The sequence below is a fragment of the Brassica napus genome, chromosome A6, assembly GCF_020379485.1.
Source record: "Brassica napus cultivar Da-Ae chromosome A6, Da-Ae, whole genome shotgun sequence".
Lineage (NCBI taxonomy): Eukaryota > Viridiplantae > Streptophyta > Magnoliopsida > Brassicales > Brassicaceae > Brassica > Brassica napus.
The window spans coordinates 11,214,487-11,782,371 of record NC_063439.1 but is presented as its reverse complement, the minus strand read 5'-3'; the positions used below and the strand labels follow the sequence as shown (position 1 = coordinate 11,782,371).

Genomic DNA, 567,885 nt, shown 5'->3' with positions numbered 1-567,885 from the left:
AATATTCATAAAACAAATGCATCATAATACAATTCACAAGATAAAACAAGAGTTACAAGAGATCAGTTGCTACAAAAACAAATTAACCAAAGCTCAAAAAAAGTAGGAAACTTTGATAAGATTGAAGCCTAAATAATTCACAGAAAAAAAAATCGAAACTTATGACAGTCAAAATCGATCTTAAAAAAGCTCAAGTAAAAGATACAAAGATATGCAAAAATTTCATAAACAAACCTGAGGAGAATCGATTGGTTTGCTTGAAACTATGGCTGAGAGAGTGAGAGCGGAGCGGTGAGGCACGAGTTCAGTTATCGGCGAGGTACAAACTTCAGTGGTCTTCGGCGACTTACTTGAGAACGAGTCGCGAAGTGAGACGAGGTCTCTGAGACTTCGATTAAGAGGAAGAAGAACACCGGCAGAGTATTACCGGCCAGAAGGACACCGGCGACGGCGAGATCCCCTTTTGGAGCACTTCAAATCGTCTTTTTTTTCTCTATCGCCAAATGAGGAGGCAACAATTAGGGTTCGTCGGGCTTTGTCAATTTTTCCCTTTTGTATTTTTTTTTAATAATTAAATTAACAAAAAACTTTTTCTTTTAAATTTCTTTTTCTTTTTTTTACGTAATTAAATTAACAAAAACGTTTAAAATATTAGATTATGGGTTTAATTGGGTTTACAGAAAAAAATATGGTAATGGGACAACTTATAATTCATATTATGGCAAAGGGACAATCTACTTATCTTTTTGTTCCATATTTCCAATTTTCCCATATTATTTTAGCAGACAGGAAATATTGTTAGATATGTCATATGTGCAACGATCAACATGACAACACGGATGAATGTTCGCTTTGATTGGGGAATGGGGACTAAAAGTCAAAGACACACAAATGTCAAGATTCAGTTTCAGCAGCCCTCAAGTCCCTAAGAACATCTCAAAAAACCCTCTTATTTTAAGGTTTTGCAAAACTTCAAATATAAGATTTGACGGTATTTCTCTTCAAAAGCAAAACCTTATATTAAATCTTAAAACTTTTATATTTTACATAACAATCCTTATGTTTAACAAAATTTAACTAAGAGCTTAAATCTTTTATAATAACTATAAAGTATTATAAACAAAACTATAAATATTATATTAAAATATTTCATGTAAAAACATACAAACTAATTCATTCAATTTAAATAACTTACATAATTATTCAGTATAATTCCATTATGATCACATATATGATCAATTAAAGCATTTTGAAATGATAAATGAATTTTTTTATTTTGTATCTTGTATTCGATTTTTTATTCTGTATTTGTTTGATATAATACTATTTTATATAATATTTTTCGTATTGTTAATAAAATATTTTGTATTAAAAATGACTAAAATGATTAAACAAGAAAGTTAATAACATTATTTGAAAGTTACAAAAACAAAAGGACTAAAAGTAAGGAACCTTAAATATAAGGTTTTGTATAGTGAAACCTTATATTTGAGGTTTCACTGTATAAAACCTTAAAATTTAAGGTTTTACAAATAGTCCCTTCTTTTCTCTTGTTACACCAGGTGAATTTCGGACTCTGATAACCCATATCCACTAGACTACAGTACTGAATGACATTCTCGAAATCTCTCATTCCTGAAGTTATTAAGCCTGAATCTTGATAATTTGAGTGTTCATTTCCATCCAGAACCTCATTAAAATCTCTCATAATCACCCACTCCTTGTTTCTGAACATTCCAGAATCCTGATGAGTCTTGATATCCCACCATACTCTTTTCTTTTTTTCTGCTATATTCACTGCATAAACAAAAGAACATAAGAACTTCTCTTCTTCTCCTTCCAACAGAAGCGAAACTGTTATAATTTGATCAGACTTAAACACCGGAGTTACCCTGACTTGAGAACTCCAAAGCACCCAAATTCTACCCTTTCTATTGAACTCATAGTTATTTATAAACGACCATCCCTGAAATACTGAGGAGACAATTTGAGCTGACTTGCTCTCCTTGACCCTTGTTTCCAACAAACCTCCAAACTGCAAACCTTTATTCCGAATCCATTGACTGACTACTTTGTGTTTTAAGCTTTTATTAAATCCTCTCACATTCCAGAAGAACCCTGTCATTGAGAAGAGTTTTTATTGCTTTTTTTCTCCAAATTCCCGGGAATATCTGGAAAAACTCTATGCATTGCTTTTGACCTTCTTGGTAGAGATGGTCTAATTCTGGTTGCACTTGCTAAGTCAGGCCAGTGCTCTTGAGTATTTTGTATACCCGCAATGTTCTGATTCTGACTATCTTCCGTATCCTTTTCCTCGCCCTTTTTCTTTTTATCTTTTTTTTTTTTGAAAGAATTTTAAATTTATTCAAAAAAAACCTTGGTACAGAGTTTCACTGCTACTTTCTTTACAAACTCATCACATAACTCAAACTACAAAATTTTCAACTAAAGACAAGCTGCCTCATTTAAATCCTTGCAAACCATAGCTCCATGGTCTTCTCATGCTTCCCACATACAGTCTTTCGAAGTGAAGTAACTCTATTTCTCACAATTTTGTCCAATCGGTTAATCAGACATGCTGCTGGTTCAGGACGCTGTCCTACTCTCCTGATATTCCTCTCATGCTAGATAGCATAAATCACCACTTGAAAGCAGTATCTCATCAAAAAATTAATGCTTCTCCCTTGATTCCCATTTGAAATAAACCGGATTACACTGCCCCCATTGATGGATCCTTCCCATGCCTGCCAGACTCCTCACCGTACCATTCCAAACTTCTTTAGAATAGGGACATTCAAAAAAGAGATGATCCCTTGTTTCAATATCCGTATTACACAGCCAACAGGTGGAGATAGCTTGCGGGTTCCAACGACCTTTTCCTTTTTATCACTTTTCTCATCCATGTTTCCTTCAACTTCTTCTCCCTCCTTAGTATCTTCTTTCTCATCTTCAATAATCTCTTCTTCTATGCTTAGTATTTCTTCAATCTCTATTGGGTTTATCGTATCACCTTTCTCATCTACTTCAAGAAGAGTTGAGAATCTGGATGGAGTTAAGATTCCCACCTTTCCATATTTCAATGTATTTGAGCTTCTACTAGCTTTCCCTGGCGTCACATCTAACCAGTCTTTAACTATTTCACCCTCTTCAATATCCTCTGTAGATTTTATGCTCTGCTGCCCTACTTTCTCGTTGTTTACTACATCATCTCCTTCCTTATTCCTTTCATTCCCTTTTCCAATTACAACGCTTCCTCCTGTTTCAGCTTCTTTCTCTGTGATTCCTTCCTTTATTATCTGCTGAACTGATTTCTCCGAACCATCGTTCTTGTTCATGACACACACTTTCACAATATGTCCCCATTTCCCACATGTGTGACATCTAATAGGAAACCATGGATATATAAACTCTACCAAAGATGATTTCCCATTCTTCGTGAAGTTTATCTTATTTGGTAGTTCTTTGGATAGGTCCACATTAAGAAAAACCTTTGCTAGCTTGAAATTCGAGCTAGAAGCTGTCTCTGGATGCAAACTAACTGGAAACCCTGCTGCACTTGTCATGAAGCTCAATCCTTCCCAAGAAAGAATATTCATTGGCACATTTTTGAGATGAACCCACATCGGTATTGACTTTATTTCAGGCTTATCCTTTAACTCATCTAGTGTCCATTTAGTTACAACTAAAGGTATGTTTCCTATGTTCCACATGCCTCTTCTCAAGATTCTGGCTCGCTTTGCTGGATTTGAAACTTTGAACTTCATTATTGTGTCATCCACTACATGTACATCGATTTGCTTTGCCTCTCCTTGAGTTCAAATTTTGTTCACAATAGCATGAACTCTAGCAATGTGTGGGCTGTATCCAGGAATTTACCAATCAGGTAGTCTTCCCATAGAAGATTCACATTATCATAACTGCCTTTTCACCCTCCTTTTCTGTGATCCTCAAATCATACTTCTTCAACACCTTCTTCTCTTGCGCTACCTCGATCCATGATGATCCTCCTTTTTCAGATCCACTCGAAAGGTTTTCCAATCCTTGTTTACCCGTTTGATTCTCCCTTCTCTCCTGATTTTCTGATCCCTTCCCTTCCACATGATTGTTTCCTTCTGTAACTGCCATCTCTCTCTTTTCCGATTCCAAACTTTTCTCGTGCGTTTTCGAAACATCCGATTCATCCAATAGGTTTCCAAAACCAACAATCTCACTTCGCATCACCTGATTGACCCTAGTTCCCGTCGGAGATCTAGGTAATCCCGGCGGCACCGTCGAATCCATTACCCGAAACTTCGATCGCCAATCGCCTTATTTTTCGCCTTTCCTCAAAAGTGAAAAATTAAATTTATTTTAAACCTTTTCCCTTATTTGCTTTTTTGCTTAGATTTTTTTTTTCCTTTCTAGTACTATCTAATAGGTGCGTCCGAAAATAAATGATAAGTTTATAAATATTTAAATAAAGATGCTCTATTACTTGAAAAAAAGGAAGACTCCAATATGAGCTTTAATCTATTACTTGGACGGAATTCAAAGCCATGAGTTTTTATATATACTTACTGAAAGGCCTAAAACATAAAATCCCAAAGAGGGTCATGCTTTCAGCCGGTAACCCCCTATTTTCCGGTAAATAACAACCGCAACTTTCTATCAGACCAGTGGTTCTCTGAATTCTGGAACCAAAAATAGATGGACACGTGTTGTTACAGGCTGGGATATTGGAGTAAGGAAGAAAACTAACGGTTTAGAACCAAAAATAGTAGAAAACTAAAGATATTAAGGGACAAATGCGGGTGTTTCAAGCAATCTTCTCTTCTTCTTCAGCTGCATAAATTTCATCAGGTAGATGTTATTTCATTTCTTTATTGGTTTTCACAATTTTCTTTAATTGTTTCGAATTGTGTTGTGTATTTTAGACTAATCTTGTAAGGTAGCATTTTTCCAGGTATATCGATATTAGTGGGTTAAATGAAAGATCATCTAGAAAGGGAACAGAAATTCAAGGATCGAATGTCCATAAACATTAAATATATTTTGATTTGGTATAAACTAATGAAGTTGATTTCAGAAATGCGAGATTTCTCAATTTTAGCAATGTACTGGTTACATTTTTATTTTATTTTTAATTTATATATTCAGTTGACTTGTTACCGATGGTATTTCTATCTTTGATTCATTTTCTGCTTTTTAATCGTTTTATTTTTATTTGTGTCATTGCTATGTTCTTCTGTTGATGTAGATTTGAAAAATGGCGGACGGTGAAGATATTCAGCCACTTGTTTGTGATAACGGGACTGGAATGGTCAAGGTAAGCAAAAGAAAGCTTCTCTAGATGATTAAAAACTATATATATATTCAACTCTCTTGCTCCTAGGCTGGTTTTGCAGGTGATGATGCTCCAAGAGCTGTGTTCCCGAGCATCGTTGGTCGTCCGCGTCACACAGGAGTGATGGTTGGAATGGGACAAAAGGACGCTTACGTTGGAGACGAGGCACAATCCAAACGTGGTATCTTGACTCTCAAATACCCGATCGAGCATGGAATAGTAAACAATTGGGATGACATGGAGAAGATTTGGCATCACACTTTCTACAACGAGCTGCGTGTTGCCCCTGAAGAACACCCGGTTCTGCTAACCGAAGCGCCTCTCAATCCAAAGGCTAATCGTGAGAAGATGACACAGATCATGTTTGAAACATTCAACACCCCTGCTATGTATGTCGCTATTCAAGCTGTTCTCTCCCTATATGCCAGTGGCCGTACTACTGGTTAGTACACTTATAACCATGTTTCTTTAGTCTATTCAGTTTATTAAGTAATTAAAGATTGATATGGCTTGAATTTGAATAACATGTGGTTCGGTTTTATTTCTGTTGCATATTCTTTTGGTTAGGTATTGTGTTGGACTCTGGAGATGGTGTGAGCCACACGGTTCCAATTTACGAGGGTTATGCTCTTCCACATGCAATCTTGCGTCTCGACCTTGCAGGTCGTGATCTAACGGACTACCTCATGAAAATTCTGACAGAGCGTGGTTACTCCTTCACCACAACTGCTGAGCGTGAAATTGTTAGAGACATGAAGGAGAAGCTCTCTTACATTGCCTTGGACTATGAGCAAGAGCTCGAGACTTCCAACACCAGCTCATCTGTCGAAAAGAGCTTCGAGCTGCCAGATGGACAGGTGATTACCATCGGGGCAGAGCGTTTCCGATGTCCTGAAGTCCTGTTCCAACCATCGATGATCGGAATGGAAAATCCAGGAATCCATGAAACTACTTACAATTCAATCATGAAATGTGATGTGGACATCAGGAAGGATCTTTATGGGAACATTGTGCTCAGTGGTGGAACCACAATGTTTGGTGGGATTGGTGATAGGATGAGTAAAGAGATCACTGCGTTGGCTCCAAGCAGTATGAAGATCAAAGTGGTGGCTCCACCGGAAAGGAAGTACAGTGTCTGGATCGGTGGCTCTATCTTGGCTTCCCTCAGTACTTTCCAGCAGGTAAACAAACTCCATACAAATCTTCTATCATAGTCAAATGTTACTATTTTGGTTATAATGTGTGATACCACCAAAATGTGTCTCAAATTGTGCAGATGTGGATTGCAAAGGCTGAGTATGACGAATCTGGACCGTCGATTGTTCACAGAAAGTGCTTCTGATCAAATTCACCAAAGTGATTATCATTTTTTTACCCTAAAGCCAGTTTCCATCATTGCTTACTGGCCTTCTCTGTGTTTTCGGTTATTTTTCTTCCTCATTGTTTACTATTATTATATAATCTTGCCTCTGAAGTAAATCAAGTTTAAGAAAAAAATACATATCAGTAACTAACATAGTGTTATTGTTATATTCGTATACATTTTGGTATGCAAACATCACATACATGCCGAGATTTATTTATAACATATTCAGCTTGTGTTCTAATCAAGCAATAAGACGATATGCTTATTTTCATCATCCGTAAATGGATGGTTCTCTTCTTCTTCTACTAGATCTTGACCCTCCTTTTTATCACAACCCAAAAGTGGGTTTATCTCTGTGTTCTCCTCATCTTCAGGATCCATATTTTCTTTCATACTCCTCCCCGATTCCTCGTTCGGGTCAATCACTAACGGCTGAGGGAAGTGGCCGGTGACATTAGGAGAAACCATTGTGTTGATCTCTTGGTCATCTTCAATGTACTTGGTGAAGTTGTAATTGCTTTTCCTACAGGAGGAAGATTCTTGTAGGACTTCATTCTTTGAAGGCTTGCGATTGAAGCTACCAAAACCTTGAATCCCTCGAGACAGCTCGCGAGCTCGCTTCCTCTCTTCCTTGAGCAAATCTCCTTTCTCAAGTAGCCTCAAGACCTTCTCTGATTTCCTCCTAACAGATAATCCCCAATTAAACCTGCCAATAGACAAAAACTTATAGCAGTTAGATTATTTTTCAGACATTAAAACATGTTCCACCGTAAACCCTAAAACGAGTACCCTTTCTCGTCGATCTGTTGGAAAGATTGCATTTGCGAGATAACATCTGTATCGCCTTGAAACTCATCTGAGACGCTCTCTGGTCCATGAGTGAGCAAATGTTCAACGACTATGAGCGAGTTATAAGCCATTCTCCAGTTTCTTTGATCAAACTTTGCCAATCTATTAACACCAAACAACAACAAAGCTCCATAAATCAGTAACATAAATACATGTCTTATTTCAGTACAAAATTATTTGGTTAACCTCTCTTCCAGAAGTTATTAAATAAAATAAAAACTGGATAAGTGATATTGGGACCTTTTGTGCAAGACATTGACAATCTGCAAGTAATCTTCAAACTCAAAAGCTGCCTTTGAAATGGATCCTAAGGTTTGTGTGTTTGGACCACATGACTCTCCATCTGTAGCTTCCTCAGTCATTCTTCAATGAAATTATTCACATGATAATCACATACACATAGATTAGATATCAATAAATCCATCGATCTCATGAGTCAAAGAAGTAAAACCTATTACAAGAGAAGCAAAAGAAAGAAAGAAAACTAACAGTTGAAGAGGAGTAACGTCGGTGAGAGCTAAACGCGCAGTTTTGAGCTTTTCTTTGAAGAAAAAAGAAGCTTGCTTCTTCAAGTCAATGAATGAAGGTGTTCCCATGCCGATGCTGCTTCGATTTCTGCTCATCATCGACATCTCTCTTCAAATTATTATCAGTTTGCATATGAGGCTGAGAGAGAGAGGGGGTTTAAACTAAATGTCTATATTTTCTAGATTGGTCATTGAATAAAGAGACAAATAAAATTAAATAAATCAAGAAAAGTCCAGATCTGTGATTCAAAAAGGTCATGAGTTTGAAAATTTGAAAGATCGTTTACTTATTATGGCTACATGGGAAAAGTCAGCATTATAGTACCAAATGCAATTACTTCCACATTTATTTCCTAACCGATCTGATGTGATTCATTCTATAAATCACAACTTCGTAACTACGCACAAGTATTTTTAACGAATAATTCAGTTTAAAAATGAATTATGTAGTTTAAAAACGAAATTATTTATTTATTGCATATGCAGAATTTGCATTGAGAAATTGGTTTCAGACTCAAGCGTATTAACAACTTTTGAAGGAATTAATACAGTTAAAAAACAAGGAGTTAATAAAAAGAAGATATATGGGTTTGGGTAAAGCTTTCATGTTTTCAATATAATTCAGTAGATGATAAAAAAATGTTAAAAAATGTTTTTTTTTTAATACTTCTATAGTGGAAAATATAAAGTGGTTACTATGGTAGCAGTGAGTAAGCGACCACAGAGTATAAGCTTCCTTCTCTACACGGAGTGATTGAATCTGGAAGCAGTAGAACTGGCCGTACACTTTGAAAACTGAATCTCACGAGACACGATTGGGCGGTTCTTGACACCCCGAAAATCTAGCAAGAAATTGACCAGAGATATACAGTAGATCTGGACCATCGGTCACAAGTTAGTGGAACCCACAGCTGCCCCTATCAAACACGATATTCTTCAGATGAGTTTACTATTTAACTGATTGGATTCCATTCTTATTTCTTTCTGGGAAAATTCACCATTTCACAGAAATCTATTGTGTCTAGTTATTGTTTTTTGTCAACTCCGATTTTTACTAGAGCTTAACAGATGGCAGAAATACAATAACCAAAACACGTGTATATAAATAATTCATTATAAGCTACATGTTTCTCAAAAAAACATGCAGATTGGGAACGCTTTTTTTTTATTGGGAACGCTTTTGCTTCGCAGCCGATCAAGTTTTCAGACTTTAATCCACTTTGATTTGTACTCCTACATGAAGCCTCTTTCGGCTTTTGCTGACGCTAATGATTAGAAAGCTTACATCTTCGGAAAATAAGTAATTACTCAATCAATTCAAAAGTAAATCATTTGTTGGACCGCTCTAACTGAACGCCAAACTCTACTAAACCCCTTCTGAAGCAACTTCATTTAATCCACCATCACCTTCATCTTTTACAACAGGAAAACGTGACTTACCGGCAAGACAAAGATCGGGTGAAGACTGATTGAAAAAAAAGAGAGAAAGGAATCTGAGTACATATCCTTAGAAGAAGATAAGCAAACACAGCAAATCAAGATTTCATTTAAGCTCGAAAAAGAGAAAACACCAGACAAACTAAATCCAGTTTAGCCGGAATCAAAATCACCCCTCAAAAAGTGGAATTATTATGAAAAAAGACGTTGATAAGTAAATAAATTGAAATAAAGGATAGTTCGTCCTAGCTGGTTTCTCTCTCGGGCACGGAGTCCAAGACAGCCGCACAGCAAATTTCATCCACCAGAATGAAGGTCTCTCTCCGGTGCAGCTCCTCCTTGTCCTAACCGCAAGCCTCTCTGCCGTTCCGACGATGTCTCACTCACCATCCCGAAGCTTTCTCTCTTCTCAAAGAATGGAGTCATCTGCAGCTGCTTCATCTGAGTCTCTCCTACAGCCTGAACCACCAGATCCAGACCTTGACATGGTGTTTCCAATGGATTCTCCAGTCCTTGTCCCCTCTGACCCTCCTCCGGTTCTCCGCCTCAAACTCACGGCACCCTATCATCGGTGGGGCCCGTCGCTTATGGATCTGAACCCTCGACCTCCGCCTGAACCTCCAGACCCACCGGATCGAGCCACCCTTTCACACTCCAAAACCTTCACCATCATCACCATTGAACAGTTATTCCCTCATCTCGAGCTCGCTTTGGTAGATCCAAAGAACCTTCTGGTTATTTTGGTGTCTCACTCTTGGTGGGCTCTTTCGTGTGACGTTGTCAACCTCTTCGTTTCAACTATAATCAAACCGAGGACTCTTGATGTTTTTGTTCTCGTCTGATGGTTTGAGGCTCACCAGAGCCGGGTCTAGCGTCATCTCTCTTCCCTGTTCCATCCTTTCCATCATCCATGTCTCGCCTTCTCCACCCTCCAGAGCGTTTAAGCTCGGCTTAAAACGATATCCTGAAAATCCATGCCATCAACCACCGCAAACATACTTTCCTTCACAAAAAGTTGTAGATTTGGTGTCCGATGTAGGTGGGAATCCACTCCGGCATCCATCTTTGAACCATGGGTTTATGAATCTGGCGTCCGATGTAGGTGGGAATCCACTCCGGCGTTCAGCTTTGAGCCATTTGTTTGTGAATCTGGTGTCCGATGTAGGTGGGAATCCACTCCGACGTCCAGCTATGAGCCATCAAAAGCTAGTAAGGTCATGTTGTCGGCGCACAACTTTCACTTCCTCATCTATTGTGGAGAGTACTTCAATACCATGTCTCCTTTCTATGAATGGAGAAAATTTCTCGGATTCTTTTTCGAGTTTTAGTTTCAGTTTACTCACCGGTTTGTTACCTTGTGGAGCGGTCTGTACGGGGCCTGAAGGTGCAATCGAGATTACTTCGGGTTTTCTCGTTGGTGAAGACTGTCTCTCAACATCACTTGTGAATATCTCTCAGCTGTCCGACTTTGTCGTGGAAGCTTTATCGACGCATTCAAACCTGGTGTTAAATCTGCTGTCAACTTCATATGAAGATTTATCATGCTTGTTTCTTTTGGCTATTGTAGTTTATAAATTGTTTTCAAGAGGATGTTTAATTCCCTCATGGCTATGTAGTCCTTGAATTTGAAGTTAATGGAAGTTTGTGTTTCAAAAAAAAAAAGTAAATAAATTAATAAACATCGTGATCTGGTTACATTAAGAAAGAAAATGCACCCAAACCCTAAGATTGTTAATTACTTATTTTCTTAACTATAGATTTGACGCCATTAAAAAGAAGTAGAAATTTTCTTAACTATAGATTTTACCTGTTCAAATTTATTTTTGGTTACATTTACCAAAAACGACCGGTGACTAAGGGAATGAGGAGGAACACTATGTTTCTTAATATTCTTTAAAAATTTTACCATTCGTGAGGAATATATTTTCCTTTCCATTCCTCTTCATTTCTTTGTTTGTAGAGAATTATAGAACAAATTAATTTCTCATTAATTTTGATAAGGAACCATCATTCCTCATCATTCCTAAAATTTTATTTTTACTCATTCCTTTCCTATCCATTCATGTTGTTCATACTATGGTTATTAATCACACCTCCAATATACAAAAGTCTTGAAACATAACTTTTTTTTAATAAATTTAAATTACCTCCCTAAAATGGGCATCATTACAACAAGTTCATACAAGGATTTAAGCAAAATCGGTACAACCACAAGACTTGATAAATTAGACACATCAGACACACAACCAAGTTGTTGGGCGCAACCCCAGATCCTTCCATCATCACCATCTCATCCGGGTTACTCCGAGGGGAGTTTGCGCTCCCACTCTCCTCCTTGCACAAGTTGTTGTAGTCTCTTAAGCGCGATTGAGGATAGAGGGTATAGAAACCATACATAGTATTTATAGACCAGACGCAAATGCGCAACCTCCGTAAGAGAAACGATGGGCAGAATTGGTAGCATCCAAAGCACAGAGATAAGGGTACCTGCAATCAAAATGAGGGAATAAAACCTGCCAAACAAGTCAGGAAGACCATTATTCGGCACTAGGATGGTCAAATTCCACGCGTACTGCCACTGAGACCGAATTGTTACAAAACTACTTCACCTTGAAAACGCATAAGTGAACAAAATGTTTGACGAGTTATGTAGTTGAAAACGAATTATGTAAGTTACACTTGGTTACAAAGTGTTAAAATATATCAATACTATTAAAAGGAAAGGAGTTTTAAAAAATCTACCTATCAAAATTGTTTGGACTCTTTTATTTAACTCATTATTTTTTGGTCTTACCTTAAACTTAGACTAATAATATGTTACCATATATTTCTCTAACAATAATTTATTCAATTCCATTATTTATTCAAATACCACTCCTAAATCTTAATCATTACTATTACTATATTTACCATTTTGACTTTTAATTGTAAAAGCATTGAAACTAATGTTTTACTAGATGATAACCCGCGCTCTGCGCGGAATGATTTTTTTAAAATATATTGTATTTAAATATTATAAATAGTATACTTTGCTATGAATAACTTTTTTGTACATTTGAATCTTAGGAGTGGACATTCGGGTACAATTTGGTTTGGTTCGATTTGGTTCGGTTCGGTTTGTTTTGATCTTTGCAAGTTTGATTTAATTCGAATCTTTGCGGGTTTGGTTTGAGTTTGGATTCGGATAACTACTTTAACTTTAAAAACAAAATAAAATTCATATTTACTTTAAATATCTCAAAATCTAAAAATAAAAATAATATATAACATATAAATTAGAATAATGTATGCCAAAATACTTAAACTTAAAATAAAATTTGGTTTATCTTAAATATTTGGATATGAAATAAATAGATATTTTAAGTAATTTTGGTATTTTGAGTATCCTTTAACTATTTTAAACATGTACTTTTAACTATTTATATATATTTTTAAGTACTTTGGACAACTTAAAAACATCTTATATATTTTGTATATTTTTTAAATATTAAATTTAAAAATAATTAATATATTTAAGTATATATATATGGTTCGAATATATTCGGACACCCGAAATATTTTGTTTCGGATCCGGTTCCATTTTGGTTCTCTAGATACCAAAATTTTGAACCCGTTCGGATATCTAACCAATTTTTATTAAAGTTCATTACTACCTTTGGTACGATTTTTTGGATTCAGATTTTTTGCCCAAACCTATATTTTTTATTGTAGCAAAATTTTAAACAAAATTGATGATGATTCGTATTGATTTTGGGTATGCAATCATTTTTAGGCCAAAATACATTCTTCTATGTACGTGGCACATCTAGTTAAGGAAAACAATGGACTGAACTAAAGAAAACATTACCATTTCAGATTTTTAATCGACACTTTCAAATTATTCATTTTCGGTATTGTGACGAAGAGAAAGGGGGTAAAGGTTACGAAAGCAAATTTGTTGTGCAATCCATATTCTCGCTAGATGATTTCAATAGCTTCTAAATAAATCTTTGGTGTATCGACCGAGATTTAGTAATTTATAGACGTTTAAAAAAATTAAAATATAACATATAAGAAAAAAATCTAATTTTTTTATTATATGGTTAATGTGATTGTTTAGTTTATTTTAAAAAATATAAACTTTCAAATATGAGAAAATATCGTGATAAATAAATTGTATTATGTTGTTATCGATTATTTGGTGTGCAAGTCAAGTTAGTATGAATAATATCTTGTTAAGAATCTTGTAGATAAGGATTATATTTTTGAAATATTTGCTGAATAATATCTTTGTAATTTTCTTGTAGATAAGGATTATATTTTCGAAATTAGTAGTTACAAATATTTTTTAAATAAATAATACATGTAATTCCTAACTTATACTCTATTTTTTTTTAAATAGATTTTTATAAATAGATATCATATTTTGACACTTTTGAAATTATATTATTGACTTTTATATAATGACATGTATCTCTAAATCATGTGTTCATAATGGCATGTAAGTTAAAGAGGAACCAAACATATACATGTTCGGTATAGAGAAAATTATATGATGTTGATAAGAGAAAATTATAAATCAACTTAAAGCAAAGTTTAATCTATAGGAGAGTTATTGAATTGCTAATATAATTGTAAATATACAATCGGTATAGTTTAATAGAGTAGATAGAACATAATTCAATAGAACATAATTCGTTTGGTTGTTATAATATAATAGATTGTTGGTTTAATTTAAGTTATCTAGTTTTAATTTTATTGTATAATTAATTGTAACTAATAGGATATGGTCCATAAATTATGTAACACACTAACAAACTTGAAACAGTCCAAAACTTAAATGACAACTTCAATAGTAGATAAATTTAGGACTCTATTTTAATAGAGTAGATATTATCACTTTTATTATATAATATATAATTTAAAGCAAAAGAAGTTACACAACATATATGTGTACATTTTAACTTCCTCTTTCTTTTATAATAACGTAATCATATCATATATAAATTTTCCCACTAAAATCTCATATTATATACTAAACTTTCAATCGTCTATATTCTGATAGATATTTTTATATTTAAAAATGTGTTTTCTAAAAATATTTCATCAACCATGTTTTTGTACAATAACGTTAAAAATCTATATCAAAAGGGTGTTGGACCCGATATGGATGTAATGGGTCCACATCTGTTCGGGTATTTAGGATCCTAAATAGATTCAAAAAATCTGAAAAATATCTGAAACACGAAAATTACTTGAAACTCCAAACAAATACCCAAAAAATTCAAATACCTAAAAATTCAAAATCTTATTCAAAATCTGACACTGAACTGAAAATACACAAAATTTTATCCAAATACACAAAAAAAAATTTAATTTGAAAATTTACCTGAAATCAAAAACTATAATCGTAAACCAAAAATCTAAAAAAAATATCCATAATGCCGGAAATATATTCGAAATATCCAAATATACCTAATAAACACAACATATTTATGATCAGGTCTAGGGTAGGACCGGACTCAAACAAAGACATGTGGGTCCAAAAAAAACCTCACTAGATTATCTTCTCTCGATCTAAACTAAACCTATATTTCCGGGTCGGTTAGGTTTGTTTTTTTATCCGGATATAATTCTTATGCCTAAAAAAACTTACGTAAAAATGTACATATAAAATATCAAATAAACTAATTCATAGATTATATAACTGTTAAAAAATATATTTTTTGATATAATAAGATTTTGTATTATAATATAATTCAAAAATACGTTTTTTAAGCGCGGGTCAAAATCTAGTTTTGTGGTTATAGGAATAGAAATAAAAACGTAAGTTAGGATATTTTTGGTTTAAAAATTCGATTTAGAGTCATTAACAGCTTAAAGGAATTAATAAAGAAAATAAATAAATTATTTTTTTTAGAAACTATAAAGCGGTTAGTACGGTACTAGTGTGTACGCGACCACAGAATATGACATCTTCTCTTTGGCGAGTGAATACGGAAGCAGTAGTTCTGACCGTACATCCGCCCCTGCGCAGTCGGTAATTAGATCTGAAGATCCGACGGCTCTAGACGCCATGAAAATCTAGCGTGAAATTTGATCTGGGAGATAGTAGATCTGGACAGCGTCGGTGCACAAGTTAGTAGGACCTACACAACTGTCAAGCACTGACTATATTCTGCTGAGTTTATTATTATTTTTTTGGTCGAAACTGAGTTAATTATTTAACTGATTACTTTCTAGTGAAACTCACCACTTCCCAAATATCTATTGTGTTTTGTATAAATCCACGTATTCACACCTCACAGAAATGGAATTATTATCATGGTCGCAATAGTTTTGGCGAAATTCATCACTCCCCAAATATCTATTGTGTTTTGTTATAAATCCACGTATTCACACCTCACAGAAAAGGAATTATTATCATGATCGCAATTGTTTTGGCAAACAGTAAACAAAGAAAATAATTTTTTTTTTTCAAACAAAGAAAATAAATAACAGATAAAGTAATAGGATACGTCATGACTTGGTTACACTTGCATGTTGAAGTAAAAACGCACAACAGTCGTAAGTTTTTTCTTTTTTTTTTTAAACTACAGATTTAGATGTCATTAAAAGAAGTAAGGACTACAAATTTTGTTTTAACTATTTAATAACATTTGCTTACAATCTACCAGATCGATTGGATTAATTACAGGTAAAAAGACGACACTAGTATCAAACTGAAAATGACCCATTTTATATATCAGCGAGTTGCTTTTTTTTTTTTCTCAAGAGTTACTAAAATAACATTATGACCGTAAATAAATGAAAAACTTTAATATATGGCAAAACATAATGGAATAAATACGAAAAATCATACCAGGAAAGCACACCAAAATGCTATACACCAACACAAGTAGAAGAAAACCCGAGTCCTTTTTACCGTGCTAGAGGAAACTACCTCACCCGGAGGCGCTACTAATCGGGACGGCTGATCATCGGAACCCTCTGGGGACAACGAAACTTCACGTGGAGGAGTTGTTGTGGCAGGAGTACTCACGGGTTGGCCCGATTTTGGAAACAGCTCCTTAGGCAAAAGCACTTTGGATACTCCAAAAACAGAAACAGGGTTCTGATCAAAAGCCGTTTGAGTCACAAGAGCTAAAACCAAACCCGAATTGATAGTAACGATGGATCCATTAACCCGGGAAATGTTGAGAGTGTAGGAACCGGCTCCCATAAGCTCAGTAGCTAATGTCGGGTTAACCGGATTGGTTATAGATTCGAGCGAACCGAGTGTGTAATAGGAATTGAGGACATGGAATTTGAGGACGATGGCTTTTTTATCCGCCGGCAAGGACTGGAGGTTCTGGTTTTCAGGGAGATCGGAGAAAGCGGAATCCGTGGGGACAAAGACGGTGATTCCGGCGCCATGATCGTCGTTTTCTAATTCAGTTATGACCCCGGAAGCGACGAGGAGGGAGAGAGCAACGTTGAAGTTGTGACCGTTGATTAGAATCTGAGTCAAATTGATTCCCGCCGGAGGAGGAGACATTCCCGAAGTCGGCGGAATGAGAGTCTCGGAGGCGGTGAGATCGATTCCGGCGGGGACGAGGAAGGAGTCGACGGAGAGAACAGTTATGTTGGGAGGTTTGGTTTCGAGGAGCTTTAAAACGGTGACTGACTTTGATGAGCTAGGGGATCCGATAGTGACGGAGCCAGAAGCCGGGTCACGTGTGACATTAACGGATCCAGATCCGGCGAAGACATGGCCGGAAGCTTCGTAAAGGGTAGTAACTGCAGATCCAGAGGGTGAGATACGACGGAGATCAGAATCGGAGAGGAACTGGAGCAAGACATTGAAACGAAGGAGATCTGCGAGTTTAGGAGGAGATAGGCGGCGCGTGAAGTCGACGGAGGCGGAGGAGAAGTGAGAATTTGGCACGGCGAGGAGAGTGAGTGAGTTTCTGCCGGAGAGTTCGGAGGCGATGCCGGAGGAGACAAGGAGGTTGGAGAAGGAAGATAGATTGGGGAAAGAGGATAGGACGGTGGTGACGTTGATGGCGGCGGCGGTGGTGGAGAGTAGGAATAGTAAATAGACGGATGCAGGAGATGCGAGATGGGAAATGAAATTCACGGTCGCCATTATTTGTTGAGATAGGTAATGTGAGTGGTAAAGAGGAGGAAGTGGATGGAGAGAGAGTGTCAAGTGTTGATGTGGTCACAAGATCTGGTTCACTGCCTATAGCCGGTAAGAACCGGTCGGCCCGGTATTCTATGAGCTTAATGGAAGCAACAAAAACAAGTCGTGGTGGCTCTTCCTATATTTGTGATCAGTGGCGAAGCCACGCCTAAGTAAGGAACCATGGTTCCCAAAGGAGAAAACAGGCGAATTGAACAGAACAAGAATGGATCAAGTGGATCTAGCGGTTCTAGTGCTGATCAAACGTATCTAACGTTTCAAATATTGTACATGTTTAAAATAACTTTGATCAAAATTATATTATCATTTATATTTCATAAGTAAAAGTAGTTATTTTTGAGCTTTAAGATTATATATATGTATATATATATATTCTTATGATATGAAATAATTATAATTTTGGTGAAATAACATTAAAAATAAGCTATAATACTAAATTCAACTATATATATACATGATAAATATGCTGTAAATACAAAACTAAATGGTGTTTTAAAGCAAATAAGATTTACAAGATGAAGAATTATAGTATTATGTATATATGTTACAAAACTTTATATCATAAAAATATGAAAATAAATAAATTACTTCCAAACTAAAAAGTTTTTTACAAACAAAATTTAAAATTTTCAAAAGTAAAATTATTTTATAAAAACAATTAGTTAATATATACAGTTTTACTTTTTTCCACTGTTTCATTATTTAAATACATTTATATAACTAGTCAAAAATACAGTTATAGTCAATACTTATTTTCTAATAAATGTCTGCACTGTTTATAAAAAACAGATAGTAGTAACATTATGAATTTTTTGTGTCATAACAATATGAAGTAAAGTTGTTCATGTTAGATAAAGATGTTACAATAATTAACTACCAATAATCAATAAACATATATAAATAAAATAAAAAAATTATTGTGAAAAGTGGAACAAGAAGAAACAGTTCTTTTTTTTTGCAACGTTATTTCATTTTAAATTTAATAATTTATTAAACAAATTTTTACAAGTTATTTTTATACAGTTATTGTTTTCTATTAATATTTAAACAATTTTATAAAGTATTATACTTTCTTAATATTATAAAATTTCATAGACGATAGACTAAAAATAAAAAATAGGTCAATAATTAATTCAAAAACAGTCATCAAAGTGTATTATACTTTATTAACATTATAAAATCGAAGTGTTCATCCCTACAAATTAAGTATATGCTTAATTTAAAATTCAAAAGATTATATATATATATATATATATATATATATATTAATTTATTTTATTATATTTTAAATAAAATACATATTTACTGTATTTAAAAATTATTTAAATAACTATTTTCATTTATGAAAATCAATAGTAATATAAAATTTTTTATAAATTATTTTAAATTTGTACAGTACTTTGAACCATCTTTTATCCACTTTCACCATTCAACCCATATGTTTGGACCGCTAAATCCGCTTGATCCACTTTTGAACCGCTAGATCCACTAGAACCACTCTTGTTCCGCTCAATCTACTTGTTCCGTTAGATCCGCAACGCTTGATCCGCTTTTCCCATTCGAAGCCACTAGTGTTTCAAATATCTATTAGTGGCTCATAAATTTGTTCTTGCATTGAACCAGAAGCAGTTCAAAACTATATTTTTAATATATTTAATGTAGAAACACAGTTATAGTTGAAACATGTTGAATGGGAATTTTCAAGCGGTCCTCCCACTACGTGCATCGTCCGTTGTTTTATCCACCTTCCATTCCAAGCCGTTGAATGGGAATTTTCGAGCGGTCCTCCCACTACGTGTATCGTCTGTTGATTTATCCATCTTCCATTCCAAGCCAGTTTCAGTGTAAACTATTAAAGATTTTAATGGAGGTCCTGTAAATATATTAAATAATTTGTTAATAGCTTTTACTTTCCCACTGTTAATAATATTTTGTTAATAGTATTAAGTGCTGTTCATTTATCTATCTGTCATTTTCATCGAAATGATCCATTTGGATGATTTATCGAAATGATCTATTTGGATGTTATTCGTGTAAGCTCTAGAAAAAGAGCTTGGCTGTTCTTAAAACAGAGGAGGTGTTACACATGTTGATCGATGTGTAACACAAAGCGGCAAATTAGTTATGGAACGATGGCGTGTCAAATAACATTGAGTCCAAGATATTGCTTTGGTGTAAAACAAAGAAGATTTGGATTTATCACTATATTAAGAAACAAAATATTGTGTGGGGCGTATGTAACTGAATTACCTTGGGTAGATTTAGGTTAGACGTTCTATTGGAGAAAAGCTTGAACAAGTGTTTGTTCTTGTGATATATGGTGTTTTAAACATCATAGTATATGTGTTTCTTGAGGTATTCCAGTCTTCTATCGAACTTATCTAGTCCTTTGTGATTATTTTAGGTACGGAGTAGGCAGAAAAATGGAAGAGAGGATGCATGAAGAAAGATGCCATTTTGGAACGTTTCTCGTGGAACAGCCAGGCGGAGCAGCCCGAAGATTGTTCCCACAACGGAACAGCCTAGCGACTGCTCTCGACAGATAAGGAAACCTCCAAAGTTATTTCAGGAGTTTGCCCTAGCTACCCTATTCCTCCTTCTAGCCTATCGACGCCTCCATATAAAACACTACCCTATCTATTTTACATTACTACGCTAGTTTTGCAAGAGACAGAGACTTGTATTTTGGCGATTGCAACTTGTAAGGGAGAAGACTTCATCTCTCGCCTAGAGAAGACTATCCTGAACCCTTGGTTCTTATTTTATCATATGCAGCATTATTAAGAAATGTTGTCTTTGAAATCTTGCATTATGATCGAGTAGTCGGCTAGCTCGCCTATATAATCAGGAAAATGTGGCAATCCCTGGATGTAACGCCTCAATTGCAACCTCAGCCTTCAAGAGAGGCCTGCTACCAGAAAGGGACCTTTACAAAGAGCTAACCAAGTATCAATGCAAGACTATGAAGGACGTATTATCCCAAGCATGGGCAGTGGTCAAATGGGAAGAGGACATCGCCAAACGAGCCAAAGAGCAGCAGAAACTTGATCAAAAGGCTGCTACGCAGGCGAAAAGCAATCGAGACGAAGGATCCTATCAGAGGAAAGAGACAAAAAGTAAGAACCCAGACAGGTATCACAACCAGACCCTGGAAAGATCCAAGGGGATGATGGTGTCCACGTGGCCCGACGTCTCCTGATCAACGTGCTGAGGCAGATGGGCCCGCAGGTCAAGTGGCCTCAGAAGATGAGATCACCCGATTCCTTCTGAAATCCAAACTGGGGGTGTAACTTCCAAAATGACCACGATCACAAGACGGAAGACTGTGTCGCACTAAGGATCGAGGTTAACGAGCTACTGAAGAAAGGACACCTCCAGGAGTTCCTTTCCGATAAGGCCAAGGGACTCCTCAATAAGGACTGGCAACCAGCCTACTGAGGCTGCCTCTGCCTCACCTCCTAGACAAGATAGAGTGATCCACGTCATCTCAGGCAGATCAGAATTAAGCGGCATAACCCACACAGCTGCAAAAAAGAGCATGCAGAATACCAAGAACGGTCACGAGACCGGGAAAACAAAGAGCTTGCTTCCGGGTCATGAGAAAATCAGTTTCACCGCCAAGGAGCAGGAGAATGTCCTAGCTCCCCGCCACAACGCCTTAGTCATATCGCTCAGTGTAGCGAATTGCTTTGTAAAGCGAATACTGGTGGATAACGGGAGTTCGAGCAACACCATCTTCCAAGCCGCCTACCGTGACCTAGGGCTGGAAGAGAATGCACTAACGCGAAACATCACCCCACTCATAGTATTCAGCGGAGAAGTCCAGCAGACCGCCGAAAAAGTCATTCTCCTGGTATACGCCGAAGGGATCAACATGTCCACAAGTTCTTTGTCGTCGAATGTAAGTCATCATACAATATGATACTCGGACGACCATGGATCCACAACATGAGAGCCGTTCCCTCCATGCTCCATCAGATGATCAAGTTCTCCACTCCGTGGGACATACTTTTTGTGCTTTGTTCCTTTCTATGCATGTCATAAGTGGTCTGGAGAACCTCCATTTGTAGATTTCTCCGTCTACTAGGACGTATCGTTCGGCCTGGGCCTTGAATTTTCGGGCTGTTCATTTTTCTGAAGGGAGCATTCCGCCAGCAATGTATGCTCGAATTGTTTCCACCATAGTTTATTGCAGCCATATTCGGATTGTTCCATGTTTTTGATATACCATTGATTATATCTATTTTTAGCCATGGTATATGAGTGTTTTAGAGTATATTATATGGGTTGAGTATGTTTTAGACTGTTTTCAGGATCAGGTACGTTTTGGAGAACTTTGGTGATTTTGAAACCTTTTGAGGTGGAAAACTGCATAGATGCGTCAGCTGTTTAGATATAGATGGAGACCTTCCCATTGTTACATTAATCTGATATTTAGACACATGATAGAGCTTTGAGTTAGAATTTCAATGACACTGGTTTGAGGTAAATCCAACGGTTAGATCAGAAGTTATGTTTGTTTTACTGAAGAGGGGTACGTTTGCCTCACGAGAGAAAGCTGTCAAGGAGATGAAGGAATGTCGATCGACGACACAGCCTTGGTGTCGATCGAAGGTGATACCAGAAGATGGGCCTAGCCTATTTCATGACCCACTTAACGCAGAAGTCAGCAATTATTATCAGAATATCCATGGACGACCTAAAACCTTATTTATGTATTTTCTAAGCCATTGTTGATGGAAACGCTTTCTTTACATCTTTTGTTCTTAGTTTATGTTAGGAGAGAAGAGTGGAGCTATTTCAGAGTCCTCTTGGAACTCCACTGATTTTATTATTCATTATATTTCATCTATGGTTTTCTGTGACAACTATCATGCTTGAATAGATCCACTTGCTAGGTTTAGGTTTAATTAGGGTTCTTGATGGATTAGCCAAAACTATAGAATTGCTTGGGTGATAATTAGATATCGTTCAATAGATTTGTTCTTATTGCTTGTGTTCTAGAGTCTCGAACTAGAACCTTGAACTTAGGATAATTAGGCGCACGCGACATTATGGTCTATTACCTGAATTAATTCCCTTATGCTAGGATTGTTAGAAACAAGATACAGCTGATTTAGCAAGCCTAGTGAACGATTCGATCAGATTGATAACACTTTCCTAAGGAAGCATTGATCGACGCTAACTCAATTGCATCGAACGACGCTGGATCCGTATCAACAAGCGTTAGCTGAGATACTTGATTTAGTCACAATAAAACTCGCATGCAAAATCTGGACAACGTTGCATCAAAATTCGAGTTCTAGGATTTTAACCTTAGCATCTATATCACTATAATCATGATTACCTGAAACCCTAAGTCTAGCAACCTTCCTTCCATCAAGCAACTCATCAATCCTACTGAACAACTGCTTTGTTAACCTGCTTTATTATATTTACTGCATTATACAATTACTAGCCTAGCTTAATCGCGACTGTATTGAGTTTATTGTGCGCCCACGCTCCCTGTGGATTGATAGACCATGGATTTGACCCATTTTCATTCATAGTTTATAGGTGTTTTTTCTAATAATTATTATATTATAGAGTTTATTTATTATATTTATAAGATCATGAGTGATTTGGAGATAAGTGATGATTTTGGAGCATTTTGGAGATATTTGGAGCAATCACCCGAGATGACCATCGAGCTCGACCATCGGTCGATATTGGAGAGGAATAATCGACCGATGTTCATATCATGACATCGATTGACAGCGAAGTGCGCAGAAATCTCGTTTAGTCACAGCCGATTTGAAGCCCAATTTTTCACCAATTTACAATATTGCCCCTGACGAGTTTTAACCTAATTATATAAGCTTTGCCACCATGTTAGAGGCAAAGTGTGATTTTCTAGTTTTATTATTTTCACAGCAAGGTTTTCTAGGATTTTGATAGATTGGAGAGAAGATCCAAAGTTATAATTTGTGATTGGAACTCCATTAATATCTATTTTTGTGAAGATTAATATTTGATTTTAATAATAGGTGTTCGAAAAGTAAAGAAGAATGTACGCTATGTTTAAGAAATCGCTAGGGGATAACTAAGCGCTTTGTAGAGAACTAGCAACTAGGTATATTATTCAGGACCTGGGAGAGACTTAGTCGTTAACGAATTATTTATAGATTTTACATATATTTTATATTTATATAATATATTTTAGTTTTTGGCTTTAATTGTAATCATTTTGATGTATAACCAAAATTAGATCTACAAAACAAAAGAAATTAGATAAACTTACTGATTTATATTAGAACTAGCGACTTACCATATTAAGACTAATTTAGATAGATTTAAACTGATTTAGAATGATGTATACCGATTTAGAATTGTTAAACCGTTTTGGATTGTATAAATCAAATTTTATAAATATTGTCTAGGTTAGGACCGATTTTCCGCACAGGCGGCAGCCTAAGCACCGCCTACCGATTTTAGAACCATGGTCAAGCCATTATACGTTATCCGATCCATTAAGAAACCTGAAATGTATCATTTCTTATTTAAAAATAAATCTTTACATGTTTTTTTTTCATTTTACAAAATTAATGTTGTTGCAAGTGGAAAGACATCTCTCCAATTTCTTTTGAAGAACCTGCGCTAGACATGGCTAATTTTAGAACTTGGACATTCTCCAGTTTTGGAAGGATAATACTCATAGGTATGGTGATTTATCAGCAATGGCTTGTGATTTGCTTAGTATTCCTATCACAACAGTAGCTTCGTATTCCTCCTTTAGCGTTGGATCGCAAGTGCTTAACAAATATATGAGCCATCTACTTCAAAAGAATGTGCAAGCTTTGATATATAGTAGGAATTTAGTGTACAAATATCGACCTTCCATTGTATGAAGCTGGTTGCATTTAAATAAAAACTCAGGAAAGCCTTTGCATTCAAGTGAGTACTCTATCATTGCACAAACATCGCTTTGCATCACATTGCATTCCATTGTATCAAGTTTCATTCAAACATCTCTCTGCATCACATTCTTATGCAATACATGTACCGAAGTTAACAACAACTTTGATCCATCATGTTTTGGTATATCCTGCAGGCCGATCCACTTACCGCATATATAGAGGTGGGACGGGATTGGTCATCATCTATGGGGACCTTGTCCGGCGGCAGTCCAGCCCGCTACCACCCAAATGAAAACTAGACAACAGCGGAACGAGACAGATGGTTGCAGGTTGGCCTAATTGCCACCTCTAATCATAACTATATGAAATACACATTTTGCTGAAAAGGAGATTTGTGAAATCAGTAATATTTTATTATAAATTTTAATAAATTTTTTTATTTCTCCAATATGATTAACACATAATAGTTTGACTGTTTCTAAAAATAATTAAAAAAAAAACAACGTTAAACACCAATATAATTACCACACAATATTTAGAAAAAAAATAAGTCAAACAAAAAAAACAAATTTTCTGGATCGCCATGCAAGACATGCATCGTTAGTTTACATACTCCTATCTATAAATTAATCACCACTTCAAATAAAAATTTCAACCATCAAACCAGAAAATGTAAAATTCAAAAAAATAAATAAAAATAATAAACGTGTTTGCAACATAAAAATATTGTAAAGAACAATATGTTGTCATCACAGTTCGCTATCTTTTGCATAATATTGATTGTGTTTCTTCCTCTTCATGAATGTATGCATTTATACTAGTTTTCCTTTTTTTATTACTTACCGTTTTTCACCATTGCAATCACATCATAATATCATTGATAATTTTTTTTCCTTTGATTGATATTGTTGTCACTTTTTGTGTATATAGTTGTCGACGGCCAAGTTCTTGGTGTGGGTAAAGAAAGTTGTAAGCAAATGAAATGCGGCGAAGGAAATAAACTTACTTGTCCTTGTTGTGTCTCCAATGATGGGCTTCAGTACAGGTGTTACGAGAAAATGGAATATTGTAAGGGGAGGTGCGGGAGAATTTTATAAGCTATCTCGAGAACCTATATCAGAGATTATAAATACCTGAATAAATAATTTAGTTAATAGCTTATATCTATTTTGTTTTCCATTATATAAATAACACGTGCTCATTTGTAGTCCAACAAATACAGTTTATGCCTATTATATTTTTTTTACTAAAAAAAGGGTTAAACTCGTGTCTATTAAAGACACATACCTAACCCTACAGGTGGAGGTACAGTCCACGGATAAATTCTCTCATGGACATTCAAATGAGCCGAAAGTAATAGTCCATATCCGTGTGGCCAGCGGGATTCTAACCAAGGTTCGTCGTATTGAGTTTATTCCCTTGAGCGCCACTGGATTACCACCACTGGTTAAAATATATGAACTTCAAGTTTTTTATGAGAAATAATATTTTCTGTTTTTTTTTACACTGGATCACTGTCACGTATGAGTAAGGAAAAAACTTGTTCGAAAAGTAAATTTTGAGCTTTTTGAGACTTGCATAGTGTCTACGTGTTTTTACAAACATGAAAGTCCAAACATGTAGATTAGTTTTTTGTCTGCTTAGATTAGTACAAAGTCTATGTTTTTATACCAAACTTTACATGTGCATCTGGTAGACTTGCGTAGTGGCTGTATAGTGTCTACATGATTTTACAGAAATGATATCTGAACTTAAACCTGTAGAGTAGTTTGTTGTCTGCTTATAATCGGTGGATAAGCATAAGATCTACACGTGTATAGCAGACTTCACGTGTGAATTTGGTAAACTTATATAATGGCTACATGTTTCAACAGAATTTAACATCATAAGCATTAGATTAGTTTGTTTTATGCTGATTATCGACATGCTAGAGTATTGTCTGCTTTATTGGTATTTTGTCGGCTGATCATCGGTTGATTAACATTAAGTCCACTCGTGTATAACAGACTGTACATGTTAATTTTGTAGACTTCTTTTAAATCAATAAAATATTTGTACACTAGCATAAAGTCTGCATTAACAAAATATCCAACCTTAACTAAAGACTCTCGCAAGTTAATAGAACAACACTAACAAAATAAAAAAAAGTTAAAGAAAATAGACACGTTTTTGTAAAGGAATGAAAATAGGGAAATTGCACCCTATAACCACAAAAAAAAACACAAACCCACTATCTAACCAAAAACACTTTCTCTCTCCTTATTTCTCTTTCTATCTCTCTCTAACCTCTCACTAAAAATCTAATTACTCTTTTTTTTTTGGTTATTTGGCAAATAAGCCCATGAAAATAACATGAGTTCATGAAAAGCAAAGATATAATGGATTAGAATTAGAAGAGTCAAGTTCAAAAACTTAATTCACTGTGGTAGTTTGAAGATGGATGTACATCGAAGCCCTAGTTTAATTGGTCTCGATCTAAAACTCAGTTTTGGCTGCAAACTGATGTTTCTATATCGACAAGGAAAAAAAACTGAAGTGGAGTTGATATTTCAAATTTATTTATTTTAGTAAAATCACTAATAAAATTTTTAATTTTTATAAAGTAAATTGGGAAAATAAATTATTGCTCAAAGTTTAATTTGAAAGATTTAATTTAGTTTACTAATTTAAAAATTTGAAGGATTTAATTTCAAGTAAATTAGGAAAGTAAAACTGTATTTAAATCAAGTTCTAAAATGGTAGTTTTGGGAATATTAAATTATTTAATTGATTAACAGGTTATGTGAGTAATAAAAAATTTAATGGGTTACTCTAGTTATTTCTTATAAATCATAGGTTCGTCTAGGTAATTTTCTCTTTTTATTATCATCCTAATAACAACAATAAAGATCTTACATCAGACTCGTTTATGTACTTCTATTTTCTACCCAATCACGTCGAAAATCATGGTCTAGTCAGAATGAAAATGTCAAAAAAGTAAAAACATAGATAAAAAATGGTAAATCTTATACTCTCTCTCTTTTTCTTAATCACTTTGATCTAAACTTTATGAAAATTTAGGAAAAAATTTTAATGACACATTTTACTCTCCAACATTTTGATGGAAACTTTAGCCTCAAAGCATGGCATTTTTGAAATTTTTTTCACCAATATAGAACACTAATATAATTATTCTTATGTGAATACTATGATTATTTCTGCCTGATAGAATGTAATTATAAAATTTTCAAAAATAATGTTAATATAAAATAACTAGGTTCTTAATTTCCATGTAGAATATTATTTTAATAAAATTATATATTTTATGCAGATTAATATTAGATTTAATTTTAGGTGTTACAAAGCGAAGAAGAATGTACGCTTAGGTGCATCAAGCCACTATAAGTTATCTCATCTGTTCTTAAACTTGAACTGAATCATTTCTTATCTCTTAAAAAAAAATTTACAGACCATCTCGAGAGGTTCGAAGATCTGATATCTGCTATTAAAGTCAAAGGAGTCCCTGAGGATTATCTCCTATGCAATCTCTTCAAGTTCTCTCTTGCTGGAGAAGCTTCGCATTTACTTAAGCAGCTACCATCAGGATCTCTCACATCCTGGAGGGACATCAAGAATGCATTCTTATGCAATATCTTTGATGAAACACACGTTGAAAACTTGAGGAGCAAGATCGCTACCTTCTCTCAGGGGCCTGCAGAATCATTCAGAGGCTTTTGGATCAGATTCAAGTCTTATCAGAGAGACTGTTCACACCATGGATTCAATGAAGTACAACTGCTTAGTACTTTCTACAGAGGCATCGCGGTGCAGTACCAGATGGCTCTTGATGCTTCCAGCAATGGGAATTTCAACACCAGGAATCCACAAGAGGCAGTAAAGGTGATTGAAAACCTAGCATCTAGCAACAACACCAAGAACACTGATTTTGAGAGGAAGAAGTCTGCCACCATCCTTGGGAACGATCAGATGGATGAGGTGAAGGCAAAGCTGGACAGTGTTCACAAGCTTCTCAGGAAGTAGGTCTGCTTGGTTGAAGATGCGGAAGCTGTAGACACAGAGGGTAGAGCAGATGAAGAAGAAGAGGTGAACTATATTGGTGGAACTGGATTCCAAGGTTCTGGGAACCATGGTGGAAACAGAAATTCCTATGGAAATAGGGATAATTTCAACCAGATTTCGTAGTATCAGAAACCCTACAACAACAGCTACATCAACAACATGAACTATGGAAATTCCTACTACCAGAAGCCACTGTCGCCTACTCAAGAGAGCAAGATTAAAGAGATGCTTGATAGGGTTCTTAAGACACAACAGTGAATGACAGTGGACTTCAATGGGAAGATTGATTTTGTCTACACCAACCTGAACACAAAGTTTGAGTCTTTGAGCACTCATGTGAAGAAGCTGGAGATGCAAGTTGTGCAGACATGAGATGTTGTCAAGAGGCAGGAAGCCCTGACAAGAATGGTAGGGGACGATGTGATGAAACACCACGTGAATGCTATCATTAGGGATGATTTTTGGCAAGTGGTGAATGAAGAAAAGCTGCAGAAAGGAGATTTCGAAGTGGAAAGTCTGATGAGTTTTGGCGGATCGTATTGGTGTCGATCGACGCCAGACTTCGAACATCGATCGACGCCAGACTTCGAACATCGATCGACGTCATCCATTCCGAATCGATCGACAGAATCTCCAGAGCATCGGCCGACGGGGCTTGCTTGGCTTCGTCGATTGTTGAGTAGCTCTGATTAATACTGTTTTTGTCTGTTATAAATTGGGCTACTTTATGCCATTCGTCATAGATTCCTTTCATTGGTCCGTTGAAGATGACATAGAATTTGTGGGCTTTTTTAGTGACTGGACTTTTAGGTGAACTTTCTGGTAGGATTATAGTTTCAGTGTTTTGGGTTTGGTTTTTTGGTTTTAAGTTTTGGATGACTGATTCGAGTGAATTTACTTCGTCTTAGAGCTTCTTTAGGTTTTCCTTCTTATTCTCCAAAGTTTTTATTGCTGCCTCCATGGTTTCTTGAAATTGGAATGATTTGTGCGTCTTATGGCTGATTATTTTATATGATATAATCTCTATATCGAGAGTATTTATCAAATAGTAATTGATAAATTTATCATTGATAGATAACTATTAATGATAGTTTATCAATTCTCCTATTGATAAATATAATTGTTTATTTTGGGTCTTCATCTCTAAATTCCCTTGTTAGTGAATCATCAATCTTATATATTAAAACATAAATCACAACATTCATTCATGTGTGATTTTTGAAAAAATGAATCCTCACTAGAAATCAGTTATCATTCATTTATTAATAATAATATAGATTAATAATATATCATTCCTAATATAACATTTACTCCTAAAAACTCGGATTGATTAACAAACTCACCTTGATTCATGTGTGATATTTTTATTTGGATCATTATTTAAATTTTTTATTAAATATATTTCCTTAATGCTAATATATAATCTTTTAACTACTTAAATCATAATATAATTTGATATCTTTTAATTTTAAAAATATATATATATATATATATATTTAATTTTTTTAACAAATAATGTGTTGAAAAACATTATAACAATATCTTAATTATCAAAAATTGTATATAAATATTTCCACTAATTTTGTAATTAGTAATGAAATAAATGTTATTATACATTAATATATATACTCAGTTATATTTTATAAAATGAAAAAAATTATATCAAATTTTACTATTTTATAGTTATATCTATTATTTTAAAACAAAACATTGTATTTAACTAAACATGATAAAATTATCTTAAACTGATAAATTAATATATTTTATTTTCACAAACACTAAAAATTTATGCTAGAAATATAATATGTTGGTAGAACAGGTTAACATTAGTAAATTAGATTATTTATGTATAAAATTAACTTATCTTAAACTTTATATATAGTTATTATCTTAAATGAATAAACATAAAAAATATTGATAAAGGAAATCTAACGCTTTGAATTACGGATCAAGATCATAATAATTGAATAAAAACTAATTTTAAAATATATATCATAAAAAATACCAAATATATGTGATGATTTGAAATAATCAATTAACTTATAGCATGAAAACTATCAAAAAATAATTATATATAAACATTTAAATATATAAGTAACTTTAAAAATATATTCTAATTATGTAAAATAGATGTGTAATAAATTACCTGAATTATATAATCCAAGTGATGATGATATACTCATCATTGAAGTATAAAAGTTGAAGTACACATTAAGATTGTTTGGCAATATGGATAGTAGTTAAAAAAATAGTATTGTTTGGAAACATAGATAGCAGTAAATTAGGAAAAAAAAATAATGGGCTTATGCTACTAAAAAATTGAAAGTCCATTACATTATATTAAAAAGTAATGGGTCTATGTTACTTGATATATATATTCAAATCAAAATAATAATTTAAAATTGATTTATATCAAAAATTCATTCAAAAATATACATATATTCAAAATTTGATTTTTACTAACATATTTTCCAATAACTATTATAAAAATATTTTCAATATATATAAGAAAAATACAATACAAAGCCCAATTTCAAACACCAACTTAAATTATAGTTTTTATATTTCACATTAATTTTTAAAATATAATATATGAGATTATTTATATGATTGTACGTATAAAATATTATTAATTATAAGAAAACTTATTTGATGGTACGCATAAAATACGATTAATTATACGATAACACATATTTTGTAACCTATGATGACACATATAGGATATATATAATAGTGATTAAGGGTGGGTGTTCGGGTTAGTTTTCGGGTTTTTTTGGGATTTCGTGTTCAGTTTAAATCTTTGAGGATTTGGTTCGGATTTGGATAATCAATTTAAGTAGGTTTGGTTTAAATATTTGGATAGAGGATAAATAATTATTTAAGTATTTTTGGAGTTTTGAGTATATTTTAACTATTTAAGATATTTACGTTTGATTATTTGTATATATTTTCAAGCATTTAAGCAAACTTAAAAGTATCATATATATTCTGGATGTTTTTATATATATTAAATCTAAAAATAATTAATATATATAAGTATATAAATCTATTTTGGATACCCAAAATACTTCGGTTCGGATTAGATTTTAGTTCTTTAAATACCAAAATTTGAATAATTCAGATATTTAATTAATTCCGATTCGGATTTAGTACTACTTATTCGGATTGAGATCGGTTCAATTCTTCGAATTCGAGTTTTTTGTCTAACCCTAAATAGTGACATAAAAATCAAATAACATCTATTTTTTAAAAGAATGCCCATGCGGGTCAAAATCTAGTTTCCTTTAGTTTTACAACAACCTCGCTATCTTCTTCTGTCCATTTGCAAGGAATTTTTTCAGATATTTTTTGTTGTAAAGATTTCTTTGTTTCGCAAGATTTTTAAAAAATCCTTGATCAGCTAAATAGTTTAGATTCCCAAGAAAGCGTTGTATTTGCTTTCTATTCTGTAGATGGTTAGTAAATCAAGTATGTGTTGTTGTGCGACAATTGTTTCGTTGCTATTTATTTCCAACCCTAAGAATTCAATTTTTGTTTAAGTATTTGAGATTTCTTTTGGCTTAATACTAAACCTTAAATTTTCTTTACATCTTTCTAGTATTTTATATACTTTTTCAAGATGGTCGCTTTCATTATATTTTGTAAATATTATTATATCATATATATATGTTGAGCTGAATTCTTCGTATCCGGTTAAATTGTTATCCATAAATTGTTTAAATATTCATGGGGTTTGTTTTTTTTTTTTTTTTTTTTATATATATTTATTTATATCAACCCGAAAATGGGAATTTTAGATCCGGTTACAAGCCCAAATCAAACAAAAGCTTCTAAGTCAATGTATTACAAAGCTACCTTCATGGGGTTTGTTTTAACCCAAATGGTAATACATTCCACTCAAAGTGTTTTTGAGGTGGGCATGTAAAACCCGCTAATGGTTTAGTATTCTCATGGAACCGGATTTGCCAATATCCGGACTTTGCATCAAGTGCTGAGAAATACTTAGCTCACCTTAATTTTTAATTAAGTATTCTTTTCTAGGTAGGTTTTGTGCATTACCTATTGTTGCTTAATTTATTTTCGGTAGTCGATTGATATCACTCAAATTACCTTAAGGAGTAATTTATACTTTTTTAAATAAGAGGTCGAGTTATAATACTTAGGGACCGAATTCACAGGGAGTTAGGGCACCCAAAAGATATAATAGTTATACGATTAAGATATGCTAATAGTTTATTAATGCAGTAAATTTCAGGGGCGAACAAGGTAGTTGTTCTTATGGAACCGAGAGTTGTTTGGTGAAAGGATGGTGTGCTAGACTTAGGGTTTCAATTCAGGCAATCAGAATTATAATCCTAGAGATGCCTAGCAAGTTGTATGCATGATATTATAGAGCTCACCACTTATAAACAAACCATTAGGCTCTCGTTTTCTAGGTTTATCTATTGACCAGTGTTGATCGATGATTATATAGGAATATCGATCGATACACTTGTTGAAACGTCGACCGATTATTCGATTGGAATATCGATCGATGAGTTTGGTCAAGCTTTAACATGCGGGTTGAATATGCTCACTAAGTTTCCTAGACCAGCTCTCGCCTTACTCTAGATATCTTAGCTCAATTAGGATGGATTCAGAGTGAGATGCAAACTATTTTTTATGTCTACAACTCCTAGGAAAATTTCTAGGTAGAAAATCTAGAGACAGACATTAATGACAATCGTAGTGATGAATATCACAATTTAGCAATCTATAGTTGGGACTATTCTCTCATAACCTATTTGAACCATAAACCTAACATGTGGATATATTCAAGCATGAAATTTGTCACATAAATCATAGATGAATAGATATAAAATTGCATTAGATATAAAAAAACAAAACCAATGGAGTTTCAGGACGACTCTGGAAGATTTCCTCCCTTCTCTCCTAACTAAGAGAAAACTATGAATAGAAAACTTGTTGCCGTCAACAGTGGCTTAGAAATGCATAAATAGGGTTTCTGGTCGTCCATGAATATTATGGTAACTTTTGTGGCTTATGGGCTTCAGTCGATCTTGAAATATGCTTGGCACACGTTCTGGCATCACCGTCGATCGATGGAAAGGGTGCACCGTCGATCGACAGTCCTTCATTTCCTCGACAGCTTCCACTCGTGAAGCATACTACCACTATTCAGTAAAAAAGGCATTACTTCTGCTATAGGATGCTGATTGACCTCCAACCGGTGGCATTGGAAATCTAACTCAAATCTATATCTTGTGTCAAAATATAGGCTTAATCTAACGGTATGAAGGTCTCCATCAATAGCTAAACATCTGACACATATGTTCAGCTTAGCACTCAAAAAGGTTCCAAAAGACACCAAAATCACCACTTTCCTCCAAATCGTCCATGAACCTGTAAACACTCTAAATAGACTCTATATAATTGTAAATATACATTAAAAAACTTATAAACTATGGCTTAAAATGGGTAAAATCCATGGCCAAACTTATCTTTTTGCTTGTTCTCAAGCAAAACATACATGCAGTCTCTCTGAAAGAGATTTGAAAATAGCAGGGACTCAAAGATTTTAAAACTCAGAATCATCACCTTAAGAAATCCTAATCTCATAAACATGTTATACCATATCCTAGTCTAGCAACCAAATTCACCAAGTCAACAACTTAGCAAATCATGTCTAACAATCCCTTCTACCAACCTCAATTCTTGCATAAATAAAAGTGTAGGCTTTACCTTGGAAGTATCGATCACATGATGCAAGGATTCTCAAACAAGTATCTGGACCTGCAGTTAAATAAGAGTTTTTTTCCTCTCTCTCTACTAATTTCTCTCTTAGTCAAAGTCTGTTTATATTGCAAGATCATTAACCAAGATTGGACAGGCTTCCATGAATCAAGCCATAATGGCTTTGGCCACCAAATCATGTTCACTTTTTTTTGACCTATATCCTAGGATTAGTTGGAATTAAGCCTTAATGATTGTATCCACCAAGTCATGTTCTAATCCGTTACCTATAGAATTCTTATTAATCAAGTCTTAATGGTTGTAGTCACCAAGTTATTATTATTATTATTATTATTATTATTATTATTTTTTTTTTTTATTATTATTTTTATTATTATTTTTTTTCTTTCTTTTTTTTAATCTAAATTTCGAAATAGGGAAAGAGATGGTGATAAATCTACACAAGGCTTTACCTTCCAGACTTGTTTGAAGAATTTGATCCCATGTATACCTAGTCCCAAGATAAGCAGAATTGAGCTCAATTAGGTTGGAGGTCAGCTTTGGTTCCTTCAAACATTCTCAGCAAATGTAACATAGTCGACAGGTTGATCCACTTTGGTATCTTTAGTGTTATTTGCAACTAGTAAATCTAGAATGGTGTGGTAAGATAATGCAAAATCAATAAGTTCATTATCCCTTTCTTGGCTTAATAAAAACTTTTTTTTTTTGAATTTTTTTTAATAAGACTTATGAAATAAACTAATATCGGTAAACTTCCCTCCAGACTTAAACTACACAGTCACCAGAATAAATTCAGTCAGAGTTATAGTGATAACATAAACATAAGTACACAATTTAACAAGTAAGAACGATAACCTGCTCGATGATGTCAATGTCGATCGACACAATGATTTGACAATCGATCGTTGTTGATGAAGTGTTGTCGATTCATGTCAACATGGTCTCATCGGTCGATGGCTAGAGAAATCAATAGACACAATGAACGGACAATCGATCGTTGGATCTGAAGTGCCGTCGATCGATATCTAGCTGGTCTCATCGGTCGATGTGCTGAGGAATCGTCTACTCGGATCTCTTTCCTTTTTTTTTCTTTTTTTTTTATAAATAGCTAACTAAAACACAATATTAGTAGAATCTCCCCAGACTTAAACAACACTATCTCCAGTATCATACAATCTAAGATCGGTATGGAAAAACGGTATACCTGACTTTGATGGGAGTGTCGACCAACACAATTAAATGGCGATCAATACTCTTGAAGCTCTGTTGATCAACAAAGTTAAGTGGCGATCGATCGATGCTAGTGATGCTCTGTCAATCGATGTTGCGCAACCATCGTCGATCATCGTGCAAACTCATCTTTCTCATATCTATTTCCTTTTACCTAATATAAATAAAACACTAAAACTCAGTAATACATAAATAATAAAACAATTTATCTAAATTTTGTTTTCGATGAACATTGAGTGCTACAGTAACCCTGCAACAGTATCGCAGCTACACTGACTCTCGATTTTCTGTTACAGTATCGCTCGATGTTCTTGCTACAGTGTCGCTCGATTTTCTTGTTGCAGTGTCGCTCGATGTTGCTACAGTACTGTCGTTACTGTTCACCTTTAGTTTTTTTTTTACCTGCATAAAAAAATAAAAACAAAAATCAGTAACAATCTAACATAAACCGGATAAAATTACCTAATAGTGGGTTGCCTCCTACTCAGCGCTTTGTTATAGTCATTTAACTTGACTTTGGAGATCTGATTTAGTCCGGATGAAAATGAGAACATGTTCCAAAACAAGTTTCAATGTCTGCTCTTTGAAGCTTTGTCATTCTTGTGTGAAAGCCTCCTCCATAGATTTTTTTCCTTTGTCTATCATCTCTGCAATAAGGAGTGCTCGAAGCTTTGCAAATGGCTATGAGAAGCATCTGCTGCGCATTCTGGATTTCCTGACACCATCTGGAAAGCGAAGAATCAATGATAACTGAGAACCTCTCTTGATCTTTTTCCTCTTCTTCCAATTTCTCCTCTTCTTTCCCTCAGACTTATCAGATCACATGGTGGTTTCTCCATCAAAAAGATTTCCACACACATCAAACTCCTTATGCCCTGATATGCGTCCATTCTCGATCGATGGAGAAGTGGTAGCATCGATCGATGGAGAAGTGGTAGCGTCGATCGATGGAGAAGTGGTAGCGTCGATCGATGCCGGATTGTTGATGTCGTTTGATATTGCATCTGTGGGGCATGTATCGATTTCATTTCTAAATATCAACCCTCTCTGAGAAGCTTCTGCATGTATATGATCATCAAGCTTTAACATGCGGGTTGAATATGCTCACTAAGCTTCCTAGATCAGCTCTCGCCTTACTCTAGCAATCTTAGCTCAATTAGGATGAATTAAGGGTGAGATGCAAGCTATCGCTTATGTCTACAACTCCTAGGGCAAGTTCTAGGTAGCTAATCTAGAGACAGGTATTAATGACAATCCTAATGATGAATATCACAACTTAGCAATCTATAGTTGGGGCTAATCCGTCATAACCTATTTGAATCCTAAACTTAACAGGTGGATCTATTCAAACATGAAGTTTGTCACAAAAATCATATATGAATAGATATAAAAACCAAAACCAATGGAGTTCTAGGAAGACTCTGAAGGATTTCCTCCCTTCTCTCCTAGCTAAGAGAAAATAATGAGTAGAAAACTTGTAGCCATCAACAATGACTTAGAAATACATAAGTAGGCTTTCTGGTTGTCCATGGGTATTTTGGTTACTTTGTGCCGCTTCTGGGCTTCAGTCAATCGATGGCAAGGATGCACCATCGATCGACAGTCCTTAATCTCCTCGACAGCTTCTTCTTGCGAGGCAGACTGATCACTATTTAGTAAAACGGACATAACTTTTGCTATAGGATACTAATTTACCTCAAACCGGTGGAATTGGAAAGCTAACTCAAATATCTATCATGTGCCAAAATATGGGCTCAATATAACAGAGGGAAGGTCTCCAACCATAGCTAAACATCTGACGCTTTTATGCAGTTCTGCATTCAAAAATACTCCAAAAGACACCAAAATCACTATATTCCTCCAAATCATCTATAAACTTGTAAATACTCTCAATAAACTCTATATAATAGTAAATATATATATATATTAAAATACTTATAAGTCATGGCTAAAAATGAATAAAATCTATGGCCTATCATCTACCACCATTCTTCTTTTACTTCTTTTCTGTTCGTTATGATTATTAACTTAGAAAGCAGTGAAGAGTGTTGACTAAAAATTTCTCTAATTAATCCTTTTTAACAATATTTTGGTTTCTTCTTAAAATTCTTTTACATCTTTTTCGGTATAAGTCATTTTATAATTGACTCTTATTCTTTGTTAGGGTCTTTTAATTTAATTTCTATTAGCAATTGATAGTGTTTTTAATATCCAATGGATCTTCACTACATACTTCTTCTAGTTTTTTCATAACCTTTTCATAGTTCATCATTGATTCTATTTTATTTACTAATTGAATTTTTAATTTTTTCTCTTTTAGTGTTATATATGTATATATTTACTACTTCTTTCTTTTGTTTTCCTATTTTTGGGCATGTTAACGATATGTATTTTAGATACTGTCGGAAAGGTCTATATAATTTTTTTTTTTTTGACATCGAAATAAAAATCGGAAAGGTCTATATAATTATAAGAATTTATTTACCATTATAAAAGGTACTCATGCATCGTGTTTATAAACACTTGGTATTATAAACGTTTTTTGTACAATTTTTATCTGAATTATAAAGGCTCCATAACTAATTTTATGTTCGCTTTTATCTGCCACTCTTATAGTTAATGGTTTTTTTAAAAAAATTTCCACAATGCTTTATCTATAGTATTTTCTTGTGCAATACATAATGTAGCACCAGTATCAATATATTCTAAAGTTTTGGTATTTTTATCATCCATCATTTGTATCTGAATGAATGTGCTATTCGGATTCATTTGAACTACTATATTCACTTTCAGATTCTGAGGAAGATAATATTTCATAACAATATGATGATTCATTGTCTGATGAGTTTAATGATTCTATTGATATGATACTAGTCCAATTGAATTGATTGGATTAAGATATTTTACTTCCTTTTTATAATATTTTTTATTTGGACATTCATTCGCATAGTATTTCATGACATGACCAACATTTACAATTTTTCTTGCCTTGTGGGCAATATTTTTCGTTATCCATTGCTTTCTTTTCTTTTTCTTTATAATAATTCTTTCCTTTTTCTCTTTTATACCATTTTCTCCTTCTTGGTCTAAAGTATTTATTCTTGAATCTAAACTTTTTATTTTCGTGTTTATAATATTTCTTATATTTACGTTGTTTATGTTTTCTTTGCTATTCACAACCAAATTTATGAGGTATATATCTTCATAGTTTTCGCAGTTGTATTCAAATGTTTTCTTTACTCTTTTGATATCTTGGCTTTGAATACATAGGGTTCATATGTATTCTCTTAGTGTTCGTATCATTCTTCCAAAAGAATCAGATACTAGTTTTTCTATATATATTCTCTTTAAATAATTTAGGTAATGTTATGTTAAAAGGGGATGGTAGTTTTTGTATAAATACTTCCATGTATTTAACATAACCATCGTGTGGTAATTCATAATAATTCTTTTCGTCGTATAAATTTGTCAAGGTATCTTGCATATTTCTATATGATTTAGTATATGTCTTACTTTTGGTATTTGTTCTTCGTCTTCATTAGTTTGTTCTTTCCCTAATAGGTTTATTCCGCCTAAGAACTGTGTATTTAATTGTTCAACCACAGTGACAAGAGTTTATTGATGGTCTCTAAAATTTTGTAGTTGAATTTTATTAGCATCTTTCATCCCGGCAAGGTGATAGAGTGCGGAAGCTAGGTTTTGAGAGATCAAAGGTTTGATCTTCAAACAGGTAACGTGTTCTCGAAGCAAATTCGAAAACAAGTAGATAAGGGCGCGAATACTCTTCGCAGTGCTCGAAAGCTCTTTTAAAACCAAAACTCAATAGTTCTTATTAATCAAAGCGTATCTGTTTTACAAAGACTAGAGCCTCTATTTATAAGGCTCGACATAGTTAAAACCCTAAACTATAAAGGAAACTTAACACTTATCCTAGTTCTAATAATAAAAGGAAAACTTAGAACACAAGTAAAGCCTGAAACGAGAAAAGCCCAAAGCAAAGGCGGTAAAGGAGATGATGCGCTGCATCAGGTTCCCCCGGGGTGAGAAGGATTCGCCCTCGAATCCGGCTGGCTCTCCTCGCTGTGGTAACGAGATAAATGCTTAACGTTAAAAACGTCCGCCGTGTGCAAATGAGAAGGGAGACGAACCCGATAAGCGTTCGGATTGATGCACTCCACCACTTCAATGGGTCCAATCTTCTTGGATTTAAGTTTATTGTAGTCGCGTAAAGGAAGCCTTTCCTTTGTAAGATAAACCCAAACTAGATCCCCTGGTGAAAAATGCACGTCACGCCGTTTACGGTCAGCTGTTTCCTTGTACTTCGATGCCGAGATCTCCAAGTTAGACTGAGCTTGCTTGTGTATGGTTTGTAAATCAGTGACGAAGTCTATAGCTTCTCCGTGATGGCGAGTCTTGTCAGGCGTAGTCGTCAGGTCCAAAGGGCAACGAGGCACAATGCCATAAACGACATGAAAAGGCGAGAAGCCCAAGCTACGGTTAAGAGCATGATTGTGTGCAAACTCAGCATGGCCGAGTTTCGTATCCCATGACTTAATATTATCACCAACTAAACAACGAAGGAGATTACCCAGCGAACGATTTGTCACCTCCGTTTGTCCGTCTGATTGTGGATGATAAGCGGTGCTCATATCCAAGGATGTGCCCAACAACTTCCAAACAGATCGCCAAAAGTGGCTTAGAAAACGCGTATCACGATCTGAAACGATCGAAGTTGGAAGACCATGCAGCCGATAAACTTCGCGAAAGAATAAAACAACAACGTTGACTGCATCCGTTGTCTTCTTGCAAGCTATGAAGTGTACCATTTTTGAAAATCTGTCGACGACAACAAAGATCGAATCATGTCCTCTCTGCGTGCGCGGAAGACCAAGGACAAAATCCATACTGACGTCCGTCCAAGGTTGTGTGGGAATAGGGAGAGGCATTTAGAGACCCGCGTTGGTTGCTTTGCCTTTGGACTGTTGGCAAATCTGACAACGTTCAACAAATCTTTCGACATCACGTCGAAGAGTAGGCCAAAAATATGAAGTCATCACCAATTAAAGTGTTCTATCCCTGCCCACGTGACCTTCGTTATGGAGTTCTCGTATGATCTGCAAGCGCCAACTACACTCCGGAATACACAAACGTAGTCCTTTAAATAAGAACCCCTCCTGTATTGTATAATCATCATAGACGCCTTGCGTAGTATCTGAGAATATGCGTCCGAAGAATGGGTCTGATGGATAGAGATCGGCAAAAGAGGTGAATCCTGTAACTGATGTGTGTAACGTGGAGAGCAAGCTATGTCGTCGGCTGAGTGCATCAGCGACTCTGTTCGTCTTTCCTGACTGATGTCGAATAGAAAACGTGAACTGCTGCAAATAAGATATCCAACCCGCATGGCGAGCAGAGACCTTAGCTTGACTATCCAAGTGGCGTAATGCATCGTGATCAGTAAACAACACAAATTCGCGATGCACCAAGTAATGACGCCAGTGTTTGATGGCCTGAACAATGGCATAGAATTCAACATCATAGGTGCTATATCGACCTCTGGCGCCTGCTAATTTTTCGCTGTAGTAAGCGACCGGTCGTCCAAGCTGACTTAGGACCGCACTAATACCTAACTTCGAAGCGTCACAATGTAACTCAAATGGGACAGAGAAATTGGGCAGGACGAATATCAGAGCTGTCGATAGTTTTTCTTTGATCACCTCAAAGGCATTTGCTGTGTCTGGTGTCCATTCGAACTTACCATCGCGCATACAACCTGTAATTGGAGCCATGATCGAACTAAAATGGTTGACAAATCTTCTGTAGAAGGATGCGAGGCCATGAAAACTCCGTACATCGGATACTGTTTTTGGAGTCGGCCAAGAGCGTATAGCTTCAACCTTGGAGGTATCAACGGCCAAGCCTTTGTCAGACACAACATAACCGAGAAAAAGAACCTCTGTAACGCCAAATTCACACTTCTGTCTTGCTCCATAGAGTTTCTGCGATCGGAGGACAGAGAGTACTTGACGAATATGATTTTCGTGCTCCGTAAGAGATGAACTAAACACCAATATATCATCAAAGTATACTACCACGAATCGTCCAATGAAGGGTCGTAATGCCTGATTCATAATACGCATGAAAGTACTGGGGGCGTTAGATAATCCAAAGGGCATCACAAGCCATTCGAACAAGCCTTCTCTCGTCTTGAAAGCTGTTTTCCATTCATCCCCTGGGCGAATTCGTATCTGGTGATAGCCACTTTTAAGATCAATTTTCGAGAAGATTTTCGCCGAACCAATCTGGTCTAGTAGGTCATCTAGACGTGGAATAGGAAATCTATAGCGAACTGTAATTTTGTTGATAGCTCGACTGTCTACACACATGCGCCAGGACCCATCCTTCTTTGGAATTAAGAGAGCAGGAACCGCACATGGGCTTAGGCTTTCTTTAATGTGTCCTTTGCTTAAAAGATCCTCCACTTGACGTCTTAGTTCTTCATGTTCTGTCGGACTCATACGGTAATGGGGGCGATTTGGTAATGTTGCACCTGGTAGAAGGTCTATTTGATGTTGTATATCTCTGAGTGGTGGCAGTCCTTCGGGTAATTCGGAAGGGAAGACGTCAGCGAATTCTTGTAGCACTGCATCGAGAGAGGAAGGCGGTGATGTTGTAAGAAGTCGCGGTGATGAGGTAGGAACGAGAGCGATGGCCATTCCTTCCGTGCGCAACTCGGACATGAACGACGAATAAGAACATAAAAGTGTTGCAGGCTGCGACTTTGTTGCAGGTGGAGCTCGGTCCAGTTGAGGTGTCGGGGAAGAAGACTGTGGTGGCGTCTCTGGCGAAGGGACCAGCACAATCTGATGAGTGTTCCAAAGAAAACTGTAAGTGTTCTTGGCGCCATCATGAATAATCTTTCGATCATATTCCCACGGACGGCCCAAAAGTAGGTGGCAATAGTCGACCGGGGCAATGTCGCAGTAGATTCGATCTCGGTAAAGAGTCCCTACTGAAAACGAGACAATGGCACGCTGTGTTACACGCATTTTTGCTGTACTGTTAAGCCATCCCAGATTATATGGGGCCGGGTGTTTTTCGCCGATAATGCCCAGTTTTTCGACTGCTTCTTCAGAGATCACGTTGCGGCTGCTGCCCGAGTCAATAACAAAACTGCAGATGCGATCTTTAATGGTGCAAGTGGAACGAAAAATATTAGTTCGTAGCCACTTGTCATCTGGTTGTGGCGGTGAGAGACAAGAACGATGGAGTATTAATGCTCGTCCCGTATCACCTGTGGTGTGGTGACTTGTATCCTCGTTGGTATTATCATCTTCCTCTTGTGAATCATAGACCTCTTGTTCTTCAATTGTCTCATCGATCACCAAGCCTCGACGTGTTGCATGAGGACAAGCTGTCTGTCGATGTCCCTGTTCACCGCAGGCATAACAACGAAGGGCATTAGGCCGTGTGGATCGTCGTAGTTGCTGCTCGTCCGGAGTTGCAGTTTTGGCAGCCGAGTCCGTCGTCTCTTCTGTATTTTTATTAGATGTAGACGGATTATTGCTGCTGGTCTGTTCGTTGTGGCGAGAACGTGTGGAGGAAGAGTTCCAATTAGACGATTTAGATTGCTGTTCGAATGACGCAGCGCGACGGTGAGCCTCTCCAACTGTAGATGGATCAAACTGAGCCATGGCGGTTTGCAGTTGCTGTCGTAGGCCCCCAATGAAACGTGAAACGAGTTGAATTTGGCTATCATTGATCTCATTACGAGTTAGTAATATGGCGAACTCCTCTGCATACTCATCGACAGTGCGATTCCCTTGGCGAAGATTTTGCAGTTTTGTGTACATCGTGCGTTCGTAATTATGTGGAAGGAAGGTTTGGCGCAGATGTTTAGTCAATTTGTCCCATGACTGGATTGGAGTCTTTCCGGTGCGGGAACGAGTAGTTTTCAGTTGTTTCCACCATGTAGCTGCATGGCCGCGAAAACGCATCGCCACGAGTGGAACTCGGCGGGCAGCGGGGACTTGTTTAAATTCAAGGATTTCCTCGACGGAGACTAACCAGTCGACGAGATCATCACCCTTCAGGCCTCCATGAAACTCTGGAATGTCAACCTTAAAGCTATTTTCCCAACGAGTATCCATAAAATCTCTTTGTCGAAAATCATTGCGATACACTCGTCTATGTTCTTCGTCTTCTTCTTCCTGTAAGTCATGAGCCCGAACGTCGCCGAACTGTTGTTGGTGTTGCAATCGTGGTTGATGTTGCCGGGGATGGTGATGGATAGGTGGAAATTGTTGTTGTTGTTGTAGCGGAAGATGTTGTCGTGCTTGTGGAAGTGGAGCAGGATCAACGGGTGGAGCTTGAAAGCGCGCCGTTAATGCTGTTGTCAAAGCGTCGAGGCGGGCTGCTAAGGTTCCCACCGTGTCGCCAAGTTGCTGGAGGGATGTTTGTGTCATTTGTGTTGACACTTGCGTTGCAGTCTGCATCTCGACAAGTAGGGCTCGAAGCTCAGTGAATTCTGTTGTGGTTACCTCCGGGTGTTGGTCCCGATTGTCACCACCCGAACCTCCTGTTTTCTTTGTCATTGAAAACGAGAGATTCCTTCCCAAAACGTACTGATTCTGATACCAACTGATAGAGTGCGGAAGCTAGGTTTTGAGAGATCAAGGGTTTGATCTTCAAACAGGTAACGTGTTCTCGAAGCAAATTCGAAAACAAGTAGATAAGGGCGCGAATACTCTTCGCAGTGCTCGAAAGCTCTTTTAAAACCAAAACTCAATAGTTCTTATTAATCAAAGCGTATCTGTTTTACAAAGACTAGAGCCTCTATTTATAAGGCTCGACATAGTTAAAACCCTAAACTATAAAGGAAACTTAACACTTATCCTAGTTCTAATAATAAAAGGAAAACTTAGAACACAAGTAAAGCCTGAAACGAGAAAAGCCCAAAGCAAAGGCGGTAAAGGAGATGATGCGCTGCATCACAAGGTATGTGGATACAATTTCAGTTGTGATATATATTAAGAGATTTAAATAATTTCCGGCGTTGATTTTTTGAATTGTTTCGTCTAACTGTAGCTGCATTTCTTGTTCAGAGACCCAAGTGTGTAATCTGATTTTCCCTTCTTGTTGATTAACGCAATAGAGATCCAAGAAGTAGTTATATTTTACTAGTTTTGGTTTAAATTGTTGATATTTTTCGAGCTTTCCTGTTTCGGATCTAAAATATCCTCGTTTATTTTTGTAACTGTCGTTAATTTTTATGGTTGGTTTTTGATCAATAAGTTCTTTTTGTTTACTTTTTCCTTCTCCTTCTACAGGGTTTACGAAAGGAACAGATTGTTCCTCTTCCGATGAAGAAGAGTGATCAATTATTATTTCATTTTGTTCTAGTTGTTGGGCCTAATGGAGAGGGAGTTAATCATAAGGGATGCCATGAGTGTTATCGCCTGTGAAGGGCCTGAGCGGTTTGCGAGGCCTGAGACCTATAAACAATGGCAGGTTAGGATATTAAGAACCGGGTTTAGGCCAGCGAAACTGAACAAACAGATTGTGAAGGAAAGAAAGGGGTTAATCAGAGAACGTTACCACAAAGATTTTTTGATCGACAATGACAACCACTGGATGTTTCAGGGCTGGAAAGGAAGAGTCCTCTATGCTCTGCCCTGCTGGAAACCTGCTAAGAAGCAATAAACTATTCTGTAATCATTCCATGATTTTTTCAGCTCTTCATATATGTGTTCTTTTTGCTTCACATTGTTTCTTTGTAGAGACTGTTGGATTTTGCTATCATATATCTATGGAATGCGTTTCTCTGGTCTTGCAAGTATATATGCAAACCAAGAATCCAAAACTAAGCTTACAAGAAATCCATAATTTATCTAACAAATAGCAAATCAGCGTGTTTAATGATAATCCGGACACTGAGAAGTTGATATACTAGCAGTCTAGCACATAAGAGCTCAATCGGGGAGTTGGACATTAAGGTCACTGAAGTAGTCCCGCCAGTTTATTTACATTCTGTTATGTTTTTACATTTCCGTTCCGGAGAATGTAAGAAGTTGATATACTAGAAAATAGGCTATATTTTCCGGGGCATTCGATTCTCTTCGGTTCTTTCGGTTTTGTTCTTCAGTTCTAAACGTTTAGGATTCATTCAGGTGTTTCGAAAGCTCGGTTCGATTTTGGTTTGGTTATTTTGATTCTCGGTTTGTTTTTGGTAACAAAGTTGGAAACAAGCTTATATCCGGGGTAATTTCATATCTCATTCGATTTCGGCTTTTCGGTTAATTCGGGTTAAAAATTAAAAACCAATTGGGTTATTTTTGGGGATTTCAGATAGAAATTCGGTATAATTCAGAAATAATTTTAAATTTTGGATAAAAAGTATTCTAGTAATTTGATTTTTTGGATATTTCGACATATAAATAATATTTTTAAAATTATTTAATTATTTTAAAGGGAAATCTCTAAAAAAACATTTTTAAGTTTTTGTCATAAAAAATAGATATCAAGTATGAAAATGACCAAAATAGGTTTTACTAAAGAGGCAAAAGACGTTTCTACTCATTGCTTTATATATATATATATATAACATTTAAAATTAAAAAAATTAAGAATAGAAAAAATATAATTTTGGATTATATGCTTTCAAATTTAGACTTTTATAAAAAAAAAATCAATTTTTATTTTTCCAAATTTTTCAATTTTTTAAAAAATTTGAAAATTCTTTTTTGAAACTATTTATTAAAAAAATCAAAATTAATTTCTATTTTTGTTTAATTTTAAACTCCACCTAAAAATCTCACCCCTTAACTCTAAATCCAAAGTCTATGGTTAGTTAATCCAAGTCTAGGGATAGTTAACCCTAGGGGGGTATAAAAGTATATATTTACCCTTCAATAAAACTTCTTTGAGTTATTTCTTCCTTTGGGGGTAGATTGGAAAGAAACACTTGGATTAGGATCATTTGTGGCCATTTATCTTAATATTTATAAATATATAAACCATATTATAGAAATTTGACTATCCATTCAGTTCTCAGTTCTCAGTTCGGTTCTGATTTTTTCTTCTAGAGATATATGATTCACTCGTATAATTGACAAGACCCAAACCCCTAACTAACCTCATTTTGCGGTTCGTTTCGGTTCTTCGGTTTCAAATAAATATGCCTAGACCAATTTGGGATTTTAAACGCGGCTGCACATTCCTTATCTATTTTTAGTATTTTTTTCAACACTAGGTACATCATCATATAATCTCTAATTCTATTACAAATGATGATAAACTACCTGCAACATATAAGATATTGTTGAACGACTTTACAGAAAATTTCATGAGGAATCTCTCCTCATAACACTTGAATCAACGGATCGTTCCGCACATATGACATCCTCTATGAACATGCTCTATCGGCAGTACACTTCACAACGAACGACTCTGTCTACAACACTTTGAAACCTTCGATAAACTTGCATCCTAGAATCTGCAAGAAATTGCATCTTCTAGAAATTGAACCCTATACATTGGTGTAGAAGCCTCAAAACCTTGACCATTAGGTCATGATGTTTCCATATTTATTTTTTCGTATTTAGAAGTGTGTTCATATACAAAACAATGTTTAATGCTATAATTTTGTTAGATAACCAATAATGGTTTTAATATTATATTTGCAAGTTATATTAGAAAATTAAATTTATCAAGAAGAAAATTATTGGTTTAACGCGTAAAATTTGATTGTAACCTAAATATTTTTGGTATATAATGGTGTATATGAAAAAGTTTAAAAGAAATGATTTGATTTTTATGTCATTAAAATGTATTTATCTTTTTGATCACATCTATAATGAATTCCAAAGTAAAATGTGCGTGAAGTTGAATAGTGCAATGATGTGTGATCTATTAGAAATTAATTCGTGATATCGTACAAATGATACCAAAATATGGAGAAATGTCACGTGGTGATTGCATGTAAAAAAGCTTTTCAATTCTCTTAAAGTTAACGCTCCTGACCATTGGATAGGATGGGTCCACATACCTAGAGATACCATGTTGTGGGCACACAAGAAGGGGGCCATGTGTGTTATAAAATGGTATCAAAACTGCTTAGTCGTTTTTGTTCTGACCCGAAAAGGGATTATTAACATGTGTGGGTGTGAAACAAAACCGTCGTAATCTAAGAATGGAGGTGAATTGTATCTATAATATGTTAATTAAGGGTTGAGTATTTTGGAATCTGTTAAGTAAATAGAATTGCTTCAGTAATATGGAATCGGTCAAGTAATGAAATGGTTACCAAAAACATATAAAGGAATGCAACCTATGTACACCAATTTTTTTATATGCTGGATTTTCGCCAAAACATTTACTAGATTGTTACTAAGATAAGATGACTGTTATGATCAAAAGATAGAGATTGACTTTTTTTTTTGGTAATTGGTGAAATATAGACCTTATTTTATGCCAATTGTAGTTTGCTATTGTTGTGAACCTCTGACACAAGGTGTGATACCCCCGATCGTAGATGACCGGAAATGACACGGTCGATGTTCCTCGATGGTCGATCCGAGGTTCTCAGAATACTTCCGATCGCCTTAGACTAACAACCAAAGAACACCAACGCTCCTATCAGATATCACTCTAGGCTTTTCAACCCGAAAAAGCAATACCCGATAGTTAGTTTGTCAAGACAAGGACTAATATCATATGGAACCCGTACTTTAAAAACATTCTTTATATATCATTTAAAAGCATCTTTCAAAATTTGTTATAAATTAGCCTCGAGGTTTTCGGTCTACAAATCTTATACATAAGATATATCAAAATGACTTTGCAAGGATAATAAAACTACCGCTGGCTAATGACGTTCCTTCCCGTCCTAGAGTAAGGTCTCTCGTCTACTGGTTACTTGCATCACAAATGAGTCATGAGTAACTAATTTACTCAGTGAGCCAGTCCCTCACTCCAACATATATTAATAATATTATCAAGCAATCAACTTCATTTGTATGCAGTGGAAATATATTCCATATCTGGATATTTATATATAAGGACTATCCTTCCATCATTGTGAATCTAATCATATACCTCACTTCCTATTCCCGTCTCTCATATCATTCATATAATAATATATATATATATACCAGACCCGAGAAACCACAAAGGCTAAACGAGTCTAGCGAGTTAGCATCACCATCATCGCCATCAGATATTCAAAAATTGAACATCTAACGCTGCATGCAGTTACACGGCCTCCAGGGTGCGACCCCATCATCGTGTCTTCGTGACCTTGTTCCATATCGCAGGACCAATTCACTGTAATCATCATTCATACGGAAATATTTTGGAAGACATGTTTGTAATAAAACTTCACATGATTAATACTTCCATACTTAATTATATTTAATATTATACATATGTATTAGTACTTGTGAAAGTTTGGAATAAACCTCTATGATCATTCATAAATATTTAATAAGTGTTTACACTAAGTAAACACCTTACCAATTCAATATTGATCAAGAGACAAAGCCTATCAATCATCTACAATCAGTACGTTCAATCAAGAAATATTCATTCACTACTCATCAATCATCTATCTAGACTCACCTTTGATTCCATGAGATTGGCTAGAAAAGACTAGACTCGAGCTCAACTAATAACACTCCATTTCACTCCTGATTCAGAATATGTGGATACAAGATAAGTAGTCAGGTTGATTCCAACAGAAACTCTACTCAGCTTAGTTCAAAGCAGTTCAGTTCGGTTGAAGGATAATTCAGTTCAGCTAAGCCTTTAAAAAAATGTCTAAGAGACATAACTGAACCAAGATCAATCCACATTCAAGTTTAAAAACTAATCAGGACAGGAAGCTTAACAAATCAGTCCACTTGTTCCAAACAAAACTTCTCTGAACTAGTAGCTATGGCTTACCGATTTCCTCAAGCTTTAAGATGAACTTGGTTGATATAAACTTCAAGCTGAACACACGTCTAACCTGATCAGGACAAGGTACCCATGATAGGTTCAAGATCAGAAACAGACCAAATCGTTTTGGTTACCTAACAAGAACTGAAGCTCAAGCAAAACTGATATCATCAAACCCATATGTTCTTACCGATAAAATCCAAGGCTAAAGAACTTGAGTGATTCTAAACTCTTGGACACCAAACCTTCAACTCTTAACCACACCAGAACACACTGATTAAAGTCACAAGATGGTGAGAAAGGATCGTCCAAGGTCACTTCTCTTCTCTGATTTTTTTTCTGAATTTTCAACCAATTTTTCTAACAGATTTTTCTCTCTTCTTTCTCTCTTTTTCTATGAACTTTTCTCTGGTTTTCTATCTGTTTCAGGACGTCCAGAGGAGAGAAGAGGGTATTTTATATCATAAGGAGTTACTTCAGATGAAGGTTTTCTCCCACAAAAGACAAAGCTGAGGTTAGACAGCTGGTGACATGCTTCAGCACACCAAGCAGCACAAGCAGCTGAACATTTCCCTTCCATGAAGAAAGATACAAGCAGCTGAAGCAAACAACTTGTGACCAGCATGTGACTTCTAATGAGCAAGCAGGTAAGCAAGTAGGTGTATGTCATGTGATCTAATTACTGAGGAAGCAAGTAGGCTAGAAGGTGCAAGACATGTGACTGTTCAGAAATAATTTTAAAAGTTTTGTCGATATTTTTCGGACTGTTTCGACTAAATATTTTTCATCATTCGAATCTCGTCCTGCTCTGAATAAACTTGTCCATCATGAATAAAAATTGACAATAATAATTAACACTCGACCATAACCATCAAGAAATGGTTTTTCGACCAAAAGACAGCCCCGTCGAGAGATTAATTCACTGTGTCGATTTTTATTTAAATTCTGATCGATCAATCTTCAAACTAATCTTAAAGAATTTTCTCGAAAAAAATTCTATTTTCTCGTGAGGGTTATTACACAAGGTATATCTAAATGAAAATGAAATCATTCCCATGGCCGTGACCAGAGCCGGTCCTATAAAGTTGAAGGCTACAAGCCAAAACAGAAAATGTGGCCGGTTTGAGGAAAAGGTGATTCGAACCCACGCTAGAAGTGTGAGACAGCAGCAATGTAAACCACTAGGACAACATAGATTTTTGTGAAAAATGTGGCCGATATTTTACTTATTCAGAGTCGGCCGGAAGCCCATGCTTCCTTTGCTTTGGGCCAGGGCCGCCTCTGGCCGTGACGAAAAGAAAAATAGTTGGAAGCAACTAGCAAGTCTGAAGTGACTCACCTAACACACAACAACACATGTAACTATATAAAAATTCTTTACTGAACAAAAATTGTTCGTAACTGATCTGAATTTGTATGTACCGATCTATTTTTGTAACAAAATCTATACAAATTGATTTATGTTGTCACTTAAAATGCTACATTATCCGTTTGAAAAGAACCACCACATATAATTATTTGTTTACATCATAGAAACAGTGATATACATACACAAAGCTGTGACATCGAGTCTCAATTACATTACACATTTACGATGGCTGTTCAAAAAGATCTGAAGTAAACGTCATTACTTTTATTAGGTTCCGACAATTATCTTGTTTTTTGGGACCACACATAGAGGGTAGCTTTCGCCAGAAAAAAAAAGTTGTTTTGACAGTGTGTAGTCTATCCTTTAGATTTTTTTTTTTTATTGTGATATTTGTAAGAGAATAATTCAGATGATCAGCTAGCTGGTGATGATGGATGTATCATGTAGTGACGAATGTGAGAATAATGCCAACTATATATCGGTTGAACTTTAATGAACCTGTTGTAAACGTGAAGAACACAATGTCAAAATAATACGCACCAAAACTTGACATTTTTGCATTGTTATTTACTATGTGGAGCCCACAGTCACTATGCACATACAGTTACTTTCTCTTTTTCACTTCTATATAAATGATCGTTTCGATCAATTGTAATACACCATCTCTTCTTCCTCTTATAACATATTCTCTCTCGTTATTATCTTATATCAGTAGTATCTCCTTTCTGCGGGTATAAAATTTCGCTCTTAATTAAATTTCTCTATACTATAAAATTATAAGTTATTTTATAACACGTTATCAGCACGATCACTCTGCGATTCGGTAAAACTTATATGTATCATATTTACTCTGCTATAATGGCCGGCATACCGCCTATATTATTATCTATAATTTTATAGTGGTAGTTTTAATTATTATTATTTATCTATATTAATGCGGGCGGTATGTCACCTCGTTAATAAACCTTGATTGCTAATTACACTATAATTATTGGCTTGGCTGTGCCGCCGCCTAATTTATTTAATCTTATAATTTTTCTATCACCATAATATGATTGATATTTATTTGTTTATTATATTATTGTTATTATATAAATGTTTGGTCACCTATATAAAATATTATGAAATTTGCGGAATTCGGTTGACTAATTGTTACAATATTTTCGGATTGATTTTCGGTTCATACGATTTAATCCCAACGGTCACAAAGAAAAAAAATTTCAAAATTTTTACCCTTTTCAAACGGCTATGAACAGTATTTTCATCTATATATATGCTCATTCTTCACTCTTTTACTTCATCCAAAATATTTCATCTTCTCTCAAATATTTCCAAATCGCCACACTCCGATTTTTCATTACAAGAAAGATGATTCGTATATTTTTGGTTTTATGTGCAATTCTAATTTTTGCTTCAATGTTCGGTATTTTTATTGGAGAATTTGCTCCTGAAGAATTTACGCTTAATGTCGGTTTACTTTTCTATGCGTTGTTTCTTCTTGTAATTGCGTGTATTATTAATATAAATGGTTCGTTTTAAAATTACGAAATTCTAATAAAATATATTATTTTGTGTTTTACAAATACAAATGGCAAACATCGAGAAACTTCAGTTCCCGGCTCTCAAAATAACTGGCGAAAACTACGTCGGATGGGTCACGAACGTGAAACCATATCTGGTGATGAAAAAGATAACCGAAACGATTGTAATCGGTAACAAATCGCCACCCGAGCATATAGCCGAGGCGATAATCTTCCTGAAGAAGCATTTAGATGAGAATCTAACGCACGACTATGCAAGCGTCGAAGACCCAGCTGAACTGTGGCAAGCTTTAAAAGAAAGGTTTGATAACCAGAGACAAGTCAACCTCCCTCACGCTCTAGAAGAGTGGAAAAACCTGAGGTTCCAAGATTTTCAAAAGGTTGAGGATTACAATTCCGCTGTCCTGAGGATAGTTTCACTCCTGAAATATTGCGGTAACCCTGTCTCTGAGGAAGAAATGATGAATAAAACATACAACACTTTCCACAAACAGCTTCACTTCCTGCCCGAAATATACAGAAAATGTGGGTACACAAGATTTTCTGAATTGATGGTTGCGCTCATGTTGGCTGAAAAGAACAATGAGCTCCTGATCAAAAACCACAATTTCCGACCTACGGGAGCCAAGGCATTTCCTGAAGTGAATGCTACGGCGATAGAAAATTCGGAAAGGAGGAACCAGACCAACCGAGGTCATGGTCGTCGTTTCAACAACAAACGTGGAAAAACTTACAATCCCAAATGGAAGGGATCTAACAAGTGGGTTAGATCCGAACAAGTTTCTAAGGGTAAAGAAACTCAAGGGGATACCACCCAGAAGCGTGAGACAGTGTGTTACAGATGTGGCTGTAAAGGACATTGGTCCCGTACATGTCGTACTCCTCCACATCTCTGTAAGTTATATCAAGAGTCCACGAAAGGCAAAGCTAAAGAAGTGAACCTCACTGAAAACTTTGAAGGGACATCGTACCTCGATGCCTCCGACTTCGCAAATGAGCTGGACTAGATTACTCCTGAAGAGAAAAGAGATGCTGATAATAAAACTATCGAATAGTTTTCAGTATTGTCATGTATAATTATTACATTTCCTGTTTTAAACAAATAATGATGTTTTAACGTCACCTTAATGTATAATTATTGTGTGTTTCCTTATATGATTATTATATGAATGAATTTTATGTTTTTCTTTTATTAATATTTATGACAATTTCAGAAATGGAACGAAATGCTAATGGAGCAAAATCCAAGAAACGGATTCAAGAAATATGTATACCAGATAGTAGAACAACGCACACTATTCTGAAACAAAAGAGATATTTCTCTAATATAAAACCGACAAGAATTATCGTCAATACAATATCAGGTCCTGCAGACGTGATTGAAGGAACTGGTAAAGCAAACTTTACGTTGCCGAATGGAACAAAATTTTCCATAAATAATGCTCTATATTCTCCGAGTTCTAAAAGAAATTTGTTGAGTTTTAAAGACATATATCTTTATGGATATGACACTCAGTCTGCAACTGAGGATGGAAAGAAATACATGTATGTAACTTCTGAACAATGTGGCAGAAAACACATATTGGAAAAGGTTCTGGTTCCTTCGGGACTACACCATACTTATATCGATGAGATCGAATCAAACCTTATAGTAAAACGGAACCCAGAAGAGTTCACATTATGGCATGATCGTCTCGGCCACCCAGGCACTACAATGATGCGTAAAATCATAGAAAGTTCGCATGGTCATTCACTGAAAATCCAGGAGATTTCTCAAGGGAATAAAATGACATGTGTTGCATGTTCTCTAGGAAAATTGATCGTAAGGCCATCGCCAACCAAAATCGATAAAGAATCACCAAAGTTCCTTGAAAGAATTCAAGGCGATATATGTGGACCTATACACCCACCTTGTGGACCATTCCACTATTTTATGGTATTAATTGACGCATCCAGTAGATGGTCACACGTTTGTCTATTATCTTCTCGAAATGTGGCATTTGCGAGATTTCTAACTCAGATAATCAAACTGCGAGCACAGTTTCCTGATTATACTATTAAAAGAGTTAGACTAGACAACGCTGGTGAATTCACATCCCAAGCATTCAATGACTATTGTATGGTAACGGGAATTGAAGTTGAACATTCGGTTGCTCATGTTCATACGCAAAATGGTTTGGCTGAATCTTTAATTAAACGTCTGCAATTGATTGCAAGACCATTGATCATGAGATCAAAACTTCCAACCTCTGTATGGGGACATGCTATTTTGCATGCTGAAGCACTTATTCGGATTAGACCGAGTGCATACCATAAGTATTCTCCACTACAGTTAGCGTTTGGTCGAGAACCAAACATTTCCCACTTTAGAATATTTGGTTGTGCAGTATATGTGCCTGTAGCACCACCACAACGTACAAAGATGGGACCACAAAGAAGATTGGAAATATATGTTGGTTGTGATTCCCCATCAATTATACGATATCTCGAACCACAAACTGGTGACGTCTTTACGGCACGTTTCGCCGATTGTCACTTTGATGAGAAAGTATTCTCAGTTCTAGGGGGAGAAAACAAAAATGTAGAAAATGATATCAAATGGAGTGTACCTTCGTTACTATATCTTGATCCTCCTACTAAAGAGTCTGAACTAGAAGTTCGACGAATCATGCATTTACAGAGTATAGCTAATCAGCTACCTGATGCATTTGCGGATACCAAAACGGTAACTAAATCTCATATACCAGCCGCGAATGCTCCTGCTTGTATCAAAATAACAAATGAGCAAGGAAAAGCAGACGATACACGAGAGTCTAAAACACGCTTGAAGCGTGGCAGACCTACTGGTTCTAAGAATAAAAATCCTAGAAAACAAAAAGAAGTCGAAATAAATGACATACCCAAAATAGCAGAAAATATTTTGGAAGAAACAAATAATGAGGATACTAACAAAGTAGAACATCATGAGTCAGAAAAGAATCATGAGATTTCTATCAACTACATCCATAATAAGAAGATATGGAATAGAAATGAACAGGATGATGTTGACGATGCTTTTCTCATATATTGTGTCAAAAGAGACATGATTGGAAACAATTGAAAGATGCAATACAAGCCGAACTTGATTCGCTTAATAAACGAGAAGTATTTGGATCTATTGTACTCACACCTGCAGATGTGAGACCAGTCGGGTACAAATGGGTTTTCGTTCGAAAACGAAATGAGAAAAATGAGGTTACGAGATACAAAGCTCGTCTTGTGGCTCAAGGTTTTTCTCAAAGACCTGGAATCGATTATGAAAAAACATATTCTCCAGTTATGGATGCAATCACGTTTAGATTTCTGATGAGTCTAGCCGCTGATAAAAATCTAGAGATACGTCTCATGGATGTTGTTACAGCTTATCTATATGGATTATTAGATACTGATATCTACATGAAGTTCCTGATAGTTTTAAAATGCCAGAAGCATTAAATTCCAAACCTAAAGAGTTATGTGCAATAAAATTGCAAAGATCATTATATGGGCTAAAACAATCTGGACGTATGTGGTATAATCGTCTCAGTGAGCATTTAACTAAAGAAGGATATGTGAATGATCCTATATGTCCATGTGTTTTCATCAAGAAAACAATGTCCGGATTTGTAATAATCGCGGTATATGTTGATGATCTTAACATTATTGGAACTCAGAAGGAAATACAAAAGGCATCAGACTATCTCAAAGGAGAATTTGAGATGAAAGATCTTGGACAAACACAATATTGTCTTGGCCTACAAATAGAGCATTCACAAAATGATATATTTGTGCATCAATCCACATACACTAAAAGAGTGTTGAAACGATTTAACATGGATAAATCAACTCCTCTTAGCACCCCGATGGTTGTTAGGTCACTTAATATTGAAAGTGATCCATTTCGACCACCTGAGGAGAAAGAAGAGATACTTGGTCCGGAAGTACTATATCTAAGTGCAATTGGAGCGCTGATGTACCTTGCAAATTGTACACGGCCTGATATATCATTTGCTGTAAATCTTTTGGCAAGATTCAGCTCATCTCCAACTCGGAGACATTGGAATGGGATTAAACATGTTTTTCGTTACCTCCAAGGGACCATTGATTTGGGTTTATTTTACCCTAAAGATTCAAAAGGTCAAATGATTGGTTTTGCAGATGCAGGATATCTTTCAGATCCACACAAAGCCCGATCGCAAACGGGATATGTTTTCACGATTGGAGGCACTGCTATATCTTGGCGTTCTCAGAAACAAACGCTCGTGGCTACTTCTTTAAATCATGCTGAAATCATCGCACTCCATGAAGCAAGTAGAGAATGTGTTTGGCTAAGATCAATAAGCCGACACATCTGTTCAAGCAGTGGGATTGACGGAAATACAGAGCCAACTATCCTACACGAAGATAATGCGGCATGTGTTGCTCAAACAAATGACGGATATATCAAAAGCGATAGAACGAAGCATATTCATCCGAAGTTCTTCTCATACACTCAAGAGCTCGTGAAAAAGAAAGAGATTGAAGTAAGATATGTCCGATCATGCGACAATGCAGCTGACCTTTTCACAAAATCACTTCCGACTTCGGTATTCAGAAAACATGTCCATAACATTGGAATGCGTCATCAGAAGGATCTATGACTGCTCATTCGAGGGGGAGCTTACGTAGTTGTACTCTTTTTACCTTACTATGGTTTTTCCCATTGGGTTTTCCTGGAAAGGTTTTTAACGAGGCAACAAAGACGTTAAGCAAGAAGCGATAGTGACACTGGTCTCCAAGGGGAAGTGTTGTAAACGTGAAGAACACAATGTCAAAATAATACGCACCAAAACTTGATATTTTTGCATTGTTATTTACTATGTGGAGCCCACCGTCACTATGCACGTACAGTTACTTTCTCTTTTTCACTTCTATATAAACGATCGTTTCGATCAATTGTAATACACCATCTCTTCTTCCTCTTATAACATATTCTCTCTCGTTATTATCTTATATCAGTAGTATCTCTTTTCTGCGGGTATAAAATTTCGCTCTTAATTAAATTTCTCTATACTATAAAATTATAAGTTATTTTATAACAGAACCTATAAATAATGTGTAAACTAAATAATCAACTGTAGGGTTTAGGGACCTATGATGAAATTGAGAGCTCAGTTTCGTTTCCTGAATAAATGAAACTATTTCACTTTCTTCGAATAAGAAAAACAAGTTGATTGATCCTAAATAAGCCAACGAAACACTGAAAAACTAAAGAAATAATTTTTAATAACAATAAAGAATTTGACATTATGTTACCATAAATTTTGACGAAACTGACTTAACGGTTAATCGAATTACAAAAGAGAAAAAAAGTACTATTTAGGTTCCAACTGGTCTAAAAAAAAAAAAGGTTCCAACTGGTCTTCTATTGTTGAATCAAAACGAGAACAAAAATTTGAACAATTTTCACCTAACCATCAACTCAGAAAAATCTTCTGATCAACGACGTCGATCGATTCATAACTCTAGATTCACCGTTTGTATCCAAATCAATAACATTAGAAGAAGAAGAAGAGGCACGAAGATTTGGTCTCATCCTCCTCATAAACGAAATCATTCCCCGAGCTGCTCTCCTCAATCGACCAGCGCGAGCAGCATTTCTGCTAATCTCCGGTGTGCCATGATCCCTAACCCAAGAGATTCGTCTCGGACCCTCATTACTCCCCAGCCCACCACCGTCCACTTCCGTCAACACCACCGGCAAAATCCTCTCCCCTTCTCTCATCGCCGCGTTAAACCTTCCAACAGCGAATCCACCTCCGGGAAGTCTCCAGATCGTCATACCAACAGCGTGTTCTTCCTCCTCGTTACTCCGTCGAACCGGATCCGAAGGCAATTCAAATCGACAAACAGGGCACGAGTTCCGTATCGAAAGCCAAGGGACGATGCAATCGCCGTGAAAAATGTGTTTACACGGCATCTCACGCCCTTCCGCTCCTGCCTCGAAAACCTCCGTGCACACGGCGCAATTCGCCTCCGCTTTGATGTGCAACTCTCCCACCTCGACTCGGGGTAAAGATTCAATCGCTGATTTCGACGCCGGAGGGTTCCCAGATCTCCCGATTCCGTTGCCCGACCCTTCGATCTGGCTCAATTGCTCTAGCAACCGCTCGAATCCAGATCCCATCAAGATCTCCGATACAGATTCCGGGAGCGCCCTAAGACCCGACCCGGATCCATCGTCGTAATAGAATTCATAAGGGCGTCGATCTCCTTCTTCGTTCTCAACTCTCTCACCTCCGGCTCCGGCTCCTCCGTGTAAGACGATTACCGGATTAAACGAAGTGCGCCGATTGGATCTCCGCCGTCTAATTACAGATCTATGACTATCCTCGACTTCAGACACCGGAGTCGTCGTCGTGGCGGAAGAATCTTCAACCTCTTCGATGAAACCGCCGTTGCAATAAGGACACAAGACGTATCCTCCGCCGTTTGAAACGCTGACGAAACGCGTGCAACTGTAGCACCAATACGACGTTGTTGTTTCGGTCGTCGTCGGAGCTGTTGTTGTTGTCGCCGACCTAGAAGGCATCATAGCTTTAAATTTGGGTTGCTGGTGAAAGGATCTGATAATGATGAGTGAAGGGAGAAGAAAAAAATGTTTGCTTATATAAACGCAGTTTTTTTTTTTTTTTTGTAGGTGAGTGTTAACGGCGTTAGATTGGACCGTTGTAACTTGTAAGACCATCTCCAATGTATTTTGCTATTTTCACCTCTAAAATAGGGGAACTCTATAATAGAGATGAAATATGCTCCAATGTATTCCCCTAAAATAGCAATCTCTAAAATATAGAGTAAAAAATAGAGGAATGCTATTTCTTCCTCTATAAATAAAGGAAAAAATAGAGATCTCTATTATAGAGGAAGAAATAGAGGTGGGTTGGAGCAATTTCACCTCTAAATGCTATTATAGAGATGAAAATAGCAATGGGTTGGAGATGCTCTAACACGTTAAAATGTTGGTTGACTTGGACTGATGATTACGGAGTTATTAACGGTGGTTCTGGAGTGAAAGAGCGTCATTGACGTGTGCGAGATGACGCCAATTGTGGAAACTGTAAGAAAACGCTGAGAGCTTTCGGAGAAGTTAACGTGGGACCCACCAAGGTCTCTCTTTTTTTAATTTTCTTGGGTAAGTAACACAAAACGATGTTTTGAAAAAAAATAACACCAAACGTTATCGTTTCGGGTGCGTATGCTTAATTTAAAAAGAAAAAAAATAAAGTACGTTATGGGTATTCAAAGGTGTTAATCTTGGTGTGAAATGAATAAGAAATCTTTGAATTTTGAAAATGATATAAATATGTCCTATGTTTTAATAACGATCAACAACATATGTTGACATTTTGTTAATGTGCTTTCCGATTTATTTTTCTTCGGTCAGCTAAATGCTTTTCTGGTTAACCGAAACATGACTTTATGAAATTATGAGTTTATATACGTATATACTTTTTTTTTTCTTTGATCAACATATCCGCATATACTGTAGTCACTTTATGGTGGACCCAGGTTTGCTAAGGTATATTCGTTCTTTCCTCGCTCATCATCTTTTGACTCTTTTGGACACACAAAAGTTTGTTTGTTCTTCTTTTTTATTATACATTTTGGGTTTGATTGGGCTTTCTAAAGCTTTCAATGATTTTTTCTTGTCAAAGTTAAAAAGATGTTTTGTGATTTATTAATTTTATTATTAGAATAGAATTTGATATGCGATTGTTAAATACGACATTATTTGTTGGTTTATAAATTATATTAATTAATAATTATTATATTTTTATAATATTATTGAGTAGTCATTTTTCTATACGTCGTTCTAACGTTAATTTTAAAATTATCAATTACAATAATATTGTTAATAAATAAAATATTTACTAATTGCCATTATTACTATTTTCTATTTTTATTTCTTTTTCGTAATAACATGTTATAAATTATACTAAAATCAAAAAGGAATCTGGTATCAAAAGGTAATATATTTTAAATATATAGCAATTTTTTATATTTAAAATATGTGATTTGTTAGGGTAAACTAATGCATTTTCTTAGGCTTTGAATGGTGACCAAGGAATAAAAGAGAACACTGAATTTTATATCATTCTCAAAAAAAAATCACCATCCATAAAGAATAGTTTTTCCTTTTTGTTCCTCCTCATTCCTTTTTTTGTAGAGAAATATAGAACAAAAACATTCTTTGTTAAATTTGATAAAAAAACAAGCATTCCTTTTCATTCCTCCAATTTTATTCATATACGTTCATTTCCTATTTGTTCCTCGTGTTCTCGTAAAGGTCACCAGTCAGAGCCTTAGTGATATATAGAATCATGAGTTAAAACAACCAGAGAGATCAAACGTAGTGGGAGTAATTGGCTGGAGTCAAAAATTTACCGTATAATTTGTGTTTTGATTGTATTGAATGTACCTGTACATGTAGGGTATGACTGGTTTCTCCCTTACCACCCGCAAATACAGTTTTTGCGGTTGGTTGCATTTTACAATAATCACTCAAACCGCTTTAAACCGTTTCAAACCGCTTTGAATTTCATAAATTCAAAAGTTGGTTCCAACTAGCGTTTGCGGTTGCGGGATTTTGCGGAAGGATAAAAAAAATTTCTTTTTTATTAAACAATATAAGTAAAAAAAATTAAAATATTCAATAAAAATTTAAATTGGAATTATAAAAATACTAAAATATATCTATTATATTTTAATTAATATTATAAAATTTTAAAATAAAAAAAAATCTATAATTTTGAAAAATTTAAAATTATAACTTTCTAAGTATAATTTTTATATTTATTATAATATTATAATTTTGATATTTTTATAATTATATAATTATATAAAATGTAAATATTGTTAATTTATTATTTTACCGCTGCAGCATTTGGTAGTTAACCAGTCATAAGTATCCCGCAAACGCACTAATTTCTAACCATAGAACCAGTCGTATAATTCTCTTAAAACTGCTAGAAACCGCAACCACCCGCATCCGAAAACTCCCACAACCGCTGCGTTTGAACCAGTCAGACCCTTATTAAAGTGTCTTTTTCTGTTTTCTTGTAATTATGATAAATGTAGCTGTAAATTATTGGATGTACTTTTGTAAAATAAAACATGATTGGATAAAATATGATTAGCTGTAAAAAAAAACTTTCATATTATGATTTAAAATAAAAAATTATCAAATTTATCCAAAATAAAAGAAAAACCACCTAAAATTAAAAATTCAAAGGAAAACCACCATCTAAATAATAATAATAATAATAAATTTTATCTACGAGAATTCCATAAATTCATTGCAATCTCATCTCGAATTAAAAAAAAACGTATTTGAAAATTTAGTTTTCGATGCTTAATGCTCTGAAGAAAATATAGTATTTATAAAACAAGTGTTGTGTTAGAGTTTTCCTTTCTTAAGTTATCTTTTGATTTTTCATTTTTGTTTTTAGTTGATAATTTACGTTCTTAAGTTTATCTACTTTTAAACTATTAGTTTATGATCAAGGATTATCATGATTTGAATATACTAAAGATCTGACTATGTATATGTACCTCATATGTTGATAAAAAAGAGAACGTGATTTCCTTTTTCAATTATGAGTTATGTTTTTTACAGTCCAAATTATAAGGATCTAGGATTTTTGTCTAAAACAAATAGAAAAGTTAAAGTTGTATCTTTTTTGTTGTATCTTGAAAAAATAAAACTACAACTTAATTGGTAAAATTTTACTGTAAATTTTAATTTAAAAATAAATCTAAAACATGATTGGTTAGAATTAGTGTTTTAGAAAAAATTAAAATTAAAGTACTAAGTTAAAGTCCAATCAATCATCACCGATGTTTTATTAAACTTAAACAAGAATAAACATACTGATTATAAACCCTAGTTATAGGTGGGATGTCTCTTAGTCAAAAGTGTTTCAAGTCAGCCTCATTCTTTTAAGGTTTTAGAGTCTCTTCTGAAGTTTTTTTTACCATAATTTTTTTTTTGATTCGAAGGAGGAACACGCAATCCAGAGACCAGAGGCAGGAAATGGGCGTCCTACTCTAGCTAGGAAGATTGACTACTAGATTAATTATCTCCAATGTTTATCCCTTTTGTTTTAATGTCTGAAGTCAAGAAATAACTTTTACTTATCTGAAACATGAATCATATCTTCATAACAAGTTTTTTTTTTATGTCTTAGGGAGTAGGACGTTGCCTCCAAATTTACCTAGGATGTTATGGCATATACCGTTTAGCCGAAGATGTTTTGTTGCAAAGACGTATATAGTCTCAGGAATGACTAGAATCTTTTTGCTCATTAGGCACGGGCCATAGAGATGTCAGATTTACTCATCCCGTCCCGTTTTGTACCGCGGCGGGTTTGTCATCAAGGAGGTTACAGCGGGCCTGTCCCGCGCAGGCTGCAGTTTTCAGAATGCAAGCCCAAACCCGTACCGCAGAACATATAGGCTTTCACGGGTCATCCTGCGGGATGTTTCCTTATCAAACCGTCTACTACAACTTCCTTCATGAATGTTCAAGTGGAAGAGTTGGTAAGAGAGTTGAAGAGAGCTCACTAAGCTACACTAAAGCTTTATCAAAATCAATGCCATAAAGCTATGTTTGTGCTTGCGTTCTTGAGTCAAAAGTTTTTTTTTTGTTATCAGCATAAGATTTTATTAAGTTTGAATCTGATTGAGCTCTTGTCTTTGTAATTCTTTGGATTTCAAAAAAAAAAAAATCTTGAATCACTCTGTCAAATTATACAAGTGACATGATATACAACTAACTTTTCTCTTAAACAACATCATTGTAACAAAATTTAATTCAAGTAAAACACTATTTCATAGTTCTGAAAACAAAACCAATCAACTTAAACAAGAAATCCCACATTGTAATAAAGCAATTCAAAGTTGTGTGTAATAAAAAGAGAAAACCAAATCAAAACACCACCAGAGCTCGAATCGTCATCGCTGGAGCAGGAGTCGTCATTGCTGGATCTCGAATCATCATCACCGGAGCTCAAATCATCATCCCCGGAACTCCTTATGTTTTATGGGGGGGGGGGGGGGGGGGGGGGGGGGGGGGAGAAGTCGCAAGAGTCGCTTTTTTCTCACTCTCACTCATTTTTTCAGGTAAAATAAGAAATGAAAAAAAATGTGGGTCCATGTAATCCCGCATGACCCGCTTCGACCCATCCCGCAAAAGACCCAGTCCCGCAAAGACCCGTCCTGCGAGGCCCGCAAATTTACGGGTCTAGAAAACCTCGTCCCAATTGTTGGACCCAATTTTGGTCATGTTGTAAATGGGCCGCAGAGAGTTGAAGCCCACAGCGAACACTCGACCTCCGAATGGAGACTTCGAAGATCCGGAGATCGCGAAACGACTGCTGAGATCGCGGAGCAGTTGCAAACATCACGAGAGGAGCATGCTATAAGAAGAAGTGGACGCATAAGGAAGAGACACATTGAAAACCCTAGAGAGAGTTACACCCACACTTCGACCTTGTTTTCATCCATCTTTAGATCTTTTCTCTTAAGCGATCTCGTTGTAACATTTGATCTTGTTTTACTCATTTTATCCAATCTTATTCATTAATAAAGTCTATTTTTGCCTACCAGAAACTGATTATATTGTTGTGTTCTAAAGATATCGTTGCCTACATCATTTATCTTCTCCTGATTAAACTCATGATCACTATCAAATTTTTAGTGTAGATTTTAGGAACTACACCAATACCATCCCACGATAATACTTTACGGGTCAGGTCTACGATCCAAATCCATAATTACCATCTCTAACGGGGCATATATGACCAAGAGGTCTAAAGGAACTCGTGGTTTGATGACGGCCTTATAACCATATATGCACATGGCTTTTGGGTATGTAGTCTCATGGGCACGTAGCTTGGCCTTGGTGGGTGTGTGACCTTGTGGGCACGTGACCCTATAGTTGACTAAGTCATCTGGTCTGAAGGACACATGTCTATATCAGATAATTGCCTTGTCGATATACTTGATGAGAAACTCACTTGGTGTGAAAGGCTACGAAGTGTGGCGGCTACTAGAAAAAAATGTTATATCACTAGAAATGTGATATTTCAAGAGAAACTAGTATATAGGTTCTGAATGGTAACAGTGGATTGAGCGGTGCAGGACAAGCGGTTTAACTGCGGTGCGGTTCTAACAGTTATAAAAACGTATAGATATATAATATATGTAGAGATTTTTGTTACTGTTAAGTGCGGTGCAGTGCGGAACGGATGTTACCATTCGGAGCCATAAATATATGATTCAGAAAGAGAACCAAAAGCAAGAAAATAAAAATGAGTTATTAGAGCTGCTATTCAATATTGAACTTGGAGAGACAAGTGATAACACTAGATAGAGATTTTCCAAATGAGTATGTCACCTCTTGGGATACGTAACTTGACACTGGAAGCCAAGAAGAAAGTGATCGAAATGCAAATGATGATCATGATTCAGATTTTAACCAGAACCTGGAAGGAGTTAAAAATGAATAACCTCAGTGTAACGCCCCGATCCGTCCACGGCTAATGGACCACCCACGCTCGCTTTTTCGGCATGTGGGCCTCATCCCGTCTGACGGTCGGTCCGTTAATTTTTCCAAAGGCTCGAAATCATTGTTGACTGACCCTGTAATCACCAACCGACCTTTCTCCGTGTTTTGGTCTCACTCGCACGCTATCGCGAATCACTTCCCGGTAGGTCACCCATCTTTCCACTACTCCAGCTCAAGCACACTTAACTCTGGAGTTCTTTTAGAATGTGTTCCGGAAAAGGTAAGTCAACTTTGGTGAAATAGGTAGCCAAATCAATTATCTTAAGCCTTTTCGTATATCACAACACGGGATGTTACAATTCACCCCCTCTCAAAGAACGCAACGTCCTCGTTGCGCTCCACGACAGGTCTCAAGACGCCTCTCAGGTCAGAAATGAGACGGCTAACCAGCTCTGATACCACTTGTAATGCCCCGACCCGCCCACGGCTAATGGGCCACCCACGGCTAATGGGCCACCCACGCCCGCTCTTTCGGCCCGTGGACCCCATCCCGTCTGACGGTCGGTCCGTTAATTTTTCTAAAAACTCGAATCATTGTTTACTAACCGTGCAATCACCACCCGACCTTTCCCCGTACTTTGGCCTCACTCGCACGCTATCGCGAATCACTTCCCGATAGGTCACCCATCCTTCCACTACTCGAGCTCAAGCATGCTTAACTCTGGAGTTCTTTCAGAATGTGCTCCAGGAAAAGTAAGTCAACTTTGGTGACATAGGTAGTCAAATCAATTATCTTAAGCCTTTCCGTATATTACAACTCGGGATGTTACACTCAGAGCTATCGTTTGACCAGAAACTAATGATGAATCACTTATCACCACTGTTGATGGTGACTCAAGAGAACATGCAAGTTATAGAAGCCAAAAACGATGAAGGTTGGGTTCTCGGGAAAGGAGGAATGAGTGATAAATGGATTCATTGCTGAGAAACTTCACATGGACAGTGGTTGATAAATCTAAGAGACACTGTGTGATAGAAGGCAAATGGATATACAAGCGAAAGGTTGGGGCTCCTAGAGTTGAGGAACCAAGATTTTTTCTTTTTTTTTTCAATTGAAAGGAACCAAGATTGAAGGTATGCCTTGTTATTAATGGCTATGCACAAAAGGAGGATGTAGAAACATAGATATATTCTCACTAGTGGTAAGACTGGAAGGGTGACTGGATCATGAAGGGGTATGAGCGTGGTAAACCCCCTGAGCTCACCAAGGACGTGTGGGATGGCCTCATCCATTATTGGCGGGATCTTGACTCCATTAGAGTCGCCGAATCTTGCTCTGCCTCCCGTCAGACGGTAGATGAGCACGGCCACAACCCTATGCTTCACTATACGGGTCAAAAACCCCACGCCGGTGTCAGTCTGGATATGGTAATTAAATATTTAATTTAATTAATTTATATATATATATATATATATATATATATATATTCTAACTTTCTTAAATAGTTTTTAGGCCAAAGGCATGGGAGAACTCCCATCTTTTTTACAACTTTACGAGATGACCCACAAGAACAAGGCGGGCCAATTTCTAGATGCTAGGTCCAAGCAAATCTTCAACGACTTGGTTGGTCGGGTTGAAGACCACCAGACCCAGCTGATCCAAGAGTCAACCGACGGATTACCCGTCACCTTATCCACACTTGAAGTGGATATGATTTACGAGGAGGTAAATTTTTTAAAACTATAAATTTTTTTATTATTCATTTAATTTAACTTTAACTTTTTACTAACAATATTTATTTTTTGTTTTTAAAGTTGTCCCTAAGATAAAGGGACGTACGTTGGGGATTGGTTCCGTCAACGATGTTCCGAGAGCGACATCGTCTTATGGTCAGAGACGGGATGATGAAGTCACTCAGCTGTGTAACGAGTTGGACTCTACGTGATCTTCATTCACAGCTCGTATGGGTGGAGTCGAGGGCTTCTTGGACGTTGTAGCAGCCACAAATCCGGAATGGGAGTCCTTGTTGAGGAACATGCGACGACAACATCCCAGTCCATGCGAGTCATCCAGCACACATGACGAGGCGGATGTAGAGAGGAGGAGTGAGGAATTCTACCGGGCGATGAACGATCCTTAGTTCTTTTTTTCTTTTCGTTGGTTGTATTATAAATTCAAAACTTATTTATGTATAAAATATTTTAGTATTTACATTTATTTTTAAATTATATTTTTATTAATAAATTAAATAATTTTTATTATATTTTTTAATTCTGGAAAATAAAAAAGCGAAGTAAATTCGTAGCTAAATTACGACTACATTACGTGGAAAGTTTACGAGGAAGTTACGAGGAAAACTTTTACGTCAACACAACGAGAAAAGCTTAACGAGTATTTTACGTGGAAGGGTTTATGTGTAATTTACGAGGAATTATATTCGAGGTATTTACAGGGAAATGTAGCGTCCTCCTTACGTGGAAAGGTTATGTGGTTTTTACGACAAATACTTTTCTTCGTCTTTACGACGAAATGTGTTTCTCGTTAGTTTATGACGAATTGGCGAGGAAATATATGTTACGACGAACGAATAACGACGAAATTTATTTCTTCGCTAATTCCTTGTAAAGCCTATTTTACGACGAACTTACTACGAATTTCGCCGTCGTTAATGTTGTGTTTTCCTGTAGTGCAATGTATTGAGAGCCATTCCAAATTTTATGCAACAAAGCCTTACACCTGATTTCGTGCTGTGTGCTGAGTGGGGGAATCAGCAAAATTTATATTAGAATTGCTTGCTATTGATGCTGAGTGGGACGGTATTACAGAGTAACCAGTTATGACTTATCTACTAGCACGCTTAAAATGTTCACGAATAAATCTCTCGGCATGAGACGGGTACCTATCACGAACATAGTCTCGAAGACACTTCTGGTATGAGAAAACTATCCATCCACCATCTGTTCTCACAAGAAAGAGACACCTCGAGTGTCTGAACCAGTGCCAGTTCGGACTCGTGTGGCGCCTAAAACGGATAAAAAAATACTGCCCCTTTTTTAAACATTCTATATTGTTATTACTATTATCAACAAAATACATATATAATTAAGAAAAAGTAACCAAATAGTTTAAAATATTATTTAAAAGATCATTTGGAACTCACCTTTTTTCTTTTTATATTTTTAGCTTCACTTGAAAATTTTGGTTATACTTCTTGATAGCTTTTCTACAAATTAAAAAATATATAATTATAAAATAAACCAAAATTTGTGATAAATAACCCTAATGCAATTTCAAATTGTAAAATTTATCAAGTTTTTATAGTCTCATAGAATATTAGAACCCTATAATAAATTTGATGCTTATTTGAAGTTCAAAAGTTTCTAAAATTTTTACAAGAACTTTAAAAAAAAAGAAGGAATAAAAAAATTAATAGGAGATGCAGCCTGTTCCTACTAAAGTCAATCACGATGAATAACGGAATGTGCACAATCGAGAATATCTTTGAGTCTTTGACTATCAGAAAAGGAAAAATGATATTATTATCAAAGGAAAAAAAGGAGGCAGGTTGTCGAACCCGGGTTGTAGGCCAAAGTATGTTCGCTGACCACTAGACTAAAGTGGAATTCTTAGAGTTTGATGCCCCTAAAAGCTTGATATTCTCTGGTGCCTAAAGCACATGCTTTATGGGCTTTACCCCAAGGCCGGCCCTGGCCTGAACTGAGGATGCCGATCAACCTGCCATTAACAAGTTAGACACTCATAAGCACATAAAAGAAAGAAGATCGCAAATTAACAAGTTCCACACTCCTAGCTTATGAAAACTCCCTATAGCCATAAGCATTCCAAATCACAACAAGCAGTTTAGAACATATAAAAGAAAATTGCAATGGTTATACATCAAAAAGATAGCTGAAAGACTCCTATGACTTGGTTTCATTAGCTAACTTTTAGGAAAACTCCATCTACTTAAAATTTTCGGATTCTATTTTTGTTTCAAATTTTTAGACACAGCATGCAAGTGAATTCCTAATGATGGAGGAACATGCAACAATACCTCCAGATGAGTTATTTTTAATATTAGTAGACATGAAAGAAAGATAGCATGCATCTCACGTACCATTATAAAATCATGACCGCAGCCAATTTTATCTTTGGAGTACTGGTGATAAGAATGTCTAAGCATTATCCATCCAAATACATGCTTATCAAGAATAAAAAGCAGATCATTAAGACTGCAAAAATATTTTTCACAAAAGGGCACATGCACTAAAGTTAGCTAGCTTCACGTTGCAATAGTTCACCACGAAAGAATCCAAGTTTGGCTATTTATCCAGTTCCAGAACACTGAACTTAAGATACAAGAGCATCTATCACATTACAGAGATAGGCTTATTCTGCAAACACCGCTATAATCCAATCAAAACTCATCCACCAACTACCAAGAATATGGCTTACTAGAAGAAGCTATGAGACTACAACCTGAGGATTAATCTACACATGGTGATGGTACATTTACTGTAGAGCATGAGAGATCCATTCAATGCACTTCAAGAAATTCTAAAATTTGATTGGAATTATAAGGGTTTTTAGTAATAAGATTTCTCGACTAAAGATGGATGTTAAAACAAACCCTCAATTAAAAAATTTGACAAAAGAAACACTCAACTTTATTTTCGTAAACATTTGTCACCATCCGTCACGGTATTTTAGACGGAAGGTGACAGACATTAACGGAATTAAAATTGGGGATTTCTTTCGTCGAATTTTTAGTTGAGGGGTTATTTTACTATCCATATTTAGTTGAGGGTATTATTACTAAATGTTTTAAAATACTTAAAATCGTATCTCTAATTTTATAAAATCATTGTTAAACTTTATTAACCATTTATAAAAGTATTAAAATATGTATAAAACTGTATAAATCGGTTATAAGATTGATAAAGTAATGTATAATGATTTATAAATTAGTTTTAAAGGCATATCAATGGATTATAAAAGTTTTAAATAATACATAATAATATTGAAGATTTTAAAACATTTAGTGAGATGTAGTAATAAAACCGCTCAACTAAAGATGAATCGTAAAATAATCCCTCAAGTAAATATTAGACGAAAGAAATTCTCAACTTTAATTCCGTTAACGTTTGTCACCTTTCATCTAAATTAGCAATTACCATGACAGAGGGTGGCAGATGTTAACGGAGTTAAAGTTGAAAGTTTATTTTAACAAATTTTTAGTTGAGAGTTTCTTTTGCGATCCATTTTTAGTTGAGGGGTTTTATTACTAAAACCTCTCCCCTAATTATAATTCAAACACTGGCACTGTATTTTTGGAGATTCAATCAGTTCTATCAAGTTTGTGGTAGAAAATGGTGCAGCTGATCTGACTTAACATTCTATTCATAACTACAGCTCCATTAAAAAATACTGCAAACAGAGGGCAAAATTCATTTATAATCGAGAAAATGAAGTCTACATTTCTGAATGAAGATCTTTGGCGAAAAGAGCTATAGGTTCAATATCTTGAAGTATGTCTCCAGTTTTTTTACTTCTATCATTAGAATCTTCGAAATGCTAGTTGTCACCAATAGACGGTGTCGAATTGATTGCCGCTGTGGCACAACTTTCCCCTGGAGAATTATCTTTGCGCAATTGTGGTTTTTCAGCACGATGACGGTGAGAAAGAAACCATACCGCTGCGATGTTTACTTGATGACACTGGGAGAGAAAACCGTTGCAGAGGAGCGGGAGTGTTCTAAGGAGGAGTTGCAAGGTCATTGACCTCGATCGGGGAGAAACTTTCCATGGAGAATTATCCTCGCGCAACTGTTGTTTTTCAGCACGATGACGGTGAGAAAGAAACCAGACTGCTGCGATGTTTATTTGATGACGGTGGGAGAGAAAACCGTTGTAGAGGAGCGGGAGTAGGGGCGGATGCACGTTTATAGGTACGGGGTCACGTGCCCCCGACTACTTTTATAAATATTTCGTTTCATGCTTTACTAATATGAGTTACGTAGCTTAGTGGCTTGAAGTTCCCCCATTAGATATTTGACCAAGGTTCAATTACTCATATGTGTTTACCCATTCTCTCTTATTTCCTCTTTTTACTTTTTACTTTTTACTTTTTACTTTTTACTCTCGTGTGAATCTCATTTGATACTATAACAAAATTTAAAAACAGCCTCTTTCTTACATTTAAAGGTAATTGTCAATAATAGTACCTTTTGAAGTTTATGTCTCAAAAATAGCACTAGAAAGAGAAAGTCACAAAAATAGGTTTCATTAAAGGGGTAATTTACCCTTATACCCTTTGTTATAAGAATAAAAAAAAAACATTTCATTTCCTTCGATCGCGAATCGTGTCGTCTCCTCTCGGGAATCTTCAAACCCTCACCGGCACTGTCGTCTCCGACTCGGGAATCGTCGTCTCCGGCTCGGGATTCTTCTCAGACTCGGGAATCATCGTCTCCGGCTCGGGAATCATCTTATTCGGCTCGCTAATCATCTTCTCCGGCTCGCTAATCATCTTCTCCGGCTCGCTAATCATCTTCTCCGGCTCGCTAATCATCTTCTCCGGCTATCTAATCATCAGCGTCACACTCTCTACTCTCAAAATCGGACACAAATCACTATGTAACTTTTTAAAATTAGGGTTTTTGAATTAAAATTTGGGAAGCTTGCGTTTTGATTTTGATTTGTTTGTTACTCTTTCTTATTAACCAGCGAAGCAAATGAAAGACTTTTGAATTGTGGGAACACAAAGTTGTTGGAGCGTAATTCATCTCTTTGAGGTATGTTGCAGATTCAACCTTATGTGTGTTTTCTTTCTGAGAGATTGGTCTCCTGGTTTTTGCTTGTGTATAGACTTTCTCGTTTTAACGTAATATGATTGGTAGAATTCTAGTTCATGTGAAAGCATGTGTATAGACTTCAGGAAGGATTTGTATTGTTTCAGGAAACCCTTCCTGAAAATTGGATTTTTTTTTCTTGTCTACGCAGGATAGAAACAAGATGGGAGATTCAGTACCTCTAAAACTAGCACTGCCAGAGCTGAAGTATCCTATTGGTTCACAGCCAAAGGAAAAGTCAGCAATCAACCAATATTCCGGCTCAGAGTATATCTCTATTGTCAAAAGCATCCTAAAACCAGATGAGATGATAAGAGTCCGAGGATCATTTCTGGGACCTATAATGAAGCTCAGTGAGAGAGGATTGAAGTTATCAGCAAAGATAGTCTACGCCATTCTCACTAGAAGCATCGTTTCTGTCAAGGAGAATGAAGCATGGTTCCATTTCGGTGCGCAGCCAATGAGGTTCTCTATAAGAGAATTTCATATGATGACAGGCTTAAAATGTAGTGGTGCATTAGAAGGACCACGAAGGGAAACCGAGAGATTTAATTGGGAATTGCTAAAGGGGCGTAGTCATAAGTTAAGTGACGTGGTGGACCAGCTCAGAAACACAAGAGAAGATGCTTCTGAGGAGAGAGTATGCCTCGCAATGCTCATCCTGGTAGAGAGCATATTATTGCGGAAGAGCAAAGGAGGGAGTTTTCCTTTGGAATATGCGAAAAATGCACAGGATATGACATATCCATGGGGAAAAGAGGCTTACATTGTGCTCCTGAAGTCAATTCAAAACGCTGTCGCGAATCATTTGGAGAATAAATCCAAATTTGAGTTGCAAGGTTATCCTCTAGTATTCCTTCTTTGGATACTAGAGTCGATTCCTTTGCTAAGGAATAAGTTCAGTAAGTGTGTACCAACAGTTGAGGTTCCTGGGCCGACTTACTTGTGTGAAAAATACACTGAGGTAGAGAATCCATCACTTGATAGGGTTTTACAGGTTGAAGCTGATACAAAGGTAAGCTTTTCCAAGTATATGTTTCTCAGTTTATTTGGCTTCTTCTTTTTAATATGTTTCTCATTGGTCTTTTTTTAAATACTCTCAGCTGAAGGTCCATTGCATACTACCTTCTATTCCTCATGATCCAGAAGATGATATCTCCATTGAAGACAAATATAGTGACGAGCTGGAAACAGTGAAAGATGTAACAAAGAAAGGGTACAAGATTACAGCCGATGACTGGGAAAATAGGTGTGTAGACACATTTGACACATTGGATGCTCTTATTCAAATGATGGCAAATAAGGAGACTGGCCAAGCTTCTACTCCGATTGATGAGGATTCAGTAAATGAAAAAGTGAACAGGATCATCACGGTAATGGAGGAGAATCTGAAGAGCATGAAGGATCGAATGTCATTACTGGAAGAAGAAAACATACATCTTAGAGCTCGTGTGTCAGAGTTGGAAGGAAACAACAATGTTTTTCCCACTAACGTGACACAAAAGGTAAATTCTCAAAACATCTTCTTTTACATTTGCATTTTCAAGTATTTTTTGGAAGATCTTGTACATATTCTTGAATGCCTTCCTAATATTTGACAAACAGCGATCCAGTGGGACACCTTTATCTCCAATGTCTCACACGCAACCATCGAGTGAGACACCTTTATCTCCAATGTCTCAACAGCCTAATTTGACACATGAGGTATGTAACCAATAAATATTGTTGAGTTTTGAAGTAATATTTGGAAGCTTTTGTACTTCTTGAATGCATTCCTGATTTTTGCAGGAGACAATGATTGAATCAGCTGCATCTCCAAAGTCTCAACAAAATGAGGTATATGCTCAAAAATTTTAAGAAAATATTTGGAAATTCTTGTACAAAATCCTGAATGCCTTCCTGATTTTTGCAGGATTACACGCAACCATCGAGTGAGACGCCTTTATCTCCAATGTCTCAACAGCCTAATTTGACACATGAGGTATGTAACCAATAAAATATTGTTGAGTTTTGAAGTAATATTTGGAAGCTTTTGTACATATTCTTGAATGCATTCTTGATTTTTGCAGGAGACAATGAATGAATCAGATGATGACACTTCTGCCCTTGATACTCAAGTATTCTCTCCTAATCTGACAAAAGAGGTATATGCTCAATGATATTGTTTTCACAGTTGGAGTTTACAAATTAGTTTTGGGTGATTTTTTTTTACATATAAAGGCTTTTCTGATTTTTAACAGAAAGAAACAGAAACGTCTACCGATGAGAGGCCATCCAATCCTAATCAAGATGGAAAACCAGATGATGAGGTAATATTTATTCTAGAAATTATAGTTGAATGTATTCATGATGGCCATTCCTGATATTTTTTTGCAGATTGTGAGAGAGAAATTAACAAGTGAGTCACCTGCTACTCAGAGTCAAGTTTTGCAGAAAGAAACAGTGGAAATGAATGAGACACCTTCTTCTCCAATAGCTCCAAAGAGTATTGAAACTCCCGTTTATACTCCAAGTCAGACTCAGCAGGTACATGGTCAAAAAAAAATCTTGGATTTTTAAGTTAATGTTTGGAAGCTTTAGAACGTACTCTGGATTGACTTCGTGATAATTTTTACAGATTGAGAGAGAGCCATCGGATGACACGCCTGCCCTTGATACTCAAGTTTTTACTCCTAATCTGACAAAAGAGGTATATGCTCAATGACAGTTGGAGTTTACAATTAGTTTTGGGTGATTTACATATATAGACCTTTCTAATTTTTGGCAGAGGGAAACACAAACCTCTACTGATGAAACGCCACCCAAAACTAATCAAGAAGAAGGAAAACCAGATGATGAGGTAATATTTACTCTAGAAATTATAATTGAATGTATTCATGATGGCCTTTCCTGATATTTTTTGCAGATTGTGATTGAGTCACCTGCTGCTCAGACTCAAGTTTTGCAAAAAGAAACACTGGAAATGAATGAGACACCTTCTTCTCCAATATCTCCAAAGAGTATTGAGGCTCAAGTTTTTACTCCAATTCAGAAACAGCAGGTAAATGTTCAAAAAATCTTGGAGATTTCAAGTAATGTTTGAAAGCTTTTGTACGTGTTTTTGATCCCCTACCTGACTTTTTTTTGTTTTTTTTTGCAGACGGTAACAGAGGAAACGTATGAGGCTACACAGCCATTGACTGAGATCATTTCAGCAAACAATAAAAAGGTAAGCATAGAAATGTCTTTCATAAGTACAACTTGAATTTTAAATTGTAGAAACTTCTTCATAACTACCTCTTTTATTTTACTGTTATTACAGGAGGATACACATGCTGTGCATCACACACCTTCCTCTCCATTGTCTTCACTAATTGCACTAGTTATTGAAGAAAATAAGAATGCTTTGGTAAGAAGAAATATTTAAAATGTTTATGTAATATTTTTCTATTCAACTAACTCTTACCATTTACTTTTGTCTTATAGAGTGAGACAGAAACTGCGACCCAATATTTTTCTACAAGTGAAGGAGAGCATACACAATCAAGCAGAAAGAATCAAGCAGAAGAATATCTCAAGGATACTACAGAACCTACTACTGAGCTAGTTTCCACAGATGTTTCGAAGACACAGCCTCTTACTCCGCAAACACAGCACCTTCAGACAAGTGAGGGAGATCAATCCGATGAGACACCATCAGAGCAGAATCAAGCAGAAGAAAATCTCAAGGATACTACAGAACCTACTACTGAGCTAGTTTCCACAGATGTTTCGAAGATGCCGCCTATTACTCAGCAAACAGAGCATCTTCAGACAAGTGCTATAGATTTTTCAGAAACAAACGAGGTATGCATCGAGTATATTTGATCTTTAATTATTATTCTAACAATTTAAAACCGCTGATGTTACTGAATCTTCATTTTTAATAGGTTGAAGTAAGCAGGCTTCTAGCTCACTTTCAAATAGGCGCAGAGGTTGAGATTTTGTCTACTGATGACGAAATATGGTATCCAGGAAAGGTTGTTGATCTTAAACTGTGTGAAGGACTAGAGGAGCTGACAGTTGAGTACACGACACTCTTCACAGACCAACATAGACTTCAGAAACTTCAGGATACTATCACGGCTGACAAAATACGTCCTGCAACACCAACTAGTGACCAAAAATCCTTTGAGATGATGGATAAGGTAGAAGCCTTTTACAACAATGGCTGGAGCAGCGGACAAATTAGCATGGTACTTGGTGATAACACATACTCGGTGTGTCTCTATACTTCTATGGAAACTATTCTATTCAAACATTCAGATTTGCGAATTCATAGAGAATGGAAAGATGGAGTCTGGAAGATGGCAGATAAGGTAAATCATAACTAGAATTATACTTCACGTGAATTGTTTGATATACATACATTTTAGTTTCAGGAATGGTTTCCAGAAATTCCGATTGCAACAAATTTGATAATATTTTGCTTGGTGTCTATTGTTTGATTAAAGGTGAAGCCTGATAAGAAAAGGAAAGCTGCTGCCTCATCACAAAATTCAGGAATGGATAATGTTTTCCTAAGAAGGAGCGAGAGGGTGCCTAAACGATCTAGAGACACAAAAACTCCATTCAAGTCTGACAGAAATCCGGCTTTAACTGTAATACCTGAGATTATACCTGCAGTTGATCCGTTTTCAACTCCTGCGGAACATAAGCTTTCAAGGCTTCAAAATTGGATGACATTAAAGCCCGGCATGCATGAAACGTAAGCATGTTTCTGTCCTTGTCTATATATTCTTATATTTATGTATAAGAGGTTTGGTAATTCCTTTGAATCTTTAATCGACTGCAGGTCCCTATCAATCAATGATAATAAGATAAGGAAATCTTTCTTTCAAAGCATGGAAAATGCAAAAAAGGACCTTAAGAAAGAGGTAATTTGTTTACATATGTTCTTGCCTTGAGCTTTTTTTTTAAAAAAAAATTCAGGAAGGATTTGTTTAGTTTCAGGAATTATATAGTAACAAATTAGATAATGTTTGCCTTTTTTTTTGCAGCACATTGATGGAGCCTTTGCAATGCTAAATTGCAGAAGAAATGAGAATGCTGCTTGGTTCCACAACTACAAGATTCCAAAGGCGTGCTTCCTACCTATGGAGTTCTTGCATTGCTTGCTCTCTGATGATTTGGCTTACAAGAAAGAAAAGGTCAAAGGTAAAAAGATTTTCAACGATTTATTTAAAGATACTGTGAGAGGGAAGGTATATCCAGAGAAGACATGGGGAGAAGATGTTGATGTTGTGTATGGGATTACTCTTGGAAAAAAAAGCAATGTCTGGATTGGGATGGAAATTCATTTGAAGAAGAAAAGAATCACAGTATATGATTGTTTTCAAAAGGAAAGCAACAGCATTGATATTCCTCAAGTGAAAAAGTTGGCAGGTATGTATAAACAATTTGTATTTGATGTATTCAACTGTTTCTTGGTTTGAAATATTCAACTGATTCTATCTTGATATTGATTTTTAAATATGACAGTGTTGATTTCTAATCTGCTGGTGGAATCTTCTGGTGATGAGGTAGATAAAGTGAAGATGATTCCATTTGAGATTGAGCAGGCACAAGGTTTACCCAAGACAAAACATCCTTTCAACTGTGGGATATTTCTTGTCAAGATTCTGGAGTGCCAGTCATTGAAGATAGGAGACATGACAAAGATTAATGATGACAATGCATTGGAGCTAAGGAGAACCTTGTCTTGTGAGATCTTCAACCAATTTGTGGATGAGAGCTTTGGGAAATGAGAATGATGCATGAAAACATTTTTTGTTTTAGTTAAGACTCGGTTTTAGTTATGACTGTTTATTTTGTTATGTTGTTGGCGTCTGGTTACATAAGAAAGATTGGAAGGATATCAAGTTTTTTTTTGGGTATCATATATCTTGGAAGGTTAAAATAATGTTTCTGGATGGGTTTCCAGAAAAAATAGTTAGAGTGTTTCAAATGTAAAAAAGAATGAAATGAGATTATATACTAAGGATTGGACATGTATATGGTAAGCTTAAAATTGTGATGTTTACAGACAACAAAAATTTAGAACCACAAAGGATCGAACCCAGAGGGAGAGAGTTTGCGTATTTGGATAGTGTGGGAGTTTAGCCACTAGGCCAAGAAGAATCATCTGTTAATGGATTACATTTAATTGTATTTAACTCCAAACTGTAACACAAAAAAAAATTAAAATTGATTTTGAATCCACCACATATCGAACCCGGGGATAGAGAGACTTTTGAGTTATGAAATGCCTTGGTTTAACCGCTGGTCTGAGGAGAATCATCTGTTAAAGAATATTACATAAGCATACTTAAACCAATTAATATAGGATAGGTTTCCAAAACAATACATTTCGATTGAAAAAAGACAAAACTCTTGCCGTCTCAACACTCTCGCCGTTTCAAACTTCTCGAATCTCACTCGTCTCCGCCTCTCGAATCTCTCTCTCATCTCCATATCTCTCGATCTCTAAACCCATCTCCAGAACTCTCTCTCTCTCGATCTTTTACGCGAGCTCTCTCTATTCTCCGAGAAAAACCATTTCTAGAGCTCTATCTCTTTAAGGTATGTTGCAGATTCAACCTTATGTGTGTTTTCTTTCTGAGAGATTGGTCTCCTGGTTTTTGCTTGTGTATAGACTTGCTCGTTTTAACCTAATATGATTGGTAGAATTCTAGTTCATGTGAAAGCATGTGTATAGACTTCAGGAAGGATTTGTATTGTTTCAAGGAACCCTTCCTGAAAATTGGATTTTAATTAATTTAGACAAATAAAAATTTTCTTGTTTACGCAGGATAGAAACAAGATGGGAGATCCATTACCATTAAGACTAGCACTGCCTGAGCTGAGGTATCCGATTGGATCAGAGCCAGAGAAGACGATATCGATAAACCAACACTCGATAGTTGCTTATATCAAAACTGTTAAGGAAATTCTAGGAAATGATGAGTTCAACAGAATAAGAGGGACGTTTTTGGGACCGGTGATCAAGCTTGGAGAGAGGTCTTTGAAATTATCAGCTAAGATAGTGCACGCAGTTCTCACCAAAAGCATCAAGACAGTGAAGAGACACGAAGCATGGTTCCATTTTGGTGCTCAGCCAATGAGGTTCTCTATAAGAGAATTCCACATGGTGACTGGTTTGAAATGTAGTGGTGAAGCAAGAGAACCACGAGAGGAAACCGAGAAATTTAAGTGGGACTTCCTAAAAGGGCGTACTCATACAGTAAAGGACGTGGAGAAGCAGCTCAGAAACACAAGAGAAGATGCTTCTGATGAGAGATTCTGCCTTGCAATGCTCCTCCTGATTGAGAGCATACTACTACAGAAGAGCCTTCTCGACGGTGGCACAACTTTTACTTTGGATTATGTGAAAATAGCGCAGGATATGGATGTCTTGATGACATACCCATGGGGGAGAACAGCTTATAATTTGCTGTTAAAATCACTTCAGAGAGCTGTCGACAAAAGCCTCGACAAAAACAATTATGATTTGCAAGGATTCCCTATGGCATTTCTTATATGGATACTTGAGTCAGTACCTTTGCTACAGTATGCATTCAGTCAAGTTGTTCCTATTCTGAGCGTTCAACCGTCTACCCCAATATTTTTGTGTGAGAAGTACCTTCAAATAGCTTCTCCACAGCTGATAGATGTTCTCCTAATTGAAATCAAAGATCATGTAAGTTTTTACATTATTTTTTTCTTGTTTCTGTTTTGCCTTATGATTCTCCATTTAAAAGCTAATTATTTTTGTGGTTTCAGCTTAAGGTCACATGCATCCTACCTCCTATTTCTAATGATCCAGAAGCTGATGTTTGCATGCAAGACGAAGCTAATAAAGATCTGGATGACATGGCCGATTTATCCAAGAGAGGTTATAAGTTTAAAATTAGAGATTAGCGAAACATGTCAGTAGACCTATACGGTGCTAATGAACAAATAAGAAGAGCATCTTTACTGTTTGGGAATGGAGGGATGAGTCAAGCTTCTTCGTATCAGGAGGAGTCTTTGGAATCAAAGATCAACAGAATCAGCGAGATGGTGAAAGATAATTTAAGGATCATGAACGATCGTTTGTGTTTGATTGAAAAAGACAGGAAACAGATTAAAGAACGTGTGACAAAACTAGAGTAACTACAAAGAGTTACTTCATATGAAACTCCAAACAATGAGGTAACTTTTTTTTTCGGAAATTAAAATTAATGTTTATCTAGTTTTTGATTCAGTTTTTTTTTTGAGTTGTCAAGTAATTTTGGAAGATGTTATACATATTTAGGATTGGCTTCCTAATTTTTGTTGTACTTGCACAGACTGACACAACTCCATTTCATGAGACGGCTTCCAGACAAGGTGAAGCCAATACAGATCAAGCAGATGAACAACTTAACAATGAGGCAAGTATAATTTTGAAAACTGTTGGTATTTATAAAATTATGAATTTGGTTGTACTTCAATTAATTTTTGGAAGTTCTTGTACGTGTTCATAATCCCATTCCTGACTTCAGGATACACGAGAGCCTATGAATGAGATCACGAAAGAGACACCTGGTTCTCCAATAGCTCAACAGAATATTGAGACTCCAGTCCTTACTCCAATTCAGACGCAGCAGGTACCTTCTTTAAAAAATTGGACTTTTCAAGTAATTTTTGGAAGCCCTTGTACGTGTTCATTCAACCATTCCTGAATTCAGGAGACTCACGAGCTTATGAATGAGATCATTTCACCAAACATTTCCGACACACAGCCAAATACCCGAGCTCGCAGAAATCTTTTAACAGAGCAAAATAAGGTATTACTTTTATTAAAACCTTTAATAAATATACAGCAACTATCAAAATGACTGGATATCCTTGAATCTAAACCATCACAGGATGTAGAAAGCAGAGTTCAAAATCCCTTTGAGATCGGAGCAAATGTGGAGATTTCATCACAAGATGACAATACTTGTCATAAATGGTATCCAGGAAATGTGTTGGCAACATATTTGGTTGATGGGGTTGAGATGGTGAAAGTTGAGTACTCCGCCCGTCTCTGGACGAAAAGAAGAGGAAAAGGAGTGTTGAGACACGTGTATCAATTGACAGAATACGTCCTCAACCACCACCTGAGAGATCTGGAGCGAAGAAAAGTTATGAGCTAATGCAGGACGTGGAGGCGTTCGACAATGGTGCCTGGTGCGCTGGAAAAGTTAAAGTCATTTTGTTTGATGGCTCGTGTTTTGTCTCTTTGAACAATTCTACTGAACAAATTTACTTCAACCATTCTGAGATGCGAAAACCAAGAAAATGGGTAGATGGTGTTTGGGAGATGACAAAAAAGGTAAAACAAATGCCTTGGATCACTTGAATTGAAAAATAATGTCATTTGTTTAATATCTCGGTATTGTTTTCAGATGGAAGAAGAGCAGACGCAGAGTGTGAATCCAAGTGAAGGAGATGGTGATAAAAAGGTATGAAATATTTATACATCATACTAGGAATTAAGATATAAATGTATCTGAATTTTTGTCATTCAAAAAGGGGAAGGCGAAGGCTGTCGCTTGTAAGAAAAATGAAGCAGCTGGTCCATCAGAAGATGTTGTTGGGAAAATGGAAAAAGAGGTAATACAAATGAATAAGATCCACTTGAATTGAAGTTCAGGTCAATAGTTTGATATATCGGTTTTGTTTCACAGATGGAAGTAAAGCAGGGTAAGAGTGTGAAACCAAGTCAAGACGATCATGCAAAAAAAGTATAAAAATATTTTTACTTCATATTAGGAAGGCATTCAAGTATAAAGATAAAAACGATCCTGAATTTTTGTCTTTATTTTTAATTAAATGGGAAGCCTGATGTTGGTAAGAAGAAGAAAGCAAATGCTCAGCCAGTAGATTTGCTTCCTTTTCTACAGCGAGAAGAGAAGAGGCCAATACGACCTAGAAACCCTCCTATACCTGTAACACCTGAGGTAATCCTTCCAATTGATCCATTTGTGACACCTGAATTTCCTCGGTTTTCAAGGCTTGCACACTGGATGGATCTACGGGGCATATATCGTGTGTAAGCAACTTTTTGTCCTCGCATAAATATTCCTAATTTATTTTGTAAAAGTTTCGATTGATACTAGTTAATTTTATCAACTACAGACCGTTTTATATCAATGGAAAAGAAATTGAAAAAGAGTTCTTTCAAAAAATGGACGATGCAGAAAACAATCTCAACAAAGAGGTAATCAACACTCTGTTCTGTCTTCTATTTGATTGTGTCATATGTTTAGGAAGAGGTTGAGTTGAGCTATGCTAGATGTCCATGTTATAGCAGTTCTATATGAAGTTTCTAACTATATTGTTACATTGGCAGCACATAAATGTTGCATTTGAAATGCTAAATTGTAAGAGGGTTGAGCAAGGTGCTTGGTTCCGCAACAACAATCTTCCAGCAGCATGCTTTGTACCAGTCAAATTCTTAGAAGTGGTTGGGTACGCTTATGAATCTGTCAGGAAGCCACATAAGAAAAAACAAACGTTATTGGAGGGCTGTGTAGGCGAACTTGTGAAAGGTTTAATACATCCAAAGAAGGTATGGCTGGAAGATGTTGATGTTATATATCGTGTCATTGAAGATAAGTTGAGCTATCACTATATTGGGGTGGAGATACAATTGATGGATAACACAATCACACTCTTCCATTGTGGTCTTCCAAAAGCAAATATCAAACGTGCTCTTAATCAAATCCAAGAACTGGCAGGTAAAAACTCTTTGTGATTTATTAATTTTATCATTCAGTGTAGAAAAATCAGTTTAATTTATATTGTTACATTGATAATGGATAGGATAGTGAAAGTATGCGTATCCTGAAAAAAGAATTTTAGCTAATTTAGAAAATAAAAGTTTGTCACTTGCTACTTGTGCTTGTGATGCATTTTTACATATTCATTTTGTTGTCTGTTGGTCAATGATTTATTGTATAATTTTGGGTATTTATGACAGTGTTGATTAGTGCCATAAAGATGGAACTTCTTGGTGAAGAGGTTAATTTCGAAGATATCAGTCCATTTGAAGTTAAATTTGCAGAAGCGCTTCCAAAGACAAAATTTCCATACAACTGTGGTATTTTTGTTGTGAAGATGCTGGAATGCAGGTCACTGGGATTGAAGAGCATGGCTAATATAAATGATGAAACTGCGATGGACTTACGAAGCAAGCTATGTTGTGAGATCTTCGACCAGTTTATGGATAAAGATTTCCAGGAAGGTCAAAGGAAGTGAAAATGTCATATTTGTTCTGTTTTCTACTCTGTTTTTCTACTTTGATATTAATTATCCCTAACGTTTAAGTTTAAGTTTGTAATGAATTATCCCTAACGTTTTTTTCATTTAGATTGTTATTGAAAATTTTTTAGGATGTATTGATGAATTGTCAAATGCTTATGGTACTTTTAGGATGGGTTTCCAGAAAAAGAGTGAGAAAGCAAAATGCACCAAAGCCTAGAAAATTCCTTTAAAGTTTACAAAACAAAATAAAAAAGAATGTGATCCGATGTTGATTGAACTCGTGAACTCTCGAAAGATGAATCAAAGTGTGCAGCCGTTGTGCCAAGGGTGTTATACTTGCCAAAAGCTATAATAAAACGAAAATAACTTTTGAATATTTAATTAAAAACAGAAAAAAGTGTGAGTATACACAACGGGGATCGAACACGGCTTATTGTGTGATAAGGGTACACTAAGAGTACAAGGGCTTGCCACTAGGCTATGGTGGATATTCGATAAAAGAGTAAATGTGAACTTATTTATTCACAGACGATAGATTTATATAATCTGGATATCATTTTAGGTATTCAGGATAGCTTTCCAAAAACAAATTCCTTTAAAGTTTACAAAAAAAATGAAAAAGAATGTGATCTGATGTTGATTGAACTCGTGAACTCTCGAAAGATGAATCAAAGTGTGCAGCTGTTGTGCCAAGGGTGTTATACTTGCCAAAAGCTATAATAAAACGAAAATAACTTTTGAATATTTAATTAAAAACAGAAAAAAATGTGAGTATACACAACGGGGATCGAACACGGCTTATTGTGTGATAAGGGTACACTAAGAGTAGAAGGGCTTGCCACTAGGCTACGGTGGATATTCGATAACAGAGTAAATGTGAACTTATTTATTCACAGACGATAGATTTATATAATCTGGATATCATTTTATGTATTCAGGATGGCTTTCCAAAAACAAATAAGCAAATCAGATAACCAAGTTACAAGAACACTAGGCCAAACCATTACAAAAGAGTGAAAAACATTGAACAAGTTTTTTATTTAGGTTGTTAATTGAAGAAACAACACAAGAGAAACAAAAGTACTTATTCATTTAAAATAAAAACTGAAAATCAAACATAATGTGGTCCTTAAAAACATAAAAAGAGAAGATGATAACATGAAATTACTCATGACACAGCCAACTTTCGCCAAGTTTATCCCAATCAGGGACTTTGAGCTTCACATCAGCAAGCATTCCTTCCGCTTCCGAGTGCTCTTCTTTGAGTTTCTCCAACTCAGCAGTTAAATCAAATTTTCCATCAGCTTTGATAATATCTTCAAGTGCAAGACTATAGTCCTCTTATATCCAGAATAAGGAATAGGATATCTACTTGGACAACACGACACCTTTCTTTTGCTGGGCGGCTTCAACTTATTGGATCTGTGCTGTATAGCATCATAAATTTCTGGATGTCTGCTTTCCGATTGCCTAGTAAATGTGTTCAAGAGATCAACAGCATATGTTCTGCTTTTCTCTGGTCAGGGCCGGTCTTGTCAACACAAAAAGCTAAGATAGCGTGGGTTGATGTGTGTAAACCAAAGGAGGAAGGAGGACTTGCTCTGAAGAATTTAAATGATGTCAACCGAGTATCTTGCTTGAAGCTTATCTGGAGAATTTTATCAAATAAATATTCTCTTTGGGTGAAATGGATTTGGAAATATCTTATCAGGAAAGGATCCTTTTGGAATGTCAAGGAGAAGAGTTCTTTGGGATCTTGGATGTGGAAGAAATTGTTGAAGTTAAAGCCTTTGGCAAGGCAACTTTCGAGAATGGAGGTTAATAGTGGCTCGAATGCATCTTTCTGGTTTGATAGATGGTCGTCTCTGGGGACATTAATAGAGTTAACTGGTGAGAGGGGGACTGCGGATCTTGGTATTCCTATTAATAGTACAGTGGAGAATGCAATACAGTTATACCGGTCAAAGAGACATCGAGTTACTACCCTGCAGCAGATAGATCAAGAAGTGCTGTCTCTAAGAAACAGGGGGCTAACAACGCAGGATGATGTGTGCCTTTGGAAGCGAGTAAATGGGGAGTTCAGGGAGGGTTTCTCCACGTCGCAAACTTGGGACATCATTAGAGAAAAGTCGCCGGAGGTAACCTGGTCTAAAGGAGTTTGGTTTAATGGGGCCACTCCAAAGTTCTCTTTTCTTATCTGGGTTGCTGTCCATAATAGACTAGCAACAGGGGATAGGATTTTGCGTTGGAATCCTCAGGCTATGACTACTTGCTGGTTCTGTAAAGCGGCTTTTGAAACAAGAGACCATTTGTTTTTTGAGTGTGATTACTCTAAAGAAGTATGGTTGGAGACTATAAAGAACTTAGCAGGTAGCAGGCGTATATATAAGTGGTTGGAGGTAGTACGGGCAGTGGTTAATGGGTTTCAAGGAAGGCTTGTAACTTTCCTGTTCCGTTATTGTTTCCAAGCAGTGGCGTATGCAGTATGGAATGAAAGAAACCTGAGAAGATTAGGTATTTCTTCTCTGCCTGCTTCTTGTCTAATAGCCAGATTAGATAAGTTGATCAGGAATAGGATTACTTCTTTGAGAAGAAGAAAGGGAGGGAAATTTGACAAAGCAATGGAGCTGTGGTTTGATAGGAGTTAAGGAGTCAATTCAGTTTTGTATAGAGTTTACAGATTTTTCTACTTTGTATAGAAAGGGGGCAGCTTCAATTCTGTAACAAGGTTTTTTTGATTGGAATGAAATTTAAAATTCTTTCAAAAAAAAAAAAAGATAATATCTTCAAGCAACTCGATTTGGACAGCAATTGAATTTGCTTTGCTGGATGCCAGATTCCAATCATTCTCAGATAGCATGTATTCGTTGGACAAACGAAGAAGAGCCCTGTAATGTACCACAGTTTCCTTCTTCCCCTTATTGAAACCTTCGGCGGCATCACATCCGTAAACCTCCTCTATGGGACGCTTCATCATCTTCTTTGAACTTCCTTCCATTGAAACTTTGTCCTGCAACAAAATCGAAACTAAGATGTTACGATAAAATAGAAATAGAAAAAAGTTCATGAATTGAATGGAAAATGAGAAAAATCGAAAACTAACTTATATTGCAAAAGGATAAATCAGACGAAATGAAGTGAGTGAATAAAAGGTCTGATATCGTCCCTTATATTTATAGAACTAAAAGGAACTCTTCGATTATTGAAGTCAGTTAAAATAAACTCTTCCGTTACTGAAATAACCAATCATATAACAGCCAATCTTGACGAAAAGAAAATCTTCGGTTACTGAGTTACATGATGTCGTTTGGAAGAGACTCTTCGATTCCTGAGATATATGTTTGAACAAAAAAAAATCAACCATTACTCGTAGGAGAGTCGAACCCGGGTCGAACAAATGTTTCGGTATCATAGGTTTCGTGGTTTAGCCGCTAGGCTGAGGAGAATCATCTGTTAGTTGCTTCCACATAATTGAATTTAGCCATACAATTTATAGTATAATACATTGGAAAGATCTTTGATAGTTCAGGATGGGCTTCCAGAGTATGCATGAATAATATACATGAATATTAGTGTGCTTCTTTCTTAAACTAGAAAAAAATGAAATGAGATCAAAACTAAGAATTAATATCTACACATTTGGAAAATTTGATAATGTGATTTGCAAATTTTGGAGGAAAAAAAAATATATACACATCTCATAGGATTCGAACCTGAAGATGACTAGGAGGAAAGAGGGAATTAAGGTGTAGTAGCCACTAGGCCAAGTTAATTTCAATCATTACATGTTGTAAGTAAAGTAATATATTTCTTTTATTTTTATTCAACTTAAATTTTTTTTAAAAACTCTGATTAGTAGCGGAATCGAACCCGGGTCGAGTCAAGCGTTACAATTTCGACAGATAGGTGTTTTAGCCGCTAGACCGAAGAGAATCATCTGTTACACTTTTCCACATAATTATTTTTAACAGAAAATGTTGTATTATAAACCTTGGAAAGAAACTCGGTATTTCTGGATGGGATTCCAGAATAGTTGAATATTACTGTGTTTTTTTCTAGCAAAGAAGTTTAAACTAAGAATTGAAATGAGATCAAAAGATAATGTTGTATATTACAAAAGTTGGAAGAAATCATACTTATTCAGGATAGGGTTCCAAAAGAAAAAATGTATATGGTCTTGTGCATATCATGTAACCATCAAATAGCCAACATCCAAATAATAATCGATAAAAATGTAAAAATGTAGAACTTCATCCTATAGGCCTCTGGCATGTGATCTTGTTGTGCCCTCCTGTGCCACATCTGCTGCACTTGTGGGACTGAGATTTAGATCCAGGAACCCCAAACTCGCCAACGGATCTCTTTCTCTTTGTAGGAGGGCGTCCACTTTTCTTTTTGGTAGCTGGAGGTGGGCAAGACAGTTCATCAATATTCTCTAGATAGGTGGACGTTGACAACTCTCCACCAGGATGTATGCTTTCAGCATAAGCTTTAGCCCACGTTTTTGTCAAGTGAGAAGCATCAACAAAACGGTTTTTATCTCTCTTGATATGCTTAGCAGCAGCGATGGCATGGATGCAGGGGATCTTGTCAATGTCGAAAATATTACATGTGCAATGCCGCTTCTCCAAGTCAACAACAAACTTCATTGTTTCATTCTTCACCTCAAACTCGCTTCGATCAACTTGATACACATTCAACAACATTGCGGCACCTAACCTAGATACCAATTTCTGCACAACTTTTGGAGTAACCAGGTGCTTATGTTTCGCAGCCGCTTCGCGTCGCTCAAAAAACCAAGTGGTCATCGTCAATCTGATAGTTTCAAGGAGAGAGATAATGGGCAACTCACGAGGCATCCTCAACATAGAATTGAGAGACTCTGCAATGTTGGTAGTCATGATATTATACCTGTTCGCAGGCGCATAGCTTCGTGCCCACTTCCTAAAATCAGACTCTTCCAGATACTTAGCCAATTCAGGACATTTATCCTTTATGTCCTTGAAGATTAACCAGAACTCGTGACACGTATAGGCATCAGCAGCGCTTTCCACCAGAGGTAGCAACCCAGTCTTCGCATATGTAGGAGTGATGTTGCGGAGCAGATGGATCCTGCAAATTCCATGGTGAGATAAGGGATATACATCCTCCAACGCTGAAGAAATGGAGTTAGCCCTGTCTGATACAAAAACAAGATCCGAAGCGTCCGGGATCTTCTGCCTCAAACTTCTAAAGAACCATTTCCAAGAGGCGCCGTTTTCTGCGTCAACCACTGCAAAGGCGAGAGGATATAGATGATAATTCCCATCTTGAGCACAAGCTGCCAATAAAGTCCCATTGAATTTTCCCTTCAGAAATGTACCATCTACTGCAATAACTCTCCTCATCAATGAGAATCCCCTTATCGATGGACCAAAAGCCACAAATGCATACTTGAACTTTCCTGCAGCATCAACATGTTGATAAGTCAAGGAACCAGGGTTTGTTTCTGTGATTTTATACAACCACCTAGACAAATTGTAATAGCTGTCTTCAGGAGTCCCTCTAACCAAAATCTGAGCTTCTTCTCTCACTCTCCAAGCTTGTTTGTAATTGATGTGAACACCATGCAGCATCCTGACCTGTTCAATGATCTGTTTCGGTTTGAGACCTTCCTTTTTTTCTCCATAATTGCTGGAAATCAAAGAACCCAACAACTTTGCAGATGCTTGTCTGTGATTGGCTTTCCTGTGTGTTGTATCGCATGTATGCTCATGAACATACTTTTTAACAACGAAAAAATCTGAAACAGGTAGCTTGATAGCACGCATCCTCCACGTGCAATTTTCATCAACACAACTCAAAAGCACTATTGACTTGTTAGAAGAGACAGTCTTGTACTCAAACTTCCACTCTAAAGCCCATTTCTTCATCCTCAACATCAACTCTCTCTTTGTCTTAAAATAGCTATTCACCTTAATATCGCCAGCTCCTCTCGTGGTTGGTGAAAGTCCAATATGGACAGGGCTAAAGTCCGGAAGAGCATTCAGAGGAACTGTAGAAACACCTTCATATAGAAGACTCTGCAAAAGTCAAGTAGTTCTGTAAGGCATAATACTTGATTATGAAGCATATCATGCAAACACAAACAGAAAAAGGGAATTAGGGACAATGTACGTGTTTTTCACTCTGCACAGTAGAAAGAATCACTGGATTGGCATTCAATGGAACAGTAGAAGCAAATGTATCAGAAGCTTGAGTGTTACAGCTAGCTGGATCAGTACTAAAATCCGGAAGAACATTCAGAGGAACTGTAGAAACACCTTCATATAGAAGACTCTGCAAAAGTCAAGTAGTTCTGTAAGGCATAATACTTGATTATGAAGCATATCATGCAAACACAAACAGAAAAAGGGAATTAAGGACAATGTACCTGTTTTTCTCTCTGCACAGTAGAAAGAATCACTGGATTGGCATTCAATGGAACAGTAGAAGCAAATGTATCAGAAGCTTGAGTGTTACAGCTAGCTGAATCAGTACTAAAATCCGAAAGAGCATTCAGAGGAACTGTAGAAACACCTTCATATAGAAGACTCTGCAAAAGTCAAGTAGTTTTGTAAGGCATAATACTTGATTATGAAGCATATCATGCAAACATAAACAGAAAAAAGGAATTAAGGACAATGTACCTGTTTTTCTCTCTGCACAATAGAAAGAATCACAGGATTGGCATTCAATGGAACAGTAGAAGCAAATGTATCAAAAGCTTGAGTGTTACAGCTAGCTGGATCAGTACTAACCTGCAAAAGTCAAGTAGTTCTGTAAGGCATAATACTTGGTTATGAAGCATATACTTGGTTAATCATACAAACCTTAACACACAAACGACAGGTTTCATCAAATGCTCTAGTCTTGGAAATGAAAGTTCTGAGCTGACGAGTATTACCTATCGAGAGTGGGGGGAAACTTTCAATAATACATTTCATATCCAATGAAAAACCATAATTCAAACTGATTTCTTCCTCTTTAACACTAAAATCTACAGAGACAATCTTCATCAAATCTTCATACAGTAGATCTTCTTCTATGGAAATGATTGATGCATTCCTCTTCAAATCAACAAGAAACTCCCACTTGGGAGATTCTTTTGAGATCCATTGTCCACAGATGCACAAAACTTCTATTGTTCTACAAAATCAACTTCAATTCATCAACAAATGAATAATATATAACAAAACCTAGATAATGTATAACAAAATGAAATGATTCAAACCTTAATCAAATCAGACACACGAGAGAGAGAATGAGATGAATAGACGTAGAAACGACAGATCAATTGAGAAACGACGACGACGACGATAAATAAACGGAGAGACGACGACGACGGATCAACGGAGAGGCGAAGACGACGACGGAGAGACGACGACGACAACGACGATGACGACGACGACGACGGAGAGACGACGACGATGACGACGACGACGAAAGACAGCGATGAGGAGAAGAAGAAGCGATGAAACGAGGACGGCGACAATTGATTTCAAATTTTTTTTTTAAATTACTTAAAGAAGAGGGCATAAGGGTAAATTACCCCTTTAATGAAACCTATTTTTGTGACTTCTGATCCTGAGTGCTAGTTTGGGGAGGAAAACTTTGTTTGGTATTATTTGTGTCATTTTCTCTACATTTAACTCTTACTCTTTAACTTATTACTACTTTCATTTCTATCACCTGTGACTTTTTTTTTTCCTTACATCATCTGTTTGTATTTCTAACTAATTATCTTTTTTTTTTGATAAACTAATTATCTTCCTTTACATTTCATTAAGCAATTTACCTAGCTCACATCTATATATATATAACATTTATTTTACATAATTAGTTAAAAACTCACTTTATACTTTTCGATAAACTATTTAGACAATAAGACACCTATATTATTTAAAAAAAAATTAAAATCAAAATTTTAAAATTCAAAATAGTTTAAGATTAGTTTTTTTATATAATATACTGGTACCAAATTTAAACTTAATTTTGTTAGTTATTTTTATTGTATATTATTATATTGATTAAAAATAATTAATTTATAAATATATAGTACCCCCGATTAAAAACATTTCTGGATCCGCCATTGAGCGGGAGTGTTCTAAGGAGGAGTAGCGAGGTCATTGACCTCGATTGGGGAGGAACTGAGAGATAACAAGATCACACTCGAAAATAATAATTAGAATCAAATAAACTCTAACTAGTATATAGTCACTCGAAGAAGATGAGCGGATAGTTTGCAGTTGCACAACGGTAAAAGACATAAAGAGAAAAGAGACCTTTTCTCAAATATTTTATGGACCGGGCCCACATGCCCATTTATTATTATATCAGTATTACGAAGATGGGCATCGAACCATGTGGAAGCCGACAGAGCGGTAGAGCCACACCTTGCGATATCTCATTTTGATTTAATTCGCGACTTCGTTGCCACTCTGTGCCGTTAGATTGATCCTTTGACGTTACTATAAATATCTAAAAACATGATCCAACGGCTCAGATATCGAATTGTGTGTCAACAATGTACATAACTCATCACCGAATCTCTATCCTCTTTTCTATCTCCAGCTGGCCGAACCCACCGGATGTGCCCGCTTTCTCTCTTGGGCTAGCACATGCAACTTGGTTGGACCTTCTTAATCCACATGATTCATCTTACGAGCCCAGTTTGGTAATTAGTATTTAATCGGCTACAACGCGCGTATCCTGCTCTTGTGACGTGTTATAAAGGCATTGGTTGTATCAAATATCTAAAGCGTTAGTCGGTCGGAGATATTAAGAAGATCAAAAATATCTAGCTAACTCGTCCACGTTGGCACTAACACAAAGCCATCTGGAATTGGACATTGCGCTTTTTCTCTTAATCTTTTTGCTTTGCTTTTCTTCTCTCTCTCTTTTGAAAATTGCTCATCTTCACAGACCAAACTTCTCCACGAATCTTTTTCTCCGATCTGAATGGGAGAGGAAGTGAGGATGAGCGATTACGATGTTTCCGGCGAGGGAGATAGGGTTCTTGAATGGGAGATGGGGCTACCTAGCGACGACGATTTGACATCTCTTTCTTACTCTCTGATACCTCCTAATCTCGCCATGGCTTTCAGCATAACTCCAGAGAAAAGCCGTACGATGGAAGATGTGAATCGCGCATCGGAGACGACGTTCTCGTCGCTGCGCAGCGGATCTTCAGGTCTCAACACCTCGTCCTCTAACAATAACAGCGTCGCGGCGGAGGAGGAAGATCGAGTCGGATCGAGCAGTCCCGGATCGGATTCGAAGAAACAAAAGACATCCGGCGATGGTGTGGCGGCGGCGGCGGAGGAAGGAGATTCGGGAACTGAAGATCCTACTGGGAAGACACTGAAACGACCGCGTTTAGTGTGGACGCCGCAGCTACACAAGAGATTCGTGGACGTTGTGGCTCACTTAGGGATTAAGAACGCAGTGCCGAAGACGATTATGCAGCTGATGAACGTCGAAGGATTGACTCGAGAGAACGTCGCGTCTCATCTCCAGAAGTACAGGCTCTACCTCAAACGGATGCAGGGGTTGACGACGGAAGGTCCGTCTTCTTCCGACAAGCTCTTCTCCTCGACCCCTGTGCCTCCACAGAGCTTCCAAGATATCGGAGGCGGTAACGGCCAAGGGAACGTATCCGCGGCTGTGCCCTACGGAGGGCAGCCGATGATGCAGATGCCTGTCTATGCCCATCATATGGGTATGCAAGGGTATCATGATCCTTATCATCAGAACCTTCAGCATCATCTTGGAGCTGGAGGGTTCGAAGCTAATCCATATATGATGCAGCAGAACAAGTTCGGGTCCATGGCGTCTTACCCTCCTGTTGGGGGTAGAAGTGCGCATGAGAATTAAAATGAATCGATTTGGTGAGCTTGTTTTTGCTCGTGGAACTCTCATAGTAATTAGTCAAAGTTTCTATCTTTTATTTAAGTACAGTTAATATATATCCTTACACGATTTGATTGAAATTTTATCAAGTTTCTTGTCTTTGCTATAAATGGTATACAATAAAGTCTTGGGCTTTTTAACTTGTTCTGGCGCATTTTCATTTTGACAAAGCTAACCATCAAGTAACAATGAATAGCAGATGTTTGCTGTAAACATAAGAGTGAGTGTTCATGTGCCATTTTGACTTGCTAGTGTTTTGTGTGCTTAATGTCATATGTAGTGCTGTACAAGTACACTACCCTTCTTGTTTGTAAATAGAAAGATAGTCACCACCACAGTAGTGATAGTTTCATGTTTCTCTGGTTTTGGTAAATACATATACATTTCTTGTCTCTATTTACCTAACCATATCTTGCTTGTAAATGTATTGTAATTTAATTGGAGAAGAGATGCTACTTGCTGTGAGTTTATACATCGCAGAAGCCTTTTTTTCTCCCCTACGTTTTGCTTTTCTCAGAATAATCCATTTCTTCAGGTTTAGTTATATCGTTCTTGAATCCTCTGTATCTTCCCAGGTCTTGATCGTACTTGGATTATTGTTACAGGTTCTTGACTTGTGTCCGCATCAATATGTCTTTTATCTTTTGCCGAGTTTTTTAACCAAGTCCGCATTGCATCTACATAGGAGAGATCATACAACATATCATTTCGAAGCTAGACCAATGAGCATTCTTGGAACACAATGCATACTTGGGGACTTCTGTCAGGTTTCGTGTACTCATTTTCTAGATTGTGAGGTAAGTCTCTCATGTCTCGTTTCTTTGCTTTGTTAAGGGTTTATTTCTTTAAGATGGCGTCAAACATAATCTTCATGTTTCTTTACTTTTCAATATACGAATCAGTTTATCTTTTAAAAGGAGAGCTCATTTTTGTCCAATCAAATTGCCTCACATATGACGACCTTTTATTTTCTGTAAAGTAATAACCTTTCATTGGACTGGAGAGCCACGTACCAATGAACTTCCGACACAAGGGAGAAAGTGACATTCCAACAAAAGCGAAAACTCTTTTTTTATTCTTTCTTGCTGACATGAGTTATTTGTTTCAGCTACGTATGGTTCTACTTTGAGATCTATATAATAATTTAAGACCTTTTCGTCTCCGGTATACGATCATACTCTATTAAAAAGAAAAAAAAATCATTTCCATTAATATACTATCCTCTGGACATCACACATTCAGTGACAACCTTATCCTCATTTCACTTGTGTCACCCGTTTGATTTTTTTCCTTGAAAAGTAAGATTCTCCTAGAATAGAAAATTACAAAGATTTCTTGATATCCACCCAAGCCATTCAGCCGCTGACCAACCTGCTTTAACCTTATGTTTTCACTGGCAAGTTATGGTGAATAATTTTCTTCACAGAGTCCTCAAGAAGTTGACAAACTCCTCTAGCGAGTTGTGTGAAGAACCTCCACTTCTAACGGAACGTCTTAGTTTCTCCTTCAAGGTGACGGCTCTCTTCCTCATTTCTTCTCCTTCTCCCCCCACCATTAACCTCCTCACAGCTCTCTCTACCGCTCCTCTGTCTAGATCACCTTCCACTTGCATCCCTATTTTCCAAACACACTCCAAGTACCTCGCGTTCACCTTTTGATCACCGGTAAACGGTTTGCTGATCATTGGAACTCCTTCCCCGAGGCTTTCTAGCGTCGAGTTCCATCCACAATGGCTCCAAAACCCTCCTACTGCAGGATGAGCAAGCACTTCTTTCTGTGGTGCCCATTTTACTATGTAACCTTTATCCAAAACAATATCACTGAACTCTTCAGGCAAGGACTCTAGCCACCCCGAACCGCGTATTGACCCTGGCCGGATCACCCATAAGAAGTTTTGGTTGCTAGCAGCCAATCCCGAAACCATTTCCATCACTTCATTGATTTCCATCAAAGCTAAGCTTCCCAAACCCACGAATATCACGCTATTTTGCTTTTGCTTGTTCAACCATTCGATACAGCTCGTGTCCTCTTCAAGCAGACTCGTGGGAGCTGAGGCCACCATATGAAGAGGGCCTATAGGATACACCGGAATTTCTAGTGATTCTTGCAGACAAAACAGAGAAGAGCTCTCTAGACAGCTCGACGTGTTGATTATCACAGAGGAAGCTGTCCGTTTGTCAACTGCGTTCCTATACAGCTCTGTTATGCTTTCTAATGGTGCCCGACGTGAATCCGGAAAGTCTCTGTACCTCAGGGGATGAAACTCCGGCACTAGCTCGTCTTGCTTTTCTTTAAACTCTGCGAAAAGATAAAAGAATCAGACTAGTTACAAGATCTTAGACACTAAATGGAAACAGAGAAGTTCTAGAGTACCATTCAAGAACTTGTCGAATACAGAGCGGCAAAGAAAAGCTGTGGCACTTGTTGTGCTGAAAATAACGGATGGGATGTTAAACTCTTTAGCTGCAGCTTCTGCAAAGTACAGGAACTCGTCGTAGATGACACATGAGATGTCGTTACCATGTTGCAGCAACAACTGACCCAGACATTCCTTGAAACCCACGTGACACTCTTTGTTGAGCTTAAGGGCCAACAGAATTTGCCCGAGATTCTCGAGATCAGACTCCGGTAAGCTTTCTGGAATGGTGATAAACTGAAAATCAGTGAAGTCATCTTGAGGGCTAAAGTAACTGAATTTGGTCTGAGCAACTGTGATTGAGAAACCCTTCAAGTGAAGAGCTTTCGCAAGTTGCATCATTGGAGATATATGTCCTTGTGCTGGAATTGGAACCAACACTAGCCTTTTCCTCGCCAGTTTTTCCTCCATTTTTCAAAACCTACAAAACAAACTAAAATGGTATTATTGAAAGAAGTATCTTTCTCATATAACAATCACCTTTTGAAACAGAGATATAGATGGATCAAAGCCTAGAAAGTGAAGGATCATTTCAAAAGTCTCAAGACCAGATCAATTGAGAGAGAGAGAGATTGAAGATGATGGAATTGGGCAAATCATGTGGGCATGCTCACGTTCCCCAAAAAGCCAATAATTGTGTTGTTTGGTTTGTTCTGGCACACATGTAGTTGGTGGATTTTTGCCAATATCCTAGTCATTCATAGATATATATATATATATATATATAGTTTTATAAAATAATGAGATAAAGTTTAAAATAATATTTACTTTACTTATATTGTTATTTTTTTTTAATTTTTTTTAACCGGAATACAGTATCGATTACAACTATCCGACAAAAAATCGCTTTAATCCATCTCCAACTAGATTTTCTTACACAAATCTAATATGGCGTAATTCATTAGTCGATTATATATCTCTACGAAATCGTTCACCATTCTCAACTGAAGTATCCAAATCTCGAGAAGGTGGAATTAATCCGGTTTTATCCAAGTTGCCGGTGTCTTCCTTAGACTAAGAAGTCACCACCGCCTTAGTTGTTTTAATACCGGAATAGCTGTGATGACTTCGTCATCGCCGTAATTAACTCGTTCAATGAAGAAAAATATCAACCAGACAAAAGGGAGAGGAGTTCATACCTCACAAAATAGAGAACTCGACAGCAAAAAAAAAAATCTCTTACGAACAAAACGGGCTGCGAAAGAGAAAAAATGTCTGAGCAAGAGCTTTGGACCTCCAAAAAAGAATAGGAATAATCTGCTCAAAAATCAAGGAGCCTTCTAACACTGGGGTAATCTACTTACTTATTGTTGTACCAATTAAGAACATGATTAGTGAGAAGTTTTCACATGAATTCTTAAAATATATTAACTAATACATGTTTGTAAAGTGGTTTTGGGATCTCAAAATCACGAGAACACTTTGTTAATTGATTTTGAGATTCTCTTTCGAGTATCCAATCCTGTTCGATTCAAGTTAATTCAGATTTTGGTGTTTCGAGTGTATGGAATTTGACCCCATTCAGATATCCTTAAAGTTCTGTTAGGATTCAGTTTGGGTTTCTTTGAATCTGGTTTGGGTATAGTAACACATCTAAACCCAATTCAACCGTTTTAACTTCGGGTTCGATTTTTCATCAGATTTTTGTTACCCAAATACTGGTTTGTGATTCAAAAGTACACACTTTAATTCATATAATTGACAAGTTTAAACAATTTTCACTAACAAAAGTTTGGTGGAATAATTTAGAAGTAGTCGTTACGAGGAGAAAAACTTAAACAAGTTAAATTTAGCAACTAACTAGTTTATAAAAATAAAAAACATTATTTAAACTTAAAAATAAATCAACATTGTTTAATCTTCAAAAGCAAAGCTATTCATAATTGAACTTTAAATTCAATTGTCAAACATAAAAGAACTCTAATCTTTAACCAAATACAAAATGTATTTGAGTTAATTACACTTGTAACTGATACTTACTTTAGGTACTAAATACTATTTAGAGTATTTTATATATTTATTCGGGATTGTGTTCAGATTTAGTATGAGTTTCTTTCGGGATTTTGAATTTTTCGGATATTCATTCGGGTTCGGTTTTTACAGAAATACCGTAGAATAAGATTCATTCGGTATGTCGGATTCAGTTTGGATTCTTTTTAAGCGGGCTACGCTTAATTCAGGTTTTCAGATTCGATTTACTTACCCACCCACCCCTAATACCCTTAATACAATAAAAATATTTATCAATACATATACTTTAGAAACTTTGTTTAAAAATCCCCAATTGGGATGCTCTAACAAACCAACCGATAAACCAATATAGTGGTTTACTAAAATTCAATAGAACCGAAATAGTAAATTTAAACTTACCAGTTGTGATAGCTTATTCTGATACTGATTTTTTCACATACTCAGATTGTTAGGCTTTAGAATTGGTGTTCCCAAATGTTCCAAAAAGCTTCCTCACCAGCTATGTCGCTGCATCCAGATCCTAGTATCCCTCTCAACATGACTATGTTCCTCACCCAGCTATTGGCCTTATCTTGGTCAATTTCTTATGAGTCTTTTTTTTTTGTTTTGAATACATGAGGTCTGGGGCCAAAGCCCTTAATTTTCTTAGACTCGAAACCACAACATATAGTATTAGTTTCATCTCATCGGTCACTCGACCTGAGAACTTCTGACACAATTACCAGAGTCTTTTTCATTTGAGTTAATGACCTATAGTCCCTCACCAGAATGTGTTGCTATCAACTGACTCGGCAAGCTCCTCTGCTTCGCCGGAACAGAGGAGTCAGTCTATCCCGGGCTCTGTTTCATCTCGTGGAGACCAGACTGACTCAGAAAGAATCTCAGGTATGTTAAATTCTAACTCGGTAACAGATACTCACCAACCCGAAACACTACAACCCACCGACTCCACACCATCTCCTAGCCTGAGTCCGTCACCATTACCATCTCCGTTATCACCACAACCTGAGCCACCCAACCCACAACCTGAACCACCTAACCCACAACCTGAGCCACCAAACCCAGAACCGCAAAACCTACCCGTCAATCACCACTCTATGCAGACCCGCTCCAAAAACAACATCCAGAAACCCAAAACAAAATATTCCTTAACCATACGAACCACCCCTACTATCCCTACCACACTGAACCAAGCTTTGCGAGATCCCCGGTGGCGTAACTCAATGTCAACTGAGTTCAATGCGGTTACTGCTAATCACACATATGATTTAGTTCCTCCAGCTCCTAATCAAAATGTGATTGACACCAAATGGATACATACTATTAAACATGATGGCAGGTTAAAGTCAAGGATCGTTGCTCGTGGCTACAATCAGCAATATGGTATCAACTACGCTGAGACCTTCAGCCCTGTAATCAAGTCAACCACGGTTCGCTTGGTGCTGGAACATGCTGTTCGCCACGACTGGACAATTCGGCAGCTGGACGTTAATAACGCGTTCCTTCAAGGAACCTTGCAAGATGAGGTGTATGTTTCTCAACCTCGCAGTTTCATTGATAAGGATCGGTCTACTCATGTGTGTCGTCTCAGAAAAGCTCTCTACGGCCTTAAACAGGCACCGCGAGCATGGTATGAGGAACTTAAACGGGCTTTGTGTTCCATGGGATTTCGAAATTCTCTAGCCGACACGTCCCTGTTCATCTATCGTCAAGGCCAGCAGGTTGTCTATATCTTGGTATATGTCGATGATATACTGGTTACGGGAAGCAATCTGCCTCTCGTCAACAAGTTTATTGCTACCTTGGCCTCTCGGTTCTCCATAGAAGATCTCGGTCACATCTCTTACTTCTTGGGTATAGAGGCCACGCGATCATCAGCTGGTCTCCATTTGATGCAGCATAAATATATTCTTGATCTTCTCGCGAAGACAAAGATGGAAGATGCGAAACCAGTCTCTACACCTATGGCCACACATCCTAAGCTCACTCTTTCCTCTGGTGCGCCTCTGCTGAATCCAACTGACTATCGACAGGTTGTTGGCAGCCTCCAATACCTATCGTTTACTCGGCCAGATATAGCATATGCAGTAAACAAACTCTCCCAGTTTATGCATAAGCCGACAGACGATCATTGGCATGCTGCGAAACGAGTTCTCCGCTATCTCGCTGGTAATTTGTATTTGGATACGGAAAGACTCTCCTTCTACTCTGCACGCTTACTCTGATGCTGACTGGGCCGGAGACCGTGATGACTATGTTTCCACCAACGCTTTCATCATTTACATTGGCACTACGCCAATATCATGGTCAGCGAAGAAGCAAACAAGTGTTGCTCGATCATCTACTGAGGCTGAGTATCGTGCCGTTGCCAACACAGCGTCTGAACTGCAATGGATATGCTCCCTCATGCACGAACTCACTATTGCCATTCCCGCAGCTCCGGTGATCTACTGCGACAATGTCAGGGTAACATACTTATGTGCGAATCCAGTGTTCCACACCTGAATGAAGCATGTGGCGTTGAACTATCACTTCATCCGCGATAATGTGCAATCCGGGGCTCTGCGTGTCGTTCATCCGCGATAATGTGCAATCCGGGGCTCTGCGTGTCGCTCATGTCTCTACCAAAGATCAACTCGCTGACGCATTGACGAAACCTCTCCCTCGTACACGATTCCAAGAACTGTTCTCCAAGATTGGAGTCCGTACACAGCCTCCATCTTGCGGGGGCGTGTAGATATAGAAAGTAGATTGTGTAGTTATTATACCTTGATACACAAGTTCTATTGTATTGTATAGATATCGTGTACTCATAATGGAATAAACTCATTCAGCCAATTACCTTAGACCTTTGTAGGAGGAACTGTGAATTGCTTAATCTTTAATTGAGTTTTTCTCGCCTGAGAAAACTATTTTGACTCGTATAGTCATATATGCTGTCATCTTTTAGGGCTTAGGTTATTATCTTATAGTTTTATTTTCTATTGAAACTGTATCTTAAGAAGGTTTTCAACCAAGAACTTGGAAGCTTGCGTTCGAGAGCTCAAGAGATTTAAATCGTTCTTCTTTTTTTTTCTTGGCCTAATGTAACTGATCTATAAGATTAATAGAAAGAAGCGTCTTTCTGGAATAAATATCAGATTCTCAGACTTGTGTATGTGATTCATCCATACTACGTTTTCTTGGCCTTATTTACTACATGTTGCACATGTGGTGGATGATGTATGTGAGTACCATGAGGCGGTTACAAAAGCGAAGATGCTTCTTACTTCTTGATCTTTCCTCTTGTCGTTTTTGGTTTCATGTAAGATTTTCCAAACAGAAAAATTGTTTATTATGCAACAATTCCATTTTAGACAAACTTCCAAAAGAGACTCTTATTTGATTTGAATTGCTTTTTTATTTAGATAAAGAAGAAAACCAAGTACTGTACTTCAGAAATTTTGTAAGCTTGTTCTAAACAAATTCAGTGATCTGTAATAATGAATAAAGTGCAGCTTCTCACTCTGTCTTTAAGTACTTGGCCAGCTCATCCAATGCTTTGTATGAGGAGCCTCCAATTCTTACAGAGGCTTTAAGCTTCTCTTTCAGAACAAGAGCTCTCTCCCTCATGCCTGCAACTTCTCCATCCACGATCAACCTCTTCACGGCTCTCTCCACCCCTGCTCTTTCTACTTCACCTTGAAGCTGAAATCCTATTCTCCAAACACTTTCTACATATATTGCGTTTAACTTTTGCTCCCCTTTGAAAGGCCTGCAAATCATTGGAACGCCTTCCACAATGCTCTCAAGGGTCGAGTTCCATCCGCAGTGGCTCCATAATCCTCCCACTGCTGGATGTCCAAGTACTTCTTTCTGCGGTGCCCATTTCACAATGTATCCCTTTTCTAGCACAATCTTACTAACTTCCTCTGGCAGTGACTCGGAGATGACCCATAAAAAAGGCTGGTTGCTATCACACAATCCCCAAGCCATCTCCATAACTTCCTTTGCTTCCATTTGAGCTTTGCTTCCAAAGCTTATGTATATGACTGACCTCGGTACCTGCTTGTTCAACCATTCGATGCAGCTTCTGTCCTCTTCCAGTAAACTAGAATTTGCTGAAGCTGTAATGTGAAGAGGGCCTAATGGAAAAACTGGAATATTGAGTTCTTGTTTCAGCCATGATAGAGACGAGCTCTCTAGACAGCTCGCCGTGTTGATGATTACAGCGGAAGCCGTTCTTTTGTTAAATACTTCCCTACATATCTCTAGAAAACGATCCAGTGGCCCCATTCCTGAAATTGGTAGGTTTTTGTATCTTAATGGATCTAAGTTTTCCACCACCTTGTCTTGAACTTCAGGATCTGAAAAAATATATATATATTTTTTTTACAAATATAAACCTCTGTTTAGTAAAAAGACGGGGTTGCAGAATGGTGAATAAGCTAGTACTGGATACCTTCAATGTCAATCAAGAACTTCTCGGCATTGAGTTTGCTTAAAACACAGCCACAAGCATGATTTGTAGCACTGGCAGTGCTTAATATGACACTTGGGATCTTAAACTCCTTAGCTGCAGCTTCAGAGAAGTACATGAGCTCGTCATAGATGATGCAGGCGATATCATTGCCATTTTGTAGCAACAACTCAGCTACACAGTCCTTGAATCTTGCCTCACTGTTTTTGTTGAGCTTCATCAGAAACTCGACTAGTCCGAGGCTCTCTTTTTGATACACCGGTACGCTTTCTGGTATGGTGACGAATTGAAAGGTAGGGAAGTGCTGAGAAGAGCTGACTTGATTGTATGCTCCTTGAGCAACTGTAATTGAGAAGCCCTTAAAGCTAAGGGCTTGTCCGAGTTGCATCATTGGAGTTATATGCCCTTGTGCTGGAAATGGAACCAACACTATCCTTCTCTTCTCTGCTATTTTTTCCATTGCTTTAACTTATTTTTTCTGCACCTCCTTCGTATCTCAAAGCAGACATCCCTTCATAAGTGATCGGATCCATATTATTATTAAAATCTCCTTAGCCAATAATTGTTTGGTTTGTTCTGGCCAACATGGAATTGGTGGATTTTTCCACATGATCGCATGTTCTCTTTTGACATTTAAATAAAAATAATATAACTTATAAAATGGCACAACTACAGTTACAGTTTGTAAAACGTAAATAATTCTCTGCACGGTGTTCTGGGATTTTGTTGTGCATTTATGAGAACAAATTGAAAATTATAAATTGAAAAAATGAGGTACAAAATCCATATATAGGGTAATTCTCTCGGATATCCTTTTTAAAATTTTTATCACTAAAATAGCTCTAAAAATGATCAAAACAGCTTTTTTTAATTTTTAAAATTAATATTTTATTTTTTAAAATTTGAAACTTCACCCTCAGAACCTTACCACTCAACTTTAAAACCTAATTATAGATTAGTTAACTTTAGGATATAATGTATATTTGCCGTTTAATAAAATTTATATTGGTCATTTTTATTCTTGAGTGCTATTTTTGTAAAAATAAACTAAAATGACTATCCTGAATAATTTTTCTTTTATATATGGATTCTTTTTAACATATAGATGATATTTGTACTTTTAGAGAAAATCTATATTATTAAAAATGAATTACTTTTAGTACTGTTTGAAAACATGGATAGCGGTATAAATGAAAATTGTTTGCAAAACATGGATAGCAGTATAAAAAAAATAATGTTTTTTTTTTGTAATAATTTCATGAACATAATTACATTAATTAACTTTCCATATTTCAGTCAGTTTAACAATTTCATTAATTATATTACTTTAATAATACATCACATCATTAATTATATTACCATAATAATAATAGTGCATGTTTTAATTTATTAATTAATCAACATTAACTATGTACCAATTATAAAATAAAAATGTAAAATAACTGGGTTTTACATATGGTTAAACGTTCGGTTTAGTTTGTTTTACTAATTTTTTATTATTTTAGTTTCAATCGGTGGAAAATTACGTAGCCAAAAACATAACTCAAAGACATATTTTTGCGAATAAAATAATAAATTAAATCAAAATAACAAAAATGTATTATATTTATTGTCACTTAATTTTCCACTCCATATAATTATTTTACTAAATAAAAAACTCTTTCTTTTTTACTTAATTTAGCCAAACACATAGAAATAGTCATTTTTATTAGTTTATAAAATCAGTTAAGCATGAAAATTGACTATTCACTTAGGTACGTGTTGTTCTTTTCAGGTATTTTTTTTTTTGAAATTAAGTTCCGCGAATATTATAAATTTATGTGTGGGTTTTGAGTTAGATCCTTCTAGGTCTGTATGAGTTCAGTCCTGATGTATAAGAACCTAAAAATATCTAAATAACAAATGTATCTGAAACAGATTCAGATATTTGCACCAAAAATAACCATATCACCCGACCCAGTCCAGGTCTTTTGAATACCATTAATTATATTACGACTCATCTAAAATATATAACACTAATTATGAAAATCAAATATCATTGTATAAGAATGTAAAAACCAATATCCGCAGGGGTGCACGGATCAATTCCTAGTTTGTTTTTATGCCCACAATTTAGATAATAATTAGCAAACTACACATGTAACCTCCCGGGTCCGGACCTAATAATAAAATCTTGTTACATTTTTTGACATTGATTAAGTATAATTTATTGTTTAGCTAGATTATAGGAAATATTTTTTAAATTAGTAAACATAATTTGTTATACTTTATTTTAGGAAAATGGATTAATTAAACTATAAAAGACAAGAATACTAAAATGTAAGTAAATTTATTACTTCAGTGACATATGAGTGTAAATAATTTGAAAAATTAAGGGTTAATTTATATTTGTACTTCTATTTTAATAATATAGACTAGATTCTGACCCGCTCTTGAAAGGGCGGATATATTTTTTGTTTATGTTTTTCTTTGTGAAATTTAATATTTATATTTATGTTATTTTTTGTAATCATATTTGTGTTTAATATTAATTTAATATCATTTTGGTAACTATATTAAATATGTCAAGTTGCATGACTATACACTTGTGTCATATGCATATCATAAATTATTTTCACTTTATCCTAAAGTTTGTAACATATTATATTTTCTTATTAGTTACCTAACATAACTAATCAAGAATATTTTGTATCCAAAAAACCCGACTCGGAATCGACTTGAAAATAAAAGTATCATACTCTATTAGACCTGGGGTATATATTCAAACAGTTCTTAAAGTATATATCCCAAAACCAATATCAAATCCAACCAGCACCGTAAACCGAAGAATTTTTTTGAAAAATATATATTTTTAATATATTATGTTATATATATACATATATATGGGTTAATATGTTCCTCACTGACTGTAAGTAAAATCACATTTACTAAATATTTTTTAATCGATTCACCTATTTTAAACTCGTTAAACTAAAATTGTCACCCTCACCGTCTAGAGTAACAAATGTTGGTGTCAGCTTGAAGATAGCTTGAAGAAGAAGCTATCCTAATCCCATCAAGATTTGAATATCTATTAGGATTAGGAAATATTGTTTTGTGTTTATCCTATTGAGATTAGGAACAATATAGTCATATATATACTGATGCATATTGAGATGCATATGTGTGACTTTTGATATTGTGATTTGTGAGTTGTGAGTTTGATTAATAAGAGACGGACTTCTTATTAAAGCTTTGATTGTGTGATTCTATATTTGGTATCAGAGCCTTATATAAAAACCATCTGATTGAATCATCTGACTGCATTACTAAGACAGCGACAACCATGGAAGACGTGAAGGACATACCCGGAGAGAACAACAAAGATACCGGCCCTGCCTCCATCAAATTCCCAATGCTAACCTCCTCTAACTACACAGTATGGGCCATGAGGATGAAGGTAGCTCTTAAAGTTAGTGAGGTCTGGGAAACAATAGACCCTGGAACTAAGGATGAAAAGAAAAATAATAAAGCAATCGCATACTTGTTCCAGTCTATACCGGAAGCTTTAATCTTGCAAGTTGGGGAGATTGATACAGCAAAAGAAGTATGGGATGCAATAAAATCAAGAAACGTTGGAGCTGAACGAGTAAGAGAGGCTAGACTACAAACTCTTATGGCTGAATTTGATAGATTGAAGATGAGAGATGAAGATACAATTGACATGTTTTCTGGAAAGTTATCTTAGATATCGTCGAAATCTGCATCATTGGGAGAGATACTAGAAGAGCCTAAGCTTGTGAAAAAATTCCTTAAAAGCTTGCCAAGAAATAAGTATATTCAAATTGTTGCTTCTCTCGAGCAAGTTCTTGACTTGAATACAACAAGTTTCGAAGACATAGTGGGCAGATTAAAGGCATACGAAGAAAGAGTGAGTGCAGAGGAAGAAGAAAAATCTGATGATCAAGAAAAGTTAATGTATGCTGCTAACTCGGGATCAAACCAAGAAGGTTACAGCAACAACTATGGTAATAATCGCGGTAGAGGACGTGGCGGAAGATCATCATGGAGAGGACGAGGTCGCGGCCGCTCCAGTAACTTTGAGCGCCAGAGAGAGGCGTATAGACAAGGACAGGGACAGAACAGAGATATCTCTCACATTACATGTTTTAAGTGCGATAAGCTTGGTCATTATGCATCTGATTGTCCGGAGAAGGAATTGAAACTCCAAGAAACCTGTGAGAAGAAGGAAGATGATACACATGAGGCTGATGAACTGATGATGAATGAAGTAGTATATCTAAATGAAAGGAAGGTAAATCCAAAGAATTTTGAGACTAACTTGGAGAATACATGGTATCTCGACAATGGCGCGAGCAATCACATGAGCGGGAACAGACTATTCTTCCAAGATCTTGATGAAAGCATTACTGGTCAAGTGAGATTTGGAGATGACTCGCGCATCGACATAGTAGGAAGAGGTTCCATACGTTTTACTTTCAAAGGAGGAGAGAAGAAAGTGCTTAACAACGTATATTACATACCGAACCTTAGGAGTAATATCGTGAGTTTGGGACAAGCGACTGAGGCTGGCTGTGAAGTTCGTATGCATGATAATACTCTTCTGTTGTTCGATCGATCAGGAGAACTAATGGTAAAAACCACTAGATCAAGCAACCGTCTCTATAAAGTAACCCTACAAGCTGATCAAATCCGTTGCCTGCAAGTAATGTCTAGTGACTCGTCTAAGTGGCACGCACGCCTTGGACACATCAACACAGAGTCGATGAAGCTAATGATCAACAAAGAACTGGTCTTAGGCATTCCCAAGCTTAACATTGACAAGGAGACATGTACGACATGTCTACGCGGGAAGCATGCTCGAGCATCTTTTCCACAATCAACGACATATTGAGCTTCAAAACCACTTGAACTCGTCCATGGTGACTTATGTGGACCTATCACACCGTCTACTCCGGCTAAGAAACGTTATGTGTTTGTCCTTATCGATGATTACTCTCGCTATATGTGGACAGTGTTACTAAAGGAGAAAAGTGAATCGTTTGAAAAATTTAAAAGTTTCAGGATGATTGCTACACAAGAAACTCAGACAGAGATCAAAACTTTCAGAACGGATAGAGGTGGAGAGTTCACATGAGTTTCAAACTTACTGCGATAAACACGGCATCAACAGACACTTAACAGCACCCTACTCACCTCAACAGAATGGAGTGGTTGAAAGGCGAAACCGAACTCTTTTGGAGATGACGAGAAGTATCTTGAAACACATGAATCTACCAAACTATCTATGGGGAGAAGCTGTAAGACATGCCACCTACTTAATTAACTGAGTAGCAACGAGATCTTTGGACGGAAAAACACCATACAAAGTTCTAAGAATGCGAAAGCCTTCAGCCATCTCAGAGTGTTCGGATGCGTGTGCTACACGAAAACTGATTCTGCAGGGAGGAAGAAGCTTGATGATAGGTCAAGAGCGCTAGTACACCTCGGAACCGAGCCTGGAACAAAGGCTTATCGCCTCCTTGATACCACAAGCAAACGTATAGTAGTGAGTCGGGACGTATGTTTCTTGGAAGAGAAAGAATGGAGCTGGGATAAGAAAGAAAACGACGAGACAGAAGGGTTCTCTGTGATGATAAAGGAATCGAATGATGACCCGATCGCAGCTAGTGAAACTACGAATGAGACCTCGACTGCTAGTGATGAAGCTCGTGCTGATATAAGTGATGAAGAAAACGATGATGGAGATGTACAACCACAGTTGCGAAGATCAACACGAGAAACTTCAAAACCAACATATCTTGATGATTATATACTACTTGCTGAAGCAGAGTGTGAGCAACTGCTAATGGTAATCAATGAGGAGCCTTGGGATTTTACAGAAGCTAAGGAACTAGATGTCTGGATCAATGCTTGTAAGGAAGAAATAGTTTCTATCGAGAAGAACCATACATGGGACCTGGTTGAATTGCCTACTGGTGTAAAACCTATAGGTCTTAAGTGGGTTTTTAAGATAAAACGTAATGCTGATGGGAGTGTTATCAAATACAAAGCACGATTGGTCGCTAAAGGGTATGTTCAGAGGCATGGCATAGACTATGATGAAGTGTTCGCACCAGTAGCACGAATTGAGACTATACGATTAGTCATTGCACTTGCGGCTTCAAAGAATTGGGAAGTTCATCACCTTGATGTAAAAACGGCCTTCCTTCATGGAGAGTTAAAAGAAGAAGTATTTGTCACACAACCCGAAGGATTTATTGTCGCAGGGAAAGAGAAGATGGTGTATAAGTTAAAGAAAGCACTTTATGGTCTAAAGCAAGCACCAAGAGCTTGGAATGCTAAACTAAATCAGATTCTCTGTGGTTTGAGCTTCCTTAAGTGCTCAAAGGAGTCTTCTCTGTACAGGAAAGAAGCAAAGCGAGGTTTGTTGATAGTTGTGGTGTATGTTGACGATTTGTTGGTCACTGGATCATCACTTGCTATGATATTAGAGTTTAAGAAAGAGATGTCAAAGAACTTTGAGATGAGTGACCTTGGAATATTGACATACTACTTGGGAATAGAAGTACAGCAACATGAAGGATACATTGTGTTGAGTCAAGAGAAGTATGCGATGAAAATTCTTGAGGAAACAAACATGAGTTCATGTAATATGACTCACATACCGATGGATATAAATGTGAACTTGTCCAAGTCATCTAAGGAGAAGACTGTCGATGAGAAGAGTTATAGAAGGAACATTGGATGCTTACGATATCTGCTTCATACGCGTCCTGACCTGTCTTATTCAGTAGGAGTTCTCAGCAGGTACATGGCGGAACCCAAGGAGTCTCATGCCGCGGCTCTGAAACAGGTTTTAAGGTACTTACGTGGAACCTGCTCCCTAGGACTCCGGTTTAAACGAAGCACGGACTTGAATGTGATAGGCTATAGTGATGCCTCACACAACGTCGATGCCGATGATGGGAAGAGCACCACTGGTCATGTGTTCTATCTTGGTGAAAGCCCTATAACCTGGTGCTCGCAGAAACAAGAAATTGTTGCATTATCTTCATGTGAAGCTGAGTTTATGGCTGCTACGGAAGCTGCGAAGCAAGCAATTTGGCTTCAAGAGTTGTTTAGTGAAGTTGTCGGCGAAGACTGCAAACGGGTGACAATAAGGGTTGATAATAAATCTGCAATTGCCTTGACAAGAAACCCGGTGTTTCATGGGCGAAGCAAACATATACACAGAAGATTCCACTTCATAAGAGAATGCGTTGAGAATGATCAAGTAGAAGTCGAACATGTTCCAGGAACTGAGCAACGAGCTGATATACTTACCAAGTCTCTTGGTAGAACTAAGTTTGTCGAAATGAGGATCCTTGTTGGTGTTCATGACGTGTGCAAGAGTGAGTTCAAGCTTAGGAGGGAGAATGTTGGTGTCAGCTTGAAGATAGCTTGAAGAAGAAGCTATCCTAATCCCATCAAGATTTGAATATCTATTAGGATTAGGAAATATTGTTTTGTGTTTATCCTATTGAGATTAGGAACAATATAGTCATATATATACTGATGCATATTGAGATGCATATGTGTGACTTTTGATATTGTGATTTGTGAGTTGTGAGTTTGATTAATAAGAGAATGACTTCTTATTAAAGCTTTGATTGTGTGATTCTATAACAATTACGTAAAGAATACCATCTATGAATGGATGACGAGATTCCATATTGACTATCTTAAGATTTTTTCCTATAATTGGTCTCTTCATAAGTATAATTTTATAAATAATACTTCCATAATAATATCATCTTAAATAGTGATCTTAAATGGGCATTGAAAAGCATGCTTCAACATTCAAACTGCCAACACTTTGGTACAGATTGCAAGGACCTGATAGCTATGATAAAGGAACCCCAAGCCTGGCCAAAGTTTTCAACGGAGCTGGAAGCCATTCAAATCATCCTCATGTGTTATTCGGACTTCAAGATCACCTACATGCCAAGAACACAGAATGAAATTGCTGATTCTTTAGCTAGGAATGCTCGATCTTTTCATAGATCTCTTTGTTTTATTGGTTGTTCTATTCCGGTCTGGCTACCCAGACCACCTCATGTTTGAGTAATAGAATAGCCGTTTGTTGACAAAAAAAAAAAAATAACAACTAAACACGAATGGTTGTGACTTGTGGGCTTGTTCTGGGGTAATGATATATGTCTTTCATAAAGCATGATAAATATTACATTTCTGTTTATTATCGCTTTTGTTGAAACTGAATTTTTGTGTATATCTAGCTCAAAATAGACGTTTTAGTGATCTCTAATTATACATGAGGTTTTGATCATCTCTTTTAAATCAAGGGCTCTTCTCCTCATGTTTGCACCTTCTTTATCCACAATCAACCTCTTCACAGCTCTCTCAACCTTTCCTCTTTCCACTTCTCCTCCTAGCTGAATCCCTATCCTCCAAACGCTTTCTAAATACATTGCGTTTAACTTCTGTTCGCCTTGAAAAGGCCTGCAAATAAATGGAACTCCTTCCTCAATGCTCTCAAGTATTGAGTTCCATCCACAGTGGCTCCAGAAACCTCCTACTGCAGGATGACCAAGTACTTCATTCTGTGGTGCCCATTCCACAATGTATCCTCTCTCTGAGACTTTTTTATTGACTTCCTCTGGCAATGACTCTATCTCGGAGCCTACGATAGAGCCCGGCCGGATGACCCATAAGAAAGGTTGGTTGCTATTATACAATCCTGAAGCCATCTCCAAAACATCCTTAATTTCCATGCTACCCAAGCTTCCCAGGCTTATGTATATCACCGACCTCGGCTTCTGCTTGTTCAGCCATTCAAGGCAGCCCCTGTCCTCTTCCAGTAAACTAGATTTCACTGCTTTAGCTAAAGCATGAAGAGGGCCTAGTGCGTACATTGGAATTCCAAGTTCTCTTTGCATCCATGACAGAGAAGAGCTTTCTAGACAGCTTGCCGTGTTGAGGATAATGCCAGAACCTGTTCTTTTGTTGACTACCCTACAGCTCTCCAAAAATGATTCTAGAGGCCCAAATCCTGATGTCGGAAGGTCTTTGTATCTTATAGGATGCAATGCCTCCACCACTGTGTCTTGCACTCCAGGATCTACATGGTAAAAAAAAAAAAATGTAAAAAAGCTTTTTTTGATAAATACAAATTTAACATTCATTCAAAAAAAAAGCACATGTGTTGAGTAATAATGCAAACTAGAGATTAATCTGCGCACTTCTTACATTTTTATTATTTGATATTTTTTTCATAATTAGTGTTATATATTTTAGATGGATCGTAATATAACTAATTGTATTCAAAACACCTGGACTGAATCGGATAATATGGTTATTTTTGGTACAAATATCTGAACACGTTTCAGATACATTTGTTTATTTAGATATTTTTAGGTTCTTATATATCAGAACCGAACTCATTCAAACCCAGAAGGACCCAATTTAAACTCACACATAAATTTATAATATTCAAATGGTGCGTAATTTCAAAAAAAAAAAATGATACACGAAAAGAATAACTCGTACCTAAATGGATAGTCAATGTTCATGACTAACTGATTTTGTAAACTAATAAACATTACCATTTATGTGATTGGCTAAATTAAGTGAATTAGAAATAAATTTTTATTTAATAAAATAATTCTATAGAGTGAAAAATTAAGTGGCAATAAACATTATATATTTTTATTATTTTAATTTATGTTATTATTTTAATCACAAAAATATGTCTTTGAATTATGTTTTTGGCTACGTAATTTTCACCGATTGAAACTAAAAAACCGTCTTAGTAGAACAAACTAAACCGAATGTTTAACCATATGCAAACCCAGTTATTTTACGTTTTTGATTTTAATAATAAATAAAAATCAACACTGTTATTATTATGGTAATATACTTAATGATGTGATGTATTGTTTAGGTGATATAATTAATGAAATTGTTAAACTCGGTGAAATATAGAAAGATGATTAATATAATTATATTGATAAAATTACTAAAAAGATAATATATTTTTATATTGTTATCCATGTTTCCAAATAGTTATAATTTATACTCCTATCTTTGTTTCCAAACAATAACAAAATGTACTTCTGTTTTAATAGTATTGATAGACTAGATCTTGACCCGCACGACCGCACGCGTTTTCTTTAATATAAAAATATTTTAGATTATGCAATAAAATATATCAATAAATTAATATAATTTGTTGCTATATATTATCTAATTTTAGAATAATATTTGTGTGGCGTATAAAATTTTTACTATAAATTTTGTATTTTTGTAACAAAATGTAATTTGAAAACATTATTATGTAAAAATATTAATTTTCATAATTTTCTTTTATTTCTAAATTTAGAATATATGTGAAAATTAAATTAAGTTGAACCTACATAATAGAGAACTTGATATATAGTGATTAATTAAACCAATTTAGTATACTTGTTTAAATAATAAACCAAATTGGTTTTTAATTCAGAGGAATATACAGATGTTATAAATCGTAGATTAAAGTCTTACTAGATTTTGACCCGCGCTTAGAAAGCGCGGGTTTATTTTTTGAATTTAATAATTTTTAATATAAATTTGTATATAAGATAGTTTATAAGTTTGGCCATATTATTCGGAACCGAATAATCAACCCGTACTATATTGAAAAAACGAAACCAAACTTGAACCAAAATTTATAAATAACCGAACATATCATATATATCTAGAACCAAGATAAATAGATACCTGAATTTTTAAAATATAAATTATATACCTACAAATATTAATTATATGTAATTTCTAAATAACCAAATATCTTAAATATACTATTTATAAGCTGAATTATCCAATAAAAACAAATTACTCAAACATGTTTTTCAAATATTAAAAAAAATATCTTAATAAGTCATCAACATTCAGTCTAATTTTCCACTAAAAGGAACCAAAACACCAATAAGTGGTATCCACAGTCAAACCAGTAAACGTAGTCACCATATATAATCTAGTTTAAATTTAATAAAAATTCATTAGTTAAAATCTTTTAAAATCTAAAATCCATATTAACTCGTGAATCTATACCAGATGACATGGTAAAAATCTAAAATAACATGATAATATTTTTCAAAATTTGATTAAATTTCTCATATAAATTTTACTAAGATATAAAATTGAATAAACTACATTTTTTATGTTATACATTCTAGTTTATAGGTTTTATAATGACTATATTAAGATTAATTTTTTGAGTTTTAGAAATAAAATTATTATTAAGTTGAGTATAGTTGAGTTACCTATAAATGTTAAAAATAAATAATATATTTTATTTAAACATAAAAAACATTCTAAAAATGCTATAATTTCCTGAGAAAATATTTATACAAAACCCTTTCTCCTAATAAACCCAGTTGTAAAAGATTTTCATCACAAAAATAACCTAGGAAGGTTTTTCAAAGAAAAAGCTATAATTTTGAAATATAATTAAGCTTGTTGTTGTACTGTAAAGTATTTCTCTAATCGTAATTGGAAGTTAATATGTTTTGACCGTCGAATGGTATCATGTTTTTAACTTTCTGTTAACCTTACTTGCATCATGTTTTTATGTTAGTTTGGGTCATAAAACATTTAATATGAATTAAAAGTATGGTATTGTTCAGACTTTAATTACCAATAAATCCAAATGTTTTTATAGTAACTGCTTTTGTTAAAGAAAAATGATCATGGGTTGTATGATTATTAAATCAATTATAAAATAATCTGTTTTTCTTAATAGGTTTAGTGGCACAAAAGTAATATTCCAAGGAAAAATAGGAGTGAAATATATCAATGATTCTGAATTAATAATATTGATGTATAAATCTTTGGTGTATTATAGTAAGTTGAGTATTAAATAAGAGCATTGGTTATTTTATAGTTAGAGAAATATAAGATAATTGATTAGTGTATAGTTAGAGAAATATAAGGTGAGGCCAAAAAAATAGCTAAGTTTAATGAATAGGTCCAACAATCTTTCATAAGTAGATTTTTTAGGACTCCTTCCCTTTTAATAGTATAGATATATACAATATGAATAAAGATCAGATGTTTCATCTATGAACGGAGGTGTAAACTAATTGTATTACATGGTAAACACATTTAAAGGTATGAATTTCAGGTGATCTAGATTAAAAAAACAATCACATATGAAATTATTTATAATTTATGTGCTTAATAGATAAGATATTTTTATTTTTAAATTAGAAATAGAAATGAATATTTATTTTTAAAAACATCTTTTAAATATTTCTTAAATTTAATTTTGAAAAATAAATCAATTTAAAATTGTTTTATCATTAAAATATTATTAAAAGTATTTTATATAATTAATAATATTTGTTTACGTACAATCAAAACTAAACTAAAATTTAGTTTCCAATTATACTTTGTAATAATTATATTTTTAATTAACTAATTTTGAAAATATATTCTTTAAAGATTCTAAAAGATATTTTAAAGATTTTGTGAGAAATTTTTTAAGATATTTATTAGTATTTCAAATAAAAATAAAGATATTAAAGATATTATAATAAAGTTACGTAAAATTTAATAAATTTTCTAATGATGGTCCAAATAAAAAAATCACACATGAAAGAAGTCGTGACTTCTATTTTAATAGTATATATTTATAAATAAATAAATAGCACGGATTGTATATTAGTAGGGGTTATTGGTTCTATGATTTTAATGGATTTAAAAATACAAACTAAATCTAGTGTTATTGGTTCTGTGATTTTAAAATTAGTATTAAAATCATGTGTTATTGGTTTAATAATTTATAAATTCTAATTCAAATCAAGTGTTATTCAATCATACGGATTTACTAATAGATTTGATTTTATAATTGATCTAGATGGATTTGTATGGATTTTTTAGTTAAAAATATAAAGACTCAAATCCGAGGGAAAACCTCCGGATTTGTAAATACTAATCCAAGAAAATTTCAAAATATGTAAAATTTACTTAGATTTGTAAATACTGCATAGATTTATAAATCAATCAAAATATATAAACCAATAACACCTAGGGTACCTTCCATCTCCATCAAGAACTTCTTGGCATTGAGTTTGCTTAAAAAAACTTGGCAAGCTTTATGTGTAGCACTTGCAGCGGTGAAGATGAAACTAGGAAGCTTGTATTCCTCAGCTGTAGCTCCACAGAATGACATGAACTCGTCGTAGATGATACAAGCAATATCATTTCCCTGTTGCACCAGCAACTGACCTATACAGGTTTTGAAGTTTGCCTCGCTCATTTTGTTTTGCTTCATCAGAAATTCGACTGGCGAGAGTCTCATAAGTTCAGACTCAGGTAAGCTTCCTGTTACGTCGAGGAACTGAAAACCAGAATAGTGTGGCGAAGAAGTGTTTACACGATTGAACTGACCCTGAAAAACTGTTATTGAGAAGCCTTTCAAGCTAAGGGCTTTGCCTAGTTGCAGAATCGGAGTAATATGTCCATGAAGTGTTAGCGGAACCAACACTATCCTTCTCTTCTCTCTTTTTTTCCCCATAGCTTCACCTTTCTCCATCTCTCATTTCTTTTTTGAATCCTATCATTTCTTGATGCAATAATAGAAATATAAATAAGGGAGTTGTATAATAAAGTTCACAAATCCATTTCTTAATGCAATAATACAAATATAAATAATACCATTTTTATACAGTTCACGTGTTTCTCATGCCGCAGCTACTTCTTTGTCTTTAATGCAATAAGTCAATAACCATTTCGCACGAAGACGTTTAACATTCATCAACGGAAGGAAGAAAGTGACACTAATTCCAATAAAACCCATCTGTTTTTTTTTTGAAACATAAAACCCATCTGTTCTGTTTAGAGAATTACATAACAATTAATGTCAAGAGCTTTTAGTCTCGAATTAAACGATAATATATTCTCAAGAAATCAATAGTAGTTAGCAACACATGATTTCCAGTCTTATTTCAATTATTGAATCAAGGTATGCAATTATGAAGAAGTTGGTACATGATTTACGTATTATTATCATTTTTATTGGAGAGAGACCAACTAATGGACTTTCAAATGAAGTAAGAAACTGACATTCCAACCGAAGGAAAATAATTACACCATTTTGGTTCGTGGTATATGAAAAAATTTAATAGAATAAATTTGGCTATGTTACTTAAGTAAGCTTATCTTTTCGGTCACATATCAAATTAGAATTCTAAAGTTAAACATATTTAGGTTGGAGTAATGTAAAAATAGATGAACTATAGAAAAGTGATTCGAGATACCGTGCGAGTGAGGCTAAAACACGGAGTAAGATCGAGCAACGATTGAAGGGATAGTAAACAATACTTTCCCGACTCAAAAGTTTCATTGCACCACTCGTCGTACGGAACAAGGACACGGGCCGAGTGACTGGGCGTTACAAATTGTATCAGAGTCAAATCCAAACGAGTGTAGAGTCAAGTGAGGGCTAACACTAATGGGAAAATGATTCGCTATACCGTGCAAGTAAAGCCAAAACACGGAGAAAGGTTGGGTAGTGATTGAAGGGTTAGTAAATAAGACTTTCCAACCTCCAAAAAATTACTACACCGCTCGTCGCACAAAATGGAGTCCACAGACCGAGTGAGCTGACGTGGAAGGCCCATTAGCTGTAGACGATCGAAACGTTATAATAATGTTATATTTGTTTGATGTGTCTCGAAGCTTGTTTACAAAAATTCGCACCTTGATTTTTGATTATTCATATCTCTGCTCCCAATCGCCCTGGCTAGCAACACATATGGTTTTTCACTCTTGTTGCAATTATTGAATCAAGGTATACAATTATGTAAAAGTTGGTACATGATTAGGTATTATCCTTTTTTTTTATTGGAGACAGATCAGCTAATGGACTTTCAAATGACAAAAGAAACTGACATTCCAACAAAAGGAAAATAATGTTATGTTTGTTTGATGTGTTTGGAAGCCTGGTTACAGAGATTCTCACCTTGACTGATTATTCATATTTGTGTTCCCAGACTCTCACTCGCCCTGGTTAGAGATTATTTATCTAAATATGAAGTCATTTCCTCTGTAATAGCTATAGAAACTTCAGTTGACCCATATTTGTTTAGGTGTTGATTTGTCTTGATGCAGAGTTTTACTGTGATTCTTGGAGTTTTTGGAGCCAGTTCCATGATTGGAAGAACTTGTCAAAAAAGCCTAGCTTAGTGTAAAAGGTTTTTTTTATTCAGTTCACGTCAAGAGCTGACGTGGAAGGCCCATTAGCTGTAGACGATCGAAACGTTATAATAATGTTATATTTGTTTGATGTGTCTCGAAGCTTGTTTACAAAAATTCGCACCTTGATTTTTGATTATTCATATCTCTGCTCCCAATCGCCCTGGCTAGCAACACATATGGTTTTTCACTCTTGTTGCAATTATTGAATCAAGGTATACAATTATGTAAACTTTGGTACATGATTAGGTATTATCCTTTTTTTTATTGGAGACAGATCAGCTAATGGACTTTCAAATGACAAAAGAAACTGACATTCCAACAAAAGGAAAATAATGTTATGTTTGTTTGATGTGTTTGGAAGCCTGGTTACAGAGATTCTCACCTTGACTGATTATTCATATTTGTGTTCCCAGACTCTCACTCGCCCTGGTTAGAGATTATTTATCTAAATATGAAGTCATTTCCTCTGTAATAGCTATAGAAACTTCAGTTGACCCATATTTGTTTAGGTGTTGATTTGTCTTGATGCAGAGTTTTACTGTGATTCTTGGAGTTTTTGGAGCCAGTTCCATGATTGGAAGAACTTGTCAAAAAAGCCTAGCTTAGTGTAAAAGGTTTTTTTTATTCAGTTCACGTCAAGAGGCGAGTCCTATATATTAAAGACTAAGTCTCCTATATCGATAGTTGGTAGGGATCGTAAGCAATATATAAAATAGAAGGAACACTCAACTTATCACCAATTGGTTTTAAGTTGGAAGCTCATCAAATTTAACATGGTATCAGTCTATCAGAGTCCGATTCAAACAATCCAACCCGATTCATTATCGATCCAGCCTAAAGTCGGCCCATCAGTCCTTTCCCAAACATTCCAAGATTACGCTCAAAGAGCCATAATCTCGATGGGAGGGGGGGGGGGGGGGGGGGGGGGGGGGGGGGGGGGAGGGCGGCGTAGAGGTTGGAGATCCTTAGTAATATATAAGATAGATGGGCCAATCCACTTATCACCAATTGGTTTTAGGTTGGAAGTCCTTCTAACTTAACATGGTATCAGAGCCCGATCTATAAAGTCCAACCAGATCCACATCAATCTGGTCCTAAAGTTGACATTGATTTTGACGTTCAATAGCCATCATCTCGAAGGGGCGTATTAGAGACTACGTCTCCCATATCGATAGTTGGAAGGGATCTTAAACGACATATAAAATAGATGGACCACTCCACTTATCACCAATTGGTAGCTATGACTCCATGGACGATCTCATCTCGTATAAATAACAATCATAACCGACATGTTTTCTTTACCATGGAAACTGAGTTTCAACTTAAGATAAATAGCCTTTGACCAAAAATAGCCAGGCCCTATTTGTTTTTGTATTTGATGTAGCATATGAATGCAATATCTAGATATTTCATCCAAATGTTGTCCATTTTTGTAGTTTAGTATTTGCATCTAGATACAACATTTAGATGTTAAGTTATTTGTTCCTTTTTCATAACAGCATTTGAATACTACTAGTTAAAATGACTAAAAAGCATGATTTTTATTCTTAATAATTAACTGGTTATAATATTCAAACTAGATTTGATCCACACTTTCAAAGGGCGGATTTGATTTTTGGGAAAAATGTTAGTTGGTATTAAGCACTATTTTTTTTGAATTTTGATCTACACATTTATGTTAAGAAATATATATTCAGTGTTTTCATATTCAACCCGGATCCGCGGTTGAACCGGTAAACCCAGTGTTCCGTATATAATCTAGTTCAAATTTAATGAAAATGTTGTTATGATAAAACCCAGTAAAAATCTTTTAAAAATATCATTAATCTCTGACCTAACCTTGGTTGACCCATAAAAAACCCCACAGAAACTGGTAATATTTCTAAAATTAAATTTCATATACTTTTAAATTGAACATAAAATTGAAAAAAAAAATTAAGGTTTGTAATTTTTTTTACTTTGATGACTTTTTTTACTATTCAAAAAATGATGTTAGAGAAAACCAAAATTTATATATATGACAATATTAGTTCATTTTTGTTATTTATATTGTTTGAGGAATAAATTTAAATATATAAGAAATATTTCAAAATATTTATTCGTTATTATTGTGAATATATAAATTTAAATCGTTGGAGGGAAATTAAGATAATTTAACAACCTAGTTAAAAAAATATTTTTGGTTAAATAAGTTAAGATCTGGAGACATTAATGTTTGTTCATATAAATAATAGAGTAGTTGCACTCCATAGCACAAAAAATATCATAATTAAGTATACTAGAGATTTTTTCCGCGCTTTGCGCGGATTGTGTATTTTAAATATTTCCCATTTTTACGTATATATGAATTGTTGCATTTATATTATATTTAATTTTAAATTTAGTATAAGAGCTATTGTTTTATTTGTATATATGGCTTGAATCATCTAATTTTTTTTTCAATACACAATAAATGCAGTAAAATACACAATAGTTAAAAACAAAGTGAAATTCGTCAACTTAAAGAATTACAACAAAAAAATCTTTAAATATTCTTTGTTGTCTTACACATTTTATAATTTTTTGGTGCAAAATAATCTAAGAAATTTTTAAATATAAAAATAATAAGACATAATCCGCATTAGGCATGGATGTTTAGATACCCATTTGGGTTTGACGCGGATATTTCAGATTTTGGGGGTATTTCGGTAATGGGGTCTAGAACCCGTTTGAGTATTTTTACATATCGGGTCAGGTTATGATATTTTTTAGTTCGGTTTTGTTATTTCGGGCCGGGTTCAGATATTTAGATTTAGACAAAAAATAAATTCTTCATTGTTCAAGTTTTTGTACTAATTTTTTTTACCATTAACTTAACTTATTTTCTGTTTTTTATTGGTTGGACGATTAACATTTTTAGAGATAAAAATATTAAAATCGAAAAATTAATCTGGTTGTTATTTTGAGATTTTGAGTTCAATTTTTATTAATGTATGAAAAAAGCATTTTAAGTGAGAAGTAAATCACTTTGTCCATAATTATATACATATTATCTAATCTCTGAACCATATGCAACATCAATATAAATATTTTGAATAAAATGAAAGAACTAGAGTAGAAACATAGGGTTAAGTATACATATGTTATGTTATCTTCGGATATCCATTCGGGTTCAAATATTATCTATTCGGGTTCGGATATCCAGTATCTTCTAACTTAATATCCGTTCGGGTATTTTTGCCACTTCGGTCGGATATCGGTTTGGGTATTATCTATTCGGGTTCGGATATCCATTCGGGTTAAATTAACTTTTATTGATCTGTGGCCACGGATCTAGTATTGCATAAAGGTACGGGAATATAGCCTATTTGATCACGTCACTGTTATTGTTAGACTAAATTTAAATTTCAAAAATCTGGTTTAGTTGTGCTATTCTAAAAAAAATGTTGGAATATTCTAATATGTCACGTGTAGTTTTTATTGTGAATGCTATTTCGTAAGCAAATTTTATTAATGTAAGAGAGTTGTATATCTAATCATATCTATTAATAATAAAAAATGATAGGTCCAAAACTTAAATGACAATCTCTTAGTAGTAGATAAAAAATAGTACTTTAAATTAATAGATTAGATTATTAACATATATATAGTATATATTTTATATGACTATCTATTAAATGAAGCTTTCTACTTATATGATTTTATGACCAGTTGTATTTTTTTAACAAAATTTGTATCTCCTGTACAAGCCACTGATATCTCAAAGGTATGTTTTATGTAATTGTTTAGAAATTTTGCACACTTGTTTGCATGTTTCCAGAACAATTTGATTCACATTTTTGTCAGATAGGGGTTCCTTCAAATCCAAAAGGAGCTGAGAGATTACCACCCGGTATTATTGCATCCGAGTCAGACTTGTATTTGCGCAGGTTTTGGGTGAACCCTGAAGAGGTTTTATTCTCAAACACACAATCTCATTCTTTGATTTTACAGTTTATTTTCTTCTCTCTGTTTCCTCAGAATTTGAAAAAGAAACCGAGATGTCTAGTAACATTTACAGTGGGTTACAAACAGGGGCGGACGTAGGTGAAGACGTACGGGGTCACATGCCCCCGTCTCTTTTTTTATTTTCCTTTCATAAGCTATACAATTATGCAATGCTCTTCTAAACCTACAACTAAATATGATGAAATAAAATTATGTGCCCCCGTCTAAATGGACTCTTGCGTCCGCCACTGGTTACAAACAGAAACAAGATGCATGTGTTAAGAAGGTTGCTTCCTGTCCTTTTTATTTTTTTTTCTAAATTTTTATTTTTATTTTTATTTTAATGGTAGTCTCATTTATGTGTTGTCTTCCTTTTTTTTAACACCATGTTTTGTCTTCCTAAAAACAGTTTTCAGACAACTTTACCATTGTTCTGTTTCATTACGATGGAAGAACATAAGTGTTAAGAAGCAGACAAAATGGTAGCTTTGCTTATACCTCTCTATCTTTTGTCCCTAGATTTCACAGGCACTATTTCAACTTAATCATATTCTGAAAGTTAGAGCTGGGAGATTACATATAGCATTTAACAATTCTTAATTCCAAAAAAAAAAGGATTGTTTGTGAGATGTTATGACTCTAAATTTATGTTTGGTTTCTAAGGAAATTGGTACATAAACACTACCTTGGAGATAGATTTAAAAGAGAGTGAATTGGTGAGCTGATGTGATTGATACGATAACATGACCTGAGTGGATAGTGTCAAAAGAGGCATGACGTTGGGACTATCAAGAAAGTGATGAACCTGAGAGATGGAAGGATGGAGGAGTTGAAGTGAACGCATGAGTTAAAAGGTATGACTTTTCGATAGTGAGGATAGGGAAGAGGAAGAGGGATTGTTAGATCGGGTGCCGTCGAAGAGAAATCTATTGAATGATTCAGAGTGGTCGTAATAACGGTGAATTGCAGAGAATTTGAAAGGATGACGACGAATTAGAAGGGTCGGAGACGAACTGGAAAATTATGGTAGGCGAGATAGGCATGATATGGGCTATTGCGGACTTTTAGAAGCCCATATGGATGGTCCGGATCTAAGTTGACTGAAGCAGTGCTGACGTGTCCGATTAAATGCTCCTCATTGGCTAATTTTTTTTGAGGACGTGGACAGCCTCCCTACTCCTCATATATCCGTTTTAGTATTGTATTGATATGGAAAAGTGATTCATATACACTGTCCACACATACAGTAAAAACTCTATAAATTTATAATGTTGGAATTGATAATTTATTAATTTATAGAGTTATTAATTTAAAGAAGCTTTCTTTTAGATCTATCATTTTGAAAGATTTTTTATTAAAAAAACAAATTGCATTTTATTTCATGATATTGTATATATTATTTAAACCTTATAGATTTTAATTTCTTTTATTTTACTTAGATTATTTGATATATTTTATACATACCCTCAAAGGTCACTCTACTTCTATACCCACAATATATGAAAGTGCCAAGATCCTTTATGTGGAAATAGGAGCTCAAATACTGTTTTAATAGTTGAATAATCTTCTGATAACTGTCTGAGATAATAAGGTCGTAAACAAGTACATCAACTGGAACCTCACCGTCCACAAAACTTAAGAGAGAATAGTCGAAATCATCCTGCTGAAATTCGTACTCTCGTAGAGACTTAATTAGTTTTGCTAACCAACATTGAGGTGTATGTTTCAAAATCTAGAGAGACTTATTCAACTATCCCCTGTTCGAAAACCAGGTGGAAAAAGAATAAAAAAAACTCTTCTTCACTCTTGAGAGTACAAGTGTGTATTGTCTCTTGATCGAGTCTCATTGTAATCTTGGAGCGATTAGTTAATCTCTTGCTTGTCCCGTCAAGCCCCAGATGTAAAGGATCCTCATCGGATCCCGAACTGGGTAATTAACCAAATCTCTCGTGTCATTTTCTTTACAGTTTCTTAGTTCTTCATCAAACGAGTGCGTGAGTGATTGTGAGTTAGAGAGTGAGCGATTGAGAGATTAGAAGTGTGAGGTATCAAAGATCATCGAGTGAGTTGATTCGTAACACGTGGTATCAGCGCACGGTTGAGTGCGATCAGTGATGAAGGAACCGATGCCGAAGATCAAAATTTCGTGTTTCGACGGCAAGGAGATTTCTCGATATGGAAGAAGCGTATGCTGGCTCATCTGTCGATCCTTGGGGTAGAAGGATGCTCTAACCGATCCATCGTTGGCCTCTGGATCTGAGATCACGATAAAGAAAGGTGAGGAGGAGGAGGACTTCAAGGAACGGATAAAGCTGCTTGAAGTCGAGAAGACAGAGAAGGCCAAGAAAGCGACGAACATGATCATCCTGAATCTTGGCGATCATGTGCTGCGGAAACTAGAGGATTGTACAACATCAGCTTTGATATGGACTGCACTCGAAAGGTTGTATAATTCTAAAACTCTTCCAAATAGAATTCATCTTCAGCATAAGTTCTATACATTTAAGATGATAGAGTCTAAATCTATAGATGAGAATATTGATGATTTCTTGAAGTTAGTTTCCGGGTTAAGCAGTGTAAATGTTTCTGTTTTAGAAGAGGTTCAAGCAATCTTGCTGCTGAGCTCGTTGCCATCGCAGTACAATCAGCTGAAGGAGACGCTGAAGTATGGCAGAGATACCTTAACCATCGAGGATGTTACAAACGCGGCGAAGTCTAAGGAGATAGAGCTGAAGGAGGTGAAAGACTATAATCTTTCACAGAAGTCCGGTGAAGCGTATGTAACTCGAGGGCGGCAAGAGAAGAGAGAAACCTACAGAGGGAGAAACTCAAACGGCAAGTCTAGATCGAGGTCAAGATCGAAGGTGACTTGTTGGTATTGCAAGAAGGAAGGGCATGTCAAGAAGGATTGTTTTGCTAGAAAGAGAAAGATGGAAAGTGAAGACGATGGAGAAGTGGCCGTGATGGTTGACAAGTTACTTGAAGTGGATTCTCTTTCTATCACTGATCAAGATCCAAGGGATAAATGGGTCATTGATTCTGGGTGCTCATATCACATGACATCCACGAGAGAATGGTTCGTTGAGTTCTCCGAAGTAACGGGTGGTCAGGTTCTTCTCGCAGATGACAGGGAGTCTCAGTGCAAGGGATTGGTTCATTTAGGATCAATGCAAAAGGAGGCACTGTCAAGAGTCTTACAAACGTCAGGTATGTTCCTAATCTTAAAAGGAACTTGATCTCTGTCAGCTCACTTGATATGCAGGGTTTTAGACAAGAAGGTGGAGACGAGAAAACAAGTTTCTACAAAAATGAGAAGCTTGCTCTACAGGGAACGTTGTGTGGAAGTTTCTATCTCTTAGACGGAGACAAAATGGTGCCTACTGCATACTCTGCAGTATCAAAGGACGACACGACGTTGTGGCACAGCAGGCTTGCACACACGAGCATCAAGAATCTAAAGGTGCTAGCTGAGTTTTGCGAGAGCTGCATTATGGGTAAGAACAAGAGGTTAAGTTTCAACGTGGGTAAGCATCACTCTAAAGAGGTTTTAAGGTATATTCGTTCTGATCTCTGGGGCTCTCCCAATGTTCACTTGTCTCTATCTAGAAAGCAGTATTTTCTTTCTATTATAGATGACTATACTAGGAAAGTCTGGTTTTACTTCTTAGCTACTAAGGATTAGGCTTTTAGTAGGTTTTGTTAATGGAAAGGGTTAGTTGAGAATCAGGTGAATAAGAAAGTGAAATGCCTTAGGACTGATAATGGCTTAGAATTTTGCAATATTGCGTTTGATAACTTTTGTAAGCAGCATGACATTGAGAGGCATAGGACCTGCACATACACTCCACAGAAAAGTGGAGTTGCAGAGCGCATGAACCGAACAATCATGGAGAAGGTGAGGTGCTTGCTCAACGAGTCAGGCCTGGAAGAAAAATTCTGGGCAGAGGCTGTCGCGACTGCAGTATACATTATCAACCGTACTCCCTCAGCAGCAAACGACTGCAACATTCCAGAGGAATTATGGCTTGGAAAGACACCTGGTTACGGTCACTTGAGGAGATTCGGCTCAGTTGTGTACGTTCATATCGATCAAGGGAAGCTCAAGCCAAGAGCTTTAAGAGGCGTGTTCATCGGTTATCCCAGTGGGGTAAAAGGGTACAAGGTCTGGATTCCGGAAGACAAGAATTTCATTACTAGCGGCAATGCAGTGTTCAGGGAAGATAAGCTGTATCGGGATATTGTCAAGGATCAGAGGTCAGAGCCGACGCAGTTGAAATCAGGGAGTCAAGAGAGTGTTAAGATCTCGGTTGAAGTTGGAGAGACATCAGGAACGGCTTCAGAGAGTCAGTCTGAAGGTGGAGCTGCTGAGTCAGAAGTTGAAGTCGTTGAAGCTACAGAAGAAGCATAAGATCTTAGCAACTATCAACTTGCTAGGGATCGGATTCGCAGAGAAATTGTTAAACCTGCGAGATTCACAGAGGACTCAAAAGTTGTGTTTGCTTTATCAGTTGCTGAGATCGCTGAAGCAACGGAGCCTTCTAGTTTTGAAGAAGCGATGAGGAGCAGAGATTGGAAGAAATGGAATGCAGGAATGGATGAAGAGATGGAATCACTCAAGAAAAATATAACGTGGTATCTCAGTGATTTATACCAGAGGGCAAGAAAGCTATTGGTTGTAGATGGCTGTATAAACTAAAGCCAGGCATTCCAGGGGTTGAAGAACCAAGACATAAGTCAAGATTAGTTGCAAAAGGGTACTCGCAGCGTGAGGGCATAGATTATCATGAGATTTTCTTTCCAGTGGTCAAACATGTTTCGATAAGGCTAATGTTATCAATGGTGGTTGACAAGGACATTGAACTAGAGCAGCTAGACGTCAAGACGGCGTTTCTTCATGGTACAATAGATGAGGACATCTATATGGAGAAGCCAGAAGGTTACGTGGTGGAAGGTCAGGAGAATAAAGTGTGCAAGCTGGTAAAGTCGCTTTACGGGTTAAAGTAGGCTCCGCGTCAGTGGAACAAATATTTTGATCAAGTTATGATCAAAAACGGGTTTGTGAAGAGCGAGTATGATCTGTGTGTTTATCTGAAGAAGCTTGGGAAGAGTGATTATATCTATCTACTATTATACGTAGATTACATGTTGCTGATAGCAAAGAACATGTCTGATATGAGTAAAGTCGAGAAGATGCTTAGTCAAGAATTTAATATGAAAGATTTTGATCCTGCGAGAAGGATTGTTGGAATGGATATCGAAAGGAACAGAGCAGGTGGGTCTTGAAGCTATATCAGTCAAGATATATTAAGAAGATTCTAGAAGTGTTATGAATGGGTGAGGCCAAATCTGTGTCTACACCTATAGGTGCTCAGTTTAAGCTAGTGTCACTAGAAGAAGGAGAACAAGGTTCTGGAGGATCTGATGATGAGTTTCCGTATGCAAATGCAGTTGGTAGTATCATGTATGTGATGATAAGTACAAGGCCTGATCTTGTTTTTGGTGTAGGTCTTGTAAGTCGTTTTATGAGTAATCCAAGCAGAGAACATTGGAAAGCAGTGCAGTGGGTCTTGAGGTATTTGGTGGGGACACAAGATGTTGGCTTAGTGTTCAAGAAGAGTACAGAGAAGTTCAGTGTGAAGGGTTACTCAGACTCATATTTTGGAGGTGACATGGATCGAAGAAGATCGATGACTGGTTACGTGTTCACGATAGGAGGAAATATTGTGAGCTGGAAATCAGGTCTGCAGCAAGTTGTAGCATTGTCCACGACGGAAGCAGAATACATCTCTCTTGTAGAAGCTATCAAGGAAGGTTTGTGGCTGAGGGGTTTAACAGAGGAGCTGGGAAATGATCAGTCAGAGGTTTGCATCGGCTGTGATTCACAGAGTGACATATGCTTGGCAAAGAACAATGTATTTCATGACAGGACGAAGCATGTTTCTGTGTCTAAGCATGTGGCATTGAAGATGAGTTTTGTGCGTGATATGATTGAAGCCGGTGAGGTGGAGGTTCAGAAAGTGCACACGTCTGAGAACCTGGCTGATATGTTAACGAAGGTGATACCTAGTATCAAGTTCGACCAAGCATTGGCGAAGCTCGGATTAGCCAGATGCTAGTAGCATGGCTATGCTTGGCGGCATAAGGGATCGACTTGTATTGTTGATGTCAAGGTGGAGATTGTTAGGCTTGGTGACATTCAACAATATTAATAAGAGGAAGCTAATCGGAGCTGGTTTAGTTTAAGTATCTTGGTACAAGAATTAGAAGAAAGTGATAATCGGGTGGTTATTGGAGTCGGCTTCAGTTCAGTGTACCGGTCTCCTTTATATATCAAAGGGGAAAAGGAGAGTCGATTATTAGAGTCATCATCAGCTACGATTGAGCTGAGTAGATTAGGGAATCACTTTATCAGAGAGGAAGAGATCGAGTCTTGAGAGTACGGGTGTGTATTGTCTCTTGAGTCTCATTGTAATCTTGGAGTGATTAGTGAATTTCTTGCTTGTGCCGTCAAGCCCCAGATGTAAAGGATCCTCATCGGATCCCGAACTGGGTAACCAAATATCTCATGTCATTTTCTTTACAGTTTCTTAGTTCTTGATCAAACGAGTGCGTGAGTGATGTGAGTTAGAGAGTGAGCGATTGAGATATTAGAAGTGTGAGGTATCGAAGATCATCGAGTGAGTTGATTCGTAACATTCACTATCACCAATTTCACCATTTTCTCAAATATATTTGCATGACAAACCAATTCCTTTGTAAGTTGTACAATATCAGGGATGATATATCAAATAACTCTTGATCGTTTACTTTATCTGAAGTTTACTAGCTTAACACTTTCTTTAGGAATTTCTATGTGGAGTCCAACTTCCTCATGATGTCTCCAAGAACTTGACAAGCTCATCTAATGCGTTGTATGAGGAACCTTCAACTCTCATAGAGGCTTTAAGCTTCTCTCTGAAACCAATCGATCTGTCCCTCATGTCTGCACCTTCATCATCCATGATCAACCTCTTCACCATTCTCTTTACCTATCCTCTTTCCACTTCACCTTCCAGCCGAATCCCAATTCTCCACACACTCTCTATATACTTTGCGTTTAACTTTTGTTCGTCACCAAAAGGCCTGCAAATCATTGGGACTCCTTCCACAATGCTTTCAAGCGTTGAGTTCCATCCGCAGTGGCTCCAGAAGCCTCCCACCGCAGGATGTCCAAGTACTTGGTCCTGCGGTGCCCATTTCACAATGTATCCCTTTTTCTGAGACAATCTTACTAACTTCCTCTGGCAATGACTCGGAGATGACCCATAAAAAAGGATGGTTGCTATCACACAACCCCCAAGCCATCTCCATAACTTCCTTTGCTTCCATATGAGCTTTGCTTCCCAAGCTTATGTATATGACTGACCCTGATTTCTTCTTGTTCAGCCATTCAATGCAGCTCATGTCCTCTTCTAGTAAACTAGAATTTGTTGAAGCTGAAATGTGAAGAGGACCCAATGGATACACTGGAATTCCAAGTTCTTGTTGAAGCCATGATAGAGACGAGCTCTCTAGACATCTCGCTGTGTTGAGGATGATGCCAGAAGCTGTTCCTCTGTTAAATATTTCCTTACATAACTCCAAATATCGATCCAGTGGCCCCATACCTGAAGTCGGTAGGTCTTTGTATGTTAATGGATGTAAATCATCGACCACCTTGTCTTGAACTTCAGGATCTACAAGGTAAGAAAATAATGCTCTGTTGAGTAAAAGGGCATGGTGCATAACGTGTAATAAGCTAGTTTTGCTTACCTTCCATGTCAATCTCAGCATTGAGATTGCTTAAAAGGCAGCCACAAACTCGACTTGTAGCACTAACAGTGCTGAATATTACACTAGGGAGCTTGAACTCCTTAGCTGTAGCTTCAGAGACGTACATGAGCTCGTCGTAGATGATACATGGGATATCATTGTCATGTTGTAGCAACAACTGAGATATACAGTCCTTGAAGCTTGCCTCGATTGTTTTGTTGAGCTTTGTAAGGAATTCAACTGGTCCAAGTGTCTTGAGTTGAGACACGGGTAAGCTTTCTGGGATGGTGACAAATTGAAAGCCAGGGATGTGGCTTACTTGATTGGATCCTCCTTGAACAACTGTAATTGAGAAGTCCTTTAAGCTAAGGGCATGCCCGAGTTGTATAAAGGGAGTAACATGTCCCTGTGCTGGAAATGGAACTAAGATTATCCTTCTCTTCTCCATTGCTTAGCCCCTTTCTCTCCCTACTTAATTTCGTTTCTCAATGCAAAACATTTATCTAAATCAGTGATCCATATCATTATTAGTAGTTAGCTTTGGATTTGATTATCTTATATTATTAAGGGAAGGTTTCTCAATAGTCATGCCATCGCTACTGATGTCACACAAAAAGTCAATAGGTTTTTTTTTTTCTTTGTTTATTCTTGTGCAAGTAATAATAATTTTTAATAGGTCTTTGAAAAGAGCCTAATTTTATTTGTCATAATATCTTCTACATATGTGACTTACATATACCAACCTTATCTTTGAATTTATTTTTGATGTGAATGTGACCTTTGGATATTTCTTCAAGAGTATCAACAATTCCTGTTGAGTTTTGGACAAAATCAGTAATTCTAAAATCATCGTGTGTGATTATTGGAATAGAAGAAATAGTCTGTGCTTCAGATCAGATGATCCAGCATGGTCACAGGCTGTGCAAATACCATTAAGTATTTTGGCTGGCTGTTGGAAAAAAAAAAGCAAAGAACAAGGCAAAAACCCTACCTTATGATCTAAACCGGCTAATTCGGTTTGGAAAATATCTTATTTTCTGTTTTTGTCGTCTTCATCCATTATTCCCAAAGTCAAGATAAAAGGCGTAGACTTTGGGCCTCTTTCAACTCCTCAAAAGTTGTTCTTTCCCTTCTAAACAGAATCAAACTTAATCATCCTTTGCTTAATGTGCAGTGGATCGTAGAAGACTGTAAACCGGACTGACCTAAACGATATAGCAAAAGCGATGTTAAGAAAATAGACGAATGTAAAAACGAATATAAAAACGATAAGAAATTGTATTCGCAAACATACATAGAATCGAAATATGATCTCTTTCCTTAACTCAAAATATTTGCTCCGTTAGTGAGATGAGACTATACGAATATAGAGTCCCATGATACAACCATGGCTGACGAATCACGCTTCACTCGTGATCGCCCTATCGCACTATAAACTCTACGAAACACTCTCGAACTTACGTTTGGAGATTTGATGGTTTTGTCTGTGAAAAAACTATCGAAATGAGAAGAGAGACGACTCGTATTTAAAGAGGTAGACGAGGAGCAACTTCCTGTAACTGTTGCACAACGTGCGCTTGTTAGTGGAGATTTAGCAAAGATCTCGGAAAATTTAAGTTACGAACTTGTTCCCTAAGACTCGCTCACTATATCTTATCGTCTTATCTTTTGATGAGAGGATAACATGCGTGACGTTTTTAAATTTGGTAAAAAAAACTACCCAAGCCCAAACCCAAGCTCAAGCCCACGCCCACCCCCACCCCCACGCTGAGCCGGCCGGGCGGCGGCGGCGGCGCGCGCGTGGGGAGTCTTCTCCTCTCTGAAGCTGTTTAACCCATGATAGCATGAATGCCTATATATATCACTCAGCATTCTTGTTTCTCCCCGATGTGAGACTTTTCTTCCATTTCTCCTTCATTTAAGCCAATTAGGCTTTTATTATTATGACCCAAAGGCCCATTTCTTTTCGCAGATTTTTAATTATTCTTTATAAGCCATGGGCTTAGAATAACTGATCCAACAATCCCTCACATGAATAGAAATGACTCTTCTAAACATATGTAGACTAAATGCAGACTCGACAGACTCTAAAAACTATACTTATTCTAATCCTGAGTAGACTAGATAGAATTATCGAGAGTGTTTGCGAAAAATTCACTGTGTTTGAGTTGGTGGCATTTTTAAGCCTTGAACCACTCATAGTTAATATCTTTCGGGTTTACTTTACCAGAAGGTGAACATGATGTCTTGAACCAACCGGTGTTTTATGTAAACCGAGACAACATGCATAACACAGCTTTATTTTCTCGTAGAACTTAGTTCTCGATTGTGTTCATTGTGCCCCTGAACTATTCCTGGTTTTCATGAGTGAACTTAGAGAATATAGCCTTACATTCATTCTCCTAGAAATGGCCCCATTTCACACTCATTAGGTGATTGACCATGAAAAGTATTGAGTAATACTCCGCTTTAGAAGCTATATAATCATTAAAAGCTTATGCGTATATCCTTCTCACATTTGTTAGCATTTTTTATCATCTTTGGAGTTGGGAAGAGACTACTTTGTCTCAAGTGCTTTGGTTAGATTTTGTTTGATTTTTTTTCCCTTTGAAACTACGTCTTGGGATCTCCAGTCATGATAGGTTGGGTTACAATCAAGCATTCTTATTCGTTATAGGCTTTAAACCCATTCTTTTTGATGATTTAGCAACAACATCTCATGTTAAACCTTTAGTAAATGGATCCGCTAGTTTGTCAGCCGATTTGATGTAGTCTATTGTAATTACACCAGTTGAGATAAGTTGTCTAGTGGTTTTATGTCGTCTTCTGTGACGAGATTTACCATTGTAGAGATTACTCTGAGCCCGAGCTATAGCTGATTGACTATCACAATGTATGGGTATAGCTGGCACTGGTTTTTCCCACATAAGAATATCTTCCAAAAAATTTCTAAGTCATTCAGCTTATTCTGCTGCTTTGTCTAAGGCTATGAACTCAGATTCTATGGTGGATCTGGCTAACATTGTATTTTTGGTAGATTTCAAAGATATTGCTGCTCCTCCTAGTGTAAATACATATCCACTTGTGGATTTTGAGTTTTTAGAATATGATATCCAGTTAGCATCACTGTATCCTTCTAACGCTGTTGGTTCTTTACCATAGTGAAGCCCAAAATCATTGGTGTAGCGTAAGTAATTAAGTACTCTCGTTATAGCTTTCCAGTGTGTATGACCTGGATTACTTGTATATCGACTAAGTACGTTTACTGCATACGCTAGATCTGGTTTCGTACAATTAGGCAAGTACATGAGACTTCCGATCACACGTGCATACTCGTTTTGTGAAACTGCTTCACCTTAATTCTTCGTCAAGTGCATTTGGGGATCTAACGGAGTTTTTGCCGTACTTTTAGAGTAATTTTTAAATCTCTCTAAAATTGTTTGAGCATAATGAGATTGGGTTAAGCCGTTTGAATTTCTTGTGACTTTAACCCCGAGAATTACATATGCTAATCCCAAGTCTTTCATCTCAAATGTCCCTTTGAGCATGTTCTTTTTTTGATTTATAATGTCTTTATTGCTTCCAATAATGAGCATATCATCTACATATAAACATAGCAAAACATACGCATTTTTGGTAGTTTTGTAGTATATACATTTATCACATTCATTAATTTTGAAACTATTTGACATCATTATATTGTCAAATTTTTCGTGCCATTGTTTAGGAGCTTGTTTGAGCCCATAAAGTGACTTCCCAAGTCGGCTTACTTTGTCTTCCTGTCTAAAAATGACAAAACCTTCAGGTTGTTTCATGTAAATTTTATCTTCTAAATCACCATTTAGAAAAGCGGTTTTTACATCCATTTGTTGGATTTCTAGGTCTCTTAAGGCTGCGATTGTTATCATTAGTCTTATTGATGTTATTCTCGCTACTGGAGAATATGTATCAAAATAGTCAAAGCCTTCTGTTGGAACCAAATTTTGGTCAATATCGAAATGGGCCACGATCAAAGGCATGGGCCGAGATAGGCCGAGGCCCACAACTAGGATTCGTGCTCGAGAAGGAGTCGCGAAGGTCACAGAGATCACGTAACAAGAAGCTGAGATCGCGGAGCTACCACGGGGATCTCAGAATCGACTTACTATAAAGGAAGGAGAAGAAACACGGAAGAGGACATGTTGAGAAACCCTAGAGAGAGCTATACATTCACATCGATATCTTGTTGTCTTCCCACTTTTGAGATTCTTCTTTTATCGACCTCGTTTGTATCACTCGATCTAGTTCAATTCATTGTATTCGATCCCAGTTATCAATAAAGTCTATTTTTGCCTACCGGAAACTATTTAACATCGTTGTGTTCTAAAGATATTGTTGCCTACATCATTTGTCTTTCCTAGATCAAACCCCGATCACTATCAAATACTTTGTGTAGATTTTAGGTTCTACACCTTCCTTTTGTCGGAATCCTTGAACTACAAGCCTAGATTTGTATTTTCCACCAGGTTTCCGTGTCATTATCCATTTATTTCCTAATGCTTTGCAGCCAGGTGGTAAATCTGTTATGTACCATGTATAATTTTGCATGATAGAATCAAATTCACTCCTAACAGCTTTGTTCCAAAATGGAGCTTCTGGTGAAGTCATGGCTTCTGCCATAGTTTTTGGAATATTTTCTACTAGAAATGCCATTAGGAAAACGAATACAGAAACGATTAGAAATCGTATTCGCAAACAGACATGGAGTCGAGATATGATCTATTTCCTTAACTCAAAATATTCGTTCCGTTAGTGAGACGGGACTATATGAATATATAGTCCCAGGAAACAACCATGGCAGACAAATCACGCTTCACTCGTGATCGCCCAATCGAACTATAAACTCTACGAAACACCCTCGAACTTACGTTTGGATATCTGATGGTTTGTCTGTGAAAAAACTTATTGAAATGATAAGAGAGACGACTCGTATTTAAAGAGGTAGAGGAGGAGAAACTTCCCGTAACTGTTGCACAACGGGCGCTTGTTAGTGGGGATTTGGCAAAGATCTCGGAAAATTTAAGTTGCGAACTTGTTCCCCAAGACTCGCTCACTCTCTCTTATCGTCTTATCTTTTGACGAGAGGATAACATGCGTGACGTTTTTTAATTTATTAAACAAACTACTTGTCGTTTTAAAACAAAATGCATATTGGTTTTTGGAAATTAAATTGCAATGCGTTGAGCTTAACTTTATCCAAAAAGAATCTTATTGACCCAGGCCCACGCCGAGCCGTCCAATTGGCAGCGCGTGCGTGGGGAGCCTTCTCCTCTCTGAAGCTGTTTAAACCATGATAGCATGAATGCCTATGTATAACACTCAGCATTCTTGTTGCTCCCCGATGTGGGACTTTGCTTCCCTTTCTCCTTCATTTAAGCCACTTAGGCTTTTATTATTATGACCCAAAAGCCCATTTAATTTCTTTTCACATATTTTTAATTATTCTTTATAAGCAGTGGGCTTAGAATAATTGATCTAACATGTACAACCACAACTTAATAAAAATACAATACAAAAACAAACAATTATTGTTGCAAACCAAACAGTCCAACTAGTTTCAGACTTCCTTGCATGATCCAATTCTGTTGCTGGTAACAATGATCAGTAGGTACTTTGAACAAACGCTTGTAATCTACCTTGAATCATCAGCTTCGTTGCTCCTCGTTCTATCTCCAAATTTAGTTTCAACAAACTGGGCATGGATTTTTCTTCAATATCCAACTCATCCAATCTTACTGTAATCAATTAAAGCTTCCTCAGCCGACGAAAACCTTGTTCGCTGATACTCATCTGCGCTCCCGACCCTTCGCATTCTTTCAGAACCAGATCTTCCAGTCTCGGCAATTTCTGCAAAGTAGGCATTGGGTCAAAAGATCACATCTTCTTCGGATTCCAGAGATATCTTGACGGCCTTGACCTCTAGTTTCAGGACAAGAAGATTTTTCAGTTTAGAAAAGGAAGCCAAGCTCAAAGGAACATATATATTTCTCTCTCCAACCCGTCTTGGGCGGTCGTAGATCTCCACGTCCCTAAGATTTATAAGCAATTCATGGTTTAGTTTGGTCCAGCTGTAGGAGGAGATAGATCTCAAGGTCTGAAGGTTAACTACGTCGCCTATTAGCAATTATCCGAAGAATTTTCAAATGACATGCCTCAGTGATGTGAGCTTACTTAGATCAGTCGTTCCCTTGAAATAATTGAATCCTGATGCATCTAGTGTCTGTAGAAACTGTAAGTTTGAGATGAAAGTTGGGATGTTCCTCCTACCAGCGTCAGCGACCCCCAAGTACCTTAAGTGGATTAAATCTCCAATCGCATCTGGTAAACTCAAGGGGACATATCCTTTACAAAGAAACAGAAGCCCTCCTAGGTTAAGCACTCGAAGTAACTTGAGGTTCAAGGTAATGGTTTGAACAAAAACCCCTAGCATCCCCTTCTTCTCTCCAAAGAACAAGAAGGATCGCATTCGTTTGTTCACATGTCTGTCACACAGGTCGTTGTTGTTGATAAGGTAGTGAACCACTTCCCTTCTGCACGTCGTAGAAGAATGTTGCCCATTGTAAACGTGTACAAAGTTGATCTCTTTGGATTTCTTGATGGCCACGTCTCTCAGAAGATCATGGATTCTACAAGACATCACTTTTCCTCTTTCCCTTCTCACTGCTTCCACCCAAGCTTTTGTCTATCAGCTCTTCGACAAAGTACCGAGCCACATCTTCCATCATCATATTTTCATCCTCTTGTATAAATCCTTCTTCTACAAATAAGTGTATCAACTGTTCTACCTCGATCGCATAGTCCTCTGGGAAGACGCTAAGGTAAAGAAAGCAGAGTTTTAGCTCCTTGTAGCTCAGATCAAATACAGTGGAGATGTGAATAGAGTTATCCTTTAAACTGGCACACACATCATTCCACTCGTTTGCCCTCTTCCTCGACATAAGGCCAGCACAAGAACTACTATAGCAAGCGGCAATCCACCGCATTTTTGAACAATTTCCTTTCCAATTCTCTGCAGATCTTCATCAACCCATTCCATATTCTTGTATGCTTTATGTTCAAATAGTTTCCAACTTTCTTCAAAAGTCAAGAACCTTAATAGTCAAGAACCTTAATTTATGGGCATATACTTTCTCCTCCACGCTTTCAGCCACTGATACGCGTAGTCGCGTAGTAATAAGGATGACTCTACTTCCTCCATGATTGTTGCATGGTAACGCTCTCTTTAAGCTCTCCCACGCATCTCCCATGTATCATCGACCACTACAAAATATATTTGTCCGTCTAGGATATCATTAAGGTAATCTTCTAACTCCTCCTCTAAAAACATCTTGAGCTCTATCTCAATAGCTATTCCCAAAGATCTTATGATTCTGACAAGCATATCTCTTGTTTTATACTCTTGTGAAACATAAGTCCATGTGCGGTACTCGAATCTTCTCTTCACATCACCCGAGTTGTAGAGCTTCCTAGCAATTGCGGTCTTTCCGAGACCTCTCATGCCTAATATCGAGAATATATACCTCTTTTCAACCACATCATCATCATCATCAAGAAGCTTTGCCAAAAGAATCTTAGCATCATCATCCAAACCAACAATAAGCTCTTCCTGATCAAGGGGTCGAGCAGTCTAAGCTCACTCATCTTTAAACTTGAAATATTCCCTCCTCCTTGAGGCGGCTCATTGAAGTTTCCTATCCCATAAGTCTCCCGCTTGCGAGTCAAATCCGAGATTCTTCTCTTCAGGCTTCCCATATCATCAGTTATTCTGTATGAATCCATGGTCTCGCCGAATATTTTGATTAATCTCATCAAGCCTCGTCTTTGTGATCTTTGGACAACTTTCAGGTTGTAGCAGTCCAAAACGTCTTCAACATCGTATGCTATGTCTAGAACCAGTTTTGTCCACTCTTTTGAGACCTCGTCTTCTTTTTCACGGGCTTCAACATCCTTGAGGTAACCCAAATCTCAGAGGAAACATTTTCATGAATGGTCGTAAATAAGCGCAACGCAGTCTTTCACTTGAACTTATAAATTTTAAACAATGTAAGTTTAAGGAACAGAAAGTCTATCCCGATTATCCGCATAACTCAACAACGCAAACAAAACACTAACATCAACCAATTATTTGAAAGGAAACAAAAAGAGAGAGAGAACAATTGCAGAGGGGCTTGAACAAATAGGGAAAAGGCAAGCCTGGAGTGGGTTAAACGAACTTAATATCTCTCTCCAAATCGGAAAAACAGAGCACCAGTTCCATTGTTGTGATCTACAGCATACTCAGCTCGTACCAAACCCAGCTTCACTCCTACACCGTATGATGAACCTTGTCCCGTCCTCCTGTAGACTGCCGTTGGGTTGCCCTTCACGTCCTTGGAGCTTCCCAAATCATTCCCATGCTCAGCAAATGCATAGACATGCGTGTTCTTCACAGGTACTCTAATCTCAGCACCAAGCTGCAATCCATTAAACAAAAAAATCAGACACATTTTTCCTCAAGAGTTTAGGGTAAGATAATGTTGTTGTTTCGTGTGTTTGATGTTTTACCTCAAGGATGTTTCTCGCAGCACCGAGCTCACCCATGTTGTAGCCACGGACAGAATATGGACCCCCAAGAACAAAGGCGTCGTAGCTCGGAAGGTCACCAACACAGCCACCGTAATGTCCATGAAGGACTAGAACCGGTGGCGGTGGCTTCCCAGCGCCTTCTTCTACTTGCTGCAGCTGAATGAATCTTGTCAAGGTCAATTGGTGGCGGTTGAAGAAAGGGAATTTGCTTCCAATTCCCAAGCCTTGATCCACCTGCGATTAGCAAACAACAGAGTTTAAAGCTTACATAGTATACACATGACTTAGATTCTTTGAGTAAACAAACCTGAAACACGTTCCTCTCTCCAACAACAGCCCCGTTGACAAACTTGGTATTGTCACGGGTGATGTTGGCTTGTAGAAAGGCCATCCGATCAATACCGGTACCACTGAGCGTTGTAGGAGGTCCATCAGCACTGATTCCTCCACTAGGTAGTAGTCTCTGACCATTTGCAGCGATGTGACTGCTTTCATCTCGAGTTGTTATCTCCTCCATCACAAGTCCATATGTAAACTTACTCTGACGGGTGAAGTTCTGCATGAAAACATATGTTTGATTTTTTTTAGTGTTGTAGGATAGAACAAGCTGAATATGGCACTGAGTATTGGAAAGCTTACCTCAGTTATGTTAGCTTTCACACCAGCTCGATCGACCCAAATTGGTGGCACTTCCTCAACACCTGGTCCTCCAGTGAACACGGGGCTAAGTTTGCGGCTGTTGAAGCAGCTTGTTTTGAATGTACGGTTACGAGGATTGTAAACACCGTCCAGATATGGGTGTACATACTCCATCTTAAACGAAAGATCATCCTGCACACACACAACGAACCAGTGATAGATGGATGGTGGGTCAAGAAAACAGATTGAGCTAGAGTTTATCAATTATCTGAGCTGACTACACTTACCTGAGGATTCAGGAAGTTGCTAGTGGTGACTGAACCCATAAGAGACCTGTTAAGACCCTGGATGTTCCTATGTTCGAACGTAACAGACCCACCTGGTTGGAATGAAGCCTGATGCATATACACAATAACGGAGCAAAATCAATCTGATTTTCAAAAGCAAATTAAAATATGTACTTAATTCCAATAAGGAAGAACTTCATACCAACGTGGGAGCTCCTCCACGGCCAGGAACTATACTCCACTCGGTACTAACTTCAGCTGACTTCTGTTCGAGCTCTTTCAGTTTGATCTCAACGATAATGCCCCCTTCGTTTTTCTCATCTGGGCGTGGATTCACTTCAATGTTGGAGAAGAGCCCTAGTGAGTTGATGTTCCTCAGAGCTTGCTTCCCCGCTTCAATGTTAAAAACATAGCCTTGGCGAAGCTGTCAACAATTATAGATAACTATCACCAAAACTAACTTAGCAAATGATACACAGGAGATTTGTACAAGCAAAAAAAAAAACAAATTAAACTACTTATGGCCTCAACAAACCAATGCATCAATCATGATAAAGTGATTTCATTTAAGCTATCAAAACCTTTCACATTCATTAGAACTAATAGGCAGCAAGTTGGAGTCAAACTCCATCAATTTTTAGCGATCTACCTATGGGGCCATCAAAGATACTGTCACAATCAATTGCCCACATCAAACAAGGAACTAAAAATCAACAAAAGAAACATACCTGCTTGGGCAACTCCCTGCGCACAACAGGAACTTGAGTGTTACCTTCAACCACATTACCAAGCTTATCTTGATACTGAATAACAAGCTGAGTGATGTCTCCTTCCACAACTTCACAAACAACCTCCTTAGTATTCAAATTCCCAAAATTCACAACCTGAGCACAAGCATACCCTTCATCATGGTACCATTTCTGAACACGGTCCCTAATCTTCTGCAACAGCCTGGCACTGACTTTCCCTTGATCCCTGAGCATCTGCATCACCTCTCCGTAGACAGGCGCAGGCAACAAACAGGGCCTAGCTCTATCAATTCTCCTCTTGTAATCCTTCTCAAGGCTCCGGTAGTACTCAAGCTTCTCTTTATCAGTCATGTCTGTATCCATCTCAATGGGCTTTGACTGCACCATCAGGCCCACGTTGATACACCTGAACCTATCAGCGGATTGCCACGTGCTCTCGGCGAAGGAGATGGTGACTCCTAGGGTTCCGTCGGGTTTAGTTTTCCCTTCTAAATCGACTTTCTCGAACATCCCGCAGGTAGCTAGGGTTTCGAGCTCCTTCTGGAGCTGAGCTTTGGTGTAGACTCCGCCTGGACGGATCGATACCATCTCGAAGAAGGAGTCCTCAGTGCCGATCGAGGTTTGTCTCCTCCGGTCAAAGAACACAATGTCGGAGACTTTGTACTTCTTGAAACCACTCAGCTTGTTCAATTGCACCACGATGTTCCCCGGCAAGCCGTGCGAATCCCAATCCGGTGACTGTTCCTCATCAGCGACTGCAGGCGCCGGAGAAAACAGTTTCCCCCAAAATCCACCGTCGTTTCCATCTCCCCCTCCGCCTCCACCACCGAATCCCCCGAAGTTTCCATCGCCTCCTCCTCCTCCTCCACCGCCGCTGCTTAGGATCGACGGGAGATTCGAGATTCGGAATAGAAAGAAGGAAGCGGCGGAGGAGACAGAGGCTACGGCGAGAGGTTTGGCTAGGGATTTAAGGAGAGAGTCCTTTGGGGAGGGAGAGGGTTCTGTATCGCGGCTGCTGCATTTTATGGATGGAACGCGAGGAGATGGTGAGGAGATCCGGGGAAGGCGAGAAGAGGAAGGAGCTAGAAATTTCCTACGGGGATAGATAGAATTAGGGGTCGTGGAGCTTGTTGCCGCTGCTGGGATGAGCTGCCCGTTGACGGAGAAGGCGGCCATGGCGGACAAGAGTGAGCAAAGATAAGGTTTTAGTTTTAGAGAGAAGTCTGCTGAAGCTGAGGCCTCGGCAAAGGTACCTACTTTCGGGTTTTATGCAGATTTTTTAGACTTCGTTTCGCTTTTTGTATTCACAAACAAACAGCGTGATGTTTTAGTTATTAAAACCAGCACGCACTTTTAACTCAAAAGGATGCGAAACTGCGATGGATTGATGACAAGTTCCCGCACGTGTCACCCAATTTTACTCGTGTGATTAGGTAGGTGAGCTGCATTTGGTTCGGTTTTGAAGTTTTTGAATTTTAGAAAATCGACTCTAACTGGGACCGAGATATATTTTGGTATGGATTCGGTTCAACTTATTTGGAAAAAAAAATATCTCTGTCAGATGTAGTCGGTTTTCAGGTCCGGGTTCACACAATTTAGTTTGATTGTTTGTAGTTTTTGGATTAGTTTTTGGTTTTTGTTTTTCCAAAATCCAATTTTTATCCAATTAAGATTTTCAAAGAATGGATTCCCTAAAATGTAGGGAAACTAATTTTTTCAAATAACTGTTTTCTTAACATAAAAACCAAAAACATGTTTTCATCAGTTTTTACTATTCATTTTCGTTGGTTTTTCAATTTTCTTCCTTTTTTCTATATTTATCCATTAATATAGGGAAAATAAAGAAAAGTACTAATTATTGTAAAAATAAGGATTGGTAATCTTTGTGTTTATTATGAGACAGTGCGTCTACTATTATATTCGTAGGCTGTCAAGATAAAGCAAATTTTAAATTTGATTATTTGAAATAAATAGGAGATACGTTTTTGGTCAACAGAGTATATACATAAGCATCAATTTTATATCTATGCTAATTAAAATGTATAGAATTGTTACAGTGTGTGAATGATATTTTATCTAATAGTACATCATTTTTTTTACAATCTTGATAGCTAACTCATACAATTGTAAACTTATGAATAAATAAATTTAATGTCTATAAACTATAAGACTTTATTATTTAGGAAAATTAGCTTTCACCATTTTACTATTTCATGTCTATAAACTATAAGACTTTATTACCAATATAATACTTTTATATAAGAACATTTAAAAAAAACTTGTCAATAAATAAAATTAATTATTTAAAAATTATTTTTGTAAAATTAAGTCAAGTTCTTAAAAATAATAGAAACATTTTAAAATTAAATAAATTACTAATCAAAAATTTACAGAAAACAAAAAAAATACAGAAAATTGTTTAAAAAGAAAATCAAAAATCAAAAACCAAAAACCAGAATCTAAACTCACCATTCAAGTTTTTTAAAAAACTAAAAGCTACTGCAAAATCAAAAACCAAAAACTAAAAACTAAAATCCAAAAACTAGAAACTAAAAGCTAGAAACCAAAAACCAAAATCTAAAATCTAAGTAAACAATCATCACCTTAGTCTTTTTTTATCAAATTTAATTTAATAGAGGCAGATATGTTTTTTATCAATTTAATTTAATTTGGTTTACATTTCATTTTATACTCAAACGCTTCGATTTTTTGTTTATAATAAAATCACTATATTTTGTTAAATTTGATATATTTTAATTATTTTAGAATTTTGTTCTTTGGTTATTTTGGTTCATACCAATAAAAACAATAAATACTAAAACTCAGTAAAGAATCAATACTATTAAAAGGGAAGGAGTCTAAAAAAATCTACCTATAAAAGTTGTTTGGACCCTTTCATTTAACTTATTATTTTTTGGTCTTACCTTAAATTTATACTAACAATATGTTACCATATATTTCTCTAACAATAATTTAGTCAATTCTTTTATTTATTTAAATCTCACTCCTAAATCCTAATCATTACTATTACTATATTTATCATTTTGATTTTTAATCGTAAAAGCATTGAAACTAATGTTTTATATTATCACTTTTATCATATAATATATGATTTAAAGCAAGATAAATTACAAGACATATATGTGTACATTCTAACTTCCTCTTTCGTTTATAATAAAGTAATCATATCATATATATAAGCTTTTCCACTAAAATCTCATATCATATACTAAACTTTCAACCGTCTATAGTTTGATAATATTTTCATATTTAAAAATAATTTTTCTGAATATTCATGTTACCTTCACAAAAAAGAAGAAATTCATTGGTTCTATTAAAGCTAACTTCACTTCACGATATCAGTATTGATTATTCAAGATTTTAAAAATGATTTGTTTAGATATTATACTTTTATATACTTTTCACTTAAAACGAATCAATACTATTAAAAAGAAAAGAGTTTTAAAAAATCTAATATAAAAAAGTTGTTGGAGTTATGTATAACTATTTATTATTTTTCTGATAAAACATTAATAATTCTAAACATACAATATTTTTAATATTTTTAACAGATCTTAATATTATTTCTTATGATACCTCTACTCAGAAAAATATTTCATCAACCATGTTTTTGTACAATAAAGTTAAAAATCTATATCAAAAGGTTGTTGGACCTGATATGGACGTAATGGGTCAACATCTGTTCGGGTATTTAAGATCCTAAAAGAATTTGAAATATATGAAAAATCTGAAAAATATCCGAAACACGAAAAATATTTGAAACTCCAAACAAATACCAAAAAAATTCAAATGCCTAAAAATTTAAAATCTTATTCAAAACGATGAACTGAAAAATACCCAAAATTTTATCCAAATACCCAATTTTTTTTTAATTTGAAAAATTTACCTGAAATCAAAACTCTAATCGTAAACCAAAAACTCTAATCGTAAACCAAAAACTTAAAAACAATATCCATAATACCGGAAACATATTCGAAATATCTAAATATACCTAATAAATACATATTTATGATCGGGTCAAGGGTAGGATCCGGACTCAAACAAAGACCTGCAGGTCAAAAAAAACCCAATAGTTTATCTTCTCTGGACCTAAAATAAACCTATAATTTTGGGTCGGTTCGGTTTGTTTTTTTGATCCGGATATAATTCTCATGTCGAAAAGAACTTACGTAAAAGTGTACATATAAAATCTCAAATAAACTAATTTGTAAATTATATAGCTGTTAAAAATTATGTTTTTTGATATAATAAAACTTTATATTATAATATAATCCAACAATCCCGCGCTTGGAAGCGCAGGTAAAAATCTAGTTAAAAAGTTATAAATGGAAGATTATGAACCAAGCCAAGAATCGAGGAAATTTGAAAAGCTATGAAAATGTTTCTTTCTCGCATAGAGGCAGATATGTTTTTTGGTCATAAGAAAGTCCAAAGACTTGCTTGAGTTCTTAGAAGAATGGCTTTGTAATGTCAGCTTCCACTATTTTTTTATAGCAAACTCTACAACGCGGGTGGTCTAGAGTTGGAGCGTGGGTGGTCTCTCCGCGGAGCGGTGGTGAGGCGTGTCTAGAGTTGGAGCGTGGGTGGTCTCTCCGCGGTTGTTCTCTGAGATCTCGTTCAGATCTGGCCAGATCTGCCTTGTTGGTGGTCCGTCGGGCTCAGTGGTGGTGCTCTGGTCTCGTTTGGTTCTTCCAGCGGTGGCTTGCGCTGTTGATGAAGTGAACCTGCGTTCTCGGTAGGGAGGTTAATGATTCTCGGATCTCTTTGCAGACCCTTCTTCTTCTCTCATCACCAGTGAGAGACTGTTGTGGTAGGCTGAGATTTTGGGTCCTGGTCGTATGCCTCGGTGGTGGTGGTGAGCTACTGCCGGCGGATTCTCTTTGTAGGTGGTTGCGGTTGGTTCTTGTGGCTAGAAGGCTTGACCGTCAAACCTATGTCGAGGTCTGAGCTCTCCCTGCGTGTCTGAGTTGGATGTGGCGGTTCTAACGAAGCGAGTAGGTTGGAGCTTTCTTGTATGGTGATTTGCAGTCTTCGGTTCTCGAAGGTTGTCCCTTGTGCGAGTGTGCTGGTCCATGGTGTTGTCGACCTGGTCTACTCTCTCGGTGGCGGCTTGGGTTGCTTCACTAACAGTTATAGGGCGAGATTCTTCGGATTCAAACTCTTGTGGTGTTAGCTTCTATCATTGTGCAGGTCCCGGTGGTTGTGGCGAGCTTATCATCCACTTGCCTCTCCGAATAAGAGCGGCTTTCTAGCTTGTTGCTATGGTGTTTGTGGTTTGGTGGGTCTCTTGAGCTCAATAGGAGTTTGGGTGCTTGTGAGGTTGGATAAGGAGTAGTAGAGGAGGCAGGTCTGGTGGATGAGGTCAACGACAGCCGATGCTTCGACAAGTGTTTGGTTGGTCGGCCGGAGCAACCTCTATTGTCGTCTGCTGCAACTTTTTGCCTCATGATGCGTCGGTGCTTGATGCCCATCGTCGGACTTCCGTGGTAGGTGAATTTTTTGGAGGCGAGCTTGGGGAGGCCAATATTTACCGGCTCGTGACTCATGGTGTTCAATATCGCCTCAACACTGTCTTCCGCAACACGTGTCGCACACTCCAAGTAGCTTTGTTGAGTCCTTCCACCTTTCGCGCTGGCTCTTGGTTTTGGGTATAGTAGTCGTGTTTTACACTCTGTTCTTCGTTGTTGTGTTGTAGGTTGTTGTTTTCCGCTACTTGTAACTCTTTGTAATTTCTGTAAAAAACTCGAAAATGGTAATACAATCTTAACATGTTTACCAAAAAAAAAAAAAAAAAAAAAACTCTACAACGCGACTCCTATGATTCAGCTCAAAACGTCAAATATTTAGGGCAAATACTTTGTCTTCTTTTAAAAATGCTTCTTCAATTAGAGGCCATGGCTACGTTTAAGCAACTTTTAATGGTCTTTCCAAGAACCTCGGAGACGCAAGATTCGTGGACATGCACACCTTTCCTTCTCCTATATGTATCTTATGCTATTGTCTGAGACTCAAAGTTCCAAACAGAAAATTTTACAAGACTTTTTGTTTTTTTTTTCTTCAGATGTCGCCTCAACTTGATCCGGTAGCTGAGCTTGAAACCTTAAAAACACAAGTTGATCATTCAGGAAGTACTAGCTTCTCGAGACTTATCAAAAATGATCCAGTTTCACAATATCTATATATTTTGTTTGTTTCTCAGTGATTTGATTTGATCTTCTTCCTTCAGCTGGTGAAGCTGGCTCACCGAGAAAGGAAAATGAGCATCATGGAGAACATTCCCACCATAAGAAATCTTTGTTCTCCAAAATGAAGGATAAGGCTAAGAAACTTCAGCATAGTCTCAGCGGCAAGAGGAGACATGATGAAGAAGGTGGTGATGCAACCATGTCGCCGCCATTTGGCAAATTAGAAGACCACCAAGTTAGAGAAGCAGGAGGTTATGCGACACTTTCACCACGTGACAAGTCCAAAGATCATAAAGAAAGAGAAGTAGAAGAAGAAGAAGAAGATCCTGAATATCTTGGAGCCCCAAGTAAATCAAATTAAGCAAAGCTCCATAAAAATTAAATAACCAATTTGTTTTGCTTCTTCAAGTTGCTTAAGACTGATCGATCGTCTTGTGTGATGATATTTTTGTAGTGTATGAATCAAAGAAGGCACCTGAAGAGTTGAAGGAGACTGCGAGGCAGCATCCCAGGGAAACTCCTGTGATCACTGAGACGAACGTTTTGTCTGTTCTCCCATCCAAACACAACGCTGAACAGTACACCAACCAAGAAGTTATTAGTCCAAGCAAGACCGTGACAGAAACAGTAACAGAGACGCTAGCACCTGCTTATGCTAAAGTCTCTGAGGCTACTCACGCTATAACTAAGAAGATCCAAGACATGGCTTTTCCGGAGTCAACAGAGGCAGAACCAAAGACAAATGATGTTTCAGAAATCAACACTGCAGGAACTAACCAGCCCGCTGGCTTCAACACTAAGGTACTATAGAAGAACTTGTTTATGTATGTTGCATCTCCATACGTGTCTGCGCTTTGGATTCGGTCAATCATTGTATGTATGTTGCATCTCCATATGTAATGTGCTAACCAGGTATGGGACAAAGGCGTATCAGTGAAGGAATACATAAGCGAAAAGTTTGAGCCTGGGGAAGATGACAAAGCACTTTCTAGAGTGATAACTAAAGCTATCAGTCCTCGCAGAGCTTCCTCTGAGGCTGCTTCATTTGGTGGAGCCACAAACATGGTAGCTGCTTCAAATTCAGCAGACAACAAAGCTCCCCTTTTAACCAACACGAATGAAAGTGAGTTGCTCTTCTAGTATTCAAACTAAGACAATTTGATTTAACCATTTGACAAACCTTCATTTGATGAGTTTGTTGAACTGCAGTTGTTGAGGAAGAGAATCATGGGAAGATGCTTCAACCTAACTGAAGAACAAAGAAGGTTTCTTCAGTTTGTGCTATCATCTACGAAGTCTCTATGTAAAAAAAAAAAAACTTTCTACTTCAGTCATCTCTTTTCTCTATTAGTTATTGTACCAAAACTCGGATTTCTGGTCTAAAGTATGTTGTAACTTGTATACATATGTTTTTTTTTTGTTTTTTCATTCATTTAAATTTTTAATGTTGAATTCAGCTAGGTGATCCAACAGATGAACCTAGGATGGCATTAGCTCATTAAAATCAATGTCCATTTGGAAGCCATAGAAACAAGATTTGCTCTGAAATTTATTAATCTCATGAAATGTAGATTCATTGTACATACGTCATAAGTCTTCTATCGAAGGTCTGCTGTGATAGACAGTCTTATAATATTGATAACAAAGGAACAAACGAAGAATGAATTAGAGGCAGCAAAATGTGGTTTACACTCTCACACATCAGATGCTGATGGTCTTTTCCTTTTTAGATTAACAATCTAAAAGCATCTAACTGATTATTAAATTTTTTTTTTCTGGAAGGTGTCTTGCCATTTTGGTTTGGCACTAGATTGTGAATATTTGGAGTAGTTTTTTTCTTTGGGGCACAATATAGTGAAAGAAGAGAAGAAGATAGCTTAAGAGTTGCATACATACATTGTAAAAAAGTTTTTTTGAGGAATAAAATTTAACATTCTTTCAAAAAAAAAAAAAATTTGTCATCAACTGATTATAATAATGTTATATGATTTTAGTTTCAAATTGTTTTGGCATTTTGAGAAAATGTCCAAGTTTTGAAAAAGCGACTAAGCATCATGATTTTGCAACAGTAAGGTAATTTACCTCAAAAAAATATAAAATATATGTGGTTCGAGAACAGTATGCAAATTATGTCTGGTCTTTACATAATTCTAATCTTCTATATATTAATTGAGAATCATTTAAGAAATTGTAACTTTAAGTTTGTAATAATTAAAAAAAACTTTGCTTAAGTGTCATTTAATTAGGCTATCAACTTAGCTTATTTGGCATCATTAGAATCAATTGAATAATTAGTAAGTCCAAAATCCAATTGCTAGAAAAACTTATATTAACCCAAACATAAATGTATATAATAAATTTAATATTTTTTCATTAACTTCAATACATATAAAATTGCTTGCGACATATAATTATGGTCGCCCAAGAAACATACGGTTTGCCCCAAAAGTATGCTTGTATAATATTATCTTTTATGATTCACAGCAACTTTTTTCATTTTCGATTTAATACAGTGCAAACAATTTTATTGTAATAATTTGTTGTGGTTTTCATAACGAACGCATTCCGACATATGATTCTTTCCTCTGATTTTTTTATAATGAGTTATTTTTACAATGAGTAAGGTTCTTCAATAAAAGTTTTTCAGCATTATGTATACCAATTTGTCTCAAATAATTTCAGAGTAATGTTTTGTTCAAAACTCAACACATACCAACGGATGTTATAGGTTCTTTAACGGTCAAACTTATTTTCACTATATCAGAGACGATATGATGTGTTATAGGTTTTAGATTTCAGAGACAATGTGGTATAAGTTCTTTAGAGGTTAATTTTTTCTTTAAGCAAATCATAGAACGACTTAGAAGTGAGTGTGTTTTATTCAATAGTAACTTTTCTAATTTCTTTAATAAACCAAGTAGTAAACAATGAAAATTATATAATATGGAAGGAGTGGATCATTGATTGTTATATATCCGAGTATAGAACAATGAAATATATTTCAAAACAATATCAGTGGGCTCTATAATTAATATATGGTTTATACACTGTTGATTTTGGTTATGTGGTATTGAAATTTCAATTTAACCGAACCATAAATCAATCAAATAATTTCAAAATATTAATTTTATAACGAAAAAAATCTTCATTAACCGTGTTATGTACTTTTAAAATTAGTGTGATTTAGGTAGGTATATATATTATATATATTATGTTTTTATCTATTAAAGAAAAAATAAATATATAAAGCTTAATCAAATAAATATTATATACATCGAATATATTTGCTTGACACACAATTCTATATGACCTATATATGGGAATTTATATTGAATACTAAACAAACTTTGGCTCCAAGTTATTGCCCAAAAAATCACCGTAACTAAGGAAAGAAATAATTATTAGGTTGCGCGACAGTTAAAGCTATTATACCTTCACCTTAACCTAACTAATAATCTTATATAAATTATTGGTTGTACTCCAACGATATCATCATCATACGACGTAATCATATGTCTATCGGCGACAACATTTTGATGTATAATAATTTACATAAAACTAGACTACTATAGTTTGATTTGGTAACACTGTATAAACCAAATAGATGTTATTTCTAGAAACCGTGGTTTATAGATATGGTTTCAGTATATAAATCGATCAAACCATATATATCGAATAAATTGATTAATTAAAATATAGTAGTATAGTTTTATGTAAATTACATAATATAATTATATACATGTAGTTTATTTTATTTATATGATCTTGATATTTAAGACGTTAATTTGAATAATTACATTTTTCTTAAATTTAGTATATTACTAATTATTTTTCTTTTCTTCTTATGAATCTAAAATAACTATAAATTATTTAACAATTATTTTTAATAGCTAAATATAATAGAAAAAAATCTATTTAAAATTATAGTAGTATTTAATAAAATTGATTTTTAATCATACAAAATTAAATTGACAAAATGTAATAAAAGATAAATATAGTTTAAGTTTTTTTGGTATTAACCGAAAACCAACATTATATAAACCAAACCAAACCAAAATAAAAATATGGTATCTAATTTTTATAAACTAATATATCGAAAAACCAAACATGCCAGACTAAAATTGAATAAACCAAAAATCGACAATATATAAATTGAAGCAAACCAAAACAGATATGATTTTAATATGGTATCTAATTTTTATAGACCAAAATATCAAAAAACTGAGCCGAGACCAAACCAAAATCTGGATTGAACAACTGTACTTTAAATATATGATTTTATGCATGTTCAACCCACGCAAAGCGTAGATCTTATCCTAGTATATATATTATTATGACTTATTCGGGTTCACCAACCAATAAGATTGTGTTATTTCATATTCGATATCTTTTATAAAAGGAAACGGAATATTGTCAAGTTATATTATGTTTTTAAAATGAAAAGGTAAAAAAAATAAAAAATAGTAGTACTTACAAAAAATATATATTTTTCTTACCAGAAAAACACTAAACCCTAAATCCTAATCCTTAAACCCTAAACCCTTTGGGTAAACTCTAAATCCTTGGATAAATCTTAAACTCTAAATCAAAAACACTAAACACTCAAGGATTTAGGGTTTTAGTGTTTAATGTTTTTGATTTAGAGTTTATGATTTATCCAAGGATTTAGGGTTTAGGAATTAGGGTTTAGGATTTAGTGTTTTGCTCACTACGTTAAAAATATTTATTTTTAAATTCTTCTTTCTGTAACTACTATTTTTTTTTTACCTTTTTATTTTAAAAACATAATATAACTTGACAATATTTTATTTCATTTTCTAAAAGATATTAAATTTGAAATAATGAAATTATATTTGTTGGTGAATTAGGTTCATCTTAGGGGGTGAATCCAATAATAACTCTATTATTATAATTGAAGTATATCTGAGAATTGTTTGCAAACATGAACACTATAATAAATGAGAATTATTTGGAAATATAGATAGCAGTATAAATGAGAATTGTTTGAAAACATGAATTAGCGTATAAAAATAAGTATAGTGTCCTTTAAATAATTTCATTAATTATTACCTTAACAATACATCACATCATTAATTATCTTTAACAATACATCAAATCATTGATTATATTACCATAAAAGTAGTAGTGCATATTTTATTTATTAGTTTATCAACATTAACTCTGTGCAAACTATAAAAATCAAAAATGTAGTTTATTGTTAATAGTTCGGTTTAATCTGTTTTACTAAAACTTTTTTTTATCTTAGTTCCAAGTGAAAAATTACGTATTCAAACACATAATTCAAAGGCATAGTTTATGTGGACAAAATAATAACTTAAATGAAAATAATTAAAAAGTATTACTTTTATTGTTAATTAATGTTTCACTCCATATAACTATTTTACTAAATAAAAAATTCTTTATAATTCCCTTATTTTACCCAAACATATATAAAAAAGCTTTTTTTATTTATTTAGGGAATCAATTAGGTATTGACATTCGGGTACATATTCATGTTCAAGTTGCTTTTTTCGGGATCGATTTTTTGAGTTTTGAAATTAGGTCATACTTGGATATTATACATTTATGTGTGGGGTTCGAGCTGGATTCTTTTGGGTCTGAATGATTTTGATTATGATGTATAGGAACATAAAAATATCCAAATAACCAATATATCTAAAATAGGTTCAGATATTTGTACCAAAAATAATATTATTACCTGATTCAGTCTGGATTTGTTAAATACAATAAGTTATATGGTGACACATCAATATATATTACTAATCATGAAAAATGTATATTAATGTATAAAAACGTAAAAATCAAGTATCCGATCAAGCTCTAGTCTAGTAATTATGTCTCAAGTCTTTTAGTATAAAATCCTCTATATATTAATTGAGGAACATTTTAAAAGATGTAATAATTAAAAAAGACTCATTGCTTATATATCAATCAATTAGGTAGTTAATTAGTCGTACGTGTCAGTCTCACATTAAAATTAAAAAACATATTGGTCCAATTCGATTTTTATATCTCACTGGAAATATTTAATACCAACTATATGATATTAACTAAAGAATTGTGGATATTTATTATATATTATTTTTTTAAATAAAACCTATGGAATTACCTAATGTGATTAGGGAAATTGACACAAATACCACATTCATAGTACCACTTTTCATATTTACACTATCCATTTTTACCATCACTTTTAATGAAGGGTAAAATACAATTATACCCTTAGGGTTAATTAATATAGACTTAGGGTTTAGAGTTGAGGGATGGGGTAAAGTTTTTGGAATGTGAAATTTATGATTCTAATAAATATATAAATACTTAAAAAATAGTTTCAAACATACTTTTCGTTTTTCAAAAAGAATTTTTTTTTAAAAAAAAAGAAAATTCGAAAAAAAATTCAAATATAAAATTTTTTAAAAAAGTTCGAATTTTGAAAAAGTATAATTCGAAAACATAAGAAAATTTTTTCTTATTTTTTTTATTTTTTTTATTTTCTTATTTTCTATTTTTTATTTTTATATTTTATATTTTATATTTTATTTTTTATTTTTTAACTTTTAGATTTTTATTTTTTATTTTTTTTTATTTTTTTTTATCTTTTTATTTTTTTATTTTTTTTTTATTTTTTTTATTTTTATTTAAATAATAATTTATTATATATAACAAGGTCATAAGAGTCTTTTGCCACTTAATGAAGAAGATATTTTTGAAAAGTCTCATTAGTGGTAAACATGTAATTTCCCCCTGTGATTATGATATATAGAGTAATTAATGATTTTAAATAATGAAGTTTTGCTAATAATATGTATGTTTTCTATCATTTTTGTTTAATTATTTACTATTAAAATAAATTACACAATTACATTAATCATATTTTAAGAATTTAGATTTTTTGTATATGTTGTATTTGAATTTTTCAAAACGAGTATAAATTACTAAAACTGTTAAAAATCTCACATAAACTTTTGTGATCAATGTTTAAATTATTTTCTATAATAAGATAAAATGATAATAAAATCATATAAATAAATAATTTTATTTTAATAGGTGTTTATGTTAATATATATATACTTCATATCGTTTAAATTTAATTATATATCATATACGATAGATAAGATTGATTGTTTTGATTTATTTATTCTAAAATGATTACAAATAAACAAGAGCGGTCATTTGATTTATATGTGCAAGCCAATTTATTACATAATAGTAACTGATTTTTTATTTATTTAATATATAATTATTATTTCATAATATGCAGAAAAATATAAAAGGCGCAGATCTTAACCTAAGTATGTATCTCTTTAATAATTTTGAATCGTAAATATTTTCTAAATCTCACGACAAAATAAAAGAAAGAAATGAGAATAAACTCAAAAATTAATATTTATATCGAGCAATAACCAAAATGACACAAAAAGGAAAAAATTATCGAAGATAAATAGGATTGACACGTAAACGTAAATTTCTCATAACCATAATTAACTTTTAAATTTCAAAATCATGATATAAAACCGAGCTAAGAGCATCTCCAAAAAGGAACTCTATTTTGAAGTTTCCAAAACTCTATATTTGAAGTTTCAATGTGTTCTTCTCCAAAAGTAAAACTTCAAACCTAACTTCAAAATTATTTATATTTTACACTATGGTCCTTATATTTGTCATAGTTGATGTAAATTCATAAAACTTCTATAGATAACTTGTACATATATACAAATATTAATTAAAAATCTTACACTAAAATATAAAATTATAAATAAAAGTACATAATTAAATATTAAACTGCAAGCAAATATTACATTATTCCATAAAATTATTTCAATCATCTTCGGTTACACAAAATTTGTTTGGACAATATTTTGGAGATTTTGGAGGTTCCGGAGCAAATTTACCAGACTATTAGTGTTGTTATAATATTTAAATTTGAGTAATAATTATGTCTTCATGTGTCTTTTTAATAAGTTTTTATCATGGTTTTTTGTAATATTCTTGTTGTTTAATTCTAGTTTTAAAATATTATAAATATTGTTTTAAATTTTATTTTATTTAATTTCATGTGTAAAACTTAAATTTATAAAACAAATTTGAAATATTTATGAGATATAAAAGTTTTAAGGATTAAAACAATAAACAAAAAAATATTTAAGAATTATAAATATGATGTATAATTATAAGGACCAAAATGCAAATAAAAAGATGAAACTTCAAATTTGAAGTTTTGAAGTTCCTTCTTGGAGAGCAAAAAATTATATATTTGGAGTTATAGAGTTTCTTTTGGAGATGCTCTAACATAGTTTCATTGTAACCAAATAGTAGGCATGAGATTCTTCAGCCTAAACGTTAGATTTTTATGCGATAAATAATTTTTTGACCTAAAATATTTTTAAAAATGGGATCAGTTCATTAGTAAACAAATTATGTAATTAACAAAAAAAGTTTCAAAAAATTGTTTAAGAGCTAAATTTATTAATTCGATCAATAATATAATTTTTTTTCCATACGATATTTCTTAAATAATTTTCATATAAATTTACCCTGCGCAAGGTGCAGATCTTGTCCTAGTTCATCTTTACTTCACAAACTTATCCGAAGAGCCGTGCTTCTTACTAACCAAGTCACATAGTCTTCTCGGTTTTTTCTTCCTTCACAACACAAGTCTTTATATTCGACGAATCCTATAGTTTAACTTGTAGAGTTTACTCAACAAGTAGGATGAGACTAGAGTTGTGTACCACTACCGAATTATAACTCTTTTTCTCTACCGATTATATGGCTTTCATGATGCTTCACATAACTTTAATAAATCTACAACGATCATGAGATAAAAAGTTGGGTAAATTTAAGGTCGCATCTATACTATTAAAGCAGAATTTATCATTGGATTATATCCTTAGAGTTATTTATATTTTCATGCAACTGCTTTTCTTGATTTTCTTTTAAAATATTTTCACAAACTATATATTCGGCCAATCAGAAACAACAAGACGTTTTAAAACAAGAAATGTCGAGCATATAATAAATGCACGTAAGGAAAATATCTTTAAATATAAAACTTTTAAACTCTAGAGGTGATGAGACTGAAATATCTTAAAATATAAATGCACGCAAGAAAAAAATCTTAAAATATCTTAAAGTAGGTATTTCGGTACCTTAATGCAGTTAATTACCCCCTCCGTTTTTTAATATAATTTGTTTTAGAAATTGTGCACATAGATTAAAAAATCATTAGTTTTTTTATATTTTCTAAACAAAAACATCATTAATTATTTATCTAACTACAAATCAACCAATAGTAAATAGAAGATATATTATCATTGGTCATATAACATTAACTGTTAATAAATTTTACATAGAAACTGAAAACGTCATATAATTAGGAACATAAAAATTCCTCTAAAACGACTTATATAAAAAATGGTGGGAGTATGTAAAAAGATTTCATTCTACGACTATCTTGCATCGAAATCAAATATACCTTAAATGCTCAAAATCCAAAAATTAAATAATATTCCATCTGTTTCATAAAGAATATCACTTTGACATTTTCACACAGATTAAGAAAATGATCGAAATGCATTAAAGTTCTTATTAATTACACATATTCATCCAATAATATTTGAGATAAAATGAAATTATTTATAAAATCAATGTATTTGTAATTAATTTTAAGCTGAAAGTTTCATTGAAATTCCAAAATGAAATTCTTTTTATAACAAGAAAAAAAAGCTAAAGTGACACTTAATATGAAACATAGGGCGTATAACCCATATAACTTTAAATAATGTAAAAGTGAATATCTGAAATTAAAATAAAAATTGGATTTATTTGGAAATTTTAATGGAGAACGATTTTTTTAGATATTTCTTGTGTTTTGAGCATTTTAATGTATACTAAATATTTGCTCCGAGTTGGATTTGAATCTGGTTCTTCCTATTTTTGTGATCAGGTTCGATTCATTTTTTGGATCCGAGTATTTTGCCCAACTCTATCATTTATCATAATTTTTTTTATAAAAACAAAATTTGATCAATGCAAGACATGTTAGACGATGTATTACTCCGTTACAGTTTTTAATCTTTAAAAATAAAATAAAACAAATGCGAGACATGCCAATGCTTATTTAAATAAAATTATACAAAACTTAAAATATATACTTATATATAGAAATTATAGTTTATAATGAAATTTCTCTTAAAATTTTCACTGCATGCAATAAAATGTGGTCCTGTTTTGTAACTATGTACCGGGGGAAGGTCTACTTAGGGTTGGACATTTTATCCGTTAAATTTGATTCGATTTGTTATTATTTTCAATTCGATCCAAGAATTCCGGATATCCGTAAACTTTCGAAGAAAAGTAAATACTAAAATTTAATATATGTTGAAATCGAAGCAAAAATCACAAATATTAAAATTTTGGAAAGCAAATATCTGCTTCGATCTGGCAATATATAAATACATGTATATATGTTGATAATATTTAAAGTTTTAAATGTATAAAATTATATAATTATTATTCTAACATATGATTTGACAAATTCTATTCACATTATTACCTATATAAATGTATTCCATAGACGACAAAAAAAAAATGTATTCCATAAAAAGAAGAGAAATTTTTTTATGACAATTATAAAACATTTCTTAAGTTTTGTGTTACTATAATTGTTAACTAAATTTAAAAAAATTAAAATCAGAAATCTTATTTTGTTAAAACCGTTCTCTCTCAAGCGACCCTTTGGGCGAATCTCAAATCCACAGTTAAACACCTCTTTTTCACCGAGGTTTCCGTGTCCGGCGGCTTCAGCCGTCGGTTTCTCTTGTTTATTTTCTTTAGTTAGTATTAGTTTAGTAATCAAACCAATTCATGTTGAATTGGACATCAAGTTTCGTGTTTTGTTGCTGTCTCACCATTTGCGGTCATCCTGGCTTCTTCACTGGCGTTTATCAACTAGGATTATGGTCATGGATATATCAGTTATCATCTGGACAATCCTGAGTATTTGCACGAGAAGATCAATGGGTTTGTGGCGAATGATGGACATGCGTCTCTTCTCCCAAGTGGAGTGTTATTCTCCGGTGTTGGAATCCCTTGTCAGGCATTACAGTATCGATGGCTTTCTTTTGCACATGATGCATGTTTGTATATTCTCTCGATGATCTCGATTTGAGCACACACAGTTTCTACATCAAAAGGCGCCATGGCCAGGAGATATTAAGGGATTGATGCACTCGCCATTCTCGGTTTTGAAGGTACCGCATGTATTTATTGGATTATATTGGAGGTTTATATCCGGGAAAGCAAGAAGTCAAACACTATTCCATTTATTTACTCAACCTGCACTTTTTCAAACCATTTTGAGTTTGATTGGTATGGTGAAAGAGAAGTATGGATTGTGGACAAGAAGGGTAAATCCGCAGATGTTTCTACAACAAAACAATTGGAAAATATGGTTTTATTGGTTTCAAAGCAAAATAATTTTAATGCCATGGATGGATCGCGATGTAACAGATGGATCGCATCCAATGATCTTCTTAAAGAAAAACGGCGTTTGCTCACAAGAACTAAGAGCTACAAGAAAGATCTTACAAGACCAAGAACGAAGTGGAGAAAAGCTAGCGAATCAGTCTATCCTACGAATGTGTTTGGAAGCATCGTGTCACTGTTGTATCTATTAAATGTTCATTTTAGCAACATGTTTATTGAAATTTATGTTTCATGTAATTTGTTACATTGATTTGATATCAATAAAGTTAGATGGTATAAAAAAATTTTTTAAAAAAATTATAACATATGTAGATTCACTACTTATTTTTATTTTTATTTTATATATGATGCAACAAAATATTTTATTTTATCGAATTTTTAATATTATTTGTATTAATCAAAACGAATGAGATATGCGTAAGTATCCGTAAATATTCGCAAATATCTATTTATTTTCTGGATATCTATTTTTCCGGATATCCGTATTTTTCTGAAGCAAAACAAATAAAAAAAATTAGATATCCGTAACACATGAAGCAAATGACAAATATCTTTAAAAACCCGGATATCCGATCCGCGCCCAGCCTTAGGTCCTACTATTTTGCACTGACTTTGATTAAACCTTCTCTTTCGGTTGGTGTCTTTGTTTGCGTAATCGGACGCCTTGAATCTTCATATCGGAGACGATAACAATGGCGTCGCTTCTTACGACGGGGCTCATACAATCTCATCATCTCTCTTGGAGAATCCATCGAGTCAAGCTCTTATCTTGCTCCACAGATTTGCCCACTCGGAAGGTACCTGCAGTTTGTACCAGAGTGAGTGACCTTATTGTTTATTGCGATTCCTCTTGATTCTATCTTTGTGCAGGTTGTCAAGGAATCAAAGCTTTCTAGAGATTCCAGTCGAAAGATCAAAGTCGTAGACTATGCTCCACTCATCGAAAGCTTAAACCGAAGAAGATTGCCTGATGAAGCTCATGAGATTTTCATCCAAATGAAATCAGACAACTTGCTGCCTAACTACAGAACGCTTTCCGCTCTTATGCTCTGCTTTGCTCAAAACGGTTCTGTCCTTCGATCGCGTGCCATCTGGGAGGAGATTCTAAACAGCTCTTTCGTCCCTGATCTCCTTGTCATCTCAAAGCTCATGTCTGCTTACGAGCAGATTGGTTGTTTTAGTGAAGTTTCCAAAATCACCAGGGACATAAGTGCAAGACATCCTAAGCTGCTTCCCGTCGTATCCTCACTTGCTATTTGCTGTTTTGGAAAGAAGGGTCAGTTGGAATTGATGGAGGATGCTATAGATGAATTGGATTTAAATGAGATCTCCTTAGACTCGGCCACTGCTAACGCAGTTGTCAGATACTATAGCGTTTTTGGTACTCTAGAGAAGATGGAGCAGGCTTATAGCCGGCTTAAGAAGTCTGGTGTTGTGATAGAGGAAGGAGAGATAAGAGCTGTGTTGTTAGCATACTTAAAACAAAGGAAGTTTTATCGGCTTCGTGAGTTTTGTTCAGACCTTGGTCTTGGTAGGAGAGACCTGGGGAATATGTTATGGAACTCTGTGTTACTGTCGTATGCAGCTGACTTTAAGATGAAAAGCTTGCAGAGAGAGTTCATTGAAATGCGTGGCGCTGGTGTCTCTCCTGACCTTACCACATTTAACATACGTGCTCTTGCGTTTTCTAGGTTGGCTCTTTTCTGGGATCTGCATCTTACGCTTGAACATATGAGAGTTTTTGACATTGTTCCGGATCTCGTGACTTTTGGATGTGTGGTCGATGCGTACATGGATAAGAGGCTAGCGAGGAATTTGGAATTTGTATACAACCGAATGAACCTGGACGACTCTCCTGTTGTTTTAACTGATCCACTCGTCTTTGAAGTACTGGGGAAAGGAGATTTCCATCTTAGCTCAGAAGCTGTTTTGGAGTTTGGTCAACGGAGAAACTGGACGTATAGAAAGCTAATTGGAGTTTATCTCAAAAAGAAGTTGCGAAGAGACCAGATTTTCTGGAATTACTAACCACCTCTTTGCCGCAGCGCAGCGTGATAAACTTATCAGATGCTTAAAACACTGAGGTTAGAGAGTGATTGTGCAACTAGATTTTGTTAAATGGTGTTGTATATGCAGTGTTTTTTATTTATATTTTTTTTGGTGTGGACAGTTAGTTTAGCATGTCTGTGAAGCCATACTTATTGGTTACAAACCTATCCTTGTTGCAATATATTTTTGTGTTTCCGACACCCTGATAGGTAATTCGAAGAGGCCAAATGAACTGCTGACATGGACAAGATATAAAGAGATAGACTCTGGTGGACTTGGAAGGTTTTCGGTTGAAGAAGACTCACGACGAAGGCCTAGATATAAATAGAGTTCTTCTTCATTTGTTGTTCATGCTTTGAATGTTGTTGTAGAAAGACCCTATGAGTCTTCTCTCTCAGTCGCCAAGAAAATGATGATTCATGTTATGTTGTTATGTTCGCCATGAGAGTGTAGCTTCGAAGCTGTATCGTTTTCTTATTGAATTGCTAGTTCCGTGAGTTAGAGATATCCAAACTCTATCACACTGATAAGCTATTGAGAGCTTATGTGAAACAGAGGATGAAGAGAGCTGACGTGGAAGGGACATCTAAAGATCTCAACAAACAATGTTGACGTGGCGAGGAGGGAGGAAGAAGTTTGTTACGATCAGTTTTACATAAATATTTACTTGTTTGTTGCTTTGATTTTTTATCGAGTAATTGTACTTTGATCATTGGGCTTGTAGAGAGATTTTCTCTATGAGAAGGCAGTAATTCGAGAGAGTGTTCTCGTTTTGCTGAGGATCAGATACTTTGAGGAGAGATTCTTATTGTATTTGATATTGACACTCTTGTTAATCGAATACAACTCATTATTTGCTTAACAAATTGGTTAGACGATCTGGGTGGACTGTGCGACGGTGACGATGGCGGGTTTAGAAGCGGAGGTGGAGACGATCAATGGTTCGTTAGGGGAATTGAAGAAACAAGTCAATGTGATTCATGGTGGTTGGGCGCTATTGGCGAAATTGAATGCCGATATAACACATACGCTGCATTTGATGGCAAACTCATTTGCGAAGCTCAAAAACCTAATTTGCGCGGAGAAGGCGAACGGAAAGACGATTGCGAATTCATCTAATCCAGTTGATCAGGTACGCCTCATCTAGGTTATCAGAGAATCTCAGATTCGTTAGAAACTCGATCTGATTGGTTGCGCAAAGTTGAATTACCTCGATTCAATGACGTTTATCAAAATATTTGGATCAATCGAGTAGAAAAAAAAATTTTGATTGGAAAAATACAATGATCAAGATAAGTTTGATCTACTGGCAGCGGCGTTCGAAGGTGCAGTGTTAAACTGGTTTATGATTGTGCTGGATACAAATCATTTTCCAAATTGAGACAGTTCAAACCGAGATTAGTCATGCAGTTTGCAAGCAGAATGGAAGACGATCCAGCTAAGAGATTATTTTCAATTCAACAGAAGGAATCTATTGTTGCATACATCAATGAGTTTGAAGAGTTGAGAGCTTTGGTCAAAGGGATTGATGAAGCGAATTTGACTCATGTATTCTTCAATGGTTTGAAGCCTGAGATGAAAGAAGTTTTCAAAATGAAAGAGCCTCAAGGATTACGAGATCATATTGCAGCCGTCATTAAGATGGAAGATAGTGCTTTCTGTCGTTCTGTAGCGGCAGTCTCTCATCAGCCGTATACAGGCCGGTCAATTCAGTCGGGTGTTTCACATTCCCAAGCTCCTGTAGGAGAGGGTATTATTAAGAATCAACAAGGAGAGAAGCAGGGGGCTAGACAAACACGAACATGAATTATTACAGGCCAAAGACGGTTAACACCAGTAAAGATAGCGGAAAGGAAACGGTTGGGATTATGCTATAAATGTGATGTTCGTTGGTCCAAAACACATGAATGCAGTCAGATGGAGCTTCAAGTGATAACAGTGATTGATGGAGTGGAAGTTGAGATGAATAATGAGGATTGGATTGACACTTTTGAAGATGAAAACGGAGTAGTTACAGAGCTAATTGAACTGTCTTTTTCACACTTCTTGGATCCTTCTGTTGCCACCAAGCTTAATCTAGCACCACAACAAGGCGCTAATCTGAACATTATTTTGGGAACAGGGATTGCAGTTTGTAGTGCAGGAGTTTGTCACCAAGTTCCTTTTACACTTCAACAAGTTAATGATGTCGCTGACTTTATTCTGTTAGAACTGGGAAAGTTGATATGGTTTTGGGCATACAATGGCTTCGTACTCTTGGCAAGTGTGTAATGGACTGGGAGACTCATGAAATGTCTTTCACATTTAAAGGCCAGCGAGTGACACTAACTAGTGATGCCTCATTAATTCAGGGTGGTGTACACGCTCAGATGACGGAGTATGTGGAACCTTTTGAGACCTTCTACAGGGAGGTAGAGCTCATTACAGTCAATACTATCGAACTACAGTCTGAGATTCCGATTCCGGTAGAACACTTATTGGAGAGGTTCAGGAGATTCTTTGAAGAACCAAGCCAGATACCGACTTTGCGTGACAGAGAGCATGCTATAAACTTAATAGCAGGAGCTGGACCCATTAGTGTTCGTCCTTACCGCTATCCTCATGCGTATAAGGAAGAAATGGAAAAGATGGTCACTCAGATGTTGAGTTCGGGCATTATACGTCCAAGCCACAGTCCTTACTCTAAGCCCGGTGTTGTTGGTTAAGAAGAAGAACGGGTCTTGGCGTTTTTGCATTGACTACAGAGCCCTCAATAAGGTTACTATTGCGGATGAGTTCCCGATTCCGATGATAGATCAGTTGCTCGATGAGTTGTGTGGCGCCAAACACTTCTCTAAACTTGATTTACGATCGGATTATCATCAGATAAGAATGAAGGAAGAAGACATTCATAAGACAGCGTTTCGTACAGCCGATGGTCATTATGAGTTTGTGGTTATGCCATTTGGTTTAACTAATGCACCGGCAACGTTTCAAGCAGTTATGAACGAGACTTTCAGGCCTTTCCTTCGCAAATTCATCTTGGTCTTCTTTGATGATATTCTTATCTACAGCCGCAGTTTGGAGGAGCATGTACAACATTTACAAGTGGTGTTGGAGATCCTGGACAAACACAAATTGTTTGCAAACATGAAGAAGTGTACATCTGCTCAGCCTCAGATTGATTATTTGGGTCACTTGATTACAGTTGAAGGCGTGGAAACTGATCCAGAGAAAACGAAAGCTATGTCATCTTGGCCAGTTCCTAAAAACGTTAAGGAGCACATGGGATTTTTGAGATTGACTGGCTACTATAGAAGATTTGTAAAAGGATATGAAGTTATCGCGAGACCATTGACCCTGTTACTGAAGAAAAATGCGTTTGATTGGTCTGATCCGAAACAAATTGCTTTTAAAAACCTCAAGCAGGCTATGTGTTTTGCTCCAGTGTTGGCTTTACCGGACTTCAATGAGGCGTTTGTAGTAGAAGCTGATGCTTCCGGTATGGAGTTGGAGCGGTATTAATGCAAAATTCTCGTCCTATTGCTTATTTCAGTTCAGGACTCTCGGATAAACAGAAAATCAAGCCAGTCTATGAGAGAGAACTAATGGCTTTTGTTCCAGCTATTCAGAAGTGGCGTCACTACCTTTTGGCCATGAGATTTCGAGTTCATATGAACCAAAAGAGCTTGAAATTTTTGTTGGAACAAAGAGAGGTGTCCCTAGACTATCAAAGATGGTTAACTAAGCTTCTTGGGTATGATTTTGATATCATCTACAAACCTGGAGTCGATAATAAAGCTGCGGATGGTCTTTCTCGGATTGATCATTTCGTTTCTAGTGAGACTTCTTTGGCTACGTTCACGACGACAAATAATATTCAGTTACAGGATATTCTTGCTGAAGACGACAATGCGTATGTGGTCGTAGTAGTCGGCTCGTCGCTACTTTTATCCATATAATAAGGCATATCCTTGAATTGATCGGTTTCTGGCTTAGCTCTATTCCTATGCATTGTCACCATCGGTTCCCGTAACCAAGCCTTCGGCCCTGCTTTAGCTGCACTTGGTGCGTAATTCAGCCATCCAAGCTCCGAAGAATACTGTCAACAAAGGAAAGCACTTGAATAACCGTTACACGGTGGTTGATGGAAAGTTGTTGTATAAAGGAAGGTTGGTTATTCCTCGCAGTTCGAAACACATTTCGGTGATACTTACTGAAAATCATGATTCTTTGGCTGGGAGACATTCTGATGTATTTAAAACTCTCAAGCGGATTCAAGAAGGGTTTCATTGGACTCAGATGGTTAAAGATATTCAGGATTATGTTTCAGCTTGTGATGTTTGCCAGCGCCCAAAATATTCTACTCTTTCACATGCAGGATTATTGCAGCCTCTACCTATTCCAGAGCAAGTTTGGGAGGCTTTATCAATGGATTTTATAGAGGGCCTTCCTCTATCAGAAGGGGTGAACGTTATATTTGTAGTAGTCGACAGGTTGAGTAAGTTTTCTCACTTTCTGAAGTTGAAGCACCCTTTCACCGCAGTGGACGTGGTTGAGCAGTTTGCTAAGGAGGTTATTCGACTTCACGCCTAAGTCGATTGTTTCGGTTCGAGAATGGATTTTCTTGAGTTCATTTTGGAAAAACTTTTTTCGACTGAGTGGAACACAACTGAAGTATAGCACATATTTTCACCCCCAAACAGATGGTCAAACCAAAGTACTTAATAGGTGTTTGGAGACTTACTTGAGATGCTTTGCGTCTGCACATCCTAAGTCATGGGCGAAGTACTTACCTTGGGCTGAACTCTAGTACAACACCAATTTTCGCACTTTCTTGGGGATTACTCCATTTCGGGTGTTGTATGGCAGGAACCCTTCTCATCTCTTACGTTATGAATCGGGATCTACTTTTAATTTTGAGCTGGAATCGATGCTTCGGAAAAGAGATGAGATGCTCGTTCAAATCAAGCATCATCTATCACTGGCCCAGGATCGCATGAAAATGAATGCATACAAACATAGGAGGGAGCTCAGTTTTAACAAGGGCGACATGGTCTTTCTCAAGCTGCGACAATACATGCAGCAATATGTTGCTAAAAGGTTGTATCAGAAGTTAGCAGTCAGATTTTATGGTCCCTTTGAAGTCTTGGAGAAGGTGAGAGATGTAGCATATCGTGTGTTGTTACAAGTGGATTCGAAGATTCATAATATGTTCCATGTGTCTCAGTTGAAACCAGTCATTGGATCACATCATTCAGTGTCACCTTTACCTACATCATTCTCACTTGGAGATGAAGTGGTTATTGAACCAGAATCAATTGTGGATACACGGTATGATGTGCAAGGGCATTTGGAAGCATTGGTTTCTTGGAGCGGTATTCCATATCATGAAAACTCTTGGGAGCGAGTGTCTGAGTTGCTGCAGCAATTTCCTCGTATGAAGCTTGAGGACAAGCTTCAGACGAGGATAAGCCATTGAGAGCTTATGTGAGACAGAGGATAATGAGAGCTGACGTGGAAGGGGCATCTAAAGATCTCAACAAACAAGGCTGACGTGGCGAGGAAGGAGGAAAAAGTTTGTTATGATCAGTTTTACATAAATATCTACTTGTTTGTTGCTTTGATTCTTTATCGAGTAATTGTACTTTGATCATTGGGGTTGTAGAGAGATTTTCTTTACGAGAAGGCAGTAATTAGAAAGGCAGTAATTCGAGAGAGTGTTCTCGTTTTGCTGAGGATCAGATACTTTGAGGAGAGATTATTACTGTAGTTCATATTGATACTCTTGTTAATCGAATACAACTCAGTATTTGCTTAACACACAGCCTTTCAATGGTTAACTAGTCATTCGCTGGTTATTCTTGTCTCTTCAGGTTTTAGCAGTTTAGACTTGTCAAACGAAACCTCTAATCTTTGATGATTAGATATTTTGGTACGATCATTAAATCAGGCAGGCTATAGAAGATGAGCTCATAAAACAGACAGTTATGTGTTGCAAAATTCTTGTTTATAATCTTGTGGTCAGTTTTTGTTTGATTGAAGCAACAGATTACCTAAAGATCACTTGGCTGATATCTGCTAAGGTATGAGCTAGGAAGGCAGCCAGCTAACACCAAGAAGTAGAGGTGCTACAACCGAGAAAAGTAACTAGAGCAACCATGTTCAACCACGACTAGAGAAACGTCTTCAAGGTTCAGCACTAGACTCACACCTCGAAGAGCAATTTGGAAGTTGGTGATTATTGACATACATCTCATCAAGAACTGGTCAATGGTGGATGTTCCGATTGGGTGAAAACCAGTCTCGTCTGCATCAGAATTAACAGATATTCTTACATGGAACTGTTACATGTTAAAAAGGAAAGAAGTCGATAATAGCATGTGCATTCACATACTTTACAACCAATATACATATAAAGATGTGTTTGAACAATATTAACTGAGATATAGCCTCAAAGCTTCTCCTTTAGAACCCTTTACGAAGATAGCCAAAGGATTAAAGGAGAATTGTGTACTTCGAGCTGGAGGTTTCAGAAAGGTTTACAGAGTAGATCTTCTTGATGGTTCTGAAATCGCAATTAAGAGAGTACATCTCATGGTTCAAAACAACGAATGCAAGAGTAGGTTTCAGAAATTTGCTACTGTAGGAAGACTAGGAAACATGAAATTGGTTCAACTTTGTGGTTACTGCAAAGTAAAAGTGAATTGCTTGCTGCACGAACCATAGCTTATTTGCTTTTTAAGTAGACTGGTTTTTATACTGCCATTTTTGTCAAAGTAATTCATAGTTTTATTAGATAAAATCAGTTCAGAAACGTAAACTATAAATGATAGGATTTCGATAGATAGAAAACCAAAGCATTTAAGTACTGGTTGTCCAAGCCGTAGAAAACGTAATCATGATATCGTTTTAGAAAGGTTTTGAAATGCAAGATATTCCTACTATTGGTTGAGTCTTGTCATACGTAACTTACCGTTTGTAGGCTCTTGCTCTGTACATTTCGATCATCTTGTATGGTCTTTTCCATCTAGGAGCCAATTTTCCTGCTGACTTGTTTTTAGTGTTGTTGAATACTCGTTCAAAAATCTAAGAGCAATTCTTTCAAATAGCTATTTTTATTTTTTTTTCACAAAAATAGTCATAAAAATGACCAAAATAGCATTTTTTATTTTGAAATTTTTTATTTTTATTTTTTATTTTTTAAAATTTGAAATCCTATCCCCAAAACCCTGAGTCGAGATTAGTTAACCCTAGGATAAAAATACATTTTATCTTTTAATAAAACTTATTTTGATCATTTTTTTCATTAATGGTTATTTTTGTGACAAAAACTTAAAAATAGCTATCATAAGGTATTTCTCAAACTTTTCTAATCCAAACCTTTTGTTGAAAGGTTCTGGTTATCTCTTTTTGTGTTGTAGCTCCTGATTATTTTTTGCTCGTAACACTTGTTTTTTATTCTGGTCACCTTTATATTAGTTTTTTTAGTAACTAATATATTGTTTGTTGATTTATGGTTTGTTCCAGGGGCGAAGCCAGGAAATTTTTATAATGGGTGCACAACATTAAAGCCAGAAAATTTCATTCGACTTCGTAGAGTTGTCTTCAGTATTTTCATTGTCGAGAAATATCTTTTAATATTTGCAACTGATAAAGTTAAAATCAACTTCAAAAACCTATAAACCAAAATTAAAGATTATTAAGTAATAAACTATTTTTTCATCGTCGAGATAAATTTAATTAAAACTGAAAACGTAACATAATTCAAACGTGCAATCTACCAAAAACATGATTAATGAAACATATATAAATTACAAACATGTAAAACCTGCAAACCATCAAGAGTAAAAGAGTAAAGCCACTTCTATGAATTTTGGATTTTTACTGAATCAAAAACTTAGATGCTATTTAAATAATTACTAATCGTAAACATTGTTTAGAACGACTCAAAGCATTAACATATAAATTATTAAATTAGTTACCAGTTTTGTATGATAGACAAGCGAATAAAACTTTGTCAATTTGATTTGATGGTTTACACTTGCATGTTTAACAAGAAAAGCTTAAGCGATTAATTTTTTTGAGCGAATTGTTTGGATTTTAACAAAGAAAAGAGAGAATACAATTGGGCTTTAAAGCTAATTTTAATTTTTGATGAGGTAAATTATTTTTAATTTTCTTTTCATTTGGGCTTAATGTAAATTTTAGTGGGTGCACTACCATGAATTATAGTGGGTGCACATTTAAAATTCCTTAACAATTACATTAATCTTTTTAAAAAATTATGGGTGCATGTGCACCCCTTCCCTACTGAGTGGCTTCGCCCCTGGTTTGTTCATATATTTCCTATATGACGTATTATCTAAAGTTTGTATATTCAATCATAAGTGAATGCAAAAAAAAAGTATTACTTTCTCTTTATTAGGGGCCCCTTTATTTATTAGAATAGTAAAAATGTATATTTGAGGTGTTTCCAAATTTTAGTTGGTGATATAAATATTTTTTCAATTCAAAACTTTTTTACAAATTATTATTGTTCAAACATTAGTATAGAACTATAGATATGTGAAGTATAAAAATAAGAAAAAATAATAATTAATGTAATTGAAGAACTAAGAGTATTAAAGGATGCACACTATTCAAATTAACTGAGATTAATTTTAATTGTATATTTTTAGAAATAAATTACATACACTATTCAAATGTATTTGTATGTATAATAACAAATTAAATATTTTATGATAAAAAATAATATTAAAGGTAAGAAAAAAATTTCCTAGTCAACTTTTTTTTGCTAGATCTTGGTCAAACGAAACAGCATTGCACAACAATATAAAATCTTGTAACGATAGATTCAACCAAGTAATAATCACATAACCTGAGTACCCACACTTCATTTTATAAATGTATAACTTTGATATCATTATAAACGTTTAAATATATGATTTACATTTAGCGTTATATATTGTATAGTTCTATAATCTTATTGTTTAGGCTTAATATTCGTCATGATTAATATACAACGATTTTTTTTATACATTTTATTTTCTTATTAATTTTTATTACTTATTAATATATTTTTGAGTTCAGCAAATACATAGTCTCCTTCAATATAGCTTTGTAATTTATATATTTTTTATACAATACATTTTAAAATTATTTAGTTAACTATAGATGGATATTTTTATGATAATTTATATTATATGTTTTTTTAAAGAAAATTTAGTTGAACATCAATCATTTTTGTATTTTGCAAAGTTTTATAAATAAATACATTGTTATCCTTAAATCCAGAGCCGGCTCTTGGGCCAAGTGGATGAAGCCCATGCTTCCGGCCGCATTTAAATAACTACAATATCGGCCTCAAATTCCATAAAAGTATCAGTAGCCTAGTTTAGTTACATGTTATAATTTTAATTTTTTTTTCTTTAACAATAAAGTGGCCAGTTTTCTTCATTGTGCTTCTAGCCTGTATAATGTCAGGACCGGCTCATGTAGTTAGCATGAAATTAGCGACGAGGATGAGAGAGCAGTGTATGGAGGAAACTGGTACCGAGATGTCTACAAAGAGACGTGTCTGTTTCTGAAACATGTGGTTGGTACATTTTTCATGAAGAGTTTGACGATGGGATGTTCTTTAGCATTGTCCTTGGTGGGGGCTGTGGCACATGAGTTCATGGTATTGCATCTTTCCCTGAAGTTTGAATTACTACACCTACTGGCTGCAATATTCTGTTCTGAATGTGCTTTACTTCTTCATGGATCCTTCCTGTACAAGCCAGACAACAAGACAGACTACACACACACAGCTGCTGAGCCCAGTCTGCAGAACCGAGTAGCATCCTCGGCGAGCTTTCGATCAGTGAAAATGCCTGCCATTTTCAGTAATGGTGATCTGGTAGTGGATCATGTAAACATGATTCTTTATGAGCTCTTCCATTCGCTGAGACCTCCTGAGGAAGATCGGATTGAACTTGAAGTCAAGTCATAAGGCTGAAATCAATCTTCAACCTTGAGGACAAGGTTGTTTTGGGGGGAGTATTGATAAGACTGCATATTGGGTCAAGGAGTGGGCTTCTCATTATTGGGCATCGGAAAAATAAGACAAGTGCCCAAGACATAGCTCTTCTTTTATCTTTTTAAGTCGAGTTATTTCCTTGTAAACGTTTCACCGAATCACGATCACAAACAATATCGGGTTAATCCCTAATTTCTTTCTTTCTCTTTTCTCTTCTCATCTCATACTCCTCGTCAATTCTCCCTCCCTTTCTTGTTACACATATTCGATCCTCCTTTGATCTTATCACAATTTGAGCAAAGAAAGATCACTCATGTTTTCTAGCGACACGGAATCCTGAGGGTGATAATAACTCGGAAGAAATATTGCTCAACTTTGAAGCATTGAATTCATAAAAGGATGGCAAAAGCAACATGCATGATTCAAGCTCTGAATCTGAATCAGAAAGTGAAGATGATGATGAAGTTGGAGATTTGAATAGATTGCTAGGGTTTGAGGAAAGGCGAAGGCGAGAAACTTGCTACCCAAGAAAGCAACACTAAACCCTGCAGATGAGTCTGCTTTAAAAAAAGGAAGAGCATCTGAAGCAGCCATAGAAAGAAGTGTTCGTAACTCTGTTCTTTTAACCATAAACGATAACGTTTTTAATTTAGTTCAGTACGGTTCGTAATTCTCTCTCCTCTGTTTCAAATTAATTTTCAGTAGTCAATATGAATATTATATAAATCAATTGTTCTTCTTTTTTAAGCTGTTCCAATTCGTATCATGATTACAAAAATTCAATAGAAAAACTGAAGCCCTAACAAATCTATACCTACAAAAGGAGCAACGCTTTAATTCTGAGACAAAGCATGACGAGACATACAATAAAAGATTACTAAAATCCAAAACCAATCAGCTTCTTCACCGAGATATTGCAGAAGTCGTTGACTGTTGTTGAGTAAGAGGATATACCACAGTCGCAAAGACTAAGATGACGCAAATCAATCCAGTTCCTAAACCGTTCGTCGTTAAAGCAGCCGTCTTTGAAACAATATTCCAGCCGCTAAAGTTGCCTTTGAGATAAAGCGTGATGAAGATTAGGGCGATCGATAAGATCACAAACCCATGTTGACGTAGAAATTGCCTAATTCGATCACTGTTTTCGTTGAAGACGATCGCAGCGACGATGACTAACGAGATGACGCAAATCCATCCAGTTCCTAAACCGCTCGGTTTAAAATCTGCCGTCTTTGAAACGTTATTCCAGCCGCTAAAATATCTTATCAAACCGCAGATAAACGAAACTGGGAAGAAACAGATCTCAGCTAATGTCATCTTTGATCTCTCTTCAACTTTTGTGCTTATGTGTGTTTAGACAAAACTTGAATATTCGTCTTGGCTTGCTCTATTTTTATAGTGCATGTTTCATATGGCGTTTTCCTTTTTTGGTATTTTGGTTTTCTCTATTTTTATTTTTTTCCTTTATTCCTATATTTTGTTATTTCCTTTTTCCTGTTTTTCTTTCTTTACGACATTTCCTTTTTTTGTTGGATAGAAAAACAAACAAAAATAGATATACGGAGTGCGAAGTGAAAAACACATATTTATTGAGAAAACAGTATGATATAACAATTGTGGATGGCATATATATTACATGAAATTTATAAAAGCCTTACCTGCTTGTTATCCCTTGCATTATTCACATCACAAGCAAACGTATTGAGTCCCCCCATTCTTGAACCGATGAAACCGGTTCACATGTCTAACCAAATCTCCCTTTCCACAAACTTCGAGATGAACTTTGTAAAAACAAGTGACAGTCCCCACACTAACGCAACGCAAGTTCTTGGTGTGGTTCTCCTTTCGCTGTATTTATCAGCCCAAACGCCAGCCACCAGTTTCTCACTGCGCCCCAACACTATCCACTCTTTCTCTTCCGTTGCGCGATCTTACAAAACGCCTCTCGTTTGTGGTATAGTAAAACCTCTATAAATTAATAATGTTAAGATTTTGAAATTTTATTAATTTACAAAAATTTCTTTATTTAGATTTTTTTATTTTAAGATATTTTTATTATAAGATAAAAAATATATTTGATTTTAGTGTATATAAATTAATTGTTATTTTTTAAATTTGACATTTATATTACATTTATTATATTATTTGGTGTAATAATATATATTACATAGAACTTAAATGTAGTTTTAGATATAATATTACTAAATCTCATCAAAATATATTAAGTGTTAAAAAATATAAAGATAATTCTATTGTGAATATATAAAACAAATAATATAATAATAGGTTCTTACTTATATAAAACTAGGTGATTTTCCCGTGCACATGCACGGATATAAATATTTATAAAATAAATATATTGTAATAATTTATTGTTATTTATTTTTAATTTAAATTAATTTATAATTTGTATACATAATTTATATTAATAATATTTTATTACTTTAATTAGACATATAATTTTAGATATGTTATATCTAGTTGTTTTTTATCGTCGATTTAATTATCATTTGGGTATATTAGATTCCATCTATTTCTCTGAATTCAACTATAATATTTGTTTATTTTAAATATATAAAAATTATGATTAATTTTCTTATTTGCATTTACGATGGTTGTTGTCTTAGATATGTAAATATATTTGAGGAAGTTTATGTGTAACTTAAGATATATTGTGCTTAGAATGGAATATCAAAAAAAATTAAAGTGTATGATTCCAAATTATGTAAATTAATATAACGATAATATTCTAAAATCTCATGCATATATATTAATTTTACAAAAGAACTAAATTATAACAGTTGGTTGATATTTTATTTTCATTTGTTAATATGTTTTGAGTCATCCTATAATTTACATTTATAAAATAAATTATTATTATAAATTATATATTTTTGTTGTAGTTAAATCTATGATTTTAGATATAAGTTGGATTAAGTCGAGTCACTCATGTTGTGAGTATATTAAGTTACATATATTATTTCAAATTCAAACTGAAGTATAATTATTTTTATTATAATTAATAAAAATAAAGTTATTTTATTTATCGTTTGAATATGCATGTAGTTTCATAATATTTATCAAAGTATATGTTAATTTTTTTAAAACAAAAAATAAAGCGATAATCAATATGAAGTTACATACATAATTAACTGATATATTTTTGGAAGCTCATGAACACATATCAATATTTACAATAATTAAAATATTTCATAAATTCTAAATAATTTTATGCCTTAGATTTATTAAATGGTAAACTGAAATTTATTTTGAATAATCTTAAAACTGAGAATTCAGATTTGCTTTGGTATTTTAATTATAGTCATATTAAGTTCCACAAACATAAAAACATAAAATTTAAAAGCAAATTTAATATATGAAAACACATAAGTTTAATAATGATTAAATCTATATATCTACCTTGTTAGAGTATATAGTGTTATGTTATTTTAAAATATTTTGTAATTATTTGATCAAAAGCTATTTGTTGTTAATTTTTTAATTTTTTTTAATATCTCTTAAAAACAAGCACTTTGAACATATATATTTTTGAATTGTTTAAAATTTTGTTTTAGAAGAAATAATATTTTTTTCTAATATTAAGAGTATGTGTGTGAATGTTGTTTTATGAAATCAGATTATAAGAAAATATATATATAAAGAAGTATTTTATTACTGCAAAAGTATATTCTATGTTATTTAAAAATATTTTTTAAATGAAATATTTCTATTTTGTGAACTTTCTTCTTTAATGAAATCATATTATATACATATATTTCCGTTTTAATTTTTTTTGAAACTTTATAATTGTTTCTTTTTTATTATATATGTTACTTGGAAAATCTTATATAGGAAACTAAATAAAAATTCAATAATAGTATTTAAATATAATATCTTTAATTCATTAAGGGTATCAGTGTAATCAACCATCGTGAGAGTTAACGTGAGCGCGATACATAAGAAACTGACTTCTCAAATAATATTATAGAGATATGTATACATATAAATTATTAGTTTAGAATTATAATGGGACCATATATTTACATAGAATTTTCTAAAAAAATATTATCTTACTATTTTATCGATTTATGTCAAATTTTAAACCGACACAAGTTGGGACCAGCGAAATTTATTAATTTATAGAGATTATTAATTTATCGAGTATTAATTTATAGAGATTCTACTGTATAGATATATGTACCCTCAGCTAACTTTAATTAAGAGAGCATGAATCTGTTCCATAATAGGGTTAAACTCATTCACGGAAACAAACAAGTAAATTTTCTAAAATGTTTTCAGCATATACTCATATTGCGAGGGATTTTAAACCAAATTCTCATCTAGTGGTGTCAGTGGTGAGAGTTGGAATATAGGAGAAGAAAACTACTATCTTGCTTAACAGGCAAGCCGAATACCAAAAGAACTCCATTTAATTTTCGGAGGAACTTTCATATGGCTGGAAACTTGAATCTTGGAAGAACACTTGAGTCAGAAAAGACTGAGAAGTCCATCCATTTTCAAAATTGTGAAAGGTTTTAAGGAACACTTGAGCTGATAACCACTTTCAACGACAGAAAAGTCATTATGATGAATGAAACATGAAAAATTGTTACAAACTCTTAAAAAAAGCTCTCTGTACATCAAATGAGTCGCTATTGTAATCCAACAGATGCGATCAAAGCTTAGTCATAGATGAGAGAACTTTTTAACTACAGTATTTCCAGATGAAACCAATGTAGCAAGTGGAGATTCTGAAACCATGAGGAAGTTTCAATATGTGTAAGTAATACCTCAGAAGAACCTTGGCTTTCGATCCGCAGGCTTAAGAATTTGGAAGGAGCACATCAAACTTTCATCGACGCTCATCATTGCACCCGCATTGTCGAACTCACCACAGTAGTTTGGAGCAGAAAATATAGTCACAAGCTGTCTATCGGCAAAGAACTCATACCCATCCTCTACAACCTGTAGGAACATTATAGCTTCTTTCATGAGCAAAAGAATGGATTTCGCAGCTAGAAGAAAACATGATATACAAACCTGGTGGGCACGACAGACTAAATCCATATCGTTTTTGATTAGAAACTCGGCGACTTTGTCAGCACCAAAAGTGTAGGAGACTCCACGGTCATTCATCCCCCAGCCCTTGACGCCTTTACTAGGATCAGACCAAAGAAGGTCACAGAGCAAACCAGAGTCTGGAATATCAGTTGGACGCTCTATGTTCTTAATCTGTTCCACACTTGTCAAATCAGGAGAAAGTCCACCGTGCATACAAAGTATCTTCTCGTCTATGACTGCAGCCAGAGGGAGGCAGTTAAAACAGTCTGTAAACACTTTCCAGAGTTTCACGCTGAATCTCCGTTTACACTCGTCGTAGAATCCATAGATTCTGTTGATAGATGCGCACTCATGGTTGCCTCTTAAGAGAAAGAAGTTCTCGGGGTATTTGATCTTGTAGGCAAGGAGAAGACAGATAGACTCCAAACTCTGCTTCCCACGGTCGACGTAATCTCCCAAGAACAAGTAGTTTGCTGCAGGAGGGAAACCTCCGTACTCGAAAAGGCGCAGCAAATCTGAGTATTGACCGTGAATATCACCTGAAACAAACAAACACAGATGTCAAAGACAAATGTTACACATAAGCTTAGGAATCCAGAGGAAGTTTAAAGGAAACCAAAGAAAGCAGTCAAAGGAGTTACTAAGGCTTTGAATGGTGAGTTGGTGACACCGCACCGCAATTAATAGTAACAAAATCTTTATATATATATTTTTGTTACTATTATAACGCACCACGGTTGTTCTGATTATTATTATCATTCGGACTCTAAGTATATCAAACAAATGCATTTTCATCGACAAAGATAAGTAAGAAGTTGTTTTCCTCTGTTCAAGCTCTATTTAGCATTAAGATCCTTAGGAATAACCAAACAAACACATCCATCATTAGGTGACATTAGTTGGTAAGAGAGAGTTTATTCCATCACCCAGATAGTATTATCTAAACTCAAGAGGTCGAAAAAGCAATGTAATGATCTTTTTATCTCCTTTGATTATCATTCTTCCAAGATTAAGAGAGAGATGCTAAAAATATATCTCTTATCCACTATACATTCCCACAAAAGTTCAATTTTATTCGTTTATAGCCATAACATCTTTCTTCAAAACTAAACACATCCAAGAGTATTGGTTGCTGAAAAACGCAAACTTAAACCAAGTTATAAAAAAAAAGAAGGCAATCGATCAAGAAATTCAGATCTCAAGGCAAACGAACAAATCAGGAAGGTGGAACTAGGAAAGAGATTTTAGATAAAAATACCGCAGATCTTGACGGGGGCATCGAGCTCAAGGAGACTGGGCTGCTGAAGGAATATCTGTTTGGAGACAACGCAAAGCTGTCGGATCTCAGAGTCGTTGAGCATCATAGCCTGCTTCGTCCCTGGCTTAGTGTTTCTGTAATCAAGCAAACGCCGAATGATGTCGTCGAGAGCTTCAGGGTCCATGCTTCCTTGCGCCATCCCACTAACCTCACGAATTTAGAATTTAGAATTTAGATAGATCTTCTGTAAGTTTCAATCTTTTTTAGGACAAGATTCGATCGCCGAGTAAGTTATTCTTATGTGTCTCTTTGCAGTTTTGTGAATTTTGTTTTTCTGTGTGATTGATGTCTGCGTTTACCGAATATGATTTGGCTATCTCTCCTTGGGCTAACTTTTTGCTTCTTTTTTTGTTTTGTCCCTATTATTTATTTCTCATATTAAAAAAATATAAGTTTTCAGTTTTGATTGATTTTGAATCGGAGTAAGAATTTCTATATATTAAAAGAGAAGTCACTTTAGTGATTTCTACTGACATAACATTAATATAAACTTTCTCAGAAAAATTGTTATAATTATATTGGTCGATTTTTTTGAATTTTATTTTTCATTTATTTTAATCAATCGCTTATGTAGATAACTCCAAAACTATTGTCGATTTCGTTAAGCCCATATATAGCTAGGAGATAATAATTATCGATTTAGTTTAGTCTTGGGCAAGATTTAGAACTAAGACAAATATTAAAAACTTTCCTTATTATTCAAACAGTAAACTTGTGCATGTTAATATCATATTAATTAAATTTGCTTAGAAAATATTTTAATGTTTCTAATTAGTAGGGGGCGTTCGGGTTCGGGTCGGGTATTTCGGATTTTCGGGTATTTCGGTATAGAGGTGTAGAACCCGTTCGGGTATTTCTGTACTTCGGGTCGGGTTCGGGTATTTATAGTTCGGATTCGGTTATTTTGGATCGGGTTCGGATATTTAGATTTTGAAAAAAAAATAATTTTTTTTATTTCTCAAGTTTCTTATATTTAAAAATATAACTTTCAGTTAATTATTTTTTTATTTTTAATAGATTGAATGGTTAATAGATTTGGACATAACATTTTAAAACTAAAAATGCATTAATTTAGTTATTTTTTAAAAATTTTGGATGTAACTTTTTGTTAATTTTTGAAATAAAAAACTTGACATGCATTTTAAGTGAGTAGCAAATCAGTTTTTTCCGTAATTGTATGTATATCATATAAACTTAAAGTATGTGTAGTATCAATATAAATATTTTATATAAAATAAGAGATGTAAACTAGAAATATAAGGTTAATTATACATATGTTCGGTTATCTTCGGATATCAATTCGGGTTCGGGTATTATCCGTTCGGGTTCGGGTATCCAATCTCTCTTTATTCAATACTTGTTCGGGTATTTTGCTACTTCAGTTCAGATTTCAGTTCGAGTTTTTCGGATCGGGTTCGGGTGCCACTTCGGATATCGGGTAAAGTGACCACCCCTACTAATTAGGTTGTTTGTTTTTAATAACTTACCTTTCTAATATGGATTACTTGCGCAAGTTAAAATCATTAAATATGCAAATAACTTATTGACAAAATTTGTTTTTAATAGCTTACCTTTCTAATATGGATTACTTGCACAAGTTGAAATCATTAAATATGCAAATCACATATTCACAATATGGATTACTTGCGCAAGTTGAAATCATTAAATATTATCGATTTAGTTTATCATTGGGCAAGATTTAGAATTAAGACAAATAATTAAAAACTTTCCTTATTATTCAAACGGTAAACTTGCGCATGTTGATATCATATTTATTACATTGCTTACAAAATATTTTAATGTTTCTAATTAGGTTGTTTGTTTTTAATAACCTACCTTTCTAATATGGATTAAAATCATATCATATGCAAATCATTTTTTGACAATACATATTTAATATCTTTCTTTAAACGATTTCATTATTTATTGTGCAAAATATTGTGCATCATTAATATGAGAAATAAATCGACTGTATATATATATAGGAGACACCCAAGGTCTTAAAATACAAACATTCTTTTTTCATTCTTTAAAGTATTATTCACAAATCTCTCTTCTCATACTATTAAGGTATTACGACGATGCTGCTTGTGTGCTAAGAAAAATGTGTTTAGACGCAAAGGCTTCTCATCTTTCATCGACTCTGCCACCCACTTTGCCTTGGAAGTTCAATAAACCTGTACAGCCTAATAAAGGACTAACCCGCCAAGGCAATGGGCACTCAGAAGAGCTACGTTGTGTCATTGCTGTTATTCGACAGTATGTTTTCTTAGCATATAAATCACCTTTATCTCTTCTATACTTCTATCTGTTAAAATTTTGTTATTACATGACAATGGCGATCGAACTCCAAAACATAAGGTGAAACTAAATGTTACAGAGGAGAAACTGTTAAACCTGATGCTGAAGTACAATGGTGGAAAGCCAAGAGCTGAGGTGCGAGAGGCTCCAACTTTTCTGTCATCCATCTTTTATCAGAGCCTTGATTCATTTTATATATTTTTCTTCTTTTTGTAGACAAAACTAAAAAGTGCATTCCAGTTGCAAGACCTATTAGATGCAACAAGAATGTTAGTTCCCCGTACAAGGTAGAACCCTGAACTCAACTCTTTGTGTCTTGTCTCCAAAAAGCATGTCTGGTCTATCTTTTCTATGTGTTGAATACTTGTAACGACAATATGGTCTTCCTTTTTTTATATGTAGACCAGGTCGTGAGAGTGATAGTGATCCAGAAGACCTTGAACATGCTGAGAAGCTTCGTCAAGTTAAAGCAGTTCTTGAAGAGGTTCTTTAGTACTTTCTCTTTTTTTTTTTTTGAATATAGTCCGGGAAAAATATTACATAGTATCATTTTTTTTGTTGAATATATTATCTTATAAGTAAGCTCGCATTATGCATTTTTTATTTAATTCATGAGGTTATTTTCTCAGAGCAGAGAATCTTTTGGAATGGCGCAGGGAGGAAATTTCTCAGGGATATACATGAAGGTTCAACTGAAGCCGCTGAAGTGGGATGGTGAAGGCGAAGAAGAAAAACCCGTAGAGGCCCTTATGATTCTTAAATACGGCAGTGTTCTAACTCACGCTGGTAGAAAACAGGTGTTTACATACTCTACCATTTAATTTGTCATTGTTATATATATATATATACATATATATATATATATACATATATGTTTTCCAAATATGGAAGAATTGTTTAACATATATGTTTGCTTTATATATATATACATATATGTTTTCCAATACTCATCATGTGTTTACTAATAATGTTTTTTTATCTTTCTTGCTTCTCAAGGTTTCTTTGGTCGCAAGGACTCTTCCATGTTGGATGGTCTTGATACTGCCAGCATTGAAATGGAAGCTGCCATGGTTTGTCCCATGATTTGAGTCATTTTTTAAAGTGTGTGTATCAGTCAATCAACAAGATTGATTTCATTATAATTGAACTATATATGCAGGCTAGATTGAATAAGATTGCAACGTCTGGCAAAAAAATGATCAATGAATTACTACTATTTATTATTATCAAATCATAGTAGTAATTATCAAATTAAATATGCAAAAGGCAAAATAAAAAGAGAGAGGCATAACATAAAATAAGTTAGCATATTAAATTACAAATAAGCCAAAATATTTCAAAGAAGTCAAACAACCTAGAAAATTAAAAATCGAACCAGCTACCTTTTTTTATTAGACCGGATATTAGTTCCACCAATAATAGTGGTCAACTTACCCACATGGTGCATATATGTCAAATGGACAAATCTACGTTTAAGTAACCCAACCTGTAAGGGATTTTGATTTTTTTGGTGAATCTCGTGGACTGATCTATCGCAGATTGGGGTTCATAGGTGAAGTTTCAAAAAATCATTATAATTTGATTGGTCAATTGTTTTTAATTTTTATTTATTTAATTTAGATCTAAAAATTTAAGATAAGTCTAAAATCATTTAACATCACTTGCCATATAATCATACGAATATTACAAATAACAATTTATGGAAACTATTCTCGAAATTATAGAAAGATTAATAATGTTTTATTTATTACTTTTAATATTTATAACATATAAAATATAATGAACGAAATTTTATATAAGATAATTATAATAGTTTTATACTCTACTTGATGAATTGTGTTCGAATATAATTATATAATAACTATTTCAAATATTACAAAATCCAAAAATGTTTATTAATATTATTTTTAAATTATTTATCGTTGTTTAAAGAATAAATTTATCATAATTTTAAAATAATTTATAAAATGCTTACAAAATGCAAGGCAAAGTTGCACTTTCAAGAGTTAAGTCGAGATCTGAATTAAAAATCCTAATAACTGGTAAAGAAGGGAAGCCGCAGACAAAAACATTGAATGTTGTCTACAAACAAGTTTTTCAAAATATCTCGTAGTCACGGTACGTAATTTTAATCTACTTTTTTTCAAATACAAATTTTAAAATATATAAACTGTTACAATTATTTATTTTTTGTATTTGCCAGATGGGTTGTGATGAGTTAGGAGACCGATGACGGTATGTCAATTTAATATTATTTCATGTTCAATAATATTTAGAAATTTATAAATGTATCAAATAATGTTAACCCGTCAAATTGCTTACAAAATTTATTTAATTTTTTGCAGGTTTCTAATTGAATTTGCTTTCTTTATCGAGAAATGTACTTCATAATTTATATTATTTATGGATAATATTTTGATTTTTTTTATATTTTCTTTTAATATGTCTACATAAATGTTTGTTTATTATTTATGAAAAAATAATATTATTCATCTAAAATAAGGAATTACGACACATATACAATACAATTCTAATTAATGATAATATAAAATATGTTACTTCTAAAACTATACACTATTATTCTATTTTTTGAATGAAAGTATCTTCTTAAACACACAAAATATTTTGTGACGCTGCAATTATACATACACACAATATCTGTCTCTTCATACTGACGTTACTGTGTTCCCTCTCGTCCAACTTAAATATTGACTACCAGCTTTTTTCCATGACTGATGAATTCCCCCAAAGACGGTGGTATTATGTTGTAAAATATGTTACTTCTAAAAACTATATAATATTTATTCTATATTTTAATTTTTCTTATGCCCGCACAGAGTGCGGACCAGTCACCTAGTATTAATTAAGTTAACGACTCAATATATTTTTTTAAAAGCTAAACTCTTTTTATAATTATTAATTTTTTCCATCTGATAATATTCATTCAACGGTGAAATACAATGTTTAGTACACAAACTGGCGGATCATATGAATTCCTCAGAAACAAAAGCTCAAAGAAAGGCAACTAAAACTCACAACGGGGCAACTTACGAACACAATAAAGATAAAACAAAGAACCTATAAGCGAAAGACAAATGGTCTGACTGGTGACCATTCGGGAAACAAGAGGAACAAACATAAAAGGAATATACGGAAAAAAAATAGCATGAATGAAAAAAAATGGTTGTTTCTTCTCAAGTTTAACAAGGAATAATTTTGTACTTTAATTCTCTATAAAAAAAGGAACGAAAGGGAATGAGAGGGAATTATTATTTCTTGTGAATGATGATTTTTTAATAGGAACGTTAGAAAATGCATTATTCCTCATCATTCCCCGGTCACCATTCATACCCAAACTATTGCAACACACCTCCTAAATAGCAAATAGCAATGATCTGGATAAATCGCTCTGTCTTCAGACAACCACCCGATTTCATCCACTTGTAAAACCCAAGACACAAAATCTTCTCAATCCAGACATATCGCTGCCGCCTATAACCTGCCGAACGATACCATCCCAACTCACAACCAAAACCCAAGCTTCACAATCTGACAAGAAGGATCGCTTCACAATCTGACAAGAAGGATCGCTTCACGATCCACACAACTTTCAGATACGGTTTGAACACACTCTTTGACGTCCACTTAACACCTAGATAGAAGCCACCATAAACCTTCACACAATCAAAACTCGACGATCAAAACCCATAATAGATACCATCATTAACAATCACTACAATCACCACTATAGGAAGAGAATCACAACAGAGACGCCACCGAACTGACTCGGGTCCACCAAGAACATACGAGAGGTGGAAGCAGAGAGACCGACTGTTGCCGGTGCTTGGAAGATTTGTTTCAACTAGCACACCAGATCCTTCGATCCTTGTAAACTCGCCAAAGCTCTTCACCTCTGAAACTTGTTCTTTCTTCACAAGACCAAAGTTCAAAACTTTTTAAAGCATTGGTTGAAGATTAAGGAAAAAAACCAAGAGAGACTTCCGTTCAGACCAACCACGAGAACAATCACCACTTAACCCACCACAGTCGACGACGAGACCCCTAAAAAGAGAGCAGCCCGAGACGACATATTTCGCAAACCCAGATCTACAACCTACACAAAAACTAAACACCAGATCCACACTAAATTAAGAAAATGAAACTAACTGGACCGGCGGTTTATCGGAGCCACCATGAGCCGGTCAACGGTGGTTCGAGCTTCTTCTTCTTATCTGTTGCGCTTCTCTTCTCGTCCAAATGTTTTCTTTTACATTTGAATAATTTATATCATAATTATTAATTTATTAGTTATGAACTCTCTTTTTTTTTGGTAACACATTTTCGTAATTATTAATTTATTAGTTATGAACACATATTCGTGCATGAAATTGGGTATATTGTGCAAGTCGGCTGATCTGACGTTTCTCTTACTTTCTCGACCACTACTTTTTAATATCCCTTGTCCATGTTTTGTCATTGTCTGTATTCATTTGGTCGGTTCTCCAAATAAGCCTCCTCCCCTTATTTTCATTTTCTTTATTTCTATTTAATAATTGAAAGAGAGAGCGTATTTGATTCATATAAATAAAGCATACTTGATTCATAATCTTTTACTTTTAAAACCAAAAGATTCGTAATATTGACTTCAAATGTAAAAAGACTGTTTTGTATCCAGTTTTTTTCATAAATCAGTAGCATTAGTAAGAACACTTGTTTTTCAAATAAAATCTTTATTAGTAGAACTCGCCATCACTGTGAAACATAAAGAACGGATTTAGAACATGTTTAATGGGGGTTTTAAAGTGGGGGTTTTTAACAGAATATAAAAATTCCACTTTAAGAACCTTCATTAGACATACTCTTAGGAAGGGGATACTTTGATAAGAAATGAACCAATGATTCGGAAAAACCAAGCCAAAGACAAACCGTTCTCATACCGGAGATGAAATGTTGATAACACAGCAACGCAAGATACTAACAAAGCTTCGCTGACTAAAGAATCTCACAAGCTTTAAACGAACACAACCGAAGGGCATAAAAAACAGAGTAACAAGTATTCTACAATGGTCTTGCATGAGCCAAAACTTGAAATGAAAGAGGAGGCAATGAAAAGAAAAGTCTGAATCTTGGGATGGGGAATAAACCAGAAAACATATTACCTTTGGTTTTAGGTAGAGCAGCAGCCTCGTTTGACGCCTCCAGATGTGTCATCGACGTTAATCGTAGTTCCCTGACCTGGAATGGCGGAGTTAGCAGCAGCCGCTTCTTGTGCAGCCAGTGCCTTTTTGCTTATGATATGGTAGATCTCTCCTAAGATGGTCTGAAACGCTTTCTCGACGTTGGTTGCTTCGAGAGCAGAAGTCTCAAGGAAAGAGAGACCTTCCTTCTCGGCTAGATTGTGACCGTCTTCCTCAGCAACGGATCTCAAGTGGTTAAGATCGGATTTGTTGCCAGCCATCATGATGACGATGTTGGAATCAGCATGGTCTCTGAGTTCGCGGAGCCACCTCAAGGCATTGTCAAAGGTCTGCCTCTTGGTGATGTCGTAGACAAGGAGGGCACCCACTGCGCCTCGGTAGTAAGCGCTAGTGATGGCTCTGTACCTCTCCTGACCTGCAGTGTCCCAGATCTGAGCTTTGATCGTCTTTCCTTCCACCTGTGAATCCATTCGGGTAACAAACAGTTAAGACCTAAAGACTATGAACAAGATTGCTAAAGCTTCAATAATCTACGCATTGACAAAACAGCATATCCCATTGTTAACAACTACTACATAGGTGTATAATGTATAACAAAATTATCTTTTTTTGTAAGTTTATTGGTTGACTTAGAGACAGGTGGACAAAGTCATGCATCCATCACCTATGACAATAATAATCAGGAGATGCAACAGACTATTGAGGAGGACGAATCTTATTTTGAAAATCAAAATTGGGTCTCACGACCATCCAATAATAGTGTCTTAAATTGATCAAAAAGCATTGGTCAAGACTTAATAATGTCCAGCTCTCATCTAAGAATCTCTCTTGAACAAAAAAAGAAGAAAGAGCACAATCAACTTGATCCAAAGAAACCAAGAAAACGAGAGAGGATGCAAGTGGGTGGGTACAAGCAGAGAAAACAAAAATCAAGTGAAAACTGTCCTCTGATTGGGAAGAGAGAATAACCTGAGTAGTCCTGGTGGCGAATTCGACACCGATGGTGGATTTGGATTCCAAGCAAAACTCGTTCCTCGTGAATCTGGACAATATGTTGGATTTCCCAACACCCGAGTCTCCGATCAACACGATCTTAAACAAATAATCGTATTCCTGATCCACTCTATTCGCCATTTCTTTCCCCGATTTAGCAATCAACCCTGCTACACAAATCAAAGACTCTCCGAATCAGAACCCATATATATATCTCTGTTTGAAATTAAGACGAGATCCAATCCAAGTTAACAATCACAAGAATGGCGAGAAAACCATTACCCTTTCGAACGAAGAATGGCGGAGGAATCAGATCTGACAAGTACGAAGAGGAGGAATTTCGTTTCCTTTTTTACCAATCTACCAATTTTGTTCTGTGTGTAAAACGGCAAGTTTTGACCCAACTGTTTGATTTGTTTGCCTTTCTGTGAGAAAGGAAGGAAGCAATAAAGTTTATATACGAGCGTATATACGCGTATAATACGTATCTCTATCCAGGCATTTTACGTCACGGTTAAGAAACGACGTCGCCTTCTAGAAAAGGACAAAGGCTCTAATTACTATGCTGATGTGCCTTTCAATGATTCGTAAGCCGGCTGCAAAAAAAGTAAGAGCATCTTCCAAGCGTTTTATTCCAACTTTCAACACAATTTCTGCTTCTTTTTTTTTTTTTTTAAAGAAAAATTGCACAAGGTCATGATTGGTCTTCTGTGGTGTTGGCAAATAGTAATGGACACTCTTTTTATTTTTGCTATCAATCTCCATTAGTGGCTCTGAGCATCTTTAAAAGAAACTCTATAACTTCAAATATAGAATTTTGATGAAGTTTCACTACTCAAAACTCTAAATTTGAAGTTTCATCTTTTTTTATTTTCATTTTAGTCATTATAATTAATTACACATCATATTTATGACTCTTAAGTATTTTTCATTTACCGTTTTAATTATTAAAACTTTTTTATATCATAAATATTTCATATTTATTTTTATAAATTCAAATTTTACACCTAAAATTAAAAAAAAAATTAAAATAAGATTTATTATATTTTAAAACTAGAATTAGACAACAAGAATATTACAAAAAACTTTAATTCATTTTTAGAAAAAAAATATATATGAAGACATAATTATTACACAAATTTAATTATTATAACAACACTAATAGCTTAGTAAATTTACTCTGGAACCTCTAAAATATTGTCAAATGTTTTTTGTGTAACCGAAGATGGATCATTACATAAATAATTTTATAAAATAATGTGATATTTTGCTTGAATTTTAATATGTAATTAAGTTTTTTTATTTATAATTTTATATGTTAGTGTAAGATTTTCTTAATTAATATTACTGTAATATTTTTATATATGCTAGTGATTTATAAAATTTTAATGGATTTATATTAATTATGACAAATATAAAGACACTAGTGTAAATTATAAATAATTTTGAAGTTAAATTTGATGTTTTCTTATAGAGAAGAACACCTTGAAACTTCAAATATAAAGTTTCGCAAACTCTAAAATAGAGTCTTTTGGATATGTTCTTATAACTTGAACAGTTGCACAAGAAAAATAAAATTAAAAATTTAAGATTGCAATTGGATAAAATATGTGTGTGTAACCAAAAAAGCGTATGTGTAAATCAATAAATTATGTATTAAAGATTTGCTAATATGGATTATCTATTATGAAATCATTATTTCGGATATTTTACGTGGATAATGTGGTTTATTTAAAAGAATAAAATGATAAATGTTTCAAAAACAAAGTGAAAACTTACAAGATAATTTGCATGTATAAAAAAATAAGGATAATTTGTAGGTTGAGGTTCAACTTAGCAATTTACACTTTTCAGAATGTGAGTATGTTGATAGAACTGTATTATATAAACTACGGAGAACTGAATATTGTAAAGAATAAATTTGATAAGATTATACCAAAGATAAAGAAAATGATGATACAACTGCAGAGGCGAGATATTATCTTTTTCTTTAACTCAAAATACGTCATGTAGTGCGACAGCCCGATAACGTAACGAGTCACAGGATACAACTACAAAAAATCTTCTGATTTGCGTCACTCTATCAGAAGCCTGGTGAAACTAGTTTTGTGTATACTCTGAGACTCAAAAAAAAATTAAAGAGAAAGATAAAAGAAATATGGAGGATTGTATGTTTTTTTATCTGTTCTTTGCTACACAAGTGCTCCTATTTAAATGGAGAAAGTGTAACACCTTGTGAAATCATGGAGACCACTAACGTACCAATGCTTTCAATTGTAGTAAAGGAATTTAATTCCCATGACTCATTGTACGTTAGATATAAAGTCATAATGCATATTTGACCAAATCAAATACACCAATATACTTTTCTAGGTTTATATTTTTATATTTAAGAAACATAAAAATATTTTATGAATAAGATTTAAAACAGGTTAATTGATATAATATCTAATTAACATATTAAATCTAAATTCAATTACAAATATCCAAAGTGACTCATTTGCTAAAATTCTATATTAGTCAAACTAAAAGCTTTGCAAGCTTTGTATGACATTCATTTTGGACCTCCATTTCTCATTCAACATAACTCCGATTTTGACAAACAAATACACTAACTCATAATGTTCACGGTGAAGATTATATCGTGCCCAAATTCTGTCCTTCCGACAGACGTCTCCTTCTACACGACTTTGTCAAAAACGAGTTTCATCAATCCCCTACATGAATAGAAATGACTCTATACACATGACTCAAGCAAAAAAAAACTTTTGAGAGTATGAGCGAAAAATCCACTGCATGATGAGTTGGTAGTAATTTTTCAGCCTTGAACCAGTCATTGTTAATAGCTATCGGATTTACTCAAACAGGAGGTGGCCATGATGTCTTAAACCCCTCGGACTTTGGTGTAAACCAAGACAATAGCTATAACACAGCTTCATTCTCTCACAAAACTAATTTTTCTATTGTGTTCATTTTGGTCGTGAACGTTTCTGATAATCATGAGTGAAGTTGAAGAATATAGCATTTCCTTCATTCTCCTAGAAACGGTCTCATTTCACACTCACAAGGTAATTTGTCATTAGCTTTGTTTAGAGGAGTATCATGTACTACTCCATTCATATGTCAAAGCTATGGACACAAATCATTAAAAGCAAATGCTTATCCTATATTTCTTACATGTAGCACTGTTTAATCATCCTAGGAACTATGTATAGACCGAAGTCTGACAGTGCTTTGGGCAGATTTAGTTTGACTTAGTTGTCTCTTTGAACCTATTTTTTGGGATCTCCAGTCAGTTAGGTAGAGTTACCGCCAAACCTCATCTTAATTCACAGGCTAACCCATTCCTCTTGATGATATACAATATGATCTCATGACACACCTTTAATATAAGGATCCTAGGTTTTCATCATAATGAACATAATCTCTTCAGATTAGTCGAGATCAATTGTTTAATGATTTTTGTCATCTTTATTTAAGATACAATTAATCATTATACACAAAAATCAGTGTATGACACTAGTTTTTTTTTCTTTAGTAAAAAAAAATCACATTGTGGTAACTATCACTAAATTCATTTGGCCGCTTGCCAACAATTTTATATGGTAGGCAAAGATTCCTCCATATTTCTTAAGATAGCTCAAAAACATACATATTTACATTTACCATCTCTTAAGAGTTTAGAAAGTTAATCTGCAACTCCTTTAGATTTAAATAAATAAAAGCAATTTCGAAAATTATTATAATTTTCTTAAAAATGTATTTCAATCTTAGTAATTCACATTTTACATACAACTATTTTCATAGTTCTCTCAAGTTCATTAATAAATCTAACTTGTATGTTTTGATTTTTCCAAAAACATATTTTGTTTTTTAGCAAATATGCATATCATTACAAGATATTATTTGTGCAATCAAAATCACCATTTTATATGGTTATTCTCAACCATATTGACTTTAGAAACTACAATTTATATGTCAGTTTCAGTCACATTGAGTATAACATTTTTCATTATTTTTCATGCCATCAGAAAATAATCGAGTTCTATCGATTTTTTGTGACATTAGTCCTATGCTTATAGCACTAGGCACTAACTCATCAATCTGACAAGGATCAGAATTTGGTACAGTCAACCATGGCAGACTCACTAGACTCAGTAACCAATAACACCTCGATGCTAATAGAATATGTACATTCCAATAAACATCTCAATTTATATATCATATGAGATTGTGGGTAGCAGACCATTCACATTTTGAGATGTCAACTCACCATACCCATTACCCATTGCTACTCTCACCACCATATCTATTAACGATCATGGTGTTGTTTATCACAATGATATTGTTAATCATATTTTATTTTTGAATCTGTTTAAAAATAATCAATAAGCAAATCAGTCCAATATTCAACATCAAACACGAATAATAATAACCAATTAAAAGAAAATCAGAATAATAAATTCTGAGACTTAACGGTGCGACTATGTGTTGAATGGTGTAGTGGGAGAAAGGTAGTTCTCCTGCTTTAAAGTTACCATTCGCGTTTTTTTTTCTTATAAAGTACATAGCACGAATATTTTTTTCTTTTTGTGAGAAAAAGCAGGAGATCTGCATGCAGATTTCACCACCATACATTTGAGGCAGTTCATCTGCTTTTATCTTTTCTTAACCAATCAATGACTTTTTCATAAATAATTAAATTTCAAAATATATCTAAACTTCTTCTATAAATATTATATTTTCATTTTAGTTACTCACAATTTTAATAACACAAAAACTATCGTTATCTATTTAGATTTTTCATCATATAATTTTCATATCTATTTTAAATTATTATATTTATATAATATATGTAGTTTTAGTTATAATATGTATTATATAAATATTTAGTATTGTAGTTTATATATGTATACTAATAAAAAAGATATGTATTTTGTTAATTGTTAAAGTTTTTATATATTATGTGTTTTGATTTTTATTATAATTTTAATTATTAAAATATATAATTTGTTTTATTTAAACTGATTTTACCATTTAAAATTGTAATAAACTATTTGATCTGCATGATCTGCACTTATTCCGCTTGATCTGCTTGATATGTACTTGTCCCGCTTGATCTGCATGATCTGCTTGATATGTCCTTTTTGAACCCCTTTTACCATTCGAAGCCTATATTAAACACAATGTCAAATAATTAATCCGGATTGATTGGTGAATCAAAAACGTAAAGACAAAACGCAGGAGCTGATCAAATGATTGCTTAAATCAACTCGATTGTAAAATGACCTATACAAATGTTGGTATATTAAATGTATCATCGTTGTTGAAGTGTAAATGTATTACAAATCATTTTTATTATTTTTAAGACTTCATATGCACAAAAGGAAATTAAGTTTTACGGCTGACACAAATCGCAGAAACCAGATAGGCAATATCGATTGTAAAATGACAAAAGGAGATTACGTTTTCTGATCACGATTTGTTTACTATTGACTCTTCATAAGTGATTTTATTTTCTACCTCTATAAAATTGTGTTTTTGTTCTCGTTTCTATTTCACTGATATGAGTTTTGTTTCTTTATTTAACTTCTTATGTGAATTATATAAGTATTAATTTAAAAAGATGGACATCTGTAACAATTAGTTCCCCTCCAGATATATATCTAAGAATCAATTTTTTTGAAGAAAATCACCGGCAAACTCTATTCATAGGTTAGTGTTCAAATCTAATATATCAACCTGTTATAGAATATAAGTACTGACTCGAAATAAAAATGTATGTCTAGTATATATTCACCAGTTCGGTCTAAAAACATCTAATTCTAGAACAAAGAAACAAATTACTTATTCTATTAACCTACACTTTGAGGTCTAGTTACATAAGAGTATACAGATAAAAAAATATATGTAATATTTTACCATTCTAGTATATGTAAACTTTGTATAAACTAACAACTGTTTGATTTATTAAATGATAAAACAGAAAATTTATAATCAATAGTTTAAATTAATCTTTCATTCTTACAATTATAATAGATGTATAGGGTATTAGGGAGAAACAAATATTAGATGAATTATCAAATCTGTCATTTTTCGAACAAATTCAAAAGGAGGTGATTGAAATATTGTCATAATATTTCATTAAAAAAATATTTAAGAATAAAAATCAAGACTAAAATATTTAATCTGAATGAAATAATATATATATATAGTGCTTCCAATATTAAATATCACTTCGATTTGAAGAAGTGTATTTCTGGGATTGTCAAGGTCAAATAACATATTAGAAACCACTAATTTAAAAAATAATCTATATACATAAAAGTATACACATTAGAGTAATCACATAAATCAAAATCAATACTTTTTGTTTATTTACAATCATGTTTTTGAGCGCTTTGGTGCTCTGAGAAATTATCCTGCTGGACATTAACTATGCTGTCTAATCTCTCTTCATGCAAGCTTTCATGGAATTTGTAAATTATTTCACTCTTGCATGCAATAATCCATGTAACAGTTTTTTTTTGTATCTTTTGTACATTTCAACTTATATACAAATTTTTTTTGTTCTACTCTCTCTATTCTCTACTTCTGCATATTTCAAAATGATATCAAAGCCATAGATTCATACTTGATTAGTTGATTTCTATTCTTCTAATTCATTTTTCATTCTCTTTGATTGATTCTGGGAGTGGAGAACTCTAAATAAGTCATTCTAGTTACTCTTAAAGGAGATAACTATTTACTTCGGTCAAGAATCATTAAGGCTGCTTTGTGCAGTTGTGGTATATGGGACCATATTACTCGCATATATCTCACAATTACTCGTCCTGATTTGTATGTTTGCTGTGAACCGGGTTAGTTAACACATGCATTTTCCAACTATCCACCATTGGAAGATAGTGGAAAGATCTTAAGTATCTAAAGAGAACTCCATGCAAAGGGATTTGGACGCAGAAAAATGAGCATATAGAAACTGTTGGCTATTGTGACGCTGACTGAGTTGGAGATATGATTGACATGAAATATACTTATGGCTACTACACGTTTGTCGGTGGGAATCTTGTCACTTGGAAGAGCAAGAAGTAAAAGATGGTTTCAAAGTCAAGTGCTGAAGCTGAGTACCTGGCCATAACAAACACTACATATGAACTCTTATGGCTTAAGGCTCTTCTTCGTAGAATCAAGGCTCCTCAACCTATCATCATGCCCTGCGACAATCAAACAACTATTCACATTGCCTTAAAGTCAGTCTTCATGAAAGAATTAAGCACATTAAAGTTGATGGTCATATATGTGAGAAGGTGAAACTTGGAATCATATCTCCTACTTACACTAAGAGTTTTTATCAACTTTCAGACATCTTCACCAAAAAAGCTAACACCAAGGTGTGCAATCATATTCAAGGAAAGCTTGGCTTGCTTGATCTTGGCCATGATCCTCTTAACCATGGAATCCATACTCTTTTCTCCCTCAATATAGATTTTCTCTCAAATGATTTTTTTTTATATTAAAGTTTTTAATGAGATGGATATTCAAAGTTTCTAGCTGAAATTTCTGTATCTCTATAGTTAAGCTTGAGGAGGAATGTTGAAATGAGCAAATGTTATCTACAAGATCAAAATGGACACTTTAGAGTTTGTGAAGTGGACATTTCGGTATTCTAGAGATTTATTCTGTTGGATTTTAATTCTGCTGCCCAATCTCTCTTCATGTAAGTCTTCATGGATTTTGTCAATTATTCTCTCTTTTACCTGCATTGCAAAAATCCCTGTCACAGACTCACAGCTATTTCTTTTCTTGTATATATATTTGTATCTTCTTTTACATTTCAATCTAAGTGAATATACAGATTCTTTATGCTCTATTCTCTTTTACTTTCACATATTTCAACAGGTTTTTGGCTTAGTTTTAGCTTTTGTTTCCCTGAACTTTTCTTTCCGTTTATCAGATTTACTTTTCCGTTTTATAGTATTTTTGTTGTGTTTTCTATAGCTTTTGCATGTACTGCCAGGCAGCTCCGTCTCTTATAGGAGATTGTCAAATTACAGTGATGTTGAGTATTTTTCTTTCTTCACCAAATTTTTATTCGATTCTTCTTTCGTTGTAGTGTACGGTATTTGCCTTTTTTTAAGATATATCAAAGCTTCTCCATGCGATTGAGGAATTGAATTGGGTGGGATATGTCCAGTCAATATGATTTAGGGCTAGTAAGTACAGTTGGAGTTTCTCTCTGAGAAATGCTCTGACTTCTGATGAATACTTTGAATCCATTTTTACCGTTGATCATGGAGCTTTGATGTTCTGCTGTTTGTTAAGAGAATTTATCTATTTAAGCCGGTGATTCAGCAAAAGGCGTTTTGCAGTGATTTGGGAAGCTGAAAGTTGTGGCGACAGAGAAGATCTTTCGCAAAAACCCTAGCGAAAATATGTATCCTGTAATCGAGCATCTTATACCATAATACATATATTTTATGGGTGTTTTTCAAAACCAACCCATATTTTCAAGTCAAACCCAAAACCAACCTTTTTTTTTTTGTCCATACTATTCATCAATAAAATTTCCATATTATCCTTATATTTTTGAATTATTCACAAAATTGCCATTTTATTTATTTTTTTTATTAATTTCGAAATTAACAAAAAACCAAATACACCCAAACCATTTCTTCTTATTTACAAAAATGCCATCATCATCAATTTTTCAACCACCATGAACCACCATTTTGAGCTCTAAAGCTCTAGAATTCAATTTTCAACCACTTTTTTTCTCATTCTAACCCAAAAAACTTCATTTCTTCTCATCTCCTCTACATTTCCATCTAAAAAACTCTCATAACTATCATTTTCATAATCATAAACTTCATATTTTCGAGTTTCTTCATTAGTGAATCGTTAAAGATGCTTCTTTTTGCTCATATTTGGAGTTTGGACGGTTGAAAAGGTTGGAAACGAGCTTTACACATGAAAAAGGTAACTATTTACATGGTTTTCGTTCTTTTTCAGATCTGTGTCGCGACGGTAGGCTGTTTTGTATGTCTACGCCTCCGTAGAGACTTACGATGCAGTCTATTTGTCAACGCACGGGTTAGTTTTGCAATTGATCAGACAATTTTTTTTTCTAACGCAGACTTCCCCAGTAGTCTCCGTCTTTACCTTTGACAACAAAAATAAAATTTTCGGTAGACTTACTAAGACGTCTACCTAAAAGAGGTTAGTTTTTCATTTGACCGAACTTTTGACTTTTCAAAATAGACTTCAACGGAAGTCTACAAAATGTAGACTGCCACCGAAGTCTATAAAAGGTCAGTTTTGCATTTGACCAAAACTTTGACTTCGTGGAATAGGTTAGTTTTGTGTTTGACCAAAAAGTTTAAAAAGCAATAAAAAATTTATTAAATTGTAGATTTCATATGCAGTCTTCTCATCTTAAAAAAAAAAATGTAGACTGCGTATAAAGTCTACTTTTTTATTTTGGTCAAATGCAAAACCAACCCGTCGGATTTGAGAGTAGACTTCACAAGAAGTCTACACACCCGTAGACGTTCATTTCAATCTACTGATTTGAAGTCAAACTTGGTCAATTGCAAAACTAACCTCTTTCAAAAAAATTCAAACATGTAGACTGCATATGAAGTCTAGTTCTGAAAGTCAAATCTTGGATGAATTCTGGTCAATTGCAAAAAGTAACATTTTTTAAATTGTAGACTGAAATGAAAGTCTACATGTACAAAATCACAACTTTTATTCAACTATAGAAAGCAACCCGTAAAATGGTCAATTGCAAAAACCAACCCAAAGAGTAGACCTATTTGACAGTCTACGTCTGTAAACTGAAAAGAACGTCTACATCTTCAGAGACTGAATATTAAGTCTGCATAGAAAAATCTATAACAATGTGAATTTGTGTATTATTCATTAAATTTTTTCTAGTTTTTTTGTTTGACAGTGTGTGTTAGTTAATCCTAATGGGTTTGAGTGATTTTGAAAAGAATTTTTTTAATAATTATGAAGGTATAATTCATTTAATTTGACAATGTTGTTAGCTAATAATTGTAGACGTATTTGTAAGTCTTCGTTTATAGTTTTGCTAATAAGGTTGAACTTGTTTTAAAGCTGAAGTCGGTGACTGTGGAATATAAATTTACATTCTCAGCATATAAGACAACGAAAACTCTGTATGTGGCTAAGTGTCGTGTTCAAGGATGTGGTTGGAAACTTAGAGCGAGTGTGAAGCATGGGTCAAAGACATTTTGGGTGACAAAATATTCGAAAAGGATGAAGAATCGGAAAGGTTGAAGAATGTTCCTTGTGCATGATGGCTGTACACATGGTAAACTTCTTGAAATGACACAAGAAGATTATGATCTGGACAACAAAATTGAGAAGATTGTGCTAACCTATTCCTTACCAAACATCATTTAAAACAAATGACTCCGAATAGGAAAATACTCCTCTTATGCCAGTCACGAATAATCGACAAGTACGGAACTTGATCGAGTTATCTAAGACACACTTTGTACGCCTTTGTGTATCAAGCCTGCGCCAAATACACTAAATTTTTTTGGATTGACTATATTTTAGATAATAAGTGTAGACGTTTTTGTAAATCTACAAATGTAGACTGCAGTTGAAGTCTACGTCGTAAATTCTATTAAAAGTGTATTTGTGTATTATTCATCATATTTTTTCATGATTTAATTATTTTACAGTGTATGTTAGTAAAATTTTAATGGTCTTGGATGAATTTCACAATTTAATGTGTTATAATTATACACTTGATACTTATTGCAAATTGTTTTGATTAGTGTTATTCTTGAAAATTTTTGGGAAAATTTTGTATAGATTTTCTTCTTCTCACATGTATGTTAGTTTTTATTTTAGCTTATGGTGGTTTTACTTGTTTGGTTGGTTAAATCTTGTGAAAAATTGATATCTAACAAAAAATTAATAATATCATACAAGTGAAAACAACTAAAAATGAATACAATGTTTATAGATTATGCATTAAAAAATTATTTAAAAATTAATATTTTATTATGAAAGTTATTACAAAGCAATATATTAAAAAATATTATTGAGTATGTGTGATTTTTCATAATCTTGATGCTTCAAATAAAGTCTTGGAAAAAGTACCTGCAAAATAAGATAGAGTTATGAGAAAAACATAAGATAAAAAATGAAATCATATTTTAGTAGACCTTTTATTAAGTCTACGTAAAGTTATTGTTTAGTAGACTTTAGTTGAAGTCTACACTAATGGAAAATTTTCATATCTAAAAGTGTGCATTTAGAAAATTTGAAAATACTTTGTTCTGGAAAATATTTCAAAAATGGTTTTTTGTCATCTTTGTAACAAAGCAAAAAGATAATGTATGAATCTATAAATTTAGTTCATTATAAACACAAAATATCTTATAATGAATATATGGAAAGCTTAAATTTTTGGAAAGATGATTTGAAAACATTGGAAGAGAATACCTGCAAAATAAAATAAAATTATGAAAAATAAGATAAAAATTAAAATCATATTTGAGTAACTTCTAATGAAATATGCTTAAAAGTCAAGGCTAGTATACTTCGTTTGAAGTCTACCAGCCGTAAGTTTTAAGTAGATTTCAAATGAAGTCTACTCTATAAAAAAAATAGATCTGAAAAATAAATACACTAAAAATATGAAATAAGTTTAAATCTAAAAAACTTTTAAAAATATGATTTAGTAGACAAAATAGTTATAAATTAAAGACATATTAATATGAATTTTAATATGTAACTTTATTTGAATATAAATACTAGAACACATATTTTAAATCTATAGATGTAAACCTTACATTTCTAGGATGAGAAGAGAACAACTATGGAAGAAAATACCTGCAAAATAAGATAAAATTATTAAAAAACATAGAAAAAAAATTAAAGTCATATTTTTGTAGACTTCCAATGAAGTATGCTTAAACTTTGTGGTTTAGTAAACTTCATATGAAGTCTGCAAGCTTTAGTAAACTTCTTTAGAAGTCTACACTGTCTGATAATTTTCAGATCTGAAAAAATCTATATATTTTGAAATGTGAAAATAATTTTAAATCTGAAAATACTTTACATAATAGAATTTATAAGGTAAACTAGTAGCAAATTAATGTAGAGAGCTTGATCTATAAATTTATTTGAATATAAACATATAAATACATATTTAAAATCTATTAATCTAAAACTTACATTTTTAGAGGAGATGATGAAATCCATGAGTGATAATACCTACCAAAAAAAGATAATATTGTGAGAAATAAACATAAAAATACACATTTAAAATCTATAGATCTAAAACTTACATTTTTTAAAGGAGAAGATGAAAACCATGAATCATAATATCTAAAATGACAAGATAATATTGTGAGAAAGACTTGAGAAAATTTTAGAGAGAATGAAGATAATGAGAGAGATTTGGAAACAATTGAGAGAATTTTAGAAAGAAGAGAGAAAGTTTTAGAGAGAAGGGAGAGAGTTTTACTGAATGGCCAACCAAGGGGTCTCATTATTCCACAGCGTGGATTACGACAAGGAGATCCTTTATCACCTTATCTTTTTATATTGTGTACTGAGGCTTTGATTGCAAATATTAAAAAGGCGGAGAGTGAGAAACAGCTGACAGGTATGAAGGTAGCCAGGGCATGTCCATCAATTTCTCATTTGCTTTTCGCGGACGATAGCCTTTTCTTTTGTAAAGCACAAAGAGAAGAATGTCAATCTATTCTCCGGATTTTAAAGGATTATGAGATGGTATCAGGTCAACTCATTAATTTTGATAAGTCTTCAATCCAATTTGGGCACAAGATTGAAGAATCAGCTAGACAGGAATTAAGAAATATTTTGGGTATTCAGAATCTTGGAGGAATGGGAACTTATCTTGGATTACCGGAAAATCTTGGGGGCTCAAAGATTCAAATTTTCAGCTTTGTCCAAGATAGACTTAACAAAAGGGTTAATGGGTGGACTTTCAAATTTTTCACGAAAGGTGGAAAAGAAGTAGTTATTAAATCAGTAGTTACGGCATTGCCAAATCATGTGATGTCTTGCTATAGATTACCAAAGGCAACCGCGAAAAAATTGACAAATGCGGTAGCACGTTTTTGGTGGAGTCCAGGTGGAAGTACAAGAGGAATGCATTGGAAATCTTGGGATAAGGTATGTGTTAGCAAGGAGGAAGGAGGATTGGGGTTTAAAGACATCACCGATTTCAATACAGCGATGCTTGGTAAACAGTTATGGCGTCTGATTGAGAAGCCGAATACTTTATTTTCTCGTGTCTTCAAAGGTCGGTATTACAGGAATGCATCACCCCTGGAACCGATCCGTTCATACTCTCCGTCATATGGCTGGCGGAGTATCACATCTGCTAGATCTCTGGTTAGCAAAGGACTAATCAAACGGGTGGGATCAGGATCATCCATCTCGGTATGGAATGATCCCTGGCTCCCAACCACTCGCCCGAGACCAGCAAATAAAAACCAACACAATTCTTACCCTGACCTAACAGTGGACTCTCTCATTGATCCTCATTCGCGAAATTGGAATATGCAGGTAATTCGGAATCTAGTGGACCCACAGGATGTGAAAATTATCGAAAGTATACCTCTGAGTAGAATTCAAAGGATTGATAGGGATGGTTGGCATTTCACAAACAATGGGAAATATTCGGTCAAATCAGGATATCAGGTAGAGCGGGTTTACCCAGATAGAGATAGACCACCAGTGATGTTTGGACCTACAGTTGATGCTTTAAAGTCGTTTTGCTGGAAAATTCGATGTCCACCGAAGATGAAACATTTTTTATGGCAACTGGTGACCGGATGTATAGCAGTCAAGAAGAATCTGCAAGCGCGAGGGATAAATGGTGATATATGTTGTGCACGATGTGGCGCTGATGAGGAATCAATTAACCATGTATTTTTTGAATGTCCTCCAGCATTACAGGTTTGGGCGCTATCCAAGATACCATCAAATCCAGCTATTTTTCCAACAGGATCTCTTTTTACAAATATGGATCATCTTTTTTGGAGAGTTTCTCCGCAGCTAGACGATCATCAGTTTGCATGGATTCTATGGTATATCTGGAAAGGAAGGAATAATAAAGTTTTTAGTAACCTTGATATGGATCCTAGGGATACGATTAAACTAGCAGAAACAGAGTCCACACTATGGGCTGAAGCGCAAATAGTGAAGGAACAGAGAGCAGGGCCACATGCAGAGGGTTCGGCATTACCGTTAATCCAAGGAAGATGGTGCTACACTGATGGTTCCTGGAAAGATGATAGTGGTTTCTCCGGCCAGGGGTGGTTTAGTACTTTAGAAGGTTTTGAGGGATTGATGGGGGCAAGGAATGTTAGGGCTAGTCTATCTCTCTACATGCGGAGATGGAAGCATTACTTTGGGCAATGGAGTGTATGAGGAACTTACGACAATTTCAGGTTACATTTGCAACGGATTATTCTCAATTGGTGAAGATGGTTTCGGAACCAGAAGAATGGCCAGCTTTTGCAAGTTATTTAGATGATGTTAAAGTCCTGAAAGAAAGTTTTTTCCGATCAGAGATTGTCCATGTGCCAAGAACGCAAAATACAAAGGCGGATAGCCTAGCACGTAGTGTCAGGAAGCAGCCGTCTTTCGTCGTTCACATGGATAGACATGTCCCAGTTTGGTTCACAGAGTCTGTATGAGTCTGTTAATGCTGATGACAAAAAAAAGAAGGGAGAGAGTTTTAAAAACTTGTGCAGCCACTTTAGAGAGAGATTGTATAAATTTTGTTTATATAGGGAGACACAAATGTAACTAGGTTAAAATTTACGATACTGTAGACTTCGTTTGAAGTCTACTAAAATTAAAATTTTGGAGTAGATCTTATTATAACATAGTAGACCTTTTTGGAAGTCTACTATAATAATTTAATTATTGTTATTTATTCTTTATTATTTTAGTAATTTTAATATATGATTTATTAAATTTATTTCTTTATTTTTTAATAGTTATAGTATATGATTTCACTTTTTTATTCGTAAGGAACTTAACTTAGTTTAAATATAATGATTTTTTGTAAAACAAATTGAAAAATATAGACTGAAAAAGACGTCTTCAGATAAATAGACTTTATTGTAGGTCTACGAAACCCTAAACCACAAATCTTAAACCCTAAATGTTTTGCTTGATAATCAAAAAGTCTCATTTATACAAAATATAAACTACTAAACATTAGTATGCAGATTTAAGTTAATAAAACAAAAAAAAAAATCTAAAATCTAACCCTATGAAATCAACTACTAAAAGACATAACATGTTAGATTCTTTTGTTTCTAAACTATGAACATAGTCTAACACATGATAACTAAATTAGTATATATTCTTCAAAATTGTTCGATTATATGAAATTTTAATTTATTTACTTCATATTATCCATTATATTGATGATTAGTTAAAAATATCACAATAATTATTTTTATACATTTTCAAAATTAAATTATTAGATCAAATTAGAGTGTAGACTACAAAACAAGTCTATAAAGTAGACTTCGTAGGAAGTCTATATATATGTAGACTTCTTTTATTACATGTAGACTTGCAAAGGATAGAAACGTAAAATACATTTCTGTTTTTTGTTTGGTCATAAGGGTTAAATAGTACTTTCATTACTCCTTTAGGTTGGTTTTGCATTTGACTGAAAGTGGGGTATACTTTTACATTTGACTTGAATATTTGGGTTAGTTTTAGCAAATGTCCCATATTTTATTCATTTTGTTGGGGTCTATTTTTAGTTTATCATTCTTATTTTCGGTGTTATGGAAAATACTTAGGTTTATTAATTCCTATATAAAATGTAATCTATCTCTAGAATGTTTAGATATATGCATAATTAGGCTGCCCCTGAGTGGAGGATATTTCGTTCATGTAAAGCGAAATGATTAACCTGCCTCGCAAAATTAGGCTGCCTGGTGCCTTATAAACCGAATTCAGTATATACATTTTTTTCTGAAAATTCAGTATATACATTTCCCATATGGCTATACAATTGCCAAATAATTTTGTACAACATTACGTTATACACGTGACAAAAAAAAAATCAATCAACTTTCCAAAAACATTCGTTTCAAATGGTGTTTAGTCGATTTTAGTTGTCATTAATCAGTAAGAATTTTTATTTATTTATTTATCTATATATCAAGTCAAATTATGCTTCTTTCTATTTAATACTAGTCCATATGAAAAATAGTGGACTAAGAAACGGTAACAAATAAACGTTTCAATCTAATACATTAATATGGAAAGTGCACTGCATTGCCATAAATATTTCAACATTTAAAGAACATTCTAAGGATTTGTTTACGTTCTTAGACCCCGTACATAATCTCTCCCTATAAATGATCGTTACATTCTCTCTTTCTCATATATTTTTATTTTACTAAATCAATAGAAAATGGCAAAACCTGCAGGCTCCTATTGTCTCCTCTCATGTCTCTTTGTCTTGTTTGTGAGTTGCACCTCAGCAGCCAAAAATGATCAAGATAAACAGGTAAGTGCAGAAATCATCCTTGGTTTTAATTATTGACTTATATGACAAACTATGATGATCTTTGTAGGTGTATATAGTATACATGGGAGCACTTCCTGCTCGTGTTGACTACATGCCAATGTCCCATCACACTAGTATTCTTCAAGAAGCCACCGGAGAGAGGTACGATCAATTAATATTCCATAGATCAATCCTGATTAAATTCTTTCCATATTAATGTTTCATTTTGTATATATATCGATCGTAACTAAAGCTCGACTAAGTTTATATTTATGGGAGTTAAAATGGATCAAATGATCCCACCGATATATTTTTACAACATATAATATATTTGTCTGTAGTTCAATCGAAAGTCGATTGGTTAGGAATTATAAAAGAAGTTTCAACGGATTTGCGGCCTGGCTAACCGAATCCGAAAGACAGATACTAGCAAGTAAGTGTTAAAATTAATATTTAACTGGAATTTTCAAAAATATGTATTGAGATTCAAATTACTATTTGTCTCCTCTTTTTGGTTTCACAATAACTTTTTTTTTTTTGGGACAAAGATTTCACAATAACTATTCTAACGTTTAGTAACTAATTAATCTTTGTGTGTATTAATTATTTTGTGAAAGTATAACGTGTCTTTGTATTCATATTCTTAGATACGGAAGACGTTGTATCCGTGTTCCCTAGCAAAACACTGAAACTTCAAACGACGGCGTCGTGGGATTTCGTGGGTCTCAAGAAAGGCAAAAGGGCAAAGCGAAACCCTAGCATCGAGAGCGATACGATCATTGGTGTCATGGACAGTGGAATCAACCCTTTATCCGACAGCTTCAGTGACAAAGGCTTTGGCCCTCCTCCTAAGAAATGGAAAGGAGTTTGCCAAGGGAGCAAACACTTTTCTTGCAACAAGTATAAAATTACTCAAATTCATCATACTATTTAAATTGTTAGATTTGTCAATATTATAGTTTGAATGTGGATGATGTGGTTGTTGTATACAGCAAGGTTATTGGTGCTAGGAACTACACACCCAGAATAAAGGGGGTTCCTCACTCAGCGATAGACAACATGGGACATGGATCACACACAGCTTCTACGGCAGCTGGAAACGCTGTTAAGGATGTGAGCTTTTACGGACTAGCCAATGGAACCGCGAGAGGTGGCGTTCCAGCGGCAAGAATAGCGGTTTACAAAGTATGTGATCCTTGTATCAAAGGGTGCACTACTGACGGAATTCTATCCGCATTTGATGATGCGATTGGGGACAACGTGGACCTCATCACCATCTCCATCGGTGACGATAAGGGTTTGCCATTCCATGAGGATACTATCGCAATTGGGGCTTTCCATGCCATGGCCAAGGGAATCCTTACAGTGAATGCCGCTGGAAACAGTGGTCCAGAACTTAGTACGGTCACAAGCGTTGCACCGTGGATATTCACCGTCGGTGCTAGTAACACGAACCGCGCTTTCGTCACTAAAGCTGTTCTTGGAGACGGCAAGACAGTTGTCGTGAGTACCAAGAAACAAACCTTTGTTGGTTTAACACATTTCTTATCCTCTTTTAACATTGTTGCTTGTTGCAAAACAGGGAAGATCCGTAAACTCGTTTGATCTTAAGGGAACTAAGTACCCTGTAGTGTACGGTAAAACAGCTTCAAGTAACTGCGATGCTGCTTCCGCTGCGTAACTTCTTTCCCAAGAAACATCTATTCTTCATACAAATTTTGCTCTTCACATAGCGGGCTAAAATGTTAATTGTGGTTTCAGGTTCTGCTCACCAGGATGTCTAGACAGGAAACTTGTCAGCGGGAAGATTGTGCTGTGCGATTCCGTTCAAAACGTGGAAGAAGCTAAATATATGGGAGCCGTAGCATCCATTGCTAGGAGCAGAAGAACAGACACTGCCTTGGTCTTCTCTTTCCCAGTCACTGCTCTATCCGGACCCGCCTATGACGTTGTCCTCTCGTATATTAATTCCACAAAGTAAAGCTCATCTCTTTGTTTCATTAATATCATAAAAACTCTCCCTCTCAAATGCTCAAATTTTTTTTTTGTTGGTTCAGAAACCCCATAGCTGCTGTTTTGAAAAGTGAGACAATCTTCAACCAGAAAGCTCCTGTCATTGCTTCATATTCTTCTCGAGGCCCTAACCCAATCATTCCAGATATTTTGAAGGTATGTGTAGAAACTTTGATTATGTAAATAACTCATATCAGTCTTTCCCACAGTTCTGTGTCTGATTGAACCCTGAATTTGAACTGCAGCCGGATATAACAGCGCCGGGAACGGAGATCATCGCTGCTTATTCTCCTTCTGTTCCACCAAGTATTGCAGATACAAGACATCTGAAGTACTCTATTCTTAGTGGAACTTCAATGTCTTGTCCACACGTTGCTGGTGTTGCCGCCTACATCAAAACATTTCACCCTCGCTGGTCTCCGTCCATGATCCAATCCGCCATCATGACTACCGGTAAGTACTCTATAAATTCCACTCTTTTTTTTTGAAAATACTCTGTTGGTTTGTCTTGGAACCATACCTTCCTTGTGTCACAAGAAATATTTAGAATACTTTGTTTTGTGGTTTCTTACAGCTTGGCCAGTGAATGCATCTACTTTGATGCCTGAGTTTGCATCCGGAGCAGGCCATGTCAATCCGTTAGCCGCAGTTCATCCTGGACTGGTCTATGAAGCTAGTAAGTCAGACTACATCGCTTTTCTCTGCGGCTTGAACTACACTGGAAAGAACTTAAGGCTTATCTCCGGTGAAAGCCGCACTTGCACTAAAGCACAGTCTAAATCTTTACCTCGAAACCTAAATTATCCTTCCATGACTGCTCAAGTCCCGGCGACAAAACCATTCAAAGTGACCTTCCGTCGGACAGTCACTAACGTTGGAACGTCTAACACTACCTACAAAGCGAAAGTAGTGGGATCTAAGCTCAACGTCGAGGTCATTCCCGACGAATTTTCTTTAAAGTCGAAGCACGAGAAGAAGTCTTTCACGGTGACCGTTTCAGGCAAAGGTCTCGGAGGTGGAGAACTTGTTGCGTCTTCACAACTGATCTGGTCTGATGGATTCCACTTTGTGAGAAGCCCCATCGTTGTTTACGCCGCAAACTGGTGAGTCAGACTCAGTTTTATGTCTTCATATGTAATCGTCGATTATGAAACATTCTTTACTGCTCATGCTATGTTGATTGTTTATGATGTTTCAGTTTTTTCTACCTACTCTACTTCTTAACATTGGAATAAAATTAACTGTTAGCCTTTTCTTTGCATTAATTTTTCTTGCTACATATCAAAACGGTCATAAGAAAGATAAATATGCCTTTAAAATATATATATATATATATATCTCATCCCATAAAAACGGGAATTTTTAAATCCGGTTACAAGTAGGTTTTGAACAAAATTTTCAAAGTCAAACTAATACAAAGCTAGCTTCGCCCGCCCACTAAACCTGACACATTCCGCTAGTTCGTTTTCAAAATTCTTTAAAATCGGTCGAAAGTGAAGTTCTCTTTTTTGCCTCGGATGCCGAGGCTTCTCGTGTCGTCTCCGGAGTAGCTGGCTCCCGATGAACTCCACCATACTTATAACCATATATATCCATGAAGCGCCAGACGACTAATATGGAAGAGTTTCAGATACTTGAAATGGTGACATGAAAATGATGCTAGAAAGGCAAGTGGAGCACTGAAACAGAGCTTGAAACATCCATAGACGACTATGTAGGACTCCGGCCAGCACGCCTACACGAACCGGAACGGTCAGGTACCATCAACTTCGCCTGCATACCCGACCTCGACTCGCCTTCGAAGTAAACCACCACCGAAGCTGACTTCGAGTCCGCCAAAGAGGAGGAGAACCCCGGCGACCCGTAAGGGTTCCCGATTCCAATCGATGAAGTCACACGCCTCACCGGACATAGCTACAGAAGCTCCACAACACGAGTAGAGACTTCGCAGCACCACCAGAGAGCGTACCAGCACATCACCACGAGCAAGGAGATCGTGAGAGAGGATCTAAAAGGAAAACACAATCCTCTCTCAGCCGTAAAAAGCCGACTCCGCCTATCAGAGTCCCTACATGCCACTGTGTTACAGCTCCAAACAATTCAAGTCTTCACCATCATCGACAGCCCTCGTGCACGGTTGCTTAATGACAGAGACGCGATTGACCAGAGGCCAGAACAAGGCGAAAGCATAGGGTAAATGACCGGGAAGCAAAGATGAAAACAAAGGAGAGAAGGAGGAGGCCTCGGGCGGCTGGACGCGCCGATCAGCGCCGGAGCTACTGAGGACCTTTCGTTTGTCGACTAGAGAGAGAAACTGAACTTTTTGGATCTTAATAAACATTAAATATGTTTTGATGTAAGAAACTATCAATGCATGATGATCCATTCTTATAATGCATGATGATCAGGTTGGTCTTATTTGACGCACAAGTTATCCTTATGAGCTTGACGTTGAATTTCGCATATGTTTATCCTTTCTTTCTCCATTCTGAACTGGAAGTTTTGTATTTGAAAATGCATCTTCGTCCAATAATTTCTGTCAATGGTTTTAAACTAATAATTTCAGTTAGAATAGGTAAAACGACAATCAATTTCTTTAACAAAAAAAAAAGGGGATAAAATAGATTGTAAAAACTTAAAAAATAGTTATCCTAGAGAATTTCTCTATTAAAATTTAGACTACCTAATTAAGGAAAGGAGCATATAGTAAAATACTCCCGGACAGTTGCTCTAACAACCATGTTTCCATGTGCTTTTTCATATTTGCAAATTTTTAAGTTATTGTGTAATTTTCTCGCAAAATTGCTCTTTTAAAAAATCCAACCAGCATAATTTTTTTAATTTAATATTAGTAAACATATTAATCAAAACAAATATATATATGTTGGCCCATAAATTATTTTTAATGGCCCATAACATTTTTTGTACAACCTATGGAGCAATTAAATTAACCAAACAGTACTAAAAAACGTCGACGTTTTGCCAGTTTCTCTACCGTTGTATGTTTATGGTGGTATGCGATACCACAAAGTTGCACAATTTCACCACAACCAGAGAGAGATGGCTGCAATTCGCGTCTTGTCGCGAAAACTCCCAACTTTCGCTTCGATTTTCTTCCAAACCCTAACTAGAAATCCTTCAATACATCGGATCTCCTTCTTAAATCTAAAACCCTACACTCCGCCGAAACCCTCCACGGTGTTCGTCGCCCAGTTCCACGACGGGAGGCCAAGGGGTCCTCTCTGGAGAGGTAAGAAGCTGATCGGAAAAGAGGCCCTTTTCGTCATCCTGGGTCTCAAGAGGTTGAAGGAAGACGACGAGAAGCTCGAGAAGTTTGTAAAGACCCATGTTTTCAGATTGTTGAAGCTTGACATGTTAGCTGTTATCGGCGAGCTTGAACGACAAGAAGAGACTGCGCTTGCTATCAAGGTCATTTCTTCACCTTCTTCGTTTTCAGCTTATCTTTAGTTGCGCTGCTTTTAGCTTGGTTTCATGTTGGTGCTTTCTTTTTTTTTTGGTGATTTGTTGAGCACTACGATCTGTGTATCTCCTCATTGTCGCTGTCCGAGAGAATTTTGCTTAGATGTAAAGTTTTATGGAAGTGCACATGAACTGTTCGACGAAATGTCTATGCAGAGCATATTCTTGTAGTTGGTGTCTATTCCTATTATGTTGTTGATGATTGGCTTCTTGAACATACAGATGTTCGAGGTGATCCAGAAACAGGAATGGTACCAACCGGATGTGTTTATGTACAAGGACCTTATAGTATCTCTAGCTAAGAGTAAAAGAATGGATGAAGCGATGGGCTTGTGGGAGAAAATGAAGAAAGAGAACCTCTTTCCGGATTCTCAGACTTACACTGAGGTTATCAGAGGATTTCTCAGAGATGGATGTCCCGCTGATGCCATGAATGTGTATGAAGACATGTTGAAGTCTCCTGATCCCCCCGAAGAGTTGCCTTTTAGGGTTCTGTTGAAGGGCCTTTTGCCGCATCCGCTTTTGAGAAACAAAGTGAAGAAAGATTTCGAGGAGTTGTTCCCTGAGAAACATGCTTATGATCCCCCTGAAGAGATTTTTGGTAGATGTTGAGTTGTCTATGCACAAACCACTCTAAACTCTTCCATCTCAGTTTTTTGTTCTCTTAATTTGTGGTCTCTCCACTTATGAAATTTTAATCTTTTGGCACTTAAATCATATCTTATTGTTGATCAGTTCGAATCTTGTAATGCATAATGAAACATGGGAAGGGTTTGCGACAGTAATTCATGACTTTGTGTGCATTGTGCAGGCTCTGAGCAATAGTAACAGGGGAAGTATATCTTGATCAAGATCCAGAATTCTCTTGAAGAATAATAACCAGATCTGAGCAAATGGAGAGAAAAAATGAAAGTCAATAGATAACTGAAGTGTTACATCACAACAAAAATACTCTTAGAGAGAGGACTCAGATGCTTGTTCTGATGCTTCATACTATTAGTCAAAGACCAATTTTTTTTGTCAAACAATCTATCTTTTTCTAGATAAGATTCTATGCTGATAAGTTCTCCAGATTTCTCTTACTGGCCTCTCAGGTTGTGGAAGGGTCCTCTTTTTATTATTTCTTCATCAACAATTTGGTAGAGATTTATTATTGTTGATTAAGTAGATGAGGTTTCCTGTTATTGTCCTCGTGGGCGAGCCGGAGTGGTTATCGGGCATGACTAGAAATCATGTGGGCTTTGCCCGCGCAGGTTTGAATCCTGCCGCTCACGTTTTTTTTGTTTCCCATATGCCGCACATTAAGTAAGTGCCATGTTGATTGGTTCACCGCACATGACCAAATCCATTACGAGTATCTCGAATATTATGTGATATTATTCTTTTTATCCTTTACCATATTGTTAAAAAAAACAAGAAATATAAGTAAACATTATGGCATCTACTTGACGAGACAAGGAGAACATGTTTAGCATGGGATCAAAGCTATTTGACCATTCTTTATAAACGTGACATTACTGGTGAGAGATCTTTTGATAATGACGTGAAAATCTTCCCGACGTGAAAATCTTCTTTTTACGACATCAGTGGGATGAAAGAAGCTCCAGTACAATTCTGTTTGGCTATTTGTGATCAAGAAAGGTTGGAAACATGTAGAAGTCCTAAATATTCTTTCCTTTGAGATTTTTAGTACAGATGTCTACAAGATTTGTTAAAAATCCTAGAATATTTTGACTAGAAAAAATACCATTAAACTGTATTAAAGCGGTTAAAGATTAGTTTCTCTTTGACTTGTCATGTGATTATAGTAGCAAGCATTGTCACTGTCTATATATACCCACTGATCTTGTTGTGGCTACTCACCTTATCAAACTATCTTCTTCTTGGTTCTTCATCATCTACTCTACACATTTCTTCTCTTCAAAAACTTATTAGTCTTAACTCTTAAGAAACAGAAAGTAGAAATGGAAGGTAAAGGGAAAGTCGGATCATCATCTTCTTCTTCCTTCACTAATCAGCTCTTTGGCCCCAAGGAACCTTCTTCCTCCTCCAACTTCAGCTCCATTTTCCCTCCTCCCTCCAAGGTTCTATTATTATTCTTATCTCTTCTTCTTTTTTATAGTTGTTTCTGTTGCCTTTTCTGATTGGTTCTTGAATTTTATTCTTCGAGATTTCAGGGAACAACAGGAAACATGATCTTAAGCTCCAAACATGGGTCTCTAGGTCAGTGGAAAAGTCGTTCCCCAACTGTTTTTGTTTTGAGAACTGTTTACTTAAACCTCAGAAGACTTGTCTCCCTTCTTGAATCAATATGGTTCCTTTTTCTTTACATTAAGCCAAGCTTTGTCAGAAAACCCTCTGATTCATTTTTGAATCAAGAATTGTCCAAATTGCTTCATTTTTCTTGAAACTAAGCAAAATTCATACCGTTTTTAGCATTTATATCAGAATAAATTCCAATTCTTTTACTCTGTTTTCTATCCATCATAAACAAACTTCAATACATAGCTATATAATGCGAAGAACGGATCAAATATTCTTCAAATTTTGTTTGAGCTCACAGTTCTTTAGTCAAGAAATAGTCAAGAAAGTAATCTGAATCCAGCTGGTCTAACGAATATGTTATCTCCTCCGTTTTGTGGTTTCTCCACAGGCCAATGCCAAGAATCTGCAACCTGCAATCTAAGTTCGTCTCTTTACTACGGTGGTCAAGACGTTTATTCTGGATCAACAAGAAACAATACTTACCATACCGTGAGTCCTGATTATATATATTCGTATTGCTAATGATGCACATAATCACTTAATATTTGATTATTTCAGGGTAAAGATAGATGATACTTGACTTTGACAAGAATGTTTAATCATTTCAGGTTAACAAGGCTCAGTCCGGAGGAAACAATGAGGCTAGTGGAAACAACTCGATGGACGCATCTAGAGGAAACTGGTGGAAAGGTATATTCTCTAACATAATGATTTCTATTACAATTCTATATCTTTCTTGGTTTATCTTCTAACATTTGCTGTGTCTTGCCATTTTTGCAGGTTCACTCTATTACTAGAATCTTGTTTACAAAGTATCAAGAAAATCTACTGGAAACAAAATGATTTCGGTCGTATCTTTCTTTGTTTGACTTGTGTGAAAGAAATTGCATCAATGATGCTTTGTTAGTGTCTCTGTAAAATGTTATATCAAATATTAGATTTTGTAATTTAAAACGTTCAAATTGTCATGAAATGGCAATAAAATATGAAAAAAATGAAGGAGAAATACAGATGATGGATTATCTCTGGCCATCTAAGTGATGGAATGTGGAACTCAAATCTTTAAAGACGAGAAATATTGTAGAGATCCAGAAGACGATATTAATAAATAAAATCATAGTGAACAAGAAACACATAAACAACAACCAACATGTTGAGAAAGAACATAGCTGCATGTGCGTGAAAGCTTCTTTTATACTCCTTCTCAACTTGTCAATAACCCATATCCAAAAAACAACAAACAAAGAGCCATGATATCCCAACTATAGGTTTGGAAGCTTGTTGTGTTTCATTAACTTTGTCAAGTATATATACATAAGTCTTGAATCTCTTGATAGGGTAATTAGAATAAATAATTATAAGTACAGAGAGATGTCATGTCAACACCAATCTTGAAACAAGTATCTTAAAAAAGTGTTTTTGGTAACGGTTTTGTAAACGCATCTACTAGCTTATCTTTTGTTGGTAGATATGTTATCCGTAGCTGGCCAGACTGGATATTCTCTCTGATGAAATGGTAGCTCAAAACAACATGTTTTACTATGGAGTAAACTATCAAATTGCGCAGAGGTAAGTAGCTCCAATGCTGCCGCAATATATCACTAAGATTTGTGGAATATGAATCCCAAGGTCCAATAAAAGTGAGCATATCCATCTTACTTCATATTCGTATGTTTTCTTTGAAACCAATCTATATTCTGCTTCCATAGAAGAGTGAGAGACTCTTTTTTGTTTTTATGAAAACCAAGAGATAACATGTCCTCCTAATATATCACATACGTATTTGTTGAAACAAAATTGTTAGTATCACCGACCTAATCCGCGTCTGAATACGCATGTAGAGTAAATGTATTTGTCGTCTTAGGAGAAATGCCATGTGTGGTTGTACCTGCTAAGTACCGAAGAACACATTTTGCTGATGTCTAGTGATCCACACCGTCGGTTTATACATAAACTGGGACATACGGTCCACAACATATGATTTATCTTTGAGTGTGCATGCAATATATTGAAGGCTGCCGATGACAGCCATATGCATTGTTGCATCATGTAAATGCTCACTGGTGAAAGACTGAGCGTTGGAGTGGTTGCTAGCGATGTCGTGCTGGTTTTGAATCAATCATATTTTTTCTTGTGAACAGATCAATAATGTATTTCTCTTGTATTACGTGAAGTCCTTTATTTGTTCAGGTAACTTCTTTTCCAAGAAATTAATGCAAATCACCAAGATCGTTTATAGAGAATTTGTGACTGAGGGAGGTGATGATGTTGTAGATCAACTCGATGTTACTAATGGTGGCTATTATGTCGTTGATATAAACAATGTCAGAGTAGTGCCAGAGAAAGAATAATGATGCACTTGTCTTGCAGTTGTGAAATCCAGCAGAGAACAAATATTGCTTCGACTCTTGGTACCAGGCTTGTGGCAAATGTTTCAAGACATAGATCGCTTTGTTCAGACGACAAGCATAGTGTTGATGGTTCTTGTCAACAAAACCCAGAGGTTAAGACATGTAGACCTCTTCCATGAGTTTTGCTTGTAAGAAAATAAGATTTAAATCAAGTTATTTGAGTGGTGAATCCTTGCTTTCTGCAATTATGGGTACGGTTCTTATTGTGGTTGATTTTATAACATGACTGAAAATCTCAAAAAAATCAACCTCGTATTGTTAATTTTCATCACGTGCCACAAGTCGTGCTTTATAAATGTCAAGTGTATCATCAAATAACAATTTAGTAGTTAATATCAGTGACAGACCACCACATTCTGATTCGGTGAAGGATGAACCAAATCTCATGTTTTGTTTTACATTTTAGCTTTAAATTCCTCTGAACATGCATTTTTCATCTTGCATCTCGCAAGGCTTGATTTATGGTTGTTGGTTCTGGTTTATGGATATTGTGTGGTTCTGACTTTTATTGTTGTTTTGTTTCTTTTGAAAGGCTAAAGACGATGAAATTGTTTGTTGGGTTGTATTGGTATTTGTTTGGAATTTGTTTTGGGTCGCTGGTATAATTGAAATGGCTTGATTGGGTCAGTATTAGATAATAAAGAAATATGGTTTAGAGGAATAGCACATGGGTTATTGTTTGTCGGTAGTAGTGGTGGTCATATCTTTGAACTCTTTCTCATTATTTGTGTTTATGTCGTCACCGGATGCGTCAACATGTGAAGAACTTATCTCAGGGGCACCGTGGATTGAGGTACTGACAGAGACTGAGCTTTATGAGGATGAGGTGCGACAGTCATATTTCATGATGTTTTTTTTTCAGAGTTTAAAATCTGTGAAGATTAAGTTGTATTTTTCAGAAAAAGGAGTCTGGTTTCGTCAAACTAAACATGTCATGAGACATATAGTTGGTTTGCAACACTATCCATGCGTAGGTAGGCACTTTTAATAAGTGAATATCCAAGAAACACACTTGGGACGCACATACATCTTAATATCTTGAGATTATGATAGTTAGGTGGTCGTTGAAACATCTTTTGGTATGGAATCTCCATTGATAGCATATGCATTGGTAATCTGTTGATGAGATAGATTGTTGTGGCCAAAGCATAAGTTTGGAAACTATTTGGTACATACGCTTGTGATAGGAGTGTCATATCAGTTTCAACAACATCCATGTCTTTACACTCTGCAAGCCCATTGTGCTCGGGAGTGTGTGGAGGTGTTGTAAGATGAGCGATGCCTTGTTCTGTTTGGAAGGACCAGAACGCAATAACATCGCCACCATTATTAGAGTATAGCGTTATTTGTCTCTAAAACTGCTTCTCAACCCGTGATGAATGTCTCACGAACCTGTGATTTTTTGAAGTGGATACAACAAAAAATATCGGGTGTAATGGTCTATTAGGATGATGTAATATTCGTATTTTTCTTGAGATGGGATTGGGGAACTCCAAACATCGGAGTATATGATTTTCAAGGTTTTGAGTGTAGAGTTAATTATGAGAAAGGCAATTTGTGACAAAGATTTTGCGAATAGCAGAAACAGACAAATGAAACTTCGAAACAACATAATTTAATACAAAAGTGTATAGGTGCCCCAACTGACATGCCAGGAAATGGAACTGGTTTAAGGAGATGATGAAGTAAAAATATTTTGGATTATGTTTGGGTGAACTGGTCATTTGTAAAGCATGTCTTTAGTCCATCATTGGACTAATGAGGCCTTCATGCTAAGATACTTCACCTGAAAATGTGCGGGAATAATTCAATAAACTCTTGGTTAGAATTTCAACGGAGATACCAAGGTTTAATTTCTGAGGGTGAGTTGTTCATTGGTTGAAATAGGGGATGTGTTTGATGAAGCCGTTTTGAAATGTAGATGGCAGCTAAAATGATGGTTTTGATATCATATAGGTTTGGAAGCTTGATGTGTTTCATTAATTTTGTAAAGTATTTTTTTTGGTCGACGCCCATCTTCTAAGATCAAGTGGTAAGCGGGTTTGAGTCGTTCTGAAGATATGCTCTATCCGGATGGGTCTGATCTATATGGGAAAAGAGGACACCGCTACTTCTCGCATCCTTGGCGAGAGAATCTGCATGTAAATTCATTTTTCTAGGTATACGGGAAATGTTGAACTCTAAAAATTTGGCTCGTATATGTCGTACTTAGACCATCTCCAATGGCTTACTCTATTTTTTACTCTAAAATAGAGTAACTCTATAATAGAGTTTGAATTTGCTTCAATGGTACTCTATTTTTGAGTAGAAAATAGAGTGATGAAAAAAAAAAACAAATTACTCTATATTTGGAGTAAACTTATTTCTCACTCTATAATAGAGTGAGAAATAGAGTACCATTGGAGCATTTTTTACTCTAAACTCTATTTTAGATTAAAAAATAGAGTGGGGTTGGAGATGCTCTTAGACTAGCTCGGAGGAAAATGCCGGCCATTCGGCAGGGTTTGCAATCATGTCCACCAGGTCGGAACAATCTGTCTCCATATGAATCATGGTGCAATGTAACATGAAATCGCCCATATGAGTCCTTCCAACTCAGCGTGGAGCGCTTATAGGTTTTTCCGGCACCTTTGAAGTCCAAATCTCTTGACTCTCATTTGATCATTGTAGAACCACCCTAGATCACTGACCGTGCCATTTTCGATGCCATTATCAATCCATGACGCATCGATTTGACAGGTAGGACATTGAGGGTGCACAGGGGGAGTCGAGCGAGTTGAAGGAGAAATATGTGCTCCCTATTTCTCTCCATCGTCGGGTAAGCTAGCTTTTCTCCAGCATTTGACTTCAATGGAAGTTAGCTGAAGGGTGTCAACTTGTGATACATAATTTCCATTTAAAACTTTATCATTACATGCCTTCCAAAAGTACTATAAGATCTATGGGAATGTTTCAATAAGTGATTCCACATCGGCCACGTTTTTCTTCTTCCAAATATGGAAATTCATGTTTGGATAAACAGAGATACTCGGGAAGTAACCCGGAAGGGACAGATGGTTCGATAAATCTCACACCTGTAGGGCGGGGGACATTCAAAAACAAGATGGTTAATGATTTCATCAGGGTCACCGCATCTAGGACAGCTCCTATCAGTGCCCAAGTGTCTATAAGCAAATATTTATGTCGTCGCAATACATCATGTCAAAACATGCCACATGAAATGTGTCATTTTTCTAGGAGCAGGAGTATTCCACACATGGCTGTAAACTATTGATATTTGGTTGTACAACCTGAACTTCTAAGTCACACACGTTATATCTTGAATTTATAGAGTAAGTGTCCGACTTCCATGCATACCCGTCCATGGACCATGTGTTGCTTGGTCGTAGTTTGAGGTTAAGCATGATATTCTCGGGGTGGAAGTACTGAAATAAAAAATTAGTATCAAAATCCTTTGTATCACGCCTAATGAAGGAATGAACAAAGAGTTTTGGATGTCTGAAAGTAAGATCCGACGGTCTTGGAGGCCGAGCGTCAATATATGGGATCCAAGGTTCGGTACAAACACATGTGTTGAGGCCTGCTCCGATAGTTTTTTTAGGCCCGATTTTAGAAACGGTTTTTGCTGCCATAATACTAAGCCAGCCATAGGAAGGTGAGTAAACCTTGCGATCCTTCAAAGGGCTTGATGATTATAGTATCGTCTTCTTAAGACTTGGGCGAGAAGGGAGGTAGGGAACTGGATCAATCTCCAAAGTTGTTTTCCTAATAAAGCAACATTAAAATTATGTTAAAAAGCCGAGTCCACTCTGATCATGCGGAACAAAATCTTGTCCCATGCAGTCCAATGTAACCTCAGTTCTTTTGACTCGAGTTCCACCAAAATTTTGAGATTGCGCTTTTTAGTTTCTCCCCTATGCCTTGTGGAAGCAAGTAGCACGACATACTAAATGTCGGCACAGCTTGCACCACTGATTTTATTTGAACCTCTTTACCCCCTTTCGAGAGGAATCCAGCCGACCAGGAAGAAACGCATCCATTGAGGTGATCTTGTACGTAGGAGAAGACTTTCATCTAAGAACCACAAATTTGTTCTGGGAGTTCTAGATATTTTCACATCCCTCCTTCAGTAGTAATCCAAGAACGCCTTTGATACTTTGTTTAACGCTAAAATCAACTTTATTTCCAAAATGATGGAGGACTTAGCCGCATTAAGTCTTTGTCCCTAAGACTTTCCAAAGGAATCCAAAATGTCTAAAATTTCCTTGTACTGTCTCACTTCTGCATTGCAGAAGAAGAGGCTATCATCCGCAAAGAGGAGGTGTGAAATCCGGGGGCTGGTTGGGGCAACTCGTAATTCCAAAATGCGCTTCTCTTCCTCCGCTCATTTAAGGAGAGAGATCAGAGCTTCAGTGCACAATATGAAGAGGAAAAGGGATAATGGATCACGCTACCTCAACCCTCTCGTGGGGGTAATTTTACCCATGGGTTTTCCATTGATAACCTGAGAAGAAACCGGTGTAATGTAAAACATCAAAAGATTAACCAACTTTTCCGCAAACCCTAAACGTAGCACTAAGGCCCGAATAAAGCTCCATTCTACTTGTCATACGCTTTACTCATGTTCGTCTTGATGGCTATGTAGCTTCTCTAGCTCGGTTGCTTGTCCGGAAAGCATGAAAATTCTCTTGTGCTAGTAGGATATTGTCTGTGAACAACTGTCAAGCCACAATATCAGATTTGGCCCCTGAAATCAGGTCAGGCAGAAACCTTTTGAATGGTTTAGATAACAGTTTTGAGATGATCTTGTAACTGACGTTGCAGAGTCTAGGTCTAAACTTAGACATCTGTCTTGGTTTTTCTTTCTTTGGGATCAGGCAAATGTTGTTTTGGTTAAGTCTCGGGTTAAATCTCCCATCAATAAAGTAATCTTTCACTAGTCGAATGATATCTTTGTGCATAACATGCCAAAACCTTTGAAAGAGTCTAGTCGTCATACTATCCGGGCCTCGGGCCTTATCCAGATTAATATCAAACAGAGCTTTCTTGATTTTATGTTCCAATGGTTCAGCTGTAAGAATGTCGTTTGTGGGCACTGAAACTTATGTTTTATGTAGCGAAGATATGCGTCCATATCTCTGGACAGAGAGGTAGAGAAGAGTTCTTGAAAATAGTCAACAGCCACCTTTTCTATTCCTAATCTTGTAAAATATATATAGAATAAAAACTCTATAAATTAATAATGTTAGAATTTTTTATATTTTATTAATATATACAGAATTTTTTTCTTTTTTATTTATATATTTATTAAAGTGTGTATTATGTAAAAAAGAGAAGGATGCTTAGTTTTACGATATATGAATTGATTAAGTTTTATAGATTAAAATTTTATATTGTTCTTATTTAAGTATTTGGTATATACCATAAATGTAAATGCATTTTAAATGTAAAATGACAAAATAACATTGATATGTCTTGGAATATTAAAAATACAAAGATATCACAGTGAATAAAAACAAGGGGAAATTTTATGTTTATATATTATTTATATTTATATAACATATATAATAATTATTATTTAAATTTATACTGGAACCATATATTTATATTATGTTTTCAAAAAATTAATTTGTTACTGTATTATTGAATTGTATCATATTTTACACTAACCAAACCTAGGACATATACAATTTATTATTTTTTTGTATTTATTAGTTTATTAAATATTAATTTATAGAGTTTCTATTGTAGGTGAGTCTAGGAATAATAAGAAAAGATAATTACAAATAAAACCTTATTAACATATTTTTATTGCCACTCAAATTTAAACCAATCCTAGAGTCCTCATTAATGAAATAAATGTCTTTTTGAAATATTAATCATAAACATTTTAAGCAACATAACACAGTGGTCACACATAACCCACTTACATTTGTCATACGATTTTCATATTTTGATTATTAATTAACCCGGTCAAATTCACTGTTATTTCGAAGAAAATATTCTTTTTAGGGGCCGTTATTAAATCAGTGATTTAAAATCACTTAATTATTTTTTTTGCAATAAATCAAATTTTAAAATTTTAAATTATTTTAAGTTGATGGATTCTAAAATCTATTCAGTATTTCTGTGATTTTGTGTTTAATCATCTACCATTGAGACTTCATAAGAAATTATTTGAAATGAATCTAAAATACAAAGACTTTTAAAATCTTTGAAAGTTGAATAACATTAGATTTTACAACTGGATTTAAATCATTCATTGAATAGCAATGAATTTTAAAATATAATTTAAAGTCATCATTCGAATCTATACAATAATAAAAGGGATATATCCTCAATAGAGAAGCATGCCACATAGGATTAAAAAATCATCCAATAAAAATCTTACAAAGTGCCATGTCATATTGATTTTCTGTCTGAGAATAAAAATTATTGTTTCATTGGACTTCGTCCTTCTGCGGCCCAGCAACACAGGTAAAGAAACCCTATCGACTCTTTCCTTCGACTTCGTCTTCTCCTTTCCTCTTCATCCAATCTCAGTTACTGAACCTCATCTACCATCAATCAATGGTGTTCTTCAGTATCCTCTTAATGAGTTCGTTTCACCTCTCTCTTTATCTCCTTCCATATAAACCACTTTGTCTTAAGTTGCTTCGATTCAATCCCGAAAACCTCCTCTGTCGAAACTATAGCAAAGAAACCAAACGGCAAGTTCACTATGTCCCACTATCTTGCTTTTGTTTGTTATTCAATTAACCAAAATAGTGCCAGTTTCAATTAAACTGCCATGTTGATCGTAGAAGCCATTGTTTGCCATTGCTCTTGCGATGGCTTCCACTGATTTTATGTTTCATCAATTCTGATTTGGTTTTCTCTTATCTTTTCCACACCAGGGGTTGATTTTGGGAGCACTTTTCTTGCAGCCTAGCTTCCTGGTAAGGGTTGAGGTAATGTAAGTCTTTGCTCAGTTTGTTTTAACGATGTGGGGGTGAGGCTCCTATATTTGTTGCATATCTATTCTCCTCATAGACCTTGTGAGGAATAGTGAATTTTTTTTTGTCAGATTAGTTGAGCTTAGAATCATAATTATATTTTCTCTGGCCGTAATGTTCATTACTTAGTGAAACATGATCATAACAGGTACAGTGCAAGTAGAGGAGCTCATTTGAATCTCAAGAGAGCTGAGAACGCACGTGTTCTGGTTAGCAAGATTCCTGGTAAGCGTAGAAGAAGTTAAAGATTACACTTGAAGATTTTTTTTTGTCCTAACGGATTTTTTGTGTTTGTGGAAAAGCCATGGTGGACACATTGGTCGCTAAGACCAGAGCTTGGGAAGAGGAACACAACATGTCTTTCTTTTGTGTTTGTGGAAAAGCCATGGTGGACACATTGGTTGCTAAGACCAGAGCTTGGGAAGAGGAACACAACATGTCTTTTGCTTACGATGGTGTTCCTCTGCTAGCTATGTTAGATGAGTACGGTATGCTTACTGCTTAGGCAAGAACGAGAAGATGAGAAACGGAGGCTGAGGGTAAAGTTCATCACTTCTACTCTATATAAAGTGAACATGACATGCAATAAACCCATGTTTTGTCTTAACAAACAGGAACAAAAGAAGGTTCAAGAACAGCCACACGTGGAGCAAGACACTGCCTTCAGCACCAGGCCAAGCCCTGCGAGACCGGTGAGTGCAAAGAAACCGGTGGGGGCACGAGCTAGCAACGGAGGAGCCAATGGAACACCAAACCGGCGTCTGTCTTTGAATGCAAACCAGAACGGAAGCATGTCTGTTGCAAAGGAAGGAGGGAGAAGTGTGTGTAATTTTACTAGAAACGATATAAAGGCACTTCAAATTCAATTCATGCTGACGAAAAAACCTAATCCATTTCGAATTGGACAGGCAAATGGAGAAAAATGTGGCCTCCAGTATGCATACTTAATGCATAGAATATTGTGATTGATATTTTATTGTAGCCTAAGGTTGGTTACAAACACCTACTTAATGGGTCTTCTACATAAATCAAGTATATATATATATATATATATGTGTGTATAAGTGTGTGTAGCATGTTCATATTTCATTTGTAGAATTGGTGGCCGATTCTAAACCGAATGATAATCATTGTTCCTCACAATTGATCATTATATTTACATTTAATTTGCTCACTAATACTCTGATAGTATAAACTTTTGTTTTATTCCTCTGTTTTTGCTAAACAATGTAATTTTTTGTTACCAGAGAAATAAAAAAAGATTTACTTTTTTTTGAAACACTTAAAAAAAAAAAGAGTGAGTGTGCACAAATTCCCATTTTTTGGCAAATCAAAATATTGACAAGAAATGAAGAACAACCACAGTAACGAATTATATATCATCTTAAAAGTCAGTTTGAAAAAAAAATATAACAACATAAGAATACACATATTTTTACTTAACCATGAACTATTTACAATTTAATCAAATAATACAAAATTTTCACCATCAGCATTTCAGAAAAAAAAAATAAATAAACCAATAACGAAATTATATGCAGAAAATGTAAACAAAAATAAGACTTTTTTTTTCTTTTGTGCCACGCCAGCAACCGAGGAATGATAGGACCCATGATCAGCACATTTTTAATATTTATAGAATCATATATACTTTTTCATTTTCTTATATTTGAATCAAATCTATTAAAATAATATTCTATATTTCATAGCTATTATTAATAGTAGTGCATTTCAAACTAAATCAAATTTTAAATATCTATATTCCCGTAAATATAAATTGAAAATATAGTAATATAACTCACAAAACAGAAAATTAAAACAAACATATTGAAGATTTGTGATAATATAAAATATTATACTCTATTCACGAAATTACTCATGTTTCATCAAATAATGTCAACCAAGAATAAAAATAAGTGAATCTTTAAAAATTTCTGAATTTCTTAGTCATCAAGCTTAGAAGATTTGACGAAATGAACAACCACATAAAAAACATTTTATCAATAGGTTTTAAAAACCAGTTTGAAAAACAAAATAAAAAAACATAAATTATCTTTTAAACATGAGCTAATTACATCTTAATCAAACAATTCATGTATTTGACCACTGATTTTTTAAAGAAAAATAGTAACATAAAAATAAATACATGATATCAAATGTAATACATAATAAGACAAAACAAGAAAAGCAAAATGAAATTATGCTTTAAAATAAGTATTAGATGAATGCAATCATTATAATGGTTATGTTCATCACGCATTCACGCTCAATAACCGCAGCTAAACAATTAAGATCAAATAATTTAAAAGTAACCAAAATGTTTGACACACAACTTACAAAAAAACTCAATTTTACATTAACAAATTAATAATATTTCCGCGCGAAGCGCGGACAAGCCTCTAGTAACAGTGAATTGTGTTTAGAACTAAAATCTATTAAAATACATGACTGATTAACATCCCTCTTAATTTAACAACTTTACGATTTTAGAATATTACAATATTCAATAACTACATAATTTTTTAAAATCAGAAATTTATAGCTAGATGAACTTAACGTGTGCCTGATTTTATTAATACGTATATTCCAATCCATATTTAATAGTCATAATTATTCCTTTTATACGAGCCCTAATTATCATAACAAAAAGAAAAATTCAGTTACAAATTCTAATTATAAAAAACTATCAAATTATTGTGTTTTAAGAAATGATAAAAACTTTAAACATGTGACAAATGTTCTAGGAAACGACCGACCTTTGTCGTCCATATGGATTCAAAACTACCAGTTTGGTTCGCAACGTCGTCATGAGTCTGTATTTTTTTTAAGGCAAAAAAATGACAAGTGTTAAAAATGTAATCTAGTGATTATAGAAAATAATATATATATATATATATATATATATATATATATATATAAAAGTAAAAACAAATACCCGTAAAGTCGTGCAGATCAAAACTCTAGTATATCTCTATACCAACTCAACACCGCAATCTAATTATAAACAAATATGATTAATAATATATAGATAAATTAGCCATAATTTAATTTTATGTTAGTTGATTTAAATGAGTTTTACCAATTTAAATTTATTTTACCAATTTAAATCGATTTATACCAATTTGGATCGGTTTTAGACAACTTAAAGTTTGAACAGATTCAATAATAAGATTTTAAGCAAATTGTTTTGGATATAACCGATCGATTTGCCGCCTAAAATGATTTTTAAAACCTTGTAACAACTATGGAAGGCATTTTCATCAGTTCTATGCCAGCAATTGGTCCTTGACCTAATTTATGGAGTTAGTAATTGTTATATAAATTTTATTTGCTTCAATTTTGGTTACTACACCAAATTTATTATTTTGGTGTTCAAGTTACTAAATCTTATATTAATATTTTATATCCAAGTTTTATTAGATTTATTCCAAAATTAGATGTTCAATGATACTAATTGAAAGAATAGAGGGGTTATCCAGTTTGAAAATAGGTAAATACATATATTTAGGAGATTTTCTAACACAGCGATTGTTGTACTACACAATGTTTTTGACAAGTCAAAATATGCTGTACTTGTACTACAGTACAACTACAAACTACATACATTTAAGAAATCACACGAACAAAGAAAATCACAATTAATACAAAACGATTCTCTCTTTGTTTTTCTTTGTCTCAAACAAAAAATCCTCATAATCCTACCGTAATCAAGCCATGGATCACATGCATAACATGCCACCATCATCATCAATGACGAATCAAACCAAACCCCACATGATGATGATGCACATGCATGACCTTCTTCTGGGGCAAGAACACGGAGGTTCTCTTCTCCGGATGGCCCGGGACAAGCTCCGGTATGTATGCTCTTTGTCTCATCGTCGTTTTCCTCCTCGCCGTAATCGCCGAGTGGCTCGCCCATTCTCGAATCCTCCGTGGTGGTGACGCCACCAGCCGCGCTGCCGGTATCGCTCAAACCACCGTGTACACTCTCAAGACTGGCCTCTCCTATATCGTGATGCTCGCCGTGATGTCCTTTAATGGCGGCGTTTTTATCGTTGCTATCGCCGGTTATGCCGTGGGTTTCTTGCTCTTCGGAAGCACTGCTTTCAAGAAGCCCTCTCATGACCAGAAAACCACTCTCCCGCAGTCGTCAGGCTGCGTTTGCTGAAAATAGCATTTTGCATTTCCTTAACTTTTCTGTTTGTGTGTGGTTTGCTTTGTTTTGGGTTTTAATATTTCATTTTCAGTTTATAAACATGTTACAAGAAATAACCGGATACGCATCAAGTATCTTCTTTTCCCCTGAATTCATTCAACATGGAAAAACACATTGTTGCATATGCAAAGATTGTATCATGAAATTTTATGATGATCACTTCATTTTTACCATAATGTTTCCTTAACATTTGCACCCCAAAAAAAAACATTTTCGTATGATTTTCTTTGCTAGTTACAAATAATTTCACCAAAGTAGCCACAAGTTCATTAAAATTTGGTGACTATATAGGTTTTGTAACTTTTTGGCAAACTATAGATTTTGTAATTTAACGAAGACTATGAGCAATATTGTAGTTAAAAACCCGATTTTGAAGAATTTCATTTTTGTTCTTTCTAAATTATTGCAGTTGATATTCACCATTTTGTTCATAATACACAAAAATAAAATAGGTAAAAGATTAATACTCCATCCCTTTTTAAAGAGTGCCGCTTTGATTTTTTCACACAAATAAAATAATAACAAAAATGTATTCGTATTCTTAATAATTACAACTATTTAATCAATAGTGTTGAGATAAATAAATTATATGATCGATCTATTTTAAAATTAATATTAATTTAAATATATATATATAATACATTTGATTTTCCAGTAATACTTAGGGTTTGGTGTGCACATATCAGTCATGGGTTCGATTCATTTTAGTAACTAAATTATCACTATTTGAACAGTCTGGACTTAAGTTTTGGTCCAGGTGGTTAACATAGTGGGCCTAACAAATGATCGTTTCATCTCTTGCATTAGCCGGAAGGTATTTCAAACTTAGGTCGAACAGTGTAGTACGATTTCTAGCTAGTCTATCCTATCGCACTAAATGTGTTCCTTCTGGAGACCAGATCAACCAATAGGACAAACAAAACTAAAAATAGAAAACTGCCGGAAAATGGACCGTAGATTTAAAAGGAACATCATACAAAATAAAAGGCAATAGTTTATTAACAAAACAAAAAGTTAATAATAGAATTGACAACATCAGTGGTCGTCAACTTAAAAAGACAGAACTAGTTAAAAGTTAAACAGTTGACAAAGAAAAGTTAAAAATTAAACATGGATCTTGATTGAAAAATAAATATCAAATAAACATTATATCTACTTTAAATTTTTGAATCGATTATCCAGATCTGAGCATTGTACTAGGATCCAAAAATATAAAGTAGAACCGGTCCAAAATTGAACTAAAAATTTACACATACCTAGCTGGTCCAAAAAATGTATATCCATACACACCAGAAATAAAAGAATCGATCTGAATAGACCCATATAAAAAAATAGAGTGAACTCGGCTCGATAAAAACTGATTCATACACTATCTAAAAACATGATATGCAAAACTATGATTTCATGTGTTTTATATTTATATTTTAATTTATAATTTAATTAATATTTTATTTTTTGCAGCTTTCATTATTATTTTATAATAATGATTTTAAATAATATTAAATTTTAAATAGTAAATTTAGAGTTTAATAACGTTTAGTTTCAATTATTAATAATTTATTTTTGATTATTTTATAAATATTATATAAATATGATATATGTCAGAAAAATTATGATAAAGTTCGAGTATTTCAAATCTTTTTTAGATTTTAAATATCCGAACAGATCAAAATTCTTATAAATCGATCCAAATGTTTAAAACATAGATTCGTAAAAGCACGACCAGAAAATCTGAATGCTTGGACTTATAACAAACCATTGTCAAAAAAGATTAGATATAGTTTGACGATATAATAGTTCCAAACTTTTTCTAGGTTTTATCGCAGTTAACAAATTATGATATTAAAAAATGATTTTAGAAAAAAAAAAAGATATTTAAAATAGACTATCTTCGTTGACAAGATAACTAATAAATAAATGTATCTCGCATATTTTTAGTTCCGGTCAAACGATACAATAAGTATCAGGAAACGGCAAGGTTCACGCCTTTTTCCAAAGAAAGTATAACAAGTGAATAATTAATTGCTCACCTTTGCTAAAATGGTTAAAATATTTATCAAACCATTCTCCAAATATTCTATATTTCTATTATAAGTAACAGCACTCGCGGTTATATAAAAGGAAAGCCCTAAAATAACTTGGGAAAATTGTTTTTTTAGACCAAAAAAATAAGGACATTGTCCCATTAGACTAATTTCAAATTTGGTCCATTTTTTCCTATAATACCCTTTTTATTTATAAAAATAAACCAAATAAATAGTTTTACAAACCAAAAAAATTAGGAAAAATAGGAATTGCATTGTAAATATCTATACCAATTTAGAGGTGTTTTTTTTTTGTTCTAAAAATGTTTAAATAAAAATTTCAAATTTTGTTCTACGGACTGTAGAATGTACATTCTACAAAGTAGAAAATGAAATCTACATTTTTCATTAGATCTACAATGGTTAGAATATGTCTTCCACGTTTTTCAATAAATCTACTAAAGTTAGAATACATAATCTACGGAAATAACAGTAATCTAAAAATATTTAGAATACACATTCCGCGCTTATCGTGCAATTCTAAAATATGTAGAAGCTACAATCTACACATTACATAAAATCTAAAAGCCGTAGAAATCGATTTCTAACGGTTAACTATATTCTACACATAGTAGAATGCAGATTCTACGGATAAGTATAAACAGTTCCGAATATATAGGATGTAGATTTTTGAAAATATTTGAAAATATTTTGTTTCTATTTTTTTTAAATCGATTTTTTGCACAAAAAACACGTGGCTACGTCTTCTTCAAACACGTATCTGCCCCTTCAATAACCCCTTGACATTTCACAAAGAATTCTCAAAGTGTCTTCCATGATTCATATCTATGCATGGGGTATGGGAATTGGTTTTGTCTATTTGGTTTTATTAGGCCAAACAAGAGACAGTTGAGAAAGTGTCTAAGATCGTCAAGAAGCAGCTATCACTCAAAGACGATCAAAGGGTCGTTGCAGAAACCAAATTCACCGATCTTGGAGCTGATTCTATCGACACGGCAATTCATCGAACATTCTCTTATGTGAATACATAACTTGTTGAGTTTTTTTCAAATACTGATTAACTGAGTGTTTTTTTTTTGCAGGTTTAGATAGTGATGGGCTTAGAGGAAGAGTTTCACATCGAAATGGCTGAAGAAAAATCACGGAAGATTCAGTGGAAGAAGCTGCTGAGCTCGTGCAAGCCAAGAAGTAATTTAGTATAAGAGATCCGACTATCTGAGGCTTTCTGTTTGTTGTTTTCATAATCTTTCTGTCATTTTCTTTTAATATGTCAAGTCAAGCGACTCTTTGCTAATACTGTATGCCATAGATCTCTCTATTTGTCGACTGAAACTTTTGGTTACACATGAAGCCTTGTTCTTTTCATTTCTTAAATCGAAATGTCAAATGGGAGATTAGGCAAAATGCGTGCAAGAGAGAGAGAGATAGAAGTTACTTATATCACTCATGTATAGGGAGTCTTGTATTAATACATACATAAGTGAAAGAGTAGGCCCTAAGATGACAATTTGTAAACAATCCTTTTCACATTGTATATACAGGTTCTTATTATTCCCAATCGGGGTCAAAGAATCCAGCATCCTTCATCTCTGAATAGTAGACATTCTCCATGTTCAGATCTTCCTCCTGCATCAAAACCAGCACCAAATCATTTGAACATTGCAATAATCACATGCCTAGAGGGATGCTTTGGTGTAAACGAGTTAAGAAACATTTTGGGATAAACATGAAGGGACATGAGTGTAAACGAGTTAAGAAACTGTCCTAAGCTACAGAAGGTGGGATTAACAGAGATCAAATACAGTTCAACAACATAAAAGAAGACACAACATTGTGAAAAATCTAATCTTTAAACAATCCCGAAAGGTAACAAGAACACATACATAATAATCAAGAAACAAGACACAACAAAGCTAACAGAGACAAAACAAGAACACAAACACATAAAAAAACACCTACATTCTCAAATCGATTCACAAGAACCCAAGAACATATACATAAACACTAATCTATATGCTTTTTACAGAGACTAACCACGATCAAAACACATGCAAAGAAGAATAAAAACAAAATTTCATACTATGAAAACAAAATTTCATACCATGAAAAAAAAACAAAGCTTTTGACTTATCAATGATATAAACCGGAGAAGAACGATGTGGATGTAGATTCCGACCGACGGAGGAGGCGATGTTGGATGGCTCCGAGCTCGACGAGACAAAGGAGACGCGAAGGTGATATGGAGGAGACGACGCCATCGAGAAGAAGAGGAATTAGGTTTTGATGATTTGGGAATTTCCCCTTTTCTATTTTTTTGTAACGTATAATAAATAATAAACTAAATTAATTTGTTACCTTTAATAAGTTAATTTAAGGTTATAATAGGCAATTACGAAAATATTAGCCTAATGAGACAATTATATTATGGGATTAGTCTAATGGGACAATGTCCCTATTTTTTTGCTCTAAAAAAACAATTTTCCCAAATAACTTTGAAACTGCCTCACGCCAGTCTGATAAATGGATTTGTGACAACAAGAACCCAGGGCTGTAAATGGTGGGTTGTAAATGGATTTGTGACAACAAGAACCCAGGGCTGGCTGCTTAGATAGGAGGCAAGCGGTGAGACCGTTTAGTGTCCAATTCATTATTTTCCTATTTTTTAATAAATAAGATTCGATTTTTTTAAAAAAATACATGTATTTTTATATTAAAAATAAAAAGAAATCTAAATTTTTTTATATGAAAGTAATTTTTTATTTTTATAGATTTATTTTTAAAAATATTTCTGATATTTTGAAAAACATATATTTGTCAGATTTGTTTTTAAATAATAGTTTAGAAATTAATTTCTTTTTGCCCCAGGGTCCAATTCTGAAAGATATTTTTTTTTTCTTATTAAACTTTATTACAACTAACTTTTTGAATAGAGCGAATGTATAAACTAAAAATAGTAACTTATTCTTTAAAAAACTCAAGCAACGAACTTAAGATAAGACTAGCCCAATCTCTTACAAAATAGGACTTAATCAAACACACTTCCAGCCGCTAGCATTTTTTTTTATGGTCCACTAAAATCATTTCCAATGGTTTATTCTATTTTAAAAAAAAATAAAACAATGTCACAATAAAATTAGATTCTACTCTAATAGTATTATATTTTAAATTAAAAAATAGAGTGGTGAATAAAATAAACAAAAAAACTCTATTTATAGAGTAAACTTATTTTCTATTCTATTATATAGTAAAAAATATGATACCATTGTTATATTTTTACTCTTAATTCTATTTTTAAAATAAAAAATAGAATAGAGTTAGAAATGGTGTGGATCCTCAAAGATCTTTTGCTTCAAAATTTATTTGGACTATGTTGGTAAGGTTGTCCTAACCATTCATGCCCCTAACACTAGTTTTTCTACTGGTAAATGTTGTCTCTTTATTCTCTTCTCTAAATTATAATATAAAAGACAAACAGGTCAGACAATTAGGACAAATCTCGCTGGTACGAAGCTAATCCATGATCTTGAAGTCAAAACTAATAGCCGATTCTTGCAAATGAAATGTATTCATAGATGATTCCTCTTTCTCACTCAACATTTACCATAACGGACAATCTAAAACTACCCTCATGGGGATTTTAATCACACCATTTTTTTACCGTAGTTTCAACATAAAATCATAACCCACAGTTACAAATTTGATTGGTACTCGAGGATGATGTTGAAGGTGTTCGAACAAGGAGAAAATGAATGAAGAAAAAAAAGATAATAAGGGAGAAAGAAGGCCTGACGTTATTATCTCTCTAATGTTCTAAGAATCCCTAAGAAAATAATGGCTTGGCTATGATAACTCCACAGGTAGCAGAAGCTTCATCAAACTAAAGACGAAATGGAAAAGCCGAACCAAATTTAAGAGCAAAAGTACACAAACAACACACCATAATACGTCAACAAGATCCAGAATTTGTCATTACAACATAAAAAAAAACCTGCAACTGGTAGTTGAGGTTTCCTTTTAAAAAGAAAAAAAAAACGAATGACTAAATTGGTTTAAAAGGTGGTACACACTTACTCATCCCTCAGTACTCCTCCTCCTGTTGGTATTCTCCTTCCTCCTCATCCTCGTACTCGCCTTCTTCATCTGCAGTTGCATCTTGGTATTGCTGGTACTCTGAGACAAGATCGTTCATGTTGCTCTCTGCTTCTGTGAACTCCATCTCGTCCATTCCTTCACCTGTGTACCAATGCAAGAAAGCCTTCCTCCTGAACATAGCCGTGAACTGCTCACTCACACGCCTGAACATCTCTTGGATCGATGTTGAGTTTCCAATGAAAGTGGATGCCATCTTCAGACCGGTAGGTGGGATGTCACAGACTGTTGATTTCACATTGTTGGGGATCCACTCAACGAAGTAGGAAGAGTTCTTGTTCTGCACGTTCAGCATCTGCTCATCAACTTCCTTTGTGCTCATTTTGCCACGGAACATGGCAGAAGCTGTGAGGTAACGCCCGTGTCTTGGGTCAGCAGCACACATCATGTTCTTGGAGTCCCACATTTGCTGGGTGAGTTCAGGGACTGTGAGGGAACGGTACTGCTGAGATCCTCTTGAGGTGAGCGGAGCAAAACCCACCATGAAGAAGTGAAGACGTGGGAATGGGATCAGATTGACAGCAAGCTTACGGAGGTCAGAGTTAAGTTGACCAGGGAATCTCAGACAGCAAGTGACACCAGACATTGTGGCAGATATCAAATGGTTCAAGTCACCAACTGCATAAAGAGAGAGCACATGTAACTGAGTTACCTCCTAGCCACACAAACAGCCATGCACAACAAAAAAGCTTGAAGAGGTCAATATATTAAAGAGCAGGCAGAACACATTCACATCAGTAAACCAGTCGATTATCATGCTCTTCAATACAAACACTAGATTCTGAATACCTCTTATGTTCAATAAGTACAAGACATACAAAAGAATCATAATATGCCATTGATATAAGATAATAGTAGCCCAATGATGTATTCTGGTGATGGGATCAATAGAGATAACCAGAGAATTACAAACAGAGGTAATAACAATACCACAAGAGGCATATATATACATACAAGAACAGACCAGCAAGCACAGTCACAAAACAACAGGCGAGAGCATCAATCAGGATAGATATAGCAAATTAGAATTGATATACAAAACAATGACCAAATCAAGTTCACCATCTAGACACAGCATATCAAAAAGGTATATAAACATTTAAGACTACCAGCACCAATGGAACAATGAAGGCAAAGAAAGGGACTTACAGCTAGGGGTAGTGAGTTTGAGAGTCCTGAAGCAAATATCATACAAGGCCTCGTTGTCAAGAACCATGCACTCATCAGCATTCTCAACAAGCTGATGAACAGACAAAGTAGCGTTGTAAGGCTCAACCACAGTGTCAGAGACCTTGGGCGAAGGGAAGACAGAGAAGGTCAACATCATGCGGTCAGGGTACTCCTCCCTGATCTTCGAAATCAGCAGAGTTCCCATCCCAGATCCAGTTCCTCCTCCCAAGGAATGGCACACTTGAAACCCTACACAAGCATAAATCACCCGCAAAAACAGTTTTAAAAAAGCACAATCAAGGAAGAGTAGATGTAGAAGATATATCTTTACCTTGGAGGCAGTCACAGTTCTCGGCTTCCTTACGAACAACGTCGAGGACGGAATCGATAAGCTCAGCGCCTTCAGTGTAATGTCCTTTGGCCCAGTTGTTACCAGCACCAGACTGGCCGAAGACGAAGTTATCGGGGCGGAAGGTCTGACCGTAGGGTCCAGATCTGAGACTGTCCATGGTTCCAGGCTCCAAATCCATGAGTACCGCACGAGGTACGAATCTTCCACAGCTGGCTTCGTTGTAGTAGACGTTGATGCGCTCGAGCTGGAGATCTGAGTCTCCGGTGTAACGACCGGTTGGATCTATGCCGTGCTCGGCGCACACGACTTCCCAGAACTTGGCACCGATCTGGTTACCGCACTGGCCACCCTGGATGTGAAGGATCTCACGCATTTTCGCTGGAACTGGGGAGGAGAGGGAGAGAGAGATCTAGGGTTTCCGAAATGAAGTTGAGCGAGTGAGAGAGTGGCTTTTATAACAGCGGAGATTGCCACCCAACGGGTATTTTTTTTTATTTTTTTAATATTGCTCTGTGTTATTATTATTTCCCCCCTAATTATCTTATCTTAGGCGCCTATTTGTATTTTTTCGAATTTTTTTAAAATAGCCCGTTTGTAACGCCTAATTTCAAAATTATTTTATTTATTTATGCGAATGTCCGTTTCCCCGTATATTAATTTGATTTGTGTGTCAGGATAGTGAAAGCTCCAATTCGTATTAAATATTTCTTTCTCTTTTTTTAATAATTTTGTTTTTATGTATATGTTTTTTTCTGTATATTTTCGGTCAATGCATAAAGGTTGAAAGGAATAACGGAAGAGCACATGTTTCATTCTTGTTAACAGAGCAGTATAACGTGCTTGGAAAGACCGAATTTCACTTTGACCAGAGATCTTTCTGCGGAATTAGTTAGAAAAACAAAAACATTATTAGCAAGAGCAAATTTGAAGTTTATTTCAAAGAACTAACTACGATTCAAAAAGTAATAAAACTTTACGCAACACCAAGGAGATGAGACACTTATTACAATCTTGAAGAATACACATGCGTATAGTAGTAAATATCTTTAAAGTAGAGATGGCAATTGGGTTGTACCGACCCGCTTTGTCCCGCCCCACCGTGATACACTGTCAATGCGGGTCTTAGCGATACATGCCCGCGTGGGATGCGGTTCCTAGAAGTGCTGCCCAATCCCAACTCGCAACTTGCACAAGCCTTGGCGGTACAGGCCCGCGAGACTCCGATCTTCATCAACAGATGCGCTACTGATGGCAATCCTCTGCCAAGTCTTCACACTTCTCATCCACTAAATGAACATTATTCTCCTTCTTTAAAGACATTGTGGCTCTTAAAAACACAACTGATTTCTTTGGTTGTTGAGCTTCAGATCCCCCATTAGTCTTTTTTCTATTCACAGTACTGCGACAAAGAGCTATGGCTGCTGTTTATGCAACAGACTTAAGCTTCAAAGCAGTGACACGCTTTTTATGCTCAACCATCTCCAACTCTCTTCTCCTTGACACACCAACCGTTTTGAAAGTGTGTGAAAGGGTCTTCTTTGTCTTACCCGAGCCAAGAGAAGGATTCAACGCCGATTTGGTTAATGCCTTCTTCTTCTTCCTCAATAGTGAATCATAGCTTAGAGTTCCAAAGAAGCTTATGTTAACCCTTTTGAGAGGTGAAACTGTAGTAGGCTTGTCTTTAGGTTCATGTTTGCATGTCAATTTACGTGAACATTGCAAACAAGCGATCGAGCAGTTGAAAGGAGAGCTACCTGGACATGTCACCTGCAAGAAGAAGAGACCAACATTAATCATACTGTTAAACATAATGATGCTCAGACGCTCTTAGAACTGATCCTGAATCGATTTGGTTTAAGATGATCAGAATTTTAAAACATGAGTTACATAATAATTCATTATCTATTGCAATATTTCCAAGTAATGGAGGTATAAGTGAATCCAAGAGGAATTAGGATAGTGAAGACTTACATGTTTAAGTTTATCGTCATTCTTGAAACATAAAATTTGTTGAACTGGAACAGTCTCAACTGGCTTCATATATTCCATGTTTCATAAAAACAATTGGTCTCCTCAGAGGTAAAAAAGACTCCATGAAAAAGTATAGGTCACCTTTGCAGCTTTGAATGACTCCGAGATGTATGCTTTCTCCCACATCAAAGAGTTTTATTCTCTTCAGTGTACAAGGTTACCAAGATGAGCAAACTAATTTATAAAGAAAAATTATTTATCAGCTGAATAAGACACTAACTTTCAAATCCATCAAGTTACAAGCATTGGTCACGGTTGTTACAAGCATTAGTTAATAGCATCAGACGTTTGTGTACATTATCAAGTTGGTCTCATCAGCATTCAAGTTACAAGCATTACTTGATCGAAAGTGTAGTTACCAATCTTTAATGATTGGTATGATTCAGTGATCGAATGATTGGAGGTACAACAGTGTGAAAACTTACAGAAAATGCAACAGAGAGGAACAGAGTATATACCTTTGCGAAGATGAAGTCTTGTTGACGGAAACTCAAAAGCCAAGAAGAAGCTGTGATGTGGTCGAAATGTTGAAGAAGAAGAGAAGTGGTGAAGAAGTTTCTGTGAATATAAGAGATGAAGAGATCGAAAGAGAACCAGAAGAGACACGACCGAAGTGAATGAGTTCTGGTCACCGATCAGAGAAAAAGAGAAGCAGAGCCGAGAAACCGCCATTGTTGGTGTCACCGAAGAAACGAAAGGAGAAAAGTCAACCGAGCCACCCAATTATCCCGCATCCCGCTTAGGCCCAACCCGCTTCGTCCCAATACCATCGCGGTCATGCCTGCGAGGCCCGCCAACAAACGGGCCGTAAAACCTGTGCCCAATCCCGCCCCGCAATGGGTCTTTTCGGGCCAGGCCCGTGGGCAAGCCTCCACTTTGCCATCTCTACTTTAAAACATTAAACGACTTCAATTTCAAACAAACTTTTAAAAAAGAAAATGCTTGCGTCTGCCGAGAGTCGAACCCAGGTCTATTGCTTGGAAGGCAATTATCCTAACCGTTGGACTACAGACGCTTTTTGTTGAAAATTGAAAGAATCAAAATAGTTTTCAATGAAGCAAAGCATATCGTCCGCGTTGACAACTGAAAGACAGCACAAAACGACATCGTTAGAAGTCATGTACGTTCGTCCGCGTTTTTCTTGTTTGACAAAATCTCGGAGAATTGAATTGGTCATTTCATTGAGTAGTTTGTAATAAATATTAGAGGAATGTTTAATAATATGTATATTTGAAAGCCATAAAAAGACCTTCCTTCCTTCCTTTGGAGCTACTGCTTTCGTCGTCTCCTTCAACCAACCAACCAACCCAAAATAAATAAATAAAAGTCGTCAAATTCCCATTGTAGCTTCCTCCAAACTCCTCCCTCCTTCTCCTCTCTTCGCACGCAATCCAATCGCCGGATTCTGATTCACCTCTTTCTCCCTCCTTCCTTTTCGTGTTTCAGGTACGTTCTTTTTTTTTTGATTCGCCTCGTCGTCGTTGACTGTGTTCTAAAAACAATAATTGGTTGATGAAATAATATTAGTTTTGGTGGAATCATCATCTCCGGCGATTTGGGTGTTGCGTTTTCGACTCTTGGTTATAATCGTTGGGGAGAGAGGATAAAAGTCATAAACATGAGTTTCTGACATTTTTCCTCTTAGAGAAATGGAGGAAGAGTCTAGTTCTTGGATAAGGAGGGCCAAGTATTCTCATACCGTTTGTCATCGTATCATCACCCCTAGATCAGACTCCCTTCCCATTACAACCTACCGAGACAACAAGACTTGTTCCGGTTTGAAAAGAATGCCTCTCAGTTCCCCATCTGATCTCAAGTCTCATGTCGGACCTTCTCAGGCTAAGCAGCAAAACAGAAAGAGGGCTACTTCTCCGTCTCCTCAGATACCCATCTCTGATTCTTTTAAAGAGGCAAAGTCTGGTGTCAAGAGATTCTCAACTCCTCATCCTATCAGAGTCGAAGCAACCAACAAGGGCAACTTCTCCCGCAAAAGTTCCTTTGAGAAACTATCACACGCTCTTCGGCCTCTATCTTTCTCTGGTCCTTTAAAGGACAGGCCCAAGAGCAGGAAGGAGATGCGGTCTTCAAAGTCTTTTGATCATTCAGGTAATGAAGTAACTGCTATGGGTGTGCTCGAAGAACACCGCGTTGATACCTCTCATCTCACCCGTGGAGACCTGTTTGCGCATGGCAAGTTTAGCCAGCTTTACCATGGTGTCTACAAAGGCGAAGCTGTTGCTCTCAAGATTACCACAGCGCCTGATGATTGCGAAGATAGATTCTTGGGAGCTCGTTTGGAGAAACAGTTTACCAAGGAAGCCACTCTTTTGTCTCGACTCAGCCACCCAAATGTTGTCAAGGTGATTTTGTGTTATTATATGAATCATGTCTTTGGTGTGCTTTAAATTGAATTTTCTTCTCTTAAATCAGTTTGTGGGAGTGAATGTTGGAAACTGTATCATCACGGAGTATTTAGCTAACGGGTCTTTGAGATCATATCTGCACAAGCTGGAGATCAAATCCCTTCCTTTGCCACAGCTAGTCAAGTTTGGTCTGGACATTGCGAGAGGGATGGAATACATTCACTCACAGAAGATAGTTCACCGGGATCTTAAGCCGGAGAACGTGTTGATTGACAAAGACTTCAACTTGAAGGTCGCAGACTTTGGCATAGCCTGCGACGAGGAGAACTGTGATATTTTAGGGGCGGAGACAGGAACGTATAGGTGGATGGCACCCGAAGTGTTGAGCAGGAAACCACACGGAGGTAAGTCGGATGTATATAGTTTTGGACTTGTCTTATGGGAAATGGCAGCTGGAGCAGTCCCATTTGAGAAGATGGGTCCTGTCCAAGCTGCTTTCGCAGTCATGCACAAGGTGTGAGCATCATCTCCCTGCTTATGAACATCAGTTTTCTTTTTGATTTATTTACACGAGGTTTATGTGTTGTTATTTGGTCAGAACACTAGACCGGCCATACCAAAGAAATGTCCAGCGCCCATGAAAGATCTGATTGAGCAGTGCTGGTCGGTGCAAACAGACAAGAGACCGGAATTCTGGCAGATTGTGAAAGTGTTGGAACACTTTGAAAAGTCACTGAAAAACGAAGGGAGACTCAGTCTTATGCCCAACCAGATATGTCCACAAGCTAAGAAAGGTAATAAATACTGGAGTCATATCTTCGGGTCAGTCCACCACCACCACCACGGCAACAACAACAACAACGATACTCTATGCCCTGCCACGCCTAAGCCTAGATTCGCTTGAGACGAGACTCTCGACTCTCATTTTGTGAATATAAAATTGCGTCAGTGGTTATGTTTTTTTTTTTTTTTTGGTTCATTTCATCCACTGTCTCTGTCTCCGTTTGATTTTGTTAGGACACAACCGTTGAATCAATCTTCTTCTTAGATTGGCTTTGGTCTTTTTGTTAAGTCTATCTGTTTTTTTTTTTTTAACTTGAAATTGATTTATACAGTAAGAGATTGTTTCATGGATTATCACTCTTACTTCATCTTATCAAATCTGTTTTGAATATGAGCCTTTTTGCGAGTAATTATAATGAAGAAAATATCTTAAAATGAAACCATGCCCACAATCTGTTCGACCAAATAACACTAAACTTACTAAGAGACGGCACAAAAGCACAACGAAGAAGATAGAAACTACTTAAACACATTATTAGCAAGAGCAAGAGCAAATTTGAAGTTTATTTCAAAGAACTAACTACGATTCAAAAAGTAATAAAACTTTACGCAACACCAAGGAGATGAGACACTTATTACAATCTTGAAGAATACACATGCGTATAGTAGTAAATATCTTTAAAGTAGAGATGGCAATTGGGTTGTACCGACCCGCTTTGTCCCGCCCCACCGTGATACACTGTCAATGCGGGTCTTAGCGATACATGCCCGCGTGGGATGCGGTTCCTAGAAGTGCTGCCCAATCCCAACTCGCAACTTGCACAAGCCTTGGCGGTACAGGCCCGCGAGACTCCGATCTTCATCAACAGATGCGCTACTGATGGCAATCCTCTGCCAAGTCTTCACACTTCTCATCCACTAAATGAACATTATTCTCCTTCTTTAAAGACATTGTGGCTCTTAAAAACACAACTGATTTCTTTGGTTGTTGAGCTTCAGATCCCCCATTAGTCTTTTTTCTATTCACAGTACTGCGACAAAGAGCTATGGCTGCTGTTTATGCAACAGACTTAAGCTTCAAAGCAGTGACACGCTTTTTATGCTCAACCATCTCCAACTCTCTTCTCCTTGACACACCAACCGTTTTGAAAGTGTGTGAAAGGGTCTTCTTTGTCTTACCCGAGCCAAGAGAAGGATTCAACGCCGATTTGGTTAATGCCTTCTTCTTCTTCCTCAATAGTGAATCATAGCTTAGAGTTCCAAAGAAGCTTATGTTAACCCTTTTGAGAGGTGAAACTGTAGTAGGCTTGTCTTTAGGTTCATGTTTGCATGTCAATTCACGTGAACATTGCAAACAAGCGATCGAGCAGTTGAAAGGAGAGCTACCTGGACATGTCACCTGCAAGAAGAAGAGACCAACATTAGTCATACTGTTAAACATAATGATGCTCAGACGCTCTTAGAACTGATCCTGAATCGATTTGGTTTAAGATGATCAGAATTTTAAAACATGAGTTACATAATAATTCATTATCTATTGCAATATTTCCAAGTAATGGAGGTATAAGTGAATCCAAGAGGAATTAGGATAGTGAAGACTTACATGTTTAAGTTTATCGTCATTCTTGAAACATAAAATTTGTTGAACTGGAACAGTCTCAACTGGCTTCATATATTCCATGTTTCATAAAAACAATTGGTCTCCTCAGAGGTAAAAAAGACTCCATGAAAAAGTATAGGTCACCTTTGCAGCTTTGAATGACTCCGAGATGTATGCTTTCTCCCACATCAAAGAGTTTTATTCTCTTCAGTGTACAAGGTTACCAAGATGAGCAAACTAATTTATAAAGAAAAATTATTTATCAGCTGAATAAGACACTAACTTTCAAATCCATCAAGTTACAAGCATTGGTCACGGTTGTTACAAGCATTAGTTAATAGCATCAGACGTTTGTGTACATTATCAAGTTGGTCTCATCAGCATTCAAGTTACAAGCATTACTTGATCGAAAGTGTAGTTACCAATCTTTAATGATTGGTATGATTCAGTGATCGAATGATTGGAGGTACAACAGTGTGAAAACTTACAGAAAATGCAACAGAGAGGAACAGAGTATATACCTTTGCGAAGATGAAGTCTTGTTGACGGAAACTCAAAAGCCAAGAAGAAGCTGTGATGTGGTCGAAATGTTGAAGAAGAAGAGAAGTGGTGAAGAAGTTTCTGTGAATATAAGAGATGAAGAGATCGAAAGAGAACCAGAAGAGACACGACCGAAGTGAATGAGTTCTGGTCACCGATCAGAGAAAAAGAGAAGCAGAGCCGAGAAACCGCCATTGTTGGTGTCACCGAAGAAACGAAAGGAGAAAAGTCAACCGAGCCACCCAATTATCCCGCATCCCGCTTAGGCCCAACCCGCTTCGTCCCAATACCATCGCGGTCATGCCTGCGAGGCCCGCCAACAAACGGGCCGTAAAACCTGTGCCCAATCCCGCCCCGCAATGGGTCTTTTCGGGCCAGGCCCGTGGGCAAGCCTCCACTTTGCCATCTCTACTTTAAAACATTAAACGACTTCAATTTCAAACAAACTTTTAAAAAAGAAAATGCTTGCGTCTGCCGAGAGTCGAACCCAGGTCTATTGCTTGGAAGGCAATTATCCTAACCGTTGGACTACAGACGCTTTTTGTTGAAAATTGAAAGAATCAAAATAGTTTTCAATGAAGCAAAGCATATCGTCCGCGTTGACAACTGAAAGACAGCACAAAACGACATCGTTAGAAGTCATGTACGTTCGTCCGCGTTTTTCTTGTTTGACAAAATCTCGGAGAATTGAATTGGTCATTTCATTGAGTAGTTTGTAATAAATATTAGAGGAATGTTTAATAATATGTATATTTGAAAGCCATAAAAAGACCTTCCTTCCTTCCTTTGGAGCTACTGCTTTCGTCGTCTCCTTCAACCAACCAACCAACCCAAAATAAATAAATAAAAGTCGTCAAATTCCCATTGTAGCTTCCTCCAAACTCCTCCCTCCTTCTCCTCTCTTCGCACGCAATCCAATCGCCGGATTCTGATTCACCTCTTTCTCCCTCCTTCCTTTTCGTGTTTCAGGTACGTTCTTTTTTTTTTGATTCGCCTCGTCGTCGTTGACTGTGTTCTAAAAACAATAATTGGTTGATGAAATAATATTAGTTTTGGTGGAATCATCATCTCCGGCGATTTGGGTGTTGCGTTTTCGACTCTTGGTTATAATCGTTGGGGAGAGAGGATAAAAGTCATAAACATGAGTTTCTGACATTTTTCCTCTTAGAGAAATGGAGGAAGAGTCTAGTTCTTGGATAAGGAGGGCCAAGTATTCTCATACCGTTTGTCATCGTATCATCACCCCTAGATCAGACTCCCTTCCCATTACAACCTACCGAGACAACAAGACTTGTTCCGGTTTGAAAAGAATGCCTCTCAGTTCCCCATCTGATCTCAAGTCTCATGTCGGACCTTCTCAGGCTAAGCAGCAAAACAGAAAGAGGGCTACTTCTCCGTCTCCTCAGATACCCATCTCTGATTCTTTTAAAGAGGCAAAGTCTGGTGTCAAGAGATTCTCAACTCCTCATCCTATCAGAGTCGAAGCAACCAACAAGGGCAACTTCTCCCGCAAAAGTTCCTTTGAGAAACTATCACACGCTCTTCGGCCTCTATCTTTCTCTGGTCCTTTAAAGGACAGGCCCAAGAGCAGGAAGGAGATGCGGTCTTCAAAGTCTTTTGATCATTCAGGTAATGAAGTAACTGCTATGGGTGTGCTCGAAGAACACCGCGTTGATACCTCTCATCTCACCCGTGGAGACCTGTTTGCGCATGGCAAGTTTAGCCAGCTTTACCATGGTGTCTACAAAGGCGAAGCTGTTGCTCTCAAGATTACCACAGCGCCTGATGATTGCGAAGATAGATTCTTGGGAGCTCGTTTGGAGAAACAGTTTACCAAGGAAGCCACTCTTTTGTCTCGACTCAGCCACCCAAATGTTGTCAAGGTGATTTTGTGTTATTATATGAATCATGTCTTTGGTGTGCTTTAAATTGAATTTTCTTCTCTTAAATCAGTTTGTGGGAGTGAATGTTGGAAACTGTATCATCACGGAGTATTTAGCTAACGGGTCTTTGAGATCATATCTGCACAAGCTGGAGATCAAATCCCTTCCTTTGCCACAGCTAGTCAAGTTTGGTCTGGACATTGCGAGAGGGATGGAATACATTCACTCACAGAAGATAGTTCACCGGGATCTTAAGCCGGAGAACGTGTTGATTGACAAAGACTTCAACTTGAAGGTCGCAGACTTTGGCATAGCCTGCGACGAGGAGAACTGTGATATTTTAGGGGCGGAGACAGGAACGTATAGGTGGATGGCACCCGAAGTGTTGAGCAGGAAACCACACGGAGGTAAGTCGGATGTATATAGTTTTGGACTTGTCTTATGGGAAATGGCAGCTGGAGCAGTCCCATTTGAGAAGATGGGTCCTGTCCAAGCTGCTTTCGCAGTCATGCACAAGGTGTGAGCATCATCTCCCTGCTTATGAACATCAGTTTTCTTTTTGATTTATTTACACGAGGTTTATGTGTTGTTATTTGGTCAGAACACTAGACCGGCCATACCAAAGAAATGTCCAGCGCCCATGAAAGATCTGATTGAGCAGTGCTGGTCGGTGCAAACAGACAAGAGACCGGAATTCTGGCAGATTGTGAAAGTGTTGGAACACTTTGAAAAGTCACTGAAAAACGAAGGGAGACTCAGTCTTATGCCCAACCAGATATGTCCACAAGCTAAGAAAGGTAATAAATACTGGAGTCATATCTTCGGGTCAGTCCACCACCACCACCACGGCAACAACAACAACAACGATACTCTATGCCCTGCCACGCCTAAGCCTAGATTCGCTTGAGACGAGACTCTCGACTCTCATTTTGTGAATATAAAATTGCGTCAGTGGTTATGTTTTTTTTTTTTTTTGGTTCATTTCATCCACTGTCTCTGTCTCCGTTTGATTTTGTTAGGACACAACCGTTGAATCAATCTTCTTCTTAGATTGGCTTTGGTCTTTTTGTTAAGTCTATCTGTTTTTTTTTTTTTAACTTGAAATTGATTTATACAGTAAGAGATTGTTTCATGGATTATCACTCTTACTTCATCTTATCAAATCTGTTTTGAATATGAGCCTTTTTGCGAGTAATTATAATGAAGAAAATATCTTAAAATGAAACCATGCCCACAATCTGTTCGACCAAATAACACTAAACTTACTAAGAGACGGCACAAAAGCACAACGAAGAAGATAGAAACTACTTAAACACCAGTAGACCCGAAACCACCATCACCACGAACAGTCGCGTCCAAATCCTCAACCTCCATGACTCGCGGCGTCACGATCTTCTCGATTATCATCTGCGCGATTCTATCTCCCACCTTCACCTCGAACTCAACATCCGAGTGATTGAACAGAATCACACCAACCGGTCCTCTGTAATCTGCGTCGATGACTCCCGCTCCCACATCAATCGAGTGCTTCCAGGCGAGACCAGATCTCGGAGCGATTCTCGCGTAGGTTCCTTCAGGGACAGCGACGCTGAGATCCGTCGGGATAAGCGCCTTACCTCTCGCCGGAACTTTCGAGTCCACGGCACTGGAGAGATCGTAGCCGGCGGAGAGAGGTGAGCCTCTTGTAGGCAGAACGGCTTTCTCGGAGAGCTTCTTCACTTTGAAGAAGGGTCCAGAATCGAGCTTCTGGAGTTTCGCCAAGGGCTCCTTCACATCAGGACTGTTGCTCTTCGCTTCGACGCAGGCCATCGTGGGAAAAGGAAGACGAGTTGTTGAAGATAACCGCCGCGAGTAGAGAAACCCTAATTGCAATTGAGGTAGACTTGTTGGTGCTGTGAAGAAGAAGAGGCGTCCTAGTTCCGCCATTAATGTAGGCAGTATTGAGTCAATGGCGCCAAACTTTCCCTCCACTTCTTGTCTTCTTCAAATGGGCTTATTGACTTTATCTATAGATCGGCCCATTAGCCCATTTATAAATATTCATTTTAACCCAAAATCAGGTAATAAATGAAATTAGGGTTTATGGGTCGGTGGGGTTGAGTCTTGAGAGAGTTTAGCTGTTTGGTTCTTTTGCTTTTTTGTTTTCGTTCTCATGTATTCTATTATACTCCATGGAAGAAGGTCGGTGGAGTTGCAGAAATGGCGTAATCTGAGAGTCTCATTGAACATTCTGCAAAATGCATTTTCTTTCTCCTCTGCAAATGTGAACCCTCAAGGAAACACTTTCACGGTCTCTTATCTCGTTGAATCATTGGGTTTAACTACAAAGCTCGCGGAATCGATCTCAAGGAAAGTCACTTTCGAGGACAAGCTAAACCCAGATTCCGTGCTAAATCTTCTCAGAAGTAATGGGTTCGAAGACTCTCAGATCTCTAGGATCGTAACCACTTACCCACGACTGCTTGTAGAAGACGCCGAGACATCTCTTCGTCCCAAGATTCAAGCTTTGCAGCACAGAGGAGCTTCGAGCTCTGAGCTCGCGGAGATTGTTTCGAAAGTTCCCAAGATTTTGGAAAAGAGAGTGGGGAAATCTCTCAGCTTGTACTATGACTTCGTCAAAGACATTATGCAACAAGGTAAGCTGTCTCACTCTTGGACAGAGGGTAAGGTGAAGAACAGGATCCGAAACATATCTGTTTTGAAAGAGTTGGGTGTGCCTCAGAACTTGCTCCTCTCATTGCTCATCTCCAGGTGCCAACCCGTTTGCGGGAAAGAGAAGTTCGATGAGACTCTCAAGAAAGTAGTTGACATGGGTTTTGATCCGACCAAGTCAAAGTTCGTGGAGGCTCTGCACGTTGTCTACGAAATGAGCGATAAGACGATTGAAGAGAAGGTGAATGTGTACAAAAGGCTAGGCTTTAGTGAGGAGGATGTATGGAGAATCTTCAAGAAGTGGCCTTTCTTTCTTAAATTCTCGGAGAAGAAGATAGCTCAGACGTTTGAGACGCTCAAGATGTGTGGGCTTGACGAGGAAGAGGTTCTTTCGGTGTTGAAGTTGCGTCCAGAATGTATACGCTCTTCAGAGGAGAAGATACTGGAGTCTGTTGATACGTTTGTAGGGTTAGGATTCAGCAGAGATGAGTATAAGATTATGATCAAGCGGTTTCCTCAGTGCTTTGGTTATTCTGCAGAGTCGTTGAAGAAGAAGTTTGAGTTTCTGGTCAAGAAGATGAAATGGCCACCGGAGGCTGTGGTGTTGGTACCTTCGGTGTTTGGATACAGCTTGGAGAAGAGGATTGTGCCAAGGTGTAACGTAATCAAAGCTCTCATGTCTAAAGGATTGATCAGAGGTGGAAACCCTCCAATGTCATCTGTCTTCGTATGTACTGATGAGGAGTTCTTGAGCAGATATGTGATGAAGCAGGGGAAGCTAGTGCCTGAGTTGATGGCTATGTTAACCGGACAGCGTGTTTCGTAGTTTCGTTGGTGAATCTCTTGATAGACGATTTAAGTGTATTTGAAACCATTTTTGTAGTCTCAGTTCTACTTGAATCCGACCCGTTTCTAATAATATACAATCCGACTGAGGAAATTATAAATCGAGTATTTCATTGGTTAATTACAAATTCTGCGTTAAAATAATGTAACAATCCGAAAAGTTTTGATAATATTTTTGTATTAATGATAAAATGACTTTCTACTATTCTAAGAAAACGGATAAATATTTAGTGATTCTGCAGGAGTTTTATAGCTTAGACGACAATAATACACAACGGAATATTTCACTTTCAGCTTTTAAGTGAAAAGGTGTCTGGTCAGCTAACATGAATCAAATCTTACACTCCAGTCACATACAGACTAGCTGCAAACACGATGTCGCGTTTTATCGCGTTCGAAGCCGAATCCATTTTCTTGTGTAACGCTGAGTTCCCCATAATGGCGGCTGCGTTCTTGAACTCCCGGCACGTCTCGTCTAATCTCACAATGGTCCGAACTATCAGACCTTCCGGGACATCTGTCAATTCACATATCTCTGCAAATGGAGTTCCCTGCAAAGATATCAAAATCATACGACATGTTCCAGTAAGATGTGGAAACAGCGGAATGTAATAAGAAAGATTGTCTGGTTAACAGACCTTTGCCCATTCATAAACCACTTCGACCAGACCAAACTTGAGATTCTCCTGTGCATACTCCTCAGGGTCGATTTGTAAGTTGTAATGAGCTTGAAGCTCACCAAGTTTGATTGCTGTATCATAGACTCTGTCCCAAGAGGGTCAATTACTAAACTGATTATATCATGACGGGAAAGAGTGTGATCGTAACACACCTTTGCTTAGCCTTGGCCAGTTTGGGAGTAAGTGAAGGCGCCGAAGTGTTTTTCTGTTGGAAGACAAAGGCAGACATTATAGCCACTGCTTCTTCTGGTTCCAACTCTTCAAACTGATTCTCGAACAGGCATACTGTACAGATCAATTCTTCCCCAGAGTTCATCTCGCAAGCGACACGGCCTTTGATTTGGACGACGAGGTCATCATCTATACACCCAATTTTCTTCAGAACATCGATCTGCAAGAAAAGTTTAGAGCTCTTCGTGTTACTCGAATCCATCATACAAGAAGGAAACAAAGATGAACTTCTCATTTAACCGTACCCTGCCCTGAAACGCAGGCATCTGTAACAGGGCTTCATCGGACATTTGGAATTCGAGATCTTTGAGATCTTTCTTATGCTTCCTAATCTCCCTAGCTAGCTTCATGTGCTCATCCAATTTGACACAACCGTGACACTTATTCATGGACATCTTTTGTAACAAGCTGGTCCATTTATAGTAAGTTTCCACAAGCTCAGCATCTTTCAGCTTCAAATCTGAAACAGAATTATCAAATGAGTTTATGAGAGAAATGAATTTCCAGCCAGAAAGAATGATCCGGGGGCTAGAATTTAATTGAGAAAACCTTTAACTGGGTCTAGAGCAGGAGGAAACTTGTTTCCGTCTGATTTCAGATCCAAAAGCTGTTGAACCGTCTGAGAAAAAGCTGCCTTGTTCCCATCCTCGAGTAGACGCACCTGATCAATCTTTATCTTGCTAACGCATATACACAAGAATTCTTTGTTATCAAACGCTCTGACCTCGTACCCTACACCAGCAGCAACTCCATGGTACGGGAGCTCTATCTTGATAACACCGGTACCTTTTCTAGAGCTGGACGTCGAATAATAGTCATCCTCAAAACCACGTTTTGACTTGGGCGCGATAAAGAAACCTTGAGAGGGATCTGAGCTTTTCTTGCCAATGCTGACCATATTTTTCTCTGGTGGTGGAATTTCAGATTTTATCACCAAAACAACATATTGTCTGTTTGAAAGTCCCTTCAGTACGACTCCAAGTAAATTGTCTATGCCCTGTAAAATTACACAAATGAGAAACATAAATTATGAACCAGAGAAAAGAGAGGTGGAGACTGGGCCTCACCGTTTCAGATTTCATGACCACTACTCTTCCGGGTACAAGATGTTGCTGGGTATTAGGAGATTGCATGACTGCTTCCGACATTTTGCTGTTACATTCGTTTGCTTCCATATACATCTCATAGTAATCTTCAATTGCTGGTTCACCTTTAATACATCTACACGCACAAAGCAATACGTTTATCCATAAAACAATCTGGAGTTGAATACAGAGGTGACACAAACAAAACGTTAGAATAATTGGATTTTTTAACATTTTTAAGGATACTACACATATTAGTGCTATACATATAAAGACGTTAAGTAGTTTTGCAGTCTTTCTAGTATCCATAAGATAAGGGATTCGCCTTACTCAATAGTTTTGACTGGTAGAGAACGTTTCAGCATGAGAAGTTGTTGCTTCTCCGGCAGCTTCTTTTGAGCATGGAATTCAGCAAAACTTCTTTTCAGCATGTCCTCCACCTTGCAATTTGAAAAAATGACAAGTTAGAAAAAGTCCAATGCAAGACTCGGTACCAAAACACGTGCACTGCCAAGGTCACTGGGCTGGAAATCCATGGGAACTACAGGCATGCAACTAAATGAGATGGTAGATCAATGGTCCAGACATTAAGATACCTTCAATTCTTCAACGCGTAAAAGATGGAGGATCATTATGTAGGTTAATCGGAACTGAGATTCTAGTCTTGTTGCGCTTCCAACAATTATACGCCTCAGATCACTTTCATCTGGAACTTCATCGCGACACATGACAACAACTGTGCCAGTTTTGTCAAGTCCTCTTCTGCCAGCACGCCCTGCCATTTGAGTGTACTCTCCAGGAAGTAATGATCTGAATTCCTTTCCATCAAACTTCCTCAAAGCATCGAAAACAACCTGTAGCGTAAATCATAGAAAAGTAAGTTGCAGGAAAATTCATTCAGGAGATTTGTGAATACCACATTTGTTAAAGAAATTCCAACACACTGGAGACAATAACTTGGAATGACATTTTCAACAACTCAGATATAATATTAAACTCTTCTCCTAACAAATGTCATATGACAATCCATATAATACGGTATGTTGTAAAGAATAAGCCACTTAACATTGTAACACTAAATTCACATCCGCAAGAAGAAAAAAACAGAGAAGCCTCACCGTTCTAGCCGGAGCATTAACCCCCATAGCGAATGTCTCCGTTGAAAATAGCACCTGTAGAAATATGACAAACGACCAATTGCCGGAAGAGATTATAAAAATAATGAAAAAGTCGCAATATGACGTCAAATGTGGCAGCACGAAAAATACTAAGCTTACCTTAATGACACCACGGCAAAAGAGCATTTCAACAACTTCCTTTACTATTGGAAGCAGCCCAGCATGATGAACACCGATTCCTCTATGAAGTAGGCTTTGGACTCTGAGGACCTTTAAAATGTGTAACCCCAACAGTTCATGAGCACGAATAAAGGTACCTCTCTAAATTTAAAATGTGAAAAGACGGGAAATTCGTAAGATAACCAACCTGAGGTAAATTCCGATCAGACCCTTTTAATCTCGAAAAAGCTTTATCGCAGAAGACGCGGATTTCACTTTTCTCAGAACTAGTAGTAAGATCAGTCCCAGTCAAAGCGTCAGCACACCTATCGCAATAATTCTTTGAGAAACAGAAGACAACCACCTAGTAGGAAACGTAATATCCAAAGGTTAGTAAACAAACTCCAGATAGGATTGAATATACACCTCATAACCATAGAGAAAACATAAGTGACATATAACATACAGGTAATAGGGACTTCTTTGAGAGCTTGTTGATAAGCAGCAACCAATTTGAAGCTGCTGATCGTCTAAATGCCCCATTGTTCTGGCCGTTACCACCGTAAGAGGACTTTGCCAAATCTTTTACATTTGAATGTTTATTCTGCTTGCCACGAGAGTGAGCTTCATGTTTCTGAGATTTGTTCCCATCCTGATGAGCTGAAGATCCCGCGTGCTGTTTAGGACCGACACTAACTGCACTTGAATTCTTCTTCTTGTGTGTATCTTTAGCATCCTTTATCCCTTTAGATATAAAAACTTCATTCTCACATACTTTGTATAGTTCGCCAGAATAAAATAGGCAATGCTCTAGAGGAACTGGTCTTTTTGTTGTGCTGAAAACAAAACCCACAAAATTATGAAATTTAAGATTTTCATGAATAGCTAGATTGTTCACAATTAATTTACCAGGGTACAATAAATCTCACCCAGTAACACGTATCTCTTTTTGTTTTGTTCGGCCAATCCAATCAGCAAATTCAAATGTGTTAGGCACCTATAAGCAATTAAAATTTAGCACTGCCTGTTGTTAGTTGCAATGAAGTAAGGAGGAGAAGCTCATTGGAAAAAAAGGCAGAATGGAGAACAGTGACTAAATGCTAGAAAAACAAATATATATTGCAACTAAAAACTGAGTGAAGTTTATAGTTGGATTGAATCTCCGTAAATGTTAGAAATTGAGAAAATAGTGCATGGTAAACACAAGTAACACTTCTAAAGAACCATATTTTTTAAACGCACAAACATAAAAGTAACAATAAGTACCGTTGCAGAAAGAAGGACAAAATTTATATGCCTTGGCAACATGATGATGACTTCTTCCCAAACAACACCTCTCTCTACGTCATTGACATAGTGAACTTCATCAAATACAACCTGCCAGTCAAAGGAACAGCAACAATAAAACATGATTGACCTTCACAAAGAACCACAAAGGCTGTTACGAAATAGAAATATATAAGCACAATACAAAATTAGAAAAAAATTTAACATCAGAAAGCTGTTTTACCCATTCTATATCACGTATGATATCAGCACCGCGGTACAGCATTGACCTTAATATTTCTGTAGTCATAATCAGACAAGATGCCTCTGGCCTTATGCTAACATCACCCGTGAGAAGTCCTACATCAAACTTCCCACAAAAGTCTCTGTATTTTTGGTTGCTGATGGTTTTAATTGGGGCAGTATAAACAGCTCGTGTACAATGCTGAAGAGAGGGACATTAATCAGTCAGAGCAAAGAATATAATAATAAAAACACGATAGAATTCTCTACCTTGGTGGCCAAAGCGAATGCATATTCTGCAACAACTGTCTTCCCTGCTGATGTATGGGCTGCTACAAAAACAGACTCCCCCTTTTCTAAACAACAGATAGCCTGTAGGCATAAGACACTCGGTTATTTACTGACAATTCACATATAACAGGAAACCTAGCATGTTCCTCAAAATCCGCAAACTAAAAATAGCCAAGGGAAGTACCTCCTTTTGAAAGATGTCCAATTCGAAAGGGAACTCCATTGCCATGTCAGGAACAAGCTCATGGAACCGGTCTGCAATGTCTTGGCTATCTCCTTTAGTAGCCCATCCCTAAAAGAAGAGCAAACTATAAATCATGTTGACGGGAGGGAAACTGAAATCTCCAGATGCAGAATCCGCTTTGTTACCTCTTTCCGTAATTGTTTACCACTGTTCCCAGCAATTGCTTCATCCGACGTTATTGCTGTTTTAGCTGATGACAAAATCTCATCCAGCACGGTGACGTCAGTATCTGTCCCCTTGCTGGGTTCTCCACCTTTGATCGCTTCTGGTTCAGGTTCAGTTTCTGCTTTTGGAGACTCAGATCCTGCCGAGCGATCTTCATGACAGTTTTCGTTATCAGAAAAAATTTAAAGGCAAATGAAGATAAAGGTATAAAGTATAACTGGTGTCACGCACCATCTCCATCAAGTTCGAAGACAGTATCTTCTTCCAAAACCGTCTTGAATAGATCATCAAATTGTATAGACAACTTGCTCTGAGAATATCACCAACACAAATTTAGTAAAAACGAATTTATCACTACAACCAAATGTAAAAAAGGAAGTTCACATATACCAACGAAATTGATCCACATACCGGCTTATCATCTGAAGCATTTCCATGTGAACTCTGATCCTCATAAACTTTCCATGTTTGGGGATATGGCTTCAAAGGAAAACAGGATGAATCAATCCACACTAAATCATATGTGAATTTAATGAATGATAACATAAGATGGTGATAATATAAGATACCATGAGATGTCCAAGATCTAGACTCTGCTTGAAACTAGGAGGAACGTTCAGAGGAGGACCTCCGTTGAGCAATTCCTGTACCCATTGGCCATCACATACACCATCTGGAAGGATTCTCTCTGAAGACTGTGAATCCTCCAAGCCACCTGGACGGAAAGGGCGATTATTGGCGCTGCCTCTGAGAAAATCCTTTGGAGGTCCCACCATTCTAGGGAAAAATCCAGAATCTTGATCTCCGTACATTTGTTGTGATAAATCCACCTAAGAGAATATGACAATCCATTTCTCCAACTAGAGTCAGAAACAGAAGTCTAACAGCTGGTCATTCTTTCTACCAAGAAAGTTGTGACTCATGGATAAAGGAAGAAAATGAGTTTACCTCCACTGACTTTGGCTCCCATCTTCCGTTTTTCTGACGCCTGAATGGCAATTCCCAAGTTGGAACTAGGACGGACCTGGCCAAAGAAGGTTGAAGAGGAACCTTAACCCTAGCAAACCAATCAAAATCCCACTGATTCTGAGCGTTTTCAGCAGAAAACTGCTGAGGTTCCAGTCTTGGGAGGAGATATTTCTCCTCGATATGTTCCTTTATCGATTCTTTTGATTCCTTAGCAAATGCAGGAGGCTGAGAACACACCATAATAGGGAAAAATAAATGAGTATCTGAGCAAGAATCTACAACGATCCCCCACGCCATATGAAAAAAAAAAGAATCAGGAAATTTGGTTACTTGTATTCACACATTTAACAGTTCACTAATCAACAAACACTACTAAGTTCAATCACAGTAAGACCTATTGACAGAGACCAAATACACATACAAAGTCAGACGCATAGTTATTAGCAAAAATCAACTAATTTTCAGAATTCAGTAGCCTAATTTTGACACGATTGAGTCTCGGAAAATCAAAGCAATCGGAAAGAATACTCACGGAGACGAAATCGGGAAGTGAGTTCACTGCGCCGTCGCTCTCCTCCGTGTACAGAGGCTCGACGCGGAGGTGACCGCCATGACCGGAGATTCCGACCCGGAAGGCGAGCTCGTTAGCTGCTTCGACTTTGTTCATTCTCTGTTCAGTAATCTACTTCGCATTCCCCTTTTCTTTCTCGCCGTCTTTGTTTAAATCAGCGAACGGTGTGCCAGGGAGGGAGGATCCGGTGAAAGGTTGTTTATGAACAACCCACCCCTTTATCTCCAGTGGAGTTCCAAAACGCCCTGCCGTTTCATTGTTACTAATGAGAAGCGCTTCTTGTCTTTATCTCTGATGGGCTCTAAAATAGACCCACGTAGGCCCAATTGCAATTGAATTCTTTTGCCTCAGAATGTAAACCCCAATTAAAATATAGATTCGGATTGTTCCACCGTGCCCTAAACGCCGTGCCGTTTATTTATTTGTTTAATCCTCAACATATGCGGTCCTTTTGCGGGTTGCTATGGCGTTTTGCAACAATCAGTCGGATCGCTCTAAACCTCATAAATTTAAAAATTGGTTCCAACTAGCGTTTGCGGTTATGGACGGTTGCGAAATGATAAAAAAAATTTCTTTTAAAAAAAAATATAAAAATACAAATATAAAAATATTCAATAAAAAATTTAAATTGAAATTATAAAATACTAAAATATATCTATTATTTTTACTTAATATTATAAATTTTTTAAAAATATATTTTCTATAATTTTTAAAAATTTAAAACTATAACTTTCTGAATATAATGTCTATATTTATTATAATGTTTGTGATTTTTGATATTCTTATAATTATATAAAATGTAAATATTGTTCATTTATTATTTAACTAATGATGCATTTAGTACTTACCAATCATAACTAGTCATACAAATCTCTTAAAACCGCTAGAAACCACAATCACCTGCATCCGCAAAATCCCGCAATCCCAACCTTGCTTTTGAACCAGCCCTAAGAGGGCGACTGGTTTTTCCGCTACCACCCGCAAACGCAGCTTTTGCGGTTGGTAGCGGTTGTCGGCGGTTTGCAATAATCACTCAAATTGTTCTACTTCAAACCGCTCTGAATCTCATAAATTCAAAAGCTGACTCCAGCTAGCGTTTGCGGTTGCGGACGGTTACGGGATGATAAAATTTTATTCTATTTTTTAAAACAATATATATACAAAATTTAAAATATCTAATAAAAAATTTAAAATTGAAATTATGAAAATATTAAAATATATCTATTCTATTTTAATTAATATTATAAAATTTATAATAAAAACAATTTCAATAAATTTTCAAAAATTAAAATTATAACTTTCTAAATATAAATTTTATATTTATTATAATTTTATGATTTTTGATATTTTTATAATTATATTAAATGTAAATATTGTTAATTTATTATTTGACTGTTACCGCATTTGGTAGTTAACCAGTCATAAGTCACCCGTAAACGCACCAATTTTTAACCGCAATACCAGTTTTACAAATCTTTTAAAACTGTTAGAAACCACGACCGCCCGCTTCCACAAACTTCCGTAACCGCAATCGCTGCGTTTGAACCAATGGCCCTAAATCTCTTTCTTCAACGCCAAAGAAACTGAGAATGGATCCATCTCCCGAGGGAAACTCAGCATGTGCGCAATAACAACAGAAGAGGGAGATTCAGAACAGCCACAACGAGAAGCTCGTTGGTCTGCTTCACGAAACTGGTTCAAGAGAAGTCGTGGTCTTATGCCACGGATTCAAATCTGACAAGAACAACGCAATCCTCAAGAATGTGGCTGCTGCTCTAGAGAAAGAAGGGATCAGCGCTTTTCGTTTTGATTTCTCTGGAAACGGAGAGAGCGAAGGCGGTTTCAACTACGGTAACTACAAGTACGAAGCTGATGATCTACGCTCTGTCATCGAGCACTATCGGACACAGTAGAGGAGGTAACGTGGTGCTCCTCTACGCCTCCAAGTATTGCAATGATGGTAACGTCCGCAATGTAGTCAATATATCTGGACGTTATGATCTGAAGAAAGGAATACGTCTTGGTGATGGTTATCTCGAGAGAATCAAGGAACAAGGTTTCATCGATGCTAAAGAAGGCAAATCTGAGTTCTCGTTACTGAAGAGAGTTTAATGGAGAGGTTAGAGACGGATATGCATGAAGCTTGTCTCAAGATTGACAAACAAGTCAGAGTCTTGACGGTTCATGGTTCGGGTGATAAGGTGGTACCAGTTCCAGATGCCGAGGAGTTTGCAAAGATCATACCCAACCACAAGCTCGAGATTGTGAAAAAAGCTGATCATGGTTATACCAAGCATCAAACTCAACTGGTTTCAACTGTTTTGGAGTTCATAAAGTGACAGTCCTTGTTGGGTTTTTCCTTTGTTAATTTTGATTGCTGGATGCATCGTTTACTTGACGAATGCTGAATTTACATGAAAGTTTTGGTCCATCACTGTCTACAATTTGCACGATTTCAATTGTTGGATAACTGAATAATATGAGCCGCACGAGTTAACTGGGACAAAATAATTCAGAATGTACTCAAATTACTTACTGAACCACGTTTTACTTGAACAAACATTTGACTTATGCAAAACATAATGACCATATAAATACGAAAAGGTTTATTACTTATTCAGTTATGAGATCTATATAGATATATATTGACTTTGGAGCTGTGTGGATGTAGAGAGGCCATGGTAAAAGGCAGAGTTTGTGGCTACGATATAAGGAATTAAGGAACAGGGCATGCCTCAATGTTCCAAATCTCTTTGGCATACTGAGCTATTGTCCGGTCGCTGCTGAACTTTCCTGATCCGGCTGTGCTCATTATCGACATCTTCAGCCACCTCTTCCGGTCCCTGTCACGACACATGATGGTAATATTTTCACATTAAAGAAGTTGAGTATTCATCAACTTGATTCTGCAGACACTAATCTTACAAATGTTAAAGAGATGGACTTACTTGTAAGCTTCATCAACTTTGGCCTGAGCATCCATGTAGCTCGCAAAGTCATACCCAACCAGGAAGTAATCACCACGTCCATAACCTGTGTTTCCCTCAAGAGAATCAAGGAGCGGACCATAGTCGTAGGTTCCAAATACTCCACTTTTGGCAAACTGCTTCGCCTCTTCAAATCGAGGATCCGGTTTGAACTGTTAAGTGTGGACAGGCACAAAAACGTTTCATGTCAGAGGAAATGCAGAAGCATATGATGATTTCATTTTAAGACTCTTCATGGTATTGGTTGATCCAATGAGAAAAAAAAATCTGTAGAGGAGAAAGGGAGAGAGCAACATACGAGTCCGTCTTCTCTTTCTTTACGCAGACGAGGGACCTGATCGGCTGTTGCACCAAAAAGAAAGAAATTTTCTTCGCCAATCTCCTCTCTTATCTCCACATTAGCCCCATCAAGTGTTCCGATGATAAGGCAACCATTGAGAGCGAATTTCATATTGCTTGTACCACTTGCCTCCATGCCTGCTGTGCTGATGTGCTGAGATAGCTCACTTCCGGGTATAAGCATCTCTGCTACAGTCACATTGTAGTTTGGAACAAATACAACCTGGTGATGCAAATCATCATTTATAGTTACTTCAGAAAAAAAAAAACATGTTCAGAACAATAAAAGGAGCAACAGCGATTCATTGCATTTGTATCCGCATGGCTACGGTAAGAACGCTTCACTCTCGGAAAGGAGTGTCTTGTAGCACTAAGACTTAACCAGAAGAGACGCAAACATGTGTTATATTGACATTTAACAGATCAATAGCATTCTCAGGCACGCAATCATTATCAAGCAAGCAAGCATCGTGCTTAGCTACCTTTGAGTTGCATGTAAAACGTTTCTAAGATGACTCACCTTCAGGTATTCGTTGACCTCTGGATCGCTGTTAACAACGTCGCCCACATCATTCACTAGCTTCACAATCCGTTTTGCGTTTGTATAGGTTGCAAAGGCTTTACCCCCAATCATGACAGTACGAGGAGTTGTTTTCTTCCTTTCCTCAGGCTTCATCTCCTGTAACATTCAGTTGCAGAAAATAATGTCGTACAAGTATTACATACATTGCTTAATATTAGATCTGTCTCTTCAGTTAAGGCATCAATGAAGCTTTTTGAGCTTTAACGTATAGGAAACTTAAGATTTCTGTTTTGAAAAATTTTGCCCAAAGGAAAGGGATTATCCTGAAGTTTCTTAAACATTTTTTTGAATTTTTCTTCCTTAAGGTCACAACTAAAACCAAATCCGGAAAGATAGTTAAGCCAACTATACCTTTAGTTTCTTGAATCTGTATATTACTCCGAGAATGTTCATAAGCTGCCTCTTGTATTCGTGGATACGTTTAACTTGTATGTCAAACAAGCTGTTTGTATCAATACTCACACCAGTCACACGCTCTATATACTGAGCCAAACGTTGCTTATTGGCCTCCTTTGCAGAAGCCCACTCAGATTGGAGTTCTTCATTGTCGGCAAACTAGCAGAAGAAAAATAACATCAGAAAGATAAGATTAAACCTCATTGCAGATTTAGTTCTCAAGTAAATAAACATCAGACCTGCCGAAGACCAGTTAATAGGTCAAGATCGGTGATCCATTTGTCAGTCTTCAACCACTTTGTGATTATATCACTGAGCTCAGGGCTGCAGAAACGAAGCCACCTTCGAGGTGTGATGCCATTAGTCTTGTTTTGAAACTTGTTTGGCCAAATAGAGACATAGTCGGCGAATAACTCATCCTTTAAGATATCACTATGCAGCTGAGCAACGCCATTCACCTGCAAAAGCACCCCCATAATGACCCCTTGAAACCAAAAAAAAACGACTAATTTGTTTCTGCGAATTGTGAAGAAAGATGGCTCAAACTTGAAAGAGGGACCCCTTACTGTGTGCGACGATACAACACATAAGTTAGCCATTCTCACAACTGGCTTCTGCGGATTGTGATCTAAGATGCTCAAACTTGAAAGCTTATCCTCGAGATCTACCCGCGTGCTGCGAATGGTTTGCACAAACTGCAGAAAGGTATATGTCCAATTATTGCAACAGATTATACAAACAAGAATATTGTAAATGTTCAGAAAAGTACCCTTTTATCAATTTCTTCTATGATCTCCATATGACGAGGAAGAAGCTTCCGCATCAAAGATTGTGACCATTTCTCCAAGGCTTCAGGAAGGACAGTGTGATTGGTGTAAGCAACGGTCCTGTAAAATTTTAAAGTAAGTCCCAATAGAAAGAGTGGAAATTTTTGTCTGCAAAGATGAGTGGTTAAATGCATAAATGTCATACTTTGATGTCACATCCCAAGCTTCATCCCATCCAAGTCCATTGTCATCCATTAGCAATCGCATGAGCTCAGGGATTGCAAGAGTTGGGTGTGTGTCATTCATTTGAACAGCAACTTTACTTGGAAACTCTGACCATTTCCGGCTGCCTTCGCCGGTGCTCCTCTCGTTAAATCTTGATATAATATCCTGCAATAGGTTTCCATATTGTGAAGATATTATAATAGTGAATCAGCTGCAAGAAATTATGTTAGTTAACTTGTAGTTTCAGTTAATATACGATACGGCTTAAAAATGAAGAATGTGAAAGGAACCTACAACCAAATTGACAAACCTGAAGCGAAGCACTGCAGAGAAAGAACTGCTGTTTCAACCGTAATAGCTTCCCATTCTCCGTAGCATCCCCTGGATATAATACTGTGCAAATCTGCATACACATAAATTCATTGTTAGAGAAAAAGAAACAAGGCAATTAAAAAAAGGTGGAGTTCTTGAAGAATTGAAAATTTATATATAACCTGTTGAGCACGAGAATGAAGCTGTGCAGCCAATTCATATTCTCCTTCGTTGAACTGAAAAAGGTCAAGGTCCTCCGCTCTGGCTTTTGCTTCCCAGAGGCGGAGACTGATTGTGTTCTTCGTTTTGAATCCTGGGATTGGCACATCATAAGCAAGAGCTTGTACAACATCACCGCCTACCCACTTCCTTCTGCAAATTGGTCAATTAATCCATTGAAATGGTTAATATCAAGCTCAACAAAAAGTCAGCTACTATATAGCGAATTTCACTGGTGTGTAGTGTCATATAAGAGGCAACACTAATACTTACGATCCATCTGGGTTTATCTGCACATGGCCGAAAAATCTGACAGGGAAGACAACATCATGCCTGACAATTTCCCACGGACTGAACTTCTGCAAGTTCCCATCAAAATAGGAAGAGTTACAGTCAGAGAAAAAACGATACATTGAACCCACTAACTATGACAATCATTACCTCAAGCCAGTCCTCAGCGACCTCTTCTTGGCCTTTCTTTGTGATAAGTTGCTTAAACAGGCCATGTCTGTACCTCAAACCATAACCCCAAGCAGGCAAGTTGAGGGTGGCCATGGAATCCAAGAAACACGAGGCGAGTCTCCCCAAACCACCATTTCCCAGAGCTGCATCTTTCTCCTAAAATAACCAAAACATAAAAGCTCAAACAACTCCAATGGAGAGATAAAAAAGAATTTATCAGTGTCTCAAAGTATTGAAAGAGGACCTGTTCAGCTATCTCCTCAAGCTCATAACCAAGCTTGCGTAGTGCATCAGCATATGGACCATTAAGGTCGAGATTTCCAATGGCGTTAGTCAAAGCTCGACCTTGGAGATACTCCATAGACAAGTAGTAGGTTTGCTTTGGATCGACTTTGTGAAAATGAAGATAAGTCTCATTCCACAGCTGCAATGCAAAAGTGCACTTTCATATCAAAAGTGTTTGTTTTTGGATCAATTTTGTGAAAAATGAAGATCAGTTAACTCAGCTGTACAACCCTAATCAGAATCCAACCACATGTTCGTTCGTACAACCAAATCACTGATTGTTACCTGAATGAGACGATCGCGAAGGCTCTCCGCCGTAGCGTAGAGAGCTTGCTCCGGGCCGAACTTCAAAGGAGAGAAATGCGGAGAGTACTTGGCGTGGTAGATGATATTCCCGGCGATCTCCGTAGCTTCATTAGCCTCCGGGTTCGCCTTCTCAGAGACTTTATCCGGGACACCAGTCGCAGCCTTACCATTGGCGTTCGCCATCGCCGATTCTCTGAAACAAACCGGAATCTGTAAAGAGATGAAAGGACACTTGAGAGCTTTATATAAAGCACAAGATACTATAGAGAATCTGCTCAAGAGGAGAAGAGTATATACTTAATAAAAAGAACGGTGGAAGATGAAGAAGAAGAAGAAGAAGATATTTAACAAGAAGGTGACAAACGTAACTTTCTTTTCAATCTTTTTTTTTTAATCGCTTCTTTGGTTTTTGTTTGGGAGATTTGATTCTCCTTTTTTTTTCCAGAAGAGATCTCTAAGGATTGAAAATGTGCGGATCACAAGAAAAGAGAGAGAGAGTGAAGTGTCCGAAGAAGTGTATCCTTACACAAAAATATCTAGTAGTAAGGCCCCACATTTATTTGTTTTCTAGTTACCAACACCGTTAATATTATTTTTGTATAAAGAACACCAACACCCTTTGTATTTCGTATTGGGGGACCATAAATCATTTTCTAAATATTTAATCAAAATAAATATTGATGACGAATGTGTAGACATTCAGTAAGAAATTTTTAAGAAATTAGATGGAACAAGGAGAGAAGGAAAAAGAAAGGAATCAAGAAGGAGATTCTGGAGATTTACTTTCAACAGTTTGGCAACGAAAGGGAACCCAATCTGAGTAAAAAGCCAAACGTAGCGGGGCGGTTACAAGTAATGAAGGGAAGTGAGACATTATTACCACCCCGAGGTACACGTGTATGGAAGTTAGGAAAGTATGAGCACTTCAAGGTCCCAAATCACGGATCTACACACCTGCAACACTTCACTTTTTCTCTACTTCCGTGCAACTTTTAGTCATTCATTGGTTCAATTCACTTATCGTTGGGTGTATAATCTTCATCTATTATTTGTGTTTGTTTAATGATCATTCTAGATGACAAATCGCTGTATCCGATACACTCGTGGGCTAGCTGAAGGTGATGTTCACATTCAACAATGCCCTCGTCAGCGGTCAACTTAGCAGATCATTTGCTTACTCAAGACAGCTTTATTTCATAAAACTTACAAACTAGCATTGTAAATTCGAATACAATTAAGTATTTGTCGCTTTACTTACCAGTCAGTTGTATGTATTCAGAATGTTCACATTGCCAAACTTACACACTACTTGACAATATTATTTTCTTTACGGTGTTACATAACTATGCACAGACTTGCCAAATGTTTGATAAGATGTATTAACTCATACTTAAACTATCAATTAGTGTAGAATCAGTTGTATTTGCAAACTTTTTCACATAAACGTTTCTATTATTCGTGAACACTGAACCAGTAGAGAAGAAGAAGGTAGAGAGAGATATTTTCTAGATTCTTCTATACAAGGCAGATGCAACACTTTCCTGATACTTACTTGCGAGAGAAGAAGCTGACTCTATGTAGAGTTTTCAGCTTCTCTACTTGCTGATCCATCACCACCTATTATTAACTGGATTTTGTGGTCCTTCACCCTGCCAAAATACCAACATTTACCATTAGACTTATGCAAAATACTGGAACAATAAAATGTATGAAACAGAGAACACAGTATGCAAATAACCCAACCCGGAGAAAAAGAGATGGGCTGTGTACCTGTTGCATCAAAATTGACTCTTTCTCCAGTTGAATATATGTTGTAAAAGAGAGCAGAGAGGAGATATAAAATTGCCGTAAGAAGGATGAATCCTTGGAAGGATCCCAATAGTTCCACAAAGAAACCAGCTCCAACTGTACCAACTATTGCAGCCAATGTCCCAGCAGTAAGACACATTCCTATTAACAAGATGTACACGGTCAGAAACGACTTTTGTCTACTGGTTTGAGATCCCCTATTTATTCTAAGGCTAATTCCTTATAAGATGGTACAAATTAACTATCTGCATTTAACGAACTCTGGAAACCAAATGTGTGTTGAAGGAGATTTAGAAAGTGTACCATGTAGCACACCGGAATATTCTGGAGCAATTTCCTGAAACAAGAGAATATAAATGTCAGAGAAACTCAAGATTGGTAGACTAAAGAATGAATCACACACTTGACTACCTGAAGATTGATAAGAAACCCCAAGTGGCTGAATGATTTAAGCCCAACGGCTAAGCTTAGCCAGGCAGATGCTATTAAAGGTCGTTTTGCTGTAGTTAAACCAATGAGAGCAATCCCAGGACCAATGAAACCAATGGACTGCCAAAACAAAGGATGAAATCCCCCAGTCAGCAAAAGAAACCTAAATGCAACTGACTTCAACACTAGTCTCATATGTATGCATAACTCTTCCAGTCCAAGAGACCTCGTAACAGAATGCAATCTTGTAAATCACAAACCTGCATGATTTTCCGCGTTAGAGTGATGCTTGTACCACGTCGTATCAACAAGTCCGACCAAAAACCAGCAATGTATCCTGTGAAAGCCATCATACTCCACGGGACGGCACTAAACCAAGCAGCTTGTTTGAGGTTCACATGATATACCTGCAACATGTTATACCACTCATGAAGACTAAAAAATAACAACAATACATTTACAATTTGTTGATGCTGAGGCCTTACAGAATTGAAGTAGATGGGCATCCATGAAAGAAGCACAAAAAATCCCTGTAAGCAACCATTTAAAGTCAGTTACATGAAATGTCACATCTACAAGAAAAATCAAGACAGTTCCTCAAACAAACAAGAATGAATACATACCCAGCTATGCATGGCATTTCCAACTATGACAGCCCAAGTCGGCATCTTGGAGAGTAGGCGTCTAAAAGGAGGAATTATTACCCCTGTCGTGTTTCGCTTGTTGTCCTTAGTAGATGTTTGCTGCTTGTGCATTATGTACTCAAGCTCAAACTTTGTAATCTGAGGATGTCGATCTGGTGTACTTGACGTAGCAGAGAGCCAAACGAGCATCCATAGGAAACCGGATAACCCAAAAATAACAAAAGGGCCATATATACCGCCTTGAGACATGAGAATAGGAGACAGCATGAGTCCAACTACATTTCCAAGCTGAAACCCTGCCATAGCAATACCAACGGCCCTAGAACGTTCTGTAGGAGGAAACCATCTACAGAAAAAAACGGTACTATCACTATGAACTAACCGGTTACAGAATCATGTGTGCATCACATTTGAAACAAAAATAAAAAAAATAAACTACCTTGCAACCATGTTGTTCATGCAAGGAAGAGCCACTCCTTCAGCAACCCCAACCATAGCCCTTGCAGCAAGAAGAGCCCACAAAGAAGTATCAGCAGCCCAAGGGGTAAGGAAAGTAGCCAAGGACCACAGAGCTACTCCCCACGCCATGATTACCTTTCCGCCATAACGGTCCACCAAAGTTCCCCCAGCTATTGGTGAAATTAGGTATCCCCACAGGAACGATGACTATCAAAGAATCAAACAAGAATGAATGAGACTCAACGAGAACAATGTATGAGTGTTCTTGGAAGTGTCAACCTGAACGATACCGGAGAAGGACTTGCTCCATCCTCGAGAAAGCGAGAGAGGCACAATCGCGACGGACATCACGACGCGGTCCGCATTGCATAGAGCCAGGGCGAGCGCGAGCATCGCCACCACTTTCACTCTCTCCGAAGTTATAAACTCCGAAAAACTGGGTTGCTCCGACGCCGCCGTATCTTGGGGCGTACGGCCAGCATCGCTGCAATCTACTCTCAATCGATGGCGCGGGAGGCCACATAGATCCACGGCAGTGTCTCCGCGGAATCTCAATGAGCCGACGCCTCTCCCACGGCAGAGTAACAACCTTCCCCGACGATCTCGCTTGGCTAACGCCGGGAATTTCAGGTTGGAAGTGAAGATTGCTCGATCGCCATGGATTATTTTGATGGAGCTGCGATTACGGAAGTCTATTGAAGATTGTAAAGAGAGAGAGTAACACATTTTTCCACCTAGCTGCTGAGCTGTTTAGTGGCTGGCTTAGTGGTCTAGTAAAACGAAGAAGATGCTCCGTGTGTACCCATTGCAACAGCTAATTCGCGCGATGCGGGGGGGGGGGGAGTGGCACATCCGTAATTAGACACCGAAATGAATAGTCCTTAGGCTTAATTTATCGTATTGGTCTCATTAATACTTTTATGAGGCCCATCTGTGTACCCTTTTATTTTTTGGGGGATATTTTAGTAGAATTGATGTTTCAAAAAAAAAAAAAAAATTTAGTAGAATTGATATCGTTATCTTTAATAATAAAGTTGACTTATGATCTCTCCTCCTTCTTCCACCTCAGCATAGAGCATAAGGCAATTACTGACACGTGGCCTCCTCTCTTTAACTATTTTGAAATGTTTGTCATTGGAGATTTGTAACTTGAGCTAACTATAATCTGATTAATGGAATGGACTATTAAAGCTTTAGAAAAGAGGCCCATATTTTACAGGGTTTGGTTTGTTTTCCCGGTTGACATGCAGAGTATAATCGGCTTGACTCTTCAGATCTCACTTCTCCTACCTTTGTCTGTATAACGGCTTGACTTACCGACTATCCTCTTTCAGATACATTAATTTTTGCATTTACGTGTTTATAAATGGGATCGTAGCCTGCGATTATCAGACCCACCACTCTTAACAATGGGCTTCTATCCGAGGTCTCCCTGATTCGCGCTTTCGTACCAAAGTCGAGGGATTCTTCGTCTTTCCAAATCGAGGTATTGTTAGAAATCCTTCTTCTAGGACCTGACTGTGATTCTCGATTTCAAATCTCTAATGCGTTTGATTTGCTTTTGAGAAGTGGATAGAAAGGAATATGGGATAGATTATATCTTCTCCTTACTTCTGGTGTTATTCTATACAAGGATATTTCACTTTCATGGATTTTATACGCCATAGAATTTGAGATTTGAATCGAATGAAACCATAGCCTCAAAAGCTTTGAGCCAGAAGTCTTATGTCTTAGTGTTACTGACTATAGCTGTTTGTTCTTCTTCTTTTTCTTTTCTAGGCTGTCTTTAATTAGTGTCTATTGTTTTAAAATTTTGTTTTTCAGTGGATTCTATCTCCCAAATACACCGACTTATGAACCATATGGGATTTTCTAAGTTCGTGGCCTTCCTTCTTATTTGCGTATTCAAGGTATTCTAAGCTTCATGCTCATCCGGCGTATTTGACCTTTTGTATAATTATCAAGTAAATAAGTATCTTATCTTCTTCTATAATGCAGGTTGTCGCACCTGTTAGAATGACATTCTAAATGTAAGCCTGCCTATTTTATTCTTTCCTATACTTCTTCTTCTATCATATCTTTCTTTTTCTCATATTTGGATTTCAGCCCTTTTGGATACGTGACATGTATGATACCTATAAGCACGTTCTTTGCATCCATCCTCTGGTAAATCTTCATACAGCCGGAAGTATAAATTTTATAGATGTCATTTTGTCTGAGTCTGCTGTCTCTTGATCATTCTGTTTACTCCCTTTTGCAGGTCTGTAAATACTGCATATTTGGACATTTCAATTGCCTTCATACAGATTTTCAAAGGACACCACTCTCTTTTTGCTCAAAGCTTATTTTATAACTGTTGCATTGAATGTTGATGCAAAGCTGCCAACGATGTCGCTTATCGCTTCAGACTTCAGCTTCTTGCCCGGTGTGAAAGAGCTCCATTGGTCTCAACAACGGTATGTTCTCTTCTTTTCCTTCTAATCATGCATTGTTGCCTTTCTTAGCATGTGTGGACTGTTACTCACCATACTCAACCGCTTTGCTTTGCTTTATACTATTTCTAATTATCTTTTTTGAATGTGCAGAGAACACCACAGGTTGCCCTGATGCTACAATTGATGAAGCAAGCACAATGGACTCAACACCACTACCTTGTCAAGCGGAGACAGTGATAAGCATTGACAACATAGCAAGTGATTTCTCGTGGAAACAACAACAATGCATAAAAAGTATTAGCTAATCATCAACAGCATGAAGTGAAATAAAGGTTTGGGGATGCTTAGTGTTAGAGTGAGATGCAAGTCGTGTAACTTCAATCTCTGTTTATGTTATTGTTTACTTTGCTTTATAAAAACCAAGCTGGATTTTATCAAGAAAACTTTTAAAAATTGATTTATTATTGTTTACTTTACTTTCTTAAAATAATCTTTAAGCCCTTATGTATTGACTCCTACCATCAACTGAACGTTAAAGATAAAACCATAAAAGAAGAAAACAAGAAAACCGTTATACATACGGACAGTACACCACTTAGTAATTTAAGACCAAAAAAATGGCTCTCTTCCATTAGTAAAAACTTTTAACATTTTAACTCTGCAGGAGTCAAAATGCATAAACATCCATCGAAAGCTAAAGACTCCAAGTCTGATTTCTCCGTCCATGTACTAAAAAAATCTATTGTTAGTTCGGAACTTCAAATTCTTAATTCGAAAAAACAACGTCCGAATCCGGCGCTGCGCGCCGGAACACCCTAGTTTCGAAATAAACTTACAATTTTATACTCCCTCTGTTTCACAATAGATGAAGTTTTGGTTATTTGCACACATATTAAGAAATTATTTTTTCTAAACAAAAAATCATTAAAATATAATTTAAAACTAATTTATCTAATTATAAACAAAAATAATAAAAACACAATTGGCTACACAATTTTTGATAAAGTTAAAGTTATCTAGATATGTGAAAACATCATCTATTGTGAAACAAAAATAATCACCTAAAACATCATCTATATTGAAACGGAGGGAGTAATATTTACCTCTCAAACTAGACATCTTTAGCAGCTAAATAGACTACACGAACTGATATTCTATTTGACTAGCTGAGATTATTTTTATATAAAAAACTCAAACAAATCAAACCAGGAGCCAACCACTGAAATATAGAGCAAATATATTAGGGATCTCAACCGGACTGGTCTCCTTAGGCCCGGCCGAAAATCTGAGACCCATAAATATTCGAACTCAGTTCAGTTTGGTCCAAAAATATATTTGCTCTATATTTCAAAGCCCGGCCTAACTGTAATATGTCTATAAAGTTTTTAAGACTTTCTCAAAAAGATTAATTTTAATATTGTATATGTCATTTTCACCATTTTAAAACATTTAAGTTTTCATTAAAAATCAGTTTCGACTTTTCTTCTTCAAATATTAAAAAAAAAAATTGTTTTCTCTTTCGCTTTAAAACTGTAAACTAGATCTCGATCCGCGCAACCGTGTGAATTTTTATTTTCATTTATTTTTATATAAATATTTATTTTCAATTCTAAATTGGTATATATTATAATATATGTGTCTCTATCAATTTTTAAAACATAATAAGTTTACAGTATATTTTTTTCATTGAATAGATTGTTTCAAACTTTCACATGTATTTGTATCTTCTTCTATATAGATATTTTCGGATTATTATTAAAATCGTAACTATATATATATATAAAGAGTAGTAAAATATTGTTTTATTGTCATATTCAAAGATATTGTAACATTTCACAAATTTAGAAAGTTTAAAAAAAAATTAAACTTTTCGCTTCATAGATTTATATTATCGAGTAAATAATTAAACATTTAGTTTTTTTTTTAATTTTTAAAATAAACTATAAAGTTTAAAATTTGTTTTCATTGGTTTAAGCTGGTATAGATTAGTCACTGTTAGATAATATAATTTTTTTTATTTTAAAAAAATCTTTATAATTTTAAAAGTTAACATCGACAAATATTAAATATTTAACATAAAGAGGTATAATATTACAATATTAAATTATATCTATTTAATTTATACTATCTATAAATTCAAAGGATCATCTATTGTTTAAATCTAATTATTGATAGCCCAATAAAAATTTCTGGTAGACCCAAAATTTAAATGATAGGATTAGAGATTAAATGTAACATGACTTTCTAGGAATAGGTCCATTAGGCCCATTTTTTAAAAAATCACACATGAATCAAGGTTGTGAGTTCTGTTTTAATATATAAGATTTAACAAAATTTAAATAATTAATTATAAATTAAAACTAAGACAGTAATTACTTACAATATTTTATATGTCGCTTTCACCATTTCAAGACATGTAAATTTTCATAAAAATAAGTTTCGACTCTTTTTCTTTTATACAAAATCAGTTTCAACTTTTTTTCTTTTTTTGTCATCTTTCTTATGCCAAAAAACTCATTAACTTGAGAGAAAAGAACAAAGACAAAGTCGGTTAGGTTCGGCCGAATAAAAGGAAAGTAAATACAAGGGGAGTCCAAAGAAGGTCCATCTGGGAAGAAGCCCAAGAGAAGAATCGACATTGATCCAGCTTGACGTACTTAGTGCAGACAGTGATGATGAGGCAACACGTGAAAAAGTCTTCAGAAGACTTCGGGAAGACTTTATGAAGACTTTCGAAAGACTTCAAAGACTTCAAAAACTTCAAAAAATCTTCTGAGGTCTTTCAAAAGTCTTCGGGAAGTCTTCCGTAAGATCTTCGGAGTCTTCCGAAGTATTTCGATAGAATACTAATCAAATCGAGAGAAACCCTAATACATCGAACAAATGGGTGAACTTACAGTCTGAAAGCGAAGAAGTTGAGGTCCAAAACAAAGAACTTACGACATACGGTGGCCGACGAAATCTATGGTTACAAATCTGCCAAACTCGACAAGAAAGAAGAAGTCACGACGGAGAAACGAACGGTTTCAATTCTGAAATGAAAATTCGACAGCAAAGAGAAAGAACTTACTGGCAGTAGAGTTTGACTACAATAGAAACAGTTCTAAATCTGGACAAAAAAAAATCAAGCGGGTTAGTTTAATGTACTAAAATACACTTCGGCGATGAAGGAGAAAAAAGATTTACCGGAATAACAAGATTACCAAAGGTGAAAAGGACGGAGAAGAGATTCGACGGAAATCGTCGTTATAATCGCCATTGAAATCACCTCAGAGCAAACATCTAGAGTTTTGTACTAAATTGATTTTCTTAGAAACACCAGAAAATGAAAAATATTATTTATATGTCCTTAAATTATCAGCTTAGGTTAAATATATATTGGTTTACTTTCGGTTATATTAGAACTGAAGGTAAGCTAAGTTCTGGTTCGGTTTGGAAGACTTCACAAGAAGTCTTTTAACATAAATTAGACTGGAAAACTTCTCAAGAAGTTTTCTAAACCATTTGACCAAGAAGACTTCCCAAGAAGTCTCAAGGAGTCTTCCAGACCCTATAATCAAATAACTAAACAAAATACACTTTCTTAAACTTAAAAAAAAACTTAGAAAATGTTTAAATCAAGTTATTAGATAGTCACTAAACATATATAAGTCAAATTAAAAAAAATATGATTTCAAAATCTTACCCTAAAAATACCAACAATACTACAACATATGTTACCAAATCCTAAACCAAAGGCTTCGAATGTTTACAACTGCCTCGCCCCGCACCGCAGTTAACACTAACAAAAATTTCTACATATACCATATATTTATACGTTTTTATAACTGTTAAAACCGCACCGCAGTTGAACCGCTTGTCCCGCACCGCTCAAACCGCAGTCACCATTCGGAGCCTAAGACTATCATAGCTCAATCTACATTCACTCATCTATGTTAAAAATAATTTAATTTTAGTAAAACTAAATTTCCATCATTTATAATTGTTTATTATTACATGATTTCAATTTTTTTGCTTTCAAAATATTTTTTATAAATTTTATTAATTATTTTTAAGATATAATTCATGAGAAAACTTCCACTAGAAGACGTATGGAAGACTTTTGGATGACTTCGAGTTAGGTGGAAAACCTAAATTCTTCTAATATTTAGGCGGGAACTTTAAGTCTACTAAATTTTAAACGGGATGTCAAAAGACTTCTTCATTGAAAGTCTTCTGTGAGTCTTTCAGACCCTATAATCAAATAAATAAGCAAAAAACAATTCATTAAGCTTAAAATATACTTAGAAAGTGTTTAAATTCATTTATTACATAGCCAGTAAACACATATAGGTCAAATTAAAAAAAATATATATATATATATAAGATTCCAAAATTTTATCCTAAAAATACGAACACTACTACAACATATGTTACCAATCCTAGAGATTATCATGAGTCAATCTATATGCACTCATCTATGTTAAAAGTTATTCAGTTTTAGTAAAGCTAAATTTACATCATTTATAAATGTTTATTATTACATGATTTCAATTTTTTATTTAACTATTATTGTAATTTTACTAGGCTTTTGAGTTACTTTTGCAATTGATTGAATTTGGTGTACACTTTTGTATTCAAAATCAAGTTTTGAGTCATTTTTAACAATTTTTTCATTATTTAAATATATGTATATATATGCATATAACCGACTGGATTTCCGTTCTTAAAAAAAATGGTGATTCGTTTCGTTTCTTATGAATATTGCATATTAGTATTTATTTTGGTTCGTAGAGTTATGTATATCTATTTTTTTCAGTTCAAATCAAAAATAGACAACGAATCGAATCAAAATTTACAAATATTTTACTCATTCCTACTTATTCCTCTATATAGCATTCTATTATTAAAAAAAATTAACTATCACGGTCACTGCATCTAGAGGAACACATGGCAGATTCCAGTCTTTATTAGAAAATGAGAATAATTGCAGGTAAATCTGTAGATGTCGACAAAAAGAAAAAGGCAGTATTAATAGTAATAACATAAAAATACTGTTTGTCTTCGGGAATTACTATGTTTTTTGAAGAACACATCTCTTTCCTTGGGAACTTGCCCTATCTCCGAATCTCTATGTTACTCGTGCTGTCCATTTTATAATACTACAGTCGTACTCTCGATAGATTCGTTTTAAACTCGTAATTAGTTCAAAACATTTATTAGCCACCTGCATATTTGTGCATATCTAGTCAAGTTTTTCTCCCTTGGATATCCCTACTATGGGGCATGAACGTATTAGGAGTGTAAAATCCCAGCTCAAACCGTTTGATGTAACAATTTCCGTTACTAAATTGTCTGTTAAAGAAACAGAAACATGAAGATGAAGAGAATAAGTGCGTCATTAAGAGCATCTCCAAAAGACACTCTATAACTTCAAATATCACATTTATGATTCATAAATATTTTCTTCTTTATTGTTTAATCCTTATAAATATTATATCTCATAAATATTTTAAGTTTTGTTTACAAAATTTAAGTTTACACATGAAATTAAATAAAACTTTAAAATAAGATTTAAAATATTTAAAACTAAATTTAGATAACAAAAGTATACGACAGAAACTTAACAAAAAAAACTTTTTAAAAAATACATGAAGACATAACTATTACACAAATTTAAATATTATAACAACACTAATAATCATGTAAGTTTGATCCGGAACTTTCAAAATTTCCAAATATTGTCTAATTTGTTTTGTGTAACTGAAGATGGTTGTTGTTGTTGTTGTTGACGACGTCTTTTTGTACAATTCTTTCTTGTTCATATTGAATATATTCACGAGTATTAATATCATCGATAAAAGTTAGTCTTTTAGCAATATTTTATGTTTCTCTTTTACTTTCTTGTTCTAATCTAATGTATTTACAAGTATTAATATCACCCGATTTCAACAATTTTTATCTTTAATCTACAAATTAAAATGAGAAGAGCCATTTTTACTTCGAAATGCACTAGTATATCATATATGCATTACGAAAATCACTTTATGGAATAATATGGTAGTTTGCTTGAAGTTTAATATTAATCAAGTTATTTTGTTTAAAATTTTATATTTTAATATAATATTTTATTAATTAATATTTTTGTAATATGTTTATATATTTGCTAGTTATTTACAAAAGTTTTGTGAATTCAAATTAGTTATGACAAATATAAGGATCATATTATAAAATAAAAATAGTTTTGAAGTTAAAGTTTTGATTTTGGAAAAGAACACCTTTAAACTTCAAATATAAAATTTTGAAAACTTTAAAATAGAGTTCTTTTTTGGAGATGCTCTAAGTACCACTAAGCTAACCATTTCCCCTTGTATTAAAACAATCATCAAATTATCAGACAAATATTTCACTGAAGATAAACATGACATTTTCTTAACAACAAAATATAAAAAGTTGACTTTGACTTATTGATTTGGAAGGGAATCCATTACGTTTGCACTGGACACAAGCTGCCAAAATATCATCGGTCCCTTTCTCATGAATTCCTCTTAAAATGTGTGGTTAAATGTAGGGTCCTTAGTGGTGAAAAAAGAGAGAGAAAGAAGAGTGAGAATTTGCTCTCTAGGAACCCCAAGTGGGTTAAAGTGTTCTTTTATTAGAAAGAGAGTTCAACACGTCTTTGATGAGTGGGGGTCTTTAAAACACGTTTTATTTTTCCCTTCTTATCCTCTTATATTATATTTAAGTGGGTTTTGGCTTAAAAGAAAGATCTTTTCAGTGTTTCTGTTCGGTGTTCTTATCGCTTTTGAATTTGGGTTGTAGAAAAAAAAAAAAACACCTACTTCTTCTAGTTCTCGTCTGCAAATATGTCTGTGGCTATGGATCGGGCCTTAATGGCTTTGTCCCTGGATGAAGAAGATGAGGAGCCTTTTACCATGCCAGATCGTCCGGGATTCACTTCCATAGAAGAAAATCGTCTCAGTATCATGGGGAGGTCTTTAAACCCGGAGTGCCAGCGTATGTCGGGGTTGATCATCACTATGCCTCGAAAATGGCAAAAAGAAGGAAAAGTTCGTGGTATCGCCTTATCTCGAAAGAGGTTTCAGTTTATCTTTAATTCTGAACATGATCTTCTTGATGTTCTGGAAAAAGGGGTTCAGACTTATAATGAATGGGCGATGGTGCTTGAGCGTTGGGTAGAATACCCTCCGGAGGATTATCTTCAGTTTATTCCTCTGTGGGTGAGGATCAGCTATATTCCAGAGGAATATTACACTACTGAGGCTTTAACAACTCTTGGAGACATGATTGGAAGAGTCATAGTGGTGGCGTTTGACCCTCTGAAGCCTGTCACCCAGGACTATATCCGTGTTCAGGTGCTGTTCAATGTGGCCAACCCGTTAAAGATGTCCAGAGTTATAAATCGTAAGGGTGGAAAGACGGCGACCATTCATTTTGATTATGAGCAGCTGCAGAAGAGATGTTTTACTTGTAAGCGTCTCAATCATGAAAAGAGCATCTGTCCGATTGAAATCAGGAAACGTCAAGAGGAATCTCAAGCTAGAAGAAACAGAGCTAAAGTAGCGTTACAGAAGGCCCCTGCTGCAACACTAAATCTGGAGGATCCTCTTTATGGTGTTCTGGAAGAGTCTCAGGTTGGCTTGGATCAGCTTTCAGGGAGACCAAGAATCGCAAAAGAGGTTATGGATGAAATGAGGAGGTATATGCTGGCTGATACAGGGGAAGACAGAGCAATCAAGGTGGATAAATTGAGAAGTACAGTCAAAGAGGCTGAAGCTGATCCAAGAGCTCAACGTTCTGTTCTGCGTTTAGAAGCTGCCCCCATGGTTACTTCTGATTTAAACAAAGGAAAAGGGTTGGTATTTGATTACAGTGAGAAAAGTCAAAAGAAGGTCTCATTTGATTTAAATGTCAATCCCAACAAGCTTATGGCGGGAGCGTTTAAAGCCTTCAAACCTCAGGTCACTCTTAGTGAGCCGGTGTTGGAGCTTGGTTTCTTCGACGACAGTAGTGAAGCCAGTGTGCAGAATCCTTTCTTTGATAGTTCAACGGTTTTCCGTGTAGGTTCCCCTGAGCCTAGATCTTCCGGGACTATCAAGAAGAGTAGTTATGTGCGCAGGCGTCCTCCTAAAGGGTTAAGGAATAAGTTATCTTCAGGTATGATGGTACAACAATTTGATGATGGTGAAGACAGAAGAGAGGGTAAGCAGGAAATGGGTAGTAGAAAGAGGAAGAAAGTGGTGCAAGAATTGGGTGGAAGGTCAAACAATAAGGCGCAATGCCTTAAGGCGATCCCAAGTGAGGGATCGCCCAACGCCCAATGAGCATAATCAGCTGGAATTGTCAGGGCTTGGGGCGGCCTCAAGGTCTGACAATTCAACGTCTTCGGGAGATGCGTCAAAAAATCTTCCCGGAGATTCTTTTTTTGATGGAAACGAAGAACTGTCGCGATGTTTTGGTAGATACTCAGGTGTGGTTGGGGTATGATCGTGTTTATACAGTTAGCCCTGATGGCCTTAGTGGAGGCCTTGCCCTTTTTTGTAAGAAAAACATGAAGATGGATGTAAAATTTGCAGATAAAAACATTTTGGACTGTTTGGTACAGTATGGAGAGATTACCTTTTTTCTTTCTTGTATATATGGAGATCCGATCATCGAGGGGCGTAATGAGGTGTGGGAAAGACTTAACCGAATTGGAACTAATCGCAAAGAACCGTGGTGCCTCATTGGGGACTTCAATGAGATTCTAAATAATGAAGAGAAATCAGGTGGTCCAAGACGGTCTGAGGCTTCTTTCTTGCCCTTTGCAGACATGTTGAAGAATTGTGGTATGGAGGAACTGTCTAGTAGGGGCGACAAGCTGACTTGGGGTGGCAAAAGATGGAATAAATGGATTCAGTGCGCCTTAGACAGGAGCTTTGGAAATGAAGAATGGTTCAAGATATTTCCGGGCTCGAACCAAATTTTTTTGGAGAAGCGCGGTTCTGATCACAGACCTGTTTGGTTAAACTTCTATGCTAACCATGAGGCTTTCAAAGGTCAGTTCAGATTTGATAAGAAGTTCCTAATCCAACATGATGTGAAGAAACAGATTAGCATAGCTTGGGCGAGGAACTGTAATGGTCGACATCAATCAGTGTCTCAGAGAATAAGAAATTGTAGAAATGCTCTCAGCCGGTGGAAGAGACAATCTGTCTACAATTCTCAAGACAAGATTCGTTTGTTGCAAGAAAGACTAGAATGGATGCAATCAAGAGATTATCCTTGTTTTTTCATGATTAATATCATTAAGAAGGATTTGATTAAGGCCTATAAGGAAGAGGAACTCTTTTGGAAACAAAAGAGCAGGGATAAGTGGATGATTCATGGGGACCGTTGCTCTAAATTTTTCCACTCTTCGGTCAAAACAAGCAGATCCAGAAACCTGATTGATAAGTTGAAGGACAAGAATGGAAAGGATCAATGGTCGGAAGGCGCCAAAGCTGAAGTTGCTATTGACTATTTCTCGACTCTTTTCCGTTCTTCTAATCCTCGGTCCTACACTCCAGTGCTGGAAAGTATGGTTCCAAAAGTCTCTGATTCGATGAATGACGTCCTCTCAAGAGACATTTCTAAAGAGGAGGTTAGGGAAGCGATCTTTTCAATTGATCCAGACAGTGCGCCTGGTCCTGACGGCATGACTGGACTCTTCTTTCAACGGCATTGGGATCTTGTAGGAGAGCAGATCACCAGTGAGATACAAGAGGTCTTTCAGACGGTTTCTCTCCCTAGAGATTGGAACTTCACATACATTTGCCTTCTTCCCAAAATTAATGACCCGGAGTTCATGAAGGATTTAAGGCCCATCAGTTTATGCTCTGTGTTGTACAAATCCGTCTCAAAAATTTTGGTAAGAAGGCTTCAACCTTTCTTACAGGACATTATCTCGTCCAATCAATCTGCTTTCGTTAGGGATCGTCTCATATCTGATAACATAGTCATAGCACACGAAGCGGTTCACGCCCTCAAAAGGCATCATCCAATATCTCAGGAGATGATGGCGGTGAAAACCGATATGTCGAAAGCATACGATCGTGTGGAATGGAGTTATCTTAGGAGTCTGATGTTGGCACTGGGATTTAGCTTGAAGTGGGTTGACTGGGTGATGATGTGTGTTACATCAGTATCCTTTGCGGTTCTTATTAATGATCAACCATTTGGGTTGATAAATCCACAGAGAGGATTACGCCAAGGCGATCCGTTGTCACCATTTTTGTTTGTTCTCTGCACTGAGGGGCTTACGCATCTACTTAATGTGGCGGAGAGAAATGGTTTGATCAGTGGAATGAAATTTTCAGAGGAGGGTCCAACTATTTCCCATCTCTTGTTTGCTGACGACAGCTTGTTCCTTTGTAAAGCATCAGTGAGCGAAGCTTCAGTGCTACAAAGAATCCTCACTTTCTATGGTGAGGCTACTGGACAGACAATTAACCGTGAGAAATCTTCCATTTCTTTTGGTGACAAGGTCGGTGAAGAATCAAGAGCAGCAATTCAACATACTCTTGGTATTTCCAATCAAGGGGGAGCAAGCAAATATTTGGGCCTCCCAGAGTGTTTTTCGGGTTCGAAGGTTGATCTATTTTCTTATCTGAAAGACAAAACTCATGGGAAGCTTGACGTTTGGTATTATAAGCACCTCTCGCAGGCTGGGAAAGAGGTATTGATAAAGTCTTCTGGCTCCTCGCTTTCGACCTTTGCTATGTCATGTTTTCGTCTCCCCAAATCTATCATTGACAAACTCACCAGCATGTTAGCGGCCTTTTGGTGGGGAGCTGAGCCTCATCAAAGAAAGATTCATTGGGTAGCATGGGAACGTTTGTGCCTTCCTAAGGACCAAGGTGGTCTTGGTTTCAGAGATCTTGAAGCTTTCAATCAAGCTATGTTGGCCAAACAAGCGTGGAAAGTATTATCTCAACCGGATTCGATGCTTGCGAGATTCCTGAAGAGTAGATACTTTCCTGATGGTGAATTTTTGTCAGCTCCCTTAGGTCTTAGGCCGTCTTACGCTTGGCGTAGTTTGTTGCATGGCAGAGAGCTTCTGACAAAAGGCATTATTCGCAGAGTGGGTAATGGACAAAAGACTAGAGTATGGATTGATAAATGGATTGATGATCCAGTGGAAGGTATGCGAGCTCCTTGGATTAAGAACTACTTTTTCGATGTGAACCTGATTGCGAGCTCTCTGATTGATTCCTCTACTCGCTTGTGGAATCCAACGGCTCTGTGTGAAATATTTGTTCCAGGAGATGTTCAGATGCTGTTAAAGAATCAGCCAGCAGTTTTAAAAGAGGATTTTTATTCTTGGAAGCTGACTCGAAGTGGTCAATTCTCTGTTAAAACGGCTTATAACTTAGCCTTTGAAGAGAAGACTAGACTATCTCAACCAGAAGCTTTTAACCAACCTTCTATTAATCCGCTTAAAGAGAAGGTTTGGAAGGTCTTAACGGTTCCAAAAATCAAAGTTTTTCTGTGGAAAGCATTAAATGGTGGCCTATCTGTAGCGGAGCTTATGGAAGCTAGAGGAATGAAGGTGGACAGTGGATGTCAAGTATGTGGAGGATCAACTGAATCTATCAATCACATTCTCTTCGAATGTCCTCTTGCAAGACTCGTTTGGGCTATCTCAGGTATCCCCAATCCCGAAAATGGATTCCACCAAACTTCGATTTTTGTAAACTTCAGTTATCTGCTGAGTTTGGAGAAGAAACGCAAGGTGGTGCCAAATTCTTTTAGAGTTTGGCCATGGATCTTATGGTCATTATGGAAGTCGAGAAACGAGCTCTTGTTCAGAGGTTTTACTCCAATTCCTTCAAATGTTATGTTGCGTGCCAATCAAGATGCCGATGAATGGTTTGAAGCGCAAGTGGTGGAGGAAAAAATTCTTTCCGAAACTCAAGTTAATATTCAGAAGAGAAAGGAGAAGTGGAAGCCGCCACCAAAAGATTGGTCTATGTGCAATGTTGGATTTGATTGGAATAAATCCAAAAATCTTGCGGGTGGTGGCTGGGTGATTCGTAACGAGAGAGGTGTTGTGCTTTGCCATAGCAGAAGAGCGTTCAGTAATATCCAATCTAGGGATCAGGCTAAGCTTGTGGTGATTCTTTGGGCTTTGGAGAGTATGGAGAGTCACAGAATGTCCCATATCATCATCGCTGGTGAATTCTGTGAAATGTTTGGAGCTGTTGAAAGACCACAAGCATGGCCTTCCTTCCTTCACTTTGCAGGTGAAATAGGAATCAGTATGGCAAGAATTGTTGGTTGTAAGCTGCAAGTGGTTAGCAGAGAAGCGAACAGAGGAGCATCTTTCATTGCTCAAAGCGTTACTAAGCAGGGTTTGGTGAGATCATATGTTCAGACTGGTTATCCTCCTTGGCTTTTTGAATTCTTTGTCAATGAAAGCCGTTATCTCTGAAGTGATTCTCATGGGCAGTTAGTTATGGTGTTGGGTTTCGGGGGAGAATGTTTGTCTTAGTTCTACCTGAGCCTTTTTGTTGTGTTGTTTGAGTGGTAGTGGAGATACAGAGGCATTTTTTGTTGTTGATGTTCCTCTGTAATGTTGTATATGTTTAAATTTTCAATGATCAATGAAAATTCAGTGAAAAAAAAAAAAAATGTAGGGTCCTTATGTGTTACAAAAAAAAAAAAAAAATGTAGGGTCCTTATACTTATCAGACCCTGAACCAACGGGAGTTCTGTGAATTTTCTCTTGAACATAGTATTTGGTGTAATGGTGTATTCGAATTAGAATAAGTAATTCCAAAATGTTAATTCTGGTTTTTGAGTTCAACTAGCGAGGTTTAGATCATGCATATATAGTCTATCAATATGATTCTGCATAAAGTTATTGTTTTTTTTTTTTTTTTTTTTTTTTGGCACAACAAAGTTATTGTTGTTTATTTTTGGATTTTTAACTTTAAAATCCCTCAATTAAGTTTTTTTTTTGGTAAAAGTCTTCAAACTAAATATTTAACGAGAAAATATTCAAACTAACCTTATTTAATGAATTTAAATCCTACCATGTTATAATTACCATTACTATCAATAAATTTTTAATTTAAGGATTTCTATATTAAATAAACATAGTTGATGGGGTTTTAAAAATCTAAAAAATAAAATAAAATTCAAAATTTATAATACTATCTAAAAATTAATAACTTAAATTTTCAAAATTAGAATTTTCAATTTTTTTTTTGTAAATATATGAGTTTGATGTGTTTTTGATATATAAATTAAAAATGTAAGAACCTAGAAAATATAATAAAAATTATCTAAAGGAAGTTGAATTTATTATTGTCCCTGAATGGTCTACACTACTATCATTAAGATCCTCTGAAAATAGACTGACCCCTATTATCAACTTCACTCTCACTCTCTAAAGTCTTAACTCTTAAGTCACCGCCGCAGCAGCGATTAACGAACCTCCATGGCCCACCTCAAGCAATCCAACCGCCGTCGCTCCTCCTCCTTTTGCAACCGTCACCCTTCCGCCAAACCATCCAGCGGTTTCTGCGCCTCCTGCCTCCGTGAACGCCTCGTCACCATAGAGGCTCAATCTTCTTCACCCCCTGAGCTCCGTCGCATCAGATCCCACTCCGTTCGGAACGCATCCGCCGCATCCGTTTCGGAGCAGCCGCGACGGAGGTCGTGTGACGCTAGGTCAAGCGCGAGCTCTCTCCACGACCTGTTCGTCGATGATGACGATGAACGGCTCGATCTCTCGATTCGAAAGCCTCCGGTCCCGGATTTGAAAGAGGAGGAAGAAGAAGAGGAAGATTACTACGACGGAGAAGATATCAAAGGTTTTGATGAAGGTAAGTCAAGGAAGATCGTTGAAGAAGAGAGTGGAGAGCACAAGAAGACGATGAAGGAGTTCATAGATCTGGATTGGGGAAACCAAATGAAGAAGGACAATGACTTCGCGTCGATTTGGAGCAGGAAGCTGAAGAGATTCTCACTGAGTCATCACAAGGAGAGGAGAGAAGACGAGAAACTCGCCGGCCGTCGCTCCTGTGATGTAGATCCTAGATTGTCTAGGATCTCGTTTGAGAAACCTAGGGCGTCATGGGATGGATGTTTGATCGAGAAATCATATAGCAAGCCGACGCCATTGTCCACTGTGACGGAAACCTTCACTGAGAAGAAACCCTCCGGTAACGAAGAAGAAGAAGGGGAGGAGAAGAGTCCAGGTGGAACGGTTCAAACGAGGAACTATTACTCTCGAAGAAGAAGCTTTGATCGATCGGTTTCGAGTAAGAGACAAGGATTGCTCGAGGTTGATGAGTTGAAAGCTATCTCCAACGCAAAGGTATCGCCTGAAACTGTTGGTTTGTTTCATGGCGCTAAGGTATTGGTTACGGAGAAGGAACTTAGAGATTCAAATTGGTATTCGGTCAAGAATCACAAACCAGAGAGCAAAGAGTTAGTCTCTAGAGGAAAGATTTGTGTAGCTGCTAGTAGTGAGAGGAAGCAGGATAGTGTAGAGTTGAAGAAACCTAAGAAGAAATGGGCAAAGGGATGGAACCTTTGGGGACTGATACAGAGGAAGAACAAGGAAATCAAAACCGAGCAAAGTTTGAAACTTGAAAGAAATGCTGTCGAGGGTTCTTTGGCTGAGTCTTTGTTAAAGCTTAGGAGAGTATCTAAAGGAGAAACCAATGGTGGTGTTAGTGAGAAGCTTTTGAAAAGCTACAGTGTAAGCGCTAGAAAGTCTTGTGATGGTGTGTTTAGTGGTGCTAACATTGTCAGTGGCTTTGAAGGTGGAAGGAGCTCGTGTGATGGTCTGTTTCATGGATCTATTAACAGTGTTGAGGTTGGGAGAAGCTCGTTTGACGGATTGGTTAACGGAGTTGAGGCCAGACAAAGTCAACATCTTCACCAGAGAAAAGCAAATGATGGCACTAGAGAAAACCTTGACAACAGTTTATCAAGATTGTATTTGACTCCGGTAAGAAGCCATAAAGCGAGCAAATCCGGGAAGAGTAGACTGATGAGTTAGTTTAATCTGAGATTGTGTTAACCCATGAATACTCTGTGTAGTCAAAAACTAATGTATCTGTTATTTTGGTCAATATAGATATTCGAACTAAGTTCCTGTAGCCATTATGTTCATACAGTTGAGAATCTTTACATCTGATGTAGAATTAGTTTCGGCTAACTATTATGGTCTATTTTCCGGTGTCTGGCCAATTTGATGCGAAAGATAAGTTAACGCACATCCAGGTTGCACTGGGACGGAAAACAAGTAAACACTCTAATTCCAAGGAAATCTAACAGCATCTTCAAAACACATTCTCTCACTTTAAATATGTATAATTTTTTGCTATTCAAAAAAAAAAAATTCAAAGTTTTTAGTACTGAACGAAAACTTCATACTACTCAGTTTCATATTTTATTATACATTTTGGTCTTTACAGTTACATCTCGAATTGATAATTCTTAAATATTTTATCTTTATCATTTTAAACTTTATAATGTTTATCTCTCATAAATATTTCAAAATTTATTTTATCAATATCTCATAAATATTTCAAAATTTGTTTTATCAATTTTATTTTTACACATAAAATTAAAAAAAACTTAAAAATATTTTAAACTAGATTTAGAAAACAACAATATTACCAAAAAAACTTGTCAAATGCACTAGTTAATCAAATATAAAAGTGTTACAGTAATATTTTCATGAAATAATGTGGTATTTTAATTATAATTTAACATTTACTTATGTATTTTATGCAAAATTTTATATTTAGCGTTAAATTTTATTAATTAATATTGTTACTAATAGCAAACCTACAATACAATAGTACTTATTGCTCGCTTATTTTACAAACACGACATTGTTTGTAATACATGGCATTAGATACTTCTCCAAAGTACACAATAATACTAGACCGGTGAAGTTACACTGGTTTTGAACTGAGACCGAAACCAAGAGGGAACAATGGGTCATACGAATTGGTACGAGCGTTTACCGGCAAATGCTCAACTGTTTTGAACCAGCTCACTGGTAACTTCCCCTCGAAATCATAATCTTCAAAAATGACGTCAGCCATTCCTTGTCCTTCTGTTCCAGGCAGCCAAGCAGCTACTAGAGCCTCCGTCTTTTCAAGAACTGTCGGCTCCAAGACCACAGGTCGTCCTGAGATCAACATCACCAGAGTCGGGATTCTCTCTGCCACCGTGGTTACAATATCGCTACCGTTAAATGGTATAATGAGTTCCGAGCTGTCTCCTTTAGTCTCTGCATAGGGCGATTCCCCCACTGCAACAATGGCGTAAGAGAATCCTTCACTCGAGGCCAAGGTTTCCTTTGATGGAGTTTTCTCGTAGACCACTTCGGTATTGTCTCCAACTGCTGCTTTTATGGCATCCAAAAGCGTCCTGCCTACATTTCAGACAAAGATAGTTAACTTTCCGACAGCATCTCTACCAATTATAGTCTCTTTCCAAACAATATTACCGATTGTGATCCTGCCACTTAGACCAAACCATGTCTTTGTCCATCCTCCACACTGATACCCAAGATCATCTGCATGCGTTCCAGTGACTAGAATTCTCTTGGCGTTGCGATCTAGCGGCAGGAACGGTTTATCAGCATTTTTCCCATTCTTTAGCAACACTAACGACTTTCTAACAGCTTCACGCCCCAATTCTCTGTGTTCCTGCATGCATAGAAACAGAGTTCAATAAGGCTCTCATACTTCTCTACTCGGTACGTTACGAGACACCTCACCTTGCAGCCAACAGTTCCCAACAAAGACCTGTCCGAAAAAGGATGTTCGAAGAGACCAGCCACAAACTTCACTCTGAGTATTCTTTCAACAGCGTCATTGACCCGAGCCATTGGTATTTCCCCCGACTCCACCAGGTCCGTCATGTCTTGTATGAACTGTTCATACTTAAATGGTACCATCACCTGCAATAACATTGATTCCATTTCCATAATGGTGAAAATCATTTGCTAAGATGAAATATTTTTGCATATTCGTTTCAAAACTCTTACCATGTCAATTCCAGCATTAACCGCAGTTTTAACGCAGTTGCGGTAGTTTGATCCCCAAGGGTCACTAAGCCGGTCCAAACCTTCCCAGTCTGAAACTACAAATCCCTGGAAAGATAGGAAGCTAACCCTTAGCAACAAAGTTTAAGCTTTTTCTTTTTTTTTTTTAGATTTTGCATTAGTCACAATCAAGAAAAGAGTTACACCAACCTTGAAACCGAGTTTTTCCTTGAGAACTTCTGTTAAGAGGAAGTAACTGGAGTGAAGGTTACTTCCGTTCCAGCTGGAGTAAGATGCCATAACCGTGGAGACTCCCTGAGCAAGACACTTAAGATATGGAGGAATATGTATCTTCTCCAAGTCTTCATATGATGCAATGGTGTTCCCTTCGTTTACCCCCTTGTCCGTACCACCATCTCCAACAAAGTGTTTGGCGCATGCGACGACCTTGTTGCTATCACCCAGTAAAAAAGATCCCATGAGAGGATGTCAACAGGACTTTAAAAAGACTCTAAATCAAGCCATAGTTTATTGATGATACCTTCCTGCAACAAAAGGGTAACCATTTGGGTGTTCTTCGGGTGGTTCGCCTTGTAGCCCAGAGACGAGCGAAGTCATCTCAGAGACAAGTCCAGGGTCTTCTCCATAACACTCATAGCTTCGACCCCATCTCGGATCTCCCAATACCTGTAAGAGAGACAAAACAAATTTCCATTCAATTTTTTATTTTAAAATCATTATGTTCCATACATACTAAAAGCAGACTCACGGCCACGCAGGGAGCAAACGCCCAGTGAACTCCGCTCGCCCTTACTTCAAGTGCTGTTGCTGCTCCAATTCTTCTGACCAAATCAGCGTCTCTACAGAGTTACAACAACACAAGTTTCATCAGAAAGACAGAAACATAACAGATCAAATTAAAAAGTAAGTCCTACGCATCCAGCTCTAGCGCATGCTGCATGCAAATCACTTTCTGTACTTCTACTCTTTGACAGAAACAGTTAGTTTGCTCAAAGTGAAAAAAAAGAAAGAAACCTGGTGGCTCCGAGGGCAATGTTGTGGGGGAAGACGGTGGCGCCGTAGACATTGTTGTTCCCGTGAACGGCGTCTGTGCCGTAGATCAAGGGAATTCCCAAACGCGACGCTAACGCTGATCGCTGAAATCCATCGATCATATCCGCCCAATCCGACGACTTAGCATCCTCAAACGGCGCACTCCCTCCGGAGTTCAGTACACTGCCTGTAATTCAAAAAAAATAAAAAATATAAATATATATATATATATTACTAATTATAGTAAGTCTGAGAAAGAAAAAGGAAGAAAATCTGACAAATGATATTTGCCATAATCGGCAAAAAAAGGACAAGTACAAAATTTCAGACAGGAAGAGATAAGATAATGTGTGGTTTGTCTGTACCGATGAAGAAATCTCTAATGGCTGCTGGAGAAGCAACGGTACGTTCGATCTGAGTCATCTGGCCGATCTTCTCTGGCAGAGTCATGCGGGATAGAAGGTCCTTCACACGCGCTTCCACTGGCGCGTCTGGGGTCTGGTAAACGCATGGTTCTTCCCTTCCGACCATATTCTCTCTTACTCTTGTGTTATCTCAGAAGTGATGCTACTTCTTCCACTTTATCTCACCCCACCCAAAGTCCAGTTAAGACGTGGCACCAATGATTCTGACATCCCACCCAATGCTTATTTAATTGGTTTAAACAAATTTTTGTACCCACTAACACTTTTTTTTGTATTTATTTACTTAATTAACCATGTTGGGTGGTAAAGTGGGACTTTTATCCGAGATCCGGATTCGATCCGAGATTCGATCCGGATCTGATCCGAAAATCCAGATATTCGGAGGGGACGAATTCGGATCCGGATAATAAAATTGGATTCGTCAAAGCCGGATCCGATATTTTAATTTTTTTGTCCGGATATCCGGATCCGTAAGTTTTATTAATAATTATTTCAAAAATAGTAATATTTATATATAAAAATTAATTTTATTTAATATATTTCATTTTTATAAGAGTATATATAAAATTTTATGTAAATTTTGTAATATTATACATAGAAATAATTAAAAGCATTATATATGTTTTTATTTTTAAATTATTGTTAAAATTTTATATATATTAATATTATTTTTTATTTATTTTAAAGATCCAAATCCGGATCCGGATATCCGCTGGATATTACAATTTTTAGAAGGATATCCGACACCCGAATATCCGAGAACCCCGAATCCGGATAAAAATAGAAAAATTATGAATCCGCCGGATACCCGATCAGTCCCAGGCCTATGGGGTGGGTTCATAATCATAACTTATATTCCCTCTATCTATAATATATGATGTTTAATTTCTTAATTCTTTTTTGCAAATTTTTATGTAAAAGTTAAATTTATTTAATCGGTATAACTGTTTTTATATTTGTTAAATTGTTTATTATTAAATATTAAAATGTGTTAGTATAAAAAAATAAAAAAATAGTCTAAGAATCAAAAATAAAACATATATGAATTATACATTTTCTTAAAATTTAATTTTAAAATACATAACTTATATCTTTTCCGAAATATCTTATAAAATAGGAAAGAGAGAGTTAACATCTATAAACATGTAAAAACAATGTGTATATTTGTTGCTTGCTAAATATTGGTTGAACTAAACATTTCAAAGAGTTGGAGAATAGTAGAAAACCAAAGAGCTCAACCGCTGAATAATCCAAGAATAACACATAATGTTCATTCCATCATTTATCTTGAACAAACCATTGAAGCTAAACCATTTAACTGGATTTGCAATTAAGACCAAACCCAAGAGGAAGTAATGGGCTCATACAAATTGGCATCTTCACTTAGTGGCAACTGGTCAACACGCTTGAACCAACTCATGGTAACTTCCCTTCGAAGTCCTAATCTCCAAAAATGTGATCAGCAATTGGATTTGTGTTTACAGAAATATTTGATTCATTGTATCAATCACCGTTTTTCTCAGAGTAAACTACGGCAAAATGTTAAATATCGTTACAGGTCAACTCTATTGTCAAGTATTGAGCTTCGGGTCTTCGTCGACGGAAGGATACAATTTTCCTTTATTTCGAGCAATAAGCAAAGCGTATTTTTAGTAGATCTTATTAATTTTTTCAACAATTATAAAAGCTACTCAAAGACTCGAAAGAGTTTTTATTTATTTATTCAGAAGTGTCCTAACTTCTCCACAAGCTTCTTCTCTATTTCCATCCTCTTCTTCATCAACAACCCGTAGGTGGAAGCCACATTAGCGTCTCCTGCTTTAACTTTGAGCTTGCAATTTAGAGACGTCTTCTCCAATTTCCCCTCGTAGAGACAGGAGATGGGCACAAAGGTTCCTTTTTTGTTGCAGAGCCAGCCATGAGCAGCTCTCAGTGCAGCTCCAAGTGATGCTGAATCTGTGCACAAACACACACACACACAAACAATTTTCCAATTATCAGAGAGTAAGCAAGGAAGCAGCAACAACTTATTCGTAAGTAACAAGTTTTACCAGGCCTTTGGACAGTATAAACATCACATCCGAAGATTGAAGAGATGAGACTGAGAATATTATCGTTAGCTGAAGCACCACCAGTGGCTATAATTCGGATTGGAGGGGAAGGCATACCAAATCTCTCAGCATGAGCTCGCTTTGAAAGAAACTGACCTTCAATCAATGCCCTAACCTCTGAGGGAGGGTCGAAGTCTTTGACCTCACGTTCCTTAACACCCTCAAGAGACTCACCAGAGAAGTTATCAAGAATGTAGCGATGAGAGCCAACTAAGTATTTGGGAGAGAGATATTAGTAAAAATAAGCTTTTATAGCGTGTGAATGGCATGGAAAGGAGAATAATAACTCACCGGGAAGTGGGGGAAGGATTTCATTTTCAGTGTAGTAAAAGCCCAGTTTCCTCTCTAATGGATCCATTTGTGTATTTAGAAAACAAAAAATATGAGATGGAAACATGAAGGATTAAGGAATATAAACTTTACCATTTAGTGGCTGTGTTTGTTCCAAATACTTGTTAAAAACATCCCAAGATCCCTCAGCGCAACGGTCACGAATCTCTGAAACGGAAAGTCACATACTATTCTGAATTATGTTTCTGCCTAATAACGGGTGAGGGTGAGAATTTTCAGTTATGACTACCTTCACGGGTGAGAGAAGCATTTTTGTAAACCAACATTACCATGTAACTCTCTGGATCAACGGGATTCGGAAACACATGGCCCTCAAGACTGGGTTGATGTTCTTTGGTAATCCCAAATACCTGTATTCAAATGGTAAGGACACAAGTAGTCTGTTTATGGAATAACAAGAAAAGCTCAACGGGAATCAAGAGCCTTGCCGTGTCACTGGTCCCAAGACTTATGGCTAGATCTCCAGGAGTACTAAGAGTTAGACCTGCACAACATGGTATATCCTCATCATCAGCAACTTTGTATTCCATATACAAAGAATCCAGTTGCATTATACACTACCAGTACAGGCTTATGTTGTTTGAATCTGTACCTGCCAAACTATTAGGATTGTCTCCTGACCACTGCACAACCACACAGTTCTTTTCAAAACCGTATCTGCAACAAAAACAACAACAAAAAGTTTCTTTTAACTAGTTGAGAAGACACAAGCGTCAGAGATACAACAAACCTGTGAACAAAGTACTGAGAAATGGAACCAGCAGTAGCATAAGCTGGTGCTAACTTCCCAAGCTTTTCCGCCAAACCCGTAGCTGTAGCCTGCAAAGTTTTTTTTTAAAAAAGAAGCCTATTAGTAAACAATCCATCTTTCTAAAACCAAAAAATAAAAAAACAAACCTGTAACGCATCCTTAGACCAACAACGTTTCTTAATATCCATCAAATTCATCCCAGCGCCATCAGTCTCATCAATCGAAGCATAATCACCAATCAGCAAAGACGCCATGAAGGAGCTAACAAGCGAAATCCTCTCAGTGCTCGCATACAAATCAGCCTCAGTGGTGAACAGCTTGCGTATCTGAGGGCCAGTGTAGCGCTCGTAAGCACGGGAGCCAGTGATCTCAGACAGCACCATGCCCCCTCCCACAGCACTCTCGATCTCTCTGCACTGCACCGTCGTGCTGCTATCCATCCATATCGGAGACTCCTCGAAAGAGAACGCCTTCTGGAGCTGGTCCTTCAAGGAACTGTTGGGATCCAGAGACTTCAGAATCTGGGAGCTGCCGTTTCGCCAGTAGACGCTGCCGTGCTGCTGGCCGCTTCCGGAAACGGCGATGACTTTCTTGAAATCGAAATTGGCAGCGGAGAGCTTGTGGAGGATGAGATCGAGTGCCTCCACCCACATGAGCGTAGGGGAGACGATTCTGCCGTTGACGGTGGGGTCTCTGTAAACGCCATCTTTGGTTTTGTAATGGGGAAGTTCGGTATCGAAGTGAACGAGTTCGGTCGTTACGATGTTGAGGGATGAGTCCAGCACAGTTGCTTTCAACGACCTAACAACAGAATCAGAGATTATGTTTCCCAAAAAAATAAATCAAAATTACAATTGGAAGGGGGGGGGGACATACTGGGTAGAACTGTCGAATCCGAGGAAGAGAGAATCTGAAGGAAGAGAGAGATCCGCCATAGTTGTTGTTGATCCGATCCAAGTCTGAAGAGGTGTGTCCGTTTATAAACTCACTAATTCAGAATTGTGGAATTTGGATAAGAGCGGAGTTTATTGCGATCAGATACGAGGATCATAACGAGTTTGAGTTTTATGTAATAGCTAACTCTGTAATTATGGGTCCGAATGGTGACCGCGGAATTAGTAATACTAGCGGGACGGAATTTAAGTACGGTACGGTCCAAGTGCGGTTCGTGCGGTTTGCGGGACAAGTGCGGTTTTGATAAAATTAGCGGTGCGGAATTGTGTTGATTGGTGAACATGTATAGTTTGCGGAATTGAACAATTAAAAAAATCATGTTAAACAAAAATATCAATGAAATCAATATAATTTAAAATTCAAAATTTTTTCTTTACTGTTATTGATGTAATTTTTTTTTCTTATTTAGAAAATTTTAATACCAAAATTCACCTGAATTAAAAATTTAAATTACATATATATTTTTAAAAAAAGTAAAATACAAAAAAAAACTACTATCGACTATTTTGATTTTCCCACAACATATTTGCAATAGTATCTCTTATTTGTGCCATTTGTTCTCCCTGTGCCGTATAAATTTCTTCTGTATCAGCAATACCAGGTTCTGGATCTCCGTTATCCAGTCTCATATCTTGCATTGTATTTGCGAAGTCTTCGTCCGAGTAGTTTGATATTTTGATAAAGTTATGTAATCCCATTGTAGCCATTACCACTCTTTTTTGAACGTGGACATTGTATCTTGGAAAATCAGATAGAATCCTCCATTTTTTCTTCCAAACTCCAAATGTCCTCTCAATAACAGAACGTAAAGACGCATGATACCGGTTGAATAATTCTTGTTTATTTCTAGGAGCAGGACCAGAGTTGAACTGAGACATATGATATCTCACAACTCCATTTCGTGATGATCTATATGGAGCTAAAAATCCTTGCTTGTTTGGGTAGCCTGAATCAACAAGATAATATTTATCTCGTGGAGGCAAAGGGAACTCAGAATCATTTTGTTGTGCCATTGCCAAAACAGCAGTATCATGACAAGATCCCGGTGCTCCATTCCATATATATGTGAATAACATATTCAAATCACATATTGCCATGATGTTCAAAGATGCATTATCATGTCGATTCCAATACATTCCTTGTAACTTAGGCTCCACTTTTACACATATATGAGTCCCATCCATAGCTCCAACGAATCCACTGAAAAAAGGATAATATCTTCGATCTGAGTAAAGTTTTTCAGGAATTCGCATTAGCTCTTGTCTTGTTGGAGTTCTAATATAATCGCATGCCAATAGTTCTGTTGCCGTAAGAACTTCCATAAATTTTCTTTGAACCGTCTCCTGATTTCGACTAAATCTCAAGCCAACATCTCTTTGAACTTCATTATGCCCACATATCTGTAGAAACATAGCAACACTTTCTTCAATACTTACATTTAGTGTTGGTTGTAGACCATAGCTTGTTTGTAGTGTATCACACAATGAGCAGAAACACGGCAGTGACATTCGTAATAACTGAAGACAAGCAGCATCATCTTCTTGTAGTCGTCGCCATATATTTCTCCAACCTAGACCTCTATCGGTTTGTACTGGTGCCCTTTCAAAATAGCGATGATAATAAGTCAAAGTTGGATTGATTATTAACTCTGCAAACTGCTCATTTTCCAAATTCCACATTTCTATTCTCTCTTCGTAACTTAGGTTGTGTATACCTTGTGCTCGTAATTGACATATACGAAAAGCCTGAAATTTTAAACATGAAATAAAATAATCTGTCAGCAAAATATAAAATATATTAACCAAATAAAAATGATTATAACACTAAAAACATATCAATATTTTACAATAAAAGCTAGAATATAGAAATACAACTATCAAAAAACTAATCTTCGTCTTCTGAGTAATTTTGGTGACTTTCGTTTATATTTATAGATGTTCCCCATATATTGAATAAACCTCCTGGTCTAGGTGTATGTGAAGTATGACCAGCATTATCGTTTGGTGAAGTTCCGACTGCTGCATTATTTTCTTGAGCATTTCTCACACTTTCTTCTTCACTTCCAACGGAAAATCCATATTGAACAGTTGTCGGATTCGTCCTTGCTGGTCCGCCTTGTTGAAAGTTTGATGAAATCCCCCACCCTGAAGTATTTTGTGAAAGTCCCCACTGTGAAGCATTTGGTGGTGTCTCACACTGTGAAGCATTTGGTGGCGTACTCCACTGTGAAATATTTGGCTGTGGTCCCCATTGTTGAGAGTTTGGTGGTGTGCCCCATTGTTGAGAAGTTGACGGTGTGTTCCATTGTTGAACATTTGGTGGTTGTCCCCATTGTTGAGTTGGCTGGGGTGAACCCCACTGCTGAGCATTAGGTGGTGTCCCCCATCGTGAAACACTTGGCGGTGTACCCCATTGTTGAGCATTTGGTGGTGTACCCCATTGCTGAGAAAACGGTGGGGTACCCCATTGTTGAGCAGTTGGTGGTGTGCCCCACTGTTGACTATATGAACTCCCACATGATTGGTCAACACCTAACTGTTTTGGCACATCTTCGTTGTTTCGTGAAACACCAGTCATAGCTTCTAATAATTGTAACTTATCTTCGTCGATGCTTCCAGCTATATCAAGAAAATACTTACGCCAAAAGACTAACTCTTTAAGAGTATTAAGGCATGTCCAGTAAAATCTTCCTTTTGGAATGCTTAGAGCAAGAAATATTTCTTCTGCCTTTTTCCATTCATCATAGTTTTCTTGGTCAAAAGCACCTGGACGAAGTTGTTGTAAACTTTGTCGTTGAAATTCTGTATATCCAGCGATAGTGTCTTGTATTGTTGTCTCAAAAGATTGTCTTCTTCTATTTCCTCGTGACCCACCCCTGAGAGGAACTCGAGAAGTTTCTCCTAATCTATGAGATGTGGTCCCACGTCTAGCACTTGATTGTACATTTTGTCTCCCTCGTTGATGGCATCTACGAACTGTTTCATTGGTATCTTCGTTCAAATGATGTGTCCCATCGTCAACTATAACACGATACACTTCTTCTTCTTCCATCTCTTGAGGTTGTGTTTGTGGGCGATCACCACTATCTGTGTCGGATCCATCGTCAACTTCTTCATCTACTAAACGTGTGTTGATCAACTCTTCTCTTCGTTGGCGTGCAGAGTGTTGAGATTGCGATTGAACATCATGTAGTGCGAAACATCGTACCATCACCTCCCAAAAAATGGGTGGCTTTCGGTTCAAGCTTTTTGTTAATTTACACCCCTATAAATATACACTCATTAGATTATTTTATATGTAACTATTTGATTTTGCTATTATAAAAATTATGTATACTTACGACTTCACGTTCCTTCCACCATGCCTCGGACGCATATATCATAGATGTATCAGGATCAACCGAGATACCAGTAAAACTCATTAGAGTTTTCCATCTCTTATAACTTTTTTTGAATTCATCAAGCTTGTTTTTGAAGAAATTATAAGTTATATTCATATTGAACGCCCGGTTGAATTTGTCAACCATATACTCTCTACCGATAGCTGATGGATTTTTAAGAGTATAATCATCCAAAGCAACTGCTTCGTCGAACAGTTGAATTAATGTTTTTTCTTGTATGTATGACCATTTGTATTTGTCTTTATTCTACAAATTTATAAATTATAACATTAGTATTAAAATTAAATTTGCAAAATTTATAAGTCAAAATTAGTAAAACATTACCCTTAATGTTGCTTCTGCTGGAGGAGTTGAATCTTCCGCCGTTTGGTTTGAATTTGTTGGTCTGCGAGAGTTGGTATTTCGCTGGCGATTTGACGACATCTTCACCTTCAATTTGAATATAATAGTTAATACTATAGAATCCTAAATATGACAAATACAGAGAAAAGGTAGTCTGCTTATAGTAGTTAATTTATAATAAAAACAATTACATTTATTTGTAAGTTGATGTTAAAAATCTATATATGATATTATCCAATTTCCATACTATATAAAAATTAATTATCATATAATTTACTAACATGAACTATATTTTATTATTTTTTATACATTAAACTAAATTGTAAAACGTATAATATGATAGCTGACAAAAAACATATAATGTGATAAAAAAATATATTTATCTAAAGCATGCACAGTTTTAAAATTAAATAACTTTACTTTCATTTCATTTAAGTGATGTATTATTACTTTATCTAAATGCATAAGATAATTATTAAATAATTATATTATCATTTCATTTGTAATCGTTATGTACTAGAAAAATAATTACAATTATAAACTTACTTGTTGTCCAAGGTAGAGAGCACGTCTTCTTTTCTTTCTTTTCTGAGCAATATGTCTTGCTTTCTTTTTTCTTTTCTGAAATGGAATGGGTAAACAAAACGAACAAACAAGATGAGAAACCAAGATTATACAATTTAAAATCACCTTATGACATATGGTTAAACATAAGGCTTATGTATACTTGTTTGTCTTAAATATCCATACTATACAGAAATAAATTATCATATAATTTACATAATCTACACTATAATTTTATTAGTTTACATTCAGTAAACTGTAGTTTAAAAACATATAATATGATAACTAATATACTTTCTAAAGTATGCACATCTTTATAATTTAATAACTATACTTTCACTTTGTTTTGATGTATTGTTAGTTTATTTAAATGCATAGGTTAATAATTAAATAATTATATTACCACTTAATTTAAATAGCTATATACTAAAATAATTACAGTTAAAAACTTACGTTCTTTCCCAAGTACAGAGCAAAGGACGTCTTCCTCTCTTCCTCTTTTGACCAAGATGTCTTCTTTTTTTTTCCTAAAATAAGAATAAAAACAAAAGGAAAACCAAAGTTATTCAATTTTAGATTACCAACAATCGTGTATGCTTGTGTTTGTGATAAATACAATACTTCATTTTGAATAATTAACTAACATCATTACTAACCAGTTTTATTAATTATGCTATAGATTACAACAACACTTTAAAGGTGAGAGTATATTAAACTTTTATACACCATTATTTCATATCTATATATATTATATAAATTATACAATTGCAAATCATACCTTTAAATGTCTATATGTTCTTCTAAATAATTTTTTTTTTCGTTTGGCTACACAGGAAAAAGAAAAGAAACGCAAGGTGATGATATAAATTGAATGATTTCAACCTAGCCTAGTAGTAATATATAGGCAAGAATATTAACTAAAATAAAAAAAAGTATTTATTAAATACTGTACAAAGGCGTTTTTTAAGTGGACCGCATGGTTTTGGGTGGAGGACCAATTTGAAGTGCGTTATTTTTATCTTCTGTGTATTTGGTCGCCTAGAAATGCGTGAGCGGATTTCATTTTTTTTTAAAAAAAAAAACGCTTTTCCATCACAAAAATGTGAATGGTAGATGAAGTGCGTATTTCCCAAAACCGCTTTGAAATCCGCATATCACAGGTCACCAATCACAACCTAAATGTTTCTTCTATATTCTTTCCTACAGGCTCCATATGATAACGGCAGTTTTAATAATATAAGCGGTCCAGAATTTAAGTGCGATACGGTGCAATCGTTACAGTTAGCGGGACAACTGCAAATTTGGTATAAAAAATAGTACGGTTTTGACAAAAAAATGCTGTCATAATATTTTCATATTTATAATTTTTAAATATTAAAATTAATCTAAAATAAAAATTTGTATATATATAGATATATTAATATAAATTTAACTACTGTTTTTAAAATATAAATACAAATTAAAAGATATTGTAAACAAAGTGTTAAATAACAAATAAAAATCCTATGTATATCAAATTTTAAATCCTTATATATACTCATAAGAATATTAAAGTTTTTATATAAAAAAAATTATATATCTTGACGAACAATGATTGCTGCCTATATAAAAACATGACTACAACTTTGTAAAATAAATATTAATTTCTTAATGTTAAATGTACAGTATAAATTGTTGTACAATATAAACTATTTTCTAAGAATTTTATTTTCATTTTAGGTAATCTGATATTATAATTGAATTGTTATTATTTAAAATGTATAGACTAAGGTTAACATATTTGAGAGATAAATACATGAAGAACCTAGACACATAAATGCTTATATAGGTGCATTTAGTTTGCACATAAATGCTTTATATAGGTGTATTTAGTTTGCTTACAAGTTACAAGGATGTACATAGAATAGTATAGATATATAGATATATTTGCAGTCGAAATAATATAGATATATAAATCTGTGCGTTTTTTGAGAAACCACAGCATTTTTATTGCTTTCCCGTAATTCATATTAACCCTATATATCTGTGAGACACCGAAAGTCGTGTGCGTTTTTGTTAATATTTTTGGAAACCGCAAGAAAAAGAAGCAATTGTGTGATTGGTGACATTAAAGCGTTTTTCAATAATGTTTCGAAATCCACAGTGAAATCCGCAAATTAAATGTCTCCATTCATAACCATAATGTGGATTTTTTTACCCACTGAGTTAGTAACAAACAAATCAAATCATATATGATCAAATCATAAATAAGTGGATTCTCTTTTTTTTTGGACAAATAAGGCTCTGAATGGTAACATCGAACTGAGCGGTGCGGGACAAGCGGATTAGATAGTGAGGTGCGGTTTATATGCGGTTGGTGTTAGAAAAACGCATACGGCACGATAAATGCGGTTCGTCTAAAGTAAGCAGTTTGAGATATATGTGAATGGTGACCAAAATAATAAAATGTGCGGAAAAATACTTGAATGATGTTTATAAACTAAACAGGACTGAATATATAATATAAAATTCTATTTGACAAAAAATTATTTTACATTTTTTATAAAGTACAAGTAAATTACAATCAGAAAATAAGTTTATTTTATTGATTTTCCATAGCATATTTGCAATATTGTCTATTATTTGCGTCATATGTACTTCATCTGTCACTTCAATTGTTTCCACATCATCTAAATCGGTATGAAAATCAGTCTCTGCTTGTGTGTTGAATCCTCCTGTTTCTGCAATAACTTCAGCAAAATCTGCATCTGAAAAATTTAAAATCTTAATAAAATTATGCAATCATATTGTAACAATGACCACTCTCTTATTTATGTTGATACTATATCTTGGAAAATCACAAAGAATCCTTCATTTTTTCTTCCAAACTCCAAAAGTTCTCTCGATAACTGAACGTAGAGACGCATGATATCGATTAAATAATTCTTCTTTATTCCTTGGAGCACGACCATAGTTGAACTGTGACATATGATATTTGACAACGTTGTTTCGTGATGACTTATATGGATCCAAAAATCCTTGCATGTTTGGATAACTCGAGTCAACGACATAATACTTTTCCATTGGAGGCAAAGGAAATTCAGGATCGCTTTCTTGTGCCATTGTGAGAACGGCTGTATCATGATAAGATCCCGGTGCTCCATTCTATATATATATGTGAATAGCATATTCAGAACACAAATTGCCATAATATTCAACGATGCATTATTGTGCCGATTCCAGTACATTCCTTGTAATTCTAGTGGTACTTTTACGCAAACATGACTCTCATCCATAGCTCCAACAAATCCACTAAAAAATGGATAATAGTTTGGATGTACTTGAAGTTTTTAAGGAATTCGGTATAGTTCTTGTCATGTTGGAGTTCTGATATAATCGCATGCAAGTAATTTCGTCGCTTTAAGAACTTCTTTAAATTTTCTTTTCACAGTCTCTTGATTTCGTCCAAATCTCAACCCAACATCTCTTTGAACTTTCTTCAATGCTTACATTTGAAGTTGGTTTAAGACCATAATTCGTTTGTAGCATGTTACATAGTGTTCGAAAACATGGTAGTGACATTCGTAGGAGTTGAAGACAAGCAGCATCATCTTCTTGAAGTCGAGACCACATATTTCTCCACCCTAAACCTCCGTCTGTCCAGGAAGGTGATCTATGAAAATATTGATCATAATAACTCAAAGTTGGTTGAATTATTAACTCCTCAAATTGCTCATTTTCTAAATTCCACAACTCAATTCTCTCTTCGTAAGATAGTGTCTGGATGTTTTTGATCGCAATTGACAAATTCAAAATGCATGCAAATATAAACATAAAATTTGTTTTATTAGATATATAAAAATAGTAATAATGCATTAACACACCAGAATAATATATATATATATATATATATATATATATATATATATATATATATATATATATATATATATATATATATTTTAGAACATTAGAATATGACAATCCATTAACATACGAAAATAATATAAAAGTATTTTACAACACATGAAAACCTATTAACACACAACAAAAACAATAATATTATATCACAATATTAAAATATGACAATCAGATCGCTACTCTTCGTCTCCTGAACCACTTTGATTCACTTCATTAGGTTCTTCTGTAGTTCTCTAAATATTGAATATACTTCCACGTCTCGGTCTTTGTGATGTGCTTCCTGTTTCAAAATAATTAGTCAAACTGATGCTAGTTGATGGTGATTGGTGAACCTTTGGTGAAGAATCTATACTTGCACCTTCTGAATAATTTCGATGAATATTCAGCGGACTTCCACCTTGATTTCCAGCTGTAAATCTGTAGTGAACATTTGTTGGTGTTGTTCCAGAAGAAGCGGCTTGATGAAAATTTGATGGTTGCTGACCATGATGAAAATTTTGTGGAATGTTTCATTGTTGAGGATATGGTGGCGCTCTCCATTGTTGAGCATTTGGAGGTGTGTTCCAACTTGGACCATTTGGAGGTACACCCCATGGTTGAGCGTTTGGTGGTGTCCCCCCAATATTTAACATTTGGTGGTGTTCCCTAGTGTTGCACATTTGGAGATGTACCCCATTGCTGTGCAGTCGGTGGTGCACTCTAGTTTTGAAAATTGTTTTCTCTAGAACTATTACCCACTAAAAATGGACTACGAGATGATAAACCTCCAGAATGTGGACTCCCAAATAACTGTCTAGAGCCCAATTGTTTTGGCACATCTTCATTATTTCGTGATACACCAGTCATACCTTCCACTAGTTGCAATATATTTTCGTCATTGCTTCCAGTTATATTAATGAAATACTTTTGCCAAAAAACCAGTTCTTTAAGTGAGTTAATGCAAGCCCAGTAAAATTTAGTGAATTTGGGAAGTTCCAAAGCAAGAAATATTTGTTTTGCTTTTTTGAAGTCATCATAATCATCTTATCAAAAGCACTTGAGCATAGCTGTTATAGACTTTGTCGTTGAAATTCTTTATATCCATTAATGGTGTCTTGTATTGTAGTCTCGAATGATTGTCTTCTTTGATGACCTCTTGAAGTACTTCCAACATTAGTTCCTGAGTTTCTAGCAGACGTTTGAGAAGTACTGCCACGTCCTCCAGTTCTTTCTGAACGACCTCCAAATCTTGTACGTTCCTCACCTCTTCGAGAAGGAAGCCAAGTTGAATCTTAAGTATATTCATGTGAAGGAAGTGTATCGGCATTGAGGTTAACACGATATATTTCTTCATTTCATGGGTTTGAGGAACATTATGTTGAGGTATGTCATCACCATCATTTTCTGAAAAATCAAATAAGTCATCTTCCTCTATTCCTTAAGTCAATATGTGTTGTCCTCGTTGGCGTGACGACTGTTGAGGTTGCGAATAAACATTGTGTAGCACAAAACATCGAACCATCACATCCCAAAACGGCGGTGGTTGTCTCTTAAAAGATCTTGTTATTTTGCATTCCTAATAAAAATATAACATATATAAGAATCATAAATGTGTTGGTTATATTTGTTATATTATTTTAGTTAATACAACCATAAATATTATTACCGATTCACGGGCCTCCCACTATTCATATGATGCATAAATCATTGACGTTTCCGGATCAACCGTTATTCGAGTAGAAGTCATTAAAAACTTCCACTTCTTATATGCTTTTTTGAAATCATCAAATTTGTTTTTGAAAAATGCATAATTTATATTCAAATTAAATGCACGGTTGAAATTGTCAACCATATGCTCTCTAGCAAGAACCACAGGATCTTTAAGAGTATAATTGTTCATAGAAATTTCTTGATCATACAACTCAATCAATGTTTTTTCTTGTTCATAAGTCCACTTAAGTCTCGACGCGTTCTACGAATTAAAAAAAAATATTTATAATTTTTTCTAATAATATGTAATTAAAATAGATTCAATGAATATAAAATCAGATTTCTTACTCGTGAAGAAGTTTCAGTATGAACATTTGAAATTCTTTGTCCCAAAGGATTTATGTTTCCATGACGTATTTCTGACATATCTGGATTTTAAAAATGATGCAAATATTATTAATATATTAGAGTTTCATAGTTAATCATATTTTTAATAAAAAAAAGAAAAAAATATAATGTATATATAATTAAAATAATCAAAACATATATTTTTTAAGTTTGCAACACAAATATATTTTTTAAATCTCAAACATAACAATTTTTTTATTTAAAACATATTTCAAATACATACTAATCTTCAATTTCATTACATGCAGCTTATGATTAACTCTTTAACTTATTTTGGTTGATGTAAAATTAATTACATTAATATATAACAAATAATTTATATACAGAAATAAAATTTCACTTAACTAACTTACGAAGCTTTATTAGTTTACGTACTTTTATTATTTCAGTTAACTAACTAATTTATGACAAAAATATTTTACGTACGTTCACAAAAATTTCAGTTAACTAAATAGTAACATATATATTTATTCCGTTTTCAAAAGGGATCCTCAAACAAAAAAATTATTTTAAAACATTATTCAAACACTTAATCATTATTCAACTTTATTTTTTGCAGCTTATAATTAACAACATAATATTTTTCATGGTTACATTAATATGTAACAAATATTTTTAAGTAGAAAGAGTTAACTTACTTACATACTTTAATTAGTTTAGGTACCTTTAATAGTTTCACTTAATAATTTATATGCTTTTAATAGCTTACATAATACAAATTACAAACTAATATTTTTCAGATAGAAAAAAAAAACATACCTTGTTCTTGTTTGAAAACAAAAAAGAACGTTTTTTTCAGAAAGAAAGAATGCGAGATTGTGTAGGAAGTGTGATAATTGAAGTTAAGTGTGTGTAAACTGATAATGTACTTCGTCTAGTTATAGACTAGATTTTTTTTTATTTTTTGTTGTATTTAAAAATAAGAAAAATAATTTAAAATGTCACAAACCACACAAACCACTCATTTTTCACGCAAAGTATGGTACTGGGCGGATAAGGTGCGTTTACTACCCGACAACATCACATGATGTGTTATCTTATTTTTTTATTATTTTAAATTCAGAAAACACAAAAAAAATTAAAGTGAATGGTGACACTTTATATCCCGTCCCTTTCTGTTTCACGGACCACAATTATCACTAAAGGCCTAAGTGGATTCTCTATTTCAAGAAAAAAACAATTAGCAGAATCCTTTAAACGTGTGATTCGTTAATCACTTCTTTTTTTTAATATGCCATATCGGCCGATCCGGTGCATTCCGTAAAAAACACACTTAGAACACAGTCTCTCACTCAAATAAAATCATTAAATAATTAAAAATAGGAGAAAGGTAGTCAAATGTTAGAGAATCGTCTCTATGCCAAGAATGGTTCAAAAATCATGGAGAGACTATCTAGACACATGTCCTTTTTGGGTGGCAGCTTTATTTTTTAATAATTTAAATTTTACTAAAAATTAAATTAATTTAAAATACTAATATAATATTGTTAAAGGTACTAACAGAAAGAAACTCATCATTAAAAATGTTTTTAGTACTATAGAATTGACTAACTCAAAATGGTACAACACTGTCTGATTCGCGTTTGGAATATCTTCCGACTAATGCCAAGGATGGATCAATCATTTGTTACATCTACCAAGTAAACTACTTGGACCGAAATCCAAACCCAAACTGACTAACAATTGATCATTTATTTTTCATGGAAAATCGAACCAAGAACTGATGTGGATACACACTAAACCCCAAAAATTACCACTATTTTACTTTATCTGCATCTTATTATATAATGATTAAGAAACTTTTAGCTGAACACAACTAAAAACAACACAAAATCTATAAAATTAGAATTATTTAATTTCATATATATAGAATTGTTGGTAACAAAGTAACTGATCCAAATATTTGTGTATTTAGTCATGAGGATAAAATATAAGTCCAAATTGTCTTTGCGTATGCTTCATGATGCCGCAGAAGGGTGCCAAAGAGATGAAATCTTTTATAAAACAAGGAGTGAAAGATTTGTGTGTAAAAAAAATATAATTATAACATCTATAGAAAAGTAACTTGCTAACATTTAATATATCTATATTATTAAATTTAAGTATTTTTCGGAACTTTTTGAAAATATAAATATCAGTATAAATGAGAATTGTTTGTAAACATGGATAGCAGTATAAGAAAAAAGAAGTATAGTGTCCTTTTTGATAATTTCATTAATATAATTACATTAATTGTCTTTCCATATTTCACTCAGTTTAACAATTTCATTAATTATATTACCTTAACAATATATCACATCAATAATAATTTATTTATTAGTTTTCAACATTAGCATTGTGCTAATTATAAAATCAAAAATGTAAAATAACTAGGTTTTTCATATGGTTAAACGTTTGGTTTAGTGTGTTTTACTAAAAAAAAAAATTATTTTAGTTTCAATCGATGGAAAATTACGTAGCTAAAAATATAATTCAAAGACATGTTTTTGTGTATAAAATAATAACTTAAATCAAAATAAATTAAAATGTATTACATTTATTGTTACTAAATTTTTCACTCCATATATTTATTTTACTAAATAAAAAACTCTTTATATTTCATTTAATTTAGCCACACACATTGAAAGAGTCATTTTCTATTAGTTTATAAAATCAGTTAGGCATGAACATTGACTATCCATATAGGTACTGGTTATTCCTTTCGGGTATCGTTTTTTTGAAATGACATAGGCTGATAACATTTGTATTATTGAGTGAAGTTAATAAAATAACTAAAACTAAATCCTGACCCATGCAATCGCGTGGGTGTGTTTTTCACTTTTTATATTTCAAAATTATAATTTTTCTTATGTTATAATTGTTTGTAAAATGTATTTGTTTGATGATATGTATTATTGATCTTAGATAAAACTTTTGTTAATTTATGAAGTTATCATCGGACTGATGATCAGAACGTTTTATTTTTGTGTCGCCATTCTCCTAAGGGGAAATTGCGTTGAACATATTGCATGTAGTGTATTTTGCAAGAACATTGGATTTTAACACCATGCATAGATACCTAATCTATCTAAAACTCTAATTTAACTTACAGTTTCATCTATCAAGATAAATTCCAGAGAATCCCCACCATAACTGGTATTTTTTTCTTCCATGAATGAAATAACTTATCTTGAATACACCAGCCATCTTTATAAGGCTTAACTTTGTTAAGTAGAGTTAGACTTTTATTGTTAAACATTTTTTGCCTTGAATTTGTGATGTTGAAGAGAATGAAACGCAAGGTCTATATTTATAGTTGACAGTTCGGCGACGTTAATCATAGTTTTAAAGTATTTTTTTTTTTTTTTGTAAAAGGATTAGTAGCTTTCAAGTTAAGTCGAAAATTTAGGTAACAATGAAATTTAAAGTTAAACAGATTTTCCTTGAACCACAGTTTTAAGAACTTTATAGAAAGTAATTAAAGATGAGTATATATCGACTGAATTTTCATTTTAGAAAAACGTAGCCTTGAAGGTAAGTCGAAAATGTAAGAAACAATATATTTTGGTTTTAGATTTTCTTTGAACCATAATGGTAAGAAACAATTTATCTCTTCAAGATTTTAGTTTAACAATATTGTTGAGTTTATCTTCTTAATGGCATGATCACTATATTCTTGGTTTATCAACTTAACAAATTAGTTATATTGAAGATATTACCTACAATATTCTTGGTAGAACACTAAATTATTTCCAAAATAATATCTTATGTTATTATGCATGATTTAGGCTTATGGGATTGTAATTTTTACGTAAACAGTGCTCCATGTTCATCTTCTCCAAATGCTTATTGTGTTCAGTTCATTAAATAATAAGATTATTAACAGAAGTTTAAGGCTAGCAATCAAAATAATGCAATGGCAAATAGATCCTCTATTTCAATCAGTGTTTATTGGTATTTGCTTTCCTGGGCTGGATAAACAGCCACCGGAGTGACAAAAAAATTCTTGGATAATCTCTCCACTGAAGATTATCATACCCATCGATTTCGAACTGGATGCGAAGACATGGAAAGATGATTGGCTGTAATCTGAGTTACAAAAGTTTATTAAGAAGAATTGACCTTCACTTGATGATATTCATTAAAAGTCATAGAATTTAGGAAGTTGATATTAGATTATTTTGTTAAAGAGTAAAACTTGTGAGACGTTAATTAGTTATATTCTTGTATAGACGTCGACCTAATTAATGATAGATGAATGTATAGATGACGAGATAATATGAAAATAATATTAACATTGATAGATAGATTAAATATGATAACTTTCTAGTAGATGGTCCAAAATGAAAAATCACACATGAATAGAAGTTGTGACTTCTATTTTAATATAATAGATAACTGATAGCAAATTTAATGATGATGATATTTATCTGTGGTTTGAGTTTATTTTTCATTAAGAAACAAAATGCTAGAATTGGAATGAAGAGATAACATGCGATTTTAGTATGATACTAACTATATAAGAAAAACTATGTTTATCTGATAAAGTTATTGTAGAGATGGAAAAAGCCTTCAGATTGAGCATATATATCAAAGTGATTCAATTAACTTAATCATATTCAATTGTTCTATATTGGGTATATCACAACAACATTTCCATCCCAAAAATAAAAATATACATGTTTCTACTTAATGGTTCAGTTCCACTTAGCAAAGAAAACAACAGAAGCAGCAATGACTGGAGAAAGAACTTCAAGAACTCATTATCTATTAACGTCAGTTCCATTAGATAATTCACTAGAAACTCCATTTTGTGACTTGGTTTCTGCATATCATAAGCAAGAGCTGTTCTGAGAAATCTCCTGCAGAAAATGATCACATTGAATCACTAAAAAGATTAGAAACAAAAGACAACATCTGAAATGTTTCACTGTTATAAATCGATGTCCCATATTGTTTTTAATACATGCTTCTCCGGAATAAAAGCAGGGTGGCTTTTTTTCTATAACCGTAAAAGAGAGATCTATTATACAAGTGAAAATAATAAGTTTTGCAATGCATATTTTTAGAAAACCTCTATATAGAATATGACCCTAACAATATAATTAATATTGGGTTGAACAGATGTTACCTTATTCAATGGAAAGAGCTAAAGATCCTCTCAGGTATGGTACAAGAAGGGGTAACCTCTATTCCATGATCCATTTTCTACGCAAAAATTACTCAGGAAAAAGGGTACACCGGTCAAAGAGAATAAAAGTTAGAATGAAGGAAGAAGGATAATTAATTGATGAAAGATGATTTCGAATTTCAAACGAAGTCTTATAAGGAAAAAAGTTATGTGTAACTAAAAAATAAGATTCACTATGTCTCACAAGAGGATTCAGTGGAGGATATGAAAATCTAAATAAAATCTTATGCAGCGATTACAAATCTTTTAGGTTATAGAATGAAGATTGTATAGATAGGGACATCAGTGTCTTAAAATATTGTTAAATATGCAACACAATGTTTTGTGTATGCACCTAATCTAATTATATAAAAAATTGTTCGAGTCCCTCCCGCAGTGTCCACGTGGAAAGTCTTTTGTTATAGACGCGACGCGTGTACACAACTTCGATCCGCGTCGTTTCATTTAAACAGGTTTTGTCTTGGGCTTAACTTCGTGTCTTGGGCTTTATTTTGAAACCTTGCGTTATGTTTTCAGAAGAAGCTTACGCGAACCCTAATACTGATGCTCACCCAAAAAAAAACTCCTTCTTCCTCTATCTAATTCACTGTAATAACGAGCCCGATCCGTCCCTCAATACCCGTCTCATCCTACTCTCCTTTTGTCCAATCCAACCTCCCTTCGCTTCCGGCGTCTTCCTCCTCCACCTCCCAGAAAGTGCCGCCCGTTCCAGCCCCTCTGTCGCTTCCGCCGGCAGGTAACTTCGGCATTTCGAAGGTTGAGAACCATCGGTGGGAGCGGGAGCGGGTTTGGGTCTCCGCCGAACATGTTGACGGAGCCGGTGTGGGATACGGTGAAGAGGGATATGTCGATTATCGTGAGTAATCTGAAGCTGGTGGTGTTTCCGAATCCAAATAGAGAGGATCTTGGGAAGGCGTTTAGGGATTGGGATCCGTGGGGACCGTTTTTCTTCATTGTGTTCTTGGGGCTTACGCTTTCTTGGTCTGCCTCCGTCAAGAAGGTAATCAAAATCTTAGCTTTAAAGTTAAAGGTGGTATCTTTGTTGATTTCGGAGTTTCTCTAGAATGATGCTTAGGCTAAGGCATCCCTAGACAGTGCACTGCTGTTAGTTTTTGATTTAACACAGAACTGATTCAGTGAGCAATAAACAACATAATGTGGTGCTCTCTTATACCTGTAATTTTCAGTTTCATGGCTCTCTACTGTCTTGCTTGAGCAGCAGTTGATGTCTATGATCCGATATGCGATTAACCATATTTTAAAGTTTACCATTAAATGTTGTAGTCACGAAAGCTATGTGTCCAAAACAATGGTTTTAGTCGGTCTTTCAGATATTCCTGCTTGAAAATGGTTTCTGTAGTGATATTTATGAACATACTGAGTAAGAAAATGTGTAATCAATAGGTTAGAAGAAGGCTGTTTTGTTCTTTTTCTTATGTCTGAATGCACTTTGATATATGCGTGATATATCTAAAAAGATATCTCTGTTCGCTTTTGGCAATGTCCAAATGTTATTAATTCTTATGGATATTAGCTACATTTTTGTTTTCATTTCCATTTAAAATCGTCCTTTCCTTGCATTTTTCATCTCGGACTTAGAGTCCCTAAAGTCATACAGCATCTTTATATATAAAAAAGAGTTTGAATCTCTCCGAGGGTGTCCACCTAGGATTCCAGCTCACTAATTCGAGTTATGTACTGTTGACACCTGTCCCGCAGACTAAAACGCAACACTTCATTACTTGGAAATCGGCTGGGCTTTTTAATTGTTATGTGTTGTTTAATATTATTGGGCTTCATTTCAGATGTTTTGTAAGGTCCAGAAGCCCGTGTGTGAAACCCTAATCTGATAGCGCGAGACACGTGTGTTCTTCTCTCCTCTGCGTTCGGCGGCCACAGTGACGCCTGAGCTTTCTTCACAATTTCTGAAACGGTGTGCGTGAATGTAAGTTAATATTAACTCATTCAGTGCATCTCTTCTTCTTCAAGACAATGAATCTGCAACTATAAATAGTTGAGTTTGTATCGTATAATTCATCATTTCAGTCTTCACTTTCCGTTGTTACTGCCCTCATTTTTTTGGATTTGAGCTCTCCGGCTTTAACGTATCTATGGACGTGTTTCTGCGAGCAGGTTGGAGTGAAAGCTCATGGGCTAGCGAAGAAGATTGGTTTCTTCCCGGCAGTTAGGGAGGAGACGGTGACTGTTTTAAGACCACCGTAGTGGGATCGAGCTAGGAGAGAGTGGACTCAGGGAGTTTGAGATGGTGGTTGAGGGAGAGATTAGGAGAGAGGCCATGTTTATGGAGGTCGGGAAGAGGAATGGTTTGACAGAATATGGTGTTACATATCCTGGTGTAACTGAGCAGTCGTGTCTTATCCTTTGGTCTCCACATACCGGCGAAAGAAATCCGGAGACGTTAAACAAGTGCGTTGAGTCCAAACGTCGTCTATAACACCATCATTAACAACAACTTCCCAGTCCTCTGATGATCTCTGCATTTTTGGGAAGCAAATAATGTGAATAAGGGTGGTGATCTCATGGCTGTTTATATTGCTTTGGTGGATGAGAAGGTATATTTTTCTTAACTTATGCTCTTATATTTTACACCAAAACTAGACTAATTATTTCTATTAACTCGACGCCCCGTTTCTATTAGGTTCTCAGAGAGAAGACCAGTTTTGTTGAGATTGCAGAAAGCATTAACCCTATCCCTACGTTGAATCTTTCTTTGTAGTTACAACATGGTCAACTCTAGGACAAGAGAAACAAGAGCACATGTGACTCCTTCTTGGCATGTACTTTGAATCATTGCCACTTCTTAGGATTTCTCACGCACACATCAGGTACATCATATTTAAGTATTTCCATCTCCTTTAAAACAGAGATATTTGTCTTCAGACTTTTAGTTATCCCGTACGACAATGACATGGATTTTAATTCTACAGAGATATTTTTGTGTTGCAATTGGCAGAGGAAAACAAGCCTGCTAAAACATAAGGTACTGTGAATGTGTTTGCTACAATCGTACTATGGCATTATGTGTGGTCTGAAGCTGTTATAACTAACTTCACAAGGGACCCGACAAGTAGCTTATGAAACCACGAAGAGCTTCTACGGTTAATGGGATTGATGATACTGATTCACATAATAAATGGAGTTATAGCTTTAATTACAATAATGATGATGACACCAGGTGGAAGAAGGCATAAAGCCAACTATTGCTCCGAGAACGGTGAAGAACTTGAAATGTTATCTGTGTTTCTCTTCTTTTTTTTCTTCTTTTTTTTTCGTTTTTTTCTGGGAAAGGGCTTTAGTATCTGTGTTTCGTTTTTTGGTGTTTATTTCTTATGACTCTTATTTGATGCCAAGTGTACGTAATCGTAATTGCTCTGTTGACATATACATTTGTCTGAGTTCATTCATTCTTATACATTTTTATGAGTTCATTTACAACTATTATTTTACTATACCTATTTGATAGTTTTAAAAATATGTAAAATGTGTTTATATGTTACAATGATACCCAAAGCGAAGGTTTCTATTTCATCAATTGATTCCCTAGCGATCGTTATTTTTTGCCATCATATTTTTAATAGTTTTCATAAAAACAAATACTGTCATTTACTTTTTTTGAATTCCACTTATGCTACAAAGTTCTACTGTCTGAGTATCTGACATAGATAATCATCAATTGGTTAACATAAAACAATTTCTAACGTATTTTACTATATTTTAAAAGAAACAATAAAATTTAAATTTACTTTAATTCTTTTATGTAAAATAACATTTCATCATAAAGTACGAAAACATATTATGTTTATAGAAGAAAAAATAGTTCTTTTAGAAGATAATTAATACAATTGGGCTAAAGCATATATATATATCTCTAAATATTATTATAGATATAAATATAAAAATGTCTTGAAGATGTCGAAAACAACTTTTATTTTAGTCATAAACGAATCTTACCGCTGATAACCCATACATGCTCATATTTTATTATGAAAATCAAAATTTATATAAAAGTAAATAAATCAAGTAAATAACAGAAAATTACGATGTTAATTGGTGGTAACTGGTAAGTGTTGATATGTCAAAACCTAGATTCTATGTCATGTTGTTGAAATCATATAAGAGATTATATTCCCATTTATTTGGTTGTAAATAATTTTCTAGCCTACATAAATAAAATTAAAAAAATTATTAAAATGAATTTTTCTTTACAACAATCTTTGACTAATCTATATATATAAAGAAATGTTCGCCTCTCTCCCGTGAAGCCACGTCATCAATTCGTGCGTTCTGGAAGTGACACGTGTCCCATTTTATATTTAAGACCAAAATTAAATGAATGCAGATAAGGGTAATCGAACCCAGCACCTCTAGCATTAATAATTTCTCTTAGAACCACTAAGCTAAAGTCACTTTTTATAAATATATGGCCGCGAAAATACTTATTATCGTGTCAGCTGGAAGCTCATGCTTCTTCTACTTGTGGCTAGGGCCGACACTGAACTGACGTCAAGATGAAGATCGTGAAGTTAAAAACTTTGCTCCAAACAGTTTTGCAATGTTTCTAACCTTTATAACTTGATGCATATAATATATATCAAAATATATTTGTTGTACACGCTTTTATTAGTTTTGCTTTTAAAAGAAGGTATTTACAGTTATAAATATTTTGTGCCAGTGAAGTAATGGTTGAAAAATCTCTATACATATGTCATTTTAAAATAACACCCAACTTCTATATATAGTCAATACATATGTCCATGTTATATTCTAAACTAAATATTTTCTCTTTTAAAAATATAAAAAATAATTTTTTTAGTCTACAAGCAAATGTTGTAGAGCAAGTATGCATTATACAAAATAATATATATTTAAAATCCATACACAAAAACATAAAAGTTGTTATAGGCCTCTTTCTGACACATGCACACTCCACTATGAATAATAATTAAAAAAAAAACAGTATTGTTATCAAACTTTATCACAAATCCATATTTGTACATCTATAATTATGAGTTGGGCAATTAGTTAATTTGATACAATACCAAAGCAAGAATAATCGAAAAACAATTATACCACCGTATACTAATAAGTAAGACATAACAGATAACCAAATTCTTGAATCTTAAAACAAATTTCAACTCGAGCATTTAGTGAATATCAAATTAACTAATATCCCGCCCGTAGGGCGGGCCAACCCTAGTTAAAAATATACAGATATGTGCATAATAAATACATAGCTTACTCTATAAATATGATTAAAATCTCTGCCACCCATATTTCATGTTTTTTAAGAAAGTGTTAGTTGTTTTTTTAAAAAAAAAAAGTCCTCTCTGTTTATAGAACAAAAAATATTTAATTTAATTCGAATGGAACTTCGATCTCTTCAAAGAAACCAATTGGTCTCCAAATCTTGACAAAAACATCTTGGTAACTGATCCCTAATAAACAAAAAAAAACATTTTCAATCTCTCCCCCCCCCCCCCCCCCGCCCCTCAGAATCTGAAATCATATACTTAAGAGTCAAGACCAAGCAAAAAACGGTTCAGAGATGTTGATATTTGTTCCTAACAAATAATAGCAGCTAATTTTAACAAAACTGAATATCACCCAACATTAAACTTAAGAAATAAGACCGATGAACACTAGGAACAATATTCCAACCCGGAACACCTATTTTCAATCCAATTGGATGGCTAATGTTTGGATTGCTAATTTCTCACCAAAGTTGAGATGTCCTTTCTGGAAATTATGCAAAGGCCTTACGGCTGACGAGAACTTCAAAAAGAGTCATATACATTAGTTGTTAGATACAAGTTATTCAAAAGTGACAATTCAGATGATGATGCCATAGAAGCAAAAATTCAAAACAAAAATTACTTACAAACAAACAACAACTTAAATTAATAAAATAGTATATATCAATACTAACCAAATGTTCAATACGCGACATTTCTATATTGAAAAAGAATTGTTATGAAACTAATATGATCTTTATTATGCCACCAAGAAAGTGTCATCCCAATAATCTGTAAAATCAATGCAGTGATTGTTATTAGTATAAACAAATGGAAAAGTTCTTGGAGTTGGTTTTACGGTGAGTAACAAGTAACTACACTCATTAACCACTACTCAGTTCTTATATTTTCTGGTTTCAATGTTTTCTTATTTTGATTAGCTTTGCTTTACTACCTTCTTCGCATTCAATTAACACTATACTTTTAATAAGAAATGCAACTCCAAATAATCACCACTCCACTCCAATAGCATGTCGAAAGACTATGATTTCAACGTAAAATATAATTACTCTTATAACATACACAAAAAGTTACCACACTCCAATCTTTCCGAACCTAAAATATTACGAACTACAATTAACGCACCGAATATGTGATCAAATTTTTGTTAAAAAAAATAACATGAAGACCATTTGGAGCCCCTACTGCATATTAATGCCACATCTCCTTAATATAGAAACTATTATTATTATTTTGACAAACAACTATAGTATACAAGAAAAATACTATATTTTATCATGTAATTCTTCTTCACCCGAAATTTTCTAAAAGACAAATATCATTATCATACACATCTTTTGAAATGCACACATAAAACGCAAACCACAAAATCATACAAAAAAATAATAATCTAAATCACGAGTAAAATATATCTCGCCCGTAGGGCGGGCCGATTCTAGTTACTTATATATATCTTCATTGTCTACTGCATTTGTTCTTATTCTTTCTTCTGTGATTTTCAGTCCGAAGTATTTGTCGTTGCCTTTGCTACTTGCAGCTGGAGCAGTGATCCTCACACTAAATGTATCTTCTCCAAGGCGGTCTATCTGCGGCCATAAAAAGTTAGCATTCTCTGACACAATCCTCTGAATTCGCTTATGGGAGATGCTTTTGAATTCAATTTTTTTTGTTGATTTTCACTCCTTTTGTTTATGTATTGCAGTCAGCCCTCATTCAAGCCACTGTGTACAATCATCTTATCAACGCGGGTTCAATATATTCCATAAGCGGTTTTGATGTGACTCAGAGCAATATGAACGACTCTCCTCTATCGATTTGACTCAACCGTCGAATTGCGTCTCCACCGCCGAAGTGTGTGTCATCAGATTCTTGGAGGCTCTCCCTCTGTCTGTGATCATCTCTCTACCAGCTATATGATTGTCCATTGTAATCTGTTTCTGTTTGAAGTTTGTCTTTGAACTTTGATTTTTTTATGCAGATAAAAAATGGGGAGAGGTGGCATGAAAGATATGTTTGGATGATGTTGAGGTAAACCCATATGCTTGCTTTTGTTTTTAATTTGTTGGACAGTCATTGCTTCCCATTTCGTCATCCCTATACTTGATTTCTTTCGTTTCCCTTTTCAGGTCAAGCTTGGAGAGCTAGAAGCTGAACTTTTTGTAATCAAGGCTATTAATGACAATCTGTGGCACCCTTACAATGAACTTGTGGAGTTTAGGTATCCTCGCAACTGTTCTTATACAGGTAAATCTGCATCTTGGTTTAGGTCTCAGATAAATCGTTTCTTGGAAGTTTCAGGGGTCATATAGAGAGTGGAAGAGACCCTGAGAACTACTTGAAGTATTCGGTTCAAGATATCGAGAGAATCTTTCTTGATTTCTTTGAAGAATATTCACACGTCACACCCGCCAAACTTGAGGATACGATGAAGAAGAAGATTGGAGAGGTTACTTTCTCTCTTTTGTTTTGTTTTATTTTTATTTCTTGGTTCCCCAGCCATGTTGGTATGTTGTAGGATAGATCCATTCTTTGAATTTTTAATCACGAGTTGGTGTTTTTACGCACCGTACCTATTGTATAATCTCCCGTTTGTATCATCACATCTCAGGTAGGAAACAAAGATTCAGTAGTGCAGATCAATTGCGTTGGAGACATGAGCGTTAAAAGTTTGCTGAAAGATGGGTTCGTGTTCGAACATGACTTCTTACAAGTTGTAGCTGCTGTCCACATAGGATGGATACTGCTCTTTGTCTTTATTTGTGGTATCAAGTCCCTCAACTTTTAAAAGAAGGAAAATAGAACCTTTGTACCATAGTCTTTGAAAATTGTCGTATATTTGTAATTTTTCTTTTATTATTATATATTGTTTCTATTTGGTTAGTAACAACAACAATAATAGCCGTTTACGTTCACAATATTATACTTTCGATAGGAAATAATATCTTCTCTTTCAAAACTATGTATTATGCATTATTGGTATTTATATGAAAGTTATACCTTTTCATACAACATGAGCACATCATCAATTTAGGTTTGACATTTGTATTAATCTATCTTTTTTTAACAAAATGTTTAAAAAGGTCAAATACTTCATAAATTATCTTTTATAATTGATTCATTTTCAATTAAATAAATTTATTGACATCAATATGTTAAATATAACATTTTTTTACAGAATTCAAGTAATAAAATGCAAAATACATAAATTTCAAAAACAGATAGAAATTTCTTATAAGAACAAAACAAAATCTATGTTTCTGTACATTTCATGGAATTTAAATTTTATTTTCTGGTCATAAAACTCAAACATAGAAAAATTAACAAAAAATGATATAAAACAACCAAAAAAATATTACAGATATAACTTAATAATACATAAATTATAAAAATAATTATAAAGTTCTGCTGAAAATCCAACTACAATGCTAAACATATTTTACCGTTGCTCTTTTAAAGCTTTGATTGTTGAAGTTAGCTAAAAATGAGGGATACCCTAAATGTATTAAAAAGTGTAAAGCCAATTTTGTCTTTTGCTAAACAATTCTTATGTTTAGTTAGAAATAAAAAGTAATGTACCAAGAGTCATAACTCAAGTCCTTAGAGCTAGAACCATGGAATCAAGAGAAAACACAGCAGTGAGACTCTTTGTTAACTGATGAGAACAAGATCATCATAGGTAGTGCGTTACTTTCCAAACTGGATCTTCCCGAAAACGGGTCCCCAAAAGGGATGAAAAAAAAATGCAATGGCAGCATTGTACGATCTATTTATCATGGAAACGCGATTACATCTAATATAGATGCTGCATTGGTTAAGATGCTTCAGCGTTGATCAAGATTGAAAAATAATCTCAAACCGTACAAGTAACCTAGACACTAAAGCCAAGATAGTCGACACGAATATTCTACCGGCATATTGATAGGTATTCTCGAGATGGAGCAAGCTAGAAACTGAGAGAAGGTAGCTTCGATATTTCTTTCGGTGTGTCAGAGAGAAACTGAGACACTGGTCTCAGTAAGTACACACGGTGCGGTTGTGACATTGATGGATCCATCGAAGAACGTGACAGAGAGAGAAAAAACGGAAAGCTAAATCTTCGTTAGAGCTTCTCCGCAAAACATCTCAATTGTTCAATTATGACATTAATATATTTTCCTTCGATTTCATCTTTGCATACTATTTTCATTTGTGGAATCGAATCTGGAGTTGGTTAGCCAAGAGCGTTTTCCAGAATTGCACTCTTTGGCTTGATGCGTAATTATTTTGATATCTTTCTTACGGAAATGGGAAGACTTATTACGTAATGCATACTTGGATTTAGTGGCTGATCAAGTGTTCTTAATGCTTTTGTTTAAGATATATAATCTAATTGCCAGACATAAAGAACATAGCAAAATTTTGAATCTTTTATTTTTGAATATTATAAAAAAAATAAACATAGAGAACATAACAAATCTTCTCATATAAAAGTTTTGGGATCAGTAGCTAAATCTAATTGGTCAAACATACCACCACGGTAAGCAAAACTCTCAACATCCAATTTTTTCCTCTATAACTTCCGGGATCTCCCATCAAAATCACTTAAAATGGTGCAAATATTCAAGATATAAAGTTGTAAGCTAAAAGAACAGGTGAATATAGACACTTTCAACAATTTTAATTTAAGAAGACATGCTAAAAAAGTTCATATGAACCCCACTCAACAAGTTCTTATATTTAATCAAATAGTACTAAAATTATTCGTCTACACAAGAAATATACACACATCGCATTTTCTCAATAAATAATATTTCCTCACATACATTATAGAATTCCTAATGGTAACTAAATATGTGACTTTCAAAAGTGTTGCGACTGTTCTAATAACAACTTCTTCATTTTAAACAAATCGCAACATCATCAAATGACTAAATACAAAATCACGACACCATTCGAAAACTATTACAAATAGAATTATGTTATATCATAACTCTAAGTACTATTTTTGGGTTAAAGCACTAAGTGCTAACTTAAATCTAATCTATTAAAATAGAGTCCTACTTTTTATCTACTTAAAAATGTTGTCATTTAAATTTGGACCTATTCAATTCTTACTAGAAAATATATGACATTCATTACTATTAGATTAACATTACAAAATATATTTCCCCTCTAACTAAAAATATTCTGTCGACTACCCATAATACACTAACGTCAAAATACGCTAACATAGTTATATTTGAACCTTCACCTTTATAAGTTCAAGCATGAATAAATTATATTTGAATCTTTCAAAGTTCATTAATACAACTGTGTCTAATCCTTTACGGTATATTATAATTAATACAAACATTTACACAATATGTATACACACATTTCATTTGTTTTTTCCTCTCCTCATTGTCTCATGTTTGAATCTATGAAAGTTGGGTAGGTCCTCATTAGAAATAATCTGATATATAGACATTTGCTACTTCTTCTCCATGACTTCTCTTCGTCATGAATAAAAAGAAATATTTTGGTTCCATGCAAAGAGAAATGAAAACAAATGCATAAACATTTATCATTCATGCATATTAGAAAAACTCAGTGTTCTAAAATACGGTTGGTACACCCGTATATACACTGTTCAGTAGTACACTGTAATGTTTTTTGGTAACAGCAGAATAATATGGTTATGGTTTATAAAGTATTTATACGGTATTTATAAAGCGTTTAAATGACAAATAGTTTTTTTTTTCAAACTTAGATTCTAACAATCTTAACTAGACCAAACAATAAATTTTCTAACATTACGCTAACAAAATTTTAAAAAAAAAGTGATTTTTATTTCATCTTCTTATAGTTTTTAAAGCTCTAACAATATTATCTAAAATAACCAAATCGTTTCCTAAAATATGCTAACAAAAAAAAACAGAAACAATTACTTTAGAACCACGATGAACTTTAGATAACTAACTTAATATTGTTAGAATTACTATCAAGTATCAATCAAAGAATCTTTTGTAAATCTAACCTAGACAAACGATAATAACAAGAGGTCAAGATTTATTAAACATCTACCATATCTCATAATAGGTTATATAACAAATTTTAACCTTTGTTACGTTTAATATTTATAATTTTGAACTTATTTTCTAACAATATGATGAAGATTTAATTATTTTCATTTGCAAATCAGTTACTTTTTTGTCAACAAAATGATAAAAGCGTGATTTTAGTCAAGACTAAAATCAAGATTTTATCATTTTGTTGACAAAAAAGTAACTGATTTGCAAACCACCCAATGTAAATATATAAATTTATGTTTTTGAAAATATAGTAAGTTCATATGTATCCGACTAAACATTTTCAGACTAAACTGTAATAATAACTTTTTGCAAAGTAATTTTTTTAATATTGTTTAATAAATATGATGTCCAACTACATACATAATGATAATTTTACATGATAAACTATGGTTCAAAATCCATTTAAATAATATAATTTATTTATTTAGGGTCCTACTTATATTTATTGATAAAATGTTGTCATTTGAATTTTGGATCTATGCACTTTTTCGTTAATGATAAATTAGATTGGATATTAAATATATAAATCTGAAAATTCTGTTACACTAATTCATTTTGCTTACCAATTATTTGAAAATCAACAAACATGACCGATATTTTTACCAAGTGACATTTAGTTTCGACATACAAAAATATCTATCTCTAAATATGACATACACAATACAATATAGTATACCTGAAATCATTTTATTATGTCTCTTTATATTTTTCACTGCTACGTAGACTAATTCGAGCATTTTATTTATCAAGATTTTAATGTATGCGATGGTAATTTATAACTGGTGCTATAGAGAATTGGTTTAACTAAGCTATTGTCTATTTTATACGTATATATCAATCTATTGGTAGCATATAAGGTTAGATGCAGGTAACCAATATTAAATATTTCAAGCACGAAATGTTTAAATTATGTTTTTGACATAGATTTACTGGAACAAATTCATCCTAATATTCTAATAAAAACAAAATAATTACATTAAAAAAGATTTACTAACAAAACAAATAAGTAACTGAACTACAAACTATATATTCTAGATTAAAATTTAATGAAACTGTAAAAAAATTCTAACACCATTTTATAAAAAATAATCCCGCGTTTTAACGCGGGTTAGAATCTAGTTAGTTTTTAAATAAAAAGATAAACACTATTCAAAATAATAAAATAGTTTTTATTATAACTTCCCGCCCGTAGGGCGGGCCGGCCCTAGTTACAAATAAAGTGGTGTGCAGAGAGTGAAATTTTTCTTTAATAGTCCATGACGTTCACATCTGTATATTCACTATTAAAATTCATAAACTTATAGAAAATATTCTATGTGAAGCGATCACACTTAACTTAATAATTCATGGATTATCAACTCTGATTACATGAAATTAATTGTTTTGAACCTTACATAATACAAAAAGTATATTATATTGATCTTCAATTTACAAATTAAAATGAATTAAAAATATACTTATTTTTAATTTAGGTTTATATATGTAAGCATGTTTAATTAATAAAAAACATATTTAATGTTATTTTATAATTTTAATAATAATTATGATTTTAATTAATTATTTAAAAAAGATATTGCAAATATAAATATATTATAAACAAAATGATTAGAATGGATTTGACACTATTGTCTTTAGTGAAAAATCTAAAATAAAATAAAAAATGGAAATGTATCATAAATAAACTACGTAGTATTTTGGTTTTAGTAGAACATATGTTTATATATATATATTAATTTAATAAAATAACATATCTATACTATACTAAAAGGCAAATATAAGCCATGGAGAGGACGTCCACGTAGGATAGAAAAATCAACCAATCAGAGAGTTCGAAATTGCCACGTCATTTCATTTATTTTTTCGTAAAAAATGGAAAACAATGCGATGGAAAGGATCGAACCCGGGTTATTATGACATTAATATAGGACAGTTACCACTAAGCCATTGAAACTTTCTTGAACACATATACCAGAATCACTAATTATGTAATCACAAACTCTTATGTATAATTACAATAATATGAATTCAACTTTCAAGATTCCGATACTTTGTTTTGTAAAAAAAAATAAGTAAGTGACTAAGCTAATATATTCTTTGAAAGTGTGAGAACATTGAAAAATAAGAAAAAACATAGATTTTTGTTTTCGTTACAAAGTTAAGAATTTTGTAAAAATAAGTTTAACATATAAATTTCCGTGACAAATATGAAAAAACATAGATTTTTGTACAATTTTGTCAAAACAACTCAAAACATAGTTCTCTAATGTCTTAATAAAATATTATTTAAGGGTGTAATAATTAAATATATGAATTCAATAAATTTTGTAATTTATAGACAAAACAATAACACAACAAATTTTGAAACTTTTCAAATTTTGAAACATTTGTTTAACCTATCGATTTCTTTTCATGAGAATCCAACTGAACAAGATAAAAAAACAATTAGATTTACAAATATTTAATTACCATTTTATTCAATTTTGATTAATTTCAAATTGTAATAATGTATCTTTTTGAAGTTACAAAAAATAATGTTCTTTCTTTATTACACTAGCATTATATATAGATTCTATATACACAAATAAATATAATATAACAACATAAGCTTGCTTTCTCCGATTCATATGAAAACTTCTTAAGTTATCCACCAAAGCAAATTAATTAAATCAATCAAATTGTTAGAATACAACAAATTAATATATAATTTTATTTTAAATTAAATTATTTAAAGTGTATTTTCATTAAAAACAAAATAATAAATAAGTAAAAATGATTTGATGGTAATTTTTATGATATATATATATATATATATATATATATATATATATATATATATATCAATTCAGTGAAAGAAATAGAAGCTTAATATGGAAAAAATCTTAAATACAAAAAACTCTAAAAATTGACAAAAAAACTAACAAAAATTAAACTATGATATCACTTGAAAGCTTCTTAGACAATATTAATAAAATATTTTAGCGATAATTAGATAAATTTGATTTTTTTTTGCCAGCCAAAATTTTATTATTATTTAGCATCAATTATTTCAAGATGTTTAAGAAAGGATGGACAAAAAAAATAGGATGGACATAAAAGATATATGAACTATGAATAGTACTTTGTAAAGCTGACTTAGATAACACATATGCACATCCATTTCCAGTCTTTTTTGATGCCTAAATTCAATTACTTTAGAGTAGTTATTCCACAAAGAGATCGTATGAGATATTGTTTTGATATTCAGATTTGTTTCTTGACTTTTAAGAAGATTGATAACTGTAAAATGTCTTCTTCGAATATGATATGTCTATAACCGAGTCCCCAACATGAGACAAAGTTGTTTAAAAAGTAAATACTTTTATTTTTCTTATATTATATAATAAATATATATTATTTACTGATAATAAAAATATATATGCGAATCAAGTACAACAATCAAACAACATAATAATTTTCTCAAAGAAAATTTAAAAAAATATTTATGTTATGTAGTCTTATTTTATATTCTTTAAATAATGTAATACAATATTATATATTATTTTTTTAGAATTGAGAAATACATATAATATCTTATCCGCGCGTAGCGCGGTTAAAAACTCTAGTTTTATATAAAATTTCATATCCAGGAAATTGCACACAAGTTAATTATTAATTGCACCGGACAATTGAACTGACCAGTGAAGCTAAACCAGTTAACCGGAATTGCAATTGAGACCGTAACCGAGAGGAAACAATGGGTCATAGAAATTGCTATCAACGTTTAGCGGCAACTGGTCTACGCGTTTGAACCAGCTCAGTGGTAACTTCCCTTCGAAATCATAATCTCCAAAAATGACATCAGCCATTCCTTGCCCTTCGGTTCCAGGGAACCAAGCAGCGACCAAAGCCTCAGTTTTTTCAAGAACAGGCATCTCAAGAACCATAGGCCGTCCTGTGAACAAGATCACCAGAGTCGGGATTTTCTCTGCAACCGCAGTTACAATGTTGTTGCCATTTAAAGGTATGGTGAGCTCAGAGTTATCGCCTCTCATCTCTGCGTAGGGAGGTTCCCCCAATGCAACAATGGCGTAGGAGAAGTCTTCACACGAGGCTAATGTTTCCTTTGATGGAGTTTTCTCGTAGATTACTTCGGTTTTATCTCCAACTGCAGCTTTTATGGCATCCAAAAGCGTTGTGCCTACATTTCAAAACAAAACCATATATTACAATATCATATACTTACCGTATGATATTGTAATCTGCTTTACTTACCGATAGTGATCTTCCCGCTTTGACCGGACTTTGTCTTTGTCCATCCGCCACACTGGTTACCAAGATCGTCTGCGTGCGTTCCAACCACTAGAATCCTCTCGGCAGTACGATCTAGCGGCAAAAATGGTTTATCATCATTTTTACCGTTCTTTAGTAGAACTAAAGACTTTCTAACTGCTTCGCGTGCAACTTCTCTATGTTCCTGCAAATGTGGAAACAGAGTTAATCATGCTCCCATATATCTTTAGATTAGAATAATGGCAGCACTCAAGAGTTAGAGCTCACCTTGCAACCAACAGTAGGCAACAGAGATCTGTCTGTGAGAGGATATTCAAAGAGACCAGCTACAAACTTCACTCTGAGTATTTTTTCAACAGCATCATTGATTCGAGCCATCTGTACTTCCCCTGACTCAACCAGATCTGTAAGGTCTTCTATGAACTGTTGGTACTTGTAAGGTACCATCACCTGCAATAACATTGATTAACAATCTTTGTATCTTTCAGAAATCCCGAGCCAGATGAAAATTCATACAGTACCATGTCGATTCCAGCATTGATCCCGAGCTTGACACAATTACGGTTGTCTGAACCTTGTGGCTCGCTAATGGTCTCCAAACCATCCCAGTCTGAAACTAAAAATCCCTGGTAACAGAAAAATAAACATATTAAATCAAACGAGCTCAATGCATACACCTCTAGCTTATTTACATTTAGTTTCATATTCAGTCAACCTTGAAACCGAGTTTCTGTTTGAGAACTTCCGTTAAGAGGTAATAATCAGAATGAAGTCTACTTCCATTCCAACTAGAAAACGAGGCCATAACGGTACATACTCCCTGAGAAATACAATTCAGATAGGGTGCAACATGTATTCTCTCCAAGTCTTCGTACGACGCAATGGTGTTCCCTTCGCTTAGACCCTTATCGGTGCCACCATCTCCAACAAAATGTTTTGCACATGCGATAAGATTGTTTCTATCACCAAAGTAAAATAAAAAAAATTCAAAGCCTGTTATATTATGTAGTAGCATTATATGTGTATATACCTTCCGGCAAGAAAAGGGTAACCGTTAGGGTGTTCTTCGGGTGGCTCGCCTTGTAAGCCCGAGATAATCGAACTCATCTCAGAGACTATTTTGGCAGCTTCACCATAACTCTCGTAGCATCGTCCCCACCTCGGATCTCCCAGAACCTGTGAGTAAACAACATTTCATCCAATATTTATAAATCAGTATTCTAATATAGTAATATTGTAAAAAAAAAAATCTGTAAGGAACTCACGGCCACGCAGGGAGCAAACGTCCAGTGAATGCCACTAGCCCTTACTTCAAGTGCCGTTACAGCTCCAATTCTTTTGACCAATTCTGCGTCTCTATCGAGTTACCAGACAACAACAACACAAGTGTTATTACATTAAGAACAACCAAATACACTTGTGTAAGCTTAACTTAACCCTATAGAAAAGCTACTTTTTGGGTCGATTCTACCTTTCAGATTAATATACAAAATGTGTCACTCTCTTAGCTCAGAGTAGAAGAGAATAATAAAAATAAGTTGAACCTGGTGGCACCGAGGCCAATGTTGTGGGGGAAAATGGTGGCACCGTAGACGTTGTTGTTGCCGTGGACGGCGTCTGTGCCGTAGATTATAGGGATTCCCAAACGCGACGCTAACGCAGAACGCTGAAAACCGTCTATCATATCAGCCCAGTCCGACGATTTTGCATCCTCGAACGGCCAACTCCCAGCGCCGCTCTGCACACTTCCTGTAGAACCAAAGTCATAAAGGTTATCACTAATGGCTTAATGCAGGATGATTTTCAAAAGTTTTAGTTTATGTTATATTATATTGAAAGGTTTGTGGTTTGTGTATACCGATGAAGTAATCTGTAAGGACATCATGAGAAGCCACTGAGCGTTCGATCTGAGTCATCTGGCCGATCTTCTCCTGCAGAGTCATGCGAGAGAGAAGGTCTTGCACACGCGCCTCCACGGGCGCGTCTGGGTTCTTATAGACACATGACGAGTCTGTAGTCTCTGCCATGTTTTTCTTCGTTTTTTCCTCAAAAGTCCAGCCCAGCCACTTCCCTTTTATCTTTCACTGAAAGACTTTCAGCACTACGGTCTAAGTCTAATGGTTAATTAGTTTATTTATCCCTCCAATAATTTGTAGTATCTTGTATACTGTTTTTAGTAAAATAAGTTAGGGTCCGAATAGTAACATCTGTCCCGCACCGCACCGCAGTTAACAGTAACAAAAATTTCTACATATACCGTATATCTATACGTTTTTATAACTGTCAGAACCGCACCGCAGTCAAACCGCTTGTCCCGCACCGCTCAATCCGTTGTTACCATTCGAGCCTTAGTAGCTATCACCACCCTCAAAACTCAAAAGTAGTGTCTGAAAAATATATCTCTCATAAAATTGATTTGTTTGTTTTTAAAAATTAAAAAACGGTAATAAAAAATTGTGGGAAATGATTTTCCTTCAAAATACACAAAGGGTGTGTATTCAAGTAAGAGTTTTAGGTGATTTGTATTAAAATGACAAATTCACTGTTATTCAAACATGAATTTTAAAAACTCAATTAAAATACACTGCTATTGAATTTGACATTTCGTAAAGTACTCTGAAATCCACTGTTATTGAAAATATTTTAAGTTGTGGAGTTTTATTTGGGTGTATTCAATGTAACATTTGAGGTGATTTGACTTTTAATAGAGTTTTAGATGATTTCAATAAGTCGCAGAGATTTATGTGATTTTTTTTTAAACCACTCTAGAATATAACCTAAAACCATGGGATTTGGGTTTTAATTTTTTAACTAAGAAACTCCACCCAACAACCCTAAAATCACCTGAAAACTTTAAAATTCCACCACTTAAAATATTTTCAATAACAATAGATTTTAGAGTATTCTACGAAATGTTAAGTTCAATAACAATGGATTTTAAATGAGTTTTTAAAATTCATGTTTGAATAACAGTGGATTTGTCATTTTAATATAAATCACCTAAAACTCTCAATTGAATACACTTTCATGTGATTTTAGGGTGTTTGGGTGAATTTTAGTTAAAAAAATTAAAACTCAAATCTCATGGTTTTAGGTAATATCCTAGAGTAGTTTAACAAAAATCACCTAAATCTCTGCAACTTATTGAAATCATCTAAAATCTCACTAAAAATCAACAAATGTTAAACTGAATGCACCCCCCCCCCCCCCCCCCCCCAAAATGTGAAATATATTTTCATTTGTGCATTTACATAAGTAAATTTATGATAAAATTATATCAAATTAGATAAGTAAATTTATGATAAAATTATATCAAATTAGATAAGTAAATTTATAATAAAATTAATATTATATTTTAGATACTTTAGGGAATATTTAACCAATGATGGCGTTCTAAGTATTCCCAACTTTAAATTTTTATATAAAAGTAATTGTGAGATCCATCCCATAATCCGTGGTTGTTGTCTTTGGTACAGTGGCTTCTCATGATGTCCTTACAGAATACTTCATCGGTATACACAAACCACAAACCTTTCAATATAATCTTATAACATAAAGTAGAAGGTTATTCTCTTTTCCTCTTGCCACCTCATCAAATAGTGGAAGGAGGAAGCTACACCTGTCCCATAAATTAAAACACACCGTTTCATTAACTTGGCGATGGATTGATACGGGCTTATATATGCGTTTTAGCTTTTAAGCCTTTTGTGTGGATAAAAAGACTAGCCGGCCAGCCCAGTAGAATTCGACGCAATGCCGTCAACCCTATCTCTTCTCTTCCTCCTCCATGGCTGCTTCAGCTTCATCCCTCGCTCTCTCCACCTTCTCCATCTCCAAACCTGCCTCCACTTCCATCCTACCTCTTCCCTCTCCTTCGAACTCAACTCCCAATCCATTTCCCTCTCCATCTTCGCTTCATCTGCCGCGTCTCGCTTCGTCCGCAACGTCGCGGTTACAGACGACTTCAACGTAGAAGAAGAAGGGAACATTTTCTCCGATGAGGCTCCGCAGCAGGAGCAATCCTTCTCTGCTGACCTTAAACTCTTCGTCGGTAACCTTCCCTTTAAGTCAATAGTGCTCAGCTCGCTCAGCTCTTCGAAAGCGCCGGAAACGTTGAGATGGTTGAGGTATGAAAGAATCATTCTTTATGCTTTTTGAAGTGGTTTGTGTTATTGTCATAATGGGGATTCCGACAAGAGACAAAGATTGATTCTTTTTATTTTTGTTAAGTTGAGATTAGTTCAGTTGTCTCTGTAGTTAATGTTATGTTGCAATGGGATTCCGCAGGAGACAAAGATATGTTCTTTTTTGTTGTTGTTGAGTTGAGATTAGTTCATTTGTCTTTGTTAGGTGATCTATGACAAAGTGACATGACGAAGCAGGGGTTTCGGGTTCGTGACTATCTCTTCTGTGTCTGAAGTTAAGGCAGCTGCTCAGCAATTCAATGGCTATGTAAGAAGATATCTCTCTCTTAATCTGTTCTATGCTGATAAGGGTTTTGTTAGATGAGTGAAAAACTTTAAACTTTATGGGTGGTTTTAATAAAAGTCGAAGCCTTTCTCTTCTCTTCCTCATCTTAGTAGCTCTTAAATGGTTTAGTGATTTAAGCCGATGTCTTTGGCAAATACTTATACTCGGTTACCAGGTTAGGAACGTGTTAATCTGTATTTTTTTTCTAACGTCTTATTGTATCGAAAGGTTTCGACTTTTACCAAAACCACCCATAAAGTTTAAAGCTTTTCACTCATAAAGTTTAGATCTTATTGTATCGATGTATAATCAAACTAAACCTAACCTTTGTAGACATCATAGGGGCTGTACGAGACATCAACATTACTTTTAATGATCAGACTTGGACAGCTCAACACATTATGATTAACAGGTGCGATGATTGATTCATAATAGGTATGTGTTTACATAATTTATATTCGAAGTCTAATATGGAACTACACTTAGTTGCAGTTCTACAACTGTTTCTCTAAGTGTTTTTGATGCACAAGCGGACCAGCTAAAACAAAATATCTTGGCCATCGGTGTGGCAAAGGTGATCGTCGCAACCAGCATTAACCCCAAGTTTGTTGGAGGTAACATTCGGTGTGGCAAAGGTGATCGTCGCAACCAACATCAACCCCAAGTTTATAGGGGGCAAGCATTTTTTTATTTATTTCCACTCCAAATCATATGCTTATGTACATTAACAAATATAAATAAATTTAATTTTTTCTTTAGGTCGACTATACCTGGATGCTACTTCTGGGATCCATTTTTACTTTGACCATGAGGTGGCCGCAAGCCAGAGACTATTTCAAGAGTACTCATCTTATTACTCACATGTCTAAAAATAATCTACACATGTCTTTGTTCATATCTGATTATATACAATATGCAGGTTGTATTCAAAACCCGAGAAGGACACTACCAGTGCGAAGCAGTACCATGGTGTAAAGAAGCTCGAAAAGGTTTCACTAGGAGAGTTGAACAACTATGTTCTGGAGTCACCCCCACAAGTAAGTTTCTGATAATTTTCTGCCTCAGCCTCATGCTTCTGTGGACTAAGACCAAAATTCTTTAATAACTGCAGGCCCTTGAGTTTCTATGCAAAGCCAAGATCGCATCACTGGAAACTACAAACGGATGGTGATCTCCTGTGCTAAATGCTCCAAGAAGCTCCAGCGAGGGAACTCTTCATTCACATGCCCTACATGTTTTAATGCCAGTGTTGTTGGAGTTGTCAGGTTCGGTTCACATATCTATATTAAACTTGCTCATTAAAAACAGCCTTTTGTTATTTGTGCCAACTATTTGGAAAAAAAAAACACAATCGCAAGGTATCGTGTTGAGCTGCTGGTGGAGGCGGGTGATGATAAATCTCTCTTTGTAGCATTCGACTCAGCTATGACTAAGCTGACAGGAATCAGGGCTGCAGAAGTTGTGATGGAGGTGATTGAAGCTTCAAGTTATGTACAAGCTCCATCAATTTGACATATCTTGATTAAAACAAAACACAAAATTGTAGATTGGATTAGTGAAAGTTTTATCTTCACTTACCATTGTTCCTTAGATTTCTTATACTAACTTTTTGTTTTTCATATAAAAGAAAGCTGAGATCTCGCATTTTATGAATTTGAAAGAACTCAAAATGCCTCGACTCTCAATCGAAAACGGAAAAAGAACAGAGAACATCTAAAAATGCATTTAAGGTTCATTGTGCAGGCGTTGTTGGAGAGGAATATTAACAGTGGGACTGCATTTTCATCAAACTATTGTCCACCACCTGCTGAGTTTTAACCCAATCGAGCTTTAGTGACAGCAGTAGCTATCTACTGCAGTCTTAGGAATCCAGAGCACTTAGATGGTTCCAAAATAATTATTACCTAAACATATTTTTTAAACAACTAAAAATAAATAAATTTGTGAATATTAATATAATTTATATTTTCATTTTTTAAGACTATTCTAAGAGAACAAACTTAATAATATTATTTTCATAAAGAGCGTATGTCACATTATTTTAATTTTAAATTTCAATAGCTGACATATGTTGTTTTCAAAATTTTGTTTGCTATTTAAATTATGTTTAGAATGATTTTTAACATATTTTTCTAACAAATAAAAAACTGCTATATAGATAAGTTGTTTAATTTAAAAAGTATGCCATTAATTAGTGTCACTACCACATGAGGACATATTTCTACACCACATTTATATGTAAATATCCTCTTAAAGTGAAATGGTCTAGCAACTCTTTTGTGGACCTTTTGGCTAGAAAATCATGTAAACAAACGTGAAATAACCAAACAAAAAAAATAATTCTCACTTACTATCAAATTTAAACCATTTTATATATAGAAAGAAAATCAGTTACATAGCTTAATGTAGGATTTAGTAAACATAAAATACAAAAACAATATGAAAAAAAAATTAGAAACATTTTAAAGTATCAATCTAAATTATACTCCCTCCGTTTCATAGTAGATGAAGTTTTAGCTCTTTGCACACAAACCAAAAATTTTATTTTCTCCAAAAATTATTGAAAATACATTTTTAAACTAATTTATTTAATTATAAAAAATAGTAATAATACAATTGGCTACACAATTTTGATAAATTTAAAGTTACCTAGATATGAGAAAACATAATATATTGTAATACAAAAACAATCACCTAAAAATCATATATATTGAAACGAATGGAGTATAAATGATCGTTTGAAAGTATGTTAAACCAAAATAAATTTTGTCTTGGAATATGCACATAAAATTTATTTTTTTTATGGATTCCAAAATAGTTAATCTTTCAAGTAAAAGCGATATAAATTTTATCGTGACATCATATAATCATACAAAACAACTAAATTTATAAAGATTTTTAAAAGTTGTAAAAAAAATTATAAAAAGTGTTAAAAAATCCATCATTCCAAATTATAAATAAGGAGAGTTAAACTATATGGAAGAAAAAATAATTTATATCTATCTTCATCGTTTTTATTGTTAGATGAATATTTATTGTTTTCATAAAATATAACCTTATTTTAAATATTAAATTATCTACATTTAAGAAGAAAACATTAAAATAATACTGTTCATTTACAAAGAACTAAAAAAATATTTAATAAAAACTAAGAAACAAATAGAAAATAAAAAATAAAACTAATATATTTACATAATATTTTTAAAATATAATTAGAGATTCAAAAGACGTGGATTACTTATGCATATAAGGTATCTGCTTTACATCTATGCAACGGCCTTAAACGAATTGAAATTTTTGAAAAAAAAAGATAATTATATATTTAAGTGTTAGTTTATAATATAAAAAATTAAATTTACACTTTACTGTTTTTAGTGTTTTGGATTCAAAATTATCAAAAATATACAATGAGAGCACCACATACATATCATCTACCCAATATATATGTTCTACGATGTAATCTATTAATAAACCAAACATAATTAATTTTAACTTACATAATCTCTTCACACCTTTAACATTCTCAAAACAATAAACATTATTATCATTTCTCTTGCAAAAGCTTACATAACATATACACAAAATATATACAATTACATACTTATATATATCACATATAAAGCACATTCCGCGCGTAGCGCGGACCTACCCTAGTATAACATAAAATAATTGTGAGATCCATCCCATAATCTATTGTCACGACTAGGCATGTCCAATATGGTAAAACCAAACCGTACGAAACCGAAATAAACAATATGGTGTAGTTTTGGTATATACTATATAAATTGAATGGATATGATTTTATAACAACCGTAGAATTTATATATGGTTTGGTTTATAACCGATTAAACCGAATAAACGAACAAAACCGATCAAAAGTAGAAACATGTAAATATGTACATATTTTATAACGTCATATGAAAATTTATTTGTTATATAAGTTATTTTTTGTTAATAATTATTACCATATTTTTTTATAGTAATAAAGAATATTAATTTGAAAAACTCTTAAAATATAATTAAATAACAATTCATGGGAACTGAGGCTTCTTATTTTTTTAGTCTTCTTCTTTTAATCATTTTGCTTTCTTTTAGCATTGACTAAATTGAAGTGAAAGTTATAAATTTGATGGATAATAACTAGAAAAAAAATATTCACAACATTTTTCTTATTTATAAACGAACAGAGTTTCACTCGAAGAAGCATGACTTTGATGAATAATAAATATGGAAGAGTGAAAAAACTTTTCTTTCATACTTCTCGTTTTTTTTTTCAAAATTTCGAGCTTTGATTTTAATTCTAGATTTGATTATTTCATCTGAAGGTATAAGCGTTTTTTTGTTCTTTTATTTGAAAACATAATATTTTTTAATAAATGACTGCGATGACAATATGACTCTAAAATTTATATAATATGGTTTCAAACTAAATAATTATGTTTTGGTATAAAACCGAATAAACCGAACCGAAGTAAATATGGATTTAGAATGGTAGTTATATTTTATTAATCGAAATACCGAAAAACCGAACCGAAACCAAACCAATATCCGGATTGAACACTCACGACTCATTCAACTATTTAACCATTTTATCAGTGTATTAGTTTACTTTACAACCTTTTTTTTTACTTTTTACTTTTTTTTATATATATTTTCTTATCAACCATTTAACTATTTAAGTATGCTACATCCATCCATTAGGTTAATGGTTACTTTAGTTTATACTTAGTACTAACTAGGTTACGATTAACGTATTATGCGAAATGAGCATTGTATATATATATATATATAAATTATATAATATATTTTTATTTTTTTGCATTCTTTTGCATATTATAAAATAATAAATATATTTAAATATTTTAAAAATAGTAATTATTACATAAATAATTAAATTAGTGCAAGAACATAAATCAAAAAACATCACTTTTGTTTATTTACAATCATTTATGGTAAATAAATAAAAATAATCAATTTAAAAATAATATATAATTAAATTTAAATGATATTAACATAAATATATAGTATATATTTTATACGATTATCTATTAAATATGCTTCATACTAATATGACTTTATGATCATTTGTATTTGCTTATAACAAATTTTGTAAATCATTGATAACATAATTTTCAATGAAGAATGTTTAATAGTTTTTTAATTATAATCATTTTTAAAAACCAATGCAAAGCTCGAAACTAAAATATTAAATTCTCAATACTTGGTCAATGCAAATTTTGAAATTAAAATATTTATGTACTTTTATATGGTGTATAGTTCAATTTAAATGCTAATAAAATAAATTTATATTTTGATCTGAGTATTTATTAAATGAGGGTTCCTAGTCATATAGTTTTATAATCATTTGTATATTGTTATAACAAAAAAAAAAATTAATTATTGATCACAAAATTTTCTATTTGGATTTTAACGCTTTTAGTAACTTATAACCGTTTTTAAAAGTCCAAAGTATAATATATACGGAAAAATCTAGACTAGAATTGTATTATGTAAATGAATACTAATATTTATATTATATATATATATATGTTTTTTGAGAAACTTTTGATGAGAATTCCTAATTGGCAAATAAATACTAATATTTATATATATTATATATACATACACATATATGTTTTTTGAGGAACTTTGATGAGAATTCCTCATTGGCAGTGCTCTTACAAGTTTACTACTTCAAACCTATTTCCATTGTTCACTTATATATAGAAATCCAAGAAAAAAACTCGCACATCAAAATTGGGTAGCTATTATATGGTTTTAGTTTCGGTGATACATTTTGGGTGCGAGTGAATCATGTGAAACTGTGAATAATATTTTTTCGACTAAAAATGTGAGTAATATTTCTCATGAGCTCAACTCAATTTTTGTAGTTTCTTCTAATAATTTTGAAGTGCTTACATGGATTTGGTTATACAACTCGAAGTTTTGAACTCTACTTCGTCTAAGTAACAATGTAGCATAATTTGAATACATAAATTATTTATCTAAATACGTAGGCCATAGATTGATTATGTTTTCTTCCGGCATATAATCATTTCTTACATTTCAGCCAAGTATTTACTTATTGTTGCTTTTTAATCAACTTGATGGAAATACCGGCGTCAACGACCAAACAATGGTGATTGTTTAAGACTGAAGAGCAGTCAATGGTAATTTAGTATTTAACTTGAATAATTTTTGATGTTTTCGAAACTTCAAAGTTGTTTTTCAGTTGATTAGTAAATCATTACATTTCTTGACCCTAACCAAATCCTGACATACTGCCATTTTTGTTCTCGTCCAAATTTGATAATAATATTTATGTAGTTAAAAATATTATCATCGAAAACGGAACCGATACTATGGCTGAGAATGGTAACAGCGGACTGAGCGGTGCAGAACAAGTGGATTAGATATTACGGTACGGTTTTACTGCGGTTTATACAAAAAAAACACATGCTGGAATAACTACGGTTCGTCTAAAATAAGCGGTTCAAAACAAAGTATGAATGGTGATATATAAATCAATAGTGTAACTGCGGGATACATATAATATATTTATATTTTACAAACTACAAAATCAGTAATATTAATATAATTTTAAAAATATATTTAAAAAACATTATATATTTGAAATATGAAAATATTTTAATTTTTGTTTTTAATTTTTTTTTATGTTAAATATATTTAGTTCAAGCTTATACAAAATTTATAAATCACAAAACTATAAAAAATTGCTGAATATGCATATGTATTGAATATAATACGAAACTCAGTGTGCTATCAGAAAGATATAGTCAATATTTTTATATTTTGTGTAATATTAAACAAAATACGCGAAACCCCAAATTCAAAAGATAAAAAAATGTATTAAATATCAAAATATAGCGAAATATCCAAATATATCTAATACATTCAAGAGATTTCAGATATTTTGAGGTACCTAGTCGGTTTAAGGTAACACCTCGACCTGAACCGAAACATGTATGTCTAAAAAAAATATTAATAGATACTTTAGCCACGACTCGGATCCAAACGGAACCTTTCAAGTCGGTTCCAGTTCAGGTTTTCAGGTTCGAGTAAAATGCTGAAGTCTTATGTAAATGATAATAAATATATGCATTAGCATTTATATTTTGTAAAGTTAATACTATTTTTTGAAATAGACTGTTATAATAAAACAAAAAAATATAGAAAGAAAAGTTTGGTTTTATGAGCATTTTTACATTAAAAACAAAAAGTAAAAAATTTACAAATCACATCTTATAGTATATTGGTAGATTAAGTTGTGTTTATTTTATTTTTTTAAATAAAAAAATATCGGTGTGGTCCACACATAACCATACCATATTACCTTCTTCCATTTTTAAGTGCGGTTCAGGTGCGTATTTGTTCCGCCTATAACTTCTTTTTTTAATTAATTAATTTTAACAAAAAAAAAAGCACAAAACATTTCTGAATGATAACTCTTTATGGCTTCGAATAGTAACAGTGGTTTGAGCTGTGCGGGATAAAGATATAGGCTTCGAATGTTTACAACCGCCCCGCCCCGCCCCGCACCGCAGTTAACAGTAACACAAATTTCTACATATACCATATATTTATACGTTTTTATAACTGTTAAAACCGCACCGCAGTTGAACCGCTTGTTTCGCACCGCTCAAACCACAGTTACCATTCGGAGCCATAATATAGTGTGGTACTGTTCAAGTATGGTTTATGCGGGAGAAACGCATACTGCAGAACAAGTGTGGTTTAAATGAGGTTTATGTCAACAAAACGCATACTGCGGGATAAGTGCGGTTCGTCTAAAAAAAGTGGTTCAAAACAATATGTGAATGGTGACCAAAATAATAGATAGTGCGGGACGGATGTTTGAATGGTGATTATAAACTTAAAAGTGCGGGGAAAATATAAAATAATATTTTCATATATATTATAAATATATTTTACATATTTTAATAAAGTACAAATAAATTGCAATCAGAAGATAAATTTAATTTATTAATTTTTCCATAACAGATTTGCAATATTAATTTTTAAAAGATATCTTATATATGTGAAATATGAAACTTAATATGTTATTAATGAGATTTTATAGCTAATATTATATTTTCTTTAAAATATTATAATTTGGTTGTTTATATCAAAATTAATATTTAGAAAATATTTAGAAGATTCGGTTAAGTTTCAGCTCAATTTTTTTTTGGTTTTTAATTCGGTCCGGATTAGAAACTACCTAATATCCAAGATAATCTAGGATTTCATTTAGTTCTGGTTTTGTTATGTTTTTACTGTTAACTCAAGTTAAAAAAAGAAGAAGAAAATTTCAGTTTTTAATTATATATAATATTTTTGATTAAAATTAAATAATTCAAATACTTTTAATATTTGTAGAAAATGTTTGGATAAACTAAAAGATGCAAAAAGTTTATATGGTAACAAAGTTAATTATTGTGCATAACAAAAATAAAATGCATATAATATTTTTAATAGTTTAAAAAATTTCAGATTATATCCAAACTTTTTTATTAGAATAAATATGTTGTAATTAATTATATTAGTTAACACAGTTTTGTAAAACTTTACCAGTCAAAAAATAGAGAACCGCACCAAACCACATACTTTTACCTTCTTTTCAAACACAGGTGCGGTCTGTCACAAATTTCTCCCGCACCACTTTCTGTTTTTATTTTATTATTATTTTTCAGTTAAACTTAATAACAAAAGAAGTTAGTTGAATGGCGACACTTTTTTAGACCGCTGTGTGCTTCTTCCAGTCCCGCATACAACACTCAGAGCCATAGTGGAACCGCACTAAACATTCTCAGCCTATAATTTCTTAATGAATGCAATAATTGCGGGAAAAAGAATCCAGATAAGATATTGTGCCATATTCAAAGTCTTATTCCACAGAAGACATTGCATCCAGTTGTCCACAATGAAAGAGGTACATAGATCCATAGAACAGTGAAAGTGTAACGACCGTGATTTGTGATTATAGCGGGGACCCATTTATTTTTAGTAATTTAAACTTTATACTCATAACTCTTTTATCTTTGTTTCACATTAAAACCTTAGAAAAACTATCTCGGTTTCGTTTCCTTATATAAAGAGCTTTACTCCTTTTTTTCTCCATAAAAACAAATCAGTGTTTTTCACGCGAAAAGTTGCTTTTAAATTATCCGACGACCAGTCACTAGTAAAATTTCTGGTCAAAATTTCGGGCAAGTTTTCAGGTGAGTTTATTGGTAAGTTTGTCGCCTCCATATTTTTAGTTATAGAAATCTATTTAGGGAAAGTTTCTAATTTAGGAAAGAAGTTATACTAAGGAACTTGCTATTTTAGGAAAGTTGTTATTTTAGAAAAGTTTCTATTTTACGAAAGCTGTTGTCTTAGGAAATTTTCTATTTTAAGAAAGTTTCCATTTTGGAAACTTTATTCCAGAACCTCTGAACCTAAATCGTCAATTCTCGTGTTGCAGGGGGTGTCAAAACGAGTTATATCTCATGAGCTAGATCAGTTCAGCTTGATTTTTCATGAGCATGAGCTATGTTTCTTAGGCTTATTTAATGGGTTTAATGATCAAGTTTACATTAGATCACGAATTATATAAACGATCCAGAATATAGGTGGTCTGCTACTCTCCTGACTATAGGTGGTCGGGCACTCTCTCGTGGCCTGGCACTCTCCAGGCTTTAGGTGGCATGACACTCTCCCGGCTATTGGTGGCTTGGCACTCTCCAGACTATAGATGGCATAGCACTCTCCAAACTATAAGTGACAGCGCATTCTCCCAACTTTTTGGCCCTCTGGTGTGGAAGTCAGTATTGTGTGTGAGTATGTGATTAGGAATATGATTTGTTCCCAGGATGCTTTAGACGCCGTGCTTGATTCATGTTAGAGTTAAATTATTTATATTCGGAGTGTTATATCCAAGTCTATGGACTTGGGATTTAGCATCCCAGACTTCACCGAGTGACTCCACTCTTACTCACCTTTCTTTTTTTTCCTCCTTTCATGAAACCAACGAACATGAGTGATTCATTTCAGATTGGTGCTTTTATTTTTTCTTTTTCAGATTTCTGGTTTTATTCTTTTATCGACATTTTCGGAACTTATGTTATTATTGGATTTATGGATTGGAATTTACCTTTGAAAATAAATAAATTGCATATTTTTTAAAACTATTATTTATTATTTTATTTAAAAATGCGGGTGTTACAGAAAGATTCTAAGTATGATAACACTGAGTTTCTATAGGACTATAAGAGAACGCAATAGCTTGGGGGGGGGGGGTGCTTAATGATTTTCAGATTTAAAAAAAAATAAAAAATAATGTATTAATCTAAGCCACGGTGCTTAATTAAGCAGAAGAAGAAACAGATCTTCGCGGACACGTTTCATTAGACGCGTCTATCTCAGAAACGAGGAGTCGTCTTTTCTCTCCCTCGAGGACTCCGCTTCTTTCCTTCTCTCCCTCGGCGACTCCGTGTTTGATTGAAACCTCGAAGACTCCGTGACTCCTCGTGAAACCTCGACGACTCTGTGACACCTCGTGAAACCTCGACGACTCCCCGTTTCTATCGCGAAACCTCGACGACTTTGCCTCGTTCTCGCGAAACCTCGAAGACTCCGCCTCTGTCTCGTGATCTTCACTCGACGATGAAGCAGTCGGTGTCTCTCTCGGTGGAATCCTCGTCTCTGTCTCTCTCCTCGATGGTGCTGTCCTCTCTCTCGGTGGATCTCCTCGTCGGTGACAAACTTGTACCTCTCTCTTGGTGGCTGTCTTCGAGAAAATCAAATCGCAAGGTAAGCATATGTATTATTCCTTGTCTGAATCCTTCTATGTTATTTGATTTGTTTGTTGTCTCGGTTAGTTTTGATTAATTTTCATTTGTCTCTGTCTTTGTTTCTTACTAAGGACGGATCAATAAGGACGGATCAATAGACATGAAGGTTCGTTACAGAAGATCACTACAACTGCAAAACAGGTAAACAATTTGTCTCTTTCTTTGTTTCTTACCAAAGACGGATCAATAGACATGAAGGTTTCATTTGTCACTGTCTTTGTCTCTGTCTCTTGTGTTTGTTTTTGAAATTGAATGTTTATAGAAAAACTTTGTGTTTTATTCGTTGGTCGTTTATGATATTGATTGAAAGTGTTTACGAGTATGGTCTCAAATGAATTGATTGTCGTTCTTGTCTGAGTTGAATAGATTGTTTATGATCATGTGATTTGTATCTGTGTGTTATGTACCCCAATTGATCCGTAACTGAACTGAATCGAGGGAGATGAATAGTCTGGTCTGAATTGTTTAAGAGTTCAATTATATGATTTAGCTTCTTGTCTCAATTGAATTGAGTGTCATGAATTTGAATCCTTGATCTGTTACTCATTTTTGTTTTTTTTTCCTGTGTTTTTGTCTGTTGAGTTGCATGGATCAAGGAGGCTGAGGAAGGATCACAGCACATAATTTCATTTACTGGAGCAATACAGGTAAATGTCTTTATCTTTTATTCGTTCATTGAAAGTTTTATGGTTGAGTTAGGTAGTTAATGTTTTGGTGAGTTGGCAATGATGTTTGTAATTAATAGAAGTGATGTTGAATTAAGAAAAGGATTGTGTGTGGTAAAGTTAGGTAGTTGAATGAGTTGCTTTGTTTTTGAAAATGAATTGAATTTTTGTTTTTGAAAATGAATTGAATTGTCAATAATAAATTACTTGCTATGTGTTTTATTATGGTTGTGAAATTGTAATTAATAGAAGTTAGATATATGTCAACTTGCATTTGTTTGTAGTTAGGTAATTAGTTATAGTTGTTTAGAGTGTTTAATGAGAGTCTGCATTCTCTCTTTAAAACTCTCTCCTTCTCTTCCAACTCCAACAGATTCATATATGTTATTTCACTCTTCCATCTCTGAAACGTTTTCAAATTATTCTCGAATATTTTACTAATCTTTGTTTTTATGTTTTTATTTAAAATTCAATGTTTTAAATGTTATCTTTTAATATGTCTTATATAATAAATAAAATTTATCTTATATAAAACAATGTTTAATATTTTTTTTAAGAACTCCAAAATAAGAATCTTGCATTGGAGGCAAAAAATTAGAAAGCTTTTAAATAAAGTGCTTAACACACATTTATTAGTAAAAAAGAGATTAAGATACCCATTATGGGTGCTAGGGATAATGATGCTCTAACCAATAAGCCACAATATTTCATATGTCCTATCTGTTGTGCTAGTGCCACCAATAAGCCACAATATTTCAATAGACTCTGTTATCGGAAACAATTTCTTAATTATTGGAAGACAGCTTCTGAAGTTTTTAAAATACGACTTACACCAAACAACGTCACACCAAAACAATAAAACCAAAGTGAGCAAATGAGAAAACCGGACTAAACCAAATCCAAATGCAATTGAGAATAGATCAGACACACTTGGCCAAGAAATCCCTTATTTTGACTTCTCTCCCATGGACTAGTATTATTACTCTCTCTTACATTTAAGCCCAAACCCTAACGGGAACAATGGATCGTAGCTATCAGCTTCAGGGTTCATCGGCAGCTGCTCTGTCTCTCTGAACCACGACATCGGCAACTTCCCAGTGAAATCGTAATCTCCGAACACCGAATCGGCGATTCCATCTCCTTCAGTTCCAGGCAACCAAGCCGCCACCAAAGCTTCCACCTTCTCCAACATGGTCATATCCAAAACCAAAGGTCGTCCCGTCATCAGAATCGCCACTGTCGGGATCTTCTCAGCTACCAATCTCACTATCGAATCCCCATCGAAGTGTATCGACGGCTCAGGATCATCGCCTCGGGATTCAGCATAGGGCGCTTCCCCGACGGCAACAATGGCGTATGAGAAGTCCTCGTTGGAAAAGTCTCCTCCGAAGGAGTCTTCTCGTAAACCACTTTTGTTTCTGCTCCTACGATTGCTTTGACGGCATCCAAGACAGTTGTGCCTGCACTCGTGAAATAGAGGATGTTATAGCTAGCTTGTTACGCAAGAAAGTACTCTGTGGAAGCAGAGTTTGTTTCTTGTAGCTTACCGACTGTGATCCGACCACTTTGACCCTGCCAAGTCTTGGACCAACCACCACACTGAAACCCGAGATTGTCTGCATGAGTTCCTGCCACTAAAACTCTCTTTGCGTTTCGATCTAGCGGTAGAAATGGTTTGTCTGAATCTTTCCCGTTCTTTAACAAAACTAAAGATTTCCTAACCGCTTCACGAGCTATCTCTCTGTGTTCCTGTGTGTAAAATTCGATTTTATGATTTCATAACTTCAGATTATGAGAGCAATCATAAGTGGAATCTACCTTGCAGCCAACAAACTTCAGCAACGATATGTCAGAGAAAGGGTGTTCGAAGAGACCAGCTGTGAACTTCAGTCTCAGAATTCTCTCGACCGCATCATCGATCCTAGACATAAGTATTTTCCCGTCCTTCACTAGAGATGTTAGCTCATTGATGAACTTCTCATACCTATAAGGGACCATGACCATGTCTATTCCAGTGTTGATAGCAGCTTCCACACACTCACGATAGTTCGAACCACGGGGTTCTCCCATCTTTTCTATTCCCGACCAATCTGAAACCAAACATCCCTACAAAAACAGAACGACCACAATTTAAGAAATTTTAGTCAGTTTTTGATCCAACGAGAAAAAAAGTGACTGTGATTCGACCTTAAAACCGAATTTGTCTTTGAGAATTTCTGTCATGAGAAAGCGGTCTCCATGGAGTTTTCTTCCGTTCCAACGAGAATAAGAAGGCATAACCGCAGAGACTGCAAGACAATTCAAGTAAGGAGCCATATGAATCCTCTCCAAGTCTTCATATCATCATATGAAGCTATTGTGTCCCCTTCATTCTTACCCATTTCTGTACCACCATCTCCAACAAAATGCTTTGCACATGCAACCACATTGTTCCTGAAACATAACCCCCAAGTTTAAGAACATGAGCAAGATGTTACATGCTTGCTAAGGAATGTTTTAATGAAAACGGACCTTCCGGCTAGGAAAGGGAAACCGGCGGGATGTCCTTCCGGTGGAGGTCCTTGAAGACCGGAGACAATGGATGTCATGTTGCATACAACGTCAGTGTCTTCACTGTAGCTCTCCAAACATCTTCCCCATCTCGGATCTTTGCACACCTACCAAATCTCACAAACATGATCAGTCCATATGGTTCATGTTTTCTCTTTAAAATTAGAGAAGACTTACCGCCACACAAGGAGCGAATACCCAGTGAGCCCCACTTGCCCTAACTTCTAGAGCAGTCGCTGAACCAATTATTCTAGCTAGATCGTAATCTCTGCCATGTTATCATGAAACCGAATCAATACACCGAGCCGAGCTGGTCTTTTTTCCTCATTCGGTTAAAATTGTCTGTGGTTTAGGAGGAACCTGGTGGCACCGAGTCCTATGTTGTGAGAAAAAATGGTGGTACCGTAGAATTTGTTGTTGCCGTGAACTGCGTCCAAGCCATAGATGATTGGAATGGCGAGACGAGTTTCGAGGGCCGCTGTCTGAAAGCCGTCGATCATTTCAGCCCAATCCTCTGACAACGCATCTTTATTCCCTGACTTCCCGGCCGAGTTGCATACGCTGCCTGAAGAGCGATGCAAACAACGAGTCAGTCCAGTTTCATAATCCAGAATGTTTAATTGTTTTATTTGGTGGTTTAAAAACTTACCTATAAAGAAGTCTTTGATGATGGCGGCCGATGAGACGGCACGGTGGATCTGAGTCATCTGACCGATCTTCTCCTCAACTGTCATCCTTTGTAAAAGATCTTGAATCCTATCTTCGACACCTTCGTTAGGGTTCTTGTAAACGCAGTCCATGGCGGTAACTTCTCCAGCGTCGGTCATTCTGTCCAGCAATATCGCTTTAGTTGATTCGAGTGTGGTGTGTCTTCTTCTTTCTAGCTTCTATATATAAACTAAGCTCAGTCGATAAGAACTCTGTGTGTTTCACACTTTTACAACTTATATTAATTTCATTTCAAAAGTTTCTTGTATGTAACGTTCCCCGAACATGTATTATATTATATACAATCTTATCTTTTGGAAAACCTTGCCCTTGTTAAATGGATGATTTACAACACAAGTTGCCTTTTGTTATTATCTTATTGAAGAGCTGAACAAGGCATATCTGGTGGACGGAGCTTTTTACCTTTTGCTTTTCCGACCAACTACGTACGTGTACTAACTTCCACACAGCATAGCAATTGTTTTCTTGACCGAGAGCAGTCTACTAAGTCAATGATTTAGTATTTTACTCTAATGAACTTGTCTTTTTCGATACACTGATTCAGATTGGTTCTCAGTTTCCCACCAAATCAATTACATTATAAGTTTCCAGGTCTTTTCCTTTAATTTGTCATTTTGCGCAGAATTATTATATCATTGCTTCAGCTTAATCTCATTTCATTTTGTTAATATCATCAATTCTCAATTTATAACAAGTTAGCAACTAAAACCTATCCTAACAGGTTTCACATCATTCATAAAGTTTATTTGTAAGAAAGTTGGTTTTCTAAAGTGTTCATAGTCCACAGTTGTGAATGATAAGCATAGGAAGACTGGACATACATGTAGTAAATATATATAAAATAAAAGAAAAAGAGAGTAAATTCATGAGTCTCTAAATTCATTCATTTATTTCTTATAAAATTACAGTGAATATATTTACTTAAATTTTTCTGTTGAATTGATGAAATGATAATGTACTTCTTTCGTTTCAAATTAAATGTCGTTATAGCATAAAAATTTTGTTACAAAATAAGTGTCGTGGTAGAATAAATTATTACACATTATTTCATTCTATATATTGTCAATCCAATTGTACCCTACTAGTTATGTAAGGAAGTCAGATTTTTTTTATGCCGCAGATTCATTTTTTCTGTATGGCATATTATGCTTTAAACTAAGATTTTAAAGGTTGATTTAGGCCTGACTTGTGTAATGGTAGCGGTTGCGGACGTTTTCGGATGCAGATGATTGCGGTTTAAGCGTCATTAAGAGCTTTGTATGACTCATACATCGGTTATAAATTGCTGCATTTGCGAGATATTTATAACGGGTTAACTACAAAATGCAGCAGCGGTTAAATAATAAATTAACAATATTTACATTTTATATCATTATAAAATATTAAAAGTATATTAATATAATAAATATAAAAATTATATTTAAAAAATATTCTATTAAATTTTTTTTTAAATATAGAAAATAATTTTGTTTTAAAGTTTATAATATAAATTAAAATATAATATATATATATTTAGTATTTCTATTATTACAATGATTTCAATTTAAATTTAAATTCAATATTTTAATTATTATAGTTATATAGTTTAAAAAAAATACTTTATTCTCCCGCAACCGTCTGCAACCACAAACAAACTTTTAAATTTAAAAGGTTTAGAGAGGTTTAAAGCAATATATAGCGTTTTCTGTGATTATTGCAAAATACCAATAACCGGTATTTGCCACAAAAACTGCATTTGTTCATTTGCGGGTGATAACATGAAAACCAGTCATGCTCTTACACGAGATTATGGTTAAAAAAATCCAAAATCCCATTATTAACAGAAAAAGTGAGGATTGAGCAAGTTTTAATTAAACAAAAAAACGTAGGGACTAGTGGTTGCGCCTTTAGGCTTCACTTGGGCCTCTTTTGCGTCTAAGAAACCTTCGAATGGGCTCACACAATCTGTTCCTAGTTTATCCACGTGTCCTCCAGTGTCGTACGTTTCCATACGCCGCGTCACACTTGATTCGCCTTGCCGATCTTTCTTCTGCGATAAAAATTCGTCAGCCTCCGACTAAATCGGACGGACAAGTTTCGTCTGGCTTCAATCGAACGGTCAATATTCGAAGTCGTGTTTCCCAGCAAACCTCGTCTCCGCTTGTCCAAGCGAAACATATATGAAATTTATTGGTACGTCTCTTCTTCATTGATTTCCCCCAAATTTCTAGGGTTTCGAAAATATGATTACTCAATTCGAATTTCTACAACCAGTAGGGATCCACGATAGGTTCAGATTCGCAACCTGTTGCAGTAACAGTCTACTGTATTCGCATAGTTCGAGCTTCTTCTTCGATCGGAGTAGGGTTTTTCGCCGGAATCCAAACCGGTTCATCCCCAATTCAATCCCGCTTCCACTGCACAAGAAACCGGTTACAGCGTTGAGAAATGATAAAAGGTTTAATCTTTGGGATGGGTTTTCGAGGAAGAAGAGAGGGACGGTTGTGAATTGTCAAGAAGATGACAAGAAAGCGAGTTCAAGCGAGAGTGGTGGTGAGGGAAAAGAAGACCAAGATTCTCCGGCGAACTCGTCGAAGAGGAAGAGAGAGAAGGAAAGGAAAGATAGGGTTTGGTGGTCAAAGGAGAAGAGAAGGGAGTGGCAGCCGATAATCCAGGCGCAGGGGATTGGAGTTTTGCTGTTGCAGTTGGGTGTTGTTATGTTTGTGATGAGACTGCTCCGACCAGGGATACCTTTACCTGGGTCTGAGCCACGAGTTCAGACGACTTTCGTCAGGGTACCTTACAGCGAGTTCTTGAGTAAAGTTAACAGTAACCAGGTGCAGAAAGTTGAAGTGGATGGGGTTCAAGTTTTGTTTAAGCTCAAAGATGATGGGAGATGGCAAGAGAGTGAGACTAGTAGTAGGTTGTCTGAGTCGTCTGAGTCTCTGCTGAGAACTGTTGCTCCAACGAAAAGAGTTGTGTATTCGACCATAAGGCCCGGCGATATTAAAACACCATATGAGAAGATGCTTGGGAATAATGTGGAGTTCGGGTCGCCTGATAAACGCTCTGGTGGTTTCTTCAGCTCTGGATTTGTAAGGCCACCACATTTCTTACTATATATGCGCTACTCTTCGATGATGATGATGATGCCTTCATAGTCTATCAATGAATGGTGCTTTTGTTGTCATTTCTCAATTTTGGCAAGCATTTATTCTTAAAGTTTATTTTTGTTTGTTTGTTTCTGCAGCTAGTTCTTTTCTACATGGCGGTGCTTGTATGGCTTATTCAACGATTTCCTCTTAGCTTCTCCATGGTTTGTATCTTCATCATACTTCTATGTCTTTGTTTAGATTTTTTTCTATTTCCTAAAAAAGCTATGTATGTACGGACACAGAGTACAACCGGCCAGCTTAAGACCCGAAAGACTGGGGGTTCTGATGGGGGAAAAGTCTCTGGTGGAGGTGAAACAATCACCTTTGCAGATGTTGCAGGTGTTGATGAAGCAAAGGAAGAGCTAAAAGAAATCGTGGTAGGTTTTCGAACCTTAAAGATTCTGCACATGCCAATTGATCATCATACTGTTTGTGCTAGCTGTCTTTATCGATTGAATCAAACATTGCAGGAATTTCTTAGGAATCCTGACAAGTATGTCCGTCTAGGTGCACGTCCTCCTCGTGGTGTCCTATTGGTGAGTCAAATCATTTGATTTCACGTAGACAGCACAGTTTCTTATGTGTTTGTAATGGGTTACAAGATTTCTCCTGTAGACTTTCATGCCTTCCGTTTCCATTCTTTGTAGGTTGGTCTTCCTGGAACAGGGAAAACGCTTCTCGCAAAGGCTGTTGCTGGGGAAGCTGAAGTCCCCTTCATAAGTTGCTCTGCAAGTGAGTTTGTAGAGCTGTATGTCGGTATGGGTGCCTCGCGTGTAAGGGATCTATTTGCCAGGGCCAAAAAAGAAGCTCCTTCTATTATCTTTATTGATGAGGTTAGAACACGTAGTCTATGTCAGGTTACTTTCCACCTCTGGATCATCTATAAACAAGATTTTCTGTTTCCCTTTCATGTTTCAGATAGATGCTGTGGCAAAAAGCCGTGATGGTAAATTCAGGATCGCCAGCAATGATGAAAGGGAGCAAACGTTGAACCAGCTCCTCACTGTAAGTCTTTTAAATATCCATTTTTTCTGCTTAAGTAGCATTCTTGATTCTGGAAACTTGTTTGCAGGAGATGGATGGTTTTGACAGCAGTTCTGCAGTTATCGTTCTTGGAGCAACAAATCGTGCTGATGTCTTAGACCCGGCTCTTCGTCGCCCTGGGAGATTTGATCGTGTTGTTACGGTTGGTAGAATCAGTTCATTCTGTCAATTTGTAAGTGGTTGGGCTGTTTAATATTTACTTACACATTATTTTTCTTAGGTGGAAACGCCTGACAAAGTTGGAAGAGAATCAATTTTGAGAGTGCATGTGTTGAAGAAAGAACTTCCTTTGGGAAATGATGTTAACCTTGGTAGTATTGCCTCGATGACCACTGGTTTTACTGGGTACGGTTTGGCAAACTATCCTTGATCTGAAATTTCTTCAGCTGTTCAGTGTTTTGGTCTTATATCTCATAAACTCTTTTGCAGGGCGGACCTTGCTAACTTGGTAAATGAGGCTGCCTTGCTAGCTGGAAGAATGAGCAAGACGACTGTTGACAAAATTGACTTCATTCAAGCTGTGGAGCGATCAATAGCAGTACTTTTTTCTATCCTCTCTATTCTACTGAGTACGTATAGCAATCCGTCAAACGTTTTCATTACAGTGCATCTGTTTCAGGGCATAGAGAAGAAAACTGCAAGATTAAAAGGCAGTGAGAAGGGTGTGGTTGCAAGGCATGAAGCTGGTCATGCAGTGGTTGGTACTGCTGTTGCAAAACTTCTTACTGGACAGCCACGTGTTGAGGTAAACAACGAAAGCAGTTTAGACATGTATGCTCATAGTTTCTGCTGTTTGAAATATGCTAATATGTGCAAATGATTCATGTTTTGTTTTTTTGTTATCAGAAATTAAGTATATTGCCAAGAACAGGAGGGGCATTGGGGTTTACATACATACCTCCTACCAACGAAGACAGATATTTGCTCTTCATCGATGAGCTGCTTGGGCGTTTGGTGACCCTTCTTGGAGGTCGTGCAGCTGAAGAAGTTGTTTACTCGGGGCGTGTATCAACAGGTGCATTCGACGATATCAGGCGGGCAACTGATATGGCGTACAAAGCAGTAGCTGAATATGGTCTCAACCAGAAAATCGGACCTGTGTCTGTTTCTACACTTTCTGGTGGTGGGATTGACGAATCAGGAGGCTCACCATGGGGTGGAGATCAGGTAACTTCAATTTGCATTGCACTCGTCTATGCTGGTTTTGAAAGAAGGCAACAGTTTAACCTTCCATGTTGAAATGACAGGGGAAACTAGTTGATCTTGTTCAAAGAGAAGTGACAAATCTGTTGCAATCTGCTCTCGATGTTGCACTGTCTGTTGTACGTGCGAATCTAGATATATTGGAAGGGCTTGGGGCTCAACTTGAAGGTAATCTTGTTTATTGACTTACATCCCTCAGATGATGAAAATAATCATGTTTTGGTGCAGAGAAAGAGAAAGTAGAAGGTGAAGATTTGCACAAGTGGTTGAGTATGGTGGTCGCACCTGAAGAACTCGCAGTCTTTGTCAAAGGAAAACAAGAGGCTTTGCTCCCGGCAAGAGCTAGCTCCAGTTAATAGCTACATCAAATAGAACCATAAAGACAGGTTTTCTAACACAGATCATGTATCTCCAAGGTCAGATATAGTTATCACCATTTGCCTATGCATAGCATACATATAGCACTTGAATCAAACTATAAAGGAATATCATTGGGGTGATAGCTTATAAGATTTACTGGCTCTGTGTTGTAACATTTGGTATTCTTGATGGATACAGTCTCTTAAAGAGAATGGCAAAATTGTATCATTGATTTAGATGTATAAAAGCCATATACATATTATATAATATGTGCTTTGAAAATTGTGTGGTTCACACTTGAATTTTCACTTCATCTTGTATACGAATCATTCTTTTGCTCTGTTCTTCGTGTATACATTACTCGATCCTTTTATGTTATTCTCATATTTCTCTAAGTGGTGCATGAGTGAGAGTCTTCAGAATGGATTGTGATGAAGAAAGAGCAGTTTATATATATATATATATATATGTATAATAATTGAAGTCTGAAGAATTATAGATAATGCAAAACAGAGGCAATAAACAATGCAAATTTACTATACGTTTTTCTTTTACTTTTTGTTGAAGAAGCCACCTAAGCCGGCAAATCCACCATCGTTCTTCTTGGGCGCCACAGGCACCGGAGCCGAGCTTTTACCGCCCCGAACGGTTCCTCTGCCTCCGGTGGTGCCACTTCTGGTGCCGCCTTTCTCCTCCACCTTCTTGAGAATTGGATCAGTCTCGTAGAACTGATCTTGCTTTGTCAAATAACCAAGCACAAAATCAAGGGGATTCTTCTCCTCCTTGGCGCCGCCTGAAGTTCCCTTAGTTGTGGCGTAAACCCTCACGGTGGCCGGAGCAAACGACATTAGAAGCGAAGAAACCATTCTTGTTATCTCTCCTTTCGATCTCTCTGTGTGTGTCAATGTATATGTCTTGGTGTGGCATTAGTTACAAAGGGATTATAATGAGGTTTGGTGAATCTGAGCCGTTGGATCTTTGTGGCACAAGCTCTCCGCAAGTGTCTTATCCTCTCGTTCTTTTCTCTTCACACATTTTTCTTGGTTACGTTTTATTTTGGTTTAATACTCTTCAAATTTCCCTTTTAAGTCTAGAGGAGATGTGTGAATGCTGAGGAAACACGCTTTGGTATTGTAGTGAGTGATGATGTGTCTATGTCACTAAAGCCTTATCTTTTATTGGGCCTAGGTCCAGCCAGTATTTTGAAACTCCCTCCCTATCAAGAAAACGTTGCAAAAGTATTAAGAGGTCTCACGAGGTTATTGGTAGTGCCGGACAACAACGGATCAATCGGGTTCAATTGGATTTATGAATTTCAACTCCATTCAATTATTATAACAGTTCAGATTGGACTGCGTTGAGGTTTATACCAATTCGGTTCTGATTAGTTACGTATTCAAGATTCGGTTGAACCCTAAATAGTAGGTTTAGATAGTAATCAGGTTATTGGTTCCAAAACTTGTATAACAAGGAAATTTCCAGCCATTTATGCAAGAACCACATATTTCATTTTGTGCACTTTCCATCATGACGAAGTATCAACTCAAATTCCAGTAAGAGCTTTGAAATCTCAATTGCTTCATTAAAGTAAACTTGAAGTTCATCCTTGGTATCTTTACCTTTTTAGCAACAAATACCTTGTACACAACATCCATCATTTCATAGCTAAAATCTTCAACGACCAGTTTCATTATTTCAACTGCTTGTTCCTGAGACTGCAGACCAGAGACATTAGACGCATGAGTTGACCCTGATGCTTGCTTAGAAAACCCTCTGAAACGCATGTTGTACTCATTGAAAATGTATGTGAGAAGATCACTCACTATTTCTAGCATTTCCTTAGCCTCAAAGTTATCTTTCACATACAGATTCTCAAAACATAGCTTTGTGAAATTCATCTTCTTCCTAAGATCAAAGAATGTCACTACTAGGATCAACATCTTATTGATATATTTGATACCATCGTAATACTTCAAAAACTTCTTTAACATTAGATTTCTTAAACTATATCAAAGTGAAACAAAATTAAAAAAATTAATATAAACCACTTTTAATATTTTATTTTAAATTTTGTGTGTAATTTTCAAATATTTTATAAAATTTAAATATATTTAAATATAAAATAATTTTATTGTAAACTTACCCGCCCGCAGGGCGAGCCAACTCCTAGTAGAACATAAGATTACAAATATATAGAATAAGCATGAATGAAAACAGATTAAAATACATTTAGGTGAAACGTAAATGAAGCAAGCAAACGTAGAAAGTTACAATAATGCATAGAAATTTAAAATAGCAAGAAATTCAAGCAAACATAGAAAACTTATATTCACTAGAACCGTAAAATAAAGTTATGCAAGATATCAGAACATACGTTTCAGTTAGAGAGAAACTTAACCCATTGATATCAACACAAGATATAAATTTATAAACAGCAAGGAGAAACATATTATAAATCTTCTATTCTTGTCTGAATCGCCATAAACCTCAAACTTGAACTATATATCAGCTGTTTGATGAAAAAAAAAAAACAAAGCTAACTCGAAAACAATTCATAAAAGAAGAGCACACACTATCAAAACACAAGATTTAACCCAAAACCACTATCAGATTTTCTAAACCCTATCAGATTTTCTAAACCTGAAAGTATCAAACTGAGATAAGATTTAATGGCTTGTATTGTTGAATTTTCGTGGAGAGATCTCTATAAATAAATTGGAAAATCAAATATCAAATACTGAAGTCTGAAGGATATAAAGTTACATATGTTTGGGTTTTCTTTGTAACCAATCAGGTTTCAGATAAAATCCAACCCGAACCCAACACCTGCAATACCAACAAAACAGATCCATTCAGTTATTGATGAAGATCTGGACCCGACCCGAGCCGAGCCGGTTTTATCGAACATGGTGCATTTTGGGTTTTCGGATTATTGCCTAGCCCTAGTTATTGGAGTGGACTCCCATGACTAATATCGCCACAACACTAATTTACAAATTAGAGCTACAAATAATTGAAAAAAATCACATCACTCACGACAAAAACAAGTTGGAACTACTATAGTTGGAATCAAATGCATAACATGTCTTGGGAACCATACAAGGTAAAAACTCAATCAAAACGGAAAAGGCAATGCTCAGTGATTATTACTGTTTGTATCTACACATGTTCTTATTGGTCCACACTCCCATCCAGAGTATCAGTGGACCAATGGTTATGGACTCTGCCACGGTAATGACTTCTACGTGGTAAAAAAAAATGCAGAATAAAACAAACACAGAAGCAAAGAGGAGCAATGTTTAATAAGCATGATTCACTCAAAAACACTACTCACATACTCCTCTTTGCTTCTATCGTCTATCTAATTTCTGTCACTATCTCTTTTACAGCAGATTTGCTGCTAACAAATCCAAACATTCACTCACTGCCATCTCTCAAGCGATTTCCTGAGGAGAATCAGAAGATTCTAACGGGAAACATGTTTCTTCACCACCGGTTTGCCAGAGGAAGTTAGCGTAGCTGGCTGCGTAGAAGGAGTTAGTAGGGTCTGCAGATATAGCTTCTAGAAAGTTCTCCTCAGCCGCCCATAGATCCTTCCTAACTTTCCACTGGAAGATGGCGTATTTGCTGTACGCTTCCGCGTCTGCTTCTCCTGACTCAATGGCTTTCTTGAAACACTTCTCCGCTCTGATACATCCAAAAGAAAACATCATTGCCAAGTTCCAAAGTTTACAATTTATTCACATTGAAATTTAAGCCTATAGATTTATATAGGTAACGCTTCTGATTCTCAGTGAGTTCAAGCAAGCATAGACTTCACACAGAACATGTAATAACTCTTTGAATGTTAGATGCATGGATGGGTAAAGGATATATCACCTGTCGTAGTCTTGAGAGACAAGGTAAAGGAACTGAGCGTAGTTGGCTAAGAGCAAAGGGTTGTTGGGTTCTTGAGCCAAACCTATCTTATAGAAAAGCTCCGTTCTAGTGTAATTGGCATTATCGTCCAAAGCAACCCTTGCAATGATGGGTGAAACAAGTCTCAGCCTCATGTCACGATCCACAGGGGAACCTTGCATTTGATCAGCTTCTTCCACCATCGAATTCCACAGACTCAGCTCCTCTTCTCTTATCCCTTGTCCTAAAACTGAGTCTTCTTTTGTCCCAGCAGAGCCTGGGGGTGATTCTGCAATAGCTAGATTCGATGCAACTGAGTGCACAGTGAAGTTCGCCAATAGGATCATCACGTAAACCATCAAAGTAGGAGTTTGAGAGAACACGCGCTGGAACATCCACAGCAATGAAGCGTGCATATCCTTCTTAACCTGCTGAACAACACCCTCCCTAGTCTGCAAGGCAAAGCTGTGCATCTCCTCGATCATGAAGACCAGAGAAGAGAAGGCTTTGTCGATAGAACAATAAGTAGACTCTCTAGCTTCTCTGAGCGCCTCTTCTTGTAGCTTCCTCTTAATCATTCTAAGGGAGAGAGGCAAATCAACACGGTTTGCTTTCCGCTCAATGCTGGAATGGCTAACCATCTCCATCCATGGAGCCTCCAGCGAAGCTAAACCTGGAACGGACTCATGTAGTAGTAGCTTCGCATTCCCGAATCTGTGGTTCCTACGATCGTTACCTACTACTACTACTTTGTCTTCTTCTTCGCCTGCGATCTTGAATTGAATAGCTAATTCTTGCATCTTCGCCGAGAATTCTTCGTCGGAGAAGAAACCGGAGCTCGCGCTGCAAACTCTCCGGAGAGGGTAAAGTTTACTCTTGGTGGAGAATTCCAAAAGCTCACAAGATTTGGAGCGGTGGAGTTTCCCAGATTGGGTACCGAGAAAAGCGGAAGCTTTCAATCTCGTTTGGCATGATGATAAAGATCCTCCGCCTCTTCCACGAGAACGACGGCGTTTTGAAGAGGTCAAGGTTTGCGAGAGAGAAGGGATCGCCGCATGGCGTCCTGACCAATGAAAAGACGTCGTTGTCGCTACTTTTACATCCATTCTTCCTATCTGTAGCGAATGGTATGAATCCAGAAAAGCTATAAGATCAATCGAATTCAGAGGGTTAAGCTCCTGAAATTTTGTTGGGAACAAAGGAAGAAGACAAAAAACAGCCCCTCAAGTTTATATACGAACCAGAAGAATAAACGGAAAAATTTTAGTCAATTCTTTAAAAAAGAAAAAAAGTTAGTTACCGGATTTAGCCGGTGGCAATTTTATGGATGGCTCGTGCTATTTGGGGAAGAGATCAGATTTTAGTTAATCCACGGGTAGAAACGGTAACAGGTGATTGACCTAAGAAACTTCGGCTAACTCTGTAACGCGGTTTACTCGGGAGCACGTGCTTTTACTGACGTCCAAGCGGCCTTCATCCCGGATTTTTCTATTTATCATCGGACAGATCTTAGTGAACCACGTGTGTTTTTGTTACAACTGGCTTTTGGCACCTAGGGAGATTGTTCACGTGCCATAAATAAGGTTGTTGAGATACTTATCTCTGCGGAATAAGATCAATGTGTGTCTGACAGAGCTATGAAGTACTTACTACTAATTTGGTGGTTTGGAGTATTGTGAATTTTATATGATAAACTAATTACCCACCACATTGTTTCACGGCATTATTAGTTTTTTTCCTTTCAGTGTATTCGGTAAAAATGGAAGTAGCACACGAAAAATAACATTCTAGTACAGATTATGTCATTGTGATAAATGTCTTTTTTTTTTTTATCAAAAATGGAAAATATTTGAGAAACGGTTTCAATACATTTATATATAGAGCGATTTACATCCCAAATTTTTTTCCTTTTACCAAATACATGCACTATTGACATTTTATGTCACACGATGCATAGTTTTGTCCGTTTATACCTTGGGTTTATTTGTACATAACCAAAAGAAAAAAAAAAAGAAATTAAATTTGTAGTAAGAAGGTAGGAAGAGATAGGACGAGAAATGAAGAGATTTTTGTTAGTTAATGAATTAAAATTTTTTTTGGTCATTTGGCCTAATTTCCCTTATACCTTTCACCATATAGTTTTGTCCCATTGTACCTTCAGTTTTTTTTTAATACAAAATTAATCTTATAACATTCTAATTTTATTTATAAATTACAGTTTATGTTTAATAGTTAAACATTTATGTAGTTTATGTTTTGTTTATTTATCAAACTAATATATGTATAATACAAAATAAATTCTATATTTACTAAAAAGTAAAAATATATTCATCAAAATATAATTTAATTTCGTATTTTTATTTATGTAATGTATACAATATTTTTAGTATATGTCTAATATATAATCAATTATGTATGTATTAAAATAGTAAAAATATAAAGATATTCATCAGAATATAATTTAATATCATATTTCAATTTTATATAAAAAATCATAATAAACCTAAAACATATAAAAATAAAATAAAACTGATGAAATTAATAAAAGTAAATAAAAACTAGAAAAAATATTTATATTGTGTATAACATCAAACCTTTGAAATACATATAAAATTTCTTTATCTATATATATAAAAAAATGTTTGCTTCACTCATGTGCGTCCACATCACTAAGTCGTTGCCTGATGTTGCGACACCTGTCCTCTTTTTCAAAAACGCATCGTTTCATTAAACATATGTCATATTGGGCTTCGTTTGTATATGTCGTGTAATGGACCTTTTAATGAACCGAGTTTGGGCCCGACGTGAAAGAAATCGTTCTAACCCTAATACGCCGCATCGAAGGTATGGAGTACGTCTCTTCTCTACGTGCGATGACGAGGTGGTGTCGTTTGCGATTCATCTCGCGACGTGAAACGTTCTGATTAATGGATCCCTCTTTAATCCCATTGATTTACACCTCTCTATTGTTCTTTGAAAACGCTGAATGGCTCTCTATTGTGACCATCTTTTTCTTGCAAGAACCAGAGAGATCTAACCGGAAAACTTATAGGCTATTTGATCTTGCCATAGAAGATGAAAGAGTTGTAAGTGGTTCAAGTGGAACAACAGCCTTCACAGCTTTTCTGATTGGACATCACTTAGTGGTTGTTAACGCATGTGATTGTCGTGCAATTATCTGCCGGAAAGAAGAAGCTGTTGATATGGAAAGGGAAGCTTCGGATAATATTACATTGGCGGTCAAATGCTTCGTGCCGTCAGCACCTACTCCTCAGAGGAGAAGAATACAGTTATTTGTTTCAGATGAATCCCGAGCATGGTTACGGTGATCAGTTTTGTATATATGTTTGGTTGAAGTTCCATTTTTTATTCTGGTGAAGAGATTTTGGTAAAGTTTGAATTTTAATACATGAATGTGCTGTAGTAAAAGTAATATGTTTTTAGTTTACGATTTATTTGTAGTTGAGCACTAATTACTGGTTTCTATCTTTAAAAAAAAAACAGCTTCTCAGACTTAAGATCAAGGTATTGTTTTACTTTATCCATGTATTTTAGAGATTTCTTTTAAACCATTTGATTATGGTTTAAAACTGTGTTTCTTAATTTGATGTATGTTGTTCTTTGGATTAGCAAAAATTAGTCTGAAGCTCGGGGAGAGTAAAGTATGTGGATCTCCATCCTACAGAACCATGGTAATTTCAAGCTTTTGATTGTTATCTTATGCATATCAGTTGTAGTGAATTACGGACATCTTCATATCATTTGATATCCTTAACTTTGCGGAGTTGCATCATGTTCGTTGCTTTTAAAGTTTTTTCTTTTGTTTTCTGCTACTTATGACTCGAAATCTTGCAGGATTTGAGCAAGTTTATGTTTTTGTGTATTTGGAACTACCAGACACAGGTGGCAAATATTGGTGATCAAACTGGGTTGATCTCTGTCAAGAACAAACAAAAACGACAACACCTCCTCCCCCATGTTAAGTCTGCATGATTCTTCTATTACATGACTGCATTTCCTTACCTTTCTTTCAAGATATAATCAAATTACATTACACGTAGCAAAAAAAAAAAAGATTTTACATTACACTCACAACTCTCTTTTACGATGAGTGGTGCTTTGCCTTTTTAATTAAAATTTACACCCCTCTTCAATTATATATTTTTTTTTTAATTATACCTTCTTAAATAGTATATGTAAAAAATATATCAAAAAACAAACATATGCAAATTGCTTTACAAACATCTGTACAAATACAATATTACTCAGCAATACGCTGCAGCAAAATTATATACAAGTCACATATAGCTCAGTACACAATATAATAATCAAACTACATGAACATAACAAAACAAAAAATAATCCAACAACATATTTAGCTACAAAAAAGCATTACACACATTTCTCAAGCCCATAGATGCGAGCTTAGCAAACGTAATAGCCCAATGTCTCTAACGGGCGTACAAAATACAGCTAATTACAAACAAAATTTAGCATCCAATCTTACATGGTCCAACCAAAAGGAGACGCTAACAAGTAACCTATCTTTAGAGCATGTATTAAGAAGAGTTGAAAATTCAAGCTACATATTACTTAATAAGCATTGACCCAAACTATGGATGCTAAATATTTACACTCTCCTCAATACAATTATACAAACCCTACATGGTCCTTCTAACCGCAAAGGCAACCAAAGTTATCTCATATTTCGAATAATTGAATATTCCTTTAAATTTATAGTAAGCAATAATGCTGACTTTCATTTTATTATTGAACATACCCCAAAATACGTTCCAAAAAAAATATCAAAAAATATGAGGTTCACAATTTGTTTGTAATATCTCATAAAATAAAACAATAAAATTAATAGGAAACTAAACATTATCCTAACAAACAATGATTATACAATTATGTCCAAACAAAAATATTACGTAGTTTAATTTCGCGTGTCGCACGGACCAACCCAATGTCTTCCATTGTTTTATATATATACGTACGTAAAAATATAGATTATGCAATTACATCAAAACAAATATAGGACGAAGTGGAACAAAATATTTTGAAAAGACATCCGTGAAAGTTAAGAATTCAACGGTTTTAAAACTAAAATAGAATTATGATTGGTTGTACATTTAAAAAAGTTTTGCATCAAAATTTATATAAGTGAGATAAATGAGTATGTAGATCATGGGTCTAAATAATTCGGTTGTAAGTGCAGAAATTTTGTTGTAACAATTTAGTTTGTAGAAATTAGGTTTTAGTGATGTAGTTGTAAAATTTTAATGTAGACAAATATTATAATTTTTAAACCGGTGTTTTAAGAAAAAAAAATACTTTAAAAGGATTGTATATTTAAAGGTGAGGGTCAAGTAAATTACTAAGAGAATAATTGGAAACAAAAAATTTAAAAAAACAATTAAGTGAAATGAAACATTTCTATAATCCAACCAATCAAACACATAACTAAAATTTACTTCTTCTTTTTTTTTTTCATTTTGCTCATCCTTATATATAATTTCCAATAACAAAAATATCAGAAATTTGAATATTAAACTTTTTGAAGTTTGTAAGACAGGAAAAAGTAAATAATTAAAAAATATTTTATAATTGTCTAGATACTTATATTTCTATAATAGATTATACCATTTATATATCAAAATAAACACACATACAAAATATATAATAAAAAGATAACATTTAAACAAAAACCCCGGGCGTAGCCCGGGCCGACCCTAGTAATATATAAAAACATAACAAAACTCCTTAACTATAAGTTATTAATTGTATATCAGCCAAATACAAATATTAATTACATTATATATAATATTTATTAACAAAATATTAACTATGTATTTAATAAAATTACATACTTGAAAATTGAAAAACTATACATAAAAGTTTAAATAAAATCATTTACAATTGATTCCTAATATTTCTCAGATTTTAAAATTTTGAAATATATTTTGACCAATGAGAAAAATATATATCTTAGTTAGACCATCTCTAAAAACAATTTTATTTTTAAAGTTGGCAAAATTTCAAATTTAAAATTTGGAAAAAACAATCTTCAAAAAAGTTTCAAACTTTTGAACTTTTATATTATACATTGCGGTCTTTACTATTGATAAAGTTTATTAAAATCATAAAATATTAATAATACATACATTTGAAAGCTGTGCTAAATAATATTGATTGATAAAATGAACATTATAAATGATAATAAACACACAGAAACTGTATATTTTATGTAAACTATCAAATTACTTAATATAATTCTTTTAATGTTTTTATATATGATTAATTAATAAAATTTAAAGATGATATGTAAATTTATTTTTTTAGCTGTAAGTATGTTATGAGATCAAAGTTATTAAATTCGATATTTTATATGTGAAATATTTATGAGAAATATGAAATAATAATTATAAACGTTAACAAAATTTTTGAGAAAAACTCAAAACATATGACTTCAAATATGAAATTTTGTTTTCACTATTCAAAACTGTAAAATTTAAAATTTTAGAATAAGTTAACTTTTTATTTTTAAATATGAAGGTTGGTTTGTTTTACCGATGCTCTTCACTTGGGGTAGACCTAACATGAACATACACCTATTCAACCCAAGTCCTAATCTTGTTCCGCAAGAGGATTTAAGAGTTCATGTATTATAAATTTGTGATGGTTTAGACCAAAAAAAAATAAAAAAATTTGTGATGGCGTAGCTCAGAACAGAAAGCGAACACGTCTGGGATGTTTCATTGTGTATGTGTCTTCTTGATGAATTTTCAGACTCAAGAGCTCACAGTCCTACACAATCCTCATTAATTTTATAGACACACAGTTCATGCAGCGTGCTTCTGTTCCGGCCTGAACTCTCGCTTTAGCTGGTTTAGTATTACTACTAGTATTATCTTTCGTACCACGTACAGGCCTTTATCTGTTTATAAATATATATTATATATGTTTGTGTTGAACATATTATATATGTTGTAAGAAAAGAACATATTATATATACATTTAATTTAAAATCTTCTCTATTAAAAGAGAAGTACCATTTTTATCTATTACAAAATAGTCATACTAGAAATTTAGGTTCATATATTCAAATATTTTTTTATTGTTTACATTAGTTTATTTAATGTATAACATTTCTAAATAATTATAAGGATATTAATAACAAATCCATTTTAACTATAAATTTAAATTTTAGTTTTAGAAATAACAAAATCTGTTGAGAAAAATCTAATAAAATCTTTTAAAAAATTTAAATTTTCTTTTAATTAATGCACTGATTAATTTTGCAATTAGTAGTATAATATTATTATAAATTAATTTTAATTAATTTTTTATTATAAACAAAATAATGAATTTTTTTGCTAATTTTATAAATTTTATAAGTATATTCTACATTATATTAAAATAGAAGTAATTAATGAATTACATATTAAAATTATATTTTTTTTTGCAAACATATCAAAATTATGTTGAATTGGTAAACCAATATATTTTGAAAAAATACTTTCATTAAGATAAATAAATAAAATATGATTTGCCGTTTAAAGTGACTAAAATATCATTCACCTTTTAAAATGATTAATATTCATAAATTATGTAATAATTTTTACAAAAAATAAAATTGTTATCATAGGTTAAATTTTAATATTTAGAACTATATATCATTTAGTTATTTTTAAAATGACAGCAATATATTATCATAAATTATTATATACAAAATAATATAAAATTTATGTTAATAAATAAAATTTTATCCGCACGGGTGTGCGGATTAAAATCTAGTTTATAATTAAAATATATATTCTTTGAGGATTAATTGTTGGAAAACTTAAAAGAAATTGAAATTTTGAGTGTTCAGATTTTACAATAGTTGACCAAAATGTATAATATTAATCTTTTTCCGAACCAACACAATCATTAAATATGAACAGCAAAGGCATATATTTTGCACATGTACAATCAAATTTCAATTTAGTTTTGTAGATAATTGAGATTAATTATTATATTTTCTAGTCATTCTTTTGATAAACACTATATAAGAAAAACAAAGAGCAAAACAGAGATGCATGTTGAATCAAAAGTAAAGAAAAAAATACTCCCCTTTTTATAAGATAATAAACACACAAATACCAAATATGGAAGACTAACCTGAAGTTAGGTCTTAATCTAGATAATAGACATAAGAGCATCATTATCCCAAAACCCCTTAAAGGGTCTCTTAATTAATTTTTAATAATTTTTAAAGTGTAAAAGTGAGTTAAGAGACTTAGAAAGAGATTTGAACATTTAAATGGTTTATTGCAAGTCTCTTAATTATGGGTTCTTAAAAAAAATTATAAAACACTTTCATTACAACAAACTTTACTACAATGCACAATCAAAAAACTTCAAATTGATCAATGATATTGAACTAACCAGTAGCTCTTGGTCTGAAACGTTTTCTTCAAGCTCACGGCACTTTCTTCTTTCTTTCTATCTAAGCGCCGCCAACCGCTTCTCCAGATCATCCATTTCAGAACTGCGCAGATGGTTTGACTTGGATGCTGATAGAATCACAGATGATGTGTTTGTTTTATAGTGTAGATACCATACCTGCTGCTCACAACTTACAGTCATGTCCATTTGCGCAGACTGCTTTTGGAACTCTCTCATAACCTTAGCCTGTTTTGCCAGATCCATATTCTGGAAACATCAGAAAAACATCTCAGTTAGATTATAGAAACAAATTCTAAACAACAAATCTGATTAGTGTTAAATAAAAAGGAATCAGACCTTGCTCATAGCTGCCATTGCCTTAGTAATGCTTTAGAGGAAAGCTACCTCATTCCCTGGTGATGACTGGTGATACGACAAATGGAAGAATCAGATGTGCTTTGTTTGTTAGTGAGTGAACGCGATTCTCACAAATTCAATTACACAATGGTTAAAAAGAATGGCCTCAGTATTTTTCAGTCTATAATATAACAAACAGATTCAAAGCTAAGCAAGAACCGTGAACTTATTACAAAACTTGCTGATGGGAAACAGAACAATAAACGGAGCAATCTTAAGACAATGATAGAGATACAAAAGAAAGGTTCTAATAACAAAGAGGGGAATCCATTACTCACAGATTCGATCTGTATTCCTTCACTTTCAAGCCACACTCAAGAAGTTGCATTGCCTTGTCTCCTCTCACAATGACGCAACAAGAAATCTTTTCGTAATGTCTCATACAAAAAGCTCTCACAGTGTACCTCGCTGTCTACAAATAAGACCAAACTCAGAATAAACGCAAATATCAATTTCAATTACGAAACGCAAATATCAATTTCAATTACGAAACTCAGAATAAACGCAAATATTACAATGAACTATAAGAACAGATTTTGCTTTAAAAGAACGAAAGCCAAGTTTAATCATACAATCCAGACCCAACTACAGATTAAAAGCCATGGAGAGGTCATCGTCAGAGTCGCCGGTTAATGGAGTCGGAGTCGCCGCGGAGAGGTCATCGTCGAGGAGAGATAACCAGATGGAGTCGGAGTCGTCGAGGAAACGCGAGAGAAAGAGAGAGGATGCTTTGGTCGAGAGAGAGAGGGGTGAGATAACGACACGTGTCCATAAAACCCGTTTCTTAAAGAGCATCATTATCCTACCAACTCATAATGGATTGCTTAATAATATAATAATAGTATTTAAGGAGATAATTTGGATAAGAAACTTAGCTAAGCAACTTGACATTTTTCCTCCTCCATTGCAAAGCTCTTATTTTAAGGTGCTTAAAAATTTTAAAGATTCTTTTGCCAATATTATGTTCTTCAAAGGAGACCATTCAATACACAAAACATACGGCAAGAGAGGAGAAGAGAAGAAGAGTATTCACTTGTTAGAATCCGGCCATCTTCCAGGAAATAAGAAGACCACCTCCTCAAACCCCAAGAAGTTATCTGCATTTCCATCATAAACAAAAAGCAAACAATCAGAGATGGCACAACTACAAAAAAAAAAAAACATAAACAGAGACTTGAAAAAAAGATAGGATTACTAAAAGTGTGTTCCATTCTTGTGGTTACACGACAAACATAAATGGGATCAGAAGGAACATGGAGATATGTAATAAAAGTTGGAGATATGTAATAAACAAAGTTTTACCAAAAACAAGTTTTTTGCAAGTCTTGTTGTAAATCAAGAATCAAAGATTCCAACTTTTGACAAAGTTCATCATTACCTAAACTAAAAAACAAAACTCTTACACATAAACTAACACACACACGCTTGATCTAATAAAGCCTCACCATGAGACTCAAATGCCTCAAAGACAAAAACTTTTCTCCATTCTTGGTTCTCTATGTCAATGATTTTCGGACAGGATGGATTTAATTACAATTTGATTTTCTCTAGTTGTTTGCCTAATCTACTAAGAACCATGTGAAGACATTTATTAGATTTTTGATATTGCAGAATAAAGAGATGTTTACCCCATTGATAGTGTCCATGGGATGATCTTCGTCTATGTGGCAGCAGAGAGAGACGATATCAAAATAGTCTGAGCAGAAGGGGCAAGCATACTCTTCCCTGAACTCATCTTCTCCCTCTACCTCCATGTGAAGGCTCGGTTCTGTCGAAACCATCAATAAGATTTACAAAAGCCACAACACGAAACTATCAATAAGATTTGCAGAATATCTCTTTACTAACTAAGTTAAAGCCTCACCTTAGTCATCGAGATCGTGGCTGATCGTCCCATCGCCGGCGATAAGCCCGTCGGAGAAGTTAGCGTTTCGGTGAGACGATCGAACCCAATCCCTATCCCTCGAGACGATCAAAGACGACGACGAGATCATCCCAAGAGAAGAGATCAATCACGACATTTTGGAACCGAAATCTACTGATTTCAGGAAGTGGGGAGAGAGACAGAGATAGAGATGAGAGAGAGAAGGAGATAAGCAACGTAGCTTATTGTTCCTAATTAAGCAACGGTGCTTGAATTAAAAGATAATTTTCTTTTTCTTTTAATCAAAATTCATCTAAGCAATCTACCTAAGCAACATGGATAATCATGCTCTTATGTCGCTTAATTAAGCGATGTCTCCATTCTAATTAACCAATTTTTATTTTTTTTTAAATCTAAAAATACTAAATACGGGCCTTAAGAGCCTGCGATAATGGTGCTCTAAGTCCTCGTTCCTGTATCACCCGAGTTTCTTATTACCAACAGTTTTTCTTCTTCTTTTGGTACTTCGCCAAGTTTTTCTTAAACAAATATATAAAGTTTAAGAGAAGTCTAAATTTGAAAAACTTGTCATCGCCCAAGGGGAAAAAACATCAAAAACAACTGAGAATTTAAATGGAAGATTCAGCATTATTAATTATAAAGATGGTAACAAAACATACTATTTTTTCTGCAAATAATAAGTAGTTGATAACACGAAGTCTTGGAGCATATATATGTAGGGAAATTGCCACAAATACCACATTCATAGTACCACTTTTCATGTTTACATTAACCACTTTTACCCTCACTTTTAATAAAGGGTAAAATACAATTATACCCTTAGGATTAACTAATCTAGACTTAGGGTTTAGAGTTGAGGGATGGGGTAGGGTTTTTAAAATGTGAAATTTATGGTTCTAATAAATATATAAATACTTAAAAAATATATAAAAATTTTAAAAAATAGTTTCAAACATAATTTCCGTTTTTCAAAAAGAAATTAAAAAAAAAATAAAAAAAAAATCAAAAAAAAAAGTTTTATAAAAAAATTCGAATTTGAAAAAGTATATTTCGAAAAATAAAAAGAAAATTTTTTTTTATTTTTTTTTTATTTTTTTTTATTTAAATAATAATTTATTATATATATAAATAACAAGGACATAAGAGTCTTTTGTCACTTAATGAAGAATGTATTTTTGAAAATGTCTCATTAGTGATGGTAAAAATGAAAAGTGGTAGCATGAAAGTGGTAAACATGTAATTTTCCAATATATGTATGTGCTAATAAATCAAATTATTTCGTAGCTAGGCGTTATGATATTAACCTTTGAGGATTTCAAATGTTGTAGAGGAAATCAAAACACTTCAACGTCTGGCGGTTATTCTGGTTTTAAAGAACCTCTCTCTGATTATGAATAACTCCTTTACAATTTTACTTATGGCCAACCGGTTCCTTGGAAGTTCCTCACAACACCTAAGTCCCAACTCCAAGACCATTGTCAAGCACTCAGCAACAGGGAAACCAACTCGTAGACCTCTCTGAAGAATCAATGTTCACTACACTCTCAGGCAATGCTGACTTGGTATAGCTGTATAGTGTAAAACTTCCTTCAAATAGTTCATTGGTTGGTCGTTTCCCTGTGAACATTTCCAAAAGGAGAATCCCAAAGCTATACACATCACCATGTATTGATGGTTGTCCTCCCATTCTATACTCTACAACCAAAATTCACAGAAAAAAATATTGGAGTGATAAAAGAATAATACACAAAGTTTGATAGTTTTACCTGGTGCGGCATAGCCGATGGTTCCTCTAACGCCGGCCGAGCTGAGTTGATTAAGGAAGGACTCTTGGTCGAATTTGAGAAGCAGTCGAGCTAGACCAAAGTCACTAACATGTGCTGTTAGATCATCATCCAGAAGTACATTGCTTGGCTTAAGATCACAATGAGCTATGGGATCATGACAATTAACGTGAAGATACTCTAACGCAGATGCCACGTCTATAGCTACGTTAAACCTTTCACGAAGGGTCAAGGGCCTTGAGGTTGTATCGCTGGTCCCTTCTCGGTACAGCCACATATCCAAGCTTCCATCCGGCATACACCAAGGCTCTAAATTCCTTACCTTTGTAATCGACGCTGGAGCAAGCTGTTAGGAGCTTCACAAGGTTGCGATGCCTTACACCCTTCAAGGCTTCACACTCTGCGCTAAAGCTCTTGGCAGCTCCAGGCTTACTGAGATTCAACACTTTGATGGCAACAGCTCTGTCCTCAGCACCGAGCAATGCTTTGTACACAACACCAAAGTTCCCTGACCCAATGGTGTTTCCCAAAGAAAACCCACCGCTCGCATTATGAAGCTCCTCGTAACTTACCCTTTCATGTACAGGAACAGTTGTGGAGCTAAACATATTGCTAACCCTGTCGTTTCTGTTACGTTTCTTGAGCCAACACAGAGAGATGATACCGATTACCGAAAGTACAAACATAGCAACACCTGCACCAATGCCAATGACTAATTTTTTCTTTTTCACTGAAGACTTCACTCTTTTAATCTCTCCTTCCACGGAGCATGGCCTTAACTGTAGTTCAGGGATGCCCCCACAAAGATTTATGTTTCCAAATATAGAAACTTGGCTGAATTTTCGAAATGCTCCTTCACTTGGTACTGGCCCTTCAAGACTATTCACAGAGAGGTTTACTAGATAACCAGGTATAGAGCCAGAGAGATTGTTGTTGGATAGATCCAAGAATTTAAGGTCCCTCAGCCCTCTGATATTAATGATGCTTCCTTCAAATAAGTTTCTATTTAAACTAATCTCTTCCAAGGAGAGACAGCTCCCCAGGGTTTGCGGTATATGTCCTGATAACTGGTTGTGTGAAACGTATAGCTGAATAAGATTCTCCAGCTTTCCCACCTCGCTTGGTAAATCTCCAGTCAGATTATTATACGAAACATTTAAAGCAACCAGAGACCGAGCTTCCATGAGTTCTTGAGGTATGGAGCCATGCAGCATGTTGTAATCAAGTAGAAGGGATGGTTCCTTTGAAACTATTGTTATACAAATAGAGCTCAGCTATCATACTGAGGTTCCCCAAGGAAGATGGTATCTCTCCTGACATCATATTGGACTGTAACTGGAGCCTTCCTAATCTGCATCCCAAGGGAGGTGGGAAGTTCACCTGTCAAGAGGCTCTGCTCAACCTTGAATGTTTGGAGGCTTTCAAGGTTTCCGATGTCATGAGGAATGCTCCCAAAGATGAAGTTTCCTCCAAGGAATAGATATGTTAACTGGTTGGAGAGATTGGATATAGCATGAGGCATCTTCCCCCCAAGTCTGTTGTACCCAACACCAAGATACTGTAGTTGAGTGCAGTTATTCAAACTGCCAAGAAAATCAAGATCTCTGGAGGAGTAACTTCCCAAGGAGTTATAACTAAGCCCAAGTATTTCTAGATTATGTAATCTTCCAAAACTCAAAGGAATGCTTCCTGTCATGTCGCATGCTGCAATATCAAACTCCCTGAGAGATGTAATATTGGCTAGCGAAGATGGAATCTGCCCTTCGAAAGCGTTTCCTCCCAAGAACAGCACTTGAATGTTTGGAAAAAGCAAGTCAACGTCAGGCCTAAGCTGACCAGATAAGGAGTTTGTGGGGATGGATAGAAACAGAAGTGAGGAGAGGTTGTAAATAGCAGGAGGAAAGACTCCTGAAAACTTGTTTTGCGCTAGTCTGAGAAACTTGATCCTCGTGAGTCTGGACATACTGTCAGGGATCTCTCCTTCCATACGGTTGTACGCGAGATCAAGCCTCTCTAGTGATGTTAGGTTCCCGAAAGAGGCAGGCAACTTCCCTGTCAGGGCGTTTCTACGGAGAGACAGAAGGACAAGAGAAGAAAGTGAGGCTAGCTCGGAAGGAATCTCGTGTTCAAGATTGTTGGAGGATAGATCACTGGTCAAAAGTGCAGAACAGTTGGATAAGCCGAGTGGAATCCCACCTCCGAGAACGTTGTTTCTCAGGTTCAAGTTGAAGCCTGAACAGCTTCCCCACCTCAGGAGGGATGCTACCGTGGAAAGAGTTGTGTGCGAGACTATGAGATGTGATGAAAGAGAGGTTACCGATAAAGGGCGAGATAACACCTGTTAGTTTCATCCCGCTGAGGTTTAAACCAGTGACTCTCTTGTGTTTCCGGGCACAGGTAACTCCAGTCCAGTTGCAGAGATCAACAGATTCATTCCATGAAGCTAAGGAAACTCGGCTGTTTGGTGATAGGTTAGACTGAAACTCGAGCAGCGCTTGTTTGTCTGTCTGATCAGTGAAACTGGATGCCTGACAGTAGAACACAAGAGTATGTATAGCAAGTACTTGAAACAGTATAAGGCCCATACAAGGAAGATGCATAGTAAAGGAGTAGTTCTTTTGTGTTAAACTGCAGCAGCTTTGTCTTTGTTCGTTAGGAACCGAAGAAGACTACTACTTGTATATTCTTTTTGTACCCCCAAGAAGGGGTAAAGTAAGCAAAGAAAATTGACAGTTAGATTTAAAAAAAGTACCATCTCAATCAAAGAATCAACATCCATGCATCAATAATAAGAGAATAATTAATTAAAGAGAAATAATATTTTAAGGAAACAAAACCTGTGAGAGGAAGCAACCAACGGTCAACAGAAGTTGGCGGTGATAAAATATTTGCAAAACCTCGTTCTGTTGGCTCATCAATGACGATGAAGGTTCACGGTTTGAGAGCATTGACTTAATTATGTAAAATATGCTCAGATATATACATAGAAGATTGAAATAATCCTCTACTCGGATACTTCTTACCAAGTGACATGGACAGCAGCAAGAGTCCAAAGCTGTACACTTAACTCTTTAACGTACTCCATAAAGACATACTTAAATGATAATGAAATTAACTAGAGCTTTAACATAACAGACTATAGACTATAGTCGTGAAGATGAATGGATCTAGTAAAGGTATAGAGATTAGGATTTATTCTGAAAGCAAGAATTGAAAACTATGGTTGATTTTGGACCTGCAGAGCTAAAGTTGAGCAAGAATCAAAATCGTTGGGTTGTGGAGCGAGATCACAATGAGTGTATTGGCTATGAGTCTGTGACAGTAATTAGGAAATTAGACATAAACTAATATACGTATCACCTCCAACGTTAAACCTCAAAACAATAGTCATCTAGTTTGACAAGGTTTCTACCCGTAATGACATTTTCACATAAAAGTATCAGAACTTTGACAGAAACAGTTCCTAGGATGGTGTAATTGCCTAATATAGTTCTCATTGCACACAACAAGGGCAGCATACAAGCGTACAATAGTTAAATAGGAAAAATATTCACTAGATCACTCGCAAATTCATACAAACAAGATAAATGTATATGTATTGAACAAATATTACATATTACATATATATAGATGCATATACTTATTTGTGTGCAGTGAAATGTTTTAACATAATTATATTGCTGTATACATACCTATTATCTTTTCGCCTTTTCACAATCTCTTGCACTACAACTCGGGTGAAAAGATAGACGCCTTTGTCACCTAAAGGGTCTTACCGTCTTCAATCAACATGTCTCTGACAGAGACCAGCTTTCTTAAGGCCTCAGCCATCGATATCCGGTTCACCGGTGATTCTTCTGAACACCTGACTCCCACCTTATACACAAGCTGGGACAAGCATTCCACCATTTCGACTCCAAGAACCGGATCATATGCACCACAGAGAACAGATTGGTCTGTTATATCTACTGCTCTTCGTTCCTGCAATAATGCTGATTTGGTAAAGCCATGGAGAGTTAGACCGTCCACGAATAACTCATCCGTGGGCCTTTTTCCTGTAAACATTTCCAACAGGAGGATTCCAAAGCTGTACACATCTCCCACTATCGATGGATGACCTCCCATTCCATATTCTACAAGTTCAATAATTAACTACAATGAGATCGAATGATATCACGTTGTTTTAATCTGAAGTACAAACATACCTGGTGCAGCATATCCGATGGTCCCACGAACAGCCGTCGAGCTGAACTTCATATGAAACGATTCACGATCGAATTTCAGGAGGAGTCGGGCCAAACCAAAGTCACTTACATGAGCAGTTAAATCTTCATCTAGAAGAATATTGCTTGGCTTAAGATCACAGTGGGCTACTGGAAACTGAGAATAAGTATGAAGATAAACCAGAGCCGAAGCAACATCTATAGCAATGTTGAGTCTTTCCAAAAGGGTCAGGGTTCTTCTCGATGGACCGTCAGATTCTTCCGGGTGCAGCCACATGTCCAAGTTTCCATTAGCCATGAACTCATAAACTAGAGCTCTGAAACCATTTCCTTCAGAATCCACACTCGAACAGACAGTAACCAACTTCACAAGATTGCGATGCCTCACACATCCTAGTGCTTCACATTCTGCCATGAAGCTCTTTGCAGCTCCACGTTTGCTGAGATTCAAAACTTTTATGGCAACGATCTTGTTCTTGGACCCAAGAAATCCTTTATACACAGCCCCAAAGTTACCAGACCCAATCAAATTGCTGGAAGAGAAGCCACCGGTTATCTTGTAAAGCTCATCGTAGCTTATCTTTTCATAAAATGACTTCACAGGGGAGAGAGACCGATCATTCTCATTGTTGTTACCCCTGACGTTCTTCATCCTCTGTTTGTACCGGCATATATAAAACACAGACAGAGACAACAGCAAAAGAGATGCTATACCTGAACTGACACAAATGGCGATTATCTTTTTGACTGACGACGAATGCTTTCCTGGTAATTCTACAGAGCACGGCTCAAGCAGTAATGATGGGATGCCTCCACAGAGGTTTATGTTGCCAACGATCGACATTGCACTGGTATTACCAAATATTCCTTCTGTTGGCACAGCTCCTTCGAATTTGTTCATAGAGAGATTCAGATTCTGTAGCTTGGAAAAGTTTGCCAAATATTTAGGTATCGTGCCAGAGAGATTGTTCTTGGACAGATCAAGGAACCTGAGGCCAGTCAACCTTCTCATATCTGGAATAGAACCAACAAATGAATTACCTTGCAGCCAAAGATATTCTAGTGAGAGACAATTCCCCAAGGAGCGTGGAATCTGTCCTGACAGTTTGTTGTACGAAACGTCTAGACCAAGCAGAAACTTAAGGTTTCCAACGTCTTCTCTCAAAGGGCCAACCAACGAGTTAAAAGAGACATTTAAGATGATGAGAGACGGAAGCTCCATAAGCTCATGGGGTATGCTGCCATTCAGCTTGTTAGTCCCGAGGTTCAGGTCTAGAAGGTAGCTGCAGCGTCCAAGACTTGAAGGGATGCTTCCTTCAAAAGTGTTGTTTATCAGATAGAGGTACGTTAGCCAAGTGATATTGCCCAAGGAAGATGGTATCTCTCCCGACAGTTGATTCGAATAGAGCAAGACTTTTCTCAATTCAGAAAGTTCTCCGAAGGAGGGAGGAAGTTTGCCTGTCAGCAAATTTTCTCCCATGTCTAACGCTTGAAGGCGTACTAAATTCGCAATGCCATGAGGAATACTTCCAGATATGAAATTGATGCCAAGGGAGAGCTCGGTTAACTGGGTGGAGAGATTGGCGATGGACATAGGCAGCTGACCGCCCAGTTTATTCATACCAACATTCAAGTACTGCAACTGAGTGCAGTTAGCCATTGCACCAAGAAAATCAAGATCACCAGAAGAGTAGCTTCCCAGAGAGTTGTTATTAAGGCCTAGCCTTAATAAATTCCGAAGTTTCCCAAAACTCAATGGTATCTTTCCGGTGAGATGGTTAGATGGAATGTCAAGCTGTTGAAGATTTGAAATATTGGAAAGTGACTCCGGAATAGAACCGGTGAAATTATTTATCCCCATGTATAGTATTTGAAGGTTCGGGAGAAGAGAACCAAAGTCAGGTCTAAGGGAGCCGGCGAAACTGTTGCCGGTGATAGACAGGAATACTAGAGAGGACATATTGTAAATTGGAAGAGGGAACACACCTGTAAACTTGTTCAATGCTATTCGGAAGAACACCATCTGTTTCAGGCTAGCTATGCCCCCTGGGATCTCTCCATCCATTTGGTTATATATGATGTCGAGCATCTGGAGTGATGTCAGGTTTCTCAATGAGGCAGGGAACTTCCCTGTTAGATTGTTTCTACCAAGAGACAGAAGGACAAGCTTAGACAAGGAACCAAACTCAGAAGGCACGCCTTGTTCAAGATGATTTGATGATAAATCAAGGGACGAGAGGCTAGAACAGTTAGAAAGAACAACCGGGATAGCCCCACCAAGAAGATTATTGCTCATGTTGAAATATTGAAGCCTGAACAAGTTTCCAACCTCAAGAGGGATGGCACCACGGAAAAAGTTGTCTGCAAGATTCAGTGATCTTAGAAATGAGAGGTTACCGACAAAGGGAGAGACAACACCAGTTAGCTTCAGTCCTCCTAGGTCCACTCCGGTTACTCTTCTGTGTTTTGAGCCGCACCTGACTCCAGTCCACATACATAGAGGCAGGGAGTCATTCCACGAGTCCAACACGACTCTACTTGTTTCTGAAACTTGTGACTTGAACTCTAGCAATGCTTGTTTATCAGTCTCCTCCGTCAATCTGACTGTTTGAGCACAGAGCATATCTATATGTTCAAATGGCACAATGACAAGGAAAGCAGATACAACAATCAGCCTCATGACCCTAAATGTAAAACCCATGGGGAGTAAAAAATATTTTCTCCTTTCAGAACCAGGATGATTGTTAATTGAGATTATAAGCAAAGAAAAAGCATTAGCATATGCCATATGGAGGATCCCTATGCAATTATGAGGAATATATATATATAGCATAACTAGCTTTCAGAAACTGTCAGATAGAGTGAGGATATTCTACATACACCATGGGCCATGGGTAGGCAGATTATTCTCAACGCTCATTGGCTTTGACCCTCCATGTAGAATAGAGCTATGACTTTTTCTCGGGCTAATTGATTAACTGCTTCATTTCGTCAAAGTCAACGGTCAGGCTCTGATCAGACATAGAGAAAACTCGATTAATTAACACTAGTAAAATCGACCAGCCTTATAAAATATAGCCGACGAATGTTTGTCAAGTTCTTAGCAATGACCATCACATCAATGATTTTACTTTTCACCAACTTGCTTATTGTTTTCAGTAAACACAATAAAAATCAATAGCTTAATCACAGTTTATTCAAAGAACTCTTAATCACACCTAGCAGGCTAGCAGAAGAAAACAATAAATATCACTATCTAATACATTAATTCATATTTCATAAAATTTTCTTTGTAGACCAAGTCAATAAGAATTAGGACGAATAAGCGATTTACCTCGCTAATTTGGTTAATGACAGGAACATCAAGAGTTGCATAAATCCATATGTTACAAGGAAAGCCAGAGTCATTCGTTCCTGTGGAAGACATGAGTCTGTAAACACAGGTCACTAAAGCCACTAACAACAATAGCAAAGTGCAAGTGAACCATAAACGACTTCATTCACTCCAAACAGTTAAGTAATCAACAAGTCTAGGGTGTCACAACAAACATAGAATGACGGTAAAAGGACGAAGCAGTTTAATATAACCAACTCTCTTGTAAAGAACAACACATCTCATTGTATATCCCTTTAGCGACGGCGAGCATCCCTGCTCGAATAATCACTATCTTTCCCCGATTGCCGACTTGAACCTTCTCCTTCCCTGTCGTTATAATCCCTTCTAGATCTTTCCTTCGATTTCTCCATATCGTGTGTTCTGGATCTCTTGTCGTCCCTTGCATAATCATTTTCAGCAGCGTGTCTTGTATATTGCGAATCATCAAGACGTCCTGATCTCTTTTGTTCCCTCCTATCGTAAGAATCTCTAGACCTTGGCTCCCTGTCCACTCTATCTCTTTCTCCACGACCCTTTCCTCTGTAATTCGCATCAGGTTGGAAGTCTCCTCGATGGCCACCACCCTTGTTGGGACCATTAAACTTGTCATGATCCCACTTGGCGCTTCTATCCTCTTCATGACCCCAACCAGTATTTGCAGCTCTCTGTCCATAACAAAAGAGTGAAAGAAAACAAAATGTGAATAACAAGAAAGTTCAAAAGCATATTGTATATATGAGGGTGAATGTCAACTTACTTTCTCGTCGTGGGAGAATTTACAAGAATCACCACGAGTACAGTCTCCTCTCTGAAAAGCTCTGCAGACACCACGTGCCTCTCTGTTGTGCTGTCGCGTGTCTTCGTCTTCCTCCTCTCGCTTAGTGTATTTGCTACAATGGTCCACCTTGATGGTCCTCCCCAAGACCTGAGCTCCATTCAGATTATCTGCAATTTCAAAATCACAGTGTAAGTAGAATTAGAAACCAGTGTACAAGAATTAATTAAAGGGAGAGAACGAACCAACAGCGAGAATGGTGCTTCTTTGATCCTCATAAGCAAGAAAAGCAAAACCCTTTGATTTTCCAGTGCCCTTGTCTCTGATAAGATTGACATCAACGACTTCACCATATCTACAAATCCACAAGAAATACAAACTCATCAAAACCAAAACCTACGAAGATTCTGAATCAGGAAGCACTTACTGTGCGAAGACGGCGAGGAGATCACCCTCTGTGAGATCGAAAGCTAAGCCTCCGGCGTAGATATAAGCAGAGTTTTTGTACTTGGAATGCCACGAGGCCTCTTCCGAGATCCCTAGATCTGATTCCTTGGCGTTTATAGCCTGTGTCCACTTTATCTGCGTCAATGGATTCATCCTCCAGAATGAGAGAAACAAACCCTAAGCTGAGTTAGTTAGTTGGAAAGAGGGATTACCTGAGCGGGTCGGGTTTTATAATCAACTGACCCGTACTGGGCCCCAAATTGTTTTATCTGGGCCGAGAGGAGTCTCTATAAAGGAACATTCCCAAATTCCAATAGGTTAAGGTGGGTTTTTTTCTCAAGTTATGGGAGCAGGAGCACAAGAGTTGCGCTATTGGGAGGAGGTTGGAGACATGTTATGTGCGTTGCATGCATGTCCACACAGGTCTCATACCTAGTCACCAGGGTCGTTTTAGATTGTGGGTTGTGGAAGATGCTGAGAAAGAGGAATGGTCTTTGCATACGTTTCTTTTGCCTGAATACATTTTCCACTCGTCTTGACTTGAAGGTCATTGATACATCTCTTTTAGATTTGTCTGGTTCCAACCAAACTGTCTGGTACTCCCTTTCGGCTTTTCTATTACAGCTTAGAAAAGAAAAGCATGAGAAATCTCACAATTGAAGAACCATTTGTGTGACCGTTTCAGATCTTTATGAACTTTTGAAGTTAGTTTAGGGCCTTTTTCTTTTATATATGGATTCTCATACCTTTTCAAATGTATTTTGAAATTAGCTGGTAAGTTTATTGGGTCGTGTTCTCGTTTGGTTGGGACCAATATCTTCTTAGGGCATGACTGGTTCAAACGCAGCGGTTGCGGTTGCGAAGTTTGTGGATGCGGACAATTGTAGTTTTTAGCGGTTTTAAAAGATTAAAAATTGGTGCGTTTGCGGGTGACTTATGACTGGTTAACTACCAAATACGGTAACAGTCAAATAATAAATTAATAATATTTATATTTAATATAATTATAAAAATATCAAAAATCATAAAATTATAATAAATATAAAATTTATATTTAGAAAGTTATAATTTTAATTTTTGAAAATTTATTGAAATTGTTTTTATTATAAAATTTTATAATATTAATTAAAATATAATAGATATATTTTAATATTTTCATAATTTCAATTTTAAATTTTTTATTAAATATTTTTATTTTTGTATATATATTGTTTTGAAAAAAAAAAAATTTTACTCTCCCGCAACCGCAAATGCTAGCTGGAGCCAGCTTTTGAATTTATGAGATTCGGAGCGGTTTGAAACGGTTAAGAGCGATTTGAGTGATTGTTGCAAACCGCCGACAACTGCTACCAACTGCAAAAGCTGCGTTTGCGGGTGATAGCAGGAAAATCAGTCGCCACCTTAGTAGATGTGTGTTTCTCGTCCTTCTGTTTTTTTTTCTCGCTTTTCATATCATGCATGTGTTGTAGCTGATGATCAAGCTAAACCGGATCAATTAATTACAAATATAACTCCCAGAGAAGATAACAGAGTGTGGATTAGTTGTGTGATTGAAAGCGCCATTCCACAAAGAAAAGGTTTAGAGTCATGATGAATGTACACAACAGAAATAACACAGTTTGGGAACCAAAAGCCAAAAGCAAGTAGATATGGACTTCCCCAAGAGAATGGTTACTATATATATATTATTACTTACTAGTTACTACTACTCTAAAACATTATATACATTCATATAAAAGTTTACCAGAACCGGTTTTGGCTTTTATATAAAAGCTCTTCTTCCTCTTCTTATTATTCACTTGACATGGCAATCATAAGGAGAAGAAGCAAACACTTGATCTGGAACCACTAGAGTTAGCTTCTCTATGTACACAAACAGCCTCTTCTTATTCTCCCTCTCCACCGTATGGAGACTGACCGTATCTGATCTCTCCATCAACATCCACAAGTCTCCTGAGTTTACTCTCTTCAGACTGTCCCTGCAGAAAGGGCATGACTCTGACCTCCCATGCCTGCAACAAAAAAACACCTTGTTATAATGATTGAACCATGCAGAGAAGAAACTCACTCAATAAAGAATGGCCTCCTTACCAGTCACGGTAACACTTGATGCATAAAGAATGTGTACAATTGGGTAGAACAACCATGCTGTTCATCTCCATACATATACCGCACTCCATGTCAATCTCCGAGAGCTTTACTCTTTCGATCTCCTCTTTGTTTCTGTACCGTACTTTGCATACCTCTTTCTGTTTGCGGTCATCGATGTCTGTGATACCTCTTTCTAGTTGCAACAGCGAGGGAAATATCACAGCTGTTACACAATAAGGGAAAACCCATAAGGGATATCAAACTAACTTGTTACACTTGAATAAACATTACCATAGAAATCTTTAATACTGGTTTTTCTCTCGTAAACCGACATTGTGGTCTTCCCATCCGCATAGGTCTGATGCAGTTGAAAGGATTTACTCAAACAATCACTCTAGAGAAGAAGGAAAGGAAAGAATGTACCATGTAAATGAGAACTCTGAGCAAACCGAGTGCACCGGCAAGGTGGCAATCAGTCCATTGGACGAGAAAGAGTAAAAACTGAGCTGCCGGGTTGTAAGATAGCCTCATCTGAACACGAGCTCCATCCTTCTCCCGAGGATAATCCAAAGCACTGTTTATTCATTCAGAAGAAAAAAAGAAACAGTGACATTATGCATAAGCACCATCACATAACAAACCTGACTTGATGAAAACCACACGCTTAACTCAAGTATTGATCGGATCAAACATCAGAGCTCAGATGTGACCAAATAGAAGACATAACAGCTTTATCATAGCAACACACTAAAACAACTCAAAACACATTTTCAGCTCAGATGAGGAAAGAAACTTTTAGCTCAGTTAGACTAGCATCAGAATCAAATGAGAACATCAAAAGCCAAAGACTTTGTCCAACTTGGAGGGTCAACACTCGTATTGTTTTTAGACAAGACTCCCAAAAAGAATGACTTCATTATCCAATTTCGTTGAATTACATCATTGATATGGGTTGTTAACTTATCCTTACTTCTTATTATATCTTTACTGTTTGGGACCCAGATTAAACCCTAATTCGACTACAAAACAAGCCGTACCATCTCCGAGCTCCTCTGTACGAACACAGAAGAATAATTTCAGACAAAAAAAAATCAAAGAAACAAAACTTGAAAGCTCAGCGTGATAAAGATAAAGATTTTCACAGCAATAAAAAAAAATCAACACTTTGGATGGCGAAAGCAAAGAAATTAAGAGGGCTTACACAGTGTTAGCGTGTTGGATATCAGCTTCGAGAGCTTTCAGAGAATCCTTGAACGACACTCTTGCCATGGAACGTCAATTTCCAGCGAGAAGAAGAAGAAGATCAGAAGCAAAGAAAAGTTTGATGCTTTTTCCTTTTTAGAAGAGAAGATATTTCCACACCCCAATTCGATGATCGATACAGAAGGAAGATGGTTTTTTTTGGTAAATATGTAATTCTAGATAACCCTCTTTTGTGCTTTCGGTTTCGATTCTCGAAGAATCTTTATCAAGAAAAGACGCGGAGTGGGCTTCCTGATTGTCCCTTTTGCTCTCGTTCGGCTATGATAGTGAGAGACAAAAAAATCTAATCTTTTTTAATTACGGCTATGATCCTCTGTTTTTGGCGTGCCTATACGTTTTGAGTGGAATGCAATTGTGTTTTGAAACGTGGAAGGATAAGGCTAAATATCTGCTGATTGATTTAAGGCTTAAAATATCGTTTGTTATCCATTTAATTATGAAAAGTCAATACCACTTGTAGTTTATAGTACAACAATAAATAATTGCATCGCCGTTACTACCAAACAGATTGGGTAAAGACAAGTCAACAGATTAGTACATACAAAATAATAGAAAACTAGAGCTTGGCCCGCAGATTTGATACTTACATTAACATTTTTATAAACTGTTTAATGACACTTTTAAGTATATAAGTTATTTAGATATTTTTAGCTTCATACAAACTTACCCGAATCCGTAAGAATCCAAATAGAACCATGTCTAGAAATTTATAATAACTGGACATAGTTTAATTTTAAAATCAAAAAACTCAATTTCAGCAAAAATCGATATGTATCTGAACGCATATATGGATGCCCATGTCTAACTGATTATGTAAAAAATTAAAACAATTTTTATTAACAGATTTGAATTCTTATCACTACTGGAGCAATTTCATTTCAACACGTGAAATTATTATGGTTAATACAAAAAATAAATGACATCAAATTATTATGGTAAATACAATTAATAAAGTAGTTTGGAAAAGTGAAAAATGAATGTAAAAATGTAATAAAACACTTAAATGCAGTGTTTTGAAAACCGGACCGGTCGGTCAGACCGTGACTCGGCCTTCTAACCGGTTCCGGGTTGTACTAAAAACCGGATTTGAAGTAAAGCAGCAAACCTGGTCAAAAATCGGTGAAACTCGGTAAAACCGGTGACCGGTTCAATATTGAAACTCGGTTTTCTCAAATTCAAGTAAAAAATATTAAAATTTTGCATTTGTTTAAAAAAATTCCTAAAAATTCATATTTTTAAAATATCTATCTAAATTAATTATTTTTCATTATATTTCATTTTACTTTTTAAAGTTTCGGATTTTTCATATTATTTTTAGATTCGAACAATGATATAAAATTTTATAAAACAGAATTTTATAATTATACATATATATAGTTACTTAATCTAAAATTAAATTAAAATTTTAAACCCAGTTGAACCGGTCCGACCAATGACCTAGCTATGCTGCCGAGTCAATGCCCCGTCCGGTTTTCAAAACATTGCTTAAATGAAAACAATAAATGAATTGGTTATAATTAGTCAAAAAGAGAATGAAAATTTGTAAAAATCGACTTCAAAATAGGCAAGTATTATTTTAAACTTTAGTTTTAATAGAACAGATTGTGTTAGTTGATTGATATCATTTTTTTTTAACGCTGATTTATTATGATCTTACAATTATGATATAGGAAATATTACATAGACGATTCGACAACCGACAATACTACCTGCCTTATGAAGACCTACGCCTAACTGCATCACCTGAGCCGTCCTATGAAGATCCACGCCTGACCAGATGTACTTGCACCATGTTGAAGATCCCTTGCAAGCATTTCCTCTGTAGTCTGCATAATTGTTTAATAAACCGCTCTCTCCGGGACTTGAAACCTGGATTTCCTGTAATCTGCAATAAATTTTGCATAGTCTGGGATTTGAACCCCAGACCTGGGTGTAGAAGTCTTTAAACCTTAACCAATAGGCTACGACAATAATTTTTGCATAGTCTGGGATTGATATCATTTTTATTATGGTTATTGCGTTGCAATAAAAGTATTTTGGGAATGGTATTGAGTAAAGGAAACTATGGAATCATAATTATATATAGAACTAGAGCAAACCCGCCCTACGGGCGGGCGAATAAATAAATTATTAATAAAAATTTATTTTAAATGTGTAGTTTATTTTTAAATATTTATTTTACTATTCATTTTTAAAATTATATATTTGTCGTTGTCTAACTATAATACTTTTTAACTATAATGATTTATTTTCTCTCGATGTTTATTTTAGTTTAATTATACTGACAACTAACATCAATTTTTTGTAAAATTAATAATTTTTGTAAAATTAATATTTTTCACAACTTTATAATCTTTTGTAAAATTACTATCCTCTCTTATTTATATATTTGTTAATTGTTTTTTTACCATTTTTGAAAAAGTAATGATTTACGTGATGAGTAAGAAATAATTTGTTTTATTATAAATAAAATATTTTAAGACAGACAAATAGATAATAAAAAAATTCTCTAGGATAGTATAAAAAGTTTTTATCATAAATATAGACCCTAAATATCAAAATGACCAAAATATTTTATTAAGGGGTGTGTTTTTGGGTTTAAGATTTAGAATTTAGGGTTTATGGTTTATGAATTAGAGTTTAGGGTATAGAGTTAAGGAGTGGGGTTTTGGAGGTATTATTTCAAATTTTAAAAACTAAAAAATTTAAAATTTTCAAAATAAAAAAATCTATTTTGGTCATTTTATTTTTTGAGATCTATTTTTGTGACAAAAAAACTTTAAAAAGTATATTCGAGAGAATTGCCCTAGATAATATGAAACTGTTATTATATTTGAAATGAAGTTAATGTTATCAATATTATTGATTAGAAGCTTTGAAATAAATATAAATGACTAACTTAATATTAAAATGTAGAGGCAAAGGTTTGTAATCTTATGTGTAGAATAAACTTTTAGTGACTTCACTAAAATTTTTGAGCTTTCCGGGTTAAGAGTTGCTTAACTTGCATCTGAAGATATTTTTTTCCTGAGATGTAACCTTAAGAAGCATTGTAAATCATATGTTTTTAAAAGTATTGATATAAGACCCAAATTATCATTGTAACGATGCTCCAAGTTTTGAATATCACAACGATAGCTTGGACTACCGAAGTTAAAATGTGTAATTCGTTGAGAATGACTTGCGTTAATTGAACAGACGGTTCAAACCAAATTTTAAGACTTAGAAAAAGCACACACTAACAACTCCAAATAAACTATTGGGTCCGAAAATTAACGTAAAAAGTTATAATGGTCTTCATAAAGTTCATCTGATCCATTATCTTCAACAATGGAATATTCACCGGTCTAAACACAGCCGTTTTGTATATTATATCTTTCATCTCTGCAATTGCCTATGCATATGGCTCGACACTATCATACAAAGAAGTTGAATGTTTGAAACTGATCTTTGAAGAACCAACTCTTTCTTTCTTTGTTCTTGGTTTCTTAGACTTCCATTGATTCTCATCGGATATGAGCTTGGAATCATTGTGAAGATGGTCAACAATAAGGACGTGACTTCCTGTCTTGTCTCTATTTCTCTTCAAAGATTTGAGTTTTTGTTGTTCTCTGTTTTCAGGCTTCTGTCGATATTGCTGTTGTTCGTCGTACAATCGGGTGATGATGGATCTATCAAATTAGCTCTGTTACCAACATGTTGAATCTCACAAATGACCCAAGATCAGGCATGAAACAGCGGCCTAGATTCGTGTCAATGAGTAGGTGGGAAGAAGAACAGAGTTCTTAGCAATAAGCTCATTTCATCCCCACATCAGTTGTGATCCTTGATGCTCCATCATTTTGCTCTCGGGTCATTCCATAGATAGCTAGTGCGTAAAAGTATTATAATCCTTCCATTGGATCAAACACAGCCCTGAGAAAACCACAACGCCAAAGTGAGAAACAGAGCAAGTTTTGCAAAGAGAAATTATCATTTCATGGAATTGATCTCCTTCTATATTCATGGTCATCTGTCCACAGAAACCAAATTTTCAGGATCAAAATTTTCCTTAAGATTAATATATGTCTTGCATACATATATGTAATGTTCGTGGTCATACCTTATTTTCAGCCAAGATAGAAGGGAGTAATGGTAGGGGAAACGTCATTGGCAGACTTGAACTCCTGCGACTCCTTGAAGTTCACCCTTGGCTGCATAAAGCTTCTTCTTCCCAACACCAATGATCTCCAGGGCGAGATAATGCATCGTTTCGCTTTAATGCTAACATAAACCAAATATTTTAAATTATAATCACCACAACAACATCACAGACAATAATATGAATCGAGAACAAAATTTGGTTAGTGTAAGAATCAAAATTAAGACTTAAAACTAAGAGCTTAAAACAACTCTTACGGAAACAGTGACCATGTACATAAACTGATATAAGATTTTATCATCAAACCATTTCCACTGCTCTGTGAGCTTCGTCTACATGAAGCATCGTGAGCTTCGCCGGCATCATAGTCGCCTGAAATATAAGCAACGAAATCATCAAAGCTGAGAATTCCTCAGTTGAAAAAAAAAAATAGGTACGAAAGAAGTTTGTAGTATGGATCCAGCATGGTGGAACATATATAAACATCAACTAACTGTCTGAAACGGTTTATTTTCTCAGCCGTAAAAATACGAAGATTAGAAAAAAAATATATCAAACATCAATAGCTGGGAAATGGGTCAGCCATTATTCTACAGCAAGAACTCCAAAACACAATGAATTATTATTATCTGGAATCAAGACGGTGGCGATTTGTATAGAATTTAACCGGAGATATAATCAAAAATCTAAACAAAAACAGTAGTAAACAGATAACCTGAGAATCTAGAAGGAGCATGTCGAGTTTCATTAGCTCTCCCCCACGCCGGACGTTTCTGGCCTCCCAAAATCGGAGCAGGCGAACTTGAACAGAGGAGGAGCAGCGGCCAGTCTGAAAATCGGAGAGTAAGACCACATCTTAGCCATGACTCAAATTTTTTGTATACTGATTGGTTTAGAACGAAGGATGTTTATGAAAGCATGAACTCGTACGTTTTTATAGCAGAGCCTCCACCGCCTTGCACTCTCCAGGATCGCATTGAATGGAAATCGTGTGTAATTGATTAAGGAGGGCTTTATGAGAGGGTATCGGTTACTGCTTCATCTCCCACCGGAAGAAGGAGGAAGACGAAAGATTGGCAATGGTCAATGGAGGAAGGGTGGAGACGCGAGAGAGAGACTCTCTGAGCACTAATTGAAAACATGACGTTAGTGATTGTAGAGCTAGATGGGTCTGATCATGTGGAGGCAGCCCAACAGAATTAGAAAAGAAACCCGTGATCAAATAAATGGAACGCAACATTTAAAGCAAAGAAACAGGTGTCACTCTTTCCTTTACCCAATTGATGACGTGGCATCACCAGGAGAGAGTGAACTCTACTTTATATAATTAGATATCTATACTATTAAAGCAGGATCATATTGTCATTTTTTACTTTAGCATGTCTTTTTCTTTACTAACTTTACATGTTTCATTAAGGGCAATCAAATAATATTAATAACACATCTATATTGGGTCATTTATTTTAGATCCAGCCCACATCAGATCTCTCTTGGGCCATTTGAGCCGATTAAGAAACCAGATCTAATTCTCTTTTTTTTTCTTTGGGCCATTGAGTCTAAATTCAAATAATATTTTTAGAACTATTCTTAATTATTATATTTTTTCGTTTCTTAATATAATTTAAGCATTCATAAAAAATAATTTTTTTCATTGAAAAGTATAAATCTAAACTATTAAAACTGAAATACATTTAGTACCTAACCCTTAATTTTCCTAAATAATTACCACTAAATGCCATTGACATTTGCTCTACAGCTATTATTTAGGAACAATATTTGTACCCTGTTAATTAGCCTTACAGCTTTCATTTGGTTATTAAAGGCAACGTTGATTGAAATCATATATTTTCATTTATAGTATTTATTTTAGAAAGTGAATCTTTGTTTATCACCTAACAATAGCTATCTCAGTACATGTATATACAAAACCAAACCGGTTAAAATTTATTTGACAGAAAAAGCTTTATTTTTTTTTACAAAAAAATCAGTATTCTCACTATTTCACATTTGGACAATGAAACCATCTATATCACTTACGTAGACCTGTTTATAGCTAAAATGGTTTAATCCGGTTTAATTTAAGACTTATCAATGTTGTTCTAATCTTAAACCAATTTGATATATGCAAAACGTATATCATACAAAGTATACATTATAACTTTGTAAGACTTTTTGTATTCGGTCTACATTCTACAACAAAGTTTCATTTTTGTGAGTCTTATTTGCGGAAATAAGTTATTATATGTTATGAAATTAGGTAAACAAATATCAAGAACTGATTTGATACCGGATTGCAAAAATACACACACAGTTTATAGACATTTGTGTGGTTATACAGATATTAATAATATATCAAGAATTTAATATATGTTATTTAATTAGTTTGAGTCTTACATTTTGGCTAGATTCTACTGTTGGTTTTCTATAAAATATAAATATATATGGTTTTGGTAACAATGATTTGGATAGTATATGTTATTATTTCTCATCAAAAATTTTGGTATTAATTACATTCCATATTTAAGTACGTGCTACTAAAAATTAGAATATTTATAGGATATCCGGAATACATTCCCTTCAATACAATAAAAATAAAATATTATTTATAAAATTAGTTACCATCCATATAGGAAAAAATCTTAACAGTTGAGTATACTATTTGAATAAAATATGTACATCATTTTCTTAAATACCTAAACCTCATCTAAAAAAAATGAATAACTATTTTATATCTTTTATTTATCTTAAAAAAATAAGTAGATTTTATTTGACATAAAATATTTTATTTTGAAAAAATAGATTCATTAATATGCATAAATATAATAATTGGTGTTTTAGTTTATAAAATAAATACATCAAAAAATGGTTATTGTAACTAAACATTAATAAATACATCATTTTATCGATTTTATATCCAATTGCAATATGAGAAACTAAAAAATATTATTGACAACTAAAAACCGTCGATCTATCATAAATATTATATATTACAAGTCAAATAACATTCATACAAAGACATGTTTGTGCAACCATTACATATTTATGTTGTAAAAAATTTATATATCTATTATATTAAATCAAACACCCGTGCGGATGCACGGGTCAAAATCTAGTCTTTATTAAAAATATATATTTTTTTTATTAAAATATTAACCACATAATAAAATTAATTTATCAGAGTTATATCAACTTAATTCGTTAAAGAAATAAAGTTTAATTTTTTAAACATAAATAGTCATTTAAAATGAAATACGATAAATAAAGATAAAAAGTTTAAGTCTTTTATAAAATAAAACACAAATATATGAAAATATGACATTTACTAAATATTTGTCAATTAAAAATAAAATAAATAATCCCGCGCTTTGAAAGTGCGGGTCAAAATCTAGTTAATTTTTAAAAATAACACATACGTGATTTCAAAACTTTCTAAACACAATAATAAGATTGTGTTAGTTACTTGATATTTTGTTTGTTATTTATTTGCGTTGAAATAGGAATATTTTTTGGAATGTTATTGAGTTAAGGAAATAAAATTATTAGTATTGATTTGTTGTTTTAGGCCAATAGCATGAAATGTAATTATTTAGAAAAAATTAAGGTTAAATACAAAATGTACTTCACTTTTAATAGTTTAGATTTTTCTATTAATTATTTCAGTAAGTATTTCGTAATTCCATTAGATTACACTAATATTTAATGTTTTTTTGTCATCAACTTATACTATTCAGTGAATCAAACCGGAAGATTTACGTCTATGTGAACGATGAAAGAGTGTTGCTTCTTTACACTGTGTGCTAGGCTATCCGCCTTTAAATTTTACGTCCTTGGGACATAGATGATCTCTGATCGGATGAAACTTTCTTTCGGGATTTTAAAATCTTCCAAATAACTTGCAAAAGATAGTCATTCTTTTGGTTCCGAAACCTTCTTCGCCAATTGAAAACAATTCGTTGCAAACGTTACTTGAAACTAGCGTAAGTTCCTCATACAATTTATTGCCTAGAGTAGCGCTTCCATCTCTGCATGAACAGAATAGAGACTAGCCTGAACATTCCTCGTCCCCGTCAGCCCATCAAATCCTTATAGAGTATTGAGCCAACCTTTTTCGGAGAAAGTATCATTTCTCTTTCCATGAACTATCTGTGAAACACCATCTTCCTAGAATTGACGATATGGTCGTAACCTCTACGTGTGGTATTGTCCTTTGTTTGTTCAATATTTGTGCCTCATCACAGAGTGTTGATTATGTTTCTGCCAATTTGAGTGTTTCCCTAGGATCAATGTCCATATTAATGAAGACTTTATTATTCATTCCTTTCCAAATGTACCATAATATCCATACAAACTGACGATCATCCATCTGCGGGAAAACTCTCCGGAAGATATGATCCATGTTTGTGAAGAGAAAACTTGTTGGGAAAATAGTTGGATTTGATTGTATTTGTAAGAAAGCTCAAACCTGAAGTGTTGGAGGACATTCAAAAAACACATGGTTTATCGATTTCTCATAGGCTCTGCATCTTGCACAACATATGTCCCCTTGTATCCTTCGTGCTTGCTTATTCTGCTTAAATGTTATACATTCGGACACCAATTGCAAAAAAAAATGTTTTTATCTTTGGTGGGCACCGTATTTTCCAACAAAATGCCTTCAATACATCAACTGTGGGTCCAAATAGTAGTGGTGGTCTTTCCTTGTCTAGGTAAATCCGTTCTGCCTGATATCTTGATTTAACCGTATATTTCCTTTTTTTTTTTGAAATGCCATTCATCTCTATCTATTATCTGAATCCTACTCAGCGGTATGCTTTCTATAAATTTCACATCCTATGGGTCCACCAAATCCCGAATTGCTTGCGAGCTCCAAGTTGTGTAGAAATTGTGTTGGTTTTTATTAGCTGGTCTCGGATGAGTGGTTTGGAACCATGGATCATTCCATAGAAATATAGATGATCATGATCCCACCCTTTTGATTAGTCATTTGCTTACCAGAGATCTAGCAGATACGATACTCCGCCAGCCATATGACAGAGAATATGAACGAATCGGTTCCAGGGGTGAGGCGTTCCTGTAATACCGACCTTTGAAAACTCGAGAAAATAAAGTGTTTGGCTTCTCTATCAGAAGTCATAACTGACCGAGCATCTTTGTGTTGAAATCAGTGATGTCTTTAAACCCCAAACCTCCTTCGTCTTTATTTACACATACTTTGTCCCATGATTTCCAGTGCATACCTCTTGTACTTCCTCTTGGACTCCGCCAGAATTGTACTACCGCACTCGTCAGCTTTTTTGCGGTTGCCTTAGGTAAATGATAGGAAGAAATCACATGATTTGGTAATGTCGTAACTACTGATTTAATGATCACTTCCTTTTCTCTTTTTGTGAAAAGTTTAAAAGTCCAGCCGTTGAACCTATTATTTAGCCGATCATGGACAAAGGTAAAAACTTGTATCTTGGAGCCCCCGAGATTTTTTGGTAAACCTAAGTAAGATCCCATTCCTCGTAAATTTTGTATGCCCAAAATATCCCTTAACTCATGTCTGGCAGATTCTTCAACCTTGTGTCCCAATTGGATCAAAGACTTATCAAAATTTATGAGTTGACCTGATACTATCTTCTATTTCTTTAAAATCCTGAGAATGGTTTGATACTCTTGTTTTTGAGTTTTATAAAAGAAGAGGCTATCGTCCGTGAAGAGAAAATGAGATATCGATAAATATGCTCTGGCTACCTTCATTCCCATTAGTTGTTGCCCTCTTTCCACCTTTTTTTATATTTGCAATTAAAGCCTCAGTACACAGATAAATAAATAAGGAGATAAAGGATCCCTTGACGTAAAACTCTATGTGGAACAATGATGCCACGTGGTTGACCATTTAGTAAAATCCGATATTGAACATATGATATACACTCCATCATTAGTTTAATCCAATGAAGATCAAAACCCATCTTCTATAGTAAAGCCTTGATAAAATCCCATTCCACCCTATCATACGCTTTATTCATGTCTGTTTTAATTGCCATATACTTTCCTTGACATGCTTTATTGGTTTGCAATCCATGGAATATTTCCTGAGCTATAAGAATATTATCAAAAATCAACCTTCCTGCCACAAATGCTGGTTGAGTTTCCGATATGAGGGAGGGGAGGCATGTTTTCAATCGCTGACACAAAACCTTCGAAATAATTTTATACCCCCACATTACATAGACTAATTGGACTCAGTTTTATCATCCTTGTAGACCTCTCCGTCTTTGGAATCATACACATGTTAGTAATATTTAACCTTGAATCCGTTTCTTCTGAAACCAAAAAGTTATTCACCATTTCAACCTCCGCATCTACCCCAAGTTTAGACTTGAAATGATGGCTAGTCGGCAGTTCTTTTTTCATATTAGCTTCGACAAAAACTTTCGCTTCCTCAAAGCTATTACATTGGAGCATATTTGGGTATAAGCGTTTTGGTTTTCCTACAGCACTAGCTATGAAACCAAGGCCTTTCCAAGAGAATATCCTGTGGGGGACATTCTTCATGATGATCCACATTGAAATTGTTTTTATATCTTCGACCTCTTCTTCCTCCTCCTCAGGGGACCACTTTGAAAGAATTAATGGGATGTTTGCAATGTTCCACATGCCCCTTTTCAAAACCCTTTTCCTTGTACCCTCGTCTTTGATTCTGAATTTCACAGTGTGATCATTGACGACGTAGACATCAATTTTGATAGATTTATCTCCCAAAGGCAAGATCTTATTGACTATGAAGTGGATTCTTGCTACATGTGGTGCCTTGTCCAGAAATCGATCTTCAAGAAGGTCATCCCAAAGAGGTACAGATTCTGATATCACATCATCCGGAACTTCAACAACTTTTTGTCCTTCACTTACTCATGTTGCTAGAACAAGAGCGATGGTCCATTCTCCACGACTTTAACCCATGACGTGTTCAACTGCTTCACAGTTTTACCTTGCTCGTTTCCGAGCCCGACTCCACGGCGACTTGAGTCTCTGGCGCCTACATCGGCGTGGGGCCTGATTGCTTGCGGTGAACTCTTCAAAACCCTAATCTTCTCACAAATCACCCTATGCTGACGTGTCCGCTTATTTTTATAAAAACAGAAACCTATTTTTCTGATCTGTTTGTATTATTTTAAAAGTTTTCTGGAAAAAAGAAAGAGAGAACACAAACAATGAATAAAATGCAAGGCGCAACTTCGCGAGGCCGATATGATAAGCCTAACCAGGTGTCATTATTTCCTTGGTCATCTTGTGGCCATTAATATCCCATCTCCCAAACTAACACTGTTCTTTAACGCACATACACCCACACAAAATGGCAGGCTTTAATGTTTAGTCTCTAGTTCACGTGAAAAACAGGTTGCATTTGGATACACACGGCAGATTCAATTTTGGTATCATCATGTCACATCTATAAGTATATACGACGCATATGTCTATACCTCCCAAACCAAACAGAGATGAGTTTTGGAGTTCGTCTTCTTTTGTTTCTCATACTAACCCTTCCACTTGTTACATCCTCTGGCCGCAACACTCCTGTTTCAGGTTTTACTTCTTTTTAATTAATTTGTCTTCTTCTTCTTCTTTATGTTTTAATTCGTTAAATTATACCAAAGTTCTGATTTTGGTTTTGGGTTTGACCAAGGTTGAATTGTTTTTTTTTTGTTAGGAATTGGGAAGACAGGGGTAGCAAAAAGATTATTGATGGTGAGCATCGAGGATTATGGTGATCCATCTGCAAACACCAGACACGATCCCAGCGTTCCAACCAATGCAAAGGCTGACACAACACCTTAAAAAAGTCGTTTTTACTTGTGTACTCTATGTTTTTTTTGGGGGGTAAAATTGTGTACTCTATGTTGAATATATATGTAATAATATCTGCTTTGAGCGAGTTGAATTACTGTCATCTGAGTAGAAAACATGCAAAATCTTGTGAAAACCATGTAAGATATGTATCAATCCAACACTTTGGGGACAATAAGGCACGGTTTTGGTGTCAACATAAAACAGGACATTCTGGCACATAAGCTTTTGAAAAAACCGTATTTTGTGTATATTCAATTCAGCTTAGGGCTTCAGAATCTTCTACCCAGAGACTATTGACTGTCTGTCACGTTTAATTCAGGAAAATCCGCCTCTAGCATCTTTCTTGTCTTGTCGATATTCGGATTTATCCTTTTGGAAATCTTTCATTATCCTCTTTTTCTTCCAATATCCTCTCCAAGCAAGGTAAACCGTTACTGAAATTTGGCCGCTTTATGTTCTAAGTCGTAAGTGGGCTGTGTTGTGTTTAAGGCCATTTTTGGACTGTTTTACTATTTACACGTTTTACGGTTTTTCTCGAAAAAAAATCTTCAGCTTACTAGAAGTTGCGGTTTTTGGTCATTATGGTCTATGAAATGATATAAACATTTTTTGTGTTCAAGTTAAAGTATTTCTTGTTTTCTTCGTAAAATTTCAACGTCAACTTCGAATTACGACAAAACGGAAAACGTTTCAGACAAAATTCAAAAGAGAACATATTAAACAGAGGAATCAGAGATGACAATGAAGAATAAGTGAGGAGGAAGAATGATACGCATGCTGGCGATGAGGAATGGACGATGAGGAGATGGAGAGAGGTCATGGCGATGAGGAGTGGCTTTGGGCGACGTGGAGAGCCAAGGGGCGATACAGCTAAGAATACAAAATCTGTTTGCGAGAAAATCCAAAAAGATTAGGAGGTTTCACACATTGAAGGAAACAAAAAGCTAGAAACACACATTTCATGAATAAGTTTTTGTGAAAACAAGCACAGTCACATTATTCATATCATATTACAATACATATAATTATAATAAGATTGATGTACATCGATTTTGTAGAAACAGTACATTCGAATCTTTACTAATAGTACAAGAAAATTAATTTATACATTCATATTTCCCTAAGAACAGGAAACCAATTTTATTTTGAAACCATACAACTTAAACCGATTAGGACAACTTTAAAGAACTCCCCTATATATCCTTCAAACTCATGTCTGAATCACAACTTCTTGTCCCATCATCATTGGGATGTCGTCGATTGCCTTATGTGGCGGCAAGGGCAATGCCATTTTGCTGCCGTCGTAGGCCGAGAGGTGAACTCCAATCGCAGCTCTTCCAGATGGATCCATATTGTTGGACCAGCTTGCATCCCACTCCACCGCTTTTGCGGTCGAGCAAGCCACGGTCGCACCTCCGGGAACAGTTAGCCTTGCCGAGTTCTGCACAATAAAACCATCTCAAAAGTTGTAAATTTGCTAAACCAAAAAAAAAAAAAAAAGAGTTTCCATTACATCATCTGAATATTAAATAAGAGTTTTACCTGTGGGAAGAACCTCTCAAAGATCATTCTGTAATAGTAAGCTTCTTTGGTGAGTGGGGTGTTGTGAGGGAAGATAAAAGCAGCGTTCGACATCATCTTGTCATTAACCTAAAAACAAAACATATAAAAAAATCAGATCTAGACCAAAATTTAGCTAAACAGAAGAGATATGAGAATCTTTTGTGGAATACATTTTCAGCAGCGTGGGCTTTTAGGCCATCGATCCAGCTGTAGCCAACACCATCACTAAACTGCTCTTTCTGTCTGTAGAGAATGTGTTTTGGCAAATAAGGACGTTCTTCATCATCAAAGGCTCTCCTTAGAACCCACTTCTCGATCCTCCCTTCCTCTGGTTTGATCTAATAAATCCCATAATAGAAAAGTTTGTTTAAGCGAGTGTACGTTAGCTTGTGAAAGAAGGTATTTGAGTTTTCGTAGTTACCATCTTGGATTCAGGGTCGAGAGACATAGCGGTGTTGATAAACTCCTTGTCCAGAAAAGGAACACGCGCCTCTAGACCAAAAGCAGAGGTAGCTTTGTTGGCTCTTAAACAATCGTATTTGTGAAGAGCCTTGATCTGCAAGGCATTGCATACATAGAGTTAAAAGATCTTTCCTCTTTGGGTAATGTTTTATTTGTGATTACACTAAATAGATGATACCTTGCGACAAGTTTCTTGGTGAAACTCTTGCTTGTTAGGTGCCTTGTGGAAGTAAAGATACCCTCCAAAGATCTCATCAGAACCTTCACCGGAAAGAACCATCTTAACACCTAGAGACTTGATTTTCCTGGACATCAAGAACATGGGTGTGCTAGCTCTAATTGTCGTCACATCATATGTCTCGACATGGTAGATCACATCCTCAATCGCATCAATCCCGTCTTGCACCGTGAAATGGAACTCATGGTGCACCGTCCCCAAATACTCCGCCACTTCTTTCCCCGCCTTCAAGTCCGGCGAGCCCTAAAGGAAAAGGAAAGAAAAAAAAAAGGATATTAATTTTAATATATAAAAAAAAACATTGCATCTCATGAAAACTATGTTTTATAAACAGAGTAACTCTGTTCTAGTATATCTTACCTCAAGACCGACACAAAAGGAATGGAGCTGAGGACCCCATCGCTTAGCGGCCTTAGTACCGGCCAAGTGACGGGCAGTGATGGATGCAACAAGAGAAGAATCAAGACCACCAGATAGCAAAACTCCAAATGGAACATCAGTCATCAACCGCTTTATCACAGCCTAAAGAAAAAGAAAAAGAAAAACATGTTAATTTCTCACACCACATACAAACAAAAAGAGATCTTTGATTGGTTTCATAGATAAGTTTTCTTAAGTTTTTACAAAAAAAAAAAAGTTTTCTTACGTCTTCAAAGGCGCTTCTAATTGCGAGAGGCTCATAAGGCGTAGAAGGAACAGATTCATTGAACCAAGGAGGATTGTACCATTGCTTAAACCCTCCTCCTGATTTGCTTGAATACAAATGACCTGGAGGAAAGGCTTCGAAATGCTCACAATCTTCGTGTAAGCCTTTCATCTCGGAAGAGACCCACAGAGATCCATCTAATCCCCAACCAATGTAGAGCGAAGTGACACCAACCGCGTCACGAGCCACCATGAATGAGTTATCTCTTGTGTCCAGCAACACAAAGGAGAAGATTCCATCCAACATGTCCACAAAATTCTCACCATGCTCCTCGTACTATATCACCAACAAACACATCAAACTCGATCAGATCAAGAAATAACAAGTTACTTGGCAAAATGAAATCACACATACCAGGTGAGCAATGACGTCACAATCACTACCGGTGTGGAACTTGTGATTCTTCAAACCCTTTCTCAGCTCCTCATGGTTATAAATCTCTCCGTTCACCTTCCAACAAAACCAACAATAGAAAATTTTAAACTTCAAAAATATCAAAAGATTCATAATGACTCCATGGATGTAACATGCACGTAGTTCTTGAAGCGTACCGTGACAACAATGGACTTGTCCTCGTTAAAGAGAGGTTGATCACCGGAAGCAGGATCGATGATTGCAAGACGTTGATGGGCCAAGTAATTGAACCCGTTCTGATATATTCCGCTCCAGTCAGGTCCTCTGTGCCTCAATCTATAGCCAAAATATTATTTAAAAGAAAAATTATTGTAAGATTTAAATATTTTCAAAAACTTAGATATTCCTCCGAAATATTCAACAATCAAATAAACAAAGGAAGTTTAGTTTTCTTTTTATTTTTTCTGAGAGATTTCAAATAGAATTCTCAAAAGGGAGAGACGTTTGATTTGCTCAAGCATCATTTCTGTCGCGTTCAACAAAAAGGCTACGAAAATGAACATACTAATAATAGTACAAAATGGTATTAGATCACATCAATCTTCATCATAATAACTCAAACAAACATAACTTTCTTGGTTTGTGTCTTTTGATGTCTAACATCAAACAAATCATAATGTGATTGCCGGTTATAAGTTTTTTTAGCGTGACAAACCAATTGTTTCTTTTTCCTATTTTAAAGAATCGAAAACAAAGAAAGAAATATAAGAAAAGCAGAGGAAAGCTTTTAATGCCTGCGAGAAAGCTCAAGAACGCGAACTCTCTTGGCCTGAGAATCGTCGGAGCATCCTAAAACGGCAAGAATTCCACACATTTTTCTTATTTAATCGCAAAGTAATATTCTTGGTATTGCTTTGTTTGATGTCTTGTTCTCTGCGACCGATGGCTCTATTTATAAAGTCCAAGCGGCGACGTGATGTCGCGTTTCGTGTGAAGAGGCCAATTTTATTTTTTACCCCCGAACCGGATAAGAACCGGGTAGCTGTTGCCACGTGTTGTATTTCCCCAACTACTGATTGGATATTTGATATTTCTTTACTTTCGCCGGTTTATTCTAATTTTAATGGTGAGGCAGCACCGGTTTAGGTTTATCCGGCTGAGTCAGCACTGGATAGATACTTGATCTGACGTTGGAAAATATTTTAAATGACTCTGACGATTGTTTTAGAGTCATACACGTGGTATCTGGAGAATGGTTGATCGTAGATAAGCATTTTGCTATCCTAAAACAGTATATAAATTCAGATTGAAATGTTTTAAAATAGATTTCACAAATCTAATTTCTATCATTTTCTTCGGCCTATCATTTTTTTTATTATTGGATGACACGAAGGGACTTTCTTTTACTACTCTAATTCCAAAATATTTGAAATTTTGGAAAATAATAGCACACGCAAAAAATAGTGAAAAATATACCTGAGAAATCTATATTAATAAAAAAAGAAATATATATTAGTAAAGTTATATCGTGTTTGTTTTTCAGTACGAAAATGTAGTCTCCGGCTTGGACAAGAAGGTTACGAATGATGCCATAGAGAACTGTAGAAGAGTTGGCAAAAGCTAGAGTCAGCTGAAGATTCTCAACATCTATAATGCCCAGTTTGTCTATAATTATTTTTAAAACGAGATTTACGCTAGATCCAAAATCACAAAATACTTCTTTAAATTCAACTCATGCGATGGAATATGGAAGACAAATTTTTTCGGGTCATCAATCTTAGGCAATAATCTTTTTCTTGATACACGTCAGAGTTTGGATAGATATATGTATAAGAGAATTAAATATGACCTGTAATTATTTTTGTAATTTATAATGAAAACATATTTTTCTGTGTACAATAAGAAAAAAAATCATATTTAAGAAAAGTGAATTACTCCATCTGTTTTAGAAAGAAATGTATTTTAAAATTTTTACACTTATTAAAAAATTATATTAAATTTTAGTTATCAATACATTATTTTTCGTAGTTAACTATTCTCTACAACTTTTAACCAATATAATTTTAATAAACATAATTATATATTATGAATTTTATAATTTATAATTAATTTATGCATTGAAACTGTGAAAAGATATTTTTTTGAAACAAATTTTTTTTTAAAATATGACTCTTTTAGAAACGGAGAAAATAATAGTTTGCATTCATAGTTTTCACATCTATACATATAATTGTTTGCGAGATTGGACATATGTTTTGGAGTTGGTCGCTATTGAAAACCGAAATTGAGAGACTGGATGGTAATGATATTCCTCAAAATGAACAAAAGAGAAGTATTCTCAAAATGAATAAAAGAGAAGTATTCGAGTATATCCATAAGTAATAGTATAATACAACAATCTATTTTTTTATATAACTGATTACATGTGTAGACATCGCACATGTCTCCCACGTTGTTAGTTGTTACAATGTGCAAGGTTGGGAAGGTGAATCTCTTTAGAACCTCGGAAGGTGGATAGACGCTAAATCAGAAATATCACAAAACTGCCCATTATTTTATCTAAGTATACAATAAGATTATTGTAAGGTTATCTTTACGTGGCAAACAAAAACTGACTGGATTAAAAAAATCTTTTTCAATATTTATAATATATTTACAGCATTTATTTTTAATCAGATTTTAAGTAATTTAACGAACTTCGTATAAAAACTATAGCTTCTATCGTTTTACTTTGATATACTAGGTAACTTTTCCGTGTTCATGCACGTGATATAAATATTTACTAGATTTTTCACCCGCACAGATGTGCGGGTAGATTTTCATTTTATAAATATATAACAGATACCATCGCAAAACTTTAAAAGATATTTACATTTTAGTATTATATATTGTGTAAATCTATAATGTTATTGGTTATGTTTCTTATTCAATATTATTAGTGTATAATGATTTGTTTTATATATTTTACTTTATTATTAATTGTTATTATATATTAATATATTTTCGAGTTTGGTAAAATAAATTCATAGTATGAAATAAAAAAATTGAGAATCTCATTCATTTTTTCTAATTTTTACAGACTGAATACAATACATTTTAAAATTTTATTTAGTTATACTATAAAATTGATATTTTCTTAGCATAATTTATATTTCTATGTTATTTATTTTAGTATATTGTGGGATTTTATAAGTAAATACATTATAACAATACTATATTATTAATTATGAAATCAGTCGCTGCATTAATTTAAAAATATTTTAAAATTTTATTAAGATTTTGTTAGGTTTTTTAACATATTTTGTTATAAGTAAAAATAAAATTTAAATATACAGTTAAAATTTATTTATTAATATCTATATAATTTATAAGATTTTTTAGAAATGTTATATATTAAAGAGATTAACTTAAATAGTCAAATAGATGTAATTGATGAAATAGACCTAGTATGATTTTTTGTGGTATTTATTTTAATAAAGAAGATATAGAATATAATTATAAAATTTGAAAAATAGCATACACTTTTATTTTATTTTGTTTCATAATAAAATTTTATTTAAATTAATGTATAATAGTATATATTATTAATTACTAAATTAATCAATGGTATTACTTTTAATAAAATATTTTAAATTTTTAGAAAGATTTTGTTAGATTTTTTCTCAACATTTTGTTATAACTAAAAATAAAATTTAAATTTACAGTTAAAATTGATTTATTATTAATATCTTTATATACTGAATATATTAATATAAATAATTAAATAAATGTAATTAATGAAATGAACCTAAATAAAGCTAGTATAACTTTTTATGGTAGATAAAAGTGGTACTTCTCTTTTAATAGAGAAGATAAAGTAAATATATTATAATAAATTATTAATTTGTTGTTTTTAATTTTTAATTATTATGTTATTTATATTGTAAACAAAATGCATTGCTTATTTTAAATAAAATTATATTATTTTAGTTAGTCAATTAGACGTATAATTTTGGATATATAATATTTTAACTGTTTGGTTATTATTTGGATATATTAGATGACATTTACTTTTTTGATTCAACTAAAATATTTTTGTTACACAAATTAAAATTTTGATTAATTTTGTTATTTCATGTAGTTTGATTCTTGTCAGATTTGTAAATATATTTTAGTAAAAATACTTAATTTTAATAGTTGGTTAATATATTTATAATATTATTTGAGAATTTCATATTTATTTAGAAATATGTTGAGTCAATCCATAATATATATGTACAAAATATTTTATAAATAAAATATATAATTTTTTTATTTAATGTTTGACTTTGTACAAAATTTTTGGATTGGCCTAGTTACTCATTTTGTGGGTATATTGTGTTACATATATTCCATCAAATTCAACTATAACTATTTTTAATCTTATTCAACCAAATTGTATTAATTGTATTCATTGTATTAGTTTGGTTTTTCATATTAGATGTGTAAATATATTTTTTATTTCTTAGTAAGTTTGTATATGTTAATTTGCAAAAATAAAATTTTAAAAATAAAGTGATAATAGGTACAAAATTGCATAAAAACATAACCGATAAATTTTAAAAGGGAAGATTAATTATTTACTTTAATATCAAATTTATTTTTCTGATCTTTCCTTTTTATGACATCACATTAGGTATAAAATAAACCTATTCCTTTGGAAGATTGTGCAAGTAGTGTTTCAACCAGAAATTTCACATGTTTCTTCATTGTTCTCATGTTTCAACCAACAATGTTCTCGATGATGATGATGATATGTGAAGCTACTCCCTTCAAGTATTGTCTAAACCTACAAAGTAGAGGCCTACCAAATAATAATTCATGTCGACATTGTGGAAGATCAAAATCAGCAATTTCACATGTTTCTTCATTGCCCTCTCTCGATGATGATGATATGTGAAGCTACTCCCTTCAAGTAGTGTTTCAACCAACAATGTTCTCCACCTTGAAGCGGCTCTTAGTTTTGGTTTTACACTCACTGGACTACTTTTAACTAGTGTTATCTTTTCATTGATATTCTATGGATTTGTTGATAAATTTGACCATAACGGCGATAAATAAATTACTGTTTGAAAACATAAGCTTCTCATTTGACAAAATCCTAACAGCATTTGAAATGCCTGGGAATGGTGGGATGCACAACCATTGAAGCCGACCTCTAATGTAAACCAGAAACCCCGCCCCTTGATCCATGTGATAGATGATGATATTCTCTGTTTTAAGCATCGTAGAGAGCATCTGACAATGTTGCAGGTTGTGGATAGATTTTTTTAGGGTCATAAGAGATTTCAGGAACAAAAGGATCATGTCTCGTTAACTTTGTTGCATCCCCTCTTGCGGCAAAAGCTTTAACAGACTATGCAGCTTATCGCATGCTTTAGAGCTGGATGTGTCAAAAATTTGTATATTATCAGATTGTTGGATGTTTGTTTAAATAATCAACTCCTTGTGCCACATCTACTGGAGATTTACGAAATTATCCGGGACATCAAAATCCTATTTTCTCGCTTCGTTTTGTCTTTTATTTTTATTCCAAGAAATTTAAAGATTGTTGTTGATGCCATTGCAAATAGTGGGTCTGATTGGTAATGGCTGTAGCTTTAAAATTTTTGCTGTAGAAAAAAATCTGTAGACTTTTTGTTGTGGCTTTAGATTTTATTGCTGTAGAATTTTATGGAAAGCACTAAACAATGGGGGTGATTGGTAGTTGCTGTAGGTGCTGTCCACAGCCCTATTTATTTCCACAGCACCAAATTCAGAGCAATCAAGCTTTAAATTTTTTTTTTAAAACCACAGCTCTTAAAATATCCTACAGTTGTACAAGTGCTCTGCAGAGCCAAATATCCAAAGCAATTTTTTAGTGCTTCAATAAAATTCTACAGCAATAAAATCTAAAGCCACAGCAAAAAGTCTACAGATTTTTTTCTACAGCAAAATATTTAAAGCTACAGCCATTACCAATCGGACCCAATTGCTTTGGATATTTGGCTCTGCAGAGCACTTGTACAGCTGTAGATTAATTCAAGAGCTGTGGTTTAAAAAAAAAAAATTAAAGCTCGATTGCTCTGAATTTGGTGTTGTAGAAATAAATAAGGATGTGGACAGCACCTACAGCAACTACCAATCACCTCCAGTGTCACATGTTCTACAAATTCACACATGGCCTAATTTATTGGATTTTTGGGAGCTTACTTTAATGTAATTGGTGTTAAGAAAAAAATATAATAAAGTTAAATTTTTTATGGTGTTTTAAAAAAAGAAGTAACGATTTGAAAGGTGGTTATTATTACTGTTTTATAGGACCTTGTTTTATTATTACTACTGTTGTATGGGACCCTTGTTCTATTGTTATTTTGATTTTGTATGACGCTAAAATAATTATAAGTACACCCATGATGCATGTATAAGCACGTTTTGCTATCAAATAAACAAAGACGGCAGGGAAGAACCTTTCACAAAAAGAGAACGAAAAAATAGACGGGAAAGGGGACTTATTTGGTTAGTTGAAGATGACTTCTTTAAGAAAGAGTAAAGATAAAAACAATGACAACACCTACTAAAATAAAATTATTTATTCATATGATTTTATAATCATTGTATCTTATTATAGAAAAAAAAATTTAAACCTTCATCATAAAAGTTTATATGAAACTTTAACAGTTTTAGTAATTTATATTCGTTTTGAAAAATTCAAAATACAACATATACAAGAAATCCCTTATCAAAAAAAAAAACATATACAAGAAATCTAAATTTTTATATAATTAATGTAGTTATGTAATTTATTTTAATAATAAATAATTAAACAAAATTGATAGAAAGTATATAGATTGTTAGAAAATCTTTATGAAATAAATCATTAATTATCGTATATTTCTTAATCATGTTAGTTAATTCTGTAGGTTTTATTTGAGGAAAGAATATATAATAATTTTAATTTGATAAATGAATGGTCCATAGTGGACATACTATATAATATAACATTCACTAGCAATTTAATTTTATATTAATAAAATTATCAATTGATTCTCAAACCATCACGTAAGCAAAATTAACATTCTAGTTACGTCACAACTCAGTATTGCACTTTTTTAGTAAAGACAAACTACATGTTATAAATTTTTAAATGTTTCTCTATTAATATATCGGAGATTATTTAAGGGGAAATTTGAAAAAGTATAATTCGAAAACAAATTTCACATTCCAAAAAAAATTTATTATATATTTTAGTTTTTTTTTTAATTTTTTATTTTTTTTCTCATTTTATTTATTTATTTATTTATTTTATTTAAATAATAATTTATTATATATATAAATGACAAGGGCATAAGAGTCGTTTGCCACTTAATGAAGAAGGTATTTTTGAAAATGTCTCATTAGTGGTGGTAAAAATGAAAAGTGGTACCATGAAAGTGGTAAACATGTAATTTTTCCAAACGAGAATTATGTTTGAAACTATTTTTTAAAATTTTTTATATATTTTTTAAGTATTTATATATTTATTAGAATCATAAATTTCACATTCCAAAAACCCTACCCCACCCCTCAACTCTAAACCATAAGTCTAGATTAGTTAACCCTAAGGGTATAATTGTATTTAACCTTCATTAAAAATGAAGGTAAAAGTGGTTAGTGTAAACATAAAAAGTGGTACTATGAATGTGGTATTTGTGCCAGTATTTAAATATTTTTAAATTATTTTATCAAAGTTTAATTTTGAGATTATGAGAAATTTATACTATAGGGACAACTATGGTTGGCTTTATATTATAGGGAAAAAGAGTATGTTTTTTATTTTGTTTTGACAAATTTCCTTTTAGCTTATACAAAACTGTAAACTTTTTAAAAAAATTGTGATTGGTCTAATAAGTGCAGGTTTTGTCAATAATGCATCAATCTAGCAGCATAGCATTCTTCCTTGGATCTTGTCTATCAATGGCTCATAATCATGGCTGGTAAGGGATTATGTGATCAACGACATATCCATGTACCATATAAGTAAAGCACCTACTCCAATACACAATGCCGATGTTGTATCTAAAAGAGGGGACATATTTCTTCCAGAAGCATAAAGTGAGGATTTAGCAACATTGATACATAATCCTGACAGACTTGCGAACCGGTTCATAACCCCAATGACTCCCAGGAGCGAGTCTGAAGTGCTATTTGTGAAAACCAGAATGTCGTAGGCAACACTTTGATGAGTGAGTTTAACCCCATGTTGTCGGCATATTCAGTACAATTAATTTTTGGAGCTCTACATTCATCTTGCATGCTAAGTATCTTAACACTTTAGAGAGTATGTATAATGCTTTTTATGGTATGGATCACCTAAACAAACTCACAAGGCAAATGTGCGCTGGGAAAATCTCTGTTATCAGAAAGATGAGGGTGGACTAGGGATTCAGAAGCTTCAGGACTCAGGTAAAGCTTTCGCTATGAAGCTCATATGGCGGATATTCACTCAACATCCCTCTCTTTGGGTTAGCTGGGTAACTCATTATCTACTCAGGTACAACTCTTTTTGGAATGTTAGAGATGATTCAAAAGAATCCTGGATATGGAGAAAACTTCTCAAATTAAAGGATATGGCATATTACTTTCTCAGAATTGACACTAGAGATGGTAAGAACTGCCACTTTTGGTTTGATAATTGGATGGAGAAGGGCTGATTGATTGATATCTCGGGAGCTACTCTTACTACTTATCTAGGTGTATTAAGACATGCCCGAGTCAGTGATGCAGTGAACTCGAAAGGATGGAGCATTAGAGGTCAGAGAAATCAATGGTTTCACCAGCTTCATCGTAGCATCATGGCGATTGACCCTACTAAACCTAAGAACGGTACAAATATAGTGTTGTGGAAGCATGGGGATGAGGATTATCAACCTACATTCTCAGCCTCAAGAACTTGGGATCAGCTTCGAGTAAAAGGGTCAAAGTTCTATGGAGTAAAGTTGTCTGGTTCTCACAAGGAGTCCCTCGTTTTTCCTTCATCACTTGGTTAGCCATTAAAATACAGGGGACACAATGAGGTAATGGGGTATGGTGCATGGATGTGAGCTTTGTGGAAAAAGAGATGAGACAAGAGACCATCTCTTCTTCGCTTGACCATATTCATACATAGTTTGGAAACGGCTTGCACGTCGGCTAGTTCGAAATTGAATCAATCCAGATTGGCAATGGACAATCAATCGACTGCAGCGTATGTGAGAGAAGGGAAGGGATATCATTCTAGCAAAGTTTCTGCTTCAGAGTACAATCTATTGTGTGTGGAGAGAAAGAAATGCTAGGCGCCATCATCAAACATAGACAGCTACTGGTCAAATGCGACGATTGATTGACAAGGCTGTGAGGAATAGGATGGTCTCACTTTAGTATAAACCGGAACACAAATATGGAGGACTACTAAGGAGATGGTTTCAGGTCACCATCTAGCTCAGATCATTATTTTTACTATCTATACCATAAGATTAGAGAGTTCATATTCTATAGATTGAGTTTTGTACATAACATTATTTTTGATAAATCAATAAATTTGATATTTTTAAGAAAATTTTTTTTATATCTCTTTTTGATTTGAATTTTGCTTACTATATTTTATAGAATATGACAAGTTCTCGTAGTTTCATGATATGTTTGCATTGATGGTAATTTATATTTATTAAGTTATGAAAACATCTATTCATCTGTTTGTTTACTAGTTATTTTTACTAAGGGTCTGACTGGTGACCAAGAGAATGAAGAGGAACACTATGTTCCTTAATATTCCTTGATTTTTTTACCATTTATGTGGAATAGATTTTTCTTTTCATTCCTCTTCATTCCTTTGTTCGTAGATAATTATAGAACAAATCTATTCTTCACTAATTTTGATAAGGAACCATCATTCCTAAAAAAATTTATTCCTATTCATTTTTTTCTTATCCGTTCCTATTGTTCCTATGATTGTTATCAGTCACACCCTAATTGTTCAATTTTTTCTTACGATTTGTTTCTTTGTAGTCAACATTTTTTTGAGTTCAATTTTTTTAAATAGAATTTTGTTCAATTTTTTTTCCATTTATTTTGTTCATTAAGTGGTCATTTAAAAAACGTAATATATCAATTTTTAGCAACTTTTATCCAATAATTACACGTTTTTTTTCGGACTCTGCAGCAGACGAGATGGTACGTTCTTTAAACACATCACGTTTGGATGTATATCATGACTAGACAATGAGTAGTACTACTTGCTCCTCACTTTCATTCAATAGAGACATTTACAGGGAAACTTCATGTTTGAATTTTCATCACCATTAAAATCTTTTATCCTTATTATAAACTTAGTAATTGACAGGAAGACAATGAATTGACATGTTCTTGTCGTGCTAAAAAAGGTTTAGTCCTGGACCAAAAATTCAATAAGCAAACAGTCGACAGTATTGCGTAGGCTTCGGCGTTCGGGCCAGGGTCAGGTTTGAACCGGCTTTTTTCGGTTCCGGATTTTCGGGTCCTAAACATTTAGATCCAGTAAGAAACTTGTAAATTTTCGGTTTGGATTCGAGTCGGTTTTTCTTGGGTCGGTTTGGATCTATAATTAAAATACTTACAAAATAACAGTAATTTTTGGGTCCATATTGGGCCAGATCGGATTCGTGTATTTAGGATCTGAAAAAAGACATGATATACCCAAACTCCATCAAATTTAGTCGATATTTGTCATATATATCTAAAATTTTACAAAATAATTTAGATTAAACTATTAATAAATAAAATAAAACATTTTTTAAACTCTAAATTTTATACTTTAAAACTTCATATTACTTAAAAATATTACACAATAATAACAAATATTGTTAACAAAAATTATTTCAACTAATCATAAAATAATATATATAATAGAACACAAAAAAATCGTAGTTTGTATATACATGTTTTTAAGTCTGGTACAAATCGGTTTTTATCGGGTCGAGTATATTCGGGTTGGTTCTTTTCGAGACTGGCTCTATTCGGATCCATTCTTTTCAGTTCCGGTTCTTTCGGATAAAAAAAATTTAGACCCAAAAAATACTTGTAAATTTTTGGTTCGGTTTCGGATATTTTTAAATTGGTTCCTGTTAAGGTTTTCGGGTGGAGGTTAAAATGCGCAGGCCCAGAACTATTGCGCTTCATAGAGACAAAGTCCATGAATAATAGGCCGTTCTACTAAAGAGAATCCTAATCCTACAATTACAGCCCAAGGTTACTTTCGTCATTTATACACTGCTACACTGAAAACCCTAATCCTATTCCTTAGGGCTTCAAGCACCTTTAAGGAGACTGCACCACTATATAAAAATTACACACGCTGACAATCTCAACACACAGTTCTTCAGCCTAATAACTAGTATTTCTATTGTAATCGTCTTGTTTGTTTAGGTTTTACTTTTGGCTTCATCAGATAGTCGATGGGATTTGTCCGTTCCCGTATGATTCGTTCCCTTGAAGCAATATCAATCGTGCTGCTCTCGTTATTTCATATTCCTCCCTAATCCATTCACAGCATCATACTGTTAATTCAGTTTAATGCCGGTTCGGGATCGTAACTTGAGCGACTACATATCTTGTTTTAAGTTGTGTCTTAATCTATGCTGCTTTGTTTTGTAATAGTTGTTTGTGGGGGAAGAACAGTGATGAGTCAATTTACAGACCTGTAATGATAGCGGTAATGATCGCATTCATTATGAACATCTAAGGGACTGAGTTCTTCAATTTTTATAGTTGTGGCTTTAACATCTTAACTAGAATCATGCTTTGAATGATTAACATGTGAAGTATTGTTGTGTATGTTTTAGCCTACAGTGAACCTAGTTCCCCTCGCTATCCTGTTCATCAACTTAAATGATGTTACTTAGGACGTCGGGGAACAATATGTTATAAATTTTGATTTTTAATAATTGCTTAATCAAATGAGGAACACTTTGCCAAGTTGTTGAATTCTCAGAAAAAATCTGAGTATTATGATTCACTTGTATAGGAAGATCTGATGATTTTTGTTGTTTACTCGTTTGTTTTGTTTTTAAGTCTGATTAATTTGCAAAGCCGGTGATGATTAGATTGAATGGTTACTGAAATTTCAGTGTTGAAAAGTATCTAATTGACTAGGACGGTCTGAGGCTTCCACTGTGTGTTTTAAAATCTTTTACTTGTTTGCTAATTTTTTATGTAAAAATAGTTGTTGTAGAATGTGAATGTGGATGATGAGAAAAAAATCAAAATACAGTTATCCCTGGCTTAGGCTTTCAAAGCCGTTGCTGAGTCTTTTGTAACCTGACACATCACAAACAACATTTTTTTCTGGTTTTGGTTCTATACTATTTGTTAAACAAAGTTGCTCAATGTTCAAAATATAATTTGTATAATAAATTTTGTAGCCTGTTTACATAGCTATGACCTTTCAAAATACTGAGAACATTAGAGATGACTTGCAATGTAATATCAATATTTGATACTTAAAAGATCATTTTATTTTCTTTTAATTTATGTGCGCTCGCGGATTTTAATACGTTATAGCATTTGTATAATTTTCTAAATTTTCTCGTTTCATTATATAATGAAAATATTTTCCATTTATTTAGGAAATCGTTTTTGTCCAATCAAAATAACAAGGTGCCTCTTTTGGTGAAAAAGTACTTGTTCATTACTTATCTGTCAATCATGAATCAGTAGGTTAGCTTAAGAATTTACTTTAGGGGTTTAAGTTTTTTTGTTGGCGTAGGAGCGAGGCTTGTTTATTCTCTTGCATTAGTTTGGTCGACTGGTGTAACTTTTTGGTTGGCGTAGGAGCGAGCTTTAGTACCAGTAGTCTTGAGTACAACCATGAGACTGTTTTCAATGCACCTAGAAGTGATTAGGCTTGTGTCTTCACTTCCTGTGGTTCAAGTAGTGGTGTAAGAACCGGCTTTTCAGTATAGTGGGAAGAGTGTTGCGTTCAATGGTTCAAAACTACAACAAAGTTTTAGATTGGTATTGATCCAAGTAGTGTTTGTAGATGTTACTACTTTTTTTTGGTAGTTGTGGTTGAAACACTAGTGTAGCGTAAACTCACGTGTACCTTTCATTAGTTAATAAAGACTTGATGTTGAGTTTAAAAAATTGAAAATTTTACATTATAAGTCACTTTATAACTTTTTTATTTCACTTAATGTCACTTCTTTCTACTAGAGCACTTTTTTCCAAACAGTATTTGAGTCATATTTTTCAGTTTACTTCTAATCATAACATTGACTAACTGAACCTTGAAAGAGATTGAGGAAACTCTTTCCTCTGTTTAGCTCTCTGCAGTAGGTTTTTGGAATTTTTGGTTGGATGGATATCAGGTTTGGGTGTTTGGGTTTGTAAGGTCTTAGTTTTAACGAAGAAAATGTTATAGGTTTCAGTTGGTTTGTGCGGTGTTTAAAGGTCTGTCTTTTATGTAAATCTTTTGAAACTCTTCCTGTTTATGAATATAATCTAACAGATGACAAAAAAAAAAAACCTTGAAAGAGGTGGGCCTCTTAAAATTAATCTCCAACTGATTTTAATTTTTTTCAGTTTTCTATTAATTTCAAAGAGATGAATTTGTGTACATAAACATGGAATAAAATGTCATTTTTGTGTACATTTAAAAATTCGTTTTTAAATTATTTTTTTCTTCCATGTGGGAAAACTTTCTATCCATGTGTACAACTAAACTCGTATACAAAAAAATCAAAATCAGTTTGAGGCATTTGTACACTTTTCCTGTGGATAAGTTTTTCTTTTAAATCCATGTGCACAATTGATATTTGTACAAATGCCTCAAACTGAATTGTGCACATGGATTTACAAATACCTCAAATTGATCTTTGTACAAATGTACAAATTTATCTTTGTATAAATTGATCTGTATTGTTTATTCATCTGTTAATCTTTATCTTCTCACATATGTCACAACAAATTGGTATCAGAGCTTCATGTTGAATCTGGTGAGAAGATGTCTAGGATGAATATGAAGTTCGACAAGTATACTAGAAAAAACAGTTTCAGTCTCTGGCAAATCAAGAGGAAGACGTTGCTGGCAACAAGGTTTTTGGGCACCATTGTCAGGGAAGAAAGTTGAACCTGCTATTGCTGAGATGGAGGTTACTGAAGTGAAGGCGTATTCAACAATTTTGTTGTGTTTGGCAGATGAGATCATCATCGAAGTTTCCGGTGTTGATGTTGCAGCTGATTTGTGGTCGAAGTTAGAGAGTCTATACATGACGAAGTTTCTGACTAAGAAGCTACTTCTGAAACGTCTTTTCGCTCTGAGGATGTAGGAAGATACACAACTTCAAGATCAACTTGACAGTCTAAATTCCATTATGTTGAATCTGAAGAATATTGACGTTAAGGTGGAGGATGAGGATGAGGATGAGGATGCAGCACTGATTTTGTTGGTGTCACTGCCTAAATCCTATGAAAACTTTGTTCAGTCATTCATAGGGGGTAAGGATACAATGAGTTTGGAGGAAGTCAGGTCAGCACTTCATAGCAGGGAGTTGCATCACAAGGCATCAAATTCTGGTACATATGACCAAGCATATGGGTTATTTGTAGGTGGTGGAAAGAACTATGGGAAAGACAGGAGGTCGAAAGACAAAAGGTCATTTTCAAGGGGTCCTAAACCAACTAATATTTGCAATTACTGTAATAAAAAAAGACATTGGAAATCATATTGTCCTAAGAAGAAGAAGCAAGCTGATTTCGCTGATGTAGCAGAGAATGAAGCTAAGTCTGATGACGATATTGCTCTAGTTGCTCACGGAAAAACACATTCTAAAAATGTATGGGTTCTAGACACGGGAGCGTCTTATCATATGTGTCCAAGGATGGAATGGTTCTCAGAGTATGAGAATGTGATTGATGGCAAGATCAAGATGGCGAATGACTTTTCTTGCGATATTGCAGGAATCGGTTCTATTAAGCTTAGGACACATGATGGTAGAGTGCACGTTGACTGGAGTTAGACATGTTCCATCTATGTATAAGAACTTGATCTCAGTTAGTTTTTTGGATAGCAGAGGTTTCAAGTATTCAGGTGGAGATGGAGTTCTGAGTGTCTAGAGGGGTTCATATGTGGTTCTGAAAAGGCTTCATTCATGATGCTTTGTATTTGCTGGAAGATTCTACAGTTTCAGTAAATGGTCTGGAATTCTGTTCATCAGAGTTCAGTCAGTTTTGTAAGGATGCAAGAGCTACTAAGCAGCTTACAGTCAAGGATACACCACAGAAAAATGGTGTAGCAGAGAGAATGAACCATATATTGCTGGAGAGAGTGAGGTGCATGCTTTCAAATGCTAGTTTGGAGAATAGGTTTTGGGCTGAATCGGAGGATGTTGACAAGCAGGTGGAGCTGTAGGAAGTGCAGTCAGACTATCCAGGATCGTCCGAGCGATCAATCTACGTCAGACACAGGATTGGGCGATGGCCGAGATCTCCGATCGATGTCCGACAACAAAAGATCGATCAATCCTCAGGAAGAGAGCGAACAATCGACGTCTGATGAGGAGCCTGAATCTTCTTATTCTGGAAATCAATGTATTGGGTCTGAAAAATGCAGTATTGCTAAAGACAGACCAAGGAGAGTTGATGTTAGGCCACCATAGAGATATCGGTTTGAAGATATGGTGGGTCATGCACTACAGGCTGCAGAGGAAGTGGATGTTATATGAAAGTGGGTCTTCAAGTTTATGGAGCATCATCGGCAGAAGAAGTTAAGTATAAAGCTCAGGTTGTTGCAAGAGAGTTCAGTCAGAGAGAGAGAGTAGACTCCGATGAGATATTCTCATCGGTGGTCAGACATACTTCCATCAGAGTGTTGCTAGTGCTGGTAGCATGTCAGGATTTGGAGCTTGAGAAATTTCATGTGAAGACAATGTGTCTAAATGGAGAGCTAGAGAAGGAGATATACATGACTCAGTCGAATGGTTGTCGAGTTCCTGAAAAAGAAGACTATGTATGTAAGGTTCAGAAGTCACTTTGTGGATTTAAGCAGTCTCCTTGGTAGTGGTACAAGAGGTTGGATAGATATATGGTCAGTTTGGGCTACGACAAGAGTCCTTATGACTGTTGTATTTACATGAGAAAGGTGGAGAATGTTTTGTATATCTACATGGTGTTGTATGTCAATGACAAGCTGATAGCTGAAGAGAATATGTGTGACATAGAGAAGATGGAGCTTTTGGGTTCTGAAGTTAAGATGAAGGATTTGGGTGCAGCAATGAAGATTCTAAGGATGGAGATCTTCGGAGATAGGGAGAAGAAGTTGTTCTTGTCAAAGAAGACCTACATTAATAAGGTGATGACAAGGTTCGTGATGTCTTCAGATGAACCTATCAATTTTCTGTGCACTGCGAATGTTCATCTCACCATTTATATGGTTTAGCCCATTGGAGTTGGTCCTGATGGGCGTTTGGCCCTGAGGGGCATCTGGCTCTAAGAGAGCATCTGGCTCTAAGAGAGCATCTGGCTCTGAAGAGCATCTGCTCCGACAGGACATCAGACATCTGAGTTCGACGGAACATCTGCGCAAAATGAGAGTCTGGTACATCTGTATTCTGAGCACGAAGAAGTGCATTCTGATACATCTGATTATGGAAGATTCAAGTCAAGGTGGATATTTGTTGAATAATGCCTTGAATCTGTTGGGTCTTAGTCTTTTGAGGCCCATTAGTGCTAGGGTTTTCTGAGACACAACTATATATATCTTGTGCGTCCTATAAACCTAGTTAGCAGCCATAGAGAACCTAGATCTGATCTTCTTATAGACAGATCTCTGTAATTTTTCCATCAATAAAATCTCTCTTTGTCTGTGGACGTAGTCGTTTGGGGTGAACCACGTTAAATCTATGAGTCTTTCTTTATTGTTTATCCATCTATTAGTTTCTATCCTCTCACATATGTCAGAATACATCTCAAAGCCAATGACCAACGAATGGATTAGTCTATGTAACATATATATTAGTTAAGATTATTACTAACTTTCAGTGTGTGATTTATCTCTAATTAGTGTTTAGACCCGCACTCCATACGGGCAAAAAAGTTCTTTCTAACTCTGTCTTTGTCTTTGAACACTAGAAAAACTCAACTTTTATATAAAATTAACATATAAGTTTAACATGTATCAAATTTACTTCTATGGATCAAAAATTACTAACACCACAAAGATCATCTTCCAAATTTCTAGGTGTCGAGAGATGATAAAGAATATTAATTATGCATAGCCATTAATTATGTATAATATATCTGAGAACTATAACAATTTACAGCAACAATAATTTAAAATACCTTTGTTTATTGTATTGCAACAATAATTTTAAAAACTCAATAACATCGAAACTTTCCACGGTTAATCGAAAGAAAAATAATAAAATATTTAGTACTAGGGGTTGGCCCGCCCTACGGGCGGGTAAAATTACACTAAAACTATTTATATTAAAATATTTAATTTTATAAAATTTACTTTGTACTGAAAAAAATAAATGTAATCTATTTTTATTCTAAAAATATATTGTAAACTTTATTAAATTTTAATGGTTTGAGTTGAAAAGATCATTAACGTTTTCTTTGTTAGAGAACACAAAATTATTAAATTAAAAAATTAAGAAAAAAATTAAGAAAAAAATAAAGATTTAAATTTTTTTTATTTGATTTCTATTTCAATTTTATATAGTTAAAGAAAATCTAAGGTAAAGTAAACTAATATTTTATTTCTAAGATTATCAGATTTTAATATTATTACAATAACTAATTTTTCACGATAATAAATTAAGAGTATTTGTACTCCCTACACACAACTTCCTCTCTATTTGCACTCCATACACTATTTCCCCTCAATTTTTTTCCCCCTAACACTACCATTTTCCCTCAATTCAATGGTATCCCACTCTTTTCAGTGTATTGAGCTAATTTGCTCATAAATTAATACACACACCCTAAATCAATTGAAAATCAAATATAATGTGATAAAATTATAAAAAGTTAAATCTTAAAACAATATATAAATAGTTTCAATAATGCCATAAATAATAAATAGTATATATTATGTAACAACAAATGATGTTTTATTCCGCGCGAGGTTTTATATCTTTGGTTACATCTAGTTCCTAAATATATTTACATATTGGTTTGCTTAATTTGTTTAATTTCTCATGTGCGTTTGTTTTACAGCATAACTGTTGTGTTTTTAGATTTCCGATGATTTGGGATAGCAGCTTAAACCTATTTGGTGACTCATGTTTGGCTCTATTTGTTGTTATATTTTGTTTATGAACTATATTGGCAACATGTTATTACATTAATGTTATGGAGGGAGTGTGTCTTGATAGGCTGATGTTGGGTTTGGAGGGGAGGGGTAGTTTCATCTGTAAGTTATATTCGTTCAGTTGTTTGTCTAAGTAAATATTTGTAATGAGTGTATTGTTGCGTGCTCTGTGTACTCTTGTAAGTTACTAAGAGTAGTTGACTTTTAGTTAAGAAAACATGTAGTGCAGAATAAATTGCCACCTATAATGGAGCTTCGTTTCTTACATGCTTGAAGCTGAGCCCATAGAGCTTCATACACGCCAAGTATGTGAACACGTTCTCATACATATGATATTAATATCTTACCTTTCTCGTCCTCCTATATTGTGCCTTTCAACAATGCATTGTGGTATGTGTTGTTGTTAGCATGAGCCAATGGTATAGTCTTCAAGGCTGGAGGTAAGCCCGTGATTAAAGCACGATGGGATTAATGTTGTTTCGTGCAGTCCTTCAGGTGTAGCGTTAGATGTAGCGTTGGATGTGATAGTTTCTCATAGCTCGCGGCGATCGTTTCACGCTGAGTGTTTTTGGAGCTTTGAGTGAGTGATCGGTTCTTCGAGGAAGGGTTTCTAGTCATCTTGTGAGAGAGATGGTGCTATTGCAGTGAAGGATACGAAAGTATGTTATGAAAAAACACATAAACTGGTTAATAAAATGGGAGTTAAGGCATTCTTTTTTTTTTTTTTGAAAACTGGGAGTTAAGGAATTCATATATTTGTTGGAAGCCTTTTGGGATTGCTTTTTTTTATTTAACTGCTTGTAATATTTCTCTAATTGTTGGGCGTGCCCCATTTGTCAGCTTTGGTACTATAAGAAAACTCAGCAGATGAAATGATAGTCTCATGTGGAAATAGTGGTAGCCTACTATGTAACTTGAATCTCCGTACTGGCCATATAATGGATTAAAGACTGTTGTATCAATATTTATGATGCGTTTTTGGGTTTCTATTTGACGTGGGGAGGCACAATTTGGTAAACACCCATATTGTGGGGCAGCATGTACGCTACTGATACAGCATTGCTGCAATATTAGTTGCACTCTTACTACTAAAAATATCACAGACACATAACAAACAATAATGCAACTAATTAATCAATGTTTTTGCTGGTAGTTCCCAGTCTGTGCTAGATATTCCTAAAGTTTATTATTCAACTACATAAAAGCAGATTATGTGTAGAGGATTTAAAGGAACTTTTATTTATGAACATATAACGAATACCTTTCCCTTGTAACAACTACAACTAAAAGTTAAAACACAACCAGCAGCTGGTTTAATTTCAGGAAACAGTAGACAAAGTCAAAGTGGAAACATTTAAAAACAGAAATGCGAAAGAGTAGAGGTTGTCCATTCTGACCTTTGGCTCTCCTAAGCCTGTGAAGTTAAGTCACGTGTGGCTTCTTCCCTTCAACCTTCTCCTCCATTAGTGGTTCATTCTTAATTTCTTATCTGTTGATTTATCGAGACAGAACAGTTGGAAGAGCAGGGCCGACAGCACTTTCTTAAAGCATTCCAGCGTTATCACCATCAGGTATTTTCTCAGGCGATGCACTGTTAAACCTATCAGTAGGATTGGTTTTAACCGCTCCAGCTCCAAGCATGTCATCACCAGGCTGGTTATCCCTTCCCTGCAAAATAATTAATAAGACAAGAAGGCTAGTTGAGATCAGTTTATGTCGATAGTTGTACTTACATGACCTCCAAAGTCTGGAAGTGGTGGTCGGTAGTGGCTAAGTTGTTAAAAACACATACGTTATAAAGGATGTTGCTGTGTCTAAAAAGTTAACTAACAATCGTTAATCATACAAGTAAAGGAACCATATATAAAGGAGGTTGGCAAATCTATCCAAAACACTGACACCGACGTTTGGCCTCTGCAATTTCCTTGCGCCAATCAACGTTCAACTCATACAAAAGAACTTGAGGATTCGCCATGGTTTTCGACGCTCTGGAATATAGTATGATATGGAAGAAGATGTTCAAAGTTTCATTCTCTCAATGTGCGTAAATACCTTCAGTGCCCACAAAAGAATAAAAGTTACAAAAGAAACAAAAACGTGGTGGGTCTATCAAACATTGAAAGAAATACAAAAGCTTTTATTGCTTACAACTATATTTGGATGTGAGTGATTCTTGAGAAGCTTAACTTTCTTTTCCAGCTTCTGAATATGATGAACAAAAGTAGGAAAGTCATGAATAAATCAAATCATTGTAGAGAAAAAATAACTAAGATAATATGATGAAAGAGAAGTCGGAGGACAATATCAACAAAGAAACATGTATGTTTATTAGCAACTAAAATCCAGTCAATAAAAACAACAATAATAACGCTAGAGTAAACACCCAAAAAAATTATAGAATACGTGAGTAATTAAACAAATTAAGGTGATGAGATGTAGAACGAATGAGCTTGGAGAGCCCACAGATCACCGAAAAACTCATCATAAGAATCAAACTTCAGGGAGAGAGGGGAATTTTAAAACAAATTGCAGAGTAAAATTACAGTATTCAAAATCAGACAGTTTTCAAATTAACCTGTTTGACGACGAGAAACTCTCCAGAATCGAGATTAATAGCAATTGAACAGGCAAGAGAGATTGTTAGCCTAATATAAGTTGATTTGGAGTCCCCGTAATGAAAGCAGATCAAGTATCAAATTCAAAAGAGAAGTTGTACCTTTTGCTGGAGCTATTACTCAAAGTGAGATCCTTTCCACACATAAAAAATAATAAACCACAGAGAACTCAATTAATTAGGAAGTAATCAGCATGAGTGTAACAAAGGAAAAAAACACAAAACAAAACAAAGAGTGAAGCTTGGGCGGTAATCAATAAATATCATCGTTTGTTTCATATTTGTTTTGGGGTCATCAAACTCATCCTCATCGTAGACATAGAATCATATAAGGTCGCTCCTGAAAGCCAAAATCCACAAAGAACAAACAATCAGAAAATTAAAAAAACTGATATGTAAGAGAAATCATCTTATAGCTAACATATATATTTTTGTCTATCAAGCTAGCCGACAACAGCTAACATATATAGACTCGACAATCTAAAGACATGGGTCTTTATATACTTCATTAGCTTCTTGTCGTCTACCTTCAATCTCTTGAGTCTCATGATCACACAACAAAACAGAAACCCTGGAAAGTGTTTCGACGGAATGAAGTGTAGAGCGGTGGGTATTAGATTTAGAAAGGAAACCTGATATATTGCTCGATTGCTGGTTAGGGCCTGAAGAAAATCAAAGCGAAAGGGGAGTTTGGAAAGAGGTGACAGGAAAGGCTGAGCCATCGACAAGGATATGAAGCGAGATGATAGACTACAGTTTTGATTAGAGAAAACGAAGCGTAGGAGAAAACGCATCTCAATACTGAATGACCTGTTTGTTGCCAAAGGTTTTGATTGGCTAAGCTTTTTGGACAGGTGTCAACAAAAGCCCCATGCTATGTACTGATGTGGAGGGCTGAGGTGAGAGAAAACTCAGCTTTATTATTATAGACTAGTGGTTTGTCCGCGCTTCGCGCGGGGTTATTTATTTTTAGAAAATATAATAACCCATATTTATTTTTACATCAGCAATGATAAATTTACTACTAAACATTTAGTCTAATATCATCTATTTTAGTTATTCCAACCATGTAGTGATGTGTTTATTTGGCTAATATAAACCAATCTAGTATGTTAGACCAATGACATATTAAAATAAAAAAAATCAGCAGAATCAGTAAATTTAAAAAAGTAAATTAGTAACGGATCATCTAAAAATGAAAGCACGAATATGAAAACATGACTAAAAATGAAACCACGAATACAAAAACTACGAAAACATGACTAAAATTTTGGAATGGAAAGCACAGATCAACTATATATATCTCATATTTTCACTATGATATTTACGGAAGGGAAAGCACGCTTCCCATATTTTTCACGGCTGAGTAAATATTTTGATGTTGCTAATTTACATTTTTAGGAGTAAGTAAATAATGTAAATTATTTTTATTTAATATTTTATCTAGTTTCGATGTATATTTATTTGATTACAAAAACTACAAAAACATGACTAAAATTTTGGAATGGAAAGCACGGATCAACTATATATATCTCATATTTTTACTATGATATTTACGGAAGGGAAAGCACGCTTCCCATGTTTTTCACGGCTGAGTAAATATTTTGATGTTGCTAATTTACATTTTTAGAAGTATGTAAATAATGTAAATTATTTTTATTTAATATTTTATCTAGTTTTGATGTATATTTATTTGATTAAGTTTGTTTTTACTCCATTAAAATGTTTTGGTCCGAAATATATTTTTGTTATATCATCTAACTACCACTTGATGAGTCTTTCTTCTTAAACCTTTCAGATCTTTTTTGACATTAAATTGTATAAAAGTTATATAACTGTTTGAAGGTATATATTGTATTTCACAATTTAATTTATTTATATTTGTAACCATTTATGTGACGGAAATGATTATCACAAATATACAATATAGTTTTTATAGGCATAAATAAATGTTTTTAGTCAACAAATTAGATTTTATTTCAGTCTTTTGCAATATTTTGAAAAATGGAACGCACATTGACTCGGTATTAATTGGATCACTGGTCGAATCGATCCAGCCGGTTCAACCGGTCTTTAAATTTTAATCTAATTTTATATTAAGAAATTATACGTATAACTATAAAATTATTTTTATAAAATTTGATATCATTGTTAGAATTTAAAAAAAATATGAAAATAAAATGAAAATTTTGAAAATAATATCAAATATAATAAAAACTAATTCATGTAGATAGATATTTAAAAATAATAATATCATTTTTATGAAATCTTTTTAAAATTTGCAGTTTTTTCTATTTTTAACTTGAATTAAAAAAATCAGACTCATCCACCGCAACTTTCATTCCTCAATTTACAGAAATTTTCGAAAGATTGCATCTCTTGAACATAACTTATTTAAAAAACTAATGTCGGACATCTTCCTAGCTACTATTTTTTGCAAACCAAAATCTCTTAAACACAACTTATTTTAAAACTAATTTCAGACTCTCCCCTTCTACTACTTTTTGCAAACCAAAATCATCTTAGACACAACTTATTATTAAAACTAATGTCAGGCTCGTCCCTGCTACTAAATTTTGCAATCCAAAATCATCTTACGCATAACTTATTTTTAAAAACTAATATCAGACTCTTCCCTGCTACTAATTTTTGCAAACCAAAATCATATTAAACACAGTCTTTCATTCCTCTTTTGTAAAAAAAAAAACAAACCAAAAAAAACTGCAGCTCTAATAAACTCAGCATGTTCTAGTGACTATCGACCTCTCCCGTGACACTTTGCACTTCAGAAATAGCCCTTGCTGTCACACTCTCCGTTTCATGCTCCTTCTCGTTCTCATGCTCAATTTATCATCACACTCTAAGCCCAAACCCAAACAAATATCAACTAAACATTTGCTTAAGAATATAGTGCGCATGATACGTTCACTATCTACTTATAAAAACATCACATTTCAAGACCTGTAAAGTTTTTTTTATCTCTATTAAAATCCCAAAGCTTTCACATTCTTCCATGTTTATCACCACTTGCTCACTCTCTTCTCCTTCTTCATCTCACTTCTCTCTCTCTCTCTCTCTGTTTCACCTTAACAAACTCACAACACTACAATCTAACTTTTAATATCAGAAATGAGAGAGCTTGAGCACTTGAAGACGATCATGAACCATCCATGGCCTCTCATTGGAGCTCCGGTGAATCACCGGCGAGAAGAACCATGTAAATCTCAATTTGATGACTCGGTTAATGATGATTCCTTTGTGTTGTAGCTACAGCCATTCTTATCTCAATGTTCCTTGTCATTGCTGTCTTCGAGAAAACCATTCGAAGAATAAACAACAAATTTTACACATTCAGGGTTGTGAAAAACGCACTTTCCAATCATAAGAAAAGATAAACTGGTCGGGTTTACCTACTAATCGAGAAGAAGCATGTCCACACTCATGAGCTCTCCACCTTTTCTGACATTCCGAGCTTTCCAGAACCTGGGGAGATAGGATCTCTGTCGTGTTTGAGGAACGACCTGCTTTCAGGTTGGCGAGAAAAACGTACGAAGACGAAATATTTCAAGCTGATGCGTAAGAAGTATTGGCTTTCAGGTATCTGAGCAGAGTAGGTATTCATCGATTCCAGAAGACCTATTTATAGATCAAAACTGTATCTGTTACATACGCAGCTGGTGAGCTTGAATAAATGAGGCTGAGTGGGAGAGAAGGTGGAGTGAAGTTTAATGATTGAATTAAAGCATGAGTTTAAGAAGGGAGAGCGTTACAGCAAATCTGATCGGAGACGATGGCGAACGAAAGGATTACGGCGTCAAAGAGGAAGAGCTTGAGCGTATACTAAGCCCTAAAACGAAATCGGGCCGCAATGATAAAAGTTGTAAGGGTCCAAAAAATAATATAAGTCCATTGCTCAATGTTAACTGTTTGCACTCTACGAACAGATTCAGAATCAAAATAAAAAGTTTTCTCATTGCCTGCCACGTGTCACGAAAAGGAACAGGGTTTGCTAACGTGGACGCAGGAGGAGACTTTCTGCTCTACTTTATTAATATAGATTTCCATGGTTTGACTTTTAAAATTTATTTGTGCAGCCTTGTTGTCCTTTTGTCTTTTTATGAATCTAAACTATTAAAATAGAAGTACAAAACTGAATTGATCTTTACTTTTCTACAATAATTATAATCTTACGCCACTAATCAAAACACAGTAGTTTTATATATTTCCTAAACTGTGCCTTCGCTACACCAGCAAATTAATTAAAGAGGAAATTACATGTTTACCACTTTCATGGTATCATTTTTCATTTTTACCACCACTAAAGAGACATTTTTAAAAATATCTTCTTCATTAAATGACAAAAGACTTTTATGTTCTTGTTATGTATATGTATGATAAATCATTATTTATATATAAAATAATAATAATAATAATAAAAAAATAATTTTTTTTTATGTTTTCGAATTATACTTTTTCAAATTCGAGCTTTTTTATAAATTTTTTTTGAATTTTTTTTTCGAATTTTTTTTTTAATTTTTTTTTCAAATTTCTTTTTGAAAAACGAAAATTATGTTTGAAACTATTTTTTAATTTTTTTAATATATTTTTAAGCATTTATTTATATATTTATTAGAATCCTAAATTTCATATTCTAAAAACCCTACCCTATCCCACCCCTAAACTCTAAACCCTAAATCTAGATTAGTTAATCCTAAGGATATAATTGTTTTTTACCCTTCATTAAAAGTGAGGGTAAAAATGGTTAGTGTAAACATGAAAAGTGGTATTATGAATGTGTTATTTGTGGTAATTTCCCTTAATTAAATTTGGACAGTGTAAACCTTACATTTTTTGAACCCAAACAAAGGAAACCAATGATCTGTTGTTCCATACATTCAATAATCCATTACAAACCAAACCATTGATCATAACTTTAAAATAACATGAAATTTATATCTGTCTCCCTCTTCTAAACCTGATCGTTTTAAGTCTCAGCATTCCAGTATTATTGATCTTCCATCTTATCCTTCTTCTTTGTTATCTGCCTCTCTTTCTAGGATTTCTTCCAGTTTACCTCAAAGCAAGATACATCTTCTTCTTCTCCTTTTGCTATAGATAGAACCTTCCAACAATTCTGAAAATATTCTCTCTGTTTTCCTTCGGCCGTGCCCATATTCTTTGTGAAGAAAAATAACTGTGATCTTTATGAAACTCCGATTATAAAAGGAAGCAAGAAGAGAAAGATCAAGAGAGATGTTCCTCCATGGCCTCCAGTCTCCATCTCTGCTGCTTGCTGCATAACGAAACTCCACAACTTCTCCATTCCGTGTCTCTGCTCTGTCGTGGGCTTCGTCGTCATGGCCGCCGGAGTCGTCAAGCTCCAGATCCGGCGAAGATAAAGCTCAATCCATTCCAATGGCGGGCTTCTAAGTATTTGCACTTTAGATCCCTCGCATTTCTGATTATTTTCAGATTGACCAAAAGCTTTGTAAATTACAGAAACATCCTTTCAAATCAACCCCGAATCTTTCAATTGTGTTATCTAAACCCAGCGAATATTCCAATTTTGTAACCTTGGTATCTGAATTTTCTTTTGTTTTCACATTTGCCCCAATAATTCTAAATTCATAGGAATAACCTCAGAATTTTGCCTCAAACTTCTCAAGTGTGCACTTTAATCCTTTTATATGCAATTATGTATGCAAATGCAGTATATATACACCTAATATGCAATCTAAATGATTAAAATGAGATAAAGTTAGATGTTAGAAGTCATTAAAAGCACTAAATATCAGATATATCCTTATGGGTGTTGGTTTTCGATTTGTAGTATATAACATTTATGATAGATCGATATTTTTAATTATTTATAATTTGTTGGTTGTTCATATTGTGGTTAGATACTAAATTAATAAAAATAATTGTCATATAAATATTCGTCAATTAGTAACTTTAATTACATTAACTATTTTTGATGTGTTTATTTATAAACTAAAAAAACAATTAGCATGTTTATTTATATTAACAAATCTACTTTTCAAAATATAATATTTTAAGATATTTTATATAAAATAAAATTTACTCCCGTTTTAATAAAATAGATTTATTAAATATACACATATGGGCTTGGATTATTGGAAAAGGTCCATTATGATGTACCAATTTTGTTCATAAAAAATGTCCCAATTTAATAACATTTATTAGGTTTGTTAAATTATTATTTTTTAAATCTGTTCTTATTTTTTTTTTTACATTCTTCTTATCTTTGAATGTTTTTTTTAACTTGGTTTCATTATTTTTGGTTTTCCTAAATAATGTATTTGTTTTAAAAATCGATATAAAAATTTTGAACTTTATATTCAACTTTAAAACAAAATATTTGTAGTATAATTTAATAAAACTAACAAGTATACTTAAACTTCTAGAACTTTACAGTTTAATTTACCAAATAAACTAAATAAAAGCACAATAAAACAAAAACACAATCTCATAATTTATAAATGAAGGCTAATCAGATTGACAAGATGCACCAATGTTAAACTTGAAAACATATGAATCTATAACATCTTGAGTATACGCATTTGAATTTATCAAATTATCGAAAGTTAAAAATATATGCTTATGAAGAACAAACAGCCGCGCGGGTGCGCGGATCAAAAGCTAGTAATCCTTTAAAACAACTTCAAGCTGAATCACACAAAAAGAATAAGAGAATATGATTTTGAGAAGAAGGTAAATTGAAGAGATAGAAACGGCTGAGAGTAAAGAGAAGAGTGCAGATAGAGATGAACTGAAAATTATATAGAAAATATAACCTTGGTAGAGATCATAAAATTAGAGATCAGAGAACACTAACCTTGGTAGCCATGTGTCAAACTTAGAGTCAGATCACCCTTGAAAATACGTTGCTTTTGTGAGAGTTACAATTTAGAAAGGAAAGTATATTTAATTTAAATAGGAGATGAAGAAAACAGTTTCCGAATATAGTTAACTTGAGTTAAAATTTCTGAGAAAAATTAAGAATATAGATAGTTGAAGAATTGGATCGCACAAAAATAGGAGATGAGATTCAATTGTTTTTTATATATTTATTTTTAAATTTTTTTTACCACGTGTCTAGTTATGATTCGCTAGGCAACTTGCATTTTAGTATATAAATGATGTATATCATGAACTAGGGTCGGCCCGCCCTACGGGCGGGAAGTTAGAAAAAAAAAGTTATTTTATATAAATTTACATTATGAAGCATTTTTTAAAAAAACATTGCGGGATGTCCAGAATAACGAAAGTCTTCTCTCTTTCAATTGTCTTTGGCTTCAATATGTATTCTCCCACCTTTGTTTCCTGTCCAAGTTGCATTTCACTCAGCAGCAGCGCATAGTTCAGCTTCTCTACACACCTTTATTTAACTTGCCATCTTTCTTTTCGTTATAAATATCAACTATACATGCCTTTTAAACACTTGTATGTTTACTTGACAAATTAACCATAAAACCAACCCATATGGGTAGAAAAAATAAGTATGTTAAGAGTGTTGCTTGTCAGGGTTAAAGGAAAGAGATAGAAACAGAGATTTGATCCAAGAAAAAAATAAAAACTGAGTTAATCTTTTATTCTTCTAGTGATGGTCATGTCTATCATCTACCCGTACAAAAATAAAACTTTACAGTCACATACAACTAATTCCTTAAGTTAGAAAACCAACTTAGTAGCTTGAGATTGAGAGCTCCAACTTAGGCGGATATACAATTGTTTTGGATGTAATTGATAACGTTTCATGTGCCAAATGTAGCAAAAACAAACATAGAATCATCATTTGACAACCTCCACCTCAACTTCTTCATATTTTAATCAGAAACTCCAATTTTCAAACCATGTCCGCGTCTAAGAGGCTAAGTCCTCTCTCTTTGAACTACAGGGCGGTGTGGCTTTGGGGCTAAAACTACAAAAAAAAAAAAAAAACTGTGTTTAAGATGTTTCATCAAAGAACAGAGTTGAAAAGAGATACAGCTGCGTCTGCCATTATTCCTCTGCACTTTTCCTCTTTGAGCTTCTTCACTATAAAAAAAACAGAGATCACAGACTTCAATTAATAAGGCCGATTTTTTTCTAATAAGTTTGTAGTGTGATATTTAGGGTCTACAAAGGATATCTTATGTCTAAGAACTCTCTAAGTGAAGCAAAAATATGGAACCACAACCCCCAAATTTATCATTTCCGCATGCATAATATACTTCCTTTATACCTTCGATTAAAGAAAATATCATATCAGGAACAAACAAACAAACAGAAAAAACATTTCAAGTTCATGTTAAGGAATCATACCGAGGAAGGATAGGGTCGATGCACACATTATGCAAGGTTCACATGTTACGTAAAGAACGCATTTCGAGAATTTCTCAGCGACTTGTGAAGGTGAAAGTCTATCTTTTTGCCATTGTCCAATAAGTTCATCGATTGCTTCATCTCTGCATGTCTTGTGGCCTCTCTGAACAAAATTATAACAAACGACTTAGTAAGTAGCATAGACGAAGCAACCAACATGACAATCAATAAACACTCTATGTCATCGCATTGTTTTATGTTTCAGAGTTACTCATACAGAGAAATAGGTAAAAGTTTATAAAAGATTACATTGCCTGTCTCATTAGTTCGGTTAAGCCCTGAAGCAACGATGTTACCCTCCTCAAGAATGACACATCTGATCCAGACAAACAGAAAGATAATAATTTAATTGATAATAGTATCGAGAAAGAGCAACTGGGATAAAGAAAAGTAAAAAAAATTAGATACCCCCACAGGAAATTCAAGAGCCTCTAAAGCAAGTTTAGCCTGCAATCCAAGGGAATCAAAAGACTGTTACTCTAGAAAAGGAACAAAATTTTGCAGTATTGGGAGCCAAAACTGGTGTTACCTGACTTCAAATCGGAAAAAAAATTCTTGGCGGACTTCAAATCGGAGAAGAAAGTTATTGAATTCACGCTTAGGGATCATGTCATCGAACTTCCTCATGTCTGCCCATGGGACGTCTTCAACACTGACTATAACAAATCGACAAAGCATATGAGCTGCAATGTTAAAGGAACTCCAGAAAATTAGCTTGTGGAAAAACAAAGTTGCTGAATTTAAGAAGAAAATATTGCACGTTCTTTTACCTCTCGTCAACAATGGCTTCCATAGTTGATTTCTCTTGTTGACTGAATTCTTCCTAGGTCATAGCCAAACCTCTTGTCACCTTCACATTCAGAACGTGACCTTCACATTAAGTATCCAAAATCTGTTTTTTCTTTCTTTTAAAAAGCTTTAAACTTTACATGTCACAGTGGAAGCTGAAGACTTTCTCGTCATGGTTCGTTGCTGAATAATGATGGAAGAAAACATAGTGAGTAGTATAGATCGAAGATAAGATTTTTATAGGGAAACAAACTCACAGCGGCCAAACCCGAAACAGGGGATGCAGTTGTCTTCAACAAAAGGAGCCAAGGTTTGGCCAATTACAAAGATTACCTTCTTATATGGATTCGCAACTTCTCCGATCTATTGGTACAGATTGTCGCTGACAGAGTTGAGCTTCTCTGAATGCGTTAGGGTGAGGCCAAACATCGCAGTCTTAGAGCAAATTTATAGCAGAGACTCGCCGACGGAAACGACGCATCGAAGGGCTCGTACTGCGTCTGTATTAATGCCATTAAAGTCGAGTTCCGTTACAGACAGCGAGAACTATCGATCGTCATTCTCGCCGAAATCAGACTCGCATGAACAAAGGCGAGAATTAGGATGGAGCGCTGCGTTTTGTTTAATGAGGACAGGTGTCGCGCTCTCCTTGAACGAATTGATGACGTGTCGTCCTTGTTGGCATCACCAGGAGAGATTGAAAGTCTCTTTTATATATAAAGATATGATGGTTATTTGACCATTAATCTCAAAATAAATTAAGTTTTGGATCACATTGATTATGGACTGGATTGAATTGGACAATGTAGATCAGATTTTAAGATCATATTAAAGTGAGAGTTTTTGTGCTAAACTTTGGACGTTCGTATACTATATTAATTACTCGTTGATACTAATAGGCAACAACCATTAGGGATTATTTACACCTGCACCATGGAATGTACTATCAAGGTCACTAAGAACACTTATGTCTTCTGACCATCTTCCAATTTTTGGTAGTGAATTCTGAGTTTATTTGAGATTCCTTCTTCAATAATTGATTATTTCTTTGTTGATCCGATTCTTATGTTAAATTGAGCGATTTTTATAAATTTATTTTTTCTTTTGGAGTTTGAATACCGGTTTAAATAATATTGAGAGTAAATAGAGTACTGATCTGCCTTCCGCATGAGCCACTTCTCTTGTTAAATAAATAACATTGTACATGACATATATGTTACCTATAGTTCAACATTAACATGTGACAATGCAATACTCAAAATGAAGTTCAATAATATATCTATAAAAAGTTCACTGTCCATTGACATGTGGCGTTCATGGCATCATTCAACAGTTCGAGTAATTAAAATATGAAGCGAAACAGTAGTAGTGAAAATATAAAGTTTGGGTATGGACCGTGTAGTAAGTTTGGTAGAAAAAATAGAGTGACATCTCTTACAAGATAAGAGATCCTTTGTTTTGTTTTGTTTTGTTTTTGCAGTGTCGGCAGAAAAAATAGAGTGACATCTCTTACAAGATAAGAATTGAGTTTTAAATGTACCAAGGACGGATCTATATAGCAGGGTATGGACCGTGTAGTAAGTTTGGTAGTACCGCAAACATTTATGGATCACGTTTACGCATCACGTGCTTTGGATTACCTTCTTCCCATTTTGATGTGCCTTTTTTTGGGTCGAAGATGTGCCTTTATTTTCTGCACATAATATTGCGGAAAGTGATCAGAAAAATATTAATTGACGTTCGGATAAGGACAATTGTCAATAATAACACCTTTTAAGTTTTTGTCTTAAAAATAGCACTAGAAGGAGAAAGTCACAAAAATGACATTTATTAAAGGGTAAAATATCCTTAATACTCTTGGTTTAAAATTAAATAAACAAATAAAAATAAATAAAAACAAATAAAATAAAAATAAAAAAAAAGAAATTTTTTATAGTTTTAGATTATATGTTTTCAGATTCGAAATTTTTTATAACTTTTTTTTGAAATTTTCTTTTTGATTTTTTTTTATTTTTTTTTTGAAATTTTCTTTTTATAATTCAAAAATACTTTTCGAAACTGTTTTTTAAATTTTTATTTTTAATTTTTTAGTATTTATTTTTAATTTTATAAAATTTTAAACCCTAATTCCAAAATCTCACCCCTTAACTCTAAACTCTAAGATTTGGATTAATTAACCCAAGGGGTATAAGTATATATTTACCTATTTAATAAAAATTATTTTTGTGATTTTGAACCTTGAGTGCTAGTTTGAGAACTAAAACTTGGTTTGGTGCTACTCTAGTCTTTTTCTCTTCGGATAAAGCGACACCAATTAAAAGAAGATAATGTTAAATTTTAGGAATTCATGCAATAAAGCAATGCTAATTCATTTAACACTAATATTTCGCTAGAATTACACAAGTGTGAAACTCTTAAATTTGAAGATTGAAATAGAGCATTGAGGTAAAGTATGAGTTGACCAAAACATAGGTATGCTTGAAAGTAGTAAACTACACGTTTGAAAAGAGAGCAGTGTGAAAGCAAAGTCAGAACTTAGAGCACCTCCATCGGTAAGTACCCCTAATGGGTACTTAAAATTAAATTAATGTATAATTCTTTGATTTGAAAGCTTAAGTACCCTTTTTAATCTATTTAATTTTTTCCTTCTCCATTGGTTAGTAACACATTGAGGTTCTTAAATTTTTTAAAAAAGTTTTTTTTTATAAACTGAAACAGGGGCAAAAGATAAGAGTTTATTTCTATCTTCTTCTTCCACTTTTTTCTGTTTAGCTCCAATGTCTCCTCTCTGCAAACGAAGAGTCAACAATTCGTCACTTCATCTTCATCATCAAAACCAAATTTCAGTTTCAAATTCGACACGAGATCTGACCTTGCCGGAGATAATAAGCCAACCTCATCATCAAAACCAAATTTCAGTTTCAACTTCAAATCAACAAAAAAACTCAAGGATTTGGAGAAGAAGAAGAATGACAGACAATACGATAGAAAAGAGAGAGAATCAATTTTGAACAAAAAAAAAGAAAAAAAAGAAAAGAAAAAGACAACCAATAGAAAAAGACCACGTATGGGGTACTTAGTGATTCCAAAACTCCTTTTTTTAGTACCGGTCCTCTTGATTTTTTCCTTTTTTCATTTATTTTTATTTGATTTTTGTTTAAGTACCACCTCTAAGAACCTCCAATGGAGGTGGTCTTACATTGTTTGTTGAATTAACATTATCATTGCCCGGCAGTGTTGAGCCCACTCGGAGAATAAAACTGATTTTTGCTTACCAAATAAATTAAAGGATTATTTGTGAAATAGCTAAAAAAAAGAGAATTTAGTTTTGTAGAGAGAATGTAGAGAGAGATAGGAAGAGAAAAGAGGAAAGAGAGTATAATTTTAGTTAGTTAGTGAATTATGGTTTTTTTATAGTTATCTCACCAAATTTCCCATAAATTAAAGTTAGAGAGTAGATAGACGTACATTTTAGAAGAAATAAACATTTAAACTAAGACTAGTAATTTCCATACATATTGTCAATAACATCGTTTCCTTGAAAGTAAAGGTGAATTCCCGTGTTGGGATTGATATATTCACAAGGTATTAATTAATACCCAAGATAGTTACATAATATCAGGAGCTATGCTGATTTACAGAACGTGAGAAGATTGGGTCAAATCTAACAGATTAGACTAATGCCAACAGAATATGGAATGTTCTAATACTCTTCAGCAGTCGAATTGTCGATACATTGTACATGGTTAGACTGTTTCTGAAGTCTGTAAACAGGATTGTCGGGAGACCTTTTGTGAAGATATCTGCAAAATGAACAAGGCGATCTATAGTTTAAAACAAGCTTGGAATGCTAGATTTGTTTCTAATATTCCTCTATCATTAAATGTTCATTTGTTTCTTTTAACTTAAAATTTGTAATGGAATACACTAGATACGGTCGCATAATTCGGTACATGGTATCATCTGTTTGTACATGTCCGTACGAATTAAGGCCGTATTTATAATTTTATTGGACCAAATCCACTTCATTCTTAAATTTCAATGATATCAGATTTAAATCCACTCACCTTTTTTTTTTGAACGAATAAATCCACTCACTAAGTTCCTTATCTTTACAACTTTAAGGGCATCTCCAACCATGAGATCAAATTTGATATTAAAATTACACTAAATTTGGTATTTTAGTGTCATACTTTTTCTTGTCATCTCCAACCATAACAGTAAATATTGCATCAAAAGTAATATTATATATTATTTGATATTTTCAATTTTAATAATTTATATTTTATTATTTTTAATTGACAATTAATTATTTTACCACACTTAGAAATTATGTTTGTTAATTTTTTTTTGTAATTTTATGTTTATAAAATTTATTTACATTTATATTTTTTTGCCTTAACAATTTTATACCTTTATATATTTATTATATATATATTATATTAAATAAATACTAACTAAGAATTATGAAAAACACATAAAAATAATATATTTATTTTATTTGTGTGTTCATTTCAAATTTAATATGCATTTTAATCTTATCCAGCTTATATTATTAATTTCTATATTTTATATAACACTAATATAAATTTTAAATTATTAAAAATAAAAGATAAAAGTTCTAGCTGACAAAAAAAGAGTTCTATGATTTTTTTTTGCAATATAAGATATCATTTAGTGAATTTTTACTTGAAAATAAAAATATAGTAATTATGTAAAAATAGTATATATATGTTTAGTAACAAATTTAAACTAATTAATAATAATAACTGAAATATATTATTAAATAAAACACAAAAAATATGAATATTTAATATTTGGTGTGATGAATAGTGTTAAATTTGGTGTAACACTATTCACTTTACACCAAGTTTGGTGGGATAGTGTAACTTTTAGTATCTCATTGAAGATGAAATTACACCAAATTTGGTGTTTTGGTGTCCCATTGGAATTAGTCTAGTAGTCCACTCTAACTCCTCTCATTTTTTTCTTTCTTTTTAAAGAATATCAAGCATTAGCCTCAGTTACATAAAAAAAATATTAAGCATTGTCTTCGTTTGTAGTCAATGTTTTTTCTTAAAGGACGTTATGCAGTTAACGTTTTTTTAAAAGAAGACGTTTGTAATTAGCGTTGAACCGTGATCAAATCTTTTATCGAATAATAATCTTTTTTTACCAAACTTTCCACTGAAATTACAAATACATCCGATTAATTATTGAAAACAGTTCTTGAGTTAGGAAAAAAAGTAAAAAGAACAACAAAAAAGCTATTTTCTTCTACTACAAATCAATACCAACTGTACATAATCTTCATGGCAGACACTTAAACAGTTATACTTGATTATGGTCATGAAATTATACGAAGAACCTATAACCTGTTTTCCTCTCACCCTCTCACTTTGAAGTCCCATGTTACTTTTGGTACAGAACATGAACATAGTAAATTGCCATAGTACATTTAATACCAAACAATTCTGGTCATTCCCAACTAATAATAGACCCTACTTGGAATATAAAATCAAACCAAGGGTCAAAGGTCAACCATATTAACTTCTCTATTATTATAAACCCTAAGCAAAAACCGTACACACGAAAGATTACTAGCTCACTATAAAATCTTAGGAACCAACTCCTTTCCTCTCCACAATAAACTATCTTTCAAACCACTTCAAAGCAATGGCAAAGCAAATATTCTACGCCCTCTTTCTTTTTCTCTTATCAACAACGATGGAGCTCACTACGGCGTCCTACACCGCAGCTGCAGGAACTTCCAAACGCGCAGTAAACTTCATTCAAGCCTCTTGCAAATCCACCACATACCCAACCGTCTGCTTCAGCTCTCTCTCCGGCTACGCCAACTCCATCCAAACAAGCCCTCAACGTCTAGCTGAAACCGCACTCACCGTGACTGTTAGCCAGGCCCAGTCCACGAAAGTCTTCGTCTCACGCTTGGCCCGTTTCAAGGGTCTCAAGAAACGAGAGGTTCAGGCCATTAGGGACTGCATCGAGGAGATCAGTGACACGGTTGACCGTTTGACCAAGTCCGTCCAGGAAGTGAAGATGTGTGGTCGTGCTAAGGGTCGTGACCAGTTTTGGTTCCACATGAGCAATGCTCAGACCTGGACCAGTGCAGCTTTGACGAATGCAATCACTTGCTCTGATGGATTCGCGCGTCGGATCATGGATGGGCGGATCAAGAACTCGGTCCGGGCACGGATTGTGAATTTGGGCAGAGGAACTAGCAACGCTTTAGCTTTGATTAACGCCTTTGCGAAAAAGTACTAGTAATTAATACATGTAACTTTCTTTATTCTTATATGTAATTTGAGCTACAAATGTGTGGAAGCTTGAGGCAATCTTGAATCTTGAGTTATTTCATGCAAATCCTAAGTTTTAAAGAATTTACAACTTTCTATATGCGTTCCAAGTTTGGCGAACAGCGATCGAAAATTGCATTTACAATAGTATGCTGTATGGTATAATCAAAACATTAAAGCAGATCTGCATTGACCGTTGCTGACGCCGACACTAACTGAAGTTTAAAGTTGAACCGTTTACTTTTGAGTTCAGATCTCACTCTAGAATGCTCAATTACTCATATATCCTTCAAAGTTATAATTAATTACCTCTCAACCTATCCACCGGTGACACCATCTCTTCTGGAATGTGACATCTTTATCTTCACCACTGCACCGCATAAGCCGCATAACGCTGTTGCTTGAGATTCTATTGATTTCTGATCGGGTTTTGCCGACGCGGACAAGTTGGTGATTTAATTTGACAGCTAATAATTAAAAAATAAAATTTTCTTATTAAAAATATTCGATAGAAAATTTGACCAAAATAACCCAAATTTAGTCTTGAATGTAAATACATGCTTCATATTTAAGCAAATGTAAAACTAAACTAAGAGATATTTAAACAAACTAGATCCTTTGTCCGCGCTATGCGCGAAAATTTGTGTTTGATATGTTACTTTTGATTTTGTTGTGTGGACTAAAAATATAAAGAATAAACATGTTTTAAAGTATTAGAAGTGTAAGATTGAGTATAAGTGGAGATCGATGCATTGATTTATGTTGTTTGAATGTTGTATGTAGTTTTTCTATGGTCATATTGTTATGTAATATTTTTGTTATATTAGTTTGGCTAAATAGCAAGATTGACTTTGGAATACATAGATAGGTTGGAAGATGATGGGATGTTTTTTTTATTAGTTGTGGTTTGTTGATGATGATCTTATTTGTTATCGAGAGTTATTCCTCAAACTCATGCATTGAACTGAAATCTTATCCTGGAAACATGATAATAAATTATTCTAATAATTTAAATTTTATTTTAATAGTTTTTATTTGTCATTGTTTTCCATATATAATTAAATATTCCAATAGAAATAACTCAATATCTGAAAACAACTAACAATTTATAGAAATAAAATCGGGCGTAGCCCGGAAAAGTGTAAAATGTAAGAAATAATAAAAACGCACATATTACATTATTCAAAATATTATTACAGCAGAAAAAATCAGGTTTAAACTCAAAATCATTTTAAATTTTGATTTCCTAACTTATTTATTAATTCTATATTTTGGATTTGTATTACTCAATTAGTGACTAACATTTTTTTTAAAGTGTTAGTAAGAAACTAATCTTTCTAGAAGTATAGAAGTATGCATGAAAAATAAAATTGTTGAAAAAAAGTTTCTAACTTCAAAAAGGTTAAACCTAATTTTTTTAAAAAAATATATATTCTATTAAATTAGGAACATGACTTATTGATATATGTTTAGTCCAACAATTGAGAGAAACAAAAATCCAAAAAAAAAACATTAAGGAAAACAATGGTTTTTATAGGTTGTCTATTACTTAGGGGGAAAACAATTATTTGGTATTAATGTGTACAGATTTTGACAACATTCCTGCTAAGAACATGATAGAGGGTTTAGAGTACAGAACTATCCTATTACTTGGGTAACTACTGATCACCTGCACAGCTCAAATACTTACTGGAGCTAACATGCAAACACTATCTGCTTTTTGTTTCTCACGGTTGGCGAGTTGAGGTTTGTTTTCTTGGTGATAAAGCTCATTGCTCGTCCTGGATATCCTCCAACCAAGGTCTCTCCCAAACCCTTCACAATCTGAGAAACGGAAGTTCTTGATTATTTTACTCAGAAAAGCATAAAAAGGAAGCAAGGTCTTTTAATTTACCTCTTGTGTGTATTTCTGAAGGATCACCAGTGACAGGATTTTTTGTGTGAATGACGAAAGCATAATCACCACATGATTCTTGAACCAGCACCGACATGCAGACGACATCATGGGTCAACTCTAGTTTTCTACTGACGTAAGCTCTCACGTTCCACTTTGAAGCCCAGAGCTACATGTTGATGTTCAGAAGATCAGTAAAGTACTTGGTTCCTTTCTTACACACAACAAACTCTTAAGAGATTGTTACCTTCTTAATTGCCACCCATGATCGGTTCCAGCTTGATTCATCTCCATGATACGATATTCTTTCACTTCTCAGTTTGTGAATCAGTTCATTTCTCTACCAAAGAGTTCAAAAACTCATCATGTGATGCATCTAGAAAAGCATGAGCAGAGGATGGGAAGAAAAAAATAATTATATGTCTAGTTATTACCAGAGCCTTTGGTGCGCTCATTTGTAAGACAGCTTCTTGAATCTCCTTAAGTCTTGCCATGTCTCCCCTGTTACGAAAAACTTTAAGGGCAGAGACCTTGTGTGCTACATCCTGAAAAGCGATGGATCCAACAAAAAAAATATTTCTTGCTGCCCCATCTGTTCCAACCACTCTCCAACAGAGTTGTGCAAGAAAGAAATGGTTAAACTCTGATCAGTAACTCGATAAATATCTTGCTTTTTCTGAAGCGTAAAAAATTAGAAGGCTGTATAAAAAAACAGAGCAAAGCTGCGATTTTAAAAACAGAGCAAAGCTGCAAACTTTGTAATCTCCAAAACATAGCAAAACTGAAAAGAAAATTACATTTCCGTTGTGTTGGTAACTTGCTGAAATGGAGTCATGAGCATCGGTCCAAGCGACGACCCTCTGTTCTGATAAACCCCAGATTCGAGCTTTGACATCTATGGAACCCATCATGGAGTTTCTTATTGTGTGCTAGAAGAGAATCATTATCTGATTTCAAAACATCGAACTGTTTCTTCAGAGTATCATAGTCTCTTTCAAGCTGCTTTGTCTTCAACCTAGCTTTCCTGTTCTGAAACCAATTCGCAATCTGCCTAGGCTGCAACCCTAAGGCCTTACCTAGCTGCATCTTCCTTTCAGGCTCCAACTTGTTCCCTAGCTCGAAGATCTTCTCTAATGCCCTAACTTGCTCTAAATTCAGCCTCTTCTTCGTCCCTCCTAACATCATATGGGACCCATCATCTGATAGATTGTCTTCGTCGTGGTCGGGCTTCTTTGAGTTAGATGGTGGTGGTCTGATACTCCCGTGAACGTCATTGATCTGTTGATCATGTAGTTTCCTCCTCCTCCTACACCAAAAAAAGGTTTAACACTTCAAATCATGATTTGGTAGTCTTAAACCCTTTTCATACTGTTATATACATGTGTAATTGTGTGTATATACAGAGAGAGAGAGAGAGAGAGAGAGAGAGAGAGAGAGAGAGAGAGAGAGAGAGAGAGAGAGAGAGAGAGAGAGAGAGAGAGAGAGAGAGAGAGAGAGAGAGAAAGAGAGAGAGAGACTTCCATAGAAGAGATGAGGAGGGCAAGAAGGGGGAGAGGTATGAGAAGGTAAGTGATGAGCATTGTCTTCATGAAGTTGCTGAAACATGAGTCCATGCTGTGGAAAGGCCAACTTCAATCTCAGTCCTTGACTATTAATAATATTGCTCTTTTTCCTCCTCATACATATACATATATAAACGTATAGTGACTCATACCAGACATGATTCTTTTTAACTGAGTTAAGAGTTCAAAAAGTTACTGTAGTTGTTATGATAGAAGATATGAAGACACTCATCACAACCAACTCTCCATAGCCGAACTGTCTTGTCTTTAGAAGCTGAAAGAAGCAACTGCAAAAACCAATACCCAATTCATACGAAAAATAGATCAAGAAATCTCAAAAAAAAAAAACAAACTAAGAAAAGACTTAAAACTCACATTTGAGTCTGACCATGCCAAGTCCAAGACATCTCCAGTATGACCATGGAGAACTTGAAACGGTGTTTCTTCAGTATAAAAAGCTTTCTGAGGGAACATAAACAATCGGCAATAGTAATGAAGTCAGCAATAAAATCTTACCATTCTTTCATCTTTCCATTTAGTGACGGTAGCCGGATCTGAAAATTTCTGTAAATAAAATTTGATTTGGTATTTATGAGTTCTTGTTAAACTTTTTGAACTTAAAATCTATTGAAGAAGAAAAATAACCTTATTTTTGAAATTGTGTCGCCCATTTGCTGTTTCAAGGTTCACTCCATTGCCCGCTTTAAGCTTTTTGGGGATTATAAAGATCATCTGAGACAATAGTTTGAAGTCTGCAAGTTACAATCAATATAGACTCGATCTTGGTTCGAGATTAGCACAAGCATATGTGTCCAGTACTACAGTATATATAGATGAAATGGGAGGAGTAACTAAGCTAATAAGGGGATGAAGGAATAAGAACCTGGGGAACATGTTGTTCTTGACCGCTTTTTGGCCATATTTTCTCCAACGATAGCCACCATCAATAATATCAACTTGGCTCCATAGAAATCAAAAGGTTGACTTTGTGTTTCTCAGAGGAGTCTGAATCGCCGGAGACAGAGTTGGTGGAGGAGACACCGGTTTAGCCGGTATGTCTGATCGGTGGGGATTTGCCATTCAATTTCATGCGGATTTGGCTTCCTGAGAGGATTCTCTGGATTTTGATTGGAACCAGGAAATGGTGAAAAGGTTTATAAGAAATAGATGGAGAGGGAGGTGAAACGAAAGACATTAAAGATGAGAGTAAAGAGAAAGTTTGATTGTCAGTGGTGATGAAGATCGCGAAAAAGGGAAACGGAGAAGATGAAGCGAGTGAAAGGGAATCGATCTACGATTCAATTGTGGGATTAGGGTTTGTGAAATCGGGTTCACCAGAACCGTGATATTGCTTTGTCACAAGCAGAGGTGACTTGGCAGAGGGCTGTTCTCCTATTGGCCGATTTAATTGTCCTACGTGGACACACTCACTACTCCTCATATAACCCTTTTAGTATAGGTTAGATGTTATATTTCTCATATCATAATTGTAAGTTCATAATAAAATCAACTTTTTTTAAAAAATAAGAGATATTAAAATTTCAACTACTACTTTATGATCAAATATAAAAATTGAAATTATCTTTTTCGATTTTGTAATCTTAAGATTCTGCACGAAACAATGATGTTTCCTAGCAGACTTCTTTCATAAGTTTATTTATGAATTTATTTATAATTAATTTATTAAAAAAATTGATGCACATTAAACTGAAATCGTGTAAATATAAATAATTCTGAATTATATAATTAAAATTTAATAAAACTTAATATTTATAATAAAAATGAGAAAATAGATTGTAAATAGTAGTGTATGTTCATTGGTTAAAGTTTCATATCATTATGTTTAAGGAATACTAGAAGTTGACCTGTGTACATATGTGGGTGTTTGTTTTAAGGAAAATTCCCACATATATTATTCATAATACTACTTTTCATGTTTACACTAACTTTTTACCTTCACTTTTAATAAAGGGGAGAAGACATTTACACTCATAAGACTAGTTAATATAGACTTATGGTTTAGAGTTAAGGGATGTAGTAAGGTTTTTAGAATGTGAAATTTAGGATTATAATAAATATATAAATAAATACTTAAAAAATATTTTAAAAAATAGTTTCAAACAAAATTTTTGATTTTCAAAAAGAACTTTGGAAAAAAGAAGAAAAAAATTCGAAAAAAATATTCAAGAAAAAAAATTAAAAAGTTCGAATTTGAAAAAGTATAATTCAAAAATATAAAAAATATTATTTTCTTATATTATTATTTTTTTGTTTTTTAATTTATTTAAATAATTTATTATATATATAAATAACAAAAGTATAAGAGTCGTTTGTCACTTGATGAATAAGATATTTTGAAAATGTTATTTTAGTTGTGATAAATATGAAAAATAGTACCATGAAAGTGATAAACATGAAATTTCTCCTTGTTTTAATAACATAGACATATGAAATTTTTCACAACAGAAGAATGTAATGGTTACAAAAACATGTGTTTGTATGAGTGTTCGTTCAGTTTGTAACATTTAAGCTAGATCTAATTAGATATAAGACCAATCAAAATAATATGTTATATAATAGGAAAAATGATTGTTGACTAAATGTAGTATTGGTCATCACATGGCTAACAATGCTAATTAAATTAATATATACTTAACTACACGAAGTATATATTATCCATGGCAACATCCATCAACTTAATAATGTGATGTAGTTAACATCACGAGTTTAATTTCATTCATCTAAAAATTGATGTGGATGTCAGACGGTAATTTAACTAAATATGAAAGTTATATAAGATATTATTTAACTTTGGGTTTTAATTATTTCTTAACTCTTATGAAAATTTATGTAATTCGTTTGATTAATTGTGTGGTACATACTTATTTGATCAATTTTTATTATAAAACTTATTTCATGTCAATTTACTCACTCTAACATTTTTTTTGTTTCATATAAAATTAATTACTTTATCTATACTTTCATAAAAAAATTGCATCTATTTAAAAATGTATCAAATAAGTATATAGCACATAATTAATCAAACAAATTACACAAAGTTTATTAATATTTCGTAAGAAAACATATTAAAATAATTAAAGATAAAGTTACATAATATCTTATATAACTTTCATATTTAATATAAATAAAAAATAATATAATTATATATTTTCAAATACACTGAAATAAAAATTAAAACACTACTTATCAAAAATGTTAAAACATATTGATTTTGTAAATTAGATTTTGTTAAAATATTTTTACGCTTTTAAAACGTGGGTTAAAATATCATTTAGTTAAATTACGGTTGCGTCAATCATATTTTAATTGATGAAATGAAATATTTAAACGGTCTCTAATATCTACATCAGTTTTTGGATGAACATAATTAAACTCGTGGTGTTAACTACATAACATCATTAAGTTGAGGATGTTGTCATGCATAACATATACATCACGTAGTTAGGTATACAATAGTTTAGTTTGCATGGTTAGCCATGTGATGGTCATTACTTCATGTAGTTAGCAATAATGTTTTCTATTTTCTTCGATTAATTATTTTTTACTACATTAGCCATTTTTGATGTATTCATTTATATATTAAAACACTAATTAACATGTTTATGTATATATTAATAAATCAATCTTTCCAGAATAAAATATTTTATGTCAACTAAAATACTTTTATTTTAATAAGATATATAGTTATGTCTCTAAATTTTTATATGCCAAATACATTTTAATTCAATGTTTATTTTTGAAAAAAATATTAGATTGAATTTCTTGTTATATTCTTATCATTCAAATATATCAGTATGGATTATATTAATTACGAGGTTAAGATCTACGCCTTGCGCGGGATGAATATTATATATATATATATACATTATTTTAATTATTATATGTTTTCTATAATTATGAAATAATAAATATATATTGAATAAGTAAAAATCAGTAACTATTACATATATAATTAAATTGATGCGAACATATAAATTTTATTAATCCAAAAAATAATTTGTATTTGATAGGATATATAATTAAATTTAAATAATATTGACTTATATAGTATATTTTTAATATTAATGTCTATCAAATAGTGCTTTCTACTCATATGTTTTTTGATCACTTTCATATTTTATAACAAAAAGTTTAAATTACTGATAACAAAATTTTCATTGTGGGATTAATAGTCTTAGTAATTTATAGTTAAAAAAAAATTAAGTTGTCAATGTTTGTTCAAAGTTTTTATCAAAAGTAATTGTTCAAAGTAAATTTTGAAATTACAATATTTATGTATTTTATATGGTATATAGTTTAATTTAAAATGATATATATATATATATATATGTATATATCTTTTAATCTTAATAATTAATTAAATAAGACATTTTACTTATATGACTTTGTAATCATTTGTATCTTGTCATACCAAAAATTTTAAACCATGAATTATAAAATTTGAATGTGAGACTTTTAACAGTTTTAGTAATTTCTAGTAGTTTTTTAAAGTTCAAAATATACCATATACAGAAAAATATAAATTTTTATTATATGGTTAATGTGGTTGTTAAAATTATTTTTATAGTTTAAAATTAAACAAATATGATATAAGATATACTAATTTTTATCAAATCTTTGTTATTCAAAATCATTAATCGTCATATATAATTTAGTCATATTAGGCAATTCCATAACTTCTATTTAAGAAAATAATTAGAACATTGATAATGAAATTATGGTTAGCTTAATAAAAAAAATTATTATATAATTAGATAGACCAACCTATTTCTCTAAAGATTCTAAGAATCATTCTAATGATGACACGTGGCTACAAAAGAAGTTGTAATGTTTCTCAATTAATATATAGAGGATTGGAAGTTACAATGCTTCTTTAAATTGCGACATTGTGTTTGTCAAGTAATATCTGGTAGCTTATATGTCACAAAAAAATTACGATCTCGTGACATTAAGTGTGATGCTTTTTTCTTCTTTTTCTTTTGGGCAACCGCATCATACTTGATGCTCAATGTAATATTTGTGGAAATGAAATTTTTTTTGATAAACCTTGTTTTTAATGTTCGTCAGCGTTACAAACTTGGATTCTATCAAATATTCTTTCAAACTTTTGGGTGTTTCCAAAGATTCGCTCTTTGCAAACATGGACTATTTATTCTGGAAACTTCATAAGAAATCTGATTTAAGCGATTTTTTATGGATAATATGGTATATTTAGGAAAACAAAAATGAGAAGTATAACAATAAAATTGGGAACCCTTAAAAGATTTTATGTATTGTGGAGATTGAATGAGCTATGTAGATTAAGGCACAATTAGATGATTTAAAAACATCACAAGGGGATAGTGCACATCAGTTAAGTCTCAGTCTGAGAAATATTACAATGCTATGTGGATAAAGCCTGAAAAAAAAGAAATTTTACATGACAAAGATGGAATTGCAGCAAGAAAGGTTCAACCGAAAAGATAATGGGGCCATGAATATCTGATATAGTCACATTTACATGCAGAATGAGAAATTTTGATTTAGACAATGGAATACATAAAGATGTTTAATATCAAAGATGTGATATTTGCAACAGATTGTTGTCAACAGGTAAAGATGGTGTCTACACCGATAAAATAGCTGATATTTATTACTATTATGGAGGAATTTCAACGAAATAAAGAGTTCTTCCCAAATTTTGGAATCCAACATATCCAAAAGCGAAGAAAACAATATTTGATAAGTTTACATGTGGTGCTGAGACTCTGTCTTATACTATGGTTTATGTTGATTCATTTCCATTAGCTTCAGGCTTCAAAATACCGACAGGATAATATGGGCTTATTGGCGAGATAGCCATATATGAGTGTCAAATTAAGTAAGTAGTCATGATTTTGACATAATTAAATGTCAAGCTTTTTGCACCCAATCTAATCGGTTATACTCTTTCCAGTAACAAGTTTCCAGTTGCATTGTGAAAAGTAAATGACGTGGTTGTTTTTTTTGTGGCTTATTAACTATCACATAACTGTACTGAAGGCGTACATCAGATATATTTAACACATATGATGAAAGAATATGCATCGACATTGGGAATAATATTTGTCTGTGTAACATAGCATACATACACGTAATGGATATTTGATGTTATTGAAATTGTTATTCCATATAGATAAATAGTATAGTTCACGTATTACTGGCCAAGATATATGTGTTATAAGTACTCAATGCTTCTCAAATGATAACCTCTGGAAACATGGTTATAACAGAGTAATCCATTGTATTTTATATAGAAATGAACTTTTTATATTTCAAACATTACAATGATGAAGAACGATAGCGCATTCGGTACAGATCATGCAATTTCATCTCAAGTAGAATAGTTATTCAATCGATTCCATCTCAAATTGAATAGTTTTAACATATAATTTTTCATATTCTATTTCAAATAGATTATGCATAAAAGATCTCACAGACAAGTTGTATTCACTAAACCCTAAACCCTCAACCCTATACCCAAATATAATCTTTAAACCCAAATAGAATGGAACAAAATAAATAACACAATACATATTGGTAAAATTATAAAATGTATATAATTGCATGGAAATAAGTTAATGATGACCCTAACTATACCATCTCACCTTTTAAATACTAAACCCTAAACTCTAACCTAAATATGAACCCTAAACCCACATATCAAAATCTAAAAAGTACATAATATTATATATGTAATATTAAATTATACAATGTAGATCATAGTATGTTTTTTACAGATTCAAAAACATGTAGCCATAGTCATAGTGAGAACTTAAGAAAATTAAAAACTATATTTATAAACAAAATAAATCACTTTTTAGTAACCGTCAAATAGAATGAAATATGATAAAATAGTATAGTAACAAAATATATCATATTACAAAATATGAAAATACATATTGTTTTATATTTCTATTCTATATGCATAAATAAATACATTGGTTTCGATTGTAGAGATAGAGGTGATCGCCACTGCACAAGTCTTGTCTCTCACCATAAGAGTCTTTGAAACTCTACAATTCTTCGTCATCAACATAGAAAATTTCATCAACAATATTACAATTACTATACTATACGGACAGACATCTGTATTATTCCATTTATATACAACACCTTTTGTACCCTAATTCTCAGAGGAGCCCCAAACTGAAAGAAAATAAGCAGGGACGAAAAGACAGTGAAGAGAATCAATGGAAAACAAGGAGAACTTACGGGAGTTTCAGAGATTTGAGAAGAATCGAGTTGGAGAAGTTCGGTAGAAAGGGTGTGCTACTAACCGCCGCTTAAACCCTAACGGAGACCCCTAACGCCGAAAACAAGTGACAATGGAGGACGAAGGAGATGACAATGGAGGACGAAGGAGATGGAAACTCTGTCGATTGCATGCAGAGTCGAGGCGTTGGAGGAATTTGGTGCTGAAGACCTTTCGACTGCTACAAATTTACCACAGAAGTTAACAGAGAAAGATGTGAACGACGGTGAGACACAAATTATTTTTGCAGGGATTTTTCGTAAAATATTTATTTAATTATAGCAGCAGGTTGGGCGGTGATGTTTGAGGGGTATAAGCGTATTAATATGTAATTGTAACAGTGTGTATAGAAACATTAGGTTAAATAGCTACTTTGTGAATTACCGTTTTTTCATAGTTATACAACCCTATTTTCCATAATATAACCATTGTTGAAAATACAAAACATTTTAGTGTGTTATCTTATAAAATTTGTCTCGGATGTATGTAAGAATATCAATTTGACAATTTAAAATATGATTTTTCAAAATAAAATAGCTTTAAATTAATTTTTTTTTCTTTGACAGCAAACGGCTTTTCTATTACTCAAACTTGAGGTAGTTTGGGAAGCCAGACCGGAATAGAACAACCAATAAAACATAATGATCTATGAAAAGAACGTGCATTTCTAGCTAGCGCATCCGCAATCTCATTATGCATCCTTGGAATGTAGGTGATATTGAAGTCTGAAAAACACAACCGAAGAGTTTGAATGTTTTCCAGCTCAGTTGAGAAGTTGGCCAATCTTGTGGCTGCTCTATCATCGCTATCAGATCCTTGCAGTCCGTCCCAAACTTTTGACAAGTCGAGTGTTGTATCATGCTCTCCATTGCCCACTTTAACGTTTCCAGTTCTGAGTGTAACGATGTCTCCCTCCTCCGTAAGTTCTTTGACCCCATGAGTTGTATCTTCCCCATTGCATCCTTCCAAACCTATCCTATGCCATTAAATTGAGCTGTGGAAGTCCATGAACCATCCACCATGCAAATATTACTTAAGCTTAAGACTTGTGGTTCTTCAATAGTCTGTACATTTGGCGGAACCGGTACAAAGTCTCTTGCATTGTACCAAGTTTGATACTCACTCTCTGCATACCTAACTAGCTCTAGTGGATCTCTGTTTATGCCTCTAAACAGCTTTAAATTAATTAATAGTGTTAGTAAAAATATAAGGGCAATTGTCAATAATAGCACCTTTTGAAGTTTATGTCCCAAAAATAGCACTAGAAGGAGAAAGTCACAAAAATAGGTTTCATTAAAGGGGTAATTTACCCTTATACCCTTTGTTATAAGAATAAAAAAAAAACATTTCATTTCCTTCGATCGCGAATCCTGTCGTCTCCTCTCCGGAATCTTCAAACCCTCACCGGCACTGTCGTCTCCGACTCGGGAATCGTCGTCTCCGGCTCGGGAATCATCTTCTCCGACTCGGGAATCGTCGTCTCCGGCTCGGGAATCATCTTCTCCGGCTCGCTAGTCATCTTCTTCGGCTCGCTAATCATTTTCTTCGGCTCGCCAATCAACTTCTCCCGCTCGCTAATCATCTTCTCCGGCTCGCTAATCATCTTCTCCGGCTATCTAATCATCAGCGTCACACTCTCTACTCTCAAAATCGGACACAAATCACTATGTAGCTTTTTAAAATTAGGGTTTTTGAATTAAAATTTGGGAAGCTTGCGTTTTGATTTTGATTTGTTTGTTACTCTTTCTTATTAACCAGCGAAGCAAATGAAAGACTTTTGAATTGTGGGAACACAAAGTTGTTGGAGCATAATTCATCTCTTTGAGGTATGTTGCAGATTCAACCTTCTGTGTGTTTGTACAAATTTATAAAATAAAAGTTTGTTGTCTCTTGCTGCATCTATTGAATGTTTTTAGAAGATTTCCAGAAAGCATTTGTTGCTGCATCTATTAAATGTTGAAAATTGAAACTCGGATGGTAACACATTTTGAAACTTTTTTGCTTGGAGTCTTGTTTTGATTAGGAATGTTGATATTTTTGATAGGGTCTTGAATTTGCTTATGAGTCTTTTGTTGCTTGTGAAACTGTCTAGTGTTTATAAGAATTTCAGGAAGCATTTGTTGTGTTATTTCAGGAAAGCCTTCCAGAAAAGTTTGAAATTTTTTTTTTCCTTGTTTACGCAGGATAGAAACAAGATGGGAGATTCAGTACCTCTAAAACTAGCACTGCCAGAGCTGAAGTATCCTATTGGTTCACAGCCAAAGGAAAAGTCAGCAATCAACCAATACTCTGGTTCAGATTATATCTCTATTGTCAAAAGCATCCTAAAACCAGATGAGATGATAAGAGTCCGAGGATCATTTCTGGGACCTGTAATGAAGCTCAGTGAGAGAGGATTGAAGTTATCAGCAAAGATAGTCTACGCCATTCTCACTAGAAGCATCGTTTCTGTCAAGGAGAATGAAGCCTGGTTCCATTTCGGTGCGCAGCCAATGAGGTTCTCTATAAGAGAATTTCATATGATGACAGGCTTGAAATGTAGTGGTGCATTAGAAGGACCACGAAGGGAAACCGAGAGATTTAATTGGGAATTGCTAAAGGGGCGTAGTCATAAGTTAAGTGACGTGGTGGACCAGCTCAGAAACACAAGAGAAGATGCTTCTGAGGAGAGAATATGCCTCGCAATGCTCATCCTGGTAGAGAGCATATTATTGCGGAAGAGCAAAGGAGGGAGTTTTCCTTTGGAATATGCGAAAAATGCACAGGATATGACATATCCATGGGGAAAAGAGGCTTACATTGTGCTCCTGAAGTCAATTCAAAACGCTGTCGCGAATCATTTGGAGAATAAATCCAAATTTGAGTTGCAAGGTTATCCTCTAGTATTCCTTCTTTGGATACTAGAGTCGATTCCTTTGCTAAGGGTTAAGTTCAGTAAGTGTGTACCAACAGTTGAGGTTCCTGGGCCGACTTACTTGTGTGAAAAATACACTGAGGTAGAGAATCCATCACTTGATAGGGTTTTACAGGTTGAAGCTGATACAAAGGTAAGCTTTTCCAAGTATATGTTTCTCAGTTTATTTGGCTTCTTCTTTTTAATATGTTTCTCATTGGTCTTTTTTTAAATACTCTCAGCTGAAGGTCCATTGCATACTACCTTCTATTCCTCATGATCCAGAAGATGATATCTCCATTGAAGACAAATATAGTGACGAGCTGGAAACAGTGAAAGATGTAACAAAGAAAGGGTACAAGATTACAGCCGATGACTGGGAAAATAGGTGTGTAGACACATTGGATGCTCTTATTCAAATGATGGCAAATAAGGAGATTGGCCAAGCTTCTACTCCGATTGATGAGGATTCAGTAAATGAAAAAGTGAACAGGATCATCACGGTAATGGAGGAGAATCTGAAGAGCATGAAGGATCGAATGTCATTACTAGAAGAAGAAAACATACATCTTAGAGCTCGTGTGTCAGAGTTGGAAGGAAACAACAATGTTTTTCCCACTAACGTGACACAAAAGGTAAATTCTCAAAACATGTTCTTTTACATTTGCATTTTCAAGTATTTTTTTGAAGATCTTGTACATATTCTTGAATGCCTTCCTAATATTTGACAAACAGCGATCCAGTGAGACACCTTTATCTCCAATGTCTCACACGCAACCATCGAGTGAGACACCTTTATCTCCAATGTCTCAACAGCCTAATTTGACACATGAGGTATGTAACCAATAAATATTGTTGAGTTTTGAAGTAATATTTGGAAAGCTTTTGTACTTCTTGAATGCATTCCTGATTTTTGCAGGAGACAATGATTGAATCAGCTGCATCTCCAAAGTCTCAACAAAATGAGGTATATGCTCAAAAATTTTAAGAAAATATTTGGAAATTCTTGTACAAAATCTTGAATGCCTTCCTGATTTTTGCAGGATTACACGCAACAATCGAGTGAGACGCCTTTATCTCCAATGTCTCAACAGCCTAATTTGACACATGAGGTATGTAACCAATAAAATATTGTTGAGTTTTGAAGTAATATTTGGAAGCTTTTGTACATATTCTTGAATGCATTCTTGATTTTTGCAGGAGACAATGAATGAATCAGATGATGAAACTCTTGCCCTTGATACTCAAGTATTCTCTCCTAATCTGACAAAAGAGGTATATGCTCAATGATATTGTTTTCACAGTTGGAGTTTACAAATTAGTTTTGGGTGATTTTTTTTTACATATAAAGGCTTTTCTGATTTTTGACAGAAAGAAACAGAAACGTCTACCGATGAGAGGCCATCCAATCCTAATCAAGATGGAAAACCAGATGATGAGGTAATATTTATTCTAGAAATTATAGTTGAATGTATTCATGATGGCCATTCCTGATATTTTTTTGCAGATTGTGAGAGAGAAATTAACAAGTGAGTCACCTGCTACTCAGAGTCAAGTTTTGCAGAAAGAAACAGTGGAAATGAATGAGACACCTTCTTCTCCAATAGCTCCAAAGAGTATTGAAACTCCCGTTTATACTCCAAGTCAGACTCAGCAGGTACATGGTCAAAAAAAAATCTTGGATTTTTAAGTTAATGTTTGGAAGCTTTAGAACGTACTCTGGATTGACTTCGTGATAATTTTTACAGATTGAGAGAGAGCCATCGGATGACACGCCTGCCCTTGATACTCAAGTTTTTACTCCTAATCTGACAAAAGAGGTATATGCTCAATGACAGTTGGAGTTTACAATTAGTTTTGGGTGATTTACATATATAGACCTTTCTAATTTTTGGCAGAGGGAAACACAAACCTCTACTGATGAAACGCCACCCAAAACTAATCAAGAAGAAGGAAAACCAGATGATGAGGTAATATTTACTCTAGAAATTATAATTGAATGTATTCATGATGGCCTTTCCTGATATTTTTTGCAGATTGTGATTGAGTCACCTGCTGCTCAGACTCAAGTTTTGCAAAAAGAAACACTGGAAATGAATGAGACACCTTCTTCTCCAATATCTCCAAAGAGTATTGAGGCTCAAGTTTTTACTCCAATTCAGAAACAGCAGGTAAATGTTCAAAAAATCTTGGAGATTTCAAGTAATGTTTGAAAGCTTTTGTACGTGTTTTTGATCCCCTACCTGACTTTTTTTTTTTTTTTTGCAGACGGTAACAGAGGAAACGTATGAGGCTACACAGCCATTGACTGAGATCATTTCAGCAAACAATAAAAAGGTAAGCATAGAAATGTCTTTCATAAGTACAACTTGAATTTTAAATTGTAGAAACTTCTTCATAACTACCTCTTTTATTTTACTGTTATTACAGGAGGATACACATGCTGTGCATCACACACCTTCCTCTCCATTGTCTTCACTAATTGCACTAGTTATTGAAGAAAATAAGAATGCTTTGGTAAGAAGAAATATTTAAAATGTTTATGTAATATTTTTCTATTCAACTAACTCTTACCATTTACTTTTGTCTTATAGAGTGAGACAGAAACTGCGACCCAATATTTTTCTACAAGTGAAGGAGAGCATACACAATCAAGCAGAAAGAATCAAGCAGAAGAATATCTCAAGGATACTACAGAACCTACTACTGAGCTAGTTTCCACAGATGTTTCGAAGACACAGCCTCTTACTCCGCAAACACAGCACCTTCAGACAAGTGAGGGAGATCAATCCGATGAGACACCATCAGAGCAGAATCAAGCAGAAGAAAATCTCAAGGATACTACAGAACCTACTACTGAGCTAGTTTCCACATATGTTTCGAAGATGCCGCCTATTACTCAGCAAACAGAGCATCTTCAGACAAGTGCTATAGATTTTTCAGAAACAAACGAGGTATGCATCGAGTATATTTGATCTTTAATTATTATTCTAACAATTTAAAACCGCTGATGTTACTGAATCTTCATTTTTAATAGGTTGAAGTAAGCAGGCTTCTAGCTCACTTTCAAATAGGCGCAGAGGTTGAGATTTTGTCTACTGATGACGAAATATGGTATCCAGGAAAGGTTGTTGATCTTAAACTGTGTGAAGGACTAGAGGAGCTGACAGTTGAGTACACGACACTCTTCACAGACCAACATAGACTTCAGAAACTTCAGGATACTATCACGGCTGACAAAATACGTCCTGCAACACCAACTAGTGACCAAAAATCCTTTGAGATGATGGATAAGGTAGAAGCCTTTTACAACAATGGCTGGAGCAGCGGACAAATTAGCATGGTACTTGGTGATAACACATACTCGGTGTGTCTCTATACTTCTATGGAAACTATTCTATTCAAACATTCAGATTTGCGAATTCATAGAGAATGGAAAGATGGAGTCTGGAAGATGGCAGATAAGGTAAATCATAACTAGAATTATACTTCACGTGAATTGTTTGATATACATACATTTTAGTTTCAGGAATGGTTTCCAGAAATTCCGATTGCAACAAATTTGATAATATTTTGCTTGGTGTCTATTGTTTGATTAAAGGTGAAGCCTGATAAGAAAAGGAAAGCTGCTGCCTCATCACAAAATTCAGGAATGGATAATGTTTTCCTAAGAAGGAGCGAGAGGGTGCCTAAACGATCTAGAGACACAAAAACTCCATTCAAGTCTGACAGAAATCCGGCTTTAACTGTAATACCTGAGATTATACCTGCAGTTGATCCGTTTTCAACTCCTGCGGAACATAAGCTTTCAAGGCTTCAAAATTGGATGACATTAAAGCCCGGCATGCATGAAACGTAAGCATGTTTCTGTCCTTGTCTATATATTCTTATATTTATGTATAAGAGGTTTGGTAATTCCTTTGAATCTTTAATCGACTGCAGGTCCCTATCAATCAATGATAATAAGATAAGGAAATCTTTCTTTCAAAGCATGGAAAATGCAAAAAAGGACCTTAAGAAAGAGGTAATTTGTTTACATATGTTCTTGCCTTGAGCTTTTTTTTTTAAAAAAATTCAGGAAGGATTTGTTTAGTTTCAGGAATTATATAGTAACAAATTAGATAATGTTTGCCTTTTTTTTTGCAGCACATTGATGGAGCCTTTGCAATGCTAAATTGCAGAAGAAATGAGAATGCTGCTTGGTTCCACAACTACAAGATTCCAAAGGCGTGCTTCCTACCTATGGAGTTCTTGCATTGCTTGCTCTCTGATGATTTGGCTTACAAGAAAGAAAAGGTCAAAGGTAAAAAGATTTTCAACGATTTATTTAAAGATACTGTGAGAGGGAAGGTATATCCAGAGAAGACATGGGGAGAAGATGTTGATGTTGTGTATGGGATTACTCTTGGAAAAAAAAGCAATGTCTGGATTGGGATGGAAATTCATTTGAAGAAGAAAAGAATCACAGTATATGATTGTTTTCAAAAGGAAAGCAACAGCATTGATATTCCTCAAGTGAAAAAGTTGACAGGTATGTATAAACAATTTGTATTTGATGTATTCAACTGTTTCTTGGTTTGAAATATTCAACTGATTCTATCTTGATATTGATTTTTAAATATGACAGTGTTGATTACTAATCTGCTGGTGGAATCTTCTGGTGATGAGGTAGATAAAGTGAAGATGATTCCATTTGAGATTGATTACCCAAGACAAAACATCCTTTCAACTGTGGGATATTTCTTGTCAAGATTCTGGAGTGCCAGTCATTGAAGATAGGAGACATGACAAAGATTAATGATGACAATGCATTGGAGCTAAGGAGAACCTTGTCTTGTGAGATATTCAACCAATTTGTGGATGAGAGCTTTGGGAAATGAGAATGATGCATGAAAACATTTTTTGTTTTAGTTAAGACTCGGTTTTAGTTATGACTGTTTATTTTGTTATGTTGTTGGCGTCTGGTTACATAAGAAAGATTGGAAGGATATCAAGTATTTTTTTTGGGTATCATATATCTTGGAAGGTTAAAATAATGTTTCTGGATGGGTTTTCAGAAAAAAAGTTAAGTGTTTCAAATGTAAAAAAGAATGAAATGAGATTATATACTAAGGATTGGACATGTATATGGTAAGCTTAAAATTGTGATGTTTACAGACAACAAAAATTTAGAACCACAAAGGATCGAACCCAGAGGGAGAGAGTTTGCGTATTTGGATAGTGTGGGAGTTTAGCCACTAGGCCAAGAAGAATCATCTGTTAATGGATTACATTTAATTTTATTTAACTCCAAACTGTAACACAAAAAAAAATTAAAATTGATTTTGAATCCACCACATATCGAACCCGGGGATAGAGAGACTTTTGAGTTATGAAATGCCTTGGTTTAACCGCTGGTCTGAGGAGAATCATCTGTTAAAGAATATTACATAAGCATACTTAAACCAATTAATATAGGATAGGTTTCCAAAACAATACATTTCGATTGAAAAAAGACAAAACTCTTGCCGTCTCAACACTCTCGCCGTTTCAAACTTCTCGAATCTCACTCGTCTCCGCCTCTCGAATCTCTCTCTCATCTCCATATCTCTCGATCTCCGACGAAAACCCATCTCCAGAACTCTCTCTCTCTTTCGATCTTTTACGCGAGCTCTCTCTATTCTCCGAGAAAAACCATTTCTAGAGCTCTATCTCTTTAAGGTATGTTGCAGATTCAACCTTATGTGTGTTTTCTTTCTGAGAGATTGGTCTCCTGGTTTTTGCTTGTGTATAGACTTCCTCGTTTTAACCTAATATGATTGGTAGAATTCTAGTTCATGTGAAAGCATGTGTATAGACTCAGGAAGGATTTGTATTGTTTCAGGAAACCCTTCCTGAAAATTGGATTTTAATTAATTTAGACAAATAAAATTTTTCTTGTTTACGCAGGATAGAAACAAGATGGGAGATCCATTAAGACTAGCACTGCCTGAGCTGAGGTATCCGATTGGATCAGAGCCAGAGAAGACGATATCGATAAACCAACACTCGATAGTTGCTTATATCAAAACTGTTAAGGAAATTCTAGGAAATGATGAGTTCAACAGAATAAGAGGGACGTTTTTGGGACCGGTGATCAAGCTTGGAGAGAGGTCTTTGAAATTATCAGCTAAGATAGTGCACGCAGTTCTCACCAAAAGCATCAAGACAGTGAAGAGACACGAAGCATGGTTCCATTTTGGTGCTCAGCCAATGAGGTTCTCTATAAGAGAATTCCACATGGTGACTGGTTTGAAATGTAGTGGTGAAGCAAGAGAACCACGAGAGGAAACCGAGAAATTTAAGTGGGACTTCCTAAAAGGGCGTACTCATACAGTAAAGGACGTGGAGAAGCAGCTCAGAAACACAAGAGAAGATGCTTCTGATGAGAGATTCTGCCTTGCAATGCTCCTCCTGATTGAGAGCATACTACTACAGAAGAGCCTTCTCGACGGTGGCACAACTTTTACTTTGGATTATGTGAAAATAGCGCAGGATATGGATGTCTTGATGACATACCCATGGGGGAGAACAGCTTATAATTTGCTGTTAAAATCACTTCAGAGAGCTGTCGACAAAAGCCTCGACAAAAACAATTATGATTTGCAAGGATTCCCTATGGCATTTCTTATATGGATACTTGAGTCAGTACCTTTGCTACAGTATGCATTCAGTCAAGTTGTTCCTATTCTGAGCGTTCAACCGTCTACCCCAATATTTTTGTGTGAGAAGTACCTTCAAATAGCTTCTCCACAGCTGATAGATGTTCTCCTAATTGAAATCAAAGATCATGTAAGTTTTTACATTATTTTTTTCTTGTTTCTGTTTTGCCTTATGATTCTCCATTTAAAAGCTAATTATTTTTATGGTTTCAGCTTAAGGTCACATGCATCCTACCTCCTATTTCTAATGATCCAGAAGCTGATGTTTGCATGGAAGACGAAGCTAATAAAGATCTGGATGACATGGCCGATTTATCCAAGAGAGGTTATAAGTTTAAAATTAGAGATTGGCGAAACATGTCAGTAGACCTATACGGTGCTAATGAACAAATAAGAAGAGCATCTTTACTGTTTGGGAATGGAGGGATGAGTCAAGCTTCTTCTTCGTATCAGGAGGAGTCTTTGGAATCAAAGATCAACAGAATCAGCGAGATGGTGGGAGATAATTTAAGGATCATGAACGATCGTTTGTGTTTGATTGAAAAAGACAGGAAACAGATTAAAGAACGTGTGACAAAACTAGAGAAACTACAAAGAGTTACTTCATATGAAACCCAAACAATGAGGTAACTTTTTTTCGGAAATTAAAATTAATGTTTATCTAGTTCTTGATTCAGTTTTTTTTTGAGTTGTCAAGTAATTTTGGAAGATGTTATACATATTTAGGATTGCCTTCCTAATTTTTGTTGTACTTGCACAGACTGACACAACTCCATTTCATGAGACGGCTTCCAGACAAGGTGAAGCCAATGCAGATCAAGCAGATGAACAACTTAACAATGAGGCAAGTATAATTTTGAAAACTGTTGGTATTTATAAAATTATGAATTTGGTTGTACTTAAATTAATTTTTGGAAGTTCTTGTACGAGTTCATAATCCCATTCCTGACTTCAGGATACACGAGAGCCTATGAATGAGATCACGAAAGAGACACCTGGTTCTCCAATAGCTCAACAGAATATTGAGACTCCAGTCCTTACTCCAATTCAGACGCAGCAGGTACCTTCTTTAAAAAATTGGACTTTTCAAGTAATTTTTGGAAGCCCTTGTACGTGTTCATTCAACCATTCCTGAATTCAGGAGACTCACGAGCTTATGAATGAGATCATTTCACCAAACATTTCCGACACACAGCCAAATACCCGAGCTCGCAGAAATCTTTTAACAGAGCAAAATAAGGTATTACTTTCATTAAAACCTTTAATAAATACACAGCAACTATCAAAATGACTGGATATCCTTGAATCTAAACCATCACAGGATGTAGAAAGCAGAGTTCAAAATCCCTTTGAGATCGGAGCAAATGTGGAGATTTCATCACAAGATGACAATACTTGTCATAAATGGTATCCAGGAAATGTGTTGGCAACATATTTGGTTGATGGGGTTGAGATGGTGAAAGTTGAGTACTTCGTCCCGTCTCTGGACGAAAAGAAGAGGAAAAGGAGTGTTGAGACACGTGTATCAATTGACAGAATACGTCCTCAACCACCACCTGAGAGATCTGGAGCGAAGAAAAGTTATGAGCTAATGCAGGACGTGGAGGCGTTCGACAATGGTGCCTGGTGCGCTGGAAAAGTTAAAGTCATTTTGTTTGATGGCTCGTGTTTTGTCTCTTTGAACAATTCTAAAGAACAAATTTACTTCCACCATTCTGAGATGCGAAAACCAAGAAAATGGGTAGATGGTGTTTGGGAGATGACAAAAAAGGTAAAACAAATGCCTTGGATCACTTGAATTGAAAAATAATGTCATTTGTTTAATATCTCGGTATTGATTTTCAGATGGAAGAAGAGCAGACGCAGAGTGTGAATCCAAGTGAAGGAGATGGTGATAAAAAGGTATGAAATATTTATACATCATACTAGGAATTAAGATATAAATGTATCTGAATTTTTGTCATTCAAAAAGGGGAAGGCGAAGGCTGTCGCTTGTAAGAAAAATGAAGCAGCTGGTCCATCAGAAGATGGTGTTGGGAAAATGGCAAAAGAGGTAATAAAAATGAATAAGATCCACTTGAATTGAAGTTCAGGTCAATAGTTTGATATATCGGTTTTGTTTCACAGATGGAAGTAAAGCAGGGTAAGAGTGTGAAACCAAGTCAAGACGATCATGCAAAAAAGGTATAAAAAATATTTTTACTTCATATTAGGAAGGCATTCAAGTATAAAGATAAAAACGATCCTGAATTTTTGTCTTTATTTTTAATTAAAGGGGAAGCCTGATGTTGGTAAGAAGAAGAAAGCAAATGCTCAGCCAGTAGATTTGCTTCCTTTTCTACAGCGAGAAGAGAAGAGGCCAATACGACCTAGAAACCCTCCTATACCTGTAACACCTGAGGTAATCCTTCCAATTGATCCATTTGTGACACCTGAATTTCCTCGGTTTTCAAGGCTTGCACACTGGATGGATCTACGGGGCATATATCGTGTGTAAGCAACTTTTTGTCCTCGCATAAATATTCCTAATTTATTTTGTAAAAGTTTCGATTGATACTAGTTAATTTTATCAACTACAGACCGTTTTATATCAATGGAAAAGAAATTGAAAAAGAGTTCTTTCAAAAAATGGACGATGCAGAAAACAATCTCAACAAAGAGGTAATCAACACTCTGTTCTGTCTTCTATTTGATTGTGTCATATGTTTAGGAAGAGGTTGAGTTGAGCTATGCTAGATGTCCATGTTATAGCAGTTCTATATGAAGTTTCTAACTATATTGTTACATTGGCAGCACATAAATGTTGCATTTGAAATGCTAAATTGTAAGAGGGTTGAGCAAGGTGCTTGGTTCCGCAACAACAATCTTCCAGCAGCATGCTTTGTACCAGTCAAATTCTTAGAAGTGGTTGGGTACGCTTATGAATCTGTCAGGAAGCCACATAAGAAAAAACAAACGTTATTGGAGGGCTGTGTAGGCGAACTTGTGAAAGGTTTAATACATCCAAAGAAGGTATGGCTGGAAGATGTTGATGTTATATATGGTGTCATTGAAGATAAGTTGAGCTATCACTATATTGGGGTGGAGATACAATTGATGGACAACACAATCACACTCTTCCATTGTGGTCTTCCAAAAGCAAATATCAAACGTGCTCTTAATCAAATCCAAGAACTGGCAGGTAAAAACTCTTTACATATTCATTTTGTTGTCTGTTGCTGCTTGTGCTTGTGATGCATTTTTACATATTCATTTTGTTGTCTGTTGGTGATTGATTTATTGTATAATTTTGGGTATTTATGACAGTGTTGATTAGTGCCATAAAGATGGAACTTCTTGGTGAAGAGGTTAATTTCGAAGATATCAGTCCATTTGAAGTTAAGTTTGCAGAAGGGCTTCCAAAGACAAAATTTCCATACAACTGTGGTATTTTTGTTGTGAAGATGCTGGAATGCAGGTCACTGGGATTGAAGAGCATGGCTAATATAAATGATGAAACTGCGATGGACTTACGAAGCAAGCTATGTTGTGAGATCTTCGACCAGTTTATGGATAAAGATTTCCAGGAAGGTCAAAGGAAGTGAAAATGTCATATTTGTTCTACTCTGTTTTCTACTCTGTTTTCTACTCTGTTTTCTACTTTGATATTAATTATCCCTAACGTTTAAGTTTAAGTTTGTAATGAATCCCTAACGTTTTTTTCATTTAGATTGTTATTGAAAAATTTTTAGGATGTATTGATGAATTGTCAAATGCTTATGGTACTTTTAGGATGGGTTTCCAGAAAAAGAGTGAGAAAGCAAAATGCACCAAAGCCTAGCAAATTCCTTTAAAGTTTACAAAAAAAATGAAAAAGAATGTGATCCGATGTTGATTGAACTCGTGAACTCTCGAAAGATGAATCAAAGTGTGCAGCCGCTGTGCCAAGGGTGTTATACTTGCCAAAAGCTATAATAAAACGAAAATAACTTTTGAATATTTAATTAAAAACAGAAAAAAGTGTAAGTATACACAACGGGGATCGAACACGGCTTATTGTGTGATAAGGGTACACTAAGAGTAGAAGGGCTTGCCACTAGGCTACGGTGGATATTCGATAACAGAGTAAATGTGAACTTATTTATTCACAGACGATAGATTTATATAATCTGGATATCATTTTAGGTATTCAGGATAGCTTTCCAAAAACAAATTCCTTTAAAGTTTACAAAAAAAAAATGAAAAAGAATGTGATCTGATGTTGATTGAACTCGTGAACTCTCGAAAGAAGAATCAAAGTGTGCAGCCGTTGTACCAAGGGTGTTATACTTGCCAAAAGCTATAATAAAACGAAAATAACTTTTGAATATTTAATTAAAAACAGAAAAAAATGTGAGTATACACAACGGGGATCGAACACGGCTTATTGTGTGATAAGGGTACACTAAGAGTAGAAGGGCTTGCCACTAGGCTACGGTGGATATTCGATAACAGAGTAAATGTGAACTTATTTATTCACAGACGATAGATTTATATAATCTGGATATCATTTTATGTATTCAGGATGGCTTTCCAAAAACAAATAAGCAAATCAGATAACCAAGTTACAAGAACACTAGGCCAAACCATTACAAAATAGTGAAAAACATTGAACAATTTTTTTATTTAGGTTGTTAATTGAAGAAACAACACAAGAGAAACAAAAGTACTTATTCATTTAAAATAAAAACTGAAAATCAAACATAATGTGGTCCTTAAAAACATAAAAAGAGAAGATGATAACATGAAATTACTCATGACACAGCCAACTTTCGCCAAGTTTATCCCAATCAGGGACTTTGACCTTCACATCAGCAAGCATTCCTTCCGCTTCCGAGTGCTCTTCTTTGAGTTTCTCCAACTCAGCAGTTAAATCAAATTTTCCATCAGCTTTGATAATATCTTCAAGCAACTCGATTTGGACAGCAATTGAATTTGCTTTGCTGGATGCCAGATTCCAATCATTCTCAGATAGCCTGTATTCGTTGGACAAACGAAGAAGAGCCCTGTAATGTACCACAGTTTCCTTCTTCCCCTTATTGAAACCTTCGGCGGCATCACATCCGTAAACCTCCTCTATGGGACGCTTCATCATCTTCTTTGAACTTCCTTCCATTGAAACTTTGTCCTGCAACAAAATCGAAACTAAGATGTTACGATAAAATAGAAATAGAAAAAAGTTCATGAATTGAATGGAAAATGAGAAAAATCGAAAACTAACTTGTATTGCAAAAGGATAAATCAGACGAAATGAAGTGAGTGAATAAAAGGTCTGATATCGTCCCTTATATTTATAGAACTAAAAGGAACTCTTCGATTATTGAAGTCAGTTAAAATAAACTCTTGATTATTGTGGAACTCTTCGATTTTTGAAGTCAGTTACTGAAATAACCAATCATATAACAGCCAATCTTGACGAAAAGAAACTCTTCGGTTACTGAGTTACATGATGTCGTTTGGAAGAGACTCTTCGATTCCTGAGATATATGTTTGAACAAAAAAAAAAATCAACCATTACTCGTAGGAGAGTCGAACCCGGGTCGAACAAATGTTTCGGTATCATAGGTTTCGTGGTTTAGCCGCTAGGCTGAGGAGAATCATCTGTTAGTTGCTTCCACATAATTGAATTTAGCCATACAATTTATAGTAAAATACATTGGAAAGATCTTAGATAGTTCAGGATGGGCTTCCAGAGTATGCATGAATAATATACATGAATGTTAGTGTGCTTCTTTCTTAAACTAGAAAAAAATGAAATGAGATCAAAACTAAGGATTAATATCTACACATTTGGAAAATTTGATAATGTGATTTGCAAATTTTGGAGGAAAAAAAATATATATACACATCTCATAGGATTCGAACCTGAAGATGACTAGGAGGAAAGAGGGAACTAAGGTGTAGTAGCCACTAGGCCAAGTTAATTTCAGTCATTACATGTTGTAAGTAAAGTAATATATTCTCTTTTATTTTTATTCAACTTAAATTTTTTTTAAAAACTCTGATTAGTAGGGGAATCGAACCCGGGTCGAGTCAAGCGTTACAATTTCGACAGATAGGTGTTTTAGCCGCTAGACCGAGGAGAATCATCTGTTACACTTTTCCACATAATTATTCTTAACAGAAAATGTTGTATTATAAACCTTGGAAATGAACTCGGTATTTCTGGATGGGATTCCAGAATAGTTGAATATTACTGTGTTTTTTTCTAGCAAAGAAGTTTAAACTAAAAATTGAAATGAGATCAAAAGATAATGTTGTATATTACAAAAGTTGGAAGAAATCATACTTATTCAGGATAGGGTTCCAAAAGAAAAAATGTATATGGTCTTGTGCATATCATGTAACCATCAAATAGCCAACATCCAAATAATAATCGATAAAAATGTAAAAATGTAGAACTTCATCCTATAGGCCTCTGGCATGTGATCTTGTTGTGCCCTCCTGTGCCACATCTGCTGCACTTGTGGGACTGAGATTTAGATCCAGGAACCCCAAACTCGCCAACGGATCTCTTTCTCTTTGTAGGAGGGCGTCCACTTTTCTTTTTGGTAGCTGGAGGTGGGCAAGACAGTTCATCAATATTCTCTGGATAGGTGGACGTTGACAACTCTCCACCAGGATGTATGCTTTCAGCATAAGCTTTAGCCCACGTTTCTGTCAAGTGAGAAGCATCAACAAAACGGTTTTCATCTCTCTTGATATGCTTAGCAGCAGCGATGGCATGGATGCAGGGGATCTTGTCAATGTCGAAAACATTACATGTGCAATGCCGCTTCTCCAAGTCAACAACAAACTTCATTGTTTCATCCTTCACCTCAAACTCGCTTCGATCAACTTGATACACATTCAACAACATTGCGGCCCCTAACCTAGATACCAATTTCTGCACAACTTTTGGAGTAACCAGGTGCTTATGTTTCGCAGCCGCTTCGCGTCGCTCAAAAAACCAAGTGGTCATCGTCAATCTGATAGTTTCAAGGAGAGAGATAATGGGCAACTCACGAGGCATCTTCAACATAGAATTGAGAGACTCTGCAATGTTGGTAGTCATGATATTATACCTGTTCGCAGGCGCATAGCTTCGTGCCCACTTCCTAAAATCAGACTCTTCCAGATACTTAGCCAATTCAGGACATTTATCCTTTATGTCCTTGAAGATTAACCAGAACTCGTGACACGTATAGGCATCAGCAGCGCTTTCCACCAGAGGTAGCAACCCAGTCTTCGCATATGTAGGAGTGATGTTGCGGAGCAGATGGATCCTGCAAATTCCATGGTGAGATAAGGGATATACATCCTCCAACGCTGAAGAAATGGAGTTAGCCCTGTCTGATACAAAAACAAGATCCGAAGCGTCCGGGATCTTCTGGCTCAAACCTCTAAAGAACCATTTCCAAGAGGCGCCGTTTTCTGCGTCAACCACTGCAAAGGCGAGAGGATATAGATGATAATTCCCATCTTGAGCACAAGCTGCCAATAAAGTCCCATTGAATTTTCCCTTCAGAAATGTACCATCTACTGCAATAACTCTCCTCATCAATGAGAATCCCCTTATCGATGGACCAAAAGCCACAAATGCATACTTGAACTTTCCTGCAGCATCAACATGTTGATAAGTCAAGGAACCAGGGTTTGTTTCTGTGATTTTATACAACCACCTAGACAAATTGTAATAGCTGTCTTCAGGAGTCCCTCTAACCAAAATCTGAGCTTCTTCTCTCACTCTCCAAGCTTGTTTGTAATTGATGTGAACACCATGCAGCATCCTGACCTGTTCAATGATCTGTTTCGGTTTGAGACCTTCCTTTTTTTCTCCATAATTGCTGGAAATCAAAGAACCCAACAACTTTGCAGATGCTTGTCTGTGGTTGGCTTTCCTGTGTGTTGTATCGCATGTATGCTCATGAACATACTTTTTAACAACGAAAAAATCTGAAACAGGTAGCTTGATAGCACGCATCCTCCACGTGCAATTTTCATCAACACAACTCAAAAGCACTCTTGACTTGTTAGAAGAGACAGTCTTGTACTCAAACTTCCACTCTAAAGCCCATTTCTTCATCCTCAACATCAACTCTCTCTTTGTCTTAAAATAGCTATTCACCTTAATATCGCCAGCTACTCTCGTGTTTGGTGAAAGTCCAATATGGACAGGGCTAAAATCCGGAAGAGCATTCAGAGGAACTGTAGAAACACCTTCATATAGAAGACTCTGCAAAAGTCAAGTAGTTCTGTAAGGCATAATACTTGATTATGAAGCATATCATGCAAACACAAACAGAAAAAGGGAATTAGGGACAATGTACCTGTTTTTCACTCTGCACAGTAGAAAGAATCACTGGATTGGCATTCAATGGAACAGTAGAAGCAAATGTATCAGAAGCTTGAATGTTACAGCTAGCTGAATCAGTACTAAAATCCGGAAGATCATTCAGAGGAACTGTAGAAACACCTTCATATAGAAAACTCTGCAAAAGTCAAGTAGTTCTGTAAGGCATAATACTTGATTATGAAGCATATCATGCAAACACAAACAGAAAAAGGGAATTAAGGACAATGTACCTGTTTTTCACTCTGCACAGTAGAAAGAAGCGCTGGATTGGCATTCAATGGAACAGTAGAAGCAAATGTATCAGAAGCTTGAGTGTTACAGCTAGCTGGATCAGTACTAACCTGCAAAAGTCAAGTAGTTCTGTAAGGCATAATACTTGGTTATGAAGCATATCCTGAAAAGTCTAAGTAAGAAAAAAATCATACAAACCTTAACACACAAACGACAGGTTCCATCAAATGCTCTAGTCTTGGAAATGAAAGTTCTGAGCTGACGAGTATTACCTATCGAGAGTGGGGGGAAACTTTCAATAATACATTTCATATCCAATGAAAAACCATAACTCAAACTGATTTCTTCCTCTTTAACACTAAAATCTTCAGAGACAATCTTCATCAAATCTTCATACAGTAGATCTTCTTCTATGGAAATGATTGATGCATTCCTCTTCAAATCAACAAGAAACTCCCACTGGAGAGATTCTTTTGAGATCCATTGTCCACAGATGCACAAAACTTCCATTGTTCTACAAAATCACCTTCAATTCATCAACAAATGAATAATATATAACAAAACCTAGATAATGTATAACAAAATGAAATGATTCAAACCTTAATCAAAATCAGACACACGAGAGAGAGAATGAGATGAATAGACGTAGAAACGACAGATCAATTGAGAAACGACGACGACGACGATAAATAAACGGAGAGACGACGACGACAGATCAACGGAGAGGCGAAGACGACGACGGAGAGACGACGACGACGGAGAGACGACGACGACAACGACGGAGAGACGACGACGGAGAGACGACGACGACAACGCCGGAGAGACGACGACGAAGAAAGACAGCGATGAGGAGAAGAAGAAGCGATGAAACGAGGACGGCCACAATTGATTTCAAATTTGTTTTTTAAATTAGTTAAAGAAGAGGGCATAAGGGTAAATTGCCCATTTAATGAAACCTATTTTTGTGACTTCTGATCCTGAGTGCTAGTTTGGGGAGGAAAACTTGGTTTAGTGTTCTTTGTGTCATTTTCTCAAAATATAAAGTGTAAAGTATGTAAAGATGGATTTGAAATTTTAAAATATGATATTTTAAAATAAAAATGCTAAAAATTTAATTAAAATGATTTTTGATAGAATAAAAATAAATTCTAAAACATTTCGTAATAAACGGAAATTCATTATCACCATCATAGAGATTCGAACTGGGGAAGCGAGCGATTGATTCCAATGGCAATGGCTGCTCTCTCGTTTCGACTTTGTTCGTCTCCCTTAATCTGCAGAGCCACTCTCGACCACCACGCGACCGATGCTTCCTTCATCCGACGCGCCGCCGATTTGTCCGAGATGTCCGCCGGACTCACATCACCTCACCCTAACTTCGGCTGTGTAATCGCCACTCCCTCCGGTAAAGTCGCCGGAGAAGGATACCTATACGCTCAGGGCACTAAACCTGCAGAAGCACTCGCCGTAGAAGCCGCCGGCGAGTTTTGCAGAGGCTCAACGGCTTATCTAAACATGGAGCCTGGTGATTGTCACGGCGACCACACTGCCGTCTCCGCTCTTGTTCAGGTTTTCGCTCTCGGCTTCTTCCTCGTAGAACCGATCTTGATACTGATGATTGAGATTTGTATAGATTAGGCTGGAGTTGGACGAGTTGTTGTCGGGATAAGACATCCTCTGCAACATCTGAGAGGCGCTGCGATCCGTGAGATGAGGAGTCATGGGATTGAAGTGAATGTTCTTGGAGAGGATGTTCAGAGTAAAGTTCTTGAGGTATATATATTTTCTAAAGTTTTCACCTTTTTAACTTTTTTTTTGGTTTTTACTAACAAATGCTCTTACAGGATGCTAGGAAGTGTTGCCTTCTTGTGAATGCTCCTCTGATTCATAGAGCTTGTTCTCGTGTTCCCTTCTCTCTTCTCAAGTATGCCATGACTCTTGATGGTAATTTTTTCAACATTATTGTCACTAGGATAGATGGGAAGCATAGTAATGTTCTTTCTTTTCTTTTTTGTTTATTAAAAGGTAAGATTGCAGCAAGTAGTGGACATGCAGCATGGATAAGTAGTAAGCTCTCTAGAACCCGTGTGTTCGAGTTACGTGGAAGAAGTGATGCTGTGATAGTTGGAGGAAACACTGTACGCCAAGATGGTAAACAGTTGTACCTCTAATCTTGCATTACTACTAACATGGGAGAATATCTGGAAGTTATGTGATTCTGTGACTGCAGATCCTCGGTTGACTGCAAGGCATGGACAAGGTCACACACCTACTCGGATTGTGATGTCTCAGAGTCTTGATCTTCCTGAGAAAGCCAATCTATGGGATGTCTCGGAAGTATCTACCATTGTTGCCACACAAAGGGGTGCAAGAAAGAGTTACCAAAAGTTTCTCGCGTCAAAGGGTGTTGAGGTTGTGGAGTTTGACATGTTGAACCCGAGAGAAGTTATGGAATATTTCCATCTCCGTGGATATCTCTCTATCCTATGGGAGTGTGGAGGAACATTAGCTGCATCTGCTATTGCATCCGGCGTCATCCACAAGGTACTTCCATACTAAATTTATAGTCCTCTAAAATGAGAAATGTATGTATAACTCTGGACTCTAGTAAGAATCACACTTTAAGACTGTATATCTGTTGATATAACTGATTTTTCAGGTTGTTGCTTTCATTGCCCCCAAAATTATCGGTGGGAGCAAAGCACCGTCCCCTGTTGGTGAACTTGGGATGGTAGAGATGACACAAGCATTGAATCTAATCGATGTTTGCTACGAGCAGGTAACATTCACCATCTAAAACTATTACTCCAAAGGTTTTAATCTAATCCTTGCAAAACTACAGGTTGGTCCAGACATGCTTGTCAGTGGATTTCTTCAGCCCGTACCAGACCTTTTACCTGTTATCCCTTCGGAGGACGCAACTTTCGAGATTGACCCTAGTGTTAACCCCTTTGAGTCTAGTATCATATTCTTCTACAAAACATGGGACCTTTATGGAAGCTTCTCAAATTTCTCTCCGCATCCTATTCGAATGCCATTTGGTGATGATTACAGAACATGGTCCAGTGTGGAGCATTACTATCAGGTACCTCACAACAGTCCATTTAACGGTATCTTGCTCTTTCTGTATAACAGAATCCTCTTTTAACACATTACCACAAAACCTTTTAAGGCAAACAAGTTTGTGGGAGTTGAAAATCCGTTAGCACATGACTGCGTTGAGAAAATAAGAACAGCGAAAAGTCCAGAGGAAGCTGCTTTGATAGGCAGATCAAAGCTGAGACAGCAACCTGAACTGGTATGTCCTCTAGTTTCGAACAATAGAACAGTTTTCACTAGTTTGTTGATCTCTGAAGGGTGTTCTTTATGGGATCAATAACACTTAGGTTCGGAGTGACTGGGAAGATGTGAAGATAGAAGTAATGTACATGGCTCTGAAATGTAAGTTCTCTACTTATCCTCACTTGAAAACAATGTTGCTCTCAACCGCTGGATCGGTTCTTGTGGAGGCTTCACCGCACGATCTATTCTGGGGAGGTGGTCGCGAAGGAGAAGGGCTCAACTATCTTGGTAGACTACTTATGCAGCTTCGTTCTGAGTATTTGGGCGAATCCTCTGTTTCAGCTGAGAACACTTCCTTGGCCCTATGATGGACTGTTGAGTCTTAACTCTCATATCATATATGTACCCCCAAAAAGTTATCAATAGAATTTTCAGTTTTCTGTAATATGTTGACATTTTACATTATTGTAATTCTTCAAATCTTTTAAAACATTTATGAAAGAATGTACCAGTTCTGTAATATTCCATAGTTGATTTAAATTTTAGTTTGAGGCTTAGAGCAATACACTTCAATAGCTACTAGGTTCTGTTAGGGTCGGATGAATGTAAATTCCAAGCCTTAAACTTGAAGACACTAGTCGCGACGTATTGAAAAAAAAAACATTATCTATCTTGATAATGTTCAATATACCTGGGCGTTTCACCCAAATCAAAATAGAACCATAAAAACCAAAAATTGAATGGTATGTAGCCGAAATATATTTTATATACTTCAAATATTAATTATATTTTGTTTTAAATAATCATATGTATAAGTACAATTTATAAGCAAAAAGTGTGTTTATAAGTATCTAAAATTATCAGCAAATAAACATATTATCTGAGAAAACCAAATTACCATAATAATTTCTCTTAATACTTAATTTAGCGCCAATTTCATATAAAGGAAACCGGAAAAAAAACAAAACTCAAACAAATTTCATATATGTTTGAGCGGTTCATATATCTCTGTAAAATGGAACCGAATCAAAAACTGAGCTAGAACAGAACCGAAGTCATATGCCTAATACTCAACATAAAAGTAAAACTCTTAGGAGTTAAATATTCACCGGAGACATTTATAAAATATAACATAAAGTAAACAAGATTGTTGAAAGAGTTTGCGTATGCTTGAAACAACAAGAGTAGAAACTGAGCTAAAAGCACATGGTAGGTTACTTTAACATTGGAAAAATAACATTTTCTTCTTCTTCTTCCTTTTAAGTTACTTTTCCTCCTCTTTATTCATTTGACATTTTTCTTCTAAATATTTTTATAATATATATATGGAATCAATTGTAGGCATCTCTATAGAGGATTGATATTATATGATTTTATAATCATATGTTTCTAAATAAGAAGATGAGTCACGATATCATATGTATACAATCCCAAGCAAAGACAACACACATCATCATGTTCTCCCCAATAATAATCACTTGCAAAGTACATACACACAAACTGCAGAATTATAATTAAAAATAAAATAAATATGAATTAATTTAATATACAAAATAATATCCTTTAATTAGTTAAAACATCACACCATGATTCTCAATTCCCCATACAAACTCATACCCAAGAACTTCAAAAAATGCTTAGAGGCAATGGCATCTTCCACATTTGCCTCTTGGCATCATTTCTTCTTCTACCATACTCCTCCGCCGTACACGATGGTGACTTCAGCGGTGGAGCAAATGCTCCGTCTTCGTGGGACCACAATATTGCACCATCACAAGAAACCGCACCATCCCCAACCCCCACCACGAGTCCCCCAACCACCTCACCGCCATCTCCCGGTCCGGCAGCTGCTCCATCTCCGATCAACAACGACTCTATCTCTGGCGACATGACATGGTGGTGCAACAAGACTCCACACGCTGAAACATGCAATTATTACTTCCAAAGGAGCCCACACAACAACATTAACAGACCACCAAGGTTTCGGTCGGAATTTCTACGATTGCTGGTCCAAGTAGCACTTGACCAAGCCGTCATCACACACGCTCAGACCGTAAAGTTCGGTCCGAGCTGCACCAACAACCAACGGAAAGCCGCTTGGTCAGACTGTGTAAAGCTCTTTGAAAACACGGTGGCTCAGCTGAACCTGACGCTCAAGGGACTTAACCCGGGGGCTTCTAGTGATGTGAAGTGTTCGAACTTCGACGCACAGACGTGGCTCAGCACAGCCCAGACAAACATTGAGACATGCCGGTCTGGTTCGGAGGATCTTAAGGTCTCGGATTTTGTCATGCCGGCGATCTCCAACAAGAACTTGTCGGATTTGATTGGAAACTGTTTGGCCGTCAATGGAGTTCTCATGAAGCAACATAATCATACAACTGGTACGTTCAGTTTTATTATAGTATTATAATTACTTTGAGTGGTTAATTGGATTCCTCATATACGAACATGCTGATTTGTTTATCTCCCTTAGTACTTTGATGCAACAAAAGGTATATAAATAAAAGTGTTTATTTCTTTCAATAAATAAACGTGTTATTACGTTTATCGCAATCTTATCTCACACGTAATCAGATTAATCATGTGTACTAACTACTAATTAACACCCTTTGTTATATTTCCTCCAAAAGATATATTTTTCATGTTAAGTGGTTATATACCAAATGGTTGAATAAATAACGTGACTATCTAACACGGTTATACTTCTATGCATGTTTGGTTTGTCAGCTAACCACGAAGAATACTTTCCAAGTTGGGTCTCAAGACACGAGAGACGATTACTAGTATCGGCCTCTTTAGCCAAATCTAGACCCCATCTAGTGGTGTCACAAGACAGGTCCGGCCATTTCCGGTCGATCCAATCTGCGATAAACTTCGCAGGAAGACGAAGAATCAAGTCAAGGTTTATAATATATGTGAAGAAAGGTGTTTACAGAGAGAACATCGAAGTCGGGAACGATAACCACAACATAATGCTTGTTGGTGACGGCGCAAGAAAAACAATCATCACCAGCGGTAGAAGCGTCAAGAACGGCTACACCACCTATAACTCAGCAACAGCTGGTAAATATATTTTTTTAACATTTTGGATAAATCCGATTTAAATCTTCTTATGATACTAAATAATTTTTTTGTCAACTCTTACTGAAGGCTTTGGAGGCCAAAGGTTTGTAGCAAAGGACATGACGTTCATCAATACGGCAGGGCCATTACGCGGCCAAGCTGTCTCGGTTCGGTCATCCTCTGACCTCTCAGTTTTCTACCGTGTCGGTATCCATGGATTCCAAGACACGCTCTACATTCACTCGCAACGTCAGTTCTTTAGAGAATGTTACATCTCAGGCACCATAGACTTCATCTTCGGAAATGCAGCTGTTGTGTTTCAAAACTGCATGATCCTCGTTAGACGTCCTCTCCGTGGCCAGGCTAACGTTATAACTGCTCAGGGACGTGGTGACCCTTTTCAGAACACAGGTATTACCATCCACAGCTCAAGGATAATCGCGGCTTCCGATTTGAGGCCTGTTATTGGAGCGTACAAGACCTATTTAGGTAGACCGTGGCAAGCGTATTCGCGTGTTACGATCATGAAGACTTATATAGATAACTCGATCAGTCCGTTGGGATGGTCTCCTTGGTTAAGAGGGTCCAATTTTGCTCTCAACACAGTTTTCTATGGAGAGTATAAAAATTTTGGACCGGGTTCTTCCACGAGGTGGCGGGTCCGGTGGAAAGGATTCCACGCCATTACCAGCGCTGCGGTTGCTTCCCGGTTTACTGTGGGAAGCCTCATTGCAGGCGGTTCATGGTTGCCTTCCACTGGGGTGCCATTCAAGACAGGGTTGTGAGGAGAATTGCATGTTCTATTCCCAGACTATTTATATAGTGTGTTATGTGTGTAAGTGGGTATGTGATCCTTGTTTATTTATTTATCTCTTGTTAACATCATTGTTAACCCAACAAACTATTCTATATATATTTAAAGATACATTGGTATAAGACGCATTTGCTCTAGCGCTACATTAGGTCCAGCTTAAAATTTGAAACACAGGCTTTTATCAATGTTATTAAGAGACAAAATATACATTTTAGTTCGAAATCCATCCATTGAATATGAGATTTGCGTACTTCATGGTGTGTGCATCCTTCATATCAATCACTTAGAGCATGATTAATGGAGGTATCCATTTGGAGTTCTTACAGCATATGATTTGACATTTTTTTGTTAAGAAACGTTTTTTATATCTATTATTTATGTGGCATTTTTAGTGTTTCTTAATTAAAATTAAAGTTAAGAACTTCTATTAATCATGTTCTTATTTGACATTGATGTTAGAACCAGCTCTAATTAGAAACTGGTCAAGCATGTGTCTGTCGATGCTAATGTGTTTAATTTGGAGCCGATTTTTTTAATAGTATTTACCCATCTCCATAGAAATGTCATGTGTTCGATTTCTAGTACGGTTTCCACAACTTTTAAGTTCTGTCTTCTTTCTATCTTTGTTTTTGTAATTTAAAATCATAGCCTTTTGATTACTATACTTCATACTCATTCATTAAACCATACAATGAAAAAAATACAACCATCTAATGTATTCATACGAGTAGCAAACTGAAAGAATGAAACTAAAAACAGAGTGAAAATGAAATGAAAGAATCACTAAGTAGGGGTAAGAAAAGGATCTTCCTCTGTGATATCACCAATATACCCTAATAGTAAGGTTATAATCACACCCATTAAACCGAAACAGATCAAATCCATAAAACCAAACCGCCTCTTGTCTTTCACATCTCTAACCACCACCTCTTCCTTAACCGGCACTGCTGGAAACGTAACCTCTGTCTTCTCCTCCGATGAAGCATCTTGAAACAATGGCCACTGCTCATCGTCTTCATCTCCTTTCTTCTCCTCCGATGAAGCATCTTGAAACAATAGCAACTTCTCCTCCTCCTCTGCTTTATCAAGTTCTTCCTGACAAGAATTCACCCACGAGACAACCGAACCGGCTTCACCATCGCCAACACCATCATTATTATCCAAACTCTCATCATCACGACTGGAGAGTCGATTGGTTGTAAAAGCCTCTTCGAGTTCGGTTAACCTCTTGGCCATGCAAGCAAATTTCACCCTTTCTTCACTGCCTTCTTCTCCTTCTGTGTCGTTAGGCCGGGAAGAAATCTCAGCCGCTAAGAGGGTCTTCGCGAAAATAACTCGGAGTTCGATATCGCGGTAGACACTGGGATCATCTTCATTAAAAGTGAGTGATTCACTTAGATTCTCGAGTTCTTCAAGTTTCTTCTCCAAGACTGAGTTTGTGTTTGTCTGCTTCTTCATTCTCTTCACCTTCTTAAACCCAATCAATGAATTTTTGTGTTTTGTTTCTGTGTCTTTGTCGGATTTTACAATGTGGAATAAGGAAACTTCTAAAGAAGTGGGTTGCAACGGTTACTGTGAAACTAATATATGCCTTTTCGTGCACATGTACACGTTTGTTACGTTACCTATAAACACGTACGTTTGGATGTTTTTGTATTTTACTTTTCTTTCCTCTTTCTCTCACTATCATGTAGTTAATTTGAAAATAGAAATTTCATAAAGAGAGAAAGCATGTTAAGATGAAAAATTGAAATATAGATAATTCTTGCAGTGACATTTCCTACTGGAAAAATAAGTTTGCTCAATGGACCTTTACATTCACGAGAAGAACGTGGAATGGGGTTGCTCATTTTTTTTTTTGGTAAAATGGGGTTGGGGGGGGGGGGGGGGGGGGGGGGGGGGGGGGGGGGGGGGGGGGGGTTGCTCATTTGCTAGCAACAAAGCATTAGCAGAATCAGCTTTTTGCTAGTGATTCTACTTTGTCTTTGAGTTTCTTCTACCGTACTAGTATCGGTTTCATTTCTCATTTTGGTGCTTCAAGTTTGTATCGGTTATTTCTTCTCATGTTCGCTACCAAGTTAAACAGTTGAATTATTAAAAAAAATTGCTTCTATATTTTAAATTTTTTTTTATCATGGAACCCATTCAAGAGGTATGTTTGTTAACCCCTATTTATAAACCTCATTCTTCATTTTTAAATGATATTTACATTAAAAAAAAAAAACACTTTGTTTCTTCAAGATTGTACCCTCCTATAAATGGCGAACGTAATCGGATCATGTAATACCTTTTGATAATATGAAACAATACTTTGCCGGAAAAAGATGAAAAATGGAAATCACTGGAAATCACTTTTTTTTTCTAAATAGAGAGTTTTAGGATAATTGTGTAATAAAAATTGAAACACTATAAGAAAATATCTGCATAACAAAGATTACGACGAATTTGGGTTGTCGTAAATTGACGGTAAGGTGACGACAACATTACAATTAGAGATTTTACAAAAAAAAAAAACATTACAATTAGAGAGGCAATCGTCGTAAAGTCGAAATAATTTTACGAGAATTTTTTGTCGTAAAGCATATGTAACATTATGACAAATTGCCAATGTAAGAAAAGATGCATCGTAAAAGCAGTGTAAAGTAAGTTCAAAAAAAAAAAAAAAAAGCAGTGTAAAGTACTACCATTTTACGACGAAATTGTTAATGATGTATATACGAGAGTGAGTGATACAGTATGTGGAAACGTGTTTGTAATAGGTTATACACTTATACCTGATAAATTTCTTCATAAATTAGTTTTTATATGGATGTAAAAGACTTGTAAAACCATTGATTGTTAATCAGTTGCTAAATTCTTACATACCAATGACGAAAATTTTATATGTTTTCTTTTAAGAATGAAACACACAAACAAATAAAAAATCCTAAAATGGGAAAGATAGAAAGATAGAAATAAAAAAATGTCCGGCGATGGTAATATTTACGAATTACGAAATTGAATGTATATACACAAAGATTTTGACGGGATAGTGTCGAATGAATTTTTCAACGGTCTAGAGATATTCATGTACAAGACTGGTAGTACACCGATCACACATGAAACTAGTAAGATGCCATGTTATTGTTGGAAGTGCAAGAATACAAAATTTATCTCTAGTGAAATTGTAAGGAATCATTTAGTAGATATAAATTTTACACTGTAGTACTATATTTAGTTTTAACATAGAGAGGGTTATGGTGAGAATGAAGTTAGTAGTAGTAATAATAATTTTAAAGATGTAATAGTGAAGACACTACAAAAAATCAATCGATTTGCAAAGAAAATTTTCCTCGAAAATTTGCGTGGAAAAACCTCTTTCGCAAACTTGCGTAGAATCTAAAAGAGAATTAGAAGGAAAAATATAACTCTAGCAATTTTGTTAGGAATTCGCGACAAAAATTACAGATCCCTCGCAACTCTCACACAAAATTTCGAAAAAAAAAAGTTTCTCACAAATCTGCGATGGATTTGCGAAAACTTTGCTTGTCATTTATATTTCTTAAAATTTCCCTTGGAAATTTTTGAGGGTTTTGGATTCCCTAAAAAAATATGCAAGAGAATTGTGAGGGATTCGGACACTTGAACAATTTGGGGGTTTTTCAAGGATATTGGTGTTGAATAACACATTTAATTGAAATATTTAATGTTTACATGAACGTCGATAAATATTTTTAGAAATTTAATCTACTACGGCTATAAACTCAATTCTCGGCACTTAAACTAATCTTACGAAGTACTAAATATCAAAACTCAATAATGTATACAAATTAAACATATTCAACTAAATTGCCAAAAAAATTGTAAATATATTCACATTAAATATTGTTTCCAAAACTAAATACAAAGAAAGATATTAGCTCACCGAGCGACTTTTATTTGCAATTAAAGATTTGTGAAAAAATTACGAGCGATTTTTATTTAAGAGTAAATATTTGTGAGAAATTGGCTTCCCTCAAAAATTCCATGTTTCTTATAGTAAGAACTGATTAATTTGCACAACAAAAATAGTTACCATGAGAAAAAGATCGTAGATCCTGTTTCCAAATACCACATGAAGGAAATAAATGTTAGCTTGGTTCTTATGAGTTATGGGTCAAATGACTCAAATCCCTTCCCAAACTAAATCGCTTTTTCATCTATATATACTTTTCTATTCATGTTGAATGTTAAAAACATAATCAATGAAATTGCTTCTCTGTTTAAGTAACAAAACCTCCTATTAACTATTTTCTCTGGTTATATTTTTCTCTTATCTGGTTAATTTATAGAGTATTTGCATTGACTAGTAACAGACAAAAGATATATTAGATAACCATGCAAGGATCTTTTGTATTTAGCTAAGTGGTCATACAGACCTTGTGATATTACCTTAATACCCATGTGAAGCGTGACTTACTATCTAGGCGTCATCGTTAGTCGTAATATAGCTACGTAGGGTTGTCTGCAAGAATGGAAAGTGTGTCAGTTCTTTATAGTATACGAGTGGGATTCGATTTGCGTGAAACTTATCGAATAATATGTGGCAGTCACAATATACATGATCCATCTAAGTGGCAGTCACAATATACATGATCCATCTATCTTTTTTTCCTTATTGATATTTCAACTTCCTTCTCTCTCTCACTCACTTAATTTCTTCACCATTCTCTTTCTTCTGTAACTTCTCTCCTCTCTCTTGCTGCGCTTCTGTGTTGTATCTGATTCTCGTTTTCTGCGGAAGCTAACATTTGATTAGCATAGCGTCGATGAAGAAGGTCACATCGGCAGCGGCTAAGATGCCAGTCAAGGACGAGAGAGTGGCGGCAGCGATGACGGGTCGACCAGAACGATGGTTGTAGAGCTTCTTGTATGGCTGAAGCAAGCGGGGGAAGACAGTTGCGGATAATACGTCGCCCACTCTGCTGTTGCAATGGGGAATACGTCATCGGCGGTCACGGCCCTCAAGATTCGGTGGTGGCGGTGGCGTGCTTGTTACGCTGAAGAAATATGTAGATTCTGGTAGAGGCAGCCTGAAAACACCTCTCATGGAGTGATAGATCTGGAATTGGCGGCGGCTCTGCATCTCTCTCCGTCACAGCCGTCTACAGATTTGAGGAAACAAGTCGTCAGTCTAATCAACATTTCAAGATTCTGAAAATAAAAATTGATAAGAAAATTCAAACGATTATTAAAGCAACTTCATGATTGAACACAAACAAGATGAACAACACTTAATACATAAGTCTAAGACAATACGAAAGCTAGTATGAGATCTTTAATTCTTGTGGAACCGTCTACCTAGGTTATCATCAGAAGCATTCAGTCCATTAGAAGAAAATATCTTTTGGTTTATCCAATGACATCGGTGTTACAACATCTTATCATTACCGGTTTTCAATGCTATATCATGTTTTAAGTAATTCAAATTACCGGTTTCAATGCTATATAACCAATTATAATTAGCTTGTTTCAAAATTGACCTCCGGTTTCAGAGCCATATAACCGGTTATTAACAAAATACTTGCTTTGTGATTAATTTTATTTTTAAATTGTCCCCTATTTTTACTCAAAACATATCAAATTTTACAAATGCTTCTCATTCCCGGTTTCGTAAATATATAACCGGTATTTACACCGTATTTTATCCAGATTTTATATTTGAAAACCGGTTATCTTTACTACCTTGGGCTATTTCTTTGACTTCAGAAACTGTGTCCTTGTTGTTAATGGGCATAATGATTAAAACTTTACCGGTCAAATAAACCATTTTATACATCTTTTAAACTGGATAATCAATTCAAAATACTAAACATAGTGTTAATATTTACTATAACCAGTTACCTAGATATGAAAATGTGATAACCAGATAGCTAATATCGATTTGTATAGTTATAGGATGCAATTACTCAATATTATACTAAAGTTAATATTTTATTATTATTCATAAATAGTTTTTCATTTCATACATTTCCATATATCTGGATAACATTTACATATTCAGTTCACTATTCTTTTAAGTAGTCGGATATAACTTTGTAAAACTAGATGAACATAAATACATCCGGATATAACATGTTTAAACTGGATAATACTTTTCAAGTTTCGGATAAACATTTATACATCCGGATATAATCAGGCTACTTTTTAGTACTTTTTAATTTTGGGATGAAGTTTGTAATATTATTAAACTTGTGTGAATTGTACTAGTAAGTTCCAACGGTTTAGTGGTAAAAGCTACTACTCGTAACCATTTGTTCCCGGTTTCGACGTGACCATAGCGTATTTTGCGTTTTGTTTTTAATTTTTTAGTAAATGGCATAATTGTAAATTTTTCATCATCTTCCTTGAGTTTTTTAGGGCTTTTACTCTGCAACTTTTTTATGGCCGCCTTCAACTAATTCTCATGTAAATCAACAATTACAAATTATTATGTCTACAATTTCAATTATTTTACCGAAAGACGACTCCCGTATCACACCAATTTTTCTTCTTTTAACGCATTGAGATTTTTTCTTTTATGGCGCGTGATGATTGGTATGTCAGAACACGAACTCCAAGGGCTCTTCTCTGGCTGCGAACATCATCTCCGGTATTGATTCCATTTTATCATGACCGACGTTCCCGTCTGTCTCTACTACTCGAGAAGTAACCCTTTTATTTGGAAAATTAATCAATCATGCTTCTGATTATCTGGGTTAAGTACAAGTAGAAAAGCTCTGCATGCATCTTTAATCCCCCGATGAACCTATTGATTTTGAAAATTGAACCCTCAGACATGCTACCTTGCGTGTATTGTTAATAGGTTAGCAACTAGATTAGCTAGTCTGAGGAAAGACAAATGTCAGAGTAGTAAGTAAAGCTAATGGTAGGGCTAAAATCGGAATACTCTCCTCTCCTCCAATTTTCTAAAGACTTCTAGCCATTTATCTAATTACCGACTCTTTTATGGTTATTAAGCTAAATGACTCTAATTTATATATATATATATATATATATATATTTTTTTATTATTATTTGTAGTGCTAAGATTTTGTTACTTCTCTGTTAGACAATGTACACAAGTTTATTTTTTGAACACCTACTTTTTACCTTTAAACACTTCAAATTTTTTTTCCACATGATCATTTAAAACATATTTAATTTCAAATCATATAATATAATGATTTGTGAAATAAAAAAGTTTCACTCTATTCATTTATTCTTATTTTATATTTTATGTTTTGATTTGGTAATTGCCAATTAATGGTTAAAACATAAACAAGTGAAAGATAAAATAAAATAATTATTTCAAGGAAATCTCAAAGTTAAAAATGATTAAATCTAAATCGAAAGAATTAAGAATTAAGAATTAAATATTTTAATATTTATTTATCAAAAAAAATATTTAAAATATATATACAGAAACTGATTGAAAACAATTATAAAAATATAAAAATATTTTTTTATAAACACACAAAAATGATAAGTTTTGATATAAAATAAATTAATTTACTACAACATAAATTGTCTGAAAATAATTTGGTGAAATAAATTTTTTTAACAATTTTGATGGCCAATCATCAAATAACACATTATCTTTATAGTGTCTCTTTTTTTGTCGGCTGCCTATTTTATTAAAGTAAGTTTTGATCAGACGAGACATTCCTTTGAAAAACACTTCCATATGACCATGTATGATCTATATCAGAGAAAAAAACGTCTCTGATCCTATCATTTTTCGCTAATGAGTCAGCTCAGTTATTTTTGCTAAGGAGAATGTGAAGCAAGCTTACGCTCTCAAAACAATCATGTAGACTCTAAAACGCTGAAGTAATGTATTTTCATCTCATTTTTTTTGTTTCACCTAGTTAAAAAAATTTAACTATAAACAATCCACGTCATATTTTAATTTTTTCAACAGCTTCATCGAAACATTTAATAGTTGAAAAAAATTTCAACAACCTCATATACATTACAGTTCGCCGAGGATAAAAATGAAGGTATAAGTTTTTTTTCTAAAATAATACTCTTTCTCTTTTTTTAAGTAATGCTTATTTTTTTGTTTTTATCTATTGATATGTATTAAAATTTATTTATAAATATATTATTTTGTGTTTAGTTATTTTCTATAAATTTAAACTAATAGTATTTGAATAAGTATAATCAATTTTTAAATATTTATAATTTACCATTATTAACTAATAAAATTTTCACAAAATACATAAAACATAGAACTTTTTGAACAAAATTTTATTTTTAAATAGTTATCTTTTCAGAACAGAAGGGAGTATATACATTTTCAGTAGAAAGAATTCTTAGGTCACTGTAATAAATAATTAAGCAGCTTCTAGTGGGATCCGATATTTTAATTTGATTCATTATAAATTAGTACGATAAAATATAGCGTATCAATTACTCGGTGTGTGTGCATCTAGTGGTTGGTCCATACGTAGCCAGAGGACACTGGAAACTAGATAGTCTATATATTTTATGCTATTATTAAACCGATCAGAAATCAAATAGAACCACGATCATATATTTGAAATCCGAAGCTGTGGTCCTTAATCTATTAGCCATAGATTTTCACAATAGTAGTATATTTTATGTTTAACTATATTATAAAAAGAGGGGTGACGCTGAATCCAATATGCCAATACCATGAGTCGGATTAAAGCAGATGGTAATTTTACCCACACAATTCATATAAAATATGTGCCGACATGAATTCCACTTGTTTGTTTAGAAGTTTAGACGTTCACATATTTTAAATTTTTTTTTTTTTTTTGCCAAATGTCCCGATGACTTTACTCTAAAATGAATAAATATTTGGTCAAACATGTTCGCCTGGAAACCAAAGCTAATCTAATCTTTATCAAACATTCCATATCTGACTACCACATGATGGAGTTTCATTCTTTGAGACCTTGATCAAATCAAGATGGATATAAGAACCTTTGGCTCAATTTGAAGTTGCTCTTTCTAAATATCGATATCATATATTAATTTATGTACATTCACAATACAGATTACATGTATACAAATTTCCCCCACAGACCAAATCTTGACATAAAACTCCGGTCCGAATCTTTCCTCTTTAAGAACGCAACTAAAAATGGCGATCAAAGTTGCTCACACATCTAGCACATGACCCTGATGGTCCACGGGAGCTCTACACTCTGATTCCGACGGCCTCGACTCAGCTATCTTAGCCGCTACTTCGGCCATCACAAGCCTGGTCAACAACAGTCCCGCCACAAACGCAGCTCCCATCAACATGGTGAAAACCGCAGTCCAGCTACTCCTCGAAGATATGTAACCCGTTAGCAACGGCCCAACCGCCGCTCCAACGGATCCCGTCCCGTCGATTATAGCCGTTACGGTAGCCAAAGCCCTCGAGTTTCCTTTCAAGGAGCTGTGCGTCCCGAGATCAGCTGAAACAGCGGTAGTGATCAAAGCGTAAGGTCCATTAACCAACATCCCGGTTAAGAACATGAGAGACGCGTTGGCTAGTAACGACACATGTCCGTAGCTCCGGTAGAAGAACAGAGCTGGGATCGAACAGTACATGAAACTCGCAGCTGTAATCGCTCTTGCTCCTATTCTGTCTGAAATGTAACCGGCCATGATCCCTCCGACCACGCCTCCTACGTCGAACATTGTCGAAAGGTTCCCCGCTGTTTCGTCTGATAAATACTCGCCTTCAATCGCTGCAAAATCACCACACAAAACTTGTAATCAGTTACATGACCAAAACAAAGAGTCTAAGTTAGTGTTGTGTGTTGCATACCTGTGTGGCTAACGTAGAAAGGAAGCCAGTAGAGGAAAGTGTAGGCGACCAACTTAGCGAAGAAGAGGCAGAGAGCGAAGGGAGCAACTCCAGGGATCCTCCACGCTTCAAGGAACCCAACAGCTCGTTTCTTGTCATCGGTCTCCGAATCAGACGAGCTCAACAGCAAGGGGACACTTAGAGAGTCACCAATCTTCTCACTCGAAGAATCAACATCCTCGTCTCGCTCTGCTCCAACCATCTCCGGGTTAACAGGCAAGAAAGCGAAGTTGACCAACCCGATCAAGGCAATACCCACACCCGGAACCACAAAAGACCATCCCCAACCATATCTCAACATCGCAGCAGCGATCAACGAGCCTGTGATGTTGCCGACGGAAGTATGCGCGTTCCATATCCCCATGATCAAGCCTCTCTTCTTCTTGTTAAACCAGTTTCCGACCACTGCCACCACAGAAGGCCAGCCAGAGGATTGAAACAGACCAGCGAGCATTTGCATTATCAAGAAATAGTAAAAGCTATGAACATTCGCCCAGTAACCCACACCGAACAGAGACGTGAACAAACCGGTTCCGACCATTCCAACGGTCAAGAAGATCCTCAAGTTCATCCTGTCTCCCAGATGACCAGCGAAGTACATACCGAAAGCGTAAACCGCAAGAAACGCAACGTCGATCTCCCCCAGCAGAACCGTTCCGTTTGGTCCGTTGAACGGAGCCCAACCACCATTTTCTTGTTCTTGTCCGGACGATCGAAACGAAGTGAATCTCAGAAGGAGTGAGTTAACTCCTGTGTCTGGTGATTGTGGATCAAGAGCGCTTTTGACAATGCTTGTTGTTTTTCTTGCGGCGTGATAGCTAGCGTAAGCGAGAAACGTGACGATCAAGACTATGGCTTGGTATGCTTTGTAAGAGAGCTTTGACCCTTTGATTCGTTCCAAGAATCGAATCCCAACTGGTTTCTTCTCCTTCTCTGGCTCTGATTGCATTAGAGAAGCCATGAGAAATTATTATGTCGAATTTTTACCTGTAAATAAGATATAAATATAGTCCATAAATTAGTTAAATCTCAGGGAGAAGATTCCATTTTCATATGGAATTATACTCTTTTTTTTTTTGTTTCTGGATAAATCTTCATAGAACTCTTGGCGTTACACAAGGGTTACTTCTGGTGAATCTCCAAAACGTGTCGTGGTTAGTGACAGATCATTTGACTGTAATGCATGCGTCTCTATAAACTTTGAAGAAGACTATTTGAGGTGAATTCTCTTCAATTTACTTTTTTTTAATAAATAATTATGCTAAATTTTATCAGATTTGTAACCTTAATTAGTATGAATTTTGACCTCCAATTGGTATATCTAAGGAATATTCTCGCAGAAGTTGAAAAATTCATTGAACCCCTGAAACTATTTAATTAATTAAAAATCTCGTGAGTTTTCATTTTATTTATTTTTGCCTCAAATCTCGTGAACCTTTATGTAGATACTTAGATTTTTTTAATAATTATGCAAAAAAAAAATCTCATCCTTGTTGATATATTCAAACTACGATTGTTATATAGATTAAGATTCGAATATAGAAAATGCTAAAAAAAAAAAACTCTTGGAGACGACCAAGAAAGAGATCTATTGATGAAGACGCACGTCTCACAGTTTTTTGAAAGGTTCATCTTCGTAATCTGTAACCATCTTTACAATATACAAAAGAAAAAACTTCAAACCAAGATTTGACTCTATTTACAGAACCACTTAAACTAAACTTCAAAGTTCGAAAACAAATAATTTGAATTACCTTTAAATCCTTTCGTCAAGCTCAGAAGCAACAACGTTTCCTCCAGACAAGAAATTCTCTAGCTCTCTTGAGAGTTTATAGATATGAAAAGTTTTAAGGATTGCTTTGAAGATGCAAAGCGACTTCGAGACGTTTTGGAGTTGCAAGCAACGGCGACGGGTTTATAGCATTCGAGCCCATACACGATTGAATTAAACAATTGAATTTTATTCCTGAAGATACTTGAAATGACGATCCTACCCTTCTTACTACAAATAATGTTCCTCGGATCGGGATTTACGAGTGTACCCTTCATAGTTGCGTCTCTAGTCGCCTAACTAGGCCAATGAGCGGAGGTTATTTCCTGCGTGATACACCTAATGTCTCCCTACGCAGTTATTATTATATGCTTTTTTGGGTCACATCCATATAGCTTTTTATCACACTAATTTTGCTAGATTTTATATTTTTGGACAAATAAAAATTGCTAGAATTTAATTTTGTTACATATTTGTTTATTTAACTCTAGATTTATGTATGATCATAACTTTAACTTTATATATGCCATTATGAAGAAAATTATGTAAAGCTTATGTGATTTTTATTTTATTACAAATTTTATTTTGTGTCAGCTATTAAAACATTTTGTTATGTTTCTATCACTATCTTGTAAAATTTTTACAGGAAGAAAACTTGTTGACAACCATTAAAGGATACGAATTCATTTGAAACTATCCTTTCATTTTCTAAATTAAAAATTGATGTTGAAAAGGAAAAAAAATTAAATTTAAAACTGAACAAAATACAGCCTAAATTTTAATTTTCGGGTCTAGTTTTTTTTTTTAATTCAGAGTAATTTTTATTGTGAAGTGCATTTCATATATGCGTGACTACACAAATTTAAAATAACCGATAATTTGCTTTGAACCTGAATCGCTTTCAATGAATCGCTTAACTCTTCAAAGTCTCTTTACTAGTAGATCACTTCTGTGTGGTTCTATAATACTTAATGTCAAGTAGTAAAATATTTGTAATACATGTTGAGAAAATTTATGACGAGTTAAAACTGTACTTCTAAGATGGAAATTGTTGAAAGTCGAGACTATTTGATTCATCTAATAGAAATTTTGATTGATACAGTAACAGTTCAGAATTAAAATTGTAGTCTCCGGCATAATATGTTTTAACTATGTGTTTTGCTCGTATATGCGGGCATAATCATCTTACGAATATTTATTATTTTATTTTTTATTAATCCAAAAATCGGAGTAATAAATCTCTAATTGGTGAACATACTGAAGTAAAATAATTATGGTGAATTCTTTGTTTCTTAAAACTTATACCAGTTATATTGAAATTTTAGTCAAATTATTAAAAGGTAGATCCCATTTTTTTCTTCTAAATTCCCCATAGAGAAATGAATTTATAAGAAACAATTTCCTTATGCAATTTTGGTAAGGAACAAATTGAACAAAAATTCATATTTTTTTTATTTTTTCATTTCTTCAAATGAAATTTTATTTTTTATTTTGTTCATTTTTTTCATTTTTCTAGTGGTCGTCAATTGAAGCTATAATGTTTCAAGGATTAAACTGGTTTAAAATAAAAACAATAAAATTTGTTTTGAGCTCAATCAAGAGTTAAGTTATTATTAATGATTTTAAGCAGTTAAATCAAACATCAAATTATTTATATATGTTAAAAAACGTTCATAACACTATGTACTTACTATTGTGTTAAAAGTTTTACGACACTCATATATTAGAAATAGTTTAGAAAATATCGTTATATAAATATTTTTGTTCGACTAATATTTAATTAAAAGAATTTATATCTTAATTTTTTAACTTTATAATAAAAAATATTATTTTCAGATAGCAACACAATATATATATAGGAATTTTCTTAATTTTTAAATATATTTTCACAATTTTATTATATTAGTTTATAATTAATTATTTAATATAACATATAAATTTAATATTATTAAAATAAAATTCGTGTTTTATTATATATAAAATTCATTACGGGTTTTGTGAAAATTAATAAATACTCAGTTAAAAACTAATAATAAATCAATGACCTATATTAAAGCTTAAAACCTAATAAAATATGACAAATAAGTAAATAAAATTTTAATATAACATATAAATTTGAATATTATTAAATCAAAATTCGTTTTTAATTATATATAAAATTTATTACGATTTTTTTTTAAATTAATAAATTAGTGATTCAGCTAAAAAATTTGAATAAATCAATGACTAAGCTAAAACCTAATAAAAATATGACAAATAAGCAAAATTGACTAAAATCATGGAAAACATGACTAATAAGAAAAATAAAAATAATTATATATCTAATTACATATTTTATAGTTATAGTATTTAAATTAATAAATTATGAATTCAACTAAAAAGTATTAATAAATTAATGATTCAGCTTAAACATAATTAAAACTTGACAAATATGCAAAATTACCTAAAATTATCTAATTACATATTTTATAGGTATAGTATTTAAATTAATAAATTATGAACTCAACTAAAAACTATTAATAAATTAATAATTCAGTTTAAACATAATTAAAACTTGACAGACATGCAAAATTACCTAAAATTATGGAAATTATGACAAATAAGCTAAATCACTTTATAAATAATAATATAGATCGGACGACATAAAACAAAGAGGTAACAGTTTTGCCGGCCTCTTACGATGACGTCGTCAGAAAAGTTTTTTATACGAAAAAGCATATCATTGGGCGTGTTTAACGCAAATAATATGGTACCAATGTACTATTATAGAATTTTAAATTTGTCTATATACAATTTAAAGAAAGAAAGATGCGTGGTCTTCTCCTCTGCCTCGGCGACATCCACTACTGTACTCTCTATTCAATATTTTTATTACTCTAATTAAATTATTATTATCTCAAAGATAGTAGTGGTTAAAATTGTTTTAGGAACCTAAATGCCAACAATAATACTTAATACTAGTGGTTTGGAATACACTCCCTTTTTTGAACGAAACACTCCCTTTTCAAACCAGTGTTACTAGTTAGAACTTTTTTTGTTGTTGTAAAAAGCAAGTTAGAACTTAGAAGTAAAACTGTTAAACCGGGTTAAAATCTATGGATTACCCCAATTGGAAACACTGATTTGTTTAAGGGTCCCTTTGTTTAACAGGCCTTCAAGAGTTCAAGGTTGTTGGTGTTTTGTTCTTGTAGACTTCTTTCCTTTATTTTTCGAGGAATCGGGAATCCTATCCTGATTATATTTTATGTTCAACAGAAAGGAATTAAAAATAAATTCATATGATAAACATGTTTAGAAAAAAATTAAATTTGAATAAATATTTCATATGTTTCAGATTAGTTGTCGTTTTAGAATTTTGCATACAAATCAAGAAAATATTTAATTTTGTGTATTTTCATAATAAAAACACTATTACATATACATCTACCATATTTTGACCAACAGAAAAATAAACTAGAGAATATTGTTAATAAATTTTACATTTAAATTTTAAAACGATGCTTATTTTGTAAAGAAAAATTTATTTTACAACGACAACTAAATTTAAACGGAGGAATTTGTAATATTAAAATATATTTTTGATATATGCACACCTCTTTTAACTGAGTTTCCAAATGCTATTCCTTTTAATTGATTTGTGAGTAGAGACTGGGTAGTTCCAACCGAGAAATGAGGACGTTAAATCGAAAAGAAATTAGGGAAAATTGTTTTTTTAGAGCAAAAAAATGGTAACTATGTCTCTTTATACTAATCTATACTACTTTATGTCCCATTAAACTAATTTTTTTTCAAAATGGCAGTAATGCCCTTAAAATTGTAATTTTTATTCCTTTTTCGTTTTTTTATTTTTTTTGTTCGTTTTTTTTATTTTTTTAAAAAAATCGTTTTTTTTTTCAAAATATAAAAGTGAATATTCCCAAATATTTTGTTTCTATATTTTTAGGAACTGATTTCTTATCCGTAGAATACAACTAATATGTAGAAATCGGTTTCTACAGTTTTTTAGAATTATAGTAATGTTTAGATTTTGATTTCTACATGTTTTAGATTTATAGTAAATCTGTAGAAGTCGGTTTGTACGTGTTTTAGATTTATATTAATGTGTAGATTTTGATTTCTAAAGATTTTAGAACGATAGGTTAAGCGCGGAATGTGTATTCTAAATATTTTTAGAATACTCCTATTTATGTAGATCACGTATTCTAAACATTGTAGATTCAATGAAAAAAGTGGATTTCGTTTTCTACTTCGTAGAATGTCATTTCTACTTTATTTAGAACATAATATGAAATTTATAATTTTAACTTTTTTATAACTGGAAAAAATATCACTAAGTTCATATAGGTATTTTATCAAAAGTTACTATTTTTCTAATTTTTTTTGTTTGTAAAACTATTTATTAAATTTATTTTCAAAAATATTAAAGGGTGTTATAGGAAAATATGACACAAAAATAGATTAGTCTAAAAGGACATAGTTACCTTTTTTTTTGCTCTAAAAAAAACAGTTTTCCCAAGAAATTAATGAGTATAAAATTTCTTAAGCTGTTCTTCGTTACATATAGAAACATAATCGCAAAAAAAATCAGATTGAACTTAAGCTCGCTTTCATGAACATAAATAAAAAACACGTAGATTTGTTTATCTAAAATATCACATTCACTAATAAGATACATTAATCTCTAGGACTAGATTTTGCTTAACACTAATCTAAAAACACTAATCTTAAAGACGAGCACATTCGATGATAAAAAAGACTCTCGAAAAAGATAAATACAATTACTATATCAACTAAAGCTTTGACCGGTTTTACCGCACCCACAAACTCATGTAACTGCATTAGTAACTGATGCGTTCATACCAGTCATATCCTAATTCCATAGAACCAAACAAAATGTGAAACCGACTGATTGAATTGATCTACACTTTGTTTTCTATCAAAGTCTTAAGCAAAAGAGAATGTAAATATACATCGACTAAAATTCAACACATGTCTAGACAAATCATCATGTATATCGATGTTAAATGAAAGATTTACTCGTGTCGTGTTTGATGGTTTTGCCCCCGACCGTTGCTTGATTGTTGAACTCACTTGTTTTACATTGAATCTGATCATATCGCTGATCCATAAATCTCATGGATTATATAGAGAGAGACATTCCAACAACGGAATTAACCTTTGTAAAGTTTGATTTGTGTATGAATAAAGCTAAGGGGGATAAAACTAGTAGACTATTTAAGCAAAAAAACTAGTAGAATATGGAAAGTAAAACATTAATTAGCTAGCTAAACGTCGTATATAATTCTAAAATTAAACAAAAAAAAATTTAGTTGAATAAAGGTTAATGACAAACTGAATTCAATAATTAAAGGTCAAGGAAGCGCGTAGAGAAGTATGACGAACCCGAATATATTGTTCGTCGCGAACAGCGTTTTCCTCCTTGGTTAGGCCGAGACGCAAGTTCTGTTACTATATTCAAAATCAAACCAGTATTCAAATTATGACCATAAACTAATTACGTTTCCTTTATGATACAAGTAACAAGGCGCATGTACACATTCATACGAAATGTTGTTATGTGCACGTATCAGATTTAGGCAAGGCTTCAGGACGTCAGGAAAATAAAGCTTTGTTAACTAGTTGTAGCTTTAGAACTTTTTTTTTTTAATGAAAAGTAGAACTTTATATATATTGCACTTCATTAAAAGACTTTTATTTAATTGAATATAAAATATATATTTCAATAAAAAAAACTTTGTTGCAATGAATGTATAAGGTTTTCTTTTTATCTTTCTGGATGGGTTACAATGCTTTCAAAATTACAGATTTGATTGAAGAAAAAATTGTGGCAAACTAAACTTGAAGATTTCCTTCATATAGATATTAATTATTAAAAAAAAATTACATTGGGTCATATATTTCATATAGTTATTCAAGTAAATTTATTTAAAAGTAGTCTTAGAAAGGCAAGTGTTTGGGTTGCTAATTTTTTTTCTTCAAAAGATCGATCACAGTTAAGAATTAAAACCCAATAGGCTCGAGGGATTAAACCCAATACGGTGAACCCTGGTTCAAACCCCGCTCGCCACACGGATATGGGCTATTGCTTTCGGTTCATTTGAATGCCCATGAGAGGGTCTATCTGTGGGTTGTACCTCCACCCGGAGGTTAAGTTTGTGTCTTTAATAGACCCGGGTTTAACCCTTTTAAGTTAAAAAAAAAAAGGTTAAGAATTAAAATGTCAAACAAATAGATAGACAGTGGAAAAGATTGATACGTATCTTCAAGGTATTAACTATCGATGATAACGACCATATAATCACCACAAAAATATTTTATATTCTAAATCATGTATGTATGTTGACTGTAGAGGCAAGCATGCATTATCTACGTTGACATATATATCACTTACTCGAAACATCTCTAAAAGAAACTATATAACTTCAAATATAAAGTTTTTTGTTCTTCAAAAAAGAACTTCAAAACTTTAAATTTAAAGTTTTAAAGAGTGAAACTTCAAAATGCAAATAAAAAGACGAAACTTCAAATTTGAAGTTTTGAGGAGTGAAACTTCATATTTTATTTGCATTTTAATCCTTATAATTAACTATACATCACATTTATGATTCTTAATTATTTTTTACATTTATCATTTTATTCTTTAAGACTTTATATATCATAAATATTTCAAATTTATTTCAATAAATTCAAATTTTACACATAAAATTAAATAAATTTTTTAAAATGAGATTTATAATATTTAAAACTAGAATCAAACAACAAGAATATTACAAAAGAAACTTATTAAAAAAAATTTAAAAATACATGAAGACATGATTATTACAAAAATTTAAATATTATAACAACACTAATAGTCTAGTAAATTTTCTTTGGAACCTCTAAAATATTGTCCAAAAATATTTTGTGTAACCGAAGATAGAGCATTACAGAAATAATTTTATGGAATAATGTGTTATTTTGCTTGTAGTTTAATATTTAATTATGTACTTCTATTTATAATTTTATATTTTAATATGCTATTTTATTAATTAATATTACTGTAATATTTATATATATATATGCTAGTTAGTTATAAAAGTTATATGGATTTATACTAATTATGATAAATATAAATATCATAGTGTAAATTACAAATAATTTTGAAGTTAAATTTGAAGTTTTGTTTATAAAGAAAAATACCTTGAAACTTCAAATATAGAGTTTTGCAAACTCTAAAATAAAAAATCTTTTTTTGGAAATGCTCTAAGACTGTAACTGGTAAATTAAAATAAAATTAATGAAACACAAATAAATAGAATTATAAGAATGAAATATAGCAGAAAATGGAATGAAATTAATTTCATTCATTCGTGAACAAATTTATTATGGAATAGTTTTTTTTGTATTTTATCTAATTAATTTTAGAATTGGTGAAATAAGTATTATATTCTATTTTTAGCAAATGGTAAAAAACCTGTAGAATTAATGGAATCAATTATTCTAAAATATTGTAATCCAGTTGCATTTAAGTGAATAGTTAAGAGTAATTCTTGGGTTCACCCCCTAAGGTGAACCTCTAGATTCACCAACCAATAGTGTTTGATTATTTGATATTTGATATCTTTTAAAAAAAGAAACAACATTGAATTTCCAAATAAGATTATCTTTTTAAAATAAAACAATAAAAATGCATAAAATAGTTACAAAAAATAAATAAATAAATATTTTTAAGTCTTTAGCAAAATACTAAACCCTATACCCTAAATCTTAAACCCTAAACCTTAAACCTTAAACTTTGGATAAACTCTAAACGTTTAAAAATCTTAAACCCTAAATCATACATTAAAAACTAAATTTTAATAACACTAAACCCTAAATCCTAATCACTAAACCCTAAACCCTTGGGTAAACTCTGAACCCTTGGATAAATCATAAACTCTAGAGTTTAATTTTAAATATTTTTTATTTACAGTTTATGATTTATCCAAGGGTTCAGGGTTTATCCAAGGGTTTAGGGTTTAGTGATTAGGATTTAGGGTTTAGTGTTATTAAAATTTAGTTTTTAATGTATGATTTAGGGTTTAAGATTTTTAAACGTTTAGAGTTTATCCAAAATTTAAGGTTTAGGTTTAAGATTTAGGGTATAGGGTTTAGTATTTTTCTGAAGACTTAAAAATATTTATTTATTTATTTTTTGTAACTATTTTTATGTATTTTTATTTTGTAAAATTCAATGTTGTTTCCTTTTTTAAAAGATATCAAATATCAAATACTCAAACACTATTGGTTGGTGAACCTAGAGGTTCACCCTAGGGGGTGAACCCAAGAATTACTCAATAGGACATTAGAAATAGTTAATTAGAAATAGTATGATATTAACATGTAAGGTTTAATGCAGCATAAGATTAATACACCTTATAGATTTGATGTCTGATGATATCGTGATGTTATGTGATCAGAGGTGCAAAACGCCACATGCCACGCCGTTCTCCAACTGTGAATCTGTGACGACTCTGAGCTCTCAAGTCTCGAGTCACACAAACTGACGCAAAAAGGGCATTTTCGTTAAACTGCAACGAAATTTCAGCGGGGCCCAGCCACAGTGCCTCAGCGATTTCGAAATTATGATAAGGGTCCTTTCGTAATTTAGAGGCCTAGCGTTATTAAGAGGAAAATGGCATATTCGCATATACCCAAGGAATGATACTTGACGTGCAGTGGATATCCTCTCAACTTGTCGGGACCCACATAGATGCCACATGTACAGTACGGAATATTCTGACGTGGGAAAAAGGGTGGATGTTGTTTCACAAGAACCTTTGATGACTTTTTTTTTTTGGTAAAAGCCTTTGATGACTTGGTGAGCAACTTGTGTCTGAAATGAATGCTAGCCTTGGGTTCGGAACAACATGGTGTTTAATCGATTAGTATAATTAATAATTGGTTTAGTGACATACATTCGACACGAGCTTCCACTTAAACTAATAACAGATCTTAGTTAGAACTTAGGTCATATATGCGGTCTACCTTGCAATAACAATGCCAGGCAAATTGAATTGCAAATTTTTTAGAAATACAATGTTCCAAAATATAAAATGTTTGATATTCTTAAAAATACTTTAATTTTATTGAACTTAGTTGAGCAAGAACATTTTACCACATTATTTATAGAGAAATTCTCTATGGTAATGTTTTTTAATTTATTTTTACAAAATTAGTTCTAAAAAAATGATCAAAAAGGTTTTATGAAAAGATAAATATACATTTATACATTATGTTTAACTAATCAAAACTTAGGGTAGAATTAAGGGATTAGATTTCAAATTAAGAAAAAAATAAAAAAACAATTATTAAAATTTTCAAAATAAAAATAGGGCTATTTTGGTTATTTTTAAAGGTTATTTTTTGTGAAAAAAACTTCAAAAATGTTATTTGAGAAAATTGCCCTTATTTATCTTTGGCTAACTTATTTCACATTTATATTATAAATAATATTATTTTTAAAAAATAATTTTTTAAAATTTTGTGTGTTTTAACAAAACATCTTATATTATGAAATAGAGGTAGTATGATATTTCGGTTGTTGTTAATGAACCAATTTTATAATAAAGTTTTATATGAAGTATAAATTCAGTTTTAATATAAATAACAATACTATAGTATATAAAATAGCATATTTTTAGAAATAAATTTTGATTAGAAATTAGTATAATATATTATAGAACTGTATTTTAAAATTTTCAATTGATAGTTTGTGTTAGTATTTTTCGTGTTATATAACCTGAACTGAAGTTAGTAATGCGTGAGTGTGAGTTGTATAATTTTTTTTTATCTGTAATTCAAAAAAAGAAACAATTTGTGTAGTTTTCATTTTTCAATTTTTACATGCACTTTCCCAATCAGACACTTTACTTAAGTCTAATGTTTAAAAATCATAAATTAACTATATAACTATTAATTAATAAAAATCATTATATAAAACTTAATGATTTTTGGTAGAGTATATAAGCATGTAGAAAAGAAAAGGAAAAACAAAAATTTAGCATCGACACATTTATCCGGAATCGAAGAACCGAACCGACAAAGAGGTTTGGTTTGTTTTTGGATCCAACCAAATATCCGAATGGATCTTATATCTCTAGAACCAAAGAACCAAAACCGATATGAAACTGAATGGGTACCTAAATTTATATATTTATAAATATTGTGTATATTTTTTTTAAATAGTGAAATAAAATATTAATTATAAAACAAAATACCCAAAAAGATAATTACCATAATATTATTTTAATCCAAAAATTTTTAAATATGCGAATTATCTAAATTTTTATTCGAAAATCCCAAAAAAATTGAAAAAACTTAATTTTAGACTCTTAAACCCAAATTAACCAAAAAAACCGGAATCAAACCAAAAGCAAATGGGATCCCAAAATATTTCGAATATTAGTCAGTTCCTACCTTTGATATCCGAACTGAACCGAGAGCCGAAAAATCAAACCGGAACCGAACCAAATTTTCTAAATACCCATATGGATCTTAAACTTCTGGAACTAGAGAACCGATAAACCGAATTGGAACCAAAAACCGAATGCCCATGATTAATCGAGAGTTTGTAAAATCCATGCAAAACAAACCTTTTTTTTGGTAAAATGTTAAATGTGCAAATACAAACCTTCGTTATCGAACAATTTCTTACTGAACTTTCAACATATCATTGATCAGATTTGAAATAATCAAGCTTTTATCTAAAACTAATCATTGTTAATAAGCTGACGTTTTAAACATAACGTATTTCAAAGAAAAAACAGAACGTATTTCTTTCTCTATGGAAAGAAAAACTAATACTTAGTTCACGTCTCATTCTCTTTTATTTAGAATCTTGCTAAAAAATCCGAGTGATCCACATATATATGGCTGTGGCTTCATTATATATACGTTACTCCTTTGAATATTTCAAGACCACATGAAATATTTCGTTTAAAGATGTTGCATTAGAAACAAAATAGAATAAACGATGCACATCACTAACTTCTACGTGGATTGTGACCAAGACAAATGACTGTATAGAGAAGTCTAGGTCGTATGTAAGACATTTTTATATTTCCACGGCTGATATTTGATATGAAAATATATATTACTTTACATTTCTTTCTAAAAAACATTCAAAATATTGATTTGTTTCTGAAGAAGAGAAATAGATTTTGGTCTAAAGAATACAAAATACCAAATTTGAACTAGTCTTTAAGTATTTCCAGCAGTACCAAAAAAATTGGCGAATTTCTTGTCACTAACATAACGATGACTAAATTGGTGACCAAGTTACCATAATATGTAACTAATTTGATTTTGTTGTTCTTAGATTTTAAATTTTTTCTATTTATTGTATTCGTTATCCGTAAGGGTACCACCATCATTAGTACTATCACTATGAAAGCTTTTTTTTTTTAATGAAAGCTAAATTTCAAGCTGATAAGAAAACTAAATGATTAAAATTAGCACAATGAAAATATGCGTAGAAGTAAATCAGTTATACTTAAAAAAAAAATTTAAAAGGCAAGGATAGAAAATATACAAATAAGTTATAGTTTGTTGAGTAATTTTTGGGTTCACCCCCTAAGGTCAACTTCTAGGATCACCAACCAATAGGATTTCATTATTTCAAATTCGATATCTTCTAAAAAAGGAAACAAAATATTGTCAAGTTATATTATGTTTTTAAAATAAAAAGGTAAAAAATAATAGTTACAAAAAAAAGTTTTTTTTAAAAAATATTGTTAACGTCGTCAGCAGCACTAAACCCTAAATCTTAATCTCTAAACCCTAAATCCTAATCTCTAAACTCTAAATCCGAAACCCTAAACTCTTGGTAAAATCCTAAACCCTTGGGTAAATCCTAAACCCTTGGATAAATCATAAACTCTAAATCAAAAACACTGAACACAAAAATCCTAAACCCTTGAATGTTTTAGTGTTTAGTATTTTTGATTTAGTGTTTATGATTTATCCAAGGGTTTAGGGTTTATCCAAGGGTTTAGGGTTTCGAATTTAGGGTTTAGGAATTAGGATTTAGGGTTTAGTTTTTTCATGACGACGTTAAAAATATTTTTTGTAATTACTACAATTTTTTTTTTAATTTTTATCTTTTTATTTTAAAAACATAATATAACTTGACAATATTTTGTTTACTTTTATAAAAGATATCAAATTTGAAATAACATAATCCTATTGGTTGGTGAACTTACAGGTTCACCCTAGGGAGTGAACCCAAGAATAAGTCTTGTTTGTTAAACATAATATCTTACTAACAACAATATGATCCTAAAAATGATATTTTAGAACTGTATTTCAGTATTTGTAACTTTGTGGGTAACTACTGTTGGCCGACATGGTAGGATATCGAACATACAAGAAGAATTCGAAGCAGCATCAATAATGAACTGAATGTTTTTTGTCTTGTTTTATTATATGGGCCGAGATATGAACTGCTTATTGTTGGAAGACTCGTTTCCAAAATACAGAAACAACCGAAGATTGAAGGATAACGAAAATATTCAATTTTTGTTGGCTTCATATGTAAAATATTGATCATTGAAACGAAGAACCAATAAGAAATATTTATTTATCCATACTTCGATTATTAACTTGATATGTCCTTTAGGCTTTAAGAAACATGTTGTGTCCTAAAGTGACACATGGATAAGGTACAAATTAAATGGCCTTTGTTTTATGAAGAACGAATGGTTTTGAGTTTCCTCTCTATCAAACTCTTTTTGTTTGTGGCGACTCTGTTTACGGAAAAAAGTTCTCTCTCCTCTCCTAGAGAGAGAGTTCTCTCTCGATCTCCTTTCCTCTCTTATCAATATCAGATCTTTCAGAGAGGTTAGTGATGTTCTGAGAGTGAGAGAGTTCGCCGTTTCTGTTTTCCGGTTTCGGTTTCATCCGACCGGCGTGATTCCAGCGTTTGAACCTTATCCTTCGGTGAAGAACGGCTGGCTTTTGACTCTGGGAAGCCGTGGCTTTGTTAGCGATGGCTTCGCCGGCTTATGTCTCCGGGAAGCGATGACTTCTTCAGTATCGTTCTCGCCGGCACCGTTTGATCTTCGGATCTGTTCTTCTTCGTCCGACTGCCTCTCGTTCTGAAGCTCCGATGATTCCCAGTTGATGGTTTTTGCATCTTCAAGCTTATCTCCATCATCAAAGATGCCACTTCTTCACATGCAAGATAATCGAAGTGGTAAGATCGATTGTAGGCGGTTGATGTCTTTCCCGATTCGTTGATCCACCAGATTCGACTTGTCGGTTCGAGCCTTTCGAAGATTGGTTTCTTCTGTGGCTTGATTTCGTCGGCGGCGGAGCTCCGTCGCGTCTGCTTTCTGGTTCCGGTGGAAGGAAGCGGCTCCTCGTCTTGACCAGTGTTCATTGATCGCCGGGCGATCGTCCACGTGGAAGATGACGTGCCTCAGCTTGCTTCCTCGACGGTTTTCCTTCTTGTGGGCTGAAGGCCACAAGTTGTTTTTATTGGACCTGTCCGTTAGGCCTTTTCCTGTTTATGTTGGACTGCTGTTTAGTCCTTTTGTTTTCTTCTGTGTTAGGCAGTGTTGGGCTTTGCCCCGGTTGGGCCTAGTCCATTAATAAAATTTCCAGTGGCAAAAAAAAAAAAAAACTCTTCTTGTTTGTTTCAAAATGCCAAAGTCTAGGCATCCAGGACTTTCGAACACGGTACACGTATGATGTGCTGCCTTTCACCGCTGTAAAGAGCTGGGGTTAACTGGCGGTTAAAAGGATAAATGACCTGATTGTGCAAAACAATACATATATAATTAATATATATATATACTAGAGATTTTTCCGGGCTACGCCCGGATTATTGCCATAAATTTTGTACTTCAATTATGTCTATATTATTTTATTTTATTTGCATTTGAATATGTATAATCTATATATACATATACAGTGGTTCTTTACTAAATAGAAAATATAAAATGAAATTTAAATTATTAGAATACAACAGTTAAATAATAATATAAAACATATATTATACTATTTGAAATATTAGTACATCAAAACTAAAATTATAGGCTTAAACTTGAATCAATTGATAGTTTAAATTTCATATAGTTTTTCTTCATTATTTCTGTTTGTCTGCTATATGATTTATGACTACCATTTTTTTTTGTCAATGGAACCATTCATTCGAATTCGTAAAAATTATTACACAGTCTTTCTTAGACAATGTCTACGGTATTGAACCATCAGAAGTTCACATCCACATCCGTCGAATCAGCCAAAGCCAAATCCCAAATCAAGAAAAGTAAATCAATGATTGGTTAATGAACGCGTTCCAGCACAAAGACCAGCTTCTCAGTGACTTCTACTCCAGTGGCTATTTCCCTAACGGACGAACAGAAAAAGAGTTCAACACACTGAAGCACCTCATAAACTGCTTGGCAGTAATTGTATTCACGGTCATCTGCACGTATCTCACCTTCTTTGCGTCAATGGTCTGGTTCAAGATCTATGTTTCTTTGGTCTGTGCCTACTTGGCCTCCACTACACATTTCAATCTTCGTTCTGTTCCACTTGTCGAGACTGCAAAAAAGGCTTTCAAATGATTAAACAAATAAACTTTCATATTTTACGTTGACTATTATATATTTTGAGGTTATTAAGACTCAATCCAAATTCTACTTGTGGCCGCTTATAATTATATAGTCTTCTACTCTTCGTACATTAGTCTCAGCTAATCCCATGTGCATAGTACAGCCGCGATAGTGTGCTCGTCCCATTTCAATTCACACCAGCAACAAACTCAACAGACGACCTGTTAAAGACATTACAAACTAATTTAAACAACTCCCACATTTTGAAAACATGTGAATGAGAGAACTCACGGCAAACCTAGTTGCATCATTCCCTGTTTTCACTGTGAACCACATTGGATAAGAACTGTAATGAGATTTGAAATAATCAATCTAAACCCATTTCTCCTCTTTCCTTTGTATCTCACCAAACATCTCATTGGCCTCACTCTCACACCCATCAGTTTTGACAACAAACCCGGAAGCAAAGTGTTATACTTCAATCATTTTTTCCTTTTGATCGCTTCAGTAAAATGTATCACAGTCACAACATCAGGATGATAGAATCCAATCCTGTATTACAAAACAGCAGGATGGTAGACAAATAAAAGCCACAAGCATCTTCGTTCAAGCCTCTAACTTCAAGCTTCGTGTTCTCCGTGGGTCGAGGCGCTGCGTCTTCCGGCAGCCTCGCCGGAGCTCCTCTCGTCTCCCCCACCCGGTACCTGATCATCAAGACGGAGGAGTAAGCTGTCCGTCGTCGTCAAAGTGGTACATTTCTCTCGCGGTTCGGTTGGATCTCTGGTGCGGTAGATCCCCAGGTGAGCACCATCGGTCTGGTGGTCCATCGGTGAAGGTGTCAGCTTCCTGTTAGAGGACTACGGGAACGGCGCCGGAAGCCGCTTGGGGGAGAGGAAGAGAATCGATGAAGGGATGAGACGGCGATTAGGGTTAGGTGGAGAAGGAGCTATGTGTTTAGAACACGGGATTGTGCAACATCACTATCAAGAGAGGCTCGAGATTGGGCTGCGAGATGGGTCAAATGGACTGCAAAGTTCACTAAATTTTTTTAATTTTAAGTCCAGTCCAGAATGACATGGCAGATTGATTGGTTCTCAATATTTTTGCCCATGTGGCAGTGTTTAGGAAGCTCCAATTTAGTCCCTTTTATATAGTAGGATATATATGATTACCAAAAAAGTACAAGCAAACATATATCTTGTTGAGTTGTAAACACTAACTGAGATATAATCGTTAACTGAGATATAATCATTTAAGAGATTACTAGATCTCGACTCGCGCGTTTTTGTTTTTATTTATTTTTTAAAACATAATAAGTTTACTGTATATTTTTCATTGAATAGATTGTTTCAAACTTTCATATGTATTTGTATCTTTTTCTCCGAGCCGGCTTTAAGCTATGACAATATGGACAATTACCATGGGTCCATAGGTCCAAATTTTTTTTAATGTTATTTTACTAATTAAAAAAAATCTATTTTTGTTTGTTAAATATCAATTAGTTGGTGAAATTATAATAAAAAGTGTATGATTAACTAAATATAATTTGAATACAATAAGAACAAAAAATTAACTTACACCATTCTCAATTTTTCTATTAACAAAATCTAATTTGTACACAAAAACTCATTTTTAATTTTTTTTCTTTGAATACCACAATTTTTTATTTAGTTCATGAATATTGAATAAATAAAATTTGAGAAAAAACTTATAAAAAGGTCTTTATTTTATATTTCACCTTAGGTCATTAAAGTTTTTAAGACGGCACTGGGTCTTCTATATATATATTTTCAGATTATTATTTCATTATTAAAATCATAACTATATATATAAATATTAGTAAAATATTATTTTATTGTCATATTCAAATATATTGTAACATTTCACAAATTTACAAAGTTTTTAAAAAATTGAAATTTTTGCTTCATAGATTTATATTATTGACTAAATAATTAAACATGTAGTTTTTTTTTTAATTTTTAAAATAAAATATATAGTTTAAATTTTTTTCCATTGGTTTAAGGTAGTAAAGATTAATCACTGTTAGATAATATGATTTTGGTTATTTAAAAAAAAATCTTTATAATTTTAAAAGTTAACATCGAAAAATATTTAAATATTTAGCATATAGAGGTATAGTATTACAACATTAAATTATATCTGTTTAATTTATACTATCTATAAATCCACTGAATCATCTATTGTTTAAATCCAATTATTGATAGCCCAATAAAAATTTATGATATGCCCAAAATTTAAATGATAAGATTAGATATTAAATATAACATGACTTTCTAGGAATATGTACATTAAGTCTATTTTTTAAAAAAAAAATCACACATGAATTAAGGTTGTGACTTCTGTTTTAATATATAAGATTTTTTTTGACGTCATTTAAAAGATTATGTTTAGCAAATCCTTTATAACATATAGTTTCTAGAATATATAGTAATTTTAACTACATAAGACAAATTTTATAAATAGCATTTTTTAGTTTTCATCACGAAAACAACATTAAAAATCCTTAAAATAGCATTTAATAATCAATAAAAAGTTAAAAACACTAAATTATCATACATTCTAAACTCTAAACCTAACCCTTTAATACTAAAACCCTTAATTCTAATTACTAAACCCAAATGTATAAGTATAAACTTATTTTTTACCGTTTACTTTGGAAGTTTTTTTAATTTTGAATAAAAACTTCATTTATTGCTATTAGAAAGTATTTCTCATCTATATATGATTGCATATATAGTTTTAATTATTTATTTGTGATAGAGATACTGAAATAGTGTTTTTAAAATAAACATAATACTTTTTTTTACAACAAAACATTCACAAATTCATATTGACTCTATCACCCAAATCGGTAACTCCGTATCTATGTGAACGACGAAAGATGGTTGTTTCCTAATATAAACATAATACTTTTACAAAGAAACACAAATGCAAAAATAATATATTTAATCAAGTTAAAACTATAGATAAGAACTTAATCTACAGTTTCTACATCGTCGAAATTAGACAAGCCCCATTAATATTTATAGGCAGACTATGACTGTGGAAATTATACAAGTCCCTTTTAACGTCTCTGTTGAATTATTGCAAGCTATGCATGTGGTCAGTGTTGCATTTTATCCATCCATGATCCATTCACTTAGTCTCGCTCAGTTTTAGTCAGTTGACCACTAGATCGATTCGTTCTCTTATGTTAGTTGGGTTACTATACTGCCATTCTTCAAATAATCCATAATGGTAATTATCAAAGTATACCTTGACGTCAAATTACAGATGCGATCATGCGAATAGATATTTGGAACGTGCGTGTTCATGTAAACAATTAAGCGTTAACATAGTGATTATAACTTATAACTTATAAGCATTAGATGTTGGACCAATATTCTATTGGTTATATGTGAAAACGAAATGGGCCATTGGGCCAATCATCTAATAAGCCTTTGAGGCATGATGATTAATGAAGGAAGTAGAGAAAGTCCCACATCGGGGAGAACTGGAAGAGATGATGAGTATATATATATGTACTCACTCTTGTTCAAATGGCGCACATGAGAGGATAGGTTCGCCCCATGCGCGCGCCGCCGCCGTCCGTCCGGCTCGGCTCGGGCTTGGATGGAGGGTTTTTGACCCGATAAAAATTATTCTTTTTGGACCAAGTTAAGCTCAACGCTTTGCCATAATATTTTTAAAAAACAGCATGACATTTGTGTATAAACGACATGTAGTTCGTTTAAGAACAACACGAAGTTTATCTGTTCGAAATGGATCAGAACGAGATAAGAGAGAGTCTTGAGGAAGAAGTTTCAGAACTCAACTTCCCTCGATCTTCGCGAGATTCTCGCCCACATGCAGCAGCTGTTGCGGGAAGTGGGTCTTCTCTGGCTCTTTAAATATCGTCTCTCCTCTTCCTTCATTTCTTAACTTTTTCTAAATCGAAATCCAACAGCAAAAATCCCTCTGCGTAAGTCTATATTGCGAGAGTGTTTCGTAGAGTTTATAGTTCGATAGGGCGATCACGAGTGAGGCGTGATTCGTCTGCCATGGTTGTATCTCGACTAACGGAGCAAATATTTTGAGTTAAGGAAAGAGATCATATCTCGACTCCATGTCTCTTAGCGAATACGATTTCTTATCGTTCTTGTATTCATTTTTTACATTCGTTTAATTTCCTTAACATCGCTTTTATTTTATCGTTTTTGTCAGTCCGGTTTTCCGGCTTCTACAATCTTAACTCAAAATCGCTTTATTTCTAAAGCTCGAATCGGGTTGAAAAATGATTTATAAAAACGGGTTTTGGAACCGTGTTTGCGATTTGCTTTCTAGCACTTCCGCGAAACGTTTTATTATTATCTGATAACGATGTTTGCGATTTGCTATACGCTTATCCGCGAAACGTTTCTGTGTTATTCTGAAAACGTCTTTGCGATTTGCTTTATAGCACTTCCGCGAAACGTTTCTGTTTTATTTCATTACGATTTGCAGATTGCTTTCTAGCATTTTTGCAAAACGTTTTTGATACATATTCAAAACGTTCTATAAAATGAATCGTTTCAAGACCGCTTTCTTAAGCGAGTTTGTGAAACATTCTAAGTCTATAAAAATGGTTTCTGCAAACGCTTTTAAGCGAGTTTGCAAAACGTTTTTCTCAAGACTATATCGATATGATTTGGTTCAAACACCAAAAATGAACATCGACTTTAGACTATTATTTTCTTTAAAATAATATGTTATTTGTTGAATGGAGTACTAATCCGTTTTTTCATGTTTTCTCTACAGAAAAATGACAAACGATAACAACAACCCCATTGGCATCTCGGATGTCATTCAGACTCCACTCAACGCTGCAGCAACTGATGCAACTGGCGTGACAACCGCTGGAAACATCACGGCGACAACCACTGCAGCAACAACAAGCACTATCCTCCCTGCAGGAAATGCTGCTGATGAAACCACTCGCTGTAGTCTATTCGGTGCTGGTCTTTATCAGACGGGTTCAATTTCAGGAACCGCAAGTGGTCCGGTGGCAGTTCAAACTCCTCCGGCTGTCCCTAGTGTGTTCACTCAATGACTGATGCCAAACCAGTTTGATGGCAAAGGCTTCAAGACGTGGCAGAAGAAGATGTTGTTCTTCCTGACAACGATGAAGCTAGACAAGTTCATCCAGGAGGATAAGCCCATTATGCCTTACGGGATTGATGATGTTCACAGTCTCGCAACTGTAGACATATGGGTGCATTCGGACTTCATCTGCAAAGGCTACATTTTGGGTCGCCTCATTGACCCATTGTACCGTATCTACTGTGAGTTCCCCACGGCGAAAGAGCTATGGAGATCACTGGACAAGAAGTACAGAGGTGAGGACGCTGGCTGCCAGAAGTATGTGGTTTCAAAATTCCACGACTTCAAAATGGTGGATTCAAAACCCATCATGGATCAGGTGGAAGCGCTTCAGCTCATTTGCCATGAAATCGCTGCTGAAGGAATGTCTATCTGCGAGACATTCACAACTCTCAGCTTCATTGAAAAGCTTCCTCCAAGCTATGCGGATTTCAAGAACTACTTGAAGCACAAGAAGAAGAAGATGGGGCTCGAGGAGCTCATCATGAGGCTTCAGATGGAATCCAGAAACCGAATTGCTGACAAGGTCACTGCTAAGGAGCACAGTGTCAACATGGCTGAGCACAAAGGCAAAGGAAAGGCACACGCCCATTCTCCTGCCAAGCCTTCCAAAACTGCTGCAGCCCTGAAGGCTTCTGGAAAAAACTTCAAGAACAAAGGCATCGAGATCAATGCGAATGCGAATGTGGAGAAGTTCAGGGGGAAATGTCACTACTGCCACAAAGTGGGGCACAAAACAGTTGAGTGTCGCAAGAAGATCAAGGATGAGAAGGCTCAGGCGAATCTCACTGAGGAGGATCTCGTTGCTGTGGTGACTGAAGCCAACATGGTTGAAAGCAACAACCCCAAGGAATGGTGGTATGACACTGGTGCAACCACCCACATTTGCACCGATAGGGCGATGTTCAGCACCTATCAGAAAAGCAAGACTGAGGAGAAGCTCAAGATGGGAAACACTGCAGTCTCCAAGATTGAAGGACGCGGCAATGTGATTTTGAAGATGACATCTGGACATGAGGTCACTCTGACAAATGTGAAGCATGTGCCTGACATGAGGAAGAACCTGGTCTCGGGAACCTTGCTCAGTAAGAATGGATTCGCCACAAGTTTTGAGGCGGATAAGCTCGTGATTTGGAAGAATGGGATGTATTTGGGTAGGGGTTATGTTAAGGGTGGACTTGTCAAGTTGAATGTAATGACAGTCACTCCAAAAGTTGTAGCTCCAAAAGTTTCAATGAATAAGAAAGAGCCAGTTGCTTATTTGGTTGAGTCTTTTAATATATGGCATGAAAGATTAGGCCATGTAAACTACAAGTCTATACAAAGATTAATGAATTTAAATCTAATTCCTAAATGCAAAACAAGTAAACAAAAATGTGAAGTATGCGTACAGGCTAAGCTCACAAAAACGCCATCACCTCGTGTTGAAAGAACTAATAAACCTTCAGATTTAATTCACACAGATTTATGTGATTTAAAATACTTACAAACTAGAGGCGGTAAAAAGTACTTTGTGACCTTCATAGATGACTGTACAAAATATTGTTATGTTTATTTATTACATAGCAAAGATGAAACCTTAGAAAAATTTAAATAATTTAAACTCGAGGTTGAAAATCAGCTTAAAACAACTATTAAAGTAGTTAGAAGCGACAGAGGAGGCGAGTATGATGGTCCGTTCAATGAATTCTGTAAAGAACATGGAATAATCCATCAAACTACAGCTCCTTACTCACCAGAATCTAATGGAGTTGCTGAACGAAAAAATCGAACTCTAAAAGAGATGATGAATGCTATATTGCAGGAATCTGGGTTACCCCAGAACATGTTGGGGGAAGCGTTGCTTACCACTAATTATATCCTCAACAAAATTCCACACAAAATAACTGACAAAACTCCATATGAATTATGGAAAGGTAATTTACCTTCGTATAAATACCTCAAAGTGTGGGGGTGCCTGGCAAAAGTTGCGGTACCGCCACCAAAGAAGGTCACTATTGGACCTAAAACAGTGGATTGCATCTTCATCGGATATGCACATAATAGTAATGCTTATCGATTTCTGGTACATAAATCTGAAATATCAGATATTCATGAAAATACAGTCATGGAATCAAGAAATGCATCTTTCTTCGAAAATATTTTTCCATATAAGGAAAAACAAGGTTCAAAACGAACTCGAGAAGAAAGAGACAATGACAAGAACTCAGAAACTGAGACAAACGTCGAGATTTCTATAAATGATATTTCAGAAAATGAAGAAAAAGATGAACCTCGAAGAAGCAAAAGAGCTCGAAAGGAAAAATCTTTTGGAGAAGATTTCCTAATGGCATTTTTAGTAGAAAATGCTCCAAAAACTTTGGCAGAAGCCATGGCTTCACCAGAAGCTCCATTTTAGAACGAAGCTGTCAGGAGTGAATTAGATTCGATTATGCAAAATTATACGTATTACATAACGGATTTACCACCTGGCTGCAAAGCATTAGGGAATAAATGGATAATGACACGCAAACCTGGTGGAAAATACAAGTCTAGGCTTGTAGTTCAAGGATTCCGACAAAAGGAAGGCCTTGACTATTTTGATACATATTCTCCAGTGACGAGAATAACATCAATAAGACTGATGATAGCAATCGCAGCCTTAAGAGACCTAGAAATCCATCAAATGGATGTAAAAACTGCTTTTCTAAATGGTGATTTAGAAGAGGAAATTTACATGAAACAACCTGAAGGTTTTGTCATTCCCGGACAAAAAGAAAAAGTATGTCGACTTGTAAAGTCACTTTATGGACTTAAACAAGCTCCTAAACAATGGCACGAAAAATTTGACAATACAATGATATCAAATGGTTTCAAAATAAATGAATGTGACAAATGCATATACTACAAAACTACCAAAAATGCGTATGTTTTGCTATGTCTATATGTAGATGATATGCTCATTATTGGAAGCAATAAAGACATTATCAATCAAACAAAGAACATGCTCAAAGGGACATTTGAGATGAAAGACTTGGGATTAGTAGATGTAATTCTCGGGGTTAAAATCACAAGAAATTCAAACGGAATTATCTTAACCCAATCTCATTATGCTCAAACAATATTGGAGAGATTTAAAAATTACTCTAATAGTACGGCAAAAACTCCATTAGATCCCCAAATGCACTTGACTAAGAATTCAGGTGAAGCGGTTTCACAAAACGAGTATGCACGTGTGATCGGAAGTCTCATGTACTTGACAAATTGTACTAGACCAGATCTAGCGCATGCAGTAAACGTACTTAGTCGATATACAAGTAATCCAGGTCATACACACTGGAAAGCTATAACGAGGGTACTCAATTACTTGCGCTACACCAAAGATTTTGGGCTTCACTATGGTAAAGAACCAGCAGTTTTAGAAGGATACAGTGATGCTAACTGGATATCAGATTCTAAAAACTCAAAATCCACGAGTGGATATGTCTTTACACTAGGAGGAGCAGCAATATCATGGAAATCTACCAAACAAACAGTGTTAGCCAGATCAACCATGGAATCTGAGTTCATAGCCTTAGACAAAGCAGCAGAAGAAGCTGAATGGCTTAGAAATTTTTTGGAAGATATTCCTATGTGGGAGAAACCTGTGCCAGCTATACGCATACATTGTGATAGTCAATCAGCTATAGCTCGGGCTGAGAATAATCTCTACAATGGTAAATCTCGTCACATCAGAAGACGACATAAAACCATTAGACAACTTATCTCAACTGGTGTAATCACAATAGACTACATCAAATCGGCTGACAACCTAGCGGATCCATTTACTAAAGTTTTGCCACGAGATGTAGTTGCTAAATCATCAAAAGGAATGGGTTTAAAGCCTATAACGAATGAGGATGCTTGACTGCAACCCTATCTATCATGACTGGAGATCCCAAGACGTAGGTTCAAAGGGAAAACAAAATCAAACAGAATCTAATCAAAGCACTTGAGACAAAGAAGTCTCTTCCCAGCTCCTAAGATGATAAAAGTGCTAACGAATGTGTAAAGGATAAGCATAAGCTTTTAATGATTCCATAGCTTCTGAGCGGAGTATTAATTAATACTTCTCATGGTCAATCACCTAATGAGTGTGAAATGTGGCCGTTTCTAGGAGAATGAATGCAAGACTATATTCTCTAAGTTCACTAATGAAAACCAGGAATAGTTCAGGGCCACAATGAACACAATAGAGAACTAAGTTCTACGAGAAAATGAAGCTGCGTTATGCCTGTTGTCTCGGTTTACATAAAACACCGGTTGGTTCAAGACATCATGTTCACCTTCTGGTAAAGTAAACCCGACATATATTAACTATGAGTGGTTCAAGGCTTAAAAACGCCACCAACTCAAACACAGTGAATTTTTCGCAAACACTTTCGATAAGTCTGTCTAGTCTAGTCAGGATTAGAATAAGTATAGTTTTTTAGAGTCTATCGAGTCTGCATTTAGTCTACATATGTTTAGAGTCATTTCTATTCATGTGGGGGATTGTTGGACCAATATTCTATTGGTTATATGTGAAAACGAAATGGGCCATTGGGCCAATCATCTAATAAGCCTTTGAGGCATGATGATTAATGAAGGAAGTAGAGAAAGTCCCACATCGGGGAGAATTGGAAGAGATGAGGAGTATATATATGTACTCACTCTAACTCTTGTTCAAATGGCGCACATGAGAGGATAGTTTCGCCTCCCACGCGTGCGCCGCCGCCGCCGTCCGGCCGGCCGGCTCGGCTCGGCGTGGGCGTGGGTGTGGGTGTGGGCTTTGGCTTGGGCTTGGGCTTGGGTGGAGGGCCTTTGGCCCGATAAGAATTATTCTTTTTGGACCAAGTTAAGCTCAACGCTTTGCCATTTTATTTCTAAAAAACAGCATGACATTTGTGTATAAACGACATGTAGTTCGTTTAAGAACAATACGAAGTTTATCTGTTCGAAATGGATCAGAACGAGATAAGAGAGAGTCTTGAGGAAGAAGTTTCGGAACTCAACTTCCCTCGATCTCCGCGAGATTCTCGCCCACGTGCAGCAGCTGTTGCGGTAAGTGGGTCTTCTCCGGCTCTTTAAATATCGTCTCTCCTCTTCCTTCATTTTTTAACTTTTTCTAAATCGAAATCCAACAGCAAAAATCCCTCTGCGTAAGTTTATATTGCGAGAGTGTTTCGTAGAGTTTATAGTTCGATAGGGCGATCACGAGTGAGGCGTGATTCGTCTGCCATGGTTGTATCCGGGACTCTATATTCGTACAGTCCCGTCTCACTAACGGAACGAATATTTTGAGTTAAGGAAAGAGATCATATCTCGACTCCATGTCTCTTAACGAATACGATTTCTTATCGTTCTTGTATTCGTTTTTTGCATTCGTTTAATTTCCTTAACATCGCTTTTATTTTATCGTTTTTGTCAGTCCGGTTTTCCGGCTTCTACATTAGATACATCTATGTTTTATTCATAAGCATAACATTTATATTCGCACAATTAAAGAGCGTTTCAAGGTCCAAGCAAGATCTTGCCATTTGTTTTCAGTTTGAGCTAAAGCCCAAGCTCCAGCTGGAAATCAAGCCCGTTTATATAAATAATCGCACTTGTCTATCTTCTAGTGATGTGCTCATGTCACATGCACATTCTCCAACGCTCAATCCAATTTGTAAAAGAGGAGAATTATCTTCAAACCTAAAATAATTGATAGATAAGGTTTTGTAAAATAAAATAAAAGTCCAGAAAATATTGTGAAAGTTTCTTCCACATATTTTTTTTAATGCTAGCTTTGTATCAAACATGAGACAGAAAGAGCAAGTAGAGTAGCCACCACAAAGCAATCATCTTAAACTCAAACCTAAAAACAAACAAAAGACAAGAATAACTCGAGCAACAAACGTCACTTGTGGCTCAAATCTTCTTCTTCATCGTCATCTGGATAAATTCATCTTTTATTTTTCTCCCACTCTCTCTCTCACTCTCTCACCTCCCTGCTCCGTAAGAAATGTCTTTGGACACGGTGGACAAGCTGGTGGTGTTCTTGGCTAAGAGAGATGGAATAGACAAGCTTGTGAAAACATTCCAATACGTGGCCAAGCTCGCGTGCTGGCACGTTGAAGCTACAAGACCCGACGCGGCCGAGAGGTTCAAGAAATGGGAGGTCGCGTCCGGTCTTAGCCGCAAAGCCTTCAGGTCCCCACACCCAACTCTAGTCACCTTATCTACATAATGGCATAATCGTAAATATAGTAATGTTTGCTTTAGTTAACTTCTTAATGAACATCGTATCTCATCTAGCAAATTTTAATAGTCGTCACTTGTAGTAGGATATTCATATTATATATATACTAATAATACACTTTATATTACATTACACTTAGTTATACAAAAAATATTATATATTTAACAATAGCAATTGTTGTTAATTTATGGTCCAATCATGTGAGCAGGACCGGGAGGTCTCTAACGGGTTTCAATGCCCTGAGACGAAACCCTGGTGCAACCCCTGTGATCCGCTTCTTGGCGGTCCTAGCCAATTCAGGAGAGATGGTTTATTTCTTCTTCGATCATTTTCTTTGGCTATCAAGAATCGGTACACTAGACCCCAAGATCGCCAAGAAAATGAGTTTCATCTCAGCGTTTGGTGAATCTTTTGGTTACGTTTTCTTTATCATCATCGATTGCATTTTCATAAGGCAGAGACTCAGATCCTTGAAAAGACTCCGGACCAACTATGAACCCAAAGAAGAAGTCAGCGGGAAAGTTAGCGAGATTCAAGGAGATATAGTGATGAGATTGATGGGAATTTCAGCTAACGTTGCGGATTTAATTATCGCACTGGCGGAAATTCAACCTAATCCGTTTTGTAACCACACGGTTACACTTGGTATAAGCGGTTTAGTTTCGGCTTGGGCCGGTTGGTATAGGAACTGGCCATCGTGAAAGAGAGAGAGAGCGAAGAAACGTATCTATATATATGTGTTGTAACAAACGTGTAACTCACTTGAATATATGCATATTTCTATTTTATATCGTTTTAGGGTCAAACTAAAGAAACAAAAACTAAGGGTATCAAAAAGGTGTAATTTACCTACGTGGGGCATTTTTAAAATTCACAAAACTTGATAACTGTAAATAACTTCCGCGCCCCACTCTCACATTCGCCACTAAAACCCGTTTGTATATGGACGGTTAATACGTATTTAAATATTTGTTTTTTTTAAAAGAAAACTCGTTACCGTTCTCTTAATATTTATAGGTTTACAACATTCGCTTAACACAGAAACAGAAAGTAAAAAGTAAGAGAACTATTGAAAGAAATTAATGAGAAGAATGATTCCAACAACGTTTTCAAGTAAGTTTCAAGGAGCAGTGAGTATGAATGCGTTGAGATGTTACGTTTCTGAGTTTATCTCCACCTTCTTCTTTGTCCTCGCAGCCGTTGGATCCGTCATGGCTTCAAGTAAAATCACTCTTTTTCTCTAAACAAATTATCCAAAACGTTTTGATCTTCCTTTTTTCTTTGGTTGAGAAGATGTTTTTATTTGTGTTTTACTAAGGGAAACTGACGGCGGGTGATGTTACGGGTCCGTTTAGTGTATTATTACCGGCGATTGCAAATGCGTTTGCCTTATCATCTTCAGTTTACATCTCTTGGAACGTCTCTGGTGGCCATGTGAATCCAGCGGTTACGTTTGGAATGGCGGTTGCTGGTCGGATTAGCGTCCCAACCGCTATGTTCTACTGGACTTCACAGATGATTGCCTCTGTTATGGCTTGCCTTGTCCTTAAAGTAACCGTTGTTGAACAGGTAATCAACATTTTCCTTACACGTAACTAGTTTTGTCTTTTACCTGTGTTTATATAATGATTATGATCTCTATCTGAATTAATCAGCACGTACCGATCTATAAGATTGCTGGAGAAATGACGGGATTTGGAGCATCGGTTCTCGAGGGTGTTTTAGCGTTCGTCCTTGTCTACACCGTGTTCACAGCTAACGACCCGAGACGTGGCTTACCTTTAGCCGTTGGACCGATATTCATAGGGTTTGTTGCCGGCGCCAATGTTTTAGCCGCTGGTCCGTTCTCTGGAGGAGCCATGAATCCAGCATGTGCCTTTGGGTCGGCTATGATTTACGGAAGCTTCAAGAACCAAGCCGTCTATTGGGTCGGGCCTTTGCTCGGAGGAGCCACCGCTGCGTTGGTGTATGACAACATGGTGGTGGTTCCAGCAGCTGAAGATGACCGTGGTTCATCCACAGGAGATGCCACTGGTGTGTGATGGCTTATGTGTCTAATATTTTATATATTTCTACGTTAAAGTAGCGTTATTTAATTTTTCAGTTCATGAAATGTTGTTGACTTTGATGTTTACTTTCTTGAATATTAATTTAGTAACTTTTCATTACAAACAATTTGCTATTTCACCACTGTGTTACATATTATTATATTATATAACTCTGGTTTTGTAAGCTAAACAAAAACTTCAGAAGTACCATTTGGGTCTGACCTCTTCTTCCTTGTCGGATAAGTCACGGTATTGATACCATTCAGCACCAGAAGTGCCAATGGGTAGTGTTGGTCTGATAAACACTTCAACTGGTTTTGGCACACTCACACAAACACGTATCTCATGCTCTGCTTCTGCGAGATCTCTTGGCTCAGAGTCTCGTACTCTGCGGATTGGTTCGATTGAAATCCATCCTAACCCTGAAATCGCCACATCGCTAGCCGGTCTGCTAAAGAAAAATGTGATACGTTAGGTGAAGAGCACTCAGATAGGAATAGATGATAATGATTATTTCACCTTTTTGGATCGTTAAATTCGATTCGGAGTAAACGGTGAGACTGTAATCCTTTCCACTCCTGTATCTGATCTTTCCCTGATGGAGGTGTCAGAAGCACGCCCACTTCTTTCTGCAGAACACCCAAGTAAATGGTAAAACTTGTTCTCGAATTAGCAATGGAGTTGATACTGATGGTGTAAAGAAACTTTACCTGGTAAAACTCGGTTGCTGTTTTGGTTGGTACTACATGAATCTCAAGAGCCTTTGGTCCATAGAATGTGAAACGTGTTTCTGGTAGAGCCTGAAACAGCTCAAAGTATGTCACGGTTTCACATATTAATTAATACCCACACTCACATACATAATTTAGCATTCCGGTAATATTGTTTACCTTCAAGATGTCAATCCTGACGAGACCTCCCCAAAAGAATGTATAACCGTTTAAGCTCTCACCTTCGGAACTACTTAATGACTGTGTTGGCAATGTTGAAATCTGGTAGGAACAAAATCATCATATACTGATGCTACGATGATATATATATAGTCTATAGTAGGCTTTAAAAAGGGCAGACTTACATGGAAAGACTGGCCTCTGAGACGATTCTGAGGAGCAAGGGCGGGTAAATCATCTGAATGCACAACAGCTGCTTGCCTATGGTGTAAGTGAACTCCCGGTGTGTCATACAACTTCTGTGGTAATAAGGTATTCTTTTAGCAGAATGTCCACTGGTGCTATAGAATCTGAAGGTGGTTTAAGTTTATACCTCTCCTCCGAGGAAGGCGTTGATCTGAATTGGACCCAAGGTTGTTCCAGGGACAGCTGATTGAATCGGTTTGTACTTCTGTGCCGCTGCTGCAACAGGGTCCCTTTCCGCCATTGTTTCTGTATAACGAAGTACACATACAATCTCATTTAACTCTCTATACAGATGAAACTAAATTGTGGAGAAACCAGACAAAATCAAAGGTAAGCACATTGATATAAACACAATGAAGATTAAAGGACTTACTCAGCAAAGCATTGATGAATGCTGACTTCCCTACGTTAGCTGCACCCTGTGAAAGCATTGAAGACAGGATGAATGAATATTTGCCAGACCATTAAAACAGCATCTACCCTCTATTATAGTGTAGAATAGTGAAGTCTAGAGTGTCATTATAATGTTGTAAGATAAAATCAAACAGGAGGAAATCAATATACACTAAGCACAGACTCTCTCATTAAGATACGTTAAGCTATTAAGTAAAAACAAGAAATTTAAGCTGGCTATATATATATCTTTACTAACTAAAAAACTATTTATTTGGTTATCAACAAAAGTGAGAATGCACATACCAGAATGTAGACATCTCGTCCCTGAAACACAAAAAAATAGGGATAGAGAGGTCAGGCTACAGAATATAAATGAATAGAAGGTTATGATATTCAATATCCAGCCAAAAAGAGAAAACAAAATGTTACACCATTTCATGTTATCAACATTTCTCGAGAGAAGTCTTTTAGCACTAGTGTGAAGACAATAATTTTTAAGGAGAATAGCATATGCTACCTTTTTCTCCTTCTGGATTTCTGACGCAACTCCGCTAACTCCATCCAGTGACTTGGAACTTGTCAGATGGACACTCAAGACACTGTCAAAAAATTATATACATCCATATCAGGCAGTAGCTCCACAAAACATTAAGTCAAGTCACTGGGTAATCAATCATGGGTAAGTACTTGATAGTAGATACCTACTTTAGTTTTTTCTTCGTGGTCACTTCCACAACCCAATCACCAATACAATTCATATCTGTTCCTTTTGGAAGGAGATCAATCTACAAGTAGAGAGCACATTCATTTTATCAGAGGGAACCTAGAAAGCACTGAATAAGTAGCATACCATACCTTAGTTATAACCAGTATGATCGGATTGGCACCAACCAAATCACGAACACGAGCTAAGAAGCTACCATTGAAATCCACAATGTCAACTAATTTGACAATCAAGGCCTTCTCAAGGCGCAAGTGAGAAAGCTTCTCCCTGAGTTGATCAGCTGAAACGAACTGCTTCCCACCAGCATACCCTCCATTACCACCAACAGCTGTAATCATATGCCCATGAGACAAAAGCTGACATCTTCCACATATTACCGTTCTTAGCTGGTGATGCTTCTTCTTCTGCAACAACAAAGATTCAAACTTGATGACGTTTTTCACTTCACTGCAACAAAGTAAATGAACCCAATTCCTACCAAATCGTAAGTAACGAGATCGACGAATCCCGGAGAATCGACGTCGGAGGTCTGTAACGGAGCTCCGCAGCCGTAGCAACACGAGACGGAGGTGTCGACAACTTTCCGCACGCTCTCTTCCTTCTTTTTCTTCTTCTCCCTTTTGAGCTCTTTCTTCACCACTTTCTGAGCTTGGTGAGCTCTTTCGTTCTCCAAGAACCTCTCTCCGGGGGTCGGAGCTGCCGCCGCGAATCCATCCCGCTCCGAGAGTGAAACCGTCGATTCTGAAGTGGAGATAGACTTACAGACGATTGACGTCGTCGGGTTCCGGTGAATGACGGTGAGAGTGGGTCCACGTCTGGTGAAGCGACGAGGAAGAGAAGGAAACGTGGAGAGAGCTCGTAGCGCCATTGATGAGATTTTCCCCCACCAGCTATCTCTGTCTCAAGATAAACCCCCAAGAGATAGATAGATTCTCGATACTTAGAGACCCTCTAGACCGTTTAGAAGGTTTGGGGGAAAAAGAAACCTTATTGGTTTTGGATCGACTCATATGGGCTGCGCACCAATAGTCGATACCGGGCTTGTATTCACTACTTGTCTTTTATTTGTCCAGTAAAATCAACCACCTAGCCAAATACTAAATACACCTTAAATTGAAAACTTACAAAGTCAAGTACCAAGTTTTAAAAAAAAAAAACTAAAAAAACTACTCGGCTTGACTAGACTTGTTAATCGTTCAGAAATATTTTGTTAAGCAACATTGGCATAAATTTTTACAGTTCCAAAATCTTGATCCACTTAACTTATAAATTTGCTGACTATGATTTTTTTTTTGCTTGGCGAATACATGTTATCTACCTCGTTTTTCATAAGAAATCAATTACTCAATATTGTCAAATAGGGTAAGAAGCCGACAAATCATATTATTTGCAAGTATAAATCAAATATCAAGTACCTTCAGATCTTTTAATATTTGTCTAGCTACTTGCTTTATTACATATTAATTGTTGGCGGTTAAAATTTTATTATCTGTTTAAAAAATATATATATTATCTTTTACTTATATTGTAACTGAAAACAAATAAAAATGTTATATTTGATCAAAGAAAGTCCACTAAAAATAGCAAAATTCATATACTTATTTTTCTATGAATTTTATTTTTTGATTTAGCGAATAAGTATTTTATAAACAAGTACTATATTGAAACAAATAACCAGCATGGTCAAGTAACTTGCAAGTTTGCAACTATTAATATTTTTTTGTTGAGTACTTGATATATCAATATTTGCTTTATCAAGCACCAAATCCAAGCTCAAGTCCAAAATACAACTACTTGAACGAGTTAAACCAAAATATCAAACCTCCAAAAATTATCAAGTACTTGGTTTATGCTCATCCTCCACTCAAGTCTGAAAATTTTACATATATTGTTCGATTTCAAGTATTTAGCAAAAATAACTAAAATATCTAAAAACATATTCAAAAATATAAAAAACTACAACATATGTCTAATTTCAAAACTGCATTCAAAAATCTGAATCAAAAGATTAAAAATATACAAAAATTATCAAAAAATATTTAGTAATAATATTTTTTTTGGGCTATACAAATAATTAATTGATCTAAGACCAACCGAGACCAGTGAATCTAAATAAAAATATTCAGCATGGTAAAATGTATATATCCATTAGAACCATTTCAGGTCGATTTTGGTTCGAGTTTTCGGACCCAGGTAAAATATCCATGTCTACATAAAAAATAATAGTCCCTCTAGATGGAGTAGAAGGTTAGGGTAGGGGTACTAAATTCCATTCTCCCGCGCTTTTGCTTAACCTAAATCGAAACTCCCAAATTGGAAAGATAAAAAAATTCAATTTCACTCAATCGGATAAAAAGGAGTCAAGATTCGTCTCTGCATCTCCCGCAACGGTTAGATTCTGTATGTGCGATTTCAATTTCGTAACTAAGCTTTGTAGTGACTCTTCCTCTTCTAGGGTTCATGTGAAATAGCTTCTCTCGTCTCGCTTTTCTAGGGTTAATTTTGGAGAAGATGCACATAAAGGAGATATGCTTGGAAGGTTTCAAATCATACGCCACGAGGACTGTGGTTCCGGGTTTCGACCCGCATTTCAACGCCATCACGGGTCTGAACGGCTCCGGGAAATCCAACATCCTCGATTCCGTCTGCTTCGTGCTGGGTATCACCAACCTCCAGCAAGTTCGAGCCGCTAATCTGCAGGAGCTCGTCTACAAGCAAGGACAAGCTGGGATTACCAAGGCCACTGTGTCGGTTACTTTTGATAACTCCGAGGTGAATAGGAGTCCTCTCGGCTATGAACAACATTCCGAGATTACTGTGACTCGACAAGTATGTCAAAATTTCTCTTTCGCTCTACTTATTGATTTCAAGCTTAGAAAATTTTGGTTGATTAAAGTATGTTATAAGGCTATGGTGGAAGAGGTCTTAGCTTGATTGTTTTTTTGTTTTTTTTTTAAAATTTGTGTGTGTCTTTTGGCTCTGAAGATTGTTGTTGGTGTAAGGCATAAGTATTCGATTAATGGGGAAGCTTGTTTAGTTTGATTATACTCCCTATGTTATAAGACTATGGTGAAAAATGTTTCATTTTGATTTGTTTTTCTTCTTTATTTGTGTCTTTTGAATTTGAAGATTGTTGTTGGTGGAAGGAACAAGTATTTGATCAGCGGGAAGTTTGTTTAGTTTGATTAGACTATGTTATAAGGCTATGGTGAAAAGGTCTCAGTTTGATTAGTTTTTCTTCTTTCTTTGTGTCTTTTGGCTTTGAAGATTGTTGTTGGTGGAAGGAATAAGTATTTGATCAATGGGAAGCTTGCTCAACCAAGTCAAGTTCAGAACCTTTTCCACTCGGTGCAACTGAACGTCAATAATCCCCATTTTCTGATTATGCAAGGCCGTATAACCAAGGTTTTGAACATGAAACCTCCGGAGATCTTGTCGATGCTTGAAGAAGCAGCTGGTACGAGGATGTATGAAAACAAGAAGGAGGCTGCATTGAAAACGCTAGAGAAAAAGCAAACCAAGGTCGATGAGATAAATAAACTCCTTGATCAAGAGATATCGCCTGCTTTGGAGAAGCTGAGGAAAGAAAAGGCGCAGTATATGCAGTGGGCTAATGGTAACGCGGAGCTCGATCGGCTAAAGAGGTTCTGTGTCGCTTTTGAATATGTTCAAGCAGAGAAAGTTAGGGACAGCTCTCTTCATGGGGTTGAACAGATGAAGACAAAAATTACAAGTATTGACGAAGAGACAGAGAAGACACTGGGAGAAATATCGGAACTGGATAAACAGGTACAAGCTTTGACTCGGGCAAGGGAAGCCAGCATGGGTGGAGAAGTAAAAACTTTGTCTGACAAAGTGGATGCACTGTCTAATGAAGTGACACGTGAATTATCAAAGCTTAATAATATGGAGGACACCCTTCAGGGCGAAGAAAAGAATGCTGAAAAGGTTAGCTGACAGGTCTTATCTCGTGTTAGAATGGTGGCAGATTCCATAGCGATTTTCTGACAACTTTTGATGTTGCTAGATTGTTCATAATATAGAAGATTTGAAGAAATCTGTAGAAGAGAGAGCTTCTGCTCTGAAGAAGTCCGACGAAGGAGCAGCAGACCTAAAACTGAAATTTCAGGAACTTTCCACCACCTTAGAAGAGTGTGAAAGAGAACACCAGGTAGTACCACCTAAAGAAGAATCTTTATTTACTGCCAAATTGCCTTAGTCTATCTTGTATGTTAATTGAATTTAGGTCTCTTGATAACCAGGGTGTTCTAGCTGGTAAGAGTAGTGGAGATGAAGAAAAATGCCTTGAAGATCAACTACGTGATGCAAAGATTTCTGTTGGAAGAGCTGAAACGGAGTTGAAACAGTTGAATACCAAAATTAGTCACTGTGAAAAGGAGCTAAAAGAGAAAAAGTCCCAATTAATGTCAAAACGAGAAGAAGCTGTTGCAGTGGAAAATGAACTTGATGCGAGGAAAAATGATGTTGAAAGTGTGAAAAGGGCACTTGATTCTGTTCCATATAAAGAGGGTCAGATGGAAGCATTGGAGAAGGTTAGCGTGCTTGTTATTTGATTTTTTTTCCTTCTGTTACATAAAGATCTATCTCAAATCTTCTCTTAGGATCGAGGATCGGAACTTGAAATTGGGCAAAGGCTGAAAGACATTGTGCGGGATCTTTCAGCTCAATTAGCAAATGTTCAGTTTACGTATCGTGATCCTGTGAAGAACTTTGATCGATCAAAGGTGAAAGGTGTGGTTGCAAAACTGATAAAAGTAAATGATAGGTCCTCAATGACAGCTCTGGAGGTAAGTGGGTATTATCTTATCATTTTACGTTGTTAACTCATTTGAGTTTTCTAAGAGGACTATTTTTCAGGTTACTGCTGGTGGAAAGTTATTTAATGTTGTTGTAGACACAGAAGATACTGGAAAACAGCTCCTACAAAAGGGTGATCTACGGAGAAGGGTTACGATTATACCTCTTAACAAAATTCAGTCTCACTTAGTCCCATCTAGAGTGCTGCAAGCCGCTGTCAGATTGGTATGTGGATCTTTTTATTTTACTGTCAAATCAACTCTTTTTTCTTTGTTCTTTGCTGATTTTCTATTAATTTTCAGGTGGGGAAGGGTAACGCGGAACTGGCACTTTCTTTAGTTGGTTATAGCGAAGAAATAAAGGTGCGCTGGTTGCCTGCTCAAAATACCAAGAATCTGTTGCATTTGCATCATCCATTAGCTTATAAAATTTCTGATAACTAATATATTATGCAATGCAGAAAATAATTGTCACATTCATGGGCTGTTTATCTACTGATTGTTAGTTTCAGAACATTTTGTTACGGATAGACATAAACGATTAGTCCATGACCATTAATTTACGACATTCTATAATTCTTTGCAGAATGCCATGGAATTTGTATTCGGATCCACATTTGTTTGCAAAACTACTGATGTGGCAAAGGAAGTAAGTATTTCTTAGACAACAGAGTATGTGTGTTCTAACTCTGTGTCCGTGAAGGATGTTGTAGAGACATTAGAGTATGTTTGTTCTTACTTGACATGTATTGTCAGCTGCGTCTTTGTTATATAGTCTCCTAAGTCAGCCTTCTCTTTTAGATTAAGGATGGCCCTAGAAGAGTTTAGTTCCTAGCAATGATTCAATGTTATGTAACTGTCTAACCTCTCCGTGTCTAGCAGAGGGAGAGTTCTCATATGATTAAGTTTTTTCTTTTCTCAAAACTTGATCGCTTTGTTGGGTTACATGTTCATTTTTCTGACCCAATATCATTTCCTTATTATTTTCTCTACTATTAGATACCTTTATTTCGATGGCAGACCTCTCTTTTTTATTTAGATGTTTCGTTCTTTGATTTTTTGCTCAAATTATGGTTCGGCAGGTTGCTTTTAACAGGGACATTCGGACTCCAACTGTGACACTTGAAGGTGATATATTTCAGCCAAGTGGTCTTCTTACTGGTGGAAGTCGCAAGTATGTCATTCTTTCGATTATACCTCTAGATCTTTCTGGCGTTTATGTACTTGATTTCATACAGATATGGTTCAGCAGTCCTAAAAACTGACCAAAAACATTGTGTATTTCGTAATTTTCTGTCTTAGGGGTGGAGGTGAGCTGCTAAGGCAACTTCATGATCTGGCAGAGGCTGAAACAAAACTTCAAGTACACCAGAAAAGGTTGTACGAAATTGAAGCAAAGGTAAATTTCTTTCAATTTTTGTCATTAGCTATTACTTTCCTTTTAGAAAAAGACAGTGGGGTTTGACAGCTGAGTTAGACATCAGAGAATTTCGATACCGCTTGAAGCATAAAGCTTTTACATCTTCGACAGTTTAGAATTAGATCTGGATCATTGGAAACTCAGGTCTCATGCATTCATTGTTAAAAGAAAATACAATCTGAGTTGCTGAAACTGACACTTTGAACCATTTTTGGATGCCTCGTCATCTCAGATATTCAATCAGTTTAGTTGTTTCCGGCTCAAAGGAAGCAAATGTTTAGCTAACGTCATTGCATCACATTTTTATATCTCATGTTTGGTTTTGTTGGATTTTTCTGTACCTCACATATGTTTGTGAAGGCACGCACATAATGTTATTGTCGGCTCTTCTTTGGGCACCTTGGTAAAATTAGCTCTTTTGGTTGTGTAAAACCCTACTGGTTCATTTTTACATTGCAGATCAATGAGCTTAAGCCTCTTCAAAAGAAGTTCACAGACATGAAAGCACAACTGGAGCTGAAAATGTATGACCTATCCTTATTTCTAAAAAGGGCTGAACAGAACGAGCACCACAAGGTTCGTATCTGTATTTTGCATCTTCTTTTATCCACGTCCATTTTTTATTCACATCTTTCTAGTTTAGTTTTTCCCAATTCAAATTTTTGCTGTCATGTGGTACTGAAAGCATATTTAATACTCTCGCTCCCTTCTACCAATCGTCTATGTGTAGCTTGGTGAAGCGGTGAAGAAACTTGAAGAAGAGTTTGAAGAAATGAGATCCCAGATCAAAGAGAAGGAAGGTCGTTACAAGAGTTGTGCTGATACTGTCTCCACGCTAGAGAAATCAATCAAAGATCATGATAAGAACAGAGAGGGAAGACTCAAGGACTTGGAAAAGAATATTAAAAGTATCAAAGCTCGTATTCAGGCATCGTCAAAAGATCTAAAGGTACTCCAAATCTTTCAGTTAAAGACTTAGATTAAACTTCAAGCCTTTTCCTTATCCTGGTTTGTCCAGCTTTTAGCCTTTTGACATTTCTAAATGCTTTTGCTATATGCTACTTCTTGATTTATAGGGTCATGAAAATGAAAGAGAGAGGCTTGTGATGGAGCAAGAAGCAGTGGTGCAGGAACAGTCATCTTTAGAGAGCCAGCTAGCTTCATTGAGGACGCAAATTAGCACTATGGCTTCCGATGTGGATAAGCAACGAGCCAAGGTACTGCAGTTATTTCTCTTGATATATTTTAAGATTATATAATATATACATAAAATCTGGATGTGACTACCCTGCAGGTGGATGCCATACAGAAGGATCATGATCAGTCTCTTGCTGAGCTCAAGTTAATACACGAAAAGATGAAGGAATGTGATACGCAGATAAGTGGTTTTGTTGCAGACCAGGAAAAAAGTCTGCAGAAGGTTAGCGAAATGAAGCTTGAGAAAAAGAAGTTGCAAAATGAGGTATTCTTTCTTCAATGTTATTGGCTGGAGATGCATTACTCTTGCCGCGGTCTCCTAATCTAATGATAGATAATTTCTTGGGTTTATTTAATTGTTTAACACTGATTAGGTAACGAGGATGGAAATGGAACAGAAAGATTGTTCTGTGAAGGTAGACAAACTTATTGAGAAGCATGCATGGATAATAACCGAGAAAACGCTTTTCGGAAAAGGAGGGACGGACTATGATTTTGAATCTCGTGATGCTTATAAAGCAAGAGAAGAGCTTGAAAGGCTCCAGACAGATCAATCAAGGTATGTTTCCAAGGAATAGATTTATATTTGCAATTTGATATAATGCAATGCAATATCAATGGAATATGGCTTTCTTTTTCTCGCTTGTTTCTTCTCTTTAAGTCTGGAGAAAAGAGTGAACAAGAAGGTCATGGCTATGTTTGAGAAAGCAGAAGATGAGTACAATGCTCTTATGTCCAAGAAAAATATAATCGAGGTTAGTTTTGGAGGGTCTGTGCAACATATTTTAACAGCTGTACTTGCGTTTAGACCTGTGTTTTCTTTCATTTTTTCTTAGACTGACAAATCCAAAATCAAGAAAGTGATCGAGGAGCTTGATGAGAAGAAAAAGGAAACACTGAAAGTTACCTGGGTTAAAGTTAATCAGTAAGTCGCTTATTTTCTATCCGTTTCTCGTTTTGCCATGGGATTCACTTCATTTTACTACATCTTGAGATAAGTTTACAATATCTACAGGGATTTTGGTTCCATCTTTTCAACTTTACTACCTGGCACCATGGCAAAACTAGAACCTCCAGAAGGAGGTAGTTTCCTCGATGGTCTTGAGGTCCGTGTTGCTTTTGGAAGTGTGTGGAAACAGTCTCTATCCGAACTAAGTGGAGGGCAAAGATCTCTTCTTGCACTTTCTTTAATCCTGGCATTGCTTCTCTTCAAGCCAGCTCCTCTTTATATCTTAGACGAGGTATCAATTGACATGGATTCTTCTCACATTCAGTGATCTTGGATTGTTCACGATAACAGGACAGTTTCAAGTTTTATGACATTTAAAAAAAAACATAAGATAATTCGTTGCATTGATTTTATTAGGTTGATGCAGCTCTCGATCTTAGCCACACGCAGAACATAGGAAGAATGATCAAAACTCATTTCCCACATTCACAGGTCACATAATATATGTGTTTTTTCGATCTTGTAGTCACTAGCTATTCCCATGATTCTGAAAATCAGAAAGCTTCTTATTCTCATATGTCAACTCAAGTTTACTTATCCATTCATATGATTTTTGTTAACAGTTCATCGTGGTTTCACTGAAAGAAGGAATGTTCAACAACGCTGATGTTCTCTTCCGAACAAAATTCGTGGATGGTGTTTCAACGGTCCAGAGGACAGTAACAAAACAGAGCAAATAACCTGCTTATAAAAGCGTAGCAACTCTAATGATGTCTATACTCTTTTGCTTCTAAGTGTGACAACTTGTCTCCCAAGATATGTAGCAAATGATTTGGTGGTAGCTATTGTCTACTACTTAGATAGTTAGAGATCGTTATCTTATATTAGACTTGAGGGTTTCTTGTTGCAAATGTTTGAAGAGATTGGAGTTCTAAGTTATGATGTGCTTTGTACCACATGAATAGATAGATAGATATTAAAGAGTACCACAATCGTTGATGAACTTAGTTCCTTTGTACACACAAGATTTTTAAATTCGTTCATTGAGCTACAACAAATACCATACTGTTTCAAGCTCACAAACCAAGAACTCTAAGATGCAACAAACACAGATATGAAGGTAGCAGAAGATCGAGAGAAATGAGTTTCATAAGTCTGTATTAAATCTTCAGCTGAAGGTTTGGACAATGGTGTTGTGCCATGGGTCAGACAGGTGCTGCAAGAGGTTCTCAAATGGTCCCTTTCCAGTCACATTGTGTTGAATCACGAACCCTAAGAATGCCAACATAGCCAACCTCCCTGCAACCACAACAACAACAACAAAAGAGTCTTTTAGTCTTTAACTGTGTTTATTATGTAACACAACAGAGAACGGATCATCACTTCTGAAGCTTACCGTTTGCAAGCTCTTTCTCCTTGGCCTCGAGCGTAGGAGCGAAGTTAAGCGGGTTAAAGATTCCTCCAGGGTAACCAACTTCATTTGGAGGCAAGCTGTATTGCTTGAAGATAGGGTCTTGGTTCACACTTCCTGGGTTCTTAATGTCTTGCCATCGTCTGATCTCAACGTAATGAAACAATATGAATTCGATCACGAACAATGTCGACGATGATGCAAAATACTGCTCTTTTCCAGCATCATACCACTCAGGAACGTTGATGATTCCTACAAACAGTTTTTAACAAAAACATGTGTCAAGTTCTTGAAATAAATGTTTACAATTTTTATCTAGGTCATGTTATAATGATGTCTCACCGATCTTGGTGAAAACTTCCGGCAAAAGCATCCCTGCGACGCCAAGCATGGCCCACCGTCCGTTGACAAGCTCTGCCTGGATGAACCACTTCAAGTTCTCTGGATCCTCTGCAAGTCCCAATGGGTCAAACCCATTGTCCCCGGCAAGACTGCAAATATATGTATACGAGTCATGTGAGTGACAATACCATGCACGCTAGCTAAACCGGTACTGGGCAGATCCGATCTAATCTAACCAAAACCAAAACCATTTTTTGTCTTACTAAACCGGTTTCGGACAGCGTTAAACTAAACACAAAACGTCCCCACAAAACAAAACGATTGTCCAATTCTTCTGGTTCTTGTTATAAACATTAACTTAACCGTGGTATGGGACAGGGTCAACCTAAATCAAATCAACGATCCAGTTGTATTAAACCAAAAACTGGATGTACATTTTGTAAAATTACCTGCCGTTGAGGTAACCAGGAGATGCCAAACCGGGCAACCATTCTCCTTTCTTAGCTTCAACCTTGAACGAGGCCGTCTTTGAGGATGATGAGCCGATTGACTTAAACGACAAATCTCGGTTCAACCTACCGGAAGAACCGGTGAGGAATCTTGGCTTTGAAGTGCATGGTCTGAATATCGAGGCCGAGGCTTGAGTAGTGACAGTGGCCATTTCCCCTACAGAACTGGATACAGGATGAGATAATGGATTGGAATCAAGAGATGAAAGATGTGTGTGGAGATGATTGTGAAGAAATAGACAATTGTGATGTGGGTTCTCGTGGCTGTGGTTTAATGACTAGGTATTCACCGTTGGATCAGATTACGTGGTTGATTACACGGATGAGATGGGTTTGATGGGAGATATAGGCTTATCAGTTTATCTTGGTAGCGTATCTAACAGGATTTTTATCTTCTTTAACATTGGTCTGAATAAGATAGTGTGGGGTCCACTACTATCCCGCGTGTCCTTGAAATACTATAGCCGAGTGAGAAATCTCCTCAACCAATCAAATGGAACTAAGAGGAAGTATTTTAATCCTTGGATAAGCAAGTATTTTTCTTGCGTTACAAAAAAGAAAGCAAGTATTTTTCTTTTCTTATAGACTTTTTTTTTCTTATAGATTTACACAGGGGTTACAAAATTGTAACATTTCTCTAACCACATAAGTGAAATCTAAACTGAAAAAATGCGAACTTTCAAGAATATAAGCTTTTGCTGATCATGCTACCGTCTGAAATTTAATTTTTTTTGTTTCTTGAATACAAGTAGTTTTATTTCTACAACAGTGATTGAATAATATTTTACATGTTCTTGTAGTAAGATGAAAGCTAAGGCACGACGATCATCACCCTACATTATTTTTCTTCTCTTTTCTTTGTTTTAGTAGTGATAGTAGTCTTGTGATAATCTCTTGAGTCTTGGTATATAAATACGTTAGTTCTAGATTTGATTCCTGTTAGAAACTAAATTATTACTATTTGATTAGTTTTGGTTTGAGTTTTAGTCCAGATGGTTTACATGGTAGATCATGACATACGATCGATTCCACATGCAATATTTAGAAGATATTCAAATTTAGATCGGACAGTATAGTACAATTTTGGACAAATTCACTATATAGCACTAAGTATGTTCCTCTGACTGGTGACTTTTTCGGGAACACGAGGAACGAATAGGAAAGGAATGTATAAGAATAAAAATGCAGGAATGAAAAGGAATACTTGTTCCTTATCAAATTTAACAAGGAATGCTTTTGTTCTATATTTCTCTACAAAAAAAGGAATGGGGAGGAACAAGAAGGAAAAACTATTCCTTGTGAATGGTGATATTTTTTGGGAATGATAAGGAATTCAGTATTCCCCTTCGTTCCTTGATCACCATTCAAAGCCCTAGACTTTGGACTGACAGAATAGTCAATATAAAAAAAAAACTGCAACCAACCACAGTTTCTTGTTATATTCATGCTTACCTCTGGACCTTTTGTTTCCTAGCCGAGTCTTTCGTTGCACAGCCCAATAGTATGTTATCCTTCTTTAGCCACTGACCAAGAGCGATGAAGTTGAAGTAAATTGATTATATTAACTCATAAGACCATCTGTAATATAATCAAGGGAATTTGCACTGGATACACATAGGAACAAATTTTATTAGCTAAATGGACATGACACTGTGTATTGTTTATTAATACCGAGACTAACCCTATTCAACCTCACATCACAGACGCAACTTTTTGCCATTTACACATGCACCTTCCGTAATAATGATGAAAATCTTTGAAATTGCAACCGACAATACTTTCAGTTTAATGCAAAAACCAAAAACATCCATTGAACTTATCTTTTGTTTCAATATACTTTAGAGATCTCTTTCTCAATTTCTCAGCTCTCCACAGTATCAAGTTTATTATCGAAATCTCAACGATCTAGTAGAAGAAACTGATGTCCGGTGTCTATCCGGCGTTCGTGGTGACCTCCCCCTCCCGGATACCGATCAACGTGACGGAATGGTTCTCGCCGGTGATAGATGGTGGTATTTCTCTCTCTCCCTCGCGTTTTGGTTCGGTCTTATGTACGAAGGACCCCTAGGAAAACTCTTTGCTCTGGTGGCTCGTCGGAGACTTTGCGGTTGATCTCTGTTAGAGAACGACGGAGACGCCGTCACGAAACCGCAAGTCAGTCCTCTGGCCCGGGGTTTGTCTTCGCCAATCTAGAGAGTTTTGGGAGACGGCGGAGGGCTCATAAGGGATGGCGGTTCCCTGTGCTTCGTCTCCATCAGATCTGGTTTCATCTCTCAGTGCCTTGGTGGAAGGTAATACGTGGTGGTTCAGACCTTGAGCATCATGAGATTTCAACCTCTTTGCGGCGGTGAAGGTTCGTGGAGTCGGTTTGTATCCGGCGAATTGGAGCCGCGGGACAACTCCGTGGATGGCAGATTTGAAGTTTTCATTGGTGGATCTGTGTAGGGCATGAACACCCCCGCCAGAGATACTTCGGAATCCGATAAGGCCCGTCGGTGTTCACTGGAGGAAGGGACTCGTTCCCCCTTGTCTTCTCACCTTCAACCTCTCTCTCCGTTTTGCTTAGATTAGATATAGATGTTCTCTGTTTGTTTTCTGTAACCTAACGCTGTTGTTTTGCCGTGGTTGTAACTGTTCCGACGTCTTTTGGGATTAATAATTAATGCAATTTTAATTTTTTTTTTTAAAGAAATTTAAGCTAGGTTTAAACGGTGATCAATTTTGGACAGAACCGTAAAATCACCATCTCTCTATACATGGTTTTGCAAATATATAAAAATAATGCATGATCACCTAATTATTTTCTCTGTTTTGGTTATTCACCTAAATTGGCCTATAATCAATTCACTCATCTGCATTGGTTTCTCATTTCGAAAAAAAAAAGTAAATGAAGAAAAATCTTTTACAATAGTGCACTATTTTAAGGGAAAAAGGAATTTATGAATAGTATTACTCAAATTTGAAAGAATACTATTCACAGTCTCATTTAATGTCAATTTTATTTATAAATTAATATTTAAACTTTTTCATAATGTTTTTATATCTATTTTTTTTTAATATTTATATTTTATACTTCAAAAAAATTATTAATACTTCATTATAAACTTATATAAATCATTGTACATTTTTTAGAAACTAAATTTATGTATATGAAGATATTCTAGTTAAAGTAAAATTGTATTTACATAAAAATTTTAAATAATAAGTATCACTAGAATTATTTATAACTATTAAAAATAGCATATTTTGAATGAAAGAAAAAAAAGAAAAACCAGTTAAGCAAAACACAAATTCATTTTTGAGTTTACCTCTTTTTAAGAGAAAATGATGAAAGTAACCAGTAGAAATATCCTTACCTAACACTAAATTATGATAATTTCACGCAATACATGGAAAACTATAATATATTTACTTAATAAATTTACTAAGTTATTTTAAGATATTTACTAAGTTTAATATTATGGTTTATGACAATATGCAAAATATTTAACAATATATCGACATATGTTTTCTTTTGCAACAAATATTAAAAGAATTATCAAAAATGCTTTAGCTCACTAAATTCGAAGGAAACTAAATCATTATAAATCAAAGACTCCAGCTAGCATAAAGTTATCGTAGATGATTGGTTGGATTTTATCTCATTTTTAGATTTGTTTTGTTTTAAATCATCCAACTTTACTAATCACTAGGTGGTAATCCGCGCCCTGCACGGAGTGATATACTAAAAGATATTATAATATTAAAACTATATATACTAATTTATTGGTGTATTTTAATTATATTTTATGCAAATACATCTAAAAGAGTAAGTAAAGACTTATATAAATTTATTATGAATTTAAGATAAAAAAAAAAAACAAGAGCATTATTGTTTTCATAATATAATTATGAATATAAAATAAAACCAAACATATGCAACAGAATAATAAAATATGAAAGAAACAAATAAAAAATTGATAAAACCACAACTACTGTTAGAAGTGTCTTTAGAACTCTTGGTTTGCAATTATATAGAAAACCATAACAAAGTATCAACTTACCAAACTTAACACATATATTTACCAAATTCAGTAAACAAAATGATATACCTCTTTCTGAAAACATCAATTTCTGAAACATCATTAGGTTCAAAAATAATTTTTGAAACCCATCAATGTTAATCACATTCTTCAATCGACCTTAGCATGATAAAAAAAAACAATGTAAGCAAAATCCGAGACGAAATTCATGATTTTTTTTCCAATGTAGAAAAATAGTAGGCTTTGATGTGGATGAATTTCAGTCTAATGTTATATATAGGGATCACTTATAGGGTTTTGCTTATGAAAGATTAGAGAGAAAAGAGTATTATCTCGCCTAAATCAAATCGAATTAATCCCTAACTTTTAGCTGCCAATTTTAAAATTATGGAACATAATATAATTAAGAAATCAACATATAGGAAACAAATTCACTTTGTAAATTAACTTGATCGAATATAACCAGATTGATGTGTTGTGATCGGTTGAGTCCTTAATTTCAGAATCTTGGTGCTTAATCTAAAGAATTGAATAGAATTTGTATAGGACTTTAAATTAATAAATAATTGTAGCACAGATTGTTCTAATTTCCATACGTATACTGATCTGAGTCAAAATTTTCCTGTAATAATTTTTTGAATACTAATTTGTGAATATATAACGGAAAGTAATGCCATATATATTGTTATACATTCAATGATTTGAAAAATTAAGCAAATTTTATTAAATTGCATTGAAAAATTGCCATATATATTGTCACTAAATTTGTTTGGGCACCACCTAGTCGTGGGGATGAAGATACATAAAGTTTTTCAATTTCAATTTTAATAGTTTATATCTTACAATTATATAAAACTCGAGTATTGTATATTATATATAATATTTAAACTATACGCATACATAGTACATACAAGATTAAAAAAGGATTAGATTGTGTATTTTATTATATATAATATTTAAGCTACATGCGTAGATAGTACATATACCATTAAAAATAAGTTAGATTATGCATTATATTTATGTAGTAAACTATAGTTTATTAGAAATATAGCAACTTTCTACAACGTTCATCAATATATGGTCCTATTTTTTTCAAACTACGAAATGTGTTATCACTCCATATAAAAAATCATATTATTCCATATAAAACTCATACACAAATATTATATCTGTGGAATGTAAATAATCCAATAAGAAATAAGAACTTGTTTACAATGTGATATTAATTACAATACAGTTGACTACTATTGTTAGGTTGCAAAAAACAGAAAAAAAATACAGCCAAGAAAGAATGAGAAGATATAAGCATGAAAGCAATAAATACATTCTTAAAACTCACATGAAAATAAGAGATATATGTATAATCCACCAAAACCAGTTATATTATGCATAAATATGAAACTTAAATGTCCAATGACACTATATGTAATTAGTTTAGGGAAGCAAGGATTATTCACAAATTGCTATGAGAAGAGCTCTCATGATGACACATAAGTAATAGCAATCTTGATGATAACACATGAGGCAAATGTTTATTATTTAGAATGCTCCTCAAATAATAGTAAGGGATGATGTAGTTTTATCTTTAAAAGTTAAAGCCTATAATTTTTTTTTTACTAATTTTATCATCATGATTTAACTTAATTTCTAAACCTATAGAAAAACAAAATGTTTTCTTATGAATATTAGGAAAAAAAATCCTACATCTTTATTATTTATTCTATAAAATCTGTACAGTAAAAAAATCATTTACAATATCAAATATATTACATAAGTTAAGGTTTATTACCATTCAGCTATTTTCTTTCTGTTTTTATCTTAAATAAAATAATTAAATTTAAAAGAGAAAGAAGAAGTCCCACACCTAAAACTGAACATAATCAAATATGGTGTGGTTAGACTTTTTTTGTGTTAAAAAACAGAACTTTTTTGTTTTTTATTTATTTATTTATTTTGGTTATTAAAAATATAGAAAAATATTTTATCTATATAATATAGATAAATTAAAGTTAACCAAGCGGTGATAGCTTGATGGTAATTTCTTGAGGCTCAATATATATCCATATCGGTTATGAATTCGACTTCCGCTGAATTTGGTATCCGACCCATGTAGTTATCATGGTGGACCGTTACAGACAATCTGTCAACTCTGTAACATTAGTCTAAAGATATTTCAAACTCTAGTCAGACAGTATAGTAGTCAGTTTCATATATATGATATTTATAATAAATAAAATAATTGCTTAAATATTTTCAGATATCTTAATTTAATTTTGTGTAAAGACAACTAGCTTAATTATAATTTTAAAATAAAAAGTTGGCTATAAATCTCAGTCATAGCATATTAAATTTCATATTTAAGATATATATAAAACACTCTTTAACATAAAATTTATATTTTTAAAAAATATATTAGTATCACTGTTTTTTACTTTGTAAAATATAATATATCATGTATCCCGCAGTTACACTATTCATTATAAATGTCACGATTCATACTTATTTTGAACTACTTATTTTAGACGAACTCAATTGTTCTGCAACATACGTTTCTCTTATACAAACCGCAGTAAGACCGTACCACAATATTCAATCCACTTGTCGCTCACTGCTCAGACCGCTGTTAACATTGGGGCCTAAGCCGTAATAACTAAGAGCATGATTATCGGTTGGAAACCGTAACAGATTCTAATAAAAATTAATCAATATTATATTTATTTTGGTAGATTAAATTTTCTATTACTAATTGAATGGTTAGTAAAATGACAACTGTTCTTGTAGATTAGTAATCGATCTTTAAAACTCGGGAGTTTAGACCATCATTAAAGGAGATCCTTAACAATGGGATCCTTAACAAAAAAATAATTAAATATTTGAGCGGGTCCCACAAAAAGTTAAGGATCGGTGATAGAAAGCACAAAATAAAGACCAATCTTAGAGGGTTTTTAAACTGTTCGCGGGTCCCACCGACATGTGGTGACCTGCGATTGGTTCATTTTTTATTTATTTATTTTCTTCAGACAAAAAAAAAAACAAAACATGGTTTCCTAAGAAACCATGCCACCAATTTCAGCGATAATTATGTTCTTAGAACTTCTCTCCACTCTCTTTTCTACTTTAATTATTTTTTTCTTTTTCTTAAAATGAGAACTAGAGAGAAGTAATTAGCTCACTGTAAGTCTCTAGTTAACTAGTACTTACATGGCCCCGGTCACCACACATTTTTGAGCTTAGCTGTAACCAATATTCATTTTTTTTTCAGACAAAAAAAAAGCAAAATATGGTTTTCTAAAAAACTGTACCATCGGTTTCAGCAATAATTATGCTTTTAGAACTTCTCTCCACTCTCTTTTCTATTTTAATTATTTTTTTCTTTTTCTTATAATGATAAGAATTAGAGAGAAGTAATTAGCTCACTGTAATTCTCTAGTTAACTAGTACTTCCATGGTCCCGGCCACCACACATTTTTTTTTTTGTAAACTAACCACCACACATTGTTCTCCATTAACTTTTTTGCATTGTTGAGTTTGTCCTGATGGCCTACCTCCTCGAAACCTCTGTATTACAATGTCAATGTTTTCATAACCTGATAAATCAAATATCCCGAAACCTGACTTAATTATTCCTATTTTGCAAAATTCCAAAAGAGTGTTAGCAAGAACAGCCCCATCAGTGTTGTTACTAGTTTATAAGGTGATTGTCGGGTCGGCGTTGAGAAAATATTTCTGAATCAGCAAGGGCAACAAGAATAGTTGCAGATGGTATAATAGTTATAGCATTTATGCTCAAGGCATTAGTAGTGGATATCCAATTTTCACACTTAAAAGTTGAAGATTCAACTTTCGCTAGACCAGAAGTTGGTTTAGAACTACAAGCCAACAGAGCCGAAGATGTGATTAGCAAACAATGAATCAGTAGGGGGAACGAGTAGAATTGTAATTTCTGTCGTGATAGGAGCGTTTATGCTTTAAGACATTACTAAGAAGCATGTACATCACTTGAACCCCCAAAATTCTTTGGAGATGCAGGGCTTGATTTGTCATTTTCAGAATCAGAATCACTTTCATGATATTAGATTACGATACTTTTCTTCAAACACATAAAGTATGACTGCATGCAAACCAAATGGAACCACCATACAAAAATCACCACAAATTTAGTTTGCGTTATTAATATTCGTTTTTGTGGGCGATTGTTGTTAATATTGGTTACAGCTAAGCTCACACTCTACTATACTCTTTGTGTTGTCAATTTGTATATTATCATTCATATTTAATATACAGGTAAACATAATTTAATAAGTTTACTAGGTGATGATCCGCGCCTTGCGCGGAATGAATAGACTAAAATATCAAAGTTATATTGTTATATTTTAGTTGTCCAGAAAAAATATTATTATATTTTATTAAAATTATATTGGTTCTGGAGTACATAAAAATTATAGAAGAATAAAAATAAATTGAAGTAAATAATATGAGATTAAAAAAAAAATAATAATATAAATTTTCTAATTTAGTGGACTGATTAGGACTCGAAATTGTAAAATAGACCAATTATTAAACCTTAATATCCATTATGAGTCAAAATACATGGTTTGGGTTAACTCTTCGTCACTTGAGATATCTATATTTTGTGAACTAAACTGAATCACAATACATAAGAAGATTGGAAGCTGAACCGAGTGACTCAAGTCTCGGAAAATTCAAACTGGTGGATTGTAAATTGACAAAGGCCCTATCAACAAATCTCCATATTTTAAAGAAGTCCATATTAAATGATATTTGTCTTCAAACTTAACCGGAAATAATTAAATAAATTTCCAAATTTAATGTTTATCACCATTTATGTTAATTTCGTAATAATTTTTTTTTTTTGCAAAAGTTAAAGGATTGAAAGAAATTTATTATGTCATTCCTTTTTGATTTTATTTTGCAATCACTCAAGATTAGGTTTAACTTTTTTATATACAACGTTTTGATTTTACAATATAATTGAGTTTATATTGTCCAGGCATAACATAAATGTCACATATCCCATAAAATACATAAAATAATTAATCAAAATTAATTGTTGATTTTGATTAGATAACGAAATTGGTAAGCAAAGTATATCATTGTGTTGGAAAATCTATGCACTTCCCTTAAGTGTATGAGTAACCAACTTTTACTTGATATAAGACATTAGTTGTATAATTCAAAATTTCATCATAAACTTAAATTACCAACCAACCGTTGATGCCGCAAAATAATTGATGGAAAGAAAATCAATTACTTTTAATTCTGATTATTCTAAATTTGAAGCCACGAAAATATTTAAGTTTAATCAAAATGAAAATAAACATGTTATACCAAATACATAATATAATTCATATGAAGATTGTTATACCAAATACATAATATAATTCATATGAAGATAAACATGTTATACTCAAACATAATTCACAGGTTTAACCAAGTATAGCAAATATTTTCTATATGTTTATCAAAAAAAATATAACTGATGCGACCATCTCTAAAAGTATATCAATGAATATATTTATTCATAACCAATAATAATAGTATATCAATTAGTATATTTATTATGTTCTAAGAGAAAACATGTAAAATATATAATGTGTAGATATATGTATACTAAATGATATATGTATAACACGTAGATATATAAAATATGTCACTACACTACGTATACTATTGTCCTGAACAAAAACAAATGACATTTATCGAGTTTTATGAAAGAACATGAAATTGAATATAAATCAAAAGAATTAAATATGAAAAACTTTCAATCTGACATATATATCAAAAACTACTTCAACGTCAGATTATAGTGCCAATAGTTCTGAACAATCGACTTACTTTTGAAGAGTAAATCATGAATTTTATTTATACATGATGAAACCATTGCTAAGATTATGGAAATTATTTATTCTTGAACATTGGTAAGAGTATATCATATAAAAAAGGTACCAAGAGGTTATACAGCCAAACAAATGACGTTACAGTCCGTTTATGTATAAAATTAATTTGGTTAACTAAAGTTAATACATTTATTCGTTTGATTATCATTCCACAAGTCTTGTAATTAGGCCGAAACCGAACCGAACCGTCGGTTTTCGGTTAACCGAAGGTTTTTAAAAAAATTCCAAAATAAACCGAATGAAATTTTGGTTCGGTTCGGTTCGGTTATCGGTTTATTTCGGTTTTCAATTTTATTTCCGAAAATAACCGAATTTTTAAATTTTCGGTTAATTTTGGTATAATGTTTTCAAAATATTCGGATATTTTCGGTTAAAATCGGTTAAATTAGGTAATTTTTGGATTATTCGGTTATTTTCAGTTCGGATTTTCGGTTATTTTCGGATATTTTCGGTTTTTAAAATTTTTTTTTTTGAAAATAAAAAGCCGAACCGAAAACCAAATTAATTTTCAAAACCATACCGAATTGAACCGAATTGAAAACCGAACCGAACCGAAAACCAAAAAAACCGGTTCGGTCCGGTTCGGCCCATTCGGTTTGGACAAAAATCCCAGGCCTATTTGTAATATATTATAAGGGAAGTCTTGTAACAAATATGTCCAATGGCATTCTATTGTAAATATTCTAGTAAAATATGACTATTTTAATAAATGCATTGAGAAGGGCTGTGAATTTATCACATCAGTAATGACATTTCTGTTAATAACACATCAAGTAAAGGTTAGTTATTAAAAGTGCTCCTCAAATAATAAGAAAGAGATCAGACGATGACGAAAAAGAGTATAGTAGACAAGCCATCAAATAGCTCTCGGTCTATTTATCTTACGAAAAACTTTTATCTATGAGCTTCACAAACTCATAAAAATCAATTTTCCCATCGCTATTCTCATCAAAAACCCTAATCATCTTCCTACACTCCATCTTTGTACATTCATCGTATCCTAACAAAGACAACACATGTTTCAACTCATTTTCATCTATAAACCCATCTTGATTCTGGTCAAACAATATAAACGCCTTCTTCACTACCTCCTTACCCATCACCTCGCTCTTCTCAAACAAGTATTCTTCGCCTTCTCCAATCAAACGTTCGTATAAAGCTTCCGAGTCATCGATCATCGTTTTGACTTCTTCCACCGACATCTTGTTTTCTACCTGAGCTGGGACGAAAACTTTTCTTGCGATTGGAAGCTCAATATTTATCTTCTTGTTTGTTGATGATGCGAAGAGAATGTAGGCGTTTGAGAAGAAGAGATGGAGAGAATAGGGAAAAGAAGATGAGAAATCTTGGATTATCATCATGAGGTTGAGAATGAACAAGAAGGTGGCAATGGTGAGAAGAGAGATTGGGCTAAGAACAGATGAATCCTCCATATTAATCTGAATTTATGTGTGTCGAATACCATAAACAAATTCTTATGAATGTTTGTTCTGTCTCTTTGGTTTCAAGGAATGGATAATATGAGGGCTGAAACACGTTCCAATTTTATAGGAGGTGTTTACATTCTAGTTAAGTAATCCTATACGAAGACCAAAACAAACCTTATAAGTCTGCGGAAAAAGTCTATGGAAATTGTGGAGAAACTACCACAATTTTTGAGAACAAAGAAAGGAATTTTATAAAGATAAACAAATAATGCTATTTAATATGCACCGCAAAAAAAAGGAAAAGAGAAAGACTATTTTATATAAGCATATCTAATCACAAATTATCTTATTATATAAAGCTTGGTTCTTCAAAGTTGCTAATTAACACGATCTTGACACATGGCAGTTATATATCGTATTATTATATAAAGCTTGGTTCTTCAAAGTTGCTAATTAACACGATCTTGACACATGGTAGTTATATATTTACGATTGTGACATGTGTTAATATTGTCTTTTTCCTAAAATCATAAAAAACAGATAACTGTAAAAAAAATGGTAGTAATTATCCTTTTTAAAAATCTTAAACCAAAAAATTGTAAAAGAGTGTTTAATGTTAATTTTGTTTTATTGGTTTTTAAAGTTGCTAATTAACATGATCGCGACACATGACAGTTATATAATTAAGATTGTGACATGTGTTAATACTAATTTTCTTTTTCTATCATAAAAAACTATAATTATTCACATATTAACACGATTTTTTGAAAAAAATAATAGTAATTTTCGTTTTTACAAATCCTATACCAAAAACGATTTGTACAAATAATTTATTTAATACTAATTTTCCTTTACTAAAATCATAAACCAAAAACAATGTGCACAAATAATTTTCCTTTTCTAAAATAATAAAGAAAAGATAACTGTAAAAAAATGATAGTAATTATCCTTTTTAAAATTCTAAAGCCAAAAAATTGTAAAAGAGTGTTTAATGTTAATTTTCTTTTATTAAAATCTGATTTTTTTTGAAAAAGTAATAGAAATTTTCGTTTTTACAAATCCTATACCAAAAACGATTTGTACAAATAATTTATTTAATACTAATTTTCCTTTTATTAAATCATAAGGAAAAGATAACTGTAAAAAATATTAATAGTAATTATCCTTTTTAAAACTTTTAAACCAAAAAATTGTAAAAGAGTGTTTAATGTTAATTTTCTTTTATTCAAATCCTAATTAAAAAGATCATAAACCAAAAGGAACTACAATTTTTTACATCTATATATAGGACTAAGCTCTCTCATATTTTGACACTTCTCACATTTGATCAGCAAGCATAAAGAAAAATATTAGGTGAGTTTTTTGGTCATCGCATGTTCTTTTCTTCTTATAAACTGATGTTAATTTTTTTTTCATTATTGTCATGCTGGGCACGTAAGTTATTGCCACAATAATGCTTAGGAGTTTGTCATACAATATATAATTGGTTATGATGTTGTACATAAGTTAATGTCAACGCCAATTTACTACTTTAATACGTTTAATTATGCTTATGTGTGTTCGTTCTATTTATTATTTTCTAACTTAAATTGTAATTCAATTTGCTACCAGGAATTATCAAGAAACAATGGCTTCAGAAAGTTATTTAACACTAGATCAGTTAAATAAGAAATGTCCATACCGTCGTACTGAGTACGTCTTATTAGAAAGTCGGAAGCAAGAAATTTAAATAAGAATAACAAGCTTATAGGAATAAATTTTCTCCTACTTGATAAGATGGTAAATATTTTATTTTTAAAAAAATCTTATATAGTTTTATTGTTAAAAATAATTTATTTATTATATAGGAAAATACAATTCAAGGTTGTGTGCATCCTTCTCTTATTGAAAAGTTCGGAGATGGATTACATGAAGGGGCCATTATTGAAATCTGCAAATTTAATTTGCAAGATTACAATAAAAACTACAAAATCTCATATCATAAATTTCAGATAAAATTGAACGAGAGAACAACAATTGCATGTGTGGAGCAACAATTACCTCAAACACCGCCTGAAAATTTTCGATTTCGAAACTATGAAGAGTTTGCTCAACTGAAAGATTCAACATACGATTTATATGGTAATATTTTGTATTTTCTTTGGTCAGTTATTTCTTTAGCTTTCCCCTTTTGACTTCGCTTTATATCTTCAGGATAGTTAAATCTCTTGCAGTATTGAATGCAAAGATTGATAGGTTTAAATAATTATTACATCGACTGAAGTTGGATCCTTTCGTATAGAGTCTGCTTGACATTGGTTGATGCATTTGTATGTTTAGTAGGTCATTGATTGATTGATTGCTAGGAACAAGTAATCGGTTTTTTTGTAGCAATTTGGTTGTCAAACATCATATGTTTCTGTCAAATTATTCCGTATTTGTAATGAATTTTGTTTGAAATAACATTATTATATAACACGATTTTTGTTACAGATGTAATCGGATATATAAAGAATATTGAGAAAACGGATGTTTGTAGCAAAACCACACCTGTTCTCCGAAGAGTTATTCAACTTTATTGTTGGAAATGTATATTTTTCAATTCCAATTCTACTAATCAATTTTGATTTTGATTTTTTATTTCTTTTTTACAAAAATTCTATCTTATACAGTAGAATTGACGTACAAGCAACACTATCGGCTGAACAAGCAGAACTATTTGAAGATAAATATCGTGCTTTGAAAAGTAATAATATTGTTCTTATCATGACAAGTGTTTTGATCAAGACATATCAAGGTATAATTTGTCTCTCAGCATCTTCTGGGACTAAATTCTATTTGAATTATGATTTTGATTCTGTTACGGACTTTCAAAAAAGGTACATTTAAAAGGTTCAGTTCGGGTACGGATAACCCATTTAAATAATTTTTGAAATTTTCAAATTCATTATATATTTTAAATCCTCAAAATCTATGAATACAATAATATATTACATATAAATTTGAATAACATATGTCAAAACACCTAAAATTAACATATAAATTGGTTTGCTTTGAATATTTTGATAGAGAATCAATAGAAATTTCAAATATATTTTGGTGTTTTCAGTATATTTTAACTATCTTAAACATTTAGTTTTAACTATTTGTTTATATTTTCAAGTATTTTACGCACCTTAAAAGTATCTTATATATTTTGGAAGTTATTAATATACATTAAATCTAAAAATAATTAATATATTTAGGTATATAAATCTATTTAATAAATATTCGGATACCCGAAATACTTCGTTTTATTTCTCTAGATACCAAAATTTTGAACCCGTTCGAATATTTAATCAATTTCGATTCAGGTTCTATTTTACTTTTTTGGATCGGGCATGGTTCAGTTTTTCGGATTTTGTTTTTTTTTGCCCAGCCCTATTTTAATCTCTGTTTCATAGTAACATACGAAGACGTTTTCATTAAATTAATATAATAAAAACATGTTATAAAAAATCTTTTAAAATCATTCCAAATTACTATTTATATAGCCTTGCATCATTCCAAAATACGATTTGAGTTGAACTTGAACATGATTATTCCAAAACAGACGATATAGTCTGATCATTAAAAGGTGAACTATTTATAAAAAAACAAAAACAAATTATTAACTATTGTAAAACATGAAAGACAAACATCATAAATTATGTAGAAAACAGATTTAAATTCAAAAATGTGTCCATAACATATACATATATTCTAAAATTGATGTAAAAAAATTGTCATTCTTTATATGTTTTCATAAAATTAAAAATCAAACAAAATCCGTGCAACGCACGGGTTCATACCTAGTATTAAATACCACATGGCTATAATATACTACTAATCACCAATTGCATATTCATATTTTCTTAAATTAAAGTCATTCTAAAAGCTTGATATGGTCCAAAATTTACTCTAGCATACATCTAATGATTGATTTGGTCAATATTTTTTATTTTCTTTGATAACTAAATATACAAGTACAGTATTCTCAACTTCTCAACATGCCGAAGGCAAATCAATTTAGAAATTAAATATTGTTGAAAAGTGAGTGAGAGTGTCTTTTATTATCTTGGATTCCAGTTGATGGTAATTTCCATGCAGTTTCCCGGTAACGTTTTCATTACTTAAGTATCGTATGTTGCGTTCACCGACCCTATATAGTAATAGACTCCTTTGGATTGTTTCGCTATGTGGAATACTGAGACTCTTCGGGTTTAATTTTGTTATTGGTTACTGTAACGAGGTTCACGTTGTATTTTGTTTCTTGTCAACACGTTGTATTGTTCTTTATTACGGGATTTCAAACGAATTTTTATAGTGATTCCTAAAAGTATTGTGTGTACACATTCAATACTTTCTACCTATAGAGTTTCTGGACAGGTTCGAGTTCGATATTAAAAAGCTGTAAGGTTTTATATATATAAATTTATTGAGTCGACATAAACTTTTTTGTTTGAACGCCACATATATTAATCAATAGGCTCTTCTAAAGAGGAGAAACAGAGTTTATGTTACATAGAGTAGCTTTTGCTAACAAGTCGGCAGAAGCGTTACATGCTCTGGGAACAAACGAAAAGAAACAAGCAGTAAAGGTAGAAGATAGATACTCGATATCCCGATAGAGTCGACTGGACTAAATTATTAATGACTGCTACCATTATTAGTTGGAAAAATCGTTACAAACTAAAAGAAAAACATGTAAAATGAAAAGGAAAAAAGCCATAGATAACTTGTGTTCGCATATCTTGAATACTCAGCCTAAACTGAAAAAAAAAAATACTCATTTCGTGTCAAGATTCCAGATGAAGACGGGAGTTCGTTTTGGTAGAAGACAAAAGTCTCACAAGCGTAAGCGACGTTTCTGGAGCGAACACATACCCGCGAAATCACTTGTCATGGAAGCGTCTGAACATCCTATAGAGGTGCAGATAATACATTGTGCATGTATTAATTAATGCCATCGTACGAAGTGAATTTAATCAGCTTCGAAACAAATATGTGACCTCATCAACAAGAACAACGAGTTGTCTTCTTGTCAGAGTACCATTTCATCTATAAAAATGAGTCTTATTCAACAGCGCAAGAGATCCGGCTTTCCTCCGTAGAAGCATCGAAAGAGAAAATTGAGAACGACAAACACTCGAACTAATTATTCTCTTGATAGATTTTGTATTACGAGCTTGGCTTAGTAGCGATCTTGCTTCGCATTTATACACTCTCACGAAGACCTTCTTTGTCCCTAATTAACCTGTTAAACACTTGATTGAATTATTACTTCAACATTTGGTGACATCTGTGGGGATAAATCAGAAATCTCACTATGCATAAAGTATTTTGAAAATGGTCTTACGGGATCTACACCGCCAAGCGAAGATGTGTTGGTAACAGTGGAATTCATAAATCCAGAGCTTTCCACACCTATATATGTCTCTAGTAAAGTCATCTTGTCATCCCTATGGAACACCCTCTCGAATAAATCAAACCTCCACGCAGAATTGGTAATAGAACGCTCGACGAGACCCTATAAAGAACAAAACTGTTCAGCGAAGCAGAGTAAAGAGGGCAAGAATAAAAACTGTGAAAGGACACACAAAGTGGCCGCAAAAGTCAACCATAGCAGGCCTCGTACCGTACGTAATATAGCCGAAGTTGTGTTGCAAAAGGAAAAGAAAAAGGGCTCAATCACTTAAGAAATAATATATGTTTCAAGGTGGAGAAGGGCGCGATCAGAACCAGTTCAGCGAATACCACCAACTGATCGTGCACCCAACTCATAAATGTCATCAGCTGCATAAGATGCTCTAGATGGGTATTGAACCTCAAACCACATCCTAGAACTACTTGAGACAACCGAGGCACGAGTTCTCTGAGGCAAGTTTAAACTGTGAAAGTCACAAAGCGAATTCAGAGAAAAATTAGAGCAAGCTAGGAGCAGCCAATGGCAGTCCAAGATGCCAAAAGCTCAAATTAAGATGGCTCATTACTTGTACGCCAAGATGACCCCATTCTAAGAAAAAATGTTTTATTGTTTAAATGGGATCAACCCGCTGTATATATTTAAAAAAAAACTTCTGAGCGGCAACATTTAGCGACGTTTCTCGTAGATGCTTACCATGTTTGATCACGAACCGGGGGCCGCAACTCCCACGTCCTCAGTATGGCGAGCTTGTTAGCCGTGGATATGATATATCAGAGGCTCGTAAAGCGACTTGTATGTCTTCGTGGTCTGGATTTTGCGAAGTAACTTGTGTATCCTTCGGTATAATCACGGGACGGTCTCAAATCGTATGACTTTTATCCGAATCACTTTTATATACACTGATGCCTATTTGAGAATGAAATGTGTTCAAATGTATATAAACAACCCCATTCATCATGCCATTACATTTTAATAAACAAAATTATAAGACCAGTTCATTGGAAATTTAAACCAAACTTGATATTTAATATGATGAAGATCGTTCATATTTGAGTTAACAATTCGATTTCAATCTAAGTTTAAATTTAAAAGTTCAGTATTTTGGAAAATATATATCAAAATATATTTATGATCATGGAGTCAACTCAAAATAAATCAAAGTTTATGGAAATACAGTTATGATTGGTTTGCAAAATACAAAATAGTTGAATTATGGAAATGTAAACCGAATTATGGTTATGGGAATATTTATGTGCAATTATTATGAAATTCTATATAATACAAAATATTGCAGTCAAAATTGGTCACGACGGAATCAATGCCTGAAAGATCCTGGAAAACATTTCTTCTCTAAAAAAAAGATAAGAATTCAGAATAAAGCGTTGTATAATTACTATATGACAAGTTCTCGGGTTAGATGATCCAATCTCTTGGCAAACAACTTCCGAAAAACAAACAATGGAACGGGAAGACGGTCGACCAACACTTCCCAACCGTCCGAATCACCCGAAGATAGCCAAAACTCGACCTCGGCCTTAACCAACTCGCCATATGGTGAGTCAGGACAGCACCGTCCCGCTCGCCATATGGCGAGCTGGACTAATCTTGTCTGGCTCACCATATGGCGATCACGACTGAACCATGTTGATATCATGCACTCCCATCTCATCTACGTAGCTCTCTCCTCCAAGTCAAGACCACACTGTCTCTTGTTTCGTCTCGATTGGAGTTACCGTTGAAACTTTACAGTAAAAACCGCAAAGACTTATTTTCTCGTATAAATTCGAATTGATCGTGTAAAACGGTAACGGTTAACTAAAACACCATGGTTTCCTAAACTATACGATTGGTTTGAGTTATTTCATAGTACCGACGTTGTACCGAAGGTGGTTTCTCAAAGATAAAACGTCTAAGTCGAAAATGGCCCGAATGGGTCTAAAATGCGGCTAAACCCCCCCCCCCCCCCCCCCCTTACAATTTTCGACGAGAATTAGCCCAAAACTACTATGACGGTCTATCCTTTATTCGTAGGAGAAGATAAATATCAAGTTTCAAAGATAAATGTCATGTTCGAAGATAAATGTCAAGTTAGATAAATGACAAGTTTCAAGGGATAATCATGAAGATCGAGAAAATTAAATATTTTTGTGGGAGGATAAACTCATCCCAGGGGCAGAAAAGGAGAGTCGAAACTGACCTGGGAGGAGTATAAAACACCGACAGATTTCGTAGCCAAATCTTCTATAATCTTTTGTAATGATCACAACGCTCTTATGCGGATCGAAATAAGATCAACTTTTTCTATAAATTCGTTTTGTTATCTTTTCGTATTTTCCTCATTTATTTGGTTACTTGTCGTTGGCTCTCACAGAGAGTCCGGCTCAGCTCAGGGAAAGTTAGGGTTTTCTAACTTTTCTCCGATCACGGAAATCGACGGTGTGAATTTCAGTTTCCACACAAGATAATTGAATTTTAATTATGGGAATAGCCATTTATACTTAGGCCCTAATTGGTGTAACCACAACGGTTGCAGGTGTGGCTGCAAACGTTTGTGAATGCGGGTGGTTATGATTTTAACTATTGTTATTAATAGATTTGTAGGAGTGGTACTGCAGTTAGAATTATCATTGGTTTAAGAAGTACCATGTACTTCACCTTCTCAAACCAACTTACAAATCTACGCTATTTAATTAGTAAAAAATCTACCAAGTAAATCTTAAGCTTTACCACTTAAACAAATGTAATTCTTATAAAATGCACATAAAATATAATGAAAGAGGGTAGCTCTCGGCATTCGGGTCTTCAGGTCGGATATGGGCCCTAAACATTTGGACTCAGTAGATATTTGAAAATTTCCGCTTTAGTTTTGGGCTGTTTTCTATCTTGTCCAGATCGGTTCGGGTTCATAATTCAAATACATGTAAAATACGTGTAATTTTTGAGTACATAGCAGGTCTAGGTCGGTTCAAGTATTTAAGACTCGAAAAAACCAAAAAATACCTGAAAACCCAAAAATTATCTAAAACCCAAAAAAATCTGAAAACCCAGCAAATATCCAAATACCCATAAATATTTGAAATGTTTTCCAAAATCTAACCGAAGGAACTGAATAACATCTGAACTTTTATCCGAATACCCAAAATATATTTTTAATTTTTTTTAAAGTGCACCTGAAACTATAACCAAAAACTAAACCAAGAATTCACAAGAATATACTGAATACAAAAAAAAACGTATTTAAAATATCCAAATATACCTAATATACATAAAAAAATTCCAGGTACTTTAATTTGGGTACCTGATCGGGTTTTGGATAGGATCCGGACCAAACCAAGATTCACTGGTCCATAAAAATTCCCAATATATACTTTTTCCTGGATATGAACCCGAACTGAACCTGTATTTTTGAATCTTTGTAACATAACAATGTACACCAATTTTACAATACTATTTCATATCAAACCTTTTTATAATCTAAAAAACTCACCCTTTCGAAGCGGATCAACACTCGGCGATGAAAACTAATTTAAAATCTTAACATTGTGTAATTTTAATGGTATTAAAAGTTTGGAAGAGAAAATATAAATCATCAACCCCTAAAACAATGGCAATTTGTTTCTTTTATTTTCTTTGTAAAGAGCATATTATGAATATAGAAATTCCTTTAGATAGTCTTTTTTAGTTTATTTTCATAAAAATAGACTTCAATGAAGAAAATGACTAAAATAAATTTTATTAAAGGGTAAATATACATTTATATCCAAGGGTTAACTAATCTAGACTTAGCGTTTAGAATTAAATGATGTGGTTTTGGGGATAGGGTTTCAAATTAAAAAAAACAAAATTTAATACAAAAAGGTGTTATTTTGGTCATTTTATTTTTTAAGTGTTATTTTTATGATAAAAACTTAAAAATGTATATTTAAGGGAATTGCTCTTAGAAATATCCAAATTGAATATATTCAATATTTGAATGGGCCCATTTATAAAATGTATATATGAACTTATGGGCCTACAACGGTAAAGTTCAAAATGGATTGGCCTACGACACTCATCTCACGAAGAATCTGTAATCTTTTGATTTTCTTCGTCCACAAAAACTCCTCCTTGGATTTGGATAATCAACACTCGGCGATGAAACACGGCGGCAAAGACCACCACAGACGCCGAAACCGAGGAGCCTTATCCTCTTCTTCTTCTTCCCCGCCAAAGACCCGACCTTCAGGGTCACCCAGCCGGACTTCCGGCGGAAAGGTTGCGACTTCGGCCACTTTACTCGACCGCGAGGAGACGGGTCTCTTTCCCGGGTCGGGTTACGATGACCCGAATCCGGAGCCGAGGAGCTTCCCTTACAGCGTGAAGCAGCAATGCTGGGAGAAAGCAGAGAAGATTAAAGGCAGAGACCCTGAGCGTTGGAGGAGAGATCCTTTAGGGAACATTGTGTTTAGGAAGCTCGTGGGTTGTCCTGGATGCTTGTGTCATGATTATGACCACATTGTTCCTTACTCCAAGGTTTTGTCTTTCTCTTCTGTGTCTACCTACTTGGCTGAAATGTGATTAATCATTTGTGAGATTTAGCTTTTGAGTTTTGAGGTTTTCAGTAAGTTCAATGGGTTTGTAAACTGTGAGATAAGGGAAATGGGTTCTTCTCTTGTGCTCTTATGTTGATATATAATCCTGTCTTGCTTGGGTCTTAGAATCTAGGAGGAAAAGATCATACTTCGATCGTAGACATTATTCACCAAGTAAGCTGAAGAATGAGATGTACCCATAAGAACACGCATTTGCTGAGACTTCTTGTACCTAAAAGTTTGCTGTATTTCACATTTATATCGGTGGAATTATTGCAGCTTCAGGCCTCTCTTACAACTATTAGAGATAACGTAACACAAACAGTTGAGATTTATTTGAATTTTAATGATGGCTCTATCCCTCTTTCCCTGAAACGCATAATATTAACTGAATATATAGTAGGGTATGATGCCATCTGCATGTTTATGTTTCTTCTAAAGTATCTGAAGACTTTCTTTTTCTAATGTTAAATAGGGTGGCAAGAGCACTCTAGACAACTGTGAGGTTCTGCAGGTACGCAGCTTACCTTTTTTATACTTACATTTCTCTCTTATTCGACTTACCTTATAAACTTCAAACCAAAATTCAAACCAATATAAGACTTTTAGGCTTTTTGCTTAGGCCTTCTCCTCATTGAAACCAGTAGGACAATTGATTGTGGAGTTGAGATGTTTCACATTTCTATGTTTGCAGGCAAAGGTAAACCGATCAAAGGGAAATAAAACCGATATTTCTAGAGCCGAGCTTATCCAGAGGAGTTCCTACTGCCGAGTTGCTGGTAATCCTTCCCACTCTCTTCTCTGTAAATACAGACTATTTATTAGATGAGTTTTGATCCAAAACTGTTCTTTGCGGAAATTTTATTTAGGACGGGATATGGATCTCATTGAGCTAACAGCTTATGGGAATGTACAACGTGCGCCTGAGTCCAGTGGATGCAGGATGCAATGATATGTATTCGCTCATCTTTGCGTACTTTTTATATTGTAAAGATGTATTGGTTGAAAGAAAATGAAGAGATTTATCAGTATTTTACTTGGTCCATATGTTTTCTATTGTGTTTCTACTCTCTTATTGCGTTCTACATTATTTTATTAATAGACATATATTGTTGCTATATTTTTAAAAAAAATTGTTGCTACATTCCATGATCTAACAATATTCAAATAGAAATGTGAAAAGTAGCTTTGTTTCTTCATGGATTCTTTTAAGGGAGAGAGGCTTTTATTAGTTTTTTTATTCTTCTAGTGACATTACTTTTTCTTTCCTCCTTTTCATGCAAGTACAAAATAAATTCGACTTTGCAAAAGTATTTTTCTTCTGATGTAATAGAAAACAAACAAGTGTTAATTTTAAACTAAACTTTCATAGAAAACGATAAGTTAAGTTATTTATTTACAACATGTCACTTTTACCTGAAACTTTAAATAAAGAATACAAAAGTCTAAGAAAAGACTATTCTTTTTTATCACTTTTTTGTTTATCTTTTCGAGTCGTGTCAGGTTTTCCCATAGAGAGTCTGAAGTTGTTTACACGTGTCAGCATCGTAGAAGATACTTTCCTTTGTGGAAAGTCTTTCTTTTTTATGTTTCTTTGTGGAAATCTACACATAACAAAAGTTTTTCTTGGCTCTCCTTAATCTCTCGCTTGATTACTAACTAAATGACTAGTAGGTAAATAGTTAATTCTGTAGTTAGAAAAATGATAAGAGATAATGGTAACGCTTTCATTAAAACTATAAATGAGGGTAAATATTAAGTAATGACATTCTTTTTTCAAATAGAGTTAAGCAATGAAATTCTTTTTTTTAAGCAATGACATTTTTTTAAACAGAATTAAATTACGCGATGAAATTCTTTTTAAAAGTAATGAAATTCTTTTAACGAACGTACATATAAGTCGTGACTGGTAATTTTAGAATAAATAAGAAAAAAATAAAAAAAAATGAGAAAGAATGAAAAAGGTAATATGGGATAAAGAGGAAAGTGGAGTAAATGGAAGAGAAAATGAGAATAATTATATTTTCTGCTCATATATTTACTTTAAAAATTACTTACAGTCAAAGCCTTAGTGATCAGTTTTTTCACTTTTTCAGTGGAGGGTTGACTCCCACTAATTCATGGTGTGGTTTTACTTTGCTCATCAAAAGTTAATATAGGTTTACCGTTTACCAATGAAACCACCCTATTGCAGTATTGCTCATGTCGGAATGAACATATATACACTAATGGTTTGTCTCAAGATTTTCTTGAAATTATTCTCCCTGAGTGCTTTTTCACTTTAGCCCAAGAACCATGCATTACACTGAGAAAAAAAATATAAATCATGGTTAACCTAAGTACAACTAAATCACCAAGTTACACAACAACGACAGTTTTTTTTTTAATCTTTTAATCAGCTTCTTTGATCAAGATTATATAAGCTCGTGATTATAAAACTACAGTATATCATAGTAACCAAATACTATTTCCAGTGTGAAATCAAAGCATCGTACTATTCGACTCTGTAATCAACATAATGCGTTTTGTTTACAGCTATATCTTGAGTTATGTATGCTTGTAAAGAAACCAAGAGGTATCATATCTTTGTTTACCCAAAATTTATCATACTATATTAAAGTTAGTTAGCCTAAAATGAGTTTTAGGTTTTAAATTTTATTTTTTAGTTCCTGATTTTTTAGCTATTGGTGTAGATTTTAATTTTTCAAAAAACAAACTGAATGGTAGTTTTTTAGTTTGACTTTTATATATAATAAATAATAATAATAATAATAATAATAATTTTATAAACGTTTTATGAATTTAAATTTAATATATTTGTAATTACATGTTTTAAATCACTAAATTAAATTCTATCACTTTAATGAATTTCATCTAATTTATGGGGATAATTAAGAAAATATCCTATTTATAATTTTAAATTTTCAAAATTCATATTTAAAGTTACCCTTTATTATATGTGATAAGATATTTTTATAATGATTCTAATAAGAAATTACATATTTTGATGACAAATTTAAATTCAAAATATTATTAATATTAGTATTATAATTTCTTGAGATAATAAATATATATTTGAGATAAATATACAATCTATTTCAATAGTATACAATAAGAAATCTATAAATTTTATAAAATACTAGTTTATCACTAGAAAATAATATAATTTTATAAATCATATCTACAAAGAAGGTTATATAAATTGCTATTAGTATTTAAAATATCTAAAATCAAATATACTGTTAAAAAGCAGATGAAATAGCAGTATTTTAAACCGGGGAAATTAAATATTGAAAAAACTAACATAATATTTTTCAGAAAAACCTAACAAAAGTGTTTTTTTTCTTTGAAAATTGAAAAAGTGTTGAAAACCAGTTTACCTAGATTATAGGAAATCTATTTTCTCAAAATCTTGAATGGCTAAAAATGGAATTTTGAAAAACAGAAAACAAAAACTACTAAAAAATCTGTAAACAATCAACAACAAAAAATGACCAAAAAGCTCAGACAACTAGTTAAGCCTTTACTTTACATTTTTATTAAAGGGAATTTGCACTTCATAACCTAAAAAGAAACTTTAATTAGCTATATGGAAATCTACTGTACCACTTTCATAAATCCCAAAAGTGTCCTTACAAAATAGATGATAAAATAAAAAATAACTAAAAACTCTCTTGTTTTTTGCCACAAAAACTTTACTATTTATTGCCTCCTCTACTCAATTCATAGACATTTTCTTTGATAAAGACAAGATTGATGATGGTGAAGGAAGAAGAAGACAAGCTTCTTGGTGTGTTAGGTTGCAAGCTAGGTAAGGTCGTTGGATATGGCGGAGGTTGCTTTGAAGCTCGAGCAGTCCGGCACGTTGGGAGCTACGTTGCAAGGCACCAGCATGAGGACGAACGGAACCGACTGATGAGTAGAGATCGGATTCGTCAATTAACTATTTTTTTTTATTTCTGGATATTACTATCACAAGCCAAATTAGTATGTATCCAGCTTGTATACATCATCTTCCTCATCTAGCTTCACCTGTTTTTTAAATTATTAACCACTATGTTTTTGTGGAGTTTTATGTAATTTCACACACATTCCTTGCATGATTCTGCAAATACTTTTGAAAAACAACCATCTACCTAATTACCATTCCATCTATGTATATTCACCTAAATGAGCCTTTATTAAATTCATTAAGAATTTTCTTTATTTAAAACACTTCCACTTTAAAACTAATAGAAACACATGTAAATGGAGAATACTTCTCTTTGCTTCTATTCATATATGGCCTTAACATCTTAACGACATTGTTGTCTCATATTTGAAACCATTTGCTAAAAGCAAATACATTAGAATTTCCAAACCCTCTTAACTTATTCGCAAAAGGGGCTGGTCCAATATGTGTGGCATCACGCGTTTGGCAATAGTCAATGTTTTGTTGGGTGCCAAATTTTATGTTTCTCCAAGATTTTGAAAATGCGTTTCGGTGAAGTAAAAAAAGAAGGAAAATCCGAATTCCTAAAATTTATTTTTAAAAATATTCTTAATGCAAGGTAGCGAAAAACATGAAAAGGGAACACAATTGCTTTGCCACAAAATGCAAAAAGGCAGAAAAGAAAAGTATTATTCAAAAAGGAAAAAAAGCAACTTGACATACTTTTTACTTGTAAGAATGATAATAATATTGCCGTTATAAGAAAAAGACTGATAATAATATTGTGTGTCACAGTATATGTGGCTTAAAATTATTTTGGCAGTCTGAAATATCTAAGTTGCTTTCGAAGGCACAGACCAAATAATAAATAAAACCTAAAAACATTATAGTGACCCATCCTTTTCAGTATCAATATCCAAAATATAAAATTATTTAAAAGGGAGAATGGAAATAAAAATAACTTTTCCACTTTCCAGCACATTAATTCTGATTGTCTTTACGTTGAATGGCACATGTTCATCTAAAATCTAAGGGACATATATTATTGTGCAAAAAGAAAAATCTTCAGAAAAAACAAGACAAGTAATTTTCGCATGGCCCTAATTATCCAGGAATAGATTTTCTTTGTTTCTGTAAATTTTATAAAAACTAAAAGATTCAAAATACTAAAATTATGCTTCTTTCAAAAATAATTATAATCTAAGGAGATGAATAATGTGTTTAAAGATATTTCATAAATTCCCACAAGTTAATAATATACAAATTCAACATATATATAAATATATATATGTACAATAGTTTATAATTCAGATATTATATTGTTTGTAAGTTCATCTTTGAAAGATTATAAAGTGAATTTTTAACTTTAAAAAGGTTAATTTTTAGGATGAAAAGATTCATAAGTGTGTGTTATTTAAATTAATTTTCTAAATACATTGAAAGTTCGTTAGCTCGAAGCTAAAACATTTCAAACAGCACGGAGTCAGTCATTAGATTTCGATCACGGTTAACTTTTTTGTCAAAGAAACATTTTTGTCACTTTTTTTTAGTATCTTTCTTTTAGCAGAACTGTTCACAAGATAAGAACAAGCAAAGAAGACTCGGAAGAGTGTCGGTTGTAATGGCCAACGCAACAACGGTCAGTGTCAACTTTCTGCCATTAGTGAGTGTCTTCCAACATTTTCAACAAATGAAGAAAGAAAGAAAAGCAATAAAAGAAAAAAAAAACAGAAAAGAAAGTGTACAGTACAAATAGAATTTGAATTTAACTAGTTCGGTTCAAGTAGTTTAGTTTTCGATTAAGAAAACAAAAATCTACCGAATTGAACCAAAAGTTTACAATTTGGTTTCAGTTAATTTGATTATTCAATGTTGTTATCAAACTTAATAGAAAAACTTGGGCTTTTTAGTTATGTTAATTAAGTTAGTTTGATTTAAAATACTGGTAAGATTGATTTAGTTGTAACTTTAAACAAAAACGAAGTAACTAATTTCCGAACCTAACCTCTGATTAAATTAGTTTTGAAGATATGTTATAACTCTGTTCAAAAACCATAATCGAACATGAACAAAAAACAAAAACTTCGGTTCGGTTTGGAATGTTTGGGCTGGTTCAAAACCACAAGGATAGCACAAAACATGAGGATGGATTAGTGAGAGACTAAAAGGAGTAATGTCACAAAACCCTCATTATCCAATAAACTGTATATACAAAACAATCATACATATATACGTATATAAATAACTATTTAAACCCGTTCTTGGAAATTGAGTGATCTCGATAGAGCAGCAGGGTTAGCAGAAAGAACATGAGAGTTATTGGTTTGATCCTTGTTCGTCTTCTGATCAAACCCATTGAACATACGGCCTTTGCTTCCCAATGTTGAACCTTCGTTCTTGATTCCCAATGTTGTCCATATAGAGCTCTTTGCTGCTTCGTTGGGATCGTCTATTCTCAACGTTTTCGGGACTATAACGCACCCGTTCCTCTGCTTCCGCTCTGTTGAAGAATCCTCGTCTCTGGAGTGCTTTCCGAGAGTGGGAGAGTTTGGAGTTGAGCCCTTTTGACTCATAGGTGATGAGGATTGATTCGGGGGTGCCATTGGGATGGTCCAGTAAGGATAAAAGGGCATTGGATACCCTGGAGGAGGGTAAAAACCTGGCGGAGGCATCGCTGGATTCCACGTGTATGGCCATGGAACACCCGGGATGCAAGCATAACCATTCATGTTGTTGTTGTTCACTTGTGGTTCAACAACTCTGCAGCTTTGTGCTCTTGTTTCATCCACTGAGGTAGTCACAGAGGAACCACTCGAGCAGTCATCTCCATTCTCAACCCGAGCTGCTATCCCGTTTCTAGCTCCGTTTGAAACCTTCTGGTCTCCTTGTAGTTTCATCACGGGGGTCATGGGAGCAGCGTGCTGCTGATGAGGAGCTTGTAAACCAAAGCTCAGCACTCGTGTGTTCGCCTGTAAGCCCGGATCGAGCCTTGCACCCTGGAGAGCCTCGGAGATGGTGATGTGACGGTAGTGGGAGGAAGAGCTTTTGTGCTTGCGGCGTCCTGCACCGACGGGCACATTCCTCATGGTGCCTCCGGCTGTCCAGTATCTCTGACAGGCCTTGCAGAAATGGCGAGGCTGGTTGATGTTGTAGTTGTTGTAATAGCAGAACTTGGTGTCCATGCTTTTGCATCTGGGACAGGGAAGAATCTTGGTTGGTTTCTTCAGGGTTTTGCCGTCTGCTGTTGTCTGCTGATTGGTCTCATCGCTCTCTATCTGATCAGTTGATGTCGCCTCCTCTTTGTCCCCTGTTTCTGGTTTGGAATCATTCGAATTGCTAAGACTCTTGTTGTTACAGTTATTGTTCTTCTCTGGAGTGGCTTGCTCTGTAGTTACCTGAGGTAATTAAAAAACAGTTAGTTAAAATAAGAACACTTGCAATGAATAAACAAAGTCTCTAAAGAAAGTTCTAGACCAAGAATCAAACAATTTATTCTTAAAGTAATCAGAAAAAAACAACCTTCATCAACTCCTAGAATCTCTAAGACTATTATAACAAAATTAGAAAAACAAAAACATAAAGATGGAAACTGATAAACAAACACAAATTGTAGATCCAAAGAACATAACAATACACTGAGAGTTTCAATCTGATTCAAAAAAGTATTGGATATGATGATGAGCTCGAAACAGAGGATTCTGTCAAAGTTGTCTGATTTAAAGTTTATGAGATTCAGACAAAACAGGTTTGTCTGTTTGGTGATTCAGAGATTAAAAACTACCCTTTTTAAGACTTCCATTTACTTCGGTCTGATTTTATCAACAAGTTTCAATATTTTTACACGAAATTGTTTTTTTTTTTAGATCCCTTTTAAAGAAAACAGAGCATAATCAATCAGTAAGTACCTTCTCTGGTGATGTATCATCTCCGCCGCTGTAATCCTCTTCTAGAGCCACCACCGTCGTCGGTTCAAAAACAGCCGGAAAAGGGATTTTCATACCGAAGAGCTTAATAGCTGGATCTCTACTTTCCATCATCATTATTTATATATGTTTTTTTTTAATAAATATTTGTGTGTGTGTGTTTTTTGGAGATTTGGGGGGGGAGATATGGAGGTGAAGTGTTGAAAGAAGGGATTTAGATCCGTATAAAAGAGGAAGGGGGTACCACGTCAGCATCACCATTCATTTCTCAGCCACAAGTTTATGTGGCCTCCGATATTTTCCTTTTTCCCACCTCTTTATTAGCGGGTCGGGTTTCCCAGTTTTAATCATAAATATTACTAATTCTTATCTTTTTATGTCTATTATTCGCATCTATTTTTCTTTCCTTTTAATTAATTAAAAGAGGTTTGAACTTTAAACTTCGCTTCTTCTTCTTTTTCCCAGGTTTCTATCAAGACATGATTTTTTTCCAACTAAAGTCCATTTAGATTAATAAAGGTAATATTGGACTAGTGGTTTAGTGTTTGGAATTAGTTTTACTGTGCCTCTAGTTCTTTCTTTTTTTTCTTTGTCACAGACTGTGCCTCTAGTTCAATTTCTCCTATTACTATCTTTAATCGATGTGCCCGGCTTGGAGAGATTAGTCGGATTGAAGGTCCAAATCACCATTCGTTTATTCGAAATAAATTTTATTTTCTATGAACTATTTATTTTCTCTTTTTCAAACTAATGTAAAATTATGTTCTATCACTACATCGAAATGAATGAGTCTTTGTGATGTTTCTCGATAAATTAGTTCACTTGTGATTCTCTTTAGCTACAAAACATGGAGAATTCACGAAACAAAGAGCTATTGACAACATTCAGTTTCTTCATCAATTGTTGGTAATCGGTTTTCAAAGTTTTTTTTGTTATAAAAATGCCATAATTAAAGTATACAGTTTTTTTATATTTTACTCTAAATGTTTTAAATAATATAGAGACTCGGTTTGAAAAATATATATTATATTAAATTTAGAATTGGTATGGGTGTAAAATTTGTTATGTTAAATGATATATTTAATTTTAATGTGAATAAAGAGACTAAAATAAAAATATCAATGAAGGTTGTCGATATATATTTTTTTCAGTTCAAAAAAATATTGACAACTTTTTATATTTTTATTAAGTTACTTATAACCAAAAGTGGTCCGTAATTTATAAAGTAAAAGAAAGAATTATTAAAAATGAGAATAAATTTGAAATGCTTTCCAAACTAATGTTAACTAGGATCGAACTAGCACGTCCGTGCATATATATATATATATATATTTGTTTTTAAAAAGATAATCTTTAAAATATCAATACTTTTTTATTTATGTAAACAAATATTTTTTGAAAATTTTATATATATTGAAATTTATTTTTACGAAATTGTAATAATCATATATTCACCATTTATTTTATTTATTTAAAAATGTAACAACATATTAATAATTTACTTTTAAACATTAATTTATTTGAATTATTACAAATTTTATATTTTTTATTTACAAGGTTTGTATTCTTAAGATAGTTTATGTGACTAAATAAAATAGCTAATATTATATTTTGATAATATATTTTACTTAATGTATTATATATTAGTTTTGTGATTTTTTACTATTAAATGTGTCCTATATTAAATATGGTAAAAACAGTAATTGCATAATATAAATGTATTTGGGTTTTACAGGAATTTTTTTTGTTCAAGATTTTTTTTTCTTTTAGGATATCATCTATGAATAAATTTAAGATATTTTGTTAAATTTCTAGTTAGTGGTCTAAGACTCTAACATAGACTTTTTATGGTGGATAAAAACTAGGACCCTAAATTTAAATTAATAGATTAGATGGATAGTTCAACTAATGTTAATGGATAGTTTGTTTCTTTTAGGTGGAAAAATATAAAGTAAAAATATAGGAAAATGAAAAATATAATGTTACTCTCATCAAACAATAGTATTTTTTTTGTTTGTTTAAACAGTATCTAGTGTAACTAAGACGAAATATAATTCTTTTTGATTGGCAAATTTATAAGATAATTAAGATTTTTTTTATCAGCCAGATAATTAAGATAATAAAAAAATTCATTTTTTGTTCACTCTAACAATGATAACCGGTCAAAACCTAAGTTGAATATTTTTTAGCATTTCATGTTTTTAACATCTATTTTTTTTTACACCATCTATACATTTTATATCAATAGAGAACATCCTATGTTCTGTGTTCTTTGTGTAAGTCAAGATGAACAAAGAAATCGTCTCTTTCTAGTTTCCAGGATTCATCTCAGATATGGAGAAAGCTGTCATTTGGATTGCTTGGGTTTTGATATTTTTTCTTTCCCAGAATCTAATAAAAAAATAAAGACAATACAATTTTGCTCAAAGAGATATAATTGGATGTGCTCAGTATACTATGCATGATCAGGAATCGGACGAGTTAGTTTGTACGTGTGGATAAGGAAAAGCAAAGGAAGGTTGGATTCAACGACGTGTCAGTAAATCATTGGATGTCAACAAAAAGGTTCCGTAGGTCGCTGCTACATTGTACAGTTTATCAACTTGCGTTTTTGGAGAATCTATATCAAAGTCTACCTTTTGCCACCTCAGATTTGTGTTGGCCCACGTCATATCTGCGCATAGATTTCTACAAAATTGCATATCTTTCACTTGGTCGATCTAATAACTACCCTCCACGTGTTCCGCTGTGATCGCATCCTAACAAGATTTTTTCTTTGCGTCACTCGCTGGTTTTTAAATGGTAAAAATTGGCTAAAACTAGAAACCAAAAATACTACTCCATGTGTTCGAATGGAGTAGCGGGAGAAGTGTAGATCCCCTGCACAATACAGTTCTCCCGCAATAAAATCACTATTCACATTTTTTTTAATCAGTTCAAGCAGAAGATCTGCATGCAATTTTTTTTTTGTTTTTTTTGTAGAAAAAGTAGAAAATCTGCATGCAGATCTCATCTGCTAACATTTGGTGGTATTGATCTATTTTTTTCTTTTTTTTTGTCTAATAAATAATTTTGTTACAAACATTTTAACTTAAAATATATTTATCTGATTTTATAAATAATGTACAATGATTAGCTCAAACTATATAGCTCACTTTAATACTATTTTGTCTTTTTTAAAATTATAAGCATGACGTCCAATCGCTCACAAAACACATTTTTTAAGGAATAAGATATAAATCTTCCTACATAAATATCAGCACGGATAAGTAGTTAATAATTTTTTTATGTTTTAAAACAGTTAATGTATAGGTAAATAATTGAAATTTTGTAAATCTATTGAGAGAAGACAATTTTAAATGTACTCTTAACCGAGAACGAATATTTATTGAGTTGTACGATCAACTAATTTTCATGACTAATTATTGTTTTAAAGATCCTACACCCACTAGTAAAAAGTTTTTTGGTGATAAGTTCGACCAAGAATTTAATATTAGCATAACCTACCAGTTCTCCAAAAATAACTTGATCAACTAGAATGAAAATAGAAGAATTACAAGTATCTTATCAAAAATTCTACATCCATTTCGGTCGATTCTACAAAATATGAGATATTTGTTTTGATATTTTGGTGTAGTTTTTATTGTTTTAATATATAAAATTTGTAGTTTTGAACTGCTTTTGTCATTTATAATTTATAATAAATTACTTTATCTGCATTTCTCCTTCATGATCCACTTATTCTGCATTTATCTCGTTTCATCTGCACTTGTTCTGCTTGATCTGCAACGCTTGAACTGCTTTTACCATTCATGCCCCATATGTTCCAAAATATTTGATGTTTTGGGTGTATGCAAATCAATTAAGGTATAATTTTTTTTCATAAAAAGTAACACTAAAAATATAAACCAAAAGTAATTCAGCCAATCCTTAAAAATAAGTATAAAACATCATTGGTCACACAATTTTTAATAAAACTAAGATTAATATAAAAATACCAAAATATCATTTATTTTAAAACATCAAAAACTTTCCAAAAGATCATCTATTTTGGAACGGAGGAAGTACCATATTAGATGATAGTGGGACTCGCGTCATACTCGAGATGAGTTTATTTTAAATATTGTATTTTATTATTATAAGCAATACACATTTTGTTATCGATAACCTATTTTACATTTGATTAGGGGTGTGCATTTGGGTATCATTCGGGTTCTATTTGAGTCTATTATGGTTTCAGTTTTTTCGGGCTAAGATTTTAGTCATATTCGTGTATTGATAAATTTTGTTTTGGGTTCGGTTTGGATTCTTGCGAGTTTGGTTCGGGTTTGGATAATTCATTTAAATTATTTTTAAAAAATTAAAATTTATTTATACTTTAAATTTCTCAAAATATAAAAGTAAAATAATATATAAGATACAAATTTGAATAATGTATGCCAAAATACTTAAACTTAACATAAAAATTGGTATAGCTTAAATATTTGGATATGAAATCAGTAGATATTTTTAAGTATTTTTGGTATTTTGAATATCGTTTAGCTATTTTAGACATGTATTTTAAGTATTTGTATATATTTCCAAATATTTTGAAGAACTTAAAAATATCTTATATATCTTATATATTTTGGATATTTTTAGATATTGAATCTAAAAATAATTAATATATTTAAGTATATAAATCTAATTCATATATATTCGAATACCTGAAATATTTTTGTTTAGATCGGATTTGGTTTCAGTTCTATAGATACCAAAATTTTGAATCTGTTAGAATATCTAACCAATTTCGGTTCAAACTGAGTAATAATTTTTCGGATCAGATTTGGTTCAGTTTTCTGGATTCTGATTTTTTTACAGCCCTTATATTTGATTGTAACAGTGTTTTAAACGAAAGTGATGGTGGTTTATATTAATTTTGGATATATAACAATTTTAAAATTAAAACACATTCTACTATATAAGCAGACCATTTAGTTAATCATTAAAAATTGTTTTTCGCCCATTTAAGAAAAACGATAGGCTGAAAGAACCGATTCACAAAAGTCTATAAACATAAGGGAAAGCTTTGAAAAATTGTTAGATTGACTAGCTTACAAAATAACCATAAAAATCCTTAGAAAACATAGGAGTTTTGGTTTAAGGGAACGCAATTGCAAAGAATAGTTAATTTATAAAATCTAATGTGACCATATCAAGCTCAACGAAATTCTCGACCAAGTAATATATGTTAATTTATAAACATTTATGTAGTTATTATAAGTCATAAATACAATGGAATAAATTAAAATATATGCAATCTTTTTTGCTGAGTTATTACCCCCTCCAATACGAATACGAATATACCATTGATTTCCACTATTAATTTCACACGTTTGAGTACACAATCATCAAGAGCTTTTTTTTTTTTTTTTTTTTTTTTTTTGACGTCAAACGGCCATTCTATTACTCAAGCTTGAGGTAGTCTGGGTAACCAGACCGGAATAGAACAACCAATGAAAAGTAACTCCCTACGAAAGTTTCTAGCAGTCTTAGCTAAGAAGTCAGATAGCTGATTGCGCACTCGTGGCACATGGTTGATTTTGAAATCCGGAAAACAAATCTTCAACGTCTCTATCTTCTCCAGTTCGGTCGCAAAGCTTGGCCACTCCTGGGGGTCATTTAACATTGTAATCAGCTCCTTGCAGTCTGTTCCAAAGCTCTGGCACGACGAGTGTTGAAGCATATTCTCCATCGCCCATCGCAGCGCTTCTACCTCAGAATGCAAAGCTGATTCACATCGAGTGAAGTTCCGTGTTCCCATAAGTTGTATGTTCTCCCTACTATCCATCCAGACCCATCCACATCCACTAACGCGTTCAGAAGCTGTCCAGGATCCGTCTAATAGGCAGATATTACCCAAGCTTAAGACTTGGTTTTCCTCATTATTACTGACCTGTACTTGTGGCGGTATCATCTCATTTGCATTAAACCATGCTTGGCATTCACTCTCTGCATATCGAACGAGTTCCAAAGGATCCATGTTTATACCCCTGAAGAGCTTATCATTACGAGCTTTCTAAATATACCATATTATCCAGGGATAAGGATCCCTGTCTTGATCTGGTGCAATGATATTGTTTTTCCTCCAGAAAAGATAGTCCATGTTTGTGTAGACGCTTGCTACTGGGAATATGCCTGGACTTGTAGGAGTTGCCGATAAAGACCATACTTGCAATGCTGGAGGGCATTCAAATATTGCATGGGTTACAAATTCCTCTATTTCCCCACACCTTGGGCAATAATTATCGCATCTCATATTACGCCTTACTAGATTCCTCGTTACTGCTATCTGTCCCGTTATCAATTGCCATACAAGATGGCACATCTTCCTTGGCGCTTGCAACGTCCAAGCAAAGGCCTGGAGTTTAGTGATACTTGGCTCCAATATTTCTTTTTCCTCTTCTTGCTTCAATAGATTCTGAGCTACCCAGTATCCAGATTTGACTGTGTATTGGCCACTCTTCGTGTAGTTCCAGCAGAAAGTATCACGGCGGTGAGTAGAGCTTATGGCCATACTGCGAATGAGTGGTATATCCTCAGGATGGACATAATCATCTAATAATCCTGCATTCCAATCCTTTGATTCCTGGATCATCAAGAGTTTTTTAACACAATAAAGGTCATAAAAATATAAGGAAAGATTTATAAGGTTAGTTATACATATTAAAGTAAGGTTCTATATATATTATAATTTTTAGTCATTCACTAAATGTTCAGCCCTTGCTATTCTAGTAAAGTCGGTCGATTAAAAAAATGGGTGAGAAACTCTCTCAGCTTGAAACGTAAACATACTTTTCAAAGTTGTTATTTAACCAATATTCTATGTAGGGGTGAACACTTTATCCGATATCCGAAGCCGCACCCAAACTCGATCCGAAAAATTCGAACCGAAATCCAATCTGAAGTAGCAAAATATCTAAACGAGTATTAAATTAAGAGAGATTAGATATCCGAACCCGAACGGATAATATCCTAACCCGAATAGATATCCAAACATATGTATACTTAATCAAATATTTCTAGTTTACATTTCTCATTTTATATAAAATATTTATATTGATACTACACATACTTTAAGTTCATATGATATACGTAGAATTACTGAGAAAATGATTTGTTACTCACTTGAAATGCATGTCAAACTTTTTATTTCAAGAATTAACAAAAAGTTACATCCAAAATTTTAAAACAATAACCAAATTAATTTCTTTTTTAGTTTCAAAATATTATGTCCAAATCTATTAACCATTCAATCTATCAAAAATAAAAATTAGTTAAGTGAAAGTTATATTTTTAAATACAAGAAATTTGAGAAATGCCAAATTTAATTTTTTTTCAAAATCTAAATATCTGAACCCGATCCAAAATAACCGAACCCAAACTAAAAATATCCGAACCCGACCTGAAGTACAGAAATACCCGAACGGGTTCTATATTTCTATACCGAAATATCCGATCTGAACCCGAACGGTACCCGAACGCCCACCCCTAACTCTATGATTAATATATATGTGATTATCTTAGTTTTCTTTTAGTGTATAGAAGTTCTTTCATTTTGTTGGCCAACAAATAAGCCTATTTTGAACTTGTGAACTCTGAGAAAAAATCGTCATATACGAATTTATTATTTGAAAACTGTATATATTTTATTTAGATAAAAACATAATTATCTGGAAATAAAAAGAAATATAAAAAATGTTGCTTCATTATTCTCAATATGTTTCTTATCTGAATAACACATTTGTATCAGTCCCCAAAATAAATAATAAAGCATTTGTACTTTTCGATCTAGCGTCTTCGAAATTGAGGATGTTTTGATTTATCAGAGATAAAAAAAACTGAGGATTTTGTTTTTTTGAAATAATAGATAATATGAAGATAAGTCATCTACTGTTTGTGTTTAAGCCTTGCCTTTACACAGTACTGCTGGCAAGATGTGGACGCTGCGTCCCCTTGGGAGCTACATTAAAAACATGATGTTCTCTACCTATCAATTTTTTTCCTTTTGCTTAAATTCTAGTCGATGCTTGCAACAAAAGTTAAAAAAAAAAAGATCTCTTCAACAGTGACAAAATTTATGTCAATTGTGAAGAGGTTTTAAGAACAATATAAAACTGTGTATTTAGACCTTATTGAAACACAAAAGAGAGAGTTCAAATGAGCACAAAAATAAAGGAGGAAGCTTTAGATTGCTTTCATGATCAAAATGATTCTAAACTAGTATTCATAAAAAAAAGGAAGGTTGCACTTTACAGCAGCCAAGTTAAACCATTACGAAACCATAACACAACTTTTATATAACAAAACTATCTTGTTGAGAACGCTAGTATATATGAGTATTTGGCATGACTTCATAGACTTTGGGCTTGTGCTCTAATACTCCTGCGGAAACTTAGTGTAGCGTGTGGAGCTAAGTTTGGAAACTCAAATGCAGCGGCTTGATAAAGGGACGAGAGCTCAAAGTGTTCTTTTGAAGTAGTCAATATCTTCACTTCAGCAGAAGATCAGTCAATAGTGTGAGATCTGTATCTTTGTAGCTTATTTATCTAACGAAGAGTTCAGTTTTTTACCTCGTTTAATTCCCCTAAGCTGTCTCATAATGAAAGTGAGTCTTCTTCCACAACTAAGGATCCTTCCTTTTTACTCTGTGCTTCCCATCACTAAACCAACTACAACATGTGTTCTACCATTGTGTCTTTCTCTTTGGCAATATACTCCAGAAACTTGCAGCTAAAACCCCATAATTATCAAACACCAAACCCATGTACTCATTCAGCTTCACGATTCCATACTTCTAAATCTAAAACAGTTGTTCTTCTCAAGCTATGACAGTAAGCTACTCCATATTCTGTCTTTAACGAGATAACATAAGCGTAACCTTTCACATCTTGATATTCGTTGAGACCATGTTGCTCTCACCACTATAGATAGAGCTGAAAACAGTTTTCTCGGTTTGAGTGCTTGCGCTGATTCACTGAACAAGGCTTTCAGGATCGGCTCAATGGTGTCATGGACCTTGGGACAAAAAAAAAATTTAATTTCTAAACTATTATTTTTCTTTAGAAAATCAGATAGATATATGTTTTTTTTTCAAAATACCAAAAGTATTTTTTTTAAATAAATTTATGGAAATAAAAAAAATACTTTCATATAAAAAAAATTTAGGCCTCTTTTCTTATTTTTAATATAAAAATATATGTATTTTTTTAAAAAAATTGGACCTTTATCTATTAAGAAATAGGGGGACAACGGATTGGGCCCGGGGCGGTCACACCGCTCGTCCCCCTATCTAAGCCGGCCCTGAAGGTGTTGAGCATCGAACATTTCTCTCGCGAACTTAAAGGTCACACCTTTAGCCGTTAGGACGTCTCTGTCTCTCATCGTCAACATGAATAGGAGACCTGATCTGATGAAAGCTTCGACCTTGAACTCCTTGCTTTTCTAAGATAGTTTGATGGAAATTTGAGATGGCTTAGACAGAGTGTGCAGAAGCTAGAAGAGTATAAGATAACCCATGAGAACCAACTAAAGCTTTGATACCATGAAGAGGTTTTAAGAACGAGATAGAGTTGTGTATTTAGGTCTTATTGAAACACAAAAGAGATAGGTCAAATGAGCCGTATTGTGATGCAAAACAGAAATAAAAGAGGAAGCTTTAGATTGCCTTCAAGATCAAAATGATTATAAACTGATATTTATAAAAGGAAAGGGAGACTGCACTTTACGGCAGCCAAGTTAAACCATTATAAAACCATAACACAACTTTTATATAACAAAACTATCTTGTTGAGAACCGTAATATATGGGTCTTGGGCCTGACTTCATAGACGTGGGCTTGTGCTCTAATACTAGGTTCAAGAATAGAAACCTTTTGCGTCATAAGGACATACCTTAGGATTAGGTTTAAGTATGCCTGACATTGATCTTGTTACCATGGGATGCTATTTCTGTTGAATAGGTTCTGGAACCGGAGCTAAGGAAGGAGAAGACACCTTTGGTGATCCAGTATGATAAGGATTTGAAGTTGTAAGAGGGGGAAAATCAGCCTCTGTGAATAATGGAGAGACATCTTGATGAAGAACCCAAGTCTCTTTAGGAATGGAAACTTCTTCATTGGTAGATGATTTGTCCTGAGGTAAGAAAATCATTTGCCAAGCCTGAAGTAGCGGAGTGAGAACTAATGGATGACTTTGCTTGTAGGTATCTGCAAAAGGAAAGTCAGTCTCATCGACTAACACATGTCTAGGGATATAGACTCGTCCAGTAGGTGGGTAAAGACATTTGTACCCCTTGTACTTGTTGTTGTAGCCAAGGAATACACAGCGTAGCAACCGATGATCGAATTTGTTGACACCATAATCTCTTAGAGATGGATAGAAAGCACAACCAAACGTTCTTAGAAAGGTGTAGTTCATGAGAGTGTCAAATAGCTTCTGATGGGGTGTTTGATGATTTGGCAGGGTTGAGGTTGGCAGAAGATTACTCAGAAATGCAGCTGTGAAGAAGGCTTCCATCCAATACTTCAACAGCATTCTACTCTCGACATCATAGATAGCCCTAACTCAGTGATATGGCGACACTTCCTCTCAGCAAGACCATTCTGCTGAGGCATGTGAGGACATGAGACTTGTTGCTGAATCCCATCTTACTTAATTATTAGGTACTTGTTACTTAAATTAAAGACATGTAAAAAGTACTCTATGTTATTTTCTCAAAAAAGTACTCTATGTTAGACCAAATATAAGTTTATGTATCTATCTAATTTATTAAAACCGAAGTACAATTAGTACTTAATCCTGACCTTTTTTAATATTTACAATTGATTGCCACTAACCTAGTATACAGTCGTTTTATCTAATTATTAAACCATATACTTAAATTGAAAGAATCTATGAAATGAGATATTGGTTCTGTCTTCTCCAAATCTCAACTTCGGTGATCCGTGAAGGCTTTTCGAAGTGGCTCCTGGTCTCCCCGTCATCGACTCACTATGCTCTGCGACTGTGCTCACCTAGCCACCGTGGCTCTTCCTCCATGGCCTCCAGTCTCCATCTATGCCGCTTTGCTGCATGACGCGTCTGTATTCCACGACCCCTCCATTTCGTGTCTCTGTTCCCTCGTGGCCTTCGTCGTCATGGCCGTCGTCAAGCTCCAGATCCGGTGAAGAGAAAGCTCGATCCATTCCAATGGCTGGATTATCCATATTTGCACTTAGGTCTCTCACATTTCTGATTATTTTCAAATTAGACCAAGGTTTTATTAATTGAGAAACATCCTTCTGAATCAACCCCAAATCTTTCAACTGTGTAATCTAGACCCAATGAGTATCCCTATTTTGAATCTTGGTACCTAAATTTTTTGTTGTTTTCACTTTTTTCGAATACTTCTAAATTTATCGGAATAACCTCATGATTTTGTCCCATACTTTTCAAGTGTGCACTTTAACCATATATGCAATTATGCAGACACATGCAATCTAAATGATTAAAATGAGATAAAATTAGATTGAAAAGTCATTAAAAATACTATATATCACATATTCATAAACACTACATATCTGTAGCCATTAAAGTGCACTAGAGCTTGACTCGTGTAAAATAAATATTGCAATGTTCGACATTATCATGGTCCTCTCAGTTTCAGCCATGATACTGTCATCAAGAACAACTGCAAAGCCATTGTTATGAATAAAAGATGGCGTCTTCTGCACTATCATGCCTGAAACTAAGAGGCCTTTTGTTTCGTGCAGTGCTGTAAATTTCGAGGACCATGATCCACCATTCTGTTAGACCAACCAAAGGATCTTAACTTAAAGTCACACATCATTATTTTTGTTTGAACATTTAAAATTCATTTATTTATTTTTATTTATTATTTGACGTCAAAAAGCCATTCTATTACTCAAACTTGAGGTGGCCTGGGTAACCAGACCGGAATATAACAACCAATAAAATGTAATTCCTTATGAAAAGATCTAGCAGTTTTAGCTAAAAAGTCTGAAATCCGATTGCGCGCTCATGGAACATGAATGATATTGAAGTCTGGGAAGCATATCTGTAGCGTCTCTATCCTCTCCAATTATGTCGCAAAACTTGGCCAAACATGAGGTTCATCTGACATTGCAATCAGCTCCTTGTAGTCTGTGCCAAAGTTCTGGCATGTTGAATGTTGAAGCATATTCTCCATGTTGAATGTTGAATGTTGAAGCATATTCTCCATTGCCCATCGTAGTGCTTCTACTTCCAAATGCAAGGCTGATTCGCGTCGAGTGCAATTTCTTTTGCCCGTAAGTTGAATGTTCCCACCACTGTCCATCCAGACCCATACACATCCACTAAAGTGAGCAGAGGCTGTCCAAGATCCATCTAACAAGCAAATATTACCCAAACTTATGACTTGGAATTCCTCAGTATTGTCATCTTGTACCACTGGTTTTACTTTATCGTTCGCAACGAACCAGGCATAGCATTCACTTTCTGCGTATCGAATTAGCTCCAAGGGATCTCTATCTATCCCCCTGAAAAGTTTGTCATTCCTAGCCTTCCAAATATACCAGATGATCCATGGATAAGGATCTCATTCTTGTTCTGGCTCGATAATGCTATTTTTCCTTCAGATTAGGTAATCCATATTTGTGTAGACGCTTGTTATTGGAAATATATCTTGCCTTGTTGGAGTTGATGATTAGGACCAAGCTTGTACAGCTGGCGGACATTCGAAAATGGAAGGGGTTACAGATTCATCTAGTTCTCCACATCTTGGGCAATAGTTATCACTCCTCATATTACGTCTTGCTAAGTTCCTCGTTACTGCCACATGACCAGTTAACAATTACCATATAAGATGACATATCTTCTCAGGTGCCTTTAACTTCCAAGCAAAGGCTTGAAGCTTAGTGATACTCGCCTCTAAGACTTCCTTCTCTTCCTCTGTCTTTAATAAATTCTGAGCCACCCAATATCCAGATTTAACCGTGTATTAGCTATTTCTTGTGTAGTTCTAGCAGAATGTGATAGACCATGGATTTTACCCATTATTAGCCATGGTTTATAAGTGTTTTAAGATATATTTACTATTATATATAGTCTATTTAGAGTAATTACAGGTTCAGGTACTATCTAAAAGAAAATGATGTATTCAGAGTTATTTGGATATCTTTTGAGTTTTGCTGGAAATAGGAGATGGCCGACGGTTACCAAGAAATATCGACCGACGGTTGCCAACAAATACCGATCGATGTTGAGCTCTTCTCATCGATTGACGGCGAATCCACCCGAGAGTTAATGACAAATTAGAAGATTTCAAGTTTCACAAAAGTATCAATAAATACATCTTAAGTCTCTGGCCGCCTGTTAGGCTATTTATTAGGGTTTTGTATCATTTTAGAGGCAGACTTGCCTAGAGACTTTTTTAGACCTAATTTGGAGGAAGCAAGAGACCACCATTGAAAGGAGAGATCTTAGAATTGGAGAGATAAATCAATACTACAAAATATAGAAGATCTTGAACTCCCTTGCTTTAACTTATTTTGTTGCTTACTTTTATTGTTATTTTATTTAAGTATTATTAAGACCATCATAACTATGTGTTTCATGAATATGTCTGAGTAGTCCTTCCTGTTAGATTTAGGTTTCTCAATAGGTTGATAATGTATTACTGATACAAATAATTGTTAGGGTGTTTAAAAATATAGTTCTTTATCTAGTTGTGCTTAAAGCTAAGTTTAGGATCGATCACCCTTGAAACTTAGATCTTAGGATTAATCGAGATCAAACCATTGCTTGACTCAATACCTGAAAATAAATTAGTATGATCTAACTAATTAGATACATATGAGAGTTGATCTAGTGAGTTAGAGAATATAAATCAAACCTGTCCATAAAGCTTTCTGGAAGAAGTATCGATCGACACATCGATAGCCCTGTCGATCGATATTTTGAAAGGTATATCGATCGATATTCGTAACGAATTATCGATCGACACTTTCTCGTGATTGACATACTAGAGTCGAAATCCGAGATCCAGATTAGATAATCAGATTGATTATATCTTAACTTGAATTCAAGAACAATTAATATCAATAAACCTCTAAAGATCCAACTTAAGTATTACTTATCATACCTAAGAACATATCTGAATCTAGCTATTCTCCCAACTGTTAAAAACCTCAAATCAAATCAATCGAGCAATTATATTGCTCACCAACACTAAAATCTACAAATAATTTAATCTAGCCTTAATTCAAATACTATAAATCTATTGTGCAATTTTAGAGTCTCTGTGGATTTGATCCATAAGCACTACATCTGAACCTCTTATTTGAGAGAGTAATTCACTCCTTAGGGTAATTTGAGTGATAACAAATTTGGCGCCGTTGCCGGGGACTCTTTCTTATTACCGTTAGATTAAGTTTAAAATTCAATCTAGATTTTGTTACTAAATTTGTTAAAAGTTTTCCCTCTTTTCCTGTTGACACAGAAACTTAAAGATGGAAGATATGGATTTCGGACGGATATCAGTCGACGAAACGACAACAACATCGAGCGACATGTCGACGGAAAAATCGATCGACGCCGCACATCAAACATCGATCGACGACACCCCGCCGAAAGCAGGTAAGCTTTCTCTTACCTATAATGCTAATAAGGGAATAGTCTTAGGAGAACCTAAAGGTCAACTAAGCAATGCAATTAACTCAATCATGAATGAACAGGGGACTGCAATCCCTGTTAAAATTAATTAGATCTCAAAAAGAGATCATGAAATAAAACTGCCTCGGCAAGACTACTTAAACCCTGAGAGGACCTATTCCAATAGGTCCGCCATTAAATTACCAAAAGACGATACTAAGAAATCCGGGGTCAGCCTCGAATACTTAGTCTTTGTACGTCAAAACCCCTTCCGTGGAACCATCTCAGAGCACCCACACGATCACATCGAATACTTAGAAGACATGATGGATGACGAGTACAATCGGTGCAAAATCTTTCCATTCTCCTTAGAAGGCGACGCCAAAAAATGTCTAGACCAACTACCTACGGGTTCGCTAACCTGCTGGAAGGAGATAAGGAATACCTTCATTAATCAATTCTTTGATGAGACGTGTTACTGAGATGTAAGGAAGAAAATCTCTACATTCTGTCAAGGTCCACAAGAATCATTCAGAAACGCATGGGAGAGATTCAAGAGCTATCAACTTGAATGTCCCCACCATGGTTATTCAGAACCACAACTCATTAATATCTTTTACAAAGGTATTAACTTGCACTACCAAATCACGCTGATACTGCCAGTGAAGGGAGCTTTAGTACCAGGAACCCTAAAGAGGTAAAGCGTTTGATCAAGAATGTAGTTACAAGTAGATCCTACGAAATGATGGAAGTAGAGCGAGGAAGGGAAGTTGACTCGATGGATGGGTCCCCTATAGCCAAAATCAAAGAATCTCTAGATTCACTTCATTCTGCTATAGAGGGACAAAACCAATTTGGGATTAACCAAATTGACGATGATACTCTTTCTGAATTAGAATAACAAGTAGACTTCATAGATATCCGTACCTTGAAAGATAGGTACCGTATCCCTTTACCCCACTCATCTCAGTAGGTCTTACGGGCATGCCCTCATTCCCTTTGGTTCATAGCTCAAGCGTCTCTCCCCGAACTCGTGATGCACTGGTGAAGACATCCTGCAGTGTAAAAAAATCCGTTCAGAATCATAATAGCAGCCACGAATAGATTGCAGTTTTTAATCATTTCTCAAGTATGTAGTGTTGCTTGCACAATTGCATAAAATAATAACGCGGTGTAGTTATCATCATCCCTTTTACCCCACGAAGATCCACTATTCTTATTAGTATCCCTCATTTCGCCCCAAGCGATCCGCCAACGTCTTTACTAGCATCAACCTTTTTGCTCTATGATGGTCCTCCGTCATCCTTTTTACCCCAAGACGATCTTTTTTGCCCCAAGATGATCATCCATCTTCCTTAACAACAACAACCTTTTCATTCCAAAACGATCCTTTTTACCCAAGATGATCCTCCATCTTTCTTAACAGCAACAACCTTTTTATTTCAAGACGATCCTCCATCATCCTTAGTAGCAACAACCTTTTTAACCCAAGAAGATCTCTAGCTTATTCCATGTCATCCAGAATTGGTTTTCCCCCTTTAAATCCTCCAACCACTGGGCCGATTACTCACGGGTTCATCTTCCCAAGTTGAAGTGCTACTTCCTGTCGTGCCGCTCCTTTGACCAGCCTCCATGGTCGCCTCCGGTCCCGATTCCGCCGATAGGAGAGGAGTCCGCGCTAGCATTTCCCCCTTGCCTAGTAATCGGCGCCCTTTTTCCCTTTTTTTATATGGGAAACCAGTTTGATTGTAATATCTGAATGACACAATGCTACTTCTCTGCGGCAATATCTCTTCCGTGGAGCTACACACGCCCGGCTTTGCGTTTGATCCTCGTTCCCCCTCCTCCTTGGTCCGACATGGGATGGTGATGTTGGTGGAATGTAGAACCTTAAAGTAGAATGCCCAATCTTCCATTCCTCCTCAGCTTGTCGCGCTAGGCAGTTGACCCCTCTGTATACTTGTCTTATAACTCCTTGTTTATCCACCATATGGCCTTAAGAACTCCGCCATTCGCGGTTTGAGGACATATTTTTTGTTCCGATCTCGGCCCAAGCCTCTGAGCTGATCAAACTCTCATTCAACACTGTCTACCACGGGTCCAATAGAACCATAAGGGAAGTAACGAACAATGGGGGAAATGCTGATCCTTTAAGTTAGTATTAAGGGACCTTAACCTGGCTCTGATACCAATTGTAACACCCGCCCTTCCCTCATTTATGACCGGGGTTCCCGGGAACGGAGCTAAGGACACACATGTCTACATACCCGACATCTATGTGTGTCCCGTTACTGGTCCCATGAGTTTCAGGTGCGTTTCCTCCGTTACCATCGACTCTTCCACTTAAGGTTCTGCCATAAGGGAGGGAAAAAGAGGGGTGAGTAAGGATACTCAGTGAAGCGATTCTAGAACAGTCTTCCCAATGAACCTCTATACTGCTCAATGCAAAACGAGAATCGACTAGTCACTACACTTAATTCGATGCAACTTACTTAACTAGTTACTACATTTCCTTTTCACAAACTCAAGCAACGTAACGAACTCAGTCATCACTCAATTCACATTATTCGATTTAAGACTCTAATCATCCTGGAACTCTAGGACCTACACAGCTCAAGCGGTCCATCCCACCCATTTTCTTGATGCGTCTCTATGGAGCCACTTGCCCTGGTATGCTCAACATCCGGTACCATTGGATGAGGTCCGCCCCTACAATGTTTTACGGCCCCTTCCTGCCAAGACTCGGCGTGACTCAATCTTACCGGCGCCTCTAACCTGATCCGCTATTTTTGAATGCTATGGCCCCGCATTTCCCTTATTCCCTACCTTTCTCTCGGTGGATCGTATTACACTCAACATTCATTTCCTTTTCATTTATTCTTTCCTTTTCCTTTTCATTTCCATTTTCCTGATCCCTTAGACTCATACTATCTTTCCGTTTTGACGCCACCCATTCTCGGTGTCACACGCAATTCATTTAACAACCATTCACAGATGTCGTACCATTCATCCCAGGCCGGTTAACCGGACTCTGTGACCCTAGGTGTAATTCTTTCTTTACATCCTAGCATTCACAGACACTCTAGCCACTCAATCAGACCAGAGAATCATGTCAATAACACCACATCAACACAAGGCAGTCCATTTAAAATCCTTTAACAGTATGAGCGTTCTTATGCAGTATGATCTATCATATTAACATCATAGATGATCTAATCAATCCTAACTCCTTATTCAACAATATAAAGGTCATGAAAGAGATCTGGGTAGAGCACCTTAACTTAGTCTAGATCTGGATCTGGATCTAGAAGTAGAGAGCAAGAGGGATGAGATCTGAGATAGATGACACCACACGGGATGTGTGTCGGATAATGAGCTCGTGTGGGTGGACTCGAGAGCTTCTTGGACGTTGTAGCGGCCACAAATCCGGAATGGGAGTCCTTGTTGAGGAACATGCGATGACAAAATCCCATTCCAGGCGAGTCATTATCCGACACACATCCTGAGGCGGATGTAGAGAGGAGGTATGATGAATTCTACCGGGCGATGAACAACTCTTAGTTTTTTTTTTCGGTTGTTGAATTATAAATTCAAAACTTATTTATATATAAAATATTTTGGTATTGATTTTTTTTAAAATTTTAATTTTATTAATAAATTAACTATTTTTTAATTATATTTTTAAATTCTGTAAAATAAAAAACGAAGTAAATTCGTAGCTAATTTACGACTTATTTACGTGGAAAGTTTACGAGAAAATGACGAAGAACGATAAACGAGTATTTTACGAGGAAATACTTTCAAGGTATTGACGTGTACTTTACGAGGAAATATTTTCGAGATATTTACGTGTAGTTTACGAGGAACACCTTTCGAGGTATTTACGAGAAAATCTAGCAACCTCCTTACGTGGAATACTAACGTGGTCTTTACGATGAAATGTTGTACTTCGTCTTTACGACGAAATCTTTTTCTCGCTAAGTTACGACGGATTAGTGAGGAAATATGCGTTACGACGAACGAGTAACGACGAAACATGTTTCTTCGCTAATTTCTCGTAAAGCCTCTTTTACGACCACGAGGAATACAGCCGTCGTTAAAGTTATGTTTTCTTGTAGTGGTTGTAGTTATAATACATGGTTTTATATAGTAGAGATTGAGGATTTGATCTCATCAGTTTAATTTTTAAAACAAGTTTCCTTTTAAAAAGGGAGACAAATTGAATATCAATAAGCAATTTCTTGAATATCAATAAGCAATTTCTTATATTTGTTTTTATCAAGATAATTATATCGGCCGGCTCCAAGAATAATTGAAAAGAACCTTTCTCCAACAAGCAAAAGATCAATGACTGGCTTGTACCGTCTATTTGGAGATGTTTTTTTTTTCTGGTAAATCCGATGGTTTGGATCCGAAAACCTGACTAATTTTGGAGACCATGAGATAAAACATGTAAAATATTTTCTGTTTTCATATGTGTGCAACTTATCTGAATGGAAGATTTTGAATTTCAGGTGCTTAACACCTTTTCGAGCTCGTCGTACCACCCGATCACGATGTGTGGAGGATGACAAAGATGAAGCTAAAAACAGCTCTAGCGTTTGGTCTTTATTTCGAGACAAACAATTTTCAAAGATAAAAGATGCACAATATTCATTCAACAAACTCTCTTGATAATATTAATAGCCGTCTCAAACACAATAATTTCATGGGTAGTTATCAATAGGGGGTAATATATACCTCAACTGCGAAAGAAGGGATAACAACCGGGACAAATTAGCTCCACGGCTACTAAAGGTTAATTATATCTCCATTCACATTAGTTCCATGCAAAAAATAATCGCCGCATCTTTGCTTAAAAAGGAGTATAAAAATACAACCACACCAATCCACCGCAGCGAAGAAACGCCACAGCTTGACCAGAATTGTATAAATCTACAACCATCAAAGCCAGCTTGAACTTTTGAATTTTGTATAGACTTTTGTTTTTGTTATACAAAAATTGAACATAACTTTTTTGAAACTATCTTTTTGGAGAAAATATGTAAATAATTTTTAGTTAAAAAAATATATATATCTCATTTTAATTTTTGTTTACTCGAAATTAATTTTGTAAAAATGAACCTTTTTGTAATAAATGTTTTTATGCGGTAAAACACTGGAGAGTAAGGGGAGTGTATTCAGTTGAGAGTTTTAGGTGATTTGTATTAAAATGACAAATTCACTGTTATTCAAACATGAATTTTAAAAACTCATTTAAAATCCACTGTTATTGAACTTAACATTTCGTAGAGTACTCTAAAATTCACTGTTATTGAAAATATTTTAAGTTTTGGAGTTTTAAAGTTTTAAGGTGATTTTAGGATGTTTGGATGGAGTTTCTTAGTTAAAAAAATTAAAACCCAAATCCAATGATTTTAGGTTATATTCACCTAAATCTCTGCAACTTATTAAAATCATCTAAAACTCTATTAACAGTCAAATCACCTCAAATGTGAATACACCCCCTAAGAATTGAACTAAGTTGTTTGAACTGCAACTAATTTTTCTGTAATAGTCAGTTGACCTTATAAAAACTAAGAACCGATAAATAATGAAACAGAATTAGAACCATTAGACCACTTCAGCGCGATCTAGTTCTTTAAGAGTTCTCTACGTTGGAGTTCGTCTCAAAGACAGAAACCACACCTGCTAATATCAAGTATGATGAAAAGGAAACTGAAATCATAAATCCAGCACACAACAATATAAGATAATTCCTCAAAGTGAGTCTATAAGAGCATCCCCATCAGTTCATATCTTTACGTGAATATTAAAATAAAAATTATTAATATTTTAATAGTATAATTATCTAATTAAATTTTAGTTTTTATAAAAAAACAGAACCAGTTGCGCATCAACACATGTAAGAGAAGTATCTAAAAGGTATCTCCAAATTCTTTTTCAGAGAAATTATTGACCTTCTTTCTCCTATTTTACTTTTTTTTTTTTTATCAAAAACACAAATTAGTAGCTAGTCTCTCAATCTTAGTTTCTATCTTTTTTAAAACAAAATGTCGAAATAATTGGTAGAGTTCTATTGTTGGAAGTGCTCTAAGACCATCTCCAATGTATTACTCTATTTTTTATTATATAATAGAGGAACTTTATAACATAGATGAGTTCCTCTCCATGTATTCTTTTATTTTTTTTCTTTAAAAAATATTATTAAAAGATTCCTTTTTATTTTACAATTAACATATTTTACTTATAAATGTTAAAAATTAATCCATTCATTGCAATTTTTTATTTTTTTCATAAAATTGCAATATTGTTTAAACTAAACATTTTATTCGAAAAAGACTTAATACAAAATAAAAATTTAATAATTATCAATATGAAAATTCTATGTGGAATTTTTAATAATTATTTTTATTTTATTTTAATTACATATAAACTTCAAATATCATTTGTTAAATAAAAATGTTCCTTTTAAAGAAAATAATAGTATTTTTTATTTATGTTTATTATAATTGTGAAATTTTAAGAATCATTATGTAAACAAAAAAATTGTTGTGTTATATGTAAAAAGAAAATGTATTTCCATGGACATGTATTTTAGTTATAATCTCAAAAAGTCAAAAGACTGTTTTGTAAATAAGTATGCCTCTATTATAAAGGAATGTTATTTTTTTTTCTAAAAATTGAGGTAAAAATAATAATTGCTATTTTAGGTGAAAAATAGAGGTGGATTGGAGTAGATTTAACTCTATTATAGAGTATAGAGACAAACAATGGCATAGTGTTGGAGATGATCTAAGAACATCTATAATAAGGAGTCTCTCAACCTTAGTTTCTAGATAATATTAAATTAGTAATTTAAGTTGATTTTGTTTTGTATTAAAATAAACGCTTAAAACTCTAACTATACCACTAAAATAAAGACATGTGTAAAAAAGTTTCTCAGATTTATTTAAGAGTTTTTTTTAAAACAATTCTATCATTTTACCTCTTTTCTCCTAGTTTTAATATTTAAATAAAATTTTATCTTAAAATTGTGCTAGTTAAAAAAGGTTAAATGACACCAGGGTTTCTCAATAGGAGTTTTCATAGAGAGAAGGTTCTCTCATTTCTACCCGCTCTCTAATCATTTTATTTTTAAGTTTTAACACTATTTTGTTGAAAGAATTTAATATTTTGTAACCGACCTGGACTGGGCCTTTTAACATGGACACGAAAACCCAAACCAATCGACCTTAAAATATCCGACCCGGAATCAGACCGGACATTTACAAGTATCTTTTGAGTCTAAATTTTTTTTACTCGAAAGAACCGGAACCTAAAGGAATCGACCCGCATAGACCCAGACGCAAAAAAGAACCGACCTGAATAGACCCGACCCGATAAGTACCGATTTGTACCCGACTTAAAAACATGTATATCTAAAACTATGATGTTTTGTGTTCTGTTTTATATATATTATTTTATGATTTAGTTGAAATATCTTGTGTTAACAACATTTGTTATTATTTTTAACATTTTTTAAGTAATATAAAGCTTTAAATTTTAAAATTAGAATTTCAAATTTATTTTAATAATTAATAGTTTCATTTAAGTTATTTTGTAAATTTTAGATTATATGACAAATATCAACTAAATTTGTTGGAATTAAGTATGTCATGTCCTTTTCAGATCCTAAATACTCGATATGACCCGAAAAATTACGGGTATTTTATGGTATTTTAATTATAGACCTGAACCGATCCGGACCCGAGAAGAACCGATCCGAACCCGAACCGAAAATTTCTAAGTATCTATTGTATCTAAATATTTAAGACTCGAAAGATCCGGATCCGAAAGGAACCGGCTCGACCCGACCCGAAGACCTGAACGTGCAGGCCTACTTCTTAGGCTCCTAATGGTAACTGCGGTTTGAGCGGTGCGGGACAAGCGGTTTAACTTCAGTGCGGTTTTAACAGTTATAAAAACGTATAGATATATGGTATATGTAGAGATTTTTGTTACTGTTAACTGCGGTGTGGGGCGGGACGGTTCGTAACATTCGAAACCTTAAGGCTCCGAATGGTAATTGCGGTTTGAGCGGTGCGGGACAAGCGGTTTAACTGCGGTGCGGTTTTAACAGTTATAAAAACGTATAGATATATGGTATATGTAGAGATTTTTGTTACTGTTAACTGCGGTGCAGGGCGGGGCGGTTCGTAACATTCGAAGCCTTAGTTTATAATATTGAGAAACTTGGAGAAATGTGTGGTGTGTCAGTGTGATAGGCAAAGCCCACCATTGACATTTAATTTATGTTTTCTTATTGACATTATACAGAAAGAGAAACTTCCATGAACAATTTCTTGTTACAGGTGTGCTTGTGAACTTTGTCGATCATAATTGTTATATATTTTGACATTTGCAGAAAAAGAACAGTGCATGCATATGCTCATAAAGCTACCTTCATCATTAAGTGGATTTCAACTAGAAAAGTTAATCCACTTTGATGAAATACATTTATAACCTTCTCTCTTCTGCCCATTCTCTATTTTATTAGTCCATAATTTTCATAACTTAGCCGAAGTTGTATGTAAATAAAAAATGATAGGGTACAATATTTGAAATAACAAAGCGGTATGATGAATTAGCCACTATAGCCACATCCTTGAAGTGATAAAAAAACATCATTTAGAATTAGTGCCATGACTTTGACAAGCATGAATCAGATCGGCACTTACTTATATTCTAACTTAATTTAAATTGATTACTAAAGTATGCATAGACATGTATACTTTGTCAACATGATAAAACAATTGACAGTGTTTTTATCTCTCGCTATTGTCTGCTTAGCTATCTTCCATTATAGTGCCTGCCATTAGAGATTTAATAGTAAACATAAGCAAAATTTGATATTCAGATAGTTTTGCTTTACTGGACATACTGTGAGTTCGATTTATATTGTGTATAAATTTGATAATCATAAAGTTGGATGAAAATGAGGAGATTAAGAAAGTCATAGACCAGTAAATTCCATAGATTAAACAATTATTATCCACTATATGACGATAATATTATGAATTTACTATTTAAATAAAGTATTTAATTACCTGTGGTTTAATTTCATCTTGGCGAGATTACATAAAGATTGAATGAGAGAGGTTAAGTTCAGGTGAAAACATGTACTAAGAAGTTATATACTATTGAATAAAATTTTGTTTCTTGCAATTCTATCACCGATTACGAAAAAAGAGAAAAATTCTATCACCGATATAATAGTCCAATAGTCTAACTCATCGCACAATTTATTGAATCACAAACAAACCTTAATAAGAAATCCTTCTCCTATTAATCACTTCAAAGCTCAAATCACCAAAAGGTTTCACACACAATTCGTAAGAGATGCAAACACACATACATCTCTATATATAGGACCTTATAAATCCTAAACCTAATCAAACAACACTTTAAGTATTTCCTAATCCTTTTAGGTAAACATAACTCAAAATAGGAAACTTGCAACTTAAGATATCTTCAAGCTTATCCAACATTCTCCCCCTTAAGCTTGAATCCATCTTTGCTTACATCTTGAACTCCAACAAGTCTTCTCATCTCCAAGAACTTAACTCGGCCAAGTGATTTCGTCAAGATATCAGCTCTTTGCTCATTCCCTGGAACATGCTCAACATCTACTTGCTCATTCTCAACACACTCTCGTATAAAATGAAACCTTCGATGTATGTGCTTGCTTCGTCCATGAAAAACTGGATTTTTCGTTAGTGCAATAGCCGACTTATTGTCCACACGTATCGTTACCTTCTTGCTTGTCTTTCCGACAACTTCTCCTAGTAAATCTTGAAGCCATATCGCTTGTTTAGCTGCTTCGGTTGCAGCCATAAGCTCTGCCTCACATGATGATAACGCAACGATCTCTTGCTTCTTTGAACACCACGATATCGGACTTTGATCTAGATAAAACACATGACCTGTAGTGCTTTTGCCATCATCGTCATCTACATTGTGTGAACTGTCACTGAAACCTATCAACTCATACTTTCTTATCCGAGCAAACGCGAGCCCGAGTGTGGTCGTTCCCCGTAGATATCGTAGAACTTGTTTTAGTGCAGCACCGTGAGACTCCTTGGGCTCTTGCATGTATCTACTTAGAACCCCAACAGCAAAAGATAAGTCTGGCCGGGTATGGAGCAAGTAGCGTAGACATCCTATGCTCCTCCTATACTCTGTTTCGTTTATGCTTTTTTCTTCAGGAGATTTTGACATCTTTACATTCATATCCATTGGTATGTGCGTCGGATTGCACATGCTCATGCCGGTTTCTTCTAATATCTTTTGAGCATACCGTTCTTGTTTTAGTATAATGCCTTCGCCATACTGTTGTAACTCAATTCCCAAATAATAGGTTAGCTTCCCAAGATCGCTCATCTCGAATTTCATAGACATCTTGCGCTTGAACTCAATGATGGACCGTTGCGATGTCCCAGTCACAAGTAAATCATCCACGTATACTACCACAACAAGAAGTTCATTCTTTTCTTCCTTCCTCTACAATGAAGGTTCCTTCGAGCATCTTTGAAATTTTAACTCCAAGAGAATCTTGTTCAATTTGGTGTTCCAAGCCCTGGGTGCTTGCTTTAAGCCGTAGAGAGCTTTCTTTAGTTTGTAGACTTTGTTTTGTTTCCCTGCGACTTGAAAACCTTCTGGCTGTAACACGAACACTTCCTCTTTAAGCTCACCGTGCAAGAACGCTGTTTTCACATCTAGATGATGAATTTCCCAACCTTCACATGCTGCTAACGCTATGACCAGTCGAATGGTCTCAATGCGGGCTACCGGAGCGAACACTTCGTCGTAGTCGACGCCATGTCGTTGAACATACCCTTTTACCACTAACCGAGCTTTGTATTTGCTAATTGTTCCATCTGCGTTTCTTTTTATTTTGAAAACCCACTTCAAACCGATAGGTTTAACTCCTAGAGGAAGATCAACAAGCTCACAAGTATCATTCTTCTCAATAGAAGAGATCTCTTCTCCACACGCATTGAGCCAAACTTTCATCTTTTTTGCTTCTTCGAAATCGTATGGCTCATCATTTATCACCATAAGAAGTCTTTCGCACTCTAGTTCTGCAACAAGAACGTAATCATCTAGATATGCTGGTTTACTAACAATTCTAGACGATCTACGCACTTCAGGTTGACCGTTTTCTACAGCATTATCATCTTCTTCATTGCCTAACTCAACTTCTTCGTTAGCGTCGTCATTTGATTCAGAGATTCTCTCTTCTGCTCCTTCCTTTATTAAATTGTAACCATCCAAGAACATGTCGCTATCAAGTGTGCTTGTAGTCTTTTTGTTCCAGTCCCATACTCTGTTTTCCTCGAAGACAACGTCTCGACTTACTACAATTTTCTTGCTAGACGGATCATACAAGCGATAAGCTTTCGAACCGGGTTCAGTTCCCAAGTGAACTAATCTTCTCGACCTATCATCGAGTTTCCTTCGTCCCACCGTGTCGGTTTTAGCATGACACACACAGCCAAAGACTCGAACATGAGAAAGGTTTGGTTTCTTGGACCGTAGAGCTTCGTATGGCGTCATTCCTTGCAGGGCTCTTGTCGTGATCCTATTTAATAGATAGGTAGCATGTCGCACCGCTTCTCCCCACATATTGTTTGGTACTTTCATATGCTTCAGGATACTTCTAGTCATCTCTAGAAGCGTTAGATTCCGTCTCTCTACAACCCCATTCTGTTGAGGGGAATACGGTGCTGTCATATGTCGTTGGACTCCATTCTTGCTGCAATATTCTTGGAATTCTCTTGACATAAACTCACCACCACGGTCTGTTCTAAACATCTTTAGCTCTCCTTTTGTTTCTTGTTCAGCCATCGCCTTGAAACATTTGAATTTATCAAATGCTTCACTCTTATCTGATAACAGAATAGTCCACATGTAGCGAGTATGATCGTCGATGAGGAAAAAGACATATCTCTTTTGTGATGGCATTGACGGCGTGATGGGTCCACATAGGTCTCCGTGGACGAGTTCAAGTGGACGTGATGCTCGGAAGTTAGTTGATTTCGGAAAAGGTTGTCTTACTTGCTTCCCAAGCAAGCATGACGTACATGTCTCCTTCTCTACTTCGATGCTTGGGACGCCAGTGACCAATTTGTTTCTTATCATGCCTTTCATTGTCTATGTGTTAACATGGCCGAGCCGGGCGTGCCACTTATTTGACTCGGTCATGACTAGCTTCAAGCATTCCGCACTCTCATGAACCTCCAACTTCACTTTGTACAGCCTATTCTTTGTTCTATTTGTCTTCACCATTAGTCCACCGAGTTTGTCGTATAACATCAAAACGTCTCCTTTCATGCTCACCTCACAGCCAGCTTCAGTGGCATGTCCTAGACTAACGATATTGCTCTTTAGTCCAGGTATGAAGTATACATCGTGTAGTACCTTCTTCTTGCCCTCTTTGAAGATAAATTGGATAGATCCTTTTCCTCGAATATCGATTCTAGAATCGTCACCAAACCTTACCTTTCCTGTGATTGTCTCATCTAAATTCACGAAAAAGGACCGGTTCCCACTCATATGATTACTAGCTCCATTGTCAAGATACCACATATTCTTCATGTCAAGTTCTGTTTCGAAACCGCTTGGATTCACCTTCTTTTCATTAAGGTAAACAACTTCATGCATCATAAGTTCGTCGGCTTCTTCTGTATCATTAGCCTTGTTTTCAGCAGTTTCTTGTAGCTTAAGCAACTTGTCGGGACAATCACTCGCATAGTGACCACGTTTATCGCAACTAAAGCATGTGATATGTGATATATCTTTTTCTTGCCCCTGGTTCTGTCCGTTGCTCTGTTTGTAAGCGTCTCTTTGCGTATAAAAGCTTCCACGGCCGCGACATCTTCCACGCCAATTAGAGCGACCTCCACGTCCTCTTGCACCACGACCACCGTAGCCGTTATAGCTACCTTGTTGTGACTCTGCGTTGGTATACATTAGTTTCTCTTGGTCATCTTGCTGAGTTTCTTCTTCCTCTGAAACTCTCTCTTCGTATGCTTTCAAACGTCCAACGATATCCTCAAAGCTTGTTTCATTAGATTAAGAACTTGTTCAAGGGAAGCAACAATGTGTATGTACTTTTTCCTTGGCAAGCTCTTTAAAAACTTCTTTACAAGCTTTGATTCTTCGATGGTTTCCCCGAGAGATGCAGTTTTTGATGATATTTCGGATAACTTGCCAACAAAGGCATCGATTGTATCTTCATCTTTCATCTTTAGTCTGTCAAATTCTGCCATCAATGTCTGGAGCCTTGCTTCTCGCACTCTATCTGCACCTACATGTCTTGCCTTAATCGCCTCCCACACAGCCTTTTCTGTGTCGTGATCTCCAATCTGAAGCGTCAATGCCTCAGGGATAGATTGGAACAGCAAGGCAATGGCCATGTTATTTTTATCTTCAGCCTTGTTCCCTGGATCTATGGCTTCCCACACTTTGTTCACCTTGAGAGCAATCTTCATACGCATTGCCCATACTGTATAATTTGTGGAGTTTAGCATAGGAAATCGTATAGAAGAAGGTCTAGTCTCTACGCCGCTCATCTCGTGTTCTTCCTTGATATCGCTCATGGTAATAGGGTTAGCACGCGTTTGTCATTCGAAGAGTTTGTGAATATGTTTTGCTCTGATACCAAATATTGAATCACAAACAAACCTTAATAAGAAGTCTTTCTCTTATTAATCACTTCAAAGCTCAAATCACCAAAAGGTTTCACACACAATTCGTAAGAGATGCAAACACACATACATCTCTATATATAGGATCTTATAAATCTTAAACCTAATCAAACAACACTTTAAGTATTTCCTAATCCTTTTAGGTAAACATAACTCAAAATAGGAAACTTGCAAATTAAGATATCTTCAAGCTTATCCAACACAATTAAGATTTTTTTAGCGCAGACCCCTTAGATTACCAAATTAAAATGTCTGCGATGAGTCATACATGCGGGTAGGCGGCGGTATGTTCGAAAATAATAACCATTACACAAAGTTTCCCTTCGCAGTTCGCACTGACTCCACCAGTGAGTCAATGACTAATGGTAAACGACACGCGTAGTTGAGTAGCCATGCCCATTGGGTACCACAATTCCACCACTTTAATCATGTCTCGAGATATTTCTAATTGATCATAATTAAACGGGGAGAAACTTTCCCAAAGCTACTGCATATATATCTAAACTATTAAAAATGAAATACAATTAATATCTGCTATATATATGTATAACATTTCAGTATTTCAACGAGGATAAACTTTCCCAAAACTCTATATACTTTTATAGAAGTCGTACTCTCTATACACTTTAAACTTTGTATTTCAGATTACAAGCAATAAAGGCACCTCCAGATAGAATCAAAACTATGAAATATCGTGTAATAAGATTAAACATTCAAACATCGAAGCCCCTTTTTCAAA

At 34.9% G+C, this 567,885-nt stretch overlaps 66 protein-coding genes, 8 long non-coding RNA genes, 8 other non-coding genes and 7 pseudogenes across 124 annotated transcripts; 43 read left to right on the top strand and 46 right to left on the bottom strand.

Annotated features, from left to right (window-relative positions):
- Positions 1–4,651: 4,651 nt before the first annotated feature.
- LOC106347539 (actin-12-like) lies at positions 4,652–6,908 on the top strand. 3 transcript variants are annotated; one of them, XM_013787104.3, is made up of 5 exons: positions 4,652–4,839; positions 5,237–5,305; positions 5,372–5,765; positions 5,891–6,504; positions 6,600–6,908. In XM_013787104.3, exons 2-5 carry the CDS (start codon positions 5,246–5,248, stop codon positions 6,663–6,665), a joined length of 1,134 nt encoding a protein of 377 aa, XP_013642558.1. In that variant the 5' UTR covers positions 4,652–4,839; positions 5,237–5,245; the 3' UTR covers positions 6,666–6,908. The 3 variants fall into 3 exon arrangements, with proteins under 3 accessions (XP_013642558.1, XP_048590732.1, XP_022543173.1); XM_048734775.1 differs by lacking the exon at positions 4,652–4,839 and adding an exon at positions 4,865–4,942; XM_022687452.2 differs by lacking the exon at positions 4,652–4,839 and adding an exon at positions 4,957–5,093.
- On the bottom strand, positions 6,808–8,345 carry LOC106347537 (epsin-like). The gene is made up of 4 exons (XM_013787103.3): positions 8,028–8,345; positions 7,779–7,901; positions 7,479–7,640; positions 6,808–7,395 (listed from the first exon to the last, which is right to left on the bottom strand). The coding sequence occupies exons 1-4, from the start codon at positions 8,168–8,170 to the stop codon at positions 6,927–6,929; spliced, it is 897 nt and encodes a 298-aa protein (XP_013642557.2). The 5' UTR covers positions 8,171–8,345; the 3' UTR covers positions 6,808–6,926.
- A 7,851-nt stretch (positions 8,346–16,196) lies between these two features.
- LOC106347541 (fasciclin-like arabinogalactan protein 4) lies at positions 16,197–17,729 on the bottom strand. The gene has a single exon (XM_013787106.3). It carries the CDS (start codon positions 17,607–17,609, stop codon positions 16,338–16,340), a length of 1,272 nt encoding a protein of 423 aa, XP_013642560.2. The 5' UTR covers positions 17,610–17,729; the 3' UTR covers positions 16,197–16,337.
- Positions 17,730–57,745: 40,016 nt separating this feature from the next.
- On the bottom strand, positions 57,746–59,131 carry LOC106347545 (E3 ubiquitin-protein ligase RDUF1-like). The gene has a single exon (XM_013787111.3). It carries the CDS (start codon positions 59,040–59,042, stop codon positions 57,930–57,932), a length of 1,113 nt encoding a protein of 370 aa, XP_013642565.2. The 5' UTR covers positions 59,043–59,131; the 3' UTR covers positions 57,746–57,929.
- Positions 59,132–65,984: 6,853 nt separating this feature from the next.
- LOC111201356 lies at positions 65,985–74,026 on the top strand. The gene is made up of 9 exons (XM_048781559.1): positions 65,985–66,077; positions 66,135–66,149; positions 66,249–66,443; positions 72,019–72,882; positions 72,971–73,372; positions 73,473–73,571; positions 73,656–73,703; positions 73,780–73,848; positions 73,937–74,026. Exons 1-9 carry the CDS (start codon positions 65,985–65,987, stop codon positions 74,024–74,026), a joined length of 1,875 nt encoding a protein of 624 aa, XP_048637516.1.
- Positions 74,027–74,164: 138 nt separating this feature from the next.
- On the top strand, positions 74,165–77,748 carry LOC106422295. The gene is made up of 10 exons (XM_048734774.1): positions 74,165–74,176; positions 74,773–74,907; positions 75,007–75,075; positions 75,169–75,255; positions 75,333–75,692; positions 75,776–76,204; positions 76,340–76,593; positions 76,681–76,762; positions 76,886–77,270; positions 77,367–77,748. Exons 2-10 carry the CDS (start codon positions 74,830–74,832, stop codon positions 77,630–77,632), a joined length of 2,010 nt encoding a protein of 669 aa, XP_048590731.1. The 5' UTR covers positions 74,165–74,176; positions 74,773–74,829; the 3' UTR covers positions 77,633–77,748.
- Positions 77,749–80,197: 2,449 nt separating this feature from the next.
- Positions 80,198–83,132, top strand: LOC111201275. Its single transcript, XM_048781558.1, has 11 exons — positions 80,198–80,494; positions 80,576–80,674; positions 80,756–80,901; positions 80,970–81,174; positions 81,278–81,334; positions 81,405–81,485; positions 81,560–81,616; positions 81,713–81,924; positions 82,011–82,092; positions 82,225–82,612; positions 82,855–83,132. Exons 1-11 carry the CDS (start codon positions 80,405–80,407, stop codon positions 83,130–83,132), a joined length of 1,695 nt encoding a protein of 564 aa, XP_048637515.1. The 5' UTR covers positions 80,198–80,404.
- A 1,817-nt stretch (positions 83,133–84,949) lies between these two features.
- LOC125609937 lies at positions 84,950–85,786 on the top strand. Its single transcript, XM_048781557.1, has one exon. The coding sequence runs from the start codon at positions 84,950–84,952 to the stop codon at positions 85,784–85,786; it is 837 nt and encodes a 278-aa protein (XP_048637514.1).
- Positions 85,787–87,388: 1,602 nt separating this feature from the next.
- LOC125609936 lies at positions 87,389–90,275 on the bottom strand. The gene is made up of 5 exons (XM_048781556.1): positions 90,252–90,275; positions 89,807–89,818; positions 89,640–89,712; positions 89,295–89,440; positions 87,389–89,200 (listed from the first exon to the last, which is right to left on the bottom strand). Exons 1-5 carry the CDS (start codon positions 90,273–90,275, stop codon positions 87,389–87,391), a joined length of 2,067 nt encoding a protein of 688 aa, XP_048637513.1.
- A 1,705-nt stretch (positions 90,276–91,980) lies between these two features.
- On the top strand, positions 91,981–94,230 carry LOC106347546 (transcription factor LUX). Of its 3 annotated transcripts, none has more exons than XR_002652721.2 (3): positions 91,981–93,046; positions 93,754–93,865; positions 94,048–94,230. XR_002652721.2 is itself a non-coding variant. In XM_013787112.3 (2 exons), the coding sequence occupies exon 1, from the start codon at positions 92,118–92,120 to the stop codon at positions 93,030–93,032; it is 915 nt and encodes a 304-aa protein (XP_013642566.2). In that variant the 5' UTR covers positions 91,982–92,117; the 3' UTR covers positions 93,033–93,046; positions 93,674–94,230. The 3 variants fall into 3 exon arrangements, 1 of the variants encoding a protein (XP_013642566.2); XR_001270731.3 differs by having other exon boundaries at positions 91,982–93,046; positions 93,674–93,865; XM_013787112.3 differs by having other exon boundaries at positions 91,982–93,046; positions 93,674–94,230.
- A 20-nt stretch (positions 94,231–94,250) lies between these two features.
- On the bottom strand, positions 94,251–96,232 carry LOC106349558 (flavonol 3-O-glucosyltransferase UGT76E12-like). The gene is made up of 2 exons (XM_048734773.1): positions 95,442–96,232; positions 94,251–95,366 (listed from the first exon to the last, which is right to left on the bottom strand). The coding sequence occupies exons 1-2, from the start codon at positions 95,893–95,895 to the stop codon at positions 94,489–94,491; spliced, it is 1,332 nt and encodes a 443-aa protein (XP_048590730.1). The 5' UTR covers positions 95,896–96,232; the 3' UTR covers positions 94,251–94,488.
- Positions 96,233–100,817: 4,585 nt separating this feature from the next.
- Positions 100,818–102,597, bottom strand: LOC106347549 (UDP-glycosyltransferase 76E5-like). The gene is made up of 2 exons (XM_013787117.3): positions 101,897–102,597; positions 100,818–101,801 (listed from the first exon to the last, which is right to left on the bottom strand). Exons 1-2 carry the CDS (start codon positions 102,372–102,374, stop codon positions 100,957–100,959), a joined length of 1,323 nt encoding a protein of 440 aa, XP_013642571.2. The 5' UTR covers positions 102,375–102,597; the 3' UTR covers positions 100,818–100,956.
- Positions 102,598–110,208: 7,611 nt separating this feature from the next.
- Positions 110,209–115,616, bottom strand: LOC106347548 (UDP-glycosyltransferase 76E4-like). The gene is made up of 2 exons (XM_013787115.3): positions 114,992–115,616; positions 110,209–111,035 (listed from the first exon to the last, which is right to left on the bottom strand). Exons 1-2 carry the CDS (start codon positions 115,488–115,490, stop codon positions 110,209–110,211), a joined length of 1,326 nt encoding a protein of 441 aa, XP_013642569.2. The 5' UTR covers positions 115,491–115,616.
- Positions 115,617–127,822: 12,206 nt separating this feature from the next.
- LOC106347550 lies at positions 127,823–129,474 on the bottom strand (annotated as a pseudogene).
- Positions 129,475–134,240: 4,766 nt separating this feature from the next.
- LOC106350190 lies at positions 134,241–137,064 on the bottom strand (annotated as a pseudogene).
- LOC106347551 (protein TOC75-3, chloroplastic) lies at positions 136,948–140,457 on the bottom strand. The gene is made up of 7 exons (XM_013787120.3): positions 139,170–140,457; positions 138,644–138,865; positions 138,442–138,549; positions 138,155–138,346; positions 137,823–138,071; positions 137,495–137,749; positions 136,948–137,403 (listed from the first exon to the last, which is right to left on the bottom strand). Exons 1-7 carry the CDS (start codon positions 140,364–140,366, stop codon positions 137,164–137,166), a joined length of 2,463 nt encoding a protein of 820 aa, XP_013642574.2. The 5' UTR covers positions 140,367–140,457; the 3' UTR covers positions 136,948–137,163.
- A 4,556-nt stretch (positions 140,458–145,013) lies between these two features.
- LOC106351686 lies at positions 145,014–146,729 on the top strand. The gene is made up of 6 exons (XM_022688229.2): positions 145,014–145,195; positions 145,273–145,339; positions 145,438–145,743; positions 145,851–146,197; positions 146,309–146,519; positions 146,606–146,729. The coding sequence occupies exons 1-6, from the start codon at positions 145,085–145,087 to the stop codon at positions 146,647–146,649; spliced, it is 1,086 nt and encodes a 361-aa protein (XP_022543950.2). The 5' UTR covers positions 145,014–145,084; the 3' UTR covers positions 146,650–146,729.
- A 10,747-nt stretch (positions 146,730–157,476) lies between these two features.
- LOC106347552 (pentatricopeptide repeat-containing protein At3g42630-like) lies at positions 157,477–159,794 on the top strand. 3 transcript variants are annotated; one of them, XR_001270732.3, is made up of 3 exons: positions 157,477–157,701; positions 157,775–158,988; positions 159,163–159,794. XR_001270732.3 is itself a non-coding variant. In XM_013787121.3 (2 exons), the coding sequence occupies exons 1-2, from the start codon at positions 157,597–157,599 to the stop codon at positions 158,930–158,932; spliced, it is 1,263 nt and encodes a 420-aa protein (XP_013642575.2). In that variant the 5' UTR covers positions 157,477–157,596; the 3' UTR covers positions 158,933–159,153. The 3 variants fall into 3 exon arrangements, 1 of the variants encoding a protein (XP_013642575.2); XR_007314288.1 differs by lacking the exon at positions 159,163–159,794 and adding an exon at positions 159,075–159,153; XM_013787121.3 differs by lacking the exon at positions 159,163–159,794 and having other exon boundaries at positions 157,775–159,153.
- A 13,728-nt stretch (positions 159,795–173,522) lies between these two features.
- On the bottom strand, positions 173,523–175,650 carry LOC106347553 (serine/threonine-protein phosphatase PP1 isozyme 2). The gene is made up of 3 exons (XM_013787122.3): positions 175,273–175,650; positions 173,994–174,553; positions 173,523–173,918 (listed from the first exon to the last, which is right to left on the bottom strand). Exons 1-3 carry the CDS (start codon positions 175,469–175,471, stop codon positions 173,745–173,747), a joined length of 933 nt encoding a protein of 310 aa, XP_013642576.1. The 5' UTR covers positions 175,472–175,650; the 3' UTR covers positions 173,523–173,744.
- Positions 175,651–180,780: 5,130 nt separating this feature from the next.
- Positions 180,781–184,318, bottom strand: LOC106347554 (ras-related protein RABA2c). 4 transcript variants are annotated; one of them, XR_007314286.1, is made up of 4 exons: positions 184,107–184,318; positions 183,801–183,994; positions 181,377–183,289; positions 180,781–181,307 (listed from the first exon to the last, which is right to left on the bottom strand). XR_007314286.1 is itself a non-coding variant. In XM_013787123.3 (3 exons), exons 2-3 carry the CDS (start codon positions 183,963–183,965, stop codon positions 182,801–182,803), a joined length of 654 nt encoding a protein of 217 aa, XP_013642577.1. In that variant the 5' UTR covers positions 183,966–183,994; positions 184,107–184,318; the 3' UTR covers positions 180,781–182,800. The 4 variants fall into 4 exon arrangements, 2 of the variants coding, with proteins under 2 accessions (XP_013642577.1, XP_013642578.1); XR_007314287.1 differs by having other exon boundaries at positions 180,781–181,285; XM_013787123.3 differs by having other exon boundaries at positions 180,781–183,289.
- Positions 184,319–200,289: 15,971 nt separating this feature from the next.
- On the top strand, positions 200,290–202,673 carry LOC106351689 (annotated as a pseudogene).
- A 30-nt stretch (positions 202,674–202,703) lies between these two features.
- Positions 202,704–205,163, top strand: LOC125575729 (subtilisin-like protease SBT4.5). Its single transcript, XM_048734772.1, has one exon. The coding sequence runs from the start codon at positions 202,999–203,001 to the stop codon at positions 203,503–203,505; it is 507 nt and encodes a 168-aa protein (XP_048590729.1). The 5' UTR covers positions 202,704–202,998; the 3' UTR covers positions 203,506–205,163.
- A 213-nt stretch (positions 205,164–205,376) lies between these two features.
- Positions 205,377–206,960, top strand: LOC106347557 (protein THYLAKOID ASSEMBLY 8-like, chloroplastic). 3 transcript variants are annotated; one of them, XM_013787126.3, is made up of 3 exons: positions 205,379–205,827; positions 206,101–206,479; positions 206,690–206,960. In XM_013787126.3, exons 1-3 carry the CDS (start codon positions 205,414–205,416, stop codon positions 206,701–206,703), a joined length of 807 nt encoding a protein of 268 aa, XP_013642580.3. In that variant the 5' UTR covers positions 205,379–205,413; the 3' UTR covers positions 206,704–206,960. The 3 variants fall into 3 exon arrangements, with proteins under 3 accessions (XP_013642581.3, XP_013642580.3, XP_022543167.2); XM_022687446.2 differs by having other exon boundaries at positions 206,101–206,486; XM_013787127.3 differs by lacking the exon at positions 206,690–206,960 and having other exon boundaries at positions 205,377–205,827; positions 206,101–206,663.
- Positions 206,961–207,070: 110 nt separating this feature from the next.
- Positions 207,071–207,152, top strand: TRNAS-AGA. Its single transcript has one exon. It is a non-coding gene; the product is annotated as a tRNA-Ser (tRNA).
- A 341-nt stretch (positions 207,153–207,493) lies between these two features.
- Positions 207,494–209,167, top strand: LOC106351690. Its single transcript, XM_013791452.3, has 5 exons — positions 207,494–207,962; positions 208,056–208,101; positions 208,532–208,632; positions 208,752–208,833; positions 208,924–209,167. Exons 1-5 carry the CDS (start codon positions 207,843–207,845, stop codon positions 208,938–208,940), a joined length of 366 nt encoding a protein of 121 aa, XP_013646906.1. The 5' UTR covers positions 207,494–207,842; the 3' UTR covers positions 208,941–209,167.
- An 11,844-nt stretch (positions 209,168–221,011) lies between these two features.
- LOC106351693 (copper transporter 2) lies at positions 221,012–221,938 on the top strand. The gene is given in 2 exon segments (XM_013791455.3): positions 221,012–221,341; positions 221,343–221,938. Coding segments are annotated over 2 exon segments (456 nt in total). The 5' UTR covers positions 221,012–221,263; the 3' UTR covers positions 221,721–221,938.
- Positions 221,939–227,734: 5,796 nt separating this feature from the next.
- Positions 227,735–229,986, bottom strand: LOC106347558 (tubulin beta-2 chain). Its single transcript, XM_013787130.3, has 3 exons — positions 229,464–229,986; positions 229,112–229,381; positions 227,735–228,580 (listed from the first exon to the last, which is right to left on the bottom strand). The coding sequence occupies exons 1-3, from the start codon at positions 229,855–229,857 to the stop codon at positions 227,892–227,894; spliced, it is 1,353 nt and encodes a 450-aa protein (XP_013642584.1). The 5' UTR covers positions 229,858–229,986; the 3' UTR covers positions 227,735–227,891.
- Positions 229,987–232,458: 2,472 nt separating this feature from the next.
- TRNAG-UCC lies at positions 232,459–232,530 on the bottom strand. The gene has a single exon. It is a non-coding gene; the product is annotated as a tRNA-Gly (tRNA).
- A 205-nt stretch (positions 232,531–232,735) lies between these two features.
- LOC106347559 (serine/threonine/tyrosine-protein kinase HT1) lies at positions 232,736–235,052 on the top strand. The gene is made up of 4 exons (XM_013787131.3): positions 232,736–232,961; positions 233,043–233,875; positions 233,946–234,392; positions 234,477–235,052. The coding sequence occupies exons 2-4, from the start codon at positions 233,165–233,167 to the stop codon at positions 234,780–234,782; spliced, it is 1,464 nt and encodes a 487-aa protein (XP_013642585.2). The 5' UTR covers positions 232,736–232,961; positions 233,043–233,164; the 3' UTR covers positions 234,783–235,052.
- Positions 235,053–237,267: 2,215 nt separating this feature from the next.
- Positions 237,268–237,339, bottom strand: TRNAG-UCC. Its single transcript has one exon. It is a non-coding gene; the product is annotated as a tRNA-Gly (tRNA).
- Positions 237,340–237,504: 165 nt separating this feature from the next.
- On the top strand, positions 237,505–239,860 carry LOC125610324 (serine/threonine/tyrosine-protein kinase HT1-like). The gene is made up of 4 exons (XM_048734771.1): positions 237,505–237,770; positions 237,852–238,684; positions 238,755–239,201; positions 239,286–239,860. The coding sequence occupies exons 2-4, from the start codon at positions 237,974–237,976 to the stop codon at positions 239,589–239,591; spliced, it is 1,464 nt and encodes a 487-aa protein (XP_048590728.1). The 5' UTR covers positions 237,505–237,770; positions 237,852–237,973; the 3' UTR covers positions 239,592–239,860.
- Positions 239,861–239,879: 19 nt separating this feature from the next.
- Positions 239,880–240,625, bottom strand: LOC106347560 (deoxyuridine 5'-triphosphate nucleotidohydrolase-like). The gene has a single exon (XM_013787132.3). The coding sequence runs from the start codon at positions 240,608–240,610 to the stop codon at positions 239,993–239,995; it is 618 nt and encodes a 205-aa protein (XP_013642586.2). The 5' UTR covers positions 240,611–240,625; the 3' UTR covers positions 239,880–239,992.
- A 129-nt stretch (positions 240,626–240,754) lies between these two features.
- LOC106347562 (transcription termination factor MTERF2, chloroplastic-like) lies at positions 240,755–242,287 on the top strand. Its single transcript, XM_013787134.3, has one exon. The coding sequence runs from the start codon at positions 240,837–240,839 to the stop codon at positions 242,160–242,162; it is 1,326 nt and encodes a 441-aa protein (XP_013642588.2). The 5' UTR covers positions 240,755–240,836; the 3' UTR covers positions 242,163–242,287.
- Positions 242,288–242,341: 54 nt separating this feature from the next.
- Positions 242,342–249,449, bottom strand: LOC106347561 (DExH-box ATP-dependent RNA helicase DExH11). 3 transcript variants are annotated; one of them, XR_007340409.1, is made up of 24 exons: positions 249,166–249,449; positions 248,613–248,858; positions 248,234–248,494; positions 248,076–248,144; positions 247,896–247,974; positions 247,625–247,815; positions 247,440–247,547; positions 247,235–247,336; positions 246,966–247,166; positions 246,722–246,832; positions 246,385–246,452; positions 245,922–246,291; positions 245,664–245,819; positions 245,456–245,566; positions 245,297–245,350; positions 244,775–245,032; positions 244,509–244,618; positions 244,161–244,314; positions 243,643–244,090; positions 243,339–243,553; positions 243,015–243,253; positions 242,821–242,947; positions 242,467–242,733; positions 242,342–242,389 (listed from the first exon to the last, which is right to left on the bottom strand). XR_007340409.1 is itself a non-coding variant. In XM_048782689.1 (23 exons), the coding sequence occupies exons 1-23, from the start codon at positions 249,298–249,300 to the stop codon at positions 242,521–242,523; spliced, it is 4,026 nt and encodes a 1,341-aa protein (XP_048638646.1). In that variant the 5' UTR covers positions 249,301–249,449; the 3' UTR covers positions 242,342–242,520. The 3 variants fall into 3 exon arrangements, 2 of the variants coding, with proteins under 2 accessions (XP_048638646.1, XP_048638647.1); XM_048782689.1 differs by having other exon boundaries at positions 242,342–242,733; XM_048782690.1 differs by lacking the exon at positions 249,166–249,449 and having other exon boundaries at positions 242,342–242,733; positions 248,234–248,524; positions 248,613–248,853.
- A 1,083-nt stretch (positions 249,450–250,532) lies between these two features.
- On the top strand, positions 250,533–251,634 carry LOC125610323 (annotated as a pseudogene).
- A 78-nt stretch (positions 251,635–251,712) lies between these two features.
- LOC106347565 (alpha-glucan phosphorylase 2, cytosolic-like) lies at positions 251,713–256,611 on the bottom strand. Of its 4 annotated transcripts, XM_013787136.2 has the most exons (16): positions 256,383–256,611; positions 256,065–256,295; positions 255,739–255,918; positions 255,474–255,650; positions 255,306–255,391; positions 254,996–255,185; positions 254,812–254,904; positions 254,482–254,666; positions 254,279–254,396; positions 254,076–254,204; positions 253,749–253,967; positions 253,465–253,668; positions 253,051–253,209; positions 252,490–252,753; positions 252,153–252,343; positions 251,713–252,047 (listed from the first exon to the last, which is right to left on the bottom strand). In XM_013787136.2, exons 2-16 carry the CDS (start codon positions 256,266–256,268, stop codon positions 251,921–251,923), a joined length of 2,526 nt encoding a protein of 841 aa, XP_013642590.2. In that variant the 5' UTR covers positions 256,269–256,295; positions 256,383–256,611; the 3' UTR covers positions 251,713–251,920. The 4 variants fall into 4 exon arrangements, with proteins under 4 accessions (XP_013642590.2, XP_048638644.1, XP_013642591.2 ...); XM_048782687.1 differs by having other exon boundaries at positions 256,065–256,536; XM_013787137.3 differs by lacking the exon at positions 252,490–252,753 and having other exon boundaries at positions 256,065–256,536.
- An 876-nt stretch (positions 256,612–257,487) lies between these two features.
- On the bottom strand, positions 257,488–260,258 carry LOC106347566 (probable anion transporter 4, chloroplastic). The gene is made up of 9 exons (XM_013787138.3): positions 259,706–260,258; positions 259,407–259,633; positions 258,947–259,313; positions 258,809–258,853; positions 258,584–258,730; positions 258,306–258,443; positions 258,198–258,231; positions 257,856–258,035; positions 257,488–257,734 (listed from the first exon to the last, which is right to left on the bottom strand). The coding sequence occupies exons 1-9, from the start codon at positions 260,150–260,152 to the stop codon at positions 257,730–257,732; spliced, it is 1,590 nt and encodes a 529-aa protein (XP_013642592.2). The 5' UTR covers positions 260,153–260,258; the 3' UTR covers positions 257,488–257,729.
- A 117-nt stretch (positions 260,259–260,375) lies between these two features.
- Positions 260,376–262,442, top strand: LOC106373265. Its single transcript, XR_001274809.3, has 6 exons — positions 260,376–260,912; positions 261,251–261,336; positions 261,425–261,456; positions 261,533–261,592; positions 261,687–261,882; positions 262,012–262,442. It is a non-coding gene; the product is annotated as an uncharacterized LOC106373265 (long non-coding RNA).
- A 6,264-nt stretch (positions 262,443–268,706) lies between these two features.
- LOC125609935 lies at positions 268,707–270,185 on the top strand. Its single transcript, XM_048781554.1, has one exon. The coding sequence runs from the start codon at positions 268,707–268,709 to the stop codon at positions 270,183–270,185; it is 1,479 nt and encodes a 492-aa protein (XP_048637511.1).
- A 233-nt stretch (positions 270,186–270,418) lies between these two features.
- Positions 270,419–274,312, top strand: LOC106363358. The gene has a single exon (XM_013803110.2). It carries the CDS (start codon positions 270,419–270,421, stop codon positions 274,310–274,312), a length of 3,894 nt encoding a protein of 1,297 aa, XP_013658564.2.
- Positions 274,313–275,023: 711 nt separating this feature from the next.
- On the top strand, positions 275,024–276,991 carry LOC106347567 (protein OCTOPUS-like). Its single transcript, XM_013787140.3, has one exon. The coding sequence runs from the start codon at positions 275,324–275,326 to the stop codon at positions 276,893–276,895; it is 1,572 nt and encodes a 523-aa protein (XP_013642594.2). The 5' UTR covers positions 275,024–275,323; the 3' UTR covers positions 276,896–276,991.
- Positions 276,992–277,656: 665 nt separating this feature from the next.
- On the bottom strand, positions 277,657–280,585 carry LOC106347569 (beta-glucosidase BoGH3B-like). Its single transcript, XM_013787142.3, has 9 exons — positions 280,318–280,585; positions 279,935–280,139; positions 279,669–279,759; positions 279,441–279,586; positions 279,110–279,353; positions 278,903–279,007; positions 278,633–278,815; positions 278,360–278,561; positions 277,657–278,284 (listed from the first exon to the last, which is right to left on the bottom strand). Exons 1-9 carry the CDS (start codon positions 280,481–280,483, stop codon positions 277,800–277,802), a joined length of 1,827 nt encoding a protein of 608 aa, XP_013642596.2. The 5' UTR covers positions 280,484–280,585; the 3' UTR covers positions 277,657–277,799.
- Positions 280,586–281,983: 1,398 nt separating this feature from the next.
- On the bottom strand, positions 281,984–284,696 carry LOC106350192 (xylulose kinase 2). Its single transcript, XM_048782686.1, has 10 exons — positions 284,467–284,696; positions 283,737–284,391; positions 283,570–283,658; positions 283,432–283,496; positions 283,268–283,323; positions 283,069–283,189; positions 282,912–282,986; positions 282,780–282,833; positions 282,429–282,698; positions 281,984–282,333 (listed from the first exon to the last, which is right to left on the bottom strand). The coding sequence occupies exons 1-10, from the start codon at positions 284,523–284,525 to the stop codon at positions 282,101–282,103; spliced, it is 1,677 nt and encodes a 558-aa protein (XP_048638643.1). The 5' UTR covers positions 284,526–284,696; the 3' UTR covers positions 281,984–282,100.
- On the bottom strand, positions 284,543–292,675 carry LOC106410140 (putative nuclease HARBI1). Of its 3 annotated transcripts, XM_048782683.1 has the most exons (6): positions 289,629–290,023; positions 289,304–289,377; positions 288,833–288,907; positions 288,269–288,373; positions 287,885–288,190; positions 286,320–287,808 (listed from the first exon to the last, which is right to left on the bottom strand). In XM_048782683.1, the coding sequence occupies exons 4-6, from the start codon at positions 288,365–288,367 to the stop codon at positions 286,429–286,431; spliced, it is 1,785 nt and encodes a 594-aa protein (XP_048638640.1). In that variant the 5' UTR covers positions 288,368–288,373; positions 288,833–288,907; positions 289,304–289,377; positions 289,629–290,023; the 3' UTR covers positions 286,320–286,428. The 3 variants fall into 3 exon arrangements, with proteins under 3 accessions (XP_048638642.1, XP_048638640.1, XP_048638641.1); XM_048782685.1 differs by lacking the exons at positions 286,320–287,808; positions 287,885–288,190 and adding an exon at positions 284,543–286,289 and having other exon boundaries at positions 289,629–292,675; XM_048782684.1 differs by lacking the exon at positions 287,885–288,190 and having other exon boundaries at positions 289,629–290,030.
- Positions 292,676–292,797: 122 nt separating this feature from the next.
- LOC125609934 lies at positions 292,798–300,766 on the bottom strand. The gene is given in 4 exon segments (XM_048781553.1): positions 292,798–293,775; positions 293,778–294,020; positions 299,516–299,688; positions 300,672–300,766. Coding segments are annotated over 4 exon segments (837 nt in total). The 3' UTR covers positions 292,798–293,449.
- Positions 300,767–301,811: 1,045 nt separating this feature from the next.
- Positions 301,812–303,466, top strand: LOC106347572. Of its 4 annotated transcripts, none has more exons than XR_001270737.3 (4): positions 301,812–301,962; positions 302,151–302,590; positions 302,755–302,863; positions 302,966–303,466. It is a non-coding gene; the product is annotated as an uncharacterized LOC106347572 (long non-coding RNA). The 4 variants fall into 4 exon arrangements; XR_001270738.3 differs by having other exon boundaries at positions 302,677–302,863; XR_001270740.3 differs by having other exon boundaries at positions 301,870–302,030; positions 302,677–302,863.
- Positions 303,467–314,891: 11,425 nt separating this feature from the next.
- On the bottom strand, positions 314,892–317,725 carry LOC106347568 (beta-glucosidase BoGH3B). The gene is made up of 9 exons (XM_013787141.3): positions 317,468–317,725; positions 317,154–317,358; positions 316,875–316,965; positions 316,640–316,785; positions 316,325–316,568; positions 316,131–316,235; positions 315,877–316,059; positions 315,592–315,793; positions 314,892–315,517 (listed from the first exon to the last, which is right to left on the bottom strand). Exons 1-9 carry the CDS (start codon positions 317,634–317,636, stop codon positions 315,033–315,035), a joined length of 1,830 nt encoding a protein of 609 aa, XP_013642595.2. The 5' UTR covers positions 317,637–317,725; the 3' UTR covers positions 314,892–315,032.
- Positions 317,726–319,269: 1,544 nt separating this feature from the next.
- Positions 319,270–321,732, top strand: LOC106402421. Of its 8 annotated transcripts, none has more exons than XR_007340405.1 (8): positions 319,346–319,736; positions 319,960–320,061; positions 320,413–320,491; positions 320,566–320,714; positions 320,839–320,920; positions 320,999–321,116; positions 321,191–321,344; positions 321,438–321,732. XR_007340405.1 is itself a non-coding variant. In XM_048782680.1 (7 exons), exons 3-7 carry the CDS (start codon positions 320,481–320,483, stop codon positions 321,248–321,250), a joined length of 414 nt encoding a protein of 137 aa, XP_048638637.1. In that variant the 5' UTR covers positions 319,270–319,736; positions 319,960–320,061; positions 320,413–320,480; the 3' UTR covers positions 321,251–321,732. The 8 variants fall into 8 exon arrangements, 5 of the variants coding, with proteins under 5 accessions (XP_048638637.1, XP_048638636.1, XP_048638635.1 ...); XR_007340407.1 differs by having other exon boundaries at positions 319,350–319,736; positions 320,422–320,491; positions 320,572–320,714; XR_007340406.1 differs by having other exon boundaries at positions 319,351–319,736; positions 320,572–320,714.
- A 9,433-nt stretch (positions 321,733–331,165) lies between these two features.
- On the bottom strand, positions 331,166–336,294 carry LOC106350194 (annotated as a pseudogene).
- Positions 336,295–336,836: 542 nt separating this feature from the next.
- Positions 336,837–340,957, top strand: LOC106371350 (ATP-dependent zinc metalloprotease FTSH 7, chloroplastic). Of its 3 annotated transcripts, none has more exons than XM_013811412.3 (14): positions 336,837–337,048; positions 337,133–337,950; positions 338,106–338,171; positions 338,253–338,387; positions 338,481–338,546; positions 338,658–338,843; positions 338,929–339,015; positions 339,083–339,196; positions 339,275–339,399; positions 339,484–339,592; positions 339,674–339,799; positions 339,901–340,221; positions 340,302–340,425; positions 340,486–340,957. In XM_013811412.3, the coding sequence occupies exons 1-14, from the start codon at positions 337,036–337,038 to the stop codon at positions 340,611–340,613; spliced, it is 2,418 nt and encodes an 805-aa protein (XP_013666866.2). In that variant the 5' UTR covers positions 336,837–337,035; the 3' UTR covers positions 340,614–340,957. The 3 variants fall into 3 exon arrangements, with proteins under 3 accessions (XP_013666866.2, XP_022543163.2, XP_013666865.2); XM_022687442.2 differs by having other exon boundaries at positions 336,862–337,048; positions 337,130–337,950; XM_013811411.3 differs by lacking the exon at positions 336,837–337,048 and having other exon boundaries at positions 337,049–337,950.
- Positions 340,958–341,049: 92 nt separating this feature from the next.
- BNAA06G17600D lies at positions 341,050–341,701 on the bottom strand. The gene has a single exon (XM_013811413.3). The coding sequence runs from the start codon at positions 341,481–341,483 to the stop codon at positions 341,169–341,171; it is 315 nt and encodes a 104-aa protein (XP_013666867.1). The 5' UTR covers positions 341,484–341,701; the 3' UTR covers positions 341,050–341,168.
- Positions 341,702–343,732: 2,031 nt separating this feature from the next.
- LOC106371352 lies at positions 343,733–345,759 on the bottom strand. The gene is made up of 2 exons (XM_048782677.1): positions 344,497–345,759; positions 343,733–344,304 (listed from the first exon to the last, which is right to left on the bottom strand). The coding sequence occupies exons 1-2, from the start codon at positions 345,618–345,620 to the stop codon at positions 344,052–344,054; spliced, it is 1,377 nt and encodes a 458-aa protein (XP_048638634.1). The 5' UTR covers positions 345,621–345,759; the 3' UTR covers positions 343,733–344,051.
- A 1,586-nt stretch (positions 345,760–347,345) lies between these two features.
- On the top strand, positions 347,346–349,761 carry LOC111198890. Its single transcript, XR_002653010.2, has 3 exons — positions 347,346–348,039; positions 348,145–348,206; positions 348,370–349,761. It is a non-coding gene; the product is annotated as an uncharacterized LOC111198890 (long non-coding RNA).
- A 3,041-nt stretch (positions 349,762–352,802) lies between these two features.
- On the bottom strand, positions 352,803–355,585 carry LOC106370271 (protein DEHYDRATION-INDUCED 19 homolog 5-like). Of its 7 annotated transcripts, none has more exons than XR_007340404.1 (8): positions 355,226–355,573; positions 354,990–355,129; positions 354,395–354,458; positions 353,934–354,163; positions 353,640–353,769; positions 353,302–353,367; positions 353,122–353,211; positions 352,803–353,047 (listed from the first exon to the last, which is right to left on the bottom strand). XR_007340404.1 is itself a non-coding variant. In XM_013810312.3 (4 exons), exons 2-4 carry the CDS (start codon positions 355,113–355,115, stop codon positions 353,676–353,678), a joined length of 288 nt encoding a protein of 95 aa, XP_013665766.1. In that variant the 5' UTR covers positions 355,116–355,129; positions 355,226–355,585; the 3' UTR covers positions 353,374–353,675. The 7 variants fall into 7 exon arrangements, 1 of the variants encoding a protein (XP_013665766.1); XR_002652717.2 differs by having other exon boundaries at positions 353,640–353,773; positions 353,877–354,163; positions 355,226–355,572; XR_002652718.2 differs by having other exon boundaries at positions 353,943–354,163; positions 355,226–355,570.
- Positions 355,586–356,472: 887 nt separating this feature from the next.
- Positions 356,473–359,632, bottom strand: LOC106369572 (annotated as a pseudogene).
- Positions 359,633–360,560: 928 nt separating this feature from the next.
- On the bottom strand, positions 360,561–364,816 carry LOC106371353 (putative receptor-like protein kinase At3g47110). 4 transcript variants are annotated; one of them, XM_022687441.2, is made up of 4 exons: positions 364,588–364,816; positions 364,134–364,264; positions 361,236–363,878; positions 360,561–361,163 (listed from the first exon to the last, which is right to left on the bottom strand). In XM_022687441.2, exons 2-4 carry the CDS (start codon positions 364,171–364,173, stop codon positions 360,793–360,795), a joined length of 3,054 nt encoding a protein of 1,017 aa, XP_022543162.1. In that variant the 5' UTR covers positions 364,174–364,264; positions 364,588–364,816; the 3' UTR covers positions 360,561–360,792. The 4 variants fall into 4 exon arrangements, with proteins under 4 accessions (XP_022543162.1, XP_013666870.1, XP_013666868.1 ...); XM_013811416.3 differs by lacking the exon at positions 364,134–364,264 and having other exon boundaries at positions 364,588–364,769; XM_048782676.1 differs by having other exon boundaries at positions 360,966–361,182; positions 361,236–364,264; positions 364,588–364,654.
- LOC106371356 (zinc finger CCCH domain-containing protein 42) lies at positions 364,734–366,063 on the bottom strand. Its single transcript, XM_013811418.3, has 4 exons — positions 365,832–366,063; positions 365,650–365,759; positions 365,387–365,574; positions 364,734–365,294 (listed from the first exon to the last, which is right to left on the bottom strand). The coding sequence occupies exons 1-4, from the start codon at positions 366,002–366,004 to the stop codon at positions 364,884–364,886; spliced, it is 882 nt and encodes a 293-aa protein (XP_013666872.1). The 5' UTR covers positions 366,005–366,063; the 3' UTR covers positions 364,734–364,883.
- Positions 366,064–367,398: 1,335 nt separating this feature from the next.
- On the bottom strand, positions 367,399–369,556 carry LOC106371357 (E3 ubiquitin-protein ligase AIRP2). 2 transcript variants are annotated; one of them, XM_048782675.1, is made up of 6 exons: positions 369,144–369,485; positions 368,980–368,994; positions 368,366–368,516; positions 368,234–368,300; positions 367,943–368,165; positions 367,399–367,863 (listed from the first exon to the last, which is right to left on the bottom strand). In XM_048782675.1, the coding sequence occupies exons 1-6, from the start codon at positions 369,209–369,211 to the stop codon at positions 367,647–367,649; spliced, it is 741 nt and encodes a 246-aa protein (XP_048638632.1). In that variant the 5' UTR covers positions 369,212–369,485; the 3' UTR covers positions 367,399–367,646. The 2 variants fall into 2 exon arrangements, with proteins under 2 accessions (XP_048638632.1, XP_013666873.2); XM_013811419.3 differs by lacking the exon at positions 368,980–368,994 and having other exon boundaries at positions 369,144–369,556.
- Positions 369,557–372,371: 2,815 nt separating this feature from the next.
- Positions 372,372–376,040, bottom strand: LOC125610322. The gene is made up of 5 exons (XR_007340402.1): positions 374,277–376,040; positions 374,062–374,175; positions 373,604–373,718; positions 373,308–373,468; positions 372,372–373,120 (listed from the first exon to the last, which is right to left on the bottom strand). It is a non-coding gene; the product is annotated as an uncharacterized LOC125610322 (long non-coding RNA).
- A 3,189-nt stretch (positions 376,041–379,229) lies between these two features.
- On the top strand, positions 379,230–381,279 carry LOC106370272 (protein PSY2-like). The gene is made up of 2 exons (XM_013810314.3): positions 379,230–380,915; positions 381,040–381,279. The coding sequence occupies exons 1-2, from the start codon at positions 380,831–380,833 to the stop codon at positions 381,165–381,167; spliced, it is 213 nt and encodes a 70-aa protein (XP_013665768.2). The 5' UTR covers positions 379,230–380,830; the 3' UTR covers positions 381,168–381,279.
- An 870-nt stretch (positions 381,280–382,149) lies between these two features.
- LOC106371358 (asparagine synthetase [glutamine-hydrolyzing]) lies at positions 382,150–385,473 on the bottom strand. The gene is made up of 10 exons (XM_013811420.3): positions 385,297–385,473; positions 384,700–384,838; positions 384,503–384,598; positions 384,089–384,424; positions 383,803–383,964; positions 383,383–383,685; positions 383,164–383,298; positions 382,913–383,080; positions 382,722–382,829; positions 382,150–382,620 (listed from the first exon to the last, which is right to left on the bottom strand). Exons 1-10 carry the CDS (start codon positions 385,374–385,376, stop codon positions 382,390–382,392), a joined length of 1,758 nt encoding a protein of 585 aa, XP_013666874.2. The 5' UTR covers positions 385,377–385,473; the 3' UTR covers positions 382,150–382,389.
- Positions 385,474–396,164: 10,691 nt separating this feature from the next.
- On the top strand, positions 396,165–396,250 carry LOC125576034. Its single transcript, XR_007314568.1, has one exon. It is a non-coding gene; the product is annotated as a small nucleolar RNA SNORD25 (small nucleolar RNA).
- A 14-nt stretch (positions 396,251–396,264) lies between these two features.
- LOC125576019 lies at positions 396,265–396,416 on the top strand. The gene has a single exon (XR_007314555.1). It is a non-coding gene; the product is annotated as a small nucleolar RNA snoR136 (small nucleolar RNA).
- A 41-nt stretch (positions 396,417–396,457) lies between these two features.
- LOC125576004 lies at positions 396,458–396,531 on the top strand. Its single transcript, XR_007314541.1, has one exon. It is a non-coding gene; the product is annotated as a small nucleolar RNA snoR64a (small nucleolar RNA).
- Positions 396,532–396,582: 51 nt separating this feature from the next.
- On the top strand, positions 396,583–396,659 carry LOC125576005. The gene has a single exon (XR_007314542.1). It is a non-coding gene; the product is annotated as a small nucleolar RNA snoR20a (small nucleolar RNA).
- A 71-nt stretch (positions 396,660–396,730) lies between these two features.
- Positions 396,731–396,822, top strand: LOC125575988. The gene has a single exon (XR_007314528.1). It is a non-coding gene; the product is annotated as a small nucleolar RNA R38 (small nucleolar RNA).
- A 7,200-nt stretch (positions 396,823–404,022) lies between these two features.
- On the bottom strand, positions 404,023–406,246 carry LOC125610321. Its single transcript, XR_007340401.1, has 5 exons — positions 405,948–406,246; positions 405,523–405,760; positions 404,955–405,401; positions 404,540–404,858; positions 404,023–404,474 (listed from the first exon to the last, which is right to left on the bottom strand). It is a non-coding gene; the product is annotated as an uncharacterized LOC125610321 (long non-coding RNA).
- Positions 406,247–413,011: 6,765 nt separating this feature from the next.
- LOC125610320 lies at positions 413,012–415,224 on the bottom strand. Its single transcript, XR_007340400.1, has 2 exons — positions 413,746–415,224; positions 413,012–413,478 (listed from the first exon to the last, which is right to left on the bottom strand). It is a non-coding gene; the product is annotated as an uncharacterized LOC125610320 (long non-coding RNA).
- Positions 415,225–420,184: 4,960 nt separating this feature from the next.
- LOC111213079 (pectinesterase inhibitor 11-like) lies at positions 420,185–421,011 on the top strand. Its single transcript, XM_022714739.2, has one exon. It carries the CDS (start codon positions 420,271–420,273, stop codon positions 420,877–420,879), a length of 609 nt encoding a protein of 202 aa, XP_022570460.2. The 5' UTR covers positions 420,185–420,270; the 3' UTR covers positions 420,880–421,011.
- Positions 421,012–422,436: 1,425 nt separating this feature from the next.
- On the bottom strand, positions 422,437–426,508 carry LOC111213080 (annotated as a pseudogene).
- Positions 426,509–435,707: 9,199 nt separating this feature from the next.
- Positions 435,708–436,595, top strand: LOC125610319. The gene is made up of 3 exons (XM_048782673.1): positions 435,708–436,211; positions 436,303–436,374; positions 436,453–436,595. Exons 1-3 carry the CDS (start codon positions 436,032–436,034, stop codon positions 436,576–436,578), a joined length of 378 nt encoding a protein of 125 aa, XP_048638630.1. The 5' UTR covers positions 435,708–436,031; the 3' UTR covers positions 436,579–436,595.
- Positions 435,983–441,636, top strand: LOC106369577. The gene is made up of 9 exons (XM_048782671.1): positions 435,983–435,994; positions 436,591–436,725; positions 436,823–436,891; positions 436,985–437,071; positions 437,149–437,508; positions 437,592–438,020; positions 438,156–438,409; positions 438,497–438,578; positions 438,701–441,636. Exons 2-9 carry the CDS (start codon positions 436,648–436,650, stop codon positions 439,133–439,135), a joined length of 1,794 nt encoding a protein of 597 aa, XP_048638628.1. The 5' UTR covers positions 435,983–435,994; positions 436,591–436,647; the 3' UTR covers positions 439,136–441,636.
- LOC106369579 lies at positions 440,495–442,088 on the top strand. Its single transcript, XM_013809715.2, has 3 exons — positions 440,495–441,364; positions 441,448–441,860; positions 441,995–442,088. Exons 1-3 carry the CDS (start codon positions 440,495–440,497, stop codon positions 442,086–442,088), a joined length of 1,377 nt encoding a protein of 458 aa, XP_013665169.2.
- Positions 441,920–444,968, top strand: LOC125610318. Its single transcript, XM_048782670.1, has 10 exons — positions 441,920–442,294; positions 442,376–442,474; positions 442,556–443,005; positions 443,080–443,136; positions 443,207–443,287; positions 443,362–443,418; positions 443,510–443,727; positions 443,814–443,895; positions 444,028–444,415; positions 444,541–444,968. Exons 1-10 carry the CDS (start codon positions 442,205–442,207, stop codon positions 444,816–444,818), a joined length of 1,800 nt encoding a protein of 599 aa, XP_048638627.1. The 5' UTR covers positions 441,920–442,204; the 3' UTR covers positions 444,819–444,968.
- A 2,687-nt stretch (positions 444,969–447,655) lies between these two features.
- On the bottom strand, positions 447,656–450,328 carry LOC106369581. The gene is made up of 2 exons (XM_048781552.1): positions 450,017–450,328; positions 447,656–449,467 (listed from the first exon to the last, which is right to left on the bottom strand). The coding sequence occupies exons 1-2, from the start codon at positions 450,326–450,328 to the stop codon at positions 447,656–447,658; spliced, it is 2,124 nt and encodes a 707-aa protein (XP_048637509.1).
- A 645-nt stretch (positions 450,329–450,973) lies between these two features.
- LOC106371360 (riboflavin biosynthesis protein PYRR, chloroplastic) lies at positions 450,974–453,645 on the top strand. The gene is made up of 9 exons (XM_013811423.3): positions 450,974–451,387; positions 451,457–451,591; positions 451,663–451,762; positions 451,844–451,969; positions 452,049–452,362; positions 452,478–452,597; positions 452,661–452,903; positions 452,991–453,116; positions 453,205–453,645. The coding sequence occupies exons 1-9, from the start codon at positions 451,046–451,048 to the stop codon at positions 453,466–453,468; spliced, it is 1,770 nt and encodes a 589-aa protein (XP_013666877.1). The 5' UTR covers positions 450,974–451,045; the 3' UTR covers positions 453,469–453,645.
- A 205-nt stretch (positions 453,646–453,850) lies between these two features.
- Positions 453,851–457,087, top strand: LOC106370280 (probable pectinesterase/pectinesterase inhibitor 33). The gene is made up of 3 exons (XM_013810318.3): positions 453,851–455,484; positions 455,831–456,166; positions 456,254–457,087. Exons 1-3 carry the CDS (start codon positions 454,734–454,736, stop codon positions 456,949–456,951), a joined length of 1,785 nt encoding a protein of 594 aa, XP_013665772.1. The 5' UTR covers positions 453,851–454,733; the 3' UTR covers positions 456,952–457,087.
- Positions 457,088–457,679: 592 nt separating this feature from the next.
- On the bottom strand, positions 457,680–458,774 carry BNAA06G17450D. Its single transcript, XM_013810319.3, has one exon. It carries the CDS (start codon positions 458,436–458,438, stop codon positions 457,764–457,766), a length of 675 nt encoding a protein of 224 aa, XP_013665773.1. The 5' UTR covers positions 458,439–458,774; the 3' UTR covers positions 457,680–457,763.
- A 2,741-nt stretch (positions 458,775–461,515) lies between these two features.
- Positions 461,516–463,969, bottom strand: LOC125610317. The gene is made up of 2 exons (XR_007340399.1): positions 462,300–463,969; positions 461,516–462,103 (listed from the first exon to the last, which is right to left on the bottom strand). It is a non-coding gene; the product is annotated as an uncharacterized LOC125610317 (long non-coding RNA).
- A 1,987-nt stretch (positions 463,970–465,956) lies between these two features.
- LOC106438156 (putative glycerol-3-phosphate transporter 1) lies at positions 465,957–468,788 on the bottom strand. Of its 2 annotated transcripts, XM_048782669.1 has the most exons (4): positions 468,561–468,718; positions 468,413–468,457; positions 466,768–467,793; positions 465,957–466,687 (listed from the first exon to the last, which is right to left on the bottom strand). In XM_048782669.1, the coding sequence occupies exons 3-4, from the start codon at positions 467,765–467,767 to the stop codon at positions 466,110–466,112; spliced, it is 1,578 nt and encodes a 525-aa protein (XP_048638626.1). In that variant the 5' UTR covers positions 467,768–467,793; positions 468,413–468,457; positions 468,561–468,718; the 3' UTR covers positions 465,957–466,109. The 2 variants fall into 2 exon arrangements, with proteins under 2 accessions (XP_048638626.1, XP_048638625.1); XM_048782668.1 differs by lacking the exon at positions 468,413–468,457 and having other exon boundaries at positions 468,561–468,788.
- Positions 468,789–482,753: 13,965 nt separating this feature from the next.
- Positions 482,754–484,351, bottom strand: LOC125610316. Its single transcript, XR_007340398.1, has 3 exons — positions 483,307–484,351; positions 483,063–483,166; positions 482,754–482,968 (listed from the first exon to the last, which is right to left on the bottom strand). It is a non-coding gene; the product is annotated as an uncharacterized LOC125610316 (long non-coding RNA).
- Positions 484,352–493,991: 9,640 nt separating this feature from the next.
- LOC106451219 (peroxisomal membrane protein 11B) lies at positions 493,992–495,349 on the top strand. The gene is made up of 2 exons (XM_013893115.3): positions 493,992–494,508; positions 494,766–495,349. The coding sequence occupies exons 1-2, from the start codon at positions 494,321–494,323 to the stop codon at positions 495,256–495,258; spliced, it is 681 nt and encodes a 226-aa protein (XP_013748569.2). The 5' UTR covers positions 493,992–494,320; the 3' UTR covers positions 495,259–495,349.
- A 193-nt stretch (positions 495,350–495,542) lies between these two features.
- On the top strand, positions 495,543–496,725 carry LOC106451212 (probable aquaporin TIP5-1). The gene is made up of 3 exons (XM_013893108.3): positions 495,543–495,778; positions 495,876–496,126; positions 496,213–496,725. The coding sequence occupies exons 1-3, from the start codon at positions 495,640–495,642 to the stop codon at positions 496,597–496,599; spliced, it is 777 nt and encodes a 258-aa protein (XP_013748562.1). The 5' UTR covers positions 495,543–495,639; the 3' UTR covers positions 496,600–496,725.
- On the bottom strand, positions 496,671–499,808 carry LOC106451204 (NO-associated protein 1, chloroplastic/mitochondrial). The gene is made up of 12 exons (XM_013893095.3): positions 499,340–499,808; positions 498,993–499,265; positions 498,843–498,922; positions 498,655–498,736; positions 498,441–498,461; positions 498,115–498,160; positions 497,869–497,987; positions 497,681–497,794; positions 497,496–497,597; positions 497,316–497,405; positions 497,125–497,234; positions 496,671–497,053 (listed from the first exon to the last, which is right to left on the bottom strand). The coding sequence occupies exons 1-12, from the start codon at positions 499,727–499,729 to the stop codon at positions 496,804–496,806; spliced, it is 1,677 nt and encodes a 558-aa protein (XP_013748549.2). The 5' UTR covers positions 499,730–499,808; the 3' UTR covers positions 496,671–496,803.
- Positions 499,809–501,172: 1,364 nt separating this feature from the next.
- LOC106451181 (structural maintenance of chromosomes protein 2-2) lies at positions 501,173–508,220 on the top strand. Of its 2 annotated transcripts, none has more exons than XM_013893065.3 (21): positions 501,173–501,261; positions 501,356–501,690; positions 502,129–502,809; positions 502,889–503,032; positions 503,124–503,414; positions 503,484–503,669; positions 503,740–503,904; positions 503,982–504,041; positions 504,265–504,327; positions 504,761–504,852; positions 504,981–505,077; positions 505,558–505,674; positions 505,829–506,047; positions 506,175–506,315; positions 506,393–506,560; positions 506,670–506,854; positions 506,957–507,050; positions 507,132–507,220; positions 507,311–507,536; positions 507,662–507,736; positions 507,868–508,220. In XM_013893065.3, the coding sequence occupies exons 2-21, from the start codon at positions 501,373–501,375 to the stop codon at positions 507,982–507,984; spliced, it is 3,528 nt and encodes a 1,175-aa protein (XP_013748519.2). In that variant the 5' UTR covers positions 501,173–501,261; positions 501,356–501,372; the 3' UTR covers positions 507,985–508,220. The 2 variants fall into 2 exon arrangements, with proteins under 2 accessions (XP_013748519.2, XP_013748523.2); XM_013893069.3 differs by having other exon boundaries at positions 501,186–501,251.
- On the bottom strand, positions 508,217–509,835 carry LOC106451196 (chlorophyll a-b binding protein 4, chloroplastic). The gene is made up of 4 exons (XM_013893081.2): positions 509,447–509,835; positions 508,998–509,146; positions 508,641–508,907; positions 508,217–508,543 (listed from the first exon to the last, which is right to left on the bottom strand). The coding sequence occupies exons 1-4, from the start codon at positions 509,656–509,658 to the stop codon at positions 508,413–508,415; spliced, it is 759 nt and encodes a 252-aa protein (XP_013748535.1). The 5' UTR covers positions 509,659–509,835; the 3' UTR covers positions 508,217–508,412.
- A 10,373-nt stretch (positions 509,836–520,208) lies between these two features.
- On the bottom strand, positions 520,209–521,091 carry LOC106377797 (probable calcium-binding protein CML47). Its single transcript, XM_013818039.3, has one exon. The coding sequence runs from the start codon at positions 520,877–520,879 to the stop codon at positions 520,328–520,330; it is 552 nt and encodes a 183-aa protein (XP_013673493.2). The 5' UTR covers positions 520,880–521,091; the 3' UTR covers positions 520,209–520,327.
- A 9,215-nt stretch (positions 521,092–530,306) lies between these two features.
- LOC106451173 lies at positions 530,307–532,013 on the top strand. The gene is made up of 4 exons (XM_013893053.3): positions 530,307–530,810; positions 531,345–531,383; positions 531,564–531,648; positions 531,739–532,013. Exons 1-4 carry the CDS (start codon positions 530,331–530,333, stop codon positions 531,819–531,821), a joined length of 687 nt encoding a protein of 228 aa, XP_013748507.2. The 5' UTR covers positions 530,307–530,330; the 3' UTR covers positions 531,822–532,013.
- Positions 532,014–537,049: 5,036 nt separating this feature from the next.
- On the bottom strand, positions 537,050–538,840 carry LOC106451164 (cyclic dof factor 3-like). The gene is given in 2 exon segments (NM_001316224.1): positions 537,050–538,195; positions 538,706–538,840. Coding segments are annotated over 2 exon segments (1,281 nt in total).
- Positions 538,841–567,885: the final 29,045 nt, after the last annotated feature.

Coding starts and splice junctions, on each gene's coding strand:
- LOC106347567 (XM_013787140.3), top strand. CDS start 275,324: ATGGCCCACCTCAAGCAATCCAACCGCCGTCGCTCCTCCTCCTTTTGC.
- LOC106347552 (XM_013787121.3), top strand. CDS start 157,597: ATGGCGTCGCTTCTTACGACGGGGCTCATACAATCTCATCATCTCTCT. Junction 157,702..157,774: donor CAGATTTGCCCACTCGGAAG/GTACCTGCAGTT, acceptor ATCTTTGTGCAG/GTTGTCAAGGAATCAAAGCT.
- LOC125575729 (XM_048734772.1), top strand. CDS start 202,999: ATGCCTGAGTTTGCATCCGGAGCAGGCCATGTCAATCCGTTAGCCGCA.
- LOC106402421 (XM_048782679.1), top strand. Junction 320,921..320,998: donor AGCCAGAGACTATTTCAAGA/GTACTCATCTTA, acceptor TACAATATGCAG/GTTGTATTCAAAACCCGAGA. Junction 321,117..321,190: donor TTCTGGAGTCACCCCCACAA/GTAAGTTTCTGA, acceptor TAATAACTGCAG/GCCCTTGAGTTTCTATGCAA.
- LOC106347537 (XM_013787103.3), bottom strand. CDS start 8,170: ATGTCGATGATGAGCAGAAATCGAAGCAGCATCGGCATGGGAACACCT. Junction 7,641..7,778: donor GTCAATGTCTTGCACAAAAG/GTCCCAATATCA, acceptor TGGTGTTAATAG/ATTGGCAAAGTTTGATCAAA. Junction 7,396..7,478: donor CAACAGATCGACGAGAAAGG/GTACTCGTTTTA, acceptor GTCTATTGGCAG/GTTTAATTGGGGATTATCTG.
- BNAA06G17450D (XM_013810319.3), bottom strand. CDS start 458,438: ATGAAGAAGCAGACAAACACAAACTCAGTCTTGGAGAAGAAACTTGAA.
- LOC106349558 (XM_048734773.1), bottom strand. CDS start 95,895: ATGGAGGAAAAACTGGCGAGGAAAAGGCTAGTGTTGGTTCCAATTCCA. Junction 95,367..95,441: donor ATTCGACAAGTTCTTGAATG/GTACTCTAGAAC, acceptor ATCTTTTCGCAG/AGTTTAAAGAAAAGCAAGAC.
- LOC106347546 (XM_013787112.3), top strand. CDS start 92,118: ATGGGAGAGGAAGTGAGGATGAGCGATTACGATGTTTCCGGCGAGGGA.
- LOC106371357 (XM_048782675.1), bottom strand. CDS start 369,211: ATGGCAAGAGTGTCGTTCAAGGATTCTCTGAAAGCTCTCGAAGCTGAT. Junction 368,166..368,233: donor CAGTATTAAAGATTTCTATG/GTAATGTTTATT, acceptor ATTGTGTAACAG/CTGTGATATTTCCCTCGCTG. Junction 367,864..367,942: donor ATCAAGTGTTACCGTGACTG/GTAAGGAGGCCA, acceptor TTTTTGTTGCAG/GCATGGGAGGTCAGAGTCAT.
- LOC106347562 (XM_013787134.3), top strand. CDS start 240,837: ATGTATTCTATTATACTCCATGGAAGAAGGTCGGTGGAGTTGCAGAAA.
- LOC125610318 (XM_048782670.1), top strand. CDS start 442,205: ATGAATGAGATCACGAAAGAGACACCTGGTTCTCCAATAGCTCAACAG. Junction 442,295..442,375: donor CTCCAATTCAGACGCAGCAG/GTACCTTCTTTA, acceptor TCCTGAATTCAG/GAGACTCACGAGCTTATGAA. Junction 443,288..443,361: donor TTGGGAAAATGGCAAAAGAG/GTAATAAAAATG, acceptor TTTGTTTCACAG/ATGGAAGTAAAGCAGGGTAA.
- LOC106371350 (XM_013811411.3), top strand. CDS start 337,099: ATGATTACTCAATTCGAATTTCTACAACCAGTAGGGATCCACGATAGG. Junction 338,172..338,252: donor TTCCTCTTAGCTTCTCCATG/GTTTGTATCTTC, acceptor GTACGGACACAG/AGTACAACCGGCCAGCTTAA. Junction 339,197..339,274: donor GATTTGATCGTGTTGTTACG/GTTGGTAGAATC, acceptor TATTTTTCTTAG/GTGGAAACGCCTGACAAAGT.
- LOC106370271 (XM_013810312.3), bottom strand. CDS start 355,115: ATGGAGGTAGAGGGAGAAGATGAGTTCAGGGAAGAGTATGCTTGCCCC. Junction 354,459..354,989: donor CCATGGACACTATCAATGGG/GTAAACATCTCT, acceptor ATGGAAATGCAG/ATAACTTCTTGGGGTTTGAG. Junction 353,774..354,394: donor AGATGGCCGGATTCTAACAA/GTGAATACTCTT, acceptor TCTTATTTGTAG/ACAGCGAGGTACACTGTGAG.
- LOC125609937 (XM_048781557.1), top strand. CDS start 84,950: ATGGAGGTTAATAGTGGCTCGAATGCATCTTTCTGGTTTGATAGATGG.
- LOC106350192 (XM_048782686.1), bottom strand. CDS start 284,525: ATGGCGGATCTCTCTCTTCCTTCAGATTCTCTCTTCCTCGGATTCGAC. Junction 283,190..283,267: donor GTCTTGGGACCAGTGACACG/GCAAGGCTCTTG, acceptor ATTTGAATACAG/GTATTTGGGATTACCAAAGA. Junction 282,699..282,779: donor AATCCTTCCCCCACTTCCCG/GTGAGTTATTAT, acceptor CCAAATACTTAG/TTGGCTCTCATCGCTACATT.
- LOC106370272 (XM_013810314.3), top strand. CDS start 380,831: ATGAGTTTTGGAGTTCGTCTTCTTTTGTTTCTCATACTAACCCTTCCA. Junction 380,916..381,039: donor CCGCAACACTCCTGTTTCAG/GTTTTACTTCTT, acceptor TTTTTTTGTTAG/GAATTGGGAAGACAGGGGTA.
- LOC106410140 (XM_048782683.1), bottom strand. CDS start 288,367: ATGTCGTCAAATCGCCAGCGAAATACCAACTCTCGCAGACCAACAAAT. Junction 288,191..288,268: donor CAGCAGAAGCAACATTAAGG/GTAATGTTTTAC, acceptor ATAAATTTGTAG/AATAAAGACAAATACAAATG. Junction 287,809..287,884: donor GGTGGAAGGAACGTGAAGTC/GTAAGTATACAT, acceptor GTATATTTATAG/GGGTGTAAATTAACAAAAAG.
- LOC106422295 (XM_048734774.1), top strand. CDS start 74,830: ATGAATGAGACACCTTCTTCTCCAATATCTCCAAAGAGTATTGAGGCT. Junction 76,594..76,680: donor AAGCCCGGCATGCATGAAAC/GTAAGCATGTTT, acceptor AATCGACTGCAG/GTCCCTATCAATCAATGATA. Junction 77,271..77,366: donor TCAAGTGAAAAAGTTGGCAG/GTATGTATAAAC, acceptor TAAATATGACAG/TGTTGATTTCTAATCTGCTG.
- LOC125609936 (XM_048781556.1), bottom strand. CDS start 90,275: ATGGATCTCAAAAGAATCTCCCAA. Junction 89,441..89,639: donor TAGTACTGATTCAGCTAGCT/GTAACACTCAAG, acceptor TTCTATATGAAG/GTGTTTCTACAGTTCCTCTG. Junction 89,201..89,294: donor CTGTGCAGAGTGAAAAACAC/GTACATTGTCCC, acceptor TGACTTTTGCAG/AGTCTTCTATATGAAGGTGT.
- LOC106347549 (XM_013787117.3), bottom strand. CDS start 102,374: ATGGAAAAAATAGCAGAGAAGAGAAGGATAGTGTTGGTTCCATTTCCA. Junction 101,802..101,896: donor GTTCTTGATTGACATTGAAG/GTATCCAGTACT, acceptor ATATTTTTTCAG/ATCCTGAAGTTCAAGACAAG.
- LOC106347566 (XM_013787138.3), bottom strand. CDS start 260,152: ATGTGTTACTCTCTCTCTTTACAATCTTCAATAGACTTCCGTAATCGC. Junction 258,444..258,583: donor TAACGCGGAAAATCATGCAG/GTTTGTGATTTA, acceptor TTGTTTTGGCAG/TCCATTGGTTTCATTGGTCC. Junction 258,232..258,305: donor GGTTTCTTATCAATCTTCAG/GTAGTCAAGTGT, acceptor CTCTTGTTTCAG/GAAATTGCTCCAGAATATTC.
- LOC106347558 (XM_013787130.3), bottom strand. CDS start 229,857: ATGCGTGAGATCCTTCACATCCAGGGTGGCCAGTGCGGTAACCAGATC. Junction 229,382..229,463: donor GAACTGTGACTGCCTCCAAG/GTAAAGATATAT, acceptor ATGCTTGTGTAG/GGTTTCAAGTGTGCCATTCC. Junction 228,581..229,111: donor CAAACTCACTACCCCTAGCT/GTAAGTCCCTTT, acceptor CTCTTTATGCAG/TTGGTGACTTGAACCATTTG.
- LOC106451173 (XM_013893053.3), top strand. CDS start 530,331: ATGGATTGGCCTACGACACTCATCTCACGAAGAATCTGTAATCTTTTG. Junction 530,811..531,344: donor ACATTGTTCCTTACTCCAAG/GTTTTGTCTTTC, acceptor AATGTTAAATAG/GGTGGCAAGAGCACTCTAGA. Junction 531,649..531,738: donor TTCCTACTGCCGAGTTGCTG/GTAATCCTTCCC, acceptor AATTTTATTTAG/GACGGGATATGGATCTCATT.
- LOC106369577 (XM_048782671.1), top strand. CDS start 436,648: ATGAATGAGACACCTTCTTCTCCAATATCTCCAAAGAGTATTGAGGCT. Junction 437,509..437,591: donor ATTTTTCAGAAACAAACGAG/GTATGCATCGAG, acceptor CATTTTTAATAG/GTTGAAGTAAGCAGGCTTCT. Junction 438,021..438,155: donor TCTGGAAGATGGCAGATAAG/GTAAATCATAAC, acceptor GTTTGATTAAAG/GTGAAGCCTGATAAGAAAAG.
- LOC106451204 (XM_013893095.3), bottom strand. CDS start 499,729: ATGGCGCTACGAGCTCTCTCCACGTTTCCTTCTCTTCCTCGTCGCTTC. Junction 499,266..499,339: donor ATCTCGTTACTTACGATTTG/GTAGGAATTGGG, acceptor TTGTTGTTGCAG/AAGAAGAAGCATCACCAGCT. Junction 498,161..498,440: donor GACGAGATGTCTACATTCTG/GTATGTGCATTC, acceptor ATGCTTTCACAG/GGTGCAGCTAACGTAGGGAA.
- LOC106369581 (XM_048781552.1), bottom strand. CDS start 450,328: ATGGAAGTTTTGTGCATCTGTGGACAATGGATCTCAAAAGAATCTCTC. Junction 449,468..450,016: donor CCTGTCGTTTGTGTGTTAAG/GTTTGTATGATT, acceptor TGACTTTTGCAG/AGTCTTCTATATGAAGGTGT.
- LOC106451181 (XM_013893065.3), top strand. CDS start 501,373: ATGCACATAAAGGAGATATGCTTGGAAGGTTTCAAATCATACGCCACG. Junction 504,328..504,760: donor CTACTGATGTGGCAAAGGAA/GTAAGTATTTCT, acceptor ATGGTTCGGCAG/GTTGCTTTTAACAGGGACAT. Junction 506,561..506,669: donor AAAAGAAGTTGCAAAATGAG/GTATTCTTTCTT, acceptor AACACTGATTAG/GTAACGAGGATGGAAATGGA.
- LOC111213079 (XM_022714739.2), top strand. CDS start 420,271: ATGGCAAAGCAAATATTCTACGCCCTCTTTCTTTTTCTCTTATCAACA.
- LOC106438156 (XM_048782668.1), bottom strand. CDS start 467,767: ATGGCTTCTCTAATGCAATCAGAGCCAGAGAAGGAGAAGAAACCAGTT. Junction 466,688..466,767: donor TTTCTACGTTAGCCACACAG/GTATGCAACACA, acceptor GTGATTTTGCAG/CGATTGAAGGCGAGTATTTA.
- LOC106451196 (XM_013893081.2), bottom strand. CDS start 509,658: ATGGCCACTGTCACTACTCAAGCCTCGGCCTCGATATTCAGACCATGC. Junction 509,147..509,446: donor CCTGGTTACCTCAACGGCAG/GTAATTTTACAA, acceptor ATATATTTGCAG/TCTTGCCGGGGACAATGGGT. Junction 508,908..508,997: donor GGAAGTTTTCACCAAGATCG/GTGAGACATCAT, acceptor AACTGTTTGTAG/GAATCATCAACGTTCCTGAG.
- LOC106347559 (XM_013787131.3), top strand. CDS start 233,165: ATGGAGGAAGAGTCTAGTTCTTGGATAAGGAGGGCCAAGTATTCTCAT. Junction 233,876..233,945: donor GCCACCCAAATGTTGTCAAG/GTGATTTTGTGT, acceptor CTCTTAAATCAG/TTTGTGGGAGTGAATGTTGG. Junction 234,393..234,476: donor CTTTCGCAGTCATGCACAAG/GTGTGAGCATCA, acceptor TTATTTGGTCAG/AACACTAGACCGGCCATACC.
- LOC125609935 (XM_048781554.1), top strand. CDS start 268,707: ATGTCTGTGGCTATGGATCGGGCCTTAATGGCTTTGTCCCTGGATGAA.
- LOC106347554 (XM_013787123.3), bottom strand. CDS start 183,965: ATGGCGAATAGAGTGGATCAGGAATACGATTATTTGTTTAAGATCGTG. Junction 183,290..183,800: donor TCGCCACCAGGACTACTCAG/GTTATTCTCTCT, acceptor ATGGATTCACAG/GTGGAAGGAAAGACGATCAA.
- LOC106347561 (XM_048782689.1), bottom strand. CDS start 249,300: ATGAACAAAGTCGAAGCAGCTAACGAGCTCGCCTTCCGGGTCGGAATC. Junction 248,859..249,165: donor CACTTCCCGATTTCGTCTCC/GTGAGTATTCTT, acceptor GTGTGTTCTCAG/CCTCCTGCATTTGCTAAGGA. Junction 247,816..247,895: donor CTTCGAACTTGATGGAGATG/GTGCGTGACACC, acceptor ACTGTCATGAAG/ATCGCTCGGCAGGATCTGAG.
- LOC106363358 (XM_013803110.2), top strand. CDS start 270,419: ATGGATGTAAAATTTGCAGATAAAAACATTTTGGACTGTTTGGTACAG.
- LOC111201356 (XM_048781559.1), top strand. CDS start 65,985: ATGGATTCATTGCTGAGAAACTTCACATGGACAGTGGTTGATAAATCT. Junction 66,444..72,018: donor CCGGTGTCAGTCTGGATATG/GTAATTAAATAT, acceptor TTGTCTACGCAG/GATAGAAACAAGATGGGAGA. Junction 73,572..73,655: donor AGCCTAATTTGACACATGAG/GTATGTAACCAA, acceptor TGATTTTTGCAG/GAGACAATGATTGAATCAGC.
- LOC106451212 (XM_013893108.3), top strand. CDS start 495,640: ATGAGAAGAATGATTCCAACAACGTTTTCAAGTAAGTTTCAAGGAGCA. Junction 495,779..495,875: donor TGGATCCGTCATGGCTTCAA/GTAAAATCACTC, acceptor TGTTTTACTAAG/GGAAACTGACGGCGGGTGAT. Junction 496,127..496,212: donor AAGTAACCGTTGTTGAACAG/GTAATCAACATT, acceptor TGAATTAATCAG/CACGTACCGATCTATAAGAT.
- LOC106347539 (XM_013787104.3), top strand. CDS start 5,246: ATGGCGGACGGTGAAGATATTCAGCCACTTGTTTGTGATAACGGGACT. Junction 5,306..5,371: donor ACGGGACTGGAATGGTCAAG/GTAAGCAAAAGA, acceptor TCTTGCTCCTAG/GCTGGTTTTGCAGGTGATGA. Junction 5,766..5,890: donor TGCCAGTGGCCGTACTACTG/GTTAGTACACTT, acceptor TCTTTTGGTTAG/GTATTGTGTTGGACTCTGGA.
- LOC106347548 (XM_013787115.3), bottom strand. CDS start 115,490: ATGGAGAAAGGTGAAGCTATGGGGAAAAAAAGAGAGAAGAGAAGGATA. Junction 111,036..114,991: donor GTTCTTGATGGAGATGGAAG/GTACCCTAGGTG, acceptor TTTACCATGTAG/ATCCTGGAGTGCAAGACACA.
- LOC106351690 (XM_013791452.3), top strand. CDS start 207,843: ATGGAAGGTAAAGGGAAAGTCGGATCATCATCTTCTTCTTCCTTCACT. Junction 207,963..208,055: donor TTTTCCCTCCTCCCTCCAAG/GTTCTATTATTA, acceptor TCGAGATTTCAG/GGAACAACAGGAAACATGAT. Junction 208,102..208,531: donor CTCCAAACATGGGTCTCTAG/GTCAGTGGAAAA, acceptor GTTTCTCCACAG/GCCAATGCCAAGAATCTGCA.
- LOC106347560 (XM_013787132.3), bottom strand. CDS start 240,610: ATGGCGGAACTAGGACGCCTCTTCTTCTTCACAGCACCAACAAGTCTA.
- LOC106371356 (XM_013811418.3), bottom strand. CDS start 366,004: ATGAATCCATTGACGCAGATAAAGTGGACACAGGCTATAAACGCCAAG. Junction 365,575..365,649: donor AAGCACCATTCTCGCTGTTG/GTTCGTTCTCTC, acceptor TTGAAATTGCAG/ATAATCTGAATGGAGCTCAG. Junction 365,295..365,386: donor AATTCTCCCACGACGAGAAA/GTAAGTTGACAT, acceptor TGTTATGGACAG/AGAGCTGCAAATACTGGTTG.
- LOC106347551 (XM_013787120.3), bottom strand. CDS start 140,366: ATGGCCGCCTTCTCCGTCAACGGGCAGCTCATCCCAGCAGCGGCAACA. Junction 138,347..138,441: donor GCAACTTCCTGAATCCTCAG/GTAAGTGTAGTC, acceptor GTGTGTGTGCAG/GATGATCTTTCGTTTAAGAT. Junction 137,750..137,822: donor GAGAGAGGAACGTGTTTCAG/GTTTGTTTACTC, acceptor TGCTAATCGCAG/GTGGATCAAGGCTTGGGAAT.
- LOC106347553 (XM_013787122.3), bottom strand. CDS start 175,471: ATGGCGCAAGGAAGCATGGACCCTGAAGCTCTCGACGACATCATTCGG. Junction 174,554..175,272: donor TGCCCCCGTCAAGATCTGCG/GTATTTTTATCT, acceptor TGTTTGTTTCAG/GTGATATTCACGGTCAATAC. Junction 173,919..173,993: donor TAGTCTGTCGTGCCCACCAG/GTTTGTATATCA, acceptor ATGTTCCTACAG/GTTGTAGAGGATGGGTATGA.
- LOC106351686 (XM_022688229.2), top strand. CDS start 145,085: ATGCTTCTTCAATTAGAGGCCATGGCTACGTTTAAGCAACTTTTAATG. Junction 145,196..145,272: donor CACCTTTCCTTCTCCTATAT/GTATCTTATGCT, acceptor TTTTTTCTTCAG/ATGTCGCCTCAACTTGATCC. Junction 145,340..145,437: donor ACAAGTTGATCATTCAGGAA/GTACTAGCTTCT, acceptor TTCTTCCTTCAG/CTGGTGAAGCTGGCTCACCG.
- LOC106347541 (XM_013787106.3), bottom strand. CDS start 17,609: ATGGCGACCGTGAATTTCATTTCCCATCTCGCATCTCCTGCATCCGTC.
- LOC106347568 (XM_013787141.3), bottom strand. CDS start 317,636: ATGGCAGAGACTACAGACTCGTCATGTGTCTATAAGAACCCAGACGCG. Junction 316,786..316,874: donor CGTTTGCTCCCTGCGTGGCC/GTGAGTTCCTTA, acceptor GTTTACTCACAG/GTTCTGGGAGATCCGAGGTG. Junction 315,794..315,876: donor TGCCTACTGTTGGTTGCAAG/GTGAGCTCTAAC, acceptor CCACATTTGCAG/GAACATAGAGAAGTTGCACG.
- LOC106347545 (XM_013787111.3), bottom strand. CDS start 59,042: ATGATGCCTTCTAGGTCGGCGACAACAACAACAGCTCCGACGACGACC.
- LOC106451219 (XM_013893115.3), top strand. CDS start 494,321: ATGTCTTTGGACACGGTGGACAAGCTGGTGGTGTTCTTGGCTAAGAGA. Junction 494,509..494,765: donor CTTAGCCGCAAAGCCTTCAG/GTCCCCACACCC, acceptor TCATGTGAGCAG/GACCGGGAGGTCTCTAACGG.
- LOC106369579 (XM_013809715.2), top strand. CDS start 440,495: ATGGGAGATCCATTAAGACTAGCACTGCCTGAGCTGAGGTATCCGATT. Junction 441,365..441,447: donor TAATTGAAATCAAAGATCAT/GTAAGTTTTTAC, acceptor TTATGGTTTCAG/CTTAAGGTCACATGCATCCT. Junction 441,861..441,994: donor TATGAAACCCAAACAATGAG/GTAACTTTTTTT, acceptor GTACTTGCACAG/ACTGACACAACTCCATTTCA.
- LOC106347565 (XM_013787136.2), bottom strand. CDS start 256,268: ATGGCGAACGCCAATGGTAAGGCTGCGACTGGTGTCCCGGATAAAGTC. Junction 254,397..254,481: donor GCTTGGGATGTGACATCAAA/GTATGACATTTA, acceptor AAAATTTTACAG/GACCGTTGCTTACACCAATC. Junction 253,968..254,075: donor GTGTTGTATCGTCGCACACA/GTAAGGGGTCCC, acceptor GTGCTTTTGCAG/GTGAATGGCGTTGCTCAGCT.
- LOC106377797 (XM_013818039.3), bottom strand. CDS start 520,879: ATGGAGGATTCATCTGTTCTTAGCCCAATCTCTCTTCTCACCATTGCC.
- LOC106347557 (XM_013787126.3), top strand. CDS start 205,414: ATGCGATACCACAAAGTTGCACAATTTCACCACAACCAGAGAGAGATG. Junction 205,828..206,100: donor AGACTGCGCTTGCTATCAAG/GTCATTTCTTCA, acceptor TTGAACATACAG/ATGTTCGAGGTGATCCAGAA.
- LOC125610319 (XM_048782673.1), top strand. CDS start 436,032: ATGATGGCCATTCCTGATATTTTTTTGCAGATTGTGAGAGAGAAATTA. Junction 436,212..436,302: donor CTCCAAGTCAGACTCAGCAG/GTACATGGTCAA, acceptor TAATTTTTACAG/ATTGAGAGAGAGCCATCGGA. Junction 436,375..436,452: donor CTCCTAATCTGACAAAAGAG/GTATATGCTCAA, acceptor AATTTTTGGCAG/AGGGAAACACAAACCTCTAC.
- LOC106371352 (XM_048782677.1), bottom strand. CDS start 345,620: ATGGATGTAAAAGTAGCGACAACGACGTCTTTTCATTGGTCAGGACGC. Junction 344,305..344,496: donor GTCTCTCAAGACTACGACAG/GTGATATATCCT, acceptor TGGATGTATCAG/AGCGGAGAAGTGTTTCAAGA.
- LOC125610324 (XM_048734771.1), top strand. CDS start 237,974: ATGGAGGAAGAGTCTAGTTCTTGGATAAGGAGGGCCAAGTATTCTCAT. Junction 238,685..238,754: donor GCCACCCAAATGTTGTCAAG/GTGATTTTGTGT, acceptor CTCTTAAATCAG/TTTGTGGGAGTGAATGTTGG. Junction 239,202..239,285: donor CTTTCGCAGTCATGCACAAG/GTGTGAGCATCA, acceptor TTATTTGGTCAG/AACACTAGACCGGCCATACC.
- LOC106370280 (XM_013810318.3), top strand. CDS start 454,734: ATGCTTAGAGGCAATGGCATCTTCCACATTTGCCTCTTGGCATCATTT. Junction 455,485..455,830: donor GCAACATAATCATACAACTG/GTACGTTCAGTT, acceptor TTGGTTTGTCAG/CTAACCACGAAGAATACTTT. Junction 456,167..456,253: donor CTATAACTCAGCAACAGCTG/GTAAATATATTT, acceptor CTCTTACTGAAG/GCTTTGGAGGCCAAAGGTTT.
- LOC106371360 (XM_013811423.3), top strand. CDS start 451,046: ATGGCAATGGCTGCTCTCTCGTTTCGACTTTGTTCGTCTCCCTTAATC. Junction 452,904..452,990: donor GTGTGGAGCATTACTATCAG/GTACCTCACAAC, acceptor AAACCTTTTAAG/GCAAACAAGTTTGTGGGAGT. Junction 453,117..453,204: donor TGAGACAGCAACCTGAACTG/GTATGTCCTCTA, acceptor AATAACACTTAG/GTTCGGAGTGACTGGGAAGA.
- BNAA06G17600D (XM_013811413.3), bottom strand. CDS start 341,483: ATGGTTTCTTCGCTTCTAATGTCGTTTGCTCCGGCCACCGTGAGGGTT.
- LOC106347569 (XM_013787142.3), bottom strand. CDS start 280,483: ATGGTCGGAAGGGAAGAACCATGCGTTTACCAGACCCCAGACGCGCCA. Junction 279,760..279,934: donor ATTGCCCTCGGAGCCACCAG/GTTTCTTTCTTT, acceptor GTAACTCTGTAG/AGACGCTGATTTGGTCAGAA. Junction 278,285..278,359: donor AAGTGGCAGGATCACAATCG/GTAATATTGTTT, acceptor TCTGAAATGTAG/GCAGGACGCTTTTGGATGCC.
- LOC111201275 (XM_048781558.1), top strand. CDS start 80,405: ATGAATGAGATCACGAAAGAGACACCTGGTTCTCCAATAGCTCAACAG. Junction 80,675..80,755: donor TTTTAACAGAGCAAAATAAG/GTATTACTTTTA, acceptor AAACCATCACAG/GATGTAGAAAGCAGAGTTCA. Junction 81,335..81,404: donor AAGGAGATGGTGATAAAAAG/GTATGAAATATT, acceptor TCATTCAAAAAG/GGGAAGGCGAAGGCTGTCGC.
- LOC106371353 (XM_013811414.3), bottom strand. CDS start 364,086: ATGCTATATATATATATTCCTCATAATTGCATAGGGATCCTCCATATG. Junction 361,164..361,235: donor CATCGGATATGCTGCACCAG/GTATGTTTGTAC, acceptor TTGAACTTGTAG/AATATGGAATGGGAGGTCAT.
- LOC106371358 (XM_013811420.3), bottom strand. CDS start 385,376: ATGTGTGGAATTCTTGCCGTTTTAGGATGCTCCGACGATTCTCAGGCC. Junction 383,965..384,088: donor TTAGAAGCGCCTTTGAAGAC/GTAAGAAAACTT, acceptor CTTTTTCTTTAG/GCTGTGATAAAGCGGTTGAT. Junction 382,830..382,912: donor AAGCCCACGCTGCTGAAAAT/GTATTCCACAAA, acceptor TTTTGTTTTTAG/GTTAATGACAAGATGATGTC.